The sequence below is a fragment of the Planococcus citri genome, chromosome 1 (genome assembly GCF_950023065.1).
Source record: "Planococcus citri chromosome 1, ihPlaCitr1.1, whole genome shotgun sequence".
Classification (NCBI taxonomy): Eukaryota; Metazoa; Arthropoda; class Insecta; order Hemiptera; family Pseudococcidae; genus Planococcus; species Planococcus citri.
The window spans coordinates 73,384,760-73,961,475 of NC_088677.1; the positions used below are offsets into that span (position 1 = coordinate 73,384,760).

At 33.8% G+C, this 576,716-nt stretch overlaps 38 protein-coding genes, 6 long non-coding RNA genes and 1 other non-coding gene across 60 annotated transcripts; 32 read left to right on the forward strand and 13 right to left on the reverse strand.

Moving 5' to 3' along the window:
- Window positions 1-6,890: 6,890 nt before the first annotated feature.
- On the forward strand, window positions 6,891-11,325 carry LOC135831492 (methyltransferase-like 26). Its single transcript, XM_065344015.1, has 3 exons — window positions 6,891-7,166; window positions 7,256-7,643; window positions 7,729-11,325. The coding sequence occupies exons 1-3, from the start codon at window positions 7,008-7,010 to the stop codon at window positions 8,160-8,162; spliced, it is 981 nt and encodes a 326-aa protein (XP_065200087.1). The 5' UTR covers window positions 6,891-7,007; the 3' UTR covers window positions 8,163-11,325.
- Window positions 11,326-11,739: 414 nt separating this feature from the next.
- Window positions 11,740-13,074, reverse strand: LOC135831499 (methyltransferase-like 26). The gene is made up of 3 exons (XM_065344028.1): window positions 12,821-13,074; window positions 12,284-12,680; window positions 11,740-12,145 (listed from the first exon to the last, which is right to left on the reverse strand). The coding sequence occupies exons 1-3, from the start codon at window positions 12,968-12,970 to the stop codon at window positions 11,826-11,828; spliced, it is 867 nt and encodes a 288-aa protein (XP_065200100.1). The 5' UTR covers window positions 12,971-13,074; the 3' UTR covers window positions 11,740-11,825.
- Window positions 13,075-18,701: 5,627 nt separating this feature from the next.
- LOC135831502 (methyltransferase-like 26) lies at window positions 18,702-20,263 on the reverse strand. Its single transcript, XM_065344042.1, has 3 exons — window positions 20,021-20,263; window positions 19,293-19,665; window positions 18,702-19,076 (listed from the first exon to the last, which is right to left on the reverse strand). Exons 1-3 carry the CDS (start codon window positions 20,117-20,119, stop codon window positions 18,805-18,807), a joined length of 744 nt encoding a protein of 247 aa, XP_065200114.1. The 5' UTR covers window positions 20,120-20,263; the 3' UTR covers window positions 18,702-18,804.
- A 22,284-nt stretch (window positions 20,264-42,547) lies between these two features.
- LOC135836213 (F-box/LRR-repeat protein 21-like) lies at window positions 42,548-45,993 on the forward strand. The gene is made up of 2 exons (XM_065350894.1): window positions 42,548-43,156; window positions 45,298-45,993. Exons 1-2 carry the CDS (start codon window positions 42,569-42,571, stop codon window positions 45,991-45,993), a joined length of 1,284 nt encoding a protein of 427 aa, XP_065206966.1. The 5' UTR covers window positions 42,548-42,568.
- A 205-nt stretch (window positions 45,994-46,198) lies between these two features.
- LOC135831507 (glycine receptor subunit alpha-2-like) lies at window positions 46,199-53,185 on the forward strand. Its single transcript, XM_065344056.1, has 11 exons — window positions 46,199-46,566; window positions 48,382-48,527; window positions 48,631-48,781; window positions 49,386-49,468; window positions 50,274-50,417; window positions 50,509-50,591; window positions 50,666-50,800; window positions 50,898-50,998; window positions 51,629-51,789; window positions 51,885-51,993; window positions 52,329-53,185. The coding sequence occupies exons 2-11, from the start codon at window positions 48,418-48,420 to the stop codon at window positions 52,521-52,523; spliced, it is 1,272 nt and encodes a 423-aa protein (XP_065200128.1). The 5' UTR covers window positions 46,199-46,566; window positions 48,382-48,417; the 3' UTR covers window positions 52,524-53,185.
- A 49,152-nt stretch (window positions 53,186-102,337) lies between these two features.
- LOC135831589 (uncharacterized) lies at window positions 102,338-103,089 on the forward strand. The gene is made up of 3 exons (XR_010556205.1): window positions 102,338-102,488; window positions 102,566-102,632; window positions 102,939-103,089. It is a non-coding gene; the product is annotated as an uncharacterized LOC135831589 (long non-coding RNA).
- A 120-nt stretch (window positions 103,090-103,209) lies between these two features.
- On the reverse strand, window positions 103,210-211,404 carry LOC135831570 (uncharacterized). Of its 2 annotated transcripts, XR_010556201.1 has the most exons (3): window positions 210,734-211,404; window positions 173,938-173,983; window positions 103,210-103,623 (listed from the first exon to the last, which is right to left on the reverse strand). It is a non-coding gene; the product is annotated as an uncharacterized LOC135831570 (long non-coding RNA). The 2 variants fall into 2 exon arrangements; XR_010556200.1 differs by lacking the exon at window positions 210,734-211,404 and having other exon boundaries at window positions 173,938-174,269.
- On the forward strand, window positions 129,385-133,941 carry LOC135831510 (uncharacterized). The gene is made up of 6 exons (XM_065344069.1): window positions 129,385-129,626; window positions 129,835-129,981; window positions 131,034-131,139; window positions 131,228-131,390; window positions 132,535-132,806; window positions 133,195-133,941. Exons 1-6 carry the CDS (start codon window positions 129,480-129,482, stop codon window positions 133,437-133,439), a joined length of 1,080 nt encoding a protein of 359 aa, XP_065200141.1. The 5' UTR covers window positions 129,385-129,479; the 3' UTR covers window positions 133,440-133,941.
- Window positions 158,600-165,489, forward strand: LOC135831520 (tubulin alpha-8 chain-like). The gene is made up of 4 exons (XM_065344081.1): window positions 158,600-159,249; window positions 159,317-159,542; window positions 159,625-159,926; window positions 164,139-165,489. Exons 1-4 carry the CDS (start codon window positions 159,247-159,249, stop codon window positions 165,306-165,308), a joined length of 1,701 nt encoding a protein of 566 aa, XP_065200153.1. The 5' UTR covers window positions 158,600-159,246; the 3' UTR covers window positions 165,309-165,489.
- LOC135843100 (carboxylic ester hydrolase-like) lies at window positions 179,411-182,133 on the forward strand. Its single transcript, XM_065360849.1, has 10 exons — window positions 179,411-179,623; window positions 179,723-179,857; window positions 179,934-180,081; window positions 180,164-180,349; window positions 180,425-180,630; window positions 180,701-180,857; window positions 180,939-181,099; window positions 181,182-181,341; window positions 181,421-181,541; window positions 181,629-182,133. Exons 1-10 carry the CDS (start codon window positions 179,489-179,491, stop codon window positions 181,786-181,788), a joined length of 1,569 nt encoding a protein of 522 aa, XP_065216921.1. The 5' UTR covers window positions 179,411-179,488; the 3' UTR covers window positions 181,789-182,133.
- LOC135831529 (isocitrate dehydrogenase [NADP], mitochondrial-like) lies at window positions 185,589-188,429 on the forward strand. Its single transcript, XM_065344093.1, has 10 exons — window positions 185,589-185,822; window positions 185,917-186,038; window positions 186,120-186,264; window positions 186,366-186,565; window positions 186,651-186,785; window positions 186,877-186,980; window positions 187,170-187,327; window positions 187,414-187,507; window positions 187,593-187,703; window positions 188,104-188,429. The coding sequence occupies exons 1-10, from the start codon at window positions 185,717-185,719 to the stop codon at window positions 188,276-188,278; spliced, it is 1,350 nt and encodes a 449-aa protein (XP_065200165.1). The 5' UTR covers window positions 185,589-185,716; the 3' UTR covers window positions 188,279-188,429.
- Window positions 199,034-279,283, forward strand: LOC135831550 (DNA-directed RNA polymerase II subunit RPB1-like). The gene is made up of 3 exons (XM_065344138.1): window positions 199,034-199,373; window positions 255,927-256,358; window positions 277,483-279,283. Exons 1-3 carry the CDS (start codon window positions 199,359-199,361, stop codon window positions 278,062-278,064), a joined length of 1,029 nt encoding a protein of 342 aa, XP_065200210.1. The 5' UTR covers window positions 199,034-199,358; the 3' UTR covers window positions 278,065-279,283.
- LOC135831565 (follicle cell protein 3C-1-like) lies at window positions 268,994-270,151 on the forward strand. Its single transcript, XM_065344159.1, has 4 exons — window positions 268,994-269,261; window positions 269,355-269,562; window positions 269,671-269,742; window positions 269,898-270,151. The coding sequence occupies exons 1-4, from the start codon at window positions 269,197-269,199 to the stop codon at window positions 270,006-270,008; spliced, it is 456 nt and encodes a 151-aa protein (XP_065200231.1). The 5' UTR covers window positions 268,994-269,196; the 3' UTR covers window positions 270,009-270,151.
- A 7,153-nt stretch (window positions 279,284-286,436) lies between the features above and the next one.
- Window positions 286,437-291,163, forward strand: LOC135831536 (cystinosin homolog). Of its 3 annotated transcripts, none has more exons than XM_065344124.1 (11): window positions 286,437-286,633; window positions 286,771-286,861; window positions 286,937-287,030; window positions 287,116-287,289; window positions 287,367-287,507; window positions 287,585-287,684; window positions 287,770-287,889; window positions 287,967-288,137; window positions 288,992-289,109; window positions 289,201-289,303; window positions 289,401-289,650. In XM_065344124.1, exons 2-11 carry the CDS (start codon window positions 286,822-286,824, stop codon window positions 289,438-289,440), a joined length of 1,101 nt encoding a protein of 366 aa, XP_065200196.1. In that variant the 5' UTR covers window positions 286,437-286,633; window positions 286,771-286,821; the 3' UTR covers window positions 289,441-289,650. The 3 variants fall into 3 exon arrangements, with proteins under 3 accessions (XP_065200196.1, XP_065200178.1, XP_065200187.1); XM_065344106.1 differs by lacking the exon at window positions 289,401-289,650 and adding an exon at window positions 289,841-291,163 and having other exon boundaries at window positions 286,438-286,633; XM_065344115.1 differs by lacking the exons at window positions 286,437-286,633; window positions 289,401-289,650 and adding an exon at window positions 289,841-291,163 and having other exon boundaries at window positions 286,649-286,861.
- LOC135831580 (uncharacterized) lies at window positions 289,639-317,832 on the reverse strand. 2 transcript variants are annotated; one of them, XR_010556203.1, is made up of 7 exons: window positions 316,721-317,832; window positions 294,478-294,662; window positions 292,615-292,773; window positions 292,445-292,507; window positions 292,163-292,354; window positions 291,842-291,996; window positions 289,639-291,769 (listed from the first exon to the last, which is right to left on the reverse strand). It is a non-coding gene; the product is annotated as an uncharacterized LOC135831580 (long non-coding RNA). The 2 variants fall into 2 exon arrangements; XR_010556204.1 differs by lacking the exon at window positions 294,478-294,662 and having other exon boundaries at window positions 316,721-317,776.
- On the forward strand, window positions 292,782-294,725 carry LOC135831558 (uncharacterized). The gene is made up of 4 exons (XM_065344146.1): window positions 292,782-293,037; window positions 293,474-293,658; window positions 294,193-294,300; window positions 294,449-294,725. The coding sequence occupies exons 1-4, from the start codon at window positions 292,888-292,890 to the stop codon at window positions 294,585-294,587; spliced, it is 582 nt and encodes a 193-aa protein (XP_065200218.1). The 5' UTR covers window positions 292,782-292,887; the 3' UTR covers window positions 294,588-294,725.
- Window positions 317,833-323,034: 5,202 nt separating the features above from the next.
- LOC135831640 (thiamin pyrophosphokinase 1-like) lies at window positions 323,035-325,070 on the forward strand. The gene is made up of 5 exons (XM_065344285.1): window positions 323,035-323,391; window positions 323,650-323,862; window positions 323,933-324,171; window positions 324,252-324,525; window positions 324,599-325,070. The coding sequence occupies exons 1-5, from the start codon at window positions 323,346-323,348 to the stop codon at window positions 324,718-324,720; spliced, it is 894 nt and encodes a 297-aa protein (XP_065200357.1). The 5' UTR covers window positions 323,035-323,345; the 3' UTR covers window positions 324,721-325,070.
- On the reverse strand, window positions 325,067-327,514 carry LOC135831656 (trafficking protein particle complex subunit 6b-like). Its single transcript, XM_065344312.1, has 5 exons — window positions 326,925-327,514; window positions 326,773-326,834; window positions 326,290-326,491; window positions 326,067-326,210; window positions 325,067-325,876 (listed from the first exon to the last, which is right to left on the reverse strand). The coding sequence occupies exons 1-4, from the start codon at window positions 327,000-327,002 to the stop codon at window positions 326,085-326,087; spliced, it is 468 nt and encodes a 155-aa protein (XP_065200384.1). The 5' UTR covers window positions 327,003-327,514; the 3' UTR covers window positions 325,067-325,876; window positions 326,067-326,084.
- A 3,745-nt stretch (window positions 327,515-331,259) lies between these two features.
- On the reverse strand, window positions 331,260-333,235 carry Sar1 (Secretion-associated Ras-related 1). Its single transcript, XM_065344300.1, has 2 exons — window positions 333,092-333,235; window positions 331,260-332,965 (listed from the first exon to the last, which is right to left on the reverse strand). The coding sequence occupies exon 2, from the start codon at window positions 332,824-332,826 to the stop codon at window positions 332,245-332,247; it is 582 nt and encodes a 193-aa protein (XP_065200372.1). The 5' UTR covers window positions 332,827-332,965; window positions 333,092-333,235; the 3' UTR covers window positions 331,260-332,244.
- Window positions 333,236-333,516: 281 nt separating this feature from the next.
- Window positions 333,517-338,331, forward strand: LOC135831601 (transcriptional repressor CTCFL-like). 2 transcript variants are annotated; one of them, XM_065344214.1, is made up of 14 exons: window positions 333,517-333,757; window positions 334,265-334,312; window positions 334,406-334,552; window positions 334,620-334,739; window positions 334,812-334,921; window positions 335,006-335,236; window positions 335,318-335,430; window positions 335,497-335,666; window positions 335,825-335,961; window positions 336,041-336,191; window positions 336,266-336,423; window positions 336,500-336,640; window positions 336,712-337,210; window positions 337,292-338,331. In XM_065344214.1, the coding sequence occupies exons 2-14, from the start codon at window positions 334,288-334,290 to the stop codon at window positions 337,408-337,410; spliced, it is 2,121 nt and encodes a 706-aa protein (XP_065200286.1). In that variant the 5' UTR covers window positions 333,517-333,757; window positions 334,265-334,287; the 3' UTR covers window positions 337,411-338,331. The 2 variants fall into 2 exon arrangements, with proteins under 2 accessions (XP_065200286.1, XP_065200295.1); XM_065344223.1 differs by lacking the exon at window positions 333,517-333,757 and adding an exon at window positions 333,849-333,969.
- Window positions 338,332-340,284: 1,953 nt separating this feature from the next.
- Window positions 340,285-342,421, forward strand: LOC135831632 (uncharacterized). Its single transcript, XM_065344274.1, has 8 exons — window positions 340,285-340,612; window positions 340,690-340,756; window positions 340,845-341,007; window positions 341,091-341,213; window positions 341,293-341,348; window positions 341,427-341,505; window positions 341,639-341,767; window positions 341,850-342,421. Exons 1-8 carry the CDS (start codon window positions 340,507-340,509, stop codon window positions 342,054-342,056), a joined length of 930 nt encoding a protein of 309 aa, XP_065200346.1. The 5' UTR covers window positions 340,285-340,506; the 3' UTR covers window positions 342,057-342,421.
- A 229-nt stretch (window positions 342,422-342,650) lies between these two features.
- LOC135831623 (esterase FE4-like) lies at window positions 342,651-346,016 on the forward strand. Its single transcript, XM_065344246.1, has 10 exons — window positions 342,651-342,877; window positions 342,953-343,093; window positions 343,172-343,328; window positions 343,427-343,612; window positions 343,685-343,878; window positions 344,146-344,311; window positions 344,426-344,610; window positions 344,734-344,884; window positions 345,119-345,245; window positions 345,341-346,016. Exons 1-10 carry the CDS (start codon window positions 342,698-342,700, stop codon window positions 345,537-345,539), a joined length of 1,686 nt encoding a protein of 561 aa, XP_065200318.1. The 5' UTR covers window positions 342,651-342,697; the 3' UTR covers window positions 345,540-346,016.
- Window positions 346,017-347,965: 1,949 nt separating this feature from the next.
- On the forward strand, window positions 347,966-363,099 carry LOC135831663 (uncharacterized). Its single transcript, XR_010556217.1, has 7 exons — window positions 347,966-348,874; window positions 356,594-356,756; window positions 357,925-358,039; window positions 358,122-358,228; window positions 360,647-360,767; window positions 360,876-361,015; window positions 361,553-363,099. It is a non-coding gene; the product is annotated as an uncharacterized LOC135831663 (long non-coding RNA).
- Window positions 363,100-363,625: 526 nt separating this feature from the next.
- Window positions 363,626-384,218, forward strand: rut (rutabaga). The gene is made up of 26 exons (XM_065344201.1): window positions 363,626-363,889; window positions 364,159-364,777; window positions 364,856-365,005; window positions 365,583-365,701; window positions 365,773-365,884; window positions 365,968-366,095; window positions 366,170-366,328; window positions 366,403-366,547; window positions 366,934-367,110; window positions 367,480-367,581; window positions 369,805-369,990; window positions 370,080-370,226; window positions 370,431-370,562; window positions 371,377-371,636; window positions 371,713-371,833; window positions 371,919-372,038; window positions 372,124-372,285; window positions 372,366-372,585; window positions 372,666-372,790; window positions 375,830-376,004; window positions 376,091-376,285; window positions 376,372-376,561; window positions 376,643-378,043; window positions 378,122-378,242; window positions 378,313-378,493; window positions 381,408-384,218. Exons 2-26 carry the CDS (start codon window positions 364,190-364,192, stop codon window positions 381,737-381,739), a joined length of 5,748 nt encoding a protein of 1,915 aa, XP_065200273.1. The 5' UTR covers window positions 363,626-363,889; window positions 364,159-364,189; the 3' UTR covers window positions 381,740-384,218.
- Window positions 384,219-389,699: 5,481 nt separating this feature from the next.
- LOC135831629 (uncharacterized) lies at window positions 389,700-391,949 on the reverse strand. Its single transcript, XM_065344261.1, has 9 exons — window positions 391,660-391,949; window positions 391,375-391,569; window positions 391,190-391,302; window positions 391,031-391,101; window positions 390,695-390,953; window positions 390,497-390,617; window positions 390,305-390,416; window positions 390,094-390,231; window positions 389,700-390,019 (listed from the first exon to the last, which is right to left on the reverse strand). Exons 2-9 carry the CDS (start codon window positions 391,520-391,522, stop codon window positions 389,989-389,991), a joined length of 993 nt encoding a protein of 330 aa, XP_065200333.1. The 5' UTR covers window positions 391,523-391,569; window positions 391,660-391,949; the 3' UTR covers window positions 389,700-389,988.
- Window positions 391,950-395,024: 3,075 nt separating this feature from the next.
- Window positions 395,025-408,208, forward strand: LOC135831615 (zinc finger protein PLAG1-like). The gene is made up of 2 exons (XM_065344235.1): window positions 395,025-395,746; window positions 400,692-408,208. Exons 1-2 carry the CDS (start codon window positions 395,725-395,727, stop codon window positions 402,572-402,574), a joined length of 1,905 nt encoding a protein of 634 aa, XP_065200307.1. The 5' UTR covers window positions 395,025-395,724; the 3' UTR covers window positions 402,575-408,208.
- TRNAC-GCA (transfer RNA cysteine (anticodon GCA)) lies at window positions 406,876-406,947 on the reverse strand. The gene has a single exon. It is a non-coding gene; the product is annotated as a tRNA-Cys (tRNA).
- Window positions 408,209-413,038: 4,830 nt separating the features above from the next.
- On the forward strand, window positions 413,039-423,499 carry AdSS (adenylosuccinate synthetase). The gene is made up of 10 exons (XM_065344366.1): window positions 413,039-413,382; window positions 413,458-413,560; window positions 413,760-413,890; window positions 414,660-414,808; window positions 419,017-419,222; window positions 419,311-419,465; window positions 419,644-419,768; window positions 419,839-419,965; window positions 422,814-422,934; window positions 423,033-423,499. Exons 1-10 carry the CDS (start codon window positions 413,239-413,241, stop codon window positions 423,083-423,085), a joined length of 1,314 nt encoding a protein of 437 aa, XP_065200438.1. The 5' UTR covers window positions 413,039-413,238; the 3' UTR covers window positions 423,086-423,499.
- A 3,460-nt stretch (window positions 423,500-426,959) lies between these two features.
- Window positions 426,960-434,122, forward strand: LOC135831668 (serpin B4-like). The gene is made up of 8 exons (XM_065344332.1): window positions 426,960-427,262; window positions 429,832-429,953; window positions 430,039-430,218; window positions 430,311-430,659; window positions 431,168-431,370; window positions 431,834-432,019; window positions 432,152-432,290; window positions 433,889-434,122. The coding sequence occupies exons 1-8, from the start codon at window positions 427,232-427,234 to the stop codon at window positions 434,023-434,025; spliced, it is 1,347 nt and encodes a 448-aa protein (XP_065200404.1). The 5' UTR covers window positions 426,960-427,231; the 3' UTR covers window positions 434,026-434,122.
- A 5,248-nt stretch (window positions 434,123-439,370) lies between these two features.
- On the forward strand, window positions 439,371-455,792 carry LOC135831674 (uncharacterized). Of its 2 annotated transcripts, none has more exons than XM_065344345.1 (16): window positions 439,371-439,844; window positions 444,610-444,767; window positions 444,881-445,066; window positions 445,195-445,408; window positions 448,560-448,774; window positions 448,889-449,074; window positions 449,161-449,305; window positions 449,401-449,601; window positions 449,671-449,750; window positions 449,828-450,013; window positions 450,101-450,314; window positions 450,418-450,629; window positions 453,468-453,653; window positions 453,789-453,936; window positions 454,399-454,874; window positions 455,130-455,792. In XM_065344345.1, exons 1-16 carry the CDS (start codon window positions 439,820-439,822, stop codon window positions 455,220-455,222), a joined length of 2,925 nt encoding a protein of 974 aa, XP_065200417.1. In that variant the 5' UTR covers window positions 439,371-439,819; the 3' UTR covers window positions 455,223-455,792. The 2 variants fall into 2 exon arrangements, with proteins under 2 accessions (XP_065200417.1, XP_065200426.1); XM_065344354.1 differs by having other exon boundaries at window positions 439,372-439,844; window positions 449,677-449,750.
- Window positions 455,793-463,137: 7,345 nt separating this feature from the next.
- LOC135836223 (traB domain-containing protein-like) lies at window positions 463,138-464,100 on the reverse strand. Its single transcript, XM_065350921.1, has one exon. It carries the CDS (start codon window positions 464,098-464,100, stop codon window positions 463,138-463,140), a length of 963 nt encoding a protein of 320 aa, XP_065206993.1.
- A 3,944-nt stretch (window positions 464,101-468,044) lies between these two features.
- Window positions 468,045-473,390, forward strand: LOC135831696 (uncharacterized). 2 transcript variants are annotated; one of them, XM_065344388.1, is made up of 3 exons: window positions 468,045-469,493; window positions 472,207-472,476; window positions 472,577-473,390. In XM_065344388.1, exons 1-3 carry the CDS (start codon window positions 468,908-468,910, stop codon window positions 473,011-473,013), a joined length of 1,293 nt encoding a protein of 430 aa, XP_065200460.1. In that variant the 5' UTR covers window positions 468,045-468,907; the 3' UTR covers window positions 473,014-473,390. The 2 variants fall into 2 exon arrangements, with proteins under 2 accessions (XP_065200460.1, XP_065200449.1); XM_065344377.1 differs by having other exon boundaries at window positions 468,046-469,502.
- A 3,039-nt stretch (window positions 473,391-476,429) lies between these two features.
- TppII (Tripeptidyl-peptidase II) lies at window positions 476,430-482,506 on the forward strand. Of its 2 annotated transcripts, none has more exons than XM_065344410.1 (23): window positions 476,430-476,629; window positions 476,746-476,932; window positions 476,999-477,127; window positions 477,196-477,375; window positions 477,447-477,598; window positions 477,674-477,840; window positions 477,929-478,033; window positions 478,116-478,257; window positions 478,333-478,463; window positions 478,531-478,764; window positions 478,843-478,973; window positions 479,051-479,222; window positions 479,303-479,459; window positions 479,539-479,726; window positions 479,804-479,964; window positions 480,041-480,258; window positions 480,337-480,574; window positions 480,660-480,907; window positions 481,019-481,097; window positions 481,162-481,300; window positions 481,481-481,754; window positions 481,836-482,013; window positions 482,091-482,506. In XM_065344410.1, exons 2-23 carry the CDS (start codon window positions 476,771-476,773, stop codon window positions 482,301-482,303), a joined length of 3,798 nt encoding a protein of 1,265 aa, XP_065200482.1. In that variant the 5' UTR covers window positions 476,430-476,629; window positions 476,746-476,770; the 3' UTR covers window positions 482,304-482,506. The 2 variants fall into 2 exon arrangements, with proteins under 2 accessions (XP_065200482.1, XP_065200491.1); XM_065344419.1 differs by having other exon boundaries at window positions 481,165-481,300.
- Window positions 482,507-483,089: 583 nt separating this feature from the next.
- On the reverse strand, window positions 483,090-485,410 carry LOC135831728 (cleavage stimulation factor subunit 2-like). The gene is made up of 9 exons (XM_065344430.1): window positions 485,199-485,410; window positions 485,049-485,127; window positions 484,806-484,975; window positions 484,575-484,720; window positions 484,389-484,496; window positions 483,965-484,317; window positions 483,804-483,880; window positions 483,515-483,738; window positions 483,090-483,452 (listed from the first exon to the last, which is right to left on the reverse strand). Exons 1-9 carry the CDS (start codon window positions 485,242-485,244, stop codon window positions 483,327-483,329), a joined length of 1,329 nt encoding a protein of 442 aa, XP_065200502.1. The 5' UTR covers window positions 485,245-485,410; the 3' UTR covers window positions 483,090-483,326.
- Window positions 485,411-487,684: 2,274 nt separating this feature from the next.
- On the forward strand, window positions 487,685-503,959 carry LOC135831750 (protein kinase C-like). 2 transcript variants are annotated; one of them, XM_065344474.1, is made up of 15 exons: window positions 487,685-488,225; window positions 488,337-488,397; window positions 488,469-488,631; window positions 488,715-488,746; window positions 488,827-488,897; window positions 488,984-489,125; window positions 489,215-489,336; window positions 494,028-494,163; window positions 494,257-494,396; window positions 495,862-495,987; window positions 496,079-496,233; window positions 496,310-496,448; window positions 496,529-496,717; window positions 496,807-496,953; window positions 499,434-503,959. In XM_065344474.1, exons 1-15 carry the CDS (start codon window positions 487,881-487,883, stop codon window positions 499,602-499,604), a joined length of 2,139 nt encoding a protein of 712 aa, XP_065200546.1. In that variant the 5' UTR covers window positions 487,685-487,880; the 3' UTR covers window positions 499,605-503,959. The 2 variants fall into 2 exon arrangements, with proteins under 2 accessions (XP_065200546.1, XP_065200537.1); XM_065344465.1 differs by having other exon boundaries at window positions 487,686-488,225; window positions 494,254-494,396.
- Window positions 503,960-504,478: 519 nt separating this feature from the next.
- On the reverse strand, window positions 504,479-505,343 carry LOC135831757 (uncharacterized). The gene is made up of 2 exons (XR_010556224.1): window positions 504,705-505,343; window positions 504,479-504,626 (listed from the first exon to the last, which is right to left on the reverse strand). It is a non-coding gene; the product is annotated as an uncharacterized LOC135831757 (long non-coding RNA).
- Window positions 505,344-505,556: 213 nt separating this feature from the next.
- On the forward strand, window positions 505,557-510,492 carry l(2)gd1 (lethal (2) giant discs 1). Of its 2 annotated transcripts, none has more exons than XM_065344442.1 (16): window positions 505,557-505,907; window positions 506,033-506,168; window positions 506,248-506,357; window positions 506,427-506,599; window positions 506,670-506,818; window positions 506,888-507,129; window positions 507,197-507,419; window positions 507,494-507,703; window positions 507,793-507,924; window positions 508,001-508,200; window positions 508,270-508,404; window positions 508,482-508,657; window positions 508,728-508,848; window positions 509,026-509,177; window positions 509,548-509,659; window positions 509,742-510,492. In XM_065344442.1, exons 1-16 carry the CDS (start codon window positions 505,836-505,838, stop codon window positions 509,859-509,861), a joined length of 2,463 nt encoding a protein of 820 aa, XP_065200514.1. In that variant the 5' UTR covers window positions 505,557-505,835; the 3' UTR covers window positions 509,862-510,492. The 2 variants fall into 2 exon arrangements, with proteins under 2 accessions (XP_065200514.1, XP_065200523.1); XM_065344451.1 differs by having other exon boundaries at window positions 509,569-509,659.
- A 1,969-nt stretch (window positions 510,493-512,461) lies between these two features.
- On the forward strand, window positions 512,462-525,360 carry LOC135831762 (glycogen debranching enzyme). 4 transcript variants are annotated; one of them, XM_065344506.1, is made up of 27 exons: window positions 512,462-512,612; window positions 512,758-512,867; window positions 513,555-513,736; window positions 513,918-514,128; window positions 514,243-514,435; window positions 514,507-514,644; window positions 514,726-514,944; window positions 516,923-517,167; window positions 517,244-517,456; window positions 517,524-517,706; window positions 517,784-517,913; window positions 517,995-518,118; window positions 518,412-518,677; window positions 518,753-518,887; window positions 518,958-519,148; window positions 519,229-519,429; window positions 519,502-519,686; window positions 519,772-520,039; window positions 520,115-520,284; window positions 520,352-520,454; window positions 523,002-523,218; window positions 523,334-523,481; window positions 523,567-523,782; window positions 523,967-524,175; window positions 524,524-524,709; window positions 524,800-525,036; window positions 525,207-525,360. In XM_065344506.1, the coding sequence occupies exons 3-27, from the start codon at window positions 513,574-513,576 to the stop codon at window positions 525,246-525,248; spliced, it is 4,593 nt and encodes a 1,530-aa protein (XP_065200578.1). In that variant the 5' UTR covers window positions 512,462-512,612; window positions 512,758-512,867; window positions 513,555-513,573; the 3' UTR covers window positions 525,249-525,360. The 4 variants fall into 4 exon arrangements, with proteins under 4 accessions (XP_065200578.1, XP_065200587.1, XP_065200595.1 ...); XM_065344515.1 differs by lacking the exon at window positions 512,462-512,612 and adding an exon at window positions 512,650-512,668; XM_065344523.1 differs by lacking the exons at window positions 512,462-512,612; window positions 512,758-512,867 and adding an exon at window positions 512,934-513,064.
- Window positions 525,361-526,751: 1,391 nt separating this feature from the next.
- LOC135831779 (F-box only protein 39) lies at window positions 526,752-530,385 on the forward strand. The gene is made up of 6 exons (XM_065344535.1): window positions 526,752-527,317; window positions 527,407-527,659; window positions 527,751-527,965; window positions 529,447-529,710; window positions 529,801-529,965; window positions 530,048-530,385. The coding sequence occupies exons 1-6, from the start codon at window positions 526,892-526,894 to the stop codon at window positions 530,321-530,323; spliced, it is 1,599 nt and encodes a 532-aa protein (XP_065200607.1). The 5' UTR covers window positions 526,752-526,891; the 3' UTR covers window positions 530,324-530,385.
- LOC135831788 (uncharacterized) lies at window positions 529,116-531,188 on the reverse strand. The gene is made up of 6 exons (XM_065344549.1): window positions 531,036-531,188; window positions 530,930-530,966; window positions 530,778-530,861; window positions 530,542-530,700; window positions 530,328-530,471; window positions 529,116-529,270 (listed from the first exon to the last, which is right to left on the reverse strand). The coding sequence occupies exons 1-5, from the start codon at window positions 531,041-531,043 to the stop codon at window positions 530,388-530,390; spliced, it is 372 nt and encodes a 123-aa protein (XP_065200621.1). The 5' UTR covers window positions 531,044-531,188; the 3' UTR covers window positions 529,116-529,270; window positions 530,328-530,387.
- A 3,740-nt stretch (window positions 531,189-534,928) lies between these two features.
- Window positions 534,929-545,346, forward strand: G9a (histone-lysine N-methyltransferase G9a). Of its 3 annotated transcripts, none has more exons than XM_065344582.1 (17): window positions 534,929-536,425; window positions 536,513-536,617; window positions 536,690-536,781; window positions 536,854-537,117; window positions 537,213-537,391; window positions 537,477-537,632; window positions 540,735-540,802; window positions 540,871-541,100; window positions 541,177-541,349; window positions 541,510-541,668; window positions 541,737-541,946; window positions 542,027-542,171; window positions 542,252-542,363; window positions 542,452-542,623; window positions 542,713-542,797; window positions 544,501-544,676; window positions 544,762-545,346. In XM_065344582.1, the coding sequence occupies exons 1-17, from the start codon at window positions 535,423-535,425 to the stop codon at window positions 544,904-544,906; spliced, it is 3,474 nt and encodes a 1,157-aa protein (XP_065200654.1). In that variant the 5' UTR covers window positions 534,929-535,422; the 3' UTR covers window positions 544,907-545,346. The 3 variants fall into 3 exon arrangements, with proteins under 3 accessions (XP_065200654.1, XP_065200637.1, XP_065200646.1); XM_065344565.1 differs by having other exon boundaries at window positions 534,931-536,425; window positions 537,477-537,689; XM_065344574.1 differs by having other exon boundaries at window positions 534,932-536,425; window positions 537,477-537,689; window positions 542,713-542,791.
- A 437-nt stretch (window positions 545,347-545,783) lies between these two features.
- Window positions 545,784-546,550, reverse strand: LOC135831807 (guanine nucleotide-binding protein subunit gamma-1-like). The gene has a single exon (XM_065344594.1). It carries the CDS (start codon window positions 546,249-546,251, stop codon window positions 546,039-546,041), a length of 213 nt encoding a protein of 70 aa, XP_065200666.1. The 5' UTR covers window positions 546,252-546,550; the 3' UTR covers window positions 545,784-546,038.
- A 15,530-nt stretch (window positions 546,551-562,080) lies between these two features.
- Window positions 562,081-566,454, forward strand: LOC135831814 (uncharacterized). Its single transcript, XM_065344607.1, has 2 exons — window positions 562,081-565,338; window positions 565,427-566,454. The coding sequence occupies exon 1, from the start codon at window positions 562,505-562,507 to the stop codon at window positions 563,741-563,743; it is 1,239 nt and encodes a 412-aa protein (XP_065200679.1). The 5' UTR covers window positions 562,081-562,504; the 3' UTR covers window positions 563,744-565,338; window positions 565,427-566,454.
- A 2,762-nt stretch (window positions 566,455-569,216) lies between these two features.
- LOC135842557 (uncharacterized) lies at window positions 569,217-572,029 on the forward strand. The gene is made up of 4 exons (XR_010558147.1): window positions 569,217-569,399; window positions 569,497-569,690; window positions 570,709-570,876; window positions 571,572-572,029. It is a non-coding gene; the product is annotated as an uncharacterized LOC135842557 (long non-coding RNA).
- A 691-nt stretch (window positions 572,030-572,720) lies between these two features.
- LOC135831831 (heat shock 70 kDa protein 4L-like) lies at window positions 572,721-576,127 on the forward strand. The gene has a single exon (XM_065344631.1). The coding sequence runs from the start codon at window positions 573,045-573,047 to the stop codon at window positions 575,802-575,804; it is 2,760 nt and encodes a 919-aa protein (XP_065200703.1). The 5' UTR covers window positions 572,721-573,044; the 3' UTR covers window positions 575,805-576,127.
- The last annotated feature ends 589 nt before the right edge of the window (window positions 576,128-576,716 follow it).

Consider the following 576,716-nt stretch of genomic DNA (forward strand, 5'->3'; position numbering starts at 1 on the left):
TTTCATTTAAAAAATGTCATTTGAAGGTCCATGAAAAAGCAAAGCCGGATCCACCAAGAAGTTACTCGTTTTTGCAGATATTTCATGGATATTGTAAAAGATCTTGAATAGACCCTAATAATTGAATTTAGCATTGCGGCAGGATCTCAGCATGATTAGGGATGTATTTCAGGAAGGTAAGAAAAATGATAATTTCATGCAACTTTAAAAATTATATCCCCCCCCCTACTTCACCTAGAAATTTTTAGGAATGAACAATATTGCTTATGTGAGTTATGGTTTTTCATAAAAATTGTTATGTTAATTTGTGGTATACGATTTGTGGTTGTTCGGATTTTTTAGGTACCTAATTAATAATTTTCAATTTTTTGCACAGGATACCTATAACTGTAGGAATTTACACTGCGACGCGAATATATTCTTCACCTATTGGATGTAAAAAATAGAACTGTAAGTAGGTATAAGTATTAGATATTAAAGATGAAGCGCATCACCAATCAGATGTAACATTTTTCATCAAGACTCAAGAGACGTCATTTGAAGGAACATGAAAAAGCAAAGTTAGATTCACGAAAAAGTGTGACACTTTTGCAGATATTTTAGGATATTGTAAAAAATCTTGAATAATAATTGAAGTTGCCGAACAGATACCCTGCTTTGCGGTAGGATCCCAGCATTCCCAGCATAATTCGAGATGCATTTTAGGTAAGTAAAATAAGTACCTACATAGTTAATTACAGGTAAAAGAAATGGTAATTTTATGAAACTATGGAAAAATTATTGCTGTCCAGTGTCCAGTGTCCATGGGTCAAGTTTCCATTTTCCATACGGCTACCAAGTGTTACCTACGTCACAATTACATATTTCACAGCTGAAATCCTGATAAATGACAAAATTTAGGGGGATAAAACATGAAATTAACACGTGAAAATTCAGTTTTTCTCGTTTCTTTCAAAACCAATTGAGTTTTGAGAAAAACTTATGAGAATTTTTTTTTAGACATTGAAAAAAGCCAGCTCATAAAGTTTATTTGAAGCTTTTAGCTTCGAGCTGGTTTCTGAGAAATGTTTGAAAAGCTGATTTCTTTTATGAAAATTTTGCTTTCTATCCCCCTAAAATAATTTCTAAGGACGTCGTTACGTAAGTATGTACTTGGTAGCCGTATTTTCTTCTTGTAGTTGTTTTAAATTGCATATATTTTACTCTTTTCTTTGTATGTATTCTCTGCATGTGATACTTATAATATGGGATTGGGAAAGCCTCGAAGTCAGTTTTAAAGAAATGGAGACGAGATTGGTACGTATGTCCTATGTAAGTACATCAAAAACCAGGAGAATTATTAAGTAGGTAATTTCTTTTTCAATTTGTTTTTAAAGTTCAACTTTTCGTCAGACTTAAAAAATATCGTTGTTGAATTGTTGTGTAAAAAATTTTGAAGATGTCGACAAGTCTTTTCGAAAAGTAATTTGTATCTTGTCTAAAACTAATCTCCGAATCCGAATTTCGCCATCTTGAGCCGTTATGGAGCCTGTAGCGTGATTTTCGATTTCACCCGGAATTTGAAAATTTCTCCAGAAGGTGTGAAAATTCATTTAGGTAGCTAAAAATCGTGTTGTGGCTTATTTTTGATCTATTTAACAACAACTCGATTCATTACAGCTGCCTCAATTGATTTCCACGCCCTTTTGGAGAAAGTTTAGAATTCTGTAATACCTTGAGAATCACGCTGAAAGCTCCAGAATGGTAAGAAAGTGTCAAATTCGGATTCATGGGGTTGGTCTTAGACAGAGATACCGCCAGCAATTCGTACACACTTCAAAAAATTGATTTAATTTTCTTCAGCAAATGAAATTTTCCAGAAAAATGACCAGACATGTTTTATTTTTCAGGATTCCGCAACTTGGAGAGAATTTCTTTTTATGACGTTTCAAAGGTATAATTGAAAGTAGGTACCTACCTACCTACTCGTAATTACAAACATATTTTCCAAAAATGTCAAAAGTACGCAGTTGAAGTTTTTTTTTGATAGCTCAATTTTTCAAGCTTGTCAAATTTTGGAGGTAGGAATAATGGAATATAATACCTACGTAGGTAATTTAAAATTTAAAAAAAATCTAGGTGACACCTTGGAACGAAAATTTGGAAGTATAATATCGCGTGACGTGGTTTCATATATTTTCTAAATCATTTCTGATTAATGGTCCCTTGAAAACACCGCGCGGTCTCAGGACACATGATTCATTAAGTTTTTTGAACGCCGACTGCGAATATCAACTCATTTTTTTGATTGGATGACCACTCCAACACGGCTCATATGTACGAGGGATAGTCGGAAAGTAAGTTTCACATGGCTGGAAAAGTATGAACGCGTGGACATTTTTTGACCAAAATTGGAGGAAATATAGTTTTAACATTCAACCAGATCTGACAAAATTTATTCTGCATTTGGGTGCATTGTTCGTATTTTACAGCGTGATTAGTAGAGTGCTGATAAAAAACATCCGTCCAAAAATTATATTTTAGAAAAAATTAATTTTCCAAGCTAAAAAAAGAAAAATTCATTGGAAAATTGATTGAGAACCACTCAAGACATAACATAGTAACATTATTTTGGTTCAATCAAAATCCAAATAAAGTAGATTGCTCAGTGATAATCTGATAATCTGCTGAATGTCGGCATTGTCGAAAGTCACTCAGCACCAGAAATTTTGCAACCATCATATGAACAATTTACAGCGTCAAATAACGTCCCAACTTGAAAAAACATTAGTATGATACCTTTTGAGTAATTCTTGACGAATTTTACTCATAATTATTACAACTGAAAAAAAATTTTTTTTGCTAAATACTGCATTTGGACGGATGTTTTTTATCAGCACTCTACTAATCACGCTGTAAAATACGAACAATGCACCCAAATGCAGAATAAATTTTGTCAGATCTGGTTGAATGTTTGAACTATATTTCCTCCAATTTTGGTCAAAAAATGTCCACGCGTTCATACTTTTCCAGCCATGTGAAACTTACTTTCCGACTATCCCTCGTATTATTCGCACTATTATGGTCCATTCAGAAGAGTGCTTATTCGCTGGTAAATGTGATGTAAGTTGATATTAACTTGTTGATTTCGCAAACTATTTACTCTAGGTAAGGTATATTTACCTACTCTCCATTGCATGAAACGCTTTGTTTTCAGAAAAAAGTATGATCAGAAACCCCCCTTGCCAAAATTTCTGCAGCTCAAATTGATTTTTGAATTTTCAGCAAGTTTTAGTTTTGTCTTATTTTTGCTTTTTTCTAAAATCTAATCCTACGAACCAAATTTCATAATTTCTGGCAATTCTGGAGCCTCCAGCACAGTCTTTGTTTTCCCCAGAAATAGAATCTCAACATTTTTCTTATGTAGAAGGCGCGTGAGGCGAGGAAATTAACTTGAACATTTAAAAATCGGAGACTATTCTCGGTCTATTCGACAAATTTATCCATATTTGAGCTGATTTTCTAGCAAGCACATCCAGCACAATATTTTAACCAGCATTCTTCATCCTCACATATCATTAAAAATATGTTGGTGGAAAATAAACGCGCTCATAGGTACCCGCCTGAAAATTAGCTCAAATGTAGATAAACTCGTTGAATGGATCAAGGTCAAGCAACAATTTTTAGCACCCTTTCCACGCCTTCAGGAGAATTATGAAAATTGCGCTAGAGGTGTAGAAGGCTCCAGAATGACCAGAAACAGTGAAATCCAGTTCAGAAAGTTGATATTATTACTCTCAAAGCTGATTTTCATCACCGTTACATTATTTTTATTTACAAAAGCATACCTGAATCACTTTCCAAAGATTTAATCATTCTCGAGTGATTTTTTAGATTTCGATTCTGAGCGAAATTCACAAACGGCTTTTCTCGTTTGAGCAAATTGTTTGCGAACGAATCAGTTGTAATTTTTATGGATGAAATTGAACTAATGTAGGAACCTAATCAAATTACAGAGAATGTAATAAAAATCAGCCAACTGCTAGAAAACTCAAAAATTTTCTCAAATCCAACTCAAGTAAAATGGCTATCCAAATTACTCACATTTGAATTCTAAAATGTTTAGTAGGGTGAGTTGTTTTTCAACTTTTTTAGAGTTTTAATGTCTCCGAGCAAAAAATCCTGCACAAAAATGACCTCAATAGACGCAGGAAAAATTTAAGAGCTTTTTGGTAAATGATCTCCACTCCCCCTTCCCTGGCCCGAGCTCAAAGTTTTCAAAATTGAAATAATATTCAATTGTTTCAATTTTTTAGCTCAGGTGGTAATTAGACATAATTTAGTACTTGCATACGTAAGTATATGATCACTTTTAGGCCATTAGAAAAGTCCAAAGTTCATTTTTGCCAAATGCAGGATTTCTCTACATACATATTATTCTATTCCTTTTTTCCTTTTAAAATATGATAATTTGTAATCATCTCCTCAAGATGGTAAAATTTGGTGGCAAACTGATTTTCATTTGTAAGTACATACCTATGTGATAAGTGAGCGACTGAGCACTAATGAGACCACTTAAGCTGAAAACCAAAAATCAATTTTTTTTCGGCACATTTAAAATTTTTAAAATTTTCAAAACTTGGAGCTGGACCACTGGAAGGGGAGGGGGTCAAATGTTGACCAAATAATCTGGAAATTTATCGTGCGTTTTATTGAGGTTATTTGGCCATGATTTTCTAGCGATTCGCTCGTTTTCGAATGATTTGTAGATTGTGAGCAGATTGTTCTTGAACAAATCGAGTTCAGTCTCATTATGAGAGGAGTATTACGTTACTGTCAAAAACTCTGTTCAGAGAGTTCAAGAATGGTTTTCAGGAAATTTGAATTATTTTAGAAAATAGGAGCGAATTCAACCCAAGCGAAGCCGAGGGCAAAAGCTTTGGAAAATTCACAATCCTTCACAACCAAAAAAAAAAAAACAATCCTTTTGTACCTTTACTTATGGCAATTTCCAAAAAGTTTGTAAGTAGGTACGTACTTTTTCGCAATTTTGAGGCAAAACTTTGAAAAAAGTAACCGAAAGTTACTATAGGGTAAGCGCAGGTAATATGGGGTACATAGATTCAAACTCTTCCTGAACGAAGAGAAATTGATAAAAAAATAATAATTTTGGCGACAATCGAAAAATCATACCCAAAAATTGAGCAAAAATTGATTTATTTTGAGAAAAATATAAAAAATGTCGTTTTTTCAACCTTTGAGGCTCAAAATTGAAGCTCAGTATTAAAATAAGACAAAAACAAAGTACATATTCGTGTTCAGCGTGAAATTCTAATGCTTTTTGACACCTCGTTTGCAATTTTCCCCGCAACTCATTTTAGGGTGGTGCATGGGACGTCCCAAAAAGCTTTGAAAAAGGGTGAAAAGGCATGCGCGGATCTCAGCGGATTTTGGATATGTTTTTTAGGACTGCACCTTATTTGATACATTGAGCCAAAATAATACTTTGCTCCAATACATAGTCAAATTTGAATTCTAAAATTTTTAGTAGGGTGAGTTGTTTTTCAAGTTTTTTAGAATTTTAACGACTCCGAGCAAAAAATCCTGCACAAAAATGACCTCAATAAGACGCAGGAAAAATTTACGAACTTTCTGGTAAATGACCCCCACTCTCCCTTCCCTGGCCCGAGCTCAAAGTTTTCAAAATTGAAATAGTTTTCAATTGTTTCAATTTTTCAGCTCAGGAGGTCATTTGACATAATTTAGTACTTGCATATATGATCACTTTTAGGCCATTAGAAAAGTCCAAAGTTCATTTTTGCCAAATGCAGGATTTCTCTACATAAATATTATTCTATTCCTTTTTTCCTTTTAAAATATGATAATTTGTAATCATCTCCTCAAGATGGTAAAATTTGGTGGCAAACTGATTTTCATTTGTAAGTAAGTTACATACCTATGTGATAAGTGAGCGACTGAGCACTAATGAGACCACTTAAGCTGAAAACAAAAAATCAATTTTTTTTTTAATTTTCAAAACTTGGAGCTGGACCACTGGGAGGGGAGGGGGTCAAATGTTGACCAAATAATCTGGAAATTTATCGTGCGTTTTATTGAGGTTATTTGGCCATGATTTTCTAGCGATTCTCTCGCTTTCGAATGATTTGTAGATTGTAAGCAGATTGTTCTTGAACAAATCGAGTTCAGTCTCATTATGAGAGGAGTATTACGTTACTGTCAAAAACTCTGTTCAGAGAGTTCAAGAATGGTTTTCAGGAAATTTAAATTATTTTAGAAAATAGGAGTGAATTCAGCCTAAGCGAAGTCGAGGGCAAACGCTTTCGAAGATTCACAATTCTTCAACAAAAAAAAACCACTCCTTTCGTACCTTTACTTATGGCAATTTTCCAAATTTTGTGGCAAAATCAAAAGTTAAGCAGAATAAAAAGTTAAATACATCAAACCGATAAAATTAGTTTGAGTGAGTTTTTTTTTTTTTTTTTTTTTTTTAAATTGAACGGATCTACATTTATGTACCTAGAACTTGAAAAAGTAGACCTCTACTTTACCTAAATTTTCTTCAAGAAGTCTCAAAAATGTTTTTCCCTGGGGAAATGGTAACAACATTCTCATATGGATTCGTTTTTTTCCTCATTAGTCATTAGAAACAAAAATTGTGACACATAGAAAAAATTTCATAAAATGTTGAAAATAATTCGGAGCCCTTCTGAAAAAAATGTTGGCACCTTTTTTTAAATGTTTTGCAGTAGCGCATTTTTCGAACCTGTGGTCGCTACTGCAGACGAAGAAATTTTAATAACGTATCGTTAATTCGTTATTTTCCGTTCATTTCAGTAGTTAAAACGAAGATACGTAAACCAGATAAGTAAAACGAGCATTTCTCGATGAATTTCCGATCAACATGATAAGATCAAATCAGTCGAACGCGTGTTTTCATCAAAGACCATCTCGTATCACAGAATAGCGACCCTTAAACGGAATAATTCGACCCGAAGGATCGATGCATCATGAAGCGTTCGATTTTAAGCAGCTTATTGATCGCTAACGTGATTTATTATTGTTCCCATACCATTAGCTGCAAGAAAAGTGACAAACCAAGAAGAACGATAGCAACAATGTCGACACCGGAAATGGCATACGATTCGAATACAGAGGCGATCAGTGAAGTAAGTCTGGATTCTGATTCTTCTTCGATGGCCCAATTTGTTCCGTGAATAAATAAAAGCATTTCATGTACAATTTTTCTGTACTGCAGGAATGGGAATGGGCGGATAGCAACTTTTTGAATATCAGTACCAACGATAGCCAGCAGCTGGTTGTAGAAATCTTGAGGAAGTATCTGGATAACGATACGTTGTTTGTGGAACTTAGCTCGGGCAATGGAGAGCGTATTGTAAATTTTGCTCAAAACTTTCCTTACGTTACGTTTCAACCTACCGAATACGAGAACGATCCGATGAAGATGGCCAATGTTCGTCCTCAAAAAGTGCACTATAATTTGAGTAATATAAGAGATCCGGTGCACGTGGATATCGAGTCATCTTCGAGAATGTGGTTCGATGGCAGTATCTATGAGGAAAGCGTCGATTATATGTTCCTCGTTGCTAATTTATTGCACGCGGCGCCTCTGAAAGTCACTACAGGTAGGCCTGCCGAACATATTTCAAATAATCACCTGTGAAAAAACAAATGCTACATGTTAAATTGTAAATGGTTGCTTTTCCCCAGGAATATTCGAAGGCGCTGCCAGATACTTGAAGCCGGCAGGTTATCTATTAATGTACGGACCCTTCAAACTGCAAGGAAAAATATACGGTGACGAGAACCTAAAACTGGATCGTGATTTGAGGAAGAAAAACTTCAAGTGGGGTTTGCGCGAGGTATGGGGAGAGCTGAACGAAGAAGCCTTCGACGTTGGCATTTATTTAGAAATGATATACAAATTACCCGATCAAAAAAATCAAATAATCGCGTGGAAAAAGGACGAGATCATGCAATACCATCTGGATGAATCGAAAATAGCAGTAGACGATGCAGTCACCGATATGGTCAACTATTTCGACGATGATTACGGTGATGACGTCCCCGAAGATGAAAACGAAAACGCAAATGCTACGTTTTATACGACGATGATGCCGACAGGGGCGTACGTAGATGAATAGGTAAACATGCCTTTGATTATAGATACCTATCTGTGATCAAAAGTAGGCACCATCCTTGATGTTATTTTCCAATAGTCCACTCCACTTGTCCAGTATTATAGGCTGCCTATTTCTTTCGGTGGCTGCAAAATTTCAACATTTTGTTCTGATTGAGAGTTTGCTGAGCAATTGAAACCGGTTTGTTTTCAATTAATTCGTATATGAACTCTTAGAAACTGTTTCATAAAGGAGAGGGAAAAAATTATCATCGTGTTCGTTATAAATAATATTTACTAATTAGGTACTTTTTATACGAAGCCTTACAAATAAATAAAAAATCCAACACTAATTTAACAAATTTTTGACAATTTTTGGCAACGAAATAATACGTAAGTATAGCAAAAAAGTATTAGGTACCTTTTGAAAATTCACTGGCAAAAAAGTGATACTTTTTAGAAATTTTTGGCAAAAAAATACCAAGACATTTGCGTGATTCTTGAAAAAAAAATACTTTATTAATTTTTCTAAAAAGTTAAAATATTATTTTTCAAAGTGCTAGACTATGACATTTCAGAGAAAAGTAGGTAAGGCCTTTTTTTTGATTAATTGAAGGCCAAAAAATGATGAGATACTTTTTCACAACTTGCGTCAAAAACAGCGAGTCAGATTTGGATAATTCTTGAAAAAATGTGACACTTTTTGGAATTTTTTCCCCAAAAATTAGCAGTTTTACTAAAAAATGAAAAAAAATTTGTCATTTTTAAAAAAACTAGAACTTTTGAGAATTTTTGGCAAAGTGCAGAATTTTGACAATTTCAGCCAAAGGAAGGATTTTTATGGCAATTCCTGGCAAAAAGCTAAAATTACCTATAGGAACATTCGTTTTTCAAAAAAGGAGACTTTTTGGAATTGAAAAAAAAACGTGGAATTTTTCAGCATTTTTGTCAGAGTACTTTGACAATTTTAGCAATAAGCAAGACTTTTATGGCAATTAAGTATGCAATTTTGGTCGAAAAAGCGAAAATTTTGGACAATTTTGAATAAAAAGATGGATACCTATTTATTGCAATGTTCTGCAATTCTAAAAAAAGCGAGCATTTCTGTTTGAAAAAGCAAGAATTTTGCCAATTTTTGCAAACAGCAAGACTTCGACAGTTTTAGCAAAAAGCAGAACCTTTGGTCACTAATCAGGGGCCAAATACTTAATAAGATACATTTCGCAATTCCTCGCAAAAAACAAGACTTTTGAATCATTTTTGGAAAAAAGTTGGACTTTTTGTAATTTTCTGCATAAAGACGACAATTTTTCAGCCAATTTTTGTGATATGCAAAATTTTTTGTGATTTTTGAAAAATCGAGAATTTTTGACAGAAAGCAAGACTTTGAACATTACAACAAGAGGAAATGCTTTTTCGTCAATTTCCAGCAAAGAATGTTAAATTTTTGGTCAATTTTTTAAAAATGGGAGACATTTTGAAATTTTTGGGGAAAAAGTGACACTGAGTTTTTGTCTATTTTTGGCAAAAAGCAAAACTTTGACGATTGTAGGAAGAAGTAAAGTACAACTGTGTAGCAATCATTAAAAAAAATACTTACACCTTCTCTTTTTTGCAATTTGTGTAGGAAAAGCAAAAATTCTGCACAATTTTGAAAAAAAATAGGACTATTTGGAATTTTTTGCAAAAAAAAAAGACAATCTTTAGTCATTTTTGTGAAAAAGCTACATTTGTGGCAATTTTTCGCAAAAAGCCAAGATTTTTGGAATTTTTTGGAATAGTGAAATTTTTTTCAATTTTTGCCAGAAAGCGCGAGTTTCTGTCAATTTTTTTGCAAAAAGCAACACTTTAGGGCGATTATAGGCAAAAAAGATCTTTTATGGCGATTTTGGTAGAAAAAGCAAGAATTTTGGACAATTCTGAATCGAAAGTGGGATATTTTAGAACTTTCTACACAAAGCGACAATTATCTGCAATTTTTCTAAAAAGCGAAAACCTTTGTAAAATTTTGAAAAAGCGAGAATTTTGTCAATTTTTGGCAAAAAGCAAAAATTTGCCAATTTTAACAAAGAGTAGAAACTTTAGTTACCTATAGGTAATTATATTGGAGGCCAAAAAATAATATATTTTTGTAGTTCCTGTCAAAGAAATGAGACTGATGAACAATTTTCGGAAAAGAATGACTTTATTAAATTTTGTGCAAATAAAGACGACAATTTTTCAGCCATTTTACTAAACAGCAAAAATTTTTGTCATTTTTAAAAATGTTGGATTTTTTTTTTTAAAACATTAACTTTGACACCTTTAGCAAAAGGGTGCGCTTTTTTTTGGCTATTTCTGGCAAAAAATCTGAACTTTTTTGGAATTTTCTGTAAAAAAACGACACTTTTTAGTATCTAATTTTTCTGAAAAGGTGAGAATTTTTGACAATTTTGGACAAAAAGAAAAAGACTTGGAAGTTGGACAATTTCTTGGGAATTATTGGCAAAAAAGTTATAGTTTTCTCGCAATTTCCTTTTTTGACAATTTCTGGTAAAAGCGACACTTTTGGGTAATTTAAAGGGAAAAAATTTGAGAACTTTATGAAGTTTCCACGAAAAAGCGAAAATTTTCATCAGTATATACAGCAATAATCGAGACCTTTTTGGCGATTTCGACAGAAGGCGAAATTTTTCGCTAGGTATTTGGCAAAAAGCGAGACTTTGACAATTTTACTAAAAGGCAGAGCTTTCCAAAATATCACCAACAATAACTTTTCACCATGATAGGAAATTTGATGAATGTTTGTTTCGTCTTCGAGTCTATTAGATATCGACAATACTCAGTACCTAAGTAAGTACCAGATTATCGATATTTGATTCGAAATGTCAAAAATATCGATGTAAGCTTGTACAAAATAAACTCTCGTTTCGAACTCTCTCAAATTGAACCGTTCCATCAGCACCACAGCCGGAAAATTCTACATACTTTCAAGTTGGCCATCTAAGAATTCTGAATTATTTTCCATCAATGGAAATTTCTCGATTTTCGAATCATTCATCTATAAATTTATTCATTCATTTGTTTGTTCGTTTGCTTGTTCATTTGTTTGTTTGTTTGTTTGTTCGATTGTTCGCTTGTTTGTTTGTTTGTTTGTTTGTTTGCCTCGTAATATTACTGTATTGTTAATACATACTTATGTATTGTAAGTAAGTAATTTTTTATTTCTTTAATAATTTTTTTTTGTGCATAAATGCATGCAGTGATTTGTAATGATACACGTATGTAATCTACTATCGAGGTACCTACAATAAAGGCTGGTTTGAATGAGCTCAACAAAGGTCAATAAAGGGAAGTAGATAAGTATTCCAGCAAACAAAAAAATTCTAGGCCCGATGGAAGAAAATTAAAAGACCATTCGCATCCCAAACCATAACATTAGGTCAAATTTCATACTACCTACGCTAAGTTTTATTTTTTTTTTTTTAAATCAAAATTTAATAAAAATGAGACGAAAAGTTGAACTTTGCTCTACACTTTATTTATTTTTAACCACCTGAATCGATTGGATGGAGATATATATGTGAGGGTTTCAGCGTTTAAAAAAGATGAAACGTGCAAAATTGATTCGAATAAATTTGTATTAACGTTGTGAACTGTTTAAAAAAAACCGTCATATTGGAGGCTGATGGTGATGTCCGCGAGTGCCTTAATACTCTCTGATATTTTTCTGATATACTTTTTCAGCTTTTCGACTCAAATCATCGTGCATTCTTTTCCATACGAGCATTTCGCAATAGAGTGGCGTAGGATAAAAAATGGTGCGATCGAGGTAAAGTTCGAGCATGGCGCCAAATTTGGTCATTTCTCGGTAAGCGTCTCGTAGACCCCAGTCCGGATTGCACATCTTCATTAAATTATGCAGATCTTTATTGGCTTTAGGAGAACGCACCGTGCCGTACGAAAAAGTACCGTAGAAAAATACTGATCCATTTTGTCTCAAATATTGTTGCGTGGCTCGGAATATTTCTGCAAAAATGTAGATCAAATTAAAAGAGCTAGGTACGCTTAAGGTATCTATTATCTAACTTATCGAAGAAACCTTTTGGGCTCATCCATCTATGAAACCTTGCAGATTTTAGGCAAAATAAAAGGAAAGTTACGTACGTTTAGTGCAATTCCAATGCATTAAATTAATGGAATTAGCATTGAATATATAAGCCAATGAAAAATTCGCAACTTTTTCTTTGGCCGAGGCGAACCAGTCACTCGGATCCGAACACGGATCCAAGTAAATCGGCTCCAAAACATTCGGCGATCCGTATTCTTTCCTTTTGTTCGAAATGGTTTCCATCAATGACGCGTTCGTCTCCGAAGGTTGAAATAATATGCCAGTTTCAGATAGATTTTTCGCCAAACTGAAGATGAATTCGCCGTCGCCCGATAGCAGTTCTAAAAATATGGTGCCATTCTCCGTGTAAGGCATGTACTTGGTCATGTAACGGATAACCATATCCAAGTTGATTTCGGGTTTTAAATGTCGCAGCATTTTTTGTAGGGCATCCTGATCACACATATATTATTGAAAAATTACAACAAAATCGAGGATATTGTAATCTATTTCTTGGCAGGTTGAAGGGAAAAAAACTAAATAGGTAGGTAAGTTAAGTTAAGGTGGCTGCTCTCGTAGGTACGAGTACTTACGAATTTATCTATAGTGGTGATATCGGTGACATTTTGTAATTCGTTCCAATAACAGCCATCGTTGAAATCCTTGTCCCAACTGATTATTAAAGGGATCGCGGAAATGAAAATCAAATTAAAACGCCACTTGAGAAATGACGAACCAATCATGTTGATATCAAAAAAGCCTACCTATGAGTACGACACATGCTAACAGTTATGATGAGCGTCAAAGATTTTTCAACAACTCGGCCAATTACATGTGTTATATCTCTTGGAGGAAAATTAAATATAATCGAGGTTGAATTTAATTCCTCGCCTATCGATAAAGTTATCTATCAAGAAAAAAAGAGCAAGAAGCATCAGCCGGATGTGTAATAGGTTGAACATATTTCTAAGCAGGAATGCAAAATCTCATTACTCGATCTCGAATTAATTTTACACAGTTGGTCGATTCGATGCACGAGCTGTCCTGTGCTCTTCTTCCCAAAGGTGACTCGAATTTATGAGGATTATCTCTAAATTTCAATAATATGCCTCTCTATTAGGTAACGTAGCAGAGGTTTTGAGAGAAAATTAAGCATATATCGTAACAAGGGAGGCATTCCAACTGGCACAAATATTCTTGAAGTGGACAAAGAGGAATTGGAAGAAGACCTCAAAATACACCACCATGCAAAATGTCAAGAGCTGAAATTCATTTTTCGATTTTTGATTAATTTTTAAAAATTCAAATTTGGTCCAAAAATCGGGAAAAAATCCAAAATTTCAACAAATTGACCTAAAAGGCTAAAATTTGATTTATTCCTCATTTTTGACCTTTCCAGTCAATTGGTGATGGTTTTGAACCGTTCTGGAGCATCTAGCAGATTTTTGGACTCCAGTTTTTGAAAAAAAAGCTGTAATTTGGGAGAAAGTGAAATTCAGCCACAATGAACTTGAATTTATCATCCATTGTAATCCTTTCGATCGATTTAGGCACGTATTTTCGAAATCTTTTTGCGATGATTCAAATCCAAAATTTTCTTTGGTGATTAGGCACCTATTATTGAAAAACAAAAAATTAAAAAAATCATCAATTGCGAAGAAGTGAGAGAGAAAAGCTGAAGTTCAGTTTATACTCAATCTCAATTGTTTACGTAGTACGTACGATACCTCTCGAGTGGATTGGTGACGGTCTTGATAGGGTTCTGGAGCCTCCAACGGATTTTTGGTACCTCATCCACTTTTCGAGAGAAAAAAAACGCTGTAGATTGGGTGAAGATGGAATTCTCAGCATCAATACACTGGGATTCGCCATCAAATCCAAAATTCTCATGCAAACAATTTCAAACAAAAATTTACATTTCGGTACTCAAAGGGAAATACGAGTCCCTCGTTCACAACGATCAATAAAGATAGTGAATGATTCGTTCGCGAACGATTTACTCGGAAACTATATGAATCATTCGGAAACGACCGAATCGCATTTACTTGACAGTAATTCGCTTGCGAACGATTCGCTCATTTCAGAAAAATCATTCGCGAACGAATGAATCACTTCGAAATCGAACCACACACATAATAAGACAAAACGAAACATTATTCAATCAGTCAAATCAGTGTGAATCAGTCAATTGAAATCATGAACGATTCGTTCGCGAACGATTTATACTTGGAAAATCAAAACGATGAATCATATGCGAACGTCCGAATCACTCCCCTAATTTAATGAATTTAATCCGAGAATGCGACCAATCAATAGGAATCATAGGTGAATTTAGGGGGGGGGGTGATTTGGGGTATAATCACCCCCTAAGGCCAAAAAATCGTTAGGTTAATATAATTTCCTACGATTTCTTGCATTGAATCACACGAAAAAAATAATATTGTTTTACGTTTCTAGGGAGATAATTCGGAGAACGGTTGGTTGGCGTGAAGAGGATGCGATAAAAATAATACGAAACAGGTTTCCAGAAGACTAGCTCTTGCATCGAACTTTTTCCAAGTTTTCCTACGAAATAAAATCTAATGTACGTAAGCTTTCGACAGCCAAAAGGTACCTAGACACTCGAGGCCGCGAGCAAATTCATAAACCGAGTACTAATAGAAGCAAAAGAGGTAGAGAAAATTCGAATTTCGTTAATACCGCTAGTCGGCGATCCGGAAATTGATGGGAAAATTAGACAGTTATTGCGTAGACAGTAAGTAATTATTTTTGTTTCTTGAATACCTACGTATGAATTTCCAATTTTCTGGAAGCTTATGTTTCGTTATTACAAGGGAGAAAAAGTGCTCCTTTTGCTCCAGCTTACTGATCATTATTGGAATTGAATAGATACTGGGATTTTTCTCCCTTATAACGAAAAATATGTTATCCAACTCGGGAGTAAAAATGATTTTCGACAATTTTGAATTATTTTCCTCGCGTGGATATAGGAATACCATGAAAACCGAATGTCTCGTCTTGAATTCATGAAAAGAGTTGGTTACTTGAATAGGGCTTCTGATACCTATTAAAAATGATTAAATTTTGTTACCTACGATTAAGAACTTTTTAATCGAATTTTGATTCCTTATTAGTTGTTTTAAAACATGTACATACTTATTTTCATATTTTTAACCAATTTTCTATGTATTTGTTGTACGTTTATTGAAGTTCGCATTTTTGAGCGATTTTTTTGTAGTTTTTCAGCATTGTTTCAAAATTTTGGTAAGATTTTCTAAAATTCAAGTATCGTTTTTTCCTTCAAAAAATCACCACTACAGAAAAATGCAAAAACATTCAAAAATAATTCTCAAAAAATGAATATTTAAGTCATAAGTGCTGTTTTGGGAACCTTGGCTACACTGACAAACTTATAAAAAGCGCAAACGATTTAATGCGCAAATCAGCCACCAACCTACCTAGGTACATAACAAGCCATCAGCTATTCACTGATTGCAAGATAGTTTTTTCATTTTTTTTGCTTTCACCATATTGGTCGATGGTTGCATTTGTTGCATAAGTTCTCGTAAGTAATATAGACCATTCGACTAAACAACTTTTAATGGCATAATCAACATGATCTTACCTTAGACATTCAGTAAGTAAGTAGGTATCAAATTGTATATTTCTGATTTCTCAGTTCCACTTCTTGTTGATAAAAAGATGTCTGATTTTTATCAAATTGAATCCAAAAATTAATTTATTGTACCATTCAAAATTTAAAATCATCATTGACAAAAACAATTGTACAAATAGGTAAATTGCTCGGATTTGGCACAAACTAGGTATTATTGCTCAGCATTAATAAAAAATACTACTTGTTAATTGAGTAACCCTATCTCTGAAAATACTATACAATGATTGGCTGTGTGTTGACAATGATGAAAAAGCAATTACAATTATGGAGGTTTTTCGCGCTTCGGCTTTGCGCAAAAGCTCCAGTAAAAGTTGTGAATGATCCTTCGCGAACGATTTGCTCAGCATAGAAAAATCGTTCGCGAACGAATAAATCACTTCGAAATGGAACCAATTAATAAGACAAAACGAAACATTATTCAATCAGATGTGAATTAGTTAATTAAAATCAGGAATGATTCGTTCACGAACGATTTACTTGGAAAATCAAAACGATGAATCATTTGCGAACGTCCGAATCACTCCCCTAATTTTAAGAGTTGTCATTATCCGAGCATTCCGTTGGAATAATAATAACAAGCCATCAGCTATTCACTGATTGCAATATAGTTTATGCATTTGCTTTCACCATATTGGTCGATGGTTGCATTTGCTGCCAAGTTCTCGAAAAATAGAACATTCAACTAAACAACTTTTGATGGCATAATCAACATGATCTTACCTTAGACATTCAGTAAGTACATAGGTATCAATTTAAAAATTGTATATTTCTGATTTCTCAGTTCCACTTCTTGTTGATAAAAAGATGTCTGATTTTTATCAAATTGAATCCAAAAATTAGTTTATTGTACAATTCAAAATTTCAAATCATCATTGACGAAAACAATTGTACAAATAGGTAACTTGTTCGAACTTGGCGCAAACTATTAGTGCTCAGCATTAATAAAAATACTACTTGTTAATTGAGTAACCCTATCTCTGAAAATACTATTCGCTGATTTGCTGTGTGTTGACAATGATGAAAAAGCAATTGCAATATAGAGGAAGCTCTAAATTCTCAAAAAAAAGTTTAAAAATCATGTAGGTAACCGGTGGTATTGAAATTTTTTTTCAGTGGTATTGTGTAGATACCAACTCGGGCATCATGTGCATATAGTTTAACGGCCCCCAACCCCCCTCCACTATGGGTCAAGTCCCCCCAAACCCTGAACACTCCATCGTCGTGGCCTGTAACCACTTAAATTTTTCAACTTCATCTTCAAAAATGAATTACACTATCACTTTTTTTGAAGAAAAAAAAATGATACATATTATTATATGATATGAGAGTAAATGACAGAACTGATATAAATTTTTGGAATGATACTTATACCCTGAAACCGAGGTCATAAAGTGATGTAACCAGTTTTTGGTCCATCGCCGTAACCAATTTTTGTTAATTTTTTTCTGGCTCTCCTATTCGATTTTTTTAAAGGTGAAATGGGTACACTGTATCGTTTTAGTGATAGTACTGCTGCGCCTATTTCAAATCCATCAAGCAAATGCAGTTAACCAGTCTGCAAATTGTAATCTGAGAAAATTGTACTGATTTCCTTTTTTCGGATCCATCGCCGTGGCTTATCATTCTCACGTATAAAAGAGACATTTTTTTTCTTGAAAAAAAAAGAAAATATTCAAATAGTAAGTACTTGATGACCACAACTTTGAAAATTGAAAAATTATTGATACTATTACCAGTAAAACAAATTTTAGTTCTTTTTTTCTTACGTCGTGGATAGTACAGTTTGGTATTTCGTCGTGGCTATCATGATTTTTTTGTCCACGGCGAAGGAAAGTACCTACCTTATCATGTTTGAATACTCCCATTAAAATGAACCTGGTACCTACTTGATGAACTTTTTGTGAGCTAAAGCTACTAATAACTGCTACAGTTATACCTATACCTACCCAAAAGTAGTGAACAGCCTTTTTTTTCAACATTTGGCACAAATTTTTTTAAAGCCCCTCCGGGGCCCTATTGAAGATGACTTGGGCCTGAAGTCATTTTTGGGGTCCTGGGTATGCCTAGAATCAAGTCCCTTTTGAAAAAAATTCAAAAAAAAGTTTTCATTTTCGAAAAATTTCAGTAGGTACTGAAATTTAAACTTTTTTTGAGAATTACCCAGTTTGTGAATGATTCGTTCGCGAACGAATGACTCACTTCAAGATCAAATCACATCATTGATCATACATATAATGAGACAAAAAAAAACGAAACATAATTCAATCATTCAATAAAAATCGTGAATGATTCGTTCGCGAACGATTTACTTGGAAAATGAAAACGATGAATCATCCGCGAACGTCCAAATCATTTTCACCAGGAAATAGACAAAACGAAACATTATTCGGTCTGTTAATAATAATTGTGAACAATTCATTCACGAACGACTAAATCACATTTGAAATTTTTAAAATATGTACCTATTTACGTCAAAAATCGACAAATAAATTTCAGCACCTAAAATTTTGGCTTGCGGTACATTTTAGAATCCTTTTTCGATTCCTCTTGGTCTGGTTAAAAATTTTTTGTACTAGTTGGGAGATACCTCCTTTTGTAAGTGAGACACGCGACTCAAGAAAATCACCTTCGTTGCCTCTTACCTCTCCGGTTCAATTCAGCTAAAAGGGCGGATAATTCAGCGATTGTTATTCAATTACGAATGGACGCTGTAGGCCTATCCTAGTATTAAGCATAAACTTGCAACAATTTCGATGAATTTCTCGGCGAAAATGAAATAAATAATAAAACCAAAACGATTACTCAGATCCAACTTTTTATTGCAATAGCCACGTTCAAGTGAACGTACCCTTATTTTTAGGGGGGTGAACCTGTTGAAGATGGATCACTCGAAATAAACAATTACCACAACACACGAGTGCCTTTTTTGTAAACTTGCAGTTGTAAATCGAAGGCGAAATTGAAGGTAACACACAGTAGGATATTGAGTTTCTCCAATTCTACTCGTATCTCTTCTTCGGCATCTCGTAAACCCCACAATGGATTGGCTTCTTTGAGTTGTTGATCAAAAATTCTATCCGCTTCGGTCAACGTATTATTAAGATATTTGAACGGGCCAAACAAGAAGAATAATCCTCTGTGTTTTAAATACTGATTGACTCCTTGAATTAAAGCTGGAAACACGAAAACATACATACATAGGTATTCAAAAGATGGTACCTAACTACGAGTACCTATATCATAACCATGAGATGAGACTGGTATAGGTAAAACAATACACTTCGAAGGTTTTTTTTTTTCGTAGCAAGAATTGAAAGCAATCCTGCTTGCAACGAGAAAAAAACTTTGAAGGGGCAAAGAGTGGGCAGCAGGTACTTAGGTATACGTACCTTTGTAACATTCGGGCGGAGCGAGATGTATTAAATACGAATTGAAAATATAGTCGACAGTTTCGTTCTGCATTGTACGCTTGAACCATTTATTCGAATCGATGCGTACGTCGAAAAGAAACGGAGCTTTCAGATTGCCCACCATGTTGAGCTTTTTATAAAACTCGATCGACGGAATATTGTAAGGATCGTGATCACTCGGTACGAACGTAATGGCTGGAAAATAGTCGGCTAAAAAGGAAATCAGTTGCCCCGTTCCGGAAGTGATCTCGACGAAGATCGTATTATTTTTCACGAAACGTGACAAGTGTTCGGCTATGGCTTCTTTGTATCGATTGGTGGGCGCAAATTTCCTCGTACCGTAAACTGGATCCTGGTACAAAGCAAAATCAGACAACGTACGTGAGTTAGAGTTCATGGCAAAATGCGAAATTTCGGCAATTTTAGCAAAAAGAAAGGCTTCAGTTTGGCCATTTCTGGGGGAAAAGCTAGAATTTTTGACAGTTTATGTCATAGAAAAAGGGACACTCTTTACAATTTGGCTATAAAAGGGCGTTTCTGCCAATTTTTTGCTGAATAAAAGCCCCTGACAACTTGAACAAGAAGCAAGATTAGCAACTTTTTTGCAATTTTAATTAAAAAAGCGAGGATTTTGCATTTGGTCGATTCTGAATAAAGTGAATAGGAATAAGGTTGATAGGTAGGCAGAGTGTATCACGTGTGCTTACCAATTCTTCCGAATATAGCGAAGCGTACGAGTACTTCACACAGGAAATAAACGTCAACCAAGCAATACAAAAAAAATGATCCTCGCGAAGAATTTTCATCTTGATTGCCTACAATAATTCGCGAAACTGAAACACACCTAGTCCAGAGCACGTTTCAGAACTAGCTCATGGATCCGAAATATTTTCGTTGTTCATCAGCATCGCACATCGCTCGAGTTTTTTTTTTATCTAATAAAACTACCACAGTAGGTACATGGTTCACATTCGTATTTTTCTAATCTGCATATTTGATCGTCGAATTATATCAGCGCATTATCAAATTATTAAATCAAACTCAAATCGAGTAGACTATTAATGTGAGGTTATTTAATTTTTTTCACGATTATTTTGAATAATTTTAAAATATTGATAATTAAAAAAAAAAAAAATGTTTGTGGCAGAGCAATCTTAAAATTTGATACACGAAAGCTACACATATTCGCACACTCTTATGGCTATATGTATTATAAGCTCGTCTCATGTAAGTACACTTCTGAGGCTAATAGTCCGGCATATGACAATAGGAGTAATTGCACCCCCCCCCCCCCGCCGATCCTCCAGGACAACTTTTTTCTTAAAGGGGACATCCTAAGGAACATTTTAAAGCAAACTTGCCAAAAAAAAAAGTTGGCCTTACTTACAAAATGGCGGCCATTTTGATTGACAGGTCAGCCGAAATCGCAGATTTTGCGTTTTAACATAGGACTTGCACGAACTTTTTCAAACTTTACAAAGGTAGATCGAAAGATCATGCAAAAATTTATCACCTGTCAAAATTTCAAGTGCTAAAGTGCGTTTTTCGATTTTTGGTGAATTTTTGAAAATCGAATTAAGGCCAAAAATGAGGGGAAAAATCAAAATTTTACCAAATTGACCAAGAAAGCTGGAATTTGGAATATACCCTATCTTCGACATGCCGAATCGATTGGAAACGATTTCAACCCGTTTTGAGCAGTTCTGGAGCCTCCAGCAGATTTTTGAAACTCGAAATTCCCACAAAATTCCATGAAAAATTGGAGTTGTAATGCTAAAATTTATTCTAAAAACTAATTTCAGTACGCTACGAAGTACTGCAGGTGAATTTCAAGTCGTTTTGGATCCTCCAGCGACTTTTTGAGAATTCCTGAAGCCTCCAGATGATTTTTGAAACTTTAAATTTTCACAAAATTTCATCAAATGGAGATGGAAATCTGAAATTTACTCCACGCTCCAATTTAAACACCCTCTGGAGACGGTTTCAGGTAGGTTCAAGTCATTTTAGGGCCTCCAGCAACTTTTTTGAAAATTACTGGAGCCTCCAATAGATTTTTGAAACTTGAAATTTTCCCAACATTAATTTATCAAATGGAGTAGGCAAGCTGAAATTTACTTCGCAGACTGCATAGTGGTTTCAAATGGTTTTGAAGCTTCCAGCTACTTTAAGGAAATTTCAATTTTCCAACAAAACGTCATACAACCTTTCAAAAAGTTGCTGGAGGGTCCAAAACGACTTGAAATTCACCAGCAGTCAACTTCGTAGCGTATTGAAATTATTAGTTTGCAGAATGAATATCGATTCTCCATCTTAGTTTGATGATGTCGCTGGAGGCCCTAAAATTACTTGTGCTCACCTGAAGTCGTCTTCAGAGGGTGTTAAAATTGTAGTGAAGAGTAAATTTCAGATTTCCATCTCGATTTAATGAAATTTTGTGAAAATTCAAAGTTTCAAAAATCATCTGGAGGCTTCAGGGATTTTCAAAAAGTCGCTGGAGGATCCAAAACGACTTGAAATTCACCTGCAGTACTTCGTAGCGTATTGAAATTAGTTTTTAGAATAAATTTTAGCATTACAAATCCAATTTGATGGAATTTTGAGTTTCAAAAATCTGCTGGAGGCTCCAGAACTGCTCAAAACGGGTTGAAATCGTTTCCAATCGATTCGGCATGTCGAAGATAGGGTATATCCCAAATTTCAGCTTTCTTGGTCAATTTGGTAAAATTTTGATTTTTTCCCTCATTTTTGGCCTAAATTGGATTTTCAAAAATTCACCAAAAATCGAAAAACGCACTTTAGCACTTGAAATTTTTACAGGTGATAAATTTTCGCATGATCTTTCGATCTACCTTTGTAAAGTTTGAAAAAGTTCGTGCAAGTCCTATGTTAAAACGCAAAATCTGCGATTTCGGCTGACCTGTCAATCAAAATGGCCGCCATTTTGTAAGTAAGGCCAACTTTTTTTTTGGCAAGTTTGCTTTAAAATGTTCCTTAGGATGTCCCCTTTAAGAAAAAAGTTGTCCTGGAGGATCGGCGGGGGGGGGGGGGGGGTGCAGGGTGCAATTACTCCTATTGTCATATGCCGGACTATAAAGGCTATCAAACATTTTAATATTATTGACTACAAATATTTTCGGTGAGTTGTTTTTTTTTTTTTTTTGGAATGCACCATTACGTAAAAATGATGAAAATTACCTAGTCCTAAAACTGACATCAACTCCTCCTAAACCAAATTTTCATGTTTTGTGGCCATTCTGAAGTCTTCGGTGCAATTTTAAATTTCTCCAGAAAGCGTGAAATCAATTTGAGCAGCTTTAGGGTAAGAATCAAAATGTACTATTATGTAGCTCACTCTCGACCTCTATAAAATGTTTAGAAATCCACATTTCAGACGATACTTTTTTCCCCACTAGAATAGGTACCTACTTTTATGTACGAAGAAAAAAATTAAAAATTTTCTGTTTGTATGAGAATATTTGGCATGAATGGCTGCATTATGTCAAAAACAACGAGGAGTTATGGCTCTTTTCATTCTCGACGTGTTCAAGGTTCATCCACATTTGAGACGCTTACCACACGGACACCTCGAGTACCTTTTTTTTTTGAAAAGAATATATTCACAAAGGAAAATGAATTTAGAAAAATCATAAATTAGCAATTCTAAAGTCTACAATCGCAATTTTCGGTTTCACCAAAATTTTAAAATAATTCACATTTTTTGTGCAATAACCTCAAATTAAGCTCAAGATTCAATTCAATTCAATTCTCTATTCAGTACGTTTATGCCTTTTGGCCTTGTACAAGTTATACATAAAAAAATACAGGTAGGTATTATATGTAGGTAATCGTAGGAGTAGACTTATAATTGGTTACAGAGTTTGGATAATTATTCTAGTGGAAATGTTAAAAATAAGGTTAAGTTATTAACAAAATTCAAGCGTTTTTCATGGAGATACGTCCTTGCTAAAATTCATTTCTTGATTTTTGACAAATTTTTTAAAATTCAAATCTGGCCAATTTCTTATGAAAAAAACATCAAAACTTGATCAAATTGGCTTAAAAAGGGCAGAAAGGTGTAAGACTCTACTTTCGACCTTCTGAATCAATTAGTGAAGATTTTGAATCATTTTTGGGCTTCCGGCAAATTTCTGCACTCTTACAGTTCAGTTTTCAAAAATAATTCCATAAATAGGATCGAAATGAAATTCAACACCACTTATAAACTTGGATTTACTGTGTTTGTGAATTTTTTGATTGATTCAGTCTTACCTATTCGTATATTCAAAATTCATTTTTAAAGAATTTTTTTAGTCATAAATTTATATAGCAGTTTTTGGCACAATTTTTGCAACATCTGTGAACACATTGGAATATAAACGACACTGGCGACACCAGCCTGTGTGCCCGGTGTGTACGGGCACACCTGTTCATTTTCCAAAAAGGAAAAAAAAGGTACTTTTACTTGACTTTTACAAATTATTTAAAAATTCCTTATACTAAAAACTCATTTTTGTTAAACCAAAAGTTATTTTTGAATAATTTTAAGTTCATTTCTTGATGCATCAACATCATTTTTCTTACTTCAATTTTTAAAACATTGTTGGGTCAGAATGAGAATTTTGGAATGAAGGGGGGCGAATTTTAAAACTTGTTTTTATAATTTTGAAAGTTGGCACACCTGTTCAAACAGTCTGGCGTCGCCACATGGTGAAGACACTTTTACTTCCCATGCTCAGCAAAACTGAAAATAATTTTCAGTTTTGCTGAAAATTGAAAGCGCTTGAATGAACCTAATATAATGTCCAAGTGTAATATAAAAAAGAATAACTGGGGGTGCGTTCACTTTGCATGTAGAAATCGGGTATACTCGATTTCGTTAGGTATACAAACAAAGCATTAGCCAATCAGGTTTTTTCGTTCTTTGACAGATTTGGATCCTAAAACAAAACGTTAACTTTGCCTCAGGAAACAAAGATATTGTTGGTTGTCCCCTGTTGACAAATGAAATACCAAACATGATCATTTTATTCAGAGAAATTTGCCCATTATTAGCCAATTAATTTTCCAATTTCTCTAAGTTTGTTTATACCTAACGAAATCGAGTATATGAGTATACCCAATTTCTACATGCAAAGTGAACGCACCCCTGATCGTCATTTCATTACTATATGAAGTAGAACAAGCATAATCCAATTACAGGAATGTAATTCCCAAATAGTTACTTTTCTTTGATTATATGAAAATTAAAAAAGAGTACACGACGCTAAATATCATATATTATATAAATAGAGCAATTTCAGCGCCAATTTGAACAATGGTATTTTTCAGCCAATCATCGACCTTCCACATCTCCTACTTTCAACTTTCGAGGCTGTTTTTTCAAGAATCTAAAGTGTTCTTGATTGTGCTTATGTCATCGGATTAGAACGACGACGATGTAAGTTTAAATTCAGGTACCTACATATATAGTGATTGTGCATCGGTTTAACTTTGGATTCAAACTACTTAATAAGTGAGTAAGTAATTAATTTCATTTTCAATCTTTCATTTAAACGACGAATTTTCCTAGTTTTTTTTTCAACCACTGGAAAAAACTTTGGTCTTATTGGACAAGAATCAGCGCAACGTATTTTTTAAACTTGTACCAAGATCGATCAAGAGAGTCAGAAAAAACGGCAAATTCGAGTTTATAGGCGGACGGTAAATTCCATCTTCACCCTTTTTTCATTGCTTTTTCCAAGAACAGGAATCTAAAAATCTGCTGGAGGCTCCAGGACTCTTTAAAACCATCATCATTTCGCTCAAAAGTCTCAAAACGCCGAAAGTGAAGGTACAAATCAAATTAAAGCCTTTTTTATTGACTCAGTTGCAATTTTTTTTTTCAGATTTAGCTATCGCTGGAGAAAATCTTTGATTTAAACCAGCATCAACTGATTTTGAAAATACGTGCCAAAATCGATCGAAAGGATCGCGAAGACAGTAAAATCCAAGTTTATAGCATCAAAATATCATTTCAACACAATCTAGTTATGAAATTTTTTCAAAAACTGGAGAATCTGAAAATCCACTGGAAGTCTCTTAACGGATAGAAACCATCACCAGTGAACTCGGTAGGTCGAAAATAGGGTATGAACCAAAATTCAGCGTTGTACGTTAATTTTATAATATTTTTAATGATTTTTTTTTTCATCTGAAATAATGAGATTCTGAAATTTCAAAATTTCTCCAAAGGTCAAAAATCTATACAAACGAATTTCAGCAGATAAAATTTACGCTGTTGGTGCATTTAGGGGCCCTTTTTTGATTTCTTTTTGTCCTATATCACGAACTATACCTACTTACTACAATATTCTTGCGAGCAATTTTTGAAAGTTATTGCTGGGGTCTTTCTACCCTTCTTGATAATCTTGAAGTGGCAGGAAAATGTGCTTCGCGCCACACGCTTTACTGGAGTAGAATAGCTGCTACTCGTATAGATAAACTCTCATAGGAGTCTGCGTGAGACTTCAATCATCGATTTCTCCATTAATCATTACCTAACCGTCGAATAACACGCTCCAATACTCTCAAACTCTGTACTATTATTGAAACTTTTTGGACCTGATTGCAAAGAAATTTTTGTTTTTTGCTGATAGCTTGATTTTTTTTTCAACTTCAAATAGAAAGATTTTAGATTTTCCACCATACAGAATTGAGTACCAAAAAATAGAATGTGCTTTTACGGTGAAAATCATTCAGAAAATTTTTTAGCATCGGTGCAGCCCTAGAAGGAAGATGGAAGTCCTCAAAGAGAGGTTTTTTTCGAAAAAATCGAAGTTTTTTTCGCTCCAGCTGTTACCCAACCTGCTTTGGGGAAGTGACCCAGTGGCCAGCTTCACATGGCCTAGGCCATTGACATCAAAATCTCTGGACTTTAAGATTTCTACTAAGCGACAGACAATTAGCAAATCGCTTATTTTTGGGTAAGTTCGTGGTTTGAACATTTTTTTTTCTACAATATTTCACAGCTAATTATTCCAAAAGCATCAAAAGATGATATTTTTGAAACTGGCGGAATATTTTTTAACGCAGTGGTGTCAATTTATTGGTCATTATTGTATTTAAAAATTCAAAAATTCGAGAAAAATAGCCAAAAAACTTATCGTTTTTTTTTCTGTTTTTTGAAGCTAAAAATAATGATAAAAAATTTTGGCATCACTCCGCGTTACAAAACATCCCCAAGTTTCAGAAATGACATTTTTTTGAGCTAATGGAATTAATTATCTATTTTGAAATAAGTATGTACCCCAAAAAAATTCTAAATACGATTTTCGACCACTTGGTAGAACACCATAAAGTGGTCTTGAATTTTGATGACAATGCCCTAGGTCGACTCAGAATCTCATATACTTAACATCTCTAGAAATTAAGAAATGTTTCTCAAAATAGGTCAAGTAGAAGCTAAAGCGAAAAAACCGCGTATTTTTTGAAAATTCCCCCTCTTTAAGGATCCATATTTCCTCACCAGGGGCATCTCTGGAGCTAAACATTTATCTGAGTAACTTTCAGCTCAGAATAAAGGTCTCGACTGAATTAGGTGAAAATCCTCTGACATTTTTTTTGCGATCGGTCCTCGAAATTACGTGATGCGAAATACCTATGGTAGCGATTTGCGGATTTTCAACTGCTCAGTGGAGCTCTGAATGTGCTCTAAAATTTCAATTCACATGATGAATCGTGTTGTTTTCCCTGTTTCTCAGTCAGCAACATTTTTTTTTTTTAAATGAGTCAGAAACCAAAGTACAAGAGAAACGTAAATCCTGTTTTTTAAATTCATAAATATAAGGTACAGTATATAGGTACCTAATTACCTACCTAGTACCTACTCTGTTTGTTTTAACCACCAACCAAAGGAACCTCAAATCTTTTGGAAGTGGAAGATTGTCCGTAGAACAGGCTGGATATAGGGAACAGAGCGAAAAAACCAAGATTTATTCGCGAATGCCCTCTCGTTTAGACGAATGGAGGCTCATACCTCCCCTCCATGAAGGGGAGGTACAATTTTTAGCTACAGGCACATCTCTGAAGATAAAAATTGTTCTGAGTGATTCTCTACTCAAAATTCAGGTCTCCACTCCACTCCATATCAAGGTAATAAAAATGCAACCGAAGTCTCCGCCATCTCTGAATCAAGCGCCAGCCGGTAACAGCAAATTAAATAATAAAGCTTTGCGTATCACAAGTACCTAAGTATTCGTCAATGAATCGATCCACATTTTGGAAACCTTCATTGAAATTCAGTTGATACTTTGAAAAACTTGACAGGATGGTCACTCTTCTGAAGAAATGATTTTCCCTGATTTTTCCCGGTTTTCCAGACCAAGTTTACCAATTTTCCAGATCCTTCAAATTAGCTATCGACAACACCCCACATGAGGGGAGGGAGACATTTTTTTTTACAAAAAATGGAGTAAAATCCAGAGTTTTACAAAATTATTGAATACCATACATATGTAGTTAATTTTGCAAGATTCTCTGATTTTGGAATAAAAATATCAAATTCGTTTGACATTTCCTTAATTTTTTCAGAAGGCAAAATTCTCTGACTTTTTCCCCAACTTTCCAGGCTTTCCAGAGGATGGACAATTGGGCATATGGACATTGGACATCCTGCACGACTGCATGTCATGTCCAGTCAAAGCTTGGTTTGAAAATCTGTTGCAACGAAATTTCAGTTTTTAAAAATATTGATAAGGTAACACTGAAAGAAATGATTTTCAAAACGCTTTATTCAGTCCCGAAATTGATGTAATGGTTACTGCACAGCACAGTAATTTTCAAATTACCTCATTTTGATGTAATGATTACATAGTTTAAATCAGAGAATGCATCAAATAATGGAATGAGTACATCGCTAGGATGAATTTATTGTATCACTCGCCGAAAAGCAACGGAATTTTGAGCTTTTATCAGATTCAATCGAGAGTAAGTTTTGAAATACTACAAAAAATTAAATTAAAAAAAAAATTTTTTTTTAAATTATTTTTTTCCAGAAATTGTGAAAAAATTGGCCGACGAGGAAATCGAAGAATGTGAAAAAATTTACAATTATTTATTAAAGGTGGCCGAAAACGAGCAAAATGTGACAATGCTGCAGAATGCCCTAGTGATATATGAAAATTTAAAGGATAAAGACGAGGTAAGTTTTTTTTTTTTTTTTTTATTTAACAAGGTTTATTACAATCTTAAGGAGACCTTAAATAAGTAATATTTCTGACTTTGAACAAGTTAGTTACATGACATGTGCAGGGTTCTCTCCAGTGAGAGTATACTCTGCTATTTTATAAAGTATCTCTCCAGTGAGAGTACTCTATTTATTTTTTATAATATCTATGACTAAGTCGTGAGGTTTTAACTGATGGATGTTTCTTTGCTTTGATCTTGTTTTGTGTGTTTTCAACTTGAGACATTCTTTTATCCATTTTTTTTAAGCAGTTCCCAAATGTCTTTTAAGCTCGCCTGCTCTTCTAGTTCCACTGGTTCATCCGATTCATCCGTGTTATTCTTTGGAAGGTTTCTTTTGACAATTTTGGCTTGTTCAGGTTTCTGAGTTGTTATCTGCTCCTGGCTTTGAGTGGTCCTTTGCTTGACACGATCAATTACTGTCATCTTTGGTTTAGATATAGCAGCAATTTTTGCTTGATATACTGGACACCCTCTCCAGTTGGCTGTATGATCACCATCACAATTGGCACACTTGGCTGGGTCTTCTTTCTTCTTCCTACATTGCTTTGTTTCGTGGTCTAATCCACACTTAACGCATTTGGGTTTCCTTGCACAGTATGTTTTGGTATGACCAACCTGCTGGCAGTTTTTACATTGAGGTAGCTCCCTCTTTTTTGCTGGAGGTTCTACCTTTACTTTAGTGTGCAACAAGAACCCCATTTCATAAATGGTCTTGTTGTTTTCTTTTGGGCTGAGATATACATAAAAGAGTGGTAATGCCACCTTATATGATTTCTTACTCACAATTTCTCCAGATACATCTTTTTTCACCTCTGTTTTTTTAATAATTACATTGGTGACATTAATGGCTTCATGTCCGATTTTAATCAATTCTAATTTGATATCATCGGGTGAAGTGGAGGGGTGTAGCCCTCTTATAACTACCTGATAGGGTTTATCTTGTTTCAACTGATATGTATGGTGCCCAATTCCATACATTTTGTGACTAGGATTCTTCCTTATAGCCTCCAGTGCCCTATACACTGCTCTAAAGCTTTGCTCATTTGAGCATGCTATTTTAACATCTCCATTAGAGAGGGTTTGCATTGTAGGCGTTTCACACTCTTCCATGCTTTCCAACATTGCAGTAAATTCAGTAATATTTTTAATTCCACTTACGTAAATAGGTGGAATACGTTTCTTTTTGAGTTTTTCACTGTAAGTTTCTTTTGACTGGATAGATTTAATGCTGTCTATTGTCATATTGCTATGATTTTCCTCTGACTCGTCTATTAATGATGTTTGTTCGCTGAGATGGTTTTCATCCTCTTTTGACTTGGCTTGATAGTGAGCTACTACTTCTCGTAAGTGGTTGATTTGCCTCTGCTGTTCTTCTATCTGTTTTTGTTGAAGTTTATTCTGTTTCACAATGTCACTGTACATAGCTGTTAGCTGGTTGTACGTGGGATCGCCATCGTTCATACCCATCATAGTTCACATTCACTATAAATTGTAAATCGTTTCTTATGCATATGTGCTGCCATGAACACAGCAAAATACGTGCATCACAATACTATAACCTCCGCGAACTACGAGGTAAGTTGAAAAAAAAAATCATCATTTCTCGTCAGCCCCACCCTAAAGTTAATCGTTTTATGTTTTTTGTCGCAGAAATTCCGAAATATCACAGGGAAGAAAGAGTTGGTTTCGAAAGAAAAGGTAGCCCAGAACATCGGTACATTCATAGACGATGAAGAAAAACCCGAAGGTGAGCTTTTGGTAAAAAAAAAAATAACAAGAAAAAAGATTTTATTGTAATTACCTATTTTTTAATGATTTTTCAATTTCAGATAAGCGTCTACGCGTACAACTACAAAAACTCTATATGTATTTGAAATCAAATTATAGTGCTAAAAATCAAATCGGATTCGATTTTCAAGGTGTAGGTATCCAAAGTGTAAGTAAATTTTTCATATTCGAATGATTTTTTTTTCTTATTGTTACCTAATCCAGTAATTTCCAATTTTCAGAGAACTTAACAATTAATAAATCAATCTCCCGACCAAATATGGTCATTCGTCGCCGAAATGGAACACGTGATTCAAAACATATATTAAACATTCAATTTACTATCAAGGATACGAACTCAAAAAGTGGTGAAGCAATGGTCGCAATGATTTATAAAAATATGTGCAAATTAATGGAAGTTTACGCAGCTCTAATGCTAAAAGTTCTAAGTACGTAAAATGGGAACATTTTTTTTACGTACCCTACCTACATAAGTAGGTTCCTACACACGTAATAATAATGCACTTTTTATTTACAGATCGAATTGATGTGAGGAAAATTAAAGACTATGAGAAATTTCTGAAACATGAAAAAAAAATTCGAGTTGCTATCAACATTGCCGTTGCCGGCGACGCTATTCCGAGCCTGCAAGAGGATTATAAGAACGTAAGTATCTCTACGCCAGCATTTTTAAAAATATTTTTGTATTAAATACTGGTATTTTTGTGCGTAGGTGAGAAAAGAATTGGAAGTATTGGAAAGAAAATTAACTGCAGAAGCAAATTCCGAATTCAAATCAGTCGTCTTATACGAAAAAGTAAGTATTAAAACAATAGATAGCCTACTAACAGTGGGTTATATAGCTTTGATATATATTCGAAATTTTTTTCAACAGTATTTCGACCGTATATGTTCCTGCCTCAAAAGAGATGAAACGGAAAATGGAAAAACGAATGCGAAAAAAATACTGCAAAAATTCATGGTATGTATCTACTATCTATTAAATATTTTCCTAATTCGAATAGAATAATTTAACTTATATTGCTTAATTTCAGACCGCACCCGAAGAAGAACTGCAAGACTTTATCAAATCTTTGGAATCGCCGAAAGATGCAGATGGGGAAAAACTCAGTTGCGCGATAGCGCCAATGAAGAAAACCACCAAAATGCTGGTACGAAACCATAAATTAATAATTATTTTTAACAAGGTACATCCTTGTAAATAAATTATTGAAAATTAATATTGTAATTCCCCCCCCCCAGGCTGAAGGATACGACCATCCTTATCCTGTCATGATTTACAAACTCTTTGTCAACCCAGAGATAAAGAGTGAAATTCCAGTAAGTATTCGTCAATTAATCGATCTACACTTCGGAAACTTTTTTCATAATTCACTTGATAATTTGAAAGAGATGCCACAGTTTTCTTCAAAAATCCATCTCATTTCAAAACAGTAATATACTCCTACACTTTTTCCAGAACTTTACTTCCAAGTTGGTGCACGACGTGACTGTACTGAACGCCATACAACTTTGAGACTTAGTATACGTATTACGTAGCCATAGACTAAGCACATAGGTATTCGTGAAGGAATACACGTCTTGATTGGCAACAATTTCAATACCAGAGATGCAAACAATTGCTGCATCTCCAGTGTATTAGCCAATCAGCAATAAGACTACAATGCAAACACCTACGTACGTACTACGTAGCCTATTTCGCGATACCCTAGTAGGTACTTACTACCTAGATAACTTACTCCTTGTCGACCTGACGAAAGAGCGTAAAAGAAGCAAAAAAAAACTCTCCATCGTAGGTACCGTGTAATTAGCCTTACGTACTCCAGATGAATACCCAAGACAGGTTGATGGTAGCGCACGTATAGATCGTGCGTAACTGCGATGGTCTTTGGCACCACGATGTTGGCATATTTCGACCCTACGTTCCGCGAAATGACACCTTTGGTATGGTTTCGGCCGCCTGTAGCGTTCTAAAAAGACAACATAATCTGTAGTCGATATAATTACCCAACTGGGTTGGTAGAGGTACGGGTCGAGTACACGAGCATGTCGTAGGAGTGCTGCTGCGACAACACAGTCGACGAGTCTAGCTGTTGGTCATGGGTAAAAAATCGTGCCAGAGCGGTGTTTCTTTTGAAGTAGACTCGAGACGCGACTTTGGTTCAAAGTGAAGAGTACATAGTACATACACCTAACGTAAGATATGCGATCATTTCGTAGCACCAGGAAATAGTCGATGTGAAGAGTGAAAAAATATGACGATGGCGGCGGATTTGTATAATAATTTTTGTGCGAGGAGTCGTACCTATACTCTGGTCATTTCGTGCCAGAATAAACAACGCGTTATTCGCTAACTAGGTACCTACGTATCACGTCACCATGAAGACTATAAACAATGGTCAGTACCGTTCCTAGCCTGGGATCACATGCTGGGCCAGCAAAACGAGCTCACAGCTCAACCTCAACCTCAAACAATAATATAAGATGATAAATGCCAGCAGCGGTGACGTTTGTTGGCACACAGACCTGCGGTTTGCAGTTGCAACGGTTTCTGTATAGTGGTCATTTGGTCAGTCTCAGCTGGTCTGTGGATGCTGGCCAACTGAATGAATAAGCGAGTTCATGTTCGGTGGAGTAAACAAACCCTATATGGGCTATGAAGCCGAAGAATTACTTCTTTGGACAAATATTAATACTTGACATCGTCAGAGACAAAGTCACCCCCCCCCCCCCCTCTCACCACAATAAAACAATAACCACAATCAAACGCCTCAGATTTTAAAATAAGCATTGAAGAGCACCCTTTCCTAATTTTTAAGATGTACCATATTCTGTTTTCCACCCGTTAAAACCACCGGCATGCGGGCAAAGAAAATCCCGCAATTTCGCAAGAACACGTATCTGCATCCCCTCAACGACAATTTCCATTCCATATGAAAATTCTGGTAGGTAAGGGATTTTTTCAGTTTTTTAAATGAGAGATCAACATCGCATTTTGATACTCTGGGTTCAATATTTGCGTTGGAAAAGTGGTAAAAACACAAAATATGGGTAGGTTAGGTATATATATGTACTTATGCAACAAATAATAACAAATGAGTATGAAATGAAGGGTCTAAGGATTTTTTCCAAATTCAGCGAAACCCTTCATTTTCAATCGATAACTATCCAGAAAAAAATTTAGCTGCGGAGGTTTCCCTGGAGCAGAGATATGAGTCCTTAAAAAGGGATATTTTTGAAAAAATTGTTTTTTTGTCATAGCCCTCACTCAAGCTGTTTTTTGAAAATTGTAGTGAACTTCCAAGACTAATTTTAGGGTTATATTGAGCAGTTGCCCATTTTCAAATCGGTTATTTTTGGGTACCTAAATTTGTGTTTTGAAAATTTCTTGTTCTCAAATGTTTCGCAGTAGGTAATTGAGCCAAAACATCGGAAGAGTCGTATCTGAAACTGGTGAAATATTTTGGAATACAGTGGTGCCAATTTTTTGGTCATTATTGCTAATTTCAAAACGACTGAAACGTATGGTACCTTACCTATTTCATTACTCAAGTTTTTGGCTATTTTTCTCGATTTTTAAAAATTGGCTACAATTACCAAAAAATTGACACCACTGGGTTCTAAATCATTCCCAAGTTTTAGAAATAATTTTCGATTCTTTGGCAATTGATGCGAAATATTAGAGAATAGGTACCTATCTAAACAATTTTCGTAGTTCAAATTTACCCAAAAATGAGCGATTTGCGCAAATCTTCAACTACTCAGCAGAACCGAAAAGTGTAGTATTGAATTTTCACGTTGATGGCCTGGGTCAACATAAAATGTCAAACGCTATCTTTAGGAACTTGGTCATTTTTCCCAGAAAAAACAGATTTTTTTGAAAATGCTCCCTCTTGAGAATCTGTATCTCACTTCTAGAGGAAACTCCAGAGTTGAAATTTTCTTTGAATGACTTTCAGCTCAAAATGAAGGTCTCCATTGAATTTGCTGAAAACCTGCAGACTTTTACCCCCACAATATAGTCGCATGGTCATTTTGGAGAAGAGAACCGAGAAATCCTTCAACAGTTCACTTCTGGGTGTAGTAGAGCCTGGCATACAACAGAGATGATGAATGTTGTAAAAAGTAAGTAATTTTTTGTTACTGAATATTGCATAAATAGGCAATGGTATATTGTATGAACAAGTACATGTAGGTAGCATGATCCAAATTGAAATCGACGCGGACCGCCGGAAACCACTCAGAGATGTCGCTACCAAGTGTTGGAATTTCGCACGAGACCATTCGTCGTGTTTTGAGGGAGAATTTCCACATGACGGAGTTTTTTCCCCACACATGGTTCCCCGCATCCTGACACACGAGCAAACAGAAGATCGCGTGCGGGTTCACTGTGAGCAATTTTTTGACTCAAAATCGTACAACTGTGCTCGAACACCCCCCCCCCCCCTATTCCCCAGATCTGGCACCCTGCGACTTTTTCTTATTCGACAAGATCAAAGATTCCACGAGGGAGACCCATTTGGGCAGTGCAGAGGAGATGAAAAGCGAATCGACGCGGCTGTTAAAGGCAATTCCAGAATCCGAGTGGGCCAGGTGCTTCGAGAGCTGGAAAAATCGTATGCGTCGGTGTATAGCTGCGGAAGGGGACTACTTTGAAGGGGATCGTTGTTATAAAATCCTAATTTGTAAAATAAAAATTTTTATAGCGGTTGTCCGGGAACTTATTTGACAGACCTCGTATTAGAATTGTATGTAATATTTTTTGATGGGTTTAGATCCTGTTACCAGCTGCATCCACAATTCGTGGATGGTGTAAAGTGGTGAATGGAGGCGCCTGGTTTCACAAAGGAATCATTAACATTCATTTCAAATGTTGTGAAGAAAAAAGAATCATCCATTTTAACTTTGTTTGCAAAATTAATCGGTGCTAATTTATTTTACCTGCAGATGTTCCACAAATTCCAGCAGGTGTGATACTAGCATAAGAGAAGATTTGGAAAGAAATGATCGTAAGTATATACCACATAATTTCATTTTATTAATTTTACCTATTATTAAGAGAACCTCACCTTGGATGAAATAAACAATCGTAAAAGACATTTACAAAAATCTACAACATTATGGTTAAGTAGGCTACATAAACCTGAGAACATCTCTCACGGTAGAGGACAGTGATGACTATCCTTTAGTCACCAGCACTTTTATATTGATGGCAGTCGCCATAACTTTTGGACCTTCTTCTTAATATCTGGATTGGAATCAACGGAATGTGCCGATTTATTAAACTTTGCGCTGGAGCAATTACCAGATGCCAAAGCTGAAGTGTGTAGTACCACATTCGAGGGCTCAACTTTGGTATGTGCAAAGTGTTAGGAGCAGATTTTTGCAATGGAAGTGATTTCCCACTCCCACTGCACCTTTCATCAAGCACCCTACTTCGCAAGATCCAGTTTATATTCTGTGGAATGCCTGCTGTATGCTTAACTTAATTCACAACAATGTAGCAGAAATGGGTGACTTCCTATAGCTATGGTCCTGAAGAAATTAAAAAAACTGACAAGTGGAACCATATTTGTATGCTTCATGAGGTGCAAAACAAAACTAAGTTGCACGCAGCAACAAAGCTAATGAAAAAACATATCAACTTCAGCGATATGAAAGTGAAGGTGCACCTTGCACCTCAGGTATTGAGCAAATTTGTGTCGAAAAGTTTGCTGTTCTTAAACAGTATGCTGGACTGCTGGAGCATAATAAAAGAACAGATATTGCGTCTAAAGGGTTGCTAAACCAAGCAAACTCGAATTAATAACCGATACTTTGGACAAGGATTCAATCCAAGCAAGAAAATGAATGCAATGTACACAAATTTAACAAACGTTAAGACAAAAATAACAAATACTTGACCTGTCCAACTTGGAAGCCGACCAGGAAGTTTTCTTGATTAATCGGGATGCTCAATTCAAAAAGCAAATAGGTATGTCTATCATAGTTCCATAGCAAAAACTGCTTCCAGATGAAACCTACAATACTTTTCTACAAAGAAAAGACATCTGAAATTATCAATTAATTATATTGTAAACTTACAAGCTCCTCAGGTTGTAACTAAAGCAGTTCGTTGTGGAGATGAGGAAGAAGTAATCGATACTGAAATGCAACAAGTACATTTTATACTGTAATGCTCTAGATTCTGCTAAGAGGAAAAATTGGATTTTTGGGCCTGATAATCTGCCTTTTTAACTTTTTTCATAGCTAAATGGAATCCTTAAAATCAAGAGGGTATCAATATCTCTCGACTTACATGTGAATTTGTAATAAAAATTAAACATGAGCTTTTTAAAAATGAAAAATTTATTTAAACAATTAACTGAAGTGGAAGACCCAAAAATCCGGTAAGTAAATAATGTTTTTCTGGTTTTCAATTGTTCAACTGTTACAGTTGTTTTTGTAAAACTTGTTAAAATTGAGGTGTGAATCAGAGGAATTAGAAGAATAAGCAGGTATTAAACGTTTGTGTCCCCTTTTATTTTATTTTAGTAGTCATACTTCAGAATCAGAAACTATGCGAGGCTACGTCAAAGTATAGTTACACCACGTCGTAGGCTGAACTATGATGAAAAGGAGCTAGGTACCTATAATTGTCGCCATATCAAGTGTCCATAAAGGCAGTAGTAAGTATAGCCAGAGCTAGAGAAAAATTTGCTGTTCTGTATACTACATACATTACACAGAGCCTTAGAAGCTTGATAAAACGGCACTTTTTGGACAGTGCATAATGACTGCGGATCTGACCACATAGCAGTCAAAATGTAATTTCTGCCTGCCAAAACGGCAATATCAGACTGTGGTTTTGAGTGTGGATCTAAATCCGCACTCAGATCTCTACTCAGTCTTCTGACAAGTCAGCACCATCTTGGAATATCAAAAAAATACTTGTTTGTGATTGGTTTATTGTAGTCAGACTGCAAATCTGACTGTCAAAACGGCAATTTCTGACTGCGTAAATGAGTAGTCAGATATCACCAGAAATGTGCCAATTGGGAAAATTTTACTTTCTACACAATCCAGCCCTATTATAATAACCAATGATTGCAAGACAGTTTCTGCTTTTAATTTTTTACAGAATTTCATTTAATACCTAGGTATGCCTAAAAAGTCAGACAAACATCACAAAGCCATTTTTGGAAGTTTGATAGGTAGGTATAATTTAATTTCGGTAATTCATTGATTCCCTTCCGCTCCCCACACTATATAAAGGGGTCCACTTTACTGGAGGAAACAATTAATGTTTTTCATGATAGGAAATTTATTCAGAAGAATTCTCTTGTAAAAATGAGAATTTCTCTTTATTTAAATATTTGACAACATTTTGTCATTGTGTAAACTGTAAACTATTTAGGTACCTACTTCAGGAAATTTTCTGATCTATAAATTTAAAAAAATACTCTGTAACCATGTATGGAGCACAAGATACACAAAGAAAACTGGAGAGGAATGGGTTTGAACGCCCACAAAATCATGAAAACCAGTCCAATATTTCAGTAATTTTTGTATACATGCTTTATCATTCCTTTGACTTCTATTATCCTGCAGTGGAAAAAAGATGAGCTATATGAAACACAATTGCTCCATATTTTATATGTACTTAGTGATGAAAAATGCAAGCTAAACAGCATCCATATCATGTCCCGGAACACTAATTTTGTTGTAGCGAGACATTGAGTCACACTAAGAATACGGCGATGTGTCCCTATACAATCCATTACAACTTTTGTTCCAGCTCGAAAGCAACACTGATATCGTATTTTCACGAAAAAGTGTGTTATCGAGAGTACATTTTGAAATCTCTAAAAATCGGGTGATAGATAAAATTTTTTGTTGATAGTTCGAAGTGTCCCTTGAAGCCGCGAATTTATTTTGGTGTAAAAATCTTTGTAGTGGGATAAAAATTCATGTTGGAAATGAAAAAACACAATAGTGAGTAAATTTTGGTTCAAATTTTTATGAATTTTTGATCGTTTTCACGATTGTTTTTTCAACATTGACGATTTTTTTACAATATTATTAGAGCCGAACCATCGTTCATTGACGGATGATAAAATTGCAAAGTATCTGCAAGTGAGTTAGATGCCGAAAACGATGATTTTTCTGAATGTGAATCCATTGATGACTAAATTTCAAGTAAAGAAAAAATATTTGTGAAAACGATAAAAAATTCATGAAAATTTCAATCAGAATTTTCTCACTATATCGTTTGCTCATTTCCAGACTAAATTTTCATCCAATTGTAAAGCTTTTTATACCAAAATGTTCGATATCATAAGACATGATTTTTTCTCATAAGTTAATGAATCAAATTGGATAATTTTTGTGCATAAAATTATAAAAAAATATGTTTTTTATTTCTAAAATAATGAAGAAAAGTGCTTTTAATTGAAAACATAATATTTTGCGTAAAAATACGTGTTACTTTGGGGGGGGGGGGTCCCATGTGTCCCACGTACCTGTAGCACTGCATGGGTCCTACGATGTCCCAACAAGATGAATTCACTACGCCTACTGGCACATATGCTATCCCAGCCCCAAATTTCAATGTTGAGGGCGAGGGAAAAAAGTGGGTCAAACAGATGTCGTATTAGAACGTACAAGGAGCACATTTATCAAAAAAAAAAAATCCGAATTATGTTGTAAAATGAAATGTCGCCGCAAAAGATAACAGACAGAATTTTCTGGCGTAAAGTCATACTTAGGTAAGTTTTATTTTTTGTCACTGATGGTACGATGCATGATTTTTCTAATCTGAAATATCCCACAAGGGTTATTAACAGCACTTCAGCATCTGCCTGGTCAATTCAACAATTTAATAAATATACTATGTAATAATCATTTCATCTTAAACTAAGAGTGCTTCCGGATTGGATCATCTTCGACCATCACCGAAATAAGGTAGGCTATTGTTCCCTAACGAGAGTGTAATTTTAGCCTTTACAATGTAGGTAGAGGTACAGCATACTTCATCGAAATTAGATTACGAACAACAAGTACACGCGAAGACAAAGTACCTAGTTACCGGTTGTGTGATGAAAACAATACCGGGCGTTCGCGAATTATGCCATTGTACCGAAGTTGGCTCATTACACAGTTTTACGAGTATAGTTCAACGTGGGTCAACGATCACCAAACTAGCCTATCTCTTTCTCTATACTTGAAACAAAGACAACATAGCTCGAATGAAGAACATTTAACGTGGTAATGATGACCGCGAGTATTACGTAGGAAATCTGGTATGCATCACGATGACTTGATGTTACCGCATAGCAGCTAGGTATACGTATTCAGCTACCGAAATGGGATGACAAATTACTGAATACATTCATTCAGGAGTGATTGTAGGTACCTGCTCATTAAGAACTGCAAGCAAGGGCATCTTCATTCTTTAATTTGCTCGCATGTATTGAAGGTAATGAAAAGTTGATGTGCAAAAATTCGATCAAGAGCTCTTTCATCTAGGAAGGAGCTCGAATATTTTCCCAGAAAATCAAATCTTAGCAATAAGGAAACTTTTTCACATTCTTCAAAAACATGAACTAATGATTGGTTTTAATGTGATGAGACAATCAGTGTTGCGATGTTTAAACCGTTTCGTTGTTTTTAAACTGTTTTAAAATCGATTAAAACACTGAGAAAAAAACAACTTACCTACCTATTGTTTTAAGACAAAGAAAGTTTATAACTTTTTTTCAAAACTTCTTTTTTCAACACTGATTTTTTTGAGGAAAAAAATCGTTTTTAAAGCTTCTTTTTTAGAAAACCGGTTCGGACGGGATTAATTTTTAAAAAAAATTGTAACCAGTGAACGTAAGTAACTTTTTATTTTTCCACATCGAAAATAGATACTTAATAATGCCAATGGTAACAAAGGAAAAAACTGAAGTTTGAAGGCGTCGCCTGCCCTACTCTAACATTGAAATTATCAACATTTTTTTCCTTTTCCAAGATGCATGAAAAAATAAATTATATTTCTCACAATTTGCGCAAAAAAAGTGACTTTAGTACTTAACCAAAATGATGAAAAAGTAATCAAAAGTCATTTTCAGTAATGTAAGTAGGTAGGTAACTTTTCTCCAAGTAGACACCTACTCGAAAAGTAACCGAGAACGAGCTGTTTGAAATTTGAATAAGAAAATTCAATCGGATTGAAAAACTTTGAAAATTCAATTACCTATCAACGAATGGATAATAAGATAAACCGTAAATTTAAAAATAAAATCCTAAAACAAATTTTTAAAAAATTCAAAAATTCAAAATTGACACGAACGAAGAAGTACTTAGTTGAAATTTGATGTATGTATAATGAAAATAATTTTTTCGTCGCTTCTTTTTTGGGGCACGCATTTATCCCCCCCCCCCTCCGCCCACAAAAAATGAAAGATTTCTTTTTGGGGGGAAGGGGAATAAATTCGTGCTCCAAAAAAGAAACGACAAAAAATCCTTTTCGTTATTTTTCGAATTTCGATTACTTACATACCATCAATTCATTCGTGTTAATATTGAATTTTTGAAAAATTTGTTTTATAATTTTTTTTTTTTTTAAATTTAGACTACAGTTTGTCTTACAATTTATTCGTTGATAAGTATTTGTGATTTAATTTTTGTAGTTTTTCAATGCAATATAATTTTGTTACCTGTTCAAAGGGCTCGTACTCGGTTACTTTTCAAGTAGGTAGGTATCCATCTAGCTATAGAAAAGTTACCTGCTATAATGTCACTGAAAATGACTTTTGGTTACTTTACTTTATCAACATTTTGGTCACTAAACATTTTTTTGTTAATAGTGAAAAATATAATTTTTTCAAGAAAAAGAAAAAAATGAAATTCCATTAGATTCAAATTCAAAATTGACACTCATCACAGTAATGAGTAATAATTTTGATTAACGTGACCAACAAACCAAGTCGAATTAATTCAGTGCACGTGCACTTCATCCACCCAGCTGCAAACTAACAAAACAGACTCTGATTCGAAAAATTGTCGCCTTGAAAATGACGTCACGATCGTCTGTAAACATACTCGACTCTGTTTACACTGTGCACACTCCAAGTTCAACAAACTTTCGAGATAAATTATCAAAGATTTATTTATCATTTTTTTTAAAAAAAAAAGTCCTGTTATGAATGAATTTAGTAAATTTTTTAGTTCTAAATTTTATTGTATAATAAGTCGAATTAATTTATACGAATCTAGCGTATAAAAAATGTTTTGAATTTTTTTACATGTACCTATTTAAAATTCGTAATTTTCTCCTAATTTCATCAAATTATTTACCCACTTTTGCGTGTAATTCCCTCGTTCTGTGTTGTCAAAATTATCACTACTTTCAAGGATAAGGTTGGTCTTACGTATTTTATGCATGTAAGTATGTCATAATCGAATGGAAAATTATGTTATTAATTGATTTAAAATCTGAAATAATCAAAATCAACGATGAAATCGACTCTTTGGTGAAAATATCTTTCATTAGTTAATTTCACGTCACGTTTTTGGATTGACAATCTTACACCTAAACACATAGGTAAGTTTACATAGTAAGTAAGTTACTACCTAATATCGGCAATTTGTTCAGTTTGGTACACATATGTACACTACATTTACTATAGGTTTAGATAGGTAGATCGAATTGATAAAAAAAAATTTATAATGCAGTTACCTGTAAAAATACTCACCGATATGAGCCATTGACGAGTGCACAAATCCTTTTGAATGGATTTTCAATACGAGGAAACTTGTCATATACCTACTCGTAACACTTTTGAAGTGCTTTTTTTGTACCTATCTACACGTGTAGGTAAGAAACGAAGGTACATACTACATATACATTTGTGTATCCAATCCAATTTACAAAAAAAAAAAAGAAAGTGAAATCCTAGCGACTTCTTTTCATCGTTATCGTTGGGCCCTTTTATGGTTACGTAGAGAAGGGGGTTGTTTGAAGGGTCATTATTCGCAAAAGTGTACGATACGATGTTCAATCTGAAAAGTAGAAACTCCGTTATACACGCTAGTTATCTGATTTGGCTGAATATTTCTGATTTATACCTCACAGGATACCTAACTCTCATTGACAAACGTTTGCAACCTTTTAATCGATTTTTCCACTTTTCAATGTTTTTCACGTGTTTTTTCTTCATTTATAACAAAAATGCGTTTCTAATTTTTTGCACAGATATTCTACTATGAAATGAAAAATGGCCACGTTTGACAATCTACCCGAAGAAATCGTACTAAAGATATTCAAATTTGTACCACAGTCTTGTTTGCAGAACGATATCGCCAAAGTGTGCGAGAGATGGCAGCGTATCAGTCGAGATAATTCGTTATATCGCGATGTACATTTCGACGCCAGGTTATCCCTTAATATGGCCATCGATGTCATACAGAAATACGCCCAGCACATTAATCGTTTAGTAATTAGTCGCAGATTGGATACCGATGATATTCTGAAAGTATTACCCGCTTGTACGAATTTAACCTCTTTGACGGCTGATTCGTGTACGGGGTGGTTTATCCCCTATGGACGAATATCTACCGAAGTTGACGCTGATTTGATTTCGACCATTTTGGAAAAAAATGCCAAGCTCGGTTCGCTTCGGATTTCGCATTCTACCGTTAAAAATGGCGGTATCAAGATCGGTGCTGGCCATTGTTTGGATACTTTGGTGTTGAAAAATTCTTATTATCAGAGATCGATCGAGGAGAGAGGTTTATTGAATCAAGCCAAGCTCAGGGTGCTCAATTTGCAAGGGTTGATTTTGAACAAAGCGACATTGTACGAGGTTAGTAAACTATACCTACGTAGGTACGTATGATGAAAAATAAAGCCTGGATAGAGTTGTTTAGAGCCCCGATGTTGGAGCATTCCCCTCTCCTCCTTGTATGTATCATTCCTCCCCCCATTTTCAGGCAGGGCTGATAAAATGGTAGCTCTAATACCAATTCGATCAAAATCTGCAAAAATTATGTTGAAGGATCTAGCATCAATAGAGCTGTTTAGAGTATTAATTCCGACGTTACAGAGCACTCTCCTTTCCCCTTCACCATAGAACAATCCGTTTGGCCTTTCAAGGTCGTCTGTCTGTCTGTTTAATCTGGCTTCTCTAGATAATTGACTCGTGTGTCTGACTTACTTACCTCTCCAGCTTCCCAAGATCATCTGTTTGCCCTCTGAAGGTCATTGACCCATAATTATGCCCCCCAGGACGTCTGCCTGCCCTCTTGAAGTCATTGACTCATCAGTGGGCCATTCAAGGTCGTCTGCCCGTCGACCTGTCCAGCCTTTCAAGGTCATTGACCCGTCTGTGTGGTTTTTCAAGGTCATCTGTCTACATGTCGAGCCTTTCGAGACCACTGGCCTATTTGTCTAGTCTCTCAAGAATGTCTACATGCCTGTCTGGCTTCCCAAGGTCGTCTGCCTGCATATGTGTCTAGCTTCTTAAGGTCATTGACCCTCTATTAATACATAATAGTTTCACAAGATCGTCTGTCTGACTTTTGTAGGTCGTTGACCCGTCTGTCTGACCTTTCGATTATCTGTCTGTCGGCATGTCTGCCCTCTGAAGGTCACTGACCCGTGTGGGCCGTGTGACTGGATTTTTAAGGTCATTGACCTATCTGCCGAGCTGCTCAAGGTCGTCTGTGCTAATTTGCAACATAGATAGGGCTGTTGTTTCAACAACCGCGAATGTTTTTTTTTTTTAATGGAGTGAGGGAGGAAAGAGAGCTGCTCTAACGTTAGGTCTATGTGCTCTAAACAGCTCTATCGATGCCCCATTGCCCCATCCTTTAATATAACTTGATTTTTGTTGACTTTGACCGCATATAATTTTTTTCAATGGGAGAAGGGAACAGCTCTAACGTCCGAACTGGGTGCTCTAAAACTAGCTCCAACGATGCTCTATCCCTTCAAGAGGGTTCTCCTTACCCTTCTGTAACTGGTATATTTTTGATTATTTTTTTTGACAAACTTCAATGTAAAACCAGAAATTCCCTATAAAAAATTGGCGCTTGTAAAAATCATCGTAAGTAATTTTCTTTTTTTATAAATTTATAATTTCAAATTTTTGCTTCCATAAAAAAGTTGTTATTTTCATCGCTCGTTTCACTTCATTTGAAAAATATTTGAAAAAAATTCTATATTATGTACTTATTTGATTTTTTTTTTTTTTGCTTCTGGGATGTATAAAATATTAAGTTTGAGTATTTTGTGTCAGTTCAACTCCTTTTTTTTCAAACCGCCCCTCTTCCTCCAAAAAAATATGAGACTTGATTATCAATAATATATTTTTTTATGAGAGCATCACAGATTCTATTATGTTTTTATCACTATCCTACATTTTTCCAACGCGATAACTCAATTTTTAAAATTGAAAAAAATCTCATAGATATGGAAAGTTGGGAAAAATGAAAAGTCAGAAAAACAATAGGCTATGTTGCAAACGAATCTGAATGGAGAAAAAAACGAAACATGAGAACTGAAATTTTCTAGGTGAAATAATAGTAAGAGAAGTTTATGAGAAAAAATATCCAAGTTGACACTATTTTTTGCCAATGTTTTGAAAATGGAGCAGTTTAAAATTACTTAATTTTATGTAGGTACCTACATACTAGATGATTGGAAATACAATTTTGCTCAACTTGAGCTCTTATCATTTTTATCCTGAAACCCTTCGTCCTCCAGAATGCCAAAATTTTTCAGCATCTCATTAATTGATCTCAAAATTTGAAGTTTTATTTCAGAAAACTTTCCACAGTCAAAATTCACAGTTTAAAAAAAAATGAAAAATTAACTCTTATTTTTAAAAAAGTACGGAAACAGACTCTTTACTGTTTTTTTCATATTTTTTTCGGGGGGAGATTCCTACAATTTTTAATTTTTCTACAGATTTAATTCTAATCACGGAAATGTTTCCCTGCGCAGGTGATACTGAAAAACCATCAAACGCTGGAAACGATCAAACTAGACGTCTGGGAACCACAACTCGGCTCAAACGATCAAGTGCTCAACGCCATCTCAAAATGCCACCGCTTAAACAAATTGCTCATTCGAAACGTATCATTTTACAATATATCCGATCACAGTATCCAGCAGCTCACCAAACTCAGCCATCTCACTTCGTTGACGTTTTCCAAAATGGACAACGTTAGTCCGAAATCTTTCGCTAATCTATTCAAGCAACCGCATTCGAAAAATTACACCAAAATTCACCTAAGCGCATGCGAAGGTGTCAATAGCACCGTAGTAAGAACCATCGCTAAAAACTGTCCTAATTTAATTAACCTAACATTACATCAACCGAAAGCTACAAACGGCAACTTGTTTACCGCCGTGGATTTAATATATTTGGCTTCAAAATGCGTTCAACTCCGATTTTTAGATTTATGCTATACCCATTTTTCTATAGGTATAGCTATACCTGTAATCGTGTATTTTTTACCCAATTTGAAAAGGTTTAAGTATTATTTAAATTCGTCGTCGAATCCCAGCTCAAAATTCGTATCGGATACTATTTTAAAATTTCTAGTCTCGCATTTGCGTGATTTTGATGTTAAAATTGGTTTAAATTCGCATCTTGATGAGACGATCACAGGTTACAGATGTAATTTAAAAAGTTGAAGTAAATTTTTATTCGTATTATTTTTACCCTTGATGAAAAAAGGACGATTTTAACGATGTTACCTATCTGGAAAAAAAACAGACTTCTCGTTTATTTCAAGTTTGATATTTTAAAGTTGTGATTTTAAATAAATATAATTTTTATAATTTTATTCTATTTTTCTATTAATTTATAATTAAACGATTGAAAAAAAAGAAAAGGAAAGCGAGGTATTCGCGCATATAAAAATTCGATAATTTTTGTACAATTTAGAGAGGGGTCAAGAAAAAAACGGATTTCAACTTGTATAAAAGATTGAAATACAATATAGGTATTGGGGAATTTCAAGTACCTTCTTCCCCGCTTTTGTAATAATCACGTTAGATTCGAAACGTCAGCAGTTTTCTTTCATTTACGTAGTCATCGCTTGTGAAAACGATAGTTCGCTATGAGCTCAGTTATAATTATGTCAGTTATATGGAAAGTTCGGTTTATAAACAACTTTTCCGGGTAGTTTTTCATTCGACGAATTTTTAACATGTTAATTTTTCTGACTCCTACCGAAAAGGCGCCGAGTTAATTTACAATTTGGGGTGAGTTATGAATTAGCTATTCGTGTGTTAACGAATTCAAATAATTTATTAACAATAATGAATTTTTTAAACACCGATCTCCTTAAGTAGGCTTTTGTAGATTGCTGTGCACCTAGAAGATAATTTTCTATGGTAATTTTCCTTTTTTAACGTCACCATTGAAAGAGTAGTTTAACGGGGGGGGGGGGGTCGGTTGGCCTTGTGTGAAAACCGGTATTTAAGGGGACTGAAGCCTAAGAATCCCCATTTTCCGATATTCTGGGGGGGGGGATTTTTGAAATTCAACAGAAAAAGTGGTTGCTTATAAGTTTTTAAACGCCGCCTTGTGACCTATCGAAATGAGTTAAAATTTCGCGAGAAAAACGAAAATGGCAGTGATTTTCCATTTTGATCACTTCCAAAAAATGTTGACCTCAAAATTGAAAAAAAAAATGGAAAATCATCATGCAACCTATACAAAGCTAGGTAGTTTAAAATTTGGGAAAAAATAAATAAAAATTCCGTCTTTTTGACCATTTACAAAGAAATTGAGGCGCAAAATTCCATCAAATTTGAAAGAAATTGAAAAATTAAGACGTGGCCTATCAATGTTAGTTGAAATTTTGTTAGAAAAATAAAAATTCTAGTAATATTAAGGTTTAACCACTTCCAAAAAAATTGGGTCTCAAAATCTCGTCGTCGTCGTTTCCTTATAAGCGGTAGGCCTATTGGCCTGTCTGCTGCGGTGTGGAACCTGTTGAGGATGAGCCTGAGGTATCCGTGAGTTTCCTCCTTGGTCTCCCTCTGCTTCTCTTCCCCGTTGGTGTATATTGGAGGACCTGTTTTGGTGATCTTGTTTCCTCCATCCTTTTGACATGATTTCTCCAATCTTTCCTATACTGTTTTATCTTCTTCATGACTGGCTTCACTCCGAGATCTGCTGTTATTTTCTCGGATGGGACTCTGTCTCTGAGAGTCACCCCTGCCGTTCTCCTCATGAACTTCATCTCTGCTGCCGTTATTCTTCTTTTATCAGATTTCTTCAGTGCCCATACCTCGCTTCCATACGTCATCATTGGTATTGCTAGGGTATTGTACACCTTCAATCTTGTTTCTTTTCGCACCTTACTGCTTCTTAGGGTCCTATTTATCAGTCCTGTGACTCTCAGGAACTTTGCAATCTTTCCACCAACATCTACTTCTCCCTGGTATAAAAACTTGAAAAATCAACACGCCATTTCTCCAAAATCAGTGTGTCCAATTCAGAACCATATTATTTTTTGTTCAGCATGTCAAAAAAATAGAAACTCTCCAACTTTTTCAAAAAAACGACGTGTAATTGGTCATAGTAGGTCACTAACAAACACCAATCTCGAACACACGTGCTAAAAAGTTGATTTCAACATCTTTTATGGCGTTTTTTTTTGAACTGTAATTTCCAAAAAGTCGTTGGAGCTTCAAAACGGTTTGAAATCATCTTCAATCGACTCAGCTGGTGAAATTGAAGTGCAGAGTGCATTGCAGCTGCTTTCAAATTAATTTTCAAGGTTGTCAATTTGGTAAAATTTAAATTTTTTTCTCATTTTTGGCTCGAATTTGAATTTTAAAAATTCATCCAAAAATCGAAAAATGCACTATGCCTCCTGAAATTCTGACTGGTGATATATTTTTGCAAATTCTTTCGATCTAGCTTTGTCCAGTTCAAATATGTAATTTTATGTGAGTTGGAAGATATGTAGATGTATCTCCTCTTTTTAGCACAATGCACTTCAGCACTTCTTATAGGTAGGTTTAGGTACAAGTTACCAGCAACCCTTCATTGTTATTATGTTACAGATGGCTCATTTCAAACCATATTTCGAAATGCGATAGATGGAAACAACTGAAATGAATTTCGATACAGAACTAACGTTCAGAATATTGGAAATTTCATCGATGAAATGTGCTCAAATATGTATAATTTTATGTACGATGAATTTTTCGTAAGTACCTAAATTTTACCTATACCTACACGAGAAAAGGAGAACGAAATGTAAATTTGACGAAAATGGCCAAAATTTACGTGTCTTTTTTTCTCGATTGTAGTTTCATCAATGGACTAGTGTTCTCGGACATTTTACCTGAAAATGCCAAGCTATACGATAAAATGCGACCACCTAAAAAAGGAGGAGAAGCTACTACCGTGTTTTTTCACGTCACCGTCATGGGTCTAGATTCGATAGATGAAAATTCTATGGTATGTACTAGAAGTTAAATGACACGAGACTGCCAGAGGCGTCCCCCTCCCCCAAGAGAAAAATGTTGGCATTCTAAATTACAAATTTTCGAAAGCTTTTACCCAAGCTTTGCTCGGGCGTTGTTCATGTTTTTAAAAATATGTACTCATTATAATATCCTGGAAATTAAACATTTATGGTATACCTACTTATTAAAGACACGAAAACCAACTTTTTGCATCGAGAACAAAGTTCTCTTAGTAGGTACGTTTCGAATCGCCAATTCTTCACAATTTTTGACACTTTGTAGCTAATTTTACTAAATTTTCAAAAATGGAATAATTGACTTCAAAAATTTCAGAAACATGAACAAATCAATGGAAAAATTCAACATTTTTGTTTCCAGCTCCATCTTCCACGAATTGTTCGAACCACATCTGAACAATTAGCTGGGAAAACTACATATTTTAGGAAAAGGGGGTGTCTGGGGTAAAAAACTACGAAAATTGGCAAAACAGATGGAAGAATTTAAGCCTCTCCCCTCCTCCTCAAGACACATCATTTCGTCACACCTCTGGAGGCAGCCTTCGTTAGCAGCTTTTTGATGTGAATTTTTTTTTTCAGACTTACGCTGCTGATATATTTTTTGCTCAAACTTGGAAAGACCATCGTCTTAGGTTACCGGAAAATATGACGTCTGAGTATCGGTAAATATGTCAAAGAATTGAAAATCGTGTAGATATAAGCTATTATGCTACACCATAAACCTGAGTTTGGACCAAAGTCTCCAATTTTCCCACTTTTCATATCTAATTTTCATTTTAGAAAGTCAAATTGTACTATTTTGGGAACCCCTGACCCAACTCTCCGCTTTTCAGGCGACCTACGAATCCAAAATTCGTGTCTAGATGACTGTAAATCTTGATTTTTAAAATTAAACTTCAATTTTCTGCAATTTTTACAATTCAGAAAACAAAATTTCTTAAAATAAAATGATCAGTTTTGAAAATTTTCCAACTTGAAGTTTGATGAGAGATGGAAAGTGATACCAAGCTTTAATTCAAATTAAAAGTCTGATTTTCTGCGATTTTTCCAATCTTGAATGGTTATTTATAAGCACTTTAAGCAGGATAAAAGTGATAATTTCTAATTTGGCTGAAGGAAATGTTGCAGCAATACTCTAAATTTCAAAATGACCTTTGATTGCTTCTCCTCTTTTCCCCTCTCTTTTCTTCTTCCTCACACCATCAAACTCAGGGTTGGAAAATTTTCCAAACTAATGATTTCATTTTGAGAAATTTTCATCTTGAACTGAGAAAATTGCAGAAAATTTAGGTAATTTCAATTTGGAAAATCGAGATTTATAGTCAGTGAATTAAATTCTAGAGTCATTGCAATAATTTTTTTAGATCGTGTTATGGCCCAAATTACTCTGCACAGTAGATAGATTTAGCCATGTAGAAACTGTCCTGTATTTTTATAATAATTTCAAATTTTTGTCTTTGATTTCAGATTATTAGAAGTTGGCTGGTTGAGAGAAATGTGGAGACCGGATTCATTTTTTAAAAACGCCAAAGCAGTTACATTTCAAACGATGACTATTCCTAATCATTACATGTGGTTGTATAAAGATAAAACTATATTATACATGGTCAAGTAAGCAGAAACTTTTCTCAAAGAATTAGGTACCTAGCTCCTTAGAGAACATGACGTGTACAAATAATTGTACAGTTTTTTCTTTTGATAGGTTAACGTTGAAGTTATCTTGTGCGATGAATTTTATGATATATCCACACGACACTCAGGAATGTAAATTACAGATGGAAAGTTGTGAGTTTTTCAATCAACGACTTGTAAATTACCCTATTGATTAAAAATTACCTATGATTTTATTTATTTTCAAGTATCGCATACAACAGATGATTTAGTCTTCCAGTGGGATCCAGATGTACCTCTTGTGGTCGATCAGAACATAGAATTACCGCAATTAGAACTTGTAAAAAATTACACAGCTGACTGCACTCAGGTTTATTCTACAGGTAAACCATCTTCATAAATAATTATTATTTTTTTTTAAATTGTTGGCTTTTTGGCAGCAAGTAATTTTAATGCATTTTGTTTGATTATTGTTAAAAGGTAACTTCACCTGTCTAGAAGTAATTTTTGTTTTGAAAAGACGACTTGGGTATTATCTATTCCACACATACATTCCCACATGTTTGATTGTAATAATGTCGGTAAGTCTTGTTCGAATAATACTTCCATATACAATACTTATCTTATGTTTATATTAAACTTTCATAGGTATCTAACATTGAATCTAAAAAATTAGCTTCTTATGTACTATTATTTTATTATTGTAATGATGGAGAGATAGGTACATACATATATGAAGCAATATAGGTACCTATCTACTTAATTAAATGATGAAAAAACTAAAATCAAGTTTGTGGTTGGTAGGTAGGTATAGTACCTGTTACCTACATTTCACAAAATATAGCTGAAATTTCTTCACACTGAACAGAAGGACTGAAATATTCGACAAAAATTTGTAGTTATTGATTTTTCAAATATTACAAAATGTTCCGTATTTCGTACTTTAAAGAAAGGGTTTTAAAAGAAAAGATGATTATAAAGGCATATTTCAAGTACATCGTTGAGTCTTTTGGCTTGTAATCTTAGAAAAGTGGAATTTCCCGTTCCAAAAAGCTATTAATCCCACTTAGCGACATTTTCCTTGTAAAATGCTGCTGGTGAAAGGGGAACTTCTCAAACCTTACAGACTTATACATACATTTTGCCATATTATACTCGTTACAGTTGTTAGTGGACCCTTCTCATCTTGCTATTGTTTCAATTTTTTGCAGTGGATATCATTTTGGATCAAACCTGAAGCTGCTCCAGCTCGTGTAACATTGGGTGTAACTTCATTACTAACGTTGTCGACTCAGCATGCCAAATCGCAATCAGCATTGCCGCCAGTTTCCTATATTAAAGCCGTAGATGCTTTTATGTCTGCGTGTACCATGTAAGAATTGTACCTAAGCACCTGAATTACCTATTTGAAAAGAAATATATGAAGAGACTGACCCTAATGTAGGTATATCTTATTTTTGTTTATAGTTTTGTGTTCATGGCGTTAATGGAATATTGTCTAGTGAACATTGTATTAGGAGATGCTGATGCTCCTAAACCTCCAGAACCTCCTAAGCCTGAGACTTTTGAATTTACGGTTTGTATTTTGGATCTGTGACATTTTAATGGAACTAATCAAATGATTTTATAAATATAGGGTGTGCAGAAATATCGTGTAACCCTAAAAAGTTTTCTGCTTAAATGTTTTGGTTGATTACTGTGAATGATAATAATGATAGCACATGATTGGTTGTTGGACTGAGGTGATAACATTCCACCAATCATATGCATCTATTTCACTTCATGTTGCCAACCAGTATTTTTAATAAAAAAAACTTTCTTTGGGGTTCACGATATTTTTGCACACTCCTGTAGGTACATTCCATATGTAGGTGTAATAATATTTAATCAACTTTTATTGTATAATTTCAGAATGAAACTCACATGATGTTAGCTCAAGCTGCAGCAGCTGCTTGTCCAAAACATTCTCGCAAAACTCCAAAATTCAATGCGCTCAGAAGTCGTAATCAAGCTCTTAATATCGATCGTTTTTCAAGGATATTTTTCCCATTCTTGTTTACATTACTGAATACTATTTATTGGATCATATTCTTTCGATATATTTAATAACTCTTAAATACTTTGTAATTGCATTTTTTTTATTGTTTTCAATTTCATCAAATTTTATGCATTTGATAGCAAATTATCATCATTTCAATGTGAATTTTATACTTATTGAGATATTTTATTGTTATATGGAAAATCATTTCTATTGGTTGTTTATGCTGGTAGATTTAAGTATTATCATTACCTATTTAATTTCTGTAGGCCTTTGTGTTAAATCGTATAGTGACAAGACTGCATTTTTATGCTTTTTCATAGCACTTGGAAATCATCATTCATCTACCTATCTGAGTATTACCTACCTCTTATGAGAGGGTAAATTCAGTAATTAGATGATGTTCTGTATTGTCGATTGATACCCGAGGGGAAAATTATCAAATTTAATCAGGTCTGAATGGATCTAATCTGGTGTAGTCAGATCTAATTAGACCTGTGGAATGTCCAGATCAAATCAGACCCAATCATTTTCCCGAGGGACTGGTTCTACTATTAAGTTGTTTCTTGAAATCTTTGATTGGTGATTGCTCACTTATTACAAATCATATTTGTTTTGAAAATTGTTGATGCTGATAATAGCATATTTTGTAAAAGAGAGAAATACCTAAGAAACATTTTGATGAAATTATTGAAATGAAATGTCATATTCCAATATAAATTGATCTCATTTGTTGAACGAATGTATGTAGGTAAAATGAATTTCTGTTTTTCGATATGAATCATGTTAATCTGCATTTTGTACAAAAATACTAAGTGCGAATAAGTAAATAATCTCTTACCTACTCGTATGTTGAATGTAGATATTATTCTTTTAAAAAAAAAATCATCTTAAAAATTGGCCAAAAAATTGAATATGCTCACAACAACGTGTAATTAAATCAATGTTATAAATTTAAACACCCTACCCCAAGACCTCAAGAAATCCCATGAAATATGAAGCGAAGTACATGTATTCGCCATTTTAGACTCTTTCTTTTGGATTTCCCTCAGAATTCCAGCATTCACCGTCGTTCAAAAAATACTGCAGTTCAAATAAATTTTGAGAAATTTCATGATTTTGGAGTAAAAATTTCAAATTTTTCGGCCCTTTCATCAGAAGGGGAAAATCCCCTGACTTTTTCCGGTTTTCTAGGTTCTCCAGAGAATTGGGAACCTCCTGCTTTTCCAGAAAAACAATATTCCCAGACTTTTACCAGAGAATAGAAACACACCCTTGCCCTAACTGGCTGAAATTCCTGTCCAAGTAGGTACCTACTTAGACAGAGGTAGAACCCAGATTACGTAAGTACCTACGATACTTAGAGACAATTAAATAGCCTATTGGTGAAAATCGTCATCATGAATTTCAACACATTCGTTCACGAACGAGATCTTATTAAAGATTTGTAATCGTTCTGTCGCTACTTGAAATTATCGATGACTAAAATTTCGAAGTATTCATCTGCTCGAAAAACCTCAAAACAAATTTACATAATCAAGTTAGCCACTGAGCTTTACTTTCTTCGAAACATCGAATTCCCAAAAGAAATTCCGCAAGAATCCTTCTCACAACCAGATCCGAGTTAATTAAGTAATTATAAAAATTCCGAGAAGAATTGATCAACTTTGGTATAATAGATACTTATTTACACGATCGACATTGTAATAAGTTTATTATACAAACGACGATACAGAGAAGAGAGAAGATCGAAGTTCACGAGAGACGGTGGCGATGGCAATATGCGAATTCGTATATACGACATGATACCGCCTCAAGGTACTTATAAATTTATTCTTCTTCGGACAACGTATTATTATCATCGGTAACCGATTATAATATACTAATACTCGCACATCACGTATAGTTCACAATTATTCGGTTCGATACGATACCTACATATGAGAATGATGAAGGTGCTGATGGGCTAATTTATTAGTCGACGAAATTCGCAATTTAGGGTACCTATTCGATTCAATAGAGGGAAATATAAATGATGTCGTGATTTATGACCAATACAATTTGTAAATAGGTAAAAACAAAACTGAAAAAAATATTACGTATTATTATTAAGAGGAACCCTAGACCTCTGAAGAACACTTCTTGTAATAGAGATATTTGGCAGCTGTCGATTGTCGAAAAATTAACGTATATGTGGCTGCAGGGCGTTGGCGAATTTTTTTCCTCGTCAATATGTAATGAATATACATATTAGACTCGACTTTGAGCAGGATATGCGGAAAGAGAGGTTCGGAGGGGGTGGTGGTGAATAAGGGGGAAATTGTTATGATAATTTACATAGTTGCAAACAAACGTTCATATACCTATCTAGACCTCATATACAATATACAATATGTCTTTTTGTAATTTATACTGCTAATAACCTAAGTCATACATCGATGTGAGTATTCAACTATTTAATGGAATTTTTTTACAACTGGGTATGAGGGATAATCGTCGCTTCGAGGCACAGTTCACACCTAGGTAGATTAAGCTCGACAGAATACATAGCTAATAAGATGCCATCGAGTACTTAGAGTGGGGAAAAATTACACAGGTGAAGAAGAGCGAGGCATATACGAGTAGATGCAATTTATCACAAGCAATAAGGGAACGGAAATCGGGTCATATTTATGGTATAGCGTATATAGAAGGTCGTTCGATGATTTGAAAATTATAATGAGATGCGGTCTTGTTCTCGTTGATGATGGGCACAGGGCACGATACTACGATACGATATGGTATACCTTTACCTATATTTGCATGAGATGAATGAGTACCTACCTATAGTACGAGTATATGGCGACATGGCAGCGTGATGAGGGTGGCGGATAAAATTCATAATATTAGGTTGCCCTTTAATTACACGCTATCGGTTTGGAATTATTAATTGATACGAGATCGAGAGATGTAGCGATCTAGCGAAAAGGTAAAGTAGGAGGAGAGCCGGTTGCGTAATTACGGAGTAAGGTATGCTGATGAGTCGCGTCATCTCACGAGCAACGCCGACGAAAACGACCAAGATAGGGAAATTGATGCGCCGATGAAGGTTCAGTGAGCGAATTTTTTTTTTCTTTCACAAGGTGAAATTAAATTAGGCTATGGTAACGTTGATTATCTCTTTCTTGTGAAGATTAGGTCGGATTTTTGGATGTTTTGCATCGACTCATTGTATAAGTAGTTACCTTTCTCGAGTATTTTGATATTTCTGGCTGATTCGATTTGTATTTTTTTGTTGGCATGTTCGTGTGTCAATATACGAGCAAATTTGGTCCAGTTTGTGCGTGGAGGAATGGAAACAAGGTCACAATATTATATGTACCTAAGAATGGATTAACTTTCAAGCATTTCTATCAGCTGCATCAAACTGTTGAAGAGGCATATTTTATTGTTTTTTTTTTTTTTTTAACAAGTCATAAGTAGGTAGAGATACCTAGGGATGAATTAAATGAAAAATATCTTCTAAATTTTGAATAAAATTTGTGATAAATTAGTTCACTTTGAGAGAAAATCCATCACGAAAATTTCAGCTTCCTAAACATTACAGAGAGTGCGCTAAGAGTTCCAAAAGTTCCAAAAGTTCGGCTATTTTGAGAGCAAATTAGTGATTTTCTGCCACTTTTAGATAGCTTTGTCGACGCAGTGCGTCAATCGCCCCCTCCTCCCTCCACCGTCATTTCTAAACCTCCCTAATCGTTTCCATAAAAATTTCAACAATTTGAGTAAGTAATTTTTTAAAATTTTTGGCGAATTTTTGAAAATAAATGAAAGAGCTGTTACAAAGATATAATTTTAAAACTTTTTCATAAAATATCAATTTTTCTAATTCAACACTTCCATGCATCGATAACTATAACTACCCATTTTGGGCCCAGTTTGGAGCGTACAGGGATTGGAGTCACTGCGCACTGAAAATTGAAAAGTTCTGGTATCATTGTAAGTACAACCTGCCCAAAACACACGTCAAAATAATTGAGAGTTGATTTTTTTCTATTTTGAATCCACGAAGCGGTTAAAAATTCACTTTCGAACTTAGGTACCTTCTTGGAATTTTGCAGTTGACACCTAAAATAGTCGCCAGATAGGGTGTTCAATAAGCATTGCATCGACTTTTATGGGTGATTCAGTTGATTTTTGACCCTTCCAGAGCGATGTGAAACTGGAGAAAATGATAAAAAATCGCTAGAGGCTGCAGAATAGTCCAAAGCTACAAGTTGTAGATGTATGGGAGTTGAATTGAAGGAATTATTCACGCTGGATCAATCTGCTAAAAAAGTTGATACTTTATAAAGAAGTTGTAAATCGTTAGGTACCAGGTACCTAGTGAAATAGTTTTTTCAAATTTTTTATATAAAGAATTCTCGAAAAATGAAGTTTTAGGATTTGAAATTTCGGCTGTAGGGGTTTTAAGACATGTTCTTTTGATTTAGCTTGGTCCACGTCCAGTTCAAGTCGTGAAGTGTTGAAAAGGTTAAGGTTCGATAAAACAATATTATGTACCTTACCTCTAACGTAACTACTGAGCACTTATTCCCTTAGAGTGGGGAACAAAAATTAGAAATTGAATAGATTTACATTGATTTATTTCATTAATCAAATTCCCATGTTTATTGGAAAATAAATGTTTAATTTAAATTAACTCTATGAAGTCACTGCAAGCCGTCGTCAAATACCGTGGGTTGGTTTTAAGGTCATGAAAACCAAGCCATCAGCTGATTACAAGAGAGTTTCTGAATTTTGGTAAGCTAATATGCGCAAGTTTGACCTACATGGGAGCATTTTTGAAGATACCGGTAAATGTCACTTTGGCAAGCCGTAAATCATACCTACTTCCTGGCTTGAAAATCGTGTCAATTGAAAGTACAGAGGATTTCTCATTCGTTGAACACTATTTTTGGCAATTTTTATTTTCATAATAATTGCCAATGATTTGTATTTGCTCAAAAATGACCATTTTTAAATTTCGAAAATCCGAAAGTGGCGATGAAAAATAAAGAACAAAACTTCACCAAACCACCCCAGAAAGCTGGAATTTTGTGCAATCCCTATTTTCGATCCACTGTTATAAAACTTACAAAATATTGTTGATAGAACAGTAGAGAAACAAACTTAACTTTTTTTTTTTTTTGATCAAAGGCATTTCTTTCATCAAGTTTTTATTTTTGGTCAACTTGTGAATTGCCAGACGATCTTTTTTACTATCTTTATTACGTCTTTTTTCCTTATTAATTCTTTAAGAATATATTCAAAAAATGCTTTGGTTAATGTTGAATTATTTTTGAAAAAAGTTTCTAATTTATATTAGGTAAGTAATTTGTTTCGAAACTTTTATTTTCCAACATGAGTTTTCTTTGAAAGCTCAACTTTTTTATGATTTGGTCAATTGGACAGAGTACTTTATCAGACCCATTAAGCGATTTGTTTTCAAAGAACCTTCAAAGGGTTAATTCGGATTCGAAGAATACTGCTGACCTAGGTCATCGAACGATTGAAGGAATATTTGAACTTACCTTATTCATAGTAAGGTTACTTTTTGGTAAGTTACCTTTTTTTGCGAAAATTTTTTTTTTTTAGGAGAACCCTGGTGCAATTGAATTCTGTTTTGTTGCATTTCAAGGCAAACAGCTAGTGCTCGAAGTGTGTGCGGGTCATATAAGGAAAGGTGAAATGCGTCTTTATTCTTCAAGTAAGTTCCTTCAAACCCTAGCTAAAGCTAGTAGTCCAATAATTGGGAAATAATAATCGCAATTTTGTTTGCAGGTTGAAAAACTAAGACTACTAACAGGATAAGTAGGTAGGTATGTATTATGTAATTACTTACCTATACATTATTTTTCGAATTTAGAATATACCAACAGGAGTTTGAAACTGAACAGTTAAAGAACTTCAGCAATTGCGAATAGGTAGGTGAGATGAATTAAAACGTTTCGGCAATTCTTCAAATGGGTCGTTAACTAGCACTGAATATGTTCGCAGGTATTGAAAGTTCATTAAGACAAATTTCATTACATTTTTTTGAGAAGGAACTGAAATTTCCAAGAAGTTGAAAGCTCAAAAGCAGTCTGAAACCATCTCCAGGCGACTCGTCATGATGAAATAGAGTATAAAATATATTTTAGCTTTGCAACCACCTTGAGTGAAATTTTGCGGAAATTTCAACCTTGAAAAATCTATCGAAGGTTCCAAAACTGCACAACGGATCGGAACCGATTGCAATCGAATTAAAGAGTCGACAATAGAGCAATGCGGAGAAACATATACCAAATTTCAGCGTACCTACTACGCTAAGTAAGTAAAATTTTCCTTTTTTTCTGATGATGTATTTTTTATGATATCGAACACATGTTCACAAACCCGTTGGTTCAAAAATGTGCTGAATTGATATTTGATGGCATTAGAACTGATATTGTTCGATTTTTTGAGAAATTCAGAAGCAAGAAATTACCAGTGAAAAATTTTAAATTATGAATTACTTAATTCGGCAGAGCTGGGGAGTCTTGAGTCGGAACTGTTGGAAAAGAAGTGTCAGAGGAAGTCGCAACTATGAATTTTTTTTATTTTGGTCCCAGTATAGTATTTTATCAAGGTAATTATCTACCTACTACAAATTCCTTACCTCAGATTCAAGCGATGCTCGTCTCGTGATGCTGCGAAATTTTCATTTATTGTTTCTCATTCAGTAATATCAACCCGGCGTAGACCATCGGTGCCAAAAACGGCACTAAATGTATTTTGTATTACATTTAGTGCCGTTTTTGGCACGTGGTGGTTTTTTAAATAAAAATAACATTGTAGTGCCGTTTTTGGCACGCGGTGGTTTTGTTTTGGTGGTCTATATGCAAGGATAATACATATCAACATAATCATAATGTTGCAGAGAGTCACATGACCTTCAAGTGAGCAGTTTTTTTTTTGTTTTAGTTGTACAAACACATAACCTGCAGGTGCTGGAAGGAATGGAAGTTTAGCAGGGTACAATGAGCAATCAAATCAGCCATTGTTATATAATCAGATTTGATGGCACCTGCAATATTCAGGATGTTCCGGAAATTGTCTGCCAAAATTCAAGCATACGAACAAAAATGTTATTATGACTGGTTGCCTATCTTGTGAATTGAAGGAACTCCGTGTGCTTCACAAATCATCAAAAATAAGAAAAATATTTGAATCATTCAAATGATCCCCATGACCCATAATAAAGGTTCTCGAGTGCACGAACAAGAAATTAATACCACTTGTATTATGACAATTTCAAACTTTCAAAATTGATGCTTGCTCCTTCAGTTTCAAAGATGGGCAATTTGTCATAATAACTTTTTTGTTCATCCACCCGAATGTTAGGTAATGAGTCGGTGAAGTCACTTAAATAATTCAAACATTTCCTCGTTTTTGGCAAATTTTTCAAAATTGGTACCTAAATTCCTGCACAAAAATGGTATAACTTCTTCAATCTACAGATAGGTAGTAAGAAAATGTTTGCATCATTAAAATGACTTCAATAACCCATAGAGCTCAAATGGAAGGACAAAAAAAGTTATCATATATGGCAAATTGTCTATCTTCTAAATTGAAGGGGCTGACACAATTTGAAAATTTGAAATTGTCAAAATTTGAAGAATTCCAAATTAGGAAATTTTCAATCAAGTTAGCCCCTTCAATTTTGAAGGTGGACAATATGTTATAATAACATCTTTTGTTCATCCACTCGAGTACTATGAGTTAAGTATATGGACATCATTCGAGTGAATTCAAACACTTTCTTATTTTGGATGATTTTTTTTTCAAAATTGGTAGATAAATTTTGAGTTTGCACTCTGGCACCTTCAATTCACAAAGTAGCCAAACAGTCATAATAACGATTTTTGTTTGTCTCTTCAAGTACCTACTATAGTCAGTCACCTACTGTTGAATTTTTGGCAGATGATTTCCAGCACACTCTGTAGGCAGATCAGGTGGTAAGTATTCACACACTAATACGAATGGGAAGGGTTCCAAAGAAAGAAATGCCCCATGCACCGGAGTTCTGAATAACAAATTAACCAAATTAGAAGAGAAAGAAGACAAAATTATCGTTTATTACCAATAGTGGAAGGTATCTGTGGGAAGAAGAATTTAAATTTTTCGGTAATTCTACAATCGAAAAAATGCATCTAGTGATCCTGACATGGAGTTCTGATTAACAAATTAACCAATATTGGATGTTTACCTACCTATATTAGAAGATATGTAATAATTATTTCCTAATTATTACTAATAATGCAGAGTACCCCATGGGTAGGAGAATTTAAATTTTTCGGCAATTTCTAAAATCAAAAATATGCATCTAAGTGATCCTGACATTCCAAAATCGTCTCAATAACTAGTAAAATACTTCGATCGAGCAATCTCAGCCACCACAGTCACTTTCAACTTGATATACGAAGGCGTATACATAAAAGTATGTAAAAAAATTACGCATGTGGTTTTTCTAGAACGTGCTCAGCAGACTCAAGACGACGATTATGGCATCAGGCAGCTTGGCGCGGCGCTGAGCACATTAATAAATATGTACTCGTGCACACGTCTGCGTACTATTAGGTATTGCTGAGGTACCAGTACGACGACGATTATGACTAGGCTGACGATGTCTACGAGTAATACTGGCGTTAACATTCCATTCGTCGAATACCTACATGACCGGTAGGTTAAAAGCGATTGTCACTTTATAATTACGTCGCCCGCGGTCATTATAACAACCGTGTATTAATCTCGACTACGTACACAGGTTCGAGTATTCGAGATCAAGATGACGAAGAGGTGACGAGGAGAGCGAAGATATACTATGTTAAATGCCCTACATCTTCGGAGTACCTATGTTTGTTTATAGTATCAACGAATTACCTACGTACTCGTATGAATGCTGAGGGCGGCGGAGCTGGTTGTGGTGGTGGTGGGTTATGTCATCTCGATTAAAAAACCCATTAGTTTTTCTGAAACGAAGTACCTACCTATTTATACTTTACGTAGTACGAGTATCTTATTTGTTGAGAAAGATGACGATTTTTTTTTTTTTTTTGCTTATAGGAGTTCGATCAAGACCTACAAATCATCGACGATATTCTGCATATTTTCTCGAGCCTTATGACAAAAAGCCAATAAAACCACCTACACGATGTGCTAATGTGTAATGGGCAGTTTTACGAGTTACGTGTACGTCGATAAGTAAGTATAGGTAGAATAGTTGAGCATTCGATTGAGATGATTTAATTCCAAAAGGTCAAGATCGTTGTGAACGTAACGTTCTAAAATCGATGTGTATATATTCAATACTTGAGGCTTCAGCCCCTAGACCACTTTGCGAGTCCAGCCCTACGAGACGAAATTATTCGAAATTTGGATTTCGGAGTTTCTGTGTAGTTGTTTGTATTATCAGTATAACTTATACGAAATAATCAACTATATTAGAGACAACTTCACAATTTCTGGTGGATTATGTATCTTTTCCGCGACTTCAGCGAACAACTAAATTTACTAAAAAATAATAAATTCACAAAAGTTGGTTGTTACAGTAATGAAAAAAACAAAACCGACTTGGAAGTTCATTTTTTGAAATTGTAGGGGACATAATTATGCTTAAGTAAGTAAGTAAGATTATTGAATTATTATTGCATTCTGTAAAATGATAATGTATGTTGATGTGAAATTTATTGATATCAATCATGTAAACGTAAACCTTTTTAATGCTTGCGTGATCGCGTCATTGTTCCTATTTTCCGTAAAAGTGTAAATTTCCACAAATTAATAGATACCTAAGCAGTTCAACCAGCATAATAGCTCCTGTGATACTACGATGTTCGCTGATTGCAAAATAGTTTTTGCTTGTTTGATTTTTTTTTTAGCATTGCCTTTTTTTAATTGAATTATTACAATTGTACGCCAATCTGAATCCGCACAGATCATTTTGTAGGTATAGGTACCTATCATCGGCGTTTAGCATGGTAATCACATATCATGAACACTGAATGAAAAAAACTCTTTAAAATTGCGCTGTATGATCAAAATAACTTGATAGAAGCCATATCTTTGATAGGTAATAATAATTATTGTGTTTTATCGCAACTACAGGGTGCCCAGAAATATCGAGCACCCCTAAAAAAGTGTTCTACTAAAATACTTTGGTTGGTCACAATGAATGATAATAATGATAGCACATGATTGGTTGTTGGACTGGAGAGATAACATTCCACCAATCATATGCATCTATTTCACGTTGCCAACCTATATTTTTGATGAAAAACTTTCTTTGGGGTGCTCGATATTTCTGGGCACCCTGTACATACAGGTATGTACTTCATTTAGATAGGTAACCTTATACTACCTAAAAATCTAATGAGTAATTCAATTTTACATTCAGTTTCTACAAAATAGCCTATATTGATTGCTGATTGGATTCATTACAATGCAAATTACAATTTTGTGATTGGCTATCATTTTTTTCTTGAAATACTGTTTGCTGGTTGGCTATAAGTTGCGTAAGTATAGTTGATGAATTGAAAAATGATTCGTTAAAAAAGTGGAAACAATAGGTATAGTTTTTTCCGCGGATTAAAAAAAATATTTTCTAAAAAACGTTAACGTGTTTTTTATAGGACTCATTCCTCAAATTGGGCCCCTGAAAATGGAGGGTGGCCATTCGTTATATGTACGAGTATTTTTCCCGTAGAGTAGTGAGTACTTGTTGAGAGATATTGATTAGAAAAATAATCAGCTTTCTAGCAGTTTTGAGGGCACATTTCAGCTCCAATAGGACCAAATTGGTTCAAATTTTTAATTCTAAAATGCAACGTTGATTTGAGGACCTTTCTCAAGAATTCGAGGCCCTTAAAATCAATTGGTCCTTTTGCTAAATTTTTTCTCTAAAGTCCTCGTTGAGAGCCTTTGATTACAATGAAATCAACTTTCTAAGAACTTTTCACTTTCACTTTTATTCTTAAGAATTTTTGGTTTTCACATGGATATAGTTTTTGAGCCAGGGTCGTTCCAAAATTGACGCGATGCTGTCATTAAAAAAAGAAAAAATCAGTCGACATTCCAATATTATGCTCGACTTTCAAAAAGATAAAAGAAAATCGAGCAACTTTTAGAGAACTGACTTGAAATCCTGGAAAACTTCACGAGATTCTACGTATAACTTTCGACGATGAAAAATGTGATCATTTTAAAAACTTCGATAGAAATATTATGTAAGTTGGTACATATTTGTTGAAATAATGCTAGATTTTGAAGATGATGAAGGGGGGGGGAGAGGGATCAATTAATCATTAAAATTATACCTATCAAACTCCTCAAAAATGACTTCCTGAACATCAACACTTATCGAAAGCTTTCAAAGAGTTCTTTATTGGAAAAATTACGGTGAGGGGCCTATAATGATTTTGAGGGGCCCCAAATTTGAAGGAGGAAATCCAAAAATCAACGTACAAATTTTTTAGCATAATATAAGTTTTTGTCTAAATTGAATTTTCACTCAGAATCCGAAATTTTAATCGATTTGATCTCATATGGCCCGAGATTTGCCCCAATAAAACCAATTTTGTTGAATTTTTGTGCCCCTCCCTCAAAACATTTTGAAAAGGAACATTGAAATCAACCACAACATTCTTATTTTGTTGTATCGTAGGTGGTCAAATTGTTCAAATTTTCACCATGAATTGAAAGTACCAACGATACAATAATGAATGTTGTAGTTGAATTTTCAGTTCTTTCAAAATTTATAGGGGAGTGGCCCAAAACTTCAACAAAATTGGTTTTTAGAGCGACCCAGGCTATTTATGGGATCAAATCGATTCAAGTTTCGAATTTAAAATGAAAATTAAATTCAGAAAAAACAACTCTAAAATTTTTTACGTTGATTTTAGGGTTTCCCCTCCTCCTCATTGACCCCCCCGCCATGTTTTTCCAATAAAGAACTCGTTTAGAGCTTTCGAATAAAAAAAAAGTCAACTTTCGAGCTTCAACAGCAGCAGAATGAAAATTGTATGAAATGTTTGCCAATATGTGACCTTCAAAAATGCATCTAAATTGGTCAAAATGCAGCGAGAAATTCGACACTTTTCGACAAAAATAATTTTGAGAATTTTTCAAGCATTCTGAACTAAAATTGGATCATGACTTTTGGGATTTTTGAAAAAAAGCATCATAAAACTTATCAAAATAGGCCGAAATCTTGGGGAAAAAACACAAAAATCTATCAAAACTTTTTTTTGGCCCGTTTTCAACTAATTTTAAGCTTGAAATTGCAGGATCGTGATTTTTCAGGAGTTTTGAAAAATCAGATATCAGAACCTTAAGAAGTTTTAGCAGATTCTAATAGTTCGCGTGACAATTTATTTTTCAAAAATTTCAAAAATCACAACCAGATTTTTGGCTCCAAAATTTTTCAAGGGTGCTCAAAGGAGGTTTTGGACACAATTTTAGGCTCCAAATACTTCAAAAATGCTCAAATCATTTTCGTCGAAATATTTGAATTTTTTTTACAAAATTCCAACTATAATTTTGATAGGTTGTAAGGTCACTTTTGAGTAATTCCATACATCACAGTTCATTTTCACTCGAAATTGGAAGGGGTCTCGACTTTGAAATTTGACTGAGCCCTATAGTTAAAGTACCTACGTACCTAATGCCTATAGTGTAGGCTGATTTTTCGGACTTGGGTTCAATTGGCGTGGAACGAACTCCTCTCATTAGATTTCCTATAAGTAAGTGCATACTTAAATGAAATTTTATTTCAAGGTTACTTACAGCAAAGAACATACCCATGATTTTACTTTCCTCGCAGAGGAGACTTCACCCTCGTTTTTGTGCTAAATTTCCTGCAAAAAATCACACTCCAAGGTATAGGTGAAAACCCAGCATTGAGTTTTACGAATCGAATCGAATAAAACATAAACGAACAAAGTATACCTAGATACACTCAAGTAAGTAAGGTTATTCATATATTATTTTCTAATGAAATTAATTCATATATAGGCTCCATCCCTCCAACATGCAATTGTAAAAATTCAAAATATTTACTAGTTAGTTTTCTGACATATCTGCAAAAAGTACTTTTTGCAGGGTCGCCAAAATTCCAGACAAATTTGATTTCTAGAGCACTGTTTAAGTTACATACATGCACTGTGGACGATAAAAATATAAAAAAAATCAACCGTTCAATCAGCCTGCATAATCACAAAACGCCAATCCTTTGGCGATCTAATTCTCCAACCGAAACGTTGTTACTGCCGCCATGCCAGACTCTTCTCTGACCATCATCTCGATTCCAGGAAAGTTTAATTATCGCGTGCGATATGGTCGCGAATCTGGCAAAAAATTAACCATCAACCTTCACGGCGATCACGAATCTGGCTCGGATGATACGTATTTATTACCTTCTACGCGATCATCGATCGCCTCGAGATCCACTAATCTCGATCCGTTTTACCACCCGTATCGTTGACGTGGACGTACTAGTTGGAGGTTGCTTTTTTCGCGAGCTTCACACGACTTCGAGTTATTGATTTATGGAATTGGCGAATTATAAATTTTAGGGCACGCCGAATCTGAATCGCGAAGGTATCTCTTTCTCTATGCTTTTATTAATTCGTCATTTATATTCGATGTATAAAAAACGAACTAGAGAAATGGAGAATAAATTACCTACGATTTGTAAAGAAGCGGCGGATGATCCTTTGGGTGATGTCTTTGTATAATGATCGGATTAAGATAGTGGTTGGATACATATATTTTTTTTGGTCGAGTCCACCTACGCAAAAATAGGTCTTTGGGCGATGGAAAATGTACTCTGATGAGATAACGAGGTGAATAAATTATTATGAAAAATTGCACCCGAGGTATGGTTATTCACCTGTACATGCTCGGAAGTAGCTCTAAGGGTAAACAGATCAAGTTGGAGATGATACGACTAACGATGTACCTAACTACCTAGTACCTACCTACTCGTAAAAAAGTTGGTATATCTCGGCGAGTAGGTACGAAGCTGTTTTTTTTTATACAAATGATTTGATTTAGAATGCTATTTCTGGAAATAATCTTCCCCAAGCGTAAAATGGTCGAATGAATGAATCCACTTTATCAATTAATATTCAAAAGAAAATTTCAAAAAAAAGGGACTTCATAATAGCCTTTGGATACAATTTTTTCATTATAGTAAATACGTATGTAATCCATCCAACAAGCTATCAGCTATTCGCTGATTGCAAGATAGTTTTTGCAAGTTCCCTTTAAATATCAACTTGAAGCTGATTTCTCATTTCTTGATCATATAGTAATTTATAAAGCAGAATGTACCTACTACTTTTATTAAATTGAAGTCGAATGAATTTCTCGCAAATTAAAACATTCAACTAAACAACTTTTGATGGCACAATCAACATGATCTCACCTCAGACATTTAGCATTAAATTAAAAAATTTTATTTTTCTGATATTTCAGTTCCACTTCTTGTTGATTATAGAAATATGAAATACATACATATGTCTGATTTTTACAAAATTGAACTCAAAAAATTATTTATTATTTATTGCACCATTTAAAAATCACTTGGCTATTTTTTATGAAACTCGTCCGTCGTCCTAAAATTTCAAATCATCATTAACGAAAACAACAGCTGCAGGTAACTTTTTCGAATTTGGCGCCAAATCGCTTAGCATTATAAAAATCCTACTCGTTCATTGGCTATCATTGGATTGGATAATATTAGCAGATTGGCTAACAAGGAGGCCTTGGAATAATGTAAGCCTCCGATTTGAACGAGATCACGATTTTCGAAGAGAGAATGGTCTAAAACCCTCATAACTAATAAAATTTCAGCTGCCCAAATTCACATTTTTTCGATTTTTGGCGAACGTTTGAAAATTGAAAATTGACCATTTTCAGTGATCTCAGTAAGAATGATCAAAATGAGTCATGAAACTGATATCACCCCCCCCCCTCAATCCAAACTTCACCATTTCGAACCATTCTGGAGTACCCGGCTCAATTTTCAATTTCTCCAGAATTTTGAAAATTGCGCTAGGAGCTCTCAACATCAACTTGAAACAGCGAAATTTTGACTCGGGGGGAGGGGGAGGGGGTTGGTTTTGGGCTACATACAGCGATTCGTGTAAATTTTGAAAATTTCTTCGCAAACATGAAATTTTTGATTTATTGACTATTTTTTTTTTTTTTTTTTTAAGAAAAGAGCTTGCCAAAAAAACACTCTGGAGGTGTCCACCTTGGAGTTGGCTCAAACGTGGAAAAACTCGTTAAACAGGTCGAGTATAAAACACTACTCGAGTTTTAGCTGCCCAAGTTAATATTTAGGTACGTTTTCTGGAGCAAATTCAAAATTCTGGAAGAATTTAAAATTGCGCGGCCGGAGGCTCCAGAATGGCTGGAAACGTTGATATTTGGATGGAAGGAGAGAGGGGGGGGTTATCGTCTGTTTCAGGACTTGCTTTCATAATTTTTACTGATCAAGTAGGTACTTACTTCTTTTTAAAGCATAAATCATTGAAAATAGACAATAATTTTGAATTTTTTAAATGTTTGCCAAAAACCGAAAAATGAATTTGGGCAAGTGAAATTTTTTTGGTTATGGAGGTTTTAGACCATGCTCTTTCCAAAAATTGCGGTCTCGTTCAAATGGTGAAAAATTTAATAATTAAATTAATGTTTTATCTTTTGATCAAAAGTTCAGAATATCAAAACCGGTTTAAAAATTTTAAAAAAATTTGAAAACCCCATCAATTTTTGGATCAAGACGAAAAAAAACTAGAAATCAACATTCCAACATGCAGAACATTTGAAAGTTTTAAACCTTTGAAAATTGGCATGTGGCTTATAAAACCATTTACCTAGGTAAATTAACCAACAAAATTGAAATTCAGAATTTTTATTTTAAAAAAAAAGGTATTGTCATCTTTGGAATTATTTTCATTTGTTTGGGAAACGATTAAAAAATCAATGAATAAACACTATGCTCTTTTTTACTTTTCCAAAATGAACTAAATTTTCCAATGTTTTTTTTCATATTTTTTTTTTTGTTCAAAACAAAAAACAAAAAATTATTTTTCTTAATTGAGGAATTTGTTTAAGAAAGCAACAATGCCTAAATTAAATAAAATTCTGCTACTGTTTTCGAAAGAAAGCGTGAAAGAAAACTATAACTTAATAAATTACTTATACCTACTGATTTTGAAAAAAAAAAAAAAAAAAAACAAGAAATAATGATGAACACCCACAAACACCGGTACATACAAAACAAGCCATCACTATTGGCTGATTGCAAGAGAGTTTTTGCATTTGCCTTTTGCGCATTTGAAGCTTTTACTGTGATTTAATGCGCAACTAGAAAAACTGTCAAGTGACGAATGGAATACAATTTTTTAGACGCCCATACTGATTCATAATCTGATCGAATCTAACGATGTAATGTGAAAAAAAAACTATCCCAAACCTACTTGTAATATTTTACAGTAAAATGTACATATTTCATGTTTATTGTTCCACGAATTTAAAGCTCACATATCGAGCTTGAATGCAGAATTCCAAATCAGTAAAAACGTCATTACTCATCAATAAGGAAGGCGAGTAAAGCTTCAAAATACATTAGCGAACAAATAATTAACTTCTTAACATTAATTTAAAATTGAAAAAGCACCCGACAACTTGAAATGTTCCTTTTATTCGTAGACCATCAGAGGGTAGAATCCAAGAAGGTCTCTAATTTTCAATCTAATATCGATATATTGGAAAAATTTTTGAATTAAGAAGTAGGTAAGTTTTTAAATTTTTTTCCCCCGATTGGCAATGTGCCTCATTCAATACCTGTTATTATCTATAAATTGTTTAAAAATGCGCAAGACTGAAAGATAAAAGTGAACTATGCCCCTCATAGGCGTATGCCAATCTCCCGAAAAATCCTACATCTGTACCATACCTAACCACTATGAGTTCACAATCAATAAAGGCCAAAACGAAACAAGAAATGTGACGGCCATGTTTTTTTTATGTCAGTTGCACCAGTCATATTATTTTGGAATCGTTTGCTCCACAGTTGTCGTCAACGTTAGTGACAACTCCTCAAAAAATACCCTGTTCGACATAACTGATTTGATCGATAAACTAAACGCTCTGTAAGTATTTTTTCTCCAAGGACAATAACGTTTTGAAAATTGAACTTTCAAAAATTTCCAGTCTTTTTTGCCAAAAATATTCAAAAACTCTCGGTTTTTTGCAGAAAAATTTCAGCAAGTTTTGCTTTTTTAAAAATTGTCCAAGAGTCACACTTCTGTTTTCTATTTTCTTTTTCCGTAACCTATTTTCATTTTTTTTTCAACTGGAAAGAAGGAAAAAAGGCGACTTCTATTTCTCAATTGTTTTGTCTGTTTCAGGGCATAAAGCGAGAATTTCAAACTTTCACTCGAGATGTGACGGAAATGACGCGTAAAGCTATAAGCCCATATCACTATATACACATTACAGACAACTAAATAGGTAGGTAAGTAAGTAAGTAAGTAATTAACTATCGTTCATACCTTTTAAGAAGAACATTCCACATATCTCGCGCATTTTCTTGATCTTTAAGCGATTGAAGATTTTCGTCATTAACGTGATTCGCGATTTGCAAACTTCGTTAAAATGTTACCTTTCTTCCAAGCGGCAGTAGGATTTTCTGGCACAGGTTCGTCGATATATTTTTTAAGCTCTAAATTCGCGAGGTGTAGGTTCATTCGAAATTTAAAATCATCAAATCTCGTTCCGTCAAAAATAAACGAGAGTTTGTCCTTTTCCATTTTAACTAGTATTGCTGAGGTTAGATCGGTGGGAACGCTGATTGCATGAGAGTTTTTGCATTTACCTTTTGCTTATTGGGTGATCATAAGGGCGGTCTTGAAATACATGATAAACAAGATCGCAGTTCTTCTACTCCCGGCCCTGAAAGTGGTGACCTCTGGTGAGAAAATAATTCCTTTTTTTTTTTTATTATTTCCATTTTTGAAAACCTCGCGCGGCAGCACACCTCTCAATTTTCAAAAATTTGAAAAAAATATAACTAAAAAGCGAAATTTTCAAAATTCAATAATTTCAAGTTCTACGTAACACATTTAAAAAGTCTCTTTTGAGTAAAATGAACTCTCATGAGAATATTAACCCCATCCCCAGAAAACCAAGTCGGTCCCCCAGAATAGCTAAAATTTGTAATTTACATTAAATTCCAGCTGTTTTCGGGGGTGGGGGGGGGTCAGCTTGGTTTTCAATGGAAGGGGCTTACATCGTCATGAGAGTATTTTACTCAATAGAGACTTTTTAGAGATAACAGAACTTAAAATTTTAAAATTTTACAGTGAATTTGTATTTTTATAAAATTTTTGAGAACTGAGGGTCCCACCGCAGCCCGAGTTTTTTGAAAATGTAAAAAATAAAAAATAGGGCATTATTTTCTCACCAGAGGTCACCACTTGGGTGGTTGGGAGGGAGGAAAATCCCATCTTCCAAAATAAGGACCACCCTAAGTCATATTTTTGTTTTCTATTTTTATCCTTCGATACCCTATTTTATTTTATTTTCGACTGGAAAGAAGGAAAAAAGACGACTTCTATTTCACAGTTTCTTTGTCTGTTTCAGGGCTAAAGCGAGAATTTGAAACTTTGTCACTCGAGATGTGACGGGACAGAATGAACACGGCCGAAAAAGTGTATACTTTGCAGTTGAACAACAGTAAATAAGTGAGTAAGTAATTAATTTCATTTTCAATCTTTCATTATCACTGGCGAGCCAGCCTGTGTGCCCGGTGTGCACGGGCACACCGGTTCATTTTCCAAAAAGAAAAAAAAAACCGTAGTTTTACTTGACTTTTACAAATTATTTAAAAATTCCTTATAGTAAAAACTAATTTTTGTTAAACCAAAAGTGATTTTTGAATAATTTTAAGTTCATTTCTTGATGCATCAACATCATTTTTCTTACTTCAATTTTTAAAAGACGCCTCCTCCGCTGGGATACTGTTGCTAATCAGAAGACTACAACCAAGGCCACCGTTTCAGAAGCCACCAGCGCTGCGAAAACCTCTACCAAGAATTTACCGCCAAATAGGAAGGTCGCGCCTCTCAAGGCCTCTACTTCGAATGCCGGAAAAACAAGGAAGTCCAATTGGAAAAAAATCGTTGAAGAGGGGACAAGTGAAATTGAAAACTCGGAACCACTGACTACTAAAATTTTTTGTAGGCTAAGTGTATGAAGTATTGGGCATGTAGAAAATGGGCCACCTGAATCCAAACTTGAATTACATTACAGTGTCGATAAGGAAACAAGTGAGTAGCACAGCACAGACATAAGGAAATTTTCACCTTGCGTAGTAATAACCTACTTTATTGTTTTTCAGATAACGATATATAAGCCCATTTAGCATACATATCATATACCTATGCTTACTGATTTCTAATTGCAAGAGAGTTTTTGCATTCCGCCTTTTGCGCATTGTAAGCTTTACTGTGATTTAATGCGCAACCAGAAAAACAGCTGTTGAGTGACGAATGGAATACGATTTTTAAGACACCCATACTGATTCATAATCTGATCGAATCTAACCATGTACGTAATGTGAAAAAAAAACTATCCTAAACGTAGGTACTTGTAATATTTTACAGCAATGTACCTATTTCATGTTTTCTGTTCCACAAATTTAAAGCTCACATAAATATCGAGCTTGAATGCAGAATTCCAAATCAGTAAAAACGTCATTAATAAAGAAGGCGAGTAAAGCTTCAAAATACATTAGCGAACAAATGATCAACTTCCTAACATAATTTAAAATTGAAAAAGCATCCGAAAACTTAAAATGTTCCTTTATTTGTAAACCATCAGAATCAGATGATAGAATCCAAGTAGGTCTCCAATTTTCGTCTATTAATAATATTAGTGATGGGATATTATCGATATATGTACCTATATTGATATGAGAGTGTACCTAAAGTAATAAAGTGTACCGATACATTCAATATCGATGAAAAATTCGATGTTCGACACATGGGAAAATTTTTTGAATTAAAAAGTAGGTAAGTTTTTAATTTTTTTTTCCAGATTGACAATGTGCCTCATGCAATACCTGTTATCATCTATAAATTGTTTAAAAATGCCCAAGACTGGAGGGCGAAAATGAACTATGCCCCTCTAGGCGTACGCAATGCAACCTCCAGAAAAATCCTACCTTCCTACATCTCTAACCACTATGAGTTCAAAGGCCAAAACGAAACAAGAAATGTGACGGCCATGTTTTTTCATGTCAGTTGCACCAGTCATATTTTGAAATCGTTTGCTCCACAGTTGTCGTCGACGTTAATGACAACTCGTCAAAATACCCCGTTCGACATACTTAACTGATTTGATCGATAAACTGAACGCTGTAAGTATTTTTCCTCCAAGGACAATAACGTTTTGAAAATTGAACTTTCAAAAATTTCCAGTCTTTTTTGCCAAAAACATCCAAAAAATCTCCGTTTTTTGCTGAAAAATTTCAGCAAGTTTTACTTTTTCTAAAAGTGGTCCCACGAGTCAGATTTTTGTTTTATATATATATTTTTTTTCGTTACCCTATTTTCTTTTTTTTTGACTAGAAAGAAGGAAAAAAGGCGACTTCTATTTCTCAATTATTGTTTTGTCTGTTTCAGGGCATAAACCGAGAAGTTGAAACTTTCACTCGAGATGTGATGGAAAGGCTGCATTAGTTTGTTTAAACACTTTCCATTATGACAACAATACCTAAATAGGTAGGTAAGTAAGTAATTAATTTCATTTTTGATCTTTGATTGTATTAAGAATTTTGTAGTTGTACCATACATCGCATTTTATCATGTTTTACTTTTACTAACCTTATTGTATATAGATGCATGCAGATGTTGAATAAAATGAATAGAATGTGGCAGAAAAAATTTGTAGAAGAGAACAAATCGTGGTTATTGTTATCCCAAGGGTTTTAAAGGAAAACATTTGTGAGCAGAAGTGAATGTACTATGTACACTGTACAGCATGAAGTCGACTGCAGATGGATTTCCAGTAATTTTGGAGCTTCCAGTGCGACCTTTTGGAAATTACTGGAGCCTCTAGCAGATTTGTCAGTACTCGAAATTTCCATGTGGATAAAAACTCGTTAAACAGGTCGAGTATAACAGAAAATGTTTTTTTTTTTTTTTTTTACAATTTCAACACGACTTTCAGGTCGAGAAATAAAGCATTGTAGAGCTCATATGTGTACACTGCACCGAGATATACATATACCTTGCTGTGGTAAAAATCAGTTGAAAAATGCGTTTTTTGGAATCGTTTTGGGCACAATGCATCAATGCATCAATGATGCGACGGTGGACTATTTTTTCAAAACAATAGGTTGGGGGGATGAGGGGTGGAATTTGAGGTGAACTTTGCTGAATCTACGTTATTGGTACTGAAATAGTATCTAACCAAATTATAAAAATTGAGAGAAAGCTTGTAATTTCACCTTGTTTTGAATGTTTTGATGTTTTGTGCCCAAAATAAACTCAAGAAACAGGGTTTTAAACAAATTTTCGTCGAAGTAAAGTACATACCTACTTATCCACTATCCAGGTATTGTCATTGAGTATGAGATCATGATAATTTTTTATTTCACCGTTTCACGATCAAAAAATCGTGTTGAAACAGGTTTTCAGGCTTCATAAAAATTTGTTTTACGATAATATGAGGTACGCTTTTCCCTTTTGTTGAAGTGCTTCAAATACGCCCAATTATTTACGAGGATTTGCTGAGGTTAGATCGGTGGGAACGCTGATTGCATGAGAGTTTTTGCATTTCGGTCTTGAAATACATGATAATAAAGATCGCAGTTCTTCTGCTCCCAGCCCTGAAAGTGGTGACCTCTGGTGAGAAAATAATTCCCTATTTTTAATTATTTCCATTTTTGAAAACCTGGCGCGGCAGCAGACCTCTCAATTTTCAAAAATTTGAAAACATTCAACTTCAAAGCGAAATTTTTAAAACTCAAAAATTTCAAGTTCTAACACATTTAAAAAGTCTCTTTTGAGTAAAATGATGAACTCTCATGAGAATATTAACCCCATCCCTAGAAAACCAAGTCGATCCCCTAGAATAGCTGAATTTGAATTTTACATCAAATTCCAGCTATTTTCGGGAGGGGCAGGGTCAGCTTGGTTTTCAATGGAAGGGGGCTTAAATCGTTATGAGAGTTTATTTTACTCAATAGAGCCTTTTTAGAGAAAACAGAATTTTGAAATTTTAAAATTTTACAGTGAATTTGTATTTTTATAAAATTTTTGAAAACTGAGGGGCCCGCCGCAGCTCGAGTTTTTTGAAAATGTAAAAAATAAAAAATAGGGAATTATTTTCTCACCAGAGGTCACCACTTCAAGCTTATCTGCTCGTTTTTTTGAAAAAACCTGTTTTTTATTCTTCTTGAAAAAATCTCTGATTTTTGAAAAAAAAAACTGAATAGATATTACGCGTTGAAAAAAAATTTTAGGATAAGCTTTTCATAATATTTTGACTTTTTCAATTTATTAATTGGCACCCCCCCTCCCCGCCAAAAAAATTGATCGCCACCTCTACATGAGAAATGTCCTAGAAATTTCATGTTTCATACATTCCCTATTTGTCTTACAAAATTCAAACTTCTTCATACAGTTTATGTATGTACCCAGCCACGTTGGAATCTTAGGAAATGAAATTGTAGATATTAATGCAAAGTCTGCCACCATCCTTTCTCCAGGTTATATATCACAACTGACGACCTCAAATCTATCTTCACCCAAAGCACACTTAAGAAATGGCAAAACTTTTGGTCCCTCAAAACCACAAATAAGCTCTTTCAACATAAAAAATCAGTCCATCCGTGGAAAAACCTCTCCCACTTAAACAGACTTTTTCAGTTTTTAGTTTATCTTTACCTTTTGAAATTTCAGCTTGAAATGTTTCGAATACAAACTATACCTATAAGTACATAATCAAAGCTCACGTTCGAAAAGAAAAAAGGGTCAATTTTTATGCAAAGATGGAAATTTTCCAAAATATTTTTAAACCAATAAAATGACTCACTGGTATTCTTCTGAAACAAAAAAAAAAATAGGTACAATCTAGTATTCAATCAACCTTTTTTTTTTCAGTCTGAAAGGATGGAGCCATCCAGATGCCTCCTCCGCCGGGATACTGTTACTAATCAGAAGACTACGATCAAGGCCACCGTTTCAGAAGCCACCAGCGCTGCGAAAACCTCTAGGCTCTACCAAGAATTTACCGCCAAATAGGAAGGTCGCGCCTCTCAATACCTCCACTTCGAATACCGGAAAAACAAGGAAGTCCAATTGGAAAAAAATCGTTGAAGAGGGGACAAGTGAAATTGAAAACTCGGAACCTCTGACTACTAAAATTTTTCGTAAGTGTATGAAGTATTGGGCATGTAGAAAATGAGTTATCACCCAAATTTCAGCTTTCTGGGGGTAAATTTGATAAAATTTTGACAAAAAAACTTGTGGAACTTCGATTGAGTAAGTAGTTTTTTTTTTTTTTTTTGCTTATTATTAGATCAGTATACATGTATCTAATCTGCTTTTGAATTTTCAGACATTTCATAGACAAATTCAGAAGGTTGTCACCGTCGGAACGAAACGAAGAAATGGAAAACCTCGATAACGCGCTTAAGCTTTTAATTTCATTCGAATGGAACGCCGATGACTTGTCAAATTTCAAAAAAGAAACGTTTCCTCACGCTATTCGACATGATTTAATTGCCATGACTATCGCAAATGCGAGGGGTATTATTATCATCCTGGGTAAGAAATAATAATTTTTCTAGGGTACCTACTGTATGTACGTAGAAACTACAACTATGTAGTACCTTAGGACTAAATTTGTTGCATGATTTCAGAAAACGAAACCTCGAAAAATGCCATACAGCTTTATTTTACATTTTTGTCGATAAAAAAACCAGTATAATCGAAACATTGGAAAAAGGCGAATCCGGCGGAGCCGATTCGAATGGGAGCAAACTATTAAACGAGGTAGAAATCTACGCCAATATTTCCAATACATAAATAGTAGAAACTGTAATATATAGGTACTTGTATCTATTTTTGTAGGAATTCCACCAATTAACCTGAACGCTAACATTAAAATATAAATACGTATACGTATGTAAGTAATTAATTTCAGTTCCAATCTTTGATTGTATACAGAATTTTGCAGTTGTATGTACCATACATTGCATTTTATCATGTTTTAGTTTTACTAACCATATTGTAGATGCGGATGTTTAATAAAATAAATAGAATGTGGCAGAAAAAATTTGTAGAAGAGAACAAATCGTGGTCATTGATATCCCAAGGGTTTTAAAGGAAAACATTTGTGAGCAGAAGTGAATGTACTATGTACAGCATGAAGTCGACTGCAGATGGATTTCCAGTCATTTTGGAGCTTCCAGTGCGACCTTTTGGAAATTACTGCAGCCTCTAGCAGATTTTTCAGTACTCGAAATTTCCATGTGGATAAAAACTCGTTAAACAGGTTGAGTACAACAGAAAATATTTTTTTTTTTACAATTTCAACATGACTTTCAGGTTGAGAAATAAAGCATAGTAGAGCTCATAATACGCTCCACCGAGATATATACCTTGATGTGGTAAAAATCAGATGATGCGTTTTTCGGGATCGTTTTGGGCACAAACCATCAGAACAAACTGAAATTCAGTAGGTACATGGGTGCATCAATGCACCATTGATACGATGGTGGACTATTTTTTCAAAACAATAGGTTGGGGGGGGGGAATGAGGGGTGGAATTTGAGGTGAAATTTGCTGAATCAACATTGGTACTGAAATAGTATCTAACCATATTGTAAACATTGAGAGAAATCTTGTACTTTTACCTTGTTTTGAATGTTTTGATGTTTTGTGCCCAAAATAAACTCAAAAAACAGGGTTTTAAACAAATTTTTGTCGAAGTAAAATATAACCTAGGTACCTACTTATCCAGGTATTGTGTATGAGATCATGTTATTTTTTATTTCACTGTTTCACGATCAAAAAATCGTGTTCAAACAGGTTTTCAGGGTCCATAAAAATTTATTTTACGATAAGGTGAGGTACGCTTTTCCCTTTTGCTGAAGTGCTTCAAATGCGTCCTATCCATCTACCAGTATTGCTGAGGTTAGATCGGTGGGAACGCTGATTGCATGAGAGTTTTTGCATTTACCTTTTGCTTATTGGGTGATCATAAGGGCGGTCTTGAAATACATGATAAACAAGATCGCAGTTCTTCTACTCCCGGCCCTGAAAGTGGTGACCTCTGGTGAGAAAATAAGTCGGTCCCCTAGAATAGCTGAAATTTGAATTTTACATTAAATTCCAGCTATTTTTGGGAGGGGGAGGGTCAGCTTGGTTTTCAATGGAAGGGGCTTAAATCGTCATGAGAGTATTTTACTCAATAGAGACTTTTTAGAGATAACAAAATTTAAAATTTTAAAATTTTACAGTGAATTTGTATTTTTATAAAATTTTTGAGAACTGAGGGTCCCACCGCAGCCCGAGTTTTTTGAAAATATAAAAAATAAAAAATAGGGAATTATTTTCTCACCAGAGGTCACCACTTCGGGGGTTGGGAGGGAGGAAAATCCCAACTTCGAAAATAAGGACCACTCTAGTCATATTTTTGTTTTTTATTTTTATCCTTCGTTACCCTATTTTATTTTATTTTCGACTGGAAAGAAGGAAAAAAGGCGACTTCTATTATTTCTCAATTTCTTTGTCTGTTTCAGGGCGTAAAGCGAGAATTTGAAACTTTGTCACTCGAGATGTGACGGGACATGGCCGAATACATACTTGTATACTTTGAACAACAGTAAATAAGTGAGTACCTAAGTAATTAATTTCATTTTCAATCTTTCATTATCACTGGCGACGCCCGCCTGTGTGCCTGGTGTGCCTGGTGTGCCTGGTGTGCACGGGCACACCTTTTCATTTTCCAAAAAGGAAAAAAAACATAGTTTTACTTGACTTTTACAAATTATTTAAAAATTCCTTATACTAAAAACTAATTTTTGTGAAACCAAAAGTTATTTTTGAATAATTTTAAGTTCATTTCTTGATGCATCAACATCATTTTTCTCACTTCAATTTTTAAAAGACGCCTCCTCCGCCGGGATACTGTTGCTAATCAGAAGACTACGACCAAGGCCACCGTTTCAGAAGCCACCAGCGCTGCGAAAACCTCTACCAAGAATTTACCGCCAAATAGGAAGGTCGCGCCTCTCAAGGCCTCTACTTCAAATGCCGGAAAACCAAGGAAGTCCAATTGGAAAAAAATCGTTGAAGAGGGGACAAGTGAAATTGAAAACTCGGAACCCCTGACTAATAAAATTTTTTGTAAGTGTATGAAGTATTGGGCATGTAGAAAATGGGTTATCACCCAAATTTCAGCTTTCTGGGGTAAATTTGATAAAAAATGTATTTTTTTCCAGAAATTATAGATATTTTGGACGAAAATGATAAATTGACCGGAGAGATATCTAAGTTAATTGTGGAAAGGGTGGCATACCCAAGCGTTGAGGTTGTTTGAAAAACATTACACTTCATCCACGGCCTATTAATCGAAAAAGAAGTAAGTTGGCAACAAGACGAAATAATTTCAACTTAAAATCATTTCATGTTTCTTAATTTTTCTTTTTTTTTTGTTATAGGAATTAGGAGAAAAATTTATCACCGAGGGCGGTAACAATAAACCACCTAAATCCAAACTTAAATTACATTACAGTGTCGATTATGGTAGTTAAGTAAGTATAATTTAATTTAATTTTCAATATTTCAATCTTTGATTGTATGTATTAAGAATTTTGCAGTTGTACCATACATTGCATTTTATCATGTTTAACAAATCATGGTCATTGTTATCCCAAGAGTTTTAAAGGAAAACATTTGTGAGCAGAAGTAAATGTATTATGTACATGTATGAAGTCGACTGCAGATAGATTTTCCAGTCATTTTGGAGCTTCCAGCGATCACATTTTGGAAATTACTGGAGCCTCTAGCAGATTTTTCAGTAGGTACTAGAAATTTCCAAGTGGATAAACTCTTGTTAAACAGGTCGTGTACTTATAACAGAAAATGTGTGTTTATTTTTTTTTTACAATTTCAACCGAGAAATAAAGCATAGTAGAGCTCATATACACTGCACCGAGATATACGTATACCTTGCTGCGATAAAAATCAGTTGAAAAATGCGTTTTTCAGGATCGTTTTTGGCGCAAATAACCATCAGAACAAACTGAAATTCAGTACATGGGTGCATCAATGCATCATTGATGTGATGGTGGACTATTTTTTCAAAACAATAGGTTGGGAGGATGAGGGGTGGAATTTGAGGTGAACTTTGCTGAATCTATGTTGGTATTGAAATAGTATCTAACCATGCAAATTATAAAAATTCAGAGAAAACTTGTAATTTCACTTTGTTTTGAATGTTTTGATGTTTTGTGCCCAAAATAAACTCAAAAAACAGGATTTTAAACAAATTTTCGTCGAAGTAAAATAGGTATATAACTAGGTACTTATCCAGGTATTGTGTATGAGATCATGTTATTTTTTATTTCACCGTTTCACGATCAAAAAATCGTGTTCAAACAGGTTTTCAGGGTCCATAAAAATTTATTTTACGATAAGGTGAGGTACGCTTTTCCCTTTTGCTGAAGTACCACAAATCCGTCCAATCCATCTACAAGACGTTGCTCTCATTATGTAGGGAAGCTTTTTGAAAAATCACCCAAGTTGCTTCAATTTTGTCAAATTGCTTGTTGCTAGTTGCTTGTTGCCTCCTACCTATGTAGAAAGACACTGTGTTTTCGACTTGATGCACCTCAACGAGCGACGTACCTCAATTTAACCCACGTACACTTCCTATTATTACAGCTCAACTTTGAGAAAGCGAGTAAAAGTATCATTCCAGCAGCAAAAAGTGAAAATTCCAGAGTCAAGGAGGAAACGTTATCTTTTTTGAACCGGACGTATTGCCGATACTCGGAAAAAAGTATTAAATGGAAAAAATCCCACGAGGGTTTTAGATCGGTGGGAACGCTGATTGCATGAGAGTTTTTGCATTTACCTTTTGCTTATTGGGTGATCATAAGGGCGGTCTTGAAATACATACATGATAAACAAGATCGCAGTTCTTCTACTCCCAGCCCTGAAAGTGGTAACCTCTGGTGAGAAAATAATTCCCTATTTTTAATTATTTCCATTTTTGAAAACCTCGCGCGGCAGCAGACCTCTCAATTTTCAAAAATTTGAAAAAAATATAACTTCAAAGCGAAATTTTCAAAATTCAATAATTTCAAGTTCTACGTAACACATTTAAAAAGTCTCTTTAGAGTAAAATGAACTCTCATGAGAATATTAACCCCATCCCCAGAAAACCAAGTCGGTCCTCCAGAATAGCTAAAATTTGTATTTTACATCAAATTCCAGCTATTTTCGGGAGGGGCAGGGTCAGCTTGGTTTTCAATGGAAGGGGCTTACATCGTCATGAGAGTATTTTACTCAATAGAGACTTTTTAGAGATAACAGAATTTAAAATTTTAAAATTTTACAGTGAATTTGTATTTTTATAAAATTTTTGAGAACTGAGGGTCCCACCGCAGCCCGAGTTTTTTGAAAATGTAAAAAATAAAAAATAGGGAATTATTTTCTCGCCAGAGGTCACCACTTCGGGGGTTGGGAGGGAGGAAAATCCCAACTTTGAAAATAAGGACCACCCTAAAGTCATGTTTTTGTTTTTTATTTTTATCCTTCGTTACTCTATTTTATTTTATTTTCGACTGGAAAGAAGGAAAAAAGGCGACTTCTATTATTTCTCAATTTCTTTGTCTGTTTCAGGGCGTAAAGCGAGAATTTGAAACTTTGTCACTCGAGATGTGACGGGGCAGAAAGAACATGGCCGAATACATACTTGTATACTTTGAACAACAGTAAATAAGTGAGTAAGTAATTAATTTCATTTTCAATCTTTCATTATCACTGGCGACGCCAGCCTGTGTGCCCGGTGTGCAGGGGCACACCTGTTCATTTTCCAAAAAGAAAAAAAAAAACGTAGTTTTACTTGACTTTTACAAATTATTTAAAAATTCCTTATACTAAAAACTAATTTTTGTTAAACCAAAAGTTATTTTTGAATGATTTTAAGTTAATTTCTTGATGCATCAACATCATTTTTCTTACTTCAATTTTTAAAAGATGGCTCCTCCGCTTGGATACTGTTGATAATCAGAAGACTACGACCAAGGCCACTGTTTCAGTAGCCACCAGCGCTGCGAAAACCTCTACCAAGAATTTACCGCCAAATAGGAAGGTCGCGCCTCTCAATGCCTCTACTTCGAATGCCGGAAAAACAAGGAAGTCCAATTGGAAAAAAATCGTTGAAGAGGGGACAAGTGAAATTGAAAACTCGGAACCCCTGACTACTAAAATTTTTCGTAAGTGTATGAAGTATTGGGCATGTAGAAAATGGGTTATCACCCAAATTTCGGCTTTCTGGGGGTAAATTTGATAAAATTTTGACAAAAAATTTTTTTCCAGGAATTATAAACTGTTTAGATGAAAATGATAAACTGACCAACGAGATATCGAACTTATTGGTGGAAAGGGTGGCGGAACCAAGCATTGAGGTTGTCCGTAAAACATTGAATGTGGAACTTCGATCGAGTAGGGTCACGGGTGGTTAGTTGTCAAAAAAAATGTTTTTCGAAGTTTCTGAAGCCATTTATGAATATTTTTTTGCCGTTTTAGGCTCATTTGACAGCTTGATTCTTTGCGCATGTTTTCTTTTTTTAAAATTGAATTTTGGTTCATGTGATGAATAGTTAATGGTGGATTTAGTGAGACACTTTTTTGTGACAACTAACAACCACCCCTGTTGTAAGTTGTCAAACACGCATTCACCATTGATAAAAAAAAACTTACAATTCAATTTTCGGAATTTTTCAAAAAGATAACACGTGAGAAGGACTAAACTTTTAGATAAACCCAAAAACTTGAAAAAATATCCATAAACGACTTGAAAATTGACTGGTCATTCTTTGATTTTTTTTTGCGTAGGTAAATCGATCAATTCAACTTTTTATTCGTTTTATAGAATGAAAGGCAGAAAAAAAAAGATTCAATAATGCAATAGATAATTTTCTAAAAATATTTTTCCACTTTGATGCATATTTTGGTAAACTATCTCATTGACAACTAACAATATTCCCTTTTTTGACAACTAACAACTTCTCGTTTTTCATCTTTGTACCAAAAAATTTTATTCATTTCAAAATTTTTTGTAATTGAACATGTGATTACTGAATCCGTGATCAAATTTCCTTTAAATTGATGTATAATTTATTTACTTTTGACAAATTTTTGATGTTTAAAAACGAAAAGTTCCAATTTAACATGTGTAACTTTGCACCAGTAAAATCACTTTTTTCAAAACTGTATCCCCAAATAAAAAGCTATGTTGCCAATTTTGCATGTTGGAACATTAGTAGGTATAGCATGAAGTTATTATGAAGGTTTCGTGGAGATAGCGTTCATGTATCCTTTTAAAAATGCAATTTGACAACTAACAATTATTGACAACTAACCACCCCTGACCCTAAGTAGTTTTTTTTTTTTTTTTTTTTGCTTATTATTAGATCAGTATACATGTACCTATCTAATCTGCTTTTGAATTTTCAGACATTTCATAGACAAATTCAGAAGGTTGTCACCGTCGGAACGAAACGAAGAAATAGAAAACCTCGATAACGCGCTTATGCTTTTAATTTCATTCGAATGGAACGCCGATGACTTGTCAAATTTCAAAAAAGAAACGTTAATTCCTCGCGCTATAGACATTATTGGTATTACGTCACAATGAGGCAGAATGGTTCTTGCTGTGCGCTGATTGGCTGGTTGGTTTGTTATTAAATTATCAGTCAAGTTGGCGCAAAATTACGTCTAATTAATCAAATATCTCAGTAATTACTGAGAATAATTAAAAAGTAATTAGATATTTGAAATCTACCCATCTGAAAACATACATGAGAAGTTCAAAAATGAATAAAGTGGAAATTCTCGCGAAATAAATCGTTTATCAGTGTTAGGAATTCTGGTTTTTATCATTGTAAACAGAGAGCACAATTCGCGACACTGATAAACGATTCATTTCGCGAGAATTTCCACTTTATTCATTTTTGAACTTCTCATGTATGTTTTCAGATGCGTAGATTTCAAATATCTAATTACTTTTTAATTATTCTCAGTAATTACTGAGATATTTGATTAATTAGACGTAATTTTGCGCCACAAACCAACCAGCCAATCAGCGCTCAGCAAGAACCATTATGCCTCATTGTGACGTAATACCAATGATTATCGCAAATGAGAGGGGTGTTATTATCATACTGGGTAAGAAATAATAATTTTTCTAGGGTAGGTACTAGAGGTGAAAACGGTTACGCTACCCGCTTACCAGTATCTGGTTAAAATACCGGCTAAACCCGCTAGTGGTTGTATCGGGTTGATTCGGATATAGATAGTAGCGTATAGCGAGTACAACCCGAAAGTTTTCGTACTTGGTCTGCGCACGCACCCCAAAATTTGATAATGCGTAAGTGGGAGGAGTTACGCTTCGACACCTGTCGTTCGTATGTGTGATTGACGTTTGACATGATTGATGACAATGATGATGTCATGCCGGTACACCAGCTACGCATTCAATGCGCTACTAGTTATATCCTGAACCGGTGCGACATTTTTTCAATTCGCTACCCGCTACTACCGAGTAGCGAGAATTTACGATACGGATACGATAGTTACCCGCTGTCAGCAAGTACCGTTTTCAGCTCTAGTAGGTACCTACTGTATGTACGTAGAAACTACAACTATGTAGTACCTTAGGACTAAATTTGTTGCATGATTTCAGAAAACGAAACCTCGAAAAATGCCATACAGCTTTATTTTACATTTGTCAATAAAAAAACCAGTATAATCGAAACATTGGAAAAAGGCAAATCCGGCGGAGCCGATTCGAATGAGAGCAAACTATTAAACGAGGTAGAAATCTACGCCAATATTTCCAATACATAAATAGTAGAAACTGTAATATATAGGTACTTGTATCTATTTTTGTAGGAATTCCACCAATTAAACCGAACGTTAACAACATGCTTAAGAATGATTTATAAAATATATACGTATGTAAGTAATTAATTTCAGTTCCAATCTTTGATTGTATACAGAATTTTGCAGTTGTATGTACCATACATTGCATTTTATCATGTTTTAGTTTTACTAACCATAACTATTGTAGATGCGGATGTTTAATAAAATAAATAGAAGGTGGCAGAAAAAATTTGTAGAAGAGAACAAATCGTGGTCATTGTTATCCCAAGGGGTTTTAAAGGAAAACATTTGTGAGCAGAAGTGAATGTACTATGTATACAGCATGAAGTCGACTGCAGATGGATTTCCAGTCATTTTGGAGCTTCCAGTGCGACCTTTTGGAAATTACTGGAGCCTCTAGCAGATTTGTCGTCAGTACTCGAAATTTCCATGTGGATAAAAACTCGTTAAACAGGTTGAGTATAACAGAAAATATTTTTTTTTTACAATCTCAACACGACTTTCATGTCGAGAAATAAAGCATAGTAGAGCTCATATACGCTCCACCGAGATAAGTAAGTACATATATACCTTGATGTGGTAAAAATCAGTTGATGCGTTTTTCGGGATCGTTTTGGGCACAAACCATCAGAACAAACTGAAATTCAGTAGGTACATGGGTGCATCAATGCACCATTGATACGATGGTGGACTATTTTTTCAAAACAATAGGTGGGGGGGGGGGGTGAGGGGTGGAATTTGAGGAGAACTTTGCTGAATCAACATTGGTACTGAAATAGTATCTAACCATATTGTAAAAATTGAGAGAAAGCTTGTAATTTTACCTTGTTTTGAATGTTTTGATGTTTTGTGCCCAAAATAAACTCAAAAAACAGGGTTTTAAACAAATTTTTGTCGAAGCAGAATATAACCTAAGTACCTAAGTACTTATCCAGGTATTGTGTATGAGATCATGTTATTTTTTATTTCACCGTTTCACGATCAAAAAATCGTGTTCAAACAGGTTTTCAGGGTCCATAATAATTTATTTTACGATAAGGTGAGGTACGCTTTTCCCTTTTGCTGAAGTGCTTCAAATCCGTCCAGCCATCTACGAGTATTGCTGAGGTTAGAAAATTTACATGTAAATTTCAGGTATAGGTATTACCTATAGGTACAGAAGAATTATTCAAGCTAAGCAGAGCATGCGCCGCTATGATTTCTATCTAATGTGACCCGTTCTGATTGTTTTCAGAACCGCGTTTATGTCGAACGACGAACTCTACGTATTAAACACCAAGTATGAGATCGGCGGGAACGCTGATTGCAAGAGAGTTTTTGCATTTCCCTTTTGCTTATTGGGTGATCATAACGTGGTCCTTAAATACATGACAAAAAAATCACAGTTCTCCTGCTCCCAGCTCAGAAAGTGGTGACCTCTAGTGAAAAAATAATTCCTTATTTTTTCCGTTTTTGAAAAACTTGCGCGGCGCGGCGGCAGACCTCTCAATTTTCAAAAATTTGAAAAAATTCAACTTCAAAGCAAAATTTTTAAAATTCAAAAATTTCAAGTTCCAACACATTTAATAAGTCTCTTTGGAGTAAAATGAACTCTCATGAGAATATTAACCCCATCCCTAGAAAACCAAGTCGGTCCCCTAGAATAGCTGAAATTTGAATTTTACGTTAAATTCCAGCTATTTTCGGGAGGGGCAGGGTCAGCTTGGTTTTCAATGGAAGGGGCTTAAATCGTTATGAGAGTTTATTTTACTCAATAGAGCCTTTTCAGAGAAAACAGAATTTTGAAATTTTGAAATTTTACAGTGAATTTGTATTTTTATAAAAATTTTTCAAAACAATAGGTGGGGGGGATGAGGGGTGGAATTTGAGGTGAACTTTGCTGAATCAACATTGGTACTGAAATAGTATCTAACCATATTGTAAAAATTGAGAGAAAGCTTGTAATTATTACCTTGTTTTGAATGTTTTGATTTTTTCAAATGGATCACTACCCAGCTTATTCCTAGCTTACCCCCGAACTCTGTTATTGTTATGGATAATGCTGCCTATCACACTAAAGCAATTATTGACAAGATTCCAATGAAATATTGTACAAAGGCAGTTCAAAAGGAATGGCTTACAAGACACCAAATTCCATTTTCTGATAAAATGTTAAAATTTGAATTATCCAATTTAATCGAATTGCATAAGCCTAGAAAGAGAAAAAATACATTGCTGATGAAACAATAAGAGCAGCTGGTCACCAAGTTTTAAGACTACCCCCCTATATGTATGAATTAAATATTATTGAGATGGCATGGTGTAAAATCAAAACAAAAGCTAGAGAAGCAAATGTAACTGGTGATTTATGTCTTTAAAAACTTCAAGAAGTATCTCGTCAATCTATTGCCTCAGTTACAGCTGATGATACTAAAGGGTTCATGAAACCTGTAATTGGCCTAGAAGATGAATACTATAAAAATGATCCTATAATTGATGACAAAATTGATGAAGTTATTGTCAATTTGGGGAATAATAGAGAATCAGAAGACGATCCATCCTGTGAGAGTGAAGATGATGACGATTCTGAGGATGATTTGGCCACCCCCTTCATCAAACATGGATTATTTCAAATTTGTAATTTCATTTCCTTGATATATTGATTTTACCTACCTATGCATGTTGTAAAATATAGCAAATAAACAGTGACTTTGAGCTGTTGGCGAATAGTGACGTTTTGTTCTTGTTACATATTTTCATACCCCCTGAAAAACCGATTATCCCGCGTTCAAGGACATTTAACAAGTGCATTCTGATATTTGGCCATATTTTGCAGATTAATAACCAGACACCTAAATAGGAAGGTAAGTAAGTAAGTAATTAATTTCATTTTCAATCTTTGATTGTATTAGGAATTTTGCAGTTGTACCATACATTGCATTTTATCATATTCAACTTTTACTAACCTCATTGTAGATGCAGATGCTTAATAAGATAAATAGAATGTGGCAGAAAAAATTTGTAGAAGAGAACAAATCGTGGTCATTGTTATCCCAAGGGTTTTAAAGGAAAACATTTGTGAGCAGAAGTGAATGTACTATGTACAGCACGAAGTCGACTGCAGATGGATTTTGGAGCTTCCAGTGCGACCTTTTGGAAATTACTGGAGCCTCTAGCAGATTTTTCAGTACTCGAAATTTCCATGTGGATAAAAATTTTTTTTTTTACAATTTCAACACGACTTTCAGGTCGAGAAATAAAGCATAGTAGAGCTCATATACACTGCACCGAGATATATGTATACCTTGCTGTGGTAAAAATCAGTTGAAAAATGCGTTTTTCGGGATCGTTTTGGGCACAAACCATCAGAAAAAACTGAAATTCAGTACATGGGTGCATCAATGTATCATTGATGCGATGGTGGACTATTTTTTCAAAACAATAGGTTGTGGGGATGAGGGGTGGAATTTGAGGTGAACTTTGCTGAATCTACGTTATTGGTACTGAAATAGTATCTAGCCAAATTATAAAAATTGAGAGAAAGCTTGTACGTAATTTCACCTTGTTTTGAATGTTTTGTGCCCAAAATAAACTCACGAAACAGGGGTTTAAACAAATTTTCGTCAAAGTAAAATATACCTACTCATCCATGCTATTTTTTATTTTACCGTTTCACGATCAAAAAATCGTGTTGAAACAGGTTTTCAGGGTCCATAAAAATTTATTTTACGATAAGGAGGTACGGTTTTCCTTCTTGCTGAAGTGCTTCAAATCCGTCCAGCCATCTACGAGTATTGCTGTGGTTAGAAAATTTACAAGTAAATTTCAGGTAGGTATTACCTAGGTACAGAAGAATTCAAGCTAAGCAGAGCATACGCCGCTATGATTTCTATCTAATGTGACCTGTTCTGATTGTTTTTAGGACCCCGTATGTCGAACTCTACAATTGCTGAGTACAAAATCGGCGGGAACGCTGATTGTAAGAGAATTTTTGCATATACCTTTTGCTTATTGGGTGATCATAAGGGTGGTCCTTAAATACATGACAAAAAAAATCGCAGTTCTTCTGCTCCCAGCCTTGAAAGTGGTGACCTCTAGTGAGAAAATAATTCCTTATTTTTTCCATTTTTGAAAAACTTGCGCGGCGGCAAACCGCTCAATTTTCAAAAATTTGAAAAAATTCAAGTTCAAAGCAAAATTTTTAAAACTCAAAAATTTCAAGTTCTAACACATTTAAAAAGTCTCTTTTGAGTAAAATGATGAACTCTCATGAGAATACTAACCCCATCCCTAGAAAACCAAGTCAGTCCCCTAGAATAGCTAAAATTTGAATTTTACATTAAATTCCAGCTATTTTCGGGAGGGGCAGGGTCAGCTTGGTTTTCAATGGAAGGGGCTTAAATCGTTATGAGAGTTTATTTTACTCAATAGAGCCTTTTTAGAGAAAACAGAATTTTGAAATTTTGAAATTTTACAGTGAATTTGTATTTTTATAAAATTTTTGAAAACTGAGGGGCCCACCGCAGCTCGAGTTTTTTGAAAATGTAAAAAATAAAAAAAAGGAAATTATTTTCTCACCAGAGGTCACCACTTCAAGCTTATCTGCTCGTTTTTTTGAAAAAACCTGTTTTTTATTCTTCTTGAAAAAATCTCTGATTTTTGAAAAAAAAAACTGAATAGATATTACGCGTTGAAAAAATTTTTTAGGATAAGCTTTTCATAATATTTTGATTTTTTCAATTTATTAATGGCACCCCCCCTCCCCGCCAAAAAAATTGATCACCCCCTCTAGATGATAAATTTCCTAGAAATTTCATGTTTCATACATTCCCTATTTGTCTTACAAAATTCAAACTTCTTCGTACAGTTTATGTATGTACCCAGCCATGTTGGAATCTTAGGAAATGAAATTGTAGATATTAATGCAAAATCTGCCACCATCCTTTCTCCAGGCTATATTTATCACAGCTGACGACCTCAAATCTATCTTCACCCAAAGCACACTTAAGAAATGGCAAAACTTTTGGTCCCTCCAAACCACAAATAAGCTCTTTCAACATAAAAAATCAGTCCATCCTTGGAAAAACCTCTCCCACTTAAACAGACTTTTTCAGTTTTTAGTTTATCTTTACCTTTTGAAATTTCAGCTTGAATGTTTCGAAAACAAACTATACCTATAAGTACATAATCAAAGCTCACGTTCGAAAAGAAAAAAGGGTAATTTTTATGCAAAGATGGAAATTTTCCAAAATATTTTTAAACCAATAAAATGACTCACTGGTATTCTTCTGAAACAAAAAAAATAGGTACAATCTAGTATTCAATCAACCTTTTTTTTTTCAGTCTACAAGGATGGAGCCATCCAGACGCCTCCTCCGCCGGGATACTGTTGCTAATCAGAAGACTACAACCAAGGCCATCGTTTCAGAAGCCACCAGCGCTGCGAAAACCTCTACCAAGAATTTTACCGCCAAATGCCTCTACTTCGCGAATGCCGGAAAAACAAGGAAGTCCAATTGGAAAAAAATCGTTGAAGAGGGGACAAGTGAAATTGAAAACTCGGAACCCCTGACTACTAAAATTTTTCGTAAGTGGATCGAGTAAGTAGTTTTTTTTTTTGTTTTTTTTGCTCATTACTAGATAAGTATACATGTATCTAACCTGCTTTTGAATTTTCAGACATTTCATAGACAAATTCAGAAGGTTGTCACCGTCGGAACGAAACGAAGAAATAGAAAACCTCGATAACGCGCTTAAGCTTTTAATTTCATTCGAATGGAACGCCGATGACTTGTCAAATTTCAAAAAAAAACGTTTCCTCGCGCTATTCGACGTGATTTAATTGCCACGACTACCGCAAATGCGAGGGGGTATAATTATCATACCGGGTGAGAAATAATAATTTTTCTAGAGTACCTACTGTATGTACGTAGAAACTATGTAGTACCTTAGGACTAAATTTGTTGCATGATTTCAGAAAACAAAACCTCAAAAAATGCCATACAGCTTTATTTTACATTTGTCGATAAAAAACCAGTATAATCGAAACATTGGAAAAAGGCAAATCCGGCGAAGCCGATTCGAATGAGAGCAAACTATTAAACGAGGTAGAAATCTACGCCAATATTTCCAATACATAAATAGTAGAAACTGTAATATATAGGTACTTGTATCTATTTTTGTAGGAATTCCGCCAATTAAACCGAACGTTAACAACATGTTTGAGAATGGACGCATTCAAGAAACTATTCTACACACAGAAAGTAAGTCACCACACAGTTCGCGCAGTCTATAATTACTTAATAGTCCGGCATTATGACAATAGGAGTAATTGCATCCCCCCCCCGCCGATCCTCCGTGACAAATTTTTTCTTAAAGGGGACATCCTAAGGAACATTTTAAAGCAAAAAAGGTTTCAACCCGTTTGGAGCAGTTCTGGAGACTCCAGCAGATTTTTGAAACTTTAAATTTTCACACATCAAATGGAGATGGAAAGCTGAAATTTACTCTACACTCCAATTTTAACACCCTCTGAAGACGACTTCAGATGGGTTCAAGTCATTTTAGTGCCTCCAGCGACTTTTTTGAAAATTACTGGAGCCTCCAGTAGATTTTTGGAACTTGGAATTTCCCCAACATTAATTTATCAAATGGAGTTGGCAAGCTGAAATTTACTTCGCCGGTTTTGAAGTCATGGTCTTGAACTTCGGGTCTCAAAATCGAGGTGTCCTGGTTGAAGTTTCAAGTTTTGAAGCGTCCAGCTACTCTTAGAAAATTGAAATTTTCTAAAAAAAGTCATACAACTTTTCAAAAAGTTGCTGGAGGCTCCAAAAATGACTTGGAATTCACCATCAGTCAACTTCGTAGCGTATTGATATTACATTGCAGAATGAATTTCGACTCTCCATCTTGGTTTGATAAAATTTTGGGGAAATTTCAAGTTTCAAAAATCTACTGGAGGCTCCAGTAATGTTCAAAAAAGTCGTTGGAGGCTCTATTATGACCTGAAATTCACCAGAAGTCGTTTTCAGAGGGCGTTAAAATTGGAGTTTAGAGTAAAATTTCAGCTTTCCATCTCTATTTGATGAAATTTTGTGAAAATTTAAAGTTTCAAAAATCTGCTGGAGGCTTCAGGAATTTTCAAAAAGTCGCTGGAGGATCCAAAACGACTTGAAATTCACCTGCAGTACTTCGTAGCGTATTGAAATTAGTTTTTAGAATTTGATGGAATTTTGTGGGAATTTCGAGTTTCAAAAATCTGCTGGAGGCTCCAGAACTGTTCAAAACGGGTTGAAACCGTTTCCAATCGATTTGGCATGTCGAAAATAGGGTATATCCCAAAGTTCAGCTTTCTTGGTCAATTTGGTGAAATTTTGATTTTTTTCCTCATTTTTGGCCTAAATTCGATTTTCAAAAATTCACCAAAAATCGAAAAACGCACTTTAGCACTTGAAATTTTGACAGGTGATAAATTTTTGCATGATCTTTCGATCTACCTTTGTAAAGTTTGAAAAAGTTCGTGCAAGTCCTATGTTAAAACGCAAAATCTGCGATTTCGGCTGACCTGTCAATTAAAATGGCCGCCATTTTGTAAGTAAGGCCAACTTTTTTTTGGCAAGTTTGCTTTAAAATGTTCCTTAGGATGTCACCTTTAAGAAAAAATTTGTCCTGGAGGATCGGCGGGGGGGGGGTGCCATATGCCGGACAATAAGTATCACCTTATTTTTCAATGTACCTACATAACCATTTTGATTTTTTTTTTCAGTATCGTTTAACCATAGAAAAGAGTATTAAAAGAGAAATAAAAACTGATACTACAATAGACCGATGTTTAGACAGAATATTCGAGCTCCTTTTCGTAAGTTTCATAAACTCTTCAAATATTTAGTGTAGTTCAAAAACAAATAATTATGGTACCTACCTACTTGTTTTTTATAGGCGACTGAGAACATCGACAATACTCTTAAGAAATTCATCGAGTGTATTCACCGAAGCTAATGAACGCAAGCAGAAGATTATGAATGTGTGAAAGTTTCATGCCCCAAGGATCGTAATCGTATATCTGTAAGTATGAGAATATTTTTTAATAATATTATAATAACTTACGGGAACGCTGATTGCATGAGAGTTTTTGCATTTACCTTTTGCTTATTGGGTGATCATAAGGGCGGTCTTGAAATACATGATAAACAAGATCGCAGTTCTTCTACTCCCGGCCCTGAAAGTGGTGACCTCTGGTGAGAAAATAATTCCCTTTTTTTTTATTATTTCCATTTTTGAAAACCTCGCACGGCAGTACACCTCTCAATTTTCAAAAATTTGAAAAAAATATAACTTCAAAGCGAAATTTTCAAAATTTAATAATTTCAAGTTCTACGTAACACATTTAAAAAGTCTCTTTTGAGTATAAAATGAACTCTCATGAGAATATTAACCCCATCCCCTGAAAACCAAGTCAGTCCCCCAGAATAGCTAAAATTTGTATTTTACATTAAATTCCAGCTGTTTTCGGGGGTGGGGGGGTCAGCTTGGTTTTCAATGGAAGGGGCTTACATCGTCATGAGAGTATTTTACTCAATAGAGACTTTTTAGAGATAACAGAATTTACAATTTTAAAATTTTACAGTGACTTTGTATTTTTATAAAATTTTTGAGAACTAAGGGGCCCACTGCAGCTCGAGTTTTTTGAAAATGTAAAAAATAAAAAATAGGGAATTATTTTCTCACCAGAGGTCACCACTTCGGGGGTTGGGAGGGAGGAAAATCCCAACTTTGAAAATAAGGACCACCCTAAAGTCATATTTTTGTTTTTTATTTTTATTCTTCGTCACCCTATTTTATTTTATTTTCGACTGGAAAGAAGGAAAAAAGGCGACTTCTATTATTTCTCAATTTCTTTGTCTGTTTCAGGGCGTAAAGCGAGAATTTGAAACTTTGTCACTCGAGATGTGACGGAACAGATGGAACGACATTAGACGATCTTATACTTTGAATAACAGTAAATAAGTAAGTAAGTAAGTAATTAATTTCATTTTCAATCTTTCATTGTACATATGTACTTAGGTATTAAGAATTTTGCAGTCGTACATTGCATTTTATCATGTTTTACTTATTTCTAAGTACCTAATACAGTGGCGTCGCGATAAGTGAAACCTCGATATGTGAAAAAACTCAATAAGTGAAAAAAAAACCTGCTTCCCTTCACCTTGGACCAACTTTACGTGTAAATCAACCTCAATAAGTGAAAAATGGCTACCTCGTTAACTGAAACTAGGATTTATCCCAAAATTATCGCGTTTACCTCTATAAGTGAAAAGTTGTCTGCGTTTTACCTTTATAAGTGAAAATACCTCTTTAACTGAAAGGTACTGACTCATTCAGCCTCTATAAGTGAAAGAGAACTTGTTAATACCCGGCGCATGGTTGTGGGATTTTTGAAAAAAAGTCATGTCTTATATGTATAATAAATGGGCTGATATTTTGCCAGAAATTCAATTTCTTCAACCAAAACTCGTTTTGGACATTTTTGAAGAATTTTGGAGCCAAGATTGGGTATTGGAATTTTTGGAGAAGTGTCACGCGACTTATTTAAATGTGTTGAATTTTTTTGAAATATGCAAATTGGTTTAATGACTATTTGACTACCCTTTATTTTGGTAACAAAAAATATTTTGTGTACACTGCTTTGATTAAAATTGAAACTGTGGCAAATCATTCGGCACAAGTGCAATCAAAAATTGATCAGTTTTTCAAATTATAAATTCATAATTCGTTCGAGGTGTTCATATATCAATTTGTAAAAAAAAATCAATAAAAATTCATTTTTTCCCCTTTTTTTTATCCGAACTTCGATAAGTGAAAATTGACCAAAAAAAAAACTCTCCAACTGAAAACCTTCGTATGTGAAAAACTCGATAAGTGAAACAAAAATTTTCTTCCCTTGAATTTTCACTTATCGCGACGGCACTGTAACATTAAGTATTGTAGTTGGATGCAGATGTTTAATTAAATAAATAGAATGTGGCAGAAAAAATCTGTAGAAGAGAACAAATCGACAATCGTGGTCAGTATTATCCCAAGAATTTTAAAGGAAAACATTTGTGAGCAGAAGTGAATGTACATACCTACTTACTACACATACCTATGTACAGCATGAAGTCGACTGCAGATAGATTTCCAGTCGTTTTGGAGTTTCCAGTGACCTTTTGGAGATTACTGGAGCCTTCAGCAGATTTTTCAGTACTCGAAATTTTCATAAAATTATACCGAGCAGAGTTGGAAATTCAAAATTAGGTGATTCTGCACTCCAATTTTAACGCGGTATCAAGTTTGAAGCTTCCAGAAAATTTTAGAAACTTGAAGTTTCCACAAAATTTCATCAAATGGAGTTGGAAAATCGAAATTCACTCTGTGAAAACCAATTTCAATACGCTTTGAAGTCGACTGCACATGGTTTCAAGTCATTTTGAAGCTTCAAGCTACCAATCTGTTTCATTTGGACCCTCAACAGGCTGTTTGAAAACTAAAATCCCGCAAAATTTGTCCGAAATACTTTACATAGGTGGTACCTTATGATTTGATTTCATGTCAAATTTTCATTTCAGAATTTCAGATCAGCAGCAGAGCAAAAATAGCAACATTGAATCGCGAATCGAAGGATTCATTTGAAAACCAAATCGCTGATTTTGAATCGAATTCAATTTTTTGGGTGGATCGCGCCTTTTGAATCAGATTGTATTATTTATTCAGCGAATCTCCCCATCTCAGCACCTCACTCAACAGTCAACATCTACTTTCGCTACAGGGGGAGGGGTGGATTGGATTTTAATTATACCTACATAACTAATTAGATGGTTGGTTGCGTTAATGCGTTCATTTTTTTTTTTTTTTTTTTTTTTTTCAAAAAAGAACTCTTTTGTGGCATGATTGATGATTAATAAAATAACCACGCATACTCGTATCAACAATTCAACATCAATTTAAAAATTCGTTCATCATTTTCTTGACACATGAAAAAATTCAAAATGACAAAAAAAATGATACAAAGAGAATCACTATTGGGTTGGAAATACTTGGCTATGTTTTGAAACTTGAAAAAAATTAATTCTGCCATTCAAATAGGTACAATTTAAAAAGAACAAAAAGAAAACAACCAATAATTTTTCAATCGCTGATTCCATTGGATTTCACATCCGGTCATTGAAAAGAAAAAATTATTCAAAAAAAATGAAATATGCAGGTATGTAAAATAAACCCAGAGCTTATCACCAAAGATACATACTAGAATTATTTGAAAGCTTCATTTTATTATCATCGTACATACAAAAAATGATACGTAGGTAATGCAACCATGCTCCTTGAAAAAAAAAAACGAAATCGCAGCATCAAGTTTGAATTCAAAACGAAAGTATACCTATGAAAAGTGCATGGTTAGCTGACAGTTAAATCGACCAATTTGTTTATGTTTGTTGATACTGTCTTCTTCACGATGAATGGAGTACGTATTTACTAATTTTTCACTTTATGAACTATAAAAAAAAGTTATAATTTTTTTTCTTAACAAAAGTACCTACTTATCATTTGTCAAATTAGAAGAACCTCGGAGGAAAATTTCAATGAGCTTGTTTTTTAGGTTTCTTTCAATCATAATAACTTCATTTTACTGGCGAATATTCATAAAACGGTATGTGATAACTGATAACGTACATACCTTTGTTATCAAATTTTTGTTTTTTTATTTCTTAAGATACCTATTCGAAAATTAGTCCAATCGTAGAAATGTTTTAATTTCGAACACGAACCATTGTGATTTACCTACCTATCCTAATGCTTCAGATATCTCTATGGGTATCTAGAAAGCAGAAACTGCAATATTCAAAACCCTAGAGGATTGCATTCTATTTTACTCATTCGCAATAATCTACCTATTCTTGTATTTTTAATGTTATACCTATTTCGAATTCTCAAAACAGGTTTCGCACTCTCATTGTCAGCCAGTCTTCTAGTTGGTGGTAAAGCCCTGCTGATAATTTATCAAATCGACTCATTGGTGATATGGAAGTAGAAATCGATAATTTAAAGGTATTTATTACATTTTACATCCGCGATGAAACAATATCACAGTTGAATGATTCATTTTAGTTCTGATGATCTTTGTTTATTTTTCAGTTCGATCACAATCCGGTGAATTTGGATATACAAAAATCCAAAGCAAACGTAGCTCGTTACTTGAGAAACAGAAGACCTCCAACTAGACGTAAAATGCCAAAAATAAACCACGAAGATACTGTTTTTACTCCTTTACCTATTACGAATCACGATTTTCATCAAGTCAGCGAAGAAAATAAAGACAAAATGAACAACGATATCGGTAAAAGTACGCATACATCGAATGAAAATCTTCCACTTACCTCGCTTTTGGAAGGTGAAAAAGCCGATGAAAAAGACAGTTCTTATCCTTGGATGCGTTCGAGTCTAGTTCGACGGTCTTACCAATATCCGCCTAGTAGCAGATATAAAACAAAAATGGCGAATTCTGCCGAACACGTTCCACGAAATAAAAGCGATCTGGAGAACGTTTTAGGAAAATTTCTTCGCCACAGACCAGATTTTGAATTGTGGTCTTCGTCAAAAACACCTTCGTCCGTTGAGCTTCCAAAACCGATTCCATTATTACGTAAAAAACCAGTCGCTACAGGAGCAGATTTTGAATCGTTGTCTTCGTCAAAAACACCTTCGTCTGTTGAGCTTCCAAAACCGATTCCATTATTGCGTAAAAAACCATTCGTCACAGAAGCAACGCTACGAGAAACCAAACGAAAATTGAGACATTTAACCAACGATGAAACTCCTGTTTGGAGACACAGTCTTGAAAAGGTTGACGATGGTGTTTTCACTACGCAGAGTAATAAATCTTATTCGGATAAAAGAAATGAAAAAATTAATTCCAGCGAAAATTTAGACAAGATGGTTATTAAAAGCACACCGTCTAAATGTTTGGATTTTCCACTCGTGAAATATAAATCGGACGATTGGTTTGGTCGAAGAAAAACATACGGATTTGAGTCTGTTGACCAACCTATTAACATCGCTTCATCGTCTCTGAACAGCATTCCTAAAACCAATTCGTCAACAGATAGTGGTGCTACGATTGTTAAATTCACAGAATCAAAAGATGTGATCAAAAAAGGAAAGGTATTAGAAGCGATAAAAAATTTCGAAAAGAATGGCATCGATCGTAAAACGTCGGAATTGAATTCATTGACGAAATCAGCTTCGTACTTTTTAGAAGATCTGGATGAAAACACGAGTCGACTCGCAGCTGAACTAGATTTCTTAGCAAAACGACATTCGATAGCCTGGGATGATACAAAATACCTGGATTCGAGGCTTACAATACCAGAACCATCGTTTTCCAAAAAAGCTCCATCGCCTGGGAAAAGTGTCACAGTTGTGAATGTGAATAGTTTCGAATCGAGCAACGAATCTTCGTCTTTTACCAATACAGATCCTACTGAAAAATCTAAAGAAGTTGAATTCAATAGAATGGAAACGGAAGTTCACTCTGCAGCTATTGAACCGGATAAAATAATAATAGGCACAGTTGAAACTGACGAGAAACCTGCGCCAACCAATCCATATCGTAGAAAAAAACGCAGCGTTAGCGTTTCTCCTAAACGTGGTTTACCACAGACTAGATTTGGCGTTTTTGAAAATTTAACCAATCCTGAGAATTCACCGAATCATAATTTAAATGAAGACTCGCCGGGCTTCCGTTCGTATTTCACCTCTGCCGTTTCAGATGATGGGTTGGCAGTGACGATGGCTTCCACAAAACCAGCAGATTATACGAGGAGAGCATCTTGGTCCGATTCGGAAAATAGAGCGGTTTGTTCGGCAGAAATCAATTTTAGCCAAGAAGGTATTACGTTGGTAGCTGATGCGAAATCTCCTGTTCACGAAAATAAAACCGAAATTCTAGGTGAGTACTGAGTACAATATTGTGCTTTCAAATTTCACTTAGGCTATTTATTGGTCTTAATCAGGGGCGCACTGGCCTATGATCTTACCTGGGGATCGTCATGTCATGGGCCCCGAGACACCAAGGAGCCCCGGGGCCATGTTTAAACCAAAAAATATAGGTACTTCCCTACTACATATTTTTACTTTCTCTAAACATAACTTTTTATTTTACATATTTCAAAATCGAAATTTTAAATTGAAGTACGTTCAAATTCTAAAATTATTGTGTTGTCAAAAAAAAAATCCAGCACAAAAAACATCATTTTTAAGGTACCTACTTCTCAAAATACGAATTTTTAAAATATTTTACTTTCGCTTCACTTTGGCCTGTGTTTTTTTTTCTTTTTTTAAATTGAGATCGAATTTTTATAAAAATCTATTAGGCCTTATTCAGTTTAAACCAAAAAAAAAAAACAACACTTTTCACCTGAAAAAACTTTTGTTTTTCTACTTCTCAAAACTAAGTACTTAGCTTTTGCTCTCACTTTGCTCGAGCCTGTTTGCTTTTTCATTTTCAAAATTCAAATGTTTAAAAACCCATAATTTAAATTGTAGAATTTTGAGTTAAAAACGTGAACAAATTTTTAAAAAACCAGTGTTTTTTACTTCTCAAAATACGAAATCTTGAAAGCTTTTGCCCTCACTATTTTTATCTCTTTTCTAAACCAAAAATAAAATACCTACATTTTTAAAATTTCATTAAACTCATAAGAGAAAATAGCAATTTTTTGTAAGCCTTAGTGCGAAATTTGAAGCATACGTTTCCAAAACGCACTAAGTCCAAAACAATATTGATAAGAAATTCATGGTACTTAGTACAATTTGGAAACGTAGAAATGGCTCAAATTGGCTGATGTTTTGATATGTTGTAGCCAAGACCCTTGGGCACAACATATCAAAAAAATGAGCCATTTTGGACCGCAACAATATGCTAGTAGATGGCCTTGCAACCTCAGAGAATACTTGAAAATGGACTTAGTGCGTTTTGGAAACTTATGCTTCATTTGCAAAATTGCCATTTCATGTTTTATGTTACTCTAAAAACTCGTCATTTTATTCCGCAAAAATTGAAACTTAGATATTGTTTCTAGCGCCAAATATATAGCCCCCCCCCCCCAAACACACTAGTTTAGTTCCTACCTAGTTGAAATTTTCGCGAACCCGAATAAAAGGACAAAAACAAAAATCACGTGATCGAGTCGATCATGGACAGGTTCTCACAACTGATCATCAAAATTATTCTGGAGGGCTTAGCAAAAGGAAGGCCTGAGACGAAAGAAACCCCTGTCACAAATTTTTTAAAAGTTTTGCCCTAGCGAATCCGCACTAAGAAATTCCATGTTTGAAGTTTCAAAAAAATGCAAAAAATAAGGTAAAATGATTTTTAAAAATTCGTTATTTGATATTTTAATTTGGCAAAATTGGTAGATATTTTTTTTTCTTATATCCAATTTTTGATTGACATTCCATTCCATTGAAGAGAACCTCCAGTTTCGTACCTAAAAAGCTAGAAAAGCCAACGCAACATGTTGTTTTATCTCTATAATTATAAAATTTCGAAAGCTTTTGTCCTCGTATCCCCCGGCCAAATATTACCTACTTTCTTATTCCAGACTTGAAATTGTTGAAGAATAAGGCCAGAAAAATAATTTTTTCCTATCAAGAATTATTCTAAAATTGAGATTTTACGAAACAAAACCCAGAAGAAAGATTTTAAATTTTTACAATTTCCAAAAACCCTTATGCTCTCGCTTCGTTCGGGCTAATTTGTTTTTCATTTCCGAAATCAACATTTTTAGAAAACTGACCACTGAGATTTGAAGAATTTGAAGACCAATAAAATCAACTTATTTTGATGCCAAAAGTGATGCTATGCAATATCTTGTATTAGGTATCAAGCTAATTTTTTTTTGTTTTAGAAATTAGGATTTTCATTCAAATATTGACAACTAAGATCTCGAAATAACAAAAAAAAAATTGCGAAATTTCATTCAAAAATACCAACCAAAAAACACGAAATTTTGGCGTTAAAACTTTTTATACCAAAAATTATTTTTTTATACCTCAAAAATTGTAAATTTTCTAAAGCTCTCGCCTCGAAAATATATATTTTTCTTTTCAAATTTCATTTTTCCTGGTCAAAAGATTGAAAAAAAACACGAAAAAATTGTGAATCTTTGATTTTGGATTTCAGTACCAACCTTGCAATACTTACTAGAAACAATTCAGATTTTTTGTCAAATATAAAAGTATTGTTTTTGAATAATTATTATAAATTATTCAACATTTATGTTTCCAACTCCCCCTTTCAAAATTTGTTCGAACCACATCTGGCTAATCAGCATGAAAAATACTGGAAGGGAGAGGGGTCTGGGGTAAAAAGTTGGTAAAATTTCAGGCTCATCCCCTCTCCCCCTCCTCTGTGATAAATACCTACATTTAAAACATTGTAGCAGGTACCTATCGTTCACAATTACTAATGCTGATGTTTCAATTCATGTTTTTATACAGATGAAATTCCAGAAAAAGGTTACTCTAATCCTTTGAAAAACGATGAAGATGAATTCAAAATTACCGCCAACGTGACTGACATCAAAATCCCGAAAATTGGGTCTGAGGCAACGATAAAGTTGAACGACAATACGCCGGAAACCGAAAATTCCTCCACTAACTCGAAAAAAACGACTATTTCGTTGAATAAATCACCTGAAATCGAAGCAGTGCTCAATAATGCTACTGCTAATGTGGTCGATTACAGAGAAGCCAAGCACAGAAATCATTTGACTAAATCTAATGACATTGAATTAATCGAAAAAGTGCCTCGAAACGAAATCGAAAAGAACCCATATCCAGTGAGAAAATACAGCGACAGAGAGAGTACGAAACATAGGAAAAAAATTAGCTCAAAAGACTCGATCGTTCACCACGACAGTATGAGAAAATCGACGAAATCCGTAAATACCAAAGAGAAATTGCCGGAAAGCGGTCGCGACGGTTGGTTGAATTTGCCAAAAGAACGTAAACTGTTCTCTGAAAAAAGACCTATTGAAATGGGTAAACACGAGATTTATCGAAAACCTCACATCGACCATGTGAAAAAAGACAGGCGACCTAGATCGGGTATCAACGGTTGTGGTGATATCAGCAGTAGCGAAGAAGATTCGACGAAGAAAAATACCAAAGTTTATATTCCACTGGGTATTATTCGCGAAAAATCCAAAATTACCAAAACATCTAAATTGCCGGTAACGAAAATTATTGCGTCCAGTTCTTCTACCGGTACCGGTAGTTCGTTCGAGTTCAAGAATCCGGTATTGAAAACTGAGGAGAGAAGTCGAAGAAGGGCAGCTAGAGTATTACAACAAGCGTCCAGTAGGGAAATGCTGACGAGCAGTAATATTGCCAGGTCTTCGGACTACATGACTATTGAGAATGACAGGCATTATTCGAGGATCAGTAAACCGCGATGTACGAGTATTCGTGAATCCAAGTCTTCTCCTAAAACTACGAGATCAATTTCGACCACTTCGAATTTACCATCCAAAAAGTAACGTTCATTTTCAACTTTTTTTTTTGAAAGATTTCAGATCAAGTAGGTAGTAGGTATTTTATTACTTTTTGATCTTCGTGATGATTTCAGAACTGTAAATAGTAGCGCTAAAATGCAAGTCAATACTTCCAATATGAAAGATAGGATGAATCGTGAGACGAGAAGCACTCGGGCTCATAACACAAGTTCGAAATCATCCAATTACTGTATCAATGACGTCAAATCATCAAGATATGGGCCTCAAACAAGTATGCTGAATTTGCCATTCGTGAGTTGACCTTATAATTTTTCCCAAAATCTAATGACACTCATTTTACTTTCAAAGGCCAGCAGAAACCTTACGTAAGTGTACCCGAAAAAAGTAGACCAAAACCGGTTTCGTGTAGCAACAGGTAAGAATTTCTTTAAAAATTCTACCTTTTTAATCTGTCATTTGAACATAGGTAGCTTAAAGCCCTGATTATACTGAACTTAGCTGTAAACTTAACCATCAACTTATTCACATATCAACACAAATTTTGAATAGCCAACAATTTTTATTCGCATTTAAACCGAGTTTATGTAAACTGAGTTCAAATCCGCATTCTGCAACTGGCCCTGAGTGTTAAATATAAGGAATAAGTTTACGGCTAAGTTCAGTATAATCATAGCTTAAGTACCTTCTTCAATTCATATTTCACGAGCAAATTTTGTTCCAGAGATACCAAAAATCTATCAAGTTCGACAGTGAAATTAACTCGACCAATTCGCTAAGGATATGCTAGTTCCTAATACAAAATTTTCAGTACTTTTCCTTACGATAGGTATTTACGTAGATATAGATAACATTACATTTGAATTTCGGTTGATGAATCATTTTATAAAACGAATTTAAAGCCATTAACGATCAAAAATCATTTCTCGAAATATTGCTCGTCTTTATGATTAATTCAAGATCTTATTGTACGCCGGAATGATTGAAAATATAAATTATTATTAAAATTGATAAATATTTATTTCAAAGCTACCTGCATAGCTTGAAAAAAAAAATACTCAACAATCCACATTATTATGTACTTATCTACTCGTATAAGTATCTGCGTTGGCGAATAAATGATTAGATCGAAATACTTTCAAAGGATCCGAATAGCTGCTCTCGAAACAACAATCAACACGCAGGGATTATTTTCCAGGGAAGCTAAAATATCCTCGAACATTGGCAAGAAAGGCTCTTTCTGAATTACCTACTGTGATTGGTTGTGGCAGTAGGTATCATAGACGCTCCATTGTGAACAGAATCCAAGACCTCATGATGAGACGTTTCATCTCCGGTAATTTTCAAATCACAGTGAATATTTTTCAATACGGAACCGCCAGATCCGGCAACATTGTCTTTGTAATCATCTGTAATAACAAAAATAAAAGTTGAATTGTACTCGTAATAATGAAGGTATAAGCGAGCCAGTACTGTCGAGGGGGGCGTAAAGGGGACATTTTGTCTTGTACTTGCGCTTTTTGGAGGGTCCGGGAAAAGAAGGGCCTGTGATGAAAGAAAAATCTGTTTTTTTACTTCTCAAACCACAAACTTTCGTCGCTTTCCTCGGGCATATTTTCTATTCTTTTTCACGATTGAAATTTCGAAAAAAAAAATATGTATAAATATATCATTCGACTTTTAAAGCTGTTTTTAAAGTGGAAAAATAAAATTCAAGCATAAAAAGTATCGTTTTTATGCCTCTTGAGCCTTGAAATTCACATTTTCAAGAGCTTTCCCTCTCACTCGGGCTTGTTCTCTTTTTTTTTCAAAATGAGCATTCTAAAAAAAATCTTCCAAATTTTAAAATTCAACAATAAGTTACCTAAATAAACTTCGCTTGCATAAAAAACATCGTTTTTAGTTCTCTGAAAATACAAATTTTCAAAAGTTTTCGGCTTTGCTTTGCTCGGGCCTGCCTTCATTTTTTTTTTTTTTTTCAGTAGGTATCAACTTCCTAAGAAGAACATCGTTTTAGACCTCTCGAAATCAAGCTCCCAAAAATTCAAAACAGAAAATGAAAATTTTTTAGTCATATGAGATCAATTGGCATTTTCCCCCTGTATCAGTCGACTAGTTTTCAGTCAATTCCCCTCTCCCCTCCCGCTTTCAAAAACCTCTATATACATATGTAGGTAAGTACATGTAGTTTCCTCCTCCTTGGAAATCCACTTTGGCTCTCAAAAGGCCCTGACTACAGTGCTCAGCACGTACAATTTTTGTCGGTAAAATGACGTGATACACCCACCTCCAACTCCCCTCCCCCCCCCCCAGAATAGCATGACTTCGATCAGCTTCTGATTACCACATCAAGAAGTGAAAGAGGGTGGGAAATAACACTTCGTGATATTTTAGATTGTTCTTCGTCAATCTAATACTTAGGCTACCTACAACATCTTTGAACCACCGTAGATCAAAAGGAACTTGACAGAGGTGCGCCGCGCTAGTGTCGCCTTGTTTATGATTGGCTGATGAAAGGTCCCAGTATAAACATTGGAATGTAATGTTGTGAAAATTGAAGGAAAATTGTTGAAAATTGCTGATAACAACGGGACCTTTCGTTAGTTCCGGTGTTTTTGACTACCATTTCCTAGAGCGCGACAGTTGTCGTGTCAAATCCCTAATGAAGTTTATTGATACCGAATATAATTCAATTCGTAAGATCAGTTTGATTGCAATAATGTTCCAGCAGACTTGCTTTAGGACTTTCTTTGAAAATTTCAAGAAATTTTTGCTTTTTTTGCGCATTTTTATTGATAATTGTATATCATATCAATTTCTACTCATTTTCATACCAAACTTTATTTCTTTTCTGGAGAATTTCATACAGGTTTCTCCCATAGTTGGTGCGACAGTTTCGATATTACGCACAGCTGTATCTATTACATTTTGTGGCATTATTTGAAGATAGGTACACAGGTATGTTAATTTTCTTCAAATTTTTCAACCCCAACAACGATCCCAAAATCCACTTTTAAAACTTCAGGTCAATGTGGAAGAAAGTCCAATACCTGAAAAAAGCTTTAAAAAAACTTTTTTTTTTTACTTTTATGTACCTACATTATACTTTCTACCCACAATTTGTTGATATTTATCTCAGAAATTTTCGAGTGGTGGCAACTGCTTCATGGCCATAAAACCATTCGGAAACGGGACTTCTCCCATCTCAAGTGACCATTTTGGTCGGATTTTTCTTCCTATAGTCAGGGACGAAACTAAGCATTCTCTGGGGGAGGGGGTCGACCGAAAATTTGCCGACTGATATGACAAAATAATATGTACCAGGTACCTATTTTCCCGATTAAAACAGTGAGTTTTTTAATATGAAATAAAAGATTAAAAGAAAATGTTGCCAATTGATATACCTACCTACTCAACACGTGATGTGGATATTAGGTTAAATTATTCATAGCCTATATATTATGACTTGTAAAAAACTTTTTTTTCAAATTCTTTAACCCCAATAACGACCTCAAAATCCACTTCGAAAACTTTAGGTCAATGTGGAGGAAAGTCCAATACCTGAAAAAGGCCAACATTTCTTTTTAAACTTTTACATTGCACTTATATTATGTACTACTATATGTATTGGTATTTTTCTCAAAATTTTTCGAGCGGTGGCAACTGCTCCATGGCCATAAAACCATTCGGAAACGTGATTTTTTTCCCATCTTAAGTGGCCATTTTGGTCGATTTTTTTTTTTTTTGTTGGACCAAATAATTTTTACCTGAAAAATTGTATTGTGCATATTGGGTACCCCTTACTCTTCTTTGAGGAGACCCCTTGTACCAAAATTCATGTCCACACTAATGTCAATTCAAAAAATAAATACGTACATCGTCGTAGGTATGTTTTAATTTCAGCTAAATTACGAGTAGAAATCTTCGACTTTTTCCCTTCTCGTTTTTCATCACAATGTGATATTTTTCAATTTAGAAAAATCCAATAGCTATCTAAGAACCTACCCATCTAAGTATAGGAAAAAAATCTCAGATTTCTAATTTCGTTAAAATTGCGATATATCGTACCTCTACCTACATACACACATATGATGTAGGTATTTCGACTTGATATTAGTCTTGGTGTGAATTTTATCAGCTTAGATCGCCGGGAGAGGGTATTAGGTGTTTTTAAAATGAAAATTACTAAAATATGTAAGTAGGTATAGGTAATAGGTACCATATCCTTATCCTCACAATATACTCATAATACTCTACGTTGTCATGTATACACAAGGTACATCATTAACATTAGAAATGAGTAAGTAAGCTTATTAGTTACCTATTAGTATATTCACAAATATCTCGTTCAAAAAAAAAATCAAATAAACGAATAGGCTGAAAAAGTGTTGAAAAACGAGACATTGACGATTAACAGACGACAGCACTAGGTATTGGTGATTTTCAAACAGGTTTCTACCATTATTAGTGCAGTATTTTCAATATTATACACAGCTGTACCAAATTTATGGCATTCTTTAATGATGTGTGAATTTTTTCAAATTTTTTTACCCCCCCCCCACAAATACCTCAAAATCCACTTTGAAAACTCAGGTTAACGTAAAAATGAGTCCGAACCCTGAAAAAAGGCAATTTTTTTTTACTATTTCATTGTACTCTCTACTGTATACCTAGCTACCTCTGGTATTTTTCTCAGGATTTTTAAAGCGGTGGCTACGGCTCCATGACCATTAAAATCATTCGGAAACGTGATTTTTTCCGTCTCAAGTGGTCCATTTTGGTCGAATTTTTTTTCTCGCAATACTTATGTAATATGTACCTATATAATCATCAAAAGCGCAAAACACACCATCGACCTGAATTTGGATTGAATTCTTCTTCAATTTTTTTATTTTTTAGGTATAATTATAAGTACCTATAATTTTTACCTGAAAAATTGGATTGTGTCATTTTGGAGATCCCTTGTTCAAAGTAACATTATTTTTATTTTTGGAAAGAAGAAACTAGGTATTTGTATCAAGTGTCTAGGTATTATGTACTATTGCACTATCTAACTTGACAGCGATAAGGGTGCACAACCCGACCGCTTTAGATGTGTGAGTCATATGTCTGACTATGTAATCGCGTTATTGTTCGGCGTGCGTCACCTGTCGGCTGTCGATTATTTCGTTTTTTGCCATAAGTTGCATCATTACAATTTTTATTTTTAGCAATCGTACACCATGGTTAGAGTTACGTTAACTCCCCCCCCCCTCCACCTCAACAAAAAATATCCCAAAAAGCAAACGATTTTGGGATGAAACAAAACAAAGTCGATAAAAACGTACAAAAATACACCACTATGCCAATTTCATTTCTCAATTTTTGGCGAATTCGAAAAAATCAAAAATTGTCTGATTTTTGAGGAATAATCCGAATTTGATCAAATTGAGATAAAAAACTAGAATTTGGTTCATATATGTAAGTATTGTAAGTAGGTAGAGGTACCTGATTTTTGACATTTCAAAACGATTGATGATGGTTTTGAGCCCTTTCAAAGCTTCTATAGATCTTTATATTTTCTTGTTTTGAAAAAATGCTAAATTTCATTTCGGTCTTTTTTTAGACCTACAATTTTTTCAAAGCTGCAAAATCAAAAAATCTACTGAGGCAAGCTCCGAAAAAAGCTTAAAATTACCAACAACCGATTCGAAAGATCGAAAACAAAACTTCAATTTTATCAAATTTTCATCTTTTGTTCACGATTTAGTAGTCTATTTGCATTTTCAAAAATTCGCCAAAATATCGAAAAATGAAGCTAAAACATCTAAAATTTTGATGCATGGAGTATTTTTGGACGCTCTTTTAATGAGACACTCCATAACAACGACAATTGAGCGAAAATACTTGATGATATCGAGAACTGCACAAATATTACATTAGCAATAGGTGAGTAAGTAAGTTTATATAAGTATTACGAATATCTCGTTCAAAGAAAAATAAATGAAATTATGTAAATAATTTGAAAAGCGAGACATTAGCGACTTTAGCAGACGACAAAGCTACAGAATTTTTTACCATTCCTTGTAGTTGAAATTCACTATTCAGTAAGATAATTTTTCAGAATAAAAATTGAATGATCTCAAAAATTACGCAGCATGAATCATTGACAAATTGAGGGAGAGAGGAGGGGAGATTTTTTCACATGACCGTCTACATATTGGTGAAATAGGTAAGTATTTCAAAAATGCAAAAATATTCATTTATTAGGTTCCTGCTTTTGTTTGAAACAGTGGCGGCGAAATTTTTTCAATAATGTTTCACTCTTAAAATTATAGCACGAAAAATGGTATTTCTCGTCAATTCGTTGACAAATTGGGTGGAGGGGGATTTTTTCCACATGTAGTCTACACATTGGTAAAATATTTCAAAAATGCAAAAATTTTCATTTTTTAGGTTTCTGATGGTATTTTTGTGATAAATGTAAAACTTGTAATTTTTTTCTCGATTATGAAAAAATATGCCAGTCCAATTTTTTGATAATGTTATTCTACATAAAAAGGACTAAAACTGACAATTTTTTCAGAATTTTTACTCATCGAAATCACGGTTATATTTAAATTATGAGTTTCTAAATCGATGTTTTCAGGTTTTTGAAAGTGGCAACACTGATTTTGACATCATTCGTCGATTACCCTCTCAATGTACTACAATTTGAAAAAAAAAGTTCAAAATTCTATACCACGTACAACCGGAGCAATTTGCAACTGAAATTTTCCATTTTCGTCCATTTTAGAGAACTTTAAAGCCCCACAGCTCCACCAAAAAAAAATCGAAAAAATGTGCATCATTCGTCATCGTTTGATGACCTCTACACATAATCTGCTTTTTAAAAAAAAATCGAACACCCCTCGTGCAAAACTCCGCCGATTTGGCATGGAATGACCTATTTGATTTTTCATCTGATAAAAATCAAGCATAAGTAAATTCTCCGTCAAAAATAACTCAACATTAGACAGCTTACGCCTTCACATCGTAAAACAAACAGAACAAATCGATGCCAGTATAAATATTATATTCAAATTTATTCCCACAAACTCGTCCATGCTGCGAAAATTTTCGCAACCCATTGCCACAATAAGGTGCGTGTCACGTATCAAATCCCATATATCTTCATTACACGTCGTTTTCAAAAGACAGAAAAAAAATCGCACATTGTCACAGCTCAAGGCAAAAAAAATGAAAAATAAAAACCTAAACGACGAATCAACAAACGTTCATCCCTCATCCCCTTCAAACTCGAACATAGGTAAAATTAGAACACTTCTTGCACGTTTACCTACGATTCGTTGTACCTATTGCGAGTGTCATTGTTTAAATTTCGGTATCACGCGATGATCATAGTCGTCGAGCATTTTCGCATTCGCATTCGCATTCGACATATCGCATAATGTAGGTGACTCGTGACCGACGTTTCGTGTGCGTTCGCGTACCTCGTCTCGAAAAAAATGTCCGAACGATGAAAAGCCATTGGAAATCATCGGAGAATCCACTATATGTGAAAATCGTATGGAAAAAAGGCTCCAGACACGTGATTCTGCACAACGACGAGTTACAAGTTCACCATAAAACCAAATCTACTCCTGCGAGTGTCCGGAATGAAACAGGTATCGTGTCTAGAGCATCCGATGACTTGGAGACTTGCTTGACCAAGCTCAAGTTGGACAACAGGCAACAAAAGGTTATTCCTAGGGCAGTCTCTTGCGAACCTACGTTCATTTGTAATCCAATTTGTAAAATCGTCTCGAGACCGAATTACTCGTCGAGTAGGTCGTATTTTTACGTGAATAATCTCCATAACGAGTGCACCCAAGGGACCACGAATGCTGACAATCATCATCCACCCGATGCATTTACAGATAGAATACTGCAATGGCTCAATTCGTCCAGTACCAGCGTCGATATTGTGACCTGTGCCGAAGACACGATCAAGATAACGGAAAGAAAACCTCCAACGAAAGAAAGACCTAAAACATCACCGGGAGGTGCTCAAAAAATACCTTTGGCTCAGCAAGACAATCACGATCAGGAGTGTACTTCGATTCATTGTGGAAGACCTCAATTGCACGTTTTCGTTCCTATTTTGGAGGCTGAAAAAGCGCAGTATGTGCAGAAAAGTAAATCGCTCGATGATACGTAGTATTCTGAGCCGAAGGTAAAATTATTTTGTACTGATTTTTTTTTTCAAATGTCACAAAACCAAATTTTAATAAAAAAAATATTTCCATTTTGTTATTTTTCACCAGTTTTGACTCCCCCCCCCCACACAGAAAAAAAAGATGCAACCTATTGGACAGAAAAGGGCTAAAAATTATTCGAGTTGCATTATTCATGTTCAACATCAGAAGTTGAATGCAAGGTCATCAATTCATCAAGCTGCATAAATTTCAATACGGAAAAAATAAACTCGAATTTCCCTCCTGTGCCCTTTCCTCAATCGAATACTTTTCCATTTGAAAGAAAAAAACCTCCTACATTCATCACTTTGTACCACGATCTACCATCTTTAACCCCTCTTTAACCCAACTCGAGCACCCAGGCTGATTAATAATTACGAAAAATCAATCAGCAGAGTGTTCTTACTGGCAAACAACACGCTACCTTGGCACCCCTCGCCTTCCCTCTTCATCTTCTCTCCATGATACTCGATAATCGAGCAAATAATTCCAGAATATACCTACAAAATACCAACAAATTAAAGTTGTGAGAAAATCGTCGAATAGGTATTTCGAATACCTATACGAATAATTCGATGGAGTTGATTCAAAGGTAGGTAGTTCGTATTTCCTCTCTGTTAATGTCCTTGTTGCGTGACTCTCTCTGCCAAGAAAAATATTCGTACAAATGCAAGAGTCGTCAGACACGAAAGTTAGCAGTTTGAACAATACCTACGCTAAGGGTAGGTAATTATTTGATAATTATTTTGAAAATTACTTTATAAGTTTTTACTCTCTTAAATTTCGAGTATTGTTTGTTTATTTAGTATTTGTACTTAAATTGGCGGAGAATTATTTTTCGTGACTGAAAGAAGCAGAAGATGTTAAGTTGAAAACATCGTAAAAAGTATACATGAAAGTTTACGAGTTTTGTACACGAAGTTTTTTTCTTGGGGGGGGGGCTTATTAGTTTTTTTACGAAATTGTTTTTAGGTGTACAAATTGGACTGGAATCGTAAATTATTTGGAATACTTTTTCGGTGCCTTGATATTTTCACTGATGGTAAGGTACCTAGAAAATGAAGACATTGAAGTCGATATTTCATCCCAACTGAACCACATATTCGATTGTCACGATGGCACAAATAAGTTTACATGGTTTGAGAAAAGTAATGAAGCTAAGAACCTCAGACTTTTCAAACTAAGCGACGAAAAGAGTTTCACGAAACACATAATTGTTCGCTTAGAAGTAAAACGTAGATAAGTAAGTAATTTTTTGTACATTTTTTCGCTAAATGCAATGAAATTTAGAACAATATTGTAAACAGAAATGTTACGTGCATATAACTTACGCATATTTACACTGCGAATCTAGCACATAGGTAACTGAAATCTGCAATAACGTCACTACATATATTTTACATTGTGAGAGAGTGGAAAATCGAAAAATCACTGGATTGAGAAATAGGTATAACATTAGAGGCCCCTATTCCGACGAAACAGGTACCCCGACCAGCTACCCAGCAATCAGTTTCAATCCAAACAAAATTGAAAGGACACTTAAAATTACACCACTGAACCAATTTCAAAAATCAAATTTCATTATTAAATTTTCGATAGAATTTTGAAACTTCAACTTCGTTTCGATTTTCATGGAAAAATTGAAATTTTATTGAATTGACGTAGAAAGCTGAAATTCAGTTTAAACCATATTTTTGTAGTCTCGAATCGATCACTGATGGAACTGATGGATTTGAGTCCTTTTGCAACTTTCAGAGAATTTTTTGATTTTATTAAAATCAGATTGAAAAAATGGCTCTTTTTAAAACTAAAAACTCTAAAAATTTTCTGAAGGCTCCAAAGGATTACAAAACCATCATCAAATTGAAGACCTTTGTTTCCAAAAAGTGCTTTGTGAATCATTTAAATAATGCCCATACCTAACCCAAAGTACTCGAGTGGATGAACAGAAAATGTTATATGTAATGACAAATTGCTCATCTTTAAAATTGAAGCGGCAACTTGATTTAAAATTTTCAAATTCGGAATGCTTCAAATTTTGGCGATTTTAAATTTTCAAACTGTGTTTGCGCCTTCAATTTTGAAGATAATCAAATTGGCATATTGACATTTTTTGTTCATCCATTTGAGGACTATGGGTTATAAAAATCACATTTTTAAATGGTGCTAAGATTTTCGAAGTTACACCATTTTTAGGTGAAAAATTTACCTGTTTTGAAAAATTCGCCGGAAATGAGAAAATGTTTGAATCATTTGAATGACTTTACCAACTCATGGTATTTGAGTGGACGAAGAATCAAAGATGATATTATGACAAATGGCCTATCTTCAAAACTGAAGAGGCAAACACGATGTAAAAATTCAAAATTTTCAAAATGTAGGGCACAACAAATTTAGAAATTTTGAATTAAGTTTGCCCCTTCGATTTTGAAAATAAGCAATTTGTCATATCTAACATTTTTTGTCCGTCCACTCGAATACTTATGGGTTATACAGGGGTCGGCATAAGTTAGTATTCCAATTTGCACAAACGAAAATTTTTTCAAATAAAAATGAATTTTTTTTCTGTAGTGACATAGCAGGGAATGAAACTATTATTACCAAAGTGTTGGTGGGACTTCCACGAACACAACGCACTACTTACAAGACCTTCCATCTACTCATTACACACAACAGGGTGTTAAAAAGAACGCATCAGTTTTCGAATATGAATACTAACTTATGCCGACCCCTGTATATGTACATGAGCATCATTCGAATGGTATGAAACAGTTGGTTTTGGAGGTCAATAATAAAACATAGAAGCTAAATTTCATCCGACATCGTTAATTTGATCAAATTTTGATCTTTTTCATGGAAAATTAGCCATTTGGAATTTTCAAAAATTCACCAAAAATTCACAAATAAAATTTGGCTACACATGTTGATAAAAATCAGCGAAATATTGCTGGTGGGGGGGGGGGGGGGTCATGAAAAAGATTATACTCAATTTGGAATTTTTACTAAACAATCTTCGTTTTGACGGTTTGCTCAAAAACTAAAAATATATTACATACTACCTAAATGTTACATATTCGGAATTACAAAAATAATTCAAACGAAGCACAGTGGGCCACAGACCCCCCCCCCAAAAAAACGGCGATAATTCGGATTCAGCCCTCATCGAAGTGCAATACGTCGAATAATACGTTTTCGAGGTCGTAGAATTCGATTCTGAACTCATTTTTTTTTGTAGGGGTGGGGGGTGAGGCGTGGGGAGCGGGAAAATTTCAAATGTCGCTTATATTATCGTGTAATATATCGATTAGTATGTTTTCGAGATCGTAGAGTTCGAATCTGGACTTATTTTTTTGGTAGGGGTGGGGGTGAGGCGCGGGGAGGGGAGAATTTCAAATGTTGCTTATATTATTGTGTAATATGTCGATTGATATGTTTTCGAGGTCGTAGAGTTCGAATCTGATGCTATTTTTTTGGTAGGGGTGGGGGGTGAGACGTGGAGAGCGGGAAAATGTCAAATTTTGCTTATAATATTGTGTAATATATCGAATAATATGTTTTCAAAGTCGTAGAGTTCGAATATGGAGTTATTTTTTTGGTAGAGATTAAAAGTGAGGCGTGGAGAGGTGAAAAATTCCAAATTTTGCTCATATTATCGTTTAATATGCCGTTTGTAATGTTTTTGAGGTTGTTTATATGACCTACCCAACCTATGTATAGTATGTGTTTGTGTATGTATACTTGCAGTTTTGCACCTATAGATTATGATTTGCATTTGCAATACTTCACAGAAAACTCGGTATAGATAAGGACTACTCAATTGCAGTGAGTGCAGGAGTGGATAGCAAGGTATTATGAACTCACATTTGTAAAGGCCATGTAATGCATTTATCCTTAGAGGTCCATCTGACTAGAACTCGATTTTCTAAAAAATCGATTAAAGCTGCACACGAACTTCGATTAATTTATCAATTTAACATAAAAGTAGGTACCTACCTGCTTATACACGGAAAACGAAGAAACCCATGAATCAATATTTTTAACGTTTGTGTGTTTCTTCTCTTCTTTTCAAGCTTACGTATCTCCTTTAATTTCAACGATATTACTCAAAACGTGTACATCTGCACAAGACTTTTTTCTAATGGGAATTTGAATTTCCTACAAGAAAGGTCCTATTTGCACATTTTCAGTATTTTTATAACTAACAATATCAGGGGAAAAAATTAAAAGATATTTTCTTCAGATACATGAATATTTCCTTCAGCTTTTGAAGATACTAAAAATGTACAAAATGAGCTTTTTTGTAAGAAATTACAAAGAAAGTGATGAGCATATTTTTGGTAACTTTGAAATTGAAGGGAAAATGCAAGCTTGAAAATGATAAGTACAAAAAAAAACAATAACCAATGAACGGTACTTTTTTCCCACGAGTATTTTTTTGGATTTCTACTCACGATTAAAGATAAACCTATATTATCCTAGAAGGATGCACGCTAATTAGACATTTTTAGCCTACAATTTAAAGATATATGCAAACAAAATCAAATCAAATCAATCTATGTAGTTGGTAAGTTCTCCTTCTCAGTACCTAATTTCGAAATTTAAAACCATATAACGTCAACTTGAAAAATAAAATAAATACCCTCAACTTTCCAAGTAAAGAGTTTTGTACACGAAATTTGTTTTGAAATTTTTACTTTTTTTGACGAAATTGTTTTTTAGGTGTACTTATAAATGGGACTGGAATTGGAAATTATTTGGAATACTTTTTTGGTACCCTACTTTTCACCGACGGTAAAAGATGAACACATTGAAGACGATATTTCATCACAATTGAACCACGTCCCGATATAAAAACAAATAATTTTTTGAACATTTTTTCACAAAATGCTATGAAGTTTTGAATAATTGTACACAGAATTGTGCGTAACTACGCTGTACTTACATTGCAAATCCAGCACACAGCTGAATATGCTCTAAGCCATAACATCAACTTGAAAAATGGAAGAAATACACCCTCAACATTCTATGTAAAGAGTTTTGTACACGATTTTTTTTTTTTGGAATTATGGTATTACTTATTTGTAATAGGTATTTTTTTACGAAATTTTTTTTTAGGTGTAATGCGACATGAGACAGGAATTGGAAATGATTTAGAATAGGTACTTTTTTGGTACCCTGATTAAGCAAGTAATTTTTTGAAATTTTTTTTACAAAATGCTATGAATTTTTCAGCAATTGTAAACAGAAGTGTGTGTAACTATACTGTACTTAGCTACTTACATTGCGAATCTAGCACACAGCTTAAATCTGCGATGGAACTAACTATATACGGAGTTTTACATTGTGAGAGGGTGGGATATTGAAAAGTCACTGGATTGAGAAATAAGACACTGGAGGCCCCTATTTTAACGAAACAGGTACCCAATAAGCTAACCAACGATCAATTTCAGTCTAAAAAAATCGAAAGATAGCACATAAAATTAGATACTCTACTAAATTAAATTTCAAAAGCAGAATTTCATTACTACGTTTAATGGGAAATTTTTCGATTTTCTTTTAAAATCAGATCGAAAAAATGGCGAATTTCTTATTGGCTCTTTCTGAAACAATTTTTTCAAAACTGAAAAATTAAAAATTTTCTGGAGGCTCCAAAGGGTTTCAAAACCATTATCAAATTGAAGACCTTGTTTCCAAAAGGTCTGCTTTGTGAATCATTCAAATAATGCACATAACCCATAGTACCTAGACCTACCTACTCGAGTGGATGAAGAAAAAATGTTATTATGACAAATTGCTTATCTTCAAAATTGAAGGGGCAATCGGCTCGAAATTTCCAAATTTGGGATACGTCAAATTCAATTTTGAAGATGGGCATGGGCAATTTATCAAAATAACATTTTTTTGTTCGTCCATTTTGAGCACTATGGGATATTGAAGTCATTTTAATGGTGCAAACATCTTCTTACAACCTGTAAAATGAAAAAGTTACATTTTTGGGCAAAAATACACCTACTCGTATTTTGAAAAATTCGTCGGAAATGAGAAAAATATGTTTGGATCATTTAAGTGACTTCATCAACTCAAAGTACAATTTGAGTGGACGAACAAAAAAGTTATGGTGACAAATTGCCTATCTTTAAAATTAAGGAGGCAATAACACGATTTAAAAATTCAAAATTTTCAAAATATAATGCACAAGAAATTTAGAAATTTAGAATCAAGTTTGCCACTTCAATTTTGAAGTTAAACTACTTAGGTATTTGTCATAATAACATTTTTTGTTCGTCCACTCGAGTACTATGGGTTACATGAGCTTTATTTGAATGGTATAAAACTGCAGTTGATTTTGAAAGTCAATAATAGAACATGAATGCTAAATTCATCTAACAGCGTTAATTTGATCAAATTTTGATCTTTTACATGGAAAATACGAGTAAGCATTTGGAATTTTCAAAATTACGCCAAAAATTTACAAACGAAAGGCTACGTGGTGCATTTTTGGATTCTCTTCTTCGTTCAGCGTAAACATTTTCCAGTCAGTTGAAATACCTTAGAACCAAACAACGGAGTTCTGCCTAATCCTGAAATCATGATAGACTGTATGTAAGCCTCATGCCTCATTTTCACTTCGTTTAAAGGAAAATCAGGTTAAAAATGATCAAATTTCTTGGAACTTTCTACACTTTTTTTCGAGAATTTTCAGAATCAACCTTCTTTCGATGAAAAAACCCTACTTCGAAGCTGCCAGAAAATTTTTGGTTTTCCCAGTTTTCATATAGAAAGAAAGTACCTTACCTATTGATAAAAATCAGCGAAAAATTGCAGGCATTTAGAAAATCGAATGCACATATGTATCGATATTGGAGTCATGAAAAAACTATACCTACTCATTTAGAAATTTTTATTCAAAAATTCTCGTTTTGTGGGATTGTTTGAAAACTAAAAAATTGGAAAGTATTACCTAGATAAGAATTATGACTGAATTTACTGACAACGCCAAAATTAAATATAAACGAAGTAGAAAGCGCAGCATTTGAATAACAAAAAATACACAGGTAGGTACATATTGAATTTGACAGATTTTTATGCCAACTTGGATAATACCTACTTAAGTACGTTTAATTGTTGATTGACTGATTCAAAATGATCGAACTTCAAAAAATTCGACCTATCATCAATGACATGCAATTTTCGCACAGCAATAATTATCAATGCTACAAAATTGGAAATGAAGCACTGCATTTGTTTCTTGCAGACGTATTTCTACATATATCATTTGTTCAAAATGATAAAGTTATTCTCCCTCGTAATATTGAGCTGCTAGCCTAACCATGAAAAATTTGATAGTGTTATGGTAGATTTTGTTAAGAAGAAGGTAATGGTATGTACTAGAGGAATGTTTAAATCGGAAATTACTAAGACAAACCCTGTACTAAATGCGTCTTATGAAGGCTTTAAAACTATCTTTCCAAAGAAGAAAGTACCTACCTTTTATGAAAAGTAACTGAAACATCGGAAGAATAGATAACAGTAAGTATTTACATATTTAATAAATTCGTCGCTGTACTAAAGATGGCAAGACGCTTCACATCACATGCAAACAAGATGCTGGTGAGTGGCGAATGACAGGTGATTACAGACGACTGAATGCGATCACTTGTCCTGACAAGTACGAGTATTCTCTTCCTAGGAGATACTAGATTTCAACTTAGGCCTAAACGGTAAGAAGTTATTTACAAAAGTAGACGTTTATAAAGCCTATTCAGGGATACCAGTCACTCTCTTTGATATCAAGAAAACAGCAGTCATAACGCCATTCGGACTTTTTGAGTTCCTCTGAAGCCGCCAGGCATGAAAAATACAGCTCAGACGTTCCAGCGCTTCATGGACAATCCAAGTATTTGTACCAATTATCATTTGTGTACGTTTACATCGACGACATTCTGATCGCATCTGAGTTGCTAGAGGAGCTCGAGGCGCACATCAGCTGTGGCACCCACATCGGTATTGAGGTTGCAATGATGACCCTTGCAATGTTAGGGCCCGCAGTAAAATTTAGGGGACCTCATTTTAACATCTCAGAACATGCTAAAACAAAGTTAGCAAAAAATCAAAACTTTTTCAAAAGTTATGTTCCGTTTTTTTTTTTAAATTTCATTTTCGAAAGTAACGAGAAAAAATGGATGAATTTTGGATTTTGGATTTCAGTACCAACCTTGCAACAGAAAAATTCAAAATTTTCGTAATACTTAGTATAAGAGCATCGTCCTTGAAAATTTCAAATCATTCAGCATTTTTATTGTTTCATATAAAATTACTATTTTTTATTAAAACTATATTTTACTGATGATAAAAATGTTATTTATTATTTATTTATTATCAAATTCAAACTAATTTTTTATTAATACCTAATATTACCTATATTTTTATTAATTATTAATTAATTTTTATATAACTCTTTTAATAAATTATTTATTAATACATTTTTCATTTATAAATTCATTAATTCGCTTTCCCAAATTTATTCGAACCACATCTGGCTTATTAGCCGGAAAAATCCGAGCGCATGGGATCTGGGGTAAAAAGTTGAGAAAATCTGGAGAAAAAAGTCAAAAAACTTTCAGTCTTACCCTCTCCCCTCTCGACACGTCTCGCCTCTTCAGTCATTCTGGAGCTTCCCTTCTCCAGAACTTCCAGAAGGTACGCAAATAAATTTGGACAGTTGAAAATTGTGCCCGGTTCTCAATATATTCAACAAAATCATACATATATTTGATCTGATTTTTAGGCAAGCACATCAAGGACGTTTTTTCAACTAGCATTCTTCACCTAAATATTATCATTAAAAATATGTCGGTCAAAAAAAAAACCGCACTGTTGTCGTAAAATTGGTATTACCTACTCGGTAATTTCCCAGTTTACAGATTGAAATGTTTTCTCTTTGGATGAGATAAATAAATAGAGGAGGTAAAGGGAATTGTATAAGGCTTTATCTTCTATGTCTCGATAACTTATAACTTATCCTTTGACAATGCTCCGAGATAATGTAGTTGTGTTCGTTTTTTATGTGATCGTAATTTTTCTCATTTTTTTTATGAATTTGAATGTTATGTTTTGAGAAGATTAAAAACCTTATTATGATTTGAATCGAGATTTTAATTGTGTCGGAGTTCGTGATTTTTGAAATATATTTCGAGTTGCTCATCAGGCTAATAATGGAAGCCTAGGTCGCTGCACCGAGGGTGCTGGTGTAGGCATGGCTCTGCCATGACCTAAGTAGGTGAGCAATAAAAGTCCCTTCAGATATACCATAATTAAATGGTTTTGTACATAATTGTATAGTATGAAATAGTCAAATAGCGACTTATTACTATCTCTTTATTTTGCTTTTTAAATTTATATGATTCAATAATGAATCGAGTTTATTTAGTAGTTAGATGATATATCTCGATATATGAGATTTCTGATTTTTACCTACTTATGAATTACCAAGATGATTTGGTTTGTTGATTTTAATTCGTAATTCTTTTGAGTTTGATTTTTTGGATTTTGTGAACAAATAACATTCTACACAGGTAGGTAGGATCTATTGAAGTAGGAACAGAAAGTATAAAAACCCTAACACACCACACTGTAGTAAGCAACCATTATTTTTTGATTTTTCTCAAGGTGGAGGGGAAGCATCAGGGGAAGAACTCGATATACACAAGGGATATCAATGCATTAGATTTTTGAAAACTTCGAAAAAAATATGTACCTACTTTATTTTTTGATATTATTTTGTAGGTAGGTATTGACTATTAAAAACTATGAAAAAAATTCCGATAAATTTGCAACATCAATTTAGACTTTTGAAAATTTCTTCAAGAAAACTTACAAAAACTGTGGGGGAAAAAATAGTCAATCGCCAAAAATCAATCTGCGAAGTATTTTCGAACCACGTCTGACTTATTAGCTGAGAGGGAGGATCTGGGGTAAAAAATTGGGAAAATCTGGCGAAAAAAGTTTGAGAAAATTTCAGTCTTACTCCTCCCCCTCAAAACGTCACACCTCAGCAGCCATTCTGGAGCTTCCACAGCGATTTTTGTTCTCTCTATGAAATAGAAACTTTCAAAATTTCTTTTCCAGAATGTGCGTAAATCAATTTGGACAGTTGAAAATTGTGCCCTGTTCTCAATATATTCAACAAAATCATACACATTTGATTTGATTTTTAGGCAAACACATCAAGGATGTTTTTTCAACTAGCATTACCTATCCACTTAAGGTATCATAAAAAATATGTTGGTAAAAAAAACGCACTGTAGTGTAACTGCCTGGAAATCAGCTCAATGTGGATAAACCCGTTGAATAGGTCGAGAATAAGTCATTGGCACAAGCCTTTTGAAGAAATTTTAAAATTTGGAGAAATTACAAATCGCGCTGGAGGCTCCAGAAAAATTAGAAATTAATTGATAAATTGCTGAAAACCTTGGTAAAGTATTCCTAATTATACTCGCATGATTCATCTAGGTATGTAAATAGGTACTGCATACTTAAAATATGTTACTAACTACAAACAACAATTATGATGTTTTCAGTTTCTATATACTTGAGGGATATCAATTGCATTAGATTTTTGAAAATTTTTATAATGACTTTTAAAAACTATCAAAAAAATTTCGATAAATTCGCAACGTCAAGTCAGAGTTTTGAAAATTTCTTCAAGAATAACAAATTTCCGACATTTTGATATTATGTATACTGTATACAATATCAAGCTTATAAAAACTGTGGGAGGAAAATGGCGAAATCTCTGTTAAGTAAGAATGCGAGTACATTTTCTGAGTCCTTTATTACCAAAAATCAAGATGAAATTACATTTTAAATAGATCGCGAATAACGCGAAAACGAGGCTAATAAAACTACACTATATACTAAACTAATCGTTTACATGACGAATGGAGGTGCAACAGGGCACATTTGCGGGGTATTTAGCGCTAATTGGCTTTCGGTCAAGGTAAGGTGGCGTAAACAATCCACCATCCAGGGGTGCGTTCACTTTGGATGTCAAAAATGGGTACACCCGATTTCATTAGGTATAAACAAACTTATGATGCACAAATTAGTTCGAAATTGGAAAATTAATTGGCTAATGATAGGCAAATTTCTCCGAATAAAATGAGCATGTTTGGTATTTCATTAGTCAACAGGAGACAACCAACAATATTTTTGTTTTCTGAGGTAAAATTGACGTTTTGTTTACGGATCCAAATCTTTCAAAGAACGAAAAATTCTGATTGGCTAATGCTTTGTTTATACCTACCTAATGAAATCGGGTATACTCGATTTCTACATGCAAAGTGAACGCACCCAGAAATAGGTACAAACACCATGTATCAAAGTATTTTCAAATCTCAAAAAGTAAGTAGGTAATTCAGATTTTTCTTTTTTTTCTGAAACATATAAATAAAATCCTCGCCATTTGGCCTTTGGGATCAAGGTCGTTGGAAGTAGATACATAAAAGGGTCTTGATTAAAGTACTCGAAGGAAAACCTTTACAATCACTTGACTTTTATTGAGCTAAACTTTCGCTCAATAAAATACATATGAAGAGTGATATTCCAAAACTCGCTTTGTCCATTTTTATCAAAGTTGGGTTTTCAGTGGTACCTGGTAGATGAAGTATTAACTCACATTCCTACATCATCAACCTACCGAAATGAGGTGTTAAACTTACCTAAATAGCCAATTCACTAAAAATTAAAAAAAAAATAATGTTCCAAAACGCGCTTTGTCCATTGTTATTGAAATTTTTTTCAGCAGTATTTAGTGGATGAAATGTATACCTACACTCCTACATCATAAATCCACCCAAATAAAGTGCTAAACTCGCCTAAAAAGCCAATTTACCCGTTTAAAGGGAAACTGTTTTTCCTCTCTCCTGAAAAGTTGTGAAAATGGACAAAGCGAGTTTTGGAATATCACTCTTCATATGTAACACGAATGTGAGAAAGTCATTTTGTGAAGTTTGACTTTTAAATAACAAGAATTGTGAGAATGCCATTCTTGAAAGTTTCACGTAAGTAATTTTATAAACCATTCAGTGCGGGTTTTTTCGAGTTCTTTAAAATTGAATTTCAAAAATGGTTATTTTTTTTACAAAGTTTTTAAAAGTTTGACACGGATGTAAAATGTTTTCCAAATATTTGAAAATTAGACGAAGTATTGTAATATTATACGAATAGGTAAGTCGAAGTTGGTACTCTAAATATTGAAAAAATCGCTTAAATTATCATCAGAGTTACCTATAAGTCATGATAATACATACGTAATGGTAGGTACCAACTTTTATAAAAATGTCGTAAAAAAATATATTACTATAGGTAAGCCTGAAAATGCAAGGGATATATTCATCGGAATTTCGTCAAGTTCCTGAAATCCAGACAAAATATTGTAAGATGATACCTATGTAATTACTAACTGCGTACCCAGGTACTCCAAATATTCGAAATTTATCAAGTTTTTGGTTTTTAAATTTCTAATACATATACTTAATACATATTAGGATTAGGAATAACTTGAGGAACACATGTTGAATTTTTTCCAAAGTTATAGGTATACCAATAGCAGATAAATGATGAATTATACATATAAATTCAAACGAAGTGGAAAGAGCAGCATTTGAATTACAAAAATATGTATCTAATTGTAAGTACACATATCTTTGGTAGGATTTTCTTACTAACTTGGATAATAGGTTAGTCACTGCTCACTGTGCTCACTGATACAGAAGTTGTCGAATTCAAGCTGCACCAAGAGCACTCAAATCGTCGTTGCAATAATGCCCTAAAGATGTTTTCTCAAAAAATCTCGAACAGTAAAAGATCTCAAATTGAGCCAACTTTTAAAAGTTTGGCTTTTCGTCAATGAAGTTTAGGTAGGTAGGGTAGGTACATTATTTTTTCCAATTATTTATGAAAATGCCCTATATTTTGATAAAAGTTGGCGAGAAAGTTTACTTTGAGTTGTAGGACTACCCAAAAAAAAGTTTAGCTACCTAGCATGAGTCGAGGGCTGAACCAGGGGTCCGTAAAAAAGTGATGATTTTTTAAGAAATTCGTGGTTCTGCTACTTTTGAGACAGAGTGTAACCAACAAGTGACCTTGAAATTCGATACCAACAAGTTAAATTCTCCCGATAGAATGTTTTTTCATAATCGTTTCAATCAAATTTACAAAATTCATATTTTTTACTCATTCAAGTGGGTAGGTACTTGAAAAAAAATCCAATAAAAAAAACAATTTTGGCAATTTGATCGAAATGGTCGTAAAAAACACGTTGAAATCGCAGTATAAATTGAACGAATTCAGCGTATAATTTCGTAAAGAAAAAAAAAAAGATTCAGGGAGCGCAAAATTTTCTTGGGGTATAGCCTCCAGCCTCCCACTTGAAGTAAACACTCTTACCAATTTTCGTCAAAATCCACAACATGTATAAATGTATTTTCTTTGATGCACGCACCTATTACATCTTCTGATACTTTGAGGCGAATAAGTAATAAGTTACAGAAAAATTCTTCAACTGCAACCATGAGAGATGGTTGGGAAATGAACCACTGCATGTAGTAAAATGTAAGTATGCTGATTTTTCTCTGATAAATTGACAAAAAAATGAAATAAAAATAATACAACAAAACGCAAAAGTACCCAATCTGACATTATAATAACAAAAACATCGATCTGAGAGCTGCCAAGGTCTGCAGAGTGGATAGCGAAGTATTATGAACTTACATTTGTAAGGGCCATGCATATCATAAAGGGTCAATTTGATCAAAACCTGATTTTTTCGACCAAATTTTTATAAATACTGATTAAAAATCAATTAGAGCTACTCATCATAGACCTTGATTAATTTATCAATATTTAGCATGAAAGTATACTAAAAACGAAGAAAACCATCAATTTGTAACCTTCGCGTGTTCTTCTCTTCTTTTCGAGCTTGAGTATCTCCCTTCCAAAACGTGTACATTGTGAACTTTTTTTTTTGATAGGAATTTGAATTTCCAACCAGAAAGGTCCTACAGGCATATTTGCCGAAATCCATTACTGGATAGCGTAATTCCCACCTTTCAATCGCGAGATTCAAAAAATAATATTTTTTGGTTTTGCTCTGCGACAATGGCGCCCACATCGGTATATATTGCGGCTGCAATAAGGGCCCTTGCAATGTTGGGGCCCCTCAATTTATCAACTCGGAACACGCTTAAGTTTTCTAAGAATTTGTTTTCTTGCTCATTATGGAGGTGAAAAAATTGGGCCCTCCTGAAAGCAATTTTGGACCCTTATAAGATTTCTGCAATAGCACTTTTTGCAACCTCTGGGCACCACTGAACTTGGTCAAATCTTTGAACGAACCATTCTGAAATGTAAATAAAATCATGAAATACCCACAAACGTATGTAGTAGGTAAGTAAGATTTTTTTCACTGATATTGATCAAGTTACCTATCTCTTTTTAAAAAAATCAAATCAAGCTGGTAAGTTCACTTTTTCGGTAATTTTGAAATTTGAAACCATAGTTAACGTCAACTTGAAAAATAAAAGAAATACGCTAAACTTTCAACGTAAAATTTCAATTTGGTAGAGAAGTCCTTCGATTTTTCTCTAGTAAAATGAAAAATTTATCCTCAAAAATTGAGAATGGCCTTGTTGTTTGACTAACTGTTTTATTTTCATGCTACCACTCCGTTGATATTTTTTTGGTCTTGTGTCTAGTACAGATATTGCGCAATAATCTCATCTTCGTACACACAGTCAAATTTAAGAACTGCATTAATAGCACAAATATTTCATTCCAGAATAAAAGCTCTGGTCCTTTTCCAGGCCAGACGAAGTATTTTTCAAAAAATAACTCTTCATTCGCTTCGAACAGCGAAATTCTACACAAAATTTCGCCCAAAGAAGACCTATCTATACTTAGTCGTAAGTCGTATCACTTTAGAAACAAAACACCTTCACCATCTGTTAATCACCTGATTTACCATCATGCTTTATGATGTGCTATGATGTAAGAATAAAAGCGAACCAACGCAGGGCGGTTCGTCTGTTACATAACATCTTTCATTTTCATGAATTCCATCGAAAGATGGACAATTGAACCACCCACCAATTAGCGTATGAAAATAGCCTCATTTTATGCGCGAGTGAATTCATTATACTTAGCAATACCTACCTACATAATATAAATGCGCTGTTGAAGAAGCCCAGAGTACTCTCAAAGAGAGGGGAAAAATGAAAAAAAGCAATTAATAATACATCTCGCTGGTTTAAAGATAAACACATAGTAAGTATTTTTTGGTAATTTATTATTTTCGGTATATGTATAGAGATTCAATGTGTGTGTGAGAGAGATAGCTGAGAACAACTTGGACGTCGTCACAACTGCGAAGATGAACGTGTAAGAAGAACTTCGTGACCTGTACCCTGTTAATATTATTTTTAATTAAATATGTCTAAAGTTGACGGCCGTAGAGGGCCGATAAATAGTGCAGGGTTTGCAGCTAAGATCAGTATGAACGACGAGTCCACGACGACAAAAATTATAACCATATACGAGGTGTTTTGAAAAATTAACTAATAAGGAGGTACTTCCTTGACATTTTTGGAAAATTGGAGGAATCAATAAAAGGTTGTAAGGGGACCTCAAAAGGTCGCAGGAATATCTTCCAGCTATAAAAAAAACCTGCTATACACATAAGAAATAAGCCCTCAGTTATTCGCTGATTGCAAGAGGGTTTTCGCTTCCCTTTAATACCTACTTTATTGGCTGCTTTTAATTTTATTTCAATCCTCAACATTGAAAGCATCCGACATTTACTGCTTTAGCTTCACAAAGCTTAGCGTAAGTATAAAAATGGATTTTAACTTATTGATTTTTCATTTTTTATTATGACGATTAAAAAATATTCGTTTTTACTTTTTTAGCAATTATATTAAAATCAAGCAAAAACGTCACAAATCAAAATAAATGTGAAAGGAAAAGAATTACAGCAACATTGCAAATCATCACAATGTTATTTTGAGAGCGAATTGATTTTTTTTTTCATCGAATAATAAATACCTACCTACCTAATTATGATTAATAATGATAACATGATTAAAAGTGTTCCGGGAGTCCCCAATCTTCTCACCCATATTTGAAAAAGGTCACTAAATTAACATAAATCCCATTTCTAGTCCATTTGAAAGGTCGAAAATAGCTTATGTACTAAATTAATTAGATACCTAATCTTTCTAGGTCAATTTAGTGAAATTTTTAGTTTTTTTCATTTTTAGCCCTTTGATTTTCAATGTTTGGTCAAAAATCGAAAAATGCACCTGAACAGTTTTGGAACCTCCAGCAGATTTTTGAAACTTGAAATTCCCATTTTGGAACGTTTTGAAAATTGTTGGAGCTTCCAACATAGTTTTGAAACTTGAAAATTCAGCTAGAAAGCCGAAATTTATTCTTCTAGCCAATTTAAACACCCTACGAAGTCGACCGCAATTGGATTTCAAGTCGTTTTGGAGCCTCCAGCGACTGTTTGAAATATTATCGAAGCCTCCAGCAGATTTTTGAAACTTGAAATTCCGTTAGAAAGCCGAAATTAAATCTGCACTCCAATTTCAGCACACTATCAAGTCGACTTCAGGCGGGTTCAAGTCATTTTGGAGCCTCTAGCGACTTTTTGAAAATTCCTGGAACCTCCAGGAGATTTTTGAGACATGAAATTTTCACATTATATTAAATGGAGTGAGAAAGCTGAAATTTTGTTGCAATTTCACGTTTCAAAAAATCTGCTGGAGGCTCCAGTAATTTTCAAAAACTCGCTGGAGGCTCCAAAACTGCTTGAAATCCACCAGTAGTCGACTTGATGGGGTGCTGAAGCTGGAGTAGAGCGTAAATTTCGGATTTCCTACTCTGTCTGGTAAAATTTTATGAAAATTTCGTGCATTGAAAATCCGTGAAAGGCTCCAGTAATTTTCAAAAACTCGCTGGAGGTTCCAAAACGGCTTGAAATCCACCAGCAGTCGACTTAAATAGCGTGTTGAAATTAGTTCGCAGTATTAATTTCGGCTTTCCAACTGCATTTGATAAAATGTTGAGGAAATTTCGAGTTTCGAGAATCTGCTAGAGGCTCCAGAACTGCTCAAAACGGTGCATTATAAAAGATAGGATTTTTAAAACCCCTATAGCGAAGCATCTATGACCTTAAAAGCAAGCGGTGCTCGAGCACCTTTTGTAAGTAATTGTTAATTTTTTTCATCATTTTTATACCGTTGTGATACCATAAAAAAACTTTAAAAAATTTTAGATCAAGATTTTCAATTTTTTGCAAATTGAAAAACATGGAAATGGAAAAGTCAAAACATTGAATTTTTCAAATTTCGCCAAAATTATCGCGAAAAGTGTCTAGTTGGGGCTAATCTGACCCGTAGAAACCGATTCCAGGATCGGTTTTTTATTCGACCATCATTTACCATTGCACCTCTTTAAAACTTAAAATTCTACAGCTAGAAAAATACGATTTTTGGCATTTTACCCAATGGTTGCGAAAATAACGCTTACAGGAATAAATTGACATGCTGAACACGATTTCGTGTAGTTGTTGGTTTCTCTGTTCGACAATTTTTACCTCCTAAAACGGTTAATTCAAAGTTTGAATCGCGTTCCACGGACGCGAAAATCATCCTACACCAAAACTAACGCCAAATTCGTGTTCTACGACCCAAAATTAGAGTATTAAAGAGACGATATGTTTACTAGTTCGAAATTTTTGACCCAAATTAGCGATATGTGTGAGAGACACCCTGTTTAGAACCCCTGCAGCATCCCTTTCCGTGGACCGAAATTGACAAAAATTCTACCTTGAAATCTCCAAGCTTGGAGCTTTCATACAAGCTAAAGAGATCATTGAATTTTGCTCAACTTTGGGACCATAATCAATAATTTTTATCACCTAGGAGCATTGTCATAAAAACATTGGAAACTCACTCGATGATGATTTCTATGCCTCTATTGTGAATTCGAATACGTTATGGGCATGCTCGATGTAGGTACTGTCAAATCCATCGACACCGATGAAGATTTTTCTTCCACCTTCTCGTCATCATACCAAGGCCGTTCTCTGTAACTTTTCGGAGCGTTTCCTCGTCTGTCTAATCGATCTGGTTTTATGTATGGTCGTTTACCAAGCATATAGGGACCTTTGGTAGTAAACCTGGGTTTAAATTTGAACGGCGTTTTTGTCGTCTTTGGTTTTTCACTGGTTTCCTGCGGTGGTATCGTTTGTCTCTCCGATTTTATTTGTTGTAGTGGCTGAGAGGTGATTTCAGCTGTTTTCGAACCGGGCGTTTTTTCTCGATTTAATTTCGGTGTTGATTTTGTATTACCATTTTGTTTATTTGGAATCTCACTCGTCTTTCCTGTTGGATACGACGAACTTTTCTTCACGTATATTTCACGCCATTTACCATTTGTTTTTTTTTGCTTCAAAATGCGCCACATCCAATGCCAGATTAAAAACAAATAAGACAAGCAACAAAGACCCAGAAGCAAATAGGATATTAAACATAGTGGTTTATATTTTCTATAAACCCATTTGAAAAGTTCGTAAATCATGTCTTTCGTCTAATACTAGGTACAGTTGATGTTAAGAATGGCGACGTTTTATCACACGATTTGGCGCCGTCTTCAATAACGAAGTATTCTCGACTCCCTCAAGATTTAAGTGAGTAATTTCTTTTAAAAAATTTAAACGAAAATATCCATTTTCAAATCTTATTGCTCCATTCACAGAAAAACTCTCTTTATCAAACATTGATAACTCTTATTTTGTAATTTTTTTTCAATTTTTTACAGTCTGTGCGATGAGTCTGTGATATTTACGCCAAATGATGAGAAATAACTGGCTGAAAGAACGTTGTATTAAAACTTATCAGTTATCATGTGCGAAAAAATTATACTTTCGATTGTTGATTCTTCCTCCTTTTTTTATTTTTTGTTTTGAAGATAAAGTATGTCGTAATATGATACAAATCAAAGTGAAAATGTGGCTTATTGTTTTTTTGTATGTTTCGCCTCACATTGTACTAAATTATGCGTTAATTAATAATCCGGAATTGTTATCATCGTATGCTTTCAAAGACAAATATATTAAATTTTTAAGAGACACTGTAAGTTGTTTTGGAAACACGTGAGTTGAATAGGTACCATATGCATACTGCATACTTTGTTTCATACCTAATTCTTTCATGTTTTGTTTCGAATAATTTTTATTTCATATTTTGAGAATATTTTAGGTAGGGACAAATTTTTCTTAGATAATTTTATCAAGGTATCATGTGCTGATAATACCAACGCAGCGGTTGAATTTCATTTCAGAATACTGATTTAGATGATAATTGTCCCGGATTCAATTGTAATTCATCGGGGTTGAGTTCGGTGCAGATCAACGATATAATACAAAAGGAAAATAATTTGAGAAATTCCTACGCCGAAGAAAGAAACATTACTAATCTATATTCTGTGGTGAGTTGAAAAATGTCAAATTTTGCTAATGAGTTTTCGAACCACATAGTACAATCTCGATCTATAATATATCCAGCATGAATTCAATACATACAAAAATCACTGACAGATGAGAAAATTAACCTATTCCATTGCATTTTTAATGAAAATTCTCGCAAAAAAATCTGAAGCACACAAGTCCCCCCCCCCCAAAAGATGTTTTTCTTCAAAATCAAAAACAAACAAACAAACAAACAAACCTATCATTGTATTTATCATTGATTTGAGAGCTTACCTATATTTTTAGTGCAAAATTTGTAAGTAATTTTTATCATCTTTGAACTATTAACTTTGTCTTTGTAGCTCCATACAAAGAACTAGTAGTTTTAACTACACAGAAAAGCAGGTGGTCTTCTGGAAACCTACACACAACAAGTAGAAAACTACTGTCAACTTGACTACCTACTAATTTTCTATTCGTTTTTTCTCCCATCTGGGATATAGAAAGCTGAATTTTGTACGAATCCTTGAAATTTTATGAACTTTCAAAGGGTCCAGAACAGTTCGAAAAATTCAAAACCGTTTCTAATGGATTCGAAGGGTCGAAAACAGGGTTGATACCAAACTTAAGCTTTCATAGTCAATTGGGTGGAATTTTGATTTTTTTTTTCAAAATATTGAGTCGGAGTCGGAGTTGTTTTTCAAAAATTTTTCAAAAAATGTATGTAGCTTGAAATTTGAGCTGGTGATGTATTTTTGCATACTCTTTAGATTCAACCTTTTCTGATTCGAGAAATTTTCTGTCAATTGGGATACCTCCCATGCTAGAATTATTCAAGTTTAGTCAAGTTTTGTAACCACTCGATTGTCATATCATTATGTACCTAACTACCTAATTGTTTCTAATTCAACTCTAATTCTTGCACTTTTATTTTCTATTAAGTACGTACCTACCTATTTTAAAAAAACTCGTTCAATTATTAGTACGTCGTAGGTATGATTTTTCACATAAATTTAAAAGAAAATATGAAATATTTCAAGCAGTGAATTTTTATCTCAAATTTTATTTACAGAACTGGGATACACATTTGGCAGCACATGCTCAAGAACGAGTTCATTTGGGTTGTGTTTTACCAGGGACTGGAAATAAAGTGATTTACGAACGTGTAACAAACCAATGTAGGCATCTACATTGCTTTTATTAGGTAGTTTATTAGTACCTAATTACTACCTAAATTGTATACGAGTTATTATGACTGCTTTACAGGGTATCCCAAGAATTACACCCTATGGAATGGACAATCCAATCATTCATTGGAAGATTACCCAACTGCAGTAGAAGTGGTGATTGGATCTAGATCATTTCCTCTCAAAGAACAAGTCGATTTACAACATACGATCTCAGAATTCATCGAGACATTCAATAAAATGTTAGTATGTAGGTACCTACATATTATATTAGTACTATTACTTATAACTTAGGGTGTAATTCTATTTTTAAAAATATGTAGTTTTACTCGTATGTACATATTTCAAAGCAACCAACTCAACTGGCATAAATGTCTTCAGTTCATTTTTTTTCTGGAAAAGTTGCATGCGGACACATTCTTTCCAAATTTCAAAACAAACTGACTTTATTTAATACTTTTTGGTTGCATCTGCATGTAACTTCCAAAAAGGAGAGGTATGATACATGTTGATGTCCACTTAATATGTTAACTAAAGATATTCTTGAAAAATGTGGAGGGTGGACATTTGGAAAAAAATTTCTCCTCTTAAGGTTTAAGTAAGTAATTTCTTTTAGAAATTTAAACTAAAATATTTTCCTTTGTTGCTTTTATTAAAGGAAAAAATTTACTACTTCAAAGCAGCGGGACAATGCATGACACGTTAAATAATTTCAAGCCAACTTGATTTTTTCCAAATTACCTAGACTGGTTGAAAATATTGCTAAATAGGTTTCCACAGTACAATTTTCTTGTGAAAAAATGATTTTTTCAGCAACAACAAGATTTTATCATTCCCTCTAAAGCATTTCTTCCCTTAGGTGTATGTGAGTAATTTCTTTTAGAAATTTAAACGAAAATATTTTCCTTCGTTGCTTTTATTAAATATTGGAAAAAATTTACTACTTCAAAGCAACGGGACAATGACACATTAAATAATTTCAAGCCAATTTGAATTTTTTTTCAAATTAGGTATACCTACTTATTACTTACCTAGACTGATTGAAAATATTGCTGAATAGGTTTCCACAGTACAATTCTCTTGTGAAAAAAATGATTTTTTCACCATACTAGGATGTTCCAAATCCCTTTACTGAACACAGTAAGCGTGCTCCGAAGGTTTTTAATGTTGTACAATTTTTTATTATTTTCCAAAAAAAAAGTGATAGGAACCTAACTCACTCTAGTACATTTTTCTTTTCGCCCTCTTTTTTTCATCCTACTTAGGTACCCATACGATTTCTAAATTATATAAAATCTTGCAATAGTCAAAAAATGTGACACATAAGCCAACCCTTGGATTGAGTCATGGATAATATTTACAATTGTAAAATGATTTTTTTTTTAGTGATAATATCTCAAATCCATTGGAACGAAGGGGTGGAACAGTCCATATGGGATGTTCGTATTTAGTGACTGCAAACACAAGTCATAACACCGACTATATGGTATGCCTTTATGGATTTCTTTACTTCGATCCTGATACTGCTGCAAATAAGTACAAGAGTGAAATTGGTACGCCTTGTTCGAAGTGCGAGTTTTATAAAGTTATTGAAGAAATACCAGAAACACACGGACAGCAATGGAAATGTGACAGACGTTACCCTTTCACGTGTAATAGTACGTATTTTCACATTTTGTATCAATATTTACATTGGTCAATTATTTTTATTGTGTTGAGATGAATACGTACGATCGAATTTATCGCCGTTTGAAAATTCTAAAAAATGGGCAGTTCTTCATATTTTTCCCTTTAATTTTTTCCAAATATTTTGTTAGATTTTTTCGACGTGTTTCCTATCAACTTTTTGACGACCTAAAATTATCAACTTTCCAATTTTGAAATTTTATCAAGATTTTTGATTTAGTTTCTCACTCTCTGGACACTTATTTGTGTACTTGAGAAGTTGAGATACTTGAGTAAATCATATACGAATTTATAATGTAGTCCACTGCTTGTACATATAAAATTGTATGGTAGGTAAGCAATAAAAAATATCTGTTCTAGATTTATCAAAACGAGGCACATACGACACTATAATGAATCCGAATCGTTTCGATTGCCACCGAAAAATTCACAGCAAATTGAAGAAACCTTTATACCTACCATCTCAGGAAGGATTATCTCCTATGAATATTTCAAGACCAATTGAATACATTAGGGTTAGTGAATCTGGTACAGGAAAACGAACCCCTACAATTGGTGGTTTTTTCACATTGCTGTGTACCATTTTACTGATCTTTTTACTTTAACAACTCTAAACATACTCGTAGGTAATTAACATTGAGCGATGAAATAGGATGAGTAGGTACCTATCATATTTTGATAATTTTTTTGTGAGTGTATGATGATTATTTTAATGCAGGTAAAAGAACAATATTCATTTGTCATTGCGTCATGTAAAGTATTCAGTATCTGTTGAATATCATACCTAGATTTTAACTTGTAATTTTAAAATTCGTCAATGTTTTCTATTAAGTTGTCAAAAAATAAAAATCATTGTTTATTTACCAGATTTAAATTTCTTATTCGCCATTTGCAACAGGTAAATACCGACGTATCAAATTAGTTTTCCAATATTATATGTACCTATAATGCAGGTTACTACATTTTTGAAATTCACTTAATTGAATCTCCGACCTCTTCAATCTGTTTTTAAATCTGGAAAAAATCCAGAAACAGCTGAACTGAAAGTGGTACAAATAAACTCGAAATATAATAAAAAGGTATTTTGGAATAGTCTCCCGATAATCTGCATTTTTTTGACCACCAAACAGGAAAAAACTTGACAAAAATGTTCCTAAAATTAAAGTTACCTACAAATAAGTATATTTTGGAATAGTCTCCCGAGGTCTGCATTTTTTTTGACCACCAAACAGAGAAAAAACTTGGCCAAAGGGGTTCCCAAAATTTTGAATCTTGAAATGTTTACTTCGAAATTTCAGTAATACTAGAAATACTCGGTTGTGACTCATTGGAAATTCGATCATTTCTAATTTTTCATGTGGCTCAATGGCAGATTCAGAAGTTCTTTTTTTTATGGTCTACTGATAACATGAAGAAAATATATACATGTTTCCTACTGAATGGTAAGAACAATTCTTGAAATATTTATTTTTTAGATTTTCAAATGACACTCGCCTGTAGAGTGTAGGTATAGGTACATAAGTTTGGTACCTTCATTTTAGAAGTAACATTTTCTGAAGATTACTTTTTTATTGGTGAGTTGACTTTTCTTGGAAATTAGCAACGTTATCAATCTCCCATAATCATGTTGTTCGACCTTAAAACTCGTTTTAAAAAACTGAATCATCAATCGCATCATCTCCGAGACAATTTCCTTTAAAAATAGGCACTTTTCTTTGTCTTTTAGCCAAGAATCATAATAATAATCATTCAATTTTACTTTCTCAACAGTGTTTATCTGCAATGAAATACTACCAACGTTCTCTTCTGGTCAAGATTTTCCTCACATAAACGAGTACTACTCAAACAATGTAAGTACAATTGCATAAAACTATCTACTTACCTACTCATTTTTTTTAAAACCAGGGTTAAAAGATAAAATGGTTAGATAATTTTTCTATAAAAAGGGCACTCAATTGGCAGCTGATAGAATTAGAAATTTCTCATTGATCAATTCAAAATTTCAATTTTCTGGTTCCAAATTTCTTGCCACTTTTTTTTTTTTTTTTTTTGAAAATATTTCAAGTGCAGAAAAATGCAGACTTATTCAAGAAATTGATTGTGCAAAAAATAGCGGTAAATTCTTTTCAGCAGGCTACAATATTTTGCAAATTTTTTTTTTCGAACCTTCGTTTTCAACTTTTTGAATATTGTGAAGTTTGATTTGAAAAGTTTTAGTTGCATTACGTATGTACATGAGTGTCATTTTTTAAAAATTGGACAATTATCAGCGCTGAGTGCTCTTCAAAAAAAAAAAAAAAAAATGTCAATTTCCACAATGAGTAAGGTAATGACAACTACTAACCCAAATTACTTTTTAAAAAAACTCTGAGTAGTCTCCTTTGAATGATGTAACAGGATTACACCAACCGTGTGTTAACCATGACTAACCATAACATAATATTGTGTTTGATTTGCATAACCAGTTCGCCGTAAATACAGTGAGATTTTTTGTAGGTACTCAACTACTGACGTTATAATGGAACCTACTTCACATGAGATGACACGATCAAACTTTTTTTTTTTTTTAATTTTTTCTAATTTCTTTACTATTTTTTACATTTGCAGGGGATCGTAACGGCTAAATGTGACGGTTTAAAATGTCAAAAATCAGAATTACTAGTCGTTCAAATAGAATTATTATTGAATAGCTTTAACGAAAGATTGAATATTTTCGCTCAAAGTCAAAATCTTTCCAATGCGTATAAACTGGTAAGTTATTTTTGCGACTTTGTCACATGTTCATGTAGAGAATTTGTGCTTATTGAAGATAAATAAAATAAAGATTTGTATCTACATTTCACAATTCAGCATTGGAGTAAGTTTTTAGCTCAATTAGCTCAGAATAAATCGGGTAAATGTTTACCAGTTACGCATCATAACGCTTCCAAAATCTATTCTCTGCGAGACAATAAATGTAGGTAAAAGAATTTTAGAAATTGATACCTACCTAAATTTCAACAGTTGCTAATACTTTTAAAATGCTGAAAATCTGATTTTTGCAGCTGTGAACAATTTGAACAATTTGAACAATTCATCCGATTCTGAGCTAGAATTAGAAGTAGTGATCGGTGAAAGGAAGTTGACTCTCGAAGAAAAGGATAGTGCATTATTTAAATCAAGCATGGTCGAAGACTTCACAAACTTATTTTTGTAAGGATCCAATTCTGTTCACTCGTGTTCATATTTTTTTGAAAATCCAATTTTTGGCTCAATATTACTTACAGCTCTTCTACCGAAGATTTATTATCGAGAGTATCAAACAAACACGTCGGATGTGGTTACGTTTACATGGAAAACGACGACAGAGTTAATGATCGTTTATTGTGCATATTTGGTTTCATGTTCGTTGGTAAACGCAACTTCACCGTTCATAAAGGAATCCCTTGCTCAAAATGTGATACGTTTTACCAGAATGATTTGAATCCGAACGATGGAACGATCATATCCAGAAATATAACGTGGAATTGCGATCAGGCATTTCCTTTTTTGTGCGCTGGTAGGTACAGAAAGTCAATTATTTAATCATTTATAATAACTTGCCACAATACACATTTATGTAGGTTTTTATTAAAATGATTCGCCGTCGGTAAGTTTTCTTTTTTGGCAATTAGATCATAGCCAAAAGTTACGAGGAAAAAATGGCACAGATATCACACCGATAGAAATAAGTTTACCACTTTCTAGAGCATCTATGTAATTTTCAATTTTATTCTCTAAAATACCTACTAATACCCAAGTAACTACTTCATAAATCACCAAATCGGGACACGATTGCTGAATTTATTCTGTACGTTGTTTTGTAATTCTTCAAGTTCAAGTAGGTAGTCGATACCTATTAATTCAATAACGTAGGTAAGGATAATTTTAAGTATGTACTCGAGAAATTAATTTTATTCGAGTAATGGTCTTAATGTTCGTCTGTTATTTTTGTTGCCAAGATTCACAACTGAGTTCTCGACTGATTGAAGCCGGTCCGTCGGTACCTTACTGCCCAACTGGAAAACAGTATTATAAACCAATCATCTATGCAGATGGAATATACGAAGTTAATTTTTTAACTGAGACTGAAATGAGTGAATGGCCATGTTTACCGATACTAATTCCGTTGATGGTTATTATTGTTATATTCCTTGTACTAGCTATATATCATTTTGTTACTGCTTTGAAATTGCATTATTTTAACAGTCAGTTGTAATTTGACTTATACTTATAGGAAATTATTTAGGCGATCAACGATGTATTTTTTAAGTTTTATACGTTTAAAATAAAAATAACCTTTTTTTTTTAGTTAAATTGGAAAAAAATTACTAAAAAAAAGGCAGCACGAATGCAAAGCATTTTTTTTTTAGTTATTTTCACTGATTGCAAGGAAGTTTTTCCTTTGCTTTAATAGCTTATTGCTTGTTTTCAATTTTAGGTACCTATTTCAACTTTCAGAAAGGAAGTTAGAACAATGGAATTGTTCCCTTTTTTGACAAAAAGTCAATTCTACTCAAATATGCACTTTTATTTTTAACCATCCAAAAGAAAAAAAATCAATGAAAAAAATTTGGAAATGAGAAGACTTGCGAGAACATTGTCAACAAAAAGAAATGAAATTACAGGGTGTCCAACAATCCTGAGAACTTTATTATCCATTCACTCCTTAGGGAAAGGGAGGAATTTTCGTTTTCGAAAAAATTTTCTCCAATGATATAGAACTGAACGAGAAAAATGAGAAACAGTTTTGACCCCTCTCCTTCCTCTTCTCCTGAAATACTGAAATATAATGAACATGGTTTTTCCTTTGTTTTTAATCCAAATACCTAAGTAGATAGGTATGCACTTTTGACAATTTTTTCCCCCTTTTTTATTGAAATTTCAACTTTTTTTTAATGATGTGCGAAGTACATATTATATCAATCGAGTTTCGAGACTGAGCCCCTAGATGACCTTCCATTCGAGTTTCTAGGAGTGGTTTGTTCGTCCTCAACAGCGGTTTGAATTGAAGCGAATTTTCTATAAGTAGGTATACTTATTAATGTTGTGAAAATCAGTGTTGAAATCAGACCTTGTGAAACTCGACATTTATTTCATTATCGAAGACGAGTGAAAAACCTTTGACGAAGTCACCTCTGAATGAGGCTGGAAGGTTTCAAAACAGTGTCATTGAGAATAATTCAGCTGCATTGAGTTGAAGCATAACTACGCTGAAGACGTTTCAAGGTGAGTCTCCTTTGAAAATAATTATACCTATATATGTGCATCTCAGAGGACTTTTCCTCTCAATGATTGAGAACCAGGTTTCCCATCACCTGCTTTATCACTAGAGCTTCCTCCAATACCTCCGTTACTTCTATTAAACATCCATATTCGGCCTTTTCAGACCTTCCCCCCCTCTTATTCAAAGACACATGTTCTCGAGGTAAAAAATACTCGTCAAGTCGGTCCCCAAAGTTTCACAACTTGAGAAAAAAAATCGTTTTCGCTCAAATTGCTGTTGAGGACGAACAAAACTAACCTTATCCATTAAGTACCTAGGGGTTCATTCGTGGAACTCGATGTACTCGTATAGGTACCTTGTAGAATTGAAAGAAAGTTTGCTTCGACAAACTATTGCCCTCCCCTTTTCCCACTATTTTGAAATTATTCAGCAACTATTTGGAAAGTTTTTTTATTTTTCCAACTTTTAATTCAAACTCGGATTTTGAATTAAAAAAAAAAGAGTTGCCAATGGTTTCTTTGAAAGTGAAACTAATCCGAAGAAATTATGATCCTCGCTTTCCCTCCTCCTCCCCCCCCCCGACCAGAAAGTAAATATTGCTGGAAAAAACCTTATTAATATGGTGAATTGCATCAGATAAACGGAAAGGCATTTGAAACGCCAACTAACTTTTGGCTGAAAAATAGGCAGCGATACGGTAAGTCGCCATTTCAACATTTGACATTTTTGTGCTCAGTAATTTTGATTAGGTACCAGTATTTTTGATACTACGAATACTTGAAGTGTTGAAAATATTCGAAATGTGAATATTTTTTCAACTCAAAATTTTCAATAAAAAATGATTCGAATTCAAATTCGAGTAATTTGAAAAATATTTACAAAATAAAAATGAGAAAAGATAATTTTTTTTAGAAAATTTTTGCCTGCGGAAAAAATGTGCCAATAATTTGTTTTTCGAACATCACTGGTTACATTTCAGACAACCTTCTTTAATCGAACGGAATTTCGATATTTGAATGAAAACATGAACGTGATAACAAGTTTAATGCAAATAATAGAAATTAACGATGATTTTTGTAAATGAATTTTTCGTTATGTTATTTAAATCACGCATCGAAGAATTTTCTCGCATTTTTACTTCGTTCAGTAATCGTGTTATTCATTAATTTCAATATATTGGGCGCAATGTGTGACATGGAATTGAAAAAAAGACACGTCAGTCTAATGAATACAGAGTCAGCAAGAACCCATCAATGTAAATATATCGAAAACTTTGTAAGTTATCCTCGTGGTTTGGTACTAATACGAGTACATACGATAACTTACGAGTAGGTAGGTATCATACATACTTAGATCTATTTACCTTGATAATTTTTATGATCAGGCTCTGCGTGCCAATTGTGAATTGTGGTCTTGTTGGGAAAGTCAATTGAGGGATAACACCAGAAGTGAATTTTTAGATATTTATAATAAATTTAGATCACTCGTCGTACGACAGGAATGCGTCAAATGTCAGTATTACGACGATATTGGTCCAATGATTCAGCTTGTAAGTAAGAATATTTTCGAGTAGATTGGTATTAGAAAGATTTACAATTTTTTTCCATGAATAATTTTTATCTCACGGTGGCCCAATTGAAGGCCGGAGAAGTGGAGTAGGTAATAGAAAGGGTGATCAAGTTCGTTGAATTTTTCAAAATAGGTACCTATCTAATGAAAACTTGTCTGTAGCCGAAAATTTTGTTGATTTCATTTATTTTTGGGGTACGAGCAAGGGCAGGTTTAGCATTTTTTCGTACCCCTAGGAAGAATAAAAATTGTCTCCCTCCTCTCCCCTAGAAAATTCGTTCTGATTTTTTTTAAAAGACAGAATTTATTCCAAAAACATTTGTAAAAATATTAAAGCGAACGTTATCGATTTTATTTTACAGGAATGGCATTGGAAATTAGAAAAAGAGTCTCAAAATGCTATTAAAAACTGCCCTTATCAAGAATTCAAAACAAATTTGAAATTGGATCTAAACGATGGCTCCTCTAATGGTAAATTTCAATAATTTAAAATTATAAATTTAAAAAAAATCAAAATATTTCTTTTTGTTTATGTTTAGATACGAATTCGTTGCAATGTGAAATGGTCTCCTCATCATTCCCTATCCAAGGTGGATCACAAATTGAACTCATTCAAATGCTGCCATTTTTATTATACAGTAATCATCTACGTGATTTCGATAAGTAAGCAATCAAAATCAAAAAACAGTCAATACAGTGTTCAAGCAATATGTCACATAAGTTGCCTAAGAACTTTTGCCTTTTCAGCATTGGTAAATACAGACGAAATTTAGCATTGTATATCGGTTGTTCATACATTCCAAGGGTGTTGACTTCGGAGCAAATGTATTCAGCGAATCCCAAATTGAAAAAATCAATTGGTCATTTGCTATGTTATTTTTGTTCGAAAGAAAATAAAATCCATACAAATACTCTTAGTTTGTGCCCAATGTACACGACGAGAACTGAAATCAACGATTTTCCTCTGCTTTGTAAATGTGAGTACAACCTATAGTATTTTATTCATTCGTAAGTAATTATTTTTTGGTCCCTAATTTTCTCAACGTAATTTTCTTTTTTTTTTTAGTAATTTCTAATGAAATAACAATGCCTTGCGAAACCACAATCGTACCTTGCCCAAAATGGAAAAAAAGCTACTCTTGGTTTTTACCTTCTGTTAGGAATATGGAAGCTCAACTCGAATACGAAACAGACCTATACGATGATGAATTCTCGATTAAACTTAATTCGACATTGGCACCGGATTCAAACCAACCTAAAAGCAATGTGACTCGTCCTCCGATTAAAAAAATATATATCACACCTAAGGTGATTCTTGTAGATCCTTACGACAAGAAATTCTGTATTATAATAATTCTAATGTATGTTTTCATCATATTACTAATGGTTTCGACCATATTGTTAGTTTGTTATTTTCATTTGATGAATAGACAAAGGATTGTTTATATTTAAACGAATGTTAATTATTAACATTGTAAGCTTACCAGTGTACAATTTGTTGAGTTTAAATAAAAATCATGTACAAACAAATACATTTCAATACATTCGAACGAGTGTAAAGTTGCACTCAAAGTATACCTACCTACCAAAAACTTCCACTTTGTAAGGAAAATGTAGGCGGGTTTTGGGAAGCCATAAAACGTGAAGACGTTTTCGATGGCACAAATTCCAAATCACATCCCAAACACCGAGTTCAATTGGCCGAAAATTTAAAACCATGTTTGCATTTTTTGGTAGCTGAAAAATAGAGAGACGGATATTTGTAATTTTTTCGCACTTTCTGAGTTGAAAAGCTTCACTTGTGTACCTACACAAAACTTCAAACGCTCGCCAAAAATCGAAAAATCAATTTGAGCGGCTGAAAATTGGGAGATGGAGGTTTTTGGATGTCCTCTTTCCATCAGTTCCAAGTTTCATTTCAATCGGAGATTATCATGTGGAAGGGGTGCCCTTGTTAGTATAGGTATTTCTTTGTACGAAAAATGGGTATTTATTATATTATGTGTACAATATTTCAGAAATCACCATAAGCTCAGTGATATCCTATCATTCGAGGATGTAGTATCTTGGACTCAATTGAACAACAGTATTCCCCAGAAAGGTTAGTAAGTACTAAGTACCTACTACCTGTACTGGTAATTCTATTGTGTCAATGAAAAAAAAGATTTGCGACACTCATCATTCTATTTTCTATTTTTAAAATGTGATTCCGAAAAAAATGCAAAATACAATCACAGAGAAAACATAGAAGAGACATTGCTTCTGGGTCTGCATCAAAAATTTGGTAAAGTATTGATTCCATTTAATTTGATATTTTCTATTAAAAGTATAATCGCTCTGATTTGTGTTGCAGATCAAATACCACAGAGGGATCCTTCGAAAAGTGGAATCAAAGTAAATAAAAAAAATGAACACAACGCAGTAAGATTGGTTGTAAAATCGATCCGTTGGGTACTTCTTTGATTCCCATTGAACGGATACGAGTGGTCAGTGGTCACATGGTCTTCCCGAGTTGACCAATTAGGCGTGAGGCCCGCATAAAGATCTATTGCACCCCCCCCCCCCCCCCGTTAATCCACCGAGACAACTTTTTTCTCAAAGGATGAGCCAGTCTTAAGGAACACTTCTAGCCCTTGTGCTCAAAAAAAAAAAAAAAATGGTCCCACTTACAAAATGACGGTCATTTTGATTGACAGGTCAGCAGAAATCGCAGATTTTGCGTTCCAATGTAGGACTGTCTCAAAACGACTTGAACCCACCTGAAGTCGACTTCAGACGGTGTTACAATCGGAATTCAGAGTAAATTTCGGCTTTCCATCTCAATTTGATGAAATTTTGTGGAAATTTCAAGTTTGCAAAAATCTACTAGAGGCTCCAGTAATTTTCAAAAAGTTGGCGGAGGCTTCAAAACGACTCGAAGTGCACCTGCAGTCGACTTCGCAGCGTATTGAAATTAGTTTTCAGAATGGATTTTGACTTTCCAACTCGATTCGATGAAATTTTGTGTGAGCAGCCGTATCAGCGAAAAATCCAGTTGGACCGAGATAAAGAATAATTTGAAACTGGATCCGCAACGGAGTCGGATCGGCGACAATATTTTGAAGAATATGTCAAAATGTTGGTCGAAGAAGGAGATGGTGACCAGCAAAAAGATCCGGCATAATAAATCGTCTTGATTTGAGTAAAATATCGTTATGTACCTATACTTGGTAGGTACTTTTAATAATTTGCTAAAATATTTTTTTAGGATTTTAGCAATCAGCGCACGATTAGGACATGCAAAAAAATCTAGATCCCGAAAAAGCAACTTAAGTTTTCTTAAACTTGGTCGAATTTTGTAAATCAAGCTAAATTTTCGATGGTTACCAATGCAATGACTAGCAAAAAAAGCTACGCAGCTGTGATTTAAGTAGGTAATTTTTCTTGCCTGGTAACATGAAATCGTCTTCCAACTACTATATTCAACTTTTCATTGTAGGCGAATTGTCTGAAAAAGCTTCTGAAGCAGCAAACAAGCTGATGTGAAAATATTTATGAGAGAGAATGCCTTCAAGGATTTCTGGATCAGAACGCTAACAGACTTGACAAACAAGCTAATGGTCTCCTCCGGTCATTTTACATAATATATCGACATAAAGAGGCAAGCAAGCAAACAAAAAAGGAATTAGTATCACAATCGCTTGATGTCTTAGATCTTCTTGTAACAGTAGAAGATAAAGATGATGACACGAAGGACAATCATACTCAATTTTGCATGAAGGAATGTTGAATCAAGTGGAGATTATGAGTTTTTTAATGACGACTGCAACGAAGATGAAGATGGAGGTCAAGATGGATTCGGGAGCCCAAAAAACCCACATATGGCAGTTTCACCACACTTACTGTAGGTTTTACAGTCTTTTTGCTCAACTTGAGCTGCTATTCTTATTGTAGGTATAAACAAAAATGTGAAAATTTTGAAGGTTAGTCAATTCCATGCTTCAGTACTCAAGCTTGTATCTATTCTTCGAAGCTTTCATTTGCTGGCTCCACCTCACCAGGCAGATAAAACAACTTATGGAATCATGTTTAAACAGTCATAGGTATTTTAAGATTACAACTGAAAAAAGTCGCATAATGGAGCACCATCAGTGATGGAGCCACAGCTTCGCTCATCGAAGTTGTATGTAAATTCAATTTCAAACTTAATCTTGGTGAAACGTATCTCGATTGGTGTAACTGAGAGCAATTACCTACAACACACTGAATACAAATCAGAAAACGACGGATCAAATTTCTGAAATCAAAAGAGTTTTCTCGATGCTCGGCGGAAAAAAGTCATGATTTTCAATAGGTATCCGCATCTTTCTACTCTTATTTTCATCACCTCGAAGTATTATCGAATCCAGTTATTGTTGCTTCAGGGAGGCATTAACTCTTTTTTTCTTGAATGCATATGGCGTACATTGCAGGGAGAGGAAGGTTACAAAAAATATTGTGATGAATTTAATACTAAACACTTTGTGAAATGTGGTGACTTTCATCGGATATATTGTATGTATATGTATTATCAACATGAGTGGAAGAAATTACGGGTAAGTTTATTTTTTGAAATTCTGGAAACTTCTGAGATAAACAACCTGCAATAAAAATTGAAAAGTATCAACTTGAGGAGAGGATGATCCTACAACAATATTTTCTTTGGACTTGGAGACATAATTCAAACTGTTGTGTGATATATCTCAAATAAATGGCGGGAAAAAATGTTTTCCATGAAAAAAGCTATTTATACGTACATTGGAGATCTATACCTAGCTCCTGCAAATTTGATCTAAGGGTCTCTTTCTTATATTAAAGTGATAGAAATTCACAGCTACACTTATGTAGATGCAATGAATGTCAAGAAAGGCCAATCGTAAGTATATATCAGTGTCTGAGATCAGGCTTCAAACTTCAAACAACAGACCTACTGTTCAGGTAAGTTTTTTTTTTAATTTAGATGCTTTATAATGAAGCAGGCTGGAAACAAAAAAAATTTCCCATAGCTTTCTGTCATCACACCGCAACTTTGTCGAACTGGACAGTTGTTTAAAAAGCTCTCAGACAAACCAGTGTTTTACCTGGTGGAGAAGTTCATTGGTGGAGTTTTTAAAGTGCCTGCTATAAAGATGTTGAATAGTCGATTATCTTAGTCGCCTTAGTAATGTTATACTCGGACTAACTGTATAATGATAATTTTCAGGATAGAAAGATCGTTAGCTAGGTAACAAAGCTCCATCGATTACAGCCTCCAACCAACTTTCAATGAAAAAGTCAAATAGGTACTTACCTACTTACCTACAATTGAATCTAGTATGAGATTTCCTAAACAAATTGCAAAAAATCTGGAATGAGGCGATTATTGTCAACATGAGTGAAAGAAATTACAGGTAAGTTTATTTTTTGAAATTCTGGAGATTTCTGAGATAAACAGCCCTCAATAAAAATTTAAAAAGTACCAATTTGAGAAAAGGAAGAGAAGATCCCAAAACAATTTTAATTTTTGATGCTTACCTATATGTAATCCTAGAAAAAGAAGTTATGAAGCTGTGATTTTTTTATATTTTATATTATTTTTTCTTGCCTGGTAACATGAAATCGTTTTTCAACTACTATATCTATAATATATTCAACTTTTCATTCTAGACGAATTGTCTGAAAAAGCTTCTGAAGCAGCAAATAAGCTGATGTGAAAATATTCATGAGAGAAAATGCCTTCAAGGATTTCTGGATCAGAACGCTAACAGACTTGACTAACAGGCTAATGGTCTCCTCCCATCATTTTACATAAGATCGACACAAAGACGCAAGCAAGCAAACAAAAAAGAAATTAGTATCACCATCGCCTGTTGTCTTCGATCTTCTTGTAGCAGTAGAAGATGTGAAGATGATGACACGAAGGACAATCATACTTAATTTGAATGAAGGCATGATGAATCAAGTGGAGATGATGAGTTTTCTGTTGACGACTGCAACGAAGATGAAGATGGAGGTCAAGATGGATTCGTGAGCCCAAAAAACCCACATATGGCAGTTTCACCACACTTACTGTAGGTTTTACAGTCTTTTTGCTCAACTTGAGTTGCTATCAGGGTTGGCAAGTAGACTATATAGTCTACTTTACACGCTTTGTCTACGTGTAAACAACGTTACTGTAGACAACGATAGTTTACATGTAGACATTGTAGACTATGTAAACTATGTAAACTACGAAGTAAATTTCTGTTTTAGAATAAAGCCTTTTTTACATGGATTTTGGCAGAAAATTTTAAAAATGTGTGGTTAAAATCTAAAAAGTGTTCAAAAATGAGATTCCAAAAATGTCCAAAAACTACATTTTTGAGAATCCGTGTAAAAAAAACGTATCTTTTTGGCAAAAAAGCAATACTTTTCATTTTTGACAATTTTTGGCAGATCTAATTCTCGAAAAGAATTTGACAATTTTAGCAATTTTTTTGCATTTCTTGGGTAAAAAAATGAAATTTTTGAACAATTTGTGGAAAAAAAGTAAGGATTTTTAAAGTTTTTGCAAAAAATGAAAATTTTCAGCCATTTGGCTGAAAAAACAAGAATTTTCATCAATTTTTGAAAAAAAAGCGAGTACCTACTTTATTTTTGACAACTTTTGGACAAGAAAAAACTTGAAAAAAGCAAAACTGACAATTTTAGCAGAAGTAGACATCGTCAATTATTAGTAAGAAAATTATACTTTTTCACAATCTTTGTTGAAAATACAAGATTTTTTTTTCTTCAATTTCTCAGTTAACAAGTAAGGGTAATTTTTTCCCAAAAAAAACGACAATTTTTATCAAGAAGGGAGGTTATTTGGGAATACACAACTTGGAAGTTGACATACATTACACATTGTCTACAGGAAGTCTACTTTACATGAAGTTTACATAGATTACGCGACAAACGTAGACTATGTAGACAACGATAGTCTACACGTAGAGAACCAACCCTGGTTGCTATCCTTATTGTATGAACAAAAATGCACAAATTTTGAAGGTTAGTCAATTCCATGCTTCAGTACTCAAGCTTGTAGATATTCTTCGAAGCTTTTGCTGGCTCTACCTCACCAGGCAAATAAAACAACTTCTTGTGGAATCATGTTTAAACAGGCATAGGTATTTTTTAAGATTACAACTGAAAAAAGTCGCATAATGGAGCAGGGAGCACCATCTGTAAAACCAGTGATAGAGCCACAGCTTCGCTCATCGAAGTTATACATAAATTCAAACTCACTCTAGGTGAAACGTATCTCGATTGGTATACCTGAGAGCAATCACCTACAAACACACTGAATACAAATCAGAAAACGACAGATCAAATTTCTGAAATCAAAACAAAGTTTTCTCGTTGCTCAGTGTAAAAAAACTTCATGATTTTCAATAGGTATCCAGTATCCACATCTTTCTAACCTCATTTTCATCACCTCGATGTATTATCAAATCTAAGTTAGTTACCTATTGTTGCTTCAGGAGGCATTAACTCTTTTTTTCTCGAGATGGCGTACGTTGCAGGGAGAGGAAGGTTACAAAAAATATTGTGATGAATTTAATGCTAAAAACACGTTAAATATGATTTTTTTATCAGACATTCATGAGTGGGAGAAATTACAGGTAAGTTTATTTTTTAAAATTCTGGAGATTTCTGAGATAAACAGCCCTCAATAAAAATTAAAAAGTACCAACTTGAGAAGAGGAAGGGAAGATCCCAAAACAATTTTCTTTGGACTTGGAGACATGATTAAAACTGGCGTGTGATTTCCCAAATAAATGCTGGGAAAAAATGTTTTCCATGAAAAAAGCTATTTGTACATACATTGAAGATCTATAGCTCCTGCAAATTTGATATAAGGTCTCTTTCTTATACTATAAAGTGATTGAAAGTCACAGCTACACTTATGTAGATACAATGAATGTCAAGAAAAACCAATCCAAATACTTATGTATCAATAAACCAAGCAATACTACTTCAAACAACAGATCTACTGTTCAGGTAAGTTTTTTTTTAAATTTGGATGCTTTATAATGAAGCAAACTGTAACGAAAAAATTTCCCCATAGCTCTCTGTCATCACACCTCAACTTTGTCGAACTGGACAGTTGTGTCAGTTGTTTAAAGAGCTCTCAGACAAAATAGTGTTTTACCTGGTGGAGAAGTTCATTGGCGGAGTTTTTAAAGTGCCTGCTATAAAGATGTTGAATAGTCGATTATCTTAGTCGACTTAGTAATGTTATACTAGGACTAACTGTATAATGATAATTTTCAGGATAGAAAGATCGTTAGCTAACAAAGCTCCATCGATTACGGTCTCCAACCAAGTTTCAATGAAAAGTCAAATAGGTACTTACCTACAATTGAATCTAGTATGAGATTTCCTAAACAAATTGCAAAAAATCTTTTTTTTTTTTAGAATGAAAAATAACTCCACTCACGAATGACGAAAGAGGCGATTATTGTCAACATGAGTGAAAGAAATTACAGGTAAGTTTATTTTTTGAAATTCTGGAGATTTCTGAGATAAACAGCCCTCAATAAAAATTTAAAAAGTACCAATTTGAGAAAAGGAAGAGAAGATCCCAAAACAATTTTAATTTTTGATGCTTACCTATATGTAATCCTAGAAAAAGAAGTTATGAAGCTGTGATTTTTTTATATTTTATATTATTTTTTCTTGCCTGGTAACATGAAATCGTTTTTCAACTACTATATCTATAATATATTCAACTTTTCATTCTAGACGAATTGTCTGAAAAAGCTTCTGAAGCAGCAAATAAGCTGATGTGAAAATATTCATGAGAGAAAATGCCTTCAAGGATTTCTGGATCAGAACGCTAACAGACTTGACTAACAGGCTAATGGTCTCCTCCCATCATTTTACATAAGATCGACACAAAGACGCAAGCAAGCAAACAAAAAAGAAATTAGTATCACCATCGCCTGTTGTCTTCGATCTTCTTGTAGCAGTAGAAGATGTGAAGATGATGACACGAAGGACAATCATACTTAATTTGAATGAAGGCATGATGAATCAAGTGGAGATGATGAGTTTTCTGTTGACGACTGCAACGAAGATGAAGATGGAGGTCAAGATGGATTCGTGAGCCCAAAAAACCCACATATGGCAGTTTCACCACACTTACTGTAGGTTTTACAGTCTTTTTGCTCAACTTGAGTTGCTATCAGGGTTGGCAAGTAGACTATATAGTCTACTTTACACGCTTTGTCTACGTGTAAACAACGTTACTGTAGACAACGATAGTTTACATGTAGACATTGTAGACTATGTAAACTATGTAAACTACGAAGTAAATTTCTGTTTTAGAATAAAGCCTTTTTTACATGGATTTTGGCAGAAAATTTTAAAAATGTGTGGTTAAAATCTAAAAAGTGTTCAAAAATGAGATTCCAAAAATGTCCAAAAACTACATTTTTGAGAATCCGTGTAAAAAAAACGTATCTTTTTGGCAAAAAAGCAATACTTTTCATTTTTGACAATTTTTGGCAGATCTAATTCTCGAAAAGAATTTGACAATTTTAGCAATTTTTTTGCATTTCTTGGGTAAAAAAATGAAATTTTTGAACAATTTGTGGAAAAAAAGTAAGGATTTTTAAAGTTTTTGCAAAAAATGAAAATTTTCAGCCATTTGGCTGAAAAAACAAGAATTTTCATCAATTTTTGAAAAAAAAGCGAGTACCTACTTTATTTTTGACAACTTTTGGACAAGAAAAAACTTGAAAAAAGCAAAACTGACAATTTTAGCAGAAGTAGACATCGTCAATTATTAGTAAGAAAATTATACTTTTTCACAATCTTTGTTGAAAATACAAGATTTTTTTTTCTTCAATTTCTCAGTTAACAAGTAAGGGTAATTTTTTCCCAAAAAAAACGACAATTTTTATCAAGAAGGGAGGTTATTTGGGAATACACAACTTGGAAGTTGACATACATTACACATTGTCTACAGGAAGTCTACTTTACATGAAGTTTACATAGATTACGCGACAAACGTAGACTATGTAGACAACGATAGTCTACACGTAGAGAACCAACCCTGGTTGCTATCCTTATTGTATGAACAAAAATGCACAAATTTTGAAGGTTAGTCAATTCCATGCTTCAGTACTCAAGCTTGTAGATATTCTTCGAAGCTTTTGCTGGCTCTACCTCACCAGGCAAATAAAACAACTTCTTGTGGAATCATGTTTAAACAGGCATAGGTATTTTTTAAGATTACAACTGAAAAAAGTCGCATAATGGAGCAGGGAGCACCATCTGTAAAACCAGTGATAGAGCCACAGCTTCGCTCATCGAAGTTATACATAAATTCAAACTCACTCTAGGTGAAACGTATCTCGATTGGTATACCTGAGAGCAATCACCTACAAACACACTGAATACAAATCAGAAAACGACAGATCAAATTTCTGAAATCAAAACAAAGTTTTCTCGTTGCTCAGTGTAAAAAAACTTCATGATTTTCAATAGGTATCCAGTATCCACATCTTTCTAACCTCATTTTCATCACCTCGATGTATTATCAAATCTAAGTTAGTTACCTATTGTTGCTTCAGGAGGCATTAACTCTTTTTTTCTCGAGATGGCGTACGTTGCAGGGAGAGGAAGGTTACAAAAAATATTGTGATGAATTTAATGCTAAAAACACGTTAAATATGATTTTTTTATCAGACATTCATGAGTGGGAGAAATTACAGGTAAGTTTATTTTTTAAAATTCTGGAGATTTCTGAGATAAACAGCCCTCAATAAAAATTAAAAAGTACCAACTTGAGAAGAGGAAGGGAAGATCCCAAAACAATTTTCTTTGGACTTGGAGACATGATTAAAACTGGCGTGTGATTTCCCAAATAAATGCTGGGAAAAAATGTTTTCCATGAAAAAAGCTATTTGTACATACATTGAAGATCTATAGCTCCTGCAAATTTGATATAAGGTCTCTTTCTTATACTATAAAGTGATTGAAAGTCACAGCTACACTTATGTAGATACAATGAATGTCAAGAAAAACCAATCCAAATACTTATGTATCAATAAACCAAGCAATACTACTTCAAACAACAGATCTACTGTTCAGGTAAGTTTTTTTTTAAATTTGGATGCTTTATAATGAAGCAAACTGTAACGAAAAAATTTCCCCATAGCTCTCTGTCATCACACCTCAACTTTGTCGAACTGGACAGTTGTGTCAGTTGTTTAAAGAGCTCTCAGACAAAATAGTGTTTTACCTGGTGGAGAAGTTCATTGGCGGAGTTTTTAAAGTGCCTGCTATAAAGATGTTGAATAGTCGATTATCTTAGTCGACTTAGTAATGTTATACTAGGACTAACTGTATAATGATAATTTTCAGGATAGAAAGATCGTTAGCTAACAAAGCTCCATCGATTACGGTCTCCAACCAAGTTTCAATGAAAAGTCAAATAGGTACTTACCTACAATTGAATCTAGTATGAGATTTCCTAAACAAATTGCAAAAAATCTTTTTTTTTTTTAGAATGAAAAATAACTCCACTCACGAATGACGAAAGAGGCGATTATTGTCAACATGAGTGAAAGAAATTACAGGTAAGTTTATTTTTTGAAATTCTGGAGATTTCTGAGATAAACAGCCCTCAATAAAAATTAAAAAGTACCAACTTGAGAAGAGGAAGGGAAGATCCCAAAACAATTTTCTTTGGACTTGGAGACATGATTCAAACTTTCAAACTGACGTGTGATTTCCCAAATAAATGCTGGGAAAAAATGTTTTCCATGAAAAAAGCTATTTGTATGGTACATTGAAGATCTATAGGTAGCTCCTGCAAATTTGATATAAGGTCTCTTTCTTTATACTATAAAGTGATAGAAAGTCACAGATACACGTATGTAGGTAGATACAATGAATGTCAAGAAAAACCAATCCAAATAGGTACTTAACAAGAAACGAAACAACACTTCAAACACCAGATCTACTGTTCAGGTAAGTTTTTTTTTTTCAATTTGGATGCTTTATAATGAAGCAAACTGTAATGAAAAAATTTCCCCATAGCTCTCTGTCATCACACCTCAACTTTGTCGAACTGGACAGTTGTGTCAGTTGTTTAAAGAGCTCTCAGACAAAACAGTGTTTTACCTGGTGGAGAAGTTCATTGACGGAGTTTTTAAAGTGCCTGCTATAAAGATGTTAAATAGTCAATTATCATCGTCGCCTTTGTAATGTTATACTAACTGTAAGTATAATGATAATTTTCAGGATAGAAAGATCTTTAGCTAACAAAGCTCCATCGATTACGGCCTCCAACCAACTTTCAATGAAAAGTCAAATAGGTACTTACCTACAATTGAATCTAGTATGAGATTTTCCAAACAAATTGCAAAAAAATTTTTTTTTTAGACTGAAAAATAACTCCACTTTGGGAACTTGCTCATGGAACAAGCACGGAAGACACTAATAGTCGATTATTATCAACATGAGTGAAAGAAATTACAGGTAAGTTTATTTTTTGAAATTCTGGAGATTTCTGAGATAAACAGCCCTCAATAAAAATTTAAAAAGTACCAACTTGTGAAGAGGAAGGGAAGATTCCAAAACGATTTTCTTTGGACTTGGAGACACGATCCAAACCGGCGTGTGATTTCCCAAATAAATGCTGGGAAAAATATTTTCCATGAAAAAGGCTACGTTGGGGATCCATAGCGCGAGCAAATTTTGAACTCAGGGTCTCAAATTTCTTATAGGTACTTAGGTAAGTTATAAAAATTCACAGCTACAGCCTACATCATGTAGGCACATGCATGAAAGAACCTCGTATACATCCGTTTTAGGCTGCAAACATCAAATCTATTAATCAGGTAAGTTTTTTAGTGTGCGTAGCACACTATTGGTTTCGCTTTGAGAAATGAAATTTCATTATACATGAATGTTCTCTTAAACTATCCAACCGTTTTTTGTACCTATTGGACACCATTTGAGAATCATTAAGGCGGAGGGAATAGATTATTTTTCATTCAATTCGGATGGGTAATTGCTGAGTAATTGCAATTTTAGTTCATTATTTTAATGCATTAAATCCTAAAAAAGGGAAAAGGGGACTGGTAGAACACCTGCCGCTCATTGTACCCTGCTATACCCCCAGTCTATACCATCTCCGCTTTTCAAATCAGCTGTCTCATTGTACCCTGTTACACCCCTCATCTGTTAGCTGTATATTCCAAGTGGGAGTGGTTTGGAGGGGCGTTTACCCAACAAATATAAATTCATTTAATGCCCTAACCCTCCATGTGTACTCGTAGTCGAATGGTTAGGGCATGTAGGTAGGAATAGGAATTGTAGGGTCCCAGGTTCGAATCCCCATCAGGTAGGTAGGTATAGGTGACGGATTTTTCGTTGGAAATATTGGATAGGTAAATGCTGTGGAGTGAGTACATGATGCTGGTGCAAATAAAAACGAATTTTGAACCCTGTAGCCCCTTCATTTTAATTAAATAAAAACAAAGTTATGAAATATGATTATATCATTTTGCTAAATGAATTTTCATTTCATTTATTCAAATACTTTTTACTATACCTATAGCGCCGTAAGTATAGTAAAAATTACCTTAAGATGAGTAATTTTTACTTTTTATGATATAAAAATTACTTTAAAATGAGTAATTTTTACACAACTTGGTTTGTGTAATTTTTATTATCATGCTCTAGTAAAAATTATTAAAACAAAATGATTTTTACTAATGTTATAGCAAAATTTATTAAAATGATGATTTTTACTGTAAGACTGCAGTAAAAATTATTATTGTAACTGAACAGTTAGAAATTACTGAGTTTTAAAACAAATTTTATCATACTTATATTATGTATTTTTGAATGGGATCCGGTTATTGTGCTAAATATGTAGTCAAAATTTTTTGTAAAAATTGCCCATATTTTTTTCGTGTAATTTAGAGGCAATGCGAATTCTTAACATATTTTATATGATTTAATAATTTCAGAATCAAAGGCAAATTCTGAAAATTGATTTGAAATTTTATAAATTTGAAGACAATGGAAATTCTAAAAAAAAAATATGAAAATTTGTCATTTAGAGACACTGAGAATTCCAAAAATTGATTAAAAGTTCTATAAGTTGTAGATAATGTGAACTTGAAAATGATACTTATGAATTATTGCATGTAATAATATGAAGATAATGAGAATTCTGAAAAATTAGAGGCAATGTGAATTCCAATAATTGAGTAAATGTTTTGCAATTTGTAGACAATATGAACTTGAAAATTGAATTTGAAATTTTGTAATTTGAAGACTAAGAATTCTGAAAAATTATTCAAAATTTAGTCATTTAGAGGCAATATGAATTCTAAAACTTTATTGAAGTTTCCTAACTCAGCAGCAATGCAAAATTCTGAATTTATTGGAAACTTTATGAAAATGTAGCAATGGGGAATTCGGGAAATTGATTTGAAATTTTGTAAATTTTAAAACAATGCAAACTATGAAAAACAACTAGAAGTTTCTTAATTTAGTAGCAATGCAAGCTTAGAAATTTTTCTGAAATATTGTAATTTGGAAGATATGAAAACACTGATAAACAATTATTATTTTGAAGCAATGAGAGTTTTGAAATTATTATTATTTCTCATCACTGTGACATGGTTGAGTCACTTATGCACTACTTAGATAAATGTAATAGCGGTTATAGCTGTAGAAAAGGCAGCTAGCTACGCACACTTTGCAGCTAAGCAAGCTTAGCTGTCTAGTTTTTTTTTTAATTTGGATGCTCTATAATGAAGCAGGCTGGAAACGCAAAAATTTTCCCACAGCTCTCTGTCATCACACCACAACTTTGCCGAACTGGACAATCATTTAGAGAGCTTTCAGCCGAAATGGTGTTTCATCTGGTGGAGAAGTTCATACCATAGGAGTTTTTAAAATGCCATAAGGAGTTGAATAGTCAATTATCTTCGTCGTCTTTATAATGTATACTAACCGAAATGATAAATATTTCAATTTAGGCTGCAAACATCAAATCTATCAATCAGGTAAGTTTGTTTTTTTTTTTCAATTTGGATGCTTTATAATGAAATGAAGCAGGCTGGAAACGCAAAAATTTCCCCACAGCTCTCTGCATGTCATCACACCACAACTTTGTCGAACTGGACAGTTACTTAGAGAGCTCTCAGCCAAAATGGTGTTTCATTTGGTGGAGAAGTTCATAGGAGTTTTTAAAGTGCCATAAGGAGTTGAATAGTTCAATTATCTTCATCGTCTTTGTAATGTATACTTACCTACTATAACTGAAATGATAAATTTCAAGATAGAAAGTTATACAGCCTCCAACCAACTTTCAATGAAGAGTCAAATTATCAAATAGGTACAATTGAATCTAATGTGCGATTTCCCAAACAAATTGCAAAAAAAATATGTTTCAATGCAGAAAAGTAACTCCACTCTGGGGATTTTTATAACTGCTCAAAATTTTAAACTAAGGGTCTAGAATTTTTTATGAAATGTCCAAATTCACAGTTACTTCATGTCCATACTTCACAGATGATGCTCACTTGTCAATCAGCACTGACATCAGTGCCTCGTTCATGCAACAATTATGGGAAGACGCAATATTATATTATCAACATGAGTGGGAGAAATTACATTTACAGGTAAGATTTATTTTTTGAAATTCTGGAGACTATAATGAGATAAACAGCCCGCAATAAAAATTAAAAAGTAACAAACTTCAGGAGAGGAAGAGAAGCTCCCAAAACAATATTTTCTTCGGACTTGGAGACATGATTCAAACCGGCACGTGATTTCCCAAATATGTAAATTGTAGTGGGGAAAAATGTTTTCCATGAAAAAAGCTATTTATACATACATTGGAGATCCTTAGCTCCTGCAAATTTTGATCAAAGGGTCTCTTATTAAAAGTAAGTGACTGAAATTCACAGCTACTTCATATATAGATATCTATTACATGAAAGACAAGACAAACTAATGTATCGCGAATACATTGCACTTCATACCTACATATATAACAACAAAATCTACTGTTCATGAAGGTAAGTTTTTTTTTTTTTTTTTAACTTGGATGCTTTATAACGAAGCAGGCTCTTAACGAAAAATGTTTCCCACGACTCTCTGTCATCACACCACAACTTTGTCAAACTAGACAGCTGTCTAAAGGGCTCTCAGAAAAACAGTGTTTTACCTGGTGGAGAAGTTCGTTAGAGTTTTCAAAGTGCCATAAGGAGTTGAATAGTCAATTATCTTCATCGTCTTTGTAATGTTATACCTACTAACTGTACTTAACGATAATTTTCAGGATAGAAAGATCATTAGCCAACAAAGCTCCATCAGTTACGACCGCCAACCAACTTTCAACGAAAACTCGAATAGGTACGATCAAATCTGACGTTCCCAAACAAATTGCAACAATTTTTTTAATGAAAAATAACTCCACTTTGGGGATTCTAACTCCTCAAAATTTTAAACTAAGGGTCTAGAATTTCTATGAAATGTCAAAATTCACAGTTACTTCATGTCCATAAAACGTCCGTCGCCTAAAACGAACTTTTCTTCAGGCTCTACCAAACAAATGCATGCAGCACATCGCATCTCTAATAAGACCTCAAATCAATAATCTTCGACAATTTTTTTTTTTTTTTTTTTTTTTGCTATGACCAAGAAAGACAAGCGTTTGAAAGATCAATACAACCAGATAGGTACGACGATTCGAAGCTGATCAAAAAGTACAAAATGAAAGCATTCGTGACCTTGAAGTAATTTATTACGAGTTGAATTTTCTATATTCGCTTACTTGTACCTTTCCTTCGTTGATTTCTTTGCCAGCTAGTTTTTCTACAGCTTTTTCAGCTGATTCTGGGTCTTTGAAAGCTACAAAGCTGAATCCATTTGATTTTCCATGACGAATCTGGCTTTACTCGTTGACATTTCCAGATTTAAGAATCAGATTTAGATTGTAAAACCGTGAAAATTCTAATTTTCGATTTTCCTTATTTTTGAAGAATTTGAGGGTGACAGCATCCCAGCAAGGTTCATTTTATTAGGTGAAAAATTGTCAACAAATTCTTTTAACTTATATATTTTTTGGGGAACGATTATATTTTTATTAAAATTACCTATTGAACTTACAGGTAGTCTTTTTTCATTTTTTAATTATTGGTAAATATATTTAGTATTATTTTTATACTCGTATTTTTAGGGTTTCCCCACCAAGGGGAACCCTATTAAAATCGCTTCAAGAATTCTTCAGTGCGCCACGTTATTTAGAAAGGTGTCATATGTGTTACGTATTACGTTACACATAAGAGACCTTTCTACTTGCCAAGTCACTTTCAGTTTCTTCAACAAAGCGAGCATTTCAACTTCGGTTTTATCAGCCAACAATTTCTAGGGGTTCTGCCAACTAAAATCGAAGAAATCGAGTATTTTTAATTTTTTTTTGAACGTTTGTTTAAGGTTAAATAATCCGAAAACCTACTATACTGCGATTTGCGAATTTTGTTTTGTCAATATTTTTATACCTAAACATTTTATGAAAAAGCTGCCAAGTTGTGGACACTAAAAATTTGAAAAATAAATTCAAATATTCACGATAACAAAGGACTTTTTATTCTTATTTTTCTTTTCTTTTTCACAGTGTTAATCTGTTAAAGAAGGAAAAACAAAAAACAAAACTAGATGTATGAATTAAATATTAATTTTTTTAATTTTTGCTTTCAAATTTTCGAATTATTAAGAAACTCTATTAGCGATTTTGGATTTGTATGTACATATTTATTGCTGTGTAGGGTAAAACAGAATTTTAATCTGAAAAAAATTAATCACTGGATTTTTTTATCCAAATCTGGAGAACCCTCTTGCCAGGTCCCCCGGACCTCACTTGTTCATTATATAATAATTATTTAAGTTGGATTTTCATTATTACTTACTCATGCCTCCAAAAACGCGCAAATTTAAAAAAAGAATAGACGTGCAACTCAAGGAGGACCAAAAGAAACCAGGACTAGATCCGTGCACATCATTATTTCAAAAACCAGCTAAAAAAACGTGCGACGTGGCCGACCCAAAAGTATAACAAAAGCCATCAGTTATTCGCTGATTGCAAAAGAGTTTTTGCTGTTTGATTTGTTAGTTGCTTTTCAGGTTTTTTTTTTCCATAAATTTGATTACAGATGAAATACAGACAACCAAAACTGCCAAAAGCACGAAATCACCAATCACTAATGAATTTGCAAAAATGCTGAAAGAAAGCTGAATAAATAAAGCTTTTGGGTAGATTTTTGCTAGCTTTTAGCTTTTCAATCAATCATACGGCTTTGGCTATAGCTTTAAGCTTTGAAAACCCCCAAAATTTCTCAGTTCCTCATCGGCTTTCAGCTTTTAGGATTTAGCTTTCCATCCCTGGCTTTATGATCTATATTCAAAATGAACAGGTAAATGAAAACATAATTAATTATTCAATCCAATTTCAAATTATAAAATCTCTCATCTACATAGCAATGTTAAATACTAATCACATTGGTCCCTTCAAAATACTGTTCACTGATTGGCTACAAATTGAAAAACTTATGATTAAATTAAAATCAATTGCAATGGGGTTTTTAGCTGCTGGCAGAAAAAACCCAAAGTAATTAAACTTACCTATTAAACCTTGACTGTTTGCATAAGTTTTTTATTTTTCGAATTATGTATCAACTTTTTAAGAGCTTTTGCTCTTGCCTCGTACGAAATTTCATTCAAGAATACCAAAAGGCATAAAATTTTGACTTTAAAACTTCTTAGATTGAAAATGGTTTTTTTTTTTTTTTTTTTTTTGGTTGGTAGTTAGGTACCTTACAAATTGTAAATTTTTTGAAGCGTTCGCTCAGACAAAATCGAAAACGTTTTGTTCTCTTTTTGAATATGGTTTTCAAAGGCCAAAAGCTATAAAAAAACGCAAAAATTGCGAATTTTTTATTTTTGATTTCAGTAAGTACCAATCTTGCAATAAAACAATTCAAATTTTTTGTCAAGTATATAATATTATATGTGTAGGTACTTAAAAGCATCGTTGTTGAACATTTAAAATTATTCAACATATTTTTTGTTTTATTTTTCAAACCACATCTGGCTAATGAACTTGATGAATTTGGTTTAATTAAATTGGAGTCCTCGATCTCTTTTTTGGCCTCAAAAGTCTGAAGGTCGAAATCTAAAAAAAAGAAAATGCTCGAAAATGGTAGGAAGGGAGTTGATTTTGATTCTGAATCTCAGTTTGAAGTTGTTGTGATAATGAATTTAATTTTTTTTAAATGTTACGTAATTTTTCCTCTCATGCAAAAAAAAATACATTAGGTAATAATAAAAGTTTTAGGGGGGGGGGGGGTGTCGGGGCTAAAAAAATTTGAAATTGGAGGATTCGATTTCGATGAGAAGATTCGATCCTTCAATCGAGATACATTTTTCGACCGAACAAACCATTGGTTACCAAACCGCATCGAACATCATGTTTGGTTTGTTATGTAAACAAACTTTCATATCGGAATGTGAACTCGCAAATTTCGGTTAAATTTTCAATCACAATGGTGAGTTAATTAATAATATTTCGCTTTAATCGACGAATTACGTATTAATAATGATTTCGATTTACAGCGTGATATCATCTCGGTTCACGTTGGGCAAGCAGGCTGTCAAATAGGCGTCAGCTGTTGGGAGTTATATTGTTTAGAGCACGGAGTAGATCAGTGCGGATACACGGCGCCTATGCAAGAAGATCTACGTCCCATTGACGATAACTATGCGACGTTTTTTCACGAAACTGAGAATGGCAAACACGTCCCTAGGACTGTGTTGATCGATTTGGAGCCAAGCGTAATCGGTAATAAAGTTGTTAATGAGCCGAAGATCACCATAAGTCGACAATTGGTAAATATTGTGTTGTTTTCGTGCATTTTTTGCAGACGATGTGAGACAGGGTCCGTATAGAGCTTTGTTCTATTCAGACCAGCTGATTTACGGGAAGCAGGACGCTGCGAATAACTACGCACGAGGATACTATACAGTGGGAAAGGAGAAAATTGCGCAGGCCGTTGAGCAAATACGTAAACAAACGGAAAACTGTTGTTTGCTATCTGGATTTTTGATATTTCACTCTTTCGGCGGCGGAACCGGATCTGGGTTCACTTCTCTCATTATGGAAGCTTTAGCAGCCGAGTACGCGAAAAAAAGCAAACTACAGTTCATCATTTATCCGTCTCCTCGAGTAAGTAGGTACCTACTTTCAATCTTAGATAATTCTACGTTATGTTAGGTATTGAAATAGATGGAAAAGCCGATAGAAATGGTCAAAGCTTGTTTTTTTTTTTTGATTTGTGGCTGCACTGAGCAGAGATGGAGCGATTCAGCAATTTTTCCAATTCTTTTTCTTTAAGTAGTGTTTTCGTGTTACATGTGACATGTGACATGTTTTATCAATTTTTTTGGAGTAAGTACTGAGCACTATTTCATCTTGGAAATTGAAAACATGAATTTTCAGCTATACATATAGCAGCAAGTCGACTGCATGCAGGTAAATCTCAGATCGTTTTGGAGCCCCCAGCAACCTTTTGGAAATTACTGGAGCTTCCAGCAGATTTTTCAGTGCTCGAAATTTCTATAAAATTTTACCAAACTGAGTTGGAAATCCAAAATTTACTCTGCACTTCAATGGATGGTTCGAGCAGGCCTCAAGCTCTCAATTTTTTCCAAAAATAAAACTTCAACTAACCAAAAAAGCTTGAAAAGGTAAGCCTGGCATGGCAATGGCAACATATAGTGAGATTTTAACCATTTTGGGCAATTTGGCAAAAAAAAACCGAAATCTTTAAACAATCTTTTGGAGGGGGCCGGGGGGGTACATTTTTACAAAACTTTCGCTGAAAAACAAGTTTTTTTGTCAATTTTTGTTAAAATATTTGCAATTTCTGGGGGAAAAACAATTTTTGGCTAAAAGCGAAACTTCAACAATATTGTACTAATAGGAGAAGTCTTCTAAAATTTCGGACAAAAAAGCGAAACTTGACAATTTTTTGAAAAAATTAGACTATTTGGTTTTTTACGAGAAAAAAATCACAATTTACGAGTACCTATTAGCCATTTCCATAAAAATTGGGTAGAAAAATGTTGTCAATTTTCAAAGTGCGAAAATTCTTGATGAAGAAAAAAAGTGATTTTTTGGGAATTATTGGAAATGTTGTAAAATACTTGACGAGAATCTAAGCCAAAAAGTAAGACTTTGAAAACGTCAGCGAAAATCAGCTCACCTTAATATAAAGTAATCAATAATCATGTGCCAAAAAAACATTTTCTCGCAATTTTTGAAGATATGCGAGACTTTTTGGAATTTTTTAGGTGGAGTTTTTGAAAATTGTTGTAAAAAAAACAAGATATTAACAATTTTAGCAAAACGCAAGACGTTTACCAAATTATACTGGGGGGAGGGGGGAGGGGAAAGAACCGGTATTTTCTCGCAATTATAGTAGATTTTGTAACCTGTTTGTTTTGCTAAAAAAAAATAGAGTTTTGGGTAATTTTTTGTAAAAAAAAGCTCACTTTTTTCAGGAATGTTCCAAAAAGCGAGAATTTTTATGACTTTTCAAGCACAAAGCAAGAATTTGACAATTCAACCTAAAAGCATGACTTCCTGGTAAATTGTTGGAAAAAAATTATACCTACTTCTTCTCAATTTCTGTCAAACAAGCGAGACTTTTGGTAAACTTCGGAAAAAACTTGGGCCTTTTTGAAATTTCCTAAAAAAAAAAAAGACAATCTTCTGCCATTTTTCTAAAAAGCGTAAATTTTTGATAATATTTGAGAAAGTGAGAATGTTTGACAATTTTTGGCCAAAAAAGCGAAACTTCGAGACAATAATTTTAAAAAAAAGTAAATTTTTTCAAGCTTTTTGCATACGAGAAATTTTAACCACTTTTTTAAAAAGCAAAAATTTTTTGACAATTTTGGACGATTTTTGGCACAAGGCCATATCTTGACAATTCAAGAAAACGCGGGACTTTTTGGGCACTATTGGCAAAATATTGATACTTTTGACAATTTCTGTCAAACAAGAGAAACATTAATTGAGTAATTTTTCGAAAACAAAGGTGAGACTTTTCAGTAGCAAAAAATCAAAAATTTTTAGGAAAAACAAAATGATATTTTATCGCGATTTATGTTAGAAAAACGAGAATTTTTGCAATTTTCTGTGTTAATGAAAAAAAAAAAAACTTTCGGGTAATATTTGGCATCAAAGCAATTTTCTTATTTTGGGTATTTTTTTGCGAGAAAACGGACAATTTTTAGTAAAAAAGCGATACTTTTGGCAATTTTTACAAAAGGCAAGATTTTTTACTATTTTTAACTGAAATCGAGACTTTGACAACTTCAGCAAAAAACATGCTGATAAAAAGCAGTGTAACCAGAAGAAGTGTCCATTTTTGGCATAATTGTCAAAAGTGTCAATTTTAGGCATAATTGACAAAAAGTGACAATTTTTGGCACAATTGTCAAAAATTTCAATTTAAAGCACGATTGGCAAAAAGAGTCAATTTTAGGTAGAATAATTATCAAAAAGTGTCAATTTTTGGCACGATTTCCAAATAGTGTCTATTTTGGGCACAATTGCCAAGAAAGTGTCAATTTTGGGCACAATTGCCAAGAAAGTGTCAATTTTGGGCACAATTGCCAAGAAAGTGTCAGTTTTAGGCATAATTGACAAAAATTGCAATTTTTAGCACGATTGGCAAAAATTGCAATTTTTAGCACGATTGGCAAAAAGAGTCAATTTTTGTAGAATAATTATCAGAAAGTGTCAATTTTTGGCACGATTTCCAAATAGTGTCAATTTTGGGCACAATTGCCAAGAACGTGTCAATTTGGGGCACAATTGCCAAGAACGTGTCAATTTTGGGCATAATTGCCAAGAAAGTGTCAATTTTGGGCACAATTGCCAAGAAAGTGTCAATTTTGGGCACAATTGCCAAGAAAGCGTTAATTTTTAGCACAATTAGATAAAAAAATTAAGGTTTAAATTTTTAGAGAAATTGTCAAAAAGTGTCAATTTTTGGCACGTCAAAAAGTGTCAACTTTTGGCACAATTGTCAAAAATTGCAATTTTTGGCACACTTGTAGAAAATTGCAATTCTTAGCTTGATTGGCAAAAAGTGTCAATTTCTTGGCACGACTTCCAAATAATGTCTATTTTGGGCACAATTGCCAAAAAAGTGTCAATTTTGGACACAATTGTCAAAAAAAAAGGTAATTTTTGGCACACTTGTCAGAAGGTGTCAATTTTGGACCCAATTGTCGAAAAAGATGTCAATTTTTAGCACAATTTCCAAAAAGTGTAAATTTTAGGTACAATTGTCAAGAAAGCGCAAATTTTTGGCACAATTATCAAAGTTAAGGTTTCAATTTTTAGTCAATTTCCAATCCTTGAAGTCTGGTTGTAAAGTAAAAATATGTGCCTAGACTGGGCAAACGTTTGACACGTCGCTATTTTGCCTTCCCATGGTGGTTGACAAAAAAGATACTTTTTCGAATTTTTTTCTGAACAAAATCGTGATTTTTAGTCAATTTTTTGGATACAGATGAGACTTTGGAATATTCTGTTTTTTAAAAAAAGACGATTTGTATGTACCTATCCATTTTAAAACAACGAAAATTCTTCAATTTCTGGCAAAAAGTAGGGGAAAAAAGTCTTTTTCATAATTTTGTAAAAAGGTGGGACTTTTGATTAATTTTCGGGAAAATAAGATTTTTTGAATTAATTAAAAAATAAAAAATAAAAAAAAAAGATTTTTAGCCATGTTGCCAAAAAGCAAAAGATCTCATAAAATGTGAAAAAATGAGGATTTTTTACAATTTTTGGCAAAAAGCAAGACTTTGACAATTTGTGAATTTAAGGATTGGCAAAAAATTATTAGAGCTTCTAGCCGATTTTAAACGCTTGAAATTTTCACATTTCATCAAATTGAGTTAGAAAGTCGAAATTCACGCTGGCGTATTCAAGTTTGAAACATGTTTTTTGCCATCAATTTCATACTTGTTTGAAAATTTGAAAAATTACCCTTCCGGGCCTTCCACCTCCATTTTAGGAAGAAAGATGAAATTCAGTTTACCCAACAATTTTCGACATTAATTCCAAAATGGAATGCAGGCAGTTTCAATCCTTTTTATCTGAAACCTCAGCAGACCGTTTAGAAACTTGTGTTTTTCAAAAAATGCCACAACATCTGTCCCATCTCTGCCAGAGATTACTGTCATTGAAATTTGAAGGAAATATTTGCAAATAGCGCCGCATCTGGAAGGAGTATAAATTAAAAAAATGTTTTCAACTTTGAAGTGGAAGTGCCCTCCTGCTCTGAATTATTATTTCACTCTACGTCATCTTTCACCAAAACCTTCTGTCTGTAATACCTTCTGTGTTTTTTTTTTTCAGCTATCCGCAGCCATAGTCGAGCCATACAATTCGATATTATCTTCACATTCGACGATAGAATACGCAGATTGCGCGTTTATCGTCGATAACGAAGCCATCTACGATATTTGCGCATCGAATTTGGAAATCGATAGGCCTTCGTATATCCACCTGAATCGTATTCTGAGCCAAGTTATTTCAGCGATCACCGCTCCGCTTCGATTCGACGGTATTATCAACGTTGACTTGACCGAATTTCAAACTAACCTCGTACCTTATCCTAGGATCCATTTTCCGCTCATTACATACGCTCCTTTTGTACCGGCTCATCAAATGGATCGCGAAGAACTATCGATCGCGACGATAACCAACGCTTGTTTCCTGCCAGGAAACCAACTAGTCAAATGTGATCCGACCAGCGGCAAGTACATGGCGTGCTGTATGCTCTACAGAGGCTGTATACCTCCCAAAGATGTCAACGACGCTATTCACAACATACGTAAAAGAGGAATGATGCGGTTCGTCAACTGGTGCCCGACCGGATTCAAAGTAGGTATTAATTACCAACCACCAGTTTGCCCTTCGGGTAGTGGCTTAGCCAATGTTCGAGCCGCCGTCTGCATGATCGCCAACACCACAGCTATACAAGAAGCATGGGCTAGACTGAATCGTAAATTCGACATGATGTACAGAAAACGAGCTTTCGTCCATTGGTACACCGGAGAAGGTATGGATCAAGGTGAATTTGTCGAAGCCCGAGAAGATATATCAGCTTTGGAGAAAGACTACGAAGAAGCCGGTAAAGATTCGACCTTTACTCCCACGATGGCCAACCAAATGGGAGGATCTCCTGCGATGTCGTCGCCCGAATCGTCATTCACGTCTTCGCATAAATCGTACTCGAGACAGCCCTCGTTATCTTCATCGGACACCAGAGATAGAAGAATGTCTGAAAGGATGTCGGATCCGAGACTGAATCCTGATCCGAGAATGTGCGATAGATCATCGTCCCATAGAATGCATTCGAATGATCCTCGTATCGCAGATGCTAGGATCATTGATCCGCAGATGTTGAATCCTAGGCTGGGTGATCCTAGAGGGCTCGATTCTAGAATGTCGTCGTCCGAATCGAGGGCCAACGATCGTAGAATATCGGATCCTAGGATGTCGAGATCCAAATATTCGCAGTGATTTAATCTTCATCGTTTGTTTTTTCTGTCTTCTTGTTAATAATTGTGTATTGCTAAATTTATGTAAGTTGGGGTGTGTTTTTTTTTTTTTTTTGCTGTGTATTTGGGGACGGGCTATTAGAGAGAAATATGCGAGATAGTTTTCTAAAAAAAAAAAAAGAAATAAAGTTATTATTTCAACGCGAGGTGGTATTTATTTGGACAGGGTTGAGCCTTAATAGGTGAACTTGGGTTGTAAAAGCTCTACTTTTCAGAATACGAGTAGATGTAGAAGTTCGAGGTTACCATTTGAAAAATTTTCAACAGTCGTTCGTTTCTCGTTTCTAGTTCTTATATCATGTACGAGTACTTAGGTACCACGAAATTTGGAAGAACTTTTTGACAAATCTCAGTCTATCTTCTTAAGAAAGAGAGAAAAAAAATTGAGAAATGTTGATAATTTTCAGTTTTTAAATTTTTACTTCAACTTTTTGAGAAGGGGAAAGAAATTAAACTGTTGGTAATATTTTGTTTAATCCCAACAATTGCTAAGAATTGTAGCTTTTTTTACACAATGAACTCCAAAAAGCCTTACTTTTTCAGCCAGAAATTTCCCTGCCTCGCTTTTGGCGTGAAATTCCGAAAATGTCTCAATTTTTTTACCAATAAGTAATAGACGAAAGACCTGCTTTTTGTCAAAATTTGCCAACAATTTATACTTTTTACCAAAAATTTCCAATCTCACTTTTTTCTGAAAACTTCTCGAAAGCCCTGCCTTCGGCTGAAATTGACGAAGTCTCGCTTTTGGTCAAAAATACGTAAAAATTGCAAAAAGTGAAATTGCCAAGAATTGTTTTTTTCCCGCCAAAAACTGTTTAAAAAGTTCGATTTTCTATGAAAAATTTTAAAAAGTTTTTCTTTTTCGAAAATTAAATCTTGTTTTTTTTTCAGAAATTGCTAAAAAAAACCTATCAAGGCCCTATCTTTTTCTGACATTTTCGAAGTCTTGCTAGTTGCTAAAAATTGCCAAAAAGTTAGTTTTTCACCAAAAAAAAAAAAAGCAAAACGATCTCATTCTTCGACAAAAATTCTATTTATTTTAAAAACTGTTAGAAATTCTTACTTATCTTTTTTTTTACAATAACTGTTGTTTTTTTGCTAAACTGTCAAAAATCTGGCTTTTTACCAAAAATTGTTCAAAGATTTCGCTATATTTTTTTTGGCAACAATTGGTAATAGGTCTAGATCTCAATTTTTTGTTGGAAATTTCGAAAAAAAGTTTCATTTTTTTGTTAAACATTGCTAAAAAAAAAAAAAAAAAGTCACGTCTGTTGCTAGAATTATTGTCAAAGTTTCGCTCTCTGCCCAAAATTAAAAAAACCTCACTTTTATCTAGAAGCTGTCCAAGGCTCGCTATTTCGCCACAAATTTGAAAAGTTCTCTTATTTTGTCGTTGCTAAAAACAGTCAATCATAACGTATCTCTTCTTCGCCAAACGGTTGCAATATAACCCAAATTTTTTGACAAAAATTGCGACCAAGCGTCACTTCTGTGTCAATTATCTCCTAAACGTCCTGCTTTTTGTAAAAATTATTGAAATCTCGATCGTTTTTTATTCATTTTACTTTTTTGTCATTTCTTCTGTATCAAAATGTTTGTTTGCGTTGTTGGTTACCAAAGTTCAAGTCACTTTAAACTAATTTTCTTTCGATTCTACAATTCTGAACTCGTCCGACCTCTGGACAAACATGATCAAAATTCAAAATTGTGATGTTTTCGTCGAATACCAAGCTCAAATTTTCGATTCGACCTCTTGGCACTTACAATTAACTTACCCTCTTCCCACTTCAATGGCCCAAACAACATGGTTAAAATTCAAAAATAAATAAATAAATAAATACCTAAATCAGATGTTATGCATGCATTGTTTGTTGGGTTTAAAAATACACCTATTACAGATAATGAAATCGTGGGGAAAATGAGAAAAATTACAGATTGATTTCAAAACAGACAAGTGTAGAATGAAAAAGAAACTTGATAACCAAAAGAAAATCATAGCTAATTTTTAGTAGACATGAGGTCTCCTAATTCAAAGGGTACGTAATTAATATCCTGAGAGCTTCTCGGATAGTTTTATCAGCTGGTATTTTCAGAAGTTGCAATTGCTTCTCGTATGGAATCATTATCAATAATTACAACTTACAAGTACAAATAATTCAACAGCAGCATGACCCGCTCGGTCTCGGTCATTCCTTTCATTGCAGCAAGTTTGCACTTTCCTATACAAAACTGTTCTTCTGTCATTCCAGCTGCACTTACCTACCTCGTCACGCAATTCTTTAACCATTGGAGTATTCAGAGTAGGTTTTTTTTTACTTTTTCATGAAATACGTCAGAAAGAGGTCAAAATAAGACACCTGAATAAATTCAAACTTTTTTTGATGATTGATATTGAACATTGAATTTTTTCGAATTTTGATTTTTTTGTGCATGATGAGTTCATTTAATCGAGTGAAAGGGTTTTCTCAATTTTTTCAACGGATACCTACATAAAAATAAGGGTCAAATGGGTCAACTTCACCAATAAAAACTTTTTTTCATGTTTTAAATCAAGAAATCGCATTTTTTTCACAAACTTTCAATTTTTTTATTTTAAATCGACTTCACGAAATAAAGCCATCCCAATTTTTTAATATGTTGTTCAGCATGAAAAGTTGTCCATAATATATTTTTTTCAGAATTTATTGGAGTCGAAGCGATACGAAAACTACGTGTTGAAACTTTTCAAGCTAATTTTTTGTACGAAAAAAAAGTGGCAACACTGTTTTTTATGATATCGCCAAAAAGCTTTTCAAAGTTCCTAACTATTGGGAAAAGTTTCATTTTGGTAGGTATCGCGGTTATCGAGTAATCCACTGCTGAAATGGATGATATTTCAAGTTCACTGAAAACTTTGACACCCCCTAGCAACCTTTAAAAAAGGGCTAGAGGGCTGCGATTTGCGCCATTATGGTCATCACCTCGAAATGTCTTTCCACAGGAAACATTTCAAAATAAATCGCCGACCCACCTCCCCCACCAATTTTTGGTTGAATTGACACGTGTATAACCAGCACTGTAGTGTAGACTGTACCCACACGAATATTGTCCATATCAACACGCGTGAACACGCTAGAAATTACATAACCGGGTATTCGTAATGGCCTGTCACAGGGTGAAAACATCTATCTTCATTTTCTAATTACTCGAAATGCTCTACAACCAGTCTCTCAATCTCTCGACTCTTCCAGAGATGGTACGAGTACCATACCAAGCGAGAATCTTTCTTTCCCTCTCATTATTAATATGCCTCTATAATTATGACTTCTGATATCGTTCAGCGAATAATACCTCATACACCGCCATCAGATAATTATCTTACCTACAAGCAAGTGTAAATTTACTAAAGTAAGTACTTTTTATTTTTATTTTTTTTCATTTTAATGTCTTGGGTTAATTAAATTCAGGTGAACTCTGTTTGAACGATGGTCGAAATTTACGGTTATCGAGTTCTTGGCACAATATCAATGAATATGAACGACCAGCGGAGAGTTTTGCGTTGGTAGTGGGTTTCCTAATTAGGTAAATGTGACCACCACATTATACGTAGTAAGCCGTCCGAGAAGTTCGATCGATAATAAATCAATAAAAAAGACAAAAACATCGCTCAAGCCTATATAAACGTCATGGGTTGTTCGAGTGGCTCATCCCTTATTCAGAGCTTATGGTTTACATCATAATCATAAATGGCACAAAACTGCTGCGGGTTGGAGGGAGATGAATAGCGATTTGAAAAGTCGAAACTCCCAAAACGGTAGGTAGGTAGGTAGGTAGAGGTACTACAGGGTGCCCAGAAATATCGAGTACCCCTAAAAAAGTTTTCTATTGAAATACTTGGATTGGTCACAGTGAATGATAATAATGATAGCACATGATTGGTTGTTGGACTGGAGAGATAACATTCCACAATCATATGCATCTATTTCACGTTGCCAACCTATATTTTTAATGAAAAACTTTCTTAGGGGTACTCGATATTTCTGGGCACCCTGTAGGTAGGTAGCTAGGTAGTAGGTACCTACATCAAGAACACACTGCAGTAGCCCAGTCAATCAATCTACTTATACATTTTGACCGAAAAAAAATTTTTAATAGGGACTTTTTTTAATGTAGGGAATACTTCCTTGAACAACATATGAAAACTCCCCACACCTAGGTGGTGAGCATTTCACTGAAGGTAAGAGGGTGAGACCTCTCCAAAAATCGGGTTTTCATATCTTTCTCTGAAAATAGGTCACCTAAAAGAAAAATAGTTACTACAAAAACATTCAATCACGTCTATTTCCGCGACAATTATTCATCCAACACGAAAAGTGATGAGAACATTTTTGACGCAAAATTTTATGTTGAACAATAATATTTTGTAACCACTATTTTTCTTGTAGGTGCCATATTCACCTACAAATAAAAATGTGAAACCTCGAGTTTTGGTGGGGGGGGGGGGTCTCATCCCCTCCTGGGGAAAGCTCGTCACAGCTAGGGGTAAGAGACCTAGAGACTTTTAATATGTTGTTCAGGAAGATTTTCTCTACAATCTAAAAAAAAAATTCCTCGATGTCGGGATTTTTTTCGGGTCAATCACAAAAAATTTGTCCATTGACTGGGGGCTACAGCTGTAGGTAGCTACATGTAAAATTTCAGCCTCCAGCGTCAGTTTGGGGAACCTTCAACGATGACTCAAAATCAAAAACTGTTGGAGAAGTACAAAAACCCTATAATGTGACCTACGTAGATTATTGGCTTACTCGAAGTTGGGAATTACACCTCGACCTCATGATTAATTACCTGCTCTTCTATCCTGTATCAGTAAGTTAGTAATTTTCCTTCATGCTTGATTTTACAAGGTATCTAGATCTACCAGTAGGTATCATTGGAACACACAAGTTCTTCAATTAAGTTATTTGTACATCGAATTTTGGAATTTGAACAGTGGTCGTAGCTTCTACTTCAAAATTATAAACCATCCTCAAATAGGTTCCAGATTTCTTGAACGGGATATTGGAACGCTTTATGAAGTCTGAGGTTGTAGTGCACTCCCCTAAAGCAAATGAACCAGTCCAAAGATAATCATCTACCTATTTATTTTCTGGATCAAATATCACAGCAGGATAATAAATTCGGAACGCTTCGTCAGTGAAAATTTCCAGTGCCGCATTAAGGCTTTCGTGAACCCTGGTTCCTAACCCCTGGTGGGCCCTATGCCAAAACCCCTAATTCCAAAAATTTTCGTGCCCCCCCCCTCCTCAAAAGAAACAATCCAACAAACAAATTTCAACCCAATCTTTTAGCATTCGTTGCTTATTTGCTAGTAATTTTGTTCCTTTTACGTTTTTACTCACTTTTGGTAGGTACCTGTTACGTACCTAACTAGACATAATTATTTGTTTTCGTTGCTTATTTGATAATAATTTTGTTCCTTTTACGTTTTTACTAACTTTCGGTGCCTGTTACGTGTTACCGTACCTACCTATATTAAAATTTGGAAATGAAAATATACTGCGCGTCTTTTTTCATTCTTTTAGAGAGAGAGCAAAAAAAAGCTCGTCAGATTCGTGGGGCCCTTAAACCTTCGTGGGCCCTAGTTCCGGAACTATTGGAGCTAATGGGTAAATCGGCACTGAAAATTTCGGAAACTGATGTGTCAAAAAAATGTGAAAAGCAATTATAAAATATGTCTCTCGAGATAATGAACAACGCTGAGATGGAATAAAATATTTCTGGTCATAGAAAAATTAAACTGGTTTCGAGTCAAAAAACTCAAACCTTGAAGAAAATAGTCAAATAAATAAGTAGGTATCTATTTTGGTATGAAGCGATGAAAAAAAATGCTCTATGCTTCAAAACTGTACACTTTTTAAAATTTTGACTAAATTTTTGGGGCTTAGTACCAACCTGGTTTAACGAATCCTATCACTAGTAACTTCATAGTTGAAACATCATAAAAACGAATGTTTGCTGGATATTTTCATCAAAATTGTTGAAAATAAAGCTGCGAAAAGCAAGTTTCTGAAAATTGAAATTCCAAATTGAAGCTCAACTTTGAACTTTGAAAATTTTTTAGAGATTATTTCTGAAATCACTCTCGATGAACTTTTAAAAGTCACAAATGGTTCTTCTCCATGTTTCAGCGGTCCCGAGCAATTAGACTTCCAGATGAACTGGGAATTACGGCGAGAAATTCCAATTATTGAAAAGAAGAAACCTTGTTCATTTCTGGGCATAAAAAGATTGATAAGATTTCAAATCATAAAAAATACGCACAGGATCGAGCAACTTACTAGATATCGAAAAATGATGTTTTGAAGAGGAAACATGATTTGATTGCAAAGAAAGCTCCTGCTTTCAGAACCGAACGAGAAAGGACTTACTAATTATTTACCTAGTGTAATGCATTTTGAAGCACTGAACAACCCATGAAGGAATTTGTTGCTCCGATGATGCAAAATGGCACTTATAAAAGTAACTACCCAAGTACCCACCAAACCAACCCACCTAAGTATCTGAAAATCAACCCATCGATTTGAAGATGAAGTTCAGCAGAAAGTTGTAAGTGAAGCTTAAAGATTGCTCTTCGTAGCAAATAAGTAAGCCACTCAATTTTGTTATTTCAGGAGCATCTTGGAGTGGAACGATTTTACAGTTGAAAACTACTGTCTCCCCATGGTCTCCCCTAAAAATTTTCAACAATGAGATACACGTCAATCAATTTAGACGTTTTGACCTAGAAAAACTTTTCAAAGCGGGGACTTTTTTTTAAATGTAAGGAATAATCTTCCTTGAACAACATATGAAAACTCTCCACACCTAGGTGGTGAGCATTCCCTTGAAGGTAAGAGAGTGAGACCTCTCCAAAATTGGGTTATCATTTATCTTTCTCTGGAAATAGGTCACCTAAAAGAAATGTAGTTACTACAAAAACATTCAATCAGGTCTACTTTCGCAACAATTAGGTGTAGGTATTCATCCAACACGAAAAGTGATGAGAACATTTATGTCGCAAAATTTTAAGTTGAACAATATTTTTGTAACCACTATTTCTCTTGTACGTGCCATATTTACAAAGAAAAATGTGAAACCTCGAGTTGGGGGGGTCTCGCCCCCTGCTACGGGGAACGCTCGTCACAGCTAGGGGTGGAGACTTTCAATATGTTGTTCAGAGAGATATTCTCTACATTCTAAAAAAAAGTCCTCGATGTCGGGATTTTTTCCGGGTCAATCACGAAAAATTTGACCAGATTGACTGGGGGCTACAGCTGTAGGTAGGTACATGTAAAATTTCAGCCTCCAACGTCAGTTTGGGGAAGCTTCAACGATGACTCAAAATCAAAAACTGCTGGAGAAGCGCAAAAGCCCCAATAATGTGACCTACGTAGATTATTGGCTTACTCGAGTTGAAAATTTGCTGACAGTATTTATATTCTGCAAGGAAGTCAAAAGAAAGTTTGATCCTGTTAAATAAATTCGTCGAACGTTGAGCCAATTACAACATGTGGTTCAATACCTACTTATCTATCTCTTTTTCTATATGTACGTATGTATACTCGCTATATCTTTTAATAAAACATTCTAGTCATGTACCTTGTTGTGTCAAACACTTTATTTCTCTCGCTAAACGTAACAGAAATGCAGCGAGCTAATTACCTGCCCTTCTATCCTGTATCAGTAAGTTAGTAATTTTCCTTCATGCTTGATTTTATAAGGTACTTATACTTATGTACGACGTAGGTATCATTTGAGCACACAAGTTTTTCAATCAAGTTACATCAAATTTTGTAGTTTGAACACTGGTTGTAGCTTCTGCTTCAAAATTAAACCCTCCTCAAAATAGGTTCCAGATTTCTTCAACGGTATAGGGAACGCTTTATGAAGTCTGAGGGTGTAGTGCACTGTCCCCTAATTCAAGCAAATGAACCAGTCCACAGATAATCATCTACCTATTTATTTTCTAGATCGAAATATAACAGCACGATAATTGCAGATGCGGGACGCTTCGTCAGTGAAAATTTCAGAAACTGATGCGTCAAAAAAAATGTGAATAACAATTATAAAATACATCTCTCCAGATGAGTAACGCTGAGCTGGAGTAAAATATTTCTGGTCATAGAAAAATTGAACTGGTTTCGAGTCAAAAATCAAACTCTTTATAATATAAATAGTCGAATACGTATTTTGGTTTGGAATGAAGTGATAAAAAAGAATGCTCTTGCTTCAAAACTGAATATTTTTTTACATTTTGACCAAATTTTTGGTGCTCAGTACCAACCTGGTTTAACGAATCCCAACACGAATAACTTCATAGTTGAAACATAATAAAAATGCACGTTTGCTGAATATTTTTATCGAAAATCTTGAAAATAAAGTTGCTTGAATGCTTAAATAGACAAATGTTCGAAAGATAACCATCCAATGAGTGGGAAATTTCAGACAAAAACTTTGACTGTGTTCATATTGTCTTGATACGACGTCTACGACTAGGTATAATAACTTAATGATTAGGTACCTTACCTACCTAATGGTAATCCAAATAAAAATACTGAAAAAAACTCACTCACCAGATGGCAAAATTCAACTTCGTCCTGAAATCTTGAATCCAAATACCTAAACATATATAAACAACGCGAATTTTATATTAAACAGCTAGAAAAATTCCGAAAAATTTCACAAGAACGATTCTCGAATAATACTCGAAAAAAAACGCGACCGAATTCGAAAGAAAAATGTAAAATTTCACCAAAAAAAATACTGAAAAATCCTATCGAAACTGCTTCGTACACTTCTCGACATGATTACACTTCTTCGAAAAGCATCAAGTTGTGAAATGAATTGGCGAATGGCGATGAACAAAATTAACCCATGCTAGCCTGTGTTGCTCAAGACCTCTTATCTTATCGCTCCCATTGACAATAGACCTAGGATTTTCAGGCATCAACGATCGTAGAAAATATCCAAAACACAATAAGGTGTTCGTTTCCACATCGATCGAACCAAAATTTATTATGCTTGATGCGATAGGTATTTTATCGAATTCTGAAGTTGAAAAATTCCTCAAGTTGCAGGAACAATCAATTCATTCTTTTAAAAGATCGAAATTGAAACTGCGCAAAATAATCGATTTTCATCTATTTTACGCTGTATTTGATGAAAAAGTTGGTATTAAAAAAACATTTCATGTACCCACCTACCCAGTACCCACCCACCATATTTAATTGTTTCATCATTCTTTGTTACTTTTTACATTCAACAGCATCGATTTTTACCAAAAACTGTGCAACATTGAGATAAATAAATAGTCACCGAAGAAAAAAAATTCGGATGATTTTGATTAAATTTGGCAGAGAACTATAGGGCTCGAGCTCTGTAAAAACGTTTTCTGAGTTTTTTCTAAAGAGAAATAACTTTCGTTGCCAAAAAAGCTCGATAAATCATCATCAAATTATCTATCAAAAAAGAGACAAAACGTGAAAAAAATAGACATTATTTTCAGTGTAGGTAAGTGAATAGAAAAAAATTACCAAAAAACAGAGTTTCATTATAAATTTAAAAAGTTGGACTAATTATGTAACCTTTTGACTTTTTGGTAAAGAAACGAATTTTTTGGCAATTTTAGGCAACGAAATGGAAAATTTTTGTAATTTTTGGCTAAAAGCAAGACTCGCAAATCTTACGAAAAAGCTGGACCTTTTGGTAATTATTGACAAAAAAGGTGACACTTTTACATTTTAGCAAATTCGCCAAAAAAAAATACACTATTGGGTACATAAGCCTTGAAACAAAAATATTTTTTAGCAGAAGGTATTTTGCTAAAAAGTGAGAATTTTGGTAAAAAAAAAACAAAGGCCAAAAGTGCAAGACTATGACAATTTTCAAAAAAAATAGGACCTTTCATTGGGTAATTGAGGCCCAAAAAATGATTCCTTCTTTTCGCAATTTCTGTCAAAAAAGCGAGACTCGAGTAATGTTTGGAAAAATGTGAACCTTTTTTCAATTTTTCTCCAAAAAATTAGTGGTTTTGTTGAAAAGCAAAAGTTTTTGTCATTTATGAAAAAGCGAGAATTTTCAAAAGAATTTTTGGCAAAATGTAAGATTTTGATTTTAACATAAGGAAATGGTTATTTTTTCTGCAATTTTTTGCAAAAGAGCTAGAATTTTAGACAATTAATAAAAGGAAGACTTTTTAGAATTTTTGGAAAAAAAATTTTTTCAGAAATAATTTTGGTAGGTATAGAAGGCGAGTTTTTGGTCAATTTTTTGCAAAAAGCAAAACTGCATCTGGCACAAAGCAAGACTTTATGGCAACTAAAAAAAAAATATTATACCATTTCACAATTTTGATTGAAAAAGCGAGAATCAAGAGCAAAATTTACTTTCGCAGTTTCTGTTGAAAAACGAAACTTTTGAACGATTTTTGGAAAAGTGTGAAACTTTTTGCAATTTTCTGCAAAAAGACGACAGTTTTCAAGTACCTAATTTTGCTGAAAAGCTAAAAATGTTTGACATTTTTGAAATGGCGAGAATTTTTGACAAAAAGCAAGACTTGGGCAATTTCAGTAAAAGAAAAGCTATTTGGCAATTTTCTGGCAATCGAGACAACATTTTGGAGAATTTTTTTGAAAAAGGAAATCTTTTTGGAATTTTTTTAGCAACTTTGCTATTTAATAAAGTGACAGTTTTTGTCAATTTTTGACAAAAGCAATATTTTTGACAATTTTAGCAAGAAGCAGTACTTTATAGCAATTATTGAAAAAAAGTATACTTTTTCGCAATTTCGGTCAAAAAATCGACAATTGTGGATAATTTTGAGAAAAAAAGCAGGACATTTCAGAATTTTCAAAGAAAAAACGACAATCTTAAACCATTTTTCTAAAAAAAAACGATAATTTTTGTAAATTTTTGAAAAAGCGAGATCTTTAGATAATTTTGGCAAAAAGCAAGATTTTGACACTTTCCCAACTAATATTGACAACTGAATGATGATGTGTACTTTTTGACAATTTCTGGCAAAAAGTGACACTTTTGGGTAATTTCACTAATTTCAGACAAAAAATTTGAGAATTTATGGCATTTCCTGCAAAGAAATGAAAGAGAAGAAGGACGATCTTTTATATTGCTATCTCTTTTGAATTTTGAAAAAATTAAAAAAATTTCATTCATTTTTTTTATTTTAGATTCACATTAAACTATTTGGTTGGCTAACTTACTTCAAATTTTCAAATTCATGAAAATGTTTTGTCAGTAGGTAGGTAGATATTTGAAGCAAAATACAAGGAGAACATTACTTTTACCTACCTACTTATCTTTAAACTCGATCCACGCTTGTTTTCTGATATCTAATACACATTTTTGTAACTATAACTATAGGTACACATATCAAAGCAACCACACACAAGGAATAATACCAAATTCCATTTTCATATTTTATCGCACATACAAAACCATAAGAAAAATGAAAGCAATAACGAAAATAAGTATGTCTTGTACACATTTAAATATTCTATCATTTAAAACTGAATCCGTTTCTTTTTTACTTTTTTTTTTTACAAGTTGTGAGTGATTGACTCAACTACAGTGACATGTTACCAATGTACAATTCCAAGGACTACTTACAAAACATAAGTGTTTGTATTTGTTTCATCATTCTTTGTTACTTTTTACATTCAACAGCATCGATTTTTACCAAAAACTGTGCAACATTGAGATAAATAAATAGTCACCGAAGAAAAAAAAATCGGATGATTTTGATTAAATTTGGCAGAGAACTATAGGGCTCGAGCTCTGTAAAAACGTTTTCTGAGTTTTTTCTAAAGAGAAATAACTTTCGTTGCCAAAAAAGCTCGATAAATCATCAACAAATTATCTACCAAAAAAGAGACAAAACGTGAAAAAAATAGACATTATTTTCAGTGTAGGTAAGTGAATAGAAAAAAATTACCAAAAAACAGAGTTTCATTATAAATTTAAAAAGTTGGACTAATTATGTAACCTTTTGACTTTTTGGTAAAGAAACGAATTTTTGGCAATTTTAGGCAACGAAATGGAAAATTTTTGTAATTTTTGGCTAAAAGCAAGACTCGCAAATCTTACGAAAAAGCTGGACCTTTTGGTAATTATTGACAAAAAAGGTGACACTTTTACATTTTAGCAAATTCGCCAAAAAAAATACACTATTGGGTACATAAGCCTTGAAACAAAAATATTTTTTAGCAGAAGGTATTTTGCTAAAAAGTGAGAATTTTGGTAAAAAAAAAAACAAAGGCCAAAAGTGCAAGACTATGACAATTTTCAAAAAAATAGGACCTTTCATTGGGTAATTGAGGCCCAAAAAATGATTCCTTCTTTTCGCAATTTCTGTCAAAAAAGCGAGACTCGAGTAATGTTTGGAAAAATGTGAACCTTTTTTTGAATTCTTCTCCAAAAAATTAGTGGTTTTGCTGAAAAGCAAAAGTTTTTGTCATTTATGAAAAAGCGAGAATTTTCAAAAGAATTTTTGGCAAAATGTAAGATTTTGACAAATTTAACATAAGGAAAGGGTTTTTTGTGGCAATTTTTGGCAAAAGAGCTAGAATTTTAGACAATTTAAAAGGAAGACTTTTTAGAATTTTTGGGAACAAAATTTTTTCAGAAATAATTTTGGTAGGTAGGTATAGAAGGCGAGTTTTTGGTCAATTTTTTGCAAAAAGCAAGACTGCATCTGGCACGAAACAAGACTTTATGGCAACTAAAAAAAATATTATATCTACCATTTCACAATTTTGATTGAAAAAGCGAGAATCAAGGTCAAATTTATTTTCGCAGTTTCTGTCAAAAAAACGAGACTTTTGAACGATTTTTGGAAAAGTGTGAAACTTTTTGCAATTTTCTGCAAAAAGACGACAGTTTTTGGTACCTACCTAATTTTGCTGAAAAGCTAAAAATGTTTGTCATTTTTGAAATGGCGAAAATTGTTGACAAAAAGCAAGACTTGGACAATTTCAGTAAAAGAAAAGCTATTTAGCAATTTTCTGGCAATCGAGACAACATTTTGGAGAATTTTTTTGAAAAAGGAAAACTTTTTCAAATTTTTTAGCAACTATGCTATAAAAAGACAGTTTTTGTCAATTTTGCCCAAAAAGAAAGACCTTTTGACAATTTTAGCAAGAAGCAGTATACGTTATGGCAAAAAAGTGTACTTTTTCGCAATTTCGGTCAAAAAATCGACAATTGTGGATAATTTTGAGAAAAAAAGCAGGACATTTCAGATTTTTAACCATTTTTCTAAAAAAAAACGATAATTTTTGTAAATTTTTGAAAAAGCGAGATCTTTAGATAATTTTGGCAAAAAGCAAGATTTTGACACTTTCCCAACTAATATTGACAAATGAATTATGATGGGTACTTTTTGACAATTTTTGTCGAAAAAGTGAGACTTTTTGGCAATTTCTGGCCAAAAAAAGTGATGCTTTTGGGTAATTTCACTAATTTCAGATAAAAAATTTGAGGATTTATGGAATTTCCTGCAAAAAAATGAAAGAAAAAAAGGACGATCTTTTATATTGCTATCTCTTTTGAATTTTGAAAAAATTAAAAAATTTTCATTCATTTTTTTTATTTCAGATTTACATTAAACTACTTATTTGGTTAGCTAACTTACCTACTTCAAATTTTCAAATTCATGAAAATGTTTTGTCAGTAGGTAGATATTTGAAGCAAAATACAAGGAGAACATTACTTTTACCTACTTATCTTTAAACTCGATCCACGCTTGTTTTCTGATATCTAATACACATTTTTGTAACTAACTACAGGTACATATCAAGCAACCACACACAAGGAATACGAGTATACCAAATCCATTTTCATATTTTATCGCACATACAAAACCATAAGAAAAATGAAAGCAATAACGAAAATAAGTATGTCTTGTACACATTTAAATATTCTATCATTTAAAACTAAATCCGTTTCTTTTTTACTTTTTTTTTTTTACAAGTTGTGAGTGATTGACTCAAACTACAGTGTTGCGTTACCAACGTACAATTCCAAGGACTACAAAACATAAGTGTTGGTATATTCCTGGTTAGGTCTTACTGTTCATTTAAAAAGTTTTGTGAATGTGTTTTTTATGCAATGATGTCGAATACAATAAAATTTAAAGATTCAGAAATTCAAGGCAGAGAGGATATTTCTTGGCATGGAAAAAAATATTACTCATTTTTAGGAATTCCGTATGCTGAGCCACCAATTGGAGATTTGAGATTTTTGGTGAGTAAGTACATAAGTAGGTATTAAGCAGTGAAATTTCTGTACTTGGCATTTGGATCAATAAGGTATTTATTCGCAATTTTGTAATAATTCTAATAGCCACCGAAACCAGTGAAAAATTACCCCAAACATATTGACGCCACTGAATTTAAAAATTGTTGTATTCAGTACTACGGACCAAAACTGATCATTGGTAGTGAAGACTGTCTATATTTGAATATCTTCATCCCAAAGGTGCGATTATAAATTTTTTTACGTGACTATTGAATAAAATTAATGTTTAATGAAATTGGGTGGAATCTGATTTTAGCTTCCTTCTCCCAAAACCTTACTACCTGTTAACTTTTTCATACATGGTGGAAGTCATAGAACATTTTCTTCTAATACCATCATGCCTCTTTTATTAATCGAGTACGATTTTATAACCGTGACTTTTAATTACAGACTGCATGCTCTAGGTAAGCGAAAATCACTCATTTATGAATGTACCTATCAATAAAATATTATTCATGGTTTCTGTAATCATTTTTCATTTTATAGGTTTCTTAAATTTAGGTATGCCTGACTGCCCTGGAAACGTTGGTTTAAAAGATCAATTGTGTGCTTTACAATGGGTTAAAGATAATATTAAATATTTCGGCGGTGATTCTGACAATATTACGTTATGTGGGATGAGTTCAGGAGCCTCTTCAGCTCATATGATGGTCATGTCTCCTTTGTTTAAGAGTTAGTAAATCATCATAAGCTAATTGAAATATTTTATGCACCTCTAAGTAGACAGTGTTTGTATTCTAAATTTAGATCTATCAAAAAAATTAATTTTATGCGGTGGGCATGCCCTAAGTGCTTGGAATTTTAACCCATCTCCGTTGAAATTAGCTTTCAAATTGGGTCGTAAGTTTGGATACGATGGCAACGATAAGGAAACACTTTTAAATTTACTGAAATCCATTTCAGCAGAGAAGTTAGTAGAAGCCACGAGAATGATTGGTAATGAAAACTTGGAGGTAAATATTGAAATGCACCAGGATTGGCATTTTTTATTTAAAAGCATCCACTGACAATATTTTTCAATAGATGCCAAGCTGTCATTCGTTTCAACCATCAATCGAATGCATCAAAGAAGGTGCTTTTCTACCAGACCATCCAAAAAATTTATGGAAAAATGTAAATTCTGTATCGATAATTAATGGCATAAATGAAAATGAAGGAATATATTTCTTGAGGAGTTTAGGTACCTACTTGACCATAACGAATGATTATTCTGAAATCAGTTTCTGATAGTGATTTCAATCGATTTTCAAATTCAATGCAGAATTTTACAGACTTGCATCTCACTTTGAAACACTGAAAGTAATAATTGCAGACTTGACCTCTGTAAGAAAGGAATTCTTGGAAAACATGTTCGAAGAAATAATTTCATTTTATAAAATAACCGAGGCAGACAATCAAGAAAATTTCGATGCTAAACTAAGAGTAGGTATAAATTGCTAGCTTTTTTCGTCTCAAAATTTACTTCTTTGATGAATGTACCTAACGTGAATTTTTTTCAGCACAGCTCTTCACCGATTTAATTCTCAAAGACTACTATACTTCCTTTGATTTTTTACATAAATCTTCCCATTCGTATTCAATTTTCAACTACAGATTTACATACTGCGGAGAAAATAATAAAATGATGAATATGTGGCGACGTCAATTGAAATGGGATATCAAAGGTATTGTACCTTTACCTATAGTGAACTAAAAGAGCGATTTTTTTCATCGAAAAAATGCACATCTTCACATTATTTACAGGGACTTATCATGTGGATGAGTATGGCTATGCAGTGATAAACAAAGACTTTCACTTGTCAGGAAAAGATATGGAAGTAGCACACAGCATTTGTACATTATGGGGTAATTTCATCAAATACGGGTAAACGTTTCATTTCTATTTTCTCTACCTAGGTATATTTATCGATACAAGAAAATCAACTTTATTCAATTTCCTTTTCAAACGTAGGAATCCGAACAGAGAAATTCGCAATAATCTATGGCTTCCGTCAACTGAAGAAATGCCCTGTTATTTGGAAATTGGTGAAAAATTACACTTGAGAAATGGATACACGAATCCAGAACAAGCAGCATTTTGGAAATATTTAACGTCGAAATATTATTTATGAAATCTGTACCTACCTATGTACTTTACTTCCAGCCTTTCACTCGATAAAATGAACTCGATCACAAAAAAAAATCAAAATTCGAAAAAATTCAAAAAAACAAACGAATTTTAATTTTTTTGCTATGAGTGTAATTTTTATCAACTTTTTCATGAAATACGTCAGAAAGCTAGGTCACAATAAGACAACAGAATAAATTTAAACGTTTTTTGATGTTTGGAATTGAAAATTGAATTTCTTAGAATTTTGATTTTTTTATGCATGATGAGTTCATTTAATCGAGTGAAAGTGGGTTTTCAACGGGTACGTAAAATGTTTTAAATTAAAAAAATCGCATTTTTTCGCAAACTTTCAATTTTTTTAAATTGACTTCACGAAATAATGCCATCCCAATTTTTTAATATGTAGTTCAGCATGAAAATTTGTCCATAATAATATTAATTTCAGAATTTTTTAGAGTCGGAACGATACAAAAACTACGTTTTGAAACTTTTCCAGCTAATTTTTCGTACGAAGAAAGGTGGCAACACTGATTTTTATGATATCACTAAAAAGCCTTTCAAACCCCCTAACTATTGAAAAAAGTTCCATTTTGGTAGATATTGCAGTTATAGAGTAATCCACTGCTGAAATGGACGATATTTCAAGTTCACTGAAAACTTTGACAGCCCCTGCAGCCTTTAAAAATGGGCTAGGGGCTGCGATTTGCGCCATTAGTCATCCCTTCGGAAGGTCTTTCCTTTGAAAAATTTCAAAAAAATCGCCGACTTCCCCTTTACCACTTCTTGGTCGAATTGACGTGGAATGACCCATGGGCTTATGAATGGCATATTTAAGAATAAATTTGATGACGTCATAAGTACATGTGTTCAGCGTCACCAAAAACATACTATTTCATGTGTCGCACGAACAAAACACTTTTTCAAACTTTTCCCCCATTTGGGAAAGTGCTGGGGGCCGTGGATGGGGTCCAATTGAAAATCTGACGTCATATTCGTGTTCAGCGTCATGAAAAACATACAATTCGATATATCGCATGCCCCGCATTTCTGTTTGAAAGTTTTGCCCAAATTTGGAGGAGGGGGTGCTCCCCAACCATTAAAAGATCCCATCTCGAAAATTGAATATTTCAAAATTATGACAATTTTTTCAAAATTTTAAATGGTAGCTTTCACTTACAGCGCAATTTTGAAATTTGAACTTTCAACTTTTGAAAATTTCAAAATAGGTACTTCAACAGTTTAGAATGCAACACCCTTTCGAACTGTGAAATCAGTTTTGATCAAAGTTTCATAGCTTTGGAGGCATACGCTGCTGAACTTGAGTACCTCAAAACAATGTGAAAATCTGGGATGTACAAAAATATACCTACTGGTATTTGTATGCCATTATTGGTACTCGGTACAGCTTTGAAACCGGTACAATACCGTTACCTATAGCTTGCTTTTCACAATTTCGAGTGAAAAAAAAGTAAATCAAAAAAGCGATTATTTCAGAACCAGCTATATAATGAAACAAGCCATTAGTTATTCGCTGATTGCAAAAGGATTTTTGCTTTTTCTTAGTTGCTTACTTGCTTTTTAGTTAGTTTTTTTTTTTGTTGTAAATTTGATTACCTACAGCTGTTACAGCCAAAAGCAAGAATCAAGAAATTTACAGAGATGATGTAGGTACTTGCAAAAGTTGAAAGAAAGCTGAATAAATAAATAAAGCTTAAGTATGGCTAGCTTTTAGTTTTTCAATCTTATAGCTTTGGCTAGCTTCAAGCTTTTAGCTTTTATATTTTACATTAATTTATTAATTAACAAATTTCACAATCACCTTTTTTTAAATAAGCCTACTTTACAAGTGTAGGTATTTCTATTTGGGTACCTACTACCTACATTTTATATTTTTCAACTTTCAAGTTATTTATCAATTAAAAAACTATTTGGTATTCGACATAAAACATTTTGAATGAATAATAATTATTGATGAAAAAATATCATTAAAATAAATAATAAAAACATAGGTAGTATTATTAATCTAATTCCAAATTATAAAATCTCTTAACTGGCAATGATAAACACTAATCACATATTGCATTGGCTACAAATTGAAAAAAACCCTAAGATTAAAATCAATATTGCAATAGGAGTTTTAGCTGCTATAGCAGCAAAAACCCTAATGACCTCTACTTACAATATGTAGGTATTGTAAAAATAATTGAAGCCCCCCACCCACCCTCTGAGGGGTCTGGGACCAAACTGATTATGGATTTCTTACTTATTAGGTGGGTAGACATTGTAAAAAAATTTGATCGAAATCGAAGAACATGACTCAAAAACGTTGGTCAAATTGAGGTGGAATGGCCCTAAAAAAAAAGGATAATTTTTGTCATTTTTCATATATAAAAACACGATTTTCTCAAAAAAAAGGTTTTCTGACATGGTATGGTATCACTCAGAGCGTCACATATAAAGAATACTAGTTGTGGAGTGAAAAGTTCACTTTTCTAAGGGTAAAATTTCGCAAGAAGAAGAATAATTGATAGGCAACTTATGTTATAAAACAGGGCTGAAAACCGTTTGAATTTGAATTGGTTGTGAATGTTGTGATGGTGGTGGTTCTTACCCTTAGAAAATAAAAGTGGTTCTCGGTTTCGGTTCCCATGGTTCCCAAAATGTTCTCAGACGTGGCTTTGAAATGGTTTTGATTTGGTTCCAAAAGGTACCTTTCACATTGTTCCTCCAAAACGGTTCTCAATTTTTTTCAAACTCAAATGGTTCTGGTGGTTCCTTTTAGTTCTCCTTTGATGTTTTGCTGGTGGTGCTGGTGGTTCCACCAATCAAAAAACGTTTCCAAATGGTTCCTGGTCCAAAAAATGACAAAAAATTGAAAATTTGAAAAAAATCCCTCTTAATGATAAGGGAACCAAAAAGAACCGATTCCTGTTCTGAAAAGGGTTCTGATGATTTTTCGTATTTGAAATTATTCGAAATCTGGTTCTGGTTCTTGTAATGGTTATTCTTTTCTTTAAAAATTCAAATTGGTACTAAATGGTTCCAAAGTTATTCGAATTCATTTTGTATGGTCGTGGTTCTTTTAGGAATTTTCTTTTCCAAATTTTGAAACGGTTCTGATGGTTCTGGTTCTCATTTCAGCTGACCAAAAAAAAGCGGTTTTGGTGACTCCAAACAGTTCTTGTTCCGAACGGTTTTCAACCCTGTTATAAATACTGAAGTGAACTGATGATTAAATGCTAGTAAAATCCTGCAGATAAATTAAATAGGGCTCAACGTCAAGTTATAGTCTTACTTAAGAATGGATTTCTTGTTCCAACACAGTTTGACATAGTAGTAAGTAGAGTAGGTTAGGTAGGTACCTATCTATTGTGAAAATTGAAGAAGAAAAAAAAAGGAATTTTGCATGCATAATACTCGTACGAAGGAATAGGAGTGCTCCTTATTCGTGTACCTACTTATTCCTCATATCTATTAGGTATACTACATACTCAGATTTTTTTCCTGATAATTTTCACGAGTTCTATAGATAGACTTTAGACACCGTTAAATTTATGGTTTTCGTAGCATTTTTTCCACCAAAGGTACACACGTGGTGTTTTTCACATTGGTTCAAAATAAAACATTGAAGCTAAAATTCCGCCAAATTGAAGCTTGCGTGAGAATCGTGAGAACAGAGAGAACGAACGCTCTCTATATGCCGACGTCTTCGTTAGTGATATTTTTGTACACACGTTTCCCTCTTCCCCTCCAAGGTAGCTTGTTCAAAACACCGTGATAACATAACGTTATCAGTGAATAATAATGTTTGAAGAGAAATTCTTAAAGTAATGTTAAATGTATGAATTTTAATTGAACACTTTCATTGTTTAATCTAAACTGCGCGAGTGCATTAGTATTACTTACCGATTATTTGAAAATTTCACACAATGGCTTTTAAAATTCTCCAAAATCGATTTATTTCTTGCTGTGATACTAGTTTATCGAATATTTCTGTGTTAAGTTCGCCGGTCTTTCGTGGAAATTCCAGAAAATGTAAGTAGTATTTTTGTTCAATTCCTTATAATAATACTGCTACATCACCTACATATTCCATATTGAGAGCTTTAATTTATTATTTTACAAATAGATGGAACTGATATTGGTAAAAGAATCGTTGTTCAGAACTCGGTTGTCGATATGGATGGCGATGAGATGACTAGAATTATATGGGCTAAAATTAAAGACTCGTTGATATTTCCGTATGTCAAAGTAATGATTTCCTACGATTTTAACAATTCATAAAATTCAGTTTTAAATGAAAATGATGGCTAAACATGGCATGGGTTTCAGGTGAACGCTTTATATTATGATTTAGGATTACCACATAGAGATTCGACAAATGATCAAGTTACTATCGATGCAGCATTAGCTGTTAAAGAGCATAACGTTGGTATTAAATGTGCTACGATAACACCAGATGAAGCTAGAGTTGAAGGTATGAGTACTCTCGAGTTGATAAACTAGTATCGTATACATACAATGAAACTAGTATCATATACATACAATGAAGTTGTCATCATTCTATTATTATTACAGAATTTAAATTGAAAAAAATGTGGCTAAGTCCAAACGGTACTATTCGAAATATACTCGGAGGTACGGTGTTTAGAGAACCTATAATATGTAAAACGATTCCAAAAATAGTACCTGGTTGGACATCAGCTATAGTCGTAGGTAGACATGCTCATGGAGATCAATATAAAGCTACTGATTATGTTGTGAAGAAACCTGGTAAAGTAAGTTATATTCGAACTCTTTCTACAATATTGTATTTTGATGATGCAGAGACAGTATTCAGTGTGTGTGTGTTTTTTTTAATAGGTAGAATTAGTGTACACGAGTGAAACCGGCGAACAAGAACGATTTACAGTGTTTGATTTCAAATCACCTGGTGTTACTTTAGCTATGTATAACACCGACGAATCAATTATAGATTTTGCACATTCGAGTTTTCAAGTGAGTATCGTCTAGGGTTTTTTTTTTAGTCATTGGGTTATTGAAAATAGTGAAGTATTTTTACATTTTATTCTTTTGAATTATCATTTAGATGGCATTGCAAAAGAAATGGCCTCTTTATCTTTCTACTAAGAATACCATATTGAAGAAATACGACGGAAAATTCAAGGATATTTTTCAAGAAATCTACGAAAGGTTATCAATTTTCTGTTTTGAAATTTTCTATTTTTTTTTTTCAAATAAGCTTTCCGGATGATAAAATACCTAACTAATACTGCTTTATCATTTTTTCCTAGTTTTGTTGTCTGGTATTTTTCAGATTACTACATAAATTCATTCGTTTTAATCTTTAAAAACTAACGCATTGTATGATACCGATTTCAGGGATTACAAAACTAAATTTGAAGAGAATAAAATATGGTATGAACATAGATTAATCGACGATATGGTAGCTCAAACTCTCAAGAGTAGTGGAGGCTTCATTTGGGCTTGTAAAAATTATGATGGGGATGTTCAATCTGATATTGTAGCTCAAGGATACGGTATGGTGAATTTGATGTATTATTATAATCTGATATTATGGAATAATAAACTTGAGCGATGAAAATAATTTTTTTCTGGTATTCAGGTTCCTTAGGCTTGATGACCTCGGTATTAGTATGTCCTGATGGTAAGACTATTGAATCAGAAGCTGCTCATGGTACGGTTACTAGACACTACAGGTAAATTTCTTTACATATCTAATGCAAAATATTAATACTGAATGTAGTATTGTTGATTCAACACGATCTCAATTGATTTTTTAAGGCAATATCAAAAAGGCTTGCCAACATCTACAAATCCTATTGCTTCCATCTTTGCTTGGACTAGAGGATTAAAACATCGAGCTACTTTGGATTCGAATACCGAACTAGATAGGTAAGGAATGGATCGAGTTGATTCATAAGAGGTTTTACTCATCGTAGCTTAACATGTAGCTAGAATCAATTTATGAGTATTCGAGATTATTCTACGACATAATGTATTTTCATCAAGTACTTGGAAATGAAAAAAAAATGATAATACTTTATTGAACCACTCAATCAAACGATTGCGACACCAATATGTCGTATCTGTCGTGGTTCAGTTACCTACGTCAAAGTGTAACGTTCAAAAATGATGCTACTTGAACATGAAAAAATTCAATGATAAGGAAGATATATCCGTATTACTGTATATTAGTGAGATGATTAGATAAAATTTTTGAATGAATATTTCACAAAAATGGAATAAATTACCTACCTATACACATTAAGTATGTAAACATTCTGTATTTCAGATTTTCAGTATTGTTAGAAGAAGCTTGCGTCGATTGTGTCGATTCAGGAAAAATGACGAAAGACTTAGCTGCCTGTATTCATGGTTTAGCAAACGTGAAAGACACCATGTACTTGAATACGGACGATTTTATACTAGCTGTTAAGGACACTTTGGATCAAAAATTGAAATCGTGATATACTCGAATTAATGTGTACAAGAAATACCTACATATGTGTACTTACTATGCTTTATTCACATACTTTTTTGTACAAAGTTCATGTTCATAAATATTTGTGTTTTCTATTTTCAATAAAAAAATAAAAAACTAAAAGTAGTAATACTTCAGATGATTTTTTTTCATTCCAGTCGACTGTAAACAAACATCTGAAAAATGCATGTTTCGAGGATATTTGTTTTCAAATTTTAGAATTTATAAAGCTGAGGAAGGCAAGTTTTTGAAAATTGAGATTTCAAACAGAAGCTCAGCTTGGAACTTTCGAATTTTTTGGAGAACATTTCTAGAACCACTATCGTCTCAATGAACTTCAAAATGTCGCAAATGGTTCTTCTCCAAGTTTCAGTCAGTCATGAGAGCAGTTACAGACTCCAATGAAATTATCCAGCAATTTTGCTATAACGGGAGTTTTTGGTCAATTTTTTGAAAACAGCAAGACCGTATTTGGCACAAAGCAAGACTTGATGATACCATTTCACAATTTTGGTTGAAAAAGCGAGAATCAAGGTCAAATTCATTTTCGCAGTTCCTGTCATCAAAAAAGTGAGACTCGAGGACAATTTTTGGAAAAGATCGTGAGACTTTTCGGAATTTTCTGTAAAAAGACGACAGTTTTTAGAAATTTTGCTAAAAAGCAAAAAAATTTTGTCATTTTTGAAAAAGTGAAAATTTTTGACAAAAAGCGAGACTTTGATAATTTTTGAAGGGCTTTTTGGCAATTTCCGGCAATCAAGCTAAACTTTCGGATAATTTCAAAAAAGGAAGGAAAAACTGAATTTTTCAACAACTTTGCTAAAAAGTGACAGTTTTGTCAATTTTTCCAAAAAAAAAAAAAAAACATGACTTTGACAATTTCTGCAAGTACATTATAGCAATTATTGGAAAAAATATAGGTACCTACCTACCTACCTACCTACTTTTTCGATGGTCAAAAAATTGACAATTGATTTGCGGACAATTTTGATTTTTGAGAAAAAAGTAGGAGTTCTCAAAATTTCCAGCGAAAAAACGACAATGCCTAATCACTTGTCTAAAAAACCGACAATTTTATTCAATTTTTAAAAAAGCGAAGTTTCTAGGCAATTTTTGTCGAAAATGATATTTTTGAGTAATTTTAAGAGAAATATTTGAGAATTTAAGAAATTTTCTACGAAAAAACAAAAACTTGACCACACTGAATGATTTTAGCAAAAGGTACGCCTTTTTCAACTGTAAATATTGAAAAGGCAGTGATTAACTTTTTTTCCCTCAACTTTTGAGTACTAATTTTTTTTTTAGGGGGAGGGGATGAGAAAAGGAATTGAGATTTTATTTTTTAAGCAATTTTGCTGAGAAGTGAAAAGCGAGATTTATTGTTTGGTAGAAAAAGCGATAGGTATCCACTTTTTTCATTTTTTTAATTTTTGACAGTTCCTTACAAGAAAAAACAAGAGTTATTAACGCAACAGATTTGATTATAATTACAAGCCATCACCTCTCGCTGATTGCAAGAGAGTTTTTGCATTTGCTTTCACCATTATTGGCTGATAGTTGCATTGGTTGCTAAGCTCTCACTCGCACCTTCAATTGCAACCACATCATTTGACAATTATTCATTAAAAAAAAAGGCTTGAAAACAAATCCAAAGCTACAAGATGTTCTAAAAGTTGAAAAAAACACTTAAAAGTAGCTGAAAAATCCACTTTTCTCACCCTGGAGAGGGGTCAAATGAGGTTGGAAGGTTGAAACCTGCAAAAGACACTTTGATTACATCCTCACAATGTACAGTGAAAATTTGGACTCTCTAGGTCAATTTGGAGGGGATGTAGGCTTTTCTAAACGTCGAATAACATGTGAAAATAACCAAAAAATCTACTTTTTTTGACTCTGGAAAGGGGCCAAATAGAGTTGGAAGGTTGAAACCTGCAAAAGGCACTTCGGGTACATCCTCACAATGTACTGTGAAAACTTGGACTTTCTAGGTCAATTTGGAGGGCTGTAGGCTTTCCTAAACGTTGTCAAAAAAACATGTAAAATATCCAAAAAATCCACTTTTTTGACTCTGGAGAGGGATCAAATAGGATTGGAAGGTTGAAACCTGCAAAAGGCACTTAAGGTACATTCTCCCAATGTACTGTGAAAATTTGGACTTTCTAGGTCAATTTGAGGGGCTGTAGGCTTTTCTAAACGTCGAAAAACACATAAAATATCTAAAATATCCACTTTTTTGACTCTGGAAAGGGGTCAAACAAGGTTGGAAGGTTGAAACCAGCAAAAGGTACTCAAGTGGCACCATCCCATTGTATGCTGGACATTGGGGCTCCTAAGGTCAATTTTAAGAGTGGGGGAGGTCAAAAATCGGGTAAAATAGGGTCAAAATCAGGTTTTTTCCACCTTAAATGGGGTGGGGATGACCTAGGACTCTGAAATTTGGATATGTTGTTCACAATGGCGGTACACACCAATGGTATGAATTTGAACCCTTTTCATCAATTTGGGGTCACATTGTGCTTCTCCAAAAAATGACCTTTCTGTAATTTTCAACTTTGATCCTTTCAACTCCAATGGTCAAATATACCTTGCGAGAAACTCCTATTTCCCAAGTTTGAGCTTATTTGATGAAAAAAAAACAGGTTCCAGGTTATAAAATGTGATGCTGAAACTTAAACACCTATATAAATGCCTGACCTACCGCAAATAGCCCCATTTTTTACAAAAAAATTGACTAAAAAGCAAAGGGGTTACGTAGTCAACTTTTTTTTTTTGGTAGAGGATTTAGCGATATTGTGTGTGAATTTCTCGGATCGGTGAATACCTACTTACATTTCCGGACTCAAATTCCCATCATAGGACTTTCTTCAACTAGGAGTCGTCTTAAAATTGATAGTATAAAAATTGTTTATGATTTGATAAGAACCTCTCAAAGCTCATAATCAACTTGCTATTGAAATTAATTGATTTTTATCTCAGCTGGCATGATACATACGATATCACTTGGTGTTTGATATTCATCAGTCTGCTTCCTGGTTCTTAAAGCGCAATAAGCATGATACGTTTCAAAATATCGGACGAGTTGGTCCTATTTTTCGCACAAATATTCAAAACAATTTTGCTATCTGTAGACCTCTATAGAACTAATGTGAAGTGAATTTGGGTAAATAGCGGATTAATTTCGTCTTACTCGATAGGTAGGTAGGTAAAATTTGATTCCATTTTGACGATGAAAAAATAAGGTAAACCGATCCTATATTTGGTCCACAAATGAGCAACAAATCAGAGTTTTGTTTCATCTGCACGATATGCTTTATGCTTTGCACGAGCTGCGACGAGAACATTTATCAAACCCGTATCACGATGAAGACATCATTCGATCCAAAACGAGCTTACATTTCAATGGGTCAAGAAAGTTTCAAGAAATTCGTCGAAATCAGCAACATCCTACTAGACACATCACTGCTAATCCAGGCCATTCTAGATGACGTCGATTCCGAGGTAATCATCATAACGTATCCTAATCGTTTCGGTAAAACCATCAACATGGATATGGTAAAAACCTATCTGGAAATAGCGGTCACCGAAGAGGGTGAAAAAATCACACCTGTCAGCAGTACATCTAACTATCGGTTATTCGTAAAGGGTAAATTGGACTGGGTTAATGATACTCGATCGTCGCAATTTCAAACCCCATTTCTCATAGGTGAAAATAAAACTTTGACGAAACGTTATCTAGGCAAGTACCCTGTGGTTCGTTTGAATCTAGGAGACGTGAATGGATATCACTACGGAGCATTTGTGGGCAGCTTGAGAGAAGCAGTCGGTCACATGTTCAGCGAACACGAATACATGCTCGAAGTATACGAATCTATCGTATCGGACGATAGTAAACCCGAAGCTGAAAGACAGAAAGCTAAAGAAAACCATAAACTATTCAAGAAACACATATCGCGAAAACAACGAACCGAAGAGATCCAGGTAAGCGTCGCTTTCCTTATTCAAATACTCGCCGAGCATTTTGAAAAAAAGGTTTACGTTTTGATCGACGAATACGACGCGCCTTTCGTCGACCTACACTTGACCGGGAATCCGATGAAATTGGAATTCAAAGACGAGCTGATCAGTTTCATGAGATTCCTCGTATTTCGTACGCTGGTCAACAACAACAATACCGCAAAGGCCATCTTCACAGGTATTGCTAATCTTCGAGGAGGCTCGTTCTTGCCCAAATACTTGAATTACTCGTACTACAGTTTTTTCGACGAACCTATCGATTATTTTTACGGTATCGAGTATAAAGATATCGTGGAATTATTCAGCCATCTGCAACTATCGGACGATTTGTTCTACAGAGCTATCGTGAAATACGGAAGTTATTCGGCAGGATCTTATAATCAGATGAAGATATTCAATCCTTGGTCTATCGCTTACTTCATCGATAATCAAAAAACCTTAGGTGATTATTGGCTAGACAACGTGACGCTGGATAGGAATTTCCAGGATTTTCTACGAATCGAATCGTTTCGAAAGACATTCGACGGAATGCTTTATAACGACTCGCAAATTATAAATTTAGAACAACCTTTCGGTTTCACCGTAGAAGATTTTAGACTGGTGGAGGAGTTCTTCAACTCAACCACACCGAATCAGAGTACTCTCATTAATGTGACCGAGATAGCGTGGAAGCTTTGTTTTATGGGAGGATATGTGACTTTGGAGAAATCTTGCAGCGAAAATTGGTACCATATGAAGATCCCTAATCGAGAGCTGAGACCTTTTATGCAACGACAAATTGAATTTTACACCATCAACAATACGGATGTGAGAAAGACCACGTCTGATGATTTCTAGCATCTTTATATTATTTTCAAGGGTGTGAAACTGAAGCCAAAATTTGGCGGGAAAATGAACCGATAATTTAAAAAGGTCGTACTTACTCATTTTTTCAAAACAAAAAGTAACTTCGGTATAGGTGACTCAAAAAAGCTCCAAAAAGTAGGTGTCCAAAAAAGTGATAAAACACGAAAAAAAAAAACATTTTAACCTCAATGTGGAGAAAAATTACGAAAAAAATGACATTTGAAATCGAAATGTCGAAATATTACCTAATCTTAAAAAGCTGGACTAATTTTGCAACTTTATGGTAAAAAAGAACGACATTTTTTGGCAATTTTTGGCAACGCGAAGAGAGATTTTTTGCAATTTGTGGCCATATAAAGCTAATTTTTGGAAAAAAGCTTTCTAAAAAGTGAGAACTTTTAAAAAAAGCGAGAGTGCAAACTATAATAATTTTATTTTAAAAAAATAGGACTTTTTGTTAGGTAATTCGGAGCCGAAAAATGATACCTATTCATTTTTTCGCAATCGCTGTCAAAAAACCAAGACTTGAACCATTTTTGTAAAAATGTAACTTTTTGGAATTTTCTTCAAAAAATTATCCATTTTGCTAAAAAAAACAAAACAAATTATCATTTTTGAAAAAGCGAGAATTTCTTACAATTTTTGGTAAAAAACAAGATTTTGACAATTAAACGAAAGGCTTTTTGGCAATTTTCGGCAAAAAAGCTAAATTTTTGTACACGTTGTTAAAAAAAAAAGGGAGGCATTTTAGAATTTTTGGAAAAAGAATAAACTTTTTCAACAGCTTTCAATTTTGAAGAAAAAGTGCGAAATTTTGAAATAATCATCGGCTAATTATTCTAAAAAAAAAACTTTTCGTGAATTTTTCATCAAGAGAAAATTTTGTCAATTTTTGACAAAAAGCAAAGACTTTGACAATTTTAGCAAAAAGCAGAACCCAAGCAAAAATTTTCATAACTTTTTTTTAAAAGCAAGAATTTTTGACAAAAAACAAGACTGCGCACTTTCAGCAAAACAGAATAGCTTTGTGGATGGTAATTTCCGGCAAAAAGCTAAACCTTTGAATAATTTTTGTAAAAATGTGAGACTTTTTGGAATTTTATTCAAAAAGTTATCCATGCTAAAAAAACAAAACATTTTGTCATTCTCGAAAAACTGAGAGTTTTTGACGATTTCTGGCAAAAAGCAAGATTTTGACAGTATTAGCAAAAGAAAAGACTTTATGGCAATTTCCGGGAGAAAATCTAGATTTTTGGACAATTGTAAAAACAAATACACCTTTTTTTGAAGATTTATAGAAAACAAACCATCAAGCTATTCGCTGATTGCAAGATAGATTTTGCATTTGCTTCCAATGCTTTCATCCTATTATTGGTTGATTGATGGTTGCATTAGTTCCTACGTTTGCTTTTAAATACTCAACTTGAAGCATGAAGCTGATTTTTCATGTCTTGATCTTTTTTAATAATTTATAAAGTAGAATGTACCTAGACTTACTAGGTATTTTTATTAAAATGAAGTCAAATGACTTGTAAATTAAACCGTTCATGATTCAACTCCATAAAATCATTCCTACACGAATAAAAAAACATTGAAAATTAAATTCCAAATCAGTCCCATGGCTACATATAAACTGAAAATTAATAAATTTATTTGCCATTTAAAAATTGTGTAGAAATTTCTGACGGATATAGTGCTAAAATTCTAATCATTACAAACGCAAACAACGCTGGTCATTTCTTCGAATTTGGCGCCAAAATATTGCAAAGCATTATAATAAAATCCTAAATGCTTATTCGCTGATTGGCTATTTATTGAAATACTGTTCGCTGATTTGCTAGAAGTTGAAAGACATTGATGAAAAAGTAAAAACAATATAGTTTTTTCTCGCATCGCGCAAAAACTATAAAAAGGTGACATTTTTCAACAGTTTTCAATTTTGAATAAAAAGTGAGATATTTTGAAATTTTTTGCAAAAAGCGACAAATTGTTATTTTTGGCGATTTCTTCAAAAAGAGAAACTGTTTATAAATTTTTTAAAAAGCCAGAATCTCATCAATTTATGGCAAAAAACAAGACTTTTACAATTTTATCAAAAAGCAGTACATTAAGGTAGGTATTAAGGGTTAAAAAATAACATGACCTTATTTTCGCAGTTCCTGTAGAAAAAACGAGACTTTGTACAATTTTTGGAATTTTCTGCCAAAAGACGACAAATTTAAGGCATTTTGCTAAAAAGCAAAAAATTTTTGTCATTTTTTTAAAGCGAGAATTTTGGACAAAAAGCAGGACTTCGACAATTTTTGAAACAATTTTGTTTTTTAAAAAACGAAATGTTTAGTATTTTTGGAAAAAACGAAATTTTTCAGCAATTTAGCCGGAAAGTGAGTGTTTTTCTCAATTTTTGACAAAAAGCAAGACTGAAAATTTTAGCAAGAAGCAAGACCATATGCAGGCAATTAACTTACCATAAATATTGGCAAAAACGTATACTTTTTTACAATTTTTGGTCGAAAAAATCGAAAATTCTGCAAAAGTTTGGGTAAAAATTAAGACTTTGGAATTTTCTGCGAAAAAGCGACAATTTTTACCTTTTTTTTGCAAAAACAGAGGGTCTCAACTTACCCTCGTGCACCTTACTTAAAGAATTTCCGCCAGCAAAAAATGTGCAAGTATGTTTTAGTAAAAAATATTAATTCTCGAAAATCGTTTCATTTACCTACTTGAATTAAGAATTTTGAGACTAGGTATATGAAACAGGAAAGTAACGTGAAATTGCAAATGAAACTTCAGAAATTATCATATTGAATCTCTATGATTCCATGAGTGGTAAAGTCACAGCTTCACTCGCCTAGTATAGGCGTAAGTTGAAACGTCATATCAGACAGCGCAATGATTTCATGTGATATTAAAATCACATTCAACGTGTAAGTAAAGTACCTTTATGTATCGAGGTGAAAATAATTTTATACCAGACGCATGATTTAAGATACTTATTGTTTCCTAGACAAACCAGCTATTTCAGTTCCTTTACTAAGTAGGTATATTTTTATCAAAGAAATGTTTACAAATCGTTCTTATATTCGCCTGGGAAACCCATTTTTCCAACCACTGTAATTTTCAAAAGGGAAAATGAGTGAAATTTTGGTTAAATTTGTTTCCAAACAATGGCATTGCTCTGCTTGAATGGTCAATTTTCTCAAGTTTTCAAGGGTAGCAGAAACTTGAGCCTTACAGAGGCCTGAAAACTGGAGAGATTATTCTTTATACTCGTAAACAGAAAAAGAGTGTATAATTATTTTTCAAATCATCGCGTCTTCATTGTTTTTGTTTAATAACTCGAAAAGTTGAACGAGCACGTAGGTTTTTTAGAAGTGAAAAATAATCTATATTTAATGCTCTACGATCTTAGACTTTAATCGAAAGCTCTTCCTTAAACGAGTCGATAGATACAAAAGTTCAAAGTTCAATGTACGTGAAAACTCACTCATACTTTATCTTTAAATCGAAATATAAATGAAATTTTGAGTAAACTCATGGGTGTTTGAGGATATAACGGTGATCTACAAATTCATCCTCTACAATTTGAGCTTTTCCTCGACTCTGTAGGTCCATCTGGTCAAAAGTTGAAAAAGTTGTAAACGCTCATAGTTGAACTTTCATAAATTTTGACCAATAAAAGATTACACTGTCGAACAAAAGCTCAAATTGTAGAGGATGAATTTTATTAGATCACTCTTCCATCCTCAAAAATCCAAGTGCTCGCTCAGAATTTCGACGATCTATTCCAATTCAAAGGTTCAGTACTCGCACACACCAAACTTTGAACTTCCATATGAAACGAAGATTATTTTTCACTCTTAAAACACCTACGTGCTCGCTCAAATTTCTGAGTCATGAAACAAAAATGATGAAAAAGCAGTTCGTTCCCATAAGATGCCGTGTAAACTTCGGTCTATATCGGAAATGTGGCAACGCTGCTTCTCAGTTCTGCGAGCGGTGTTGATCGAATGCAGTCCTATCCGAGAAGAAATTCACATTCGACTAAACGAGGTACAAGTAACGCTATCTATGTACAAGTAGGTGAGTATATTACAGCGTGTTATTCTTATATTACCATAAATTATCTAACATTGAATTGCTATGTACTAGGTAAGTGCTTCTGCATTCATCAGCAAACAACAAAAATTATTCCATTTAAAACGATAAACCGAATCCAAATTGGAATACCTATTCTGTGATTAAAAAATACACGTCGAATGAAAATTTATCAAATTGAGCATCATACTCGAGAATAAAATGAAACAAAATTTTAAAAAACTCGAACATGAGAATCTAACAAAAAATTACTTTTTGTACGTAAATCACAGGCAATAAAAATCCTCAAAAAAAAAAACTGTCCTCTGTGACCGGGGACGAAACTAAGCATTCTACGGGGGGGGGGGTGAAGATGTCAACCAAAAATTTACCGACTGATATGAGGGTGAAAAATGCCAATAATTTTGTCGAATAAAAAGGTGAGTTTTTTAATGTGTAGTGAAAGATGAGAAGACAATTTTGACAAAAGATTCAAAAAGTTTGCATTCATAGCACCCTATTATGACTTATAAAAAATTTTCGTTCCCATTTCTCAATTGTTTAGAAACCTCAAACATGAAATTTTTTCATTTCGTAACAACCTTTGTACATTTTTTTCAAATTTGAGAAAAAATTTTTCAAAAATTGTCGTAATTTAATATTTTGTTTTCTTTTGCTTATTTGTTTCCTTTCTGGAAATTTTGTTCAATTTCATTTTGGAATTTTTCCTCTGCATTTTTGAAAATTTATTTTTTTGTCCTTTTTTTTGGTTTAATCAATTTCTAGTTTGCCCGAATTGATTTCAAAGATTTTTCGGTTACTTTTTTTTTAGCAATTTCGAATATTTCACAAAATTTAGGACATGAAAACTTGAAAACTACAACAACAACAACAACAACAACAACAACACAAAATTGATATAAAAGAAAAACAAATTAGCTCGAGTGTATGGAAGGAAAAAGCTTTTAAAAATTCCTATTTTAATAAGTGAAAAAACAATGTTTTTTTATTGAGGGGGGGGGGGGGTTATTTGTTGGCTTCAAAATTTAAGAGCTTAATTTTTCAAAAATGTGCTTCATTTCAAGTTTGAAAAAATCCGACAAATAAGTCTCTCTATTAAGACCAAAAATTTTCAAAATTTATCAACTTCGTCTAATCTCCGCAAAATTGGCGAATTTTCCGACTTTTTCGAGATTTGACCACTTTTGAGGTTCGTCTCTGTCTGAGACTGAAATCCACTCTATATTTCAACAACATCCCTCTCTGTAAACTCGAGAACTTCTGGCTTCATTCAAATGATGTAAAAAATTCTCGATACAAACCAGCATCGAAAAATTTACCATAATCGATGCAACACCTGAATCATCGCCAAACCATCCACGTACTAATTTTCGTGTCAAAATCACCTACGATTCTTCGGGGTCGAGCAATTTAAATTCTAGGGTAGCTTGACTCATTCGTACGTCATCGTGCGATGATCACAACCACCGATCACCGATTACATCATTCAATTATTCAATGGGTAGGTGGATGAGCTGAGCGACATAAACATTTCACCGTGAAACATCTCCTCTTACCCTACCTTGTGGAAAAAAAATTCCCACTACAGCGGAGAAAAATTGCACACCAGAGTGAACTCGTTCAAGTATTCGGAACGTAGACACACGATGAGGTATATGATCTAATAACACGAAAAAGTACGTAAAAAAAAAGTGAGCAGAAGAAGAGGTAAGATGGAGGGATAGGAAGTGTGGGTACCAGGCCGGCGAATTTTTAGTCGTCGCGAACGGGTATATATATTGGTCGCGGATGTACTGGACTCTTGTTTTTCGTCCGGACATATTGGAGCGAGCAACCAGTTGTGATCGTGTGTACGGTTATATATCGCATACAATTTAAAGTACCTACATTATACTCGTAAAAAAAAAACTTATATCTTAGGTACGTGTACCTCGAGACTGTACGTGAATGTAAAAAAAATTTAAAAGGACTTATTTTTACTCGTATATTTGAACGATTGCGCGTGTTTTTTTTTCAACCGGTTGTGGTGTTGTTGTTGTTGTTCTGCATAATCTGCGAATACACTGTACCTGCAGTCAGATCGTTTGCGACGATTAATTAGCATCAAAATGAGTATCACAAAGGTATGTATCGTGTTGTTGGTTTTATTAGCTTTTTTCGGCTTTTAAATGCACTATTTTTTTTTTCGTTGAAAAATTTTAATAAAATTGATCAATTTTTCGTGCACGAAAATTCAAGTGATTCGTCATTTGGTTCAATTTGAACACTACTTGAAAGGCTTCAGGCAGTAGACTAGGGAAACAATTCAAAAATGATCATTAGATCGCAGAAGAGGAAATTTTTAATCGCTCCATTTGGGCGAAAATACTAGTTTTTCAATTAGTTTAGTTTTGATCTATCCCCTATCTTGGAGAAGCAAAAAAAAATTAATTTTCCAACAACTTGTTTTTTTAAAAAAATTAAAAAATGATGATAATATTTTTTTTAAAATGACCAAAAAACAGTCTAGTTTTCAATTTGAAAAAATTGAACCAATTTTGCAACTAAAAAAAAATTGTACCAATACTTAAAGAGACATTACCAAAAAAAACAATCCGCTTTTCAATTTAAAAAATTTTGCAACTCCTTGGTAAAAAAAAATTAATATAGAGAGAAATTACCAAAAAAGAAAAATGATTTTAAAAAAGGGTCCGGTTTACAATTTTAAAAAGTCACACCAATTTTGCAACTTCTCGGTTAAAAAATAATAATAATAATAATAATAATATACAGCAAAATGAGCAAAAAAACAGCCCGGTTTTCAATTTAGAAAAATTTGGCAGCTTCTGGGTGAAAAAATGTTTGAAAGTTGAACTAATTTTGCAACATCTTGATTAAGAAAAAAAAAAATAAAACTGAGAAAAATAACCAAAAAAACCAGTCTGGTTTTCAAATTTAAAAAAATTTTGCAACTTCTTGTAAAAAAAAAAAAATTACCAAAGATGACCAGCTTGGTTTTCAATTTTAAAAAACTTTTTCAATTTCTTGATAAAAAAAATTTAAAAGTTAAAGTATTTTTGCAACTTTTTTGGTTTAAAAAAAAAACTAATATGGAGGAAAATATAACCAGAAAAATAGTCGAGTTTTCAATTTAGAAAAAAATTTGCAAATTCTTGGTAAGAAAAAAAAACAGAGAAAAGTGACCAAAAACAGTTCGGTTTTCAATTTTAAAAAGTTGATTGAGCTAATTTTGGAGCTTTTTAATAAAAAAAAATTAATTCAAGTAGAGAAATGAATTTTAAAAATTTTCGGATTTCAACTTGAAAAAATTAAAGCAATCTTGAAACTTCTTTGATGAAAAAAAAATCTGTTCGGGAATTTTTGGCAACAACGTAAGAATTACCTAGTGCAATTTTTGTCAACAATAAAATTATTGGCAAGAATCAATACTTCGACAATCTGAGTGAAAAGCAGGCCTTTTTGGGAATGATTGGCAAAAAAAACTGATAAGTAGGTACTGTTTAGTTTTTCTTTCTGACAAAAAAAAATGACAAGATTTTTGGGTGATCGTGGAAAAAAAAATTTGTTACTAATTATTTTAGAAAAAAGTAGGACCTTTAGTTAATTTTTTCAAAAAATAGCTGTTTTGCAAAAAAGCAAAAATTTTTGTCATTTTTAAAAAAGCGAAAATTTTAAAGAATTTTTGAAAAAAAAAGTGATTTTTTTTAGCAATTTTGCTAAAACGCGAATTTTTGTCAATTTGCAAAAAGCAATATTTTAACAATTTTTGCTAGAAGCGAGACTTTATGGCTGGCAAAAAATATACTACACATTTTGCAGTTTTGATCGAAAAAGTGAGAATTTTAGACAATTTTGAATAAAAAGTAGGATATTTTGGAATTTTTTGCAAAAAGCGACAATCATTAGCGATTTTTATACGAAACGATTTTTTTTTGAATTTTAAAACAGTGAGAATTTTGTCAATTTTTGGCAAAAACCAAGACTTCGACAAATTTAGCAAGAAGCACGACTTTATGGCAATTATTGGAAAAATATGCTTTTACGCAATTTTGGTCGAAAAAGTAAAAATTACGGACAATATCAAAAAAATGTAGTTTTTGTAACTTTTTGCAAAAAAATAAAAACATTTTTTTAAAATAAAACAACAATTTTTGTCAATTTCTGAAAACTATTTTTTTGCAATAATAAGTACTTTTGGGTAATTTTAAGAAAAAATTCAAGAAAATTGTGAAATTTTCTGTAAAAAAAAATATTAAAAAAATGTTTGTTCTCCAAGATGCATGAAAAAATTATATTTTTGATAATTTGTAAAAAAAAAAAAAGAAAAAGAGCAGATACAGCATGAGCAAGACCAGAACAAGCCGTCAGCGCATCGTTGATTGCAAGATGGTTTTTTCTTTTTGCTTTTAGATATTGCTTTATTGGTTACATCGATTTGGAAAAAAAAACTCCATTCGAGATCTTTTTTAAAAAATGTCAATCTCTCAAAGTTTACGCATTTGTCGAACAGTTGATATAAAATATTGATATAACAATTTTCAACTCTTTACCACGTTTCAACGAAAATATTTCACTAAACACATCCTCTCTCCATTTCGTCAAAATTGATTGAAAAACAAAATTAATTAGTTCCCATATTCTTCCCGCTCTTCTCCAACCAGAGAACACCGCAACAGTTCGAGATTTCAGAACTGCAATCTCATTAAAATAATTGTAAAATTCTCAAAGATTGATTCGTATAATATACTGTAAGCTTCATCAAATTTCTAACTTGATTTCAAATTTGAAAAAATTTCAGTCTAAAGTTTACTGAACTAGAACTTCCATCACGATATTTTTACTCCAACTTCACATCAGCAAGTGAAATTAATGTGTCAGAGTGATCAATTGTAATACCTCTTGAATTATTTCTCACTTTACTTATAAAGCATAATTCTTACGTAGCTTTCAATAATGTAGCAATTTTTTAAAACACCAACTAAAAAGGAAATACGACGAAAAATTCTTCTAAAAAATCATATTACGACAATTATCCCATTCCTTTCGTAATTTCGCCAAAGCAAGCTTGATGTATACCATCAAAAAAGAAATAAATTCGGATTTGGACGCGTGAAAAAATGTCCTCAACAACTTGACATAATTTCTACCTATGAAAAAACCTGATGACCAGTGACCACAACATTATAGATTTCGTAATACCTATACCGAAGATGTTTCGCGTTCAACCTTCGCTTGTATCATAATTTCAATTTATTGGCGAAAAAGTAAAAACGCGTTGAAAAAATAAAGTACGAATTATTATCTACTTGTATGTAGAAGAAGAAATATTCTACATAATGAATCAATCTTACGATCGTGATGCTGCCGGTGTGGTGTGAGTAACACAGTAGCTTAAGTGGCTTCATATAATATAGAGGTTGTTGTCGTTGATGTAGGCAGTCCTAGGCACTATACGTGGATTTGTGAAAAAATAAAATAAATATCTAGTAGCAAGTAACCTAATTAACATAGTACTTAATTACGCGAACACCACCACTACGATCGCGAAAACACATATTTATAGAAAAACTAGTTACCTATCTACGAGTTGTACAGACTCATAGGACGACTTGATTTCATACATTTATTTTATATTTTTGAAACATACTCGTATATGCACCGTGCAGTGTGCAGGTAGGCACTAAGCAGGTATTAGTTGCAAGTTCCTTATCGCTAAATATTGTACAACGTACGTAATAAAGAGTGCTGGTCTTATTGCTGGCATATCCAGACTAAAACTACACATAGTCATTATGTGGGCTACACATAAGTTCGATGATTGATAAAATTAATGCTTTTGAGCACACAAATGGATAGAGAAATATCGTAAAATTTTCATTTCGCAAACAATTCTGTCCACATATAACTCCATACGCAAGTATTGAGATAGGTGCCTCTACCTATACGAAAGATGATCATTGATGATCATTTTACAATAAAAAAAAGTTACGCCACTGGACACTGGAGTACGAGTATGCTCGGATGAATTTGATATAAGTATCACGTCATACGGCGAGTTACATTATTTCAACATTTTTATGTAATTTCACAAGATTGAGTACCTATACCTACGATTTTTCAGGAGATTTGATATCTTTTTTTAAAATGAAAAAAAAAACGAGAGCACAGAAAGGAAATGGTCAAAATTATTCTTGACGCAAAATTCACAATTTTCTTACCACAGTCTCCATGCTGAGCAAAACTGATGGAAATGCAGAAAAATTCGCTGAACAAAGGATCAGAAAAATCGTCAGAATTTTAAGAATGATCATCGAAGTTGGTACTTATACTAAAATAAATAATGGAACAGGACTTTAACAACAATTGAAAACAATCCGTTACCTATTCACTGATTACAAGAAGGTTTTTGCTTCTTGTTGATTGTTTATTTATTTATTTATTTTTGCCAATTTGATTATAGCCAAAAGAAAGAAATTTACGGAGTTTGAGTTTTAACAATTTTCATCGTTTTCTTTATTATTTTTCACACCAAACAATAATTGATTTTCCAAAATTGTTCAAATTCTAAAATCACTCATCTGGCAATGATAAATAGGTGTACTAATCACCAATTGGTCTCCGCAAAATACTGTTCACTGATTGTCTACTGAAAATGTGTCGTGTGAAGAGGAGATCCCAGGGGGGGGGGGTAAAAATGGGAATTTTGGGAGAAATAACTATTACTGAGTAGGGTGTCGTTTTCACATGATTTGATACCGCTGAGCACGAATATGACGTCAGATTTTCTGCTACATTCGTCTAGCACCCTCAAGACCCTTCACCCCCCCCCCACACTACAATTTTTACCATTTTTGAAACAAAGTTAAGTACTTCGATGATGTTATTGTTGTTTTCATATGATTCGAGTCCACTTGAGCACAAATATTACGTCAGCTATTTTGTTTTACATTTACCCAACCCCTACAGAGCCTCAGCTCCCTGCCTGCCATTTCCATTATTTTTAAAATGGAGCTACTTTTGCAATATTGGAGTCGTTTTCATACGAACCGAACCCTCTGAACGCAAATATGACGTCACGATTTCGGTTTACTTTCACCCAGCCCCTTCGGAGCCTTGGCCCCCTCCTCAAATTCCACTATTTTTGAACAAATATGACGTTAGATTTCTTGTTACATTACGTGCAAGTCTTATCTGAACCGCAACCTCGTCCTCAATTTCTATTATTAGTTTTGAAATGGAGCCACTTCTGTTATATTGGAGTCATTTTCATATTAATCCAACTCAATAAATACGAATGGGGCTCTGGTGAGGGGAGGGGTTGGGAACATCGCGCGGGGTATTGTCAAGGAGTACAATGATCTATAAGATAAGATGACACTCTTAATTTGAAAAGGGGGCCTTCAAGAAAACCAAAACTTTTTAAATACATTTCAAAAAATGATTAAGTTTTTCTTTTTTTTCTTCTCTATATATCTCAAAAAAAAATTCATCTCAACCCCTTGAACTTTTACTTACATTGTGATAGTAGACGGACTGGCCACAAATTTTTTGGTACCAACCTTAGGTACGCTTGGAAAGCTTTTAGTTTTCGAGATGTGAATTTTTTGAAAGTTATTCAACAAAAAAAAAAATCAGTTATAAATTTCCCATAAAATTTTGTTATTTTTAGAATAAATTCAACAAAAAAAAATTCACCCATCCTAAACTAAAACCTCTTCAGCCGTAGGGCGGGTACCAAAACACATGTGGCCACCTTTTCTACTCCTACACTGAATAAAGTCAAGTAGTCAATACCAACTTTTATTAAAAGACGAAGAAAAAATGAACAATTTTATATTATTTTTTCAATTTTTTTCGAAAGTTTTATCTCTCTGTAGAACACCCAGCCCCTTTTCAAACGAAGGGTACCACTCTTCTGGATCATTGTACCTTAGATAATTAACCGCACGATGCCTAAACCCCCCTCCCCGCCCTCACACGACTGTTTTAAATTTTTCGGATTATTCAAGTAACCTTTAAGAGAAGGGGTATTGATAAAATTTCAAGTGGCTGTATCTTGTGACCCTGCAGACTGATTGATATGCAACCATTATAACATGAATTGACTCACAATTGAAAAAGTCAACTATAACTAACCTGCATCCATCCATACCTACCGACCTTTCCCCATTTCTGGCTGATTGGAAGAGAGTTTTTGCAATTTTTTTTTTTAAATCTTCACACATTTAGCATCAACTTGAATATCCATCTTTCAATTTGATAGAAAAATGGTCCAACTTTTTGTAAAATATTATTAAATTCAAAACTGTTTTGTTTAGTTTTAGAAATAGGTGCACTTCCACTTTAAACGTTCAACTTTATCAAAGCATTCCTTTGTGTTTTATCATCTTATACCTAATTACACGTATTTTATTCGCTACCACGCCCACAATGCCTATTCTTTTGTGAATACATCCATGGTACCACATATGTAGGTACTTTAAGCTCTTGCCCAAAATTTAAACCTCCACATCTCAGCTACTGCTCTATAATAATTCGACCGAAATTTAAAAATCCATCAATAGTAGTTGAAATTTTCGCCAACGCCTTCGGTAGTCGCGAAAAATTCGCCAACGCCGAGATATCCGCAGCATCCATTCCGTCGATCAAGTCTACGAATCGTCTTAATAGACAAAATAGCAATACCTACTCAACTAGAGTAAGTGTATACTCTGAAATAATAAATCGTGAATTTTTGAGAGCATTGAGCTCTCAAAGGTAGGAAGAAGGTATAGATTATCTGAATCCAACGCTTCCGTTCAATTTTAATTTTGATTACACCACACACAACACGTAAATACAACTGTCGTGCTTCGGGCGATCCACTTATATGGCGAATTCAGCTCGTGGTACGTACGCTTATTAGCGAAGATTTTTATCATCATTGTGGTACATGTAAGGCTCCGGTGTCTTCGTGCGCGGCGCAAAACTGTACAATACAAACACGTGCGCCTTTCTGAATAACACAACAGGTGTCAGGTGGATGTAAAAATTTATGAAGATGTGGATATGGGAGTACAACAACACAGTTTTACTAGATCTACTAGTGCTAACTGCAAAATAATGTATACGAGTAAGTAAATTTTTCATGTTCTGGCTTTTGACGAACAAAAAAAGACATAAAAATTGAGAAAAAATTCTCATCTGGCGATCGATTAAGGTTTTTTTTGCATAGTTGCGGCCCAACTGGAAGAAAGGGCTCCAGAAACCAAATTAAGACGGGAATTTTCACTGCTCAAAAATTCAGTTTGCTTTGTGTAGATATGGCTATAGAATATAATAAGTGTAATTTTCGAGTGAATAGCACTAAAATGATCCAAGGAATCATCATCAAGTCGATGGCCCAAAAAGTTCATATATCCATAGCATAAAAGTGTCCGTTCCAGGTCCATTGAACCAAAGTTTGAGTAAACTGCTCAGGACGCAGACGAATTTCAAAGTCACCCCCTACCCAATTCGAATACAGATGAACGGCTACAGAATTATTCAAAAGTGGCTATGTGACCCATAAAAATGGGTTAAAATTTCATGAGAAATTCAAATATTTCAACGAGAATGTTTTTAAGTACATACTTTTGAACAACTTTAAACCCAGAATTAGGTCATAATTTTTCAAAATTTATAAATTCAAACGAGTTAAAACCGTTGAAAATTTCAAAATTGTTGATGTTCAAATAATAAACCATAAAAATAGAGAAGTCGGAGTGGAGTAAGTTACACATTTGAACGAACCAAGACGTCAAATTATGTCATGACTTCAACGAATGAACTTTTTCTACTACATTAATCTTACATTATGTGAAACTACAAATGTATATGCGAGTAAGTAAATTTTTTATAATCTGGCTTTTGACCAAAAAAAAAAAAAAAGACATAAAAATTGAGAAAAAAATTCTCTGGTGAATGGTGATCGATAGTAAGTCTCTCCAGCAAGGTTTTTTTTTGCATAGTTTGCAGTCCAACTTGAAGAAAGGGCTCCAGAAATCAAATTATGACTGGAGTGTTTGCTGCTCAAAAATTCAGTTGGCTTTCTGTAGTTTGGCCATAAAATGTACAAGTGTGATTTTTGGGCAAATAGCATTAAAATGATCAAAGAAGCAACATTAAATCAAGGGCCCAAACTGCTACAGAATTATTTAAAAATGACCATGCAACCCCTCAAAATGGGTTGAAATTTCTCGAGAGATTCGAATATTTCAACGAGGATGTTTTGGAGCACTTTTGAGCAACTTTGCACCCAAAATTAGGTCATAGTTTTTAGACATTCGTCAATTTAAATGAGTTAAAAACCGTTCAAAAATTCAAAATTGCTACAAAAACGTTATTTTGTCTTTCTGGTGCACGTAAGGCTCCGCCTGGGGGGGGGTCTCCGTGCGCGGCGCAAAACTCTACAAAACAAACATATGCGTCTTTCTGAATAACACAACAGGTGTCGTGTCAGGTGGATGTAAATTTATGAAGATGTGGATATACGTGTAGTATATCTTGTCATTTCGACAAAATTCAAATTTAGGTAGTGTACTTTATCGGACAAACTGCAAATGTGTATGCGAGTAAGTAAATTTTTTATGGACTGGCTTTCGACGAAAAAAGACATAAAAAGAGAGAGAAAAATTCTCTGGTGATTTTATAGTTAATCTCTGTAGTATAAGGTTTTTTTTTTGCATAGCTTGCCCTCCAACTGGAAGAAAGGGCTCCACAAATCAAATTATGACTGAAGTTTTCACTGGTTAAAAATTCAATTGCTTTCAGTATATTGATCACAGAATGTGTGTACAAGGGTGATTTTCAGGTAAATATATATATGATTAAAAATGATCAAGGAAGCATCAAGTCGAAGTCCCAAAAAATTCATATCCATAGCATAAAGGTGTCCGTTCCAACTTCTAACTAAGTCCATTGAACCCAAGTTCGTGTAAACCGCTCAGGACGCAGACGGATTTCAAGTGTTACAGAATAAAGCGACCATGGGATCCATTACAATGGGTTAAAATTTCGCGAAAAATTCGAATATTTCAATGAGGGTGTTTTGGAGCACTTTAGAACAACTTTGAGCCCAAAATTTGGCCATAGTTTTCATGAATTTATCAATCAAAATGAGTTAACACTTCGAAAAATTCAAAATTGCCATAAAAATGTTAATTTAGGGATTCAAAAAGTAAGAATTTCGACCCCAAAGTTGGGTCAGATTGTCGAGATTTTTGAAAAAGTATCATGCGAACTAACAAAATGGGTCACAATCCCGCGAAAAAATCAAAGCACTCATCAAAATTTACTATTGAGCATTTTTGGCGAAAATCGAGCTTGGAAGGTCGATTTTTCAGATGATCGTGAACATACAAAAAATCCACTCGATTTCGATTTCAAAATTCTTCAAAGTGCTTAAAAATAGTTGAGGTAAATTTTTTTCATTTTTTTTTCCAGAATTCCAACTCGTTTATAAGTACAGATTGCGTGACACGACTTTTTCCAAAAATTGCCAAAAACCATCGCGTAGTTTAAAGCTTGAGGTTCTTGAAAAAATGATGAAAAAACACTCCAGCTAAACTACAGGAACCTATCCGAATTGAAAAGGGTGCCATCATATCACGTAACAATTAACATGAAAAATTTGCATCAAAACAACAAATTTTTGATTTCCTGCCGAAATTTAAACCTTTTTACACAGGTCGCATGACACTGCTTTCAAAATTCCAGAAACCATGACCCAATTTTGGAATAAAAATTCTTCAAAAATGCTCAAAAAAAAATTACTTCGAAATATTTGAATTTCTGGTGAAATTTTAACGTATTTTGATAGGTCGTATGACACTTAAATCTCAGAAATCATGACCCAATTTTGAGCTAAAAAATTTTCAAAAATACTCGAAACACATTTTCGTCGACATATTTGAATTTCTCGTGATATTTCAACCCATTTTGATATATCGCAAGGTTACTTTTGAAAAATTCAAAAACAGATCATTTTGACGGGGAATTGGGGAGGGGGCGATTTTAAAATTAGACTGTATTCTACTGTGAAAGCAGTTTGTGCGAACCTCAGGTTAATGGGCGTGGAAAGGGTATGAATTTTTCTTGCCTTCTCGACTTGAAGATGCCTGATCATTTATAGCGGTCATCTGTGTAACCATTTAAAAGCTAAATTTGCCCAAAAAACTGGTCAGCTGAAGTTGATTTACATATACATATTATGTTCAGAGAGAAGGAACCCAGAACAAAAATGGTAAACAAATGATGGGCTCGAGCTATTTTCAAAGCTAGGTGTAAACCTTCTCCTGCACGCTTTACACAGTAGGAATATACCGAGGACGAGGAGGCCAAGGAAAAGGTAAACCAAACAACAGGTAAGTAAACCAAACAAATTTAGAAAGCGGAGTGGAGTAAGTTACACACTTGAACGAACCAAAACGTCATATTATTACATAAGTGTGTCATGACTTCAAAGAATATTGAACTTTTTCTACAGAATTTGTACAGGTTATTTTTTCAAAAAACCACTTCTTTGAAATAACTTTAACCACCCTATTACTCTCTCAATCGAGTAATTCCTAATTATCCCGAAACTGAACGGTTCAATTGATGACTAGATAGGTAGGTGCTTGAAGCAAGAATAAAGGACGCTCCTGAGGCACAAAATCTAGAATCATTTGGCGCCAACAATGCCAACATTTTTTTAAAAGTTGACAAATTTTAAGCTCTGACTGCGTCGAACTTTAGTAGAACCTTCGGCGTTTCATTTGATATGTAAAATCGACCATTCCGAATTCGACAACGACAAAAAAAAATTCAAAACGAGCTAAAGTCGTTCCCCATATGTCTCGAATTATTTCACCGATGAGCTCGTGTGTCTCAAAATACATCGGTCTTCGGTCATGTTACACAAGATCCATACAAATGGAAATAAATATACGTATTCACACGTATTTTAAACGCTCAACTACCAAAGCCGACATGATGATCGTTCATCGTGACCTAACGATGAGCTACCGAGCGAGGGAGCCCTGTAGTCCACGCGTTATACGAATAAATTGAAAATTATTTGTCATTAAAACGTACAAAATACTCCATTAGTCAACCAGGCATCAGATGAGTACGTTCATCAGAGTCGTTGCAATATGTACCTGCAAGTTCAAACAATCTACCACGATGCATGAAAAAAAAAATGAGTTAAATTGACGAGTCACGACTGTGTGCTGGAGTGAAACTCATCTATATGATTCAAGATGAGAAACACGAGTAGATTTACATTTTACATAAATCGTACATACATTTCATACAGCACATTGTAAACCTAAACTGAGGGCATTTCATTAACACCTGCTCGAAAATATGTAGACGCAGGCGCAATTCTGGAAAAAAAATTCACAAAAATCTAGGTACCTATACCTAAGTACCTACCTATTGAAAAAGGAAACATGCGAGAAATATAATGGCAACAACTCACCAAAAATCGTTGTTTTACTCACAAGAGCTTTCTTGCATTGCAATAATCCATGGGCAAATCCGCGAAGATCACCAAAACTTCAACATCAACGAAGCCTCGATTTTAAAAAAAAGAAAAAAAAACACAAAAAACACGAGAGTTTTTGATCGAAAAATATCCGGCATAATCGAACTTGCACGATGCACACCAGCGCTAGATACACACCGGACCAAAATAATGCAAAAAACTCACCAAAAATCGTCGTAAAACTCACGATAGCTTGCTTGCAATAATCCCCGGCGAATACGCGAGAATCGCCGAAACTTCAACGTCCAACGAAGCCCCGAATTTGAGAAAAAAAGAACACGAAAAACACGAGATCTTTCAATCGAAAAATATCCGGCATAATCGAACTTGCAAACTAGCACTAGACTAGATACACCGGACGAAGCGAAGGCCACGATTACGATAATCAAAATGCAACTATTAATACTTCCTAATGCATTCGGTATCGCAAATTTCCAACAATCCCTCTTCCAAGCAACATCTTATCAACGCTTTGGCCACCCTTCCCCTTCCTAAAGTCTTGTACACCTTTTATAATAAAACGAGATAAGACCAATTTTATACTACGTATTTAGGAAACGATGCAAGACAAGCAGAAAACTGCTGGCATCGAACAAACATGCCTTAGTCTTTTACCTACCTAAAGATTATAGGTATTGCAATAGCGACCACCGCTTTTTCCTTGGGAACATTTTTACAAAAATGATAATGTACTTACCCAAATGTCATCAAGTCATGTGGCTCGAAATAATTCAAATGCATGCTCAACATAAAAGAGTTCATTCCACACCACTAAAGCGGCTGGGGCGGGGTTATGAGGCACAGTAAAATTTCAAAATCGCTAACCTCCTCCTCCTCCCCCCCCCCATTTTGAGTAAAAATTAACTATCGCAAAATTCTTCTGCAGTGACCCTGTGACATATCAAAATAGGTTAAAATTTCGCGAAAAATATGAATATTTTGAAGAAAACGTTTTTCGAAAAATTTTAAGTTGAAGATTAGGTCATGGTTATTGAGATTTTTCAAAATGTCATTTAAGACTCATCATAATGAGTTGAAATTTCACGAAAAATTGAAAAATGTCGACGAAAATGTTTCTCGAGAACATCAAACGAATTTTAAACCCCGGAACATGATTTTTGAGATTTTTGAAAAATATCCTGCGACTAATCAAAGCAAATATCTCATTGAAAACGTTGTTAAAGCATTTTTGAAGGATTTCAAGCCCAAAATTAGATCATAATTTTTGGTAAAAAAGGTACCAATGTGACCTATTACAATGGGTTTTGACGAAGATGTTTTTTTGAACATTTTTAAAGAATTTTGAACCCGAATTAATAGGGTCATGATTTTTTAGATTTTTGTGAATTAAGTGTCATGTGATCGAACAAAATGAGTTCGAATTTGGTGAGAAATTCAAAAAAAATTATTTCATTCGAACTTTGGTATAGCATTTTATGAAGAAAATATTTTGGACCCGAGCTTGAACCAATTTTATTACCTACGTGCATTTACGATAATTTCTTGAAATAAAGCAAATTTTATGCCACACATCTCTATTAAAAATGCTCGAAAAAAATTGATAAGATATTTTTGATTGTCTTCCAAAGTTTCAATTCATTTTGATACCTATAGGTCCCATTTACTTATGTATGATACCTTTCAAAAATTCTAAAAATCATGACCAAATTTCGAGCTCAAAAATTCATTTAAAATGCTCAAAAACATTTTCGTTCAAATATTTGAATTTTTTGAGAAAATTACAACCCATTTGGATCAGATGCGAGATACTTTTGATAAAATATCAAGTAATCATGGCCCACGTTTTGACCTGAAATTTTTTTAAAAATCCTCGAAAACGTTTTCATCGGAATATTTTAATTTTTGGCGAAATTTTGACCCATTTTAAAAGGTAGCAAAGGTCATTTTTGAATAATTCTACAGAGTGTCCAGTTTTCCAGACCAAGTTTTTGAATCTTCCAAAATCTTATAATAACTGAGAGGGAGGGGAGGGGGTAGAGTAAAGTGAAAATTTTATAAATGTGGTAACTGGCGAATGCTTTAAATCGATCGACAAACTTTTTCACGGAGAAGGAGGAGGAAACCCAAATAATCTGATCCGAAAAAAGGTGCAAAATTGAAGATTTTTCAAAAATACACTATTTGCACTCAAATGTGGATTTTTGAAGGCGCAGAATTCATTTTTGAAGATCATTTCATCCCAAACTCCAAACTGGGCTCCAAAAGGAGGGGGTGCAAAATTTACAATTTTCAAAAAAATACAATACGACGAGTATAAGTATCTATATCGAAATCTGGGATTTTAAGTGTACAGAATTCATTTTTAATGTAAGTACAAGACGTACATTCAACATCAAAACCCAAAATGAGCTCCAAAGAAAGTGATCGTGCAAAATTGAAAATTTTCAAAAATAAAATATTTGCATCCAAATAAGGGGTTTTGAAGGCCAGAATTCATTTTTGAACACCATTTCATCTCAAAACCCTAACAATGGGCTCCAAAGGGGAATACAAAATTTTACTTATTTTCAAAATGATACATACAATATGAGTATCAAAATTTGGGGTTTTTAATGACGCTTAAATCATTTTTGATGCTCGTTGGACTTCAAAACCCAAAACAAGCTCCAAAGGAAACGTATACGAAATTGAAATTTACCCTATAGATAAATAGGTAAGTAAGTATATTTTTTGGAATTTGGGAGGAACTGAGATTTTACTATGTTCACTTCAGTGCCCATATCAGTTCAACGTGTAATCGTCATACGTTAAATAATACTCCTAAAATAGGATGTAGGCAAAATGAAACAGAAATTTCGGGAAATTTAAGTAGGCATGGATACAAACAGTAAATAGGAAAGCTTCGCTACTGAGTTTGCTTCGCTTTTAATTGTTTAAAATGTTAAAATTTTATTGTAGTATTAAACTTTATATAATGCTGCATATTCCGATAAAATACAGGTTGAATGAATGTATTTGAAAATATTGGATTATAAGGTATTTTACACATGCATTAAAAAATGTGTAGTCTACATAATAAGGGAAGAGAATATAGAGCATCCAACAGATTTTTTTGTAGAAAAATCGAACTTTTTCACAGCCGTTTTACTGGATTTTCAGAAACCTCTCAACTCATCTCCTCTCCCTCCCTAATTTATTCAACATTTCTCCACCAAACTTGTAGGCAGGTACCTACTTAATCAAAAATTTGGATCTCGAGTTCCAGGAATCAAAGTTTTCAATGACAAAAATTCATTCTTCAAAGGTCCATTTTAATATGTACCTCGAACTCTGACATTAGGCCCAAAGAGAAGGTATAAAATTTAAAACTTTCAAAAACTACATCATTTGTATCATAAAGTGGGGTTTTTGAGGGTACAGAATTGATTATTGAATACTCCATATCAGACCTGAAACTCAAACAGGAGCTCAAAAAGGGGTCGATGGGAGGGGGGGGGCAAAAATCACACTTTTCAAAATAATACAATATGAGCATCAAAATGTGGTTTTTCAAGGATACAGAATTCATTTTTAAAAACCATTTAACCTCAAACATCACAAATTATTGGTTCCAAAGAAGAAGTATAAAATCAAACATTTTCAAAAAATACAATATTGCGGTATTCAAAAATATCAGAAAGAAAGATTGAAAAATACGCATATTCTTAAAATAGGAGTCATCTTCATCATCTTCTCCGATGCCATATCGCATTTTCGTGGATTTTTGAATTTCATACATCCCCTTTTCCCACTCGGGCTGGATTATTTTTGGCCTAAGGAGACAATGGTTGATGAAATTGAAACCAGCATACTCAAAAACCTACTTTTATAGATAACTCGATAATTCATATTGCATTTTTAAAAATTTCAGAGTTTGCACCTCCTCCTCTCCTCGCCATTTTAGGGTTATTTTTTTATCTAAGGAGCAACTGGTTGATGAAATTCGAATCAGTGTCCTCAAAAATCTAGGATGATTTAATACTCATATTTCATTTTTAAAAGGGTTCCCTCCATTTTTTTCAAAAACGTACAAAAATAGTCAAAAAAATATTTTTTCCTGAAAATGGACACTGTTTCATCAACGTTGACCTGCTCAAAAATCTGTACGACTCAACACAGAGAGGTAATGAGAGATATAAGATATCATTTCACACCTCTCAAGTCACTGAAATCAGCTTAAAAACCCATTTTTGAATCATCATGAGCCCAGTCAAGAACTCCAATCGTTCTATCCTCATTCAAGACGTGCTCCATATTCGCCCAATGAACTCTAGTAATTGCTCAAGAAATTCATTCCTCTGTCATTAGTATAAAACGAACTGTGAAATACGATGGCAGAAGGGAACAGAACACTGAACAACATAGGTGACTCGTGTGTAGGTAACGACCTAATCCGCGTTTAATTTTAGATATCCCACGTGGTTGTGTAAAGTTCAAGGGATATTATTCGTATTACTTTGCTACCAGATTGGCAACATATATAGGACATTACCTAAGAGACGAGAAAATACACAACATGTGTTCAAATTACACTAACGAAAGAGTAAACCAAACCAACTACGCCTATACACATCGTATACCTCAACAAATAATAAATTGGTGTACGAGATATAGGCTGCTCACGTGTACGTATACTTCATATACAGTATAGATGCAAGAGAAGCAGGTATTTAGGTATCCGATGGCTGATTTAAAAATGAATTAAGGTATACTTACGTCTATAGATAATTTTCGCCAATTATTAGATACTTTGTTGGCTCAACGCACGAGAACGACGAATAAACGATGTCGATGTACGATGTAGGTATAATGAAATAGGTATGAGATTTTTTTTTAAATCGCGGTAGTCGGGTGAGATTTTAAAAGCAGTGGCGATGGCGGCGTTTCAAATGACCGTCGAGTAGGTTTAATTGCAGACGTATAGAATGTACTGGTACTCGGGTCAAGATGTTATGCAATACAGGTTATACGATCTATGCAAAGTGTTTGGAAAGGAGAAGTGTACGGTGTCGGAGTTGAGAGTATTTCAGTAAGTTTATAGGTACATTGGGTATTAGGTACGGTGTGTTCAAACGTTGTTGTGATATTAATTGGAACAGAGACTGTGTGGTAAGGAAATGGCTCGGGTGAAGAGAAAATTAAATTGTCAGTAGGTCAATATGGGCTGAAATTGAGAAAGGTGCGAAATTGGGCGAAGTTTGATTCGAAAAAGTTATAAAGGTAGGAGGGATTGTTTCGAGAAAACGATCTAGACAATCCCCAATAATTTATCGAATCGCTCAGGAAGGTCGCGTTATGAAGAGTTTTCATGCAATGTTATCCACCTGCACTCAGCATTTATCAGCCATACGATAACGACTTGAGAGTACTCGAAATGTTGACTCATTTAAGCACCTACGAAATAGCTCATCATAGAATTCAAAATTCTGGGACATATAGATATCATTTTTAAACTATTGATAGCACATCTTGAGAGCTCTGCTATCATGAGACTGAATATTTTTTGAAAAAGTTTTAAAATTGAAATAGATACACTACAAATAGGTGCGTACCTATCTATAATACATTCGAGCAGGACAGAAGTCAAATAGTCCGAAATTTTTTTAACCCAGCTCAACATCGAAATGCATTTTAGGTATCTGCGTTCATTTCTCACATTTCTGCAGCGTTTGCAATGACGAGTCGCATCTAAATCATTTTTTCAGTCTTTCTCATTAATTCTCCATAACATCAGCGAGGTCACTTTCAGTGATTTTGCCTACAGAATCTATTTCAATTGGTGTATTCTTGGGCTTTAATCGATTCTTATTTTGAATCAAATCGAGATCTACTTACTACAAAAAGTAATCGATTTTGAGCTCATTCCATCAATTTCCCTATTTCACGTTATAGGATCTTTTTTCCATTTCCACTTCCGTTCATTCTCTGCAGAAATAATTGAATTGAATGATCAAATTTTTTCATTGAAAATTGACCAAAATGAATAAGTATCGTGAGACGGTACCTGTTAATCCGCGAAGATATAGTAACAATCCATAGGTACTCGCTGATTGCAGTATGATATCTGCTTATGTCACTTGCTTATCACTTATTAGTTGGTTTTTAACTTTAATTTCTTAATCATAAATTTTTTAAAGTTCAAACACACCCATCAGCTTAATAAACTAAAAAAATTACTGCATCAAAAATCTGCTATAAGTAGGTAGAGATACCCATACCTACCTATTTATTTAGGTGCCTGTTTTAGGTGAATCATACGCACAAGTTTTTTTTGGAGTTTTTCAGCTCACAGTAAGTATACTATCCTGAGGGTTTCCAGACCATTTTTATTATCAACTTCAAACCATAAAATAATTTTTAAAATAAAAAATGCGTCAAAATGACTAATTTTTAGAAATTTTGAAGCTGAAGTATCTTCGTGTCATCATAAGGGTTGGGGATCTGAAACTTCCGGCAAGTTTATCAGAGCACATTAGGTCACCATTTAGACACCCCTTAGCCCTTACATGTCGACCTTTGCAAATGACTGAAGGTTATTACAACTGCAGGCCATTTCATATCAAATCGTCGAGATTTTTGCTCTCGAGAGAACAATTTTTTTGACTCTTTCGAGGTTCTCGTAGTTTGAGTGAACCAGATAATTATGAAGATCTGACGAGCTCATCGTAAGGCATCAATCCAAAGTTACAAAACAGAAAAAAAAGCACATCTAAAAATTTTTTTCACTTCGAAAAAGAGGAAATTTGAAAGAAAAAATTGGTCATTTGTGACTAAAAAAATGTGCAGTGGAATGAAAAAAAGTGTGTAGATAAGTTGAACTAAAAACATAAATCACCAGTAAATACTTTAAAACTTTATTTCATTCCATTGTACCTACATTTTTTTAGTCGCAAATAAGCACTTTTTCCCTCAAATTTCCTCTTTTCGCCGACGTGAAAAAAATTTTTAAACGTGATTTTTCTTCTGTTTTGTAATTTTGGAGTGATGGCTTATGATGAACTCACCAGATCTTCAATTTGTGTTTACTCAAACAATGAGAACCTCGAAAGGATCGAATAAACTTTTCATGTAAGTAGACCTCAACGAAGCACGAAGAATATAGCGCAAAACGCAGTACTCAAAGTGCATTTTCATGGTGGTGGGGGGAGGGGAGGAGTGCTGAAAATCTAAAAAAATAGAGATACCTATATGTACCTAATTTTTAAGAAGGGGAGACCACTTTGAAACTACAATTGGTATCAGTTCAGAACTTTCGCCAAATATAGGTTTTATGAAGCACTTTTTGAAGATTTGGTGAAACCAGTGTTACATTTTTTTCGAACACTATGAATTATCTGAAAAAATTAAATAATGATATTATTTCTCAATCGTGTCCATTGCTCAACAGTTCTGGTGCATTTTTATACGAAGTGATTTCGTTGTATTGGGAATTCATAGGTAGCTTCCTTTTGCAAAACTTTAAGTATCCCAACCCAACTGCAGGGCTGGGCGAAAACTTTTTTGAAAATGAATCGAACCAGGAGATAATACGGGTAAACAACGATCTGAAGAGAAAACTAAGTATTTTTTCTTCGCAGATTGCAACAGGAGTTTTGCTTCTTTAATCGCTTATTAATTCGTCTCAATTCATTTCTCATCATTAGGGTATCCATCACTAAAAATGAAAAAAGAAAAACTGTTCCTCGGCTTTCAGTAAAGTAAACAGATGGTAAAATTGAAAGAAAAAGCCTTCAACACATTTCAATAATTCGCTGCATTTTGGAGAATCCAACGCGTATGTGTAGAACCATTGAGAACACATTTTTTTTTTTGTTGGTTGTAGTTTTAGACTCACTGTACAATCCTGTATCTTGAGGATTGCAAGACTGTTTTTATTATTCGCTTTAAAACTCAATATGATTTTGATAGTGTAAAAAGTAGGTACCTACTTATCATCAAGAGAATGAACAAATTTATCAAAATTTTGAAGCTGCGAATCGTCGTTCCATAAGGGTTGAAGAACTGAAATTTTAGGCACATCAACTTCAGCACATCGAGCCATCATTAAGACCCTGAATTTCAAAAATTTAAGTAACACACGAAAAAAGACCCAATTTGATGAGCAGAATTAACACCTCGTATCAATTCAGCACATTGATTTCAAAAAATTTCACGCGAGGAATTGGAACTGAAAATTAATAAGGTTGTGATGCTTGAAAAAAAAAATTAATTCCGGTCGACCACTCGCTTCAATAATTGAAGATTTTTTTCAAAACAATTAGGTATGTTGATTTCCAAACCCAAATTCATAAATACAGAAGAAAACAAAAGGCCAATAATGTTGATCTTGTAAATTCGCGATAAAAATTTCATAACCAACCTGAAATTTTTTTCAAAAACTTATGGTCAATTTTATAAGTCTGTACACCCATTTTCCACAATAGTCCAGTGATGGGTATTTTAAAACGAACGAACATGCTTATCAGTTCAACGAAAATGGGGTATTTCGAAAATACGATCTGAGGAGGGCGTCTGAAAAATTCCTTCACGGTGGCTGCTCCGTCCTAATCACTAGGGCGGGTCGTTTTTCAATACTTTATGGGGGAGAGGGGGGAATTTGATGATATCTAACAAAAAATCATGGACAAATGCCCTCAACAAAACGTAAGAATAATTTTTAATTTTCAAGAGACCACAAAGTCTGAAATAAAATTGAATCGAAACATTCGAAAACAACTTTGAGTTATATCAAAGGATTGAGTGTGGAGGGGAACATGGACCTAATCATTTGAAATTTTTCCTTCGTCGCCTTGAGGTCATTCATCCACCTTTTTTTTGTTAAGTTCCATCAAATTTCAAAAAAAAAAATCCACATGAGCGGTAATTACACAGTACACACCTTCCATTTAAATGACCATCAAACCGTCGAACGCCAAGTAAATGTACTTACCAAGTTATATGCAATTTGCTAATTGCCAGAGGGTAATTGCTTGACTTTTACTATTATTTTGTACCTATAACTGAATTAATAGATATTTTGTCGCATTCGATGTTGTCAGAGTAGAGTGAGTAGAGAGATGCAAATTTTGAGAAAATTTTGCATTTCTAAGCAGAACCCTTCTGAATAAACCCATTTTTCAAGGAAACCCCCTCTCTCAGTTCACCAAAAATGCTGATCCTCATTGTCTCAAAGTTGAAAAAAAATGAAAAAATTCAAATCAGCAAAAAATGTTTGCTTTAGGTCCTAATTATTCCAAGTAATTCCCTCTTCATGGGAAATTGAAGAGGAGAATTTCTTCTCATTTTTGGTTAGGTAATTAAATTCCCAGCCCTGAATTAAACTAAAGGCTGATTCAGCATATTATTATTAGTTAAATGATGAAGTTTGTAATTTATATTAATTAACTAACCAAAATTTGTATTTTGTTTCAGGTGAGCACAAATTTGACCAACCAGAACGGTCGAAATGAAACGGTTTATTCTTATCTAATCATACCTAGTCAGTAAATCAGTAAGTAACTTTTGTTATGATTTTTGGACGAATTAACGTCAATTTCGAATTCAGGCATCACAACTCTAAAAATTATAAAACACCATCTCGAGACTCTTAAAAAATACCTAAAAATTGGAAATCTCAATCAAAAGTTGGAGAGAAAGATCGGTTGCTGGAATAAAATTCACAAAAATGGAATAATTTCCCTTCATCATGGGTATAGGGAGTCGAGACATCGTTCATTGACTGGATATTGATCCGAGCTTTTAAAGATATCAGTCTTGAAGTGAAGAATCTTAAGAAAAATGAAACTGAACAATGAAAATTTTTACACATCTTCGTATGAAATTTTGGAGGTCGCCAAAAGTGTCATTCCGAACCAAATAAGCAAAAATTTGAACGAAGGGTCATCAAACGATGATACGAGTAAATGAAGCAAGTGGATAGGTAATCTCTTGAGATTTTTTTTAGGTAAGAGGGGCAATTGAAAATTTTAAATACCGGGAGTTCTAAATAACTTGGCGCTTCGAAATTTTTTTTCTTATTTTTCCTGATTTCAGGGGCTATTTAAGTACAGTGACGAAAACAGTGTTGCCACTTTTGATGAAGTAAAAAAGTAGGCTGAAAAACCTGTAATAAATAAATAAAGATACGAAGGCACAGAGATGAAATTTTGAAAAAATCCCCAAAAATAGCCTTTTCTAATGCCAAACGTGAGGTATCGAAAAACTGCGATGTTTTTCGATATTTTCGAGGAAATAATTTCTAAAGAATGCGAATACAAACAGAATTAAGTATCTGAAAAATTTCAAAAAAATCATTTTTCGAAGTATTTCAAGTTTTCGATTTACGGACCTCCATATAGGACATACACAAGTAAAGATCCTGATAATTCACTGATTGCTAGAAAGTCTTTGCTTTTCTCATAATTATTCTTAAGGATTAGTTAATCATTTCCCGCATTCAATGCTGCAATTTTGTAGGATAAGAGTGAGAACAAGAAACAAAATGGAGCGAATTTCTCAACTAAATATTCAAAAAATTCCAAATCTATACCGAAGAAAATTTTCATAAATATTCAAACAGAATTTATAACTAGATCTGATTGGAAAACTCAAAAATAACTAAATGGTTGGACTGATCGAAAATGATCAATCGTTACTTGCGGTTTGTGAAGTTGAAACTAGGAGCAATTTTAAGTTTAAGGAAAGCTCGTTGTATTGACCAAATTCGGCTCATTTTCGACATTTTTAGTAGGTTTGGAATTGAACCTCGTGAACAAGTATGCCAAAAATGTATCGAATCCAGCCCTCATAACACTCTACGGAGTTGTCCGTGGATTGAATTTTCCATCATGAAATTTGAAAAAAAAATTGTTGTAGAACGAGTTCTTTTCGGCCAATTTTGCCGAAACTTGGTATAGAATACCTTCATTAGGCCTGTCCTACCTTACTGAATTTTTTCCAAACATCTTCAAACCATTTTGTCTATCACGATAAAATTCGTTGAAATCCTTTAATAACTTGGATGTAAGACGATTTTTTCTATTTTTTACGAATTTTTGAAGTGGCAGTGAAGACGTTCCGGACCTAATCAAAAACACGAGTTGATAACCTATTTAAGCCATCCAAAAACCTAATAAATCATTTGTCACTCGATTTTTCCAATTTTCAGGAATTTTTGCAATCAATGAGAGTGTTAGAGAGACCAAACCGTAAAACTGAGTTGATATTCGAATTCGGCCCTTTTGAAAACCTAATAAACCACATGTCACTCGATTTTTCCAATTTTTTAGTAATTTTTGGGGTCAACGAGAGTGTTGAAGGGGTCAGATTACCAAAAAAACCAACAAGTTGATATTCATATTTATAGTGCCCTCGAAAACCTACGAAACGTTAGGTCTCTCGATATTTGGAATTTTTTAAAACATTTCGATCTAAATTTTGGGGCTCCGAGCCTCCTCCTCGAGCCCTCCCTCTCTCCATTTGAATTCCACCACGAAAAGCTCACAGATGTGTATGTACGTATACCATGAAAATATACAAATATGCTTCTTAGATTTATTTTCCTTCAAAGTTTTAAATAATACTCAACTCCGAAATTTGACAACATTTTGAAAATTGCGCTTTCAAAAAAGCTCAACTTCGAACTTTTGAAATGTTTGGATTTTGGCAAATATTTTTTGAAGATACTCTTAATCATTTTTAAAACGTCGTAAACAGATTTTACTCCCAAGTTAGAACAATCTCGAGAAATTAGACTCTATAGTTCAGCATTAAGTTAGTAAGCTATTTATAAGTACCTAGCAAAAAATTTCAACTGATGAAAAATTACAAACCTTGCCTCGCCCACCGAGGTGATGAGGCTGTTTTTCCTAATACATATACGAGTAAGAATAAGCCTAGGTATAGGAAAATAATTCGAGCAAAATTGAAAGACCTGAATCCAAAACGTAGATAAATTGACAAAAAAAATTCAAATTGCTATTTTTTTTCAGCAAAAATATCATCAAAAATTCAAAAAAATGTCTTACTTATTTTCAATACTTTTTCATCGCATAAATATTGGCTATCAGCGTATATAAGTATGGACCACCGACAAAAAAGCGAAAATCTTTCTTTTAAAGAGCAAAAATCAGAAACTCTATTGCAATCAACGAAATATAATAGGTATGAATTAAACACATAGTTTGTCTGGGTATACATAGTAACAACATTTTTGGAATGCTATATGATTTAAATAAAGAGGATGTTCGTGTAAATACCTACTAGATTAATCATATTTCTCTCTTGAATTCCTCTAGTCCTATTTCGCCCATGAAAATCTGGAAAAATGCAAGCGCTTAAAATTGCATGCTAGAAACTTTTCAGTTGACGGTTGTATGAAGGATGAAGTCATTCCTTTTGAAATAACCAACCCATATCTTAAGAATTCGACACGAGACGAGAAATTTATTCATTTTTCTTAATCTATTGAGAATAAATTCAACATAACGTATTTTCAATTTTTTCCAATCTTTTAGTGTCCTGCCTTTAATTTTTTGATCAAAAGTATCTCGTAATTTAATTTGAATTTGAGTCTCAAGCAAAAAGGAATGTACCTACTCGCAAAAAGTCAGAAAATGTTGACCAAATTCAGCAGAAACCTTCACTTGGAGTGGAAAGTCACTCAGAAAACATTTTAGCTCCGGAGGTACCCTTGGAGGGGTAAAGTGAGCTCTGAAAGAAACGGTATTTTCGAAAAAAAATCATGTTTCATCAACCTGTTTATTCGTGTTTTGAAAACTTTTCTTCTAGAATATTTCGCGTGTTAATCGTGCCAAAAAATTGAAAGGTAAAATTTCTGAAATTGAGGAAATATTTTGGAAACGGAGTGGTGTCAATTTTTGAATCATTATGACTAATTTCAAAAATTAAAAAAAAAACGAAAACTTGTGCAATTTTTTCGATTTTTTGAAATTTTTAATGATGATTAAAAAATTGGCACCATTGCGTTCCAAAGAATATTTCTCTAGTTTCATGAATTATGTATTTTGATGTTTTGGCTTAATGAATGCAAAATATTGGAGAAGAACTAAATTCTCAATACACGAATTTATTTAAAAATAAACATAGGTAAGCGATTCGCAAATTTTCAAATGCTCAGTAGAATTCTAAAAGTCCCAAAACAGATTGGTTAACGACAGTAGTGAAAAAATCATGATTTTTTCAAAAATTCCCTCTCTTTGAACTTCGCGAAGGCCCATTTTCTCTCCTCCAGGAGCACCTCCGGAGCTAGAATGTTTTCTGAGTAATTTTCAACTCGAAATGAATACGAACATAATAGATGCTAGACTCTAAAGAGCAGAAATTAGGAACTCTTTTGCAATCAACGAGTATCATAAAACGATTTAAATAGTGGGGATGTTCGTTCATATTTCGTTCTCTTGAATTCCTCGATCTACAGTTCTATTTCACCCATGAAAATTTTGAAAAATGCAAGCGCCGGAATTGCATAGAAAATCGTTTGCTTTTCAGTTGTCGAATGAAATTGAATGAAGGATGAAGCCATTCATAAAATAATAATGATGGGTTAAAAAAAAAGAACCACAGAATTCAAGGGGAGTCTCTCGTATCTTGATCCTACTGAAACTTCAATTCTCGTCATCTAAAAAATCTCAATACTTATTCGTCTTATTCCTCGTAGACAATGACAAAACTATATGTGTGTACGAAAACTTATCAAATCAATCGAACCAACCAGAGCCAAAAGCACACACATGTATGCTTAATCGAATACTATTGGATAATAATGTTCTCGTGTATTTGAGTAGTGAGCACTTATGTAGTATGTATGATCGATCGATCGATCATACGAGTACTATGTATCTCTATCTGCAGCTTCATTCTTTATAATACGAGTACGAACCGACGACGACGATGATTGACGTAATATTTTTCATTTTACGTTTTCGATTATTGCATAATGTTCGAACCTAAGCGCTTGTTTTGGCTTCGACGTGATAAGATCGTCGTGAATTTCTTTGGGCTTTCTTCTCTCTTTTATGATTTTCTCTCCCGACGACGTTCGTTTTCTCGTCTGTCGTCGCCGTTCTGTATGTTCGATCCAAACAACGGTTCAAATGACTTGGTAATTTCGTCGAACATATTCTTTCTTTTTTCCTCTCGTGTAAGTAGGTAGTAGGCCTATACGTTTGTACGAGTACATATGTGCCTGAAGATGTGTTATTGTACGAGTATAGTTTGTGCTTTGTATGTGTGTAAGCTCATGAAGAGCGACTTGAGCTCTCATCGAGTCTCAAGAAACAACAACAACAACAACAACAATGACAGTGAAAAAAAGAACAGCATCGGTACAAGTTACGTATACATAAATAGGTACGTGAAACACGTGCCTTTCTGTCGTCGATTGGTGCCTTCGACAGAGTTGTTTGCGCATTGAAACAACTTTTTATTATTTTTTTTTCAACGATCGATCGATCATTTTAAATAAACGACTGTATTATTATAATGAAGTTGTGAGTGGACGTTGAGAAGTAAGGTATTTTCTTCGTACTTATTTGTTTTCAAAAGATACTCAATTTTCTCTTCACAAAGCAAAAGAACGTGGAATATTTTTTGATAGATTTCACTGAAGTTTTGTGTGTGAACTGTGAATACAATAGGGTCCTTCTAAATATTCAGATTCACTCAACTTTGAGTTGAACAAAAGCTTGAAGATGTTCAAAATGATTCTTTCAACGTGATCAGTCCACGCTTGGAAACTGTAATAAACCCAGTGACACAGATTTTTTTTCAATTTTCATGAAATTTTTGTGGCGAATGAGAGCGTTTGGATGGGGGGGGGGGGTCGTCAAAACAACAAAACATCCTGATTTTCGTATTCAAGCGCTCCCAAAAACCTATAATAAACCACATGTTGAACGAATTTTTAAATTTTCACCAAATTTTTGAGGCCAATGAAGGACTGGATCGAATGGAAAAAATGAGTCTATGTTCGCATCCAACGGCAATCCGAATCCCATGAAGCGATATGTAACGCGATTTAGAGCATTTTTTTATTACATTTTGGCCAAAATTTCGAGGCACCGTACTCACCTCCTCCTTCTCGTGGTTTGGTGAATCTCATCACGAAAAATTCAAGCATTTTTTCAATTTATGTTGAATTAAAGCACCGAATTTTTGGTAAGATTTTGAAAACCGCGAGCTCTCAAAAAAGATCGCAACTTCGAACTTGTGTAATTTCAGCTGAATATTTTTGAAATTACTCTCGATTATTTGTATTTGTCTTTAAAACGACGAAAACAGAAATCCGCAAAGTTTGGAGCAATTTAGAAGAATTGGTCTTCAGAGTTGAGCATTTATGATGAGAAATTTCAACTGTTGGAAAAAAAACTCCATCTGCCTCAAAAGGGTTGGAAATGCAATCTATCCTTCAAGGACTAAAAATGAGATATTTTCAAAATTCCAACTCGTCTCTATATACAGCGATTCGTTTTCAATTATTATTGAAGTTCAATTAATTTGGGATTACTGCTACTGAGAGGTCTATGTAATTTTTTTCCACTGAAATTTCACAAAATGGCGTCGTTTGAAAATACATATTAAATGCAGATAGTTCCGGTCTCAAATGCTGCCGCCAGATTTTTTTCTCATTTTATCCTACAACAATGAATGTGTAACCCATTAGTGATGATAAAATCAAAAAGAAGATGATAAATGATTGCAACAGGGTTTCTGCTTTTCGCGATTTTTTTAAAAGTAGGAGTTAAGATGGCTAAAATAGTGTCCCTCAAAAACCATCTGATTTTTTCCCATTTCCATCACAACTACGACGTGTCAAAATTTCAACACCTTTAATAGGTACTTAGGTATCCCAAATGCAACAAAAAATGAGACTCGAAAACGCAAACAAAAAAAAATAACGAACGAAAAATTTCATAATTTCGCGAACGAATCCGCGTGCGATTTTTTTTTCACGATCTAATGAATCGATCGTGAAATTTCTTGGCGCAATTTTACAGCAGTTGCGTCCGTCGGTTCTCATTTGCCAATTCATTGACCATACACAACCATCGCTCAAGCACATGAGTACCTAACGATCGAGATCATATCTCACGTCGAATTTCCATAATCTTTTTTTCTACACTTCGTTGTACTCGTAGTTCGTACTCTACTGTATAATCTTATTACCAAATCTGAAGTAAAAAAATTTCACGTAAGTACAAACACGAGTCGAATCGTTCACCCGTTCACACTTTAATTAATCATATGATCGTCTGTAGCTCGCTCGCTGAGAAAAAAATAACACGAATCAGCTGGTAGGTAATTAGTCGCCAGCAGACTCTCATCGTGAAACATTCTCTTTATCAACAACAAGATATACCTACAAGAAAAGAACGCGAACAAGAGCGGCGGCGGCAATGGGCAATGTCGAATGAAAGCGACAGTGAAATGTACACGAATAGGTCTAATATAAACCAGTAATAGTAATAATGAGACGATAAGAAGCTCAGGAGCACGTGGGAAATACCCTCTTTACGTCTGCGGTCATCTCGACGTAGACTCGTCCGTTATTATTGTCGTGGTCATCGTGGGACGTATGCGCCGGATAATGACGGCCTAGTTTAACGAGGCGAGATGGAGCAAAGAAAAAAAAAATAAACCGATCCGAATGATTATTTTATTTGTACGACGACGTATGCTTGTGCAAGAGAGATACGATCACGACGATCGAGATGGCGATTTTTCACTCTCCATTTCTTTCTCGAGAGAAACAGAGAGAGGAGAGAGGTATTTTTTCATCATTATTCAATATTGCACAAAAAAAAATCAAAAGTAAATACTAAACACTTCGGCTATAGATCATTTATCGCCTGGTTCCATCTACTGACACGTTATTATGATTATTACGACGATCAGCGATGAAGCTATTGGTAAGTATTGGTACGGTCAGCGACCAGAGAGAGATAAAAAAAAAAACTTGGCTATGAAATATGGAATACGAAAAGCACGAGGTGTTGCTTAACTTTTTTTTTACCAATTCAGATTCATCACGCATTACTCATTCATCTCCTTCTGGACTCTTGAAAACTGGCGATGGCGAGTCGAACGTGTCGATAAATAATCGAATTTATTCTTCGTGCGAATAGTTGGACACATAACAAAAGAGGGATTGGTCGTTGGGTTTTTGGGGCCAATATTCGACGAATTACGTCATGGTTGTGATGGTCGATGAGCTTCTTTAAAGGTGCTTGAGAAAAAGATTCGTACAGCATATAGAACATAATAGCACGTACCTCACCGAAAAACTGATTTTTTGTATTATTGATAGAGTAAGTAGGTAATTTTTATTTGTTTACGAGCATTTCCAAAATGAAGTTACCTCAATTCGAGATTTTTTACGGACATCAGTTTATTCATATATTGATCATTCTGACACACATGAAGATGGATTGTCGAGAAAAAAATGCAGAATAAAGTATTCTGACCGAATTGAATGAAAGGTTTCCATAATAAATTGAAAGTCATCCAGAAAAACTTCCACCTAAATCTGCCCAAATTGATTTCTCGTTTTTTTACGAATCTTGGAAATTTCAAAAAATATGACTATTTTCGGCCATTCATGCTATTTAAAAAAATATAAGTATATCACCAAAATGCGTGAAAATCAACATAAGTAGCTAAAAATCAAGTTGTAGTTTATTCTCGACTTATTTAACTAGTTCATCCATATTTTGATTCGATTTCTAGGCAGACACCTCAAAAAACTTTCTCTTTGTAAGAAAATGTTTGAAATTCGCACGAATGACTGTGTCTTGTCTGAAACAACCCCCTAGGACCTTGAAATCCGAATTTTATCATTTTGAGTCATTCTACAGCCTTCGGCACAATTTTCGATTTCTTAGAGAAGGCGTGGAAATCAAATTGGGTAGTCAAAGAGTTTACTCACAATTCGCTCGCGTCTTTGAATCAGCATATTTTTAATGATAACTGGAGAATGCTAGTCCAAAAAACACTTTTGAGGAGGCCGTCTGGAAATCGGCTTAAATGAAGATAAACTCTTTGAACAGCTCGAGAATAAGCCTCAACTCGATTTTTAGTGGCCCGAATTATTTTTCATGCTTTCTGGAGAAACTAAAAACCGTGCTGGAGCCTTCGAAATGATCATAAAAATGCTGAAATTCGGTTCGAGGAAGCTAGTAGGTTTACGACTAATTTTCATAATAGTTACTGAATAAACACGTATTTTTTAAATTTTTCAAATTTTTGGTTCTAAGCATAAGTCGCTCAAAATAATCAATTTTAAAATTTCAAAAATGATCCAGCTTGATGTCATAAAAGAAAAAGAATACTTAAAATGGAATTCAAGAATGGAAATTTTCAATCTCAAGCTGAAAAATTCAGCATTCCATCTTAGTCTCATTGACTTAAGTCAATGAGACTAAGATGGAATGCTGTCAAAACTTCTCTTGAATCAATTTGCAATCCTTAAAAAATAAAATAATGCAAATTCAACATTTTTAAGTTTTTGTTTTGTTTTTTAAATGATACAAAATAAATATTTGCCTTACCTACAGCTTTGAATCAATTCGGATGATAGGCTGTGTGTGGACTCGTGGAGTAGGTACCTAGTACCTACGTAAAGTTCAAAAACATTGATATTTTTTTCAACTGTTGTTGGAATTTTTTTTCTCTACTCACAATATTATTGCAGTGGGTATTTTTTGAAAAAACGTTGCTTTTACAAATGAGATCGCTCACATTAATTTTCGGAAGTTTCCTTTAATTGTAATAATAATTTTATAGGGTAAAATGGTATAATGTACAGTGCCTGTCAAACAATTTGAGAAAGGTCCCAGTAAAATGATTTTTTAAGCTTTTTTCCAACTTTTACACCAAAATTCTATAAATAATACACTAAAAGAACGGCTAAAAACTTTATATGTAGCTACATATTTGAATACCTATTTTCTTTGAACAACAGAGTTACCTATTCCAACTCCCAGGAAATTTTTCGCACCGGACATAGCTGAATCGAAAAAGCTCAACAAGAATATATCAACAGCGAAAATTTCAGGGGCTCAAATTCATTTTTATATTTTTGATTAGGTAGGTAGTAGGTACCTATTTTTGTGAAAATTAAATTTGAATCAATACCTATTGGGAAAAAATAGAAATTTCACGAGATCTGAATTCCGAAATGTGCCCTATTTTTAACCCACTGATACGATAGAACCATTTTGAGCAGTTCTGAATCTTCCCGATGATTTTTGGAAAATTAAAATCTTTATAAAATTTTACCCAATGAAGATTAGAACGCTAAAATCTACTATACATAATATACTAATTTCAACACGCTGAGCTGTTTGGAGGTGGTTTCAATCCATCTGGAGCCTCCATCCATATTATTATTTTGGAAATACCACATTTTCGACAAAAAGCATAAAAACAGCCGAACTAGACTTCAGCACGGATTCACTCAATAATTGGTGCTCGTGGGTGACACATCCTGACCTATTAAGTACAAACACTTTTTTCAGAATCGGTTTCAACCTGTTCGAAGACAATAATACCTATTTCTTCAGCTATTTCATAATTTATTTTGAAAAATTGGAGTGGAAATTGGTTAAATGTATGATCAACAAGGACCAATCGCATTTATATGCGTTTAAAGTTTAATTGGATGGATTTTTAGACTATTTTTTTCGAAAACAGGAATCTTCAAGATGCGGCTGGAGGCTCCAGAACGGTTTGAAACTACCTCTAATCGATTCAGCACGTTGAAATTAGGATACACAGTGAATTTTAGCTTTCCCAGTTCATTGGGCAAAAACCTTTAGTTTTAAAAAATCTGCTGGAGACTCCAGAACTGCTCAAAACGGTTTGAAATCGTTTCTAGTCGATTCCGTGAATTGAAAATAGGATACATTCAAAATTTCAGCAGTCTAGCTCAATTTGGTGAAATTTTGATTCTTTTTTCTTCCCATAAAGCTCAATAAGGACTTATACGACCCAATATCTTCTTTTCAAGGCCTCGCCTCAAAACCACAATTTTTTGCGAGCGACTTTCAATTCTAAATTAAAATTTTCCATTTTTCATCACTCTTTTTTTAATTATGATCAAGGTACATCAACATAATGTATGTATGTATTATCCATCGAGCTATTAGGGCGATAAAAATCACAGGAACCCAACAATGCACGCATTTACGAATAACTGATCACACGGAAGTTTTCTTCAATTGTAACATAAATTTTGTATCGTAAAAATGGCTACACACCGATCACAAAACAAATAATTAAATTTGAACAGATGATATCGTGGCAGCAATGGTCAAGGCTCATGAATTATAAGGGACGGGGGGGGGGGCAAACATATTCAGCTAAAATTGAGAAGAATTAAGCTTACGATAGGTAATTTGAATATTTGAGAAATTCTTCCATGCATCTATAGGTACACAAAGCACGAGGTTTTTCCAACGCGAGTTCAAGTTCCTCAAATAAATTGTCGATTTTTCGCACAGAAATTTTTTTTGAAAAATAAAAGGAAGGGATAATAGGTGGAAATATTTTGGAATTTTTACCTTTCGAGCACATCTCGTCAGATGTTTAAGATTGCAATGAACACTACGAGATGGAATTTATCATCACCCCAATTCATTACAATTCGAATTAGGTTGACCTCACTTCCTGTTTCCATCGAGTATGAAATGAACGATCTTTTCATTTCATCTCACCCTCGTAGGTAGACCTTATCCTGGAAGAACAACTATGAATTCCCGGTTCTCTAAATAATATCTACTGTATATGTGACTAGATAATATGAATGCAAGAGTAAAGGATATTCTGATTACAAGAGGGTTTTTGCTGTTTATTTATAACGCTCTGGTTGCAATTACTTAGATACAACTTCTGTGTTTTCCAGTTTTCGACATCCTGAATACTTACTTCATATATTTTTTCATCTTATCATCATGATCGAATCATCGAATGAAAGATGTTCAATTCTTCTACACAGTGAAATCAAACTCAAAAACTCGTGATTTGAAATAATTTTGTATGCTTGTACGCACTTTTCGTTGAATGTATTTAAAACTGGAGAAAATTAAAAAATCGCCGGAGGCTCCAGAATGGCCAAAACCCGGTACATTAGGGCAGATCACCCCCCCCCCCAAAGAGTATTAACCAATTTTGACCAAATTTAGCACTTCACAAGAGACCTTCATTTCTACTTGAAAGCTACTCAGAAATTTTTTTAAGGTTCCGGAGGTGCCACTGGGCCACTGGCAGTGTAAGTCCCCAAAAATGGGAAATTTTCGAGAAAGACGACGTGTTTTTCTTGCTCCTGTAGTTATGTAGATTGTTTTGAGAAAAATAGCTCAGTCTCAAATGAAAAGTATTTGAGATTCTGCGTCGATCCTATGCTATTTTTGTCAAAGTCCAAGACCACTTTTAGGCTTCTACTGAGTGGTTGAAAAGGTGCTAATTTTTTGGTAATTATTATCGATTTCAGATAATTGAGAAAACCCAGTCCAAAACTTGATTTTTCCGATTGTTCGAAGTTGGCAGTAATGATCAAAAAATTGGCACCACCGCGTTGCAAAATATTTCCCACGTTTCAGAAGTGACACACTTCGATGAATTAAAGAAATTACTCGCAAATGTTCACCTTGCTCGAAAAAATGTTCTTAACATAAAAACACACGAATTTAACAAGCCATCAGCTATTCACTGATTGCAAGACAGTTTTTGCATATGCTTTCACTATATTGGTCGGTGATTGCATCGATTGCTAGTTTGCTTTTAAAAATCAACTTGAAGCTGATTTTTCATATTTTCCTAATTTTTTTATACAAATAATTTACAATAAAGTAATATACCTAGACAGACTGCTCTTATCAAAATGAAGTCAAATAAATTTCTCGTAAATTAGAACATTCAATTAAATAAAATTATCCGTAGGTACATGAATAAAAAAAAACATTAAAAATTAAATTTCAAATCAGTCCCAAATTTGGTTTTGATAAACAGTAAAATTGCTGATTGCCTGTATGTCGAAATACTGTTTGTTGATAGGCTAGTAAGGATTCATAAATTTATTGCCATTTAAAAATTGATGTTAAAATTTCTAATAATCACTGTGGCAAACAAGTGCTGATTACTTCTTCGAATTTGGCGCCAAAATATCGAATCTTGATCTCATAATTGATTTTATTGAAAAGCTAATCACTGATTGATTGGCTATAAAAGTTGAGCTATTGTCGAAAAACTGAATTGTTGACCCATTTTGTCCTCCAGATTGGCTATCTCTAGAACAAGGGTGGTTGATTTTTTTTAAAAATACTTAAGAAGGTCTTTATTATACGAACACTCTGAATTAAATAAGTAACTTTTTGTACGATTTTTTCCAATTTAAAACCCAATTCCCCCACACCAACTATTATACTCAATCCACAAAATCCACTCCATCCGATGAAGTAGGTAAAAACGTAAACCTTGACTCGAAAGAGCTTTTTTTCGAGACCTATCACGTCGCATCGCATGTCCTCAATCAAATCGTCAATTACCATCCAAGGTTAATCTCGAATCGGAAGATTAGACGAAGAAGAAAAAACCTAAAATTTCGTCATAATTAATAATTACAGAGGCGTAAGTATTTTGAATATCGAATAAGTCGGTAATTAAATAATCGTGATCGAAAGGATGATCCTATAAGATCGATACAAAGTATACCTAAGATCTACCAAAATATCCCAGCATAGGAAATTAATAGCTTCCGCTCGGACCTTCATCATTCAGCGTGCAAATGAAAGTAAAATTATTAAGAACTCTATTCGACATTCGATCATCGATGCCACGACCAAGATTGGCCTGGTTTGTCAAGATTTTTCTCAACCAGGCGAGAGGAGGAATACCCCACATCGATCTAAAAAATTACCCAAGTTAATTTTCGTCTCAAAACATCGAATACTCCACCTCTTTCCCCTCTGCCCCCCCCCCCCCTCAGCTAAGTAAAAAATGCACTTCTCAGCCGGAGCCGGAGGACGTTGTCTTGATAAATGATCGATGCCAACTTCTGTGATTTTTTTCCGCAGCTGGAGCCACACGTGGACATTCGCCAGATACTGTATCAAATTAATCAACCATTCGCATTAAAAATATACCTACATAAGCTCGATATAATACTTCCACTTTGGTTGCGGTGTATTCTTATAGCTGCATTTTTCGGATTCGTACATATTTCGAAGCTTTTACACAAACCGTGCCATCGTGTAGGTACCTATTACGAAACACGAGGTAATCTAAGACGGTAATGGATGCGTTTTCAGCCTACTTGTTGTCTTGCAACTGCATCCAAATGAGATTCCGATGTCTATGACACGATAAACACACTTAATTCAACCGTAAACGCGGACTAATCGTTTAAAATATGTATTTCTCGAACCGAGAAAAACGCCACAACAGAAACGAAGATTGATTAAATTCGGCGCCTTTAATATCTCCAATTCTCCACATTTGAAACCAGAGATTCCCATGACCGTATGTGGACCCAAAGCGGTCTCGATCACTGATCAGTATACCTACGTTGTTAAATCATTCGTATGACTCTGCATCTCTTTCTACGTATATAAACGCGTAATCTGTCGTAAAAAGCTAAGATATGCGTACACCAAGGTCGTCATCGTCAATTTAAAGCAATCATCTTCTTCATTTATCGCGTAGATAATTAAGTTTAAATGTTAGCGACATGAGATCTGTACCTACACCTCGAGTGCAGTTTAACTCACTAATGGGCTATTATTGTCGCTTCTAAGAACTAAGAACGCTATTTCGTTCGATGTTTATTTACATTTTGCGATTTATTAGGCTATTTTTGGTCACAAATCATTCTCGTTGTGTGGTAAAAAGGTTAAACGTTCGAGAAGATGGGCAAGTTGGCATTTTGTACTTCGTCATCCTCCATACGTATGACTGATTCGCGTATAGGTGTTGTTTTTATGGAGCTGCGAGTTTAAATACCCTGTAATTACGTATGTACGTAGGGAATGATGTTGTGGTATGCAAAATGATGCAAATTGATCGTACCATGACCCTGGAAATGTAATGATTCGAGATGCCAGAGTGTATAGGAATTATTTTTCGACAATTTATCAATATACAGATGACTTCGAAGAGGAAGAAGTGCGTCGAGTACCGTTTGATTATCGCGTAGGTGACAAGACGACCTTAAATTAATAATTCCAATTGCTCGGCGTACCTATGTACATAAGTGAGCTCTAATTACGAGTATGATTCAATATCATCGTACGTTAATAAATAGGTATAGATGAAAAGATACTCCAGCAAGACCGAAATCATGTCACGAGCATCAAGGTACCCATCTCGAGGGATAAACTTGGCACGATTGAGAGAGTGAATCTTTCCATAGGAACGCAGGTTGTGATTTGATTACATCATCATCATTGATGATCGTTGAGAAGTACCTAGGCTTAGGCATAGGCAATATAATATACGATGAAAGAGAGAGTAGAAAAAAAAAAGGTGAATAGATGAGTGGCGCGCGACCACACGAGTCATAGTCGTAAATTCCACGAAACGTGTTAATTAATTAGATATTTTTTCGTCATTTTTTTGGAAACGTCGGATCGTTTGAGTGTTTGGCAATCTATATGGATGTGTGATGATGATGAAGGCATCATCCAAGCAGCTTCGTGTATGATTTACCGATATTTGTGTGGTCATCGATGACGATGATGGCGCTATAGACTTAGACTTTGGTATGTTGTGATGATTTGTTACGTGTAAAACACGAGTAGCTTGTGGTCTATCTCGAAGATATGATCGTATCGCACGAATTGAAATACTCGTATTTTTTAATTTCGTCCACCTGCTGGTACTTTTTATACTATACGTATACCCAACGACGATGGACGAGATACATGATACGTAATGTAGGTACCTGGTACTACATGGATAATTACAAAATATTGACGATAATGATCGCGGTGTCATCGCGTCTTTCTAATAGATGAGTGTTTTTTTTAAATTTCATTTTTAATACGCCATCGATTAAATGATGCTTGAAAACTACTGCTTGCCGAGTAGATTATTTTATGATGTAGTACTAGAAACCAGTTGGATGATTTTTTGCTTCACTCTTTAATTCATCGTGAAGTTAATAGATAGTAACCTCGTCTGATGTGTGAATAAGTTCATTGGTCTGATTATACGTATTTTATCTTGATATGTATGTTAGATGGGAAAAAATTACGAGCGAAACTTGTTTATGTAGGACTAAATTACTTACACGATGATAAGCAATGAACTTGGCATAATTTCAGCGACGAGTCGTAAATTTTAGAAAATTTTGAAAATTTGCACAATTGCAATGACCTTTTCTAACCATTTCTGATCTTTATTTTACGATTTAAAAAAAAAAAAAAATAAAGAAATTTTCTGAACTAGAGAGCCATTAGGTTTTGGCCATTCTGGAGCCTCCAGCGATTTTTCAATTTTCTCCAGACATTTTAAAACGCTCTAGGAGAGCCAAAAATGAACTCGAGCGCCCATAACTTTGATCAGTGCTTTTTGGGCATCCCTCGATATTCCAAGAGCGTCACTTCACTGGTAGTTTTTTTACGTAAATTCCAGAAAAAGTGAGAAATTTTTTTTTTCAAAACAGAGGACGTACGACGAGCGATTTTTTATGACATATATCGTCTGGTGGGCCCAAAACAGCCCCTTATTCGAAAACAATCACAGTTCATCGACCTTCTTAGACCTCCAACGAGCTTTTAAATTAATCCAGGAATTTCAAATCGCTATGCAGGGGCCAAAAATGAAGTTTTAAAACGGTTGGGATGAAGCCTAATAAAGCATCGACTAAAGTTACAGATGCTTAAGATCATTTTTGGGCCTTCCAGAGAGCTGAAATTCTCGCTGAAGGCTCTTAAAAGGCCAAACGGCGAATATTTTCGAATCGAGTGATCGTGTATAGACACATCAGATGATATTCTGCCAAAAAAAATCGCTCGTTGGTACCTTCATCGAAAATTTGATTTTTTCAACATTTCCTGGGAATTACAAATGGTCAAAAATTCATGCAGTTTTGAACGTACATTGTTGGAATTTCGTGTTAGCCACTTGAAATGGTAAAAAAAAGATGTCCAAAAATAAGCATCAACCAAAGTTACCCAAAACCCAAAAATGAAGTTAGTGTTTGTTTTGATTACGGTATTTACATATAAGAAATGCTCTTTGATCTAGCTCATCAGTTTCGTTCAATTAAATCGAAGAGTGTCAATTCCAAATTCAATTTCCTACCAAAAATTGAAGAAAAAAAACGAAAAATTGAATTGGTTATCGGCAATAATAAAACACACGTTTTTACTGCACAAAAAAGGAGAACTCTTGATTCCTTCAAATTTTAGTTTTACTTTTAATTAGGCAACAGACTAAAAAGTGTTTGAAGCAAGATAACATTTTTTCAATTCAGTTGAAGCGTTAGAAAAAAGTTTCTGTATTTTTTCTCGAAGAAGGTGTCTATAAACAGCTCTTTCAGCAATACAGGGTAAGTGATGGGGATCAGGTCAATATTTTAACCAAGAACAAATCTATTCGAATAGATATTTTTTCATCAAATTTTTTTCTGAGTGAGAATTTTCTCATTTTTAATAAGAACTAGAAAAAGTGAGCAGAAAAGACATCAATATTCTGAAAGTAAAAGTTAATAAATGAAAAATTCCAACTTCCCTTAAGTGGCATTTTTTCACGTCATAATTCCGCAACGAGTTCGATAGCTGAGATTTCTTTCAGTGTCACAGGATCTCGGATAAGCAAGATCATAAACTCGAGATGATGTCTCCGTCATTTTATATTCTTGACTCGCGTATTTATGCGAAAATACAAATTCAATTTTATTGGAAAATATAGAGATGAAATTTTTGAAATAACATGACAGAATTAAAATCACTGATTGCAAGAGAGTTTTTGAATTTATTTTTTGCTTATTCTAACGGTTTGATCTAAAATAACCTCATAGGGTAGAACATTACTTTGAAAATTGATATTTCAGTTTCACTTCAGTTGACACTGGATAGGATGTCTGATCTGATATGTTTTGATGTTTATAAAATAAAATTTGATAAATATTTCTAAGAATTTCAATAACCAAGAGATACAAAGTACAGCAGTTTTGTATTTTGGATTGGGATTATTTGTTATGTCAGCAGCTTCGCAATTTTGGTCAATGATCGCTTTCTACAGAACAAATAGAAAATTTTGAATATTGGTTGTGAAAAAAAAAATGGAACAAATCAGAACTTTTTTGCAATTTTGGCAAAAAACACAACTCGAAGAGAGGAATTTTTTCATTATTGTTGCAAAAAAATGTGAGATGAGGTGAAGGTACTGAATTCTTTTATCTCTAACAGAACTAGGAACTACCTAGAAATATTCATTTCAAAAAATTGAAAAAAACAGCCAACAGGACTACTTTGCAATTTTTGCAAAAAGAAAAAAAAATGCAGAGAAGAGAGAATCTTTTTGTGGTGTCGGCGAAAAATCGAGGCTAATTCAAAAAACGTGGCAAAAATAACATCGTATCAGATTCTTTTCCTCTGCAGATTCTCGATTTATTGTTAACATCTCTACTTTAAAAGTTTCAGCAGAAATCTTTCTTCATCTGAAAATTGATAAAAACTTTAAAATATCCCACTCGTCAATCTAATCCTATCGTGGAAAAAAATCATCGAAATGGAAACAATATTTACAAAATCGTAGGTTCAAAAAATCTACTTCGAATACTCAGAAACTGGTCAACACCCTCTTCCCCCCTCCCCCTCACCGCCCCAGAATAAATCACCTTGAAATTGAAAAACAGCCTGAAATGTTACAAGAAAACACCAAAAATCTATTCAAAATCTTGCATTTCTTCAAATCAACCGTTCAACGCGGGCGAAGAATGCAACCATCGAGAAATTAACTTTCAAAATTTGTTATGCGAGAAGTTGGAAGGAAAATTCCGATCGTGGTATTTGGAGAAAAAAATTGAATTCAAGTCATCACTCAAATTGAAAACTGAGAATTTCTCAAAATAAGGATATGAATTTCAAAAATTAAATTCAAAGATTCAGACAGAAACAGAAGGTCAAATTGATAAAATTTCCGACGAAATTCCATCGCTTGAAAATTTTTTCCGTTTTTTTCTCCTCCATTCCTTTTTAGGGCCTAGAAAGGAACAATTTAATGCCCCAAAACAGACCGTTTTATTCCCAATTTGACAGCTTACAAAGTAGAATTTTCCAATCACAATAAAAAGGGACGAGACAAGGCCAAATATTGCAATTAGAGTTACCTTATCGAAACATTCTCAACAATTTTAATTTTTCACCATTTTTTTCCGGATTTAAAAAATTGAAATTTTTTAAAATTAATCTCGTCTTCCTTGAAATCTGACCACATTTCATTCCAATTTTGTAGAGATGATGAAATTTTTCCTTCTGAGCTGTCCAAGTCGTCAACAAAAAAGTTCCTTCATGGGTAGCCTACTGAAAAAAATAGAGAATGAAATAGGAAAAATTTTCAACAGATGAAATTCTCCAGCAAATTTTCATTAACTTAGCCTTTCCCCTTTGTCCACGTCTCCACATTTGCATTTGGAAATCCGCATAATCGTTTTCAGAGAATATGGGAAATCCTATTTCTCAAAGTGAATGATTGGTAAACTTATGACTCAATTTTGTTCTTCAAATACAAACACAACCTAATTTTTCTGCACTATTTCTCTCATAAAAATTTTGAAATTTGACTATGCTAAATTTATTCTGAGGGATTGAAAAATCCAAGTGTTTTTTCTTGTCATACCCCCCTCCCACTTGTTCGCATAGAAAAAAATGAGACATCAGCATATGGACGATAGCCACGAAAAATTATTATTGGAACCGATCGCCGGGTTATTCATCTACTGATCGCAAGAAAATTTCTGTCTTCCACTGATCAACGTAATGTTTTCCAATATTTCACATTTTTTTCAAGAGTGTCGACCAAAAACATCTCAAACAGCCTTCATAATGGGGTAATTTACTCAACATGCATCACCACACAATATTGTAATTTCCCCGATTCTCGATAATTTAGCATCCATTCCAACCCACGTAGCTGTAGCTGTATCACGTAATAAAATATTATAAAACGGATTAAGAACTCATCTATGTAAGATGATACAAATTTATAGACTTCGCTAATGGGTGACTCTGTGACATTTCAGCAATACGTGTAACACAGATATATTTTGTCAAGTTCTCCGAATTCTCGAAACTTATAATACCCATATACCGATAGAAAAAGAAGACAACCATATGTATAGGATAATATAAACGCCATCGTAAAATCCCTCCAAGACACCACAAACACGTACCTACCTAACATTACCGGTCTCACATATAATAATATAATAGATCGACGTAGGTACTCGTATTTTTTGATGCTGAATTTATACGCGATAGACTTGTGAGAGAAAGAGACAAAATATACGCAGAACAGGTCCATAAACAGGCGGTTGATCCACTTAAGAGGACACTACCGGTGACGGCGGCGAGGCAATGTTATCAAATTATCGCCATTGTGTTACAGTGCAGCGAATATTAATAGACTCGGATAGCTTTACGATCGAATAGAAATGGATAAAGTTGTACTGGAGTCTTAATCTGTTAAGTATACAACATAATGTATGTCGATCGAGGAGAGTATCAGAGAGGAAAATACCCCGAACCGAAAGAAACAAGTGGCTACGTAATCAGCTCTGCTGTCGCTTTCGACGTGATCTACATAAAGATACTAGCAGATCGAGTGAAGAACATGAGATTTAGAAAAAAGGATCCGAACAGGTATGATCGATGGCCACTGGACATTGGATAAGTCAAAATAACATCTGGGTGAAGAAAAAAAAACGAGCTTGAGAGTTGAGGGTTCCCCTAATCTATGCTCTTGGGTTGGTTCTAATGTTTTTGGTGGGCGTTATTTTGGCGTATGCTTCCGTGTCTCGGGGTGTTGCTGGAGACTGGACCGAATTCGGACGAAGCTGCTGTAAATAAAGCAGGATTATGAGTACTCGTAATATGTACGTCAACGATACATATATTACGAGATAGCTGCCGGACCACCCGATCATGTTGAAAATTAAGTTAAATATGGGCCATACTCTTCGAACTGGAATGTGGTTTGTTGAATGACGCTGCTGGACAATTCCCAGCCCATCATCGCCCATTATTCGGTCTATACGAATATGTTGCATAATTCGCGCGACGAATCCACACAAACAAAACACATTGAAATCGATAGTATCGTCGGTGGTTTGACCGGAATTGACGACTTACGAGTATAGCGCCTCCAATGGAAGCAATGATGGGTTTGAAATTCAAGAGTAAGTAGGTAAACCGCACAGGCACACAAATCGTGGTTTTGTTTGTTTTTTCACAAATTATTATCAACGCTAACGAGTACCAATGAGGAAATGGTCGGCGTGAGTTTGGATTTGATACCTTTTTCGGTGCCTTTTACGATGACAGAAGCGATATAGCTGACCAAGATGGGCAAAATGGTACACGATGGTTCAATTATATGCGTATGAAACGATAAAACGAAGGCTCCGGTGTCTCTGTACCCTCGTTATGCATCCATGGATTGACGAACGAGATGAATATAAGTAGGCGAATTGTATGTACAAGATAATGATATACCTACATACGTTGAGGCTGCTGAAGATGTAATGTAATGATTTGTTAGTAGATCGATATCGGCTGGTGTACGAAGAAGATAATGATCCCAGAGTTGTGACGATGAGATGATGAAATGAACTAGAAGAACTGTACAAATCAGGTCCTCTGAATCATTAGAATTTGCAGGATTGAAATTTCATTCACGAAAATACTTTTAAATTAGACTTCATATCAGTATAAAACTGAATAAATAATTACGACAATGCGGAAGGCACGATAAAAACACATGGAAAGCATTCTGATGACTGGTGAGGGAAGTACCTCAATCTGTTGATCGTTGATCCGAACGAACCTTCGCCTACTTGTTGTACTTTTGGAAAAGCAACTTGCAGCTGATATTCGGCTCTTCTGACACGAGTGTAATCTGGAAATTGAAGAGGCAGGTGTGTATGGATTTTCGAAAACCCAATTTTCGATCATTGATTTTGGCATAATTTTTTGAGACGAATAAAAAAAGTTATTTGACAAAATTGCCCATCTCTATAAAGCTGAAGGCGCTGCGGGCAACCATATTTTGCGAATAGAATAAATTTTTTTCTCAAAATTTTCAAAAGTTGAATTTTTGCCAATTTTGAAGGTAAATTCTCGAGTAACTTTTCAAGTCGAGCAAAAAATCTCATTTCTGGATGTTGTCCAACTTTGAAATTGAAAGAGCTGGAAACAGTATTTTGTAGAAATTTTGAGACACATCGTTGAAAATTTATTCGCCTGTAGAGCCTTCAATTTTACAGATAGACTATTTTGGGAGAGAACCTTCTTTTGTCTGTCTTGAAAAGTTGTACCAGAAACTTCGGTCAAAAATGAGTGTTTCCAAACTGCGTAAATCGTCGCCCCTTCAATTTCCAGACTAGGCTTATGTAAGACTAACCACTTCCAATTCATAGAACTTCCATGACCATGATGAACATTTTTCTCAACACATTACACATGAACATCTTTCAGTTGAAATTCAATCAAGTATTTACACATAATTAAAGTGTGTACCAAAATTTTATACAAAAATACAAAACTTTCACAAAACTTCTTGCAGGATATTTTCCGAGCATTTCACAAATTATTATTTCTTTAAATAAGAAAAGATGAATGGGGAACCTAAAATTTTACATTTTAATTTTTTGCTATATTTACTTATATTTTCAGATACATATTTTTAAATTTTGGGGGGGGGGGCTGTCCAAAATACCTTCAGCACTTCAATTTTTTCTATCTTGGTTCTCTTCATACGAACACTTCAGAGAGGACGAGCCTTGTAATTTTTCACACATTGGTGATTTTGTACTAAAACTGCTGAAACTTTGACGGTTCATAACTCGAGGCAGATTGAATTTAACTTGGACCAAATTTGTAGGCACCAGACAGGGTTTAAAAGAGAATAAATTAAATATTCAAAGTCAATAATCACAATTTCATTATTTAACAAACAGAAAGTAGTACACAGTAAGCACTCTTTTATTTTTTCACCAAAATTGATTTTCAAAATTGGATCTCAACATTCTTCTACTATAACTATAAGAGGTGTAGGTTCGAAATTGTGATTGAAATTTTTAAAAATTTCACGAGTCAAGTGATATGTTGCTTGTTATTCGAAGGAACTGAGTTCAACATATACGTATTCACTCATTCGCCCTCTTTGAACCTCCAACACTGGCGGGAAGATCAATGCAAAAAAATGATGGTCCTAGTAAACCACGAGTGAGATTTTTTTGGCTACGAATTATCGACATTTTTATGGTGGTCCTGTGTTGCCAAACATGTGAAAAATTCAAGGGAAATTTTTTTCTCCTACCTTAATAAGTTGTAGGTTCTTAAGAGAAAAACATTCCTGAACATTTCAGTTTTCTTAGTGAGTAAAAAATTGTGCCAGGAGCCCTTGAAGTTAGGGGGAAAACTTTTATCAATTTGCAATGGAAAAAATACCGAAAACTGGTTCGCTGATTGCAAGAGGGTTTTTGCATTCTACTCAAGGGTAGCTGCAAAGCTGCCACCTGCCTACTTTCCTTTCAATAATGTGCATTCTTCACCAAAAACAAAGAATTTTCTAGAAAAACCTTCTCTCGCCATTTCTCAAGTCTTATAAGGGGGTCCTTTTGTGTGAAACCCTAAAAAAAATTGGAGGAAAATGAAATGATGATTTTTTGCGAATATTTTATTTAATTTCATTTTTCTGACAAAATTGTTCTAAACGATTCCCTTTTAAAGTCAAGCGATACCAACGAACTTCAATTGTTATCAATTCGAAGGTTTTGAGCCCGAATATTTACTCATTCGACCACTCTAGACCTCCTCCTCCACCCCTGGACAGGGCATGGTTAAAATTCAAACAAAAATTAAAAAGATGTGTGGAACCGAACGTCAGATTAGGTGAACAAATCAATGCAAAAAATACATTATATTGATGTGACAGTAGGATAAAGTATCACAACGATTGGTACCTAAATCATACGAAGTGAGATTTTTCGGCCACGAATAATTGAAATTTTTATGGTGGTCCTTCGTTGCCAAACATGTGAGAAAAATTTTAGCCTTAGCGATTCTTTTTTCTCCTACCTTCATAAGTTGTAGGAAAACGTTCCTGATCCTGAACATTCCAGCCCTCTGAATGAGAGATGGTGCCAGGGAGGTTTCAAAGTGTAAAAAAATCTTTTGAAATACAATAGATAAAAATTGGCTAAAAATTCGCTATTTCTGGGTCAGACTCTGAATTTATCTAAATAGGCAGATAATACCACGTTCGAAAAAAACCTCTCCCAACCCCTCAAACAATTTTGCTCTCCTCGTATAAAGTTCTCCGTTAAGTTACAAAGGATTCGCAATAAATAGCCTTTATAACTAACTTGAAACGACGACGAAAACGTTATGCTGATTGCAAGAAGATTTTTGCATTTTATTCAACGTTAGCTGCGATGCTGCTACCTACTACTTTCCTTTAAAAAAAGTGCATCCTTCACCAAAAACAAATTTTCTATAGAAAAAAATCTCTTCCGCGTTTCTGTGAAATTCTAAGGGTCCTCTTGTATAAATTAAATCCCCAAAAAAATTGAAAAACTAATGAAATGATTTTTAGTAAATATTTTTCATTTTTCTGACAAATTGCTCTTAATGATCTCCTCTTTGAAAAAACCAAAAAAACTCAACTGCCTTACCCCTGGACAATGTTTGGCCCTCAAGTTAGTGTAAAGCTAACCGCATGAGTAAATTCTGAATAATAATGACACCAATATTACATCTTATTCACTGATTACAAGAGAGTTTTTGATTTTTATAGCATCACGTGGAATATCGATGTAAACATTTTCGAGAACATTATACCTTCTCCTTCGAATCCAATACTTTTTCAACTCTCAAATCTCGAATCATATTCAAAAACTTTAAACAATTTTACAAAAGTTCGGTTCAATGCAGACAAATTTGTATGTTTCGAGAAAATGAAAATATATTTTCAACAAGGTATGAGCTTTTATTGCGGAAAATTGTTAAGAGGCGTCTTCAAAAACTCCCTCAAGAGTTACTATCTTGCAAACAAGTTCCATATTTTTTTATGAGGGGTAGGTACAGTCCTCAGAAATGAGAGTTTTCTTCGTATTCTTGCTTGAATTCGATTTCACCGCCAAAATATCTCAGTACTATTTTGTTCTACAATATCAGTTTCCTACTTTTTTTATACCACAACTTTTTTTTACACGGTAATTTGGAGAAGAGTTTTGATTGCATTCGAACACATTATGCGTTAGAAAGCTACAAAACAGCACCAAGCTCATACTGATGATACTAACGCTTCTGCCCCCTTTCATAGGTCCGCCCTCTTCGCTTCAATAATTATAACAGACATCTGAGCAAAAAAAAAAAAAACGGCAGACATATGAAATAATATGTCTATTATTCTGCAGTTAATGGAAAGATATCCATTTCTCTCTATGACAAGAAGGCGAATGCCAAAGTACAAATAGGTACTATAAAGATAAAATTTAATTGTTGAACATGGCAACAAAAATATGTGAGAAGGCTTGAGGAAGACTGGATGAACCGATAAAAGGAGGCTAGGAGCGCTAGTATCATCAATGTGTGCATAAATTGTCCAGAAAATATGTGGCGAGTTGACTGTAAGGATATTTTGACGCTGAAATCGAACTCAAGTGAGAAAACGAAGAAAATCGGCCACTTTTACATGTAAAAATATTCATCAATCTGCAGAGCTCAGCTAGATGAAAATATTTTCATCTTCTAAAAAACATGCTGATTTGCCCACATTACCTATTTATGTAGATCTCGTATTTTACATCGGTGATTTTTTCATCTGTTTTTGGGGCCTTTATAGAGGTGATTAGATACTTGAAGAGCGTGAGAAGATTTTTCCTACAAATGAAATATTTTTTGGAAAAGTGTTTGAAGTTTTCCGAAAAATTTTTCAAAAAAAAAAAATGATATCATGCGTCTTTTTTTAATTATTTTTTTGCATTCTCATTTTTTATATATATATATTTTTTTTTCTGAATAAACTGTTTTGAAGTAAACTAATTTTGCATACTTAATAACCTGTGTTCTTTTGTAGTTTTCAACTTTTTTTGAGTAAAAATTTTTTGACATGTGTTTTGATTTGAAACCAACTACAAGATGAGATTGGATTTTGCGATAAAAAAAAAAAAAAAATCAGATATTCGCTGATTGCAAGAGAGTTTTTGCTTCTTCCGGATTGTTTTTTCTCTAATTTTTCTCAACTTCCAACTTTCAAGTATTAAGAAATGTTTTTTGACCTCCTGAATTTACTGTTGACTTTACAATGTATCCACGATGTCAACACTGTGTCCTCTTAAGTATGAGTATCCACACAGTTATATTCAATCATTCAATTTTTTTTCACCTTCCTCAGGACCACCATTTAAATTTTTTTTTCAAAAAAATAACAACAAAAATGAATTCTGAAAAAAAAGTCAAAAAACACGTTATTTCGATTCAACGCACAAAAATTTTGGTTTTTGCCATCTCTTCTGGGCTAATTATTTCGGTCACTTGTAAAAAATACCTACATTTAAAATAACTCGGCGAGTCAAAAATGAAAAAATATACCTTTCCGGATTTTTATCGCTTTGATAACTCCCACGTTTTACTGTGAGGGGTGGAGGAGCGAGGGCAGACAATTTCAAAAGAGTAAATTTTTTCATGTTTTTTTACCCGTCATATATGGAAAATGTTACTGAATAAATTGACTTTTTGGTTCAACAATTTTGAAGAACGTGATTTCACAGAAATTTCCGCAAGTCAAAATCGCCGGTTTCTCACTATCAACACTTCATTCCATCTCATGGTCAGCATCAGATGTTCAGGAAAGGTTAAAAAGAGTATGAGTTATTGTTGATTGCAATGAACCCGTACAACAAAAATTTGAAAAAAAACAAACCTGATTGCAAGAGAGTTTCTGCTTTTTGCTGATTGTTTACTTTCAATACTTTTTCAAATTTTAATAAATCTCTCACACGTGTTGTTGAAAACTCGTATTACAAATCTTCTGTTTCAATCTCAAGTTTTTTCATCGAAAAAAGAGGTGACTCATTATTCCAACATCGGAAATCGGAGTTAAAAAGTTGAAGTACCTACACCAAGACACTTCATACCACTTCAAAACACGACACTTTCAAAATTCTATATCATTCAACTTGAAAGGAGAAATATCCTAATCAATTTTCCAGTCAAAAAGAAACATAAAATCGCATTTGAAAATGATAATGCATCGAGGGATGAGAGTGTGAGGAGGGAGGAGTGAAATTTTCATTTTCAAGAGTTCCGACAATAATTTGGTATACAAAAACATTGTTTTTTGGTCAAGTGGTCTCTTTGTACTTACATAGATAGATGCACCCTCAAAATCAGATTTTTTCAACATCCGATAGATACTTGAAAATGTGTGGGGTGGGGGGTGAGGAATGGATACTAAACTGAAAATTACAAAGTGAAAAAATATCAGTGTTTCGATTAAAAACAAACCAGTATCCAACGAAAAAAACATACACGAGAAAAAAATGATGGATAATTTTTACTATTTCACACAGTAACCGGATCCCATTCAAAAATAATTATTGTGATTTTTACTATTGAGATTAGTAAATTTTACAATGAGATTAGTAAATTTTACTATGAGAGTAATAAATTTTACCTAATTCTAGGTAAAATGTATTTTTTTGGCTGAGTAAAAATCAGTACTTATTATTTTTGAATGGGATCCGGTTACTCTACTGAAATAGTAATTTTTATTAAATTTTTTTTTCCGTGTACTGATGTAAAATAAACAGAATATCAGATATGTATTAACTGATTGCAAGAGAGTTTTATGCTTCTTCTGGATTGGTTTTTCTCACCTTCCCACTTTCAAGTATAAAAATCCTCCCGTTTCGAGGATGGATTGAGCTCAGCATGACACGTTGACCCCCTGAACTTCTTATCATCAAGTATCTATTTATTCTATACCTACAGTTATAGCATAGCATACCCATTCATTAAAATTTTTTCATCTGACCCAGGACCACCATTTTTTTTTTGACAAAATAACAACAGAAACAAATTTTGGAGGGGAATTCAAAAAATACATTAGATATTTCGATTCCACACACAAATAATTTTGGATTTTTTTCATATCTTCTGGACCGACATTAAAAAAAAACTTTGTCGTTTACATAACTCCCACGTCCCACCGTGAGGGCAAATAATTTCAAGCGAGTTCACAATCAACTCTTTCTTCACTGTACTCAACTCAAACAGTTCTGAATTTTGAATTTTTTCATCAGTCATTATGAAAAATTTCACTGAAAGCTTATTTTTTTATAGTTTTTTTCTATAAATCGTCGATATTGTTATAAGCACAATTAACAAATCACTCTTTTTAACCTTGTCTGAACATCTAGAGCAAAAATGGAATGAATGAAGTGTTGAAAGTCAAAATTTCTTGAAAGTCAATTTCTTCAGATATTCGCTGATTGCAAGTGAGTTTCTGGTTTTTGCTGATTGGTTGCTTTCGATATTTTTTTTCTCAAATTTCAATAAATCTCACATATGTGTTGTTGAAAACTCGTGAATTTAGCCTAATTAAGCAAAGCATAAAAAATGATTCCAAATCTTCTGTTTCAATCTCAGGATTTTTCATCGTAAAAGGAGGTGACTCATTATTCCAACATCAGAATCAAAAAGTGAAAGTAGGTAGTTAAGTAGGTACTCTAAGACACAATTCATACCACTTCAAAACACGAAATTTTCAAAATTTTATATCTTTCAACTTGAAAGGAGAAATTATTATCCCTATCAATTTTCCAGTCAAAAAGAAACACTAAAAAATTGAAACATAAAATCGCATCTGAAAATGATAATGCATCGAGGCATGAGAGTGTGAGAAGGAGGGAGAGTGAAATTTTCGTTTTTTGAATAAGTTTTGCACAATTTTTAGGATTATAATGCCAAGCAATTGACTGAAACTTGCTTTAAATCGCATGATTTTGCAACAGGAGTATCAGACAATCAAAGTACGAGGTTTTTTAAAGGTGTCATTAAGGATCCATGTGGGGTCATACCTGACTTCAATTTGAAGATCTACACTTTACTTCCTCTCAATAAGGGAATGTGCCCAATCAGGAACAGGACACCTTCAATATTCAAAATTGATTTTTTCACTCACTGTAACGTGGTTAAAATTCAATACAATTATCTATTTTTCCTCCATCTTTGGCGTCCATTGAAACAAAGCAGCTTGAATTGTGGCCCATTCCAACCTTTCGAAGAATTTGTAAATTTTAATGTCAAAAGAGGCCAACGAAGATATCTCATCGAAATTCATTCCTGATTTCCAAAAAAACAAAAAAAAACAAAAAAAATCATCGCAGCTTTTCGAAGAACACAAGTCATATCAGACCCTCACGAACTAAAACCTACCTTGGAGCACATGAATAAGTAGGTAATTCTTTTAGCTCGTTCATCAGCCAAAATAATTTCAAATTTGAATCTCCAAACTCGATAAGAGTATACGGAAGCTCTCAATTATCAACAATTTTATTACTCGTCAAAACAGGTCGATCATCTTCACTCGACATTTAGCAGCTCGTAATATCCCATCACAAAGTAAGGTTCGTGCCGAATACACTTGTGTACTTGAGAGACGATGAAAGATGATTCAAACTGCATGATTTCCGAATTACCGGCCTGCACTGCGGCACAGAGAACTCTGTATTGTTTTCCGGTTCGAGGCTGCGGAGGGCAGAGGGGAAAGTCACATCGCCCATCGGATACTAATGACGATGATTATGTTACTGACTATATTACGAGACAGCTGTTCACGATGACGCTGATGAGATGATGCTGGCAGCATCGCATCTCGACGCAGACGACCCAAAGAAACGGTATCGTCGTCGGTCGTGTCGACGAAGAAAGAGGAAAACGACAAAAAAAAACGTGAGCTCGAGTATATAAGTGTATTCGTATTCGAGGTCGTTGATTTTTTTCCTCTTTTCTCCCAAGTCCGGACGACGATTACGAGTGCTATTGTTTCACGCGTCGCCGGTCAACGCGATCGAAAGAGGATGCCGATTTATGTATTTTTTTCCTACTCTCGGTCATTTGAGAGGAAAGTATGGACGTAGCGTGAGCCAGAAAGAGAGAGAGAGAAAGAGATGCAGTGAAGTATTATCAAATCTTTGACGGCAGCTGTACTCGTGTTACGTGAACAATTAGACGATGACCTTTAAGAAATTCTTCAGGTTTATGTGTCTGTGTTAATGCTGTCTTTACTTAGGTTGGTAGGTATACTTACCGGTGCACGATGCAATGGCGCGTGAAGTTGAGAAAGTGAAATGATTCGTATGGGTATGCAGAGTGCAGATGTACTCGTATTAAAACAGGTGTAGCTGTGGGCAGAGGATGTGATGGGAGAGTAGACAAATAATGAAGTAGATGAAGAGGGTTTTTCCATTTTGATCTTTTGTTTGGAAATCGAGCCAGAGTCTGAAGATGATTTCGGAATTTGATCCATATTTTGGATTTTTTTTGAACACTTATCATGAGAATTTTTTTGTCAAGTTTTGAAAATAGTCAACATTTTCAAACCATACCTAATTTCAATCTTGATCACCACTTCCTAAATGAACAACAAAAAAATTCATCCCATCATTATGGGCAGAGAGGGACCTCTTCACGACGATGTTGGGTGAAATGAACCATCTGAAATCGGCTGAATCAACTCGAATCTTCGTTTTCCAATCAATTATTGAAAAATTCTTGCAAAGGAAGAATTTCAAACTGACACCAAAGTTTTTGAACCTACTTAGATGACAAGGCTGGATCGAAGAATTCAAAAATGTATTCCAAATGAAAATTTCAAGGGTTAACGTAAATTTTTCGATTTATGGTGAATTTTTGAAAATCTTTGATCCAAAAATGCAAAAAAAAAAAAAATCAAAATTTCATCAAATTGACCTAGAATACTGAAATTTGGTGTAAATCCTATTTTTGACTCGCTAAATCGATTGTAAACGGTTTCGAACCGTTCTAAGCACTTCCGGAGCTTCCAGTAGATTTTTGATAGTTGAAATTTCCACAAAAACATAGTTCCAAATTTGAAAACCACTGATTTTGGAAGAATTCTGTGTAATTGATAAAGTGAATCATTAAGAAGCTCATCCAGTCTGAGCATACGTGCTAAGGTTGATTTGGACACCTCTTATGACATTTTTTTTGGAAATCTGGAATTTCCAAAATATGGCTGGAGGCTCCAAAACGGTTTAAAATCACTCCAGTCAACTCAGCATGTTAAAATTAAAGTACAGAGTGAATTTCATTTTTTTAACTTTCATTTGGTGGAATTTTTGAGGAAATTTCAAGTTCTAAAAATCTGCTGGAGGCTCCAGAACTGCTAAAAACATTTCTAAACCGTATCCAATAGATCTAGCGGGTTGAAAATAGGGTTTGGATGAAATTTCAGCTTTATAGGTCAATTTGATACAATTCTGATTTTTTGGCATTTTTAAACCAATTTTGATTTTTAACAATTTACCGCCATAAAGCTCAAAATGTACTTACTTCAACGTCTGAAAAGAATTTTTGGATGGTTAATGGTTATGTATTTCTGCATGCTCTTTCGATCTAGCTTTGTTCGGTACAAAAAATGTTGTGCCCACAGTTCGATTATTTCCTAGGCCTATTCGATGATGTGATAATAAATCTTTCAAACCAAAACATCGAAAGTAATAATATATCAAATCTAGAATAAATCAATAGTAAGTAAGTAAGTTTGTATAAAAATGCTACCCAAATCGCGTGTAACATCGCAAAAAATCTTGAACCTAATTCCGCATTATTTTCAAACCAAAAAAATGAGGAAACACGAAAACAGATCAAAGATCCGATTGACAGGGAAATCATTTCAACTCAAACTGCGATGAATCTTAATCAAATCAATCACTTTCGAAAAAACTACACGATTCACTCTCTGATCATAAATTAAAACTAAGGTACAGATATCTATATAGCGAAAAAGATGAGGAACTGGAGCAAGCTTCACTTGACGCGAGAAATATGCAAATATCGCTATCTAGAAGTATTCGAATTATTATTTAATCGATCGACCCAAATATTCGATAACTTCCGGTATTCATTGTATTCGTATTCGCGAAAACGAACGTCCGAAAGCCAAATATTTACACAACAGATCGGAAATTTTTTATTTTTTTGAAATGGACACATTTTCAGCATCTTTGATACCAACCAGTAGCATTGAAGGAGAAAGTCTTATGGCGAGATTCTCATTCCGATAAGCGCGTAGTAATTATCGACGATAAACGATGAAGAGCGCCTATGGATTTTCTTCTTGTGTATTTTTCGGTTCCTTGAACGAATACGACGACGATGACGTCGAGACAAGAAAACAATAAAAGAGGAAATATTACGCGAAAAGATGCGTTATAGGAAACCATATACCCGAAGTGTATCGATGGGCCGAGCGAGGCAGGGAATGTGGTCGTAATAACTTAGACTTCGATCGTTTTCCAGGTTAATTGCACGAAAAATTGAAAAACGAAAAGATGATGAAGTTGCTAATATGTTGATTGAATAAGAGAACGTCGCTCGGTGGAAGATGTTATTAGCACTTATGTATAGTGTAATTAATTTGATTTTAAAAATGGGTAGTGTGATATAATCGAAGCTTCGTAGTACAAAAGAGATGAAAAAAATTCATAAAAAGTAGGAAAAAAGTGACCAACATAAAACATAATTTTAAACCATGATCAAATTTTTTTCTCTCGAAGATCTGACGACACGTATTCAACCTTTTTCGGGCGGGAAGGAAAAGGGTACTTTTCCTTGTCCCTTCAGAGAACCCCCTCTAAATTGAAACATTATTGCAACTCAAGAGGAGACTGTCGAAATAACTCATAAAACCATTATAGTTATTCGCTGATTGCAAGAGGAGTTTTGCTCTTTGCTTGATTGCTTATTAATTGCTTTCAATTTTTTTGTTCGAAGTTTCAGCTTTGTCTTTTGACATACGCACTGCACTCGTTTCCTATTTCTCAATTAATTACATGATTGAATGAAAGAATAATGTTTGATTTTTCCCCTATCCTCCAACGAAATTACATTCAAAGAAATGTATTGAAAAAATATATAATCGATGACATTGAATATTTGAATGCAATTATTTGTTTTTTGACCGTAAAATAACAGAAACTCATTCAAAAATGAAAAATAGATCTTGAAAATTCAAAAATAATACTCCAATTGAAAATGGACAACATGTTGTTCTAAAAATCAGCTAATAGGTGATCGAAAAACTTCTCAAACACATTATACATTCAAAAACTGATCAAACGTTGTCAACATTTTGAATAACTTCATAAAAAATTAGGTAGAAATCCTTCAAAAAACTGCACAAAATTCCTGTTCAAGTTCAATCAAACTGAAAAATTACCCCAACATTTCATTACCAATATCTTGAAAATGGACATCGAGGCGAATCGTGAAAAAAAAAATCGAAGAATTTCGACAAAATTCAGCGAGTAGAGCCTTTAGATTAAGTTGAAAGTCACTCAGACTAACTTTTAGCTTCGAAGGTGCCCCTGGGGAGAGGGGAGATATGGGCTCTCAAAGAGGAGGTGTGGTTGAAAAATTTCGGGGTTTTCGCTCTAGTCCCTAATCAACCTGTTCTGGGAAAAATACCCCAGTTCCAAAAGATGACTAGTTTTCTTCTGAAATATTTCGTATTATTCAACACAACATAGGTACCAAAAAGTATAATTTCTGAAACTGAGGAAATATTTTAGAATGCAGTAATGCCAATTGCCAACTGCCAGTTTAAAAAAAACGAATTCCTCAAATGAGATTTGAAAATTTCAAACTGCTAAGCAGAATTCTAAAAGTAGCCTATATTAAAAGTGGTCATAAATTTCGATTGTAATGGTCTAAGTTGAACAACGAACTAGAATCTCAAACAGGTACTCTTTTTTGGACCTGGGCTATTTTTCTCAAAACAGGTTGAGTAGGGGCTGTAGCGAAAAAATCACGAGTTTTTAGAAAATGCCTTCTCTTTGAATACCCTTTTCCTCGCAGAGGCAGCTCCGGAGCTGATATTTGGGTGACTTTCAAAGCAAAATGGAAGTTCTCCAGTTTTACTGAATTTGATAAAAACCTTTCAAAATTTATTTTTTTCTTCGATCCACCATATAATCAAATATCTCCAAGAAAATCTCGAGAGAATCAAAAAAAAGAGCCAAGAACCATACAAAAATCCATCAAAAATTCTCAATCAGCTTCAACGCATCTTCGTGTAAATTGAGAAAAAAAATGGATCAAAAATCCCCAGAAAATTGTTCGAATACATAAAAGTGACAAAAAAAAATTAAGAAAAAAATACGACATCGAAATAGAAACAATCCTCAAACATTTTTGGAGAAATCAAAACCCAGATATTTTGTTTCAAAAATACGACAAAAACCACTTTTAATCAATGGTCTCAAAAACTTTATCAAAACAAACGCAAGAAAATTGTAAAAAAAAAAAAAAACAGAAATCGAAAAACTTTCTCTAGAATTATTTTAAAATATGTACAAGAACAAAACTACTTCGATATTTTTACCTACCTATATTTGCGAAAATTAGGGGAAAATACTTCAAAATAGAAACAATCCGAGAACTCGAAAAAAAAAATTACCAGTCTCAAAAATTGATTAGAAAAATGTTCAACAAAAACTACTCAGATACACTCTAATAGCAAAAATCTGAGTAGATTTTTAAACTATCCTGAGTATTGAATTATTGATCGATCAAAACTCTGGTAAAAAATTATGTAAAAAATCATTTTGAATATACATTTTCGAAAACTCGACAAAAATCAATCTTTAATCTCCTGTCTCAAAAAAATGATTCAAAAATTAATCAGAAATTATTCTCAAAAAATACCTCGAGGATTTCTAAAATAACAAAAATCCACCTAAAATCAAAAACGGACCCAAAAATCAATCATTCAACATTAATTGAAAATTTTTTAAAGATTCAAGCTAGATGTGTCAACGAATTTATTCTCAGACTCTAAAATAATGAAGCCTCGCTGATTGCCAGAGGGTTTTTGCTTTTTGCCATGTTGTTTATGGTTGCTTTCAACTTTTTCTTTTCAAAGTTTCAGCATTGTCTTTTGACATAGGTATTCATTCATTTTATGATTGAAAGAAAGGAAGATGGTTTCAATTTTTTCAGACTTTCAATGACATTTTTTTTTTTTACTTATTGAAAAAATCTCAGGTTGGTGATCACTGCTATTGGATTCTCCGACTCTAAAAATTACAGAAATCTGCTCAACATTTTAGAAAATCTCAAAAATTAAAAAATAATAATACGCTTCAGGTCCGAAATTTTGTCAAAAATATTTCAATACCTATCAAAGTATCAGAAACACGACGAAAAATTTATCAAAACGAAATTGACCCATAAATAGAAGTAATATGTAGTTTTATACTTAAATTGGCCCAAACTTGGAAAAAGTCCCATAAAGTAGACACATCAAACTTCAACAAAACTGTGAGCGTCTAGAAATTCATTCAGAATTCAAAGTACCTACACCCAATTCAAAATTCCTACCTACCTAATAATCACCCGAAGAAAATCAATCCAACATTCAAAAAATGATAAGCATTCTTCCACCAACTCGGGGTTTTCAAACGTCAAAGTTTCCTACACCTTCAAAAGGTAATTTAGGATAGCAGAATTTCAAAAACATAATGTAAAATTACCAAACAAGCAATAAAATTCGCAATTTGAGCCGATTAACGTGTACTATTTTCACTTTGCTCATTGTTACCACTCGTCGATTTCAAATCATTAATCTTTCTTCTTCAATTTTGTTCTATTTACAGAGTCTAGTATCAACCATGTGCCTTTGCGCCGTTCTAGTCAGAGCCGAACCACCAGCGCTATCCAACAGCTACCTACCGCCACAAGAAGGATACAGTTATAACGCACCCAGCATACCATTCCCATCACCTTCACCCTCACCTTCGCCATCGTACTTTACCTCATCGCCAGCCGCGTACAAACCGCCAGTTCAATCAACCTACAGACCACCACAGCCAGCTTACAAACCACCAAGTTATCCTTCACCTTCGCCGACATATGCTCCAGTTGTGCCCATCTCATCGACGTATTCGCCACCGAGCTACAGCACGCCTAAACCATTCAGTCCACCGAGACCATCTTACGGAGTACCAGGATACGAACAGTCTGGCAGCGCCATCTCAGCCGCTGGTATCCCAGGAGGAAACTCTGGTGCTGGAACCGGAGGTGGAGAGGTAAATACCTACTTCTATAATTTCATACTTGATAATTCGAATGAAAATCACACGTATATATAGATAAATACTGTAAAAAAATTAATTTTTTCACATCGACACGAGTCATGGTTAAGCTAACCGAGCCAATGTCATCGACAGTGTGGTCATTCTTTCGAGGGTATTAGCGCCAAGGAACAGAGTCAATGTTTGCAAGGCATGGCCGATGATGCGCCACCGTAGAGAATCTCACTTCAAGGTTACTCTGTTCAAGGGTACTAGCTCAAATTTATAGAAAAATTCTCATCGATTAACTATACTTTATATAGTACAGATGTCTGAGATGTCTGTCTAAATCAAGCGTGAAAATAATTCCAGCACAAGTACCTACAAAAAATCGAAATATAATGGAAAATTTGCTTGGATTTTCGACAATACTGTAGCAAAAGATTGAGAGTACAAGACAGCGTCTGGTGAAAGACGAGAATTCGTATACAGATGCCTTGCATGAGACGCCACCGTTTCAAATTTTGGTGTCCATTAACCTTGTTTTTTCAACTCATTTATACTGGCATACTACATAGGAACATATCTAAACCTATTTTTCGGTATAATCCGATATTACGTGATGCATTTCTCTATCAGATATTATGGCAGGTTCACACACGAGCCGAATTTACCAATTTTTTTCACATTCGTCTTTTAATCATGCTATTGGAATTTCCTAACTACTGAGAAACGTTCTTAATTTCGTATGTATCAAAAATATGGAAGCCTATTGGTGTTCTATAAATCTGTCTCATCGCTCGAATCCATCATCAAAAAATTTTCAGCTTGAATGATCGTAAACTAAAAAATAAATAGGTATCACACAGCCTCATACATGAATATAGAAGTATATGAAGATTTACTCAATTCAAGCTATTCGCTGATTGCAAGAGAGTTTTCGCAGTTTGTCAATAAGTAGTCCTATTGGTTGCTCTAATTTTTATTTTCAAAGTTTCAACTTTCGTTTTACAACACGACCTACTGCTCACCATTTCCTATTTCTCATTCCATTTCGCGATGGCGAATGAAAACCGTTTGATTTTTTTTTTCAAGCCTTCAATTAAATTAAAATTAAAAAAATAATCGACGCATTCAAACTTGACGAAAAAAATCACCAATTCGCACAACAATTTTTGAACCGGGCAGTGCTAGATTGAAATAACAAACAAAAATAAATCACCAGATGTAATTTCAAAAACTGAAGTGCATTTTTTCGATTTTTGATGAATTTTAAAAAAAATAAATTTGGGCTAAAAATGACCAAAAAAAGCAAAATTGTATCAAATTAACCTAGAAAGCTGAAATTTGGTATTACACCCTACTTCAGACCTGCCGAATAGATTGCTGGAAACGGTTTCAAACCGTTTTGAGCAGTTCTGGAGCCTCCAGCGGATTTTTAAAACTTGAAATATCCACAAAATTCCATCAAATGAGGTTGGAAGACAGTTGAAATTCACTCTGTACTTCAATTTTAATATGGTGAGTTGACCAGAGATGATTGCAAGACGATTTGAAGCCTCCAGCGATAATTTAAAAATTACAGTTTTCAAAGAAAAAAAAATCGCCATAAAATCTGGCAAAAATTTAGGTAAAACTTTAACTTTTAAAAATAAGGTACAGAGTAAATTTTACCCTACCAACTTTATTTGGTGAAAAGTTTCAGAAATCTGATGCAGACTCCAGAAATTACTCAAAATGGCTCGAAATTTTTCGCAGGTTAAAAAGTAGGGTAAATCGAGAATTTCATTTTCAAAAATTCTTTAAAAATCAAAAAATACGCTTTAATACCGGAAATTTTAGTCAGAATGATATATTTTTGCATGCTCTTTCAGTCTAGCTGTGACTTTAAAATAATTAGAATTTTGAAAATCGGAGTCCTAAAAATCAAAGTTTTTGAAAATGGAGATCTTGAAAATTCGACCTTTGAAAATCAGGGTCTCCAATTCAGGTTTTTAAAAATCAAGGGTCTTGAAAAGAATAATTTTGAAAAAAGGTAGTTTGAAAATCAAGGGCTGAAAAATCAAACTATTTAAAAAGTGGGGTCTTGAAAGTCAAAAATCTTTAAGAAACAAAATCTACATTTTTTTTTTTGATTTGTTTTGAAATTCAAGGAAATTGCATAAATCAATGTTCATGAAAAAAATTTAAATCCTCCCTCGAACTTTCAAGCAATAGGTTCTCCAGTACACAGACTTCACAAAAATGAAAATAAAATGGAACTAATTGAAATATTTTTTTCGTTTATATTCCACATAAATCAAAACGCCGACGGAAATTTACACCCGCCAAAAAAAAACAAGCCATCAGCTATTCGCTGATTGCAAGAGAATTTTTGCATTTTGCCTTTCACTTATTGGCTGCTGAGTGTGCTTTTAAAAATGTTTCTTCAACAACAACTCTTGATGGCATAATCAACGTTACGTGATCTCATCTCAGACATTTACTAAGTACAAGTATATCAATTCGAAAATTGATTTTTCTGAATTCATCATCTCACTTCTGGTTAATACGTAAAAAGAGGCACGATTTCTACAATATTGAATTCAAAAGATAATTCATCACCATTTAAAAATCAAGTACGTAGAAATTTTTTATGAGTAGGGTTACAGTCCTGAAATTTATAATCGTCACCAACGCAAACAACTGCTGGTTCCTTTTTCGAATTTGGCGCCAAAATATTACTGCTAAAAATCATTATAAGATAAAATTCTAATGTTGAAATATTATTCGCTGATTGGCTATAATTATATAAGTTGAAAATTCAATGAAAAACTGAAACCAACATAGTTTTTTTGCAAAAATGTGTTGCAAAAATGTAGGATTTTGATAAGTTGTATCACTGGATTGTGTCAACTGGCTCTAGCAAAACAAACAGCTAGACCAAATAATTCATATCACGCAACTTAATTCATATCGATCAAATCAAATGTGCTAAAGATTTATATGCTAAGGGAGAAAACACAAGAATTACACTGAAAGGTGCCAGATTACTTTTCTCTCTGTTCATTCAGGGTCGGAAGGAAGGAAGGGAGGGAGGGAGTTGATAGAAAAAATGTCCAATAACGATAATTTCACATCAAAAATTTATTAGTCAAGCTCGAAGCCTGTTTTCCACCCCTTAGTTAGCTTCTCAAAATGTCTCATTACGTAGGCCACCTTTCTCCTACGTAATTCTTCAGGTCATCGTGAAAATATCGTAACTTCTAAAAATACACGCTCGATTACGACGAGTAACACAGTTCATTACCTGTACACCAAGCACTGACACGTGTTACATTAACACCTTGTATACAGTCGACTCTCAGCATCCAACATCATTAATCTCACGAGTGCGAGCAAATGCAGAAAAAAAGAGCTAATGCTGGACTAGCTCAACAGACGTATGTAGGTACTAGGTAGTAGGTACCTATACCTAATGATGATAAAATTCACTCGAAAACGGTAACCGGACACTTCCCCGAATCCACTTCCCCGAAAGACGTTTTCCCGAATACCAAAATCCCGAATTTTTTTATCCCGAATCCATTTCCCCGAATCCGTTTCCCCGAAAGACCTACACCCGAAAATTGAAAAAAAAATAGAGTTAAAAAATTTTTTAATTTTTTAATCTTACAAGCAGTTCCCCGTTTCGTCGAACTGCAGTTATCGCTCTTGACTTGCACTCTTGCAGCCTCACTCTTCGGCAATCCCAATACGTTTTCGTTCCATCTGGACTTTTCTTTGACTTCACGTACACTGAGAAAAATCACTTTAGTAAAAATTACTAAAAAGTTTAGTAAAGAGGACCTCTGGTCACTTTTTTGTAGTATTTACTACATTTCTTAGTACAAACTACTAAGAAACTTAGTAAAAAAAATGTACTTTTTCTACTACATTTCTTAGTATTATGTACTACAAAATGTAGTAAATTCTACAAAAAGGGTTACCAGAGGGCTTCATCTTTACTAAATTTTACAGTAACTTCTACTAAACAGTTCTCTCAGTGTAGACGTACCCTTGTAACAATAATTTTCCGTCACTGATGGCGGCCATTTTTTTTTCTAATAGAAAATTCAATTTTCATATGAACACCTCATCATTTCTATTTCCATGGTAAATGTACTATAATTCGGGATACGCCGAGGCATTCGGGATGTAGGTGTTCGGGATATATGCATTCGGGTTAAAGGCATTCGGGATATGGGCATTCGGGATTTTGGACGTTCGGGTTACAGATTCGGGTACACGGCATTCGGGAAAATGGATTCGGGATAAAAAAATCCGGGATTTTGTCATTCGGGAAAATGTCTTTCGGGGAAGTGGATTCGGGGAAATGTCCGGTAATCCTCGAAAACATCATCAAATACGCATACGGAAGGAGTCCAGACAAGGGGTGCTATAACAAAGCCACATCTTAATTTTTTCTCTCCTCCGAATGACAAATGGAACCGAAAGTCTTTCTCTTTCTTTCATCTCAACTCACGTGCTTTGGTAAACAATAGAAATGAGACGAATATGAACATGAAATAAGATTGTACAAGATAAGAAAGCACGGCGGCGAGATGAGGCACGAATCTAATCCATTTTATAATGTTGCCTCGTTATATACGACTATACGAGTCTTCATCATTCTTTTCTCGTTGCATCGTATTCGCATCTTCGTCGTGTTTCGTGTCATCTTGGGTGAATTTTTTTATTTTAATTATACCTACGCGGAAACTAACAAAATGAGAATTAGAGGAAGGTGGTACTAGGACAGATGGCACGATCACGATGAGTAAAAAAAATTGCAAAAAAATTAGGTACCAACGTACATAAGTCATTTTTCTGGCACCTAATGTAGCATACTACATATTGCACCCGTAGCACATAGGTAACCAGTTTCGTGTAAGATGATGAAAATGTGTAATAGAAAGAAGAGAAACAGAGATGGAGAGATGCAGAAAACGTGACCCTCGAAGGCAAATTACTATGTTGGTATGTGCTTAGTGCTTACACTTCACCTCATCGTCAAATGTAAACAAAAATAAATTGGTACCAAAATACCAGCTCCCGTTTTTCCAACACAAGAGTTCGAGACCAGACGGCGAGTTGCAAACGAGAATTTAATATTGATAAAATGTAACCCGAGGCGGGTTAATAGACGCTTGTAATTTCTCAACCATCATCATCAGCCACCTCGCCGCATCAAGATTAATTAACACCCTCGAGGTTGAAGCTCTCACTAATAATCACTATCACGATCGGTTTATCTTCGCGTATGTTACAATGTTGCAAGTTGGGAAAAAAATTATCGTGTTTTTTTCTTCTTCTTCGGACCTATTATTTTTAGCACGGTTGATCGATATGCAATTAAATGGATTAAGATGTTACATGATTTGGGGTATTTGGTTCAGATGGTTTTGCTGGAGCCAGTTTATTTGGATATTTGGGACACTTTTTTTTTGTACATTTCTTTCTGATAAATAGGCAGTAGGTATATCCTTAAAAGTTGTCAGTTTTTTTGATAAAAAAAAGTTTCTAAAAATTCCATGTTCTTTTCCCTTCTTTTTTCCAAGAAAATTCAGTGATGCTGGAAGCTTTCAAAACTCACTGAATGTGAAATTCAGTGATGCTGAAAGTTGATCCGAATTCGAATTGAAAAAAAACTCCAAAAAATTAAATGAAACAATTTTTATTTGAATTTCCAATTCGTGCGATACATTTTTCTGAATCGCTCTATTTTCAAGAAAAAGCCACCCCGTTGTCCTCTCCCTTTACATTGCCCCCTCTCAACAAAAAAAAATCAATAAAGCCTTGAAAGAGAGGTTGGTGAAGATTTTTTAAAAACTATCTGATTGTGTTCGAGGGGGGAGGGGGGTATCTTTTGGAAGTTCGGTGGAGGATTTTTTCTTGCTAAGAAGTATCGTAATTGTGGGGTTTTCCGGAGAATCCTTCGTAATCTGATTCAATCCGAAATGGTCTAAAGAACAGTTTTTGGAAAATTGTTGAACTTTTTGTGCTGAAAATGTCTTAGAAACATGGGTCCATCGAGACAAAAGTCCATTCCACTCTACTGGTAGGGAATTTTATGCTACCATCGTTATTGAGTATTTCCCCTTTCAACTCCCTCCCCCCCACCCAAAAAAATTGAATGAACAGAAAATAAAAGGTAACTTGGCACCTTTCGTTGTAACTCTCGTGTTTTTCCTCTTGGCCTAAGTATAAATCTGCAGCACATTTGATCAATCCAAAAATTAAGATTCCAATCTTAATTTTTTTTACTCATACTTACCCAGGTAGGTTGTTTTTCAAAAAATTGATTTTTTGGGGTGAAACTCAATTCATCTATTTTTAGGAGATCATCACCCAATTTCGTTGAAAATTTTCTTGTAGGCTCCTTACCTGTACATTGGAAAAGCAGGAAAATCGTTATCATTGCTCCCCCCCCCCTAGAGACTGGTGGGGTGAGGTTTGTTTCTTTCAAGTACCTGGTTGAAATTTCTCGTCATTATGCCCTATTTCGAAGTCTGCTTGCTCGAAATTGCTGCAACTAGTAGAGAATTTGTTTGTAGGGTTTTAAAAGTGTATACAATTGAAACTACCTAATTCCGAAAATAACTGCCCAAAATTTCAAAACTTCAAAGTTGAGCTGTTTTTGAAAACTCAAAATTTAAAAAAAAAACGAATATTGGAGCGATTATTTATAAAAAGAAAAAAAAATCGAGTAAGCGTACAATTTTATAAAATCAACTAGTATGAACTTTCATTGATGGGATTCGCAAACCCTGAAGGGTACATAAAGAGACCTGAAATTTTGGTCAAAATGTAAAAAAATTTCAAAATATCGTGTGAAATATCGTTTTATATGTTTTCAAGTGCGCTGAAAACGAATATCAACTCATTTTTTCAAATCGATCCCTCCAATGCGTCTATTGGCGCTTTCAAATTTCCTGAAAATTTGAGAAAATCGTGCGACATTAGGTTTTCAGGAGCGCTAAACTCAAAAATATCAACTCATTTTTTTTGATTTAGCTCTTCAAACCAGCGGTGGCAGCCTTTGTATAGCGGGTGTAGCGAGTTGCTACACCCAGAAGCAGCTCGCTACACCCAGAAAAAATTCGCTACACCCATAAAAAAATTTGTCTCCAATTTTACATTGTTATAACTCAAGTTTTTAGCAATAACTATTTGTTTTGTTCGTTTTTTGCTAGTTGGCTACCTACACAGACACAATTTTTGTGGTAAAAGTTGATAAACAGTGAAAAATCTCTCTTTTTTGTTCTTTTTCAATCAGTTTAAGAACCTCAAAAATGTTTGCTACACCCAGAAAAAATCGACATTTTTTTCTTTCAACCAATCCCAGTTTCGCTACACCCAGGCGAAATCTAGGCTGCCACCGCTGCTTCAAACGCCAATATCTTGCCCAGCCAAAGCCTTTCATTGGCCACCAAAATTCGCTGAAAATCGTAAAACATTCTTTACGTTTTCAAGTGGACTGATTTCATTGATAGAATCATTTTTATGATCGAACTCCTGCAAAAGCTTCACTTCAACTGGAAATTTTGGGATCAATGGGAAGGAGAGAAGAGTTGGAGGGGCAAATTTTCAAAAAATGAGTTCAAAATCGTACACGAAAACGTATAAAACCATATGTCACACAATATTCAACATTTCTTTACAATTTGACCAATTTTTTTTTTGGGGGGGGGGGCGTTCCTAGTTTCAAGAATCCTCTCACGAAACGCTCATCATCGTAAGTATTATAAAAATGTATACTTTTTTGTGTTTTTTTTTCAAATTTTCATAACTCCGTTTGCCAAACTTTTTAAAACCATCTCTCAAAAAATTTCAATATTAAACTTGGGAAATTTTTTTGAATCTGCTTTCAATTACTTTTCAAACGTCGCAAACGAATTTTCTCTAAATTATAGCAATCTCGAGTACAGGAACTTCAAATAAGCTGCAGGGCTTCATGAAGAGAAATTTCAACCGCCGAAAAAAGGCAACCTCGCCCGATCTGCCCCTGGTGGGAGCAAAGATTACAATTTTCATTTTTTTCCACGCATATGAAGAACCTAAAAAAAATATTTTCAGCGAAATCGGAAGACCTGAACCCAAAATGTGACTGATTCGACATTGAATGACCCCTTTCCATGGTAAAAAAAAAAAGAAATAAAAACTTTTCAATCAGACCTCGCAGGAGGGAAGAAAGGGGGTTTGCCTGGTTCCCAATTTCCACGAGTGCTCAAAAAATAGCTCGACTAAAGCCATGATTTGCGGCGAAGGAGTCCCTTTATATTGTCTTTCTTATAGGTACATATTTTTACCTTCAAGGTACGTACTTGGCTATAGCTCTTTAACATGGTGTTCCGACGACCTGTTGTACGTTGCAAATTCCATAATTCATGGAGTAAGTAATTTTCAGTTTTGATTCGTTCGATCCAAATTTAAAATAAGTGAACAAGGAACCAGATTTTTCCTAAACAGAAAATAAAAAGGCCAGATCATCATACTTTAATTACGAGTAGCTTCGATGGTTGTAAAATTCGATCATTGATCTAGGTACCTGCCACCTACCTATGTAGCTATTTATTATACGCAATAATTTTCATTTTTAATACGCGTACCATACTTACGCGATATTGCTCCAATTATTACGTAAATTTACACGCAGGCGATTCAACTACTCGTATTTACCTATTTTTAGTATCACGTGTGTTTCACTTGTAGGACTTTTTTTGTTTCGAAAACTCGTTCGTTTCCTGAATGTTAGCTCTCGAGTCGTATACGTATTTGACGCAGAGGAATAAATTGGGCCATTTAATAATTAACATTCAATCGGCGTATATGCACATTTTTATTTACGAGCTAATTAATAGTCGATTATTTGACATCTCGTCTAGATATTTTCAAGTGGTTTTGGGTGTCTAGCCGGAGTGAAATCTTATAAATACGAGCATATATGCACACCACTCATACTCGTAGAAAGTTTGTGGGCAAAAATCTGATTAAGGTAATATATCTACTCGAGAATAGGTAATCTTGAAAGTACGTAACAGACCTACTTTCGAGTCACATTGGTAATGAACTTAGCGAAAAGAATTTTTCAATATTGTGTGATGATGTTCGAGATGAATGAGCACACATAGGTATCTAAACACTAAACAGCGAACCGGTTGCGTAATATGTAATTTCAAACTGAACGAATTACCAGACCGTATGAATGCTGTGGTCGTGTTTCTTTTCGTTTTTCAAACTGACGGATTTAGATGAGGTGATGACCCACGTAGGATGTGATTTCCATTACGACGAATAGGTAATTTCAATTTTCGAGATTTTTTTTTCCTCTCCATAGGTAGAGAGAGAGAATTATGCGAGAATGGCGTGATCGTATTATTTCTATATCCAATTACCGCCTCTGTTCGACGTGTCACGACAACTGGTACTAAAATTAATAGTGGAAATTGAAAAATATATTCAACGGTTATCAATTTGAAGGCTTAGCCTTGAGCGACAAAATTATGCTCATTTCAGATTTTCAAAATTACTTACTAATTAGGGCAAAGTACAAATTAGTAGGTGAAAAAATAAAAGTAGTTACTAACAATATTAGATTACCTACTTTTATCATTATTTTGGGTGATGAAGGATGTCTTATTTTGAGAGTCTTTTGCTATCTGCATATACGATTCTGTTTAGGAGGCCCCCAGACCCCAGGTCTGTAGAAAAAAAAGAGTTGAAGGGGCTTGTTTGTCTTGAACTCGGATTTTTTTATGTGGAAGCTAGACCCAGGTGTATTTGAAGGGTCTAAAAAATTAGGAAACTTGGTCCAAAAAAACCTAGAAAAGTCTCAGGGGATAATCTGTAATCCTCGGAGAGAAGGAAGGTATCCTAATCACTCAAGACCAGGCATTTTTATGAAAAAATATTATTTATAGTGCGCTGGAATTAGGTAGAACACACCAAGGCAAAATTTTATGATCTGCAAACTTCGTCAAACATGCAAAGTCAATGAAAAATCACCATTTCACTGACCATCCGCGTAAATCTGCGAACATATTGTAGGTCGATTGGCATTCCAATTGTAAAACAAAGATTATAATAAAAGGAAGAAGAAGAGGTTTCGTTGATACTCGAAATAAAAATAAATAAAAAAACATGTTTGAAAAAGTAAATTTATGTGTCAAGGTTGTACAAGTAGTAGGTACGATAAGTAATAAAAAAAAAAAAACGCCGAGCGACGAAGATGGGTAATTGTTGATGTGAACAGGCGTGTGCGCGGAGACTAACAACACTTGCAAAGAGAGAGACGAGAGTGAGAAGAGAATCTAACTAAGAGGTTTCATTACCTACGCATACCAGCTTGCACACTATACACATCATGTTATCGAACTCGTACTCGTAATCGTAATAATGACGCGAATATCATCTCATCATCGTCGCATGTTGCTTTGCAAATGATTCGGTCATCGGTGTGATTTACCACACGTAGCAATCAGAGATGTCTAATGCTTGTTTTAAAGAAGTAAGTAATTTAAAAAACTGGCATTTTATCGTGGACCATCTGTCACCTGAACAAATTACACTCACGAAGCGAAAGGGCAGAAAATTGAAACTTAGTCGGATAATTGAGACTTTGGTCAAGAGGGTACTTCAAGGGGTCGATTTGATTTTTAAGAACCAATTGACCCCAAAACCCAAAAATGAGATTCATATAGGAAAAGTGTAAAACTCAAAGCTCTCAAAAAATACAATATTTGTTTCGAAATTTATGCGTTTTGTGGGCGTGGAATTCATTTCACTTCAAATTCCAAAACAAAATCTAAAGAAAACGCGCAAAATTGAAAAATTTTCAAAAAATATTTTTTATTTACATCAAACTATGTATGGGTTTATGAGAACGCAGAATCCATTTTTCAACACTATTTTACCCCAACACCAAAAACTGGCTCTCAATGGGAAATATAAAATTTACCATTTTCAAAAAAATAAGGTACTGGGACAAAATCTGGGCTTTTAAGAGCGCAGAACTCATTTTTGAAGACCATTCCATCCGAAACTCCAAAAGTAAGGCCCAAAAAAAAGGTACAAAATTTACAATTTTCAAGAAAAAACTATAGGTACATGGGGTATTAAAATTTGAATTTTCAAGGACGCAGAATTCATTCTCGAAGACTATTTGACCCCCCCCCCCCCAATCCGAAAAACCGTCTGGAAACAGGAGGTCCAAAATTTACAATTTTCAAAAAATACAACATGGTCGATGAAATCCGAAACAGAGTCCTTAAAAGTCTACAATTCAATTTCCATATCGCATTTTTCAATATTTTACATTCATAAGTTATTTTTCAGGGCACTTTACTATGCTAAATTAGCCCAAAGTAGACCAATGATAGTCTCTGCAAGTTTCACTGGCAATTGATTTCAATTCACTGTTGTAAAACAGAGGAAAAGAGAGGGGGAAGAATGTGAACGAATAAAACTTCAAGCTGACTGAGCAGCTAGAATGCTCACATCACAAATTAAGAGGAAGGTAATTTGACTCGCGAGCAAAACAAGGAATTTTGAGAGGAAATTTTCTCAAGATATTGCAATGAGAGAAATCAGGGATGGGGGTACAAAAAGGGGAAAAATCAAAATTCTGAACAAGAAAATTGACTTAAAAGGAGAATTTCAACATATGATTGAAATAGAAAATACGTCTTTTCCCGCCATTTTGCAAAAAAAGGCCAAATTATCTCATGATCGAGGCAAAAAGCACGATTTTTTGCAAAGATAAAAATACAAGACTTGAGACAATTTTTAGGGGGGAGAGGGGGGTACAAAAGCAAGATATTACGTAAAAAGCAGGAAAATCAAGATGAGTTGAAGTTCCTGAGTGAATACGAATCTAGAACTGATTGGTCGAACTTCTGAGTTTCAAACACGAGTTTTCTCATTTTTTTCGAACCAAAAAAACTTCAATTTATGCAATCTGTGCTTTTCAATACCTTTCAAGACGAGTACTTCAGCCTGATAGTGGTTTCGAATCTGCTTCTCAAGGGCTCAAGGAGACGTACTAGAAATTCAAAACAGATCTTGAAAGGGAGGGGTTGGAAAAGACGATTTCAAAACGTTATGTGAGGTGAGACTACCAAGAAAATCTAGTGTTTTCTCAAATCACCCTACTTTGAGAATCCAAAGCTCTTCTCCTGTCTGACTCAAATGTATCGAATTTCAGATTTGTTGTATAATATTTTCAACTCTGAAGTGAACTACCAAGTGCTGGTTGAAATTCAAAGTAGGATTCTATGTTTTTCCTTTTGATCCGCCTTTTGCCTAATTAGAGTTGCAACAATATCCAGCGGATTTCCGCCTTCTTAAAAAATACGTAACAGAGGGAATTTGAGTAATACCTACTCGTAAGGTTCAGTCTGTATAATTATTAATAAACACACCAACCTAAGCGTAAACGACGTGTTTAAATTTTTTTTCAATGTAAGTTTATCAATTTGAACGGTAAGTTTTTGATTTCAAATAAGGTACAATTATAAGCAATTAGAATATGTGATCATCGATCGGTATTATGTTTACAAATATATTCGCCGGCCATCGACCTACTCGAACGACCATTTATTTCAAATATAATAATCCCAATTTGCTGATTTACTAAACAAATCGCAAATACCGAATACTTACGTGCTACATTGGTAGGTAATATTTTAAAACTAATTCGTCTATTTATGAAATCGAATCATTCGTTGTAATTTAATTACCTATTAATTCGTGTGCTGGTCGCGTTCAGTCGAGTAATTCAGCCTACGTTTAATACTTTTGTGTGATTAAAATCGAAGTGTTTCAAATATTCGCAATGGCTCGTACCGTTAATTTATTTCTCATCTTGTGCTGTATTATCGTCCCCTGCTTCGAATTATGGTAAGTGATTTGCGATTATTTTTACCAATTATTCCAAGAACCAATATTTTGCTTCGATTTTTTTCGTTCATTGGTGCCTATACACTCGTATAGTTCCAGTTCGTCTCTAAGAGTAAAAGGGAAACGCGGAGCTGCTGCAGCATCCCAAACCAATGCAACTTGCACCTGTGGAGTATTCCTGAGTAGTCAGATAGTCAAAGGAGCTGTTAAATCTGCGGTAGAAGATCCTGTCATTTCTGTCGATGTTGAAGAACCGGGCAATTGCGCTATTACTCAATGTTCAACCAAGTGTCTTGAAGAGGTGAATATTTATATTTTTTCGCCCTTCATTTATCCTTATAGTTAATGTAATACCTAAGTATGTAACTCGATTATACCGGTAATGTGTGTGTGATTTAAATACACACAGATGGTGAAATTCTTGCCCACCAGTTCATCGATCATTTGTGCCTCAGTTGATCGCGATGTTTACAAAGAAAAGGTGAGATAGAAGATTATACCTGCTTCACTTATTATGATTTTTTTTTTATCAATTTACTCAATTGATTTTTCTAATGTGCTCGGATGTGCTTGGATAAGGCAATTAAATTAGACTGCACATTACTAATTTAGAATACCTATTGATTTCATTTCTAGGCTCATTTGTTCCTCAACGTCTGCGATCAAGGCTGGAAGAAAAGTAAGATTTCCACTCAAAAAGCAATCTGTTGCGAAAATTCAAAAGACTACAAATGTCCAGTGGCATAGAAGACGTGATCGTTAATACGTTAATTATAGTCTATATTTTATTCGTATATTTATTTCGAAATGTTTTTCGCTTAAATTTAGATATTATTATTGATTTATTTTTTTCAACAGAAATTTTTTCGAATAAAAGTATTCGTAAATCATCATCTCTAATTTTTAAACAATATAAAATATCTACAAATTTTTAGGAAAATATTCAGACAGATGAAAATTGCCAAACCAGTATTCCGTAACATTCTAACGTCTTACATATCATAATATCTACCTAAGTATACATCTGTATGTTAATTCTTTATCGCTGATTGCAAGGGAGTTTTTGCTTCTTTCTGATTGGTTTTCAAATACACCCTTCACACTCCAAAAAAACTCCAACTCGTTGACTTTTTGTTTGCTTCCTTTCAAAAATGAGTTGAAAAAATCACAGAATCAGAGGTCTTTTTTCAAGGAGTTTGATCAAAATCCTTTCAACTCCTTTTGCATTTATTTCAGTAAGCAGATATCAAAAAATTTTCGAGTGATAAGTTGGACTGAAAAGTTTTAGGTACCTAGTGATACTTGAAAAATATGTAAAACCAATTTTAGGCATCACTCGTTTTGGAAATGAAGCATTCCCTTGAGTTTCCTCAAAACGACCATGTTAATTTCTCAAGTAAAATTTAAAAATTCACACAGAAATGAATGGCCAAGTTGATGGAAATTTTCTGTAAAATTTTCATCAGCTGTTTTCAATTTCCTGCTCTTCATTCATTTTGCGATTATCGAAGGAAAAATTTAAACGCAACATTTCATTCGCTTTTTTTTGACAACTTTGACATGACAGCTCACAAAGAAAAATGTTCACAACACAACGAAACTGGAAAACATTGAAATCAGATATTGTGAGGTCGTTTTTGATTTCGACAAATGTCATTTTGTAATTTGAAAATTCAGTAAAAAATCAACTAAAACTGAACAAAAATTATTGATGAAAAATAAAATCTGCACATGTATTTTTTGATTTGAAATTACAAAAAAATTCCGTTTCCAAGCAAGTAAGTACTTTTTTTTGGTTGCGGTTTATTCGTAATATCTCCATAAGCCATACACTATACCTTAGGCTTATAAATATGCACATACCTAAATAAATAAACTTCTTGGGGAAAAATTTAACTGAAAATCACAATGATGGCGGTTTTCTCAAAAGTTGTACTTACATTACCTTAATTTTTGTGGATCGCAAAAAAAAACATCGATAATATCAATTTTCAAGCACTTGAAATCCTTCAGAAAAGCGAAAGTGAAATTGGGTAAAACAATCAACTGGATGGAAAAAAATGACTTTGATTTTTTCACTTTTTCTGGACTTCGCTTCAAACTTAGGCATTTCTAGGAAACAAACTAAAGCGATCGAAAAGGTGCTCAATAAGCAACGACCTATTATGAGTAGAAATTTAAAATTTCTGGAGAAATTTGAAAACTCGCTGTAGGCTCCAAAAAACGTCAAATTCAGCTTGTTATGCATCTTGTTTGAAAATTGGATTTTTTTCTCTTTTTTAGGAATTTACGAATTGGTCAGAAATTCACTGTTTAGAAACTCATCGTCTAGAAATTTCGCGATGACCGCCTAAAATGGTCGATAAGGTGATCAAAAAGCACCCAATCATCTAAGTTATAGGTGCTAAAATTCATTTTAAAACCTTCCAGAGCGATTTGAAATTTCTGGAGAAACTTAATGATTTGCTGGAGGCTACAAAAAGCTCCAATTCCAACTGTAAATCTCGTACTCAATTTTTTTCTTGAAAAAAGTAACTTTGGTAACAAAAAAAGCTGGAAAAAGTAATTAGCTAAAGTAACCAAAAAAGTGACAAAACATGAAAAAATGTTCAATGTAAGTAAGTATGTAGAGAGAGAAAAAAGTGAAAAAAACAGAACTTTTCAAAATTGAAATGCTCTATTTTTTTTTTCAATTTAAACGGTGTTGAACTAATTTTGCAAATTTTTTGGTAAGAAAACGAAACCTTTTGGAAGCTTTTGGCAATTTTTGGCAATGACGTAAGAATTTCTACAATTTCTGGCAAAAAAGCTGATTTTTGGCCAAAAGCAAGACTTTGGCAATCTTGAGAAAAAGTGGAACCTTTTGGGAATTATTGGCTAAAAGTCTAAATTTTTAGCATTTTGATAAAAAAAAAAACAACAACAACATTGGGTTATTCTCGGGGAAAAAATCTATATTTTCTAGCAACTGTGCTAAATGAGAATTTTAGTATTAAAGTAAGAGCAAGACTATGACAATTTTTGAAAATAAAAAACAGACAGAAACGTAAAGCCTGGTAGAAGTTACAAATCAAAAAAATCTGAATATAGTAAGTACTCAACAATTTTTTTCACAAAATAAACGTCCTATGCTAAATTATCCCAATAAAGGCCAAAATGCCAAATGAGCCTGATAATTTTCATGCACTAATAACAAACGTCTTTCGAAGCAATCAAATCCGATGGCTACATTTGCCTAGCACCCAGCCACTGCCCATAGATAGTACACACGTATTTATTGTACAAAGATATGTACCTAATTTATGATGAATGCAAATGCAAATCATGCATCGCGTTTATGATCGATAAGTTCGTTAATGAAAGTACATACATTCGTAAGTAGGTTAATTCTTTTTATTATTTTTTCCCTTTCATTCCAAGGGATATTTTTTCCACTATACCTACTAAAGGTTTCTCGATGACCCAAAAAATACAACACGTACACGCGGAAATAGTCGCGAGTCGAGTCGACGAGTCGAGTCCTATACGTATAGCTGCAGATTTGGAGAATAATAATAATAAAAAAAAACCTAATAGTGGTTTTTTTTAATACGATTTGTCTATACGTAACTCGTGTTACACTAACAAATAAATAATAACGCCGCCAAATCGATATAATATAGCTAACCAGTTCTGCAACCAGTTTAGCGGTTCCGATTAGCAGGCTATCGTACCTACAACAACTCGATTAAGGAATATTTTATCTGGTAATTATTTTTATGGGATTGGGTGATTTGGTGACATTTGACAGTTTATAATGTACTAGTACGAGACAAACCTCACCCACATATTAGGAATGCAGTCGGCCCCATAGAACAAGTCATTACGTATTAATTTCTCAAGAAGCATTTTGCATTTGATTTTATACCTATACTTTTACTAGGTATATTAAAGCAAAACGCACCGAAAAAAGATACGACATTATGTATAAAATGTACTTTCTACTAATTGGTTTCATATATATAGGTACCTATATGGTTTCCGCGTTCCAGTCTCATTTAGGGTATCAACAAGTCGTTGGCGGTGTCCTATATTATATTAATGTATTAAGTATCGAGATGGTAGTTTTTTAAATTGATTTTTCCTATAATGTGAGAAGTGGAACTTTAAGCTTTGGTCTAGTTTTCACTGGTTGGCGCAGGTTTGGTTGAGGATTTGTGTGTCAGATTGCAACGTGTGTGTGATACATCGACTCGTGAATGTGGGTATGGTATTGCTTGGGATTAGGGTGTTTCTCGTAATAAGGAGTAAATGTGATAATATGACGTCTTCGAGCAGAAAACAGTGGTGTAATAATCTGCTTGCTCCAGCTGGATGGTATTCTCAAAAAAATTAAGAGGAAGACATTCGACCATCTTGCTCCACCTGGATGGTATTCTCAAAAAAATTACGAGGAGGACATTCAATTCAACCATCCCAAACAGAAGTAGGATTCGAAACAGATTTCAAAGAGGACATTCCCAATTTCCCACACACCAGTTTTTTTTTTTTTTTTTACTTTCCTCACTCTGAATACAATTATGTTTACTTCAGTTGACCAGTTGCAAGAAGCGATAGTAGTAGGTCTAGGTACAGGGTGCCCAGAAGTATCGAGTACCCCAAAGAAAGTGGCAACGTGAAATAGATGCATATGATTGGTGGAATGTTATCTCTCCAGTCCAACAACCAATCATGTGCTATCATTATTATCATTCACTGTGACCAACCAAAGTATTTTAGTAGGAAACTTTTTTAGGGGTACTCGATATTTCTGGGCACCCTGTACCTTCTGAGAGCGATTATTGGAAAAATGTAACACAAAGAATGGTTACGCAGACGTCATTAAATTACATGCCCCAAAAAAAACTCATATCCACATCACGAAGGAGTTCGTTCCACGCCCAGTGAACGATTATTTCCAAAAAACGGCTCGCATAATAGAGCCCAGTCATTCAACGTCGCGCAACCCCTCCCCACCCTCCCAACAACAATTTCGAGCGGAAATAAACCGTTGCAGAATTTTTTAAAGGTGACCTTGCGACCTATCAAAATAGGTTAAAATTTCGCGAGAAATTCGAAAATTGCGACTAGAATGTTATTTGAGAATTTTTAAAGAACTTTGAGCCCGAAATTGAATCATGATTATGAAGATTTATGAAAAATGTGCCATATGATCAATCAAAAAGAGCTAAAATTTGTTGAAAAATTTAAACATTGCTACGAAAATATTTTTTGAGCATTTTTGATAAATTCTGAGCACAAATTTGAGTCGTGATTTTTGAGAATTTTTGAAAAAGATGCCATTTCGACCTGTAAAAGTAGATCGAATATCAATCAGAAAATCAAATATTTCAACTGAAATGTTCTTCGAGCAGTTTTGAGGAATTTCGAGTATCACAAAATTTTCGTAAAAATTCGTAATGTCAAAAAATATCTACTCATCAAAACTTTTAGCTTTTTGAGGAATTTTTAGCTCAAAATTAGATCATAATTTTCGGAATTTTCAAAAGGGTAAGATTTCCGACAAAAAATCAAAAATTTTTGTCAAAACTATTTTGGGCATTTTTTTTTTTGGAAAATTGCAGCTTTAAATTTAGTTTGTTTTAGCGAACTGTCGTAGAAGGGATATGAGAGTAATTTAATCACAACGAACGACAATTAAGTCACGAAAAAATGTTTGCCAACAAAATAATATTGTAAGTACAGCCTGCCTACTGAAACATTCTCAAAAATGGAAACAAGCTTGGGAAAAATTTATATAATTGGCGACAAAAATTATCGACTACCATGGTCACGTTTGAGCTTAAAATCTTTCAAAAGTAGGTAGTTTAAAAAAGTTTCGACACCCATTTTCGATTATCTGCTAAAATTTTAATCCATTTTGATAGCTGCGAGAAACTTTTTTTAAAAATTTCAAAATTGAAGACCTATTTTCGGGTTCATATGAAGTGTTTTTGAAATTTTATAAATTTGCGACGATCTTGACCAATTTTTGAATACGTAACTTTCGATATACATATATTGCGTTTTTTCGCAACAGCAACGATCGACTTAGAAATGGAGATTTTTTCGCAACTTTGACAAACTGCAGTTTTATAATGGGTTAAAAATTTGGTAAAAAATCAAAAAAATATTCGAAAAAAGTTTTGACAGAATTTTGTGATTTTTTGTCAAAATTTCAACCTTTTTTGATGGGCTGTATGACAGCTTTTTCAGAACCCCCGAAACTCTGACACAATTTTGGAGCTTAAAATTGGTCAAAAATGCTCAAAAATACTCGAAAAATTTGATTTGCTTAACGTAACTATCAGGTTAGAACATGGACTTTCCCTTCTAGAGACCAATTTTGAGACTTTTGATTTTTTGCTCAAATTTCAGCCCAATTTCCATAACACGTGTGGCAACTTTATCATGTTTTCGTCGAAATATCTGACCAAATTTACACCTTTTTTTTTGAGCAGAGGGGGCATTGAAATGTTTAAATTTCAATAGTTCCCATCTGACATGAAGACATGTGTGAATTAGTGTTTCCTACTCTAAAGAAATAATTGCGAAAATTCAATTCATTGAAATTTTAAAATTGAAAGTTGTGACGATTTTGAGCAACTTTTTGTTTATTTTCGGTAATAAATATTGCAATTGTGGCGACCAATGTGCTTTCAAACATGGCGAATTTCAAAAGTTGCTTTTAAAAACGATTTATGTAGTTTATTTAGACTAGCCATTTTTCAGTCAATATAAGTATGGCTTATTTGAATCGTCCCGAGTCATAACCTTTGTAATGAATATATGTACATTCGAGAAAAAGTGAAGGTAGTAAGTTATTAAAATGTCATCCCTTTTTGAATTTAGATGGGTCGCATGACATCAATTTCAAAACCGCTGAAAATCTTGACTCAATTTTGGGCTTAGATGCTTAGAATTTTCAAAAAATGCTCAAACAATTTTTCTTTAAAATATTTGAATTTTTCGCGAAATTCCAATATATTTTAATACGTTGCGTCGCATGCACATTTTCAAAACCTTCAAAAATAAACGATTACCTTATTTTGGGCTAAAAATTTCTTGAAAAAATGTGCAAAACTCATTTTTGACGAAATATCTGCATTCTTCGTGAGATTTTAACCCATTTTGATAGGTCGCAAGGTCACTTTAGAAAAATATCTACAACAGTTTATTTTCACTCAAAAATGAAAGGGAGGTGACTTCAAAATATTCCACTGTGTTCTACGCCAATTTTAGCGAATTTTAGATCAATGTGAGTGGAACGAACTCGATCATGGTATGGATATTATTTTTTTAGACCTTCGACTTGACAACTGCTGCGTAACCATCTTTGGGCTTAAATATGCCCACAAATCACACTCAAAGGGGCATCAACGTCCTATTTTGGAACTGGTCACATAAAGTAAAGAACGTTTGGAGTTAGGATAGTGCTCAGTAGAATCCAGTGACAAAACAAGTTTCGGCTCGGGTCATTTTGAAAAATTGGGTGTTTATGGGCTCCTTCCCTCTCCCTAATTTGTGCCACTGGGAAAATCTAAAATATTTTTACACCCATATCTACAATGAATCCAATTGAATCTTTCCCGTCGTAATAATTACGCATGAATTCGATATTATCTGGAGCATTTCATTAGGCTGTAAGCTAGATTTGACTTAGTCTTCGGTTACATGCAGGGTGTCTCGAGATGAATCTGATACATGAATTTAAAAATTTAAGCATTGAGTGTGATTTTTACCCTAAAAAAGTACATAAAAGAGTTCATTTTATGGCAATATCACTTAATACTCAAAAAAGCTCGATGCAAGTTCCCCCCCCCTCACACTCCAAAGTAACACCGAATAAAGCTAAAAAAAGAAGACACGATATCAACCATCAAAATCTAATCTAGTACAGGAAGTCACTCTTCATCGTCTTCGATTACAAAAAAAATCCCTCCAGTACGCTCGATTCGAGCACAAGTACCTAGTATTTTGCAACATTAACACCGGTTCGAGCTTAATGACTCCTAGTCGATGCAATTAATAACGCCTCGATCATGTATTTATCAAACTTAATTAATTACATTACGTAACTACGCCGATTACACGACCGACGATGGTGATGGCGTCTCCATCTCGAATCGCGAATTATAATGTACTACTCGTACTATTTCAAAGCCCGAAATTATCATCATCTTGTTCGTTTGTGTGTTTACAGTTCGACCACTTGGCCCAGCCTCACGTACCCGGAATGCCATTCGACTTCAATTACGCCGTTAAAGACGACTATTACGGAACGGATTTCGGCCACCAAGCCAGCAGCAACGGTGACCAAGTACGAGGCGAATACCGAGTTCTGTTACCCGATGGCCGTTTACAAATCGTCAAATACGTCGCTGACTGGAAAGACGGCTACACCGCCGAAGTCACTTACCAAGGAGAAGCCAAATACCCTCAACCAGTACCAGGTGCCAGCGGAGGACAAATCGGTTCAGGCGGATACCCAGGAGCTAGACCGACCGGAGGTTACCCATCACCGAAACCCAGCGGAGGATACTCTGGCGCTGGATACTCTGGCGGATCTTACAGTCAACCAACTGCTGCTGGATACCCATCCTCGAGACCGACTGCCGGATACCCTTCGTCTCAACCAACCGCCGGATACCCGTCATCTCAACCAACCGCCGGATACGGTGGAGCTCAACCATCCTACTCTGGTCAACCAATCTCCGGCTACGGAGGTGCTCAACAAGCCGCTGGAGGATACTCGTCCTCCGGCCCGGATTACGGAAGTTACTAAGATACCATCTCCCCGCCCCCCTCTTTTTTCCAATCCTCGATTCTTTCCTTTTTTAGTTAATGTTTTTTATCTCTTTCTTTTTTTTTTTCAATTATACAAAAAAAAACAGCTTAGATTCCATCAAGAGATTTTTTAAGTACTTTATACGAATGCATTTGCTTTTAGAATTTAAGTTTTAAGTGTCTCATGGAATGGCAAATAATTTTTACCCGCTTGTAATGTAACCCCCACGTTTGGCTACGTTACCAAGTTGACCTCATATGTATACTCGAGTATTAATTATAGGCCATCCCATCATCCTTCTTGTAATTTTTGATTTTCAATAATAATTCTTCGTCTTAATTTAAGATTCATTATACCAAAGGTTAATACCAATCGTACGAAGAAAAAACATCGAGTACATTTTTTTTTTTTTAATTTTCATTATATGTTGACCCACGTAGTAAAGGTAGGTTTATAGACTTATCTTAAAAATTACGTACGCTGCGGATATCATCGACTTTATAATAAAATATCTTATACTTATAATAATCTTCATCTTTGATTGAAATATATAAACTGCAGGGTATTTACAACTATACTCGTATATCTATATCCGAGTAACTTAAACCCTGAAAAAATATTATTTTTAATTTATTTTTTCATCTTATATTTTGATGTTTTCTTTACTAATACGAGCCATATTTAAGAACTGATCGTGATAACAGGATATTATGTATTTTTTCTCTCTCTCTCTTTCTAATTGTTGTAATGTACTTGAGTGCAGCTTACTCGTCAATGATTACTTAGTATAGATTAGTTCGTTATAGATAAATAATTATTACGTAATTAGTATTTTTTTTTTTTTTTTGAAAAAAAAGATCAAAACGTACAAAATATCTTTAAATGAAAAATAAAAATCCCAAGTACAACAGTAAGATTGTTACCTACGTATAATAATAGATAAAATAAGTACCCTACCAAATTTTTTTCTTTCCTAAAATCGTTACCTGGTGTATCAATTTGATCATCGATGATGAAAAATTTCCATACAAGATGAAAAATAGATATAAAAAATAAATTTCGAGTATAGAAGCTGTTTTTGAAAACCATACAAAGATTCCTTATCTTAGCCATATTTTATTATAAGATTTTTGTGAATTTTTTTTTACTACTTTTTTTTGTATATTTTTAAAACATTTTGTACATGTCTTTTTCTAAGTAAAACTTTTATTAAAAACGTTGTCTATTTTCTTCACAATTGGACCTACTCTAAAATGATAGGTAATCTTCTCTCATGAAACCAAGAGAGCCAACAACAATTTGCGAAACAGAAAGTAGCATTGAATTAATCATGCGCCACAGAAAAAGAAGACTGCAGCGTTCTTGAATAAGTGATCGTATGAGATAGCTTTCAATCAGTCCATTTCAGGTGCTCATGGGTGCTCAGCACTCAAGCTAATGAAAACACATTCATACCAATTGTAATGTACCATAATTATACTTGGGTACACCTATGACTTTAGAAAAATTAGAACAACATTGGCTGAATAAATTCAAACTCTACAGGTAACGGTTACAGTAGAAAGTATTTGTAAATCAACATGATATCATCTAGATGCAGGTAAGGTAATATGTCACATCTACTTGTATCTCATTAAATAGAGTTTAACAGGGCTTTTTTTGTGCCACGTATCATCCCCAAAGGAAATTTTAAAAATATCGAAAAATTGCCATAAATCTAGATTCTAGCCGACGCGACGAATCGACAATGAATCAAAAGCATCGTCTGCTCAAGTATAAATATATCTCTTTGAGTCTTTGATCTCCTTTACCTCCTTCAAAGCCACAAGTTTGAAAATTTTGAAAAAAATCTCATTCATAAAAAAATAGTAAGGTTAATACATTCAAGGAACTCCTTTTTTGGTAAATTCATTTTCATTTGAGAGAAGAAGTGGAGTTTTCAAGTGAAAATTTTAGTTTTTTTTTTTGTATACTTACATATTAAAAATAAGGTACCGTAAACTGAGGTAACATTGAAGGATTTTTCATAATTTTTTATGTTTATGGGTTAGAATGGCGGAGGTAGGGGAAATGTGTGTGGTGTTTCTGATAAAGCTATGTCAGCTATATTTTTGGCAGTTACAGAAGTTGCCTACCTTTTTCCTGTCAAGCGCAAGAGCCAAAAGAAGTGCCCTTCCAAGTTACCCAGTGTTTGGGGAAACTTTGAAAGCCCCTTGAAATGGGCTTCGCTCAAGGTCATAAAATTATCAAAAATCAAAAACATGAATATTCACTTCTTGGTCATTTTACTTATACGCGTCGAGCACCTACAAAATGATCCATATTCACAATTGAATTATTATGAAAGAGTGCTTCGAAATGCTAATGTAAGGTGGCATTATGGACTCACTGTCCTCTCAGTGCATCTTGTAATGATTCTTAAGTTGGTGAAGATCCTATAGGACTTGGTCAATTCCATCCCTTAGGTCTTGACAGCTTAGGGATCGTTTGATTAATTAAGGTAAGATGTAGGTACTTGCGAATTCGAAGTATTATCGAATCCCAGCAGAGGGTCCGAGCTAATATTATCATATGGGGAGAGCTCGCATTTACGTCATCGCAATACTATTGGTTATTATATTTCCCCCATTGTTTGGTAAAAGTAGCGCGAGCCTATCAGCTTTTGAGATCGATTTAAGAACTTTTAGGTGCTTTAGGTATAACTTTAGCAAGGTTCGATCTCAAAATCACTTCTTGTTTGTCCGTTGTGATAGATACGTGAGTTTAGTACAGACCCCTACTTAGGCAATCTATGAATCGGAGGACTTGGGCATTTAGTCCGTTTTCCTTCGACTTGATCGATTGAAAACGTATTTTCTACTCTTCTTGTCCTTTTTAGGGATTGGTGAATTTGTATCTTCATTGGTGAATTTGAACGTGATTAGGCGGTCGAGCATAGTGTCTCTGTTCTAATTACGCTATTTGGTGAATTTGTATATTGGCAAAATGTGTATATTTGAGAAAACCTTATATTAAGTATAAGAGAATGCAATTTAATACAACGATTACAATGGAGTGACTAACAAATGTGTTATTATTTCACGAAAGTGAGCCTAATTGATACATTTGGTTGGTTTTTATATTGACGTATCCGACACTATAGTGGTAGCAGCAGAGCTAGCAAGGGGTAAGTGTAAATAGTTCCTTCTTGATATTACAAAGAGCCGTATAAGGCTATACTGGTAATCTTTCACCTGCTAAGGAATATTTCTCATCCTCTATCCTATTACTATTTGTGCTTGTATACAGTACAGTCTAACACTTATTTGAAATTTTTCTAGTTTTCAGGCGTTTTTCATGCATTTTGCCCAATTTGACCAAATTTCATGATTTTTCAATGATTTTAGAGCTGTTTTTCAAGTTTCCACATCATTTTTAACATTTTCATGCATTTTTGACCAATTTTATTGAAATTTCATGATTTTTTCATAGCTTTCAAAGTTATCCCAGTTTGAATATTATTTTTTCACTCCTTGGGGAAAAACTTCGGCACATGAACAAATACACTAATTTATAGTCGGGAGGTGTACCAACACATCTATAATGTCACTTGACTCATTACCTATACTTGAAAATTCAAAATTCCAGACACCAAGTTTTTCACGTTAATTAAAATTAATTGAAACACCACCGTTTTTCACTTGCTTTTTTACTGGTGTTGGAACCATCATAGTTGAAAATGACAAAATAGGAAAAATAACTGCCAAAGTGTACTCTATCCATTCCCAGTGTCAGAATTGCTCCATACTTCATAGTTCCACCGCCATGGAGCATAACGTGATGGAAAACTACACCCTGCAATGTTACCCCAGTTTACGGTATGCTTTTCAGCGATGATAAGTTTTTGAAAAAATACAAAAAATTCCAAAGAAGTGATCCTCGCGTAGATCCATGACGTCAACTTTGAAAAACTGTTGACAAAATTCCAACAAACCAATTTTTGGCGTTACAATAATTTACCTACGAGTGAATTGTTTAGATCACATCACCAACTTTCTCTTGCCAGTTTCAAACCCCAAATTAAAAGACTGATTTACGCACCAATCTCACCCGCTATTATCCTTCATCATATTGATTTATGACCTCATTACTTTTATATAAAATACGTAGATATCATGAAAAACTATTTTTGAATAAGCCCAATTTTTTTATATCATATAGGTATGCATATATAATATTTGTGTAAGTTCGAAAGAGCATGCAAAAATTTATCATTGGCCAAAATTTCAAGCGCTTGAGTGCATTTTTCGATATTTGACGAATTTTTTAAAATCAAATTCAAGCTGAAAATGTGAAAAAAAATCAAAATTTTACCAAACTGACCTGTAAACGCTGAAATTTGAGGTATACCCTATTTTCGACCTTCCAAATCGATTGGAAACTGGTTCAAATCCTTTTTGATCAGTTCTAGTGCCCGCAGCAGATTTTTGAAACTTGAAATTTCCACAAAATTGTATTAAGTAAATGAAATTGGAAATCCGAAATTCGCACTGTACTCCAACTTAGACACGTTATGAAGTCGACTTCTGGTCGGTTCAAGTCATTTTGGAGCCTCCAGTGACTGGAATTTCCAAAAAGTAACTGGAACCTTTAAAACGACTTGAAACCACCTGCTTTCAGTTCGGCTTCCCAACTGCATTTTGCAAAATTTCCACCATGTTTCAAAAATCTGTTGGAGGATCCAAGAATTTTCAAACAGTCTCTCGAGGCTCTAAAAATACTTCAACCCTCTGCGTTGAAGTTTGAATGAAGCGTAAATTTCGGATTTCCAACTTCATTTGATAAAATTTTGTGAAATTTTCCTAGATCAATTGGTGAAATTATTGATTTCTTTTCTCATTGTTGGTCTATGTTTGAATTTCAAAAATTCTCCAAAAATCGAAAAACATACTTCAGCGCTTAAAATTTCGACTGGTGATTAATTTTAGACTGCTCTTTCGATCTAGCTAATTCGGTTCAAAAAATGTCGTGCGAGTTCTACGTTGGGATGCAAAATCTGTGATTTAGGCTGATCTGTCAATCAAAATGGCCGCCATTTTGTCAGCCAGCAATTGGTCAACTTTATCTAGGCATTTGCTTTTTTTCACAGGTTGCTAAAAAAATCGATAATTTACCGATTATGCCCTAATGGCTTCCTTGTCGAATACAGTTATGAGTAAGTAATTTTTTCAGTTACTGGTATTTTTTTACACCATCCACAAAATGTTCCAAAATTGGAATGTTACGGACTTTAAAGGTCAATAGTGGTATAATTCAGATTACCCCAGACGCACGATACCCGCATGCATGGAGGGGCAAATAAATTTTGAATTTTGAACACATATGGGGACATTTCTCGGGTTGGGGTGGGGGGGGGGTCAGCTTAAATATTTTTTTGGAGTGGTTTTACATCCATACTAACATTTGTGGTGAGTTTCATCAAAATTGGAGAAAGGGCGGATTTCACTATCTTATCCTGAAAGGCTCTTTTGGGGGAAAGAATAAGGAAACCGATTGTTTTAATTAAATGTAAACGTAAAGACTACATTTCAGTGGCGACGAGGATGATTTTATCGTTTCTATCGTTTTTGTAGTGCAATGTTATCATCTTGTTAAAGTATTCGTGAAATTGGAGAATTGTGCTACATCATGGCTACAGTCAGCCAGTAACCTCCACCTTTTGAGAAATTCAACTTGAAAGAAGAAGATTTTACATCATGGAGTGAAAGGTTCAGTGTGGATCTTAAAAGTTTTGATGTAGCGGCTGATGCTAAGGTGAAATTTTTAATCGCCAGTATGGGTCCTGAGCCATATGCCATTCTCAAATGCCCCATTTTTCTGAAGCTACCGAAAGAAGAAACTTTTGACGATCTTATCAAACATCTGACTGGATATTATGATCCTAAACCGTTAAAAGAAGTGAGTTGAGTTGAATTTTGCCGTCATTTACAACACGCTAACAAAAACTTTGCTTCTTATCATGCCGCGCTAAAAGAGATAGCAGAAGGTTGTGATTTTGGTGCATGTCTAGATGAAGAAATTTGTGGCCAAATTACAGCAGGAATTTGCAACTCGCGTTTACAGAAGCAACTATTAGGTGTTTCTAGTCTTACCTTAACAAAAGCAACTGAATTGGCTAAAACGTTAGAGTTGGCTACAAGCGGTTACGATGCTATTCATGAAAATTCGGCAAGTATGTCTGCTAAAATAAAGTCCGAATTGCAGGTGAATAAAATCAACGATCAGGTTTCCAAGAAGAAAATATAAAGCTCTGTGGAAACAGCCGAATCAAAACCCACCGAATCAAAACGAGCATCCGGTACCTGAATCCGATAAAAGTAATATTGATGTGTGCTTTTGGTGTGGCCATAAAAATCATCGTGTAACGGTGTGTCGATTTGTTAATAGTGTGTGTTATAAAATAATAATAAAATTGCACGTTTATGCATATTGATTGTTTTAATTAATTGTAAATGTAAAGACTACATTTCAGAAACATTTGAAAAATGAACTAGTTGCTTAAAAACATCTTATAGGTACCTACCTACATATAATATTGGCTGCAGTTCTTCAAGGAAGTGTCCTAGGACCAATATTGTTCATATTTTACACCTACAACTGCGACTTCCTGTAATTGAAAATTCAGTTACTTCACTCTTTGTATACATGTATGTACCTATGTAGGTGTACCTATATGTATGTATGCAGATGACTCATGTGTAATCAATAACAAAAATTATGAGACAGCTCTGAGCCGCTTGCAGCCTGCAGGTGGCTATTGACGTAATTGCTATCCAGTCAAGAGACTGGAAAATAAAACTAAATGAAAGCAAATCAGTTTACAGTAAACTGTTGATTTTGCTCTTCGTGATCGAGCATGGATGTATTCCCACAATCCTCAATGATAAACCAATTCCTGTTGCTAATGCTAACAGTGCTCGTTACCTTATTGGCTTTTACGTACATCTGGATAGTAAACACAACTGGGAAGAACATTATAAATTATTTTTTTAAATTCCAAAAATCTTCAAAAGTGCTTTAAAAAATGTTCACGATTATTTTTGATTTTTTTTAAAAATTAATTAATTTCAACATCAACAGGTCGCATGACACTTTTTTCGAAAACTCCGAATATCATGTGATAGAAATTTTTGGTTTTATGGTGAAATTTTGCCTCATTTTGGCAAATGCCATGACACTTCAAAAACCATTTTTATGACTTAATTTTGGACTCAAAATTTTTAAAAAATGCTAAAAAAAAACTTTGATGAAAATTTTTTGATTTTTTTATCAAAAGTTCTGCTCATTCTGATAGGTCACATGATCCTTCCTTTTAAAAATCTCAAAAACCATGGCCCAGTATGGGGTTCAAACTTCTTCAAAATACTCCAAAATTTTTTTATAGAAATTGGTTCATTTTCTGCCAACATTTTGAAATTGAATTTTTTATAGGTCAAATGGTCACTTTTTCAAAAATTCCCCAGAATCAAGACCTACATGTGCTCAAAATTTTTCAGAAGTGTTCAAAAAAAGTGATGATACAAATTTTTCTTTTTTCTGCCCAAATTGTCACCTATATTGATCGATCACATGACACTTTTTCCAAAAAAAAACTTAAAAAATTGTGACTCACTTCGGCTCTTGAAATTCTTCTAAAATGCTCAAAAAAAAATTTCATGGAAATATTTAAATTTCTCTCGAAATTTCAACTCGATTTGGTAGGTCACAAGATCACTTTTGAATAATTCTACAACAGGTCTTTTTTATACCTACTCAAAATTGGTGAGAGTGTGACTTTTTGTGTAAAATTTGACCAAAAATCCATTTTATTTGCTAAATTGTAGGTACTTCATCTATTTTCTCGTAATTAGGTAAGTATCAAGGTATTGTATGCGAGGAAGGGGGAAGTGGTCTTCATTCAAGTAAGTATGCATAACTCACTCAGCATAAGCATAATACATACGTACTTGTGTTGTAAATTATGATATGTTCTTGAAAGTTGATAAATAAGGAAAAATTCTCACCTATGATGACGTTTTTTTTTATTACCTACTAACGTATGTTACTGATAGCAAAACTTTGTTGGATAAATAATTATTTTCTTTCCGTCCAAGTAATTAGTTTTTAAATTTTAAATCCTTATCCGTGATTTTTACTTAATATTATTATAAGTTGAACACTGAAAATTCAACACTAGTGGTGCAAAATAATATGTACATATCTTGCAAAAATTCGCAATTTGTTTTCGTAAACGTGAAATACCTACTCAAAACTTCAAAAGAGTTCAACATACATTTTTCTCCATTTAAGTGGCAGCACTGCTTTATCAAGTTCAAACGTTATCAGCGAAACTTCGTTTTTATCATTCTGTGTATCTCACAAAATGATTATTCACTAAAAAATAGTACATTTTTTTCATCTATTTCATTACCAAAGTAATTACTAAAAGAGATAAAACTGTCACGAGTATCAAATGGAGAATTTCCTCCATGATGCAAATCGGTCTAGATTATCCTCTCAATTCATTACCTTGTAATATTAAAATCGAGTAAGTGCTTACATCGTACTAAGAATTCTACACCACACAATGCTCGTATTCAATGTTGATTTTCGTGTTAATCATAGTTTATCAACGTTCGTAAATAATCTGACGTCAGTTTTAAAACATTTGTGTATTTTTTTCAGGTGATACTTATCATTGTTTCTGATTCCTGGTGTAATTAAAAAGCTTCAAACATGTATGAAAGTTTAAGTTTGCGTGTGATACTTGCTTCGGGTACGTTATCCTTTCACATTTTTCATTATTACGAAGTTTAAATCCAACGATTAATAGTTTTCTATTTTTTCGTAGCAATCCTATCATGTGCTTTGTGTGCTATACATTTCGAACCTGGTGTTATCGAACCTCTCATCACTGAATGTTCAACTGTCGAATTAGTAGCTGAGTAAGACTGAGAATCGATTATAATCCTTACAAAGATGACATCTCATTTTTGAAATTTGAGTATATATTTTGGAATTCTGTTTCAGTTCTCCTTTGAAGCATAACAGTACTATCGATTTAGAAGCTGAATTTGTTAAAGTAGCTGAAGTGAAACCGCAGAAAATCATCGTGACTAGTGAATCAAGGTGGCATGTACATGTTTGTGCACAAGAGCCCGGATTCACTTCGATTTTAGCTAAAATCGATAACTCTACTTTATTGTAAGTGATCCTAGCAGATTACTTATCACGTATTGAAATACAGTGTGATTAATAAGCTACTCATTCGATGATTTCAGAGATGATGAAGCTGTTTTGCACGTATTCGTTGGAAAAATCACCTATTTGAAATTAGTTGCCCTTATCGTAGGATGGATTTACTTCAGCGCTTGGTCTATTTCATTTTATCCTCAAATATACGACAATTATCGTCGTCAAAGGTGAATATACATCTCATCATCAACTTTTTAAGAAAATGTATCCTTATTATTCCTAAAATTAACTCAAATTTTTTCAGTGTGGTTGGACTAAACTTTGATTTCTGCGCGTTGAATATTGCCGGATACCTTTTATACTCGTTTTATAACATTGGAATGAAATATATTCCATCGATACAAGTAAATTCAACTCGAATATTGCTTTAAAATTGAATATTTCGATGAATTCGTTCGATAATCTTTGTTTTTCTCTCCCACATTTTAGAAAGAGTACTTCAGTAGGCATCCAACTGGTTTAAATCCGGTCGAATTCAACGATGTATTTTTCTCTACACACGCTTTCTTCGCATCACTGGTAGTTATTTACCAATGTTATTCCTACGAGGTTCGTATTTTTAAAAAAAATTGCATTTTTGTGGGCTAAGTTGACGAGAATATTCTAAATATTTATTATTTTCACAGAGTTCGAGCCAATGCGTGTCAAAGATTGCCAAACTGATCCTTGTGTTATATGTGTGTATCGTTGCAGCATCCGGTACCGCGGCATTTTTCAACGTCCTTCATTGGTTGGATTTCTTATATTATTGCTCCTATATCAAATTATCAGTAACCATAATCAAATATATACCTCAGGTTAGTAATTCTGAAAATAATATTGATTTCAAAATTAATTCGAAAGTGGTAAAATTGAGGAATTTTGGAAAACCGCCAAAAACTGTCACTCAAATTTTGGTGGGGGGGGGGGGATTTTGTTCAATGAGGCCTCATATACTTATGAAAGGGTTGGACCCTAGGAAATAGTATCATAGATCTGTTGATTGAAAAATGTGTAGAAAGTTGTTTCAGTTCATATGACAAATGACATAGTCAACTCAGTGTTGCCATAATTTAAACACGTCATTTAAAAACCATATGCCCCATAATTTTTTAGGAAATTTGCAGGGCTAATGTGAGGGGCTTTGGAAAAGTTGAATCAAAAAAATGAGTTGATATTCATAATCCACACTCTTGAAAACGTTTGAAATGATATTGTGTCACACAATATTTTACATTTTTTACACCCCCCCCCCCTGTGTTTTACAAATTCCGCCAAGAAAAGTTGGTGCTTGTAAATATCAAAAAAATATGTGATTCCTTGTTTTTTTCAATTTTTTTAAAAATTTTGAAAGCTCAACTTTGAACTTTTGAAATTTTTGGTGGCCATTTTCAAAACTACTTTCAAACAACTTGCAGTATTCCTGAAAGTAGGACAATGATAGGAAATCGCAACTACTGGAACAAACTCCTCTTGCCCCGAGAGGGATTTGACCAATTATGATGATTTTTCTTCTTTAACAACTTTCAACAAAAAAATTTTGACCTCGAGAAAACTCAACTCAAAGTTTCTAAACACAAAACCGGGGTAATTTGACATGAGATAACCCACTACTCTTAGTTTTAAATACCTACCTACCTACTTGAGATTTATCCTTGTTGTTTTTTCGCAGGCTGTGATGAATTATACCAGAAAAAGCACCGTTGGCTGGTGCATTGGTAACGTGATACTCGATTTTACCGGAGGAACGTTTAGTATAGCTCAGATGTTAATCAATGGATATAATTACAGTAAGAATAGAACATTTTCAGAACTGAATCTTCTATCATTATTCAATATTAAGTTGAAGAACTCGATTAAAAATTACCATAATTTTTACAGATGACTGGGAATCAATATTCGGTGATCCGACGAAATTCGGCTTGGGTATATTTTCAGTAGCCTTCGATACTCTGTTCCTTTACCAGCATTACGTTTTATACAGGTCAGTTGATGTGAAATGAAAGCTCTCTTTCAAAATAACGTTGTGATACTCACTTTTTTTGAACTCTGTTTGGCTTATATCAATTATTGTTTTGCAGAAAAAACAACCATTTATCGAATCATACTCCTTGTACATAGTTACACTTTTATGTATTTGTGTTGCCATCTAACAATAAGAATAACAAATCGTTACCTATTTTTACTCAATTGGAATGCTGCATTTTTTTAAACTTGTTACCTACCTCTTCTGCACTCACTTTTTTTTACGCAATTTTTTCCATTTTTTTTGTACGAAGACGCGAGTAATCGTTACCTATTTGTTGTGTAATAAACAAATTTTTACATATAGTTTTATTTCCATTTCGTGTATTAATCCAAAAAGCACCTCTATAATCTTATTATACGCGTGTTTACAGCTGTATATGTAATTCGCTTGATTTGAATTTGCTTATTATGAATTAAATGGGCTAACCTATCTTAGATTGATATTATTTTCGTGCGAGTACATCTAATCTTGCGTTTTTATGTATTTTTGTAGAACTACCCAATACGAAGAACCCATCATCGATGACAGTGCTCAAAATCCTATTGAAACATCTCCTCCTGTAACGAAACGTAATACCACTAATGCTGATTCTACTACAACGTGATTGGTGACCAGGATCTCAAATTTATATTTTTATCTCATGTGTACCGGAGTCTTTCACGTTTTCATCGTTGATGTTCCTAAACTACACCATTTTCGGCGAGATCATCACCAAACTCTCATAGTATTTATATTTAATCACTGTAGTTATTTATTCATCTAGAATTTATCTATAATCATTATCATGTACACCTTATGAATGTGGAAATGAGTAATTTGAGGCGAAATGTTCTGAAGCAGCGCTCTCTGATCTGACTTAATGTTCGGTAGGTACTCTAGCAATTTAGTCGGTGTGTTCTGATCAATAATTGGTGTTCATGAACAAAGAAAATATGAGATTTTATTTAGAATCATCTGAATATCCATGGTTCTAGAGGTACTTGAGCCTACCAATTTTCTGGTTTATCTCCTTCAGGAGACCTATCATAACATTTCTCATACAATCTATGATTGAAATTGAATCAATGGGAAGGAGTTAGAGCGGCTGAATAAATGAGAACGGGTATCGAACTTGTCTCCATTTATGAGCATTTCAAATATTGACCATGACCAATGAATAATATGTTATGGAAAGTTTGGCAAACAAAAAAAATGATGGAAAACATGCAAAAGAAGGTAAGATTTTGAACTACGAATAGGTACCTAGTAATTTTCAATTCAGGAATCATCTCCTCCATTTTGCTTGTAAATGTTCATGGAGAAAGTTGGAAACACTTCAGATTCCTTCATAATGCATTTATATGTATAAAAGAATGTTTCACATGATCTACAACTTGATAGATAAATTCAAGTGCTTTCAGGTTCTAACATTATTTTGATGACACTTGTGACACTTGAAATGATGTGAAAATCAAGTTGAAAATGATCGAGTTATTCTTTTAAAAAAAAAATCAACTTGAGTATTGAAAAATGATGGAAAAAAGTGAACCAAAAATGTGCGAATAAGTCAGTATGTTTACTTATAATATTCCATTCTCAAGACTTTCTCTACAATGTGGAACAAGCTGACTCTCTTGCCAGAATGTTGAGGCAAAGCATGACACCAAAATTGTGCATTTTTCTTGACTGTGAAAATAGTACCACAGGCGTAAACTGATATTTTTTTAAATTTGTAATCAAATAATCACTTGTACTGATTTTTCTATGATTTTTGTTGCTATTTTATAAATATGTTTTCACTTTAATTTACACGCCAATAAAGGATATAAAAGTTTGTTTAGTTATGTATTTCTTTTGTGTTTCATTCCCTTCTAATTCACACCATAAGCTTCTGTCGATTATTTGTGATGATGAAAAAGAAATGCTTTTCTGACAGATTTAAAAATGGCAACTTTAATGTATCTTCGTAAATTGAATATTATTCTGAACATCTGAAAGAAAGGGACAAGTAGAAAGTTGTTTTCTATAGTATTTTTTTTGTGTCAAGAATGGCTACACTGCGCACTTGGATAACAGAAATAGGAACTTTTTGACTATGATTTTTCGATTTTTCTGTCGTATTTTTTTAAAAAATAAGTTAAAATTTTGCAAAAAATTCAATTATTTTGGCAAGAATATTTTCGAGAGCATTTTTGAAGAATTTTCAGCAAAGGGTTCAAAATTACGAATAGCAGGTAAGTACTTTACAATGATTGTTCGTTGAAAAAAAAAAGGTAGGTAATGTTGAATATTTTTTCATGAAAGTTGAGGGGGAGGGGGTTGAAAAAAAACATCTCGTGAGAAGGATTGCAGGCACATCACAAAAAGTTTCCAGATAATGAGTCTAGGTACCTATTTCAACTCTTGTGGTTTTCAATGGACTTGAAATACTGATCGATAATTCTGAAAAATGAAAAGTAGGTACCTATTGTATTAAAAATAGGATCATATTAAACGTAATCGCATTTTTACTACCTGAGATGTCCCATACTCTTGCATAAATCTAGAGTTTCCACGAAATCGGGTGGTACAAGTTGGTAATTCTTATGCTTGTATAAACCACTTGGTCCATTTTGCGTATTCGAAGTCAAAGACTTGAGGTTTTGATTCACTTGATGAGAGTAAGTTTTCTATAAACCATAGGTAGATAATATTTTGTTAGCTTCACTTTAGAACAATTATATGACTTGTAATAAGAAATATTGTCTTCCAAAATTAGTAAGGAGGTAGGCTATAGTCTTCATTAAGATATTAAACTCTCAATCAATTAGACATTTACCTATTACCTATACCCACCTTGTGTAAGTTTGTGGCATTGGCTACACTTTGAGGGATAGTTGGTAATGTACGATACGTATGAATTGATTGCACTTTTGAACCTCCTTGTAATTCAGCAGACAGAATGTTGTATAAAGTTTCCTCGTTCACTTCAAAACCACCATCGTCGTTGAAATACTCTTCAATTAGTGCGGCGTGATCTGGGTATTTCTATAGATAAATGTGAGATAAGTAGGTATACTAAAAAATTCATTACTATCTAAAAAACTTAAGAAAGCTCATGAAAAGCTGAGTAAGTACTTTTATTTCATTCAGGCAATTTTCGAATCTTGAATTATACCATTCCAAAAATGGATCTACAGTCTAGTTAGACATGGAAAAAGACCACAAAAAGCAAAAGATTAAAGCAGATTAAAATCCATAGATAGGTATGTATGATGAATAAGTTGGTACTCTAATTTCAAACACACATTTTTCAAAGCCAGCTGATCATTTTTTTGCGTTAATGTCTTGGTTTGTTGTGATTGTTTGCCAGAGATTTTCAACATCTAAGCTAAATCCCGTTATCTAAAACGAGCTTGTCTTGTACTTAATTAACACCTTGATGAGAATTAGACACGCAGCTGAACCTGAAATAGGGAATAGATCATTATTGTCTATGGAATATCTCCGACGATGACATGAGCACACTCGAGTGTTCTTAGTCGAAAATTTACTTATTTTGCGATTAACGCAAGTAAGTAATGTTTTATTTCATGTACACTGCTCTCCTTTTAGTACCCTTAGTGAAGCCTACTTTCAGTACTGGAGTCTTTCACAGTCCTGGTATGTTTTTCAACGCCCTCCATAGGGAGAAAAGATATGTCACGTACCCTACTGGAACAGCTATTGGGGTAAGTACTTTACAATTCGTATAAATGATGAACATTTACATTTCAGACAGGCAGGCAGCGAGTGTTTTCATAAAATGTTGGTTTCACAACAATTTTTGAAACAGTTTTTATATTTAGCATGAGAATAAGTTGACTGTCTCGCTTCAAATTACCCAGATAAAAAAACGTGTGCATTTCTTTTCAATGTAAGTATTTAATTTCCTGTGAAGTCACTAGTCAATTTGTATTTGAAAAATTTCAAGCCTACGTATTCTCTCACCTCAAAAATACTCAATGTTTCTTGAATTAGATATGTAGGTAGGTATGAATTTCTGAGTGAATTCAGTTGGTAAAGTAGGTAAGCATGAAAGTTACTTTTATTGATTAGGTACTTCAACAATTTGAAAAATTTGATTTTATTGAAGAATCTTTTTTTTTTGGTTTTTATTAATTTCAGTTGTACGTGGCTATTGCGCTTCCTGTCGATGTACCTGAAGAAAATTTGTATTTTTCGTTAAATTTCGAAGCAAATTACAATTTACCGGATAATATCACCCAATATTATAATTCCGATATTGCCAGAGTATTTCATAGTATTACCAGAAGGTCTACTTATGATTTGGTGCAAGATCACCTGACGAGGTAAGTAAGTAAAATACGAAATCATTCTCGACCTTTTTTTTTTTTTTGAAAAAATCAAAAATTGATGAAATTCAAATAAGCTGAAATTTGGCGTTCAGCCTATTTTCAACTTCTCAAATTGATTGGTTGCTATTTGAAGTGGTTCAGGAGCCTCCCGCTTTTTACACAGATATTGTACAGTATAATATTGAATTAATTCTTGATATTAGCTAAGTATAAAAATGGATGCCTGAGGAATGAAAGATTCAAACTAACACAAATAAGAATAAAATTGAGCATTTTTTGATTTAAAAAAAAAAAATGCAGTCCTGAATAAAGGAATAAATAGTTCGAGAAAGTCACATTACTACCTATTGTAATTCTAACATTTTTGTAAAAAAATACACGTGCCAAGTTTTCAAAATTTTCCAATTTCAAAATGTTTTTGTTCTGTATTCACATACTTGTCAAGCTTTTTGAAAGTTCTTCATCCTTCAAAGACCATTAATAAATGAAACTTGGTAATTTGATTAACCCACATTCGATTTTTTTCAGACAAGGATATGATGGCAAAGAATGTCTACTTCTAATGATCTGCGAAATATCCAAACACGAGATCGCCAATCGAAATTTAATCGATGACATAATTCACGTAATAATGCGGTAAATAATAATTTTTACTCATTTCAATTTTCATTTTTTTAAAAATTAGGTAGGTACCTAATCTCGATTTTTTTAATATGTACATTCAAGTGTAAGTACACATGATAAATTTGAATTTCCTATTTTCATACCCATTATTTTTATCTAGACCTTCAAGCACAAGAAATGAAAGCTTACCTGAAAATTATTATCGAGCTGAAAAATTAGGATTCGATGGATACAACTGTTTCGAAGAATATCCAAAATGCGATTCTAATATTTTAGATTTCATCAGTTTGTTGCAGTAGAATCGATGCAGCGTATTAAGTAAGCCCATACGTATTTATTTATCTGCGTTACTATGGTTTCTCCACGTTCAATTTCTGTATTTTCAAAATTACACTTGATGAGGATAAGATTGTAAAACATTATACGATGATTATTTACACGATTTGTGCAATTTTTAAACGTGTAAAACATAAGATGGGTACTCTCTATAGGTACTCCTTTCAAGGTAAGCATAATTTTTTTTTCTCGGCTATTATGTACTTTTGCCACAATTTATCTACGTTTATACCTTCTACTTTTAAAATGTTGCTGGTACTGTCAACGAATTGCCCATTTGATGCACTTCAATACGTCAATATTCATAAACGAAAAAATAACATGTTGCAGAAGCTCCACAACAAGCTGACTTGCAAGGGAACTTTTTGAACTCACACTCTTCAAATTGAATGAAACCCAAAGTTGATCAAAAAAAAAACAATACATCCTACAACAGCCAATAACCAAAATTTAAAGTTCTAAAATTCAATAATTATAGATTTCTGGCGAAAAACTCCACTAGTGAGACTTCAAAAGTGCATTTCTGACCAATTTGAGAGTACGTAATTTCAGAAGAAGTGAAAAAATTGTTTCAAAGGAGGTACAATGGAGAACCTTTTTTTTGGACAAGATGTCATCTGGTGTGCCTATATAAGATCATCGGACTCTGAAACAATCGCAATTCAACATTTTTGGAGCATCCTGCAATTTTTCAGTTTTTTCCAGAAATTTCAAATCTCTCTAGAGAGGCAAAAAATAAGCTTCTAAAACGGTTGACAGGTTTCCTAATAAGCGATGACCAAAGTTTTGTGTTCCAAAGTTTATTATTTAGGCCCCTCCAAAGCGATTTAAAATTTTGGAGACATTTGAAAACACGCCAGAGGCTTCAAATAATGTAAAATTGCGATTTTTATCGAGTCTAGTGATCGTGGAGATAGGTATACATACTCGACGTAAGACGATATTTATATTGGTGAAAAAGTATCTTCCCTGGAAAATTTCATTTTTTTACTTTTTCTGAAATTTTCTATACAAATTAGTTAGTCTAATCAAAGATAGCATGCTATGAAGGGATCGTTTTGAACTCACACTCCCAAATTTGAACGAAACCAAGCTAGATCGAAAGAGCATGTCCTAAAACCTCAATTACCTACCTAAATTTCATGTGCTAAGTTCATTTTTGGATTTTTTTGGCAAATTTTTGAAAATTAAAACACTCTCGGAAAAACATGTTTCAAGGGCAATTTTTGAACTTTTTATAAATATTTTTCAGCAAAATTAACAAATTGACCCTCGTTCTCCTCAGGTAAGTTGAGTATTCATTTCGATAAATTTATTAGATCTCATAATGAAAAAAAAATGACCCTCGTTCTCCTCAGGTAAGTAGATGCCTGGAAATTATGGAGCTCGCCCTTTCCCCCTCTCCTAGAGAAGTTGGAGAAAAAATGATGAGGGCTATTTTACTAGACTGCAAAAAAGTTGAAACGAAATCGGAAAAACCGAATTTATTTTCAGGTCGAGTAGAAATAAAATTAAGCTATATTTCACAATTTTCCAGAAAAATCACAAAAATTTCAATAGAGTACAGAATAATTAACAAACTCAATTCTGTACATTTTTATCCAAGATAAAAAAATAAGAGTCATCTCTCATACAAAATAATCCTCCAAATATATCGATCACCAAATCTCTCCAAAAGTTTTCAGAAATCACTATATTTCTGGACTGATATTTTCACTACAATATCTTTCCAAAAACCCATACCCACCATAATCCTCGGCCAGAGTCCAAAAATCATTCTACTCAAAAGCAGCATCTCACTAAATCTCAACTATGAAAAAATCTCCTACAAATAGGTACATAGTACGCGGAGATGACAGGAAATCTAAACTGTTCATCTGCAGTTGGCACGATTCTCCAGAGAAAAACACACCGCGTAAAAAATCCAGTAATTAAACTAATAGGCGGCGGTATAAATTCTCCAAAGATGACTACATGTGTCGAAAGTCGAGTAAGTTGTAGCCTCGTTTTACACCAAATGGCTAATTAAACTCATTGAATCACATTTCAATGTATCGAGCACATGGGCGGTACAGGTAAAATATCATTGTTGCACGTATTGCATCATAATACGTATACGAGTAATAAGTACGACTATACAAGCGCCGAAGATGATGAAAACAGACGTTTAGGATTTTCACAGTCTCATTTGTTCGAGCTGTAAAACTGCCAACAATCGAATAGCAGCTTGCTGCCACAGTGTAACTTATGATTTCCTGTGTTAGGTTAAAAGAAACACACACACAAAAAAAAACTCATCAATTTGCAGGCCTAAAAGATACTTATTACAGGGGACTTTTATGAAGGAGGGGGGGGGGGATTTACTCAAATCAAGGTGAAAATTGATGGGTGACGAATTTTTAGAACTGATTTGGAATTTTTAAAAAGATATAAAAATGACGTCGTCGCTACAAACTCTTGAAGTAGGGCAAAAACTGTCATTTTCGCAACTTTGGCCATCGAGAAACCCCACTCTGTTTTTTGTTTTTGCATCTAAACTATCCATTAAGCCCATTTTCAACTCAAACGCAAATTTTCAGTTGCTTAGTGTAATAGTGAATTCAAGGTATAGCAATTTAATTACCTACGTGAGAATTGACCATCCAAGCACACCCACAACACCGCCAGAGCAATGTCAATGAAACCCTCTCATCTTCATGTACTACGTATCAAACGAATCGAGCAACTTTTCGTCATTGAAGCGTCGTAAATCCGACGTGAAACCAAAAAGAAGAAAAAAATTGACATTTTCAAACCGTTGCCATATTTTCACAAGTAGGTACCTAGGACATTGATAGATCAATCGTGTACGACGATTCGACGATACAATCTACTCCATTAATTGCATTAATAGCGATCATTACATAAATTCATTGTTTCTTGTTCGTCTTCTTCGCGAGATTACCATCATCGCTCACATCTTACTACAAAGAGCCAGAGAAAGAACTAGTTTACAAAACCAACTCAGCAAGCAATCCGTTGCCTATGATTTTCTGAACACGTTGAACAATAAGCTAGCTCATTCGTCGACCTATTTTGTCTACTCGTAGTGGGCGGATTTTTAAAAATGCACACTGCGAAACAATAGATCTCATCACTTTGCACAATTATGCACAAAAATAAGTAATCCGTTACGTTTTTACCTTTTCGAGTCTCGCCGTTTGTACTCGTATAGTAACTAGTGTCATGTTGTCGTCGTTTTTTTTTTTTTTCAAGTGATGAGAGATTTGGTACTGTTTTATTGAGCAATTTTCAGACAATCGTAAAATACCTACGAGTACATGTCGATAAAATTGATTGTGACATGCTGCAGATGTCAATATTAGATTTTCGATTAGTTTTTCATCATCTGTGACATGTTCAAAATCAAATGAAAAGAAGCTGTAATGGAAAGGCCTGTCTTGGGGGAAATGGTCCAAACCCAAGAAATAGTATTTGAGATTTGTCAACCTAGACCTATATTCTGAGCGGTTGAAAATTTGCAAATTTTTCATTTTTTACAAAATTCGTTTTTTGAAAATTTTTTTCTTCTTAAATGTTTCGCACTAGTTAGATAGACCGAAACATGGAAAGATACATATGATTTTTCAAACTGCCGATATATTTTGGGACGCGATGTCAATTTCATCGTCATTATTGTCAATTTCAAAAAACTGAAAAAATTTGGCAAGTTTCTGGCTTTGCTTTTTTGATTTTTTGAAATTGGCCAATAATAATCAGAAAATTGGCACCACTGGGGACCAAATTATCTCCTCAGTTTGAGAAATGATTTTCGATGTTTTGGCACATCAAAGTGAGAATGAGAAATATTTGGGAAGAAAAGGTTTTTAAAATGCTACCAGAGGTCGTGATAACTAAGTTAACTGAAATCGTCTTTTAATGCGGTGGACGATATCAGGTAATGCTTTCGTCTGACAAATTCCTCTCAACAACACCAATATTCAGCTGGCGCGATCCATGTCCAATTTTCGACATGAAGACCACCACCTACCTTGCAACAAAGTAATAAGTAAGTAATTTTTAGTGTTTTTGCGAATTTTTTCCCATTCTCAGATCATTTAAAATGCAGACAAACTCAATAGTTACGTTTTCCAAGGGCCTGCATGCTGGCTTTAATATCACAGTTTGCAGAAGCGGTAAATTTCGCTTCATGCTGCTGGATCAACTGTGTAAGTGTGTATATAAGGTGAGCCAGGTGTCAATATACTGATGGATTTGTTCCACAAAGTAATAATACCGTACCTTTATAATTTTTCTTTCAACTGTGGCCTTACAATATGTACCTCTACCTATCACTAACACATTGATACCTTCAGTTCCGCTGTCCGCATTCCGAGAAAGCTTTCCAGTCGGCTGTGCTAATGGACAGCCACAAGAAGCATGTGCCACGAGAAAAAAATTATACAGTGCGGGATTTGTAGGAAGAAGAATATTATTTGTCTGTTTCTTTCAAAACAAACCTTAATCCACCACTTCAAAAAATATGCCATTAAAGACTAAAGGGCATAATAAAAAACTAAAAGCATGGTGAAAAAAAAGCGCACAAGGAAACGTAAAAAGGCATCATTATTTTTTTTCCACACTGATTTCCTGTTGATAACCCAAGTAACATGTTACTCTTATGTACTTGTTTCAGACGTACCATCTGAAATACAATATTCTACATTATAATGTTTGATTTCCAGTCAGCTGGAAGCTAAACTGGCCATTTTCAGGGCCACATTTTTTGCTCCCTGGCCAAAGCTACATTTCCATTTTCTCATGATGATTGTCAAGCCATGAGTGAGTCTGAGAAAGAATGTAACTCACTATAGGGTGTTGGTACGTCCACGTCATGGGGACTGGTAACTCAACTTTGGTGGACATGGCACCAAATTCAAAACTTGGAAATTTTTTCTTCTCAATATTTCAAACTAGTTATTAAAGCCTAAAATGTGGAAAGATGTGATTTTTCAAAATGGCGATATACGAGTATTTTGGGACGTGATGTCAATTTTATGAATTTTATCATCATTATTGCCAATTTCAAAAACCTGAAAAAAATCTACAAGTTTTTGGCTGTATTTTTTGAATTTTTGAAATTGGCCAATAATAATCAGAAAATTGGTACCACTGCGGACCAAAGTGTTTCTTCAGTTTGAGAAACGATATCTTTCGATGTTTTGGCACATCAAGTGAGAATGAGAATATTTGGGAAGAAAGGTTTTTTAAAATACTAGGTACCAGGGGTCGTGATTGATAAAAAAGTAGGTAGGTACCTATCAAAAAACCAAAAAGTAACCAAATTCTTTAAATTTTCCTGTTGCCAAGTTTGGTTTTGGTTCATTTTTGGTGTTTGACACGAATAAAGCCTTAAAATTGTTTCGTTCTTAATTTAGTTCATATTCGGAGATAATTTCTTAATCATAGTCGATTTGGATTTTTCTATGGTTTTCTATGGATACCTATATAATTCGTGACTAATCAATGAAGACAAATATATTACTGATATCAATGGGGGTAAACCAATTCGTTGTAAGTTTGGAGTACTTGCGGGTAAGGTACCTCTATGTAATGAACACAAAACAGTGTAAAGATGAAAAATCAATTTTTGCCAAACTTCATCATGAAAAAATTGGATCAATCAATCCCCAAACTTTTGCTGGATGTTCCTGAAGCTAACATCTGGGTACAGGATCGAGGTATTACCTAGCTCAAATTTGAATTCCTAATACCTATCCAAATCGTTCCATTTCAAGAACTTTTTCGACTGAAGCCAATTACTTCAATTATACATATTTGGGGTATTGGAATCTTGAAAAATGAACTAGGGAGGGGGGCTAAATACCATGAAAATATTGAGAACTGGTGTTCCAGGAAATTCAGAACATTCTCACTTCTCCGACTTGAAAACCGCAAGGAAGAAATGAACAAAACGCACAATTTCAAAATAGTAGGTAGGTACTGGGTACCTATTCATATAAATTTCAATTCTTATAATAAATTTCTATTTAAAATGGTCCCATTTGAGGAGGATTTATCAGCATACAAATTTTTAATACATACATCATACATCTAAAATTCATCAGATGCGTCAACTTTGCTGATTCAAACATTAAAATGGATCACATGGTGACACTTATGGATATTTGAGACACATGCCGATTGGCAAAAATTTGAAAAATATGACTCATTTACATTAATTCTGTTTGGTCGTCAGAAATGACCAACCAATCACAAAGCAATAAAATACAATATGGCTACTTCCTCTTTAGAGCACAACTAAGAGCAGTCAGATCACCAGTCATATCACCACTCAGTTTTGTTTTTTCTGACTACTTCTTGGTTACTGGGAAGAAAAAAGAAAAAAGGTACAAAAGAGACGAAAAAATACACTAATTCTAGCGAAGATATACGAAACGAAAAATCCAAATTTAACCAAAAAACACAGCGTCTAACCAAAAATGCATGATAGAATTGATAGATTTTAACAGATTGCAAGAGTGTTCTTGCTTGTTGCTTATGAATTCAACGAGACCTCGTTTTAGAAAATTCATTCACACAATGCGAGGAGTAATTTTGAAACTACCAAGAAAAACGCGCATTTTAACTAGGTAAGTACCAATTTTGAATTACCTTATACGTATATCGCTGCAAACAATGAAAATGTGCGAAAAATTAAGCCAAACATCGAAATAATTAATAATAACTTCAACTTTGACTGCGAAATTACGTATGATTTCCAACTTTAAAATCCACATTTTTCTGCTTCATAAAAGGAAATCTTTCTCATGAATTACCCATATTTTGACAAAAAGAGATTTTGAGTCTTCTCTGTAAGGAAAACTTCAAATCATGGATATGTTTTTAGCAAGGAAATGACATTCTCGTATTTCAGGAAATTAGTCGAATTCTCTCTTTTATCAGAATAAATACTATGGAGCTTCAAAAAGTAACGTCCGTTTCGGGGCTAGCACCAAAACTACCGAACCAATCAACTTGTGCTTCTAGTATGTTGTAGGCCAACTATTTCTCTTTCGTTTGCCGGGTCGCTGGTCATTCTAGCTTATTTGGTTGCTTCATAACATCAGTTCAAAGCAAATGCTTTTTATGAGGCTTGTGCCCAAGAAATGATGTGCAGAATTTCTCACTTTTTCAATGCAAAAAACACAACTGCGAAAAAAATTGTTGATAAAATTGTCCTCTGGTATGGTCTGGATGCAATGGATACCAGAAATTAGTGTTACTTGGTCAATATGCTCAGTGAAGGCCAAACAAGCCTCTTTGATGATGATTGCACCGGACACCATGCAACAAGCGCCACTTTCCATAACGCTGTCCTGCGCGAATTTCATCGAGAATTCAACCATAGGATGCACATTTCTGATATCCATTGCATTCAGACAATACCTCGAGGACAATTTCATCATGGATTTCTTTCACAGTTGTGTTTTTTGCTATAAAAAACGAGCAATGCAGGGAAAAATTTCCCAGATTCGAATCTCAGAAGAAGCACTCACTTTGAACTGATGTTATGAAGCAACCAGTGAAGCTATAAAAATGAACGACCCGGCAAATGAAAGAGGAAGGGTTACTCTACATTCCACCAAAAGCACAACTTGATTGGTTGAACTTTCCTATTGTGGTGGTGCTTTTTCTATTGGTATTAAAAAACGAGTAATTACAAAAATCATTTCTTGGGCACAAGCCTCATAAAAAGCATTTACTTTGAACTGATGTTATGAAGCAACCAAATAAGCTAGAATAACCAGCGACCCGGCAAACGAGAGAGAAATAGTTGGCCTACAACATACTAGAAGCACACGTTGATTGGTTCGGTAGTTTTGGCGCTAGCCCCGAAACGGACGTTACTTTTTGAAGCACCATAGTATATGCAGGTTAGTAAATAAGATGAGTTGTTCAAACTATGCAAAAATAACAATTTAACCGCCAAACTCAAAATAGGACCCAAAGTATAAAAGGTGCAAAATTCAAAGTTATCAAAAAAGAACAACATGAGAATATAATTTGGATTTTTAAGGATGCAGCATCACTCAAATGGCCGCTTAAAAATTTCAAAACGCCATAAGCTAGCAAAAAATCCTTTAAAAAAAATGGAAAAAAATTTCGCAGCCCTCCGCCCCCCCCTCAATTGCTAGAAATACATTCCAGAAAACATGGCCTTTGGTAGTGGTTTTTTTTCAAAAATTGGATATGAATCGCTCCATATGAGTCATTATAGTTGACCCAAATAGATCGTTCAGACGCCAAGACCACAAATCAATGCAAATCAACAACCGCCGAACACTGCTGAAATTTTTGCCGAATTTGGCAAAAATCAAGTCAAACTTTGTTTAAAACATCTTTAAAATATGTCGATTAAATACCCAAAAATTTTTAACCAAAAAACCAATATTATTCTGGAAAAAAATCTGTAACTGCAAGAACCAGGCGAGCATATAAATTGTCAAAATTGAATGCCAAAAAACCAGTAATCACATTCAGTCACAATCACAGAAATTTTCCCATAACTAAGCGATTTGCAAATTTTAAACTGCTGCTCAGTATGAACCATAAAAGTGGTCTTATAGAGCGGGAAAATAACGTAAAAAAGCAGCGGCAAAAAGGAAAAAATTGGCACATCAATTTTTTCTTCAGGAATGTGTTCGGATGGACCCTCTGAACCACCAAAAAAAAGCCGACTCTCCTACCCCTGGAGGAAAATTTTTTAGGGGGCTGAAACCGGTTCCGATTCACGTTTTTTGCGTTTTACTCCGTAAATATTGGGTTTTTGAGAAAAACTACCATGACAAAAAATGTTCCCCTTTAAATTCTTGACAATTTGATGCTACGCTCGATACCCATTGCTCAAGGGGGGTGTCCAAAAAAAGGGGTGGAAAGAGTAGTTGTTTCAAAAAAGGTCAGTCCAATAAATTAATCAAAATTACCACTTAAAATCATTCGTTTTGGCTCAAAAGCCCCTCTGTGCCTCAAAATGAGGGTCAAAATTTTGAAAAATCGTGAAAAGTCAACTGATATATCGAATGGTATGTCTTTTTTTTAAAAACAGGAACTATGAACTACTAAATTTCGATGTTTTCTTCCATAAAAAAAAAAAATGATTTCATTTTGTTTTCGATTGGTAGCCAATACAGTAGACTCCCGATTATCCGACCTAATCGGGGGTGTAAGGTGGGTCGGATATCAAAAAAGTCGGATAATCCAAAATTGATGTTTTAAGCGTAAAAATGAAGTGCATAAGCTTGAGATGACAAGCTTTCATTCAGAAAATCAAGTTTTGGCTCAAAACAGGAACAAAGAATCGAAAAAATAACTAATAAACAAAAATAACGTACTTTTGTACATAAAAGACAATGAAATACTGACTCAAATTATAATTTTTTGAGATAAGTTGGATCGATTTCAAGGAAAATAACACCGTTAGAATACAAAATGCTGAATCCTGGATTATTATTTACACTCCAAAATCAAAAATTAGATGTTTTTTGGATTATCTGACCTTGGTGGGTCGGGTAATGCGAAAAGTAAGTCGGATAAATTAGTACCGGATAACCTGAAAGTCGGATAATTGGGAGTCTACTGTAAAAAATGAAATCGAAAACTTTACAGGAAAACAATCGAAATTAAAACACTGAGATAGACAAGAAGATGGACATCTTACCTACTAAAGACATTGAGGATAATTTTGTGGCGTTAGTAGGACGTTTGAATAGTAAAATGAGTGAAATAATAAAAATGAGTCTGTAGTCCTATTCAGCGATCTTGAAAACATACTATTCGACGTATTACACGTTTTTTGGTGACTTTTCAAAATTTTATCCTATTTAGGGGGCGTAAGGGGATTTTGAGGGATCGTAAGTAGAGCAGGAAAAAAGTGCATATTCCAGTTCAGTGTCTCGAAAACATACAAATCGATATATCACTCGACTATTCACGATTTTTCAAAATTTTGACCTTAATTTTGAGGCACACAGGGGCTTTGAGGGGCTGTAGGCAAAAAATAAGTTCATATTCGTACTCAGCGATTTCGAAAACATACCATTCAATATGTCACTCGACTTTTCACATTTTTTCAAAATTTTCACCCTCATTTTGGGGCACAGAGGGACATTGGGGGGGTGGGATTCAAAAAATAAGTTCATATTCGCACTCGGCGACCTCGAAAACGTACCATTCGATATATCACTCGACTTTTCACGATTTTTCAAAATTTTGACCCCCATTTTGGGGTACAGAGGGGCTTTGAGGGGTTGTATGAAAAAAATGAGTTCATATTCGTATTCAGCGACCTCGAAAACATACTATTCGATATATCGCACGTCCGGATTTGTTTTTCAAATATATGATTCAGTAGTGTGTTACTTGAAAAATCAAGCAACCCTCACGAACCCCCGAGGAGGGTTGAAGACAAACCAATGATAGTTTGATTAGTAGTTGGGTGAGTAGACTTTGTAAAAAAAATTTGAGCCAAAACGAATGATTTTAAGTGGTAATTTTGATTAATTTATTGGACTGACCTTTTTTGAAACAACTACTCTTTCCACCCCTTTTTTTGGACACCCCCCTTGAGCAATGGGTATCGAGCGTAGCATCAAATTGTCGAGAATTTAAAGGGGAACATTTTTTGTCTTGGTAGTTTTTCTCAAAAACCCAATATTTACGGAGTAAAACGCAAAAAACGTGAATCGGAACCGGTTTCAGCCCCCTAAAAAATTTTCCTCCACGGGTAGGAGAGTCGGCTTTTTTTTGGTGGTTCAGAGGGTCCATCCGAACACATTCCCGAAGAAAAAATTGATGTGCCAATTTTTTCCTTTTTAAAACCGCTATTTGCCCGCTCTATTAGGTTTCTAGATCCACGCAAAATCTCAAATACTATCTCTAGAAATTGAACCAAACAGGTAGAGTACCTACAGAGTAGAAGTAGAACGAAAAAGACCACAATTTTCCGTCGAAAATGGCCTCTTTTTGAGGACCCATTTCTCCCCTTCAGGGATACCTCCGGACCTCCGATTTCTTCTGAGTGACTTCTCAACTCAGATTGAAGGTCTTCCCTGAATTTCGTCATAATCCGACATTTTTTTAATCTGAACCCCAAAATAGATCACGAGGAGGGGAAGTATGGTGAGCATATAGTCAATTCAATATTCCTGAACTTCCCTACAAAATCCGCACAATCTTGTCACTCTTGGGGAGGGGGGGCACATTTTCCACATACCACATTACGGTTTCTCAAAAAAGATTTTCTACCATTACAAATTTTTTCGCAACGGCTTATAAAGGGGAGGTTTTCACAACCTCTCATCAACACTAAGAAATTCATGAAATCAGCATACTTACCTACTCAACTTTCAGAGGCAGTTCTTCCACCCATTAGATACCATACTTCCATCAGGTACCTACACAGAATCAAAAAAATGCAATCCATCTCCATCACAACGCCTTGGGGGGGGGCGGAGTTGAACCTCTTTCGGGGAAATTTTGATTTAGCGAGCCTACAATATTCCTTGCAGTTGAAAATGAGTACGAAAAAACGATTCAAAAAAAAGTTCTAGAGTACCCATCAATATGTAGAGGGAGAACTACAGCTCCTCGCCGTAGGAGTGAATTTATGCTCTCAAAAGTCAGCTGCACTGCAGAGCATTCTTAGAAGTTCAGCGCCATTAGCTAATTAGTTCGGGCGAGCCGACCATCGGAATATTCCAAGTCGTTCGTTTCGCAGTTCCTTTTACCAAGTCGTCTAAATTCCATGTTCCTATTGTCATCCAAAAGGAACGCCCTTTATGTGCTTGAGCAGATGAATCACATGCTTTCGTGTGTGAACTATTGTAAATATCGTAGTAACGTACGTATTAGTATAAGGTAATTAATTATAAGTAAGTACTAAGTACTGTGATTGTAAGTATGTGGTCGTTTCGTCCTGGAATTTTTTCTCCAAGTGACCATTATGTCACCAGAAAAGTCCTATACTTATAACCTCGACAAAATGGCAAAACGAATAAATTCTCGTTGAGTGGCAACAAACATCCAAAACTCTATCCACAGGAAAATTTTAAAAATTGCAAGCCCCACCCCCCTCGAAGGAGGGGGAGCTCGAGTGGCTCCCGATCTTAAAAACTTCATTTTGGTTCAAAAATTCATCATACCAAAATTCACGCTTCTTTCATCAAATGCAGTTTTCTCCTGTATTTCAGCTGTTTTCCAATCCACTTTTATTCCAGAATTTCAGTTCGTAATATTCCGGAATTTCAGTAAGTTATTAATTTTGTCGTAACTTTGGCCGTAGTTGTAAATAGAGAGGGGGGACAGGAAATGCTCTAATGTCGTGATTGAAAACTCTGAGAACTGCTCCTAGATATTTAATTAGGCACCTTACGGTCCCTGGTTTTCATGCTACGGCGCAAGCAAAATGTACACAGTGGGATGATTTAGGAAAACATCCGTAGAGATCATGCGAGCAAGTCATTTTTTTTCAGTAATCTTACACCGCGATATAAGTAAGGATTTAAAACCTAAAAATGAAATCTCATTGACGGTGACTCAAGTCATATAAAATGTTAAAATGTCATGGTAAGTCATTTTTCATTTTTTTTTTATTCTTTGAAAAGAAATTAGGGTACCTGGGGTGTGAGCTGGGAGGGTTAGCTCGAAAAACTAATTGGATACTCGCACTCAGCACTTCAAAAAACTTGATAGGTAAACGATATGCCATACTAGTATACAGGATTACCCATTTTTCCATCTTTAGGACCAAATTGGAGCTTCACTCAGGTGAAATCGCTCGGCCATCTTTGGTGCAAAATGAATAATTTCAGCCAATCACAGCATAGTACAGCTGTTCGGCAAGTGACGTCCTGACGTCACTGTGACGTTTCATTAAATTCTATTGTTATTTTGCACCAAAGATGGCCGAGTGATTTCACCTGAGTGAAGCTAAAGTGCCTTATCTGTGGTAGGGATTGGAAGGGGGAAGGGTCAGATCAAAAACCTACGTTTATATGAGGGCTCGGCATCTCCATAAGGCTAATCATTTCATCTTAGGCTGATCTCATGGATTTTTTTAGTGTTGATGAGAAGTTGTTGAAAAAGACAAAGCCGAGGAAACAACTGAAGAGGAAGTGAAAAAGTTAATGAAGAAAATTCTGGTAGGTACCTCAGAATCTTAAGTAAGCGACACGCTCGTATGGCCGCCAGCATGCACCACATATTTCTGTGATGATTCTGTCTTCAGAAAATGAACAGTACCAAAATCGAACCGAATGAGAAATGTAATCAATACCTCATAACCATGGATATAGTACGTATGTACGATCAGGGAGTAAGTTACTAATTTTCTCCTCTGATTTTTTTTTTTTTTTTTTTTTCATCACCATCCTTAATTTTACTTAGGCTGATTTCATGGATTTTTTATAAGCGTTGATGGAGAAGTTGTCACAAAAGACGTTTTCACAAACATATCTCTTTAAAAACCCCTACAAAAAAATTTCAATGACAACAAATATTAATTTCGTTTATGATCATGATATTGTACAAATTTGTTGAATAACATCGTAATTCAGATATTTGTGGCTGAATACCCCAAGTATGGACCCCTCTGACCTCCCCAAGCACTGACAAAATGTGTACAGTCCACTCAGCCAATAATATTTTTTAAATCATTTTTTTATATTAGTTTTTCTATTTTTCATTTTATTAATTTAATACTGAATTAATTTTTTTATAGCTTTATTTATGGCAAAAAACCCCAAGTATGGAGCCCTCTGACCCCTCCAAAGGTGGACAAAATGTGCACACTGGCTAATTAATATACTCGTACAAAACTTCTCTTTCTGTCATTTCATTTTTTCGGGGTTTGCCCTTTTTATAGCTACAAAACTGATACTGAAATCTCAAAATTTTCCTCACTCTGTATAAAATAGCCTGGAAATAATTTCTGATAAATCTGAAGATGAAAGCAATTGAAAAAAAAGTGGGTAAAATCAAAGAACTTGATGATCACTCACACTCAGTATTATGCAGAATAAAAATTCTGCATTTTCTGAATCAGAACTCAGCCACTTTATGACGATAAAATACTACGATTTGAAGCAATTTATCGTTTTGTTTTCCAGTTTTCTCATTCCTAGTGCATATGAAAATTTTTTTCCTCTAACATGGCATTTTGGCCATGTTCAGAGGAAACTACTTGAAGAACACAGAATGAGCAAAAAAGTAGGCGAATCAGAGACACGATGTTCTTTTAAAATCTAATTTTCAACATGGTCTCTCAAACTCGTCAAAACATTGAAGAGGGTTTCAAGTTTTAAGTACTTGAATTGTTTTTCAACCAAGTCAGAGTGTTGTTCTGTTGTATGTACCAACAAGTTTAGGTACCTTCATCTCGTAAATGCGGATGATTTTTCAATGTGGATCTCAATCCTGAAATGTGTTCGTTATGCAACTCATCCGACATACACTTGTTTCTTGCCTAGTGTCGGATGAGTTGCATAACGAACATGCATATTTCAAGATTAAAAATTACCTACATTAAAAAATTAATCAGTGATGTGTGAGATGAAATTACGTGTTTTTTGAAATTCTCTACTTGACGATATCAGTAAAATTTTAATTAATCATTTTTAACAACAAAACCTTAAAAAATCGTCTTAAAAGCTCCAAAAAAAGTCTTTCAGTGGGCGCTATTTCACCACTTACATCAACATTATGGTAAGTATGCTGATCCAAAGAAAAATTACCTCGAACTGGTTGAAGCACCCCTACCGAATCCATATCGCCGAAGAAAGAGTCATACTTATGTCAAAGAATACAACAATTGGGAATAAATGAATGGTACACTTAAAAAAAAGGTCTGTGGATTTTGATCAAATTTAGCAGAGACCTTTATTCTGAGTTGAAAGTTACTCAGAAAATTTTTTATGTCCAGAGGTGTCTTTGAAAGAGATAGACTCCCTGTAAGAGAGCACATTTTCAAAAAAAATCGCATTTTTCCACTAGTGTCATTACCTAGGTAATCTATTTTGGGAAATATAGCCCAATCCCAAACGAAACTATTTAAAATTCTGCGTCGATCTATGCTATTGAAAATATGCAAATTACCTACCAAATATGGTATTTTAAAATAAATTCGCGTTTAAAATTTTTTAAAAATATTGCGCACTAATTTACCAAAATATTGAAAAACATTATCATTCCTGAAACTGGGGAAATATTTTGGGACGCAGTGGTACCAATTTTTTCGTCATTACCGCCGATTTAAAAAAAAACGAAAATGAATATGTTATCGGTTTTTCAGTTATTTTTCTCTATTTTTTAAAATTGGCAGAAATGACAAAAAATGAGCACCACTGCGTTTGAGAATATTTCCCTAGTTTCAGGACTGATATCTTTCGATATTTTTGATAAGATTAATACGGAATAACTACCTATTCTTGAAGAAAAAAATTACCAAAACACAAATTCAGATAGGTAAGCTTATCCAAAAAAAATAAGGGATTTGAAAATTTTCAATTGATCATTAGCACCTTAAAAGTGGTCGTGGATTTTTACGGCAATAGCTTATAGATCGATGTAGAATTTTGAATACTTTCATTTTGAAACTAGGTAAGTAATTTTTTCCAAAACAGGTTAGGTAGTGACAGGAGCGCAAAAACCACGATTTTTTCATAAAAACCTGCTCCTTAAGGGCCCATTTCTCCCCTCCCAGAGCACCTCCGGAGCTAAAAAAAATCTGAGGGACTTTCAACTTGAAACGAAAATCTCTGCTGAATTTTGTCAAAGCCCGCTGGATTTTATTTGGACGACCTATATGGTGCACATTTTGTAATGTATTTCTGAAAGATCTGTTTAACCGCTGTTCAACATACCTTTTCCGAGAAATATAAAGTATTTTTGAAAAAATGAAACATTATACTAAATAATTCTGCTATATATTCTTGAAAAAACAAGCCATAAGCTATTCGCTGATTGCTAGATAGTTTTTGCATTTACCTTTTCTCATTTTATTGCATTATTTAAAAACAACTGCAGTTACTTTTTCAAATTTGACGCCAAAATAGTATGCTTTAATGTGGCAATTTGAAAATACCTTTCGTTGATTGGCCAAGTGTTGACAATAATGATGAAAAAGCAATTCATTTCGATAGGTATACCTTAGTTGCTTTGCGTAAAAACTAAATATAAAACCGAAAAGCACATTCTACGATGGAAAATAAAAATATGAGATTAAAAAAAACTGCAAGATGACTCTTGTCAGTCAGTCAGTTTCAATATGCACAAAATTGTAGCTAATTTAATATAATTATACCTGCGGAGAAGAATCGTAATTTATGCATCAATATGTAGGAGCTCAAATAAAACACTATCTCACCACGAGCACTGCAAAAACAGAATGATGTACCTATCAATCTTCAGTCAACTTCTCCCTCGACGAGGAAAGAAATTTTCAACAAAAAAAATACGCGGACACGACAACCCAACGATTGATTCGATTCCCGACGGATACAGACAACTAATGAGCCAACATTTCGCTAATAATCCGAGCGAAAAAATTTTTTCGCTCGGGTTGATTAAAAAATTAAAATGGATCGCATGTTGACACTAGGGGTAGGGATATTTGAAATCAACATGACGCAAAAATAGCAAAAGTTGCACATACCGATTGCAAATTGCAAGAGTGTTCTTGCTTGTTGCTTTTGAAGACCATTCGACCTCAAATACAAGTACCAAAATTGGCTGCAAATGGGAAACGTAAAATGTAAAATGGTCCAGTATGAATTGTGTACCTATATGAGGTCAAATTGACCACTTAAAAATTCCAAAACGTTATAAGCTAGCAAACAATCCGCAAAGAAAATTTGAATAAATTCCGCAGGATTCCCCTTCCCCTCCTCTGCTAGAAATACATTCCAGAAAACACGGCCTTCGGTAGTGGTCTTTGGTCAAAAATTTCATTGTTCGACCCAAATAGATCGTTCAGACACCAAGACCAAAAATCAATGCAAATCAACAATCGCTGAACACTGATGGAATTTCTGCCAAATTTGGCAAAAATCAAGTCAAAATTTGTTTCAAAAATCTTTAAAATACGTCGCTTAAATACCCAAAAATTTCCAACCAAAAAACCAATATTAGGTACTCGTATGCTAGAAAAATCTGTAACCAAGAAGCAGGTGAACATAAATTGTCAAAATTGAATGCCAAAAAACCAATACATAATCAGTTAATCACATTCAGTCACAACCACGGAAATTTTCGCAAAAATCAGCGATTTGAAAATTTTCAACTGCTCAGTAAAACCTGTCATAGATCTTTTGAAACTGGACCGTACAGGTAGAGTAGACAGCTAGAATGGAAAAAACCTAGATTTTTCGAAAATGGCCTCTCTTTGAGGACCCATATTTCCCTTCCAGGGATACCTCCGGATCTCAGATTTCTTCTGAGTGACTTCCCAACTCAGATTGAAGGTCTTCCCTGAATTTCGTCAGAATCCTCCGACATTTTTTCAATCTGAACTCCAAAACAAATCACAGAAAGAGGGAGTTTTGTGAACATGTATACTTACTCAGTATAGAGAATGTATTTCAACATTTCTGAACTTCCCGACAGGATACAAAATCTGCACAATTTTGTTACCCTTGGAGGGGAAGTGGGCTACATTTTTCACATCCCACATTACGGTTTCTCAAAAAAAAAATCTGTCATTACAAATCATTTCGCAGGGGCTCATAAATGTGAATTTTTCACAACCTCTCATCAACACTAAGAGATTCATGAAATCAGCATACTTACTCGACTTTCAGGGGCAGTTTTTCCTCCTAAAAAATTCAATTCTTCTCCATCACAACGTCGAGAGGGGAGGAAGTTGGATCTCTTTTGGGGAAATTTCAATTTAGTGCACCAATAATATAATTCCATTGCAGTTGAAAATGAGTACGAAACAGCGATTTAAAAAAAAAGTCTTAGAGCATCAATATGTAGAGGGTAAGTGAGGACCACAGCTCCTCGGCTTAGTTGTAAATACTATATTATGCTCTCACAAGTCGGCTACACTGAGCTTTCTTAAAAGCTCAACGCTATGAGCTAATTAGTTCGTGCGAGCCGACCGTGGGAATATTCCAAGTCGTCCAAGTTTCACTTTCCTCTTGTCGTCCAAAAAGGAACTCCCTTTATGTGCTTGAGCAGAATCACATATCCATGTAATAGGTAGTTAGGTACGTATAATTGCTATTTGCTACCCTGTTAGACACACAGACAGTAGTGAGGTCTTGAGAACCGTCAGGAAGATCACCATCCAAGCCAGGGGCTAGACTTTGAAACCTCGCTTTCCTCTCAACAAAAAGAGGAACAATTTTCGTCCTGGAATTTTTGTCTCCAAGTGACCATGGTGTAGGTGGAAGGTAGGTGGGGGTGGATCTCACGAACTGAAAATAATACGTCACCAGAAAAACGTCCCATAACCTCGACAAATGGCATATAAAATCAACTAGACTCAATTGCTGAGCCTTAAGACAGCCTTTTACATCTCAGATCAAAAAACTAAGCTGATATATTTTGAGCTAAGCATCACATTAAACGTACGTAACAAACGATAAGTCACACGATATTGATAACGATGTTAAGCTTGCGTCAGAATACCCTCCCCTGGCCTGTTTGGAATAGAAGGCTAATTATTTCGTCTTAGGCTGATCTCAGGGATTTTTTTTAGTGTTGATGAGAAGTTGTTAAAAAAAATTAATCCGAGGGAAACAACCGAAGAAGAAGTGAAAAAAACAGTAAGTCACTATTTTTCTTCTCTGATTTTTTTTTTCAATACCATCCGTAATTCTTAGGCTGATTTCATGGATTTTTTCAGCGTTGATGGAGAAGTTGTCAAAAAGACGTTTTCACAAAAACATATTCGTACCTTCTCTTCAAAAGCCCCTACAAAGAAAATTTTAACGATAACAAATATTTCGTTTAAGATATTGGGCAACTTTTTCAAATAACTTCGTAATTTAGAAATTGTGACTGAAAACCTCAAATATGGACCCTTCTGACCTCTCTAAGCACGAACAAAATGTGCACACTCAGCCAATAATATTTTTAAAATCATTTTTTATATATATTTTTTCATTTTTTATTTTAGTACATTTTTTAATTTCAATCATTTAAGTATATTTAATTAAAATTTTTTATAGCTTTAATTAATTCATAAGTACTTGAGTATTGAACTGTTTTTCAACCAAGTGAGAATGTTATTCTGTAGTACCTACTACCTACCAACACGTTACCAACAGGTTTAGGTATGTGTATGTATATGTAGTGTACATCTCATACTATAAACGTGGATGATTTTTCAATGTGGTTCTCAATCCTGAAATATGTTCGTTATGCAACACATCCGACACTTGTTACATGCCTAGTGTCGGATGAGATGCATAACGAACATATACATATTCCAAGATTTAAAACCGCATTAAAAAATTCATCTGCGTAGTGAGAGATGAAACTAGTGTTATTTGAAATCCTCATCAGTGGTATTAAAATTATTAGCTCAAAACATATGCTTGACGATATCAGTCAAATTTTAAATAATTTACCTATAAGACACATTATGTTATACTGATTCGTAGAGAAATTATCTCGAACTGGTTGAAGCATCCTAACCGAATCCATATCGCCGAAGAAAGAGTCATAATCCTGTCAAAGAATACAAAATACAAAAAAAAACATCAAATAACGTCATTTTCCAGCTGCTTCGACCTTTACAGTTGAAATTGATAAAAAATAGTATCTTATAAAATGTAAGTAAGGTATTGCTAGACTAGAGTATGGTACCATCTTAAGTGCTTAATGATCGAAACAAAAGATAAAGAGGACCGAAAAATAGCAATTGCAAGTAAGACATTTTTTTTTTCGACTTGAACCCTCTGAGGAAGGTAATTGCAAGTAAGAATTTTTTTCTATTTTGAATTTAAAAATTTGTTGTTTTTATACTCATGTTTTTCATTTACGTATGTACAGTTGGTGGGAAAAAAGAAGATGTAGGTACTTAGGTACCCAAACATATGATGATTGCTTGGAGTGGGTTAAATTTTGGAAACAAAAAACCTCTGAGGAAGGCAATTGCATAATCAAATAAACAACAATATGTGAAGAAGAAAAACACAAAAATGCAACAACCCATACCATTACATCATGGAAAAAGCTGATTTGCAAGATAGTTTTTGCATTATTTACTTTTTGCTTATTTTATAGTGCCCCAAGACAAGTGTTCCACGATGAAAGTGCTGAATCGGTAGCTTGGAGGTTCCATTCTACAATCTACACATCTTTGCACAAATAAACGTAAAATACCATATTACATCATGGAAAAAGCTGATTGCAAGATAGTTTTTGCATTACTTTTTCTCATTTTATTGCATCATTTAAACACAACTGCAGTAACTTTTTCAAATTTGACGCCAAAATATTATTGCTTTAATGAGGCTCTTTGTAAATACTCGTTGATTGGCCAAGTGTTGACAATATAATGAATAATGATGAAAAAGCAATTCAGTTTAATAGTTGCTTTGCGTAAAAACTAAAACCGAAAAGCACATTTTACGATGGAAAAGAAAATGAGATTTAAAAATACTGCAAGTGACTCTTATTGTCTGGCAGTTTCAACGTGCACAAAATTGTATTAGCTAATTTATATGCATCAATATATTGTAAGTAGGAACTCAAATAAAACACTCGCCAGCAGCACTGCAAAAACACAATGATGTAACTATCATTCAGTCAACTTCTCCCTCGATGAGGAAAGAAATTTTCCACAAAAAAAAGTCGATAAGATGTTGTCGTTGTCAGTTTTCGGTTATTTCTCTCAATTTTTCTTGAAATTGGCAGTTGGCAGAAAATGAGAAACAATGAGCACCTCTGCGTTCTTGAAAATACTTCCCTAGCTTCAGGAACGATATTTTTCGATATTTTTGATAAATTGATACGGATTAATACGCATTCTTGAATGAAAAAAATGTTCAGAACATAAATTTAGGTTATATTCAGGTGTAAGCTTATCGAAAAATAAGGGATTTGAAAATTTTCAATTGATTCGTAGGATCCGAAAAGTGATCTTGGATTTTTGACGGCAATATGGCGTATAGATCGACGTAGAATTTCAGACACTTTTATTCTCGAACTAAGTAATTTTTTCAGAAACGGGTTGAGTAGCGACAGGAGCGCAAAAACCACGATTTTTCCAAAAAAGCCTCCTCCACGAGAGCCCAATTCTTCCCTGCCGGGGCACCTCCGGAGCTAAAAAGAATTCTTGAGGAACGATGAGGAACTTTCAACTGAAAACTATACCTAAGGCATCTGCGGAATTTCGTCAAAGCCTACCGAATTTTATTAGAAACGATCCGCCCAAATATTTTGCACTTTTCTCCCTTAGATCGTCAAATTCGAACATTCAACAAAAAGTTTCTTTGAAATATTATGTCTTTCATCAGTTTAGAATATAAAAAAAAAACACATTTGATTCTATCTCTTCGTTCTTCGTTCAAAATTGGTCAAGGTATGGTATCAAAAAAACGATGCAAGTTCATATACTGGAATACTGGGTTTCAAATGAGGAGCTCATTGCAAAAGTAGCCTTTGTCACATGAACCTATGCAATCTCCAAAGCTCTCCTTTGAGCGTACCCAGTATCATGAGTGTAAACTCTATAAAGCAATTCCTCTCAGGGCTACTCAGGGTAGACCAACTTGATGCTCATTTCATCATTACAACAACACGATCTCCGCAGTTGGAAATAGGTGCAATCGAGTGAAAAGGGTCTAAAAGTTCATGTGACAAGGGCTACTTTTGCAATGAGCTCCTCAAATCAATGTGCCATACTAGGTCTGATGTTTTATAAAATAGAAAATAAACATACGACGATGGAAAAGAAAATTATGTAAAAAAAAAAAAAAACGTGCGAGACTCTTGTCACTGGTCAGGCAGTTTCAGAGTTCACAAAATTGAAGCTGTAAAGTACTTCATTTAAAACATGCATTAATCAATCAATAATATGTATAGTGTACCAAAGTAAAACACTCACCTGCAGCTGCAAAAACAACATCATCCGCTCAATTTCTACCTCGATGGAATGGCGAATGGACGTAGTCGTAGAATTAAAAAAAGTACACGGACACGACGGATATTTTGTTCTTTTTAACGACGAATTGATCCGAGCGAAAAAACTGCGTCGAATTTCGAACTCGAAACCGAAGGAGAAAAAAATGAGAAATTTTCGAAGTACACGGAACGGACGACAACTCGACGATTGATGCGATTCTCCGTCACGATCATTACACGAGATACTTTATAACGACGAATATGGTAATTGATCCGAGCGAAAAAAAACTAATAAAAGCTATACGACGAATTTCGAACTCGAAGTCGAAACCGATGGAGAAATTTCCAAGTACACAGACAACAACTCGACGAATGATGCGATTCTCGGTTCAAAATATCGTCATTTTCGAGAGAAAAAAAAAGACACGAAAGTACGACGGATTTTCAACGAATGAGCCATATTTCGCTTCAAATAATTCAAAGCGAAGAGCAAGAATAAACCGAGCGAAAAAATTAGAAACTGCAGCACGAAAAATCAAGAACAGAACGAACCGGCTCGTCTTATCGCTTTGGTTATCCCAACCCCAACAACCAACACAATGCATTATTAGGTACGTTCTACGAATTCCTTTTCCTTATCGCTTAACGGCCGAATTGGAAATAACCAGACGACGATACGTCTCCAGTTTTCAGGTTTATGCATAGTAGAAATCACGAAAATACTTGAAAATAATTCTGTTGCTTTACTTGATCGAACAAAATGCCAGAAGAGATGTACTGTACTAAGCACTTTCAAGTATAGGTACTTGTTATATTTTGATATTCACAGGTGCACAATAAAGTAGAGAGGGTGGAGATGGAGCCCAAAAAACTCATAATTCTTGAAATGGTTGGGGCCAAAAAAAATTTACATGTAGGTACCTACGTAATGGAAACTCCCCTCACTGATCACTCCGAATAAACATTTACATAGGTACTTTTTTTGCGCAGTTGTATTATAGGATGAATGATGATAGGTTCCTTATGAGCGTGATTTTTGTGAAACTTTATTAAATTGGGGGCCCAAAAAATGCATATCAATCGCAATTCGCAAACACCAGAAATAAATTCGGCGTTTATGTCCACCACTTTCAAGAAAAACTCAACTCCTCTCGCGAGAAATTCAAATATTTCGACGAAAATGTACTAAGTACGACCATAATGTATACAAATTAAATCATGATTTTCTTTCTTTTTTTTTTTAATCTGACCCGACTTTAGAGCACACAATTTTTCAAAAATGTGTAAAAAAGTACCTACTCGTGTGCTAAGTAAATAATAAATAAATGAACGAATGATTTTTGTCGAAAAATTTCAACTTCTCGCGAGAAAACCATGACCTGATTTTGGTGTTTCAAAATTCTTCAAAAATGCCCAAAATACATTATCATCGAGACGTCGAAACATTTCAAAAATATTCTGGTTTTTAATTTTGAAAAGTTGGATTAATTTTGAAACTTTTTGATGAATAAAAGCGAAACTTGCTGACGATTTCTGCAACGAAATAACATTTTTTCGCAATTTCTAGCACAAAAACAATTTTTGGCAGAAAGGATGTAAGACTTTGGAAATCTTGGCAAAAAGCAGGTGCTAGTGGAAATTTTTGTAAAAAAGCAAGAGCAAGAAGTGGCAATTTTGAAAAAAATAATTATGATCTTCTGTTGGGGCAATTTAACGTCAAAAATCATACCTGTTATTCTGTCAAAAAAAAGTGAGACTTTGAGAATTTTTCGAAAAAAGTGAAACTGGAGTTTTCTCCAAAAAATAGCTTTTTGTTAAAAAGTAAAATTTTTTGCAATTTTGGTTGAAAAAGCGAGCATTTTGGACAAATTTGAATAAAAAGTAGACTGTTTTGGAATTTTCTGCAAAGAGTGATCATCATTAACAATTTTTCCTAGAGGCGAAAATTTCTGTTAATTTTTTTAAAAAGTGGTACTTAATTCTGTCATTTTTTTGCCAAAAAGCAAGTCTTTGACAATTTTAGTAAAAAGCAGAACATTTCGTTGAATAGGTAAGTGCTTTAGGGGCCGAAAAATTTTATCATTTGCAGTTCAATTTTTGAAAAAAAAAAGAGACAATGGAACTAAAAAAAACAATTCTTAGCCATTTTGATAAAAAGAATAAATTTTTGTCATTTTTGAAAAAGGGTGAATTTTTTACAAAAAGTAAGTACCTATTTGACAATTTTAGGGAAAGAAAGGGGTTTTTTGACAATTTCACTTGAAAGCAAGAGTTTTTATCAACTTTTGGTAAAAAGAAAGGTTTGACAATCTTAGCATTAAGCAGGGATTTTGTGAATAATTATTTACAACAGAAATACTTTTTCACAATTTTGGTCGACAAAACAAAAATTTCAGACAATTTTGTTGGCCATTTTTTTTGAAAAAGCAACAATCTTTGTCAAATTTTTGATAATTTTTAAAAAAGTGAGAATTTTTTTACAATTTTTAAAAAACAAGAATTTTTTGACAATTTTTTAGCAAAAATTCAGATTTTGTTTGATTAATTGGGAATTATTGGCAGAAAAATTGTACTTCTTCGCAATTTTTGACGTAAAAGCGAAACTGTTGGCAATTTCTCTCCAAAGTGATATTTTTTGGTAACTTTATTTTTAGGAAAAAAATCGAAATATTTTTCTTCAATTAATCAACTACCTACATCTATTTTGTTATTTACGGAATGGTAAATTAAATATACTGGAATGTACGAAACAATATGGTTGTTGATGACAAAATAAAGAAAATATTTCCTCAAATCGACAAAAGCTGGTATGAATTTGATCAGAGATACATAGAAAAATGTATGCAATAATCGGCGAACGAAAAACTTTTCATTACGATGGATGGTATCACAGCATTTATTAAAACGTGATATCCTATCTTTTTTGCTAGAATTTTCTCACCCGTGAGATTATTTTGAAGATGGCATAGGTAGGTAACTAGTGCTAAAGGTAATAAAATTGTCTCCGAAAGAGCGAATGGAATTGAAGAAAATGAAAATATCCTTAGATCAATGAGAATGAAAACGCGCCAAGGAGCATTTTATATTTTAATTGTCGACAAAGTATATCAATTCTGTCTGGTGAGAAACAAATTATAGGTACCTATGTCTTATATTATTCAATATTTCATCATGCTATCAAAAAACATATTTTTAAATTTTATCCTAATCAGTCACAACTGTGCTGTTTTTCAATTATAGTCAACGAGTGAATATTTGTAGGTATTAAAACTTCTTCATGTGTTACCAAGTTAATCAACTTGTTATCAAGATTATAAAATGATGTCTCGAAAGATTTATGACCGATATGGCCCTAAGTATACGATTTATGCTTACTATAAGCAGTTTAATACCCCCATTTTAGAAATATTTAAATGTTTTCAAGTAGGTAGGTACAGTAGCATATAATATATAAACACTATCATCCTCACTCAGTACTCAAGTAGGTATCTTATACCTATTTTTAAAATGAAATTCTCAAAATTAGCCACGAATTAATTTTTTATTTTGTTCTTGGGAATATGTACCCCCAACGAAAAAGCTCTTTATGGTTTGATTACGTGACCCAAAATCAAAATTTATTCATTAGAGAAGTCCAATTTAACTAAATCATGACGATAATGTCATTTATTAGTATAGGTACCTATCTAAACATCTACATATTTACGATATTAGGAATAAGTAATTGAAATTTTCATATGATAAGAAGGAAATATTGACTCGTGACGATGCCCCAGATTAGAAGTATTCTTCATAAAGAAAATAGGTATGGTCTTTCATTTTTAAATACATAACTAAATGTCCAACTGGGGAAATGGGGAACTTCTCGTGAGGTATGGTACAAGTACCTCTGATTTGAACGGGATCGTGGTTTTTGGGAAAAACATGACCTGAAACCCCATATCCGATTCAACACTTTAGCTTCTCAAATTGATTTTTAGATTTTTTGCGAATTTTTGAAAATTCAAGTACTATTTTTTGGAGATTTCTGATTTTTTGAAAAAATGTACACTCTCTCAGTGAAAATGTTGAAAATTGGTACTGAAACTAATATCAATTGATAGGTTTCGAGATGGGACTCGTAGACGGAGAGGGAGCACCCCCCACCCCAATCTTGGGCGAAACTTTTGAAAGAAAATCTGGGGCATGTGATATATCGAATTCTATGTTTTTGGTGACGCTGGACACGAATATGACGTCAGATTTTTGATAGAACCCCATCCACGGCCCCCAGCACCTCCCAAAAGGGGGTAAAAGTTCAAAAAAGCGTTTTGTTCGTGTGACACATGGAATAGTATGTTTTTGGTGACGCTGAACACGAATATGACGTCAGATTTTTGATTGGACTCGTCCACGGCTCCCAGCACCTCCCCAAAGGGGGTGGCCCCCCCAAAATGGTTACATTCGTGTGACACATGTAATAGTATGTTTTCGATATCGCTGAACACGAATATTGCCTTAGTTTTTCGAATCAACTTCACCCATGGCTCCCAGAAGCTCCCCCAATAGGTAAAAGTCCAAAAAAATTGTTGGGGGCCGTGGATGGGATCCAATCACAAATCTGACGTCATATTCGTGTTCAGCCTCGCCGAAAACATACAATTCGATATATCACATGCCCCAGATTTTCTTCCGAAAGTTTCACCCAAAATTGGGGGTGGGGGCGCTCCCCCTCCGTCTACGAGTCCCATCTCGAAACCTAAATATTTCGAAAAAGTATCACAATGTACATCTATGGAAATTTTTTCAAAATTTCAAATGGTAGCTTCCACTTACAGCGCCATTTTGAAATTTGAACTTTCAAATTGAAAGTTTAATTGTCAACTTTTGAAAATTTCTAAATACTTAAACAGTTCAAAATTTAATGCCATTTCGAACTGTGAAATCAGTTTTGATCGAAGTATCATAGTTTTGGAGGAATGGGCTGCTGAAGCTGAAGTTGAGTACCTCGAGACAATGTGAAAATAATGGAAGCCCCCTCACCCGCCCCCTGAGGGGGCTGGGACCAAACTGATTGCAGCTTTCTTACTTACTGGGTGGGTAGATATTGTAAAAAAAATTTGAGCGAAATCGAAAAACATGACTTTCAAAATCGCCATTTTTTGGTTGAGTTGACATGGAATGACCCTGACCTTGCTCAAGGTTGCCTGTCTGCCCTTGACTTCTGTAGGTTGTCTGTCTTCCTAAGGTCATTGACACACCTATGTGGCTTTCCAAGATCACTGATCTACCTGTCTAGTCTCTTATGGTGGTCCGTCTGTCTATCTGGCCTCTCTGAAGGTTGTCTCTGCATGCCTGTCTGGCTTCTCAAAGTCGTATGTTTTCTCAAGGTTATTTACCCGTCTGTCTGGCTTCTAAATTTTCAAGTTTCAGCAATGACGTTTTTGGGTGTTTTTACACCATTTTAAGGGGGGTTTCAAATAAAAATAAGCATTTTTTTATTCTTTTCGGACAGCTTTCATGAAAAAATAACAGTTGTTGGTCATTTTTAGTGATTTTTAGGGTGTTTTTATGACTGTTTTTCGATCATTCAAAATTTTTTAATGTAGGTACATTTTGTTGATATTTCTTCAAGTTTTGAGTAATGTAAGTAAATATGTACATTGTACAATAATTTTAATGTTTTTTTTTTTTTTTTTTTTTTTTGGTTGCTGCTACCCTAGGTTAAATCTGCCTGTCTGATGAGTTGGTTAGGTACTTATTATGAGTAAAAACTGAGTGAAAACCATCAATGGTGAAAAACTAAGAATAATAATAAAAGAAAAAGAGCATCATTAGGTAATTAATTATCGTTATTAAAATAAATAGGTACCTATTGATACCTTACCTATGTTACGAAATATGAAATCTTTATCAGCTTATAATGAGTTTCACATTCAAGAAAAACGCAGAATTATGTTCTACATCATAATTCATAATTGACCCAAACTGATGAACTCTGCCTGGCGCCTAGATCAATCATTTTTAAAAAATGTATTATACCTACTCGTTGAAATTGGAAAATTCGAGGATAATCTATTTGGATTTGGTAGGAAATGGTAACTTGCAAAATAAAAAAATCATCAATGATAAAACTAAGAACTTCGCTTCTAATTTCTTGGCCGTAGTTCAAAACACTCGTAGTAATTTTTTTTTTGGCAATTCATAAATATTTTTAAATAGCCCTCAGTCAGCAAAAATAGCATTCAGCAATAATAAATCGCAAATATCTTTCCCTACGTTGTTTACTAATAGTGGCGGAAGGTTGGTAAACTTTTCTTTGTATTATCATTATCATTCTTATCAGTGAGCTAACACATGCAATAAGTACAGAAGAATCACGTATATTTCGCAGAATAAATTGCTAATTTAATAATATTTTAATCAATTTTGTTCCAATTTTTTCCGAATAATCGGATGAATTTTATCACGTTGCCAAAATCCCGAAGTGTTTCATTTGACTGGTTCACTTTGTATTGTTTCTTTCAACTTTCACTATATGAATGAACTCTGTAGCAAGTTCGTTGTAAGGTCGTTTCATTACACCACTATTTGTGCGATTAATATGACGAACAATCAATTCTGCCGAAATGAGTGACGATGTAATTGAAATGAAATCTATTTGCGATGCTCTAAGTGAGTACTATAATTAATTTTCAATGTAATTGGTGTACAGATTAACTCCTTATCGATTCGATATCAAAAATCATCGATAAAAAAAAGCATTTAAAGCGAAATTACACCCACTCGGATCATTTCTAACTTTTCGTTAGTCGAACACGATGCGTGTATTCGGTAAAACCGTGCAAAAATGTGGACGTCGTGTAAATCAAATTGGAACTTTTCCTATAAATATGACTTCTAAGCGAAAGCGTCATTAAATTATTGTTACAGAGTTTTTACGAATAATCGATAAAGATAATTGCGTCAACATGACCAACTTTATGAATAAGTATTTTCACAACGATAATCTGAAGAAACAAGCCATGAACAAGTGGAACCTAGCGAAACTCCTCAGCAATTTCGGCGAGAATTCCAGCTATTCTTTCATCGTCCTGAATACACCTATTTTAAATCCTGATGTAGTACTACCACTGTGGAACGGCGGTGAGTTTAGAGTTGATTTCAAATTTAAATTTAATCTCAATGTACTCACGATTCAATTTTGTATATTTAGCATCGTTCAAAATGGTAGTAGATGGCGGAGGAAATCATTTATATTCTTTAATTCAGCAACGAAAGGACCAAGATGTAGAAAATTTCGCTATTCCAAATGTCATTTCGGGAGATTTTGATTCGGTGAAACCGAGTGTTTTGGAATTTTATAGAAAAAATGATACGATTCTCGTTCACACACCTGACCAAAATAAAACCGATTTTTTCAAAGCTTTGGAAGTCTTGGTATCTACTACAAAAGTACGTATTTCTTCGATCACTTCACGTTCGGGTTCAAAATCATCGAGCATTTCGTAGTAATTTTTTTTATTCGATTTCAGAGCAACACGGTGATCGTATTTTGTGATAATGTTGGTAGATTCGATCACATGATGGCAAATATAAATGTTTTATTCAAAGCGCAACAAGATGTCCGAATGGAACACTTGAAAATTCTGATTTTGAGCCATAAAAGCATAACGTGGTTACTAAAACCTGGAGAACATGTGATCTATGTACCAGAAGAATTATGGAGTGAGAAAGCTTACTGTAGTCTTATTCCAATCGGCCGTCCTTGCCATCATGTGACCACATCTGGCTTGAAATGGAACCTGAGTCAGTATTATGAGTTGCACTTGGCTCAATTTTGAATCATTTTTCTCTTATTAATACTCGATCTTTTCAATAGCTGACGGAGTTTTGGAGTTTGGTGGTATGGTCAGCACCAGTAATACATTCGATACCACTTCGACGGAAAATATGGTGTTTGTTAGTACCGATGAAAGTGTATTATGGTCAATGACACTGTGAGCTATACGTTTACCCAGTTGATGATAATGTTACCCAAGACGTTATGCTGCCTGTGATATTTGATTAGCGCAATTTTATATAAATGGATTTTCTCCAAGAAAAGCAGTTCCATGTGTGTTTTACTAGTTGTTGGTTTTTAAAACGATAATAGCGTAATATAAAACAAATTTTAAAGTTATTTTAATTGTAGATTGTCGTGCAATAAGAACTGTGCCTAACCAGATTAGGTTGTAAAATTGTCTTCAATAGTTCCTGATAATATTGTTAAGTTGTGAGTTTGTTGAATTTTTGTAGTATTTATTGTCTTCTGAACGCAGGAAATAAAATATCGTTGTTGAAAATGACCTTAATGGAATGAATAATGTATTTCCTTATTATTTGATAACGATAACGAAAATATTACAGTATAAAAACAATATGTTTACAATGAACGAAAGTAATAGAGTACCAATCAAAACTCGTACTCGATTTTTTCAAAAAAAAATAGTAAAAAAACATTTTAATACAGGGGAAAATGACCAACAAAATCAATTTTCATGAGTTGAACTGATTTTACAACTTTTTGCTAAACTAAAAAAAAATGCGAAACGTTTGCCAATTTTTGGAAATACCTTTCAGCAAAAAGAAAACGAAGATTTTCGCATGATTCTTGAAAAAAAAATCTTAGCAATTTTGCTAAAAAACATTTTTGTAAAAAAAAGTATAAGAGCAAGAGTGCAAAACTATGACAATTTTAGAATAAAATAGGGCCTTTTTTTCATGTAATTATTGGGAGCCAAAAAATGATCATATTTTTTCGAAATTTCTGTTGAAAAAGAGAGACTTGGACAACTTTTGGAGAAATGTGAGACTTTGGAATCTTATTTTAAAAAACTAGCATTTTGCTAAGAAGCAAAATTTTTAATAATTTGTGAAAATGTGAGAATTTTTGACAATTTTTGGAAAAATGCAAGATTTTGGCAATTTTAGCAAAGAAAACGCTTTTTAGCTATTGAGTTTTTTTTGGAATTTTTGGGGAAAAAAATGAAATTTTTCTTGTCAATTTACAGAGAAAACCAAGACTGGCAGTTTAAGCAGGAAACCAAGACTTTTTGGAAATTTTTGTCGAAAAAACAAGAACGACAATCTTCAGCCATTTTTCAAAAAGGCGACAATTTTTGAAAATGTGAAAACTTTTGATCATTTTTGGCGAAAGAAGCAAAAAATTTTCATTTTTTTTTGAGAATTATTGGTTAAAAAAAAATTAAACCATTTCCAAAATGTTGAAAAAGTAACCTGCTTTAGTAACTTGGTTACTCGAAGGTAACCGAGTACGAGCCCTAGAGTACACATTTATACATAACAGATGGGAAAATACTTCAAGTTCAAGACTTTTGAACCCTGATGTTGAATTTACAAGCAGGTAATGAATGAACTTCCGCTGATACGACGCAGTTAAGGCCTAAATTTGCTAACGCTCCTCTTACCAACCCACAAGTGAATGTCACGTACTATGTAAGAGAGAAAAGACAACAACATTGAAATGCGTGTACTAAAATTGCAGATTTTTATCATTACGATGGGACTTACCAAAGGAGCATGTTCCAAATACTGATTTCCAGAGGACATTCGACTGAAAAATCTAAAATCGTTGTCGAGTAGAACGTAAACACCTTGATGATTAGTTCGTAAATTATCAACTTGTCTTTTGTAAATGGAAGACCAGAAATCAGTGCAGAGAAATTTCAGCATGTCGAGTTCTTCTTTGAAACGGGGCCAGTCTTTGGTTAATCTGTAACATTGGAATTTGTAACAGAAAAGGAAATACCTAACTAAAAAATAGAAAATCAAGTTTAATTATTCTAGATTTTATCGATAGTAGATTGTCGAGTGAAATGTACAGAAAGCAAACCAATATTGTTGGATTTTATAAATCGAATGACTCAAAAATGTACATGAATTGAATGAATTCCAACAGTAAAACCAATCCAATCGTTCAATGTACGAAAAGACAATTAGATTTTGAAACATTTCGTTATCGATGATATTGCTTGAATTTGAATGAAAAATTACCTCTCGACAATACGGTAACCGCATGAGTAACCAATATACTCTAAATCAGAAACATCTTCTTTCTGTAAAAAAATATAGTCATTTTTTAGTGTAATATTCGAGGAATTTCGAAGTGATACGTGAAGGTAAAAATATAATCGTGAAAGTTGTACCTCCTTGTCTTGTTTTTCATTGAAATAAGCGACTATTTCATGATGCAGGAATTCAAATAATATGTCTTGAAGAGCCATTGATATTTTGCATGTCCAGGTTCACTAATAACTATTCAGAGATACGTTTCGAAGTTTTGAATTTGAATTGAAAAATTTTTTAGAAAAAAATTGTGTTTGTTATCAATTTTTTGCTTATCAATTTTCTAGTCTAAGATGTTGAACACTTGTCTGGATAAGCCAGAGTCTGTTTCGTCAGCTTGCAGGTGGATGGGGTGCAATGAATAGAATCCAGATAGAGACTTCGCCTTGACACCTTGACTGAAAAAACTGCTAAGAGATCGAAATTGAATGCTGTTATTGACATTGTTAATGATGTAATGTAATTCAGGTTTTTTGCAGAAAGGAAAGTCCATTTGTCAGAACCGAAGAAAGATGGATCACAAATACAAGCTAGACCTTTTCGTGCACCTTTGTTCGATTAACCGATTTTTGATTTTGCATCTTGCTCTAAGGCTGTTTTCAATACTACAAACACAAACCTACGAATTTCCAAATGAGCCTGGATTCGTGTTGAAGGATCTGATTTCTGTTCAGTTTCAAGTTTCAACTAACAAAACGTAGGTACCTATAATTCGAATGAAACTTGAAAGTTTCAATTTTGAAAAGAGGCTTTAGGTACCTAGACCTACCTACAGTTCAGAATTTCAAAAAAAATTATTAAAAACATCATGCGATCATGCACCATTATACCCATCAGCATTAAGCACGGAAAAACTGAAAGATTTATTCAACTGCAGTGTTCATTATTTTTTTTTTACAAGGGAAAAAGGTAAATTTGATGACAATCTGTTTGTTGAACAATCTGATCTATGCTAAAATTTTCTATTTAATTGCATGGATTTTTTTTTTGTTTTTTGTTTCATGGATATTGTTTAATTTCATATCAAGCTTATATGTATTACAATATTCTTTCACTTAACAGTTGATTTCTTTCATTAAATTCCGGGGGGAAAAACTTGGTAAATCCTTCAAAAATCCACCTAGGTAAATCACTGATGGGTTAATTATAGGTATTCTCTGATAATGAAACAAATTTTCATTTTTCAGGTGAACTTAATGTGCAAGTGCAATAAACAATTGCCCAAATGATTTTTTGTTGCAATTTTTAATCATCTTTTTTGGTGATTTTCAGGATAAATTTACCCCAAGTGATTGAAAATTTCATTCTTGAAATTCAGCTTGGAATTTTTCTTGACGATTTTCTTATGTGTTGAATTCTAATGATTCTTTTGGTGAGCGATTAGTTACAAATACATTTTTCGTGATGATTTCAGCAGAATGATGCAATTATTTTCATTGTGAATTAGATTAAATTGTTCAGATGATTATTTAATTTGAATTTTTTTCAAAATTAGTTCAAATTAATTTTTTATAGTAATTTTTGAAAAAATTGTTTGGTGATTTCTAGAACAAGTTTTCCCTTAGTGATTTTTATTTAGCTGAGAATTTTTCGGTGATGATTTCAAATTAATTTTCGGATGATTTTTCTAGTACCTACTTAGACTGATTGCAATCACAATAGGTAGGTCTAAATTTATTCATGGTGATTTGGAATACATTTTTCGTGGGCGATTTAATTTGAATTTTTTGTGATTTTTCTTTCTAACATTTTTCCTATTTGTGTTCGAATGGTGTGTTTACCGGACGTCTTTGCCTATTTATGGCGCGAAATATTCGGCTACTGAATTCAAATAAACATGCGTTGAGGATTTTCGATTGAAATTTGTGCTTTGGTAATTAAATTATAATAATGGTTTGAAATTTTTTCTTTTTTTGATAGGTTAGGTATTAATTTCGTTCATATATTGTTCGAAATAATTCAATATATCCCGGATGTTTGAACATCGAAAATAATTCGAACATGATAAAATCTGAGTAAGTTGAAAATTGATAGCAATTTTTTGATACCATGGGCAGGGCATAGATTTGGTAAAATTCGCTTCTATTTTCGAGCACTTGACTGATATAAATTGTTTGTTTTGAATAACGAAAAATATTAACGTTTTCAGTTCGAATTATTGCAATTCTTCGAGCTCAAGTACTGGATCAGATTGCTTATCAGATAATAGTAAAAGTATAGGTATGTGATTTTGAACCATTATAACTTTCTAGACGATCAGGATTTTCTCGTTTAGTTGAAAATAAATAACCGATTTCCATAAGAATATGAGATAGGTCAAAACAGATCATATTTATTTTGCTATTTTTTCTTGTACGTTACATATGTACCTAAACCTATCTACATATTGAATTAATAATTCGTTTCAGATACTGTCACTCAGCTGTTTTCAAATTTACTCAGGAGTTCGGAATCGTCGACTAATTTACTAAGTAGATCGCCCAATTCGACGTCACGTTCCAATCTCAACACGTCTTTTTCACATTCAATAAAACAAGAGTGTAACACTGAAGACAATAGGACAAGTTTTTTTTCACGAGATCAATTCCAAGTTTCACCAGAACAATTGAACGCTGCTTGCGATAACACGGATACAAGTAATTAATCTTCGACTAAATTATTCGTACCTACAAATAACATCTTCATCATTTGATATTGATAGATGTTCACTACTTTCCAGATAGGATTCAAAGCGACCTTCGAAAACCTAATTTGCGACAATTACCCAGCTTCACGACATCCAGTGAAACTGCAAATTTACTTAAAAGTCAAGACTTGTGCACTCCGAGTAATTCGAAAATACCAGTTTTACACCCGAAAAGCGATTCAATTGATTTTTACGAACCCGAGAAAAAAACACCGACTGGTCCAACAGGTCGCAAACCGCTCAACCCTGAAACGTTGAAGCGAAACAATTCGACGTCTAAAATACCAATACGAAATACTCGAGGAAAAAATCACGAAACATTTTCGCAAAATAAATCACCCATAGATTATTATAAAAATGAATCTGTACGACAAACCGAACGTCAAGAACAAAAGATAAAATCAGATAGGAACCGTACTGGTAAATACAATCACGTTAGGAGTAAATTAGCAGCTTATATTCATCGACCGTCGAAAATTGATTCTAAATACGTGTACTCGTCGAGTAACATCAAAAGCCTTTCGAAATCTTCCTTGGAAGGCAAAAAGAATAAAGAAGATTACTTTCATTCGCAAAATGCCAATTCCTCCAATTCTTACCATATTAAAAGAGTAGGATCGAGGACATCGTTGGATACTTACACGTGTGATTATAAAATGGTAAGATTACATCTGCTTATCGATATTTTGGTAGGAAATTTCACTCGATTTGGAATGTTTAAACAAAGGTCTGGTGAAGAGGAAGGGGGGGGGGGGGTTAAAAGTTGAGAAATTTGAGTAAAGTTGGGAAGAAGGTAACCTGGAGAAATCAACGAATTTTTCCAAGAACCGTAGGTTTTTACTTTTTACTTCTTGAATCGTAAATTTTCAAACTATTTCATCATACCTATTCCTTTATTATTCTTTTTCAGCCTTTGTCAGACTTCAGTTGCGCAGACTGCTTCAAATTAGAAGATCTGCCTAACAGCTGTCAAAAAGCTAGAGAACATTTAGAGCAAGCAGCCGAACACTGCAGAATAAAATCGGAAAATTGTAGAATTATCGAAGAACACGAACGTATCATCGATAAACACCGACGATTGGTACTGGAACATACAGAAAAAGCCAACGAACACAAATTAAAAGCGATTGCTTTTATATTAAACAGGATAACGTAAATTTCGAGCGATGAAACCGCATAAAAATGTTGGTAATTACTTAGTTTCTCAAATCAGGATGTGCCAGGGCCGAGTGGAACCCAGAAAGTAAATTAAGTGGTAATTCAACTGCTTAAAAATATATGAACTACGTCGTTGGAGCATCAAAGATCATACCTTCGTTCGGAGAAAGAGTCAAGTACGTTATTGTTCGTCAAGCTCGTATATTTTTAATATTGCGCGAGATTGCCCCGAAGCAAATTGTGCTATTTATAAATAACCAGCTGTTTGATACAAATCACTGCGTTTTTGTTGAAATTTTTTTCTCATCTTTCATAGTGAGGCAGGATTTGTCAATGAATGACTGTTTTGTTGATTTTTTTTTTACCTTGTTATTGAATTTTAACCAAATATATACCTGTTTTACTTCAAAATAATACCGAAAATTATGCATTTATTTATATTAAAACAGTCTTGTTAATTTTTCAAAATGTATCTACAGTCCACATACCTAGAGTAATTCGAACAAATCACGATGCTATTTGATATAAAATTTTACTTAAAAATTTTCTAGACAAAAGGAAAAAAAATCGATTGTTATTTGGAATGATTTTCTTTTAGATTGACATGAACTAAGGTAAAAATAAGATAAAGCAAACGCTGTTTACACAAATAAATGTTAGCTTTTTCAAACTTGATTAAGAGCTTAATACATACTACATACACACGTGTATCGATAAAACTCCTCTTCAAGACATAAGAATGGTAAACAAAATCATAACGTTCTCAAAATAACAGCCACAAAGGAATAATTTGAAAATTCAAAACAAAAAAACGTGGAACATAAAATACACAATGTAAACGATTCAACGCAGAACGTAATATGTTTAACTTATATAAAAATCAAGATGAAGATGAACATTTAAGCCATATTAATGTATTCATCATTATATATTCTAACAACACACATTAATTTAATACACAGGCAAAAATATTTAACAATAAATTAATGTACATTGTTCAATCAAAAACAGAATTACTTCATGATAGATTTCATTTTCAATGAATTACGATACGTCACAACGAAGAGATAAGAAAATATTCAACCTTTCCACCGAAAAAGAAATTTTTTAACACCCTCAACCATTTTAGTGGAAAATATTTTGACGAAAAAGACGTAAAGAAGGAAAACGGTCGGTCCGACGAGACGAGTATCTATGATAATTCATTACAAATTGTAGCTTAATTAAAATTTTATGGCCTTATTCGAACACGAATTGAATTAAAACTGCAAAGCAACGTATTCACACATTTCAACGGCGTATAAATTTGTAATAGGTACGTACAACCGAAATATTATATATACAAACATTGTATAAAAACATCAGGTAATAAAATAACAAAAGTAACATTATTGCAGTAATAAAAAAAGGAAAAAAAGAAAAGATAAACATTCGATATCCACGTAATCTACCATTTTGAAAGAATTAAAAATTAATTAAGTTCACGATATCAGTTTTCTTTCAATCGATGAATTAATTATACAAACAACAAAACGGCCGACGTATTAAGTAACATACTAATCGATGTATTGAGCTAACCATCTGAAACCTTCTCCATATCCTTGTCTTTTCAAAACGGAGCACATGAATAACTCAATTGGACGTGATTGCAGCTCAGCTCGACTAATTTTACTTTTACCCGTAGTAATGGTATCCAGTGAGAAAAAATGTCTAATTGAATCTTCCGATGCAGCTTGTGGTTTATCGATTTTATTTCCTAATATCAAAAGCGGGCAACATGATAAAGCTTCGTCGTTCAATAACCCAGCTAATTCTACTCTACTTTCGTTAAATCGACTGGAATCTGATACATCGATCAAAAAAACTATGGCATCCACAGCGGGGAAATAATCTTTCCACACTCTTCTGGCTTGAGAATGTCCGCCAAGATCAAACGTAGTGAATTTCATATTACCAATAGATAATTCCTCTGATGTGGGATGTAAAGTTGGCACATGCTGTGCTAGTCGGTCGTCTTTTAACATGTGTAATAAGGTGGTTTTTCCAGCGTTGTCTAGACCCAAAAACAACAGCTTTCCGGATTTCTTCCACAGCCCCAAGTATCCGAGTACTCCGGTGAACCAGTCCCAAATAAACATGATGTGAAATTGCTATGTACAGAAAGGATATTCTTACGACGAAAAAGTGATCGATGTCCGAAGATACAACGGGAAACTTGGCAATAATTTCACGAATAGAGTGAAATGCGATCAAATTCTGCAAGCGTTGATGGGTATACTACACAAACACAAAACGAACGCGTAAGATAAAAGATGCATTTAACTTAGCATTACCCTACGATGCAGTTGAGTTCAAAGCACACAACTGACACTTTTTCAATTAATTTTGCACGAAAATACGCACTTGGAAAGCTATTTTTTCAGAACTTTTGCCAACATTTTGCAACTCTACGAGAAACGGTTTACGTCACGGTCATTCATTATCTGTGCGGTTTTCATTTGTTCGCTTTCGAAGAGCTAAAACAAGAAGGATTTTTTTGATTGTGTCATCTGAAATGATGTCACAAAGTGTTCGTGAAATGAAATTACACTTTTTTTTCGCTCATTTCGATTCGAGAAAATATTTGAAGATTTTAACATCATTTTGTTTTATTAATTATAACTATATTTAAAATAAACTACTCGATTTTAGCGAGAATTCTTTTTCTTTTGCGATTTGAAATCAGCCATTAAAAAAAAAAGAAAGCGACATTTTGATACAAAACCATTTCTTCGAAGCCTCTCATTCGGTGACATTCCACTATCCAGTTAGTGATGTTTCTGTATAGATCATTGAATAACTACAACAAACATGCCGATCGTTAGATAATTGATTTTTCCTTGCCTTTGCGGTTGTTTATTTTATTACGCATTTTACGTAGAATTAGTAATAGTTTTATGGTTATTTTAGTTACAAAAATATGCCAATTAATTCATCGTATATCAATTGAAAGCCGTGGACCGTGATCAGCGCTGGAACAGTGTTTGAGATAAAAAGTTTGCCTCTTTAATGCCACCTATGTTCAATACCGTAAGTAACATTTGAAGTTATAACCGATAGACGGCGTATAAATTGTCCCATATAAAATTCGTTGGTCTTGTTTACGTTTTAATTATGAAAATTTTCCATTATGATAACAATAAGAATCTATTCTTTTAATCATGTTTCCCCTTTAAGTAATGACCATCGAGGGAACAGAGATCAAACACATCGTTTGTATACTCAATCTTGAAAACAAGATGGTGGGTCCTCCTTCAATAACCGTCACCTCGTTCAATGCTCCGGTATGAATGCGTTGGGGGTTTTCTTATAAAAATCTTAGATGAAAAAGCGTCCAAGCCACAGTAACGATACAGTTCAACTTGAAAGGAAAAATCATACATTCGATTAATTAAATAATATATATATCGATTACCTTGTCAATTGAACCGCCTATCCAATGATAAGAAACTGTACACAAACTTCCTCTCGGTCTCTGTATTTATTGATACCCTTATGGAATACTGGTCGATCTATATTTATTTTTCAACTTTACAGATTGTTCCTTGAATCCTGCAAACATGACTGATGTTGATATAAAAAACGGTGGGTATTGGATATTTTAAACTATTTACTATCTTATTGCTTGATCGTATGATCGTCAGCATCTAACGATTCTTTACTATTTCTCTTCTGTAGAAAACGCAACCACCGAAATAAAAATCGAAATCGTGGATCATCATCCAAACGCCGATGGCTCCAGTGAAAATATCACCGACTTACAAAATTACCTGCAGACTTTCAATAAAGAAATTCTCACAGTCCAAGCCGAATCTGGTCAAGCTGGTAAGTTATTAATGATCATTTTTCAAATCGCTTCATTCGTAATCTTGATTCATAATTTTTTGTACAGATGGCCAGTCCCAGCCTAATGCGAATGAGACAGCAAACACCACGTACTATGTCACAGAAACAGGAGAATATTTCTATCAAGCTGATACAGTCAATGGACAAGTCATGACTGTTATAACTGGTATAAATAAACTATCTGGCATTTTTCATTTCACTTTCGCAAGCACCGTGTTAAAACATATTTTTTTCGCAGACGATAAAAATCCTGAAGTTCAAACCACAAGAACAGTTACAATCGACAACCATGAAAAATCAAACTCTGAGAGTAACGAAAACAGTGCCGCCTCTGATGGTCAAAGCAAAGTACATAATCATACCTACCTAGTACCTAATTAATCACCCTATGTACTTTTTTCAAGTCTAATCGCTTGATTTAAAATTTTTCAGGTCGTTAGTGACCTATCCCAATCCAGTCATATTCTTCTGGGAGAAGATTCCTACCAAACAGTTACCATTGTACCGACTGAAACTAATCCTGGCGAAGTGAGTTATGTATTAATTGTACAGCAGCCCGAAGAAGGAGAAAAGGAAAAGGAAGATGGAGAAGAAGGAGACGATCAAGATCTTACGATTTACGATTTCGAAGATGCGGATGATCCCGAAGCCAATGCTACAGCGGTAAGTGGATATTGGGTGTGTAATGAAATCAGTCATTTAAATGTATGATTTTACGAGTAAAATGTATTTTGTTTCCATTAGGATTCTTCTGAAGAAGACGATAAATCAAAAATTATGAAAATCGTTGCGAGGAAATCACAAAGCGTATCTCAAGCTCATATGTGTAATTATTGTAACTACACCAGTCCCAAAAAGTACGTATTCGCTTTATTTAGTATGTTGCGTATTTTTTGAGATTTTTTGATGACGGGATTTTTTAGGTATTTACTATCGAGACACATGAAATCGCATTCCGAAGAACGACCTCATAAATGTAGTGTTTGTGATCGTGGATTCAAAACTATAGCTTCGTTGCAGAATCACGTTAATACTCATACTGGCACCAAACCGCATCACTGCAAACATTGTCCCAGTGCTTTTACTACTTCAGGTGAGCATGTCTTATTTTTTGGTCAAATTTCTGTGTCTTGTCCACCTGACTTCATATGCTATGTTTTGGTGTTTTCCAAAATAAATATTTAATAATTTATTATCACGTCTTGGAATTTTCTGAAATATGTTAAAATTGTTTTTTTTTCATCGTTGCAGGGGAACTTGTACGTCACGTTCGTTACAAACATACTCATGAAAAACCTCATAAGTGTTCAATTTGTGATTACGCCAGTGTTGAATTGAGTAAAATGAGAAACCATATGAGGTGTCATACTGGAGAACGTCCATACCAGGTATTAATTTTGCACGTTCTAGTTATTGTATTACGTCGCTGCATCGAGTAATTAATTGTAATTGAATTATTATTTTCAGTGCCAACATTGTACATACGCTAGCCCAGATTCGTTTAAACTGAAACGTCATCTGCGTATTCACACCGGTGAAAGACCGTACGAGTGTGATATCTGTCATTCAAGGTTTACCCAGTCAAATAGTCTTAAAGCCCATAAATTGATTCATAGTGGTAAATATTTCTTTTTTAATTTGAAAAAAAGTCAATTTTGAATTAATTTCATGTGCCATATTTTTACTTTACAGATGAAAATGATAAACCGGTGTTTAAATGTGACCAATGCCCAGCTACTTGCAGTCGTAAAACGGATCTACGAATTCACGTTCAAAAGTTGCATACTTCCGATCGATTATTTAATTGCCGCAGATGTGGTAAAAATTTCCCCGATCGATATACTTACAAAGTGAGTGGAATATCAACACTTGGTGTAATTTTGATGAATATTTTCTCTTCAACGCGATACTATTTGATTCGTTTAGATGCACAATAAAACTCACGAAGGAGAAAAATGTTGGAAATGTGACCTGTGTCCTTACGCTTCGGTGTCTCATCGCCATTTAGAGTCGCACATGTTAATTCACACCGATCAGAAGCCATTCCGTTGCTCTTTATGCGACCAAGTAAGAATATTTGAGTTTACAATGATTGTACTTTGAATTTTCTCTCATGTGTTTATTATTTCCGCTCGTAGTGTTTCAGACAAAAACAACTTCTAAAACGTCACCAAAATCTATACCACGATCCCACCTACGTACCTCCAGCTCCTAAAGAAAAAACTCACGAGTGTCCCGAATGTAAACGCTCTTTCCGTCACAAGGGTAATCTTATTCGTCACATGTGTATGCATGATCCGGAATCCGAAGCCGTTCAAACAGCGAGCGCTTTGAAAATGGGACGACAGAAAAAAATACAAGTTGTAAACGGAGAAGAAATAAAAATCATTTCGACCGAAGAGGAGATCGAATTGAAAGATGAAATCATTGAGAATGACGCTAAATTATTGAAAAGTGATTTGGGAAGTCAGCTGATCGAAGGAGCTGATGGACAGCACTACGTTGTTTTAGAAGTTATCCAGTTGCAAGGTGGTGACGGAGAGCAAGCGGTGGCCGTTGTGTCTGAAGGGGATTTCCAAGGTGGTACTTTGACCCTAGAGAATGCTGATGCCAGTCAGTTCATCACTCCGGATTATGGTAATATTTCAATGATATACAGCGTGTATTTAGGCCTAGCTGAATTTTGTTATTGATTTTTACGTTATTTTTGTTTTTCAGTGGAAAAGCATGATACTAAAACTGTGCAGAAAATAACGAAAAATGTCGTCGTCGATTCGACCAGCGATGTACAGAATTGTTTCGGTTTCGATGACGAAGAAGAAGAAATGGAGAGTTAAGCTGCTTTCATTGATAGTGACATCTCTTGGTATTGGAGTACAAATGTAATTTTATACGCTTTTGTTTTAATTTTTGTTTTTTTTTTGTTCACATGTCGAGTTTTGCCCCTTTTTTATTCCAATCTAATGTAAGAATACGTTTGAAACGTATTGTGATTTGAAAATGTTAATTGTATTACTGTCAAGTACTGGTTTTACTATCCAGTTGGCGATGGAAATGTTCATTTGAGGGGTATTTTTATTCTGATGACTTGAGTTCGAATATTTTAAATATTGTTATGTACATGGAAAAAGTACATTATTATCGAACAGTTTGTACGTAGATATCTTATAATGTAACGCCTAGTGCGAAACTTATGTTCATAGTGTTCCTTCGTCTACATAGAAGTTCCTTGAGTAGCTGTAAACCTCGAGGAGTTCTCCATCAGTTTCAGTATGCGTATATGATTTTGAAAAATGGTTCTTACCAACTAGTATTTTATCGACGAAAATCAAATCTCGTAAAAACTTCGTTCCGTTTACAAAATCGGTCGTGCACTTGTAAACATACCTTACAATGTTCCATTGAAATTTGTCGAAGCGTTGAAAAAAAGTCATTTTTTAATTTTTAATGACCTCCCATTACTATTTTTTTTCTTTTTTTTCACTTGAAAGAATAAACTTTTGGTTTGAAGAGGCTACGTTAACGTCTAAAGCTTGCTGTTAAATATCACCGCAACTTTTACCTTATGCCCGACAAGTGTACCAAAAAATGATTTTTTTTATACTTTTGATTATTATTATTTTGATATGAAAATAAGTCGCGTTGTTTCATTATGTACTAGTAAGTAGTATTTAGCTGCAATTCGTATGAATTTTTATTATGAACATGGTGTGTGTTTGTTGTAATTTAAATTATTATAGTTTCACCATGTTGCATAATATTATGTAATGTATTGATTATAAATATTCATTTCCCTTTGAATTATTTTTAGTTTCCGAATAAATCATTGATTTTTAAAACCAAAAATTACTCGTGTTATTTGCCATTGCGGCGCAGCTCGAAATGATATTTCTATTCATGAAAACCTAATGGAGTTACCAGACAGTTGAATGAAAATAGAGCATTTCCGGTTTCTTCAAAAATTTTAGGCCCTCAAAATGCAACTTTTTTCAATCATGTTGGAAGTGGGCCTCAATAACAGGTGATAGTTGAAATCCAAACCAGAGACTCAGAATAGCAGCAATCAAATTTGCATTATAAGATTTTTTTGATGGGGCACAAAGCTCATGAATGAAGAAGGGTCAAGTGATAATCGCCAATCAAAACGAAACTTCGCCTACAGGAAATTCCAAAAAATCCAAATTTTTCCCCAAAATTATGCTCAAGTTCAAGAAATTGTCAGTCTTAGTTTTTGCCAAAAATTGACAAGAATTGTTGATTTTTTAGAAAAGTAGATAAGATTGTCGTTTTACTAAAAACTTTAAAAAATTCAGTTTTTTTTCAAAGTTGACCAAAATTCTCGCTTTTTTAAAAAATGTCTAAACATTGTCATTTTTTGCAAAAAAATTCAAAAAATTCTACTTTTTCCTCAAAATTGTCCAGGATTTTCACTATTGCAAAAAGTATTTTTTTTTCAATAATTGCCAAATTGCCATGCAGTAGGCTACTGCTTCTTGCTAAAGTCAAAGTCTTGCTTTTTGCCAGAAATTGACAAAAACTCGTGTTCTAGCAAAATACAAGCTGGAAAATTTCGATTTTTTTGAAAATTTCCAAAAAGTTTCCCTTTTTTAAAACAATTGTCCAAATTCTACCTTCTTTGGCGGAAATTGCCGATAAAGTCTATTTTTGTGCTTAAATTGTGGAAGTCTTGCTTTTTACCAAAAATTGACAAAAACTCGCGTTCTAGCAAAATAGCTGAAAATTTTCGTGTTTTTTTTTTCAAAAATTCCAAAAAGTCTCTATTTTTTAAACAAGTGTCCAAATTCTATCTTCATCGCCGGAAATTGTCGAAAAAAAGTTTTCTAGTGCTTAAATTGTGAAAGTCTTTCTTTCAATCAAAAATTTCAACTTTTTGGCAAAATGACTAAAAATTTGTCATATTTTTGATGCATGTAGGTGAATCCCCCAAAAAAATTATCATTCTTTTCCAAAAATTGTTCAAGTCTCGTTTTTTTAACAGCAACTACGAAAATACATTATTTTTTGTCCCGAATCATAATATAGGAATGAGTAAAGGTTTTGCTATCTGCTAAAATCGTCAAAGTCTTGCTTTTTGCCAAAAATTGAAAAAATTCTCGACTTTCCAAAAATTTACAACAATTTTCATTTTCTAAAAAATGGCTAAAGATTGTCATTTTTTGCGGAAAATTAAAATTTTTTAAAAAGAATGCCACTTTTTATTCAAAATTGTCCAAAATCCTTGCTTTTTTTATTAAAGTTGCAAAAAACCATCTTTTTGCCAATAATTGCCTTACAGGCTTACTTCTTACTGGACTTATTGGTCATGGTCTTGCTTATTTTATTTCACGTCCTCCCAAAAAATTCTAAAAAGTTTCTATTTTTTCAATCAATTATTCAAAATTCCAACTTTTTTTCAGGAAATTTTCAAAAAAGCCTTTCCTTTTGCTAAAATTGTCAAACAATAATTATCTTGCATTTTGTCAAAAATTTTCAAAAATTCTCACTTCTTCAAAACGTTGCTAGAAAGCGAGAGGTTTTGTCGATTTCTTACGGTAAGACAAGACTTCGACATGTTGCCTATATTTATTTAATTAAAGAAGCAAATTTTGGCCTTTGGGAAAAAAAGAAAAATTTAGAAAAATTCAAAAATTCGTTTTGCGAACGAAACAGAACAGCCCTCACATGGCAGCACTGATTTTATCAATTCCCACAGTTTGCAACGTGTGAAAAATTGATAACAACTTGTAAAAAATTTTCATTTATTTTTCAAAAAATTAAAACAGATTTTGAGGTTTGAATTTCGATAGTAATTTTTTAATCGACCCCTCGATATGTCAAAAAACTTATCTGGAATGTACGAAACGTAATTCCAACTGTGAGATATTTTTAAAATGAAAAATTGATGAATTTTTTCCTGATAGTGCATCACAACAATGACCATTTCAGTGCATTTTACATGGAGTAAAAAGTGTTCTTTTGAAGTAACATTTCTTGCCGGTATTTTTCTTATTGAACAATGTTTAAGCACAATAGTGAAAGGTAATTAATAAATTCTACATGTCCTTTTCATCCAAAACTTCTCTACATTTATTTATTTGACGTAATTTTCATTGCAGATGATTATTCGAGCGCAACAGGTGCATTGGAGAATCTCAACAACGAAGTAATAAATATCCATTCGAAGTAAGAAATTCAAATTACAATTTACAGTTTATATTTTTCTGCCAGATCATCACTTTGAATTAATAATCTATCAATTTTGTATTCTTAGTTCTATCAATCAAGAAGGAGATTGGCCTTTACGAAATTTTCCAGAGGAAAAACAAGAAAAATGGACTATGCCGAATTTTCCAGATGAATCGTATGAGCATCGTTTCCTCTTTGCCGATAAAAATGATACGTTTACTGTTGATGTGCGATGTGACGATGCAAATGTAAAAATGATTTTTTCACCTTTACTTATAATTGCATCGTTGAATCCATAATAACTGAGTTCTATTTTTTTCTCAAATTCCAGACAAATTTAACGTTGGACTTGCAAGATTTAGATATTAATACGATCTGTTTCACAAAAACATTCCTTCCCGATGCCAGTATCGCTCCACTTCTCCACGAAGATTTGATTCCTAAGGCATATCTCGTAAATTTGCTTCGAACATTTTTTTAATAGGTATAATTTCATTGAACGAACCATCCTTCAAGATTTATTTCATTTTTAGCCTCCGCATATGTGTATGGAAACATCTATAGAATATCCAGATCCGATGATTACATTGTGAGTATCGTCCTTCGAGTTTGCATGTTGCAGTTACTCTGATTTTTTGAAAATTTAACGTGTTATTTTGTTGTATAGTGGTGCTCATAGACCATTATGGGGTCGGTATGGAGAATACGAGTATATACCAAAACAGCGTTGGATGCATAATCTCGAAGTAATGATTTATTTGAATAGGTTTAATAGTTACAGGGTTTCCACTCAATTTTTTCCAAAAAAATTTGTAACCGAGTACGAGCCCTGCAGTTATAAAAAATAGTTGAAAAAAATTAATCCATTATTATTTACAGCATGGCGCTGTGGTAATGTTGTACCATCCTTGTGTTCATCCTCTGGTTGTGGATCAATTAAGAAAACTAGTCACTTCTTGTTTATGGAGACATATCATTACTCCGTTTGCTCATCTATCTGTCGAACGAGTACGTTGAAATATTTCACCAAAAAAAAAAAAAATCACTCGCTTTTTTAAATACTTTGTAATTCGTGAAAATTTTGTTACAGCCTTTAGCCCTCTACGCTTGGGGAAAATATCTAAGCATGAGTGTTGTTGATTACGATACAGTGACGAATTTTATCAAACAAAACGCCCTACGAGGTCCAGAAGACATAGCAATTGATGGAAAATATAATCATTTATTGATCAAAGACGCCGAACCTGTTTCTTACCCAAGTGACGCCGTACTTTGTCCTCCTTTTCCTAGAGATTAATATAGGTCTACATTCCTTGATGAAAATCTCTACCAAAGATTTGATTTTTTTTAAATCACCTGTTGCATTTTATATATTTTATAAATTATGTTCAATGTATTTTAAGTCGACCTGTTTTATGTATTAATTTATTTCCAGTGTGCTTTTTTGTGATTTTTTTCGTTGTTAGATTATGTTACAATTGATTTACGTACGAATCGTTAAATTCGAGGTATTATACGAATGTGTATTGTGTAGTATTATTGCCTCAAGTCCATGGGCTACTAATTATTATCCTTGTTCAACTACGGTACTTATTTTAATTTTTGATTTCTTTTGTTTCATTTGGCTGTTCTTGTTTAAAATAAAAATATTTATTTTTGTAATTTTTTCTTCGCGTAGGTATTCATTATCTAAAATAATGCAGCTTATTCGCCGGGTACTTGAAATCTTAGCTGTAAACTGAAAATAGATAAAATAGCATCATATTTATTAATAAAAAAGAAGAGAAATATAGATAAAGTAGGTAATTGTAATTACTTTAAGCTTCTTACATACGCGCCTTATCTGAAAAAACAAGACGATAAAAATTGTCAAAATTTTACATTTTCATCAGTTCTTCACAAAACTTGTTTCTAAATAGGTAGTAGGTAGTAGTAATCATGTTGCGTTCCATTGCTGTCGTTTGTTGTTTCCAATTCGTGCTATCTTCTTCGCCTGTAGTCAGAGTTGAAGAAGGTGAACTTGCAGGAACCACCTATGAATTACCTAATGGTAGAATCGTTAATGCTTTTTTAGGAGTTCCGTACGCTGCTGCGCCGATTTTCAAGTATAGATTCAAGGTGATTATAATTTTCGTATTTATTTTTAAGAATGTTATTTCAATAAGTTTTAATATGAATAACCACTATCTACAGGAACCACAACATTTGAAACCATGGATCGGTACGTGGAATGCAACGAAACCTCAAAGTGCATGTCTACAAATAGAGCATCGAGCATTGTACCAGATTTCCGGCGAAGAAGATTGTCTTTATTTGAATATCTACACACCCAAGGTGACTTGTGATTTCGAATTTTAATTAGCTGAATAATAATGTTTTAGGTGTTTATGTAATTCGTGGTTTTTATTTCAGCTGCCGGTGAATGGAGTTAGTCCTTTGATGAATGTAATGGTTTACATTCATGGAGGAGCTTTTATGTTTGGTACTGGAGGAACAATTTATCCTGATTATATTTTGCAGAATGACGATCTAGTCTTCGTTAGCATTAATTATCGCTTAGGAGTCTTGGGTAAATATATTTTACAGCAGATAGCAATGATGAATCGCTTTAGGTACCTAGTAGAAGATTGTATGGATAATTAGACACTAAATGAGCGATATGAATAGGATTTTTCAGCACCGAAGATAACGTGGCACCCGGAAATTTTGGTCTGAAAGATCAAGTGGCTGCGTTGAAATGGGTTCAACGTAATATTATTCATTTCGGTGGTAACCCTGCCGGTGTCACAATTGCTGGGTGTTCCGCTGGCGGTGCTAGTGTACATTATCATTACGTTTCTCCGCTCAGCGAAGGTAGGAAAAATTAATTAGGTATTACTTTTGAATTGTGTAGACAATTAACTATCACGTTGATTTGTTTTTCAGGGCTTTTCCAAAAAGGCGTTTCTTTAAGTGGCACTTTACTACCTTCGTGGACTTTACCAAGAAATGTGTCTCAAAAATCAACCGAATTGGCTTCATTAGTAGGTTGTCCAATTAATAATAATACCAGAGATATGGTGAAATGTTTGCAAAGGAGACCAGCTAGAGCTATTGTTGAGCAGACGAAGAATTTTATGGTAAGCTACTGTGAAGGAGCGCTTAATCTGCTTCAAAATATTGTGGTCATTCAGCTTTCTCCAGTTCCGCCGCTCTCATGGCGACAAATAGATGCCTACACAATCATCACGACTTTGGGATTCTAACTTTTTTGTTGATCTACTCTACTTTTTCAAAAGAAAAGAGACAGGATTGGTGCAATCCATCAAAACTTGCAGTAGAGTATGGTCTCACAATACGTCTATTCTATTTAGAATATCAACACAACTTTTTTATTGTTGTTTCAGACTTGGAGATACACTCCATTCACTCCGTTTGGTCCAGTTGTGGAACCTGAGAGTCCAAATGCATTTTTATCCGCACACCCACTTGAATTATTGGTCAATGGCAAAGTGAAAGATTTACCTTGGATGACTAGTGTGACTGAAAAAGAAGGTTTATATCCAGGAGCAGGTACTACGACCTTCTTTGCATTTACTTACCCACTCTAGTTAGAATATTTCAAATAAAAAATTGAAACTACCTATTAAGAATCAAATTTGACAACCATCTCACTTTTATTTTCAGAGTTTATTCCTCACGATAATCTATTGAAAGAACTGGATGAAAAATGGAATGAAATTGCGCCAAATTTGCTCATGTATAACTACAGCGTACCGGAGCAAGAAAAAGATGCAGTTAGTGATGCTATCAGAAAATTCTACTTTGATAATAAACCTATTTCCAAAGAAAGCGTTGATCAACTAATTCAAGTAGGCCCCATAAAATCTACTCATATTTATTATTTTACTTCAAGCTACAATATTTTCAAAAAATTTAAAGGTTGCAAATAAAGCCAGAAAATTAATAATTCTATTACAATTTTTAATTGGCAGATGCTTGGCGACAGATTGTTTTATAATGAAATATTCAGTGCTGCTAAATTGCATAATTTAGCTACCAAGACGAATATTTTTTGTTACAAGTTCAATTACCGAGGAAAATACAGTCTTACAAATGTATATGCTCAAAACTACGAGAATTATGGTACGTAAATTCGTATTCTCTGACATAGTTACCTATTAAATATTTTCAATGCGCAAAGAAAGTGTTTTTGCTTTGTGCTGACGATAAATAATTTTTCTTGTTTCTGGGTTTACTAACATTTTCAACGCTAAGGTGCTTTTTCTAAATAATACTTGCCTGAAATTTTATTTATGTATAGTTAGGTATTTGAAAATATGTTCCTATAAAATCATTTCATTATTTGTACGTATTTAGGATCTAGTCATTCCGACGACCTGCTGTATATTTTGAAATACCTGCCTACCAGTGCAGAAGAAACCGAAACGGATAAGGCGATGAATAAATTCATGTCGTCTATTTACGTGAATTTCATGAAAACTGGGTGATTATACCTGATTGTTTTTTCTTCGTGAAATGTTTAATGCATTTTAAGATCCACTAATTATTAATTTGTGATATTGTGTTTGTTATTATTAGGGATCCAAGTGTCGGTATAGAAACGTGGAAACCAATTGGTAAAGATCAACACGTCAATTTTACCTGTTTAAATATTTATTCGCCTAGTGATTTGGCGTTTGAAGATGTATCAAATCCAGCTATTAGTGAATTTTGGAAAAATACATTGCCCAATGAATATCCTGCTCAGCCTATTCCAGTAAATAGAGATGAACTTTAATTTTAATCACGATGTGGTATTTTTTTTAAAATCACACGATACTTCCATTTTACTTACAATATGTACCTAATTATCTATTATACGTATGTACTACCTACATCATTTTAGCAGCAATCGAAAACTTCAGCATATATCAAAGAAATAAAAAATAATTAAGCTATTCAGCATTTTTAATTAAATAATTATTCATTTGCGCATGTATAGGTACGAGTACCTAGAGGTACCTAATTTTCAAGTAGACATGAATTTTGTTTTACTTTGTTTTGAATTTTTTTCTTTAATTTATACGTAACTTAACTAGCTTGAGCATATTTTAATGTTCAAATTTCAAAATTAAAATTTATCCTAATTGTGGGTATTTATATTTTCGTGCGCTTCGGTTATCCATGTCTATAGGATACTTTTTCGTTTATTATTAACGAAGCATGTGCATTTATATTCACCACATTTAGTGTAAAATACATAATCATGAGTTGACATCGTATGTTTATTTAACTTCAATTGCAGGTAGGGCCTGACTTGAGGTAGTTTTGATGCTAGCTTTGGGAATAATGGTTTCATTATTGCCTCAATATTGCATCAAAACGATTCTTATTCAACGTTTCCGTTTCAAAGCTGTATCAAAACCGTATAGTTTTTCTCCTGGTATCGAATTCGTATCAATTTCCAAGATCGGTATTTTTTTGTTATCAATACCTACATATTTCAATTTTCTCGTGTAATATAGTTTGATTAATTGATATTAAGTAACCTTTTCTTTATCTGATTAATTAAAAATTAGAATCTTCAAAAGTCTTCTAAAGTATGTACCTATGTAATTATAATCTCTTTGAAACGTGATGTTAACATAATGAATGCTGTTCGATCGAACAGTATTCATACAGATTTACCAAAACGTACAGGAATCGGTATGTTCTGATTGAGAAATTAAAGTTTATGAATACCTATTATGATGTTTTGAACCTGCAAATAGACCGAGATAGATTATAAAGGAGAAGAGCTCATAGTGAAAGACGGCAAAGACGCCATCAAAAAAAAGAATAAAAAGATGAAGAAATCAATGATTTGAAACCAAAAATCGTAAGTTGGTACTTGTTTAAAATTTCAATTTTAAATGCTTGGGTTTTATTATTTAAACACTCATTGCACCGATTTTTTCTAATATTTTTCAGGAAAAATATACCTTCTACATTCTTATGCTACCTACAGAATTTTTTTGATAGATGTACTTACTATTCTATGAAACCTTAATTTGAGAAGTAAATGTTTTACAAGTTTATCCTTTATACGGACTTTGGACTTTACTACCTAGAATTGGCTGACAAATGAAGATCGATGTAACTAAAGTTCTTGAAGATGAGGTGTTCTGAATTCAACGATCATGCCATCAAATTAAATGAAGTGTTAAAATATGCCAACAAAATGGGAGATGCAATGACCAATTCTTGGAGCAAGGCGAGTCGGAAGGTGAAACAATATTCAAAACTATAATGTATTAGTTTTGAATATTTTTGAAAACGTAACGAAATTTGTTCGTCTTTTTGCGAGTAGGTACTTAATAAAATATATGTATAATGAAGTATTTGAACTTGATCTATTATTTTATTTTTGATTAGGTTGACTCATTCATTTTGTGTTAATTTTGTATTCGTAGGTAGATAGATACTAAAACAAAATTGTTTTCTTGCCTCTTCTAAAGATTTGCAAAATGTCAAATTGACAATTTCCAGTCGAACTTTTGAATTGGTAAGAACGAAATATCTTTCAAGAAGACTTTTTCTCATCTGTATTCTTGATATCAAATGAAGCAAACTTAATCCATGAATATTATACTCATTGAAAACATCATCGATAGTATTTGCAATGCCTATCTATATTAATGTTACATAGAAACCAGAAGCTATTGCAAAAACGAAACATATCACAATGAATACAAAACAAATTGCAACACATCTCCATTATCATTACAATCAATCGATTCTTTTTGTGAGATATTTCATTAGTTTGGTAAAATCTAAGCGTTATTCAAGTGAATCAACGTTTCGATAAAGGCATCGGAGAATCTATACTAGCCTTATAGCCTAGATTATAATAACTTACATATAAGTAGATAATTATTGCCATTAGGTATACTGTGCGTAGTTTGATACGATCTGCGATGAATACAATATGAATGAAACACTGCTCGATCGTTTGTAAGATTAAAGATTTGCTTCTACCTGATAACCTACGTTTATCGTTGATTCATTCATTGATTTGTCGATCTCAATCTCAATCTGAGTCATAATATACTTAATTGAAATATGCATTAAGAAACGAAAACGAACAATGAAAATCAATGATGATTGTTTCATTCGATATAATCGGCAGAATCTGATAAGCTATTCAATTTATTTGACTTCTTTCACGTGAAAAAAATTAGGATATCTTCATAATACAGAAGCTGAAAAAGCGTAATTACGTACATCACATGCATGATTTTAATTAATTCACGGTTAAAATTCCAAATTTCAGATTTCCAAACAACAAAAAACGAAAAGCTTGTGTTTTGAAATCTTGTTTACATTGTTCGTGCTTGACCAGTTGACCAACTACCGCGCGTCGCGCGCACCCTCGCCTCACCCTTACTACAACGAAACCGTTCGTGTTCTATTACTCCGTCCATTCTAGTAACGTACACCGTTGAAGCTTTTACGTCGTGTGAGTTGCAGCTTGCAGTTTTGTTTTATTTTACTCGTTAATATTCCGTATTTATTATCATTTTTTTATTAAAAAGTTGCTTATTGTGTAAAATGTATCCGAACACAATCAATTAGTTCGAATTACGATGTTTTTGGTAAACGCAAGTTCGTGTTGTCGGCCATTGTTTCATTCAAGTGTTCAAGTTAACGTCTGCAAAGTACGTCTCCGTCGTTTTAAGTGTTTGTTCGTAAATTTCGCTATATTTATGGAATATTTATGGTATTTTCTTGTGTGGCTGTAACGGCTGATCGTATTTAACGAGATCGTGACTTTTGTTTCGGAATGTCGAATGTACTTACCTACTCGTAACGGGTTTTCTATTTCGGAAGTATTTTGGATTTCGTGTTTCGTCATTCGTGATGTGTTTTAACCCTGGTTTATTTACCTACGTAGGTATTATTTTCGCGTTTGTTGGTGATTTGTAAATTTCGATTCATCGATTGTACGTATTTTTGAATCAAATGGTGTTCTATGCCAACGATCAATGAACCTTTTGTTTGCGTGTTGTGTTGTGACTTGTCTGGCGTCCAGCGGTCTGCCGTACGTCTTGCTGCAGTTGTACGTTCATTTCTGCGTTTTCTTCCGATTAATCGGTGAGTACTTATTTTAATTATTACGTGAATATGTTCTAAATACCTATTCGTTGATGATACAAATATGTACCTATTTCGATGCGTGAATGTCGTTCGTGTTTTACTCTAAACTTCCGGTGCGTTTAACGAAGAAATCGTAGGTTCCTACTCGAATGAATTTTCTTCAAGCTTATTCGCGTTTTCGAAGATTCCATCTGAGCCAAATTTATAACGGTTATTTTTTGCTGACATCGCATGGTATTGTTGTTTCTGGATTCAAAATTCACGTAAATGATTAATATTCGCGTTCCTGTACTCGTTGGTGTTTTGTTCTGTCTAAATTTCCGGTGTGTTTATTAACGACGAAATCGTACACGTTCTTACTGGAGTGAATTTTCTTCGCGCTTGCTCGCGTTTTTGAAGATTCGATCTGAGCCAAATTTGTGACGGTTATTTTTTGCTGACATCATGTTGTTTCTGGATTCAAAATTCACGTATGTAAATGATTAATATTTGCGTTCCTGTACTCTCGTTCGTGTTTTGTTCTGTCTAAATTTCCGGTGTGTTCATCGACGAAATCGTACGTCCTTACTCGAGTGAATTTTCTTCGCGCTTACTCGCGTTTTCGAAGATTCGATCTGAAAGTGAGCCAAATTTGTGACGGTTATTTTTTGCTGACATCGTATTGTTGTTTCTGGATTCAAAATTTACGTATTAGATGATTAATATTCGCGTTCTTGTACCGATCTGTGTCATTTTCTAGTTCGTTAACGTAAATTTCCTTGCCAGCCCTTTGGAGTACCGATGTGCTCGACAACGAAATTGTCCGTTAATCCTACTCAAGTGAATTTTCGTCGTGTTTCGTCGTTTTTTAAAGAAAATACCGACGGTTCTTTTACCATTTTAGAAAAAAAAATCTCGAGTAGATTCTTAATTCAAAATTATTGATTTAAATAGGTACCTACGTATAATGATTTCTGTATTTTTGCATCGATTTGCGTAATTTTCTATTTCGTTGATGTGATTTCCTTTCGAACATTTTGGCGTCCGGTGACACGACGAATGTACTACGAAACTACGATCGTTTTCAGTTTCCTTCGCGCATTTTTCACCTCGGTCTCCGCCCTCCTAGACTAGTCAAGCCTGTTGAAAGATTGTTGCTATGTGAACGTACATACGAGTACCTATACGTATTTGCGGCGAACTGGGTCTGCAATTTATTTTACACCTTTTTTCAATGATTCTGAATAGATTCTGACTTGTGTAAGTAATAATGCATTAATGTTGGAAATGGAAATATACCTACTTGTCTGAAGAAATGGGCGGAAGTTGGGAAATTTTTGTTCATTTTGCAATGAAAATTCGATACAATATTCATGCTGTGAAATGATAGAAACTGTTCAGTTGCTTATATGGCCGCCAGCCTAATCTGAAATAGGTACATAAGTACCTACTTACGTAGTTTAGGTAAGTAGGTACCAACCAATCATTCTCCAACTCCCTGCAAAGTAGATATCAGTAATTTTTTGTTTTGGGTCATTTTTTTCGGATCATTTTTTTCAATACCTAGTTGTCTAATTGTAAAGATTTTTTGGAAGTTTTTTTTTGGACGATGACATGAAAAGTCTTTCTAGCGTGTTCAGGTACTTTTTTGGGGGGATACTGATTTCCAAGAGCTATGACTGCTTGAATTATTGACCAAATACAAAATTTGCGACCCCCCTCCCACAACTCATGAATTTTGGTAAATTTTCATGCCCTGGTTACAATTCCATCTGCCCTGACTGAAAAAAATCCTCGCTACGGGCCTGTCAAGAACTTTTGAACAGTTGAAGGTAGAGCTATCAGTAAAAAAAAACACACATTTTAAAGAGGATAAAAATCAAAATTACCAACATTTTGCTTCATTAAAATACATATCTATGTGTTTAATTGTTCACTGAAAATTCCGAGAATTTCTCTAGAAAATTGGTAAATAGAAGTATTCATTAAATCGTTATTTTTGCGCGAAATGATGAGAATTAACATTAATCGATAGGAATTTAATTACATCTTTAATTTGAGATTAATTAAAAGTTCATTCAAATTCGCAAACAATCAAAAAAATTGCATTTTCTTCACAAAAAATTGTATGCATAGTTACTTGCGTTTTGATAACGTTCGTTACGTTTTCTAGGAACCAAAATTGAAGAAGTGGATAGCAGAACGCAATAACTCCATTTTTGTTTTTTTTTTTGGGAAATTAGGAAAAATGGTCAGGAGGGGAGGGGTGGGGGGTCGAGTTCCAAAATTGGTGTCAAATGAAAGGGGAGGGTGCCATAAATAATATTTCCACTCAATTTCAAAATTTTGGTTACCTGGGTAAGCACAGAGAGGAAAAGAAAAAAAAGTTATTGCGTTTTGAACGCAAATTTTTTTTGGGTGTTTTTCTGCAAAAAAAAACGTATTTTTTATTTGAAAAAATTGAAAAATTATAGAAAAAAAGTATGTTTACAGTAATCGAAAATTTTCAATACAAAACTGGACTGCGAAATTCAAACAATTCCTGTCTGTGATATAGCATTCAGAGAGTGGGAACGAAAGCACAATTTTTTTTAGTAACTCCTACCCAATGAGTTTCAGTATCTACCCGATGAAAAAAAACAGTGTTACCACATCTGCGCAACTGAAATGTATAAAAAGTAGTGGAGTTATTGCGTTTTGCAAACAAAATCTCATTTTTTAATGCATTTAGCTCTAAAATCAGACTTGTTTTCCTCGATTGCGCTATGATATTCAACTGATGGACAAAATCTGACACCGGGAATGGATTCCCCGTTGAATTTTACATAAGGATAGATATCTAACTCAATTTTCGTAATTTTGGAGTTATTGCGTTCTGCTATCCACCTCCTCAATTGTGTATGCGAATACTTCCCGTTATAGCGTGCACTGTAATGAAACCCGGTTTCAGAGCTTGGAAGCAACCAAATGCGTCTTGTAAGGTTATAATATAGTATACAATACGTACGTATACAAAAAATACGGTAAAAAAGTCTACACAAACTGATACCTAACCACGTACTAAATCTTCTGCTGAGTTGTTGGCCAACAAAACATCTACGGATGGGTATGGTTGCACCCTATCACATTGTATAAATAAATCATATTCCTCCTCGTTTTGCGGCCAATACGGATGTAATTTGCATTCGTGTGCATAACAAATGCCACGTACCTTCCCCGCGAAAGGATCTCCTGCGAGAGGGGAAGATATCACTGGCAAAACACCATCTTGTTCTGGTCTATATTTTTGACGCACACGATGAAATTCAATTTCGGCAGCGTGCGTAATGAAAGGCCGCAATGATCTATTATAAGGTCAATCTCCAACTTTCCCTCTATGAACGAATTAATCTTTGTTTGGAATACGGCTGTCACGTTATTATTTACATTCAAAATAGTTTTATTGTCCTTAAACTCAGGTTTTGGGTCGACAAGATAAAAATCATTCACTATGAACGTACCATTGGGTGTCCATGAAGTGAAGTATACATTCAGGGTCCACGTTGGATCAGTGTCTGTTTCTGGCCTTTCAGTCAACACTACATGGTCTCCATCTTCTTCGTCTTCAAAAAAAGCTGGATGTTTCTGTCTCCTGCATGCTGCTGTTGATTCCAATGCAGCGAAGAAAATTAGACAAATCGTCAGCATTCTCAATGATTTCTCCATTTTCACATTTTTAGCTATGTACGAGTAGGTACAAGTAAAATACACTCTTTTTTTCACTTTATTATCACCGTATTCGAATCTTACGCGATTTTTCAATATTTAGAACGATTTACTCGTATTCACATTCTAAACGAGTAAAATTAACTCAAGTAGGTGGTCTCGGTACTATAGGTATACTGAGAATAATTTAAAGAGGAACGCGCTACCATTGTCTAAGATGGCCGAAAAACAAGTATGGCATTGCTCTTTTCTCTTTGCCTCCAACATCCTGCTATTCCAAGAATGCAAATGAAGCGAGCCGGCTGGCACGGTACATTCTTTCATTCTATGTAATGTATAGTACGTACAACACATTGTAGCTCTGGCCTAGGTACCTATAGCCTATATTGAAAATTCATAATCTTATCTCAAGTACGTATGCTCGAGATTGGTGGTTATTACTTAGCAGAGGTCGGACGAGTCTGCTCGGAAATAAAGTCTCCTGAAGGGCTCGAAGACTCCGAGCCGACTCGAAAATAGACTCAGAGTCTTACTTTTCAACAACTCGCGAATTAAGCGCACTGTTTTTGCGTCACTTTTTTGAAAAAAGAGGTACGAGGTGGAGGTGAAGAGAAAATTGTACTTTTGAGTTGAAAAATTATTACGTACTAGCGGAAGGTTTTCTTAAAAAAAAAAAAACTTTCTTTAGTTTAAGTCAAATTGCTTCATACTTTTTTTCTTTTCTGTAGAACTTTCAACAAAGTTTCACGAATATTTTTCGATTTTTTGGAGAAATTTTATGTAATTTTTAGTTTTTTACGACTCAATTTCTTCATAATTTCCAACAATTTTACAAAAAAAAAAAAAAAAAAAATGTTTTTTCCTAAACTTGGGAAGTTTTTGCAGTTTTACTTGATTTTGATGATATTTGGTCACAGAGGCAAGTGTAAAAAATGAAAGGAATGAGCATAATCCAATTTTTTCATTGGGGGGGGGGGGGGCGCAATGATCCTTAAAAATTGGATTTGGATATGATTCGAAAATTTTCTCGTTCGCTGTGATTCGAATATGGTTCGAATAAATGAGATGAATTCGTGGATTCGAATCTACGAATCAACGAATCCACACGCTATATTTTTGCCATCACATCTGATCAAACAGCCATAATAAATCAAGTTCAATTCAAAATTTCCAAATACAGTTTTAAAAACTCGCCTAAATAGCCAATTTACCAGATTAAAAAAGAAATTTCAAAAAATGGACATAGGGCGTTTTGGAATATCGCTCATTTTGTTTTCTGAAAAAAGTCACATAGGTACGAGAAATCAGACTCGTCATCGACAACCCTAATATACTCGCTTCAGTTGTTGAAAGATTCAGTCTAATAATTTTTGGCTTCAAAATTTTAAAATTCGAATGTTTTTTTTTTTTAATTTCAATTTTGAAAGTGAAAATCAAACAGGCCTGAGCGAAACGAAGGCAAAAGCTTTTGAAAATTCGCATTTTGAGAAGTAAAAAAACGATATTTTTTATAAACGTCAACAAGTTTATTTTGAATGGCAGTTTTTTAGTTTCAGTTTGGAACAAGATTACGTATTTAAAAAAATTAAGAAGTCAATTTTTCCACCTTTTGGAATTTTTAAAAATTTAGAATCCATATAAATTTTTCTGCTTTAATATTCGACGAATTTCTTGAATTCAGTCAATTTTCAAACTTTCTCCAAAACATTTGTATAGGTACCTATAATTTTTTGTCAATAAAATCTGCCAACTTCTAGTCAATTTTTCAATTTCTTTTCAACAATCTCACCCAAGTTGTAAAAATAATGAGATTTGCTTTTTTCATGTCATGTCGTCAGTTGGTATTTTTAAGCATTTCTAATCAGATGGAAATTCTCATCGACTTTTGAATGATTTATTGTGTTAATTTATTTAATTTACTTTTATTTCTATCCAGTAGTTGGTAAAATGTCAAATTTGCCAACTTCCACCAAAAAAGAGGAATTTGCCAACTTTTTCAACTTTTTAGATGCCCAGGGGTGGGCGACAATCGGCCCTCGCCCCCTTTGGTTTCCGTAATTTTCAACTTTGACCCTCCCCACTGCAGGGGTCAACTCTAGCTCCCAAAAGAACCCTATTATCCTAGTTTTATCCCATCTCATTCATTAGAACGTCTCTTGATTGAAAAAGTAAAAAATTCAAGTTTCGGTGAAACTTCTATATAAATATAGATACACATACCTAGTACCTTGTGGTGCCCGGGTCTTTTATGGTAATTGTGGTGCCCGCCTACATAGAGGATCACATATATATGTATGATAAAGGTGTTTTGGTGCAGTTTGGATTTTTCATCATAAGCTTAGTACTTGTGGTGCCTGCCTCAAAATTTTTTTTTTCACCTTAGAGTGCATTTCACTCGATTTTGCATCGTTTTATATAGAAAGACCTTGTGGTGCCCCAAGCCCAAAACCGGGCACCACAATGACTACGTATACTTAAAACGGGCACCACAAGGACTAAGTTTAAATCTATATAATATAAAAACTGACACACCGGGAATCGTTTAGTTTGAGCTCAAAACGTCGAGAACTATCAAAATTTTTGACCCCCCGACCTTTTTATCCAAAGTTGGGCCTACCGCAATAGCCATCATTTTTTACAAAAATTTGGCTAAAAAACACAGAGACCTAAGCAAATAGCGAAGGCATTAAGTATATTCCCGTCATAATTTCATTACCTATAGAATATTTCTTTGAACTCTAGGAAAAGAAAATTCCAGATTTGTTTCAGTGTAGAAATACTTGTAATTATTTTTTATGTAATGTGCATGAGCATGTTTTGCTATCGAATAGTATGTTTTCGAGGTCGCTGAATACGAATATGAACCATATTTTCTGGGTCCAGCCCGCCCCTCAAAGCCCCTCTGTGTCCCAAAAAAGGGATCAAAATTTTGAAAAATCGTGAAACGTCGAGTGATATATCGAATGGTACGTTTTTGAGGTTGCTGAGTACGAATATGAACTTATCTTTTATTTCTAACCCCTCAATGTTTCGCAGCGCCCCAAAAAGGGGGCCACAATTTCGAAAAATCACAAAAAAGTCGAGTGATATATCGAATGGTATGTTTTCGAAGTCGCTGAATACGAATATGAACCATATTTTCTGGGTCCAGCCCCTCAAAGCCCCTCTGTGCCCCAAAAAGGGGGTCAAAATTTTGAAAAATCGTGAAAAGTCGAGTGATATATCTATCGAATGGTACGTTTTTGAGGTCGCTGAGTACAATTATGAACTTATTTTTCATTTCCAACCCCTCAGTGTTCGGCAGTGCCCCAAAAAGGGGGCCAAAATTTCGAAAAATCACGAAAAAGTCGAGTGATATGTCGAATGGTATGTTTTCGGGGTTGCTGAGTACGAATATGAACTTATTTTGTGAATCTAATCCCTCAATGTCCCACTGTGCCCCAAAAAAGGAGCCCAAATTTCGAAAAATCACGAAAAAGTCGAGTGATATATTGAATGGTACGTTTTTGAGGTCGCTGAGTACGAAAATGAGCTTATTTTTTGGATCCAACCCCTTAATGTCTCTTTGTGTCCCAAAAAGGGGCCAAAATTATGAAAAACAGTGAAAATAAGTCGAGTGATATATCGAATGGTATGTTTTTAAGGTCGCCAGCTGAACCCGAATATGAACTATTTTCTGCTTACGATTCCTCAGAAACCCCCTTACGCCCCCTGAATAGGATAAAATTTTGAAAAGTCGCCGAAAATCTATTATGTTTTCAAGATCGCTGAACACAAATTTTCAGAATCTAAGGTTCGTGTCTCCAAAACATTAACGACAAAATGTGGTGTGATCTTTTTCCCAAAAAATTTACACCAAGTTGAGAAAATTTGGCGAAAAAAGTTGAAAAAATTTCAATGTCACCCCACCGACATATCACATCGTCACGCCATAGGCTAATATATGTTGTATTTTCAATTCAAGGTATTTAATAGTTAAATAAAGCACCTGCTACCTACCTTAATGAAATGTTCTCTGTATCCCTTTTATAGGTTTGTATTGCACCGAGATCCAACTTTACGATGAAGAATTATTTCGAAATTGGATACTGTCTACTTGAACATACAAATTCCATACATTTAGAAGTATTGGAAGTACCTGCTTATAATTGGTAAAATTATGAGAATTATTTTAAGAAAAATGCAACGTTCATTGGTGAGTGATTTTTTTTCAATTTTTATACTCGGGCTTACAAAGGTATGTGCTTTCTTTTCGTAATTTGCAAGTTTACCCATTGCAAAATGTTCCGACTTTTTGAAAATATTTTTTTTACTGATTCAAAGTTTTAAAAAAATTTTATTCAAGAATTGAAATTCTATTTATAGCAATACCTTTTAAGTAATTTCTAATTTAGATGATTTTTTTCAAAATTATTCGTTTAATTAGTCAAAAAAAACTTGAAAAAGGAATAAAAATCATATGGTGCCGGTTACACTCTTCCTGGTAGTGATTTCAGCTGAGATTACTTGGGGGGGAGATATGCTATTGTGGGTGGGCGTGGCAGGGTGTTCTGGCCACAAGGGTCTTTAGGGTCTCCAGGCTCCCTGTGGCGGTTGGGAAACTATGGTATGTTCTACATAGCCTGCAACTTGCAACTCGCAACTCGCAACTTCTAATTTTTGATAAGAAGTCGCTTGGCTATTGTCTGAAATTGCGCAACTGAATCGAAATCTTTTGATTAAGTTGCAGGTTGCAGGTTGCGAGTTGCAAGTTGCAGGCTATGTAGAACAGCCATATTTTTCTCGATGGTAGGACTGCAGAGTGGGCTCTTGGTGTTGCAATACTTTGTTGCGTTTGCTTGCAGTGACATGTTGAACTCTGGGTATGATTTGTTGTCGTTGCTGCTCGGGGGTTGTGTTCCTGTGCACCACAGCCTAGATAGCTCATTAGGTTAATTATATTTACTTCGAGTTCTATCCTATATTATCAAGTTAAAATACTGTTTGTTGTTTTTTTTTCAATATTTGTCACATTTTGGTCCTTCCACCTCATCATCTTTCAATTTTTGGATTTTTTTTTTTGGAAAATGAAAATCGTAAATGCATTTGTAGTGGATTATTGAATAAGTATTGCAAAATTTCAACTGGGGAGGAAATTAAGTTTCACGTTCAAAATTTGTAGAAGTTTTTCGATCGAGTGAGTCTGCAAAAAATTGGTGACATTTTTATTTCTCATGATTGGGGATAAGAAGACGTGTTTCAGTATCAAGTACCTACACGATAAATTTAGCAATAATATTATCTACCTATGCATTACGAGTAGCCTATCCAAGTTCATAATTGAAATGAAAAATACTTCAACATAACAATGTATTATTTTTTAGGAGCTGTTTCCCACACCCATTGACATCCTCAAGCTGAATCACTGATTAGGACTCCTGGAAAATTCAAACACTTATATTGTGCACTATTGAAAATCTCAAGATATTACTGGTCAAGGTGAACAACATATAATTTCATTCGAATAAATGTATGCATAAGTACCTACTAATAATGCTCTGTTTGTCCCTACTATGTATAGGTTTGTATCATACTGAGTCCCAACTTAACGAAGAATTATTTCGAAATTGGATACTGTCTACATGAACATGCAAATTCCGTTTATTTGGAAGTACCTACCTATACCAAGTACTTACGCTTATAATTGGTAAAATTACGAGAATTATTTTAACGTTTATTGGTAAGTGATTTTTTTTCAATTTTTATATTCGGACTTGCGAAGGTATGTGCTTTTTTTTCGTAATTTGTAAGCAAATCAACACTCTTTAACACATTGCAAAATGTTCTGACTTTTTAAAAGTATTTTTTAATGATGCAAAGTTTCTGAAAAATTTCATTCAAAAATTGAATTTATTGTCTTTCAAATTAAGGCACTTTTTAGATAAGTACGTATGAAGTAGGAATTTCTAGAACTACAGATATATTTACATTTTACAGAGCATATTGGCATTGATGAAAAAGTGCCCTATATTTGAAACCAATATAGTATAAGTTAAATATGAATCAATTTTGATGACCCCCCCCCCCCCAATCACCAAAATCTTCTATGAAAGCATATCACGGCAATGAGTCAACAGTGTCAACACGTTCTTTCCCAAGCTTTCAAAAGTCAACCTCACACTGTTATTGATCGATTTTCTTTCCAAGTTGTTTTAAAATCTGACATTATTATGTCAGGGAAGTCAAGAAAATATTTTCCCGTTTTCAAAAGTCGGCGTTTCTTGATAGATTTTCTTTCCAAGTTTAACACAACCTGTATGTCTGTTTTTCTGAGTATGCCCGAGTCTGTGCATTCTGATCGGGCATTCTGACTACTGTCTCCGTCGGGGCATTGGGAAGCGGTCAAGATTTTCTGGTCACACGGACATGTGCAGCAGAGGGTCTGTCGTCCTTGAATCGCTGCACTAGAGATGAAGAGATTCTTTAAAATTGAGTCCGAGTCTCACGAGCCCGAGTGCGGCCTCACGAGTCCGAGTCTCACAAGGAGGAGCTCAATGCAAAAATAGCCCTTATTAGTTTGAAAAAAAATTGGGGAGGTGCTTTTCTCCACATGCATTGAATGGATGCATCAGTATTATAGCCCGCCAAAACTTTTTTATGAGAGTAACATGAACTACTCTAGTTGATAGAAAAAAATCACTTTGAACACATGCATACCACTTCATCAGGACTTTATAGTGGTTTTTTGTCTTGCTCGTGTTTTACTTTCATTTTTGCAATGACAGCTCCTCTTAAGAGTCCCTTCATGAGTCTCCAGAGTCTTGAATTTGGAGAAATTCGGCGTTTTATGCGAGTCCGAGTCTCACGAGCCCGAGTGCGGCCTCACGAGTCCGAGTCTCACGAGTCCGAAATTGCTGGTGTTGGCCATTCCGGTTGCTCAGTCTCCGTCTGTTCCAACAGTCCGACTGGTCTTTCTTAGTCAGCTCTGTTACCGGGTGCTCAGTGCGGTTGGTCTACTGTCTGTTCAGTCTCTGTGTGCTCAGTCAAGTCAGCTCAGGTCAGCTGGATAAAAATGGAAGAAAAGTCTCCTATCCAAAGAAAGTTTTTAATCTGTACATTCCGGGAAAGGATGGAGTTGAGGAATGGTTTGCATTCAAAACGAATTTGATTATGGCTTCTGAATTTTTGCAACTTTTCGATAAATGATGATTTTTTCATAATTTATGTACTTTGTGTAATGCCATTTCCTGTTTCTCAGTGTTTGGGAAAGCTGTCCCATCTAGGTACTCTTACAATTAGATCCAATAATCAAGTACCTAGGTAGTAGGTACATACGTACATATTAATTTGAAATACTGTTGTTTTTTTGGTGAACATTTTTATAATATTGGTAGAAGTAGATATACCTACATTTTACAGAGCACATTTGGCATTGACGAAAAAGTGCCTCATATTTTAAACTAATTATAATGTATAGTAGGTACATATAAGTTGAATACGAATCGATTATGATGACCCCTCACCCCATCTCCACTATCTTCTGAATGGCAGCTCAGTTTTATGAGATCATACTTTTCAGGAAATTTCAGCACCCCAGCAGTATTTTAAAATTCCAGAAGAAGAATTAAATTTTCCAATTTCCATTCAAAATTTGCAGAAGTTTAAAGTTTTTTGATGAAGTAAGCCTGAGACAAATTTGTATCATTTTTGGAAGATGACTGGAATTGCTTCTTCACTGGATTCGGCACAGCTTGGTATAAGTAATTCGGGCCCTCGGCTGTTTCCATACAAGGTGTCTAGGCTTTTTCGTTTGTCGTTTTCTAAAAAATGCTCTAATTTGAAACAGGTTCACGAAATCGATCAACTGACGAACTTGGAGAAAAATTGGGATGACTTATGGGAAAGGATGGAGTTGAGAATTGGTTTCCATTCGTTATTTTTTTTTTCTTGACTTCTCATTTTTTGGCATGAAAAATTCCCTTAATTAGGTAATTTATAAAAATGCTTTGCTCTTTTCAAGAGATTATTATTATTTAGAATAAAATGGGAAGTTGATAGGTAATTAAAATGAAAAATATTTTAACGTAATAATGTATCATTTTTTAGGGACTGTTTTCCACCCACTGACGACTGCCATCTTCAAACTGAATTACTGATTCGGACTCCTGAAAAATTCAAACACATACTTACCTATCATAGTATTGAAAATCTCAAGATACCAATAATGGTAAGTAAATCATACTCTCATTCTTGTACATAAATCTTCGTATAAGTAATTAAATACATATAATGCATTTTCAATATTTAACAAATAAAGTGATATTTCTTTTTATAGGTTCGCATCGTAGCAAGTTCCAAGTATGATGATTTAGAAAGATACGAAATGTGATTTTTTGGCAAGTTCTTGCTCATTTGATAGAATTACTACTTACAAGATATAAATTTGAAGACAAATTCAACAAACAACGATCGTTGGTGAGTGTTTTTTGTTTTTTAAAATATTTCATAGAAATTGCCTCATACATGTCTGACATCAGCTCGATATGTCAGAGAGATGTGATGAATTTTAAAATGATATAAAGTACAGGGGAGTTTTTAGAGCAATGAGTAGATTTTTGAAGGCGACATCGAGTAGTCATCGGTTTACTTTAGATTGAATTTATGCTATCGACAAATGTCGTAATTTTTTTTAACAATACACTTACACGTAATTTAAGTATGAATACGAATTAATTTTGATGAACCCTGAGCCCTCCACCCCTCGACAGTTTATCATTACCTGGTAATTCTTTTCACGAAATTTTGGCACGTTGACTCTGATGAAAAGTGTTACCTGCCTACGAACATACGTAGGTATATGAACCTCCCTTTTTTTAAAGAGTATTTTAGTGGTAAGTTCCGGAAATTGAGATACAATGAATTTTTTTCAAGGCGCGAATTTATGAGATTTGTTTATCATGGTTCATCTTACCTATCTTTTATGGGTTTATTTTTATTGTTTTTTCTATGTAGGTACGAGTCTATGAAAACAGTTGGCGGGTCAATTTTTTGAGAAAGAATATTTTAAAATCGTGGATATTCGGTACATATTGCGTAGGTATTCAAAATGCCACAAATATTTGCCAACTACATTACTCATTTCATTGGACATCATAGATTTCTACCGTGAAGTACCATCATACTCTGAAATTGGACGATGTAATTAATTTTATTTCGTAAAAATGTTAATATTGTACCTAATTTTAAAATGTATTTTGTAATTTATTTTGTCGTGCCCAAATAATTCTGCTTGGCATTATGTACCTAAACCTATGAAATGCATAGTACCTATCTTAAGTTGTAAGGGTATCCGGATACTTAAGTAGATTTAAGCAGTAGGTTTTAAGCATAGGTAATGATCGTATCTATTTCTAAGTACGTATGTATACCTATCAACTGTTGGTGTATTTGCGATTGCATTCATTATTTTTCATGTCATGTTTATTGTAATTGCATATTGTTATACTAATGTTTTTTTACAGCATAATTATGAAGATTCGTAGATCAAGTAGATCTATTGATGGCGGCAAGGTAAGTGAATATTGAGTTAATTATGAGAATACGCGTTTGCGTTTATTTTTATGAAATTTGATTGAAAACGTTTAATGAAAAGTTACTTTTTTGATATTGAAAGATGGTGGATATTGAGGCTCTGATAAAAATATATTTTTACAATCGTCTAGTCTTCTCCAAAATTGTACATAGCATTGATGTATTTCCTGATGAGATAACTCCGTGTTTAAATGAGTGTCAGAAGGCAAAATTTTAATTATGTACCTACTTAAATCATTTTGATGCGATCGAAATCGAAAATTTTGAGTCAATCTTTCTAGCTGAACCCTGAATATTTACGTTTATTTGTATTGTCTAGTTAGTTTATGACATCAACTGCGATCTTCACGATATTTATTTATGATGGATTGGAAACGGATAGAATAGGTAACAGAAAAGTTACGGCGATGTACTTATATGTATAAAAGGATTATTATCGAACGTACAAACGTACACACCTATGTAATTTATTGAAAATTATTATAATCTGCATGAAAACGAGGATAAAGGCAGGTGGATAAATTTTAGCACTAAAATAGGTAAGTCAACATTTTCATCCTTTTTTTTTGTAAAAGCCCCCTCCTCCCCGAAAAATTATACTTTATTGAAAATCTAATATTATATTTCGGATGGCTTGAAGGTTTTCATTTACGAGGGTTTTGCATTGTTCAGATGAAATTTATTATGAACCCTTTTTTTTTGGCAATGAACTCGAAGGTTTTGATCTTCAAGTTCTGTTCATTCTTATTTGGCGATGTAAAACTAAAAGACAGATTGTGAAAACATTTGTTGAAAATTTGTGGGTTTCAATTCAATTTTTAGGGAAAGTGGGAAACCCAGTCCCCCTCCTCAGTACAGGAATCTCTAATTAGAATGAAACTTGGTGGTTGGAAGAGGGTATACGTATACGTTTCTCAAAAGGAGCCTCAAGAAACCTCCATCTCCATTTTCCCTTCTTAATTCAATTCTCAACTGCTGAAGTTGATTTTTCAATTTTTGGCGATGATAATTTTTTTTAATAAGTGTACTAAATTTGTAAATTGTAACACATTCGAATTCGTGGAACTTGTCCCTAGCTGAAACAAAATAATTTTATTAATTTTATATACTTTTGAATTTTGATTGATCACGATTCACGAATAAAAACGTAACAATAGGTAAGTGTAAGGTATCGAAATTGGAAAAATAAAAAAAAAACTTGTATTTTTCATTTTTTCAAAAAATTTACGTTGAGAGGTTTGAATGTATTCTGTATGAAAATTTGATGAAAAATTCCATTAAAAAATTGAAAAGAAATCAAAATCTGCGAAAATCTCAATTCTCAAAGTCAAAATTATATTCACTGGCAGTTCGGTACCTCCTCCCGAAATAACATACGGAAAAGAAATACAAATAATGTAAGCTGTGTCTAGCCGCAGTAAATCGCGAAGCGGTAGCTGTTCCTAGATTCTGTGGCTTGTTCCCCACCTCTAAACCTCTCTTTTCCCTCCATCCACAATGAACGATGCATTAATTAAATTGATAAACAAATTTATTTTAAAACACCTAAATAGAGTAATAGATATATTATTTATTTAATTATGGGATAAGTTCGAGTTATTTTATTCAAGCAAGTGATGTGAATTTTGCCAACGACTGGAATCAAAATGCAGAGCATACTGTGTGCTTTTATGTCATTTCACCGCAGAAAGTAATTTTCCATAAATTAGTGAATTTCTATCGAGAAAACAATGCATTCTCCCTGAATATGTTTTAGAGGTAACTAATTTATTTTTGGAATTGTTCTTGTACGATTGCATTGAGATGTACCGGCGGTATCTATTGAATTAGTTTCAAACAGTTGTGATCATACACGAAGACTTGTATCGATAATTATTGATCTTTACATTATCCCATTAGTCTAGTGAAAAAGTTTCGCCTGTTCATTGATTCACATCGAACAGATATTACACGATAATCTAGTGTAGAAATGAAATTCATTTGCGCTCAACTTGATCAATTTTCCTATATTTTGTTTGTTTTCACAGCTAGTTGAATTCATCAATCCAAAATCTAAACATGGATCACAGCGTGAAAGCGATGACCACTAGTCGTGGGTTTTCTCTTTCTCGGATATTCAATCGGCATCGATTTGAAAACGACGAATTGGAATGTTTATACCAGCGTTATGTATTCAAATTGCAACATTCGTCTGTGGCTAGTGTGATAGTACTATTCATCATATTGACATCTCTTTTGGCGAATCTCAGTTTCTTTTACGCTCAAGGACCATCGTCGCAGAATGTATACCATATAGTTCACTGTCTACTATTCGTCATTCTTCTGATTTTCTTGAACACGAAATATATGCACGATTCGTATCTGCTATGGATTTGCTACACAATATTGTTCTTCTGCGGTACGTTCTGCATTGTTTCTTTGCCCATCGGAAGTTCTGCTCCTTCGGAGAATATGATATTGAAAATCGAAACTCGACGAGTTATAGCGGAAGGAGTTTGGCAAATTATATTCGTTATATTTCTCGCGTATACTATGATGCCTGTTAAAATGCTGGTTGCGTTATCATTCGGCATAACATTACCTTTGATTCATTTAGTCACCTCTGTAATATTTGCTCAAGAATTTCCTCATTTAATCTGGCAGCAGGTATTCGTCTTTACTTCTTTTTTTTTAAATCGAAGTTATTAGTGAACGAGGAGTAATCGTGTATTGATTTGTTCGTAGATTGTTAGCAACGTGATCATATTCTCCTGCGTGAATATTATTGGTGTTTTATTACATTCTTTGACTGAAAACGCTCAACGTAAAGTATTTTTGGATACCAGAAATTGTATCGCCGCTAGATTGCATATCGAAGATGAAAATGAAAAACTTGTAAGTGAATCGTTCTGTTTTCTTTATTTAAAAATTCTCATGTTGAGATGAATACTGGGATGTGTTTTAAATTTCGATTATATTGATGAGGCTTCAGACCTTATTTTGTCCTCTCCGAGATGGAAGTGGTGCAATGTAATTATATTTTGTGTTTCTAACTTTCAACTCGTAAGTTAGAGTAGAGATATTTACATTTCCAACTCATCAAGTTGAACACAAACGAAAAATGTAAATTGCATTTCACCGCTTCTATCTGCGGAAGGAGGGACAGAAATAAGATCTGGCGTATGGCGCATGTATTTGTATGTGTATTTAAGTAAAGTATGTATGTAGTCGAAGGTCTTACACTTATTATGTACTGACGTCATTTCTCCGAAATTTTTTAAAATTTCAAATTAATTCGTACGCTTTCATATCCTCTAATTATTTTTAAACAGATTGCTTCTTTATGTATTATTTTTATGGGTGCATTATTCGTACTTAATGTTGCCAAATTATTTCTACAATAAAAAAAAGTATTTTCGTCAAAAAATTATGAACACAAATATTAAAGAATATTTTTTAACGATTTTTTCAGGAAAGACTATTGTTGTCTGTGTTACCTCAGCATGTCGCGATGGAAATGATGAATGATATTATGTCTCCGGTGGAAGGACAGTTTCATAAAATATACATTCAAAAGCATGAAAATGTCAGGTAAAGACGTACCGAAGTCAATGTTTCATTTCGTAGGAACTTTAAATTACATTTTATCGTTATTTTTTTAGCATTCTATTCGCTGATATCGTTGGTTTTACTGTACTGGCATCTCAGTGCACCGCTCAAGAAGTAGTTCGTTTGCTTAATGAATTATTTGGACGTTTCGATCAACTTGCTACGGTCAGTATACAATAATACAGGCATACCTAGTCTCAAACAGTCTCTCTTTAATGATCTAAACATATTTGTATGACTGATTTTAGGAAAATCATTGTTTGAGAATCAAAATTCTTGGTGATTGTTACTACTGTGTTTCCGGACTACCGGAACCTCGTTCAGATCATGCTCGATGTTGCGTTGAAATGGGACTCGATATGATCGATGCTATTGCGTAATTTTTTTTCAATACAAGTTGTTTTTGATTGGTAAAGAGACAATATTGCTCATGCTGAGTTATCTTTGCAGAGCGGTAGTGGAAGCCACTGATGTGAATTTGAACATGCGAGTCGGTATACATTCGGGACGTGTGCTGTGTGGAGTGCTGGGATTACGAAAATGGCAATACGATGTTTGGTCCAATGATGTGACTTTAGCTAACAATATGGAAGCAGGAGGAGAACCAGGGTAACGTAATCAAATCAAATAATAGTCCAAACTTGAATAATATTTTTTAAATTGAAATTTTTTAATTTTTGCAGACGAGTTCATATCACTCAAGCGACGTTGGATTCGTTAGGGGGTGAATATGAAGTAGAGGCTGGTCATGGTGCTACTCGAAATCAGTATTTGAGAGATAATAATGTGACGACTTACTTCGTTATTCCTCCGGCTCGTCGAAGAAAAGTAAGCTTTCTATAAAGTACTTACTGTTTTTTATTAGTAGTCTGCACTTTCATATTTTCATAATCCTGCGTATCAGTAGTTGGAAATTATGAATACATGTTTTAATAATTTCTCAAACCATTGCTGAAAAAAAATTGAATTATGATACGCGTACTTAATAATGTAGGTATTCATGTTCATCAATCATTCGATTTGGTACTTGTGCTTTCAGTACGCTTTTTAGAAACTAGTGTTTGTTTACAAATGTAGGTTTACGGAAATTATATCACAGCAAAAATGTTGGTGATTTTTCGTATCTTCTATTTTAGTTTTAATTTCTATTTACCTACATACGTATAAAGTACGTACATTTGTGATTCGTTTGTAATTTTGTGATGTTTTAAAAGCCTTTACAAATGAAATCTGGTGTTCTTCATGCTGTAAGCGGAGCTGGTCATAAATTGTCGTTTAAAAATGTGTCTAACGTGGTAGTGCAACTGTTGCATTCTATTAAGTATTCTGTCGAAGTACCGTTTAGCAATATCAACGCTGTGTCCGATGGCAAAGGAGTCAGTTCGTATAAGGTAAGTGAATTTTCAACCTGCAAGATATCATTATTTTTTGCGAAAAAAACTGCCGCAATTACGTTCGTTCCATGTTCTCGATTAATTTTGGAGTGAACGAAAATCAAATTATTAGAAAAAATAACAGTTGAAATTTGATTGGTTCGTGAGAAAAAAAATCTGTCAAGAATTCGAAAGATTTGAAATTGAAATTTTTTACAGAATTTTTAATTTTTAAATAATTCTTTTTTTAATAAATATCTGAGTGAATCGAATTGTAAATAGTTTTTTTCTCATATTCATGACCATGACTTACAAAAAAAAAAACTTTTTTGCTTTCAGCCTTTTTTAAAAAAATTGAATTTAATTGTTATTAATTTTGAATTTTAGGTATTGGATTTACAACGTGCCATCAACGAACCATCATCAAGTAGACGAGGAGTTGGAAACGACAGCTCATCATTACTTTTCCGTAATATGGCCGGTGGAAAGGTACGAGTATTTAGTCTACAGTTCAATGGGCAAAAAGTGCTCTAGAAATCGAACTAGGCATTTTTGCGACCCAAAAAATTGAGTTTGCTTTTAGTAGATTTGGTTGCTAATTGCACAAAGAACTGTTGTAGAATGATTTGATAGTGATGTTGCGACCTATCAAAATATTCAAAATGGGTTAAAATTCCCCCGAGAAATTTAAAACTTTCTACTAAAATGTTTCTTGAGCACAAAACTGGGCAATGATTTTTGAGATTTTTGAAAAAGTATACATAACTTGATCTCACAAAATGGGTTAAAATTTCCGCGAGAAATTTCAGCATTTTTGAAGAATCTTGAACACAAAACAAGGATCATGATTAAGTATTCGGATTTTCGAAAAAGTAGGCTATATTTAATAATTCGATATTACAAAAAGAGATAAAATTTCACCAGAAATTCAAATATTTCCTCGAAAATGTTTTTTAAGCATTTTTGAAAAATATCGAGTCGAAAACTTGATTATCATTTTTGAGATTTTTGAAAAAGTGTAATTCGATCGATCATTTTGCGTATTTTGAAGAATTTTGAGCCAAAAACTGGGTCACGATTTTAATTCTCAATCTATTGAAATGGGTGAAAATTTCGCGAAAAATTCGAATAAGTAATTCCAAAAAAATGTATTTTGAAGAATTTTGAGCCAAAAACTGGGTCACGATTTTAAAAAATTTGGAAAAAATGTAATTCTCAATTTATTGAAGTGAGTTGAAATTTTGCGAGAAATTCGAATAATTCCAAAAAATGTATTTTGAAGAATTTTAGCCGAAAACTGAGTTGTGATATTTGAGTTTTTTGAAAAAGTGTAATTTGATCTATCAAAAAAGGTTAATTTTACAGAAAATCCAATTATTTTCATGAAAATGTTGTTTGAGCAGTTTGGAAGAATTTCGAGCCCAAACCTGGGGCACGATTTTCGAGCCCAATCTATTAAAATGGGTTAAAATTTTGTGAGAAATTCGAATAAGCTTAATTCCAAAAAATGTATTTTCAGCCAAAAATTGGATTGTGATTTTTGAGTTTTTAAAAAAAGTGTAATTCAACCTATCAAAATGGATTCAAGATTTCGAGAGAAAATCGAGTATTCTCAAAAATATTTCTTGAATACTTTTGAAAAATTTTGAGCCCAAAACTGAGTCACGATTTTTGAAATTTTTGAAAAAAGTGTAATTAAACCAAATAAAATGGATTAAAATTTCACGAGAATTTCGAATATTTACACTAAGTTTTTTGGGAGCATCTTTTGAAAAATGTTGAGCCCAAAACTGAGTCATAATTTTAGAGTTTTTTGAAAAACTTTTCAATTCAACATATCGAAATGGATCAAGATTTCGAGAGAAAATCGAGTATTTCCTAAAAAATATTTTTTGAGCATTTTAGAAGAATTTTTAGCCCAAAATTGGATCACAATTTTTAGATATTCTTGAAAAAGTGTAATTAAGTCTATCGAAATGAGTTAGAATTTCGCGGGAAATTCGAATATTTCAATAAAAATGTTTTTTGAGCATCTTTTGAAGAATTTTGAGCCTAAAATTGGGGTTACGATTTTTGAGTTTTTTAGAAAAAAGTCAAGCTAATTCGACCTACCTATTGAAATCGTTTGAGATTTCGCAGGAAAATCAAATATTTCCATGAAAATGTTTTTTGAGCTTTTTTGGTGAATTTTGAGCCCAAAATTGGGTCATGGTTTTCGGTATTTTTGAAAAAGTGTGAAGCGACCTATCAAAATTTGTTAAACATTTCCTGAGAAAATCAAATATTTCCAGAAATATGTTTTTTATGATTATTGAAAAATAATTTTCTCAAGTATTTCTGTGGATATCTTTTTCGAAAATCCCTCAGATTGTTATCCTGTTTTCGACTCAAAATGTCTCAAAAATGCTCTTTAAATATTTTCGAGGAAATATTTGGCTTTTTCACGAAATTTTTAACCCATTTTGATGTGTCGAATTAAACTTTTTCAAAAATGACGAAAATCGTGACCCAGTTTTAGGCTCAGCGAAAATCTAAAATACGTCTTTTCTGACATTTTATATCGATTTCTACCAAATACCTAACTGAATGTTTTCGGTCCCAAAATTGCAAACCACTTGACACTTTTTGCCGATTGAACTATTGGACCAATTCATTTTGTTTTATGAGAATTTCAAATTATTATAATAATCTTTGAACGAAATTTCTGTATAGCACAAAGTAACCGAGAAATTTAAACGACCGTTCAAGAAACGCCATTCCAGCATTTATCATCAGCCTTCAAACCGTGTGAATAAGTACTTGAATCAGGCCATAGAGGCACGAAGTGTTGATCGAGAAAAGTCTACTCACGTTAACCTGTTCACACTTTGCTTTAAGGATAAAAATAAAGAGAATCAAGTACGTATTTTTGAAATTTATTTAGATTACGTCTTTTGACAGTACAGTTACAATTATTATTAATTAATCCTCCTATGTTGTATTTGTAGTATCACGCCGATACAGACGCAGGATTCACCAGTTCACTGGCATGCAGTCTTGTAACGTTGGTTCTTGTAGCGGCCATTCAGTTTATTGTTTTACCTAGGACGAAAATTTTGTTGCTATTGTTTTTGATAGCATTTATTTGGAATGCTGTAAGTGATTTTTTTTAGAATTGGTAGTTGTTAAACAAATACATAGATGGTGAATGTTCGGTTCGTGCTACGTTATAAAAAAAAAAAAGAAACAGTGAATTTGTATTTTGTCCGTTTAGTAAAATCCTTTTCGACCATTTGTTATAATGCTTAGGTAACTTTATGTGAGATTATTAATGATAACCTCGTATTGGGGTTTTATAGGTGGTGTTAATGTTGTTATTAGCTGTACGTCTTCGTTGGATTATTTGGGATATTTCGCAAAGTTTCGTATTGCGTATCGCTATTATTACTTTTACCGTTATATTAGTTTACGCTGTAGCTCAAGTGAATGTGGTATGTTGTTTTTTTGTTCATTCGCATGTATAGTAGATACTTATTTAACCGGCGTTTGCTGGCATAGCAAACCATATTGAATTTGGTACCAACGTGTAGCTCTCGCCGAGACGAACACAACGCGCTACCTACAAGCCCCTCTATCTATTCATGGAAAGAAACTGCGAGCGTCTAAAGTGTACCAAATGAGCAAAAAATGAAAAATTGTCAAAATGAAAAATTCGACCTGGGGAGCTTGTAGAGCATTCTTTTAGCTAAAAATTGCAATTTTTGGCATTGGCCTACCTTCATTTTTGAAGAATTTATGCAACTTTGAAGTTTTGAAACAGATCAATTTGAGTAAAATTTCCCAAAAAAAAATTTCATCAAATTTTACTCAAATTGATCTGTTTCAAAACTTCAAAGTTGCATAAATTCTTCAAAAATGAAGGTAGGCCAATGCCAAAAATTGCAATTTTTAGCTAAAAGAATGCTCTACAAGCTCCCCAGGTCGAATTTTTCATTTTGACAATTTTTCATTTTTTGCTCATTTGGTACACTTTAGACGCTCGCAGTTTCTTTCCATGAATAGATAGAGGGGCTTGTAGGTAGCGCGTTGTGTTCGTCTCGGCGAGAGCTACACGTTGGTACCAAATTCAATATGGTTTGCTATGCCACCAAACGCCGGTTAAGCTACCATGGTGGCGGATTGAAAATCACCTTCCTTTGTGAATGTTTTTATACGTAAAAGCTTGAAAAATTGTTCTATTTCAATCTGCCTCCGTAATGGAATTTGACGAATAATAATTTAAACGATGTTCTCGAAATTTTACAGTTTACTTGTCATATTGATCCGGTTTGTCACGAACCATCGAATACGTTGAATTTTACTCATAGTGATGCTGAGCATAGGTTGTGTCCGCTACCGCAGTATATTGTGATTTCTTGCTGTTTGGGGTATTGTACGGTGGCGATTTTTTTGAGATTGCCTATCATCATCAAATGCGTCTTGTTAACCTTTATGTCGGTTATTTATCTGTTGTTTATCGAATTTTCGCATTTCCAACTCTTCGCTTGTTACGATTCGGCAGTTTTGTATGTATTTAAATTGTTACGTGTGATATTTCGCTTTGAAAGTTGATCTAACGCGGGTTTGTTTAATTTCATGCAGGTCCATAGTTCCTTTACATGTCACTAGTATGGTTCAACTGGTTGTGTTTCTTTTAGCTGTTTTATTACATGCTAGGCAGGTCGAATGGACTGCTAGATTAGACTTCCTTTGGCAGATGCAGGTAAAGTTGGCATATTCTCAATCAGTTTTTTCCTACGATTGATGCAAATTGTAACGTTTACTGTATTGTTGTATTTTTTGCTCAGGCGAAAGAAGAAAAGAAAGATATGGATAGTTTGCAGAGAAGTAATAAACACATATTATTCAACTTGTTACCGTCTCATGTTGCCATGCATTTCTTAGATAATCAGTTCAAGAATAATATGGTAATTGAAAACTGAATTTTTTTAAAATGTTCTTTCAAAGTTTCATTTTCATTTCATTGACCAAATATGTGATATTATATTTCAGAATACGTTATCGCAAGAGCTTTATTATCAAAGTTATAACAAAGTAGGGGTATTATTTGCGTCAATTACAAATTATCACGAATTCTATATGGAATTGGATGGTAATAACCAAGGAGTCGAGTGTTTAAGATTGCTCAATGAAATTATCGCTGATTTTGACGAGGTACGTGTATTGAAAGCTAATTTTTAATGATTCTGCTTGTTTTTGTAATTTTAAAGTAATGAAATTATGTTGTATTTTAGCTTTTGAGTGAAGACCGATTTCAAGCTATTGATAAAATCAAAACGGTCGGCTCTACTTACATGGCTGCTGTTGGATTAATGCCGGAACATCGAATTTCCGATCACGATGAGTTATCCGCAGCTCATTATATGAGCGCTTTGGTCGAATTTGTTTTCGCTATGAAAGAGAAACTGATTAATATCAACGATAATTCATATAATAATTTCATGTTGAGAGTGGGTGAGTTTGAATCGAAGATACGATGTTTAGAATAATGAACGAATAGTGAAGCGATAGTTATCGATTTTCTTTGCTTTTAGGAATGAACATTGGTGCCGTTGTAGCCGGTGTAATTGGTGCTAGGAAGCCTCAATATGATATTTGGGGTAATACCGTCAATGTTGCGAGCAGAATGGATTCCACAGGATTGCCCAATCATATTCAAGTAATTTATGATGTTGATTATTTTTTCTAAATTTTTAGTATGTCTCCGAGTTCATTTCGGTGGCGGTGGCGGATCTAAAGAAGAAGGTCAACACGACAAAACACCTCAAAAGGGTCAAAATCTCCCCCCCCCCCAATGCTTTTATATCTAAAATAGGATTCTGAGACAATCCCTCGAATTCATTATCAGGAACTGTAATCACCACAAATGACCATTTTCTCGAACGTTATTTCCCTGACTACCTGACTGAATTCTCGAATCCCCGAACGATCACTTCCCTGAATGAAGTTTTCACAGAAATTAGTATATTTCCAAATGTAAGAATTTCTCGCAATGTTAGAAAGCAAAACAAAACCTTTGAACAATTTCGACATAAACGAGTAGGTATTCATAAAAATTTTGATTAAGTTGCATTTTTTTGAAATTATTTTTGTAAACAAAACGTAAGGCTTTTTGGATGAAAAAAAAAACAGATCGTTTTGGAATTGTTAAAAAAACAACATTTTTTTAGACAATTTGACAAAAGTCCCAGCTTTTTTGACAATTCTGATACAAAAAAAAAATTTGCCAATGTTGACAAAGCGTAGTCCTTTTAGTAGGATTTCTCGAAATTTTGACAAAAAAAAGTAGGTAAAATTGATTGATGTAGATTTTTCTTGTTTTGCAATTTCGACAATCGACCAAACATTTGCCACAAAAAACAAGACTTTCTGGAAATTTTGACCATAAAAAAAATTTCTTCTGCAATTTTGACTAATGAATCAAGATTTGGCAATTTGTAGACAAAAAATGGATCTTTTTTACAATTTTTACAAAAAAGTAGAATTTTTTACAAATTTTAACAAAAAAAAGTAATTTTTTTGGCACCTAATTTTAATGATGAACTTGAATTTTGTTTGCAACTTTTACAAAAAGGGCAGTTATTTTGCAACAAAAAAAGACTTTCTGAGAATTTTTACCTAAAAGAGGTGTTTTTGCAGTTTTGACAAAAAAATAATACATTTTGGCCAAAAAAACAAGACATTTTTCGCAACTTTGTTAAAAATCAGTTCCTTTTATGATTTTTACAAAAAAATATTATCTACTTTTTGCAATTTTGACAAAATATAGACACATTTTTCGACACAACAACCAGAGATTTTCTGAGAATTTTTACCCAAAAAAAGTTTAATTCCAGTTTAGAAAAAAACAACTTACATTTTTTTCAAGTTTAAAGGATAAATTCATCTGACATGTCCACAAAAAAACAGAATATTTCACTCTATTTTGGAAAAAAAATGAAGAATTTTTGGTATTATTTGGTAAAAAATTGGGTTTATTTTTTGGCGAGAAAAAATCAAGATTTTCGGGAAATTTTGACCCCAAAAAAACGGTTTTCTCTGCAACAATTTGGTCAATGTAAACTGACAGCACTTGGCAATTTCAACATGAAAAAAAAAACAGATTTTTTGGCAATTTTGACCATAAAATGGGTATTTTTTACAGTTTTTCAAAAAAAAAAAATACAATTTTTTACGATTTGACAAAAAAGGTACGTTTTTTGACATCAAATTTTGATGAAGACTCGATTTTTGTAAAGCCTCTTCGTGGAAATTTTGATCAAAAAAATTATCTTTCCGCAATTATTTTTACAAGAAAAAAAAAATAGGCATTTTTCGCAGTTTTGAAAAAATGGTTTCTTTTACAGTTCTTGCAAAACAGCAATCTTTTTTGGTAATTTTGATAAAAAATACCCAATTACCTACTTTCTTTTTGTGTTTGCGACTAAAAAACAAGATTTTCTGGAAATGTCCAAAATTTTTTTTTGACAATTTTAGTTGAAAAAAAACAGGCATTTTCTGAAATTTTGACAAAAAATTCATAAAAGTTGAATTTTTTACATATTTTGGCAGAAAAATGAATTTTTGGTAATTTTGAGTTTAATAAAACCGAGGTAGTTTTTTGCGATTTCGACACAGAAAACAGATTTGTTGGCTTTAGAAACGTCCTTTTCCCCAATTTTAGCCAAAAAGAAGGCTTTTAGACAATTAAAATTGAAAACACTGTTTTTTTTGACAATTTTGACATTTTTTACTGTTTTTACAAAAACGTTAGATTTCTTGAAATTTTGACAAAAGGTAGATAAGTTTTTTTGGTAATTTTGATTTTAATAAAACTGAGTGTTTTTTTGCACAGAAAGTAGATTTTTTGGCATCAGAAAAGTCATTTTCCGCAATTTTTACCAAGAACACAACTTTTTGACAATTTTAATTAAAAACACTGGTTTTTTTGACAATTTTGACATTTTTTACTGTTTTCACAAAAACGTAGGGTTTCTTGGGATTTTGTCAAAAAAGTGAGGTTTTTTGGCGATTTTAATTTTTTAAAAAGTGATTTTTGTTTGCTATTTCCACAAAAATCAGTTTTTTCCAACAATAAAGGGGTTTTCAGTCTGTAGTTTTGGCAGAAAAAATACGATTTTCTTGGCAATTTTGGTAAAAAAAGAATCAGCAATGTTCATAGTTCTGACAACAATCAGATTATTCTTAGAAATGTTGGCAAAAAACAAAACTTTTTGAGAAGTTTGACCAAAAAACAGGTGTTCTCTGCAATTTTTAACTCATTTTTGCATTCGGAATTCGGAGAATAGGTTAATGTGCTCATCGAGGAACGCCTGAGAACCCAAAAATGAATTTTTGGCTGATTTTATTGAATTGCACATTTCTTTGGTAATTTCCAGTGACCTGATTGCTTTTTTGAGTGTTTTTACATAATTTTAACATTAACAGGTTTTAGGCACCTTTTCATGCGTTTTTAGAAAGTTTGACACTTTATTTTTACGTTTTTTTTTTTTTTACTTTTTTTCATTCTTTTTTGGCAATTTTTGCAATCAGTTTTTCACTTTTGGGTCATTTAGGCCCATTATTCACGGATGCCCTTTTTTCTGTGTATTAAATTTGCTTCTGATTACCGAATGAAACAGTCGCGTTTTATTTCGAATAAAATATAATTTTTGTTGTAAATTATTCATAATAATATCGAACAATTCATCTTATACAGGTAACGGAAGAAGTCTACCAAGTTCTCAAAAACGAACCTTACCAATTCCAATGTCGCGGTCATGTTAAAGTAAAAGGCAAAGGTGACATGAAGACTTATTTCCTAACAGATAGAAAACAGCTGGGTACAATTAGAGTAGAAGATTTGGCGAATTACAATAATCATAAATCTTACGGTTAGTTATAAAATTACGTGATCATTGATCTTTATAATCATTCTAACCATAGTGACGAATTGACCAACGAGATGTTTTATTTTCAGGTAATATGTACGGTGGCGTAGCTACGCCTCTAGTGTATTTGCAGCAAAATACACGTAGTAATCAAGATTCAATGATGATGTCCCAGTCTATCCATATGGAAGATTACGGTGTTCCTATCAACTTCCAAGGACGAAATATTCGTTGCAGCCATCGCAAGCCGAACGATTCAGCTGAAACTGAAGCCTTGCTACCGAGTTAGTAAACGAATAATTTCACATCAATTATCTACTCGACTGATACGATATTCTTCTAAAATTGTTTGTTTTATTATTACCTGTAGGTGGTTGTAATATGCTACGTGTTTTACCTATACAACACGCACCTCCGCAGCCTCCTCCGATTCATCGATCTCCCCAAATTAGCAGAATGGTTGATCATTCTTCTCAACCTCCTCCACTTCCTCCGCATAAAGGTGTTACTCAGGTTTTCCCGCCGTCGAAAAGCTCGGCTAGTTCTTACAATAGCGCGAGGTATGTAAATTTCGAAGATTTAATTTTACACTTGAGATTATCATGGAATACGATATTTTATTTTTGTTTTATTTTTCACAGTTACTGTATCGCGAAACCTAAAGTAGTCGTTTACAGTAAAATGATGCGCAACATGGAAACTAATCCGATAATAGCAGCCATACCGAAACACGAACATCGTAATCAGAAAAGCTGCGAATCCAACTTTCACAGAAACGAGCCGAAATTCGTACGTAGTATAGATCACGAGAACTTCAATTCGCCTCCGAAATACAGTTCGATTCACGAACCGAAGTCGTCGCAATTCGACAACGTAATGCGAAAACCGAATTCGAAGAGTAGCGACGTACCGTACTTGAAACCGTTACCTAGACCACCAAAGACCGCATCCCATCATCGTTCCAGTAAGCATAAAAAGAAACAAGTACTTCCGCATCACTTACAAAAACATCATTCGGATGAAAGTCTGGCTAGTTACGCAGCCGCTCGTTTCTCCGATGGTCAAACTAGAGCGCATTCGTCCGCAGATGAAATCAGTTCCTTGAATCATTCGCCCAGTGTAAGCTCGTCGGATGAAAGTTTCAGCAAAACTACCGACGCTTCGCCTTCACCGTCGCCTCCTATAGTTCAAGATTCGAAAAGATGGCTATTTATGTCTGGCGTCGATCCGTGCTCATCTCCGGATATGTCACCGCATCATACATCGGAACGACCAGCGTTACCGTACGGAGTCGGATGCTCGTCTCCGAATCATAATTCGTTCAAAACCCATCCCAACGAATCGAATCAGCAGCCGCTTTACAGTAATCCCATAAAGCACTCGCATAACAACGATAAACTCGCTCATCAGTCTAAAATTCCCGCCGATTATCATCAAAATCGTACCGGTTCGAATAAAAAGAAAGAGAAAATCTCGCCCGAAACGTTAATGGCGTTGGCTACAGCCGAAGGTAACACAACGTCGGATTCGACCAACTGTCTCAGTGCCTTAGATTCGTATCAAGGCGACACCTGTACGAGTTTCGAGTATAAAAAGCATTCGAAACGGCGTCGAAATAAACATTCGATTTCGAATCTAGATAAAAGTAATCGTATCGTGAAATATCTCGGCCACGAGAGGAAATCTAACGTCGAATACGACGAAATAAAACAAATGCTGAAAAGTTCCAAAAAAGATAGCTCCAGTCAAACGGACTTGAAAATACCGCATTGCGTTTCTTCGTTGTTGCGTAAAAATGCCGATAAAGCTATCGATATTGAGCAGAAAATCATGGAAATATTCGAAGAACAAGAGCTACTCCATAGTATGACTAACGATAATATTGTACAAGATGATAATCTGATGAAAGGATACAGCGACGAGTCGTTGTTACGAGATATCGATCTGAAAGATTCCGATATGAGTAAAGATTACAGGAGTAAACAGTACGATTTCGAGATGGCCGATCTTGGCTCGTGTTCGCAAATGCGATTTTCCTTAGAGTAAGTTTTGAAAAAATGTATAACGAGTTGAGTATTAAGGTTTTAAAAATCATTTTCTCGTTCATTTGCTTATTTTAGCGATTGTTACGATAAAGAAAAAGGAAAAGAAGACGAAGAAATGATCCAGAATGGTAATAAACATCACCTAGAAAAATTCGAAGAAGAAGAAAGACAAATTGCCGAACAAGTTGAAAAACAAGTACGAGTAGAAATTTTATAATTTTTAGGATTTCTGTAGAAATTCTCTAATGGATTTTTTTCCACTTCAGGAAGCGGAAGTTAGAAGGATGTTAGGATCTGAGAGTATCGAAGAAATGTTCGATCAACCCGAATGGAGTGAGGATGATCTGGACGATGATGGAGAAAACGTCAATTCCGAATCTATAGCTCAAGATGAAAAAAATCAACAGTATTTATCGAACGAAGGATCCTCGAAGGATGGCGCAGAAGGTGAGTAGCTGGACAATTCTCTTGCGTATTACGTTAGTCTACATGGGTTTATAATGTCAAGAAATGAGTTTATGAGTTTTTTGTCATTTTCATATTTGTACAATTGGGGGGGGGGGGTGTAGTCCAGAAACCTTCAATTTTCAAAATGGCTGCGACGAAAGAAATTTTTTATATGATAAATTCTGGCCACTCTTCTCATTCCGAATTGTTTACTTTACCTTTGCTGTTGTACAATGAGGGGGGTGAGACTAGAGGGTCTTGAGTGTAATTTTTGGGCAAACTTAGCAAAACGATAGTTACGCAAGGCTACAAGGCTTCATCAAGTCGATATGTAGCAGTGGAATTTTGAAGTTGAACCCTCTCCAATTTTGAGTGTTGTGGAATTATTCAAAAGTTACCTATGTTGCAACCTATCAAAATGAGTTAAAATTTAACAAAAAATTATAATATTTCCACAAAAATATTTTTTGAGAATTTTTTAAGAATTTTGATTTTAAAATTAGGTTATGATTTTTACGATCTTTGAAAAAGTCTAATTTAACCAACCGAAATAGATTAAAATTGAGATAGAAAAAGGAATATTTTTTCGAAATAGGATTTTGAGGATTTTCGAACAATTTTGAACCCAAAATTGGGCGATGATTTTTGAGATTTTTGAAAAAATTTGCTGGGATCTATAGAAATGAGTTGAAATTTTTCGAGAAAATCAACTACTTCCTCAAAATTGATTTTTTAGCATTTTTTAAAAAATAATTTTAAGCCCAAAATTGAGTCATAATTTTTGGGGTTTTCGAAAAAAATTATTGCAATCAAATAAAACGAGATAAAATTTCGCGAAAAAATTAAATATTTTCTCAAAATTGGTTTTTTGTGCTTTTGAAGAATTTTAAGCCAAAAATAGGGTCATGATTTTTGAGATTTTCGAAAAAGTTTATTGCGACCTATCAAAATAAGTTAAATTTCGCGAGAAAATTGAACATTTCCTTGAAATTGTTTTTGAGCATTTGTGAAAAATTTTGAGCCCAAAATTGGGTCATTTTTTTGGGATTTTTGAGATATACATATTTCATTGCGATCTATCAAAATCGGTTAAAATTTCGTCAGAAAATTGAATATTTTCACAAAATTGTTTTTTGAGCATTTTCGAAAATTTTGAGCCCAAAATTGAGACAAGATTCTTGGAATTTTTGAAAAAATTTAATGCAACCTATAAAAATGGGTTTTAATTTTATGAAAAAATTTAATTTGTCCTCGAAGTGTATTTTTGAAGAATTTTAAGCCAAAAATTGGGTCACGGTTTTCGAAATTTTCGAAAAAGTTTGCTGCGATCTATAAAAATGGGTCAAAATTTCTCGAGAAAATTAATATTTTCCACAAAATTGTTTTTTGAGCATTTTCGATCAATTCAAGCCCAAAATTGGGTCATGTTTTTTGGAATTTTTGAAAATGTTTACTGCCCCATATCAAAATGTGTCAAATTTTGCGAGAAAATTGAATATTTCCTCGAAATTGTTTTTTGAGCATTTCTGAAGAATTTTGAGCCCAGAATTGGGTCATGTTTTTGGACATTTTTGTGATGGTTCATTGCGACCTATCAAAATAGGTTAAAATTTCGCGAGAAAATTGAATATTTCCTCAAAATTGTTTTTTGAGCATTTCTGAAGAATTTTGAGCCCAAAATTGGGTTATACTTTTGGAAATTTTTGAGATATTTGATCGTGACCCATCAAAATAGGTTGAAATTTTGTGAGAAAATTGAATATTTCCTCGAAATTGTTTTTTGAGCATTTTTGAAAAATTTTGAACCCAAAATTTGGTCATGTTTTTAGAGATTTTTGAGATAGTTCATTGCGACCTATTAAAATAGGTTAAAATTTCGCGAGAAAATTGAATATCTCCTCGAAATTGTTTTTTGAGCATTTTTGAAAAAAAATTTCGAGCCCAAAATTTGATCATGATTTTTGGGATTTCTGATAGTTTACTCCAATTTACTAAAATGGGTTAAAATTTCGCGAGAAAATTGAATATTTCCTCAAAATTGTTTTTTAAACATTTTTAAAGAATTTTGTGTCAGAAATTGGGTCATGATTTTTGGGATTTTTGAAAAAGTGTTATGGGACCTATTAAAATAGAGTAAAATTTCTCTAGAAAATTAAATATTTCCTAAAAATTGTTTTTTGAACATTTTCCAAGAAATTTTGAGCCAAAAATTGGATTTTGATTTTTGGAATTTTTAAGAAAGTTTTTTGCGACGTATCAAATTTTTAAAGAATTTTTTGAGTTCAAAGTTGGATAATAATTTTGAAGATTCAAAAAGTGTAATGCTACCTGTAAATATTTTTTTAGAATTTTTGAGGAAATTTTGAGCCTAAAATCAAATCAATTTTTCGAATGGTCATGATAAGAGTTGTACGACCATTGGTCGGTGTAAACTTTTTAAAAAATCTCAAAAATCCTGATTCAATTTCGAGCTCAAAATTCAACAAAACCGCTCAAACAAACAATTTCGTGGAAATATTTGAATTTCTCACGAAATTTAAAGCTATTTTGATAGTTCTAATCCAAGTAAGTAAACTTTTTCAAAAAATTCAAAAAATCATAATCCAATTTTGAGCTTAAAATTCTTCAAAAATGCTCAACATTCTACAAGAGTTCATTTTTACTCTAAATGGGGGGGGGGGGGGGTCGACTTAATAGTTTCACTGCTTCCTATTGTGGCAGCCATTTTTCGCGAACTTTGGTGCAATTGGCATGAAATGAACTTCTGTATATCTACCAACAGCAAATTGAATTTCTTAGGTCGCAAAACTGCAAGCCAAATTCGATTTATAGTGCAGTTTTTGCCACAGACTATACGGAAGATTTTGTAAATTTTTTCAACAATCATTATAATACGACCGTATACTTTTTTCAGGTTCAAATATGGCGCCCAAGAATTACAGTCCGGATGCTGGGTATCATTTAGACGAAGATAACGTCAGTCTATCTTCTCGAACGTCTAGCCGTATATTTGATTCCGACGCTGTGATGAGTTTAGACTCATTGAGTGTGTTTTACGATTCCGAGTACGATAACTATTACATGGACGATAACGCATTATTTACGCCTCCATTTTGTCGTCAACGAGCCGACAAAGAGGAGATGAATTACAGTATTAATTCGAATCTAGCGAATATTCGATCTGTATCCGAAAATATTACTCGAAATTTCGGTCAATCTAGATCTGAAACTGATGGTGAAATGTAAAGCCGTTTCTGATACGTGCACAAAATCCAGACATTTTTTCCATTTTTGTTTGTTCTTTGTTTTGTTGTTTTTGTTCTTTTTTTTTTTGCGTCGTAGGTACTTAAAAAGTACCGAATTTTACGTTTTAATATTGAAAGGTTTATATGTTATAAGGTATCCGTTAAAGTTTCTATTTTTGGTGTAATTACGCTTATCATTTTATTGTTAACGTTACGCGTATCGCGTGCTGAATATAATTCAAGAGATTTGGATTACGGAGTGGCTTATAGGTAGGTAATTTGTTTCATTGTAATATTACTTGTATTTTTTGGAATGTAAGTCGTTTAGGTGCAAATGAAGTACCACGTGCTAAAGTAACGTGATAAATCTCATTTCATTGTTGAATATTTTAAAGCATTTATTATAGTAGGTAAATCATCGTGTGTTCGTGAGGTAATTATGATGATGATTTTTTTGAAAAATCAAATTTTCATTCTCATCGTGTATACTACTTATAATAATTTCAGTTTTATCGAACGGAAATCAAAACAGCGTGTTTTTCATTTCAGACGATAATCGTTTTTCCGAGTATTATAATTTATTGTGTTGATTTTTTTAAACTGGTTTTTAAATGTTTTTAAACGCAGTTTGTAATTTTATGTATTCGGATTTTTTTGATATGAAAACTACTATTTTAAAAAAGAAATCAAAAACGTTAACCTTTTTTGGCATCAATTGTGGTGTCAAAAAAATTCAAAGTTAACGAACTCCTCTAACAAACATTTGAACGAATTTTTAATATTTAGTCGATTTTGTGATATATTACTGCAAACTTAATTATTGAGTAAGGTTTAGATGATTTTATTGTGTATTATATACGTTGTAAGTAGGTTCTATATTTACGCCATGTAGTGCGAATATGCTATTTATTTATTATTTAACTCTATTCTTCGTGAACCGGTTACTAAATATTGTGCGTGTATTAGGGTGTAATGCATCTTATTTTGTTAAATTGGAATTTCCATCTCCCACCTCCCCTCCCCAAAGTTGTCACTTCGGTTGAGAAAATAATTCTTCATCTTTTTCCCTTCCTATCTGCAAAAAAGTGGTGCCGGTTGGAAATGTCCCCACCACAATGAAAAAAATCAATTCACACAATGCTTTGTTTCTGCATCAGAATTTTTCTGAATAATCCGCTTTTCTAGAAAAATATCTCAACGACTCTTCAAACCGTAATGGGTCCCCCTAGTAAGGAGCCCCCAAAAGTTGAAAATGACCAAAAAAAATAAGAATAAATCCAAATTAGGAAATTTTTATTAGAAATATCCCATTTGGCATTTTCATATTGTTATTGTTCTACACACCCTCTTTTCAAGTAAAATCCTTAGGTCCCCAAATAATGTAGTTTTTTCCAAGTATATAAAAGCCCCCCCCCCCCGCCGCATAGAAAAATATAAATCTACAAGAAAACATATGGAAAATTGATATCTGTCAGGGTGTGTAGTGTGTACCTACCTGCTGAAAAATTTATGAATTCACAAAAAAGAATACAAAATTAGGAAATGACCTGAAAAAAGTGTGAAAAATAGTCGAAAATGTACAAAATTTATTCAAAATTTTGAAAGGATTTGTAAAATGAAAAAAAATCACATGAAGAAAATCCATGTTTGAAAATTTTTGCAGGTCGAGTTTTTTTCTACCAAAGAAAAGTTGATATTGTCGCGTTTTCATATTTTATATCTTACAAAAAAAGTACTAAATCGGAAAATGACCCAAAAAAGTATTAAAAACCGTCGAAAATCTATGGAATTTGTACAAAACGTTGAAAGGATTTTTATAATGAAAAAAAAATCAAATTAATGAAGGAACTCGTGTTTGAAAAATTTTTGCACATTGAGTTTTTTCTACCAAAGGAAATTGAATATTGTCGCGTTTTCATAGTTTTTATTGTACAAAAAAAGTGCAAACTTGGAAAATGACCTAAAAAAGTAGGTACCTATAAAAAACCGTCGAAAATGTGCAATTTTGAAAGGATTTTCTAAATGAAAAAAAAAAACCAAAATGCAGAAAACCCGTGTTTGAAAAATTTTTGCATATCAAGTTTTGTTTTTTTTACCAAAGACAAGTGAGTATTGTTGCCTTTTCATCATGCAAAAAAAAAAAAAAAAAACAGAAAAAGTACAAAATTAGAAAATGACCTAAAAAAGTATTGAAAACCGTTGAAAATGTATAAAATTTGTACAAAATTTTGAAAAGAAAAAAAAACAAAATGAAGAAAACCCGTGTTTGAAAAATTTTTACATGTCAAGTCTTGTTTTTTCTACCAAAGAAAAGTGAATATTGTTGCCTTTTTATCATGCAGAAAAAAATACAGAAAAAGTACAAAATTAGAAAATTACCTAAAAAAGTATTGAAAATTGTTGAAAATGTACAAAATTTGTACAAAATTTTGAAAAGAAATTTTAAAATGAAAAAAAAAAACAAAATGAAGAAAACCCGTGTTTGAAAAATTTTTACATGTCAAGTCTTGTTTTTTCTACCAAAGAAAAGTCTAATATTGTTGCCTTTTTATCATGCAGAAAAAAATACAGAAAAAGTACAAAATTAGAAAATTACCTAAAAAAGTATTGAAAATTGTTGAAAATGTACAAAATTTGTATGAAATTTTGAAAGGACTTTTGAAACGAAAAAAAAATTAAATGAAGAAAACCCGTGTTTGAAAAATCTTTGCATGTCAAGTTTTGTTTTTTCTACCAAAGAAAAGTGAATATTGTTGCATTTTCATAGTTTAATATTGTACAAAAAAAAAGTACCAAAAAAGTACAAAATTGGAAAATAATTTTTGAAAGGATTTTTAAAATGAAAAAAAAATCAAATGAAAAAAACCAGTGTTTGAAAAATTTTTGCATGTCAAGTTTTGTTTTTTCTACCAAAGAAACGTGAATATCGTTGCATTTTCATAGTTTATATTGTACAAAAAAAAATACCAAAAAAGTACAAAATTGGAAAATAATTTTTGAAAGGATTTTTAAAATGAAAAAAAAATCAAATGAAGAAAAACCGTGTTTGAAAAATCTTTGCATGTCAAGTTTTGTTTTTTCTACCAAAGAAAAGTGAATATTGTTGCATTTTCATAGTTTATATTGTACAAAAAAAAAAAAAAAAAATACCAAAAAAGTACAAAATTGGAAAATAATTTTTGAAAGGATTTTTAAAATGAAAAAAACCAGTGTTTGAAAAATCTTTGCATGTCAAGTTTTGTTTTTTCTACCAAAGAAAAGTGAATATCGTTGCATTTTCATAGTTTATATTGTACAAAAAAAAAATACCAAAAAAGTACAAAATTGGAAAATAATTTTTGAAAGGATTTTTAAAATGAAAAAAAATCAAATGAAGAAAAACCGTGTTTGAAAAATTTTTGCAGGTCGGGTTTTGTTTTTTCTACCAAAGAAAAGTGAAGATTGTCGCCTTTTCATAGTTTATATCATTCAAAAAAAAAAAAAAAAAAAAAAAAAAAAAACAGAAAAAGTACAAAATTAAAAAATAACCTAAAAAAGTAGTAGGTATTGAAAATTTATTGTTGAAATTGTACAAAATTTGTATGAAATTTTGAAAGGACTTTTAAAATGAAAAAAAAAATCAAATGAAAAAAACCAGTGTTTGAAAAATTTTTGCATGTCAAGTTTTGTTTTTTCTATCAAAGAAAACAGAAAAGTGGATATTATCGCGTTTTCATGGTTTATATTGTACAAAAAAAGGTACAAAATTTTGTTTTTTTTGGATTTGCTAGACATCCTGTCTGTACAAATTTTTTGAAAATGTTTCATTTCTGGGCAGAATACTTTTGCATAGGTATGTAACCACTCTTTCAAGAAAACTCCTTCGTTGGTCTTCTAAATTTTATTTCACTTTATACACTCAGTCATTATTTTTGGCCATTGGTAGTATTTGGTACTGTGACATCTCATACAAGAATCAAATTTCCATTTTTACGCAATCTGTTAACCATGATTGTTGATTTAGTATCTAAAGAAATTCCAGCTCCAATTTGATAGCATCCGCATGTATTGTTGTTGGCAGTCCTAATTTGTTTTCTTGTGAATTCCTCAATGTATAATATTTCTTACAAAGCTGATCATAATATCTTGTAAAATCGTGAAAGTCGTCTAAATACTGGACGTTTTATTTTTTCTAACATGGTTGGAGAAAATTTTCTCATGAAACCTGGCTACTTTAGCTCGTTTACAAATATTTTTTTCATAAGTACGAGTGGGTATAATAATTAGAACATCTCTTCTCTCTAATCCAGAGGATTAGCCATAATAAGTGGAGATAAAAGGACTAAAATTTGAAAATCTCATGGCGTGATTTTCTCCTTCGAGGTAACAACTTAAGGGGGTGGGAAAAAAAATTTAAAAATCCACCATAGGTACAAATAAATAAGGTATCACTACACCCTAGTACGTAATGTGTATGTTCATTGTCTATTCGTGTAATTTTAGTGTGAGTTTTTTGTTCGTGTACCTACTACTTATTTATGTTTCGTTTTGTGACATTAATTATTTTAACTTGTTGTGTTTTAAAATTGCTGCTTAATATGGTGCTTTTTTGTACTTCCGGATATTATGTTTTTATTTTATAAAGCGGATACGTGCCTTTGAAATTTTGTTACCTTAAAATTACGTATTTCCAAAAAGCTTCGTTTTTTTGGTTGTATATCTGCAACGTAGTGATGAATGAGAATGATGATGTAGACGAAGTTACGAGAATTTTAGCATGTTTTTTTTTTTGTTTTTTAATTTTATCTACTTACCGTACGTACTTAGCTAGAGGTAAAATTGCGCTATTGTATTCGTGTGTGTGTACATTTTCCGGTGTAAATATCGCTCAATTTTTGGTTTAAAATAATTTGAACTGTGATTTGTGCTAAATTCTCTCTCTATACGTATTGAAAATTGAAGTGCATTCGTCATTTTTTTGGTGACTTGAATTTTTAAACTTTGGGAGTTTTAATTACGCGGGTACAGGTACTTATTTAACATTATTTTCACTGCTGTTTGATAAGATAAAGTTTGGCAAGTTATATATCTGGTAATTCTTTGTTATTTTACTGAAATATTTCATTTCTAAATTACCTACTCTTATTGAATTAAATTCGCCAAAATTATCTGTTCGATGTTCGATTAATTAATGAAAATCTACTAGTGAAATGCGATTATCATCGATGTATGTAGGAGTTATCAGAATGAACAAGCTTTTATTCAATGGACTTTCGTTTGTATTTTTTATTCATAAAAATGAGTACTTAATATTTTTAATTTTCTATTTAACGAATCACCACTGTTGTGACTGGCAGTTCCTGTATTCATTTTTTTTTTTTTTTTTTTTCTACTTTTTAGTAGGTACTTACGAGACATTATACGTAATTTAAAACAATTCATTGTTGACAAATCGAAGCTTTATTCATTAGTGATCATGTAATGTATGTAAAATGCAGTGTAATTTGATAGGGTGGGTTGCGTACAATGCGTAGTGGGTTGTTGAGATCGGCTTATTTTATTAAATCATTGAATGAAATACATCACTAATTTTTTAGGGTATATTTTTTGAATTATTCGAGGTTTTTTTTACATTATTTTAGGTTGAAAATTGTAATAATTGAACATACTAGTTTATAGTCAAAGCGACAAAACGTGTCAAGTTGGGCTTGCATTTTCGCGATCTTAAAAATTCAGTATGCTTTTGGTAGATGGGTCTTAAATGTCAAAAAATACATAGTTTAGATTTTTCCAACATTTTTTGAAGAGGTTTGAGCTCAAAATTGGGTCATGATTTCTGTAATTGTTGAAAAACTTCAATTCGACATATCAAAATGGGTTAAAAATTTCGCGAAGAAGTCAAATATTTCCTCGAAAATATTTTTTGAGCATTTTTGAAAAAGTTTGATCCGAAAATTGAATAATAATCTGATGGATTTCCGAAAAGGATGTCACGTAACCTATCAAAATGGTTCTAAATTCTAGAAGAGAATCACCAATTTCAAAGAAACTTTTTTTGAGCACTTGTGAAAAATTTAGGGTAAAAAAATGTGTCAATTTTTTCGATTATTTCGATAGGTCAAAATCTCAAAAATCGTGACGCAGTTTTGGGCTCAAAATTCTTCAAAAATACTCTGAAAACATTTTCGTGGAAATATTCGAATTTATCGCGAAATTTTTGACTCGTTTTGTTACGTTGAATTACAATTTTTCAAAAATCTCCGAAATTTTGACCCAATTTTCGGCTCAAAATGCTCCAAAAATGCTCAAAAAATATTTTCGTGGAAATATTGGTTTTTTGCAAAATGTTGACCCATTTTGATAGGTTGAATTACACTGTTTCTAAAAAAGTCTCAAAAATTATAACCCATTTTCGAGCTCAAAATTCTTCAAAAATGCTCAAAAATCATTTTTGTGGGAATATTAGAATTTTTCGAGAAAAAATAGCTTATTTTTTGTTAGGTTGAATTATCTACACCTTTTTAAAAATTTCAAAATCATGACCTTCCAGTTCTGGGCTCAAAATGCTCTAAAAATGCTCAAAAAACATTTTCAGGGAAATATTTGAATTTCTCGCGAAATTTCAACTTATTTTGATAGGTCGCAACATCACTTTTAAAAAGACTCCACAACAATTGATTTCTGCTCCTGCTCGAAATGGGGTGAGGGGGCGGGCGTAACTTTAAAATTCCCAAAAATCACTTGAAGATGCCATAACGCCGAAGTAAACATCTAACTTTTTAAATAGAAATTGCGTTCAGCGTTGGATCCATTTTGAAAATTGAGGATTTTACCCCCCCCCCCTCCCTATTCAACACCGGAAATCTGGAATACCTCTTTTCTGATATTTCAGACCCATAGGCATAGGCCATATCTACCAAGAGCAATCTGAATTTTTCAAGTCACAAAAATGCAAACCGAATTCGAATTTCAGAGCACTTTTTGCCAGCTTGACCGTAAACTATAAATTGAGCTGGGAGCTGGGTTGATTTTGGAATTTTTAAAAAGTTGTACCCAATCAAATTAATCAATCAATAGAGAGAGATTAAAACGAGACATTTTTTCGCTATTTGGAATCTTCACCGAGCATCTTTTTACTTCGAATATAGATTTTCAATTAATAATTTGAGGTATTTTTATCCGTGTTATCACTTGTGCAGTTTCATGTTATAATAATTATTCGTAATATAATCAAAAAAATTCATTTCTCTACCTATGTCATGTACGAGCTTCTTTTACAAAGAATTCTTTCTATAGTGTATCGTCACTGAAGAAAGTTTGCACAAAATCAAATCATTTATTATACTGTTTCTGTGTTATGATTTTCAAGTTTTAAATGACATCTACTATGACTACTTCAAGTATTTTGTTTCAACTGCCATTTTTTTTCGTTTGTTTGTTTGTTTTCATCTTTTTCAACGCTACATTTATTTTATATATTGTATTTATGTATTACGTGTACGTATTGCTTGAACTTGAAGTTTCTTCCTGAATTGTTGGTATACTATTTTTTTTTTTTTTTTTTGTATCTTTATGTAATACTCATTGTTGATTATGCTTTTAAATTTAACGTTGTTTCACGCTGGTGTTAATTTGTTTTTCGATTTGTACACTTTTAATTTATGTATTTTTAAAGTATTAAAAGTGATTGTATTTAAATTTTTTGTATATTTTTGATTAAAACACTATAGTTGAAAGTGTTGGATTTTTATTTTTCATACGTGTAAAATGGTCTACAATTCAACTGTCAAAAAGTGCTCTGGAAAACGAATTTGGCTTGCATTTTGCGATCCAAAAAAATCAGTTTGGTTTGCTTTTGGTAGACATAGATCTTCTAAAACGAATGACATAAAATATTTGAAGTGTATTCGTAAGGATGGGGGAGGGGGCGAGGAAATCTAGACTAAGAAATTTTTTTTTTCAAAACACGAAAAATATTGCAATGATTTTCTATAAGCACGTTTATTTCAAGTGAAAAAAGTAAACGTAATGTTATAATGATAGATTGATAATACAATATAGTAAACGATATAATTTAACGAACTCGAAGAAATAAGAACGAATATAAATTAGAAAAGGAAAACAAAATAACAATTAAAAAAAGAAAAATAATACCAAAAATACTTGTAAATGTAAAGCTTTTCAACGTAAGAGATCATTAAGTTAAAGCTAAACAATTTGGAATGTCTGATTCTATGAAACAACTAAAATTATTCATATCGTAGTCCCACGTTAGAAAATCTTTTCTTCGTGATCTTCGATACTGAAAAGTATATTATAAGTTTTAATCAAGATTAAATCTTTTAAAAGCCACATGAAAATATCTCACAAACTTACACATCGATGGTGTCTTGCAGAGGAGTTGATTGTGATCTTTGAGTAGATTTAATAGGTGCAAATGCAGAATCTTCGCTGAGACGTAGCTGTGTACCGCTAAAAGGAATATTCAATCTGGTACAGTCGAGCTGATCCACGCTGGAAATGGATGAAAGGAAAATGAAAATTGAGCTCATGAGCGAGAAAATTCTATTATTTCCTATTTGTTTACCTAGATTTTCCAACAGGAACTGGCACAATGATGGGAGGAGTTAGTTTTTGGATAAAGTCCGCTTCTTCACAGCCAGAGATTTCATCTTGAGATGAATTACCGTTGCTACTATCTATAAACATGGAAAATTGGGCCAATGATTAGAGAAAAGCATTCAATAAGGTCACTTTTTCAACAAACATAATTACTGACCAGTTTCTTTATAATTACGAATTCCTAACGCAGTAGCGGAACGTCTCTTTTTCTTGTGATTCTGAGCTTTATACGAAGTAAGCATATCAGAAATGGGGGCACGTCTACCTTCGGCTATTTCCTAAACAAATTTAAATCACATAGATAGTACGACTATATATTTATTGAGACGAATAATGAAAGATGATTTTTTTTTACCCCTTGGTCCCACACAAACGAAGAAAATCCGTATTTCTCCGAGTTGTTTAGGAATAATTTTTCAATCTCTTTGTTAAGGTCTTCGATGGAACTCTGTGATTTGCTGGATTGGCTAGAATTCTGATCGATAGGAGAGTTGAATCGAGGACTAAAATGTTCGACAGAAGAGTCTGATTCGATATCGGTAGTAGACAGCATATTATCATCCATAATTACGTTTTGGTCCATGGAAAACTTACTATTGTTGAAATCTTGAAACCTTGACAAATGAAAATTTAAAGATCAATTTTTGCAATAGCGAAATTAGGAAACGAATACGAAATGGCAAATTATTACTTTCGTTTAAGACGAACGTTCTCTATTATTTCATTCATTTCGCTGTCATCGTCAGCAAATGCATTATTTCGCTGAAACAATCAAAATGCATCGATTATTACTCTCAGCGGAATTTTTCACAAGAGTGAATCAGAAAAGTGTACTCAAAATTCAACTTACACCGCAGTAATTGTTTTTCTTCAATACACAATGAGAATGTAAGAATTCTGGTTTCTGTAAATGCATGATGAGAGATTTACTAAACCAATTCAAAGACGAACATTTCGGCTTCACTGAAAAAAAATCACAGAAACTATACTTTCCCCATCTTGTACATTGGAGGAGTGTAGTCAGTAATTATTTACTTATTTTTCCTGAATTTAAAGAGCTTTTTACTCTGTAAAAAGGTATCATTTTTTTAGGTTTGTGATTAGTTATTTCTAAACTAAGATGTGGAGTTGGTTTGGAAGTTGAAGCAAATTCGTAGTAATCTGTGTCTGCTTTGATAGCCATAGTGAAAGACGAATTATCACAAAAGCATCAGTAATTTACACGAACATCTGTAAACAAAAAACATGGTAAAGCTGTTGAGTAACTTCTTGAAATTGGAAATTTTAAAACCAACCAACCTAATCCTAAATTAAACTTACATTTTTGGTCGTGAAATTTGAAACAGCTACTAACCGGCGAACCAAATACTGAGAAAATAGAACTCCAGCGAGCAACGTTTGTGTCCAAAATTTAACAGAATGTCACACATCCACGAATCATTTCTGTATTTTTGATCACGAAAGATGATGAGGGTGAATTGTTTTCGAATAAATGTTCTACACTCGTAGCAAATAACTACACCCACAAAAACATAATTATTGCGACAAATTTGTAAAATGTAGTTGTTTACCAAGACACAAGGTTTGCATTCTGAAGGTTATAAAATCATATGTTCCATAAAAAATCGAGCTCCCTACAAAGAAAAATGTAAACAATGTGTCATCAGCCAATCAGAGAGCTGGAAATTGTTGAAACGGAAGTCTGTTTTGTCAGCTCGTGGGTGGATGGGATGCGCTGAATGAATTTGAGCACAGCTTGCCCCGAAGAAAATTTCAAATGTATAAAAAATTGCCTTAAAAGCTGGAAAAAATGATCAAAGAATTAGGGAGAAAAAATAAAAACTTGCCCTTAAAAAAGAAGTGACCAAAAAAATCCTGTTTATTGCTGCTTATTCAATAATTCAAATAGAAACGTATTCATTGGTTCGTGTCAATTCAATTTTGAATTTTTGAATATTTTTTTATTATGTACCAAGGTAATTTGTTTTAGTTTTTTTTTTTTTAAATTACTGTTTGTCTATTTTTGTTAATTCGTAGATGGGTGATTGAATTGAGTATCGCTCTTGCCAGAAATTAACAGAAAGTTTCGTTTCTTGCTTTTCAAAAATTGACAAAAATGTCACTTTTTCAGAAAAATGGTCAAGGTTGTTGTGTCATTTTTTGGAAAAAATTCCAAAAAGGCCTGCTTTTTTCTCAAAATTTTTCAAAATTCTCGCTATTATTTGAAGAAAATTTCAAAGTTGTTCAAAAGTTCAGCTTTTCTGTGGAAATAATTGACAAAAAAATCTTTCCTTTTACCAAAATTGTCGAAATTTTACTTTTTGTCAAAAATTCTCGCTTTTTTGAAAACGATAATTACCTAGTGAAAGGTTTTGCTTATTGCTAAAATTCTCAAAGTCTTGCTTTTTTGCAAAAAATTGACAAAATTTTCGCTTTTTCAAAAATGTAGGTACGAAAACTTTCGCTTTGGGAAAAATTCTAAATGATTGTCGCTCTTCGCAGAAAATTCCAATCATCCCAATTTTCATTTAAAACTGTCCAGAATCCTCGTTTTTTGCCAAAATAACTGCCACTTGCTAAAATTGTCAAAGTCTCGACTCTCGTTTTCTAAAAAGTGGATTTTTTGAATGTCGCTCGGCCTTAAGATCATTTGCGACAAAAACAAATGATTAAATAACTGTGCAGCAAAATACTTGGCTGAAATTTTTGCTTTTTTCTAAAAATTCTAAAAAGCTTCTCTTTTTCAAACCAGGTGTAAAATTTTAGCTTTTCTGTCTAAAACTGACAAAAGGCCTGTTCTTTATTGTCCCAATGTTTCCCCTTTTTTGGCCTGTCTAATTACCCAACAAGAGGTGATAACCTGATACTTTTTCTAAAATTGTCAAATCTTGCACTTTTGCTTTTTTACAAAATTTTTCAATTTTTTACAAAAATTTTCAACTTTTTACGAAACTTTAATTTTTTAGAACTTTGCAACTGTCAAAAAAAAAATTATTTTTTTTCAAGAATCGAGTTTGGTAACAAATGTTTTGTTTTTTTTTCCTTTAAAAAATTGCAGAAAAGTAGGTATCGCCTTTTTTTGTCAATAGGTAATTCAATTCACAAGAAGGTCCTGCTTTTTGCCAAGATTGCCAAAGTTTTGTTTGTTGCCAAAAATCGGGTTCTTCGCTAGAATTGGCAAATTTTGAGCAATTATTTTGCAATAATTATTCTCACTTTGTTGCCAGGCCAGGCAAAGGCAAAAATTTCCAATTCCAAAGATTTCGTTTTAGGTTTTTTCACCAAATTAAAACCAGATGATTTTTTTTTGGTAACAAAAAGGGACAATCAACCCTGAAACTCCAAAACTTTAAACAAATAGGTTCCAATGAACCTAATTTTATAAAAATTGCTCATCTTTGATCTTCCAAAGTTTCAAGCAGGTGAAAAATTAATTTTTAAACAAAAAATGCTAGTAAAAGTAGGTAGGTAATGAAGCATTGAAAACAGCCAATGAGCAAAAAGCGAATTCAAAAACACGAGTCTATTTATACTCATGCGCAGACTTTTTCGCCTCGTGTGGTGATTGGTGAACTTCAGAGTTTAGTTTGAAGCTTAATTTTACCTACTCCAATATATTTTTTCATTTTCTATTTTTAAAAGTACGTACAGAAAAACTTGAATATAGTCTTGAGGTTTTTTTTTCAAGTGGCTACATATTTTGTTTGTGATTCAAGAACAGGAACACACAACATTAAAATTCCAAGTCACATCAAAACTACTTAGATATACTGCAATGTATTGGGAGGTTCAATTAAAGAACAATTCAACCAGGAAGTAAACATTCAACAACCCCACTCAAATTTTTTTTATTAATTTAAAAAAAAATCAAGAAATTACTCGATTTTTTAAAAATAAACCCGTTGAGAACTACCGCCAACGATGGACCGGGATGGCAACATTCGTTTTAAAATGTTAAATTTAAAATTAAAATTTAATTTTCGATTGCTTTTAATGCTTTTTTTGTAATTCAATCATAACATAAGATTCACAACACAAATTTTGAGGCTTTTTTGTTTAAAAAATTAAAGAATAGTCGGCACTCGTCATAGTCCACATAGTACACATTTTCAAGATGAAGATAAGGCAAATAATCACGCAACATTGAATATTATTCAAAATTTGAAAAAATGTTTGCACTTTTATTAGGTACCTACTTACTAGCCACTACCCACTAGGTCTATGAATTATCATGATTAAAATTTTTAAAAATTTGTTGGAAAAGAAGAAGAACGAACTTCAACTTAACTTTAACCAAATCCGATTTTCAGTTTTCACCTCCTAAATGCGAATTCTCCCATCTCCATCATTCTCATCGACTCATCAGTCATCACGCTTCAACCAGGCAGACCAGGCTAAGAAACGTATAAATTGGACTTGAAAAAATTCTACGAAAAAGACATAGTTTTTGAGAATTTTCTCACGAAGTTTGAATATTAATAAAATTTCAAAAAATAAAAATAAAATAAACAAGTCATAACCAGAAAATATCAAACAGAATGACCGCAAAAAATCGTCTCTCCAAAAATGCACCACACCATCTGAAAAAGCCCTACGCGTGGTTCTAAATAGACTCGCGGATCAGCGACTAGTTGATGGCTTGTTTCTTTGTGTTTTGGATAACGCGTGTTTATGCGACTTATCACCAAATACTTTATCATAATCTGCTGCGTATTTTTTAATTATCTTGGTTTTTGTTCTTATCGTGCATTATTTTTTGTTTAAAGCTTGTGCCTCGGAAATTTATTAATCGCTACATTTGTTTCTTTTAATCATTCTTACAGTTTCGTTTTGTTTAAAAATTGAATTTCCGAAGTGGTTTCGATCGTTGAATATCGAGTTTACATTCACAAGTCAGGATTATCATTTGTTGCATGCTGATTATACGGACATAGGAATTATTTTGACATTGTAGCACCATGACTTACTATAAGATGCTAGCGACTTGGAAATTTTGAGACCCAGAGTATCTCTGTACGTTCCTGCGTATTAATCAGTGAAAACCCAGCTTCATAAACGCAATGTGAATTATTACATCGATGCGTTCACTGTGCACATGGAGATGACTGTCGTCAATGAAATTCGCGGTTTTATTTCGCATATTCGAATGCGTCATATTTCATTCAAATTTTAATACGTACGTCTGTTGTGTTAAATTATGAAAAACGTCGCGTACCTGTGTTTCTTTTGCGAAAATTATCAACTTTTAATTTTCAAGTCATAATTTTGATGTGAAGGATTGCAAGTGGTGTTTTGGTCAATATTTCATGTATTGCGCGATTTTCTGTCCGAGTTACCTGTACTGATCATTGTATCGTTGTCGCAAACAAGGAATATGCCTTCGAAATGGTATCCAAACTTCCAACGGGTAATTTCTGTCATTTGAGTTGTAAACTGTGTGAATAATCGTCCTTGGTACATATAAGTAGTTGGTGACTTGCGTCTTATTTTTAGGGCGATTTGTCTCCCTGTTGCAGTTGGACTTGTACATTTTTTCTCAACTTATATGATTTATTACCATTTTTTTAATTGATTTTTTTCGAGATCGAGTGTTGATTTAGATTTGGACTATCGTTCAGAGAATATTGCGAGGAATCTATTCTAATGCCCAGAAATTTTGATTGAAATGAAGCAGTCAGGAAATTACAGAAGTATAATGTCCAAAAATACACTACCGAGCACCATGCAAAAAAAGGGAGCAACTTCTGCGAGGGAAATTTTGAATCATGGATACATGAATTTTGCTTCATGTCAAGAATTTATTGCAACGACCCTCGGAATTTTATCGAATGTCTTAAAATTTTGGGGAAGAACATTAATATTATGGTCTAAATATTGAAAATATGAGGTATCTTTTGATGATGTCAGTGTGATATGTCATCTAAGTTGCATTTTCGAGACATCGCTTCCAAAAATTTTTTCTACACTCCGTATAAAATATTATGTATTTTGTAATCCCTTTACATGTCACAAAATGACATCCCTGAAATTTTGATGTCATGGCATTCTTACCTGGAAAGAATACCTTCAAATATGTAAGTCGAGCCTTTGGCTCAGATTTTAAAAATATTCACAGGGTATCTTTGGCCTCGAGTAACCAAAAAAGGATTTTAGAGCTGAACAAATTTCACCCAACCCTCTTTTCCTCTCAAAAAACCCTGTTTTACATCCGAAAAATCCCTATTCTTCTCCATATTGACCAAAAGGCAAAAATTTTGAAATCTCTGTGGTGTACAGAGGAACTGGGGGCCATCCTTGGGATTTTTTCAATTTTCTGCACTGTTTTCTAGCCAAAAATCCTAAAAGAAAATTTCAAACTGCTATTGCACCGAAACTAAAAGTGTCCTGTCTGGTGCTGACATAGGCCAAGTTTTGTAAGGGAGGGGGGGGTTAAATCATTGAAAATCAGTTTTTTCCAAACACTTTGCTTGATTTTCTTTTGAAAATTTTGTGGAAAAAAATTAAAAAATTGATCAAATACGTACCGTACAAAAATTTGAAATTGGGTGAAAATATTTCCTTAAAGCGTTAAAAATTCTCTAAAACCCTAAAAAATTCCCTTTAAAATGCCTAGTTATGCTCTTCTAAGTAAAATATGCCAAAAAATACTCAAACAAATTAGTCTCACTTTAATGGAAACTTTTATTCATCGTGGAAATGATTAAAAAATTCCCTATCCTCCATGCATACAAAAAACCTGCTACATATTAGCATTCAATATTATTCTCTGAGGTTGTTTTTTTTTTCGCATGGGAAGAGGGGAGGAATTTGAACAAAATTCTTTGCTGGTCTCCCAAAGATGCCCTGCGAATATTTTCAAAATCTGAGCCGAGTCCTTTCAAAATTCTAGAAAAATCCAAAATCACTCTGGAGACTCCTGAACGGCTCGAAATAGCAAAATTCGGATTTGGGAGGATGATGTTAATTTTGGGACTAATTTTCATCATTTTTATTGAAAAAAATATTAATTTGATAAGCATAAATCACTCAAAACGGTTAATTTTTGATTTTCAAAAATTCTCCAAAAATTGGGAAATGAACTTGGACAACTAAAGTTCTAGTTAAAGGGGATTTCCTATCATGATCTTTCCAAAAATCGTGATCTCGTTCAAATCGAAGGCAGACCATCGAGAGCTTCTCTTTCGCTAATCAGTGCGCAGATGCTGGATTTTATTCCCTTATTACATGCCAAGTAAAAAGGAAATAGGGGTAGTGTGCATCCTAAATGATTCTATTCATTCTTCTTTCTGAAATAATTGTTGCAAATATCAAACTTGAAAAAAAAAAGTTGTAGAGACCTTCATATTTTTGAGTTGGAAGTTGGCCACAAAAAATTTGGGAAATAATTGAACAATAAAAAAAGTGGTTTGCTCGATAATCATTTAAACAATGGAAGGGTTGTAAGTCATAATTTTTCATGTACATATTTACAACCTCTCCTCAGCCCAAACATCCAGAAAGAATTGATTTTCACGTTTCAAACATGTTTTTGCGCCAAAATTGCCAAACAAAGGCCTGTTTTTTTCGTTGAATTTTCTTATAAGGTTCAGTTTTTTTTTTTGCCAAATTTCCCCACTTCAAGTGTCAATTTCTAGCAAAACAATCGAGAATTGTCTATTTTGGAACAATTGATAGAAAATTTCCGTTTTTGGTAAAATTATTGTCAAAAAGTGTCCATTTCTGATAAAATTGTCAAAAAAGACACAATTTTGCCAAAACTGTCACACAGTCCTGTTTTGTTAAGATTGCTAAAAACAATTCTGTTTTTTGCCAGAATTGCCAAAAAATTTATGTTTTTTATTTTTATCAAAATGTTCAGAAATTAGTTTTTTGATAAAATTGTCAGAAGAGGCTCATTCCCAAAATTGTTAAACAGTCCTGTTCTTGTCAAGATTGCTAAAAAAACAGTTTTTTTGCCAAAAGTGTCAAAAAATTCATGTGTTTTGTTTTTATCGAAATTTTCAGGAATTAGTATTTTGATAAAATAATTGTCCAAAAGAGGCCAATTTTTCCAAAATTGTCAACAGTCCCGCTCTTGTCAAGATTGACAAAAAAAACAGCTGTTCTTTGCCAAAATTGTCAAAAAATTCATATGTTTTGTTTGTATCAAAATTTTCAGGAATTAGTTTTTTTGATGAAATTTCCAAAAGAGGCCAATTTTTCCAAAATTATCAAACAGTCCTGTTCTTGTCAAAATTGCTAAAAAATCCTGTTTTTTGCCAAAAATTGTCAAAAAATTCATGCTTTTTATTTTTATCCCCCCCCCACCCTTCACCATTTGTATCCCTGACGATATAAAATCCTTCTTTACACAAAATACTCACTCTAAATGGCAAAACTTCTGGTCATCACAGTCATCAAACAAATTCGTTCAACACAAAAAAAAAACAATCTGCCCCTGGAAGTACCTTGATCACTTAAACAGAAGAGAAGAAATAATTATAACTCGTCTAAGAATAGGTCACTCTAAAATCACACACAACCACCTCTATCAAAAAATGCCAAAACCCCCCTGTCAATTCTGTGAAAATGAACCTACATCCATCCTACATTTACTATTCATCTGTCCTAAATCACAGCAAACAAGACTATCTCTCCAAATAGACCCAAATTCAATGAATATCCCAGACAACCCTTCTGAAATCCAAAAATTCATAACTCTACTAAAAAAACACCAACCTAATAAACCAAATCTAAACCGCTCTCTCCACGGGTGTAATAATCCTGCAATTGTAAACACCCCCCCCCCCAAAATTAAAATTTTCACTAATTAGTTTTTTGATAAAATTGTCAAAAGAGGCCAATTTTTCCAAAATTATCAAACCACCTGTTCTTGTCAAGATTGCTAAAAAAATAGTGTTTTTTGCCAAAAATTGTCAGAAAATTCATGCTTTTTATTTTTATTAAAATTTTCACTAATTAGTTTTTTGATAAAATAAAATTGACAAATTTACTACTACAATGGATATAATTTTAATTTCCTGTTTGTTCACTTTTATTTATTGTGGATATCATCGCCTCATTTATTGTTCATTTTTTGTTAAAAACTTGAAACTTCTCATAGAAATTGTTTAATTTTTATCGGTCTTTATTATGAATCATGTAATAGGTACACTTTTTTGTAGTGTAATACATTTTTCTATTGTGCAATCCTCTTCTTATTGTGAATAAATTTGTTTATCGTGCTAACCCACTACTGCAATCATACTAGATATAATCCCCCTTTCTAAAGTAACGATAAACAACACCCCAAAAATTTTAGTTCTCTATCTGCCCCTGATAGGAAGGTATGGACTCTCAAAGAGAGGGAATTTTTGAAAAAGTTGTTTTTTCCCCTCCTGTTGCTGCTGAACCTGTTTTGGAAAGAATGGCCCAGTCTCAAAAATGACAGTTCTTGAGATTCTGCGTCAACCTACATAATTATGCTAATGCCATTAAAATTCAAGACCACTTTTAGGGCTCTACTGAGCAGTTGAAAATATGCAAATCACTCATGTTTGAATAAATTTGTGTTTTGAAAATATTTTCTTTGCAAATAATTATTTCACGTTAATTTAGGGGAAGTAATTTTTTGTACGATAAAAAAGGGTGTCACCATGACTAGCATTTTTACAATACTAGAAGTTGAACGAATGGTAAATAATGATACAATTCCGTTCCAGATAAAGCCTGATAGTAAAGTATGAATGAATGACTAAAAGTGTGTAATGACTATGATGAGATAAGCAATAAACAACACACCTAAATGATTTCATTCACGACAGAACATATTTCAGAGTCAATGTGGAAATTATTCCAAGGGAGGAGTGAATTCTCAAAAAATGAGTTTCTTTCAGAAAAAGAAAAGCTTGTGAAATCACACATATTATTGAAATTGAAAATCACCAAAAGTTTATCAAATAGATATTACTCGAATCAAAATTGGCTTAAATTTTAGCCATAGATTGATGGAAAACCAACAGATCTAATTGTGAGCCAAAATTTTAGATTGCAAGGTGTGTTAAAATGTGATGAAATTTATTATGAAAAGGAGAAACAGTCGATGAAACAGAGTATCATTTTGGGAAATGACTCAAAAGTTTTTGATAAGCATCAAAAAAACTGTAGACGTTAAATATTGAAAAAATTAAAAAAAATAATTTAAAAAAAACTACATTATCAACAAAGTATTTCTAAAAATAATCTAAGAATGAATACAAATCGCCCTGAAAATAGACACAAATAATTTATGAAGTATACGTAATGACACTTTTAAAAAGCTGGTACTCTTTGTAAAATAACTTGATATTAATACTTTCTGTATGTGTTCGCAGATCTGTTCCCTTCCCCGGATAGAGAATCTCAGAATTTATCGCTGGGAGGTGAGGGGAGGCAACTTCGATCCCGGTTGGTTGAATTATGCTCTTTATGTCAAAAACCCATACCTGCTTCTACAGGAAAAACTCACGCTAGTCATATTCACTGCACATGTATTACGCCTCCAAATACAACAGTACCTGATCATAATTTGCAGATGTCACCTAAGAAGACGAAACGAGTCGTTGATACGGAACTTGGCGAATCTTCCAAACGACAACTGTTCAAAGAAAGTGTTCCATTGGAGGTAGTCGACGAGAAAAGCGACTCCGCCAAAAAACTCCAATCGCTGCCGCCTTCTAATATTTGTAAATCTGATACGAAATCTACTAGTACTAAAGACAGTGCTTCTGCTTCGTCGAAAAAAGCCGATAGTTCGTCTTCGAAATCTCGTCACGTTTGTAATACATGTTCGAAAAGCTTCAACACGCCCGGTAAATTAAATCAGCACATGTATTCGCACACTGGTGAAAAACCATTCGTTTGTAGTCACTGCTCGAAAGCGTTTTCTTCCAAGTTTAAACTAGTTCGTCATATATTGATACACTCGGATTTGAGACAGTATCGTTGCACCATCTGCGAGAAAACGTTTCATCGAAAAGACCATCTGAAAAATCACAGCAAAGTTCACAGTCCGGTCAAAAGACGGTTCAAGTGTGATCGTGAAGATTGCAATAAAGAGTACAGCTCTATATTAAGTTATAGGAAGCATATCGCCGTTCATTCTGCCGAAGAGGGTAATTTAGAGTGTAAAATTTGCGGCAAGAAATTCGAAACGAAGGAGGATACGCTTTTCCATTTAAAAGTACACGCTGGATCGCGTTCGCTGAAAACTCCGGCCGATCGAAAATATCATTGCGATCATTGCGACCGATCATTTTTCACCGGTAAAGATGTTCGTCGACATTTGGTCGTGCATACCGGTCGTAGAGACTTCTTGTGTCAGTATTGCCCGCAGCGGTTTGGTAGAAAGGATCATCTCACCAGACATATTAAAAAAAGTCATTCTTCGTCTTCGAAAAAAGTTAAAACGCGTAAAACTCAAGACGTCGATAGAACCAAATCGGTCGATAATAGGCATATAGCAATGCCCGATGAGAAACCACCTTGCGACGAATTTACTTTCCCTAAATTAACGGCAACGGCGACTGTAACAGCAGAGAAACAAGATCAAAGTTGCGTCAGCAGTAACGAGAATATGTACAAAATGCCGAATATTAGCAACCCTCCGAGTACTACGAGTATGTTGAAACTGGAATCTTCGCCAGATGTACTGTCTATAGTTACCATAGATGATAAAACTCCTATGCCATCCACCAAAGTTGAAGATATTTATAATATATTAGACCCTAACATTCCATTCAAATATCCAAACTTCGAATTCGATCAATTCACGTACCCCACCAGCGATGTTGAAGCTTTGGCAGGTCCTTCTACTTCACACCACAGCGCCATTTTACCCGACTTGATGTATCCTCCTCCTTCGTATCAGGCTGATTTGAATTTTCCTATGAGCAGCGACGATATTAAGGTCGAATCTGACTTGGGTTCGGATCCGCTGTCGATGGATTTAGTTCTACCTCCGATCACCAACATATCCCCTTCCATTCCTTCGATGGGTAATTGCATACTGTCCAATGCGGATATCCAAGATATATTATCTTCGAATGCCGGCTCATCTTGCGCTGAATCGACCGACGATGGTTCCAGAATCGGTGATCAAACGTTCAACTTTCTTCCAAACGCTGAGATATTAAATTCGCTTCTGAATTCTTCCGATCCGCAAACCAATTCTACTCCTCTTCCGGGTTTTAGTCAGGCTTTTCACCAACCACCGTGATCGTAATGTTGGTAAGTGATTCGGGGACGAATCGAAGTGGTTTCTCGAGGAGAGGGGGTCAAAATCGTTGAAAATGCCAACTCTTGTTACTAAAATTTTCAGATTGAACTGCTTTAAAATTTTACTGAAGTTTTTTTGGCTTCATGAACTTGAGAACTTGAGAACAAAGTGAAATTTAAATTTTTGGTTTTCAATTTTGAAAAAGAGAAAGGAATTGACTCAAGCGAAGCTAGGGCAAAAATTGCTGCCAATTTCCACTTTGAAAAGTAAAAAAACTACGTCATATTTTTCATGTAAATAGTTCAGCCTATATTTTTTGGATTCAAAATTTTAGAATTTGAATTACTTTTTTATATAATTATATTTTTTTAGAAATTTTAATTTTGAAATAGAAAAGAGGACAGAAGCTTAGTTGAAAAACGATATTTTTTATGTGAGGATTGAGGAGTTTGGTCATATGTTTTTTTTAGCTTCAAAATTGATTTTTTTTAATAAACAGAAATTTTTTAAACAGAAAATTTTTTTGGCTTCAAAATGTTAGAATTTTAAATAGGTATCCATTTTTTGGATTTTTAGAAATTTCAATTTCGAAATAGAAAAATGAACAAACCTGAGCAAAGTGAGGACAGATATTTTTTATACTTATGTGATGAACTGATGATTCAGGATCGAGGAGTTTAGTTCTACATATGTTTTTTTATCTTCAAAATTTTGAAATTTTATATTTTTTATAGAAATTGAAATTTTTTAACAGAAAAATAAACAGGCCCGAGTTCGAAAATTCCTATTTTGAGAATGTATTTTTTTACAAAAGAATTCAGTTCATATTTTTTTGGCTTTAAAATTTTAGAATTTGAATGATGGTTTTTTTTCCTTTAGAAATTCTGATTTTGAAACAGAAAGTTGAACAGACCCGAGTGAAATTGAGGCAAAAGCTTTTGAAGATTCCTGTTTCGACTTTCGAGAAGTAAAAAAACTATTTGGAACATGTAAATTTCAATTTGGTACGTATATAAGATAAGCAAGCCGGTTTTATTGTTAGTTTTTCAATTTTTTTGAACAATTTTGCCAAAGTAACTAGAATCATATTAAAATGCACCAACTTTTGTTGTCAATTTTTCAAATGTTTTGAAAAATTTCGCTCAAGTCGTCAGTTGGCATTTTTGAGCAGTTCTAAACAGTTGGAAATTCTCATCAACTTTTAATGATTTATTATTTATATTAATTCATCTACCTCATTGGTTTTTAATTTCTGTCCAGAAGTTCGTAAAATATCAACTTTGTCTACTTCTACCAGAAAAGAACGAATTTTTCAACTTTTCACATGGCCTGGGGCAGATGCCCCCCCGGTCTCCACTTTTGTTTATGCCCAGGAGGCAGATGCCCCCTGTCACCACTTTTGCCTACCCTACTTCTACCAAAAAAGAACGAGTTTGCCAACTTTTCACGTGCCCAAGGGGCATATGCCCCCTGTCTCCACTTTCGTTTCGTCCCTGTCCAGACTATAACTAAAAGTTTTATAAGATTACCAATATTTTGTACTTGTTTTTACATATTTTTTTGTTTCCTTCTTTTCTTACTGTCAAAACCTTTTTTTTTTTTTTTTTTTGTGAAGTACCGTTTTGTAGGTTCTAGTTACCTAGTATTATTACTCAAGTTTTTTTTCAGTTCGTTGAATATTACCTACCTGTCATTTTTACGATCACTTTATTTTTATAAATTTCATATTTTTATAAGTTTGTTTCTATATTGCGTTATACTTGTTAAGTTTATCATTTTTATTATCCGTATCAAATATTTTTTCGTAAGAAGATTTACCGTTACGAGGAACCATGCCAAAAACATTTTTTACCTTCATTTATTACCTATCAGATAATTTGTTTTACTATTTTTTTCTATAATTTTGTTTATTGAACGTCAGTGGGTTGAAACTGTTTATTTTTTTTTTTTCATACTTAGGTCTACTAATTATTCTACGATTTGAAAGTACATACATATAAAGCTTCTTATTTAAATATGAAAATTGAATTTTTGGCAGCTTTTCGAGAATTTGCTTTTGTAAGGTATAGGTAGTAGCTATTGAAAATTGATTTTGGATTTTACTTGAAGAAAAAAAAAGAGAAGATTTTAAGATTTTGAAACTTGAAAGCTGCAGGTCAATGGAATCTAAAAAGTGTTTTAAAAAACCTCCAAAATCCAGATTCTCGAAAACCTGCCAAAATTCGTGCAAGAAAAACACATTTGAAGTTTTCGTTTAAATTTCATCATCTAATCTGCGCGTGAATGAACTCTATTTTAATATCGTTAGATTCGGTGGTTTTGAAGAAAGATGTCTCTCAGTTTAATATTAGGTAATAGTGTTCCAAACAATACGAATATTATCTGTCCATTGAGAAGTAGCGTAGAAGTTTTTTGAAAAAAAAAAAATGGAAATTCCTTTAGGTTGCCTACTGTACTAAAAATGATCGGTATTACGAGTGCCTAGTACAAAATACACTTACGAAATGATGCAAGCAATATGAAAAAATATTGAAATTATCAGGAAACATTCAAATAATCCCTCTTGTATTGTCTACCAGTTATTTCTATTTTTTTTTTACTTTTCTGTTTGAATTATTCTTTTCTCATTTTTTTTCGAGTATTATTTTTTATGCAACAGTTTTGAAAATTTCATCACATTTCAGATCGAAAATGAGTGAATTCTCATGAGGTGTACCTTATTTTGCCAAGTTGGAATTTTTCATCTCCCTCGTCCCGAAGTTGCTACTTCGATTGAGAACACGATTCCCTATTTATTTTATTTCCCCCTATCTTCAAAAAATTTGTCCCCCCTCCCGTTGAAAAAATCAAAAAAATGGAAAAAAATCAATTTACCAACTTTTTTTTCTACGTCAGAATTTTTCTAAATAATCCTCTTCAAGGAAAAACTTCCCCCACCCTTCAAACCGTATTAGCCTCATAATAAGGAGCCCCCTAAAATTGAAAAAATCACAAAAAATGAAAGTAAATCAAAATTAGGGAATATTTTTTGAAAACATCTCATTTCCACATTTGAATTGTTCTACATATATAACCTCCTTTTCAAGAAAACCCCTGCGCTTCGTTGGACTCTCAAATGATGTTGGCACTCTTGTATGGAGCTTCCTTCCCCATGGGGAAAATAAAAATTATGAAAAATTAATATCTGTAGAAACTTCTTGAAAATTGTTTTTTTTTTCTTTTTTTTTTAGCAGAAACAAAAACCTTCTACACACATAGGCCCCCCACCCTTCGTCTCCCAAATGACGTTGGTCTCCAACAACAAAAATAAAAAATTGACATGTGTGCAAATTTTTCAAAAATTGTCAAGTTCCACTTTTTCATCATGGAAGTTGGGGGGGGGGGGTGTGTGGCAAATCCACAACATTGAATTGTGCTTTTCTGATGAAGATGGGACCAAATCGAAGGATTAAAACCAAAAAAAAGGTTGAAAAGTTGAAATATTCATTTTTTTAAATTTTTCCAGGAACGGGTCATGTTCCACTTTTTCATCATGTAGTGGGGGTCAAAAATATTCAACCGTATTTCTAATAAAAATTTACCAAATGTAACGATTAGAAGGTAAAAAAAAACGTAAAAATTTCAATTTTTGGGATTTCTTGTATATTTTGAGAACAAAGGGGAGGGGAAGGGGGTTCCTGACACCACTTATTTTTGTCAACGTGGTTGGGGAGATTCCTACAACGTACTCTAGGCGTTGAAAAATATTTTTCCACAAGTGGGTTTGAATAAGAGCTTTTCCCTTTAATCCACAGGTTAGTCATGGGTGGAGATAGGGGGCTAAAATTGATATATACGTTGATTTTAGAGGATGGGAGCAAAAAAAAAAAAACGAAAAAAGAATTTTCCTCCATAAATAAGGTGCACCGCAGTAGGTAGGTATTCTCGTTTCAAAAAAAAAAAATACCTACCATAATATTAAAATGAACTTGAAAGACGTATTCTTATAGAAAAAGAAAGTTCAAACACACTAAAGGTACGGAATAATGTTTGCCCGATTTGCCTTTTGCTTTGCTATTATTATAGCTTTTGTCCCGGTGTTATGTATATGTTTATTTGGTATTTTTTATTTTATAAATTTGAAAACAAACCAAACAAAAATTGGAAAAAGATGAATTTATTGACTGTTTTTTTTTAAAAAATCATTTTCGTTCTATACGAGTACATTTTTGCAATATTGAAAACCTTTGGTGGTAGAACATTTGATTATCATCTAGACATTATTTTGTCATATAATTTGATTCAAAAAATTTCAAAATTTTAGGGGGCAACCGGGTTTGAACCGGTGACCTCTCGATCTGCAGTCGAATGCTCTACCACTGAGCTATACCCCCGCGACATCTGATATGACGAAAATTAAAAGTATCAAATACCTACCAAGTGTTACTTAATTTTAAATGTTTTTTTTTTCAATTTTTGAATTTTACAAAAATCAGTTTTGTACGGACTTGTATGATAATATGAACTTTTAAAGTTTTAAAGTTGGTTTTATTGTTTTTAATTATGATGTAACTTGATATATTTTTTTTTTAATGATTATTTTTGGTTTTATTCAGGTATAACTTTTTTTCATAAAATTCTAGAGTCTATGAAGTACCTATTTGGAAAGTTTTAAGCTATAAAGTATCGAAATCATTTTACTTAGATCAAAATAGTACCTATTTATGTCGACAGAAAACGATATTTCGTTTCTGTTAGTGCTGTTTCATGTACAATTAAATGAGCAATGGTACATGTCTCTGAACTCTGATGTCTCTGTATTCAAAACATCTGTTATTTTTTATCATGAAACAAGAATTACTGTTTGCTGCCATTTTTAACTTGAAAGCTCGAATAACGTGATTTATTTGATTTATTTTATGCGTTTCAATTTTTGTGAACGGATTTAAAACTGTACTGATAAGCATTGTAACATGTTTGGTTTTTGTTATTTACAATTTACATGTTTAGTATTGTGGTACATTATGAACTATGAAGCTATATTATGAACTATACGATTACTTACAATATCTTATTTTGTGCAATTTATATAAAGCACCAAGCTAGACCTGTAACTCCCCCCCCCCTCCCAAAAAAAAAGAAGAAAATCGATGGATTTTTACCAAATTCATCAAAAACCTTCATTTTGAGTTGAAAATTACTCAGAAAAATTTTTAACTTGGGAAGTGCTCTTGAAGGGGACAAATAGGTTCTCAAAGAGGGGATATTTTTAAGAAAAGTTAATCTTGCTTTTTTTCAAAATTGTCCAAAATTTTTAATTTTTTACAAAATGACCAATTTTTGAAAAACATTCCAAAAGTCACATTTTTTAAAAAATTGTCCAGTTTTCCTTTTTTGACAGAAATTGCAGCGAAAAATAAGTATTATTTTTTGGCCCCTGGAGCATTTCTGCAGCTAAAAATCTTTCTGAATAACTTCGAACTTGAAATGAAGGTCTCTGCTGAATTTAGTCGAACTCCACCGTAACTTCTAATTGAATTCGTGTGCTCATTTTGAACCATTTGAAACCCCCTACTTCGAAGCATAAATACCGTTTCCTCAGCTTTTGTACAACGTAACTTTTTAATTCAAATAAATCATAGTCTGTCATCTGAATCTGGAATATGTTGATTTCTAATCAAATTAGTGGACAAAAACCAAAAACATGGTTGTTTATTACGTTACCTTACATATATTGTATTGAATGATCGAGTTTACATTTTGAATTATGTTTATATTTCAAGAAAGAATTTACCTGTATTCATTTAGGTGGTTGATCCACAATATTTTTGATTGAAGGCCTTATTATACTTTTTCAAAATCAGTTTGGGAATTATTCGCCATACTTTATTGTGCCGTAAAAAACACAAGTTTATAGGACTAAATCATTCTAGTCATTGTGGAGCTGTGCCATCAAAATTGTTGAAAAATAAAATACCATATACCCGATTGATTGTTTATATCGCCTCAGATCTAAGTATACGCTTAGACGAGTGTGAATTTTTTTTCAACTATGTATTAAACCTAAAATTGCTGTTTTTCTATCAATTGCTGTTGGTTTGTTGTTTGAACGAGTATATCGTTATTAATACGCTTACTAAATTACAACTAAGAAGGTGATATTTTAAGTTTAATAAACTTTTTTCGATGATTTTCATTAAGATGACTGTGTTTAAGTTTCGTCGAATGTAAAGAATAAAACGAGCTTTGTGTTATGTTCTTTTGTAATTTTAAATTTATAAAGAGGTTTTTTTTTTATTCGATTTATATTGTACACAGGGTACTTTTATTCACTTATTCTTAATTTCACTGTGAGAAGAAAACTTTTGTTTGTTGGACTTAATTTTTATATACCCTACGTTTGAAAATTTTGCGCTTCGAACTTTTTTTTATATTATAAGTAAATTTTAGAATTTATTTACCTATACTTTTATGCTTTTTATTTTAATGGATATCGTTTTAATCAAATGTTACAAATAGGCCTATAGATTTCTTAGACGTATGTTAATGTATAAGTTATTGCACTACGCTTGTTTTTCTGTATTTTATTTATTAGGTCGAGTATGTTAAGGAGTTATAATTTAATTTAAGTAGGCTATAGATGGATTAAATTTTAATATCAGTTCTATGGAATGAAAATTTTCTAAAAATAATAATAGTATTTTACAAGCAGGTATTTATAATTACCTATGTACGAGTCCTTAATTGTTCAGATTATTGCTAAAGGGGTTAAAGTAGAAATAAGAGCGAATATTTCAAGGAATTTCTGATAGGATTATTCTAGAACTAGGACAAATACTTCTAAAAAGAAAAAAAACAATAATTCATGATCAAATTTGAATAATTTTTTTAAAATTTGAAACAAAATCGAGTGGTGAATATATTTGTAGCTTGGCGTTAAATTATTATAAGTTGGCCTGAAGTGGATGTGGAAATGTAAAAATATATTAGGGTCTCAAAACAAACTTGATTACGAGTCATTTTCTGAAAACACACCTTTCAATTTTGAAAAAATGAATAATATCCATTATGAAAATTTTTATAGTGTTGTGGGGATATTTTCATTTCATTTTTATATTTTACTAAAACGGGTATCACCAATTTTTCAAAATCATTTTTATATTATTCTTTAGAGTTAATTTTAGTACAAAAGTGCGACTGTGATATTATACGATAATCATGTATTTTTAAGTCCAATTATAATTATTATCGTATTTCGTTTAAAATCATTAATTCGTATCTACGATTTTATTTTACAGTAATAATTATCATTATAATGATCATTCGGAAGTAAATTGCGTATCTGTATCTGTTTTTTCATTCTTTATTTTACGTAAAATTGTCTAACTTGAAACATTCTGTTGAAAATTATTTATACATGTTGCTTGCTTTTGTAAAATATAATTATTTGCAGATGTTTATTTGTGATTTTTTTTTTAAATTAAAACCAGCCACGATGATAATGAGTGATAAATGCACTTACCTACATAGATGAACAAGTATTAAGTACTTACTTTTTCATTAAAAAAAAAAAAAAAAAAAAAAAGGATTTTCTTAAAAAACTTATTTTTATTCAACCATAATAAACCTAAAATCTGCTGGAGGCTCCAGAACGGCTCGAAACCGTTACCAATCGACTCGGGAGGTCAAAAATATCTATAAAAACCAAATTTCAGCTTACTCGGTGAATTTGCTGAAATTTTGATTTTTTAAAAAAGTTTTGCTCCAAATCTGAACTTTTGAAAATTTTCCAAAAATCAGAAAATAAATTTCAGCAGCTGAAATTTTGGCAGGTGGTATATTTTGAGGTCCTCTTTCGATTCCCCTTTGTTCGGTTCAAAAATTATGAAAACTAATTCCCTCGAAAATCAGCCATTTCAAAAAAAAAAAAAATGAGCTTAAAAAAACAGAACTACTGAAAAGTTGTGTTTTTGGGAGAAAACCGCAATCACAAGAGGCATTTCAATGAATTAGAAATGCAAAATGAAACCTTAATCAATATCAACCAATTGATCAAATGGTTCTTTTTAGTTTATGCAATTTTTTCAATAATTTAATTTAGCTTCTGATATTACTGATGTCCTTTTCTGTCCAGACCAATGATGGAAATTTTTTGTCAGGTGTTGGGTAAGTTTGGTAAGTAGGGTACTGAATTTCTTTCTGCAAGTTTGAGAACTCATTTCAAGAAAAGTGATTCAACTTCATTCAATGTTACGTAGTAGTAGGAAAAACCTGAACAGTAAACATCTGTTCTACATCACTTTCCTAGCTAGATCATCACCAGAGAGGAATGAAATAAACATGGGAGAAATTTATCAAAAATGCATAACAAAATATTGTAAACCTGTAAAATTTGGCCAAGAAACAGCATTGAATGATTAAAATTACCAAAAATTACTTCAAATTGATGAAATTTTTGTAAAATTCCCCAAAAGTGCAAGAAAAGGTGTTACAAACCTGGTGAAACGAGGTAAAAACGTTCAAAAAAGCTTATAAAATCAAAATCACCCAACGACCAACATCACCCAAAAACTAAAAAGTGATGATAGGTAATTTTGTAAATTTTAACAGGATTGAGCCAGAATTGAATAGGTAGGTAATTGTTGAAATTTCTTTCAACACAATTTGAATTTTTGATGTTGAAACTTGATTTTAAAAAAATCGTTGAAAATCGTCAAGAAAGAATAAAACTATATAAAAGTTGTTAAAATGTTGCCAAAATTGTATAAAACATTCGTTAAAAATTAAAATTGCTTGAAAACTTGCATACAGCGCCAAAAAATTCAAAAATTGATCAAAGCTCATTCATTATCATTTGTATAAATTTTGACAAAAATTGCAAATTAATTGTAACTGAAATAATAATGAACCAGTTATTAAAAAATTTTAAATCAATAATTTTGGATGGTTGTGATTAAAAATAATTCTGGATCAATAATTTTGGTTATGGTTACGGTTACGGTTTTTGGCTCATTTTAATCGTTCGTTTTGTAGGTTTTGTTAGTCAAAATCCGTTTCGGTTAAAAATTACGGTTTCGGTTTGGTTAGATTAGGTTAGCATCCCTTGAACATCCCTCATTGCCCTCATTCCTGGCTGTTAGCTACGTAGGTTAGGCAGTTCAGACTTCAGACTCAGAGACCATTTCAAGGAAAGTATATAGGTATAGACAGTACTGTCTATAAAGGAAAGTGATTCAACTTCATTGAATTTTTTTCACTGCTTATTGTCATTTTAATTCAAATAGGTTTGTAGTGTAGGTAGTTTCAAATGTTTCAATTTTAAATATTACCTAATCATTATGCATCTTGTTTCTTTAGAAAAAAGAAGGAATTCCCAATCTATTCTACAGTGTCAGATTATCAAAATATTAAATACTAGACTAGAAGAATATCTCAGCAATTTTTCGCATTTGTCTCAACTCTCTCTCAAACTTTTAGTGGCCCAGTTTATTTATCAGTTTTTGGTGGATTTATTTTTAAAAAAGTAAAAACAAAAAAAACACTAAAACCATTTGAAAAGGTTTTTGTTTTTGATATAAAAAACCATCGCAGCCATCAAAACCATGTTGAAAATTTGAAATAGTTTGTAATATGAAAAACAACCACTATCACAAGAAAAATATTATACAATTACATTACCAAAGTTCAAAACCATATTCATACCATTCTGAAAAAAATTGAAACCATTCAGAAAAACTTTGAAATATGCTCTGGAGCCTCTGAAGGTATTTATTTCACCTCTGAGAGATATTTTCATGCTCAGAATTGTTCCAAAAGACCTTTGGTCTAGCAAAATAATGATTACTTTCAAGTCGAACAACATTTCAATCTATGAATATGAAACACTCTCTACTCTCTAGTAAAATTTCTAAAAAGTGGTTAGGTACGATACGACGTTCTTTCCCTGTACCTACTCCTCAAGGCTCAAATAGTCTTTAGAAACTGTCAATTCGATTTTTCAATCGTTTTCAAGCAATTAAAAAAATGGCGAACATATTTTTTTGTGATTCGTAATTTTTTCAGCCAACCTAATTAAATTGAAACTTTTTCAAAAATGCTGATTTCAAATTCAACGAGCTTCTATCGTAGTATTCGTAGTTTTTCTCTACCTAGCTAGCTAGCTAGCTTCATTGGATCAAAAAAAATGCCAGTTCTTGTTCTTAGGGGAGTAAAATAAGGCCGTTACCTCTACGTAATACAAAGAAAAGATAAAAACGGAATAAGAAAATTCCTGTAGGTTGAAACAATTGATAAATTTAATTATTCACTCATCACATCGCTGACATACAAAATAATTCAATTTGCAAACAAAATCTAATTTTCTCAGTACACCCCATCCACCAGCTAGCTGACAAAACAGACTCCGGTGTATGTGCAGTGGACGGTGCGCTGTTTCGACGGACTCTGACAGCGGAGAATCTAAAAAAAATTCTACCATCGTAATTTCATTCAAAAACGCTTCAGCTACTACTTATTCCATAACGAAGGTATATAAATGAATAAAATTTTCATTTATTCTCAGATCTCGTTCGTTAGGTAGCACGTTTCGCTGGTGCTGTTCGCCGTTCACGTTTACTCGTACGTTTCGCGTATCCGTATACCTTCGTGATTTTATCGTACATAATTTCACCTTTCATTTTTGAAAAATGAACGGAGATCAGGTACTGAGTAATGGACTCAATATATCCAATAAAATCACCGTCGTGTTGGGCGCTCAATGGGGCGACGAAGGCAAAGGCAAGGTGGTTGATATGCTGGGTAAAGATGTTGATATGGTGTGTCGATGCCAGGTAAAATTTTAATCATATCTGTCATATTCTATAAAATCTGTCTTCTTTTCTCAACGTTGTGTTTTCTCTTCGCAGGGTGGAAATAACGCTGGACACACTGTAGTCGTTGACAATAATGAATATGACTTTCATTTACTTCCTAGCGGTATCATAAACGCCAAGTGCAAATCTGTCATCGGTACGTTCACTTTTTATTCGATTTTTAATCACTTTCAATTTTCTGATACCTTGAACTATCTACGTTATTGAAGTCTGTTTCGTTATCTGTTTATTTTGTATCATGTTTTAATCTCCGGTGTATTTTCCCAAGTATATTACAGCGAAACGTTCAAGTTTTTGCGACTCCTAGATATTAAATTCTATTTGGCTGATTTCAGGTAACGGTGTCGTTATTTATTTACCCGGGCTGTTCGAAGAAATACAAAAAAACGAAGCGAAAGGATTGAAAGGATGGCAAGATCGGCTGTTGATTTCAGACAGAGCTCACCTGGTGTTCGATTTTCATCAAGTAATTTGATATTATGTCACATATAAAACGTATTTTCCAATCGATAATATTAATTACATAATCGTAATTAAAATTCCGTCTACTTGAATTTCCCATTTTATACACGCGAAGCTAAAAATGTTATTTAATTATCGTCCTAGTTTCATTACGTCGTCTTCTTCTTGTTTCTCATTCAAAATACTGAAATATTTGTCTCGTAAACAAAATTCTATTCATCGAGTATTTTAATACTTACCTGACACATGTTATTATGCTGAAATTACGAAATATTCCTCATTGTTTCATTTTCATGACATATAAAGATAGTTTGAAATTTTTTTTTCACGTTTCGTATTCGTACGAGAGTATTTCTGTCTGTGCAAATTTCGACGATGAATTTTGCATTTTAGAACTAGTTAAATCTAGATTAGGAAGAAGAATGCAATTTTTCATAATTATTCGCCTTTTGTGATAATTAACACAAGGTCGAGCCTCGAATGTTGAACATAAACAATAATTTAGCACCAGATTGCTCATTTTTTATTACCCTGCGAATTTTGTGACGTGCTTCGGGGCGAATTCTTAACCATAGTACTAATCATCGGTATTTAAAAAACTGATAAACTTATCGTGACATATTCGAAAAATTAGTTTTCTCTAAAAACATCGAGAACTCGAAGGAAGTATTTTTTTTTTATCGAATGAAGAATCGTGTTGTACGAATTTTCAAATTCGTTCGAAACGAGTTATATTTTATTTCTAATATTGAAATATTTTTTCATTTTTACAGAAAGTCGACGGTTTACAAGAATTAGAAAAAGGCAAAAAATCACTGGGTACGACGAAAAAAGGTATCGGACCAGCGTATTCGTCGAAAGCTAACCGCATAGGATTACGTATCGCTGATCTAATCGGAGATTTCAATCAATTCTCTGAAAAGTAAGCACTTGAAAAAGTAAAATCCTCAAACATCGGTATCTTTCAAAGAGACCTGTTGTTTACGTACCTACGTTAAAAGAATATTCGCGTGTTAAGAAATATGCTTATTATTTGGCAATATATGAAAACAAACGAAAGTAAATATCTTACGTATGCCAAACTATATAATAAACAATGCCAATTTCGCGAATAAAATTATATTATATCGGCATAATAACTCAGCTTGTTTGACCGCGGGGTTGCTTTTTAATCAATAGAGTAATTTTTTTCACCGTTTGGGAGGTCTAAAATATACCAAAAAATCGTGCATATAATTCCTCTGAATTCGCGTGTAATTGAGAAGCTCGTGAAATTGAAAATTTTGAATACCGGCCAACTGTCGGAGGTGTAACGATATTAACACTTTTATTCTAAGCTCTGTATGCGGTATCGATAGTGTCTAAATTTAAGCAACGGTAATATTTTTTTTGTCCCTAAAGGTGAAAATTTCTCAATGTTGAAGAGGTCGATGAAATTGAGGTAGTTGGATGAGGAAATATTCGTATTATTACCAGATTAAATATGTAAAGAATGAGTATAGTAGAGGTATTTCTTTTTTCACCGATTAATTTACAACTAGGTCTGCGATAGTGTTGAATGGTTTAATCGTGAGAAAATATTACTTTTTCATATACGATAATTATTACGGGTCGAGCAATTAGAGTAACGTTGAAAAGTTGAACGTTTCTTTCTTGCACATCTTATCGTAATTACATAATTTATCTAATAACATTTGCATTCATTGATTACATTTTTTTTTATTGCCGTTTGCGTATTTATGCTGAAATTGAGGATTGTTTTATTATACCTACTCGTACTTAATCGTGCTCATAAAATTCATTATTTGACAAGGGTTTTCGAGATTTAAGTTATTTATGTTCTAGCTGGATGTTTTCGATATTTTTTGTAATATTAATTTAACATGCGAGTTTTTTTTTACTTTTTTATTTCATCATGAAGTAAATATGATGAAATTTTAATATTAAGTAAGGCTTCGTGTCGAAGGAATATTAATTTTAAAATTGTCTCGTTCTTCTTGAAACGTACGTACAGTTTGATAGAGAGGACTGAGTGATACGAAAAATGAAGGGATTATTTTCAAATAAAGTGGTACAGAAATTTCAAATAATGCAATATGTGATTTTTATCTATGTAGGGCACCAAAATATTATAATGAGCGGTTCGTCTATGCTACTGACAACTTACAGGGCACCAGAGTGTACAAAAATTTTTTTAAAATGGTCATGTGCTTGGTCTATCTAATTTTTTCGATGATCATTTAGGACTAATCCCCTATTTTGCCATTTCGAAATTGTTATTTTGATCCTCCTTTCCCCTTCCCTCTTTCATATCAAAAATTGGATTCCGAGACAACTACCCGGATAGGTTATTTTAGAATTCTTCGGCAAAAGAATAGACTTTGTAGCAAAGTTGACGAAAAACAGTGTTTTTTAAAACAATTTTGACAAAAAAATGGGTCTTTTTTACAAAAAAAAGTGATTTTTTGAAAATTTGGACATTAAAGAAGATTTATTATTAAAACCAGGTTTTTGTTCGCAATTCTAACGAATGAAAATTTTTTGCAACAAAAAGCAAGACGTTCTTGAAATTTTTACTTAGAAAAAAGGACATTTCAGAAATTTTGACAGAAAATAACTCTAGCAATTTTAATGAAAAAAACTTTTTTTTAGTGGAAATATTTGACAAAAATGGGTCTTTTTACATTTTGTACAGAAAAGTAAAACTTTTCAAAATTTTGGCAAAAACTGTGGGTTTTTTCGAAAATTTTGTTAAAAAAATGTTTTTTTTACCATTTTGAAAAAAAAAGATTGCGATTTCCTGAAAACATAAGGGGTTCTCCGCAATTTTGGCAAAAAACACAATTTTCTGGCAATTATGATAAAAATGCTGTTTTTTTTTGGCATTTTTGGCCAAAAATAGATTTTTTAAAAAGTATTTTGTTTTTTTAAAATTTTGTCAAATTACAACAGAAAAGTGAAGCTACTTGCAAATTTTTACCAAAAAAAGTTGTTCTGCAATTTTACAAAACTTTCTGAGAATTTTAATAAAACGTATATTTTTTTAAATTTTGACAAAAAAGTCGAATTTTTTGGTAATTTTGATGAAACACCGATTTTTTTTTGCAAGTATTTTGACACAATAAACAAATTTTTGGTGACAAGAAATCGAGAATTTCTGAAAATCTTGATCAAAAAAGAGTTAATTCTTTTTTTGTTGGAGGGGGGCAATTTTGGCAGACTTTTTGGCACTTTTAAGAAAAAGAACAGGCCTTTCTTGACAATTTAGACAAATAAAAAATTTTTGAGACAAAAAAGCAAGACTCTTTGGAAATTTTCACTAAAAAGTAGGAGGTTTCAAGAATTTTAGTCAAAAATAACTTTAAGTATAGCAATTTTGGCAAAAAGGTGAAGTCTTTTTAGTCATTTTAATAAAAAACTAATTTTTTATGTAATTTTTAAGGGGAAAAATTTTTAACTAAAATGGAAGATTATCTGTAAAAATTTTGTCTGAAAATAGGGGGTCTCTTGCAATTTTGGCAAACTACATCAGTTTTTAGCAATTTTGATGATATAACAGGTTCATTTTTTGGCAAATTTAACAAAAAGTAGGTTTTTACCGCATTTACAAAAAAGTAGTATTTGTCACCATTTTGGAGAAAAGATGAAAATTTTTGGTATTTTCATAAAAAACTAATTTCATTTCGCAATTTGGACGAAACAGGCAGATATTTTGCAAAAAAAAAATACCTGCAAGGTTTTGTAGAAGTTTTTAATTTTGGCCAAAAAATAGGGTTTTCTGCAATTTTGGCAAAAATATGACTTTCTGGCAATTTTGATAAAAAATGAGAATCCTTATTACAGTTTTCACATTAGGTTTTTTTGCCATTTTTGTCGAAGAATTTTTTTTTTTACAATTCTGACAAAAAAGAAACAAATTTTTAAGACAAAAAAATCAATCCTGCCTGAAAATGTTGACCCAAAAAATTTTTTAAAATTTATTTTACAATAAAGATTTGTTGGTAATTTTGAAAAAAACAGACGTTATTTTTTGCAATTATTTTGACTCACCAAAAAAATCAAAATTTTGAGATACTTACTTAATTTTGATAAAACTTTGATTTTTTTTGCAGTTTTGACTCAAAAAGCTAGAATTTTTGGAAATTAAAAAAAGTCTTTTTCCTACCATTTTAGAGAGAAAAAAACAAGATTTCAAGAGAAAGGGCCGTTTTTTTGGAATTGTGACAAAAAAGTTTTTTTTTACTTGAAAGTTGGATCTTTTACAATTGGCAAAAAAGGGAGATTTTCTGATAGTTTTGATTTTTTCAAAAATGTTTCTACGCCATTCTGAGGGATTTTCAATTTTTATATGAATACGTTTTAGCTTTGTCCATTGGAATTTTTACTGTTTTGGTAAATTTCAGTGATTTAATGGATTTTCTGAAGTTTTTTTCTGTTCAGTTTGGGAAATTTTTACCGAAATTTCACATTTTTTTTTTTGGTAATTTTCAGTGATTATTGCTTTTTTGCGTTATTTTTACTGTATTTTGAAATCCAATAATTTAATTTTTTTTTTTGAAAATTCGAGGTGTTTTTGAAATATTATAGATGAAAAAAAATCAAAAATTTCTAATCATTGAAACAGCCTCATTTTACAAAGTAGACCGATTATTCATGGGGGTCCACCTGGCTACTGCCCTTTTTACCGTGCTTTAAATCCGTTTCTTAATTTCATTCGAAGTCTCTTTCGTTCAACAAATTCATAAATGAAAATTTTCTGCTCAATTTTAAAAAGTTATTACTTTCTGAACGAAATTAATGAAATGAAAAACACAAGCGTTAATTTTAACTCGATCGATAAAGATTACGTATGTACACTTTCATTAAAAATTGTCGATTATTTTAATGACTTTATCTGATTCGCGATGAATGTTAATATCACTTTCGAGTTCACTGAAATTGAAACGATATTCTGAGGTGTTTAACCGTACCTTACTCCTCCACCGAAAATATTTTTAAAAAAATTTGATAGAGGTAATTTATCTTGAAAAGTACACATCTTCTCTCCTCACCTACCAAATATACCCAATTGCTGGCTCTATCTATTCTGAGTTGGTATTCTAAACAATGTTGGAATTTGTTTTGTTACAGGTATCAAACCTTAGTACAAATTCACACTCGTATGTTCCCATCGTTGGAAATAAACGTCGAAGAGGAATTGAAAAAGTACAAAGAATATGCCAATATCTTGAGGCCTTTGGTGGTCGAAACCGTATCGTATATTAATAACGAATTAAAAAGTGGCAAACGTATTCTAGTAGAAGGTGCCAATGCTGCCATGTTAGATATAGATTTCGGCAAGTACCATAATATAATCATCTTCTCGATCCGTCTAAATGATATTTTTCCAATTTATTATAATCTTTTCATTATCTCTCTCCATAGGAACGTATCCTTACGTAACGTCGTCAAATTGCAGCGCAGGTGGCGTATGTACAGGATTAGGAGTACCGCCGCAAGCCATCGGTGAAGTTATCGGTGTCGTGAAAGCGTACACGACTCGAGTAGGCGACGGACCTTTCCCAACCGAACAAAGTAATGTAAGTGAAAAAATGAGCTATCACGAATTCCAACCTTTATCGACTCCAATGAATTGAATCGAACGAAAAGCAACCGCTCAGGCGCCTGCAGTAATCGTTAGATTACAAAGTTCGAATAGAAACAGCTCGTAAGGTCACACCGACTTCTTAACACGAGTACCTATTTATCTGTTGGCAGGAAATTGGCGATTTCTTACAATCAGTAGGAGGCGAAATCGGAGTGACGACGAAACGAAAACGAAGATGTGGTTGGATAGATATTCCTTTACTGAAGTATACCTCGATGGTCAATGGATATGGAAAGTAAGACTCGGAAAATTACCTACGTAAAAAAAAGGTGAACATTGTTTTTAGTTTTGTATCGTTATTGCAGATTATGTATTACGAAGCTGGATATCCTGGACGGTTTAGAAGAAATAAAGTTGGGAGTATCGTACAGACTGGACGGTAAACCATTGAAGCATTTCCCATCCGATGCTTCGAAATTAGCTCAAGTCGAAGTACGTTGATTTGATTACCGCATCGCAGATGGTGAAGATAAATTCGAAATTTTATCGTCATCATCTTACTAAATATTCGCTTTTGTAAATTTATTCTCGTTTTCTCTATCTTTAAAATCTGTCTTATTTGATGGGCGATTTTGATTAATAATACGAAATATGATGTAAATTTCCAACTCGAACGTATCATCAGAATCTCATCATTACGAATATGGTTCGATTTTAATCTTATCAGATACTTTGAAAAATGTTCAAATTGACTTTTTTCTACGATTTAAGTTATTTTTCTGTCATGTTTTCCTCGAAATTTGGTTATCTTTTATCTGATCGATATGTTTGATGATTGATTTTATCGTTTAATTAATTTATCGAGTAATTTAATTCGTATCAGCACGGTTCTCGTGAACCCAATTAGAGTACGTGTCGTAATAGGTTAATCTTCCGAATAACAGATGCCCTTCCTTCGTAAAGATTTCTATTCGTGTCGTAGAAATTAAAGTCAAATTTTTTTCGTCGCGAAAACAGAATTAAAAGAAAGGTCTTAGCTTATATAAATTTAAAAATGAGGAGCTTGGTGACAAAGTTAGACAAACGCCACGGAGGGCGCATACGGAAAGGGACCTAACGACCAAAAAAAAAAAAGTTCTCCGAAATTGTTGTAGGAACCCTTTACAGAGTTCCTACAACAATTTCGGAGAACTTTTTTTTTTTTTTTTTTTGGTCGTTAGGTCCCTTTCCGTATGCGCCCTCCGTGGCGTTTGTCTAACTTTGTTACTAAGCTCCTCAAATGTAACCGGGTTTGAAAGTACAAAAATCTGAAACAAGCTCGAATTGATTAGAATTAAACATCCCCCCTACCTCTAAAAATTTACAAAAAATGTTCGTATTCTAAAAAAATTGCTAATGATTGAAGCGTAGCTTTTTGCAGAAAATTCCATAATATTCCACTTTTTACTCAGAATTGTCCAAAATTTCAAAAAAGAGCCCTTTTTCAAATTATTGCCAAAATCTCCTGCTTCTCACTAAAATTGTGAAAATCTTGCTTTTTGTCAAAAAAAATGACCAAAATATTCCCTTTCTGGCCAAATTGCTAACAAATTTGAATTTTTCCAAAAAATCTTTTTATGGAAAAATTGTACCAAAGTTCAGCTTTTTTGCCGGAAATTGTCAAAAAAGCCTTTCCTTTTGGTAAAATTGTCGAAATCTTGCTTTTTGTAAAATATTCTCGCTTTTTCAAACATGGCAAAAACGTTTGCTTTTTAGCAAAATAGTTAAAAGTTGTCATATTTTTGCAAAAAATTCCAAAAAGTCTGTTTTTCAAAAATTGTCCAAAAGACTTGTTTTTTTGACAGTCATTCTTTTTGCAAAAAATTGACAAAATTCTCGCCTTTTTTTAAAATGAAAAAAATCTACTTTTTAGCAAAATGGTTGATTTTTTTTAGAGAATTCCAAAAATTCTCGAAGTATCTCTTTTGCCAAAAACTGCCAAAAGGTCTCAGTTTTTTGACAAAAATCGCGAAAAAGTGTGATTTTTTCCCCCATAATTTCCATAAAATTGTCAAAATCTTGCTTTTTGCCAAAAATTGTCAAAATTCTTGTTTTTTCAAAAATTGGCAATAATTGTCGTTTTTTTTGAAAAATGACCAATATACTTTTTTTCAAAATTGTCCAGAATTTCATCGCGAAAAAGTATATTTTTTCCCAGTAACATAAATGCCACAAAGTTTTGTTTTTTGTTAAAATTGTCAAATTAATGCTTATTGCCAAAACTTTACAAAAACCCTCGCATTCTAGCAATGTTGACAACAAATTTCACATTGTTTCTAAAAGTTACCCTTTCAAAGTAAAAAAATAGCACAAAAGTTCAGCTTTCTTGTCGGAAATCGCAAACTTTGGCTAAAACTGTCAAAGCCTTGTTTTTTTTCAAAAATTTTCGCTTTTTTAAAAACGACAAAAATTGTTGCTTTTTAACAAAAAGTACAAAAAATTTCAAAAAATCTCAATCTTTTCCAAAACTTGTTGAAAAGTCTCGTTTTTTTAACGGGAACTTCGAATATATGTTTCTTTTGTTCCCTAATTACCTAAGTAGGAGATTCTGATGTTTGTTAAAATTGTCAAAGTTTTGCTTTTTGCAAGAAATTGACAAAAATTTGCGTTCTAGAAAAATTGTTGAAAAATTTCACCTTTTTTCTAAAAATTCCAAAAAGTTTTCCTTTTGTTTGAACAATTTTCCAACGTTTTAGTTTTTTTTCATAAATTGTGAACTTTTGGTGAAATTCTTAAAAATTCTCAATTGTAATTGGATTGGCCTACTTTTTTCAAAAATTGTTATAGTTTTTCACTGTGCTCTTGCTTTTTTACAAAAATTCTCAACTTTTGTCAAAATTGTTGAGAAATATTTTTTTGTTCAAAAATCGCCTAAATGTCTTGTTTTTTTTTGCGAAAATTTGCTAAAAAGTGTCACTTTTTTGCCAATAATTCTCAAAAGTCCAGCTTTTTGCTGAGATTGCCAAAGTCTTGCTTTTCGTAAAAAATTTGGCTTTTGCCAAAAATTTCAAAAATTCTTACTTCGTTGAAAGAAATTGTTGAAAATTGCCAAAAAGTTGCAAAATTAGTCCAATTGTTCAAAATTATCAACCAAAACATTTCATAAATGTTGCATTCTTCAACATTTTAAAACTCCCACCTTTGTCGCATTTTTCAAAATTTTGAACCCCAAGCCCCATCTGTAGTAGATTTAGTTTTGGATTTGAGATAAAATGAATTTCAGAACCACAAAAAATACTTGTAAAAAGCAAAATTACCACCAACAAAAAAAAACTTACATTGTAATGCATTTTTTTTTCAGGTCGATTATATCACGTTACCAGGATGGAAAACCAGTATCGAAAACGTCCGAGAGTACGACGACTTACCAGAAAATGCTAGGAAATATATCGAAAAGATTGAAGAATTCCTGCAAGTCCCAGGTACCAAACTACTTTCGATTTGCCTTATAAAATGATTCAAGTACTTAATTTTTCCTATTTACGTTTATAATAATATTCTGTTGTGTTTTCCATTCTAGTGAAATGGATCGGCGTTGGTAAAGGCCGAGACTCGATAATCAAGATCAAATAAAATACCTACAAACTTTCAAAAAAAAAAATTTGTTATCAATGTTTCTTGCTGGCATTTTGTTATTTAATATTTTTGTTTCTTCTTTTTTTTTTATTTATTATCATTATCAGTGTAATGAATACGTATGGTGCGAATCTTTTATGTATTACGAGTATTTATGTGCGCAAAATCCTGTGAAACCATTTAATTTAAGTTGAGTTCTGTGCTACGAGATTATTGAGTAATCTGTTTATAATGTCGAAAATGTAAGGATGAGATTATGATTGTAATTTGTACATTTCATTTTTATGTTTAATTCATTACCATATTTTTTAGGTCACAATAAGTTCCAGAAAAATACCATTTATATATTGTGCCAGTTGAAATTATAACCATTGTTTGTATTTGTGAAAACAATAAATTTCTTTTACGTTATCGAAGTTGTAATTTAATAGTTTAGATTGGGAAGCTGTGTGGTTTGGGATGAGTTTCGTTATTTTATATTGTGAAAGATCATGTAATTACCTTACCTACCTTACTACTTATTTCGTGATTGTCTAAAGAAATAAGAATCCATGTTTCTCGATGTAATCATTCAGTTCTGTTTTTTGTTTTGAATTCTGAATTTTTCGTAATTATTTTCTGTCTAGATCTTGAGAAAACGAGGGATGAATAACAATAATAAAAACAATAAATACCTACCTCAGATAAAAACTGAAAGAAATTGAAAAATCTAAAAAAAAGAAATACATTCATACTAAAAATAAAAATAGAAAAAAAATGGGAACGTACATAAATGAATAAGATGAAAGAAAAAGTACATAAGTACCTAATAAAAAAATAATAATAATAATAAAATGAAAAAAAATAAAAAATAAAAATCAACGATAAGTAAATAAAATACACAAATTAACCAGAAAAATTAACATTTCAAATTTTGTTCAAAAATAAAAAAATGATAGAAATTGATCAAATTGATGCAAAACAAAAAATTCAAAATGTAATTAAACATAAAAAATAGTATGAAATAAAGAAAATGAAAATTAATTGATTTTTTTTAAAACAACGAAGAACAAAAAATGAAATTTGATATCAAACGAAATAAGAATCAAAGTAGATGAAAAAAAATGATAATATAAAATGAATAAAATGTGTCCGAGCCTCCGAGCAAAAATATCTTCGATGTACAAAATTTGCTCCAAGAAAGGCAAAGGTGATTTGCAAATTTTCAACTTCTCAGTAGAATCCTAAAAGTGGTCTTGAATTTTAATGTCAATGGACTAGTTCGACGCAGAATCACAAATCATATAACTTAACTTGGATCTGGACCATTTTTCCGTATACAAGTTGGGTAGGGGCTAGAGAGCAAAAAAAAAATGATGCTTTCTCGAGTTCATTCTGCATGGATTTTATTGCAAGGAAATTCTGGCGAATGGCATCAGCAACTTAGTCAACATCCAAAGCGTTAGATGGGCTGCATAGCGAATGTATTTCAGGATTATTTTAAAAAAGTATTTATTTGCAACAGTAACAAAAGCGAAGATTTTTTTTTTACGAAATTTTTACTCAACTTCCATAAATTTTTAGAAAGACAAACATTAACAAAACTGTTGAAATTGGTAGCAATTTTTTCTCTTCAAAATTTCACATTTGAGCCGGGGAAAAATGAACACATTCTGCGACCAATTCTCAGTGTTTTGAAGAACTTTCAAAAAACAAAAAAAATAGAAGAGAGGAAGTGAACGTTAATTAAACAACGAACTTTGCTGGGAATTTTTTCGAACAAAAAGTACCCAACTCAAGTAATCAAAAAAGCTTGAAAAAGTAACAAAAAAACAGACAAAACGTAAAAAAAACATTTCAAATTGAAATTTTCTGGATTTTTATATAAAAAAGTTGAACTAATTTTACAACTTTCTGAGAATTTTTTGGCCACAAAGTAAAAATTTTTGCAATTTCTGACAAAAGAAAACAATTTTTGGAAAAATTCAAGACTTTGGCAATCTTAGCAAAAAACAAGACTTTTTAGAAATTACTGGCATAAAAATTATACTTTTTAGCAATTTCTGAAAAAAAACAAGACATTTGAGCGATTCTTGAAAAAAATTACTTTTTAGCAATTTTACTGAAAAGTGAGATTTTTTGTAAAAAACGAGACAACTTCGGAAAAAAGCAAGACCTTTTGTTAGGTAGTTGAGAACCAATAAAAGCAAAGAGTTGGAGAATTTTTGGAAAAACGTGACACTTTTTGAGATTATCTCCAAAAAATTATCTATTTAGTTGAAAAGCAAACATTTTTGTCATTTATGAAAAATCAAGAATTCTTGAAAATTTTTGGAAAAACGCAAGATTTTGACAATTTTAGACAACTGGTAAAAAAAAGGGGACACTTTTCGGAATATTTTGAAAAAAACTGAAATGTTGCTGCGATTTTGCTTGAACAGGAAATTTTTCTCTATTTTTTACCAAGAGCAAGGCTAACAATTTTAGCAAGAAACTTGACTTTAATGGCAATTATTAGCAAAAAAATACACTTTTTTCCAATTCTAGTCGAAACAGCGAGAATTTTGGAAAATTTTGAATAGAAAGTGGGATATTTTTTTAATTTTTGCAAAAACCCACAATTACCAGCAATTCTTTTGTTAATTTATTAGTAAAAAGCTGGTCGCAATTTTGGTCGAAGAAGCGAGAATTCTGGACAATTTTAAGAAAAAAGTAGCACAGTATTTTCGGGAATTTTCTGTAAAAAAAAAACGTCAATTCTTGATCAATTTTCTAAAAACATTTTTTGTTAATTCTTGAAAAGTGAGAAAAAAATAGCAGTTTCTGGCAAAAGCGACACGTTTGGGTAATTCAGGGGGGGGGGTTGAAATTTTTTGCAATTTTCTGCGAAAATGTGACCAGTTTTGAACAATTTATGCAAATAGCTGAGGTTTTCTGGCAATAATTTTGAGAAAGAGCAAGATTTTTTGCGGATAGAGAAACTGTGAAAAATTTAGCAAAAGACAGCTCTATTAACCGCGTAAATCTCAAATGACAAATAAAATAACAACACGTGATTTTCTTCTTACGAAAGAAAAAATTCTACACGAGGATAAATTCGTCGATGATACTTCGAATCGAAATTATTACTGCAGAGTCAAATATACGAAGGTAGGTGTATAGGTAGCTAGGTACGGTACAAACCAGCATAGTAAGATACCCAATATACGCAGTATTAATCCGCCATCTCGGTATAATTTTACATACTAATGTAAAAAAAATTCAAACGTACAACTTATAGGAAAACTAAAACCAAAACCATATTTTTGCCAAGAAGTGAGAACCGGTTCTTCATAAGAATCGTACGAGTTGATATTAATATCGAATCGTACTAGTATATTTAATCAGGTGTAAAGACCTAGACTAGATTGACCTAAGAAGTTTACATTATGTACCTATTTAAATTCTGCGTACTGCACTGGTAAGTATAGGCTATATTCAAGTCGCAGCAAAAGCCAACAACTATAACGATAACTGCAGCCCAGATGAGCCGACTACTGTAAGGTGCGAAAATTTGTCGCCTCACAAACCAGCATCGATGCATACTTTCTACAGCTACATACAGACTACAGTCGTGTTCTAAAAATATCCTCTTATCCATTATCTTAATATGCACATATTACTTATGGTACCATTCTCTACTACCTACCTATGCAATCATAATACTAAACCAAAGATAACGGAGCGATGTTAACTATGCTTTAGAGTATGAGACAAAAGGCATCGAACACCTTTGGCAAATGGTAAATTGGTAGGTAATTAATTGGCTCTTTGTTTTGCTTATTTTTTGAACGCACGTATATCGCAGACAACGTAAGAAAGTAGTCACTTCGTCACCCGTAGCGAGATGATCCGTACGGCGTACACCGATAGATAGTTCCAAGATCCTGTTATCATATTATAGTGGACCCCAGACATAGGTATAGGTACGCTGTTCGTATACGATTTTTTGACCTGTACGTTGAACTTGATTACCAGTTCACCATCGAGACGGTTAACGAACTGAAGTGTGTCATTTTTAGTTGTGATAGTTTTCGAGAAGAAAAAAAATAATAATAAAGATCTTTTTTTTAATTACTGTTACGTTTTTCGTCGTTTACTGCTGTACCTGGAAGAATCGCCAACATGAATCGTATCGGCGTTATTTGTTCGATAGGTTCGTAAATCAAGTATTTTTTTTTTGTTTTTTTTTTCAATGCTAACGAAGGAATCATTTACAACTTTCGATCGAGCTGAAATTGGGCTCACTGAAAAAGCATGTCAACCAGAACTGAGAATCGAAGTTGATTTTTTGGTTTTTGGCGAATTCGCCAACATTTTCCAGCTAATATGGGGCCTCTAGCGAAGGTTGGATTTTCTGCAGCCATTTCAAATCACTCCAGAAGGCGTTGTAATCAATTTCGGTGGCTGAAAATTTAATTCTAATTCAATTTAGACATTTTGAATCAACTGGAGCCTATGAATTGAAAATCCTATGAGTAAATAGTTGAAAAGTGTAGGTATTTTTTTACAGGTTAAAAAATCTCAAAATTGTCAATTTTTGCAACAAATTACTTAAAACTTCGTCTACCCCCCCCCCCCCCTCATAACGAACACCTTTTGGATCGTTTTGAAATTGCTGGAGAAAACCTGATGTTTCTGGAGGCTCCAGATCGACTGAAAAATGGTGTCAATAGATTGGAGAGGGGGGGGGTCGACTTCAGTATATACAATAAGGTAGACCACCCTCTTCCCCCCCCCCCCAAAAAAAAAAATCAGTGAATTTTGACCAAATTCAGCATAGACTTTCAACGTGAGTTGAAAGTTATTCACAAAAACTTTCAGCTTCGGAGGTCGAAAAAATCGGGGTTTTTTTTACAATTTATGGAATTAGGATTGTATTTTTTGGAAGTTTTTCCAATAAAAAATAAAGCTTTTATGCCAATTTTTGCAAAAATCAGGAGTTTTTTAGCAATTTTAGTAAAAAAAAAGTAGAGGAATTTTTTGCACTTTTTTGCCAGAAATTATGACTTTTAGGACTAATCAGACAATTTTGGCAAAGAAGGAGATTTTATGGGCAATTTTGTCAGAAGTTATACCTAAAAGTATGTCAAAAATTAGAAATTTAGGCTTTGTTAAAAAAAAATTGGATGCTGTTATGGCAGATTTGGCAGGACGAGGAGTAGGATTTTATGTACAATTTTGTCGGCGGTCATGAGGACTTTTTGACTCAATAGGATTTTTGCTTTCTCCAAAAAAGCCCATCTATGACAATTTCGGCAAAAATCAGGATTTTTTTTTAAAAATTTTGTCATAGGTAAATCAGAACTTTATGGTAGCCTTGTCAAAAATTTTGATTTCAGAATTTTTGAGAAAAAAAGTTTTCCTTGGCAATTTTAAATTTTTGGCACATGAAAAAATTGGAACTTTTTTTGAAAACTTTGCCATAAAATAGGACATTTTTGGTAATTTTTCAGGGATCAGGATTTTATCTTTTTGTCCTTTTTCCAATAAAAAATAGAACTTTTGGAGCAATTTTTGCAGAAATCAAAAGTTACATTATTTATTAGGCATATGTATCTTTTGCGTTTTTGACAAAAAAGACTTTTTTTTGGATTTGCCAGAAATTAGGACTTTTTGACACTACTGTCAAAAGAGCTAGTCTGACAATCGTGGCAAAAAAATAATTTTTTTTCGAGGGGGGGAGGGGCAACTTTGTAAAAAGCCAGAACTTCCAAACAGTACCTAACATCAAAAATCATGATTTTGACTTCACCGCTTCAGTGAAAATCAACAGGGCTTTTTTAATGCAATTTTGGAGCTTTTGGCAAGAAGTAGGACTTGATGGGAAATTTTGTCAGAATTCAGACCTTTTTGGCAGTTTTGTCTAAAATCAGAATTTTTGGTTTATCAAAAACCAGGGTATTTGTGGCAAGTTTGGAAAAAAAGCTGGCCTTTTTTTTTAGCAAATTGGTCAAAATATGACTTTTTTTTAGCATTTATGTTAAAAATTGGTATTTTTTGGCAGTCAAGTCTAAAATCTAGACTTCAGCCATTTCAATCCAGCGTTTTTTCACTAACAAAGAACATGCTTTCTTCGACAATTGTCGTGATTTTTTCACAATGTTGACAAAAAACTTCAATTTTTTAGTAATTTTGTCCAACGTTAGACTTTTTTTTTACAATTCTGACAGGCTGGTTACAATTTTGTCAGAAATTGAAACTTTTTTTTTTACAACTGCGACTTTTCGCAATTTTGCCAAAAATCAGGACTTTTAGCACTTTTTTCAAAAGAACTAATTAAGCAAATTTGGCAAAAAAAAGTAATTTTATGGACAATAAATATCGATTTATGAATACATATAGATTTTTGGATGTTTGGCCAAAAAAAAAACAGTTTTTTTTTTTACTAATCAGGCAGATTTATTTTCAAAAAATCACTTTTTGCTTGAAATTCATCAAAATACTTCCATCTAGCACTTTTTCTGCAGTTTTTTCAAAAATCACCAGGATTTTTTGATCCATTATTTTTTTGTAAAAAATTAATAAGCAAATAGGTCGTTAGGGTAATTTTAAAAAATTCGAAAAATCTACTTCGGCAGACAGCTAAAAATTAAGTTCAGATGCTTTCAGTGAGCCAAATTTCAACTCGATCGGAGTTAACGAGTTGTCAGAGTTCTCTTGTAAAGAATGATCACACCAAGAATTAATTGAATGTAAATACCTACCCTTTCATCTTCTTCTAGCATTCTGCGTGCTTTTTAATTTACAAATCAGTTCAAGCTCGACTATCGTTTCACGTTCAGACTCCGGAGAGTTGGATTTTTTACAAAAATCAGGAGTCGATATCACGAAAATAATTCTAAAGGTTGATAAAATAATACCTAAACATCCGCTCATCCCGTATCCGTAAATTTATCAAACCACATTCTGTTTTTATTTTTACTAAACAGAAACTAGAAAACAATGAAACTAATTACATTTTCTCGCCATTCGGGTACACGGTGATCCTGGGTCTGTTGTCCGAGGGTGCTGAAAACACCACGAAACAAGAACTGACTAAAATTCTACACTACCCAGATGACGTGAATTTAGTTAGGCAGACGTACAAACAAACCTTAGAACGATTCCAGGTACTCGAAAATATTTTTTCGGATCAATTAATCGCTGAATTGGTGTACTTACTTACCTACTTACCAAATCTTGAAACCTATCTTGTATGTAGGACAAAGCATCGTCAAATCCAGAATTCAAAAATTACTTCTACGTGTACAGAAATTTCAGCGTGCAAGACTCGTATAAAAAAATCCTACTGGAAAATTACTTCACCGAAGTCAAGTCGGTTGAGAGACCTTCGTACGATGAAGACGAAATATCGACCGATGAACCAACTACAAATGCCTTCGAACCGGAACCGAGCAGCACGACGAGCTCTCCTCAGCCTGAAAAGAAGACCAGACGGGAACGAATCAAAAGGCTCGTTAAACGTTTCTTGGGCATCGATTTGGAAAACAGTTCCAAGAGCGAAGTATCTGGATTATCGGCCAATCGTCTTTATACCGGAAATGTAACTCGTGAGTACAGCTGACGTCAGCGTTATAGTATTTACTTTTATAAAATAAGGTGCACGGGGTAAGTTGGCACACTCGATCTGGCGCTTTACCTGGTAGGGACACTTCTACTTTATTTCCCAATAAATTATTCACGGTTTAGCTTGGGTTTTACTATGTCTTTTGCCATTTGGAATTAAATTCAACTCTGGAAATTTCAGCCAAGAGCCAATGAACTTTTGGAAAATATTGACAAAACATTGACCATTTTGCTGAAAAGCAAAAAATTTGTCATTTTTAAAAAATTTTGACAATTTTTGCAAAAGGGAAATCTTTTTGATAATTTCGGCAAAAAAGGTAGAATTTTGGACGATTGTTTGAAAAAAATCAAATTTTTCAGTAATTTTGCCAGAACGCGAGTTGTCAATTTATTTCATAAAGCAAGATTTTGACAATTTTAGCAAGTAGCAGTCAATCAAACTAATACCATAAAATTGTAAATTTGAACCTCGACGACATTTCCTCTGTTCAGAACATTTATCCAGGATGATTGTCTTCAACGGGTTATACTTCAAAGGTGTATGGAAAACTCCATTCCAGTACAAACAAGGAAACGATTCGTTCTACCTACAGAATGGTGAAAAAATCGCCACCAAGATGATGTTCACTGTAGGCAAATTCAATGTCGGTCAATTGCCCGAATTAAACAGCAGCGTTTTCTTCATACCGTATAAGGTTAGATATAAAACATTCAAATATTCTAATTAATTCAACGACCAGATCTTAAATTTGATTTTGGCGCCCAAGTCAACCAAATTCCTCAATTTGAATGTACGTAAAAAAAACTACGATTTTTTCAAAACTGAGAGAAAGAAGAAGGACATGCACCTAAAATATAAAGAGAGAAAACGACACATATGGAAATTAAAAACCTCGTTTCCAGTTCGATGACGTCATCGAGACGATCATTTTAAAATATAGGTCTTTGAAAAATCCGGATTCGAACGAGTATCGAACTAGGTGCCCATATTACCATACACCGATGGACTCCTGCTGAGCAGCTGATACTTCATCTGCAGTGATAAAAAACAGAAAAAAAAATAATAGGAAACTAGAAATGAAATCTACATAACGAGTAAAATTTTAATTTCGAATGTATTTACGTACCTACTCATTATATTTATTGTAATTTTTTAAGGGAGAACGTTACTCCTTCGTATTGATCGTACCAAATGAAAAAGACGGATTACCAAAAGTACTTCAGAATTTCGACAATGTGAATCTATCCGAGATCTCGTCTAAGCTAGAACAAAGACACGTACAAATCTCGATGCCGTCGTTCGAATTCAAAACCATAAGCTATTTGAAGAAGTCCCTGAACGAGGTAAGCATTACCAACTGAATACGGTATCATAGTATGTAGGTAGATAATGAAAAACCTACCTAAACGGGTGCACGGGGAAAATCCTATTACGTATCATGTGCAAGATTTACATTTGATTTCTTCGATGTATAGCTCGGAGCTTACAAAATTTTCACGTCCGACGCCAATTTCAACTCAATTAGCAAAGATTCTGGCTTATTTGTTGACGACATCGTGCAACTGGTCACTATAAATATCGACAATGACGCAGCAACGCCGAACTTCTTAACCGGTATGGTATCCATTATTTATCTTAATTAAATGTACCTACTTATCGATTTTTTGTCACACTAAATTCCGAACTAGTTCCTTATAAACACCTACAAATATGTAGTTGGTACACCATTAAAGAGACCTCGATTCTGAGGAGGTTTTCCATTCAACGGAAGTTCAAAACGCTCGTAGGTACATGAGCTTTGCAAAGTTGAAGAGCAGCATCAATTTCGACCAATCAGACTTTAGTGTTTGAATTTTGAAATAATAGTTCAGATTAAGAAAAAAAATCAATAAAATGCCAAAAATTTATCCAAAAATTGTTGAAAATCACACAAATAGGTAAAATATTGAGGAATTGCATAATATGATGCAAAAAAAACCTCACAGTTTTAAATCAATCAGCAAAAACTAGACTCAACTCGTTCGCGAACGATTCGCTCAACACAGCCAAAACCGGCGAATAATTCCAGAACGACTGAATCGCCAATAAAATAAAGTCCATAGAAAGTGGACGAGGCAAAATTCGAATTTTTCAAATCTTATCAATAATTGATCAACAACAAAAATTATAGTTGATTCGTTCGCGAACGATTCACTCAGAAACAATGAAAACGAATCACCTGAAAATAAAATCAGCTAATACACTGGTAGACAAAACAAAACATATTTTATTCAATCTTTGAATAGAATTTGTGAATGATTCGTTCGCGAACGATTTGCTCGAGAGAGCAATACCGTTCGCGAACGAATGAATCACTGAAAAAACAAATTTTAGGTATAGATGATAAGACGAAATTCGACAGTTTTAAATTTTAATCCCATCTCCAAAAACTGGGCTCGATTCGTTCGTGAACGATTTGCTCAGAATTACGAATCATTCGAGCAAAACTGACTGACGTGAAAATTAAATCACATAACACAAAACAAGACAGACGAACGAAACAGCTTTCAATCCATCACTTGAAAATCAAGTCAATTCATTTGTGAACGATTTGCTCAAAGGGTAAAAATCGTTCGCGAACGAATGAATCACTGAAAAGTTGAAGGTATTGAGGAAATGACAAAACAAAACTCGACAATTTTACTTGTTCTTTCATAAAAAACTTGACTCAATTCGTTTGAGAACGATTTTCTCGAACTCCATAAATCATTCAAGAACGACTGAATCACTCGACAATCAAATCATAAGAATAATGCTAATTTTCTTAGGCTACAATAAAACAAAATGAAAAATTTTCAATCTATCAATAGGAATTGTGAATTATTCGTTCTCGAACGATTAAAACTTTTCGTAAAAACGAAGAAGAACTGAATTTCAATGATTTTTTTAGAGACAGTTTTCCAATTTAGGCGAAAATGGTTGCCTTAAAATGAAAATTCTGTTAGAACCAAAATTGTAGAGGATACCTATTTCTTGATTTATTTTAGTAGGTAGTTTTTTTCAAGCCTGCCTCGATATAATAACACATTTTGCCTCTTCGCGAAATTTTCAATTAGATACTTACTCATCTACTACTTACTGTGTCTAATTAATTCAACGACAATTTTCCTATTTACAAACCGATAGTACGAATTAGCAATGTGTATCTTATTAATGTCTGGGTATTTTTACAGCGTCATCCGTTCAAACGCGAACTGTCACTGAGAAATTCACCATCGATCGTCCGTTCTTGTTTTTCGTGCAGGACCACAAAGATAATATTACCATCGCTTCTGGAATACTCGGCGATCCGACAACTGATCGGGAATAAATTATGCACGAGTCGAATAGTGTTGTGTAAATATTAAGAAATTATCACATAGTAAATTATTTTCAGCGTAATCCAAATAAAGGTACGCTTCGCTTTTGTTTTTCTTTCTTTTTGAAGTCCTATTAAATATGTGATGATTAGTTCAGTAACCTTTGCAACTCATCAAGAGTCAAAGAACCTGAAAGTGCGACTCATCACCAACTAAAAGTACTTGATATCAAATGAGGGAGCGAGTGAAAATCTTTGGCAATTTTGGCGAAAAGCAAGACTTTGGCAATTTTAGCATCAGTAGGTACTTTCTCGCAATTTTGGCCAAAAAAACGCGAATTTGTATAATTTTAAGGAAAAAGTAGAAATATTTGGAATTTTCTGTAAGAAAAAAAATGAAAATCGTTACGTACAAGGGATGAGGTATCCCAACTGGCAGGAAAATTTTGAACCATACACCACCAGCCGAAATTCCAGGTGCAAAACAAAAGTACATTTTTCGACCTTTGGTAAATTTTTTAAAATCAAAGGGCTCAAAATGTAATTTAGGAAGTTCAAATTTGGTTGTATATCCTACTGAAGACCCGCCAAATCGATTGGAAATGGTTTCTAGCAGTTTTGAGTAGGTATAGTCCTTGGAGCCTTCAGAAAATTTTTGAAACTGGAAAGTTCCACTTTTCACAAAAGAAAAACATAGAAGCCTGACATTCACACTAATTGCAATGTGCTGTGTTGGTTTCAAACCATTTTGGAGACTACAGCAGCTTTTGAGAAATGCCATTCCATTTACCAAAAAAAAAAAAAAAAAAACGACATAGAATCTGCCCAAATCTATATAAAACCAGTGTCTCCTAATTTGAAACCAATGTTCAGCAATTTTATACAATTGACAACTGGAATTTCTAAAAGTCATTGTAGCCTTTAAAACGGCTTGAAACTAGCTACAATTGGCCCAGAATAGTAAAATAGGCAGGATAAAACTGAATCTCACCTTTTTATGTACTTAGGTACATCAAATGGAGAGGAAATCATGAATTTCAAAATTTCTGCTCAGAACGGCCACAAACGGGTTCCAATTGATTTGGTGGGTCTTAAATGATGTACATATCAAATTTCATCTTTCTAGGTTACTTTAAAAAAAAAAAAAAAATAGGATACTTACCTGTTGCCAATAGGCATTCTTCTACAGTGTGCCCAAAAATATCATGAACCCAGTTTTGACATGATCATACATGATTACCTAGATTAGATGTACTTATGGTGGATAGGCTCAATAGCATGGTCATGCAAGAAAAATGTCCTCCACATGATCATACATGATGAGCATAATAAATATCAAAACCAAACCAGGTTTGGTTCGGATATTTAAAAAAACACTCAAAAACTCCAGTTTCATAATTCATTAATGAGTTGTTTGCTTAATTAGGTGAGGTGAGATTAGATTAGGTTAGCTTTGGTTTGACAATCAAAACCACGGTTTCATTAATGAGTTATGCTAGTTCATTTAGGTGAGGTTAGGTTAGGTTAAACAACTCAAAAGTCAAAATCACAGTTTCATAATTCATTAAATGAGTTATGTTTGTTTAATTAGGTGAGGTTAGGTTAGGTTTAGTTTACATTCAAAACCACAGTTTCATTAATGAGTTATGTTAGTTCATTTAGGTGAGGTTAGGTTAGGTTTGGTGTTGTGGTTTCAAGTGTTTTTTGAATATCCAAACCAAACCTAACCTAACCTAACCTCATCTAATTAAACAATATGTACATAACTCATTAATGAAACTTTGTTTATGATCAAATGAATTATGAGTGTTTCGACTTTTGACTTTGACTTTCCAAAAAACATCTGGATGATTAAAATGGTAAAGAAATTTCTGCCTCAGGCCTCACTTGAACCCACAACCTCAACCTCCATCAAGCTGATCCTTCATCATAGTCATTAGCCACAGTTGCTGCTTACAGAGTAGTGTTTTCCATGTACATGTGCGCGCGCACGCACTGACAATTTTCCAAATCCTAATATACCCTAATGGATTTATGCTGAAATGACATTTTCCCTGATTAGGTACTTCAAATACCGAATTGCCATCTCTATTTTCTCAAACATTTTTCCCTCATTCCTTTTCCTGGAATTTTTTGTTCTGAACACCTTTTCCATTTTCCTCAATTTGTTTTCACTCAACCAAAAATTTCAAATCATTAGGTGCTGTAGTAGCCTAAGGTGTTTTTAGTTTACAAGGGTGAAGATGAATAATTGGAGTGAAAGGGTGGCACAACCGGTTCCACTTACATACTCTATGTCTCACTCACACTCAGAGAAATTCAAAAGGAGCAAGTGGATATGGAGGTAGTGTAGCAGTATTGGAATCAAGCATACAACTATGGGTGAAAGAGACACCAAAAAAAAAGTTAATCGATCTGCAAAACCACATTAGTAGTATTGTCAGAAGTTATGAAGAATATATGTAGAAAGAACACTTGGGGAAAAGAATCGGGATAAAAGTAATAGGAAAATTGGTACGTATACATTAAGTATTCTGATAAGGAAAAAATTTTGGGGGAATGACCAGGAACCATCAAACATAACATTTTGTCTTGAAAGCGCTGGATTAAGTACATATATGTATCACGATTTGACTTTTTGGCACAGACCCATGATTGGGCGCCATAGGAACTTGACAGAGGTGCGCCGCGCTAGTGTCGCCTTGTTTCTGATTGGCTGATGAAAGGTCCCCGAATAAACATTGGAATGTATTGTTGTGAAAATTGAAGGAAAATTGTTGAAAATTGCTGATAACAACGGGACCTTTCGTTAGTTCCGGTGTTTTTTACTACAATTTCCTAGAGCGCGACAGTTGTCTTGTGAAATCCCTATAAGCCCGCAGCTGCGCAGGCATAATCATCATTGTGTGTCTAGATGAATTTCTTGTTTTTCAGACTGTGTTTTGTAGTGGGGACTAGGGACTCCAAGTTACCCACCTAGTATCTTTATGCCCAGAAGGAGGCTACACTGAGTCTTGTATGGAAGCTCAGCACACTCTGGTGGTTTAGAACCACAGAGACCAAGCCGGAGTCGCAAATTGCTGCCTCTTGGCAGTCTTTACCATTTCTTATAGACAAAGGAGTAAGTACCTTTTGTGCTGGGTACACAGCAGAGCTCAAACCGATCCAAATACCAAATATACCCAGTCCTGGGTCAGGCAAAACTGGGACCAAGTACTACCAGGTATCCGCTTTAACCCGAGTATAATCCCGTACTCATATTCGGTTCGATTTTTGCCAACCAAGTATTCTAGGTAGTGTATTACGTCATGCATACGAATGTGTGCGGGTGGTATGATGCATTCATATGCAAGTAACACAAACACTTTGACAACACACACAATAGCTGATGAGAAGGCAAATACATAGCGTTCCATTTTGTCAAAGACTGACTAGTGACAGGATACTACCAGTCCCAGGTGTGTCTTTGTCAAACCAGTAACCGGGTATACTCGGTATTTGCTTCAACCAAATATGGTGGTACCTAATGAGTATACCCGGGTACTACTCTGTCCCAGGTCAAGCTCTGGTACACAGCACACAGCTCTCAGTTAAGATGCTCAGCAGAAACTGACAGTTGTCAGGTATTGTGTAATCTTTTATTAACGGTTGATACTTGGTAAGTAAGTACGCTACTGAGTACTGACAATAAACCATAGCACTATTACTATACCTTTGTATGTTCTTGTGGGGTATTGCAGTTGTTTCATGTTGTTGGAGTCTAGCATAAGGCGCAGCCTGTTAAGTCCTTGAAGCCTCCCTAATAGGAACGATAGGGCCATATTGGGTACCCAGGGTGGGACAAGCTAGAAATCCCCCCAACAGTTTGAACTTTTTCCTAATCAGCCAGTAAAAATTTCCAACTCAAAGGTCTATATGGTCTACCTCTTTCCTCTTTTGTCAAACATGATATTTCCAATTTAATCTTGCATCAAGATATAGGGTGGTAATCAAGATGCATTGCCAGGTATTTGGATACATCTGCCTGTGAAACAGTTGATCCATTTATTATGAATGGTAGGTAAGTAACTGTACTTCCTGTTGATGAAAATGATCAAGCTTCATCTTCCACCTATTTGCCCAGTTAACAACCTTGTTAACACAAAAGTCTGCAAATTATTAATGGCTATCTGATGTAGGTAGGTATGTTCATTGATACGTATTAGAGCTGTAATAAGGTAAATAGATTATGGTATCTACTTTGGCCAAATTTTGATTTTTCTTCCATTTTGGACCCTTTGATTTTCAAAAATGCACCGAAAAGATTGAAAAATGCAATTAGGTAACACTTGAAAAATGGTCTTGAATTTTGAATTCAACGGGTCAGGAAAGCTCAGAAACTCAAATGACAACTTTTTCATGAAGGAATAACAGCACAGGTTATTAGTACCCAAAAGTGGCAAAAAAATCACAATTTTTTCAAAAATAACCCTACTTTGAGGACCTTTGGTTCAGCACTTTGAACAGCCAAGGGGCTTTAAAATTTTCCGGGTAATCTCACATTCAAAGTAAACTTCCTCATCAATTTTCACCCAAATCCAGCGTATGATTTCGCCCAAAATTACTCTAAAAATCTCCACCTACACAGTACAACGCCTCTACACTTACATATGCAGCAAAACACACCGCACAAATCATCAAAGCAAGCAACACACGATCAAAAATCTGCCAAATTTCGCATTACATAACAACACGTGAGTCGTGTCAGCATCACCAGCAAGCTTTCAATGAGCAACAGCAACAGGGTAAGCAAAAAAAATATAGGAAAATTTTTCCAATACTTAATACCTTGATTACCTGTGTACGAAAACCTGATCTTGCCCAGGAATTGAAAAATTTTCACCTTAGGGAGAATATCGCGTAGCAGAAGAATAATTCATACCATCAATCAATAACTACCTAATTATAAATTTGCTTACGTTAACAGCATCGGTACAGCGATCGGAGTCGTGCAGGTAATACTCCTTCTATTACACACAGGGTCGTTCAAAAACAAAACCGATTCCAAGCATCATCCTAGTTGATCATTTTGGGTACCTAGCTAATTTTTTCTCACCCTGGGGTGTATTTTCCCCTTCCCTGGTCCATTCTGCCATCACTTTGAGTGAACTTGGACTTTGGAGCAATAAGATGCTAATAGTTCAGAGTCCATACGATGATTATTTTAAACCGCTCGTATACGAACGTGTGACGTTAACGCGTTTTAACGTTTTATCATATGAGTAGTGTACGATTTGTTGAAAACAAAACTACTACGTTAAGAAACCAACCGACGTTAAGTGGGGTTTGGAATTCCCACGACGAGACGAAGAGTGGTGTCCGGCAATAAACGTTTGAAGATGATCTTAGTTATCTGTGTACGTGAACATCGCGCCGCTCATACAACATCATTATATACTTAACAGTAGTGAAGTGGTCAATACGTGTGTGTTTTTCAATAGTGTAGTGTGTGCTTTATTCGTCGCGTCTTTGGCACTAAAAAAGACGTGTTAAATAAAAGGCTCCTTTTAATCGGCCGAGTCGCGGTTTCCGCGAGTATATTACCGTGTCTGTTCGTAAAATATACCTACGAGTGAATAAACCTCACAAAATTATCAAAAATGAATATCGGCTGAATCGATACCCTACCTAATAACCAACCGATTACAACAATCAGGGGTTTATTTTAGCCATCAGTCGTGGTCGCAGTCATTAAGAATAGAGTTACTTGCATTCGCATCGTCTCGTTTATACTTTTAATAATTAAACCGGTTCTTATTCCATAACCATGGCCAGTGCAATTGTTGTATACGGTAAGTACGAAATAGTAATATTCTCAAAATCAAGCTGAAACGATGGCAAACCACTTGGACTTGCCATCCAAATAGGTACCTACCTAATCCTATCTTGCGTTTAAAATCATCGCGACGAATCAACGGTCTCGATCAGTTTATAGCCAATACCATCATCAGCACAGCCTTCTCTACCGGGTTGCTGCTGCTGATTTGTAGTATCTCTTTTTGCATCTCGAAACAATGTTTATCCTTAATAATCTGCACCACCGGAACCGGTTTTTCCGCATATATCGCCAGTAAAAATACGCGTATACATATTATGCGCTGATTCTACATATAAAATAGTACCTACGAGTATATGTGACTTAGTATGTAGGTATATTATGCTACCTGCATCAGTATATAAGAGATATAGGCTACAATTAAATAGGTACCTATTTATTTTTCAAGGTATACCCGTATAATAGGTATAAGCCTACGAGTAGGTAAGGTACCTAGCTATCTACAATATAAACATTAAAATTGCTATAGTCGAAAAATGTACCTATATTCTAAGAACGAAAAAACCCATATGAGTCAGCGATATTCTCAATTCATCGAAAATAAGGCTTGGCTACACGTTAATAGGTACCTAGATGGTAATGGTCGTCGTCTGCATCAACCCTGACCTTTTTGACGTACGTATTGTTCGCGATAATGGCAAAATTATAAATACAAATGAACGTTACCAGTGTCGTTGTTTAGACCAGGTACAGGTACATATTAGCTTTTTCCAAACAATTTTTAACGAAGTTAATAAACATGAATCTATTAACGTACCTAGTTCGATATGTTGGTCTAATAGTCGTTGGCCAACTATGTGTGTGTTTTTTTTCTTCCTTATTTTTTATTTTAATGAAAAATATTTATAATTAAGTATAAATAAGTCTTATGGCTAGAATGTTGTTAATTGGAAGGTTGCCTAAAATTGCATATACTTGATTTGGTTAACACGAGAATGTTGGAAAAATATGAAAAAAATATAACGATAAAAAATTAAAATACATACAAAGATAAGAATTCCCCTACATCCAACGTTCGAATAAATAACAGCGAATCTTTTTCTGCTTTTCTGGTACATATGTATAACTCGTGCGATAGTAACTGATAAGTGTAAAAACAAGTAATCGGGTTAATGTCAAGTTCTGGATGAATAAAAAATCAAAATAGGTAAATCGCAACAAAAACATCGCCATAATTTGATAATGACATTTATATCCGAGACTTGTACTGGCTTACTTCTCAATTAATTAAGTAACAACTGTTCAAAATTTTGGAAAATCTCAAGAGAACCACATTTCGAGGTGTCCGACACCAATTTGAACGAAATGTCGATTTTTATAAAGAGCATGATTGATCAGAAATCCGCATCGCATAAATAATCAAAATATTAGCAGCTTGAGTTGATTTTTTGATTTTTGGCGAATTTTGACCATTTCTGCAAAACTCGTTCACCATTCCCCTCCCCCTCCCGCCAAAAAGTAATTTTAGTAACCAAAAATGCTCGAAAAAGTACCTATCCAAAAAGTATCTAACCAAAAAAATGATGAAACATGAAAAAAATTGAACTGGTTTTGTAACTTTTTGGTGAAAAAACGAAACTTTTTGGAAATTTTTGGCTACTAAATGAGAATTTTTGCAATTTTTGGCAAAAAGCAAGACATGTAGGTAGGTACCTATATTGACAATTTTGACAAAAAGAAAGGCTTTTTATTTTGCTAAAAAGTGAGCATTTTTGTGAAAAAGGCATGCAAGAGTGCAAAACTATGACAATTTTAGGAAAAGTAGGGCCTTTAGTTAGATAATTAGGGGCCAAAAAATAATTCCTATTATTTCGCAATATCCGTAAAAAAAAAGCGAAACTTGCACAATTTTTGGAAAAATGTGAGGCTTTATGGAATTTTTTCCAAAAAATTAGCAGTTTTGCTAAACAGCAAAACCTTTTCTCATTTTTGAAAAAGTAAAATTTTTAGGAATTTTTGACATAAGTAACACAAAATCTTCACAATTTTAGTAAAAAAGCAGTTTTTTTGGCAGTTTCAGGTAGAAAAGCTCAAATTTTGGAATCATGGTTTAAAAAAAGGAAGTCTTTTGAATAGAAAATGGTGAAATTTTTCGGCAAATTTGCTACATTGTATTTTATAAAATGATATTTTTTTGCCATAAATAGTCTTAAGGTTGATTGAGCGACCATTTTTTTCAAAAAATAGACCTTGTTAGGAAATGGCAACTATTTTGGCAAAAAGGATACCTTTTTGCGATTTCGATCAAAAAATTAAATTTGAATATTTTGGAATTTTTCACAAAGAGCGACAATGCAATTTTCCTAAAAAGTGAAAATTTTTGTAATAAAGGCAAAAAAATTATATATTTTTGGGGAAATATTTTTTGCACGACGAAAAAGGGCGTCATCACGACAAGCATTTTTTCGTTCATAAAAGATGAATGAACGACGAAAAATTATGAAGTTCCACGCCAGATGACGCCCGACAATAAAGTATTTATGAACGACTACGATTTAATAACGAGATAAGCAGAATTCACGACAAAATAATTTCATACACGACAGAACATTATGAGTTCAATTACGTTTATATTTTGTACAAATTTTAACAAATGATCAACTGAGGGCTAGTTGCACCATCATGGTTTAAACTCAGTTTAACGCTAAACTCGGTTTAAATGCAAATGAAAATTGTTGGCTATTTTTTAGCATAGCAGAGAACCAAATTGAGCTAAGCGAAGCGAGGGAAAAATCTTAGGCAAAAAAATGAGAATTTTGAAGATAGATCGGCGATTTTGACGACAAATAAACGATAATTAAATACATGATTGTAAAAAATTTGAATTTTTGAAAACTGAAACTAAAATATTGTTGGAATTTTCCTACTTTCGCGGAACCGGAGGGGGGCAAACTGTCTCTCCTTAGCCCCCTTTCGCTTTTCATACCTGAGGTCAAAAAACGAAGGGGGTCATCCATCAAAGCCCACAAAACATTACTTCTATAAAGAGCAATTTTTTACATACCTACTTCGTTTTTTTGGTATCATTTTAATATTTTGAAACGTTTATTTTTGTCGGTGAAACGCCTGTTTTTGATAGAAAAATTTTGTCGTGCATTGCCTTATATAGCAGTGGAAAGTAATTAAATGTCGTGAATTTTTTAATTCGTCGTTTGATACATTATTTTGTCGTTGGAGTACGTTTTATGTCGGGGTAAGCTCTTTATTGTCGGGAATTTCCAATTTAGTCGTGGAAATGATTTTTCTGGCGTGAAAGTGCCTATGCTTGTCGTGCTGACGCCCTTTTTTGTCGTGGTATTAAATCACACCCTATATTTTTGTAATTCCTGTCAAAAAAAAGAGACTTTTGAACAATTTTCGAAAAGAGTGAGACTTTTTAAAATCTTTAGTTGAAAAACGACAATTTTTAAACATAAAATTTTTGTACTCCTCGAAAACGTGAGAATTTAAGTATGAGAGACATCAAAACTTTTGACAATTTTGACAAAAAGAAATGCTTTTTTAGGAATTTTCTACAAAAAAAAAATAAACTTTTGAATTTTTTTTTTACAAATGAAATTTTTTGGAATTTTTGGAAAAAATGAAATTTTTTTGCAATTTTTCTAGAAAGCGCGAGTTTTTGTCACTTTTTGGCAAAAAAAATGATTTCGAAAATTTTAGCAAGAGCAGGAAAGAGGACTGTAAATATGACAATTAATTATAAAAAATACACATTTTCAAAATTTTGTTCAAAAAAGAGAGAATTTTGAACAATTTTGCGAAATGAAGCAGGATTTTTTGGAATTTTCTGCAAAAAACGACAACAACCCTCGACCATTCTTCTGAAAAAGTGAAAACATAATTGGGAAAACTTTTGGAAAAATGTGAGAATTTTTGGAATTTTTTCCAAAAAATTAGGTAGCTGTTTGGCTAAAAAATAAGCATTTTTATCACTTTTGAATAAGCGAGAATTTTTGAGAATTATTTGCAAAATGCAAGATTTTGGTAATTCCAGGAAAAGGGGGAGGCTTTTAGCAATTTTTGGCAAACCAGCTAGAATTAAAGGAAGACTTTTGGAAAAAAGGTAAAATTTTACTAGAACGTGAGTTTTTATCAATTTTTTTGTAAAAGTAAAGCTTATTCGACAAATTGGGACAATTTTGATTAAAAGTGGGACTTTTTGGAGTTTTCTGCAAAAAGCAATAATTATCCATAATTAAAAAGAAATTCAGAATTTCAGGTGTAGATGAAAATTTTTATCTTATTTACCAACTTACACAGATATTGATAATGCAGGAAGTTTCCAGTACCTCTACCTACTCAGTACTCGCACTTCTCCCTCACTTAACTCTTAAGCCACCAAGCTCTATAATTCAGTCGTGGTTAAATACCCACTGTTTAAAAATTACAAATCGTACAAAAAAAAGTAATTTTCTTCGATAGTTACCGATAATTTAAACGTCTGGTCACGCGGATAGATAGAAAAGTTCACGTTCAATCGCAACTAACTTTTAACTTCGAACGCAGAATATCGTTCTCAAGTACATATAACTTCGCTAATTAATATTTCTGATAAAGAAAAATGCTATAGGTAGGTAGATAATCTTGAACGAACGTAAAAAAAATTCGTTTGATTTTCACGAACAACGAGAATGCCCATTGGAAGACTTATGCTTATGCATGTAGGTAACTGGTAAATTGTAAATTCAATACCTTACTCACGAAATTTGATAATTTTTCAGCTTCCCTGTTCCTTGTGATATGCTTGATAGGCACTTCGATAGCTCAAAATCAAAACAACAATGTACAACAAGGACAACAAGGAGGCGGACTGCTGGATAATAAACTCAAACCGTTAAATAACCAACAATACAATGACTTCGATTGGAGATTAAGTAAGGTAGGAAATTAGCCGAATGTTATCAATTCTGCAACTGCAATAAGTTGAATAATAAATTACGATAACGAACTAATTGTCTAAATACTTATGTATTCTCTTCCGTACTTGTGCAGGCTTTAAACGCCAAAGAAGAAAGCAATTTCGTAGTATCTCCCGTGAGCGTAAAATTGGCTCTCAGTATGCTGTATCTTGGAACTCAAGGACCAGCAGCCAAAGAGATAGAGGAAGCGTTCAACATTAATTCAACTCAGAAGGAAACCGTCGAACAAAAATTTTCGTCTATCATGAGATCGCTAGAGGTAAAATATGACGGTTTTTCTTACAGTAAAGAATTTATGAAAATTGTCATCGCCTTCGTTGACGTGTGATTTTTCTTCTTACAGAACTAATGTAAATTTTTTTCATGTTTTACCACTTCTTATAATAGACGAAAGAACAAGCCTACGAATTAAACATAGGTACAAAGCTGTTCGCCGATGCAGCCACCCAAGTGAATCCGGATTTTGCGAGAAAAATCAAAGAATACTACAATTCCAGCGTCCATCCGACCGATTTCAAAAATAAACTAGCTACTAAAGCCGACATCAACGCGTGGTGTAGTAAAATAACGAAAGGAAAAATACCAGAACTCGTCAGCGATGGTAAGTACGAGTACGAGTATGTGATGAGAGGGGGGAGATGGTGGCAAGTTAATTCAGCCAAATTTGAAAGTTACAGCTGATGATAGTTTTGCATGCCTGTCACTTTCAGCTTCTGTAGTACTCAATTTTTTTTCGGAAAAAAGTAATTTTATGGTAGGTATCTAACCAGAAAAGTTCAAAAAAGTAACTAGAAAGTAACCAAAAAAGTAACCAAAAAAGTTACAAAACGCGAGCAAAACATTTTGATGAAGAAAAAAATCACAAAAAATGGTATTAAAAAAAATTCACGAAACAGTAAACATTCAAATTGAACGGGATTTTGGCTACTTAATTTAGCAAAAAGCAAAATTTTTTGACAAGTACCTATTGGCGAAAAAATGATACTTTTCCTAATTTTTGCCAGAAAATTGAGACAATTCCGCAACTATTTGGGAACTAAGCAGGACTATGAAAACTTCTGACTAAAAAACGAGAATTTTTTGGCAATAATTTCTGGAAAAAAAAGCTCCATTTTGACAAATTCACCGATACATTCAGTAATAGGTAGTCGATTTTTGACTAAAAGCAAAACTTTTTAGCCATTTTCAGCAAAAAAGTGAGTTTTTTTGGCATTTTTAGGTAAGATGACGTATTTTTTTCAACAATTTGGTGAAAAAAGTTTTTTTGTCAGTTTTTGACAAATGCAAGATTTTGTGGAAACAACTAGAAAAAAACAAAAAAATGATTTTTTTTGGAAAATATTGGGAAAATGCGAAACTTTTGGAAGATTTTTAGGAAAAAGTAGATTTGTTTTTTTTTTCAAACAATAACCGACAATTTTTTGTAATTTTTGGCAAGATAAAACAACATTTTTTGGAAAAGTGTATTTTTTAGATTTTCGGTGGATTCTTAAGAATCAAAAGTTGGGCCAAAAATGTAAAGAAATCAAAGTTTTACGCAAATAGGTTGGTACATAATTTAGAAAGCTGAAATATAGTACATACCCTATTTTTGACCTCCCTCCCTCCTTCCCTCCCTCCCTCCCTCCCAATCGCTTGGAAATGGTTTCGAAAAATTTTAAGCAATTCTGGAGCCTCTTCAAGATTATTCAGAAATTAAATTTCCACAAAATTTTACCCAATGAAGTTAAATGAATGCTAAAATTTACATCATACACTAATTTCAACATGCCCAGTTGACTGGGGATGCTTTTAGACCATTTCGAAGCCACCGGCAACATTTTGAAAATTCCAGTCCCCCCTCCCCCCAAAAAAGATTATAAAGTCTGTCGAAATGAATTTCAATGCTTATAAACGTGTTCATTATTCAATGCATGTCACTGACCCTGTGGCCAATTACCCACTATTTTTCCATATATTCATTCTATAAAGTCAATTTGCACAGTTTTTATGCCATTTCATGAAAATCTAGAATTCCAAAAATATAGCTCGAGGCTCTAGGACAATTTGAAAACATTTCCAATCAACTCAGCTTGTTGAAATTGCAGCATGAATAAATTTTAGCTTTCCAAATTCATCGAGTAAAATTTTGCAAAAATTTCAACTTTCAAGCTGAAGGGCTCCAGAACTGCTCAAAACGGTTCGCGAAACCATTTCCAATGGATTTTGAAAGTCAAAAATAGGGTAAAAAACAAAATTTTCATCTATCAAATTCAAATGCAAATATTTCTATACAATTTTTGACTTTTTTAAAATTTTTGGCTACAACTGGATTTTAAAAAAATCACCAAAAATAAAAAAGTTCACATTTTGGCTAATAATTTATTTTCTCGTGTTTTCTTGTCCGATATAAAAATTTTCCACCAGTTGGGATTCAATTCGACCAAAATTTGGTCAAAAATGCAACAAAGTGGTAAGAATAATTCGTGTTGGGTATTTAGAAAATTTGGATCCATGGTTCATTCAATTTTTTATCCCCCCCTGCCCACCCCAAACATTCGAAAAGAATTGATTTTCGCCTTATTTGTTTAAAAAGTCCTATTTCTGTACCGAAATTAAATTTCCAAACAAAAGTCCTGTTTTTTGCCAAACTTGCTTGTAAAGGTTCTGTTTTATTTTTGTTGCCAAATGTGTTGGAGTCAAAAAGTATCAATTCTTGGGGAAGGGGACGGGAATGCCAATATTTGGCAAAATTGTCAAAAAAAAGCCAATTAAAATACTTTTACCAAAATTTTCAAACAGTGCTGTTCTTGCCAAGATTGCCCAAAAATTCTGTTATTGCCAAAAAAAGGTCAAAAAATCCATTTTTTTGTCAAAATTGTCAGAGAGTGTGATTTTTTGACAAGTTGATGAAAAGTTGTAATATTTTTTCATCAAAATTCTCTGGAAGCAGTTTTTTTTTATGAAACAGTGAAATGGAATAATACCAATTTTTGGAAAAATTGTCAAAAATAGCCAATTAGATATTTTTATCAAAATTTTTAAACAGTGTTGTTCTTGCCAAGATTGCCCAAAAAATTCAGTTTTTCCAAAAATGGTCAAAAAAATCCATTTTTTGGTCAGAATTATTACAGAGAAGCAATTTTTGGAGAATTTATGAAAAGTTGTAATGTTTTTTCGTCAAAATTCTCAGGAAGTAGTTTTTTGATCAAATAGTCAGATGGTCGTAATTTTTGTTAAAATTGTATTAAAAAAAGTGCTTTTTTTGCCGTAACGTTCAAAAAGCATTGATTTTTGCCTTGCCTAAAAAAGTCCACTCTTTTTGTATCAAAGTTTACCTTACTAAAAGTCCTGTTTTTTTTCACAAATTTGCTTAACAGCTTATTTTTTTCTTAAATTTCATTTTTTCCTCCAAATTCTTCAATTTTTTTCAATTTTTGTGGCAATTTTTCGATATTATTGAAACAAAAGAAGTTCTGTTACTGCATAACTTCAAGTATCTACACATCTTTCACTTGAATTTATGCAATTTTTGCTCATTTTTGGAACCTGTTCCTAAAAATTCCTCCTCCTTCCCAAACCGACTACTTCATCTCGAACGATGTTTCTTCATTCAAAATTTGCTGTATAGTTGTATACGTTATCAATAGGACAAATCTGCATACATCTCTTGAACTTTAACTGATGAAATCATCAATTAGACTGCCGCTGGTGGATTTTCCGTCATTGTTCATTCCTACATAATTACAATTGACCTTTATATGTTTGTTTAGGTGATTTCAACGATGATACGGTGATAATGCTATTGAACGCGATATTCTTCAGAGGCGAATGGAAATACCAATTCCCTGAGAATGAAACTAGACTTGGAATGTTCCGTGTATCGCACAGCAGAACGATCCACGTTCAGATGATGTCACTGACAGAAAAATTCAACTACTACGACATGAAAGATTTGAAAGCACATCTTATTAGGTTACCTTACGTGGTAAGAAAACAACCATACACATACATTTTTGTAAACCGCATTAATATCTAATGGGTAGTCTGCGATTACCTCGAAATATAAGCTTATTCATACGTTATATGATCATCTAAATAGGGTGAAAAATTCGCCATGTATATCCTGTATCCTTACGAAGTCGAAGGATTGGCTAGCTTGGCTAATGATATAAAACCCGAAATATTATCCAAATCGTTGGCGCAAAGTTCAGAAAAATTAATAACTTTAAGATTACCAAAGTTTAAGTTTGAATCTACCGCTCATTTGGTAGAAATATTGAAAGGGGTAAGTAATTTTCATCCGGACAAACATATCTTGCATAATTTGAAAACATATACCTACTCATATCTCTCGTTATTTCTTAATTTTAGCTCCATATCAGAGAATTGTTCGGTGAAAGAGCCAATTTGGAAGGTATCGGTGTAAGTCCAAAAGGTCCGTTGATGATCTCGAATATTTTGCAAAAAAGTGGAATCGAAGTCAGCGAAAAAGGAACCATTGCTTTCGCCTCAACAAGTAATTTATCATCATCTATCGCTGTGGAAAATTATTCGTATCTCGTGGAAAAAAATAATAAGTATAATGAACAAAATTTGTTTTTTTTTTCGTAGACGTAGTGATTGATTCGAGATTCGGTTCAGACGCACAAGAAATCAATATCACTCATCCTTTCATTTTCTTGATCGCCGACGAAGCTCAAAAAAACATCGTTTTTATTGGAAAAGTAATCGAACCGCTACACCTTGGTCCTATTTATCCCCAACCTCAACCTCAACCACAAATTCCTTTATCGCCGACTGACACATCTAATCGTGAGTATTGTAATCGAGATTATTAATCTTATTGTTATCAACACGATGGAGAACTAATCTGATTTTAAGAAGCAGGAATCAGACCAGGTCAAGAAGTACCGACGGATTTCAGCGAAAAATTGAACTACTTCGACAAGGAGCTTTTGATAGTAAGGTTTTTCAGACACGATTAGTTACTCGATTCGAACACATTTATCATGTATTGTAACTGGAATTACAATTACAGAAAATATACCAAACTAAACAGAAAGAAAATATAGCTCTATCTCCTGCCAGTATTAAAGTCATGTTGGCTATGTTACTCGAAGGAGCCGCTGGTTATACAGAAAAAGAACTCAAAGAGGCGCTTAGATTACCCGAAGAGAAAGATAAAGCTTTAGCCATCTTGCAAAAGCAGTTCAATTTGTTAAAAGTAAGAATCGCTAAAAATATCACTAGTTAATCATTAATTCATTACCTAGCTATTGTAGGAGAACTATACCTACACTTATGATTTCAGAACACTAATGGGGCAGTAACGGTAGATACTAAAAACAAAGTATTCCTGGCTGCGGATGAGAAGCTATCGAAACGCTATATCGATACACTAACAAGGATTTACGCTTCCGAATTCCAAAAAGTCAACTTCATTCAACAAGACGAAGCTCTCCAAACGATAAATTCGTGGGTGCAAAATGTCACTCAAGGATTGATCACTTCGTTAGTAAGCAAAGGTAACAACAAGACAATTGCCAAATACTACCTAAGTACCTACCTACTTGGCAGCTCAACATTATAATAATTACGGTATCTAAAACGTTTAAATTCGATGTGCAGATGATCTCGATCCAGAAACCAGATTACTCTTGGCGAACTGTATTTTCTTCAAAGGCGACTGGAGAACAGCTTTCGATCCGAAATCAACTTACACGCATTATTTCCACAACGGGGAACCGGAACGAAAAGTTAAATACATGACGGCCGAAATACCCATCAAGTACCACGAAGATAGAAATCTGGATGCGAAAATAGCCGAAATACCGTTCAAAGTAGGCTAAATTCATCATGATGTTCTTTCGATACTAAATCCCTCCTCCCCTCCCCCCAAAAAAATTAGAAAAACTTCATGTGACGGAAAATGCTCGAAAAATCACCAAAATTCAAGGATAAAACAAGAAAAAAAATTAATGTAGAGAAAAATGTCCAAAAAACAGTCTGGTTTTTAATTTTTAATAATATGACTAATTTTGAAAATTTTGTGGCAGCGAAGAAAAATTAACTTATTTTATACGTAGAATAAGTATTTCAAATTGAAGTGTTGTGGTTTTTAATTTTAAAAATTTGCGTTAATTTTATAACTTTTTGCCAATTTTTGACAACGAAGTGAGAATTTTCACAATTTTTGGAAAAAACGTCGATTTTTAACAAATAGCAAAACTTTAGCGATTTCAGCAAAAAGCAGGACTTTTTTAAAATTATAAGCATTTTTAGCAATTTATGGCCAAAAAAAATCAAGAAATTTGGGCGAATCTAAAAAAAATACTTACTTTTCAGCAATTTTGCTAAAAAGTGAGCAATTATTTTTTTCTTTGTAAAAAATCATTGACAATTTTAGAAAAAAATAGGATTTCCTGTTAGGTAATTGAAGACGAACGAATGATACCTATTTTATTCGCAATTTCTGCCAAATAAGCGAGATTCGGACAATTTGTGGAAAAAAGGGCACTTTTTGAATTGGAAAATTTTTGGAAAAATGAACGACTTTCTGAAAACGTCTCCGAAAAATTGGATGTTTTGCTAAAAAGTAAATATTTTTGTCATTTTTAAAAAAGCGAGAATTTCTGACAATTTTTGATAAAATGCAAGATTTTGGCAATTTTAGCAAAAGGAAATGCTTTTTGGAAATTTCTTTAAAAAAGCTAAAATTTTGGTCCATTATTAGGAAAAGTGAGACTTTTCAAAATTTAAAAAAAAGGTGAAATTATTCAGCATATGCAAATTTTTTGCAAGAAGCAAGACTTTGACAATTTTAGTAAGAAGGAACACTTTATGACAATTTTTGGCGAAAAAGACACTTTTTTGGGATTTTGATCGAAAAGGTGAGAATTTTGGAAAATTTTTGATAAAACGTTAAATATTTTGTAATTTTTTGCAAAAAGTAACAAAATTCATTATTAAAAAGCGAAAAAGATTTTAATTTTTGAAAAAGCGTATTCTGTCAATTTTTCGGAAAAAATCAAGACAACGACAATGTAAGCAAAAAGCAGAACTTTTAGTTGGGAAATTAGGAGCCAAAAAAAAATAGTTGGGTACACGTATTTTTGCAGTTTTTGTCAATAAAACAAGGCTTTAGAACGATTTTTAGTCATTTTGCTAAAAAGCAAAGATTCTTGTCGTTTTTGAAAAAAAAACAATAATTTTTGACAAAAAGCCATTTGTTTCAAAAAAATTTGCTGGTTTTGCTAAAAAGCAAATAGATATTATTATTTTTGTCGTTTTCAAAAAAGCGAGAATTTTTGATAGTTTTTGACAAAATGTAAAATTTTGGCTATTTTAACAAAGGTAAGCAAACACTTTTTTGGCAATTTCCGGCTTTTATACAATTTTTTTCTTAAAAAAAAGACTTTGGAATTTTTGGTAAAAAGTGAAATTTTTTAGCAACTTTGTTAAAAATCGAGAGTTTTTGTCTATTTTTTGGCAAAAAAAAAACAAGACTTTGACAATTTTAGCAAGAAGCAGGACTTTATGGCAATTATTGGAAAAGAATTTACTTTTTCACTATTTTGGTCGAAAAAGCGAGAATTCTGGATGATTTTGAGAAAGAAGTAGGACTTTTTGAAATCTCTTGCAAAAAAACGACAATTCTTGGCAATTTTTATGAAAAAGCGACAATTTTTAAAAAAGAAAGTGAGATCTTGTAGGTACTCAAATTTTTTCCACCTAAAAGTAATTCATAGTGCATATGACCAAAAAAACTCGACAAACATTTTAATAGAAAGAAACTTGCCCGAAAAAAACTCAGCACATTTCAAATTGAAAATGTTCTTGTTTTCAGTTGTACTGTTTTGCAAATTTTTGGCAAAAAAAAGGGAGGCTTTTTGTCCAATTTTTGGCAACAAAGTGAAAATTTTCACAAAAAATTTCTGGCTGAAAACGAGACGTATGTAGATACAAGTTTAGTAAAAGTAAAGGTTTTTGGCATTTCCTGGTGAAAAAAAGCAAGACTATTGGAAAATTTCTGTAAGGAAGTAATTTTTTTAGATTTTTTTGAACAAAAATCAATTTTTTTTACCATTTTTCCAAAACAAGTAAACATTTTAGTCATTTATCAGAAAATGAAAATTTTTGCCATAAAGCAAGACTTTGGCAACTGTTTGAGAATTATTGGCAAATACATTATTTTTTTCGCAATTTTTGTCGAAAAAGCGAGGCTTTTTGGCAGTTCTTGACAAAAGTAATGCTTTTGGGTAATTTCTGGAAAAAAATTGAGAATTTTTGCCGGTCTATTCCAAAAACCGAGGGAACAGAAGGCGAGATTCGACAATTGGAAAAAAAGTAACTTTAGAATAACCAAAAGTTACTCTCTACACATATTGAATAATTTATATATTTTTTTTTCCAAAAAATAAGCCCACTGAAGACACTTGCCTTATCCTCAAATGGTTTAAAATTTTTCTGTGTAGTCTCCCACTCACAATCAGTGCAAATTTCTGAAATTTTTGTCAAAATCCAAGATATGCTTCATCCAGACCCAAAATTATCATACCTTGGCCATAATTTCATCAACTCTAGCTATGTAAATAATTGTCCCCCTACGGCCCTGAGTAGATAAGAATCACATTAAGTAACACTTACTCTTCAGTGCAACTAACACAAATGATTTTTAGGATGAACGATACGCGTTTACGATAGTTTTACCCAATAGAAGAGACGGTATAAGTGCGTTGATGAAGGACTTGAATCATAACCAATTGCTGAGTAAGTTTGGCGAAACGAAAGAGACGACGGTCAAAGTTACTTTACCCAAAACGACGATTCAATTTAAGACACCATTGGCTGATATATTATCACTGGTAAGTTTTATTTATTATGATCTTGTCATAAAAAATGTGGAGTTGAATTTTCACTTAGGCAACCTACTTCAATATGGATTCAAAGGGTAGGTTACAACTTCGATTACTCTAATCTTGAATTTGTGATTGTTTCAGCCCGATATTGATATCAAAGATGTATTCTCGAGTAAATCAAACCTTACCGGTATGCTAGAAGGAGGTAAACCAATTTTAGTTAAGGATATTTATCATAATGCAAAAATCGAAATAACCGAAGAAGGTGCTAAGGCAGCTGGTGCATCAGGTTTGTTATAAAATTACTTATCTATTATTTATTTTTTTGTAACTCTCAAAAATGTGGGAAACAATATTATGATACACTTTATTTGACTTTTTTTCATTTTGATCAACATTTTTGGAGTCCCCTATTAATATCATAAAAATGCGAGCTTCTCATTTTTGTTTTAAATTTTCAAAATAGGCTCCGAAATTTGGCAATTTTTTAAAAATTGTAGTACCTATTTTAAAATTTTTTTTGAAACTATACTTCGAATTACCCTTAAAAAAACTATCTACAAATTTTTTCAGGATACAGCAATCCCAAAAAATTTACATTTCAATTACCAAAAAAATCACCTCCCTCCCAAAGGGGGTTTAAGGGCCAATGGTAAATTTTTTCCCCGAAATGACGACCCCGCAAAAAAATTGTATTCTACATTTAAAATGACCCCAATTCAATGCTATTTTTTTTTCCTATCTGTCACAGGATCTCATATCGTATTACTAAGCGCCACTATCACACCAGAATTCAGAGCAGATCATCCATTTCTGTTCTTCATTCGTGACACTTACGATTCTGGATTCCTTTTCGAAGGTGTTCTCGTATCACCAGACCCATCAAACGAACCCGTATCCCTTTTAACAGTCGATAATCGAAACACTTTCAACACTGGAAACAATAACAACAATATCAACAACAACAACAACGGAGGTGCTACATACGCTGCTCCAACACCTCCCCGGGGACCAACCACTCCTCGCAGACCAACACAAAATCAACGACCTACCGCACCACCTCAACAGTCACCGAATGCTCGACCTAGCAGCCCACAAGGAGTGAATAATCGAATCAATGGCCAAAATCAAGCCCAGCAAGGTCAAGGCCAAGGCCAAGCCAGCCCACAAAACAACAACAAACCAATTATAGGTTACCAAGCTCCGAGACCTCAGGAAAAAGGATCAGTTGAGTATCCCATACGACAAGAATAATTCTGCAACTTTCATAATACCTACTACTACGAGTCTTAATTCGAGTCTCGATTACGTGCCATTTTATATATATAATTTATACTTACGTTGATCTTTTTTTTCTCTCTCTCTCTCTTTTTTGACCCTTTTTACCTATACCCAAATTTGTGCATAAATAAACGATTTTCTTTTTTCACAAAAATTTTACTTTTAAAATCGTTATTTTTTTTTCTTGTTGTTTGTACGTAGATTCAAGTGCAAAAAGTTGATGTATACGAAATCCATTCGAGAACCGGTAATTCGTATCAATATCAATCATCGGTTCGATATCATTACGAGTAGGTAGCTCGAGGATCTAGGTGTTGAGCTACATATATTCAATCATAGGAAGACGTAATTTATAATAGCGACGCTGTGATCATCGATTAATGAATTGCATCAAATCAATGACCCACAGTATCGTGGTCAGAGAAGCGATGAATTGTATTTATTTGATAATAATACTACTACAAATCTTTAAGAGAAAAAGAATAAAAGAAATAGGTACCTATACTTGATGAACGCCTGGCAATAGTACATATATTAGAGAAGGGACAGCGATAGTGTGCACTGCAAAGTGAATTGGGTTGCCTATCGTCTAAAACGCTCACTTTTCAAGTGAAATTAGTTGAAATTACTTTATCAATTTTTCAGAAACTATTATAAGCTTCGAGTGTTTTACAAAAACCCCACCTAAATAGTCTACTAAGTAATTTTATTTGGAAGATGATGTCGAAGGATCTTCTAAAAAAATAATCTCTATGGCTGTTCAGCTCTACGATGCATTTATACCTATTATGTAAAATAAGTTGAAATAAATATAAGTTCAGAGCGAATCCATTTTCTAAAATACATTTTATATTATGTAGAGTTCGAGCCATGTTTGCTTTTTTCTCAGACTTGGAATTTCTAAAAAATCATTTTGAAATCGAGAAAATCAAACTCTTCACATAAGTAAAAAACATTGTGAGGTCAGAGCAATTCAGTTACAATCCTCACATTCTTTTCAATTTAAACACGTTTCTGCAATGATTGATGAAAAAAAATCCTTCAAAATGAAAATATCACAAGTCAAACTTACCAAAAGTTACCAAGAATGTGCAAATCTTCCCAAAATTGTTCAGAACTTCAGAAGTCTAACTCAAAATCAGTCATAGCAGAAAATACAAATTTCAATTTCAATTTTCAAACATTTTAACAAAATCTTTTTCAAATTTAAAAAGTAGGTACCATACACAAAAGCGTTTAAAAAATCCTACCAAAATTCAAAAACTTTGAAAAAAAATCCCAATTGTACTAAACAGTCATCTAAAATTCGTTCTAGATTATGGATTGGTTCAAAATCAGATTGTTGTCCCAAAAACAAGAGGTAATTTACGCGGTTATAGAAAAATCAGGTCAATGTCTCAGGATAGTGAATGAAAAAAAGTGATTCCAAAATTAGTCGAATAAAAAATAATACAATTTATATTTTTCAATGGAAATTACAAACTATAAAAAAAAAATTGACCAATTTAATCCAAATTTGACTTGACAGTGAGAGGAAAAAATTGTCGACCAAAATTTGACCCTTCAAGAGGAACAAATCATTTGAAAAATCAATTTTTTAGCATTTTCGAAGGTCCTTTACCCATAGGATAATATCCATCATCATCATCAACGTCATACGTCGCAAGCGACTAGTGCGCCCCCAATAACGACCACCACTCCTCTCTGTCTTGAACTAGTGTGGCTGCAGTTGCAACTGAGCCAACTATTTTCCAGACTGTATCATATTCCACCATGTTGGAGATCTTCCTCTCCCTTGTGTTCCGGGGACCTTGCCAAAGAGAATTCCTTTATAAATGTTTTCTGGCCCTCTTCTTCTGGCTACGCATCCAAAATAACTCATTATCATGGTTTCACATATTTTATTTAGCCTGGTTGGTTCTTGCAGTTGTTCCACAATTGATGCATTAGTTCAATGCACAGTGTATAATATCTTCAACATCCTGCGCCATAGGCCATACCCACATTTCAAAGGCAACAATTCTTCTTTGATCATCTTGCTTCAATGTCCAGGTCTCCACTCCATATAAGAAAACTGGAAAAACTTACATCCTGATTAGGCTCTTCCTCATTTTTATGGAGATTTTCCAGTTGGTGGAGACTTTTCTCAACCAAGACATTGCTGCTTTTCCAAGAGCTATTCTTCTTCTAATTTCCTTGGCTGATCCTCCATCAGCATCCACAAATGAACCCAAATAAATAAATGAGTTCACTTTTTCAAATTCATTCAGGGCTTCGAATTCTGGTGAGTATCCAGCTCTATCAACAACCATGACCTTGGTTTTCCCCACTTTTATGAGGAGTCCCATGTCCTCACTGACCATCCTGACTTGCCTGATCAGTTCTGCCAGTTCCTCTTCATTTGCAGCTATTAAGGTGGTATCATCAGCATAATAGAGATTGGAGATTCTCTGAGGCTTTTCACAATATGTACTCGCCATATATGTGAGAGGCATACAAAAAGAGACCAAATGACCAAAAAATCAATTTTCTTTTTCTTCGTCAAATTTTTGTAGGAACTCTTCAAAAATCGAGTGGAACCCTCCATAGGCCCCAATTTTTATCATTTTATCAAATTTTCTTACGTTTAGGCGAAGCATGCATAAATTCATTACTCACAAAAGTTAAAAAATGACGCAAAAAATTTGAAAAAAGACGTAAAAACGTGTAAAAAATGAAACTTTTACAAAAACTCATGACTTTAAAAATACATGAGTAGGAAAAGTCGTAAAAGATTTTTTCCTGTAGTGGAACCTGAATTCAGGACTTCCGGCAAGATGATCCATCAGTACAGACACCTAGCCACAGGTATAGACTTATGAAATGAATTTTTTAATAATAGCTACATAACTAATTTTATTTTGAAACTATATAAAAAACACAAGTTGAACCAAAAAACATTGCCACAATTAGCCGCAAACAATTTTTATCAAAACTAAGACTCTAAAATTCTTGATAATATCAACTGAATTGCTCACTGTATCAACTTTGTAGTGCCTAATTTGACCCAGTACAGGTCATTGGAGGGCGTGGGTGAATGTGTGGTAGTATGTAGGACGTTCGAAATTGGAATAGCCATACATAATCTTACCTTAAAACAAGGGAAATAACGCAAAACTTTAAACCTCCCTCCTATGAAACTTTACTTTTGGTCATATGGTCCCTTTTCGTATGTGCCCTCACATATGTTGAACAGCAGAGGTGAGAGTATGCAGCCCTGCCTTACTCCCCATTCTGGATGAAACCTGTTCAACTCTTCTCTGCTTAAGTACCTACTCTCTCCATCATCTCATTCTTGTCATACAGCGATTTGATCAGCTCAATTAAGTGCTCTGGAACTCCCATCTCGTATAGTATCTCATATAGCTTTGTCCAATTGACACAGTCGAAGGCCTTTGCATAGTCAACGAAGCATAGTACCTCAGATAGGTACTACGTAAATATCCGAATTTTGGGTCAGAATTTTTCTATTTTCAAAGACTACTAAAAACTAGACAGCTAAGCAAAGCTTAGCTGCAAAGTGTGCGTAGGTAGCTGCCTTTTCTACAGTTATAACCGCTATTACATAGCTAAGTAGTGCATGCCTCTAATTTTTCAGAATTCTCTTTATCTTCATAAATATATTACATACAATAATTGAAGAGCTCTATTCCAAAGTGGGATGGATTTTTCAAAGTAAATTTTTCTACAAGTGATTGTTCTATGTGCAAAGAAAGGAAAGGTGCACCGACCTTTGGAAACAGAACAAATTTCAGTATCAAAAACTTTAAACGCATTTTTTGGAGGAAAAAATGACTTAACCCACTTTGGAATAGAGCTCTTCAATTATTCATATCATTTTCAAGTTCACATTATCTACAACTTATAGAACTTTTAATCAATTTTTGGAATTCTCAGTGTCTCTAAATGACAAATTTTCATATTTTTTTTAGAATTTCCATTGTCTTCAAATTTATAAAATTTCAAACCAATTTTCAGAATTTGCCTTTGATTCTAAAATTATTAAATCATATAAAATATGTTAAGAATTCGCATTGCCTCTAAATAACACGAATAAAATATGGGTAATTTTTACAAAAAATGTTGACTACATATTTAGCACAATAACCAGATCCCATACAAAAATACATAATATAAGTATGATAAAATTTGTTTTGAAAATCAGCAATTTTCAACTGTTCAGTTACAATAATAATTTTTACTGTAATCTTATAGTAAAAATCATCATTTTAATAAATTTTGCTATAACATTAGTAAAAATCATTTTGTTTTAATAATTTTTACTAAAGCATGATAATAAAAATTACATTAACCAAGTTGTGTAAAAATTACTCATTTTAAAGTAATTTTTATATCATAAAAAGTAAAAATTACTCATCTCAAGGTAATTTTTACTGTACTTACGGCGCTATAGGTATAGTAAAAAGTATTTGAATAAGTGAAATGAAAATTCATTTAGCAAAATGATATCATCATATTTCATAACTTTGTTTTTATAAATCAAAATGAGGGGGCTACAGGGTTCAAAATTCGTTTTTTTTTGCACCAGCATCATGTACTCACTCCACAGCATTTACCTATCCAATATTTCCAACGAAAAATCCGTCACCTATACCTACCTACCTGATGGAGATTCGAACCTGGGACCCTACAATTCCTATTCCTACCTACATGCCCTAACCATTCGACTACGAGTTTACATGGTGGGTTAGGGCATTAAAAGAATATATTTGTTGGGTAAACGCCCCACCAAACCACTCCCACTTGGAACATACAGCTAACAGATGAGGGGTGTAACAGGGTACAATGAGACAGCTGATTTGAAAAGCGGAGATGGAATAGACTGGGGGTATAGCAGGGTACAATGAGCGGCAGGTGTTTTGCAAGTCCCCTTTTCCCTTTTTTAGGATTTAATGCATTAAAATAATGAACTAAAATTGCAATTACTCAGCAATTACCCATCCGAATTGAATGAAAAATAATCTATTCCCTCCGCCTTAATGATTCTCAAATGGTGTCCAATAGGTACAAAAAACGGTTGGATAGTTTAAGAGAACATTCATGTATAATGAAATTTCATTTCTCAAAGCGAAACCAATAGTGTGCTACGCACACTAAAAATGAATAGACAAGGAAATCGAGACGAAAAATATCAAATATTGAAGATCGATTTTTAAAATGGAAAAAGTAGCACTTTTTAGACAAATTCTGACAAAAGTTAGGACTTTTTGACAATTTTTGCAAAAGCTGCACTTTCAGACTATTCCGGCTAACAACATGATTTTATTGACCATTTCGGTATAAAACAGAATTTTTTGGTTAAATTGCCAAAAAAATGGCTTCACCTACAATATTTTGTCAAAAAAGTAGAACTTGCTGACAATTTTGGCAAAAAGCAGGCGTTTTGAAAATTTTGGCTAAAAGCAGAAGTTTTTTTTTACAATATCTAATTTAATTATTTTGGCAAAAAACAAGATTCTAAAAACTACAAAAAAAATAAATTTTGACAATGATTTTGCAAAAAACAGGATTCTTTAGGATAATTTTTGGCAAAAGCAAAATATTTTTGCCAATTTTGGCTAAAGGATTTTTTGAACATTTTGGCAAGCAGAAGTTTTTTTTGGCAATTTTTACAAAAGTAAGGATTTTTTGTAATTTTACAATTTTGAAATATAAGCGAGATAGCGAGATTTTTTTGACAATTTATGCAAAAAACAGAACTTTGCATACAATTCTGGCAAAAAAACATCACAAGGGCTTCTTGGGATATTTTTGGCAAAAGCAGGAATTTTTGAAATTTTGGCTACTATCGAAGTTTTTTGGTAATTTGATAGAGACAGAGGTAAAGTGGTAATTACTGGGATAGAGGGAAATTATTTTAATTCCTTCTAATGCTGGTTTAGCCAATAATTATTCCTCAGGGAAGGAATAATTACCTGGTCTGCAGTCATCCTGCATAGCTCAGATTAGTGGAGAACTGGAGAGGTGCAATAAAGACCATCAACTCTACTCATATAATGATTTTAAAATACCAAATGAATACCTACAATTGATTATCTAGCCGGGTTGGGCCAAATCCGGGTCAAAAGTATTTCAAATGCAAAATATAAAATCCCCTGCAAAAATGGATTTTAAATCCAAAATCCAAAACCTTTTCAGGGACCAGAATTTGATATAGTGTAATGTACCTTCACCCTCTTGGTGGTCATTCTCGGAAAGATTACCTGATTAGGGGAATTGTCGTAACGTGGGAACTATTTGTGCATAAATCAATATGCACATAAATCATTTGGTATGTGTATCTTACACAATACACCCGTTTTATACATAGATCTGTCAATCGATGTACAAAAGGGGTGAGCTCAGATCTTCTGGATCGTGGCTTTTTGCTATGAGACTTTGGCCACAAGCCTCACTTGTTTTCTATCGTCTGCAGCGTAAGGTATCAAGTGGCATTGTGCTCTCATAGTGTCAAATAAAATGTATAATATTAATCTCCCGATGAGATATTTAACTTATATTTAACCCACTCCAAGCGTGGTAATTATATAGTATTGATTTACTCGATCATCAATGGATAATTAATGTAATGAAATTATAACCTATCGCGATCAACCTATTATGCTTTGCGACTACTTGAGATGGTTCCGGACATCATCAAGTTGGGTGTGTGATACGTGTGTCTATCTTAGTACAAAGCATCCACCGTAGAGTCACTATTATTGGGGTAGGCTCGGGGAAGAGGTGGAGAGATGGTCAGCAGTGTTCGGTAAGTAGGTACTTACAATTTACATGGTGGTGTCTCCACTAATTGAATATAAGATTAGCATAGTTAATTAATATTATCCAGATCTACAGGCCATGGACAAGGATCCTGACTTGTAGATAGGTATATTGATTGATACCTATTTGCTTACCTATACCATCTCGTGATGGTATAGATGTCGTATAAACCACATGATCGGCAAGAATCTTATGTCAAAGAACATAGATTCATTAATTATTGGAACGAGAATCGAGGATAGGATAATTAAACACATTAGTTATAATGTAATCGATGTCTATTGGTCCAATAAAGTTTATCATGGAAGTAATAATACGAGGTGTTCATTTTATTATTATTCTAACATTAGTTGTTTCGTTAAACATCGGATCGGATACCCTTGTCTATCGGCATTAGTAGACATTGGTTAAATTCAACCCCCTTAGGTAGTATCTCATGCAACCCCCCTTTTAAGTAATCACACTTATCTGAATCATCCAATCCCAATCATTACCATTTTAACGATAACAAATTCAAATCCAAAATCCAAAATATTTTCCAAAAGCGGATTTAAAATTCGAAATCCAAAATTTAAGTAAAAATACGTAAGAAGATTTGGAATTTATTTTGAAACCTTTTTACTGAAAAATTATTAAAATTAATTATAAGTTAATGAAAAGAGAAGGATCCCGCAACGAACATTTTTGAATTTTAAAATAAAGGATTTTAGATTGAAAGGTTTTCAAATCCAAAATCCGGATTATAAGATTTTTGGATTCTAAATCCAAATCCAAAATGATTTAAATTCTGCACAACCCTGTTATTATATCAACAAATTTTCATCCGGCCCCAATTAAAGCTAGAAAACTGTTTTTTTTTTCAATCTAGAGCTCTCGACGGGTACTTGCTCCTGAAAAACACAGCGAGGGACCAATTCTGAATTTAAGGGCCCCAAATTTGGACAGGAGGCTCTAAAATCGACATTAAAAAACTGAAAATAGTTTTTTTCCAAGTTCCATTTCAACTTTAAATTCAAAATTTGAACTGATTTGATCTCTTTTGATTTTTTTTTCGCCACAAGGCTTGTATGATGAAAGTGAGTCCTTAATCTAAGAGGCAATTCCACAAAGAGAAATTTTTTTGAAAAGGGCAATAAGAAATCGAAACTGCCCTCAAAAAACTTATGATTCGATAAATGTACCTACCTACTTATCGCATTCCTCAAACTTTTTCCCTCTTTGCATATCCTATTGTGGGATTATTACATACTTAGGCCATGCCAACTGGTAGATAGATATTTATAGGTAGGCGAGTCTTTACATATCTGAAATGCAAATTTGAAATTTCGCCGATAAGAGTTTTATTACGTTTGTTTTTAAAACTACGATAACATAAAAAATATTGAACTTAATAAAAGGCGGTTACTTCGTCGGTGGTGACTCTTCGAACTTCGTCCTCTGTTACAGCATTCCATCGACTTAATATACCGGGCACGTGAGCTTTACCTACTATACCTATGACTCGAACCGGTTGATCGGATATGTTAGCGGCCATCTGCAGAGAATACGTCAAATACACGTCTCTTTCATCCAACAAAACGTGATTAAATTTAGGACTGCGAAACAAAACCGTCGGTACATTTAGCAAATAACAACGTAAGCCCAACACAGCCGAGCATATGTTGAAAAACCAAATAGCAGCTTTCTCCGGGAAGGTTAAAATAGACGCCATACGCTTGATAGTCACTTCGATAGGTCTATCACCGAGCATAATTTTATAATTATTTTTCTTATTCTCTAATAAATCGGCATTGGTGACTTGAAACGAAGCGCTGGTACCCGGCGCTCTCATATCGCCCCCGTAGTCGACGTTCAACAATCTCGAAATGAATCGCTCCATGTACGCCATTGAGTACCATATGAATCCAGCGCTAATTCCGAGCTCGGAGACGGCATCTCGTAACAAGTACAAATTAAACGAGCGATTACGTTCGAATGTTTTCAACGGATTCAGGCCTATTCGCGTTTTGCATAATTCGACGACTACGATATGCGGTGTAATAGCTTTAATCAACGAATCTACGGCTATACGACTCTCGGGACTGGCGTGATTTGTGCCCAATAGGTATATCTGAGAGCCGCGATCGTTATTCAAAACCACAACCTCTTCTTTGTTGATCTGAAAAAATTGCGGTCCTGGGGCCGAAACGGTGTCTTGACGGTCATCGTCGTAGTCATCGTCATCGTCCTCTTCGTTGTCGTTGTCTTCTTCTGACGAGTCGTGAGCGAAATTCGCTTGTAAGGTGTTCTTAACTTTGAAATCGTTTTTACTTTTTTCACTCAATGCGTACACTAATGCAAATATGTTCATTGTACTGATAAAGGTGGCGTGTGTGGTGCATGTAAATCTTCGAGTCGACAATGCTGGTTGAGTATCTAATGCTGTACCGAATATTATTCGTTGGCCAATGAAGGGCTAATATTTTTTGCTAAGCACTTAAGCAGTCTCGTAAATGTATTGAAATCTCGTACCTAATCGTAGTATTATAATACCAGCTGTACCAATACATCCAAGAGCCACTCTGACTCTGACGAATACAAGCACATATTATTATGATAAACAAACTGCCAATTAAGAGTACCTACAACGAAGGCTCGAACGAAAGCATTTTTGTACACTGAATCCAATAATATGTAAAGGGTATTCCCACAGGTATAAGATAGGCGAAATGGCCCTGTTACCAGATTCGAGGAATTATAATGGATTATTGTTAAGTACTTCCAAAAAAAAAAAATTTGAGCGAAATTTCTGCCCTTCAACCCCACCTCTCCTTGGACAGTATCGCCAAAAAACGCGTTTCTGGGTGGAGGGATCGATATCCATGAGTAGTAGGGGGGAAATTATGGGCCTATCAACACGAATTTTCTCAAAAAATTTTATCATAGTGGTGGCCAATCATATCATCGCCAGACATTTTTTTTTTCAATTTTTAATATAAATTTTGAAATTTGAAACCCCAATAGAAAAGTGATGGTAAAAGTTATCGACTTAACATTTTTTCGACAGTCTTTCGAGATCCCTCACCATTTTTTCCGAATCCCCTCTTCTATTTTTTCAAATTTTGATGTAGCCATAGCAAAAAATTATGGCCAAGTGACCAGACGCAGGAATAATGTTAAAGTTTAAGGTCGTAAAAATATGTAGTAGGTATTTGGCAAAAGGCAGATAAACTGAAGCATTTTGCTGTGCAAAAATGATTCGAGGCTCGTTTTAAATAAACAATAACAAATACCTCGGTAAAAGTAAACAATAAGGTAACGTCGAAGAAAAATCGCATCACTCATTCGACGTACCCTATAGAAGGTACCTATACAGTGCGATTGATGAAAATCGTTTAGATGTACCAGTAAGCCAAAGATCGTTCTCATTTCAATCTCGAGCGAGCGATCTTTAGGTAATTAGGTATTTACTTATAATATATACGAGTACGTGGAGTGAACCCAAAACGTTATTCGACACGAGAGAAGAGAGGACAGATACAAATCATTAATCTGAATGTGTCAAGCAATGAACTAAATACATACGGATGCAGATGAGCTCATTAATGGCCCGAACTGTAATCCAATTAGTGGTGCTGATGGCAGTCTCACTGCTCGTACTGTAGTATCACGTCTTCGTGAGCTCCTTGGGACACCTGCCAAGCCTCTGATGCAGATTTTGAGTACTTGAACCAAAAAAAAGTAATGAAGAGGGGCAATTTTCCTACGTAAAATAATGTCGATAAAAAGTATCACTGTAGATTATTACCTACCTACCTAGTTTCTGTTTTCGTAGTCCCAAGAAAAGTAAGTATTAGCTTACTTATGCAAATACGTAAGTACAAAGGTTTCCAAAAGGAGTAGTCTTTATAAAATAATTTTTTTGCACCAGACAATCGATTTTAACATCACGTTTTCACGATTTCAACGAAGTAAAATCTCAGAATTTGTTTCAAAAAAGCTCAATTAAGCATGAAAATTACAGGAAAAATCAAAAGAAAAATTATCGAGCACTTGCTAGCGTGTTCCAAATGTGAATTATTCAATTTATTTTTTTTAAAAATATGCATTTAAACATCTTTCTTAGGGGTGCCTAAAGGAAGGGGGGCTTTTAAAAAAGGTTCAAAATTACGAATATAGAGGGAGCTTGATTAAACTTTTTCATCTACGAGTAGATAAATGAATATACACCTCAAAACGTTACGTTTGACGCAAATCGCAGGTTTCTAGTTTTCCAGGGGTTCCCAAAATATCGAAATTACAAAAAATTGGAAAATTGGATTTTTGAGTACTAACGAAAAATTATATTCAGCGATAAAATTTTGTAGAATGGAGGTCTTTCAGGTACTAATAAACTGTAAAAGGCTTCTTAGCGAGGTTCAAAGGGGTAGATTCAAAATGGTGGTTCCAAAATTTTCCAAAAATTAACCCCCCCCCCCATTTTTGCCCCCGAGAGTTAAAAATAGGAAAATCACCTCGCATAAAGTTTATCGGGTTCAAGCAGATATTTTAAGCTGAAAAAGTTTAAATAAGACTCAGTGGTTCCTAAAATTCTTTTTTTATTCACAACTTTGGGAATCCCTGGAGCCCAAAACATCGTCATTTTGGCTTAACTGGTACGGATTCGTATTTGGAACATTTATTACAACATTTTAAGAGTGGTCGAGTCGATAACTGTGTCTGGTGCCAAAAAATGGCCTTCTATCGGAACCCCTCCTTAAAAAAATGAATAAAAATTTTCATAAAAGTGAAGTTTTAGGCTCGTACTCAATTTTTTCCAAAAAAAAAAGGGACAAAACATGAAAAAAAGTAATGTAGAGAAAAATGACTAAAAAACCAGAACATTGCATGGTTTTAATTTCAAAAAGTTAAACTGATTTTGCAATTTTTTGGTACCATAAAAGAGAAGCTTGAAATTTTGACAAAGAAGTGAGAATTTTTGCAATTTCTCGCAAAATAGTCAATTTTTAACAAAAAGCAAGACTTTGGCAATAGGTATTAGTAAAAAATTGAACCTTTTCGGAATTATAGTATATAAGTTTGGCAAAAACGTGATATGTACTTTTTAGCAATTTCTAGCACAAAAAACAAGACATTTGGGTGATTCTGGGAGAAAAAATGCTTTTCAACAATTTTGCTACAAAATGAGAATTTTTGTTAAAAATCAAGAACAATTGAAAGTGCAGAACTAGGTACATCTACTTTTTCCAGAAATTGTCATATTATGACAATTTCTGGAAAAAGTAGGACCTTTAGAGACCCAAAAATGATACCTATTTTTTTTTACAATATCTATCAAAAAAAGGGGTTTGGACATTTTTTGGATAAATGTGCTAATCCTTTGTCAAAAAAGCAAAAATTATTGTCATTTTTGAAAAAGTAAAGATTTTTTTAAAAAGCAAGATTTCTTCATATTCAAATAGCTCAAGTTTTGGAAATTTCTGGCAAAAAAACTAAACTTTTGGAAATTTAATTTTTTTTCAAAAAAGGAGAATTTTGGAATTTTTATTTAAAAAAGGTGAAATTTTTTTGCAATTTTGCTAAAGCACCAGTACCTGACAATTTTTTGCAAAAAGCAATGTTTTGGCAATTTTAGCGAGAAGTGGGACTTGATGACAATTATTAGCAAAAAAGATACTTTTTCACAATTTTTGGTCAAAAAAGCAAAAATTTTGGAAAATTTTTAGAAAAAAGTAGGATTTTTTGGAATTTTATACGAAAAAAAAAGTTTAGTGATGAAAAACTGAAACTGAAACTGAAACTGAAAACTGAATCTGAAAAAAACAAAACTGAAATTAAAATGTAAAAATTTTGTCACCGCTGAAAAAAAAGTCAATCCCTTGCCATTTTTCTAAAACAACGAAAATGTTTGTCAATTTTTAAAAAAGCAAAAACTTTTTCCAATTTTTGGTAAAAATCAAAACTTTGACAAAACTTTAGCACGAAGCAGGACCTTTAGTTAGGTAATCAAGGGCCAAAAAATTATAAATTGTCTCAGTTCTTGTCAAAAAAAATGATATTTTTAAACAATTTTTGGAAAGAAGTGAGACTTTTTGGAACCTTTTGCAAAAATAACACAATTTTTAATCATTTTTGACGCAAAGAAAATTTTTTTGTAATTTTTGGAAAAGACGAGAATTTTTGACAAGAAGCAAGACTTTGACAATTTTAGCAAAAAGGAAGACTTTTTGGCAATTTTTCCCAAAAAATCTGAACTTTTGAACATTTTTCAAAAAAAAAGTACACTTCTCAGAATTTTTGGAAAAAAGGGAAATTTTTTAGCAACTTTGTTAAAAACGAGCGTATTTTGTCAATTGTTTTTGTCAAAAAAACGAGAATTCTGGACATATTTTAAGAAGATTGTATGACTCTTTGGAATTTTTTGCAAAAAATGACAATCCTTAGCCATTTTTCTGTAAAATCGACAACTTTTGTCAAATTTTTGGAAAAGCGAGAATTTTGTAAATTTTTGGCAGAAAGCAAGACTTCTGACAATTTCTTGGGAATTATACGAGTACATTACTGGTAAAAAAATTATACTTTTTCGCAATCTTTGCCAAAAAAGCGTTACTTCCTTAACTTTGGCAGACAAAATTTGAGAATTGTTAGATTATGCTACACGCAAGTCTCAAACTCATCTTAAAAACAATCGCAAGTGATTCGAAAAAAAAAATCCACTTATATTTTATTAATCAACATCTCGCATTTACCATACGAACAATCCTGTCAAAAAAGAGATCTCGACTCGCTAAAACCGAATAAATTTTACCAAAATAAATCTCTTCCAACGTCAACCATTTCGTATCACGAGAAGATGAGCATCCCAACGGTTAAAATTTCTCCAATCGTAAACTTTCATTTAAATGCATCGAGTAATTGAAATCGACACCGTCGTCGGAGTCAACGATCATACCGACGAAACAAGTTCAAAATCTCGATTCATTACCATAAGTAAGATCATGGCTGTTTATTGGAGTTCTTTATTCTTATTACGGCATCTTAATTAGGGCATTGTTATACCTACACAAGGTGCGTGCATCTTCATCATTAGCATGTTGTGTTGTTGATCGTGAATTTGTGAATTGTGTTTACTTTATTACACTGTAGGAGTTTCGCGCGCCTTCGATTATGATTCAATTATGATTCGGAAATTTTCGCCTTCGCGTTCAACTAAGACTATTTTTACGCGATTATTTGTTCTATTATATTATCTAAAGCTAACCAGTGGTATACGATTGCAAGGTGTTTCCGATCTCATACATAATTTCGAGGCCATGGATCCCGAAGTACTGAATTTGCTAACTTTTAGAAACAAACCCGCGAACAGGAATAAAGAAGACGCGTCCGAGATTAATATCATGGATGTGGACACGAGTGATATTTTGAACTGTTTCAGTACCCTTTCGTACGTTTGTTTTCAGAAAAAAATATTGATTTATTTGGATTCGTTGAATAGAGTGGATAGGATTAATTTATTCGGCGGGTATTTATCCTTTGTGCGGATATCGAAAGGACTTACGCCGCCTATTACCGAACAGCTTTTGGCATCGAGGCATATATCCGATGAAAGTACGCTCAGTAATTTGTTAAAAGAGGTTTTCGAAGATTTCGTCGAAACTCACGTGCTTAGGATAACAGTACCGGTGATAAATACTAGACTGGATGGTCGAGGAGCCAGAGGACATTGTTACGATTTTAATTTAGCTGACGCCAAGGATGAAAATGGTACGATAGGTAAGATGTTTTTGTTTTTATTGACCAATTTCACTTATTTTAATCATTGATTTAGTAAAAAAAAAATCCACTTTTTCAAAAATCCCAAAAATCGTGACCCAATTTTGGGCTCAAAATTTTCTAAAAATATTTTGACGAAATATTTGAATTTCTCGTGAAATTTTAACTTATTTTGATAGGTCGCATCACACGTTTTCAAAAATCCCAAAAATCATGACCCAATTTTGGGCTCAAAATTTTTCAAAAATGCTCGAAAACCATTTTTGATGAAATATTTGAATTTCACGCGAAAATTTAACCTATTTTGATAGGTCACATTACACGTTTTCATAAATCCCAAAAATCATGCCTCAAATTTTGAGCTCAGAATTTTTCAAAAATGCTCGAAATACAATTTCGATGAAATACTCGAATTTCTTGCGAAAATTTAACTTATTTCGATAGGTCATATTACATGTTTTCAAAAATCCCAAAAATCGTGACCCAATTTCGGTCCCAAAATTCTTCAAAAATGTTCAAAAAACGTTTTCAATGAAATATTTGAATTTTTCGCGAAATTTTAAGTTATTTTGATAGGTCGCAACCTCACTTTTGAATGATTATACGTCTACGACAGTTGATTTCTACTCGAAAGTAGTTGGGGGGGGGGGGGGTGATTTCAAAATTCGTCATCTGCGAACACATTTATTTCTCAAACTTAGATCGGTGATCTAAATGATGACTTAAAAGAACACGAATTTCTATTTATAGGGTTAAAATTTTAGTTTTTAAAGACTGAATCTCGTCAATTTGGAGTTGAAAATTCTTCAAAAGAATTAGAATTTTCATTTCAAGTGCTAAATGTGCTTTTTGGGGGCAAAACTCCCATTTGGTCTAAAAATTTCAACACTGAGGAAACAATTCCATTTCTGTAAAATTTCAATTTCCACAAGTTGAAAATTTTCAATTTTTTTAAATCACGTTTTTCATTGAGCCTAAAATGTGGTCAAAATGACCTATTCTCGAGGAAAACATTTATAAGTTTCGAGTCAAGGGCTAAAAATCTCTAATTTGAGGCCTACATTATCATTTTTAGAACCAAAAATTTCAAAGGGCCAAAATTTTCATTTTTTAAAGCTTAAACTTGACATTTTGGAGCTAATTATTCTCAATTGGGAGCAGAAATTTTCATTTTTGAGAAAACAATTTCGATTTCTTCAGGATAAAAATTTAGAACCTGAATTAGGCGGACCAAAATATCTATTTTTAGAGCGACATTCTTTCATTTTGGAATTTTTGGAGTGAAAATTTTCATATCAAGAGCTAAATGTCGTTTTTTGAGGCTGAAATTCCCATCTGTAAAGGCTGAAAATTCTCATTCAGGTGCTTAAAAATTTATATTGTGGGTTTAAAATTTCATTTCATTAAAATTTTAATTTCTACGAGTGAAAAATTTCCACTTTTGGATTGAATAATTCATCATTTTCAGAACTGTAAAGTGTAAAGGCCTTATTAGGAGCAAAAACTTATATTCTCAACATTCATGCATTTTTTTTAGAGAACAAAATTTTTCAAAATTTGGCTTGGGCGTGAAGGGGGGGTTATTCGGACGGCAAATTCAGACTGATTCGACGAGCCTTGCTTCGTAGTTTCCGAAAAAGACATCAGTACTCGATGAAAGTGGCACTGACGCTCAAATTAGACACCACATTCGGACTCGGCGACCTCGAACCAGTCGGAAATCAATTTCAAAAATGAAAAAAAAAATAGTTACTTTGGACCACACCAGAAAATTAGGGGCGTTCATTAATGATAATGAGCTACAAACAGACGATGTTGATAAAATTGCCTAACCAGTTTGCCGTAAATACGAAGTGCATTTTTTTCTCTAAAAAATGAACCTTTGAATTTGGAGCAAATCGAATGGGAATTTCGGTCATGGTTTTTTTTGGGAGGCGAATTCATTTCTAGTGTCAGATTTTTTACCTCGGAACTTTCCTTTAAACAAAATGGTCAATTTTTGGGCTCAAAAATAACACCCAAAATAGTCATCAAATTTTGCATTTTTTATTTTTTATGACGTTTTTTGCCATAAATTTCCATTTTTATGATGCAATAATTTTCAATTTTGAAGGTTAAAGCTTCTCATTTCGAAGCTTAAAGTTCTCAATAGCGCCAAAATGTTCATATTCAAGCCAAAAAATCTAAATTTTAGAATTTTTGACGTTGAAAATTACATTTTTGGTGTAAAATTACCATTTCAAGGATTAAAATATCGTTTTTGGAGATGGAACTCTTATTCTTAAAAGCTGAGAACTTGCACTTTGGTGCTAAAAAATTCCGTTGTGAGGTGTAAATTTTATTTCGCTTCCAAAATTAACATTTATGGTGCAAAGTATTTCCATTTTTAGATCTGAGTTTTTATTTTCGGGTCTGAAAATGTCATATTTGATGCTGAAAACATTCACTTTTTAAGGCTAGAAAATTGTATTTCAGAACTAAAAATTTCATTTTTATTCAAAAAATGCCCATTTTTAAGAATGCAGATTCTGCGAAGTGCTGGTATGGCAACTGAACCAAAAAACTTGAAAGAAAATTTCTTCAACTGTCTTTCTATGTATTAAAATAAGAACGTTGTTATCCTGTCAATTTTAAAAAATAATAATTCTGTCTGTTGAGAAAAAAATTAATTTGGATTCAACTTTCGCGTTTTTTAATGTTCCAGGAACCCAGAAAGCAGCCAAAGATCCAACATGTTACAGAGGTGACCAAAGTATGATGGCGTTGAGTTCAGCTCTGATAATGAAGATGCTGATGCTACTTCCAGCACTACTGAAAGTGATAGCAGCCAAGGCTATTTTCGGTTTAGCGATGGGTGTGGTATCGGTGATCCTTTCAAAAATGGCCTTATTACCCTTGCTTTTATCGTACGCGAATAAGCCTCCAGTTCACGGGAATGCTAACGTTGCTCCGACGACAGGATCTTTTAGACAAGGTTCGCACCAATTTCGCTTCGTACTCGTAATTCAATATTAGTAGGTCTAGGTACTTGAGATAAATTTTCGACGAATAATTTTCCTTTTTATTTCACCCAGGAGTCAACCCAACCAACTTCGCCCTTACTACCGATAACTACAACACGTACTATCAACAAGAAGAACAACCAGGTAGACTGACCACAGCTGTAGGTGGATCGATAGACAACGATATTGGTCCAATTGACTACGGTCCAACGGCCATAAGCAGCGACAATGTCTGGTCCGAGAGTAAATTTATCAATAAGAATTACAACGTTGCAGCCAAAGATCCAAACTATGTACCACGAAAAGAACGGTATAGGTCGATAAGTCGTCGCCATGTTAGTAAACCTAAACGTACTCCTTATTCTGAAGTCGCATCCCATAACGATAGGTATTTAATGACTACAATTGTTCCGCGAACCGAACGAATGGAAAAACAACTCCAACTACCTGTCCGTATGAAACGGGATTTAAATCCGAAATTTAAACATGAAAACGAGCTATCAGTTTGAAGAGGAGGTAGGGGATTAGTGATTGATGGCGTTTTTATTTTACTCCGCTTCGCAAATGAGTATTTCATCGTGTTCTTCGTTTCATTCCATTAGATTTGTAATGATTCCTCGTGATAATGGTGTAATTACTATTTGATACTGGTGTATATATTTTTACAATATTTATTCGTCCCTTCCCCTTCCTACTCCTTCCAATTCAGTTTTTAACGAGTCGATTCTACACTCGACTAACCAATCACGAGGAAATGTACAGAATTAGATTATTGAAAATATGTATCTATCGAATGTTATTATTGTTGATATAAACGTGTTTCAGAACGTTCCTATATAAATACTTGATTGATATTTTCAAAATAAAGAAATATCTACGTATCTAATTATTTTTTCCGCTTGTTTGAATGGAAAGATACTAACAATCTTTCATTTGAAAATTCAAACAGATCACACAGAGAACTTCATTTTCAAAAAAACTGTTTACTAAAAAATGTAGGCTATCAAATAAATAAAAAATAAAAAGCATCTTAATCAAATTTTGAAAATGAAAACATACTTTGAGGATTTTTTATCGCTAATTGAATTTACACTCCATTTTTGAATTTTTTCTGAACCCCGAGTTCAAAATTTGGAGTCCTTTGCCCTCCTGAGGTATTCAGATTACATTCTAAAAATTATTCTGTCAAAAAAAAAAACAACGAAAGAAATGAAAAAAGAAAATGTTTCTTATTTCTTAATTAGAAAGTAAATTTAAAAACAAAAGTGACCCAAATAAATAAAGACGATAGAAAAAATTCTTTTATCAAATTTTGTAATGTGTGGTTTTGTGCATCGAAGTAAGCATAACAAAACGCCGAATACAATTTGAAAATGAAGATTTATTATTTTTAAATCTCAAAAGAAATAACAATTACCCATAACTTATAAATGACCTACTATTTACAATATGATACAATTATTACTTTATTCTTTCTTCGGAGGTGCATCGGGCAAGTCATCGATACCCTGTAAACACATACACACAAATTAATCACAATTTTTAGATTGTGTGAAAATAATTTACAAGGAATACGTATTACGTACAGCTGGTTTGAATGGATTTCCTGTAAGGTGAAGATCTCTGAACCAGAACTGCTCTACCCAACCATCGTCGGTATACCGATTATAAGCCTGTGATAAACAGCACAACATAACGCATTAAAATTGGATGCATTGAACGCATAGAACACATATGTACTAAGCATTCTGAATAAATAGAATAATGAAGGGAAATACAGCTCGTAGTGTTCGTATACTGAATAATGAGCAAAATACAAGTATTGAAACGAAATTTAATTCTCCTACTTACATTTCCATACCAAAACTTATTCCACAGTGGACATAGTATCGAGGGAATGCTCGTCGTTACCACGATAACTCCAGCAGGGATGCAGACTTCGTACCACATGATTAACTAGAGCTAGAGCAATAGTTTTCTCGGATGAACAACAAATTAAAGTAAATGAGCGAATTTTAGTAATCTTAATTAAATTTTTCCTAATGAAGGTCAGAAATTCGGAGATTTTGCTCAATTTTTGATAACAAGAAAGAACGAGATGAAAATAACATAGAGAGCGCTGCGCACTGCGCATCAAGTTCAGTAAAACGTAAAATAAAAAAGTTCCAGTTCCCAATAGCGAAGTTTTCAACAAGTTCTCTACGAAGTAAAAATTAATTAATCATTGAAGTCATATTTAGAGTATTGCCAGAAACTTGAAATTTATTTATAACGATTAAAAGTTCAAGCTCAGCTTTTCCCTTGTTGTCATTTTAAAAATTGATCCTTCAATTCGACGTTGGTAACGCTGAATCACAATGCAGACTGCTTACCAAAGTCTGTTTTGTCAGCTTTCACTTTTCAGAGGATGAGGTACATTTTTCTTTCATTCTTGATTCTACGAAGATTTTTCTACTTACTAAAATTAAAATTGACCAAATTTTTTTAATCAAAATTTTTATTTTTTTATATCAAATAAAAAAGGAACAAAGGAACAGAACAAACATACTGTAGGTACAAGTATCAAGTTTTTACAAGTTTTAAATTTAAATTTAAAATGATTAAAATTTAAAATTGAGATCTCCAACTTCCAAAATGATCCACGACAAATATAAGAGGTAGGTAATACATAATTATACTTATATAATAAATATATATTTTTTTAAACCTGAAAACTAATAAAGAACTTCAAAAATTTAGAATAATTTACACGTGCGACAAGCTTTATTGACACTTTTCAACCAATGAACAAATCCGTAAGTAGGTAGTCGAATAATACTAGGTAATAAAAAACAAAAATGATTACAGGACTCGTACTCAAGTTTTTTTCTTAAAAAGCTAACTTCAGTAACTAAAAAAGCAGAAAATAGTGATCAAAATGTAACGTAAAAGTGGTGAAACGCGAAAGAAAAAATTTAATGCAGAGAGACTAAAATGACCCAAAAACAGACTGATTGGAAATTTTTAAAAAGTTGAACCAACTTCGCAACTTTTTGATAAAAAAGCAAAACTTTTTTGGCAATTTTCGGCAACGAAGTGAGAATTTTATGTTTTTGTGGTTGCAGGTAAAAGAAAATGGCAAGAAGCAAAACTTCAACAATCTTAGCAAAAACCAATACCCTTTGGGAATTATTGGGAAAAAAGTGATACCTATTTTATTGACAATTTCTATCAGAAAACTAGAAAGCGAGATTTCAGATTTAGTCATTTCGTCATTTTTGTAACAGCTAGAATTTTCAAGAATTTTTGGCATTGGTTTTTGAAATAAAATCAGCTATTTTGCTAGGAAGCAACAATTTTTGTAATTTTTGAAAAAGTAATAATTTTTGATAAAAAGCAAGACTTCAACAATATTGGCAAAAGGAAAAGTTTTTTTTGGCAATTTTGGACAATTTTATTTAAAAAAAGGAGACTTTTTGGAATTCTTCAAAAAATGTGAAATTTTTTAGCAACTTTTCCAATTTCTCCAGAAGGGGGCAGTTTTTGTCAATTTTTGACAAAAAACATGACTGACAATTTTAGCAAGATGCAGAAGCAGGACTTTATGGCAAACAATTTTTAAAAAAATACTATTTCGCAATTTTGGTCAAAAAAGTGTAAATTTTGAAAAACTTGTAGAAAAAGCAGATTTTTTTGGAATTTTTAATTTTTGAAAAAAATGGCAATTTGTAGCCAATTTTTCAAAAAAAGCGAGAAAGCGACAATTTTTGCCAAATTTTTGGCAATTTTCAACAAAAAGCAAGTCTTTGACAACTTTTTGGGAATCATTGACAAAAAATTACATGTACTTGTTTGCAAATTTTGTTGAAAAAGCGAGTCTGTTGAATTTATTCAGCGCACCTCATCCACCTGCGAGTTGACAAGACAGACTCTGGTTTAGTTTGGTCCAAAGCAATCTTCTGATGAGTTCAGATTTGAAATATTCCACGAATGAATATTTTGGAGTTCAAGGAGCTTTTGTCTTTCTTCCTTCCTTGATGATCAACAGTAGTGTTAGCTAATTATAAAATCCTATTCCCTTCAGCGAATAATCCAACAGGTCGATCGCTGGATCACTGCGAATCCAAGTTTACCATCTTTGATCGAGTACGTACCGGTGGAAATATTATTGTTTACATATTATTATCATGACTTGTAGAATTTATTATACGTGTTAGATCTAGAGTAATAATTTTAACAAACACAACGTAATTATTTTTCAGCTACTAGCGTCGATTGTTTAAAAAAATGGGCACGATTTCCGACGTGGAATTTCCTACGTGGGGTCTACTCCCTAAAAAAGAAACTGGAGTTTTGTCTTTTCTGTCTAAATACCCTAACTACGATGGCAGAGGGACCGTGATCGCAATATTTGATTCTGGAGTGGATCCCAGTGCACCGGGACTCCAGGTATTTATAATGCATTCCATTTTTAAAATTAGGTTTTACTCGAGTTAATTTTGTATTTTGGCTTAGATCACAACTGATGGCAAACCTAAAGTTATCGAAAGATACGATTGTAGCGGCTCAGGAGATATTTGTACTTCGACCATTGTGAAAGCTGTAAATGGAGAAATTAAAGGATTATCTGGTCGTACGCTGAAGGTAATTTGAGTACACGTTAATCAACCACTATTGTACGATTGTTTACATTTATGTGTTTTTTTCAATAGATTCCTAAAAAATGGAAAAATCCAACCGGCGAGTACAGAATCGGTGTACGAAACTCGTACGATATTATGAATCGATATGTCAGAGATAGAGTTCAAAAGAATAGGAAAGAAAAACGATGGGATGGTCCGCATAAATCAGTGGTAGCTGCTTGTACTCAACAGTCGCAAGAGTTTAATAAGGTATCATCGTCGTTCGAGTGTTATTTTGCACAATTCAGGCTATTTTTGATTTTTAATTTTCCTATTATCAGTCCTGCGAAGGTAAAGAACTTTCCAGAGAGGAGAAACTCTTGAAAGAAGACTTGGAAAGTCAAGTCGAGGCTTTGAATACGTTGGATAAAAAATACAACGATCCTGGTTCTATCTACGATTTCGTTTTATTCCACGATGGTACAAATTGGAAGTAAGTTTCGAAGCAAATATTACATTAGGCCTCTCCTCTCGACGTTACTTGAACCTGTATGTACTTTGTTAATAGTGCAGTAATGGATACCACTGAGAAAGGTAACCTGGAATCGTGCCCATTGCTGGCGGAATTCAGCGTTGATCCTCGTAGTCATGCTACATTCCCTGCTGAAATCCCTCTAACGTACTCGTTCAACGTTCACGATGGTGGAAACATTTTGGAAATTTGTATTTGCACATGTGAGTGAACTGAACTCGTTGAATTAGTTCTCCATCACTACCAATGATCTAGTTCTTGATTTATCTGAATTTTTTGTTGTTTTCACAGCTACTCATGGTACTCACGTAGCTGCCATTACTGCCGCTAATTTCCCAGATGATCCGTCCAAAAATGGAGTAGCTCCGGGAGCTCAAATCATTTCGCTTACCATAGGTAAAAAAATATTTACTTTGTACCTAATGAGGTGATGAACACGACGTGTTTAATTAATTAATGGTTATCTTATCGTTCGCAGCTGATAACAGGATAGATACAATGGAGACCGGTACAGCTATGGCTCGAGCTATGATAAAGATAATGCAGAACTGTCGTAATAATAAAAAAATACACGTGATAAATATGAGTTACGGTGAAATGAGTCATTTCAGTAACTCTGGGTGAGTACGAAAATACTTCTGAATTGACGTGCTTTATTAGAGAGCTATCTTGAGGACTCGATTTTTATGCATTAGGCGTATGGGTGATCTCATGAACGAAGTTGTTGATAAATACGGAGTAGTTTGGGTAGCAGCCGGAGGCAATCATGGTCCTGCTTTATTCACCGTTGGAACCCCACCGTGTATATCTACCAATAACATCATTGGTATTGAAAGTTTACTTGTTTATTCCTCGTTTTTTGATTTTTTCGATTAATTTATATTCTTTTGAAGGCGTCGGAGCATTCGTATCACCTGATATGATGTCTATCGAGTACTCAATGCGTGAGAAATTGCCAGCTACGTGTTATTCGTGGAGTTCACGAGGACCTACGTTGGACGGTGACCGAGGTATCTCGGTTTGTGCTCCAGGAGGTGCCATTACATCGGTACCTAATTATACTTTGAAAAATAGCGAGCTTTATAACGGCACCAGTATGGCATCTCCTCATGTTTGCGGTGCTGTGGGTAAGCAAGGAAATACTTTGTGATTTGATGTTTGCCAAAGTAATGGTGATGATTGTGATCAATGTGGTGATTTTGCAGCTTGCCTGATATCTGGATTGCTACAAAATGAAATACCTTATAGTCCGTATTACATTAAAAGGGCATTGGAGAATACCGCCTATTTCCACGAAACTTACGATTATTTCGCTCAAGGATATGGTCTTCTACAGGTAGCCTATTTGGTTTATTTTTTCATGTTGAACGTTTAGAATTCCGGCACATTCACTCGAATTGTTTCAATTTCTAGGTCGAAAAAGCCTACGAATATTTGACCAATTACTCTAAAGAAATAGATATCCCAGTTAGATTCCACGTCACATGTCCCACTCAGGAAGGAAAAGGCATCGTAGTCCGATCCAATAGATTATCAGATTATAGAATCTCAGTCGAACCAATTTTCGCGAACAGCGACGAAGTTGGTAAGTATTCGCAGTCAATTTGAGCTTCTGAAAACCTTACGATATTTTTTACTTACTGTACTTTTTTTTTTTTTGAACAGATCCTCAAGTCAAGATTGATTTTACGATGCATTTGGTACTAGTTTGCGACGCTCCTTGGGTTTCGATCCCAAAATACTTCGAATTAATCAACAGCACGAGGGAATTTGCTGCCAGAGTTGACCCTACCGGTTTGTTATCCGGTGTTCATGCTACGACGTAAGTTAATTTGTGACTCCTTCCCCCTTCCCCCAAAGTCGATTAATGTTATTGGAATAATTTTAACCTTTTGTAACAGAATTAAAGCTTACGATTCTCGAAGACCAGAAAAAGGTGCTGTGTTTAAAGTAGAAGTAACTGTTCTGAAATACGATACTTTGGCCGAAGATGCGATCAAACCAGAGGTGAAATTTACCGATGTTGCATTCGGCGCTAATATCATTAAAAGGCATTTCATTAGAGTACCTGAAGAAGCCACCTGGGCTAGTGAGTATCTCAGTCAGACTATTTTCTTACTTGGTTGACTCGGTCTAAATTTTAACCTTTATCTGTTCCATGATAAGCTATCGAAATCGAGAACTTGGCCACATCCAAAGAGAAATCTGGTCGATTTATTCTCCATTGTTCTCAAATCCGTCCTCGTAGATCATGCAACGAAGTAGATTACCGCAAAACGTTCTTTGTTTTTGATAAAAACGAATCTCCGTTAGGTTTGCAAGTCAAAGTGAGTAAAGATGGGTTTCATACGAGGAGTATTGCTGCATAAGTTATTTTATACTATGTATTTGTTTGTTATTTAGGGAGGTCTCATTCTACAAGTAACCCTAGCTAAATTTTGGAGCAGTCTGGGCGAGATGAGAGTAAACTACAGCGTACACTTTTCCGGATGTCATCCAAATCCTTCGGAATTGACGATGAGTCATTCCGAAGGTTTGTATAGATTCGATCTATATCCAAGTTTACAAACTGAAGAAGTTCAAGTGAACGCTTCGCTGAAAAATAACGTCACTGTTATAAAGTAGGTGTACTTACCATGAAAACAGTATACTTATTTTCATTCATAAATTAACCGGTATTATTATCTATTTTTTTGTAGACTGGTCGATTCTGTAATTAGTCCACTGACCAGCGAACGTGATATTATCCCACCTAACACGATTATTTATCAGCTTGTATTAACTTACAATTTCCACATCAACAAAGCCACCGATGTAACTTTAATATCGCCTTTCCTCAGTGATTATTTATACGAGAGTGATTACGAATCCCAGCTGTGGCTTCTTTTCGATAGTAATAAACGTTACATCGCCGCCGGAGACGCGTTTCCCGAACATGTGAGATAATTACACCAATAATGATGAAATGAAATTTCGAACCAACTCGCGATATAACTCGGTGATTCTATTTTCTAATTTTTAGTACACGGTGAAATTGGAAAAAGGCGATTATATCGTTAGGCAACAAGTACGTCACGATAGGAAAGACTTGCTGGAAAAGTTATCCGATATGCCGATGTTGTTGTCGCAAAAACTGGCCAATACTATTAATTTAGACGTCTACACTAGTTCTTCAAACGCTACATATGGAAAGAAGTTCAAATCGCTGACATTGGTTGGACGCAGCACCAATTTCGTACCGATTTATTTGGGCACTGCTCCTAATGATAAGTAAGTCTCGAAAATTTAAATTCAACGATATATCCGGAGTATTATTTTATCGTTGAACTGTATGGTATCCTGATCCTCAAAAATCTAATTTTATATCGTTTATCGTTTCAGACTTCCCAAATCGATCAGTCCGGGTCAATACCTCGTGGGAAGTGTATCATTTAGTAAAGATAAGGTCGGCAAAAAAGTGGTAAGTGAAAAACTCTCAGATTACAAAAACGATTCGATTTCACAAATTTTACCTGTTTTATTAGCAGGATTCGCATCCGATCAGATATTTCCTCGCCGATATTGGAAAAAAGAATCAAAAACCCACCGAGCCTCCGAAATCTAAAGACGAAGAATTCCAGGATGCGTATAAAGAATTTATGACCTCTTGGATATCTAAATATGGTGAGCGTTGGAGAAATTTTCAAAAATTCTGAAAAAATCGAAAATTAAGGCGGCGGTTTTGAAATGTTTTGAAATACATACCTTGAATGGGGAATTGAGCCATTTAGTTTCAAATTCTCCCCTCTTAAAACCTTTCTGAACGATATGAATTTTCATTCTCCTTGTATTTTTTAATTACAGATCAAAACGACGAAAACGCTCGAATACTGTACGAGAAAATGACCACCAAGTTGGCTGATCATTTACTAATACACACTGCCATGTTACAAAATATGGAACCGGAGAGTCAACGTTATTATCCAGGATTCCCTAAACATAGTCCGACTCGTGAACATCTCTTAAAAGTTATATCTATCGCTGATATAGTTATCAAAGCAGTAAACCAAACCGAACTGCTGGCTTTCATCGGTACCAAGTCTGATTCGCAGTCTGATACGCCATCCAAACAAAAAACGTGAGTAATTTTCTGAAAATTTGATAAACTGAATCCCTAATGATTAAGTTACTGATTGTTTTTTTTATTTTTCTTTCCAAGGTTAATGAATACAAATAAAACTGCGTTGATCGAGTCATTGGGACGGAAAGGATGCGCCATGGTTCAGTTCTACATCCTGTTCGGTGAACTTACAAACGACGAGGTGACCATTAATTTACAATCCATAGACGCGGTATGGCTCAACTTAATAAAGTACATCGATGCTCAAGATGTTAAAGTGAGTGTTTGAGGTTTTTGTACAGCCTATTTCTCGAGTAAAATTTTTCAGGACTAAATGAGCATTTCGTGTTGCAGGGATCTTCGTTATTTGCTGTTTGGCACGCGACTGCTTATGGCCATTACGGGCGTTTGGTTAAACTGCTTCTGAAACTATCAGAAGATAAACCTTCGGCCGAAGTGGACGGCAGCTTGTATTGGACTTTCAATAAAATAAAATGGGAACACTGTTATCAATTGTATGGTAACAAGTTACTCGTTCATTATCCGCCGAATTTCCAACATTTTTAAACCACGATCAAGTTCGAGTTCACGAAGCCGGGAGCATACATAATACGTATTTCAAACGCGTCGGTTTCCTGCTGAAGGGAGATTTCGCGAAATGCATTTATTAGCAATATACTCCTTGTATAATCTTTTGTATGATAATATCATTGTGTACTGCATGTATTTTAATACCTATTATAAATATTAAACGTTATTTAATCTCGAAATATGATTGATTTGTACATAATTTATAAATCAAAATCGCGAATTATAGTTTGAAATATGAGGTGGAAACGTTTCAGAAAATAAAAACGTCGTCTACTTAATTGAAGCTAAAATTAAGATCAGGGCTCGTAATACTTCCAAAAATTCTCAAATTTTTTCGTAGAATTACCCAAAAATATCGCTTTTGCCAAAAAAATAATTGCTAAAAATTCCAAAAATACCTAGACCTATATAAATGTACTTTTAACTCAAAATTGTACAGAATTCTCGCTTATTCAACCAAAATTTCAAAAAAAATTATGTAATAATTGCAGTCAAGTTCTGCTTTTTGCTAAAATAATCAAAGTTTGGCTTTTTGCAAAAAACTGCCAACCCCTGCTTTCTAGAAAAGTTGCCAGTCATTTTTTTTCTTTTTTTTTTGAGAAAATTTCCAAAAATTTATCTTTGATATTTTGTGAAAAATTCTCGTTTTTTCAAAATTGGCAAAAATTTTTGCTTTTCAGCAGAATGGCTAAAAATTGTCGTATTTATGCAGAAGATTCCAATGAGTACGAGCCCTGTTATAGATACACATTTCTTTGAGAATTTAAAACGCAAAAATTATATTTAATAAATAATATACAAAAGTGATGAGGTAATGATGAAAGTACAGAAAACAATCGCAAAACTCTGTCACCATACGACCGGGCAAGCCGGTAAAAAAATATTCACACACACACAAACTAGCAAACTTCGGTCATAATTCCAACTCAAAATATTTTGCAGCGGTAACTGAATGTTGAACAAATGGAAGAGATATAATTCCAAACAACCGCAGCTAAATTATCGTTTAGCGCTTCTGGCTTTGGCGATCTGCTCTCTCAGTACTAAAATACTCTGTTTTTGCTCGACCGGTAACAATGCGATCTGTTCGTCTGACAGTTGCATCACTCGCATAATTAACTCGGCCTGAAAAGGTTGAAGGTTAGTTTCGGAAACATTTCATGAAATTCTATCGAATAATACTTCACCTTGTTCTTCTCGCTATCACTTCCACTGGTCGGTAATGGAGGTTTGATATCGCTCTCGCTGGTCACCGGGGTAGACGAAGGTCCACTGAGGGGCTGCGATGGTCTAGAATGAGCTGGCAAAGGTCCCGGTGGTGGTATCATTCTAGGCATGTTGGGAGGTAGGACGGGCATACCTCCGGGCATTTGAATTAATCCCATTGGTATATTCGGTGGCGGAATCATGCCTATAGAATAACAAGTGATGAGAAAATGAATTCACTATCGATCGAAATGTATATTGAAGACTTACCCGGAGGAGGAACTAAGCCTGGGAATGGAATATTATCGGGCATTTGCTGATTTTGTAAACGCGGATCTCTTTTAAACCTAGAAAAAAAAATACACACACACGTTGTAATATTAATACTCTGATTGATTACTTCAACTTTAGAATGAATCAGATTAGATTACATTTCAGGTTGAGGAAATGAAGGCATCTGTGGTGGTATTCTGAGATCTTGATCGTTGAACCGATTACTCATAGTATTTAAATCCGGTGTACGCATATCCAAGTCCTGTTTTATTGGGACCATGGGCGGTAGAGGAGGTGGTTGAATTGATGAAATACTAGGAACGGGACCGGATGGTTTATTATTATTCATGTTATTCCAAAATGAAGTATTGGGATCGCTCGATGAAACTGGACGGGTATCAGAAAATGACGACGATGAAGTCGATGTTCCATTATTTACCACCGTCGATGGAGTGGTAGTTGTTGATAATGTCAATACTGGAGGGACCACATTCCGCGGATGTAGCATAGCCTACGCAATCAAATCACAATTGTAATACGAATCGATATCGATGACCTTTTTTCAATCAATAATATACTAACCAAAGCAGTCGACGTGTCAACTACTTTCATAACGATCATAACTTGTAACAGAGCGTACGCTAATTGAGGATTTTGTAACAATAACTGTCGCGATTCCGTAGGATTATTCTGTATAAAATAGTCAAAATTGTTAAAATTTTATCAATATACAGCTGGGACTTGGAAATTGCCAATAGATCCGATTACCTGAACACAATGCTTCATTTGTTTCATTAATTCGTACATTTGCTCAGGCGGTAGCATCGCGATAGTTTTACTAATAACTTCAGGAGCCTTTTCCGCACTAATAGATTCACCGTAAGTGCTTTCAACTTGCGTACTTTGCATTAATGCTGAAAAAATATTTGTATTAGTCATCGAATTACATATGTAATTAGTCACATTCGTTGTAAGTATCAGGATTTTACCTAAACTCACATTGCATTTCTAGTCGAGATTTTTCAGTACAAGCATTATCAACCCGAAGGTTTCGTCCGGCGATTTCGTAATTATTCAGATTCCTCATCGCACTCAGAGCTGTCTCTTGATCTTTATACTCGCAAAATCCATAACCTTTCGGTTTACCGGAATCTCGATCGAAAACCAATCTGTAAATGGGAAAATAATGATGAGTTGAAGTCAAAAAACACATTATTGCTAGCTGATGAGAGAAAAACTCACTTGAACGAAAGTACTGGTCCGACTTCGCTGAATATGTCTTTTAGTTTTTCTTCAGATACTTCGTACGGTATATTACCGACTAGAAAATGTAACGAGTGAATTAAAAGTTCACAAGAGATACATAAATTACAAAGATGAATATCAACTCACCGAAAACTGATCGCATAGTCTTGTCTACAATCGATTGGTCACTCATGGTTGATGTTTTTTAGTCAATTATATGTCACAATTTCAGTTCAAAATATTAGTTGAACGTAAGATTACTTAATTATACGAAAAATTGTCAAAATTTCATCGCCAATCGCTAAAACAATTCGTTCTTATCTTCGCAAACGGCAAAATGTGTAATGTATTTTTTTTTTATCATTCATCTGCGCTTGTTTACCAGAGTCTAGTTTATCAAATTGATGTGGTGGATGTACAGTTCATTTTTTTGGACTTGGGCGTTTTTTTTGCTATCTACTTTTGGTTAGTTCTGAATTCTGATTGGTAGTTGGTACAGATACTATTCTCCGAAAAGTTCCTTTTTTTTAAAACAAATTTTGTCCTAAATTTTAGCCATGTTTTGTACGGAAATTATTAAAAAAATAAAACTGTCAAAATCATTGCATTTTACAAAAAATGCTCAAAAATTCTCCCTTTTTCAATCAAAAATTACACATACAAAAATTTCTGCTTTTCAGCAAAATGGCTAATTTTTTGAAGAATATAATATTCCCACCCAGCAGCCAACGCCTATAAAAATTCTCGAAAAATTACAAAATTACTAAAAGTAGACTTTTTCAAAAAAGATGAAATGTTCAAGTCAATAAGTCTACCCTTTTTAATTTTTGATGGAAATGTGCAAAAAATACCAAATAGGTTACTAGGTATCGATTTTTTGACCCCTAGTTTACCCACCTAAAAGCCAAGGTAAAGGTGCTATTTTTTTCTGAAATTGTCATTGTCCTTGCTCTTGCTTTCTTAAAAAAATTCTCACTCAAGTATAAGCAAAATTGCCAAAAAGAAAGTTTTTTTTTTTTTCAAGAATCGCCTAAAATGCCTTGGTTTCTTTCTCAGAAATTGTTAAAAAGAATCACTTTTCTCCAATAATTCCCAAAGGGTCGCTTTTTGCTGAGAATGAGAATTGTAAAGTCTTGCTTTTTGCCAAAAATTGGGATGTTTTGCTTGAAATTACAAAATCACAAAAATTCTTGCTTCGTTAGGTGTTAGGTATTGCCAAAAGTTGTCAAAAAAAGGGTTTCGCTTTTCCACCAAGAAATTGCAAAATTAAATTAGTCCACTTTTTTAAAATTCTAAATGGATCTGTTTTTTTGTCATTTTATTTTCGTGTTATGTCAGTTTTTTAGTTGCATTTTGGTACCTTTTTTGAGCTTTCTTTGGTTTCTTAAGTTAGGTACTTTTTTGAGGAAAAAAGTGAGTACGAACCCCCTGTGTTCATTTTTGATTTTTTATTAGTATTGTTCGACTACCTACCTATTTGTTCATTAGTTGAAATTAAAAAGTGTTAATTGAAGCACGTCGTGTCAATCATTTTGAATTTTTTCAATGTGATTAATTTTTTATTAGCCTAGTTTATGTTTTCAATGTTTTTTTTTTCTTCTTCATCTTCAATACACCTCGGGTACCTAACTGTATGTATTATTTGACCATTTGGGGAAGCTGGAGATCACAATTTTTAATTTATGTTGAATTTAAAATGTAATAGTTGTACCTCTACCTACATTATGTTTATTCCTGCTTTATTGTTTGATATCAGAACTAAAAGTTTTGATTAAAAAATTTGGTCTAGCTGGAAAAATCAGAATCTAACAAGGAATACCTACTCGTCAACTTAACACCTCCAATTTGGCTGAAATTTGTTTCACTAAAAGTTCATGTCACCCACACCTCACGATTAAATTTAATGATTTTTCGAATTGTGACAAGTTTTTGAAAATGACTGAAATGGCCCATCTGACATGGCTTTTATAAAAATGGTAAAGCACGAGATAAAAATCTGAAATTTGATTTGGATACTGAAGTCTGTCTTCCAAATCGATTGTGACCATTTTCGAGACGATCTGGAGCTTCCAGCAGAAATTAGTTTTTCTCCAGCACACTGGAATTGGCCCAGAACTCCCAGAAGGCGCCGTAATCAACTTCGGCAGCTGAAATTTTAATCCTATCATAAGTTCGATATTCTCAACCTATTAGGGCAGTTGAATTCCAAATCCGAGGTGACGAGTTCACACTTGTATTTTTTTTTTATAAGTTGAATACCCATTTCATATTTTAAAAAATTCCAGTAGCGCGTATTTCTGGAAAAATTTGTTCAAAACTTCACCTATACCCTAACGTCAACCTTCCAAATCGATTACGACCATTTTCGAGACAATCTGGAGCCTCCAGCAGAAATCGATTTTTTCCAGCTCACTGGAATTGCTCCAGAAAATGCTGTAATTGACTTCGGCAGCTGAAAATTTGGTTCTAAGGTGTTGGCGACATGAACCTTCAGTGAGCCAAATTTCACCCAAATCGAAGGTAACGAGTTGACGAAGTTTTTTTGTAGGCTAGGTAGGAAAAAAAAGGTCAAAAAAATGCACCCCATCTACCTACAATCTGACAAAACAGACTCTAGTGGGTTAATTTTTTTATTGGCGTTTCTGAAAAATTTCCAGAGCATAGTCTCTTGAGCGTAATCTTATCAGCCCAAAATTTGTAATTTGCTAATTATTAGTCTAATAGTTTAAAGATGTGGTATATTATTTCGCGTGCATTTAATATCGAATCCATACGCGTTAGTTACCTTCGGTGTTTAATGGGCTCGAATGGCGTATCGTGAAACCACCTATGTTCACTGGCACTTTGAAAATTAAATTATGTGAAGCTTGCGGTTTGAGACCCACCGATTACCAGAAAAGACACAATGTAACATTTGGCAAACTAGACGATCAACCGATCGATCCGTACGTCACGATCGATGTGGACGAACAACACTTACATCGATCAAGCACCAAGCAGAAAACCTTCGATCCTGTATGGAACGAATCGGTTGTACAGGAGGTACATAATGCTAGTTACCTGGAACTGACCGTATTTCACGATGCTGCTATACCGCCCGATGATTTCATCGCTAATTGTACCATTACATTCGACGATCTGCTTCAAAAAGAAAAGGAAACGCCAGATTTTTGGGTACGTACGATACGCGTTGAACATATGTATCGGTATAGGTTAACGCCAATGTAACACTTGAGGCATTTGATATGGCTTTTTTCACTGGTTTATGTGTGTATTTTATTACAGGTTGATTTGGAACCTCAAGGGAAACTGCATTTAAAAATCGAACTAAAATGGAACTCATCGGGTACGTTCGGATTTATTCTCATTTTACTCGTTGAAGATAGTCATTCATTACCTATGAATTTTGTATTGCAGAACAAGTATCAAACCAGAAGCCGATGGAGTTCAAAGAACGTCAAGGCTTCAATCGTCGTCGAGGGGCTATGAGAAGACGAGTACATCAATTCAACGGACACAAATTTATGGCCACATTCTTGAGACAGCCTACGTTTTGTTCGCATTGTCGCGAATTCATCTGGTAAAAATTTTCAAATACCGATCGTAAAGTTGATGAATAATGAAACAATCGTACTAATAATGTTGATTTTTATACTATTACAGGGGTTTAGGAAAACAGGGTTATCAATGTCAAGGTAAGCTATTATGAGGCTCGATATGTTTTTAATCGCTAATTGAAAACTAATCGCTTACTTGTATTGTTTTTTAATTTCAGTATGTACGTGTGTGGTTCATAAACGATGCCATAGATCTGTTTTGACTAAATGTCCTGGAATGAAAGATGAGGTACGGAGTTTGGTTATTTTTAATTTATTTCGCCTGCATTAATTCGCTCTGAGCTCTGTAAGATAATGTTTCAATTTCAATTACAGCAAATGGTCGATGATAAATCTCAGCGATTTAGTGTTAACGTTCCACATCGATTTGTTGTCCATAGTTATAAACGGTTTACATTCTGCGATCATTGCGGGTCTTTGTTGTATGGCCTGATTCGACAAGGGTTACAATGCGAAGGTAAAGTGATCGATTTACATTATGATTGCGTATTAATTAATATAATCTGTTCGGAAAAAATGATTAATGTGTATTTTATTCGAATACAGTTTGTAGTATGAATGTCCATAAACGATGCCAGAAAAACGTAGCGAATAATTGCGGAATAAACGTCAGACATTTGGCTGAACTTTTGGATGAAATTGGAATTTCACCTAGTCCTGGAACTAAGGTAAAGGTACCTAAATAAGTCGAATAAGTAACTTAGCTTGAAAATGTTGAAGAGTCTTGCTCTTGTTGTAGAAAAGTATGTTCAGTAATCTCTGACCTTAAAATTTGGAATATGAAACATGGCATAATATAAAATCTTATTAAGGGTACACTTTACAGGCCGATTTTAAGGTTCCACCTATGCAACCTTCAATGCTGTGAAAACATCTACGTCACTATGAGCAACGGAATCATTATATGAACGACTTGAAATCACGAACTGGTGGTGCATAGTGTTTTTTTTCCACCCCAAAAAAAATGTATTGTTCTCCTAGTACTTAACTATTCTATTATACCCGTCGATGTCTATACCTAACAAGGGATACAATGGTCAGGTTTTTTTTGCATGTATTTTTTAGAAAATGTTCTCGTAGTACACACGACACTAAACACGACATATGAGTACTCCTACAACGTTACATTCTTGCTCACTGCACAAGAACTGGTTTCTGTTTTACCACTACAACCCTCTACACTATCATTGATTTGATTTCGAGCCTGCAGATAATGTATAGGTCCGTATAACACATTCACCCACATGACTGCATCATAGGGTATTTCCTATGTCTGGAAACTCAGCTGATTGAGAGTCTACCTAGTTTTTCAGAGTCGCAAGCACCCGAAGGAATTTTCATAACTACATATTATAGGGCTAATTTTATTATCTTCCTCTTAGAGGTAATATTTGTCTCACAAGGGAACCCTCTTGAGGTGTCACACTCCGATTGGAACGGGACCGCGATTTTTGGAAAGGCATAGTCAAAAAACCCTCAACACCAAATTTTCAGCTGCCCAAGTTCATTTTTCGATTTTTGGCGAATTTTTGAATATTCAAAGTTGATTGTTTTTGGCGACTTATGCTTTTTTTTAAAAAGTACGTACTTGATCAATAAAAATGGTCAAAATAAGTCCCAAAACTAATATTAATAATCCAAATTTCACAATTTCCAGCTATTCTGGAGCCACCAGCGCGATTTTTCGATTTCTCAATTTTGAATTTGCTCCAGAAAGCGTGAATATGAAGTTGGGCAGCTAAAAATCGAGTTGTACATATATTACACTCGACCTGTTTAACGAGTTTATCCACATTTGAGCCGATTTTGAGAGTGACACCTCAAAAGTGGATTTTTGACCAGATTTTTTCAAATTAAAAAATCCCAAAAATCAAAAGTTTCCCTTTTGAGTGGAAATTTTTGAAATTCACGCGAATCGCTGTATTTTGTCCAAAACTAACCCCCAAATCCAAATTTCACAATTTCCAGCCATTCTGGAGCCTCCAGCACGATTTTCAATTTCTCCAGAATTTTGAATTTTCTCCAGAAGGCGTGAATATGAAGTTGGGCAGCTAGAAATCGAGTTGTGTATTATACTCGACCTGTTTAACGAGTTTATATACATTTGAGCCGATTTTGGGAGTGACACCTCAAGAGTGGTTTTTTGACCAGCTTTTTTCAAAATTAAAAAATCCAAAAAATCAAAAGATAACCGTTCGTGAGGAAATATTTGAAATTTGCGCGAATCGCTGTATTTTGTCCGTAACTAACCCCCCAAATCCAAAATTTCACATTTTCCAGCCATTCTGGAGCCTCCAGCGCGATTTTCAATTTCTCCAGAATTTTGAATTTTCTTCAGAAGGCGTGAATATGAAGTTAGGCAGCTAAAAATCGAGTTGTATATTACACTCGACCTGTTTAACGAGTTTATTCACATTTGAGCCGATTGTGAGAATGACCCCTCAATAGTGATTTTTGAGGTGTCACTCTCGCTCCAGAATGGCTGCAAATGGTAGAATTTGCGCTCCGGGAATTAGTTCTTGAAGAAATACAGCGATTCGCGCAAATTTCTGAAATTTCCTCACAAACGGTTATCTTCTGATTTTTTGGAATTTTTTAATTTTGAAAAAAGCTGGTAAAAAAACCACTCTTGAGGTGTCACTCCCAAAATCGGCTTAATTGTAGATAAACTCGTTAAACAGGTCGAGTATAATACACAACTCGATTTTTAGCTGCCCAACTGCATATTCAACACGCCTTCTGGAGAAAATTCAAAGTTCTGGAGAATTTGCAAATCGCGCTGGAGGCTCCAGAATGGCTAGAAATGGTGAAATTTGGATTTGGGGGGTTAGTTTTGGACAAAATACAGCGATTCGCGTGAATTTCAAAAATTTCCACACTAATTTTGAAAAAGCTGGTCAAAAATCCACTTTGAGGTGTCACTCTCAAAATCGGCTCAAATGTGGATAAACTCGTTAAACAGGTCGAGTGTAATATATGTACAACTCGATTTTTAGCTGCCCAACTTCATTATTCACGCCTTCCGGAGCAAATTGAAAATTCTGGAGAAATTGAAAAATTGCGCTGGAGGCTCCAGAATGACTGGAAATGATAAAATTGGATTTGAGTAATTAATATTAGTTTTTGGGACTTATTTTGACCATTTTTACTGATCAAGTACGTACCTTTTTTTTAAAAAAAAGCATAAATCACCAAAAACAGTGAATTTTGAATTTTCAAAAATTCGCCAAAAATCGAAAAATGTACTTGGTCCTCTGAAAATTTGGTTTTGGGGGTTTTAGACTATGCTCTTTCCAAAAATCGCGGTCCTGTTCAAATCGGAGTGTGACACCTCAAGAGGTTCCCTTGTCACTGGTCAGGGTGGTTATTGGGAAATTTTTTGAATTTTTTTGGCTCCCACTACCAAAGTAATGTAGGTAGGTAGATAGGTAGTTGAGTTTTATGTAAAATAGCGAGTGGTTTTTCAAAGCTTTCAAAATGGTAACATAGACATACCTACTTGTACATATAATATGAAAAATACAATAATTTTTGTTTCAAGGTTTCAAAAGTCAGCATAATAATGCGGATCAACGTTTCACAATTTTCGAAAATTTCGGAAATCCCTCCCGCGCAAAAAACATACCTAATCCATGTCAAAATTACATCCCCTGAGCCTAAACATTCAAAAAGTAGGTACCTATAATCTCAATAATTGTCAAATGAAACTTCAAAATTGCCAAAAAAAAAAACTCAGGTTTCTTACCAAAATTGTCAAAGTCTTATTTTTGTAAACATTGTCAAAATACTCCAAGTTTTTTTTGAATCGTGAGAAATTCACATTTTTTAACAAAATTGTTAAAGAGGTCCTGCTTTTTTGTTGAAGTTGATAGAAAACAAAGTTTCAGCATTTTTTGTCAAAATCGTCAATAAGTTTCATTTCTTTTTGGAAAAACTGTAAAAAATCCCAATTTTTACCAAAATTGTTAAAAAGTTGAATTCTTATGCCAAAGTTGTCAAGATGCTCCAAGTTTTTCCAAAATCGTGAAAAATCTCATTTTTGGAGAGGTCCTGTTTTTTTTGACAAAGGAATTTTTTGTGAAAAAACGAAAATATTTTGTCAATAAAAAGTAATACATAGACATAATTGTAGCAGAAGACCAGACGTTTTGGAAATTATTGGCGCAAAATAGAAAAAATAGGTATTATACAAGTTTTGCAGTCTTTGTCTAGAAAAATAAGACTTTTTTGAAAATCGAAAGTTTGGCTCAATTTCAGCAAATCAATAATTTTTTTCAAGTGGGTACCCACTTAGAAATCGAGATTTGATACCTATCTTGGTCCATTTAATAATTTTTTTCAAGTGGGTACCTACTTAGAAATCGAGATTTGATACCTAAACCTATCTTGGTCCATTTCAATGCCAGTAAAATTATCAAAATTTGGTTTGATTTTCGCATTGGTTTGATTAGAATAAAAATACCTACATACTACATATAAGAATATTTCATTCAATACGAAAAAAAAAAAAATACGTACGAGTTATACATTACATAATTACATATTTACAAAAACCTGAATTCAAAGTTTTTTGCACTCCTAATTTTTAAATTTGAGGGAATCGAGGGCTTAAATCAAAGTTTTCCTAATTAGTAACTAAAAACATTCTAAAGCTTTCAGCGCATAACGTCTTCTGTTTAAAAATTTTTTCATTAGGCACATATTTTACCTATGTAAAGTCATAGGTAAAGAGAAACCTCTTTTGGAAAAGGAATAATCGAAGACATTAGACCTTTTACAGAAACCATGGGTAAAAATCAGGTAAAAATGCGAAAATACGGTATATATACAAATAATTGAGTAAGGAACGATGTTGCACAAACTCAACTGGAATTCCTATAACCATGCGCTCTACATATTTTTGCCTGAACTGCGCGTCCGCAAACAATGTCGTCACTCCTACCTCGTCCTTCCGCGCCCGCCCATCAAGTATCTAAATTTACAAGGTAAATATCTCGTTGAGTTTTAAATTTTCTTCAATTTTTTTTTCACCAACGTTTTCAGAGTAAAAAACTCAAGCAATGACTTTTTCAACTTTTCCAATATTGTGATCAGATAGTAAGTTATGCTTGAAAACGGATTCCTACAAGAAAAGCGATTTTCACTGATTTTCTGATCGATTAATACGAAAAATCTCAAAAGTCATTGCTTAAAAAATGGATTATCTTTCGAATAAAAAAAAAATTAGCAAAATCCATTGAATATTTGCCGAGAAATTTACCTTGTAAGTTGACTATCTTAAGCGTAAAAAAACGTTACCGATCACAGCTGTAAAGTGTACCCTTAATATACAATATTGTAACTTTTGTTTTCAAAATAGGGATCAAGCAGCGTCGGCGGTCCACCATCAAATTTACAAAGCAGTACATCTCCGGTGGCATCTGATGAAAATGCTTTATTATTCGATCAAAGACGAGTGACCGATGATGATAGGCAGGCTGACAGCTCAGAAAGAGGTATTTTCATTCAACACCGATATTTTGCCTATAAGTCCGAATGCTTGACTCGAACATAGAGACTAATTTGAAAATTCATATCTTGTTCAGCAGTGAGTCGTAGCGGATCCAATGGCGGTGACCGAAAACTAGGAGTTGATGATTTTCATTTCTTAAAAGTACTCGGCAAAGGAAGCTTTGGTAAAGTGATGTTAGCAGAGAAAAAGGGAACTGACGAAGTTTATGCCATAAAAGTAATAATTCTTGTTCTACGTATATTATTGCCAGCTCTATTTTAGTCTACAGTCCAACTGGCAAAAAGTGCTCTTGAAATCGAATTTGGATGACTTTTTTACGATTCAGAAAATAAGTTGTTTTTCCTGTAAATATTGGTCTGACGAGTCAGAAAAGACGTGTTTTGGATTTTCACAGTTGTACGATAGGGGGAGGAGAGGGATGAAGCCTAAAACCATCGATTTTCAAAATTGCCCGGGCATTCTAAAGTGGTAGTGTGACCTATCAAAATAGATTAAAATTTTTCGAAAAATTCAAATATTTCGACTAAAATGTATATTGAGCATTTTGAAAAATTTTAATTCCCAAAATCTGGTCAGAATTTCTGGGATTTTTGGGAAGAAAATCCATGCACTGAGTCACAAAAAAAAGGTTCAGTTTTGTAATGTTAATCTTCTGGTGAAATTTTCAACCTACTTTTTCAAAAATTCCAAAAATCATGATCTCATTTTAGCCTAAAAAATCTTCTAATCTGCTCAAAAAAAGCATTGATAGAAGTTAATGAATTCCTTTCGAGATTTTTATCCGTTTTGATTGGTAGCATTACGCTTTTTTCAAATGTCTTAAAAATCATGACCCAATTTTGTAGCTCAAAATTTTTCAAAAATGCTGAAATACATTTTTTTGAAATACTTTGATTTTTTGCAAAATTTCAGCACATTTTGAAAGGTTGCATGAAAATTGTTTGAAACTCCCAAAAATCATAACCCAATTTTGGGGCTCAGAATTTTTCAAAAATGATCAAAATACATTTTCGTCAAAATATTTTAACTTCTCGTGAAATTTTAACTCATTTGGATAGGTCGCATGAAAGTTTTTCGAAAATCTCAAAAATCGTAACCCGATTTTGGGTCTCAAAATTTTTAAGACAGTTTAAAATACATTTTCGTCAAAATATTTGAATTTCTCGCGTTTTAACCTATTTTAATAGATCGCATGACACTTTTTTAAAAATCTCAAAAATCATGACCCAATTTTAGTCCTTATTTCAAAATGCTCAAAATACATTTTCATAGAAATATTTGAATTTCTCGCGAAATTTTAACACATTTTGATAGGTCGCATGACATTTTAATAAAAAACTCAAAAATCGTGACCCAACCCCAGGCCTCAAAATTTTTCAAAATGCTCGAAATACATTTTCATCAAAATATTCGAATTCTTCGTAAAATTTCAATACATTTTGATAGGTCACACGGTCACTTTAGAATAATTCTTTGACGGTTCATTTTTACTCCAAAATTGGGGGAGGGGGTGTTACTTTGAAATTCGACTACGCCCTATTGTGGCAGCTGTTTTTTGCAAACTTTGGTTTGGCTGAATGGACGGGGAACGAACTTTGCCGTTTGGACTGTGGATTAATCATTTGTAGATACTCGTATATTTGAAGAATTTTCTCATAACTTTGACCTTGTCTCTAATTAGGTTTTGAAAAAAGATATCATCATTCAAGACGACGATGTCGACTGTACCATGACTGAGAAGAGAATATTAGCTTTGGCCGCCAAGCATCCTTTCCTCACTGCCTTGCATTCCGCCTTCCAAACTAAGGTCGGTTTTCCACTCCCTTTGACATCTTCACAATTATTGCAAATTTGGTATTCGTGAGTAAAATCTAATCGTCATGTTGCATTTTCTACAGGAACGTTTGTTTTTTGTAATGGAATATGTTAACGGAGGCGATCTAATGTTTCAAATTCAAAGATCTCGAAAATTCGACGAACCCAGGGCCAGATTTTACGCGGCCGAAGTTACGTTAGCGTTGCAATTTCTGCATAGACACGGTGTCATTTACCGGTAATTAAAACACGATTAAGGACCATTTTTTTTGAGCTCTGTTTCGAGGTTTAATTTTTTTTGTGGCTGTTTCTAGGGATTTGAAGCTGGATAATATTTTATTGGATAACGAGGGACACTGTAAATTGGCTGACTTCGGTATGTGCAAGGAAGGTATCATCGACGGCGTAACTACTAGCACATTTTGCGGTACTCCAGATTACATCGCTCCTGAGGTACGAATATTAATTTTCCTCGAGTAATGCCGATGAATTATTAGTTACTAACGATTCATCATGTTTCAATTTGTGTAAAGATATTACAAGAGTTGGATTACGGAGCTAGTGTCGATTGGTGGGCATTGGGTGTGCTAATGTACGAAATGATGGCTGGCCAGCCACCCTTCGAAGCTGATAACGAAGATGATCTGTTCGAGTCCATTTTACACGATGATGTACTCTATCCGGTCTGGTTGGGTAAAGAAGCCGTGTCCATATTGAAAGGCGTAAGTGTTACTTTTTATGTAAAAAATTCTACCTAATTCTAATTAGGTATTGAATGAATGTTTTTCAACGCTGTGTGTTTTTTTTGCAGTTTATGACCAAAAATCCTAGCAAAAGATTGGGTTCTGTAGCGTCACATGGAATGGAAAATGCTATAAGGACTCATATCTTCTTCCGCGACATCAATTGGGAAGCGTTGGAAGCTCGAAAAATCAAACCGCCATTTAAACCGAAAATCGTTAGTATTTGCATATTATGTTTGTATTGTTTTATTGGGTTGTGTTTTTCAGGATGTGGGATTATGATTAGTACTATTTTTTTTGCACACGAAACGTAAGCGAAAAGCAAAAAATGTTTTTAGGGAGAGGAGCAAGGAGGGTTACAACTACCATATTTATGTAGGGCTAGTTATGAAAAAATTTTAAAAATACATACAAAACAGAATATAAACCATGAAAAGTATAAACGTGAAATTATAAATTCTACGAGTATTCAAAATTTACATCGAGATCAACGAAATGAATATCTCTTAAAAATAATATGAAACCAGAAATGAGGTACAAAAGTAAAACACATACAGAAATTATTTCAAATTAAGTACATACCAAACAATCGAGATTCAAAAATCAATTCTATAAATAATTAATCTGTAATAGTAAGATTTTAAAACAAAACAAAAAAAATGAGAGGGAAAAAAGCTGCTTTATCACCCTTTCCTTTCACCTTTTCAGTATCTCGGACCAGATTTCTAGCCTATTGTTTTTCTGCCTGGTTTCCCAAGGTCGTCTGTCTGTCTGTCTGTCTGTCTGTCTTTTTAAGGTCATTGACCCGTGTGTCTAAACTCTCAAGGTCACTGGCTTACCTGTCTATTTGCCTGGCCTCTTAATCTCATTGACCTACCTATCTAGTCTCTGATGGTGGCCTTTCTCCCAGTCTAGCCGCATAAGGTCATTGACCTGTGTGTCTGGACTCTCCAGGTCACTGACCTTCTTGTCCAGTGTCTCAAGGTCGTCTGTCTGTCTGTCTGTCTGTCTGTCTGTCTGTCTGTCTATCTGCCTGACCTTTTAAAGTCTTTGACCAGTCAGTATGGCTTTCCAAGGTCGTTTGTCAACCAATCTAGCCTCATAAGGTTATTGACCCGCCTGTGTGGCCTCTTGAAGTCACTGACCTACTTTTTTTGTCTAGCTTCTGGAGGTTGTTTGCGTGTCTGTTGGGCTTCCAAAGCTCATCTGTCTGCCAACCTGGCTTCTTAAGGTAATTGACCTGTCTACCTGACCTCTCAAGGTCACTGACTTACTTGTCTAATGTCAGGGTCGTCTATTTGCCTGGCCTCTTAATCTCTTTGACCTACCTATCTAGTCTCTGATAGTGGTATTTCTTCCAGTTTAGCATCCTAAGGTCATTGGCCTGTGTGTACCTGAACTCTCAAGGTCACTGACCTTCTTGTCCAGTGTCTCAAGGTTGTCTGTCTGTCTGTCTGTCTGACCTTTTAAAGTCATTGATCAGTCAGTATGGTTTTCCAAGGTCTCTTGTCAACCAGTCTAGCCTCATAAGGTTATTGACCCGCCTGTCTGGCAGCTCAAAGTCGCTGACCTACTTTTTTTAGCCTAGCTTCTGACGGTTGTTTGCGTGTCTGTTGGGCTTCCAAATCTCATCTGTCTGCCAACCTGGCTTCTTAAGGTCATTGACCTGTCTATCTAACCTCTTAAGGTCATTGACCCGTATGCATGTTCCCTCCAAGTTTTCAAAATTCTAATAGACTGGAATTAATTGCAACTTTTCCAAGTCAAAAAGTCTTGGGTTTTTTTGTCAGAATTTCAAATAAAAAGTTGCTTATTAAAATGATCAAAAAGTCTTACTTTTTTAAAATCAAAGTTGCAAAAAATTATACTTTCTTAAAAAACTGTAAAAAAAGACATATTTTTTGTGAAGATTTTCAAAAAAAAAAAACGTGTTTTCTTGTTAAATCTGCTAAAAAGTTCTGTTTTTTGGCCAAAATTGCAAAAAAAAAAAGAATCTATTATTTTGTCATAATTTGCTATGAATTTTTACTTTCTGGTTGTCAAAATCACAAAAAAAAAGTCTCAAGTACCTACCTACTTTTTTATTAATAATATAGAAGTTTTTTTTGTTTTTTTTTGCCTAAATTACCTAGAAATTTTGTTTTGTTAGGTAGAGTACGTAATTTCAAAAAACTCTTTTATTTTGAATTTGAAATTAAATTTTTAGGGAAAATTCATTCGGGGGAATGGTCTTTTGTTCGGGAAATATAAATTCGAGAATTCAGTTGTCCGAAAAAAAAAAATTCAAATGTGTATTCATTTTAGGGATTTGGTCTCTCAATGTCACATTTCTGGCCTTTTTTCGAGTGGACGTTGTTGGACCCTGAGGGGTCAATTTCTCCGAATTTTACTATTAGATAATAAGTGAATATTCAAGCTTGGACAAATAATTCATTCCAGGCCATTTCCATTTTTTTTTTTTTTTTGTTCCGACTTATTGTTTGGGGAAATGGATCAGAGCAGTCTTATCTAAAAGAATATCAAATTCCTATTATTCAGACTTGGCCCCTTCAACCTCTTTATTTTTATAAATTTTCAAATTGGGATTTCAATTTGTGCCTTTCTGAGTGTTTGATTCCATCTTTAAAAATTAATTTGTTGCAAGAAAAACAATTTTTTCACTTTTTTTGTTTATTCTATTCGTTTTCTTTTCCAGAAAAGCAAAAAAGACGCCTTGAATTTCGACACCGAATTCACCAAAGAGGAACCCGGTTTGACACCCATTTCAGCTGACGTCGTTAAATCCATCAATCAAGAAGAATTCCGTGGCTTCTCGTTCACAAATATGGACTACAATCCTTCAAAATTCAGTAATTTCGCAGCGTAATCTCACGTCTCGACGCTTGGAATTCAAAAGTTGCAAAAAAAAGAAAAAAAACTAGTACAGCAATGCTGTATTATTCGTTGCATTTATAAAAGTAACTTAAGCACAAAACATACCCTCCGTAAATCTGAATTTTATTTTCGCCCATTCGTAGTAATTACTAATTAGCTTCGTTGCTTCGGTCTAAATAGTATAATTTTTTTTTTAGTTGTGAGGAAAAAATGACCAAAAAAAAGCCAACAAACTTATCCCAATAGCATTGGATTAATTAATTCGCGAACAAATATTTGTAAATAAAATTGACAGACTTGAGACTGAGTATCTGTGTTTTATAATAAGCGCAATACTCCGGTGAAAAAGTATGATTTTTCGATACGAGCGTATAGAGATTAGAAATAATGTTTCTAACATGATTCATCGTAGTTACAGTGCCTTGCTTGTGTACTATTAATTTCGTACGACATTTATAGTATAGTTTGGACGTGTCAATGAATGAACGAATTGCAAAGAAAAAAACCCCATTTTATAAGTATCGACAGCCGTATTCGCGTTTTAAAGTTAACAATCCATTAACTGCTTTTCATGTTCGCTGAATTTATTTTTTTGTTTTTCGTAAAACCATTAGACCCGTTGTGCCCTGAAAAGATCCGACGAATGGAATTTACGAACTCTCATTGCATCGTACCGAGCCCCAGATTGGCTGGAAATTACCCGCTTTGCTCAATTTTCTTGCACATTTTCGTTGAATATTGTATCAAAATTGCAAAAAATTTGACCCTTTTTTCGGCTGGACTGTGGTTCGATTTCTCGCGGGCACTAAAGGGTTAAAACATCACGTTGTATGAATTTTTAATTAGAACGTCACATTTCGTTATACAAATTAAGATTTAGTTAATCGACGAAAATATTAGCTTTTAAGTGTTTTAGTAATCGAGATTCGTTTGCTGCATTTTTTTTGGGGGGGGAGGGGTATTTTGTTTTTCTCGCGTTAACTCGACAGTATTATTTTGTTCGCTTTCTATGCTTTCAATGTTTTCTCTCTCTCTCTTTTTCTCGTACCTACTTTATTTTTCTATTATTTATTTTTAACGTCAATTTATCAAAAATGAAACGTATTATTTGCATTTTTTTTCTTCTTCAAAAAATCTCTTGTTCGACGAATGACGCACATCATTCATTAGTCTGACTTTTTATCTTATTTTTTGCTTTTTTTATTTCGTTTCTAGTCTTGTGTTTTTGTTTTTATTATTCTACTATTTGTAATGTTCAACTTACCTAGTCATTTAGTTTTTGTATATTCCAATTGTGTAATTTTAACAGATTTTAATTTTATAGTATTAAGATTATTAAGCCAGTCGAAAGATAATTTTCGCATTTATTAAAACGAGAGAACCTATAGAATGATTTGTCCAGAAAAAAAAAACGAAGACGGATGTTCTAGATAGTAAAAGGGATACTCGCGTGCTCCTTTTTTCAATAGGTATCTAGTACGTTCGTTCCGTTCGTTCCGTCCATCATATCGTACAATTGCGTTATTTAAGGTGTATTTTATTGTGTATTGTAGGTGTGCCGGAGTGTGCGAAGATGAAATAGAAGAGAGAATTTATTGGACAAGGTGTGTTTGGGCCGGAGGGGCGGATAAATTATTATTATGTAAATATGTATGTAATTTTTATCTTCTTCTTCGTTTGTTTGGTTTTATTTCCTTTCGTTTTCGATTTACGACTGAAGCGCACACAAATATTGTACCGAAGATACGAGAAGGTATCGTTAAATGTGTTTTATTAATTTACCATGAAACAAAAATTATTAAGTATAAAGATAATTTACATAAAATGCACATTCGTTAGTACAAATTGACAAATTTTTCGTATTAGACCAATAATTTTAAAATAGGTAATTTTTCGCCTTGTTTCGCGTCGCGTCGCTTTTATCGTAATTTATTTAGTCGATGTTTTAAGCTATAGTATGTTCGGTCGATACGTGAGAGTGAACAAATGTTGTGATTTTATTTCCCTACCTGAGCGTCATCCCGTCATGAATTTTGTTTTTTATTTCATTTTTTCTTCATCTTTCTTCGTTAATGGACGAACTTGCAGAATTGGCTAATAATTTGTGTGTTTTATTTTATTTTATTTTTTTGTTCTATTTACGAAATTTTGAGGTCAAGTACCATACCATATAATCACTTCTATGTGTTAATTAGTTGAGTTTTTGTTTGTGTTTTATTATGATTTTTTTTTTTTTTTTTGGTTCGCATATTTAATACTCAGATGTGTTATACTTAATGTTTATTTTACCTCTGTATCGTTGAGTTTTTAGTTTTGTTGTGTGTAATTTTAATTTTTTGTGTTATTTGTAATGAACGTAATGTTAGTAGCGCCGAAATTGCTGAGTGAAGTGATGAGGAGTGCTTGAGGAGAGTCTGCTTTTGATGTTGTTGATTAAAAAAAACTAATGCTTAAAGTTGACATCGTTACGAAAAGATCAACTTTCACCGTTTGCAAAATTTCTGAGATAAGCTTGAAAAATTTGCTAAAAGATTGGAATGGAAATATTTTTTATTTTTTCATTTCTGACAATTTTTATGATTTTTTTTGGTCGTAGGAAACGATTCTCCGAAGTTTTGGGAAAGAGGTGAAGAGAGCGTGGAAAAGTCCCTGAATTTTGATCAAATTTTTTGTCAGAGGAAAGAGTGAAGAGTAGGAGAAGGAGGCTAGAAATGTGTAAATTTTGATCGAATTTTGAAAAAAAAAATCTTCATGACGCAGTGTTGAAATAATACATTTTCGATGATACTGATATAGATTTTAAACTCGAGTTTGTGAATTCAACTCATTAACCCCCACCACATGAAAGTTTTTCGAGGAGAAAAAAGAAGGAGGGAGTAGGATTCTGTATGTATTTAAAAGAAGGTAATGTTTCTTGCGATGGAATTACTTACCTGACATTTAGGTTTTATTTTGGTTTATTCATTTGTTTTCGATAGACTTCTTCAATCTTTTATACTTTAGATATCATGTGGCGATTAATGTCACAGATTCTAATTACTTACTGTGTTTTAATTTTTTTTTTCGAAATATCTACTTCCTACATAAACTCGCTGAACAAAGTATAGAAAAAAAAATGAAAAAAAATTCCTATTAACGAACTTATCGCAACGAACAGTTTTATTACTCAATAAAAATATAGCACCTCATTTTCCTATATTCGAACCAGATGTGATGTGTACATTGTACAAGATCCTCCTATACGTATACTTACGAAACATAGATAAAAATCGTTTATTTATACAATATTTATACTTACACGTACAATTTTGAACCTCGCAGTCTTCAAAAAAACTATCGATATTGTTTCGCACAAATAACCTATAGATACTCGAATTTTGTTCATTGGTTTGGTTTTGTTACCATATTCTCGCCTGGCAAAAACTCCTCTTCCTGTTACCAGGTTCTGTTACCTATCTCGTCATAAACCACATCTATGGTACTAGAACAATTCGCATATTTTTAGTGAAAAAAATAATAATTATAATAAATTGCACAAAAATCCAGTACAAAGCGCAAAAATGCTGGAAAATCTCGCGCAATGAACGGTTTGTTTAATTTATTTTTTTGAAATTTTACTCCTATTTTCATACCTATACCGTACTGTAGACAGTATTAAACCGAACAATATGATAGAACATTCTTAAGAACAAATATTTATTAAGATTAATTATAGAGAAAATTTGTTTTTAAGTTTCAAATGCTTTTTTTTTAATCGGAAAAAATAATTGAGATAATGAGAATGAGATTCTATACAATATTCTAGTCCTGACCTACAATTTTTTTATTTTTTTGAGAATTCGTTAACGTACTTGTACTATATTGGATGTTACCTTGCGATGAATATTCGAATAGCTCGGAAAATTGATTGTTGAATTGTTTCAAATTTTAAGTGCATAGTATGTAGGTATGTAGATTTTTACCATTTATGGCACATCCCCATGATCAGCAGGGTTTTATTCGCGTTTATTTACCTCTCGAAATCACATACTAGATAACGATTTCATAATCGTGTGGAAATTGGAGTAAGTACTTACCTACATCGTACGATGATGTATTCAATTGGATTGGAATACTTATAGCCTATACAGGTAGTTAGATACTTATCCGAATAACGCAGATGAAATGCTTGAATTGATATTGTTTTTTGTTTGTTTTTAATTTTACTTGATTTGTTTTTTGTTTCGTTGATACTAGTGATTGTATTATTATTAAAAAGTGAATTCCATGATACCAGTATGACCGTAGTTCACAATTTCTCTATGTAATAAACTCCTTTAATAAAGAATGTGTTATAATAATGCTTTACATATCGTGTTTGTTTATTTCTATTGCGAATCTCTACTACTTGTATAATGTCAGTGCCACTGGCAAAAGGGCTCAAGTTGGCTTGCATTTTTACGACCCCAAAAATCCAGTGTTTATTTTTAGTAGATATGGGTCAAATGGGTCTAGGGTCTAGGATATCAGAAAAGACGTATTTTGGATTTTCACAATGTTGCACAATGAGGTTCTTTTGAGCAGCTTTGAAGTTTTTTTGAAGCAAAAATAAGATTATGAATCATGAATTCATGATTTGTAGGATTTTTGAAAAAGTAGGTTAAAAATTTCAGCAAAAAATTGAAAATTTTGTGAGCATTTTTGAGAAATTTTAAGCCCAAAATGGATCATGTTTTTTTTTTTTATTTTTAATATTTTTATTTTTAATGAAGTTTTTGTTAGTTTTTGAGCCTAAAATGGGTTACCTATATTTTTTGAAAAAGTTGAAATTTAATTAAACCAAATTCCAAAACTCAATTTTTTCAAAACCAAAAACAAAAATAAAAATTGAAAACGAAATCATTTTATTACCTTATTAATAATACATAATTATTTTATAAATCATCATAGTCTTCACTGTCTTCAGTGCTTTGTTGAGTTTGTTCTACTCCCCATGATTTTCTTTCCTTGGCATCCCATATAAGATCTTCACATCCTGCAGTCAAATAAGATCAACTTGGTCAAATCTTGACATGTGTGATAGGTTTTAAAATAACTATAGGTAGGTACCTACTGGCAACATCTGTAAAACTAAAACCGTTTTCTTCCATCTTCTGGATCAATTTTTGTAGCAATGGTTCTCGTTTGCATTTTGATTTAAGATAGTTTTTGGCCACATTACAATCACTATCTAGCTCCACAACTGGTAATCCACAGTTTGAACACATGATTTGTTTCGTTGTTCTAGAGAAATAGAATCCCGCTTCTGCCATCTCTTCTACAGTTCTAAATGATTTGGTGCACCATTCAATAGGAAATGTTTTCAAACGACTCCATTCATTCGGATACATCATTCTATATTCCATTGTTTTGTTTTAAATAGAATGCATTTCATCGAAAAAATTATTCTTTCACAATCACAATTTCACATTATTATTTTCATAATGAAGCAAGAAGCCAAAGTAACACTAATTCAGAATATTGAGTTGGTTAAAGGACAATACCCATTCCTTCAACTAGAAATACTAGGATTTTGGTGAATCGTCTGGAAATCTGGAATCTAGCAGTACAACAATATGAAGATATTGTTCAAATTATCTTTCATTACTAAACTATGGCATATCAGCAAACTACAGCAGACAATAAAAACGGAGAAAAAAACTTACAGGAACTTTGATAGCAGTTGTTGTTTTTTTTCGTGTTTGTGTGTTAGTGTGTGTAAAGTCATAAAGTCATTCCACTATTTCATCATTTCATGAAGAGACGAAAGGGTTAACAATGATAACGATTATTTAATGCACCCCATCCACCTGCGAGCTGACAAAATTCACTAATTTCACCTTTTCTGTGTGCTGTGGTCTTCCAGTTTTTTGTTGTTTTCCATGACGAAAAAATTAAAAACACAGAGTGATAACGGTCAGCTTATAAGTTCGAAGTTGTAATAAAAGTGTAAAACAAATAAATTCGTGATTTCATTCTGCGTAATTTGATTCATCATTTGATTAATAGTTTGTCGTCCTTCAACGAGCGATGTTCGGTTATTGAAACTGTTATCGTAGATAAAAATAATTATCTTGCTTCGGTCTCGGTATCTCTTGAAGAGTTGACTGCTGACTCATTTCGTGCCAAAAAGTTTCCGTCGTTTTAATGTTGATAAACACCTGACATTGGAGTATTTTTTGTCCAGTAACTGCCGAAAACCGAAATGTTTGGACGCAAAACTAGCAGTGCTCCTTCGAAGCCGTCAGCCGACAGACCGAGGAAAAATTTATCCCAGGTAAATCATTTTTTGAGATTGTTAGATGTGTGATCAGTTTTCACTAGCAGGATCTGTAATAATTATACCATAACATGAATTGACTAAATACCGGTCATTGTGATACGAATTTTTCTTCTTTTCAGTATGGATTGTTGGATATCGATAACATGTCAAATATAGACGATTTTGGGCACATGGATGACGACGATGATGACGATGATTTGGAAGCGGAACTTTTAGCTTTAACGAAGAAAAACGCACCTAAACCAAAAGTTAAAGGTAATTTTGAAGTTGTTTAGAACTTACATTAGGTATTATTATTATTTACTGATGTGTATAAATTTGTTCGAATATTCAGCCAAACCGGTAGTTGATCCTGCCGAATTGGATAGAATGGTACAGGAAAGCTTACGCGATATACCCTCTGACGATGATGTGTCTTCGGGCGAAGATGATCCCAGCCTATTGGTACGATTCGAAATAAGTATAATCGAAAATTAAACTACGAACTCGTTTCAAGTTCATTTGTATTTATAGGCTGAGTTACACGAACTACAATCTGATGGAGAAAATGAAGAGTCATCGCATCCAGCTCCAGTTCAACCAGTAGTGACATCATCTACGAAAGATATATTAGAAGAACGACTGAAATTATATCAAGCTGCCGAACAAAACGCTAAAAATGCCGGCGATTCTACGAAAGCTAGAAGGTTAAACATTGTGATGGTTTATATGTTACTGCAGAAGTGTTACTTAAAACCAATCATGCATTTTTTCCAGAATGACGCGAGGTATTACTACTTTGAAAGATTTATTAAGGAGAGCGAACTCCGGAGCTACTATTAACGTAGATGATATTCCACCAGTCGTTTCGACCGGATCTTCTAAACCTCCTCCAACGCCAGCTGAAACGCCTGAAAAACCACCCGGTTAGTTTGATCTTAAATAAAATCAACTTTCACGATGAATATTTTCCACGTGTGTTTGTATTTTAACAGAACATAGTGTACCGACTCCTCCGAGCGTTTCTTCGGTTCCTCCGCCGATACCGCCTCGTTCTTATCCGTCATCGCCAGTTGAAGATTCCAATACCCGTCAAGTTGAAACTCGATCAAGCGGAAGTGCCAATAATGTAATTGATATATTGAAAGAACGTGAAATGCAATATAAGAAAGGCGCTGTTTTCGCCAAGAAAAATGGAGATCTTCAGACTGCATTAGCTTATATGAAAATCGTCAAGGTACAGGGTTTCGTTAACGGTATTTTTCATTTTTAGAAATAATTTTAATCGAAGAAATTAATTTCAGGGCTTGGAACCACTTATCAAAGAAGTCGAAGCAGGAGCTATGGTTAATTTAGATTCATTACCTCCTGCTTTACCGGATTCGTTGCCAAGTCCGGCTACAAAATCGGTCAGCCCTCCGCCCTCACTGAAACGTCAAGAAAGTGAAAAACAAACGTCAACTTCGCCGAGTGTGATATCCGAAGAACATCAAAAGAGCATCGATACGCCTCAACCGACAGTTTCAAGTGAGATGATTTTACATCTGCGTCGGTTATTCGATAAATTAGAATGAAACTGAGTATGAAATTTTTTTCATCAGGTCCAAACGTTATACCACAACCAAAAACTGTTTTGGAGGCTTTAGAACAACGCATGAAATTATTTAAAGATAGAGAAGAAACAGCAAAAAAAGAAAACGATAGTGGCAAAGCTCGTAGAAACGCGCGTATCGTTAAACAATACGAAGACGCTATTAAACTTCACAAAGCTGGAAAACCGATTCCTGCGGACGAATTACCAACACCTCCTGGTATTTTTCGAGCATACTTATCTATTTCTTTCACTTCGTATCCAGCCCGAGTTCGCTATTACGTTTCAAAATCACTTATTAATTTTCAGGCTGGCCACCAATTCCGTCAAGTGACAGTAAACCAAGCACTTCTTCGATCGAAACTCCAAAATCTCACGATACGCCTGATAAAGAACCTGAGAAAACACCTGTGAGAGTACCTAGTGCTGTAGCTACCAAAGGTACGTAGTAGAAGTTCTTCAACTTCTTCAGCACTCTTTAGTTCACATGCGAGTAAAACTTTAAATATTATTTCAGGCCATTCCGCTGCTCACGTTTCACGAAATGAAAAACAACTCGAACAGATTCTAGAGAGACAAAAAGCTTTCAAAAACGCTGCATTAAAAGCCAAACAAGACGGCGATATGGTAAAAGCTAAAGAATATCTACGAGTTGTAATGGGCATTCAACCAATGATCGATGCATCCAAGAGCGGAATACCTATTGATTTAAATTCGGTAAATGGTTCGATTTGCTTTAGTTACGTTTCATAAACTGACACGATTGTAACAAAATACCATTTCCAGCTTCCTGTCCTGCCTAGTGAGAATATTTCTGTGGATGAACCTAGTGGAGATGTTATACAGTTGAGTAACTGTATCCCAGGAAGTGATCTAGACGTTTACCATAAACTAGAAACTGATCTTACGCATCAAATAGAGGTACTTAGCTTTTTCTCGATCGAACGAAAATACGATTGTTTCATTTTTTTCTCACGACCATTTCATCTTTTGTTTAGCTATGTTCTACTACTAAAGAACATTTCAAAGCCATAGGTGATATTGTGAATGCCAACAGATTCGATCAATTAGGTTTGCAATGTAAAAAAGATTTGAAGTTTGTGCGACTGGCGAATAGCAGCAATTTAAGAGTACCTAAATTTCATTACGAGTCGAAATCCTTTTCGATTGTTCAGTAAGTTGGAATTTGATACGATTTTCATCTTAAATCAACCATCGCTTCTTTCATTATTATTTTTTTCTAGATGTAATACTGATTTGACTGATAACGATGTTGAAGTATCTGTTGTTCAAGGAGTGAATTATAATGTTCCAAATCCGAAAGAAATCGATACCTATGTCAAATTGCAGTTCCCTTATCCAACGGTGAGTATTTTAGTCAACTGATCAAATTCAAGAGTTATTCCATTCCATAACCAAATAATAGAAATATACATTTCTCTGGCGAAATAATTTCATAACAGATCATTTGGAATCTTTTCTACGATTGGAAATTTATTTTACAATTTTTAATGGAATTATTGTATTATTTTTGCTTTGTAGGAAACTCCTCAGCAATACAAAAGCGCAGTCGTATACAATACAAATAATCCTGCGTACAATTTTATCACAACTTTTGCTATTGACAGAAATTCCAGGCCATGTCAGCGAATTTTCAAACGTCAAGTATTAAAATGTGAAATTTGGTCCAAAGGGTAAGGATTAAATCTTAATATTGTTCAAGAAACCATTAATAGCTCTAACGATAGCCATCCGCTTTTCTTATCAAAACGATTTTATTAGTCTACAGTCTAAAGTAGAGAAAGTTCTCTAGAAACTGAGACCAGTGGGCAGTTTTGTTGTGGAAAAAAAGAGTTGACATTTCGTAGTGGTTGGAAAACGGGTATTTTAAATTTTCTAGGAGATTCTTCGACCTTCGTATCTCTAGTTCCTCATTCGAATTTCTGGATTTCGAAAATAATTTTATTTGCTTCGCTTCACTAAAGTACCATTCACGTACAACGTAGATTATTGCTTTGTTAAGTAGTGTTTAGCTTGTAACTTTGTTGCAATGATTTGCGACAGTTCTTATTGTTGTTGCTTCAGCGGATTCTTCAGAAGCGATTCTCTACTTGGTACCGCTAGTGTGAAATTGGCTCCGCTGGAAACTCAATGTACGCTTCATGACGCTTACGATGTAAGTCTTCTCTACTGACATTCAAAATAATTTTCGAGTTTTGGTAGTTACGTATTTCAACATTTTTGAATTTATCTTTCAGTTAATGGATGGTCGTAGAACGGTTGGTGGTAAAGTTGAGCTGAAAATTAGAATACGAGATCCTATTGCTCGAAAACAAGTTGAACACGTTGAAGAAAAATGGCTGATAATTGATTCGTGATGAGTGTAGATGAATTTTTTCCTCGTCATACAAAACTGTTCGTTGAGCTCAGATTTTAATTTTTATTCGCTAATTTTTTTTTCAAACTATGTTTTATATCTATATTCGAATGAATTGCATTCTTATTGTTTTATTCTAAGGGGAAAAAATTTCCACCAGGGAATTTTCCGTAAATCGTAATGGGAAATATACTGTTTCTTATATAAATCAGTTACTTACTTACTTTTTAAATGTGTTTTTCATTTTTACGAATACTTACGTAGTTATTGATAATTTAGCTGTATCAATTTTGAAATTATATTTCAAATGTAAACATCATTCTGGTATTCGCGTTTTGAATTTTATACTACATATATTATGGGGATGTTCAAATTTTATACTGGTGAATTTTCTTGTTCGCAAATCGTATTGTTAAGTTATTTTTTCTATCAACTTAAGTATTTGTTTATCTAGGCCTGTTTTATATTTTGAGGCACAACTTCATAAAAACAAAATGTGATCAGTTCTGTTACCTGTACCCTTTACCTACCCATGCTTTTTTTACGTACTATGACAATTGCTTTTGTATCTGTATTGTACAGGTTTTCAGTATCTTTTCAGCTGGTGAAATAAATCTGTTTACCTATTTTTATGCTACGTGTAGTTAATGGTTCTCTTTATCGTTATCATTCTCTCAACTTCAGATAACAAATTAATTATGAGTTCTGCTGCAAAATTGGAATTTTTTAAATTCGTTAAAGTTGTTTTTTTTTAATTTCCAAGTATTTGTTTATTTTTTTCATACGTTGATGGGTAATTGAATAAAGCATCGATTTGGCCCGAAGGCCAAAATTTCCAAAAAAGCTCACTTTTTCAAAAAAAAATTTGAAAAAGTATAAGTTTTTGGCCAATAATGCCCAAGAAAGTGTCAGTCTTGTATTGCAGGTTATTTTGAAAAAAGTTCAAAAAAATCCTACTTTTTTCTCTAAATTGTCCAAAATTGCGAAAAAGTAAATTTTTTTCAATAATTACCATAAACTCCTGCTTCTTCCTAAAAATGTAAAAATCTTACTATTTGCTAAAAATTGACCAAAAACTCTCGCCCTCTAGCAAAAAATTGCAAAAAATTTCCTTCCTTTTTCTAAAAAATTCTCATAAGTTTGTCTTTTTTTCAAAAAATTACCAAAAAACCCTTGATTTTTGCCAAAATTGTCAGTCTTGCTCTTTGTCGAAAATTCTTGCTGCTTTTTCGAAAATTGCAAAAAATTTTGCTTTCAAGCAGAGTGATAAAAAATTAAAATTGTCGTCTTTTTACAAAAAATCTGTGAAGTTCACTCTTTTGTCTTTTCCAAGAATTGTTTAAAAGTTTTTTTTTTGACAGAAACTGAGAAAATATATTTTTTTTTGGTCTCTCATTGTTCAACTAAAAGTTCTGCTTATTGCTAAAGTTGCCAAAGTCTTGCTTTTTTTCAAAAAAATTGACAAAATTTCCGCTTTTTAAAAAGTTTACTATTTTGCACCTCCATGAAAAATTGATTGATTCTTCGATGAACATTCCAAAATACTGCACTATTTAGTCAAAATTATGTATTCGAAAAAAAATAATAAAATTCTCGATTTGTCGATTAAAATTCCAAAAAAAAAAATTTTTTGCCAACAATTGCCCTAAGGTCTTGTTTCTTCTTGCTGAAATATTGTCAAAGTCATTCTTTTTGCAAAAAAATTTCACTTTTTTCTAAAAATTCCAAAAAGTTTCCCTCTTTTTGAAAAATTGTCCAGAATTCTACGTAGCTGTTTTGTCGGAAATTGCCCAAAAGCCTTTTTCCTTTTGACAAAACTTGTCAACTTCAATTTTGGCAAAAATTCTCGCTTTTTCAAAAATTACAAAAATTGTTGCTTTTCAGCAAAATTGCTACTATTCCTGTACTTACTCTTGTGTTTTTTTTTTACAAATTTCTCCTAAATCACCCAAATATTGTCTTGGTATTCTCGGTTTTTTGCATTTTACATTTTTTCCCCCTGGAGACTTTCCTTTACTACCACTTTGTTTACCACGCTTGTTTCTTGCAAAAAAATGGTTTTTCCCCCCTGAAATTGCAAAAATTCTCACTTCGTTGCCAAAAATTGTCAAGAAGTTGAAAAGTAGATCCAACTTTTTGAAATTAAAAATCAAACAGTTTTTTTGGTCACTCTTCTCCATAGTCTGTATTAAAATAGGTTTTTTTTTGTTTTTTATCTAGTAGTGTGTCTCTTTTTTGCTTTCCTTTTCAATTTTTTTAGTTTAGGTTGCTTACTAAAGAAAGTTCATTTTTTAAAGAAAATTGAGTGTGAGCCCATTCATTCATTTATACATTACTACATTAGTTGAAAGGTGCCAATATTATACTTATTGGATTTTTTCTTTCAAGTTTCAATGTAAGTATCAAGTGTGTAATTATTAATTTATTATTTTTCGTTAAATTATGCCAAATACGATTATTCATTTATTTAGTATTTATTTGGAACTTTGGAAGTTGAAGATCTCAATTTTTAAAATTTAAAATTCGGTTTTAAATGCACCCCATCCACCTATGAACTGACAGAATAGACTTTGGAACACAAAATTATGGACGAAAATTCGACAGTAATCTAGGTGGTCTCAAAAATAAACATGAATTTGAAACAGTGATAAAAATAAACCAATGATAATAACTTGAAAAATTTTTTTAAATAATTAAAATTACGCGCTTCGCAAAAATGATGTCCCTGTTTGACATTGTACTCGAGTACCAAGTAATTATCAGCCATCTAACTTGATCTAACCAAATATAATCTGCGATTTAACCAACGTCCGTCGCCTACGTATTTTTTTGCAATAATGTTTCATAATTATTTTTCCTCTTCAAAAATCATACTAATTGGTAACTTCATCTTTCAGCAATAACTCCTCACATATTTTGCCTCACCCATCGACGTCGCCTGTCTGTATTACGATATTGAGCCAACACAAGATTTGAATAAACAAACCAAATCCGCGGTGTTCAACAGGTACGAGATTCTTAAAATTGGTCGATTCTAATCATGTATTTATTTACTTGCAAGGATTTTCAGTCTACCGTTCAGAAAATGCTACTAGATCACTCGTAAAAAGATATCTTCCAACTGGAAAATTCCTCTCTCACGTACGCTCATGTGTTTTCACCTGTTATAAATTGAAAACAGTGTACTTAATACCTATACGACAGGTACGAATAATATGTTGCATCACACGCAAGAGCATCAACGCTAATAATACCGGCTCCAGATTATTGTACAGCGCTAATTTATTAAAAGGTCGAAGTTCGACGCAGATAAGGGAACGTGATAAGCGCACGTGATTACTTTTCATTCTATGATTTCGAACAATAATCGATCTATTTTTATTCACGTCGGTCGTAACTCGAAAAAGGTACCAGATTTGGACAAATTTCAGCCTGCTTCTTTTTTATTCAACGTTCAGTTATGATAATCGTAGGTCTCTTTCTCGTTATCATTCTCGTGTACATGATGTTTTTCGAAACTAACGTGTTCCGTGGCGTTTGCCTTGCGTTCGTTCAATTATTTCATAGATTACGTAAAAAATTTCGTTATAGAAATATACCAGATGAATCGTCAGATTTATCGTATGTACTTGAAATGTAAGAAATACCTGAATTTCATCGCGTTTACTATCTAATAAGAATATTCGGATTTCAGATCAACTTATAAAAGTTTCATGTCCGTGAATACTCTACCAAAGGACGACGAATTCGATAATTTCGCTGGTACGATGACCGAATCAATTCAATCTAATTGTTGCATCAATCATCAAGAGTGTCGTGTTTTAACTTTGGAAAATGATCAGCATCAAGAAGCCACTATCTATAGGCTGGAGAAAGGTTAGTAATGGGTAATTTAAAATTCGCACCGATGTACCGTGGTTTGATAAAAACGTTTGCGATACTCGGTGTAAAAATAGTTACAGTAAATTTGATTACCAGATTAAGTAATGATAATCCGAATTAATTCTTCGCACTAAATTTATCAGTCGGTAACTAAATGGATTATTTTTATCTGCAGAATGGTGTTTAGAATTTCGTCTTGGTCCGTCATTATTTGGTCATCAGGTTAGCATATTTACCAACGTGCCAACAAATGGACAGCCTTTTGACAGAAAATCGTATAGGAAATTGGAATGGAGTAATCCTGCAGCTAGCGATGACTCTTTGGCAGCTAAAGTTTTTATGGATCGGGCCGGATCTTATCATTATTATTTTCAATTCGATGATAGGTGTGGATTTAATTACACATTTACTCTGCTTTATTTAATAAACGTGATTATCGTAGATGTAACGCTGATAGAAAAAATTGAGTAAATTTAATAAATTTTAACGCTAATTTTCAGCCCAAAAAGGCGAGGTTCTGGATATTTCATCGTAGATCCAGTTTTGCCATATGGAGACGAAACTCTTTCGTTAGATTGCATCCAATGCGTAACTTACCTTGCGAAAAATCTTGGTCCATTTAGCGCCTGGGAGAAAAAATTACTCGTTGCCAAAGAAACCGGTTACAATATGATTCACTTTACTCCTATACAAGTAAATAAAATGATTACTGAGCTGAATACATAATCGTAAACGTTGTACTAAAAAATATTAAAATTGTACAGGAACTAGGAGGATCGCAATCAGCGTACAGTTTACAAGATCAATTGAAAATTAATTCGAAATTTTGCGATCAGAAATATCCTACGTTGGGTATAAATGATATAACTGCCTTAACCGAAAAGCTCAGGAAAGAATGGAAAGTAAGTCGAGAGTCGAGATGCGAAAAATTGAATGTCGTATTTTCACCAGTGTGTTTAATCGTGTTTATTTTTACGTGCTAGATGTTGAGCATTTGTGATATTGTCCTGAACCATACAGCCAACGAAAGTTTGTGGTTGAAAGAGCATCCAGAAGCTACTTATAATATGATCAACTGTCCTTACTTAAAGCCTGCTTATCTGTTGGACATGACGTTGTTTAATTTTAGCATGGAAGTATCCAAAGGATTATGGGAATTGAACGGAATACCGGAAATTGTATGTAATGAGGAACATCTCAACGTAAGTGAAAATCAAATCGACTTAATTTTCAATACTTCAAAAATGTTTATCTGTTGAATGATCATCTCGTTGATCGATGCATTGTCTTATTACGCGATAAACGTATGTTTAAATTATTAATTAGGTTCGTAGATTTTTCTTTTCGTTCGAAAGTCTTTTTCACTCGTATTGAAATGATTGAGATGAACGACTATTAAATTTCAAATACAGGACCAAATTACACCCGAATTTAGATTTCAATATGATTCAAGGTTATTGACGCTAAAAATTACATGAAAACTACAGTTCCGCCACCGCCTGATTAATTAAGCGTTGAAATTCATTTACTGCGTGAAGAATGCGAAGGGGAAATTTTGCTCGCCAAAGTTCAAGGCTATTTATGGTATTTAAAGGCAGTAAGACTCTAGACAAATGAACGAACAACGAAAATTAAACTGGACTGATCTGGCTGGATGATTAAATGTATCTTTAGGTACTTATATGCCTACTTTTTTTTTATTGAAAAAAAAAAATTGGTAATTAGTCCTGAAACTACGAGTAAGTAACTTCTCTGATCGAAATTCCTCCATTTTCGGTCATTCTAGAGCATCCAGCCTGATTCTCGGTTTCTCCAGAAAATTTAGGCTGCTAAAAGTCGAGTTGTCATGTGATTCATTCTAGACTTGCTGGTCTTTTAAGGTTGTTGACCTGTCTGTCCAGTCTCCCATAGTCGTCTGTCTGCCTGTCTGGCCACTCAAGGTCATTGACCCATCCGTCTGGCTTATCGAGATCGTATATGTCTGCTGATCTGGCCTTTCAAGGTCGTTGACCCGTCTGTCTAATTTCTCAAGGTCATCTGTCTGCTTGTCTAGTCACTTGAGGTCGTTGAATTGCCCGTCTGGCTTCTTAAGGTCATCTGTCTGCCTATCTGGTCTCTTGAAGACATCGACCTGTCCGTATGTTGTCTAATGAACTATCTGGTCTCTAGAGGTCATTCACCTGCCTGTCTGGCTGGCTTTCCAAGGTCGTCTGTCAGCTTGTCTGGACTCTTAGGTCGTTTACCAGTCCGTCTGGCTTCTTTTAAGGTCGTTTGTTTACATATCTAACCTCTTGAAGTCATTGACCTGGCCGTCTGGTTTCTCAAGGTCGTATGTCTTCTTGTCTAGCCTTTTAAGGTCATTGACCTGTTTGTCCTTCCTTCCAAGGTCGTCTGACTGTCTGTTCGTCCGTCCATCCAACCACTCAAGGTCATCGACTTGGCCGTCCGACCACTCAAGGCCATCTGTCGGTCTGCTTGGACTCTTGGAGGTCATTGATCTGTCTATCTGTCTGTCTTCTCAAGGTCATCTGTCCGTCTGTCCCGCCTCTTATGGTGACTAACCCGTCAGTCTAACTTCTCAAGGTCGTCTCTCTGCATGTCCAGCCTTTCAATGTCATTGATCTGCCTTTCTGGCTTCTCAAGGCCGTCTGTGTTTCTGCCTGGCCTCATGTCTTCCCGTCTGACCTTTTAAGGTCATTGACCTATCAGTATGGATTCCCTAGCGATTTTTTATAAATTTTCGGTTGAAAACGAGTATTTTTGTTTTGCTTTTTTTATGGCAAAAAGTGATTAAATTTGACAGAAAGTGGAACTTTGAAAATTTTAGCTAGAAGCAAAGCTTAATGGCAATTGACAAAAAAAAGACCTCGTTGCAATTTGGTCTAAAAAAAAGATAATTTAGGGCAATACTCAAATCTTGTCATACTTTTGAAAACTTGGACAAAATTCTCATAAATTTTCATTACTACGTTAGGACAAATTCTATTTGAAAATTTCCAAATTTTGTCCAATTTTCAAGAACTTATAAAAAATTGCGATTTTACGAGGAATATATTAAAAATGATTCCACACTTATTATTTGATTCTATTTTTTTGTTAGTAATTTGATATTTAGTTTACCAGAAAATACGACGATTCTTTTTTTTTTAAATTGAAATAAAAATTCAAATTTTGTTTCAGGCCATCAGATACGCCCTGTTAGAGAATGTTCTACCGAAAGTAAAAATCGAAGAATTGTACATCGTCGACGTTGATTCTATAGTCGCGGAATTTTTACAAAAATGCCGAAGTTTACCGCCACCTTCATCCAACCCGAATACTACTGGTGTATTACCCAATTTGAATATAGTCCAAGATGAAGAATTTCGCCGAAAGCGTTCAACCGTTGATATGAATTTAGCTTTACAACTTTACAACACGTTTCGGTACGCTTGTTTCATTCACATTGCTCTGTTGAACGCCCATTTCAGCTGCAATAATTTTCTTCTCTTTTTTTTTTAGAAATGACTGTTTCGATGAACAAACTCGTTTGCAAAAATGTGCCTCAGAATTCAAGTCGCATTTGGAAGCTTTAAATACTGATTTAAAAAATACCCTCAAGAATCATATCACTGCCGGAATCGATAATTGCATAGCTGGTCTGCGGTATTTCAGGGTACAGCCAGATGGACCCGGAATTCGTGAGATAACCGCTGAGTCGCCTTTATTCTCGAGGTATTACTGATTTCTGAAGGTAACCAATCATTTGAAAAATCGATTGATTGTGATTAATTTGATTCAGGTATTTCACCGATTATAACAATGAACCTTTGGAAGATCACATGTATACGGCAAAAGGAGCTTTTATAATGGCGCATAATGGTTGGCTCATTAATGCGGATCCTTTGAAAAATTTCGCCGATCGTGAATCGCAAGTGTACCTGTGTCGAGAATTAATCGCCTGGGGTGACAGTGTGAAATTGAGGTGCATACTTTTAATCCTTTGAAATGAATTTTGAACAAAATGAAGGACGTGGTTTTAAATTATGACTTTTTTTCTAGGTATGGTAACGCTCCAGAAGACTGTCCGTATTTATGGGATCGTATGCGTCAATACGTCGAACAAACAGTACGTGCTTTTGATGGAGTTCGTCTGGATAATTGTCATTCTACTCCAATTCACGTTGCTGAGGTACCTATCAACTTGATCACGTCAGATTTGAAAACATTATATTGATTAGTTTGAGTTACTGACTTTTTTTTTCATTTTCAGTATTTGCTGGATGCTGCTCGAAAAGTTAGACCCAATTTGTATGTAGTTGCTGAACTTTTCACCAACTCTGATTTCACTGATAATCTCTTCGTTAATAGATTAGGAATCACGTCTTTAATTAGAGGTAATATAATTTTAAAGCACATTCGCATAATATTCTAAACAAGGAACTTTTTGAACTGGCGCTCTCCTATTTGAACTAAACCATTATTGACACCGGTTCTGTAAAAAAATTCGTATAAATTTTCAAAAATTCGCCAAAAATCATAAAACAAACTTCAGTGTCTAAATTTTTTATTACCTGGGAGTTCAGGACATGCTCTTTCAATCAGGCTTGGTTTCGTTCTAATCAGGGATGAAAAGTTCAAGAAATTCCCTTGCAATAGGAACCTTCTGACTCATTGGTTAATTTTACAGAAAGTATGTCCGCTTGGGATTCGCACGAGCTGGGTCGTCTGGTGCACAGATACGGTGGAGAACCAGTTGGAGCTTTCATGAAGCCATTTTCCAGACCATTAACGCCCTCAGTAGCGCACGCGTTGTTTTTAGATTTAACTCACGATAATCCTAGTCCTATTGAAAAAAGATCTGTGTTTGATTTACTGCCCAGTTCTGCGTTAGTATCGATGGCTTGTTGCGCTAGCGGTAGTAATATGGGATACGATCAATTAGTACCACATCATGTAAGTTCAGATGGATTTCAAAATTACACGATGAGTTGATTATCTTCTAAATAATTGTGATTTTTATTTCGTTAGATTCACGTAGTTGAAGAAACAAGAACGTATATGGAATGGGGCAACGATCAGGTTGTCGAAGATACTGGAATTGTCAGTGGTAAAAAAGCTCTCAACGATTTACATTACTATCTTGGCAAAAATGGCTTCAAACAAGTAAGAATATTGATCATAATTTTTGCTCATCAGATCCGTGAAAATAATAAGTGATTTTTTTCATTTTTAGGTTTTTGTGGATCAGATCAATTCCGATATTGTTTGCGTTACCAGACATAATCGTGTTTCTCACGAGACTGTAATCTTGATCGCATATACCGCTTTCTGGTATCCAAACCCTTCAGCTAGCGGAGAAGGATTCGGTGTAACTGTAACAGGACGTGTGGAAAATGTGCTTTTAGAAGCCTACCTAGAAAATCGGTAAATATTTACAAATTGATTTCGTATTTAATTGTTTTAAATGAGAATTATTTTATTGTCTCGTTGATTGAAATTAATAGAACTGGAGACAGATACGCCAAGCATAATAACTTTACCAAAAATAAATACATCATTAATGGTCTGAACGATTATAAATTGAATATCAAGAAGAACTTCCCGGCTAAGGATGTTTCCATGGTCCAGTTAGTCGATCTCTCTGATAATTCTATCAGAGTCAATTTGACCCAAAATTTTAAACCTGGTTCTGTTGTGTCCATCAAGTGAGTAGAACTCGACAAATATCCTTTCTTTTCGAGTCTTCGTTCCATTACTGATTCTATTCTTTCTTGCAGATTCACTCAAAATGCCAAAATTCAAGAACAATTTGCAAAATTGAACCAATTACCTAACTTGGATGAAATTAAAAAGCCTCTAACTTTATCAGATTTGAATAAAATATTATACTGTTGCGACTCCGAAGATGGAGGAGTTTACAATGTGCCTAATTTTTCACCTTTTGTATACTGTGGATTACAAGGTTACTGCCGCTGATTTTCATCTTATTCAATTTTATGGAAAGTTGATGAATTTCGTGTATCTAAAAATTGGGATTTATTTTGCAGGACTGCTCTCGGCAATGGATACCATCGCCTTTAACAACGACCTAGGGCATCCAATCTGTCAGAATTTAAGAGAAGGCGATTGGATGATTGATTACACCATCAACAGATTGAAAACCAAGCCAGGAACTAAAAAATTTGCTGAAAAGTTGGAAGAAATTTATCAGCCTTTGAGAGCAATACCGCGTTACCTGGTTCCTTGTTATTTTTATCGATTGACTAATTACATTTATAAAGAGGTCGTTGAACTGGCCTGGTCTTTGATGGCTGAGTAAGTTATAATAATATTCCTTGTACTTGAATTTGTACTTTTTTACCCTGTCTAATTTCTTAATTCATGCTACAGCCCTGTTCAAAGAGGATCGGAATTTTATAAATTGTTAGCCTTGGGCTCGCTTCAATTTGGAGGATACGTCGAATCTAGTCCTTTACCTCCGCTTTCGAGTAACCTGAACCCACCCCAGCCGGAGTTGGCAGGTGATAAAAAAACTCCATTGTGTGTTTCTCTATCTGCAGGTAATGAAAGTTGTGTTTTCTGTTGTATTGCTTGAAGAATCTGCTTTTGACAGTTGTGTTTTGTTAGGATTGCCTCATTTTGCCACCGGTTACATGAGAAATTGGGGTAGAGATACGTTTATCTCGTTACGAGGATTATTTTTGCTGACTGGTCGTTACGACGAAGCGAGGTAAGAGATTGAATAATGGAGATAGATTTCGCTAGCCTTGTCAGCATCAAGAGGGGAGAGGGGACCTCTTTGAAGGCATAGAGCATCGATAGAGCTATTTAAAGCACCAAGTTCCGACATTAGAGCACTTCACTTTTCCCCTCACTAAAGAATAACCTGCTTAGCCTCTCAAGGTCCTCCTGTCTGCTTGTTTAGCCACTCAAAGTTACGTTGCCCGTCAGTTTTCTCAAGGTCATCAACGTGTCTATGCTCTCTGGAGGTCATTTGGCTACATGTTTGGCCTCTCAAGGTCACTAACCTACATGTCTAGTCCATCTAGGTCATTGACCCGTCTGTCTGCCTGTCTGGTCTCTCAAGGTTATTGACCCGTTCATCTGGCTTTCCAAGGTCGTCTGTCTGTCGGGCCATTGTGAGTCATTGACCATGTGTCCAGACTCTTAAGATCACTGACCTACCTGTCTAGCTTCCAAAGGTCGTCTGTCTGCCAGCCTAGCCTCTCAAGGTTATTGAGCCGCATATCTGGCCTACCAAGGTTGTATGTACATATGTCTGACTGACTAGTGGAGGTCATTGACCCGTGTGTATGGACTATCAGGGTCACTGACCTTCCTGTCTAGCTTCCAAGGTCGTATACTGACTCACTGGCCAACGTGTCTGAAACCTCATGAGGTCACTGACCCTATTCTGGCTTCTCAATGTCGTATGTCTGGTTTCTAAAGGTCGTTGACCCATCTATATAGATTATCAAGGTCTTCTGTATGGCTGATGGAGGTCATTGACCTGTATGTCTTCTCTCAAGATCCCTGGCCTACCTGTCTAGCTCCCTAATACCGTATGTTTGCCTGTCTGGCCTCCAAAGGTCATTGACCTGTTTACCAGGTTACCATGGTCCTCAGTCTGTCTAATCAGTTATATAATTTGTCAGAGGTGGTTGGTGCCGATAAATTATAAATAGACACCCTCCACCTTATATATATGTCTCATGTAAAAGTTTGTAATTAGGGTTTCAGATGTAATTTAGTATGTATAGATATGGCCCCTATAAACAACAAAAATACTTAACGTAAATATTTAATAAATAACTGTAAATTTTGTACTTTTTATGCATTTTTACCTTTTTATTATTTTTCAATAACTTTCTTTTTATAAATCCCCAAAATTCCAATACCCAAATACAAAAAGTATCCAAACATCCAGAAGTCGAGATTCAAGACAGTCCTGGAACAAGAAATGTAATATTGTATAGAATAGCCTAACTCTAGTATAGAAAATTTAACAATCTTTCATGTGGGTGGTCGGTGAGAAGCAAGCAGCAAGTGCGCTGACCGCCCCACAAATATCCCAATGTACTCACGGCCTTATAACTAGGGGCCCCAACTTGTTGGGATCACCCCTAGGTGAAATCACTCCCCCTTCAAACTTCCCCCAGAGACGGGTCGGGGGCCCGGTCTGCTGTCAGACAGGTACGCGTGAATAACGACTCCTGGAGCTTGGCAGAGATCGAGCCTTAGGCAACCGCCTAGGGGTCTGGGTCAGGGTGGACGATCCGTCTCACTCTCCCTCCCATTCCCCTTCCCGTCCCTTATCTTAATCTTGGGGTGAAGGTATAACTATATTCTAGGATAATTAATAGTAGTTAATATTAGTAACCTTAAGATTAAGATTGTTTTTCTTTTTAATTAAAAATAAACCCTCGGCGCCTAGTGCGACCGAGGTGTTTAACAAAAAAAAAAAAAAAAAAAAAAAAAAATCAGTGGAGATCATTGACCCGTGTGTTTGGACTGTGTAGTTCACTGACCTTCCTGTCCAGCTTCCCAAGTTCATATCTCAGCTTATCTGGTCTTTAAAGGTCATTGACCCTTATGTGGGGTCTCAGCATTTCGGGCCTCTCGAGGTCATTGACCTATCCGTTTAGTTTACAAGGTTATCTACATTCCTGTTTGGGTTCTCAAGGCGGTCTGTCTGGCGTATTGATGTCATCAACCTGTCTGTCGGTCTTCTCAAGGTCATCTGGCTTTCCAAGGTTGTCTGTTTGTCAAACCACTGGAGGTCATTGATCCGTGTGTCTAGACTCTCAAGGTCATTGGCTCGGCTATTTGGCTTATCAAGGTCGTCTGTTTGACCAGTGGAGGTCATTAATCCGTGTGTCCGGACTCTGAATGTCACTGACCTACCTGGCTAGCTTCTCAAGTTCGTCTCTCAGCCTGTCTAACCTCACGAGGTCATTGACCCATGTGTTAAGTCTTTCTAGGTTGTCTACGTTCCTGTCTGGGTTCTCAAGGTCGTCTGATCTATTGAGGTCATTGACCCGTCTGTCAGTCTTCCAGACTTGTCTGTCTGGTGTTTCAAGGTCATCGACCTGTCTCGTCTCAAGGTCGTATGAGAGGTGCTCTAACGTCCGGACCAGATGCTCTGACTTGCTCCAACAATGCTCTATCTCTTCAAGGGGTTACCTCTCCCTTCGGAAACTGGTAGAGCCGACGAAATCTACCAGAAAAATGAGTGGTAGAATTAAATTCCAAAATAATTATCATCTTGGTTGTGTAGATACATAATTCTCGGGTATGCTGGGTGCTTGAGACATGGCTTGATACCGAATTTATTAGACGGAGGCAATAATGCCAGGTTTAATTGTCGCGATGCTATTTGGTGGTGGTTGTATACCATTAAATGTTACGTTTCCACGGTTCCTGGAGGAGAAAAAATTCTCACAGATAAGGTGAATCGGTTATACCCCACGGATGATTCACCGCTCGTCTCGCAGGTAAAATGTGATCGCTTTTAGGAAAATTGCAGGGTGCTTTTCATCGTCACATTGATATTTCATAAAGTGTATACCGTCGCCGTGAAGTTTATTAATCGTATGGTCCATTTTGCAGGATCAAACATTAAGTGATGTGATACAAGAGGCAATGAATAAACATTTCCAAGGACTTTGTTTCCGCGAAAGAAACGCCGGACCTGCTATTGATGCTCATATGAAGAGTACCGGTTTCGATAATCAAATTGGAGTTCATCCAGTAACTGGTAACTTGTACCTGGATATAAATTTTTGATTTTTTTTTCCTATCGAAATGACGATTCTCATTTTTTTTTTTTTTTTTAAATCAAGGATTTGTATTTGGTGGCAACGAATGGAACTGTGGAACATGGATGGATAAAATGGGATCAAGTGATAAAGCTGGAAACAGAGGCCAACCTGCTACGCCTCGTGATGGCTCAGCTATCGAAATCGTCGCATTGTCCAAAGCTTCTGTGCATTGGCTCGCTGAAATGAACAAAAAAGGATTTTACCCTTACGATGGAGTTACACGTAAAGGAAACAATGGTAAATAATTGGGACAATTTTACTGGCTCGTTTTCCATTTTGGTTTCACTCTTTTTCTCACTATATTTTCTGTTTTCACGCTACTGTTGGGAATAGACTGGTAGATTATAGAGATTTAAAAATTATCAGTCAACGACAACTCGAGATGTTCTTTACTGAATAAATATCTGGTGTTTTTTCCTAGGTTCAGAGGTTCGTTGGACTTACGTTGAATGGGATGAAAAACTTCAGGCTAATTTTGAAAAATATTTCTGGGTTCCGACCACTCCAAATCCTAACGAAGCTAGACCAGATTTAGTGCATCGTAAAGGAATATATAAAGATTGCGTTGGAGCTTCGCAGCCGTGGACTGATTATCAATTAAGATGTAATTATTGCGTCGCCATGGTCGTGGTGAGTATTTCATCTTGAAAGGCTCGTACTTATTCAATTTAAAAAAAAAAAATTGTAACTTAAAAGTGAAATAAAAATAACCAAACAAAACATGAAAAAAAGCTTCAATGTAGAAAAAAAATAACCAAAAAATACACGGTTCATTTTTGGCAAACATTTCTGGTAAAAACTTTAATTTTTGGCAAAAAAAAAGCAAAAAAAAGATTTTGGCAATATTAAAGTTCTTTTAAAAATTATTGGCAAAAAAGCGATACTTTTTGAAATTTTTGAATGAGAGTGAAAATTATTAGCATTTTTGCTGGAATGCAACTGCAGTTTTTTGTTTTTAATCGAAGAAATTTTATCTAGGCGCCCGAATTATTCACGCCTAAAAACGCTTGGATAGCTTTGGAAACCATGAAAACCGTACTCTTGGGACCGTTAGGAATGAAAACATTGGATCCTGCTGATTGGGCTTATAATGGTTATTACGATAACAGCAACGATTCAGCTGATCACAATGTAGCTCATGGATTCAATTATCATCAAGGTCCTGTAAGTATAGCTAATCTGATCATCCCCTTACCTAGCATATTTCGTATCGTGTGTTATTTTTATTGGTGAATATGAATTTTGTTTTTTCAGGAATGGTTATGGCCGGTTGGTTTCTACTTAAGAGCTCGAGTTCATTTCGCTTCGGTTTTAGGAAATAATAATTTAATAAAAGAAGTGCTATCCGAATGTAAATCGTATTTGGCAAATCATTACATACATTTGAAAAAATCCGATTGGAAAGGATTACCGGAATTAACGAACAAAGATGCTGTATTTTGTCCATTCTCGTGTGCTACTCAAGCTTGGAGCATGGCTACAATTTTAGAGGTAATTTTCATCGTTATTATGATGAAGAGACAGATAAGGATGAAGGTGAAGATGGTGAAAAAACTTTCAGATTCTTGATTAATTTTTTTTTCATCTTCATCTGCATCTGCCTCAATTACTGTATAAAGCTTTAAATGGAAACTGATGTGATTTTTTTTCTCTCTCAACAGGCTGTCGATGATATTACGAAAATGGAATCAAAATTGTCTTAATATTTTTGAATATTTGCATCCAATCTACTTATTTTATTTTTAAAACTGTTACCATTTAATAGTGTAATTTTATTTATTTATATTTTTTAAATACATACAAATGTGTTTAGAATTTTTTTTTGTATAATGTACTTATATTTTCAAGATGAAAAAAATGTACTCTGCCAAACATCAATCTGACATTTTTATTGCTAAAAAATTGTAATTTTTGGCAACTCGCGTAAAAATAAAACGAATACGTAAATTCGCGAAATTCTTCGATCATGATCTGTTTCAAGTTGGAAATTCGTCGAAAAATCCATTCGTCATATGGGAAAAAACCAGCATAGTGAAATATCTACAATCGCATTTCGTGTGACTAGGCCAAGATAAAATCCACCAGATGAAGTCTTGAGATTAATTTAAATGAAGCAATACGTTCAAGTTCACTGTTTCATGATCATTACGAATACGAATAATAAGGTATGTAAATAAGGAACCGAAGAGAATCACGTTCAACACGTGATCCTTGAACTGATTTTCCAATTTTTGTACTTATTCTAAGGAAGATTTGCACTCGATGTGTTTTATGTTGGTTGCTTCTTCGAAATTTATACTCATATATCAGATCTGGCTAGATGATCTTAATAATGTTGTATTTATTATCAAAACATTGGCAATAAGTACGCGACATTTGGGTCAAAAATAATTACCAGGGTTTTGGGTGCCAAAAAACCGGAACTAAGTATAGGTTGATAACCTTTTGAATGCAAATTTTTTTTACAGAAGTCGATTATTCGATGAAGTCCTTTAGGTTGATAATATTATTCAACATCATCAGCAATTATATAAAGTGTAGAAAAAATAAGAAAATTCGTTAGGCTTTTTGTTATCATAGAACGCAATAAAAAAATGGAATATGAATTTTTTACAGATGGAGGGGGTGCAAAATGGTGGTTGGAAGGGGGGACTCATGTACGGAATTATGGATTGAATTTGCAACAGTAAGAAAAGTGCCAAAATTTGACACTCAAGGGGCTTTGCTCTCTCAAGGTTATTTGTCTACCTGTCTTGCCTCTAACCTTCTGTCTTGTTGTCTGTCTGTCTATCTGTCTGCATAGCTTAGCCTTAGCCAACCCCTAGCCTAGCTTTAGCCGTACCCTTTTCTTTCGTTCCTTTTTGACCTTGGGGTTTTGAAAAAACCTCGAATGGAAATTAATTTTGAAAAAGAAAACAATGGATTTTACTCAAGTAGGTACCTATCACTGTTTACAAATATATTTGACTTTTCTTCTGACAGAACTCTGCTTTCAAATTTTAACCAAAAAAAAAAGTCTCGAAAAAATTTCCATAAACTCATCTTTACCCATGTCCTATTTCGTACTCACCAAACGTCGATCAAAGTGTAATTTTTTCAATTTAAGGTTACTCTTTGTCGTATTTACGCATCGGGACGTTCGCTTCGAGTTATTTTGGTCTTAAATGTTTCGCTTTTTGAAATTCTGGCGTTGACCCAAACACTTTGGCTAAACCGTGATTGCAAACTTGGTACATTTACGTAGAGCTTTTTCTTCCTGTTATATAATTAATTCAAACGTATAATTTTTTTCGAGCTAAGTTCGTACAATTTTTCTTAGTAAAAAAAAAAATCAAATGTACGCGAAATGGATAGAATAAGTTCCAAGTTCAAAAACAGCTATAAGGACGAGTACGATGCACTGCTGGAAGCTCTTTTCGGAGAGGCCGCATCGCAAATGGTCCAAGAAAACTCCAGATTCGCGCCGAGACGAGAGATTTTATACGACGACGATGGTAAGAGTTTTTTCGACGTACAGCGTGATGTGGAATTGCAGCCAGAAGTCAGTGTCAGTGAACCGGAGGAAGATTTTGAAGAATCGGGATGGTCCGAGTTGCCGGATCTATTGCTGGAAAATATATTCTCCCAGTTGACGATGCAAGACAGATATTACGCTTCGTTGGTGTGTAAATCGTGGCATCGAGTTTTTCATTTGCCCAATGTTTGGAGGATTTTTGAATTCGATGATAAAACGCTCACCAGAAGGTTGTTTAATTATTACTCGGGATGGCAGGTAATTATTCGAGTAAATAGGTATAGTACCTATCTAGTACTCGGAGGTACTTAACGGTGATGTTTTTTTGTGTTTATAAAAATGTGTAGTATATGCTGGATCATTTGAAGACGCAGCAGTGCTTGACGACCATTGGCAGACATTTGAAAACGTTGATTTTCAAACCTATCAATAATTTTTATAATTTGTACGAGTTTATGAATATGATCTCTTTCTACTCCGAACAGAAGAATAATCCGAATTGTACAGTTAAAGGAATCGCATCTCAGATTACTTGTCTTCAGTACACGTTTCCTTGTAATATGGCTACGAGAAATGAAACTAAACTCTACGGCACCGGAGGTAAGATTTTGAGAAATAACCATCGATAAAGATCCTAAAATCCATGTTCTGGTAGGCACTAATCATTTTTGGATTGGTGATCTGTACATAGGAAAATTACTGGATGCATTGAAGAAGCTCATGAACAATTTACCAGCTTTACGAGACCTTCAGCTGACTGATTTGATGTTAGATTCCCACGAAGCTCTACAATTACTCGATCAGATTTGTTTTTCTCTTAGTTTAACGATGAATAAATTAGTACTGATAAATATAAGCAAAACTCAGTGTCCTTTACTTCACGCTGGAGTATTTCTCAACCTGCACGTAAGTTTATCACTTTGATGAAAATTTGTTCATTTATTTCATTCGACTCGATTCATGATCTTCCTTCCGGTTAGATACCTATGTAGGTATTCGAAAAAAAATAATTGTGGTAAAAAATGACCAAAACAACAGAATTTAATTATTTCAAATTGAAATGGTTTTTTTCAATTTTTTAAATGTTAGGCATTTTTGGCTATGAAATTACAATTTTTGCAACTTCTGGCCAAAAAAGACTGATTTTTGACAAAAAAAAATTTTGGCAATCATGAAAAAAAAATCACGACGACATTTTAGGTGATTCTTTGAAGAAAAAATGACACCTACCCATTTTTTTGCAATTTCTGTCAAAGAAAGAAAAACGTAGACAATTTTTGAAAAAATTTGTGGATTTTTGGAATTTTCTCCAAAAAATTGGCCGTTTTGTTAAAAAGCAAACACTTTTGTAATTTTTGGAAAAACGAGGATTTTTTTTAAATTTTTGGTAAAATGCCAGATTTTTATGATTTTAGCAAATGAAAAAGCTTTTTGACAACTTCCGGCAAAACAGCCAGAATTCTATTCGACTATTTTTTTCAAGAGACTTAGGAATTTTTGGGGAAAAAAGTGAACTTTTTTTCCAACAATTTTGGTGGAAGCTATTTTTTATCAATTTTTTGCAAAAAGCCAGACATTAACAATTTTGGCAAAAATTAGTATTTTTAGAGTTCCTTTCAAGAAAATAACACCTCAGATGGCAACCTCCTCCAAAAAAGCAAAACTTTTTGACCTTTTTTTTTTTTTTTTTTTTTTTAAGAGACTTTTTGGAATTTTTGGTAAAAGAATGAAATTTTTCAGAAGTTTTGCTAGAAATAGCTTTTTTTTGTCAATTTTTGGCAGAGAGCAAAATTTTGACGTATCAATAATCAGACTTTATGGCAATTATTGGAAAAAAGTATAAATCTGTTCAAAAAACGAGGCTTGGATAATTCTTGAAAACATGTGAGGCTTTTTGAAATACATTCCCCAAAAAATTAACCTGTTAGCTAAAAATTAGAAAATTATGTAAATTTTTGAAAAAGCGAGAGTTACAAATTTAGTCATTTGGTTTCTTGAAAAGTAACCGAGCACGAGCCCGGAATTCAATTTCTTTACAGAAATTAAACTTCTGGGATAAAAAAATAAAATATTTATTACAGTAAAAAAAATATTTACACACAAAGAACAGCATAATTTCACTCTTGTTCCTTTGCTTTACCTTTTGGAGCGACGAACTTTGGAATTTGAGCATTCGGGAAACATTTGAGAACTTTTTGAATCACCCCGTACCTGAAAATACGATAACATTATCATCATCATCATCATCATCATCATCATCATCATCATCATCATCACCAGTAGTATAGTTCTTATTTATAATCAACGCCTTCTGGACAGGGCCGATTAATTATGGAAATTAATTTTTCACGAAAAATGTTCTATTCGTTGTCTTAAATGCCAATTAGGAGTTGGTAATCAGTCCTCAAAGTTTAGGCGATGACGTTTTATGTTTGTTAGCCGAGACTAAACTGCGTCACTTGCATATAGTTCAAAATTCTTATACACCAACCGATGTGAAACCTATTTCTGCTAAAGCTTGGAAACTGTGCCGGAAACAAAGTCCAAACTTACGCGTACATTTACGAGTCGAATCGAACAAAGATCGCAGCATTTTGTGGCAAGAATGTGCTCCTGTGTATACAATCACTTATACGTCGCCCAAGATTCAAGTAAGACTGAAACACTGGGCCGGATACGGTCAACATAGCAATTTTTCTGTACTTTGTGATAACAATACATTGATTTTGTTAAAAAAATAGGTTCAAGCAGACGTTATAGCTCAGATTGTAGATTATTACGCGGATACTCTGCGAGTATTCGGGCACAAGTTATTACCACGGTTTCATCAGCCCAAATCATTCAACGAAAGAATCGACGCACATTTAATATTCTTGAGTAAAAGTTGCCCCAACTTGCACACTTTGGTGAGTACTTTTCCCCTACCCACATTTTTTTTCAAACGAGAGTATTTTTGCATGCCCTATATATTACTCATTTAATTTACAGGTGGTCAGAGAAAGAATATCAACGGCAACGATTTTAATACTAATAACTCGACACGTGAGATGTCTAAAATATTTTTATGTTCGTCGTAACGCAGTGATAATACGCAATGACTGGCCTAAAAATCCAGCCTGGAGTGAGAAAGATTACCAATGGATTAAATCGACTAGTCAATCGTACGAAAAAACAGAAGAAGAAGTGTCCAAAATCCTCGGATATAAATGGAAAATGTTAACGGATAAAGAATTCAAATCAATTAACGTAGAGTTACACAATTAGTTACCATTTTGTTAGTTTTAGTATTGTTTCTATACGAATAAACCTTTTCGGTATCAGTTTTATGTCACGACTTCATAATATTGTCTATTTTCTCTAGCCACGCTACGATTTCCGATTCGTCTAATTTTTCTTCGAGGTCTTTAACGATCTGAAAGATACATTTGAAAATTAATAAACTTCGATCATACTGATGTGCGTTTGATTGAATCTCTATTTACCAGAGAGAACTGTAAAACGCTTTCCGGAGGGTTATTGCAAATCATTAATTTTTCTAGTTTCGTCAACGGTGGCTTGAAATCTTTCAAGAGGTTCATCATGTCGTTGATTTTCGATTCGTCTTGTTCGTTACATGGTAATTCTTGTAGGTAGTGAGAAGTCTGTAGATAAATAAAAGTAGATTCAATCTTTAGTGAATTTATTGGCGAATAAAAACAGAGCGTTGTTCGTTACTTACTTCGTATAAAATTGTAGCTAACTGGGTGGCTTCTTGAGTAGTGGGTACGTTGGCGGATTTTACATCGTTTATCAGAGAAAGTACCTGAATGAAAGGAGAATGTTACAAGTTCGAAATGAAAAATGTTCGCACAAAAAACCTTTTTAACTTACTTCGTAATTGGAAAGGATAGCAGCTTGAGGATTTTTTCTGCAAGAGATAACACGTAATTAAGGAGACATACAAAAACTAAATCAGAGTAAAAATGAAGATACTCACACTTCCATTTTGTCGCCGATTAGTCTATCTTGATTCGAATACTAAAATATCTTAATTGCAGCTTAATTAATAATAATTATTTCATTACAATTCACATTCGGCATTCGTACAAAATTTATCAATTTTATCAGTTCGCTGAAGCGGTAAAAAAAAACAAACACATTCCCCTCCTTACTTCACCCATCAACTTTCTCAGTAATTACGGTTATATAATTACGGTAATCGTCACGAGTGATCGAAAAGACGTTTCGGTTTCAGTTTTTCAGTTTTTAGTATGCTTTTCAACGGAACAAAAAAAAATATTGTTACGGTTGGTTTCTGGAACGGTTCCTTCTTCCTAGGAACCGTTCTTTTTTAGATAATCTAATTTTCATCAGATTAGAATAAATTGAGTAGATCAGATGTGTTTTTTACACGGATTTTGGCATTTTTGGCAGATTTTCGAGAATCTAGAGCTAGATTTATTGGACGTTTTTAAAAATCCTTTCTTCTAGCACTTTTTACTTTTAAAAAAAATTTTAAATCTATTTTCAAAATCAAAACCTACTACTAGGTACCCCTACCCTGGCGGATTCTAGTGGATTCTAAAAATCTGTCAAAATCCAGAACCAGATTCTCGAAAATCTGCCATAGGCTCTGTGTAAAAACTAAAAAGAGCACATCTATGTACTAATGTACTTGATTTTCTCTTCTCAAATCAAACAATTACCCAAGAATGCGACCATTTTTAATCAGCGAGGCGACTCAAAACTTCAAAAGTCAAAATTGCAATTTGAAACTCTCAACTCAAACTTCAAACTTCAAAGTGGATGACGTGATGACGATTGACGATGAGTCGCAAATTCGCAAACTTGAAACTTGCAATATCACAAACAGTGCTGCAAGAGTATTGGATTTTGTAGTTTGTACTCCCGAAAAAATTCTGCTCCTGCTCCTGCTCCTCACGTTCAGAACTGAACCTACTTCCCTCTCATCATCATACTCAGGAGTCGGGATACCTACTCCAGTCTCTCTGAGCATTCCATTTGCTCCTACGTCCTACTCTTATTCTACTCTCACTCTCTCCAGCCTTACTTACACATGCTCCCTAGTCAGTAATCCCTGCTCTGTAGCTTTTGTAAATATAAGGTAGGTACCTACCTAATTGAGGGCCAAACAATCAAAGCTATTTTTTTCGCAATAATTTCTGTCAAAAAGACGACATTTGGACAATTTTTGGAAAAATATGTGACTTTTTGGAATTTTAAATTTCAATTTTCTCATTTTTCCAAAAAGTTATTTTTTTTGCTTTTTGCTAAAAAGCAAGAATTTTTGTCATTTTCAAAAAAACAATTATAATCATTAATCATTAATCAAGCATTTTTGCAAGATTTTGAACATTTTAGCGAAAGGAAACTTTTTTGACGATTTTTATTAGAAAATGAGCTAGAATTTATGGACAATTGTTAAAAAAGAAACAACATTCCTTTCTTGAATTTTTGGAAACAAGGTGAAACTTTCCAGTAATTTTGTTGGATCTCGAGTTATTATGAATTTTTTTCAAAAAGTAATCATTTTTTTTCAAATACCTACCTAATGCTATTTGTTTCATCTTTTTATGATTCTTTCAAATTTCGGAGGTCTCTACGTTGGTGGACATTGGCTAACAATTAACATTGATGATGAGGGGGAGACTGTGGGAAGGCGTTTTCTTGAAAAAGCAAGGCAAGGCAAGACTGCATAATTAACAATTTCAGCTATTTACCCAGAAGCAAAAGCGTGTTCGACCGCTTTACACTTTACAGAAATCTACAGAATCCTACAGAAATTACAGAAAATGTAAAAAATGTGTTCGAGGATGGTTCCTTAATTTTTTTTTGTCCTTATTTACAAGTATTGATTTCTTTTCTTTTTTGAAAGATAATTTGAATGATGTACCTAATTAGGTACATACCTAATTAGGCACCTACCTATTTTATTTCTTCATTTTATTCTCCTACTTTAATTACTTTATAAAGTTTTCAAGTTCTTTTCTTTTTTTTACAGTATGCTGTAAAACTGCATTGCAGCAATCTGCAGAAAAATATTCTGGAAGTTGTCTCTGAACTGAAAGCGCTCAAACACCCCCTAACCTAATGGATCTTTCTGTCTGTACGACAGTACGAATGGCAATTTTTGGAAAAAAATATACTTTTTAGCAATTTGGGACAATAAAGCGAGAATTTTGGACAATTTTGATTTTTGAATAAAAAGTGGGATACTTTGGAATTTTCAAATTCTATGCAAAAAGCGGCAATCATCAGCAATTTTTCTAAAACGCGAAAATCTTTGTTAATTTTTGAAAAATTGAGAATTTTGTCATTTTTTGGCAAAAAGCAAAGGCTTTGACTTGGACAAGTTATGCAAAAAAAGTAGGATCTCAAGTTAGAGGGAAGGGAGCCAAGATTGATATTCACATTAGTCACATCACATTAGCTATCTTTCCAAAACAAAAAATAAAATGTACCTAATTAAATTTAAAATTAAATCAATAAATAAAATTTGAATAAATGAAACTTTCGAACCACCTACATATTTGGGCTATTTGGCTATTTTTGAAAAAGAGAGAGACTTTTTGAAACTTTCAGCGAAAAGAGGAAATTTTCAATTTTTCAATTCAATTTTGTAGCAAATTTAAGTGAAAAGCAAAAGGTTTTGTCATTTATTTTTGATTTTGAAAAAGCGAGAATTTTTGTTTTTTGACAAAAAAAAGACGTCGGGCGTCGACAATAGGGGTGTTCGAGCGCTCTCAGGGATTCCGGAGCGGAGCGGAGGTGAAGGCCCCCGGAGGATACCTTTTTTTTTGCCTTGCTCCGGGAGCAGGAGCCGGAGCAAGAGGTACTTGAAATTTTTCTACTGGGGGCGGAGGTGGAGGCGGAGGCACTTACAAAAAAAAAACCGGAGCCAGAGCTGGAGCCGGAGGTATTTTTTTTTCAAATAGCCGGAGGGGCAGGCTCTAACCCCTCCCTCCTCGACCTCCGGAGGCGGAGCTGGAGGGCAGGAGCCCTTCGGAGGGTACCCTTTTTTGGGCCTTGCTCCGAGGCCAGAGTCGGAGCAAGAGGTACTTGAAATTTTTCAAGTGGAGCCGGAGGTGGAGGTGGAGGTGGAGGTACTCATAAAAAATCTCCGGAGCTGGAGCCCGAGCCGGAGGTATTTTTTTTCAAATTTGGGAGCCGGAGCTGGAGGTGGAGGCAATGACCCCCCCCCCCCCCTCTGCGATCCCTGAGCGCTCTCCAGCAAGTTACAGATGAAACCTGCTTGAAAATTTTTTACAGTTTTTTGTAAAATTGCATTGCAGCAGTCTATTGTCCATTTTGACTTTTGAGTCTTTCATGACTCATGAGTGCTCAAAACCACTAATTTTTTACGTTTTCTGTAAATTCTGTATCGTTCTGTAGACGTAGAGCGCTCGAACACCCCTTATGTTACAACTTACAAGACTTAAAGTTACAAGAGTGAATAGAGTTTTTTTTTCTCGCAAAAAGAAAACATGAGAAAAGAAAACTCTAAAAATGTTTGAAAAGTAACCATCAAATCAAAATATAATATTATATTTTAATATTATTCAAAATCATTTTTCCATTTTTTAAATTTTTTTTCCAAAGTTGAAATTGAGCGTTCCGTCCGTCGGTTCGGTTCCGTTTCCGTTTCGTTCCATTCAAAAAAAATTTATTTCGACACGAAGCCAGATGGCGACACTATCGCAATCTGTGAGAAACTGGATAACGAACGATTTCACATAGCGTTGCATGGAAAAGTTCCATTTCAAAATTTTCAAATTTGAAAATATCTCAAGAAGGACGACATGTACGTAAATTTTCATCTAGACCATTTTCAAAGTCCATTAAATTCTCTTGAAAAGTTGTTCTAATGAAAAATTATCAATACGCCGTCGTACTTGAGAAATTTTCAAAAAACTAAAACACTTCCATATACCGCTATTCTCATAAACCTTGTGCGGGGATATTGTAAGGTGGCCCTTCTCGCTCCGCGCTCCACGCCATTATTTTTCCGTGTCGACTTCGAAAAAAAAACTAAAAAATAGCTTCATAATAATTTCTACAATATTTCGGTTGATTTAAAAATCTAAGTAAACATGTCAATAATGTGTTTTCTTAATAGATAGTAAAACACAATCGCGTTCGAAAAAAAAATAAGTATAATGTAATCAACGATCGTTATTTATCGCCTAAAAAAGTACGTTAGTAAAATAACGATAAATCATCAACGAAGAAGTCGGATTCGCGGTCGTAATGTGAATTCCGGTCGGCACATTTTTCGAAATTTTCGACGCCGTATAGTGAAACTCAGGTAAAACACTTAATCATGTTATACTGGTGCGACAGTTAACCGCGTTAAATTCATTCTAATGGAAGAAGATAACGCCAATACGCAAGAAAATGATGTGAATTTTCTTTACAACAAGAGCGAAGAAACGAACGGAGTTGAAAGCTATGAGCCTTACAGTACGCAAGATTTGGAAGAATTGTTGGAGGATGAAACACCTGTGAATGAAAACACACCAGATGTTGCGCCGATTGAGAAAGACATATTGAGTGAAAACGTAGAAGACGAAACCGAGCTAACACATGAGAACAACGATACGAATAAGCCTAGGATTATTTTAACGCTACGAACCAGTGATACGGATCCAGATGCTTATTTCAGTACGAGCAGTATTCAGCCGAAAGTAACAGAAGAAAGTCCGGAGAAGAAAGAAGTGCATAAAGTCAGAGAAAGTTTACCAGATTCGGTCAACGTTGAGTTATCGAGTAAGCGAACTTTGAGGCGTATGTCTAACTGTAAGGAATCTGTTTTACAGAATGCTATCGCCTTGAAAGAGAAATCTTTTGGTTTACCGGATACTTCGTACAAGAAAAGGTCGCCGAAAGGTTTAGATAAGTCGCAAAGATCTCTCAGGATGAAGTCGCCGAAATCTCTGATGTCGTATTTTCACGACAAATCGAAAGTTCACGAATTACCAGATAATAAGGAAATCACCATCACGCCGATTATCGAAGATGACGTTGATTTAAACGTTAATCCTGCCGTAAACGAGCCTACATTGATGAAAATCGAAGCGTTATCGGAGATAGAGATCAATAGCAACGGATCCTTCAATAATTCTATACAAACCGACGATAGTCTGCAGTCGTCCAAGTCAGCGTATGATAAAAACCTCAAACCTAAGAGAAGGAAAAGGTATTTCAAAGGGTTGAGTTATTCGTTTAATAATAAAAGACATCCAAAAAAAAGACGCCTGCAATCGGAACGTGGTCGTGGCAATAAATACGAACCATCGGAAAGTTCCGAACAAGATACCGATTCTCAGCACACCATTATTAATTCTTCAGAAATTAACGAAATGAATGGTTCGTATGTGTTTACTATTTTGATGTGTTTCGTGAAGTTGAATGTACTAATCTCTAGATTATTAATAACGATGACTTTTTTCACAGATGAAAGCGAATTGTCGAAAGATTCTAGTCAAGAGCAATCAGTATTATTTAAATCGGCCACTGGTATTCTTCAAAATCATAAACATACATCTATGGATGTAATAAGTAAGTTGAAAATTACACCTATCGATCAACTATCGCTGTAGAATACCTCTCTAACTCGACATTTATTCGCAGACAATTCATTTAACGAGAAAGCACCATCACCAAGTACCGGAGACACGCCGAAAAAACCATCTCGACCAGAATCAACGCTTATATCATCTGGCGTTAGTATCTCTCGCATGTTTTCAGAGTTTGCAAACTAAACGACCAATTACAATGAATCTTCTTCATTTCAGGGAGGAACTGCAGCCTTATGCCTTTGTCAAGTACAAGAGAAAGTGTTCATGAAAGTTGAATCTGATTCGAAACATCATTGCCAAGCTATAGATTCCATCGAAGGGAAACACATAGGATGTTGCAATTACGTAGACATCGTCGAAGAAGACATCAAGTTACAAAGGCCTAGCGTCAAAGTTACTTACCTGATGTTCTGCAAAGTGCACACTCACCGTTTGTTGATTCACAATTGTTGCCCAACTTGCGGCCTATTTTGTACTCAGGTAAAAAAAAAACAGAAAATTCATTGCGAATTGCTAGCTAGTAATGTGCTGAATTTACGATGTCTTATATCGAGATCCATTTCTACCCTACCTAGGGTAAATTTGTGATGTGTGAGTCGCATCATATGTACCATCGAAAATGCGAGCTTCTTATCGAAGATAAACGAGTATGTCCACATTGTGGTCAGTTATCTCCTTCCAACGATGTTCATATATCAATAGGTCAAAAGAAGAACCCGGTGTTCTTACCTTTTCAAATATCGCTGCGCGATACGTAAGTGAATTTTTCAATTCTTCGTTTATGATTACTCGTATTCGCGAGTCCAATCATTTACCTAATCGAATGTATAATATATTAGGCCATCGGCGAAGATGAGTTTTCGGGGGAGTGTGACGTTGGAAAAACCAGAAGACCGTCCGATGTCCCCTCCTCTCGTGCCTCCTCGAATATTCACTCTACCCTCTGGAAAAGAGATCACATCCGACGGATTACCAGCTTCGATAGAGAAAGAAAAGTTAGAGAAGTATTTGTTAGGCCTTTTGCCTTGTAGTAGCAGTAGTCCAGCTCAGAGGTTTGTTTTTGTTTGCTAGTGATTTAGTTTCTTTTTTTCATTTTGTTTTCTCATCGATCTTAACTGGGCTTGTTTTGCTTGAATAGTTACACTCGTAGTTACTTAGTAGGCAGGACTTGTACTCGAAAAGTTACAGTGACAGAAAAGTAAAACTATTTGCTATTTTGTAACCTTTTGATTTTAAAGTAGGCATTTCTTAATTTTTTGGCATAGAAGTGAGAATTTTTGGCACCGTTTTGGGGAAAAAAAACAAGATTTTAACAAATTAGCGAAAAGCAAGTTTTTTTTGGCAGTTTTTGACAAAGTGACACTTGATTTTTTTCAAAAATATGACAGAACATTTTTACAAAACAGCGACAATTTTTGGTAAGTTTTGGCAAAAAAGTGGAATTTTTAAAGTGTTAGAAAAAAAAGTGAGACTGGTTGGTTTATTTTGGGCATTTTCAAGTAAAATTTTTCTTTTTCAGCATTTTGGCAAAAAGCGTGAATTTTTGTCAATTTTTGGCAAAAATAAAGACATTTTGGAAATTACTGGCAAAGAAGTGATACTTTGTAATTTTTATGGATAAAGTGAGACTTTTTGAACTTTATTTGAAATATGTTGGAAAAAAACTAGGCTAGGATTTTTAACAATATTTCTATCAATAAGGCAAACTTATGAACCTTTTTTTAGGAGGGGGGATGAGACGTTTGGAATTTTTTGCGATTAAAAGCAACAATTTCTACCACTTTTTGATAAGAAACAACATTTTCGGTAATTTTGACAAAAGCCTTGCTTTTGTGCTTTTCTTAAAGCAGAATTTGCCGACAAGATGAGAATTTTTGCAATTTTAGGCAAAAAGCCAATTTGTGGCAAAACATGAGATTTTTACAATTTTAACAGATGGACGTTTTTCTTGCCGATTTTTGGTGAACAAAAAAGTGTCTTCTGGACAATTTCTGGAAAAAAGTTAATCTTTTTGGGATTCTTTTGAAAAAAAAAATACAATTTCAGCAAAGTGATACCTTCTGTCAATTTCTGTCAAAAAAACGAGATTTTTGAATAATTTTTGGGGGAAAAAACCTTTAGCAAATTTTGCTGCAAAGTGAAACTTTTTGTTTAAAAGCAAACATTTTGATAATTTTAGCAGGAAGCAGCAATTTTTGCCAAAAAGAATGACTTCTTGAAAATTACTGGAAAAAATGCAACACATGTTTACAATTTTTTTCAACATGGCCTCTGGACAAGTTATGGGGAAAATGTGACATTTTGAATTTTTTGCCAATAAAACTACAAAAGCGACAATTTCTTGCAATTTTTCCCAGAAACGACATTTTTGATAAAAGCTTAAAATTTTTGCTATTTTTGGCAAAATTAGGCTACTAGATGAGAATTTTTGCAATTCTGGCAAAAAAAATTTGGGCATAACGCGAGATTTTGACGATTTTAACAGCAGGAAGTTTTTTTTTGACAACTTCAGGAAAAATGCCCGTTTTTGGTATTTTTTTTTTTTTTCATCATAAACGAAAAGATAACCATTTCAGCAATTTTATTAAAGAGGGAGAAATATTTGATTATTCTTTGAGTGAAAAGCAATGACAGTTTCATCAAAAAGCAGCATTCTTTTTGGATTATTGGCGAAAAACTTTTCGACAATTTCTGACAAAAAAAAAAATATTTTTGGGAAAAAAGAAAAAATTGTTTGCAATTTTGCTAAAAAGTGAAAATTTTTGTTTAATAGCAAAAATTTTGACAATTTTAGCAGAGAGCAGCAATTTTTGCCAAAAAGAATGACTTCTTGGAAATTACTGGAAAAAATGCAACACATACATGTTTACAATTTTTTTCAACATGGCCTCTGGACAAGTTATGGGGAAAAAAAGACATTTTGAATTTTTTGCCAATAAAATTACAAAAGCGACAATTTCTTGCAATTTTTCACAACAAACGACATTTTTGATACAAGCCTAGAATTTTTGCTATTTTTGGCAAAATTAGGCTACTAGATAAGAATTTTTGCAATTCTGGCCAAAAAAAAAATGATAATTTTTGGCAGAACGCGAGCTTTTGACGATTTTAACAGCAGGAAGTTTTTTTTGACAATTTCTGAAGAAAAGTGATTGTTTTTGGTTTTTTTTTTCATAAACAAAAAGATAACTATTTCAGCAATTTTGTTAAAGAGGGAGAAATATTTGATTATTTTTCGAGTGAAAAGCAACGACAGTTTCATCCAAAAGCAGCATTCTTTTTGGATTATTGGCGAAAAACGTTTCGACAATTTCTGACAAAAAAAAATATCTTTGGATAATTTTTGGGAAAAAAGAAAAAGTTGTTAGCAATTTTGCTAAAAAGTGAAAATTTTTATTGAAAAGCAAAAATTTGACAATTTTAGCCAAAGGCAGCAATTTTTGGGAATTATTTACAGAAAGAATCTAATCTATATTTTCGTAATGTTTTTTTTTTCCTTCAAAAATAAAATCTTTTTTGCATTTTTTACGTAAAAAAAATACTTTTTTATTGCTGGTAACTTTTAGTAATTATTTTAGTTTTAATCAATTTTTATCAAATTTTCCAGTAAAGAACAAACAATGTTTATCAATTTTTGGCAAAAAGCAATTACTAACAATTTTAGCCAAAATCAGGACATTCTTAGGCAAAAAAAAGGAAATGAAAAATGCTTTCTTTTTGGGATTGTCTGCGAAGAAGCGACAATTTTCAGAAAGAAACGTATGTGTATTTCGCAATTTTGACAAAACGTTAAATTTTTTGCTATTCGAGTCTTCAAAACGTTGAAAAAGTAATCTAAAGTTACTAAAAGTAACTTTAGTTACCAGTATGAGCCCTGAATCCGTAATTGTGTTTCAGTTAGGCAACCAAAACGTTGAAAAAGTAACTAAATGTTATACTTTTGGTAACTTCAGTTTCTCAGTTATTTAAAACGTAACCGAGTATGAGCCCTGAATAATCCGTAATTGTGTTTCAGTTCGATTTGTTTTATTAGCTCGATTCGATTTGAATTTATACCTAGATCGTTTTCATCAATGGTATTTTTTATTTTTCTCCAGATGTACTTATCGTATGATGTATCAAGCTTCGAAAGCCGGAGACGTTGAAAAAATAATGGCTTGTTTGAGTAAGTTGAATATTCAGAATACGCGAAATGAAAATCGTGCTCGGGCGTTAATTAGTTTTCATTTTTAGGTTCCGGATTGAATCCGAATCATCTGTATCGCGAACATGTGATGGGTTCTGCTCTTCATGCTGCCAGTGCCGGAGGATTTATCGCTATTGTTCATATACTTACGCAGGCCGGTTCGCAATTAGATTTATTGGATCGTGAACAAAACACCTCGCTGATGTTAGCTGCATTAAATGGTCACAACGATGTCGTTAAATATTTGGTTAAAGCTGGAGCTAATGTTTCGTTCAAGGTATCGTCGTTATAATCGGCCTAGAATTAGAATATTGTCATTGTAACGATGTGATAATGAGAACGTTTGAATTTAGGGTAAAGATGGCATGGCTGCTTTGCATTTGGCTGCAAAATCGGGCAATTTAGAAGCGTGTTATTACCTTTTATCGAATCCGAAGTCGCCTCGAGATTATGTTAATTTCGTCGATGATGGTGGATGGACACCTTTGGTTTGGGCTGCCGAATTCAATCATTTAGATGTAGCTTTGTAAGTATGGTTTGAATAATTTTACGATTCAATTTTATTCTGCTACCTACTTTGAAACCTGTGCAGTGTGCATTGGATAAATTCCACGATTTATGTATTTTTGATTCAATTCAAGTCAAGTGTAACAGAATCTGAGGCTAACTTGATTTTTTGCTTCTAGATATTTGCTATCACGCGGTGCTGATCCATTTGTGAGAGACGTCGAACAAAATATCGCTCTTCATTGGGCTTCTTTCACCGGAAGCGTCGATACGACTGAAGTATTGTTGAATTATAATTCAGATATCAATTGTACAAATGTTCATGGTGATACACCCTTGTAAGCGACCGTTGAGTAACTTTTATCTCTTCGAGAATTTCGAAATTTTATCGCGAATGTATTTTCAGGCATATTTGTGCTCGGCAAGATCACTATGCTTGTGTTGTTCTTCTCTTGGCTCACAAAGCTCGGACAGATATCGTCAATAAGGCCGGCCAGTTGGCAGTAGATTGTTGCGTTATAAAACCGAGCGATTCCGAGAACGCGATTCGGCTCAATATGCAGTTGAAAGAGATGACGTCCCATAGTAGAGAAAAAACTGCCAGAATATTGACCAAGTAAATTGATGGATCTTTCTCTGTACCGTAATCTGATAGATGTTCATTTCTGATTTTAATTTTTTTTCTCTTTGTGATAGCGATATTACTCGAGGACACGAAGTGAATCCTATACAATGTATTAATGCTATCGATATGGAAGACGAGCCTACAGATTTTGTGTACATCACTGAGAACTGTTTTACTTCTAATATCAAAGTTGATCGAACCATCACTTCGTTAAAGGTATTTGTATTATTTTGAAACTTGCTTGAGTAATAAAACGCTACAACGTTATTAATATGTGAAATGTTCTTTTTCTGCAGTCTTGTTGTTGTCGAGATAATTGCAGTTCAACATTCTGTTCGTGTGGTAAACTAAGTCTACGATGTTGGTACACAGACGATGGAAAATTATCTCCTGATTTCAATTACGCTGGTGAGTAATTATTATTATCTTCAACATTCGACGCCTAATGGACCGGTACTTTTTGTAAACTGATCAACGTTATCTTATCTTATTTCAGAACCACCCATGTTGTTCGAATGTAACGCTGTTTGTAAATGCAACAAGGTTACGTGTAAGAATAGAGTAGTTCAACACGGAATCACCGGCAGATTCCAGTTATTCCGAACTAAAGAGAAAGGATGGGGAGTCAGTACGTTGAGATTGATTCCGAAAGGAACGTATGTTTGCGAGTGAGTATTCAATGAAAAGTACATAATTATGTATAAACAATCTGTGTGGAAAAATTTCAACGTTGTAATCAATTTAATCTCCCGTTTAGGTACATTGGTGAAATAATTACCGATACAGAAGCTGACACCAGACAAGACGACTCTTATCTTTTTGATTTAGATAATAGAGTAAGTGTAAGTATTATAGTGCTGTGCGCCAACGCTGCTGAGGCGGCGGATTTCCTTCGAAATGCTGCCAAATGTACTTGAAATTGCATAAGAACTTTTTTTTTCTCAAAATGAGTGACATAAAATGAAAAAAACATGCTTTCCTCCGATTTTTTTTCAATTTATTATTTTAAAATTGCATGAAAACTTTTTTGTAGAAGTTGAAATTATTTCTTTTTGCCAAAACTTTGAAAAATATCCAATTTTTTAAACTTGAAAAGTACTGTTTTTTTTTCAAAAATGGTATAAAATAAAAGAAGCTTTATTTTTTCCTCAAATTGTAAAAAAGTGCTGTAGTTTGCAAAAAATTCAAGAAAAAAGTTTTTTTTCCAAAAAATTGTCCAAAAAAACTTTTATGCCATAATTTTAGAAAATCATGCTTTCTTCGACATTTTTTTAAAAAGATGAATGAAAACTTTTTTTTTGTAAAAATTGCAAAAATGTCCTATTTTTTGTCTACAGTGTCAAAAAAGTCCCACTTTAGGCTAAAATTACAAAAAATGCTTTTTTTTGCAAAAAAATGTCAAAAATGCTCATTTTTGTAGAAATTGTATGAAATACCTACTCAGTTTTCAAAATTAGAAACATTTTTTTTTCAAAATTGTTGCATTAAAATCATTTTTTTGTCAAAATTTCAAAAAAGTTGTATTTTTGATCAGCGTTACTTACAAGTGAAAAAATACCTACTATTTTTGGCAAAAATTGTAAAAAAATTAAAAGTATGTTTTTGGTTAAAATTTAACGTGAACCTGTTTTTCAAAACTGACAAAAAGGTTTTTTTTTAGCAGAACTGCAAAGAAGTCCTGCATTTTCAAAAGTAATTATAAAAAACATGCTTTTTTCAGCATTTTTTTCCTTTCGAAATTGAATGAAAACGTTTTTTGTAGAACTGCCAAAAACTCCTATATTGCAAAAATACCCATTTTTTCAAACTTGGAAAGTACTTTTTTTTCAAAATTCATAATCACATTAAAAGCAGTTTATTTTTTTAAAATTGAAAAAAAATATGTTTTTTAAAAAAATTATTGCATAACCTTAAACCAGTTTTTTTGCCAAAATTGCAAAAAGGTTATATTTTTTGCTAAAATTTTTAAATCCAAAGTTTTTTGCTGTTGTTGAATTGAAAAAAAGTTTTTTTGTGCCAAAACTGTAAAGAAGTTCTGTTTTTCCAAAATTAATTAAGTACAAAAAAATCATGTCTTCTTTAGAATTGTTTGTTTTTTTCTTTTCAAAATTGAATGAATTTTTTTTTCAAAATTGCATGAAAACCAGTTTTTTATCGAAGTTGAAAAAAGAAAATCCAATTTTTTTGACAAATTTTTCAAAAAGTTCTGTTTTTTGCAAAAATTTCAGAAAAAAGTTTTCTTTTTTGTCAAAATGTTCAAAAATTCATGCTTTTTTCAATTTTTTTTTTCAAAATTGGCTTGTTTGTTGTAGAAAGTGTAAAAATGTCTTATTTTACGTCAAAAATGCAAAAAAGCTTCCACTTTTTGCTAAAATGGCAAACAATTGTTTTTTTGGTCGATGTTTGATGGTTTGATGCGGTGGAGAGGAGGATTTCTCACTTTCGCCGTCGAAGCATTTTTAGTCGACGCACAGCCCTATCCACAGTAGATTAAGTTGTCGTAAATCGTACTGAATTAATAAAACATTATTATTTAATTTTGCAGGACGGAGAAACCTATTGTATAGACGCGTTCCGTTACGGCAATATCGCCAGATTCATCAATCACAGCTGTGTGCCGAATCTTCTGCCTGTCAGAGTTTTCATCGACCATCAAGACTTACATTTTCCAAGAATCGCGTTTTTCGCGAATAGAGATATCCAACCTTATGAAGAATTAGGGTACAGCAATAATATATTATTTTCTTATTCAAAATGTAAAAAATAAATATACATATTTTCTAAATCTATGGTTCTCTCCGCACAGTTTTGACTATGGCGAAAAATTCTGGATCATTAAATACAAATCGTTCACGTGTACCTGTGGAGCGGAAACTTGCCGATACTCGACTACCACTATACAGAAAACTCTGGACGCGTACAACAAGAAATTAATGCTGGAGGAATCATAATTACCTACTGCGTAATGTGATTTTTTAAATAACGGATAAAACGGATATGGTACATGGATATGTTAAGAAATCGAATTCTAGTTAACTTTGTATTTTCGTGTATTTATTTATTTATTTGATTCGATTTTTTTCAAAGTCTAGATACTTTTTAAATTATATTGTGAATTGTATATATTATAAGGTTTTATTTTATACGATACTATTTTATACGGATACGAGGAAACGTGCTTTTTTGTAGGATTTGATCCTTTCACTTATTTAAATTTGTATCAACGATGTACGGTTATCAAAAATCGCATCATACTGAAACGAAGAAACATGGAACTTAAATTTTTTTGTTCAGTGATATTTTATGAAATGCGAATAATGATTTTGTATGCGCGTTGCGCAATTAATTTAATTTTCTGCGACGTTGAATAAATTTATAATTCATTTTGTCATTCTGATGTTCGAATGTGTTCTCAAATGGCGGCAAAGATGAATGATTGAGTTTGAGAATGCTTATTTCAAGTATACAGCTGTTTTCGCACGAAGGAGATGAACGATGGATCGATCGAATTTATGTCTTCATCGTATTCATATTAATCGAGTTACTTTTCTCGCAGAATGGATATTTTATTTCTGTACATTGAAAGCTGCTAAATCATCTTCTCTGCTGTTTCACTCGCAATGATTTCACTATCTCTGTGCTTAAATTTTACCAAGTCCATTCGAGACGATAATATTCTCTTAGAAAAAGTTGATGATACTGTTGAGTGAAATCAATAATCGAAACGCATTTCTGCAGCGCAATAACACCAAACTTGACGTGTTTTACTTCAATAATCAACGCTTTGTTATCTCTTGAATGGTAAAAATAAATGAGCAACGTAACAAATAATACACGAACAAGTATATTTTTCAAGTATTTGGCTATATAAGTAGAGAAAACGCCTTATTGATAATGATAATTATAAAATAAAACTCATCTTAGATAAATCATATAACATAACTGAAGAAACACACGCACACACAGTACACACACAAGTATATAAATTAGAATAGAACTTATCCATTATTCACAAAGTAAAATAAGATGAAGATAAAGCGGCAGATTGATTAAAGGATAAATGATGAATAAATAAAACGCATTTTAGATGATTTCGCAACCACCTTTTTCGCGGAATGGATTAGCTTTTTGTGAACTGAAGCCTTTCAATAAGTAATCTTCGTTTTCATGCTCTTGAATATACCTGATGATATCGTGGACCGCTTGAGATACCAAAATACGTTTGATGGCAGCTTCTCGTCTCAACTGCTCGTTAATCTGCCGCTGTTGCTGCAGATTGGAGATCATCATATCCATTACCGCAGTATTACTAAGGCCTATTTTCAGAGGCGTGGTGATGCTTTTATAATTTCCTTTCTAAACGGGCCTTCTGCAGGCCAAACTATAAACGAATTGTGAAAGAGTATATTATACTGAAAGTTACGCGAAAACAACGAAGCGAATTTCGCCTTCTACGGTTACGAATTTTAATAAAAATTACACCAATTTCCACTTGAACGATATTTTGACAAAACTGTTATCATTCTGGATTTTTTTCAGATCGCATCATTCAGGTGTGATCAAAAACAGGCACAAACAAAAAAACACTTGGAAGCAGTGTTGACGAAGTTCGAGAAAAAATGAAATATTTTTGTTGATCGTTTAGTAACTCTGAAGTCTGAACGTTACGAGAACAGCTGTTCTCGCTATCTCGTTCAGTGAAAAACATTTCCAGGACCTATTTTTTGAAATAATGCCATACCCCCATCACTTTGGTAAGAGTTGAGAGCTTGAGACGCCTTTGCTTCTCTCAGTTCCAATCTAAAACTAATAAATAACTAGGTCATTTATCAGCCTCAGCCTCAAGATATTTTTTTTCATTTTAATTTTTAAATTTAAATCAATGACAGAACCAGAGACAGAATATATTCCTAAGTTGTTCGATAGTGGCTTATGTTTTTTATCTGTACTCTGTAGGTATTTATTACCATTTGCTAGCCTCGGTCAAAAACACTTTCCACCATCTTTCCACTTCCAAAACAAAAGCAAAAGAACTCCTTTTAATCGCGGGGGGGGGGGTATAAGGATCACTTGCACCCCCTGCCGATCCTCCGGCACAACACTTTTCTTAAAGGGGGAGCCCTCCTAAGGAACATTCATTTCTAGCCCTTGTCCTCAAAAAAAAAAAGGTGGCCCTACATACAAAATGTCGGCCATTTTGATTGACAGGTCAGCCGAAATCACAGATTTTGCGTTCCATGTTCCAACATAGGACTAGCATACAAATTTTTAAACCGTACATTTTCAAAAATCAAATTTTGACCAAAATGCGAGAAAAAAATCAAAATTTTACCAAATTGACCTAGAAAGCTGAAATTTGGGATATACCCTATTTTCGACCTGTCAAATCGATTGGAAACTGTTTCAAACCGTTTTAAGCAGTTCTGGAGCCTCCAGCAGATTTTTGAAACTCGAAATTCTCACAAAATGTCATCAAATGGAGTTGATCAGCCGAAGTTGATTCTGAAAATTAATTTCAATACGCTGTGGAGTCGACTGCAGGTGAATTTCAAGTCGTTTTGAAGCCTCCAGCAATTTTTTAAAATTACTGGAGCCTTCAGTAAATTTTTGAAACTCGAAATTTCCTCAAAATTTCATCAAAATGGAGATTGAAAGCTGAAATAATGAACTATGCACTCCAATTTTAACACCCTCTGAAGATGACTTCAGGTGGGTTCATGGGTTCAAGTAATTATTGGAGCCTTCAGTGACTTTTTGAAAGGTTTCATGGCGTTTTTAGGAGAATTGTTATTTTCAAGAAGTAGCTGGAAGCTTCAAAACCACTTGAAACCATCATGCAGTCGACTTCATATTATTGTATTGAAATTACAAATAGTTTGCAGAATTGATTTCGACTTGCTAACCCCATTTTAGTGAAATTTTGGAGAAATTTCAAGTTTAAAAATCTACTGGAGGCTCCAGAACTGCTTAAAACGGTTTGAAACAGTTTCCAATCGATTTGGCAGGTCGAAAATAGGGTATATCTCAAATTTCAGCTTTCTAGGTCAATTTGGTAAAATTTTGATTTTTTTCTCACATTTTGGCCAAAATTTGATTTTTGAGAATTCACCAAAAATCGAAAAAGGCACTTGAGCATTTGAAATTAAATTTTGACAGGTGATGAATTTTTTCCTGCTCTTTTGATCTACCTTTGTAAACGGTTTAAAAATTTGTATCCTAGTCCTATGTTGGAACGCAAAATCCGCGATTTCAGCTGACCTGTCAATCAAAATGGCCGCCATTTTGTACGACTAATACGGTTGAAACGTTTGCGTTCCATGTAGTGTTTGTGAGCCGTTGGGTATTTAGCGCTGTAGTGGCCGGCCAGTGACCACTGACCAGCACCAGCTCACACTGCGAAACTCAGTTCCGGTCTATCAAAGACGGATGTAGATCTGATTTCTTGCCTCGAGGATCAGATCTGCCCCCGAGCGAGCGAAATAGTGTTGCATCTGGTTAGGTTTTTGCAACGCTAGAGTTTGAGCAAGAAACGAGGTTTTTTGAAAAAATGTCAAAGGCTGACCTGGTTTTGTTGCTTTGGTCGACTTGCCAGGCAGGTGAAGGAGTGTGTATAGTGTGCATGGTGATCTGTACTGTTTATAAGATGTCTGGTTGTAATTGAATTTGTGTTTTTTAAAATTTTAATTCAAAAAAATTATGAACCGGGGATGAAATCGTAATTTAACGAAGGTAATTGATCGAAATTTTCAAAATTAGCTGTATAGTTTGAAAATCGTTAAAGTTGTGGGGCATTTGATCGCGTTGAAATGAAAAACTTTGTTGAAAATAACGTAATTTCTTAATTTAAATGAATTCGCGATGATAAGATGTAAGATGAGTGGATTTTCAAGATGGGGTTTCTGAAATAATTTCTAATATAAGCGTGCTTTTTTGGAGCCGCATTGAGCAAAACCCTCTTGCGACCGTATTCGAGAAGCAGGAAAGTAATTATCGCTGAGCATATTCGGAGTGTTATCATCTTTTCAGGAAAAGGGCTTAATTTTAAACACTACTTCCTAAAAAATTGATCGTGATACACTTATTTTGATGTGGAATTATGCTCTTGCCGGTAAGTTGGTATTTCTGACCAGAGTAAATTGAACCCAGCGGCTGCAAGGATAAGAATAAAGAAAATTTGTAAATGTCGAAGTAGTTGCCTACTTACAAGGCGCAAAAATTACTCGAAACGTGGGATTTTCCAATCATTTGAAAAAAAAAATGATAGCTGTATCAACGAAGTTGCCTACTCTAAAGGCAAAATAATTATTCGAAACGTGAAGTTTTTCGGCGCATTCAATTTTTTACATTTGAAACAGTTTTTAATACGAATATTGTCAATTCGAACTCAGTGAGTTGAATTTACCCCAGAATCACCTTTTTATATTCGCAAGGGGCTCTAATACTGAGAAAAACGTGAAAACTGAAAATATTTAAAGATGTCGAAGAGGTTGCCCACCCTCAGGCCTCAAGGCGCAAAAATCACTCGAAACGTGGGATTTTTCAGTGCATTTGATTTTTTTCGCTTGAAACAGTTTTTAATGCGGGAAATTGGCATCCCTGGCTGGAGGCAATAGTGGATTTTGAATCAGTGGGCTGAATTTACCCCAGAATCACATTTTCACATTTGTAAAGGGCTTCAAAATGAAGAAATATGTGAAAATATTCAAAGATGTCAAAGAGGTTGCCTGCTCTCAAGGCATAAAAATTATTCGAAATGTGGGAGTTTTTGAGCAGTTTTTCAAAAAACGATTATTGTTCATTATGCGCTTAATTCGATGTTATTTTTGAGTGATTTTGTGACGAATTATATCTAGATACCTCCTCTTTTGTTCAATATGACCTTTTTTAACATTCTATTTAGGACATAGCAAGTAAAAAAAATAATGTGAAATACAAATTATTCGAAACGTGGACTTTTTCAACGATTATGATTTTTTAGGAATTCGCTAGCATTTTTAACAATTTTTGTACAAGGAAAGCAAGACCTGACAATTTTCTGGGAAAAAGTGGGATTTCCTGTAAAAAGTATACATTTTTATCAATTTTACTATTTTTGTTAATTTTCTGCAAAAAGCCAAGATTTGTTGACAATTACTCGCAACAAAGAGCTTTAGTCAATTTTTTGTAAAAAGCAAGACTTTTTTCAGACAGAACTCAATACCTATCTAATGTTACGTATCAAATTGTGATGTATGAATTTAATCTCATCATCTCTTCAAAATTCTTCATTATCAATTTTTCGTTGGTTATTCTTTTGTTATTGTGAAACAGATGCTTCAGATCTTCGTAATGAAATTACTAATAAAATAGAACTAGTCGTGCTGAACCTACCAAGAAATCATGTCAATGCTTAATAAATCCAGCTTCGAGTGAAGGTAACTTCGAATTTCAAAATGCAAGTAGATTTTTAATGGACGATTTTTACTTGAAAATCAATATTTTTCCACTGAAGTATGTACATCTAAATAATTGGCGTCATAAATTAAGTAAGTACCTACACAAGAATTATTTCGATTTTCACTCTCTTAATGATAATTTTATTTACTCGTCACCAAAGAACATAAAAGAGATATTACGATTATTTTAATTAAACATAAATATATGTACAAGTGTCTGCAATTGGGAAAAAAGAATATAACAATAATAAAAAACGATTGATTTGAAAAATTAAAAAAGAAGAAACAAAACTTCATCCATCTCTAATACTTGTTTTTATACACATAATATTATGATGTTCATCAGACAGACCAATAGACAATCACATCAAAATGAACTAAACTATATAGGTAAATCATATAGCATGCGAGTCTAACGAACAGCTTCTTTCTTTAAAGAAAGGTAATCAAAATTTTCTTTAGGAATCTTTCCTTTGCAATACAATCTATAATCGTTGACAGCTCGGTCAACTCTTTCCGAAATTTCTTTGATTTTTTTGAGAATATCTGGAGATTTGCGAGCGTCGTTTTCATAATTCGTTCGAAGCAGAAGGAACCATTCGTACCGTTTGTCGACGAAAGGACGTAAATGATCGCTCCCCGCAGCTTTCGGGGAATGAATGATGTTCCTTAGAATCTCCTCATAGACTTCATTTTCTGAATAGACGAGTGACGCCAATTTCTGATTCAAAAAACTCCGTGAACCTAATGATTCGAGTTCAGCGGCAACATCATCAGACGAAACACCCTCATGTACTGACGACGTAACCGGAGCTAAAATTCTCTTCAGCTTGATTTGAAGAGTGCTTGCTTTTTGAAGAATCGAGTCGAGGAAATCGGAGATAACGTGAAGATGTTCCGTTTGATTCGAATGATCATTTATTACAGAACTCGCGGACGTTTGTACAGTTTTAATCGGCGAGATGATTTCTTCCAACTTGGTTTGAATTTGACAAACTTTTTGCTCGATTTCTTGCGAAATTTCAACTTGATGGTCGAACGAAGCATTTTCAACTAAGGCGGCGATTTCACTCTGGTTAGAAATAAATTCTTCGTAAAACTGCTTCAAATGATCTGACTGTACTTTTGCTTTGTTTGGGTTGAGATTGCTAGTAGGTTCTAATGAATCGATCATATTCATGTAAAACTTTTGTTTACAAAGTAGCGAGGATAAATTACGAGAGGTAGCGAGTTGATCATTTACTTTCACATCTTTCACATCGGATTCCCTTGGGAGTAAAGAGTAACACATCACGGACGAGTGAAACGGATTTTTCCTATTCACTCCTAAAGCCTGCGTTCGAAAAGAACGCTGGCTTAGCTGGCAAGTTGGTGTAAGCAGATTTTTCATAGTAACAGATGAGGCAAGATAAGGCTTGCTTTGTAAAATTCGTATTAAAAATTTATAATGCATTCTGATTTTTATGAGCTGAAAATAGAAAATAATAACTTGTCAGCTCAAGAAACGCCGTTAAAATATACCGAAGGTGGAACGAATAGGTAGGTACCGTACCTAAACCTATGTACAAAATCCAAAAATTACACGAAGTGCAACATTTACCACGAAAATGAGAATAAAAACGACAGTTTAGAAGTTGTACTGAAACTTCATAGAAAAATAATCAGTAACCCCGAACAGAAAATTACAAGCACTGATAGTTAATCAAACTATAATACACACATCCGTGACGCGAATAAAATACACAAATATACTCAACTGAAATCACCACAGCAAGAACTGAAGAACGACTAGAACGAGCTCAAACGAAGGAGAGGAGACGTACTAAGTTGCTAGTTGCTACACAGCGTTTCATATTTCATCATAATCCTGTTTCCTAGTTCCTAGAATCATTAGCATTTGCAAGGTGGATGGATTGTGGAATGTGATAGAAAAGGTACAAAGGTACCTAACAGTAAACTACGTACTTCAAAGCTTACATCGTTCCCCTCTACCAACCGAAGGCTTCATTAACTAGAGAACAAGCTCAAGCAAAGTGATGAAAGTGACCTGACTATAGTACCTGTACCTACTACCTATAGGTACTGAGTTCGCATTTCACAATATAGTATTTCTGTGTTAGTGATGAAATAAGAGCAGCCCAGCCTAGATGATGAAATAATTGAAAGAAACTGGCATGTTTATACAACTTGATAATGTAGAAATGATTTTTTCAATTTCAGCCCATGGCTGTTCAATTCAATGTGTTGCCCATTTTAGAAATATCTTTAGATTAAATTTTTAAAAATACGTACCTACCAGATCTTGTTTCAAATCGAAATTTCTAAGAACTTCCATTCATATTCAAAAAATATTCAACGCAAAATAAGCTTACATAAAAAATATCGTTTTTTCACATCTCGAAATACGAATTTTCAAAAGCTTCCGTTTGATTTTCAGTGTTTCAGAATTGAAAAAAAAAACATCATTCAAATTACATTTAGAAATAGGAAGTTTCTGAAGCTTTTGCTCTCGTTTCGTTCTGTCAGATTAATTTGCTTTTCTGTCTCATAATTATACTATTTCCAAAAAGGAAAACAAATCAAAATAAAAAAAATTTGGCCATGTTTATATTAGTCTCTGAAATATTCGAAATTAATTTCGATTCTTTGGGGATTTATTGATAATTTCCAAAAAAGAGTATACATGGTTTTATTAAAATGAAGTCGGATCAATTTCTTTTAGATTTAAACATTTAAATTTATAAAAGCATTGATATACGTATGCAAACAAATTAAAAATTGAATTTCAAATCAGTCTCGGATTTGACATTGGTACTCCAGATAGCGCTCGAAGTGTTGAAAACCTCTGAAAAACTGAAAACTTGAGCGATTTTAATAGGGTTCGCCTTGGTGGGGGAACCCTAAAAATCAAAAATTTTGAAGCTAAAAAAAATATGTATAGATAAGACTCTTCCAAAAAATGATATTTTTTTATACTTCTCTGTTCTCAAAGTACGAATTTTGAAAATCATTTCTGTCGAGCAAATTGAAATTCTTGAAAAAAAAACATGGGAACTCAAAGTCTAAAACTCTGAAGCTAAAAAAATATAGTCCGACTCCTTACATGAAAAATGCACTTTTTTACTTTTCGAAATTGGAATCCTCGAGTTTTTGCCTTCGCTTAGCTTGAGCTAACTCGTTCATCTTCTCCAAAAATGAAAAATATTTTACATTGCGTATTTAGTTAGCTAAGCTGATGCAGTCATGGACCAAAAAAAAAATCTGTAAATTTTAGAGCGTGAAGTTGGAAATTCTGGTAACAAGAGTAGGTAGGTATTTTTAGCATCTTTGCCTCACCTTCAAATAGGTGCTATTGCTATCTGACATTTTTCAATGAGAAAACCGCGAATACCTATATTTGAATGTGTCAGAAAAGTTGCCTACTCTAAAGGCAAAAAAATTACTCGAAACGTGGAGGTTTTCAACGAATATGATTTTTCAAAAAAATCAATTGAAAAATACTATTTTGATGTTTTGACGAAAAAATTATGATGAAATGGAATGAATTCAAAGATTTTATTTTAAAAAAGGAAGATTTTGAAAAAATGCTATTGAAAGTAGTGAAAATTGCATTGAAAATTTTAAGAAGCAAGTGCATAAGTACCTAAGTGTTTTGATCAAAAGCTAATGAAGGAAGCTTAAAGCTGAAAAAAGTTCAAAAAGCTTCAGATATGATGTAAAAATTAGAATACTCCAGTGCCCAATGAATATTTTAAAGTATGTATAGTCTACCTATATCGAGCTTTCCAAAAAATACTTTTTGACCATATTCGTGAAATTTTGAAGAAAGCTTAAAGCTGAAAATTTTTTAGAAAGCTTCAGATATGACATAAAAAATTAGTATTCTCCAGTACCGAACCAATTTAGAGTACTCATAGTCTACTTAGAAAAAGCTTGCCATAAAATACATTTTGACACATTCGCAGTTTTGAAGAAGGGTATTCTTTACACCGTTATCACTAAGTGTGGTTTCTGGTTGCATACCAGTTTTTCCTTAACATATATGTTTACATTTGGTGATTTACCTCGCGAACGACCAAAAATCACGAACTGCAGAGGTGCATTTCTTCTTTCTATTCATTCACATTCAGACAATAGTGCATCTTTGTGCATACTACGCAACCTTTTCTTAACAATACTCACCCTCTTCTCCCCGCACGTGCCTAGTTTTTTAAACTGTCTAAGCTTCTTGTTGTACAGTATACTAGTTTTAGTGTGATACATTCGAGAGTGACTTTTCTGTACACCACCCCTACCTTCACCCTGCTGTGTATTTTTATACCTATTACCAGGGCTCCGATATTCTTTCCCTAAAAAAACCTAACAAGAATGATTTTTACGTTACTGTACTGTATATGTACACTCTACCTACCCATACCTACACCCTGCTGTGTATTTTTACACTTTTTCTCTCAGTTTGTTTTTTTTTTCTCGCAACTTCGCAAGTGTTATAGATACCTACAGTGAGTAAGACTACAGTAAGCTAAATTAGTAAAAGAAGAGAGGACATACTCATGCGAAATATGGAATTTTTGAGGGTGATTCTGATGGGACTTTTCACACTGATCTCGAGAATGAGAAAAATGATAAGAAAGTTCCACTTCATAAACATTTTCCGCAAAATCAATTTTCTGATGGAAATTTTTTTCCATTTTTCATCGTTTTTGAGGGTGAAAAATGCTACACGATCAAAACGTTTTTTAATTTTTGGGTCAATATTTTTTTTTAGAAGACAAGGGGCTTCACATGTTTTTCAAATTTTGTTTCGAGTTGCGTAATAAAGACCTATTGCATTTTTGCGAATTTTGTTGATAAAATTTAAGAATGATGAGAGAGATTTTTCAATATTTCACTAAAGTTTGCCAATTTTTTGCCAGTGATCGTGTTCTAAGATGTCGCTTTTTTGATGGAAGTGCAGTGCTAAACCAAAATAGCTCAAACCAACAGGTTACAGGTGCCACTGAAAATCACCAAAACTGTCAAAACTGTGCAGTCCTCTGAAAACATTTCGAGAAAAACTTCATTCAAAAATGGGGGAAAAAATTAAAATCTTACCAAATAGACCTAGAAGCTGACATTTGGAATATACCCTATTTTTGACCTGCCAAATCGATTGGAAACTGTTTCAGGCCGTTTAGAGTAGTTCTGGACCCTCCAGAAGATTTTTGAAATGAAATTCCCACAAAATTTCATGAAGTGGAGTTGGAAAGACGAAATTCATTCTGCAAACTAAATTCAATACGCTACGAAGTCGACTGCAGGTGGATTTCAAGTCATTTTAGAGTCTCCAGCGACTTTTTAAAAGTTACTGGAGCCTCCAGTATTGAAATTTTCACAAAAATTCATCAAATAGAGATGAAAAGCGGAAATTTACTCTCCAATCTAATTTTAGCACTCTTCGAAGACGACTTCAGGTGGGTTCAAGTCATTTTGGAGCCTCCTGAGACTTTTTGAAAACTATTCCTAGAGTCTCCAGCAGATTTTTGAAACTTGAAATTTCAATAAAATTTTATCAAATGGAGTTGGAAAACCGAAATTTATTATGCACAGTACAAGCTAGAGCTAATTCGGACAGATTTTGTGGCATTTAAAAAAAAATTGAATTCAAAAAAGGCGCAGGAGAGGCTTCAAAATGACTTGAACCCACCTGAAGTCGTCTTCGGAGAGTGCTAAAATTAGAGTGCAGAGTAAATTTCCGCTTTTCATCTCCATTCAATGAAATTTTGTGAAAATACAAAATTTCAAGTTTCAGAAATCTACTGGAAGCTTCAGTAACTTTCAAAAAGTCGCTGGAGACTCTAAAATGACTTGAAATCCACCTGCAGTCGACTTCGTAGCGTATTGAATTTAGTTTGCAGAATGAATTCCGTCTTTCCAACTCCATTTCATGAAATTTTGTGGGAATTTCATTTCAAAAATCTTCTGGAGGGTCCAGAACTACTCTGAACGGCCTGAAACAGTTTCCAATCGATTTGGCAGGTCAAAAATAGGGTATATTCCAAATGTCAGCTTTCTAGGTCTATTTGGTAAGATTTTAATTTTTTCCCCCATATTTGAATAAATAAAGTTTTTCTCGAAATGTTTTCAGAGGACTGCACAGTTTTGACAGTTTTGGTGATTTTCAATGGCACCTGTAACCTTAGTTTGCAGAATGAATTTCGTTTTTCCAACACCATTTCATGAAATTTTGTGGGAATTTCAAGTTTTAAAAATCTTCTGGAGGCTCCAGAACTACTCTAAACGGTCTGAAACAGTTTCCAATCGATTTGGCAGGTCAAAAATAGGGTACATTCCAAATGTCAGCTTTCTAGGTCAATTTGGCGAGATTTTAATTTTTCCCCCTCATTTTTGGTGTTTTGATTTTCAAAAATTCACCAAGAATCGAAAAAGGCATTTAAGCACTTGAAATTTTGTCAGTTCCTTAGGACTCCCCTTTAAAAAAAGTTGTCCCGGAGGATAGGCTGCGGGCTGCAATTGATCCTTATGCGGGTCCCCCAACTAATATAAGTAAGTACTTTTTATACGACCAGCTTCGTCTTTTATTGCAATTGAATGTTCTTTTCAGACGTGCCAATTTTCCTCAAAGAGAGGAAATTTTTCAAAATATGCATTGTGATTTTTTACTTCTACTACTACCTCCACCTCTTTTCAAAAAGAACTGCCCCAGTTCTAAAAGATAGTATACTTGAGATTCTGCGTGGCGTCGATCAATGATCAAGGTCTTCATTGTCCTCAAAATCCAAGACCTCTTTTAGAGTTCTACTGAGTGGTTAAAAATGTATTCTAAAATTGCTTAGTTTTGTGTAAATTAGTATTTTGAAAATTGTTTCTTCCCAAATAGTTTGTATTAAGGCAAAACATCGAAAGATATAATTTCTGAAACTGGTGGAATACTTTGGAATTCAGTTGTGTCAATTTTTCGATCATTATTGCCAATTTCATAAACTCGAAAAATTGGTATCAATTTTAACCAATTTGTCATTAAACTAAAATACTAAATATTAGAAACTAGTAAGTAGGTACTCAAATAATTTCAATTTATTGATGAAAAAAAATGAAATTTTACTAAGTAGGTAGTACACTACATAGGTACATACATGACAAACGTATCAAAAAAATTTCCTAGGTGAAACTCGAGTACTGTTGAAAAGAAAACCAAACAGGCCTATACTTACGTGAACTGAAAGCTTAAGCTTTTAAAAATTGATAATTCAAGAAGTAAAAACATCAGTTTTGACGATCAGAAAAGTCTATTTTTCAAAATTTGATACTTATTTTTAAAAAATTGAACAAGAACAAGCTTCTGAAATTTCATACTTCAAGAAGTAGGTAAAACAAAATTTAATAGGAAAAAAACACCAACTTTTCTCGACGTTGACTATTGAGTTGATTATTAAGGAACGTTTTTTTCTATTTTTTATTTTTGAAAAAGAAAATTTTCCATAATTTGTTAGTTTTGTAATTTCTTCAAATTTTATCCCCCTCCCTCCCTTCATAAAATTTACCACTCTAGGCGGCCGCCTTGCCTTGCCTATTGAATTAGAAAACTAAATCGACACCCAGTACCAGTAACCTCAAAAGAAGTCGGAAGAAGTAAACTGTAAAACCGGTTTAAGCTTTAAATACACAAAATCTGTGAAGAACGAAACTACCCTTCTTCATAACGTCCAACACCCACACACACCCTCTATATTTTTTAGGCTGAACTGTTACTTGGAATGTCTCATGTCCCGCCACCCGCTCCCGCCCATCAGAGTACAGAACTTATACACCTGATTACTCCGCAAGTTTCAACTTTTTTAAAAAAATTTTTTCACAGTATGGTTCAAAAAAAAGAGATCTAGCCGAGTACGTCGCCACATTTTTGATATAACCCTTCAGTTGCCTGCTTGGCGATTCGCAACTTACCATACTTTCGAAGCTTTTTTTGAGAAAAATAAATTGATAATTGCAAAAAATCGCTACGTAATCGGCTAGACAAAGGCATTAACATCATTTTAAAACAAATCGCAATAAAATCGGTTGAGAATTCACGGAGTAATCAGGTGCATAAGTTGGGCATTTTTCGCGAACCGAACCTACTGATAACGCGTGGTAAAGAATACCCTTAAATGAAATCCTAAAGCTTCATACAATCAGTATTCTCTACTACTCAATAATATTTTAATTTGAAAATAGCTTTTAAACTTTAGTTGTGATGGTTTTTATCAAAAGTTGAAAAGTTTCTGAAGGGAGCTTTAAAAAGTTTTTAAATAGCTCAAAACAGAAAAACAACGGTGTTGATGTACACATGAAAAAGTGCTATTTTTAGCATATTGGGTATCAAAATTAATCCTGGAACCATGGTTTCATTTTTTTGAGTTCTGGAGTGGTTATATCTTGCATCTCACTTTTTCATAAACTTACGCAAGTTTCGGACTATTTGGGAAAATCTCTACTGTTATATGTAGGAGTTTAGATTTTTCAACTGAGGGGTTGAATTTTTTTTGTGAGTCCTTGACAAAATTAGAATCACGTTTTAAGGAAATTCCTAATTGCATTTTTGACTCGGAAATCTTGGAATATTTCTAAAATTGTGTCAAGTAAGTATTTTATTGAAGTATTCTCCAGTACCGAACCAATATTTAGAGTACTCATAGTCTGCTTAGAAAAAGCTTGCCATAAAATACATTTTGACACATTCGCAGTTTTGAAGAAAGCTTAAAAAAGTTCCAGGTCAAAGTTAAGTGAAACTTTGAAATTTTCAGTTATGTGGTATTAGATCCAATCCGATGTGTTAGTTTCATTTCAACTGTAGGAAAAAAAACAAGTATTTTTGGAATTTTTCAGCAACTTCTGCTAAAAAAGTGATACGTAGGTAGCCTAATTCGCAATTTTGCCTAAAACTTGAAATTTTTGCCAACTTTAAATGAAACCATGACTTTTTAGGCAATTGTTATAAGAAAGCTGATACTTTTTTTCAATTTTTGTAGAAAAGTAGGACATTATTTTAATGAATGATAAAGCGATGACAGAGTGATGCTTTTCAGGATATTTTAGAGAACAATTTACGCTTTGGGTTATTTTTGATGAAAAAGTAACAATTATTGGAATTTTTGCTTTGAAACAATTTTTTTTTCTGTCAATTATTAAAACAGCCATAAACTTTCACAATTTCCGGCAAAAAGCAACAATAACAATGTTAGCAAAAAGCAAGACTTTTTGGGAATTATAGGCGAAAAAAGATACTTTCAAAATTTTCAAAATGAACAATTCACGTCTAGAAGAGGAGCGCAGTATGCGCGAAAAACGGCCGGTTATCTAGTCATACATTAAAATTGTATTTCTCAATCGGATTTACTTATTTGAAATCATGTTAAAAGTTAAAACTCCATGTTTCGAATAATATTTATGCCTTTAGAGTAGGCAACTTCTTTGACACTTTAATATATTTGCGTTTTTTTCCGTCCTGAATTAAAATTCAAATTTACAATTTTCATCAGTCAAGTATGCCAACTATAACTAACCGGATTAAAAATAACTTTGAGTGAAAATCGAATTTTAAAAAAAAATCATAATTATTTGTTGAAAAACTCCATGTTTCCAATCATGTTTATGCCTTGAGAGTAGGCAACTTTTGTAGCATAATCAAATATTATCGCGTTTTTCTTCATTCGAAACCCTTTACGAATGAAAAGCAAGATATTTTGGGGTAAATTGAGGGCACTGATCGTGAGTTCAAATTCACTATTTTCATCAGTCAGGGATACCAACTTAGTAGGCAACTTCTTTTACAGTTTCAAATTATTATGTTCGTTTTTTTCTCCATTCGAACCCTCTTTACAAACCCCAGACAACTCTTTGGCAATTTTGTTTTCGGTGATTTAGATTTTTAAAAAAACTGATTTTTTATGGTATTTTAAAAGAAGAAAAGTTATTTTTTTCAACAAAAATTGGTTTTGTCCTAATTTTTGTGACCAAGGTGAAGTTTTTTTTTTTGGTAGTTTTGATTTTTTTTAAAACTGATTTTATTTTGCAATTTTGAAAATAATGCAATTCGTTGTAAAGTTTGTAGAAATTTTCAATCTTTGCCAAAAACAAGATTTCTGCATTTTTGGTGAAAAATATGACATCCTTACAAAAAAGTAGCCTAATTTTTATTTGATTTATAACATTGATTTTTGACAATTTTTTTTGCAAGTTCGACATAAAAATCGAATTTTTGGCGACCAAAAGTTATGGAATTTCTGGAAATTTTGACCAAAAAAAGTTTTGTTTTCGGCAATTTTGGCAAAAACAAGACCTTTTTGACAATTTTGACAAAAGATTCAAAGTAGAGCTCTTCTCAAAATGTTGGCAAAAACGTACGATTTTTTTTACTATATAATTTACAAATAAAATATAATTTATTTTTGCAATTTTGGCTTTTGACAAAAAGAAAGAAAACAGATTTTTCTATTTTTCGACGTTTGGTGAATTTTTTAAAATAAATTCGAGCGATTAAGGATTTTGTACCATAATTTTTAAGAAGTGTTTTGTTTTTTTTCTTATTATTTCTTTTGCAGAATCCTTTAGTTTTACTCTAAAGTCGAGTTTTCGTAATTATTTGAAATTGAACATTAAAAAAAAATTACAATTCGCAATCAATCGATTTAATTCAAGTACATATTTATTTCTCAACTTCAGCTTGAAATATCTATCTTGTAAACGAACTACTCAATGCTTTTTAATCATTACAATTATTTTGTATCCTCATTCCTCATGTTCCATTTTTTTTTTTTTTTTTTTTTTTGTAAAATTCTCAATTTTGCGTCACAAAAATTCATTTTTTGAAGGAAATAAAAACTTTTTTAGAGAAGTAAAAATTTTAAAATTTTTAATAACCAAAAAAAAAACAAAATTAAAAATACAATCGTTTTGCAGAAAAAAAAATGACGACGACGAGGTTTCTCTGAGATACAGATTTACAGATTGAGTTTGAGATGAATACTGAATTATTTGGTGATCAATTTTTTGGGCGGAGGGGGAGGCTTTGCCAATCATCTAAGTACATAGTAAATGAATCGAATCAATAATGCATTATTCAAAATCAAAATTAGGTAAATATCAGTGTTGCAAGAGTGGAGTAAGAGTAGGAGTAAGGAGTGCAAGGAGTGAGAATTTTTGAAAAGAGTAGGAGTGGAGTTGGAGTGTTGTCAAATCAAAACTTCTTACTCCTCTTTTTTCCCCTAATTTTGGTTGCTGTTACTCACGTATTTTCAGTATTTTCAATTTTTTTTAGTTGTTTATTTTACTGTTTTTCTCATTAGTTATCATCAATGATACTATTTTATCAATTATTGATATACTTTTACCATCTTGCACCTTGCACCTTTAATTTATGGATATAATCAATCACTCAATATCTGTAGAGTCAAAATTCCTGAAAAATAATGAAAAACAATGGGAGTAAGGAGTGGAGTAGGAGTGGAGTAAGAGTGTTGACATTTCCTTTGGAGTGAGTAAGGAGTGAGAGTAGTGCTGAAACCACCACTCTTGCAACACTGGTAAATATGTAATATTAAATTTTGAAAAATTGGTGCGCACTTGTCTCAAGAGTCAAGTTTGTCAAATTATTGTCACGCACTTCGCCCTTTCGCCCTTGCACTAGTGTTGCACTTTGCACTGCACTTGCACTTTGCAGTCGCACAGCGCAGGCGCACAGGTGCACAGGTGCACGTTGTCGTTGCAGTAGTTGCAGTTGCATTTTTTTGACGTCATCTGGCGAATGAAGTAAACCTGGTGATCTGAAATTACCTTGATCGCACCATGCTTGTTTGTTGTTTTCATTTCCTTCCGCGTTATCGCGTTATCTTTTTAGTCCTTCCCTCGTTTTTGGTTTTGTGAATTTGTGACATTAATTGAATTTGAGTTTATGTTTTCGACTAAAACATATGTAATTCTATTGTATTTAGTCCACTGCAATTATAAAGCTTTACCACTGTTTCGTGTTTTGCTTCGATTACCATCGTGAACTTATAAATTCGTGTTCGGTGTGACTGACTTGGTGTTAGCTTACAATACATTAGTACATTTCGTATAGCTTTCGAATTGTTGATGGATTCCGGTTCCGGTCCCAATTTAAATACTTCAACAGAGTTTTCCGAGCAATCAAGCATGTCTTCCTACTCGTTGCTGGCATCACCAACACCAGCAGGATCTGACGAATTCCAAGTAGTAAATGATATCGCTACCACCACTCATTTAACCTCCTTACTGCGCGAACAAAAATATTTCAGTCAAATGATCGATTCGCTAGAACCCACGAGCAATCTTACAGCAACAGAAGCGAAAGTCCAGTCGAAGCATTTACAGAAGTTTTACGATAAATTTATTCACATCCAGAGTAAAATCGCCGCTTTAATTGGAGACATTTCGATTGACGATCAGGTAGAAATTTCGCGGAATGTTCAGCAAAAAGTTCGTCAAATTGAAACCAAGTTAGAAGAAATGACATCCTCGAACAAAACTATACCGTTGACACCGGTCGGTTCCGCAATAAATGGACATTTCAATCAAACAGAACGTCCTACCTCGGACATCCTCGATACTCTATTTAAGAAGCAGAACTATTTGATCAAACAGATGGAATTAATTGAATCGAAAAAGAATCTCGGTGCGGCTGAAGCTGAAATATTGCATGGTCATGTTTTGCAACTTCACGACGAGTTCGTGAAAAATCAATCCAAGATAGAAACCAATGTGAGCGGTTCAGCCTTCGATGAGCAGTTGCAAATGTCTGACAGAATTCTTCAAAAAGTGATCGCCGTTCAAATCAAGCTGAAAGGAATTATTGCTCTGGTTACAACGGTGTCAAAGAGAGTTTCGTCGGTCAATGATGCGAAGACGTCGTCAGTACGTAAGCGTGATTCTTCTCATGTTGAAACTCAGGAAATATCAATTGGATCGGATACGTCGGTACGTAAGCGTGTTTCCTGTAATGATATTGAAGCTCAAGGCGAATCATTGGGATCACAGAGTTATTTAAATGAAAAATTGAAGATACTCATCTATCAGGAAAATTGTGTCTATAAGAAGATTCTACAAAACATCAATCATTCTCCGGAAGTTGCGGGGAGCATTCATTTACGTCCTTGGGTTGACGAGTCCTACAGATGGTTCCTTTCAATTCGGAGTAGTGTTGAAAATAATGTTCGTGAATTTCCCTATCTTCTCAGAAAAGTTGAAGAAATTTCGGAAAAAGTTGACCGAGTTGTTAAAGATTATCGATTGTATTGTGACGGAAAAATTCCCAGATGTGATTTGGATTACATTTCTTCTAATGGTTACTCGTGATGTTCTTTTTTCAAGTGTTCGGTACTTGTATTGGTGACCTGTCTGATGTACATAATACGTACCTACTTGTAAAACTTGAGATCGAAAATGATAAATTTGTGATCTGTTTTTTACCGATGAATAAGTTTCTTTTTCTTCCATATTTTTCCCCTGACAATACTGTTCTTTTTTATTGTTTTAAAATTTACGTAGGTATTTGTGTTTATATCATCGGATTAATTAAAAATGTTGATATCATGTAACTGTGTTGTATGGTGAATGAATAAAATCGTCGTTAAAAGAGTACCTAAAAATCGAAATAATTGTTTATTTTATGACGCTATTTAAAAATATTGCTTTTATGGAGAATCATTGATTTTCGATCAGAGATTATCCATTGAAAATTTACAATCTTTTATGTGAATATTTCCACTAGAAATACTTTTTCGATTTAAATTTATCATTTAATTTTTTTTTTAAATTAAGTCAAAATATCGCAAGATAATATTTTTGAAATTGGTGTACCTACCTAATATTTTGAGGTACCAATTTTTCAGTCGTAATTTCCTATTACAAAAACTTGGGAAAAATATGCTGAGTTTTTGGCTGTTTTCCTCATATTTTAATTTAGTTTCATTAATTTGTAATATTTGAGAAGAAAAAAATTTTCAAAACACGTCGAGTTTATTCAAAAATAAAAGATTTGCAAATCTTTCAACTGTTCATTAGAACCCTCAAGTGATCTTGAATTTTGAAATCAATGGTCCAAGTCGATGCAAAATCTCAAATCTCATCTTTTATAATTATTACTGGGCCATATGCAGGTACATACATTTAATCTGCACAGGTAGAAGTACTTACCTACTTATAATAATTCAAAGTTTTTTTTTGCTATCCTCTTTCCTCTCTGAAACTGGTTTCATCTTTCCAGTTTTCATTAGTTTTTAATTCATCATATTTATTTTGGATTGTGAATAGATTAATATGTAGGTACCTACATGTAATTAGGCTTGTGCGTTCGTGTTCTATTGAAAAGGCATGATCGTTGAAACTGAAAGCGACAAGCGTGTTTGCGTAGATAAGTATGGACATGGAGCCTTCGGCAGGTAGAGGGAAACGGTGTGAGCTTCAAACCCAGGGGTTTCCCTGAAACTTTTTCATCACATCCCATCATGCTTATGATTTTAGCGAAACATAACTGCGTGAAATGCGAAGCTCTGTAGCCAGTTTTCTTCGTTTGAGCTTGTTCTCTAATCTCTTGGTTTATGCTGTGGTGATTTCAGTTGAGTTTATTTCATTTCTATTCGCGTAATTCTGCCTGTAGTCCACAGCTGAGTGTTTTGCTTTGATTACTAATCGTGAGTTCATAATTCGTGTTCGAAGTTACCGATTATTTGTATCAAGTTTCAGTCCAACTTTTAAACTGTCGTTTTTATTTTTATTTTCGTGGTTGTTTTGTCGCAAAGTACATATTAGAGTACCCTATCTATTGCGGTTAATGGTTTCATTTCGTATAGTTTTTGGATTTTCGATTCAGCGATCTAGATATTTCAACCGAGATTTTTGAGCTAATAAGATTCTCTTTCTAATCATCAACACCAAGATTCGCTTTCAAAGTAAATGATCATCTCGCTACCACTAATTTAACCTCAGTTTTAACGGAGACTTCTGAGCTAGCAAAAATGTCTTTTACTTTATGTTCAGCAACACGAAGATTCGATTCCAGAGTAAATGATCCTCTCGCTACCACTAATTTAACCTCGTTACTCCGTAAACGGAAATATTTCATGGACATGATAGATTCGCTGGAACCGGCAGGCGATCTCAACCCGCAAGAAGCCAAATTTCAAGCAAAGGATTTGGATCAGTTTCGCGAAAAATTCACCTTTAATGAGAGTGAAATTGCGACAATGGTTGAAGACGCTTATTCGTCCGGCGAGCAACTTAGAATTTCGCAGACGGTTCTGAAAAAAGTGCGTCAAATTCAAGCCAAGTTGGAAAACATTATCTCATCGAACAAAACCATACCACTGGCATCGGATTCCACGGTTGCGTTATCGGTACGTGAACGTATTTTATCTCCTGTTGAAGTTGAAGCTCATGTCAAATCATTAGGATCGCGCGGTTATTTGAATAGTAAAATCGAAGGACTCATTCATAATGAAAATAAGGTCTATGAAGAAATTATAAAAAATCTAGACCATCCTCCTGTACTTGCAGGAAGTGTTCATTTACGACCTTGGGTCGACGATGCCTACTGGTGGTTCGTTCACATCAAGAAAATTACTGAAAAATCGTTTCGTCAATCTCCATGTCCATACGATGGCGATCTTTGTAAAAAAGTGGAAGAAATTACCAGAAGAGTTGAACGAGCTGTTGAAGATTATAAGCTATATTGTGAAGGACTAATTCCTAAACAAAATTTGTACTACGTTTCTTCAATGATGGAAGCTCGTGGGCAGAAATCATTATTATATTGATCTCACTGATTAGATTCGCATCGTGTGTGTTTCAGTTCATTTTTGATTTTGGTGTAACTTGAAATTAGAAAGGATAAATTTGTAATCCATGTAATACAGATGGATGATTTTTTTTTTCAATTTTATTTTAATCAATGCCTATCTACCTAGTTATTTATTATTGGTCTTATTGCATTATTTTCAAAATGTTTGTTTTTGTATTTTTTATGTATAGGTACTTAGTATTATTGGATTAAAGATGTGTTGATATCATGTACCTACTTTACTTGCGTTGTATGGTGAATAAATACCTACCTTATTAGTCTTAAAAGAGGAAAAATCGAAAGATCTTTCGGTAGAATTTGCTTTTTTGGAGGAATATTGATTTTCAATTTCAAGTAAAAACCATCCATTGAAAATTTCCCAGCTTTTGGTAGCTATTTTATAAACTTTGAGAGTGAAAGTTGACTTTAATTTCCTTTTGGGTTTGGGTATAATTAATTAAGCTGGTACCTACTTACCCATCTGATCGTCAGCACAAAGAAGGAAAGCTCAAACCAAAGTAAGGTTCATGTGAAACGAGAGTCATATGGTAAAAATTGAAATTTCGTTGGTGTGTTCAACACTTTACTCCTATCCTATTTTAATTTTACATACTTACTTACTTACTTATTTTTTACTCTCTGGTGTTACTGAAGTGTAATGATGCAATTTGAAAAAGATCTGTTTTTAAAACAGCTCTTATCATTTTATGAGAATTTCGTTGACATTTTGTGTGTTTTTTTTTACATGCAATTACCTATTTATGTATGTGTAGCTGTCTGGATGAGTTTGAGATTTTATAACTTGGTGTAGATTGTCAAGTTTTACCATCAACAATCTAGATATTGCGTTTTCTTTTAAACCAGAGGGTACCTATTTCAGTATTTTTGGTTCTGCTGATCTAGGGCCGTTTTTTGTTGTTCATTTCTTTTGTGAGTCTTTATAGTTTATGCTACCTTACATACCTACCTATGTTTATGTATGTATCAGAGTGTATCACAAAAAAAATCGAAGATTTTTACCAAATTACTTGGGGGGAAGATATGGGTTCTCAAAAGGTGGTATTTTTGATAAAATCGTGGTTTTTTCCGCTTTACTTTAGTTACTTCGAAGATCTGAAGCAGCTTTTTTATAGTGAAAGAAAAATTATTTACTTCAACGTGCAACGGAATATTAAAAGCGAAAAATTTCGTAAGTGAAGTATTTTTCTTATTAAATATAGGTAGGTAGATGGTAAGTACCTTACCTATCACCAGTACCGGAACTTATGATTGTTTGGTGACATCGCTCTTCGTTTATCTATATTATTTATGCATTTGTAGATTTCTGTCATATACCTAGTGGTAACGGCCCAGTTTTTTTTACACTTTTTAATCCATCACCTCCCCCTCCCAAGGGTTTTGTGAAAAATAAGCCTTTCAAAGTCATAAATCGATTTGAAAATCATATTGATATGTGTTTTGTGCTTCTTTTGGAACACGATGGCCTTGAACAGCCTCATTTTCCATTCAATATGTTATTTTGAAAAATTTGATACGAATCTTAGTCGATTTCTTTTCAAAAATTTTTTTAAAAAGTGTGTTTTAATTTTAAAGATTGGACGGGATAATTTCCGTCAAAATGACACACTCTGGTCTATGAGATGAGCTACAGTACGTTATTTTTGATAAGAACTGTCAGTTAAAAATTTTAAAGGAGGTTAAAAGAATAGGGAACCATTCGAGTCTAGTTTTCTATTTTTTTTTATTCGGATGAAAAAAATAGAAAACCCATGTCAATTTTTACTATTCAATTTTTTACCTCTTATTTTCAGAATTTTAGCTAGCTGATGAAGTGACGACTAATTAAAGGTGTGAGATAAATATTATTTATTTTTGGAAAAGCTAAAGCATTGCCGAACTGTTGCAAATGATGGGTGGCGTCCAAAAAACACTTGCTACACTAAGCAATCGTCCGAAAAAATTGAATACCTAAATGATTCGATATTTATGCCCCTTTAAATATGTATACCTACATTTTCTATGAAAATAAATGAAAAAAAAAAACAGAGCAAGAACCTTCACAGCAAATTTTGATTAACCCTCAGACGACAACTGATGTAAAAAAATACATCAAAATGTTAAATTTTAAAAAATTTCACAACTTGATCTATTTTTTTACATCAACGCTGGAAAAAAAATTTTCTACAGTATCGTAGTTGTGATGTAGTTTTTTTACATCATGTTGTCAGAAATTTTTCTTTTCCAGCATGACGTAAAAAGATACATCATGTTGGCAAAAACTATGCTGTCGTCACAGGGTTAATTTCGTGACAAAAAAATTTCCAAAAAAGTTTCTTTTCTGAAAAGAACGAGTTTCTCTGGCTCTGATGGTCCAGGAATTTTGAAGCCCAATATAAAACGTCAATCAAATTTTGTTGATGAAAATTCGAGCGAATAATCTTCCCAAAACTCTCAATTTGATTTTTCGCAGGATCTTTTTCAAGCAATGGATGATAATAATGCATCATAATGCTAATGCAAAGAGCACTTTTTAGCGTAACTGATTAATCATTTTTGAGAAGAACTTGGATTATGTTGTTACAATTAAATAACACAGGAAAAAATGGTGAAGAGGTAAAAAAATTGGCGAGTGGGCCGAGGGTAAAAAAGTAGCGAACTCATTTTTTTGAAATTACATACACAAACACAATACTTTTTTTCGGCCAACCTAATTACATAAATGAAAGCTTTTATAAATATTGAATCTTGTTCAATGTTCAGCAATGTTATACCGATTTCAGCAAGCTTTATTGTTTTTCTCTAGCTCCATTACATCAGAAGAAAAAGAAATTCCAAGAAATGTCCAAATCTCCAAATGTCCTAACGAGTTAGTGCTGGTATTACGACTCTCCGTCAAACGTTGACAATGCGTTAACCGAGGTCGAAGCACCGGTTAACTATTGTTCATCGGTCCGTCAACATTTGACGGAACGTTGACAAAGTGTCGTAATACCAGCCCTTAGGAGGTTAAAAAAATAATGCCGTTACCCGTTACCCCCCTGTACATTTTCACTCCTTTGTTCAACGACATGGCACATAACATCGCAATATCGCCATCAGACATCAGCCACGTCTCACCGTCAAAATAATTCTGTTCATCGCTTTCTTCTATACGAGTTCATGTACCTATTTCGAGTAAGTATCTATAGCTTTTACTTTACTGTTTAATTATCTGACAACTATACCAAATATTCGTAATCTATTCTAATCGATCTGATTTCCTTGCTGGTAGTGTTCAGGAACGACTTAACGACTAGTACCATAGAAGAAGGGCTAGTATAGTCTATTTTGCTTCAAGATCGACCATTCTTTCTCTACACGACACACGACAGAATTATTTTGATTCCGTATCTACTATCTACCTAATCTAATGCTTGGCTCAAAATCTGGAAACTATCAAAACATCCAGCGATGATGCAATATGAGGTACGTGTGAAAGTACACAAGTGTAATTAGATTACATGGCATATAATTATTACGTTAATAAACTTACAAGAATTTTATTTTCCTCATTTTTACAACCTCCTGTCCAGTAATTCCAGTATTCATATAGATACTTACATATGAAAGGCTTTAGGACGTACATGAAAGGATTCTGATTCATGAAGCAGATTCTCGATTTCAAGTTTTCAACAGAATCTTCTTCATGAATCAGAATTCTTTCATGTACGTCCGAAAGCCTTCAAATGTAACTAAGTATCTATATGAATACTGGAATTACTGGACGGGAGGTTGTAAAAGTGAGAAAAATAAACGCTGAAACATCATGAAAACGATATAAAAATACTTAAAAATCTTAAAAATCGTTAAAAATAAGCAAAAACTGGTCAAATTTCGCGAAAATTTGGCAATATGCAGTGAAAATTATTGTTTTTCTTAGGTACGTGTTTTTATTTTCATTGTTTCAAGGTATCAATCGCTTAATGTTATCATTGTTATCATTTTGGGCTGGGACAAACGCAATCACATAAGTTTACTGTATATTTTTCGCCGCTGAACTAAGTACTTACCTATGAACTAACAAAACAATTAATTCTACTGACATATCTTATTTTCGGGTTTTGAAAAAAAAAAATACATCATATTCAAGTACATACTATGGGGTGTGTCGAAAGAAAGTTGACACTTTTCAAAAACAGCTAATAATTACACTCTTTTAAGATAAACGAGTAAAAATGAAAATGTTGACAACAAAAAAAGGCTGAGAGACTTTACTGGTAAGTATTCGTTTTGAAAATTTCATATTTCAGTTGGTTCTGTTAACACATCGAAATTGATTGCTTCGCACGTTTTAAAATTTGATATTTTATGTGTGTAAACTTTCTTTTGACACACCCTGTAGAATCTTTTCTCATGATTTGGCTGAAATTTAGTCTATGAATACTTTCGTAACAGTATCTACGTTTTTATAACGTCTACCTATTAATTGTTATTTTTCTTTCAGGTGCTTGGTGTTTCATTCATTTACGTATTTTCGGATCGTGTTAACGATCGATTGAAGTTTTGAATGTTTGCGCATGATATTTCATTATTACCTATGTTAAAAGACAAAACTGGTCAGCGTTTGGGCGCATTTCAAGGAAATGGACTTCAAATCTTTGATTAATACGAAGTAAGGAAACGCCATGTATCATTCTTGGAATTGAAAACGTAATAACATTGATTGCTACTTACCTATTTGTAATTTGACTTCGGAGTGCATTATAATTTTGAATTCAGATCAGGAACCGATTACAATTTATACATTTACGATGATATTGATAGATGTTTGAAAAATTCACTTTTACGACACGTCACAAATACATTAAGTACCTATAGGTATTTTTAAATTTCACCAGAAATTGAAATATTTTGAAAAGAATGTACTTATTTTGAGAATTTTGAAAAATTTTTAGCCCAAAAATTGTATTATGATTTTTAGGATTTAGAAAAAAAGTAACATGACCTACCTATCAAAATAAGCGAAAATTTCGCAAAAATTCAAATATTTTGAGTAATTCTGAAGAATTTTAAATCCCAAAAATGGGTCATGATTTATAGAATTTTCGAAAAAGCGTCATGCGACCTATCAACATGTGTTGAAATCTGGCGAGCAATTGAAATATTCCAATACATATTAGCATTTGTATCTTGAAAAATATGAAATACTTTCATTTTTGAAGGAAACAAGACACAATCTTTGTTCACATGATTTCGCGAAGAAACTTACATACTTACTTAGCTTTGAAAGCTAACGATAATTTTGAGAAAATAACTATCGTTTTTTTCTTTGATACGTTGGTAACATATGTAAATTATTTGTTTTAGATTCAAGATCATGATTTCTTTTAATTCCCACGCCGAAGATCTGATTCTGAAGTCAAGTTTCCGACGTAGATGAAAGGGAAATACATATTGAAAATGAAGAGTTTCAAAATAGGTCGGAGTATTTTCGAATATGTAAGTGACTAAGTGTACATTACATGCGTAGATTATGAAAAATGAGTACGATTATTTGATAAACACCTACGTATTTTATCACTATCGAAGATACCTATCTATTTCGAGATAGAATTTCGGAACAATCATGGAAACTGTTATACTGCTCGCCGACAATGATGTAGAGATATCCACAATGTAGATTGTAGACGACAACGCTGTTGTTTGTGAATGGCGAAGATATGAGATCAGCGTGAATGGGTGCTGATAAATAACGTTGAGCTGGTGTCTTGGTGAGTAATGTATTGTTAAAAAAAGGTGGATAATCCACTATAAAACCGACCCGGGTTGGGACGAATGAGGATTTTTTTCTGATTCAAATCACGAATAAAAATTGGTTTCTAATTCGTTATTCGCGAATCAATTTTACGAATCACGAATCAATTTGATTTGAGTGATGCAAATACGGAATGCGAATGAACATCATTTCTGAGTTGATTTGTGATTCAAAGCAAAATGTTATCTTGTCCAGAATAAATACCTAAGTATTATTCGTTTTCGTCACAACTCTGGAATAAACCAGAAGCTTTTTGTACGTTTAATACCTACTTTGTCAAATATCTCATATTTACCTAAATAACAGCTCTAGTATGTCTACTTTTACGGTGCGGTGAGAAGTGAAATGGCTATGCGGCCTTTGAAAGGAGTTCGATTTTTATACCAATGCTTTTGTTCAATTCGAATGATTGAGACTGAGAGGAGGAGGTATATTTCTTAAAAGAAGGGTTTACGTTTTTTTTATGCTGTGTTCAACCGATTGATTTGCTATTTGGTATGAATGAAAGTACGAAGGTAGGGTAGGGGAGGGTTTTTTGAAAAACATCAAAAAAGTGTCTGAATCTGAAATTAAGAGTATGACAGAACTTCAAAATTTTTATTTTAAAAAATTTGTTAATTATTAAATATTGAAAAAATTTGTCCACTGTCGTCAGTTTCGTCTTGCACTTTTTTTTGGCGTCATGACGTCACGTCCCAAAAGTTGGTTGCGCTTGCGCATGGCTTGGACTGGCGAACCCAACCTGTTATCTGAATAATCGGATCGGAATCAACAATGTCGATAATCTTTATCAATACCCTTCAATTTATATATGTTCAGTTAGTTCAGTGTTTCTTTGACGGAGTTGAAAAATTCAAAATTCCGATCATCGATGATCCTGTCACTGTTGTAATCTTATTTTTCGAGTAAAGTGATTCCTGCCGTCCAGCGAATGCGAATTACTGGTTTGTCAGTGAAAATCGCGTTAATTAAACAATTGACTCGAGTATTTCATTCGGCAAGTTAGCCATCGGTTAGTGTTGAAAATGGATTCGATGTGTGTAATCGGTATTGATTTCGGTAACGAATCGTCGTGTATAGCCGTACTTCGAGACGGAGGAATAGAAACCATCAGTAACGACTTCAGTCTACGGGCTACTCCATCATGTGTGGCATTCAGTAATCGAAACAGAATTCTTGGTGAGGCGGCCAAGAATCAGTTGATAACCAATCTTAAAAACACCATCTTCGGGTTCAAAAGGTTGTTAGGTAAGAATTTCGATGACCCGACTGTTCAACACGAGTTACGTTACGCACCATACCCAACCATTCGTTGTAAAGATGGTACGATCGGTGTCAAAGTTCGTTACTTGGACGAAGAATATGCATTCTCCATTCAACAAATAACCGCTATGTTTTTCACCAAGCTGAAAGAAACCGCTGAAATGGCATTGAAATGCGAAGTCAATGAATGTGTGATATCAGTCGCTTCGTTTTTCGATAACGCCGAACGTCAAGCGTTACTAGACGCAGCTACCATCGCTGGTTTAAAAGTTTCACGTATATTCAACGAGACTGCGGCTACAGCGTTATCTTACGGTATCTATAAACAAGACCTTCCAACCCCCGAAGAGCCGCCTCGTAATGTCATATTCGTCGATTGTGGACACTCATCGTTACAAGTATCCGCTTGCGCTTTCAATCGAGGTAAAATGAAGATGTTAGCTTCGACCGCAGATCCTCACCTAGGAGGACGCGCTATTGATATCATTCTCGCCGAGTATTTCAGCGACCAATTCAAATCCAAGTATAAAATTGAGCCGACGAAAAATCCTCGAGCCATGTTACGTTTACTCGACGAAGTAGAAAAACTAAAAAAACAAATGTCCGCCAATTCTACGAAAATACCTTTGAATATCGAATGTTTCATGAACGATATAGACGTACATGGTGATCTGAAACGTACTGATATGGAGGAGCTTTGCGCCGAATTATTCGAACGTGTTAAACAGACTATGCTGAGGTGCTTACAAGAATCCAAGTTGAAGAAAGAAGAAATACATTCCATCGAGATCGTAGGTGGTTCGAGTCGCGTGCCAGCGATTAAATCGCTCATTGAGAAAGTATTCGGTAAAGTACCTAGTACAACTCTGAATCAAGACGAAGCTGTAGCTCGTGGTTGCGCTCTTCAGTGCGCGATGCTTTGCCCGGCTATCTTTGTTCGAGATTTTAGTATCACCGATATTCAAAATTATCCGATTAGTGTTATTTATGATCCAACATATAATGACTATTTAGAGGTATTCCCCAAAGATCACGCGATACCGTTCGCTAAGAATCTGACTTTCTGCAAATGCGAACCCTTTGAATTCAAAGCTGTGTACGCTCACAATAACAAATTGATCGGTAAATTCATCATTAACGATGTCAAACCCGACGCTCAAGGTCAAAAACAGGCAGTTAAAGTGAAAGTTCGCATCAATATTAATGGTATTTTCACCGTATGCAAAGCGACTTTGGGAAATGTAAAAACCAACGAATTACCGGTCGAAGCCGAACTGGTCGGAGCTTACTCTTCGAACGAATTGAGTGAACTGATAGTACTAGAGTGTAAAATGACATCTACGGATCGTCAAGTACCAGACAGAATCCACGCCCGTAACACTCTCGAAGAAAACGTTTCCGATTCAAATGTGAATGGTCAACTCGATACCACCGCTGATTTATCTCCGTTCCTCCAAAAACAGAAATTTTTCATTGAAATGATCGAATCACTGGAACCGACAGGCGATCTCAACCTTCAAGAAGCGAAAGTTCAGTCAAAGCATTTGGATAAGTTTTACGAAAAATTTATTTCCAACCAGAGTGAAATCGCTACTCTAGTCAAAGGCGCTCCATTCGGCGATCAGGTTGAAATTACGCAGACAGTTCAACGGAAAGTCCGACAAATTCAAACAAAGTTGGAAGAAAATATCTTACCGATTAAAACCGTACCACAGACGTCGGCGAGTTCTGTAATAAATGAACATTCCAATCAAACCAAACGTCCTCGCGTCATCGTCGACTCTCTCGACTCTCAATTGAAAAAGCAAAAATCTTTGATCAGGCAGATCGAATTAATTGAATCGAAAAACGATCTCAGTGCGATTGAAGCTGAAACATTCCACAGTTATCTTTCGCAACTTCACGATGCGTTCGTTAAAAATCAATCGGAGATAGAAACCTATATCGGCGGTTCTGCCCTCGATGAGCAGTTACAAATCACTGAAGGAATTCTCCAAAAAGTGATCGCCGTTCAGATCAAGCTGAAAGGAATTTTAGCTCCGGTTGTAGTTACGTCGTCGGTATCACAGGCTGTTTCGTCTGGTGAAGTTAATGCTCAAGTTAAATCATTAGAATCGGTTTCGTCGGTACCTAAAGCTCCTTTGTCTGATGATGTTGACGCTTCGTCATTAGGATCACAGAGTTATTTGAATACGTTGATGGAAAGACTCGCCAATAATGAAAATGATGTATATGAAAAAATTCTTAAAAATCTAGATCATCCTCCTGTGGTTGCGGGAAGCATTCATTTACGTCCTTGGGTCGACAACGTCTACTGGTGGTTCGTTCAAAACCGAAAAATTGCTGAAGATCTTGTTCGTCAATCTCCTTGTCCATGTGATGTCGATCTTAAAAAAGTGGAAGAAATTTCCGGAAGAGTTGAACGAGCTGTCAAGGATTACAAATTGTATTGCGAAGGGCGAATTTTGAAAGAAAAATTGAATTACATTTCTTCAATGATTGAAGCTCGTGAAAAGAAATGATTATTACGAAGAAGATTCATTATACTCGCATCCTATTTGTTTTATGGTTTGTTTATTTCGATTTAGTGGTCTGGTGCGTCTGGTTTATTGATGTACGTATAAAACTTGAGATTAGAAAAAATAAATTTGTGTTTTCTGTTATGTAGGTAGGCAGATGAGCTTTATTTTTTGATTCATTTTTCATTATTTCAGTTAATCATTGATGTACCTATTATTGCCAGTCTTATCGTACCTATAGCATTTTTACATAATTAATTATGTCATTAGATTATAGATATCATTTGTGTTGTTTGGCGAATAAATAAAATTGTCGCTAAGATTAATTTTTGTGTACTGTACTTATAGAACTTATGTACGATATGACGTCATTTTTAAAAAAGTTGCATTTGTGGAGAAATATCGATTTTTAAATTAAGATTATCTATCCTATCCAATATTATATAGAAAAGAGCATGGTGTGAGACCATCCTATATCCAAAATGTCAGATTCTCATTGACCCCCTTAACAAATTGGCTTGTGGCTCATTTTTAGGTTGTTTTACGAGTTGGTAATGTTGGTATACATTTATTTTGGACCAATTTCTAGGTGAACATCTTCATCGAGTATTTTTTTGAACAGCACAAGAGAAAAACTCAAAAATATGAAGAAAATTTTGTTCATTGGAAATTTTTTTAATTTTTCAAATGAGTGTATTTTGTCTAAAACCAACCCATCGGATCCCAATTTTATCGTTTTGAAACCGATCTGAAGCCTTCAGCGTAATTTTTGATTTATCCTGAAGGTGTATGTAAAGTTGAAGAATTTTGTAATAATAAATGCTCATAAAAAATTTACAAATTTATCAGTTGCTTGAAAAATTATTTTCAATACACGTGATTATTTTACGGGAAAATTCGACTTAATTTTAATGA

Excerpts from the sequence above, each read along its gene's own strand:
- LOC135831779 (XM_065344535.1), top strand. The coding sequence starts at position 526,892 with ATGGATAGAATAAGTTCCAAGTTCAAAAACAGCTATAAGGACGAGTAC. Across the intron at positions 527,966-529,446 it reads GAGTATTTCTCAACCTGCAC|GAGTTGGTAATCAGTCCTCA; the intron begins GTAAGTTTATCA and ends AATGCCAATTAG. Across the intron at positions 529,711-529,800 it reads ATACGTCGCCCAAGATTCAA|GTTCAAGCAGACGTTATAGC; the intron begins GTAAGACTGAAA and ends TTAAAAAAATAG.
- LOC135836223 (XM_065350921.1), bottom strand. The coding sequence starts at position 464,100 with ATGAACATATTTGCATTAGTGTACGCATTGAGTGAAAAAAGTAAAAAC.
- LOC135831601 (XM_065344214.1), top strand. The coding sequence starts at position 334,288 with ATGACTGATGTTGATATAAAAAACG. Across the intron at positions 335,667-335,824 it reads CAGTGCTTTTACTACTTCAG|GGGAACTTGTACGTCACGTT; the intron begins GTGAGCATGTCT and ends TCATCGTTGCAG. Across the intron at positions 336,192-336,265 it reads CCATAAATTGATTCATAGTG|ATGAAAATGATAAACCGGTG; the intron begins GTAAATATTTCT and ends TTTACTTTACAG.
- LOC135831550 (XM_065344138.1), top strand. Across the intron at positions 256,359-277,482 it reads CTGGAACCGGAGGTGGAGAG|TTCGACCACTTGGCCCAGCC; the intron begins GTAAATACCTAC and ends GTGTGTTTACAG.
- rut (XM_065344201.1), top strand. The coding sequence starts at position 364,190 with ATGGATCACAGCGTGAAAGCGATGACCACTAGTCGTGGGTTTTCTCTT. Across the intron at positions 366,548-366,933 it reads CTCCGGCTCGTCGAAGAAAA|CCTTTACAAATGAAATCTGG; the intron begins GTAAGCTTTCTA and ends ATGTTTTAAAAG. Across the intron at positions 376,286-376,371 it reads AACTGAAGCCTTGCTACCGA|GTGGTTGTAATATGCTACGT; the intron begins GTTAGTAAACGA and ends TATTACCTGTAG.
- LOC135831510 (XM_065344069.1), top strand. The coding sequence starts at position 129,480 with ATGATACAAATCAAAGTGAAAATGTGGCTTATTGTTTTTTTGTATGTT. Across the intron at positions 131,140-131,227 it reads CGAACGTGTAACAAACCAAT|GGTATCCCAAGAATTACACC; the intron begins GTAGGCATCTAC and ends ACTGCTTTACAG. Across the intron at positions 132,807-133,194 it reads TTACCCTTTCACGTGTAATA|ATTTATCAAAACGAGGCACA; the intron begins GTACGTATTTTC and ends TATCTGTTCTAG.
- LOC135831502 (XM_065344042.1), bottom strand. The coding sequence starts at position 20,119 with ATGAAAATTCTTCGCGAGGATCATTTTTTTTGTATTGCTTGGTTGACG. Across the intron at positions 19,666-20,020 it reads CGCTATATTCGGAAGAATTG|GATCCAGTTTACGGTACGAG; the intron begins GTAAGCACACGT and ends GCTTTGTACCAG. Across the intron at positions 19,077-19,292 it reads TCCGCCCGAATGTTACAAAG|CTTTAATTCAAGGAGTCAAT; the intron begins GTACGTATACCT and ends TCGTGTTTCCAG.
- LOC135831507 (XM_065344056.1), top strand. The coding sequence starts at position 48,418 with ATGGAAACAACTGAAATGAATTTCGATACAGAACTAACGTTCAGAATA. Across the intron at positions 50,418-50,508 it reads ACTATATTATACATGGTCAA|GTTAACGTTGAAGTTATCTT; the intron begins GTAAGCAGAAAC and ends TTCTTTTGATAG. Across the intron at positions 50,999-51,628 it reads GTTTGATTGTAATAATGTCG|TGGATATCATTTTGGATCAA; the intron begins GTAAGTCTTGTT and ends AATTTTTTGCAG.
- LOC135831632 (XM_065344274.1), top strand. The coding sequence starts at position 340,507 with ATGACCATTTCAGTGCATTTTACATGGAGTAAAAAGTGTTCTTTTGAA. Across the intron at positions 340,757-340,844 it reads GTAATAAATATCCATTCGAA|TTCTATCAATCAAGAAGGAG; the intron begins GTAAGAAATTCA and ends TTGTATTCTTAG. Across the intron at positions 341,506-341,638 it reads GTTGGATGCATAATCTCGAA|CATGGCGCTGTGGTAATGTT; the intron begins GTAATGATTTAT and ends TATTATTTACAG.
- LOC135831831 (XM_065344631.1), top strand. The coding sequence starts at position 573,045 with ATGGATTCGATGTGTGTAATCGGTATTGATTTCGGTAACGAATCGTCG.
- LOC135831674 (XM_065344345.1), top strand. The coding sequence starts at position 439,820 with ATGGCCAGTGCAATTGTTGTATACG. Across the intron at positions 450,014-450,100 it reads AGCAGTTCAATTTGTTAAAA|AACACTAATGGGGCAGTAAC; the intron begins GTAAGAATCGCT and ends TTATGATTTCAG. Across the intron at positions 453,937-454,398 it reads TAAGGCAGCTGGTGCATCAG|GATCTCATATCGTATTACTA; the intron begins GTTTGTTATAAA and ends TATCTGTCACAG.
- LOC135831807 (XM_065344594.1), bottom strand. The coding sequence starts at position 546,251 with ATGGATATGATGATCTCCAATCTGCAGCAACAGCGGCAGATTAACGAG.
- LOC135831629 (XM_065344261.1), bottom strand. The coding sequence starts at position 391,522 with ATGGCTATCAAAGCAGACACAGATTACTACGAATTTGCTTCAACTTCC. Across the intron at positions 390,618-390,694 it reads CGTTTGTGTGGGACCAAGGG|GAAATAGCCGAAGGTAGACG; the intron begins GTAAAAAAAAAT and ends AAATTTGTTTAG. Across the intron at positions 390,417-390,496 it reads TCGTAATTATAAAGAAACTG|ATAGTAGCAACGGTAATTCA; the intron begins GTCAGTAATTAT and ends CCATGTTTATAG.
- LOC135843100 (XM_065360849.1), top strand. The coding sequence starts at position 179,489 with ATGATGTCGAATACAATAAAATTTAAAGATTCAGAAATTCAAGGCAGA. Across the intron at positions 180,631-180,700 it reads TTGGTAATGAAAACTTGGAG|ATGCCAAGCTGTCATTCGTT; the intron begins GTAAATATTGAA and ends ATTTTTCAATAG. Across the intron at positions 180,858-180,938 it reads ATATTTCTTGAGGAGTTTAG|AATTTTACAGACTTGCATCT; the intron begins GTACCTACTTGA and ends AATTCAATGCAG.
- TppII (XM_065344410.1), top strand. The coding sequence starts at position 476,771 with ATGGGCACGATTTCCGACGTGGAATTTCCTACGTGGGGTCTACTCCCT. Across the intron at positions 480,575-480,659 it reads GAGACGCGTTTCCCGAACAT|TACACGGTGAAATTGGAAAA; the intron begins GTGAGATAATTA and ends TCTAATTTTTAG. Across the intron at positions 481,098-481,161 it reads ATAAGGTCGGCAAAAAAGTG|CAGGATTCGCATCCGATCAG; the intron begins GTAAGTGAAAAA and ends CTGTTTTATTAG.
- LOC135831565 (XM_065344159.1), top strand. The coding sequence starts at position 269,197 with ATGGCTCGTACCGTTAATTTATTTCTCATCTTGTGCTGTATTATCGTC. Across the intron at positions 269,563-269,670 it reads CAACCAAGTGTCTTGAAGAG|ATGGTGAAATTCTTGCCCAC; the intron begins GTGAATATTTAT and ends AAATACACACAG. Across the intron at positions 269,743-269,897 it reads GCGATGTTTACAAAGAAAAG|GCTCATTTGTTCCTCAACGT; the intron begins GTGAGATAGAAG and ends TTTCATTTCTAG.
- LOC135831520 (XM_065344081.1), top strand. Across the intron at positions 159,543-159,624 it reads TTTGGAGCCAAGCGTAATCG|ACGATGTGAGACAGGGTCCG; the intron begins GTAATAAAGTTG and ends CATTTTTTGCAG. Across the intron at positions 159,927-164,138 it reads TCATTTATCCGTCTCCTCGA|CTATCCGCAGCCATAGTCGA; the intron begins GTAAGTAGGTAC and ends TTTTTTTTTCAG.
- LOC135831529 (XM_065344093.1), top strand. The coding sequence starts at position 185,717 with ATGGCTTTTAAAATTCTCCAAAATCGATTTATTTCTTGCTGTGATACT. Across the intron at positions 186,566-186,650 it reads TTGTGAAGAAACCTGGTAAA|GTAGAATTAGTGTACACGAG; the intron begins GTAAGTTATATT and ends TTTTTTTAATAG. Across the intron at positions 187,704-188,103 it reads TCGAATACCGAACTAGATAG|ATTTTCAGTATTGTTAGAAG; the intron begins GTAAGGAATGGA and ends TCTGTATTTCAG.
- Sar1 (XM_065344300.1), bottom strand. The coding sequence starts at position 332,826 with ATGTTTATTTGGGACTGGTTCACCGGAGTACTCGGATACTTGGGGCTG.
- LOC135831656 (XM_065344312.1), bottom strand. The coding sequence starts at position 327,002 with ATGGCTCTTCAAGACATATTATTTGAATTCCTGCATCATGAAATAGTC. Across the intron at positions 326,835-326,924 it reads ATGAAAAACAAGACAAGGAG|AAAGAAGATGTTTCTGATTT; the intron begins GTACAACTTTCA and ends ATTTTTTTACAG. Across the intron at positions 326,492-326,772 it reads GGTTACCGTATTGTCGAGAG|ATTAACCAAAGACTGGCCCC; the intron begins GTAATTTTTCAT and ends CCAATGTTACAG.
- LOC135831762 (XM_065344496.1), top strand. The coding sequence starts at position 513,321 with ATGATAATCGTAGGTCTCTTTCTCGTTATCATTCTCGTGTACATGATG. Across the intron at positions 518,678-518,752 it reads ATCAATTAGTACCACATCAT|ATTCACGTAGTTGAAGAAAC; the intron begins GTAAGTTCAGAT and ends TTATTTCGTTAG. Across the intron at positions 518,888-518,957 it reads GCAAAAATGGCTTCAAACAA|GTTTTTGTGGATCAGATCAA; the intron begins GTAAGAATATTG and ends TTTCATTTTTAG.
- LOC135831814 (XM_065344607.1), top strand. The coding sequence starts at position 562,505 with ATGGATTCCGGTTCCGGTCCCAATTTAAATACTTCAACAGAGTTTTCC.
- LOC135831615 (XM_065344235.1), top strand. The coding sequence starts at position 395,725 with ATGGTATCCAAACTTCCAACGG. Across the intron at positions 395,747-400,691 it reads GGTATCCAAACTTCCAACGG|ATCTGTTCCCTTCCCCGGAT; the intron begins GTAATTTCTGTC and ends ATGTGTTCGCAG.
- LOC135831492 (XM_065344015.1), top strand. The coding sequence starts at position 7,008 with ATGAAGCGTTCGATTTTAAGCAGCTTATTGATCGCTAACGTGATTTAT. Across the intron at positions 7,167-7,255 it reads ATACAGAGGCGATCAGTGAA|GAATGGGAATGGGCGGATAG; the intron begins GTAAGTCTGGAT and ends TCTGTACTGCAG. Across the intron at positions 7,644-7,728 it reads GCCTCTGAAAGTCACTACAG|GAATATTCGAAGGCGCTGCC; the intron begins GTAGGCCTGCCG and ends GCTTTTCCCCAG.
- LOC135831728 (XM_065344430.1), bottom strand. The coding sequence starts at position 485,244 with ATGAGTGACCAATCGATTGTAGACAAGACTATGCGATCAGTTTTCG. Across the intron at positions 484,318-484,388 it reads TTGACACGTCGACTGCTTTG|GCTATGCTACATCCGCGGAA; the intron begins GTTAGTATATTA and ends TTGATTGCGTAG. Across the intron at positions 483,453-483,514 it reads GTGATAGCGAGAAGAACAAG|GCCGAGTTAATTATGCGAGT; the intron begins GTGAAGTATTAT and ends CAACCTTTTCAG.
- LOC135831536 (XM_065344106.1), top strand. The coding sequence starts at position 286,822 with ATGTATGAAAGTTTAAGTTTGCGTGTGATACTTGCTTCGG. Across the intron at positions 287,031-287,115 it reads ACTGTCGAATTAGTAGCTGA|TTCTCCTTTGAAGCATAACA; the intron begins GTAAGACTGAGA and ends ATTCTGTTTCAG. Across the intron at positions 287,685-287,769 it reads AATATATTCCATCGATACAA|AAAGAGTACTTCAGTAGGCA; the intron begins GTAAATTCAACT and ends CCCACATTTTAG.
- LOC135836213 (XM_065350894.1), top strand. The coding sequence starts at position 42,569 with ATGGCCACGTTTGACAATCTACCCGAAGAAATCGTACTAAAGATATTC. Across the intron at positions 43,157-45,297 it reads ACAAAGCGACATTGTACGAG|GTGATACTGAAAAACCATCA; the intron begins GTTAGTAAACTA and ends TTCCCTGCGCAG.
- LOC135831668 (XM_065344332.1), top strand. The coding sequence starts at position 427,232 with ATGAATCGTATCGGCGTTATTTGTTCGATAG. Across the intron at positions 430,660-431,167 it reads TTATACCGGAAATGTAACTC|AACATTTATCCAGGATGATT; the intron begins GTGAGTACAGCT and ends TCCTCTGTTCAG. Across the intron at positions 432,291-433,888 it reads AACGCCGAACTTCTTAACCG|CGTCATCCGTTCAAACGCGA; the intron begins GTATGGTATCCA and ends GTATTTTTACAG.
- LOC135831558 (XM_065344146.1), top strand. The coding sequence starts at position 292,888 with ATGTTTTATTTCATGTACACTGCTCTCCTTTTAGTACCCTTAGTGAAG. Across the intron at positions 293,038-293,473 it reads CTACTGGAACAGCTATTGGG|TTGTACGTGGCTATTGCGCT; the intron begins GTAAGTACTTTA and ends TATTAATTTCAG. Across the intron at positions 294,301-294,448 it reads ATAATTCACGTAATAATGCG|ACCTTCAAGCACAAGAAATG; the intron begins GTAAATAATAAT and ends ATTTTTATCTAG.
- LOC135831499 (XM_065344028.1), bottom strand. The coding sequence starts at position 12,970 with ATGATTGGTTCGTCATTTCTCAAGTGGCGTTTTAATTTGATTTTCATT. Across the intron at positions 12,681-12,820 it reads TCACCACTATAGATAAATTC|GATGCCCTACAAAAAATGCT; the intron begins GTAAGTACTCGT and ends ATGTGTGATCAG. Across the intron at positions 12,146-12,283 it reads GCATTGGAATTGCACTAAAC|AAATATTCCGAGCCACGCAA; the intron begins GTACGTAACTTT and ends ACATTTTTGCAG.
- AdSS (XM_065344366.1), top strand. The coding sequence starts at position 413,239 with ATGAACGGAGATCAGGTACTGAGTAATGGACTCAATATATCCAATAAA. Across the intron at positions 413,383-413,457 it reads ATATGGTGTGTCGATGCCAG|GGTGGAAATAACGCTGGACA; the intron begins GTAAAATTTTAA and ends TTCTCTTCGCAG. Across the intron at positions 419,466-419,643 it reads TCCCAACCGAACAAAGTAAT|GAAATTGGCGATTTCTTACA; the intron begins GTAAGTGAAAAA and ends ATCTGTTGGCAG.
- LOC135831623 (XM_065344246.1), top strand. The coding sequence starts at position 342,698 with ATGTTGCGTTCCATTGCTGTCGTTTGTTGTTTCCAATTCGTGCTATCT. Across the intron at positions 343,329-343,426 it reads TTATCGCTTAGGAGTCTTGG|GATTTTTCAGCACCGAAGAT; the intron begins GTAAATATATTT and ends CGATATGAATAG. Across the intron at positions 343,879-344,145 it reads AGCAGACGAAGAATTTTATG|ACTTGGAGATACACTCCATT; the intron begins GTAAGCTACTGT and ends TTGTTGTTTCAG.
- LOC135831750 (XM_065344465.1), top strand. The coding sequence starts at position 487,881 with ATGTTCACTGGCACTTTGAAAATTAAATTATGTGAAGCTTGCGGTTTG. Across the intron at positions 488,632-488,714 it reads CATTGTCGCGAATTCATCTG|GGGTTTAGGAAAACAGGGTT; the intron begins GTAAAAATTTTC and ends ATACTATTACAG. Across the intron at positions 488,747-488,826 it reads ACAGGGTTATCAATGTCAAG|TATGTACGTGTGTGGTTCAT; the intron begins GTAAGCTATTAT and ends TTTTAATTTCAG.
- LOC135831696 (XM_065344377.1), top strand. The coding sequence starts at position 468,908 with ATGATTCGGAAATTTTCGCCTTCGCGTTCAACTAAGACTATTTTTACG. Across the intron at positions 469,503-472,206 it reads GGATGAAAATGGTACGATAG|GAACCCAGAAAGCAGCCAAA; the intron begins GTAAGATGTTTT and ends TTAATGTTCCAG. Across the intron at positions 472,477-472,576 it reads GACAGGATCTTTTAGACAAG|GAGTCAACCCAACCAACTTC; the intron begins GTTCGCACCAAT and ends TATTTCACCCAG.
- LOC135831788 (XM_065344549.1), bottom strand. Across the intron at positions 530,862-530,929 it reads CTATCCTTTCCAATTACGAA|GTACTTTCTCTGATAAACGA; the intron begins GTAAGTTAAAAA and ends CCTTTCATTCAG. Across the intron at positions 530,701-530,777 it reads TAGCTACAATTTTATACGAA|ACTTCTCACTACCTACAAGA; the intron begins GTAAGTAACGAA and ends ATTTATCTACAG.
- LOC135831640 (XM_065344285.1), top strand. The coding sequence starts at position 323,346 with ATGAGTGACGATGTAATTGAAATGAAATCTATTTGCGATGCTCTAA. Across the intron at positions 323,392-323,649 it reads ATCTATTTGCGATGCTCTAA|AGTTTTTACGAATAATCGAT; the intron begins GTGAGTACTATA and ends TTATTGTTACAG. Across the intron at positions 323,863-323,932 it reads ACTACCACTGTGGAACGGCG|CATCGTTCAAAATGGTAGTA; the intron begins GTGAGTTTAGAG and ends TTGTATATTTAG.
- G9a (XM_065344565.1), top strand. The coding sequence starts at position 535,423 with ATGGAAGAAGATAACGCCAATACGCAAGAAAATGATGTGAATTTTCTT. Across the intron at positions 537,392-537,476 it reads CAAATATCGCTGCGCGATAC|GCCATCGGCGAAGATGAGTT; the intron begins GTAAGTGAATTT and ends ATAATATATTAG. Across the intron at positions 542,364-542,451 it reads TCCTGATTTCAATTACGCTG|AACCACCCATGTTGTTCGAA; the intron begins GTGAGTAATTAT and ends ATCTTATTTCAG.